Source organism: Mauremys mutica, chromosome 11 (assembly GCF_020497125.1).
Source record: "Mauremys mutica isolate MM-2020 ecotype Southern chromosome 11, ASM2049712v1, whole genome shotgun sequence".
In the NCBI taxonomy this organism is placed as follows: Eukaryota; Metazoa; Chordata; order Testudines; family Geoemydidae; genus Mauremys; species Mauremys mutica.
In genome coordinates, this window is record NC_059082.1 from 26,650,080 (window position 1) to 27,066,504 (window position 416,425).

General features: G+C 42.4%; 4 protein-coding genes across 7 annotated transcripts; 2 read left to right on the forward strand and 2 right to left on the reverse strand.

Moving 5' to 3' along the window:
• The first annotated feature begins 24,985 nt into the window (after positions 1–24,985).
• On the forward strand, positions 24,986–102,473 carry LIPC (lipase C, hepatic type). Of its 2 annotated transcripts, none has more exons than XM_044978982.1 (10): positions 24,986–25,074; positions 25,283–25,412; positions 78,386–78,573; positions 81,437–81,616; positions 84,886–85,003; positions 89,143–89,376; positions 90,880–91,122; positions 97,526–97,646; positions 99,119–99,337; positions 101,978–102,473. In XM_044978982.1, the coding sequence occupies exons 2-10, from the start codon at positions 25,331–25,333 to the stop codon at positions 102,099–102,101; spliced, it is 1,509 nt and encodes a 502-aa protein (XP_044834917.1). In that variant the 5' UTR covers positions 24,986–25,074; positions 25,283–25,330; the 3' UTR covers positions 102,102–102,473. The 2 variants fall into 2 exon arrangements, with proteins under 2 accessions (XP_044834917.1, XP_044834918.1); XM_044978983.1 differs by having other exon boundaries at positions 25,053–25,074; positions 25,286–25,412.
• Positions 102,474–113,066: 10,593 nt separating this feature from the next.
• On the reverse strand, positions 113,067–232,927 carry ADAM10 (ADAM metallopeptidase domain 10). Its single transcript, XM_044978981.1, has 16 exons — positions 232,625–232,927; positions 193,175–193,325; positions 167,568–167,686; positions 164,073–164,231; positions 153,321–153,424; positions 149,623–149,772; positions 147,356–147,448; positions 145,268–145,451; positions 136,578–136,741; positions 134,168–134,351; positions 133,676–133,826; positions 130,027–130,210; positions 125,702–125,810; positions 124,259–124,479; positions 115,919–116,045; positions 113,067–115,327 (listed from the first exon to the last, which is right to left on the reverse strand). The coding sequence occupies exons 1-16, from the start codon at positions 232,677–232,679 to the stop codon at positions 115,233–115,235; spliced, it is 2,250 nt and encodes a 749-aa protein (XP_044834916.1). The 5' UTR covers positions 232,680–232,927; the 3' UTR covers positions 113,067–115,232.
• A 3,709-nt stretch (positions 232,928–236,636) lies between these two features.
• On the forward strand, positions 236,637–354,063 carry MINDY2 (MINDY lysine 48 deubiquitinase 2). 3 transcript variants are annotated; one of them, XM_044980238.1, is made up of 9 exons: positions 236,637–236,655; positions 255,195–255,252; positions 264,381–264,445; positions 280,304–280,462; positions 288,995–289,097; positions 305,302–305,444; positions 336,083–336,256; positions 342,739–342,921; positions 351,417–354,062. In XM_044980238.1, exons 2-9 carry the CDS (start codon positions 255,210–255,212, stop codon positions 351,540–351,542), a joined length of 996 nt encoding a protein of 331 aa, XP_044836173.1. In that variant the 5' UTR covers positions 236,637–236,655; positions 255,195–255,209; the 3' UTR covers positions 351,543–354,062. The 3 variants fall into 3 exon arrangements, with proteins under 3 accessions (XP_044836173.1, XP_044836171.1, XP_044836172.1); XM_044980236.1 differs by lacking the exon at positions 236,637–236,655 and adding an exon at positions 239,199–240,084 and having other exon boundaries at positions 351,417–354,063; XM_044980237.1 differs by lacking the exon at positions 236,637–236,655 and adding an exon at positions 239,199–240,084 and having other exon boundaries at positions 351,420–354,063.
• Positions 354,064–381,464: 27,401 nt separating this feature from the next.
• SLTM (SAFB like transcription modulator) lies at positions 381,465–411,190 on the reverse strand. The gene is made up of 21 exons (XM_044980161.1): positions 410,996–411,190; positions 409,819–409,906; positions 401,335–401,399; positions 400,751–400,939; positions 400,433–400,480; positions 399,331–399,358; positions 397,497–397,965; positions 396,900–396,949; positions 394,091–394,209; positions 392,068–392,217; positions 391,874–391,983; positions 391,601–391,761; positions 391,107–391,198; positions 390,695–390,858; positions 389,412–389,592; positions 388,701–388,825; positions 385,825–385,995; positions 384,915–385,229; positions 383,720–383,861; positions 382,611–382,768; positions 381,465–382,134 (listed from the first exon to the last, which is right to left on the reverse strand). The coding sequence occupies exons 1-21, from the start codon at positions 411,167–411,169 to the stop codon at positions 382,026–382,028; spliced, it is 3,108 nt and encodes a 1,035-aa protein (XP_044836096.1). The 5' UTR covers positions 411,170–411,190; the 3' UTR covers positions 381,465–382,025.
• Between the last annotated feature and the right edge of the window lie 5,235 nt (positions 411,191–416,425).

Below are 416,425 nucleotides of genomic sequence, written 5' to 3' on the forward strand. Positions count from 1 at the left end.
CCACTCTAAAGCCCTCATTTATTTACGACATTCATTTGGACATTCTCCTTATTTTCTTTCAACATAAAGAGATCCCAAATAAAGGTTGATTTCATTCAACATAACTGGTGTTGGATGTACAGACTGTTACACTAGGGACAAGCACTGTTGGATACTCCAAAAGAAAGGATGCTAACTTCAGCCCTTAAAAGAGGGGGAAGCAGGGCGGGTGCAAGGATGTTTCTCACTCTAAGCGAAACTTCCACCTTGAGCCCCTCCCCCGAGCCCTGTGGCAGCTCCCCGCCCCAGCTCACCTCTGCTCCGCCTCCTCCCCAAGCACGCCGTCACTGCTCCACTTCTCCCGCCTCCCAGGCTTGTGGTGCCAATCAGCTGTTTGGCACCACAAGCCTGGAAGGGAGAGTAGCGGAGCAGGGCAGCGTGCTCAGGGCAGGAGGCAGAGCAGAGGTGAGCTGGGGCGGGGAGCGGTTCCCCTCCATGCCGCGCCTCCCCTTACTTGCTGCAGGCGGCCCTTCCCGCACCCGCCTGCCCCAGGTCCCTCCGCCTAAATGCCGACGACGACTGAAGATCCAGCCACCGCGGTCGCCGCCAAAGGACCTGAAGTGCTGCCTCCCAAATGCTAGCACCCTACGCGACCACATACGTTGCCTAATGGGTTGCACCGCCCCTGGGGGGAAGCAAGTCTTCAGAGGCTAGGGAGATGATTACTACTCTCCTCAAATGATACCAGGAGGAAGTAGCTTAGTATTGCCACGCGGAGAGATGAACACCCCAAGATGTATCAGGCTGATTACAGAATAAGATTGCTTTGTAGAGATTAGATTAGTGGTCTCAGAAAGAGGTATAAAACTCTGGAGTGACATGTTCAAATCATAGCCAGCATGACTTAGTGTCTCATTCTTCAGTTATGTATCTAGAGTAACAACCTGTTCATTGTATGGGAGCCTTTCAGATATTGGCACAGCTCAGATGAAGTTGGGCATAATTTGTGAAAGCCTTTGGAATGAATGTGCAATTCTTGCACTGCTTTCACATTTCAATAAAGTGCAATTCTTCAGTAACATGTTCAATGTTTGATTTATAATAACCCAAGCACATTTTCTAACCTGAAGATGTAGATATGTACTGAACTTTTCTATTTTATCAAATCCTATTGTCTAAAATAAATTACTCAAAATCATTTTGTACCATCCAGCAATAGATCACAGCCCATGCTCACATGCATAATGTTTAAAAAAATGTGGTAGACATGATGCAAGCAAAATTTATTAACAGCACATTTGCTTTAATCTATCCAAAAGTACAGAATAGTATGATAAAGCAATACATTGCATTATTATTTACTTCAAAATGAAGCAGTGGATAATGCATATTGTAACAAATCTCTAGCTACATAAGATTTCATGGTTGTCTTCAACACCATTGCCAAATGGAACTTCATAGCAAAATCAGAAATAGAACTCAGGTCCCCTTACTCCAAAAGTATAGGCTTCTAACAATTACATTACAGGAGAATTCCCATTAATTATGGGAATGAGTAGACTAGTTTTGATTGCATCTAATGGAGGGCAGTGGTATATGGACACACTAGTGGGTTCATTGCTAGTATATTTGTCTCTAGGAAAAATACCTATTTTAACATGAGCTTCCGATCCAGTAGTAGGAATTGCTTAAATTCAGCTGTTTAATAAGCTGCCATCACTCCACCTATAGGCTAACACACTGCACTATACTTTATATAAAATGCATAAAATGTATCTATCCAAATGTATCTAAGATTTCTGATGGAATACAAAATGAGTGATTTAACACAATCATTCTGCCAATGCATCACTGTTCCATTATTTTACAATTGTTCTGAAACCATGACTAAGAATAGCTCCATTAACTGACAAAAAACTGATTAAAGAGACCAACATGGCTACAACACCACAAAAAACTGATTGTAAGATGTTAATGTGTTCTGAAAATTTTTGTCTGATCTGTAGTTTCTCCTTCAATATAACAAGGCAGCTTACTGCAGAAGTGGCTTGAGCTGAATCTGAATTCAATGTGGAGCAAAGAATCTCATATTTCCAATCATAAGCCTGTTGTGCTTTTCATCTAAAAAGGTGAATAACAGCTTGAAAAAGCTTGTAACCAAGATTAAAGCTTAAAACCTCCATAGATCTTGCAAAGAGCATTAAAAAAAAAAGGCAGCAGATGGGAAGGGTAAATGCCTTTGCACATTGAATTATCAAATACCTCTGAACCTGGTATTATTTGAAACTGATCTACCCAAATGTTGTCTTATGCAATCAGTAAATTAACAACGTTTCATTTTATAGCTAATTTCATAATTTAGCAACCAGGAAATCAAACAGTAGAAAATGTCAGACACACTCTAGCTAAACAGAATAAGAAAAAAATGTCCTACATTGTTACTACTATCATCTTAGAATTAAAAAATTTTTGTGTAGTTTGGACAGTCAGGAAAATCAGATTTTTATGTTGACTCCAAAAATAACCCCCTCCTGGGCTTGTGAAGCTTCCCATTGCAGTTAGGAGAAGGCTAGCGCTCCTTTGTGTTTTAATTAATTAAATTGTGGAAGTGTGATATCCAAAAGCAGAGTCTGGGAGGCCACCTCCTCTGTCAGTTATTCCTCAGGGCAAAGCATCCCTGCAAAGGGCAGGTAAGGAGGTGGGAAGTGGACAGGGATTGGAAGTGGTGGAGTACACTCTGGAGATAGCCTCTAGTACACATCGGTTGGTGATTAGTCCAGTCAAGCCTGATAAAAATAATGATGTAGGTACTGTAGTTGTCTCAAAGCCCTTCAGTATTGAACCAGAAGCTGGCACAGTGACACTTGAGAGGGTTGTGTGTTATGCTTCTGGGAAGAGAGGGAAGCAGGGTGACCAGACAGCAAGTGTGAAAAATCAGGATGTGGGTGGGGGGTAATAGGAGCCTATATAAGAAAAAGACCCAAAAATTGGGATTGTCCCCATAAAATTGGGACATCTGGTCACCCTAGAGGGAAGGCTAGTAGCCTCAGCTTCTTTTGTCTTGGGAGCTGTGCTTAGTGCAACGAGCTGTTCTTTCCCTGCCTCTGAGATGAGAGGCAGTACCAACCTATAGTGCCACAGGTGCCCTGGGAGCAGACCTGGGTTTTGGCAGACATGACTCTTAGCCTGCAAGCACTGGGCCGGTCTCTTTCCAATACTGATCATGGGTATCAGGGATACTGAAATTGGGTCTTTGTGGACAGTCCATTCTGGAGCTCAGTGTCCAATCTGAAGGAATGGAGGTGCACTTCATGGATTGCTCAAGATGACACAGTTTAGACAGCAGCAAAGAATCCTGTGGCACCTTGCAGCATGAGCTTTCGTGGGTGAATACCCATCTCGTTGGATAGAGAGGTGTCCATTGATAGGGGCAGACCAAACAGTGATGAGGCACCTGGCTCTCACAAGGCAAAACAGTCAGCAGCTATGGCCATCTTTGAAGGGAATTAGTCCATTACAAGACAGGCTGGGCTTAGGGTTTTGGATCCACCATTCCAGGCAGTAGAGGTGTGAGGTGCCAAACAAAATTCATAAATAATTGTTTTTGTTTTGTTCTATTTGGGATCTCTTTATGTTGAAAGAAAATAAGGAGAATGTCCAAATGAATGTCATAAATAAATGAGGGCTTTGGAGTGGAGCCCGGAGCTGGAGCCCGGAGCAGCTCCGGAGCAGTGGAGCTGCAGATCTTTGCCTGGAGCTGTAGCGGAGCCGGAGCACAGCTCTAAAGCCCTGAAATAAACACATCTATTCTGACAAAAATATTGCTAGATGTATGAAAAGCTTATGTTAAAGTATGGAAACATTACCTACAACATAAATGATGTAAATCTAAAAACAAACCTAAGATGGAAAAAAAAGAGTCAGGAATTGAATCCTTACTGAGCTAAGATAACAAAATTCTACCCAGAAAGTGGCAGACGGCATTGGTTCCCTCCCATCACCACAGGCAGGAAGAAGGACCTGCAAAACGGTTGTAATTCTTTGCTTTTATGTTTTGCATAACTGTGATCTGTAATCTAAAACACTAACTCAGAAGTTTTTGGTATGGGAATGTAAAGTTATGTGTGAGGAGAAATGTATTCCTTTAAAATGTCTATTCCTTTAATATTGTTGTATGCAGTGTTGTTGTATCTGTGTCGGGTCGCAGGGTATTAGAGAGACGAGGTGGGTGAGGTGATATCTTTTATTGGACTAGCTTCTGCTGGTGAAAGAGAGGCATTCAAGAGCTTGTCTCTCTCACCAACAGAAGTTGGCCCAATAAAAAAGATCTCATCCACCTTATCTCCTATTCCTTTACCGGGCGTTCCTTTAAGTGAGTTCTATTGTATAAAAATAGCAGAAATTTATAAAGGAAAAAACAGCCAACACTGTCCTTAAGCTCTAACACCACCAGCTAGTCTGAATACATCTTCAAGCACTCAGTCTGGGCCAGAACTAACTTTTTGACTTGTGGTATTTGGAGGAAAGGTGCTATATAAAACACTTTATGGGCAATTCACTCAGCCTCATGACACGCTCAAGAGGTAGACATTATTAAACCCTGTGTACAGATGGGACATCAGTGCCACAGGGAGGTCAAGTGACTTGCCCAAGGCCAAAAGTCAGAAGTCAGTGACAGAGCAGAAACAGAACACAAGTCACCTAATTTCCAGTTCTGTGCTTTAACAATTAGACCACACTCCCACATCTGCCTTTAATGAGCAGAGTTTTGTCATTTTTTAAAAATGGCTTTTCCGGGGAGGGGGGGGGGGAACTATTCAGTTCAACAAGTTTCAGAAACCAAAAGCCTACTTTTCCTGTTGTGTGGGGTTTTTTCCCTTCAATTTCCAAACTAAATTGGTAGTGTATCTAAGCACACCTGCACTGTGCGCCTTTTATCACAGCTTTCTCTGAAGCTGCACAGGCACCTGCACATCATTTTTTCAAAGTGATACTTCTTTCAACTTTTAAACAAGACTGTTAGTCAGGAGGAGGCAGATCTGTAGATGCTTTGACAAGCTGCTACTCAGGAGAACTCACTAGTTCCATGGAACACCAGTATCATGGAGAAAGTATAGGAAAGGAGAAATAATTGACAATGGATAAAGATGAGGCAAGGGAAAGATAGAGATCTCACACTAGCAGAATATAAGAATAAGGGGAAGCTAAAGAGAAGACAGAAAGAGAACACGTTAGTAATGTTAGCAGCAAATACAGTTGATTAATAATATTTTTCTATTAATAATAAAACAACCACTGCCACCACTATGTGTTTTGTTTTAAAAAACAGAAGGGTCTTTTCCTGCCAGGTCATATATAAGTGTCACACTAAATAATGTTCCAATACTTTAAATTAACTCAGCTTCCAAGAGTAAAAAATAGTTTGCATTTATGCTGTGTGTAGCATATGAAAGAGTGGGATGTGACATGCTCTGTACCTCGGGGGAACACCTTTCACCCCCACGTTCATCTTTATAAAATGACTGTGTGGTATCCAATGCAAAGTTTGTCATGGGTATCTTTGGAAGGCTCATAATGCACTGAGCATGGTTGTTATAGTGATGTTACAGTAATTGTTACAGTAATGTTATAGGAAGGTCATAGGTTATAATTTCATGTATATAGTTATGAGGCTGAAAATGTATCCTCATGGCTCAAAGCAAGCCCATGCAAAAACTCTCCAAGAACAGAGAGGCAGTTCACACCTCATCAGGGCATGGATGGGACAAACCCAGCCCAGCCTCACAGGAACAATGGACACTGGCTTAGGCAGCAACAAAAGAATCTGTTAGACCCTCGAGGGAGTCACCCCCTTCCTTTGGGCAGTTTGGGACTGCAATGAGATAATGCTCACCTGACTCTGAAGGGAGGAGGGCAAAGCCAAGAGGAAAGAAAGGACATGATAAAAGGGAGCGACATTTTGCCATGCTCTCTCTCTTCCACCTACATCTACAGACACCACCACCATGCAGCAACTGAAACGCTGATCAAAGGGGAGAGCCCGATTGAAAAGTAACCAGCCAGCCTGTGGTGAGAAGCATCTAAGTTTTAAAGATATTGATCAGCTTAGATATAAGATCAGCTTAGAATGCGTTTTGCTTTTATTTCATTTGACCAAATCTGACTTGTTGTGCTTTAACTTATAATCACTTTAAATCTATCTTTATAGTTAATAAATTTGTTTGTTTATTCTACCTGAAGTGGTGCGTTTGGTCTGAAGCATGTCAGAGACTCCCCTTGGGATAACAAGTCTGGTACATATCAATTTCTTTGTTAAATTGACAAATTTATATAAGCTTGCAGCATCCAGCGGTCATAACTGGACACTGCAAGATGGAGGTTTCTAGGGTTGTGTCTGGGACCAGACAATGGCTAGTGTCATTCACTTGCAAGTAGCTGGGAGCAGCTTACATGCCAGAGGCTGTGTGTGAACAACACAGGAGTGGGGGTTCTCACAGCAGAGCAGGGTAAGGCTGGCTCCCAGAGTCAAGGATTGGAGTGACCTAGCAGACCAATGGTCCAGACAACACCAGAGGGGAACCTCACAGGATGGATCAATGAATTTGAGCTTTCATGGTATTTTGTAGATAATAACTCTGATTTATCTGTGATGTGCGTTGTGGATTCATAGACTTTAAAGCGAAAAGGGACCATTCTGATCAGCTTATCTGGACCTCCTACATAATGAGAATCATAGTATTTCACCAATAATGCCTGCATCAAACCCAATAACTTGTGATTAAATTAGAGTATATAATTTAGAGAGACTTCAAGTGATGGAGAATTTCCCATCCCTCTTGGTAAACTGTTCCAGTGCTCAATTGCCCTCACTGTACAAATGGTCATTTTATTTCCATTTTGAAGTTTTCTAACTTAATCTTCCAGCCATTGGATCTTGTAACACTGTTTGACTGAGACAAAGGAGTCCTCTAATATTAGAAATCTTCTTTCTGTGTAGCTACCCATAGACTAATCAAGTCACCTGTTGAGATTCTCCTCAATAAACATAGACCAAACTCTTTCGTTCCAAGGCGCATTTCCTAGACCTCAAATATTCTTATAGCTTTTTTTTCTAAACATTCTCCAGTTGTTATATGGGACACTGGCTTTTGTTAGTAAGGTTTCTTATGGACTTCTGTAAGTCTGCCATGTTTTTCTGATGTCAGTTCATGCTGAGAGTAAGAGAGAGTAGGACAAAGAGTAAAAGTAATCTTGAAATCCCTAAATTTTCGATGCCATACATCTAGCAGAAGGGGACAAGGAACATACAGAAAAACCTGCCTAAAGAGAAGAGTTGTTAAGCTGCTTTATTGTGTATATGACCCCATTCATATAACACTCACCTGTTTCCCCTCCCACAGAACACACCTGATCAGTCTTGTAATCTGATTAGCCCTTCGCTAACTTTCCTCTTTTAGGCAGGTATGTTCATTTGCTTAAAGCTACTGGCTGAACGAAATCTGCTTAAAAATGCAACAAGCACAAACTGGTCCTTTGGCTGAGTATATCATGGCTACACAACCATCACCATCACGCTCTCTCAGTTACCACATTTTCGCTTGTGCATATAGCATACGCCCTGTGACTTGTTTGCAGTGCCTTTGGCTGCAATAGTTGCTACTCACCGATGGAGAGCTAGCTTTGTGCTAGCTATTTTGCCCCCGGTAAAATATTTCCACATATAAATTAAATACACCCAGAATGAAGCAAAGCAGAAAGTAAGAGAAGATTCCAATGTTTTCTATAAAAAATTCCCTCTCCCCTAGCAGACTCCAGAATGCTAACACTGGCTTCCAAAGATGGAAGTGGGTGTTTCAGGGCCATTGAATACTGAAATTTTACTAATCTGTTACAATAGAAACATCTGTGCTAAATTCAGTGTTTAATAGTTTTCCTAATTCCTCATTTCAACCGTAGAACATCAATATCCATAGGACACTAGCACAAAACAGATTGTGAGCATGAATTCAATCACTTAGTTTTAACAATGACATGTTCCTGCAAGTCACTGCAATAGCTATGGACACCCGGATGTCACCACAGTTCATCAATTTTCTTACAGTTAATCACAGACTGCAAGTAACAAATAAGTGTTTCACATATTGCCAGTGGACTGCTGGTATTTTTATTTATGCCAACAGAAGTTGACAATTTTTAAAGCATTTTGCAATGCCGTCACTAAATTCCTCCCCACCATTGCTATTACTTTCCAATACAAATCAATTTCCTAGATACAATTGTCAAGATGAACAAAAATAATGGGTCATTGAACACTGAACATTACAAACGTTCACATATGCTAAAGAAGGCACACTTCCAATTTGCACACACTAAAATACCATCCATGTCTCCAAATAGCCATTCCTATCACTTCCAGCCCAAGCAAAAAAGGAAGAATGATGCACATGTTCTATGTATGAGGCCTTTTCGTTTGCCATGGGTGAGATCTAGCTGGAATGACAATGGAAAACACGCTGCTGGGGTCCTGACTGGGATGGAAGGAAGTGGTGGTGCCGTCTCATGCATAGACTGGGCTTGAGCAGAGTATGGTTGAGGAATCACCCTTGGCTCCTACTCTCTCAGCCTGACTGCACAGTGCCAGTGGGCTGATGGCTCCCCCCACGAGGCAGGGAGCAGCTTATATTGCTTCTCCTGGACATGAGCTGCCATTCACAGCTGTTTTCTTTCCCCACTTGCCCTTCCCCTGGGTACTTGTTTTATTGTATCTACTGCTCAATTTCCCAGTTTGCCCTGGTTTTTGGCCAGCCCCCTTTTAAGGAGATAAGAAGGATCTTTCCCACATCACAGCCTGCCTGTTATCGGTGTACGTTTTTCACCTGCAACAGACTGCACGGGAGGTGTTTCTGAGGAGGGGTATTGGACTGTCAAGCTGCCTAGAGTGGTTCATGAATGTGGGTGCCAACCTTAGGGCAAGCTGTTACAAACCAGCACACAAACCCCAAAATGGTTGTTGTCCTGGTCTGCACCCTCACTTGAAACTGGGGGGTTTCAAAGTGAGGACCAGCATGTATTCCCCCACCCTAAAATCCTAGGGTAGGTCTCCTTCGCTGCCACCAGTCAGGTTAAAGTGTCTGACACACTGCCTGTCCCCCAAGCTTCCCCTGGGGAACCCAGATTCAAACCCCTTGAATCTCTACACACAGGGAAGCAGCCCACTCCCCCCCTCTCTCTCTCCTAGCCACTTTGGAGAGATATACACCGAGTCAAATCCTTGACTCAACACAAAGAGGGACTCACTTCCCCCCTCCCCTTCCCTAGTCCTGGAAAGAGATACCTGATTCAAACTGCTTGATTCAAACCCAGGAGGAACTGTCTGTTCCCCCCTCCCCTTCCCCTGAATTTCCACAAGAGAAGGAATTAACCAAGTCCAAAGAAAAGAATTTATTAAGAGAACAAAAAGAATATACAGAATCTCTATGAGCCCAAGCTGGACACTCATAGGGGATAACCTTATCAATCTCTGGAGAGAATCCCTCCTCCCCCTTTTCTCAGTAAAAGCAATATCAGCAAACAGGAATAAAGCATTTCCTTTAGCAAACACACAATTGCAAATATAGAAATCAAATCATAAGACTAATTCGCCTTTCTAATTAATACTCACTATTAATTAGTAGAAACTACTCCAGGAGAACTTGGAGACATGACTGGTCTCTTTTAGATCCAAGAAAAGAACCCACAAAGAACACAAAGGCTTCCCTCCACAGAGATTTGAAATTATCTCGTCTCTGATTGGTCCTTTGGTCAGGTGGTCACCAGGTACTACATGTTAACCCTTTCCAGGGGAAAGAGACCTTAACCCTGATCTGTTTATTTGTGACAGTTGTGTTCTATAATGAGATTTCACCAAGCAAGTATCAAGTGTTAATGGCTCAAGCACTACACCACCCTTAACATGGAGTCACAGACAGCCCCCTTGAGCTCTCTGGTCTATCTTGCCACCCCGGCAATCCTGTCTTTGTGATAAATGGCCCCTCACATCAAAAAATCACAATATTCCGGTTACTCCCAATCACTTACACCATGTTAATTGTGCCTTAGATCTCTCAAAGACAGCACTTGTAGCCAGTCCTATAATAAACATTTAGTTTAATAACTACAGAAAAGAAATAAGTTACTTTCAAAGTTTAAGCTGATAAACACACACGAGTTAGGTTTCAAAAAGTAATAGATCTTGCACATTAAACCAGCTTCTATTTGTCCTTTAGGGCTAACCCAAACTAAGCAGCTTGGGGATCCTTGTTTATGCTTAGAAATATTGCCTTCTCCAAATTCCAAGCCGCAGAGTGATAGAGATAATTCTGGTCAGGGATTTTTACTCCCTTCTCCCAGAGTTCAAACCATGATGAGACGAGGATTTTTGCACATCCCTTATTCATGGGGTGTGGGGAGCAAACAACAAAATATTTGTCCACTGATGTTCCACAATAGTCCATTTGGTATCTACTGGCTCTCTTTTGTTGGCTAGGAGATAACACCTCCTATGGAAAACTAGTATCTCACACCTGGTAAAGCTTCTCTCCTGACTGTCGGGGTTTCCAGTTTCATAGCAAACACTTTTATAGTTACAAAGCAAATACTTAAACATTACTTTATAATGTAGGATACAGATATAATAAGTGAGATGAATGCATGAAGCAACTCTCAAGTGTTTCATGAAGTCCAAACACATCTCTATAGATCTAATACCTAGTTTAACAATACTATTACAGGTGAGCCAGACTAGTTTCCACCTATGCATTTGTCAATGTTCAGTGAGGTCTAGGAACCTTGGTATGAACTGACACCTGGTCTGCCAGCATCACATGGACTATTGAGTTATTTGCACCAACTGTATAGCACATGTCCAGTATAGGTTAACTAAGATACTGGGATCTTGAGTTATTGCTGAAGCCCTGGGCACTGGCCAGGTGCAAGCTGGCTGGATCCTTACTCTCCATTACCAGCTTCAATGTCTGGTGCAGAAAGACACTTTTCACCTCATCCCTCGCATGAGGAAAGCAAGGAGGTGGCGGAGAAGAATTTCTCTGGTCTTCCTGGTCCTGAATCCTGGTAGGATTCACAGGAGGGGGCTAGCTGTACTCCCCTCGTAAGGGCTGCTCTGTCTTCACAGCTGTTAGTTTGCAAACTGCTTTGGAGTTATCCCGGCAGGTAGTTGTGTGGGATGATGCCACCTGGCAGTTTCTCCCCTGGGTCTGTTATGTCGCAGCTAATAGCACTTGCTGCCTTGGCTTTAACTAGACCTCTTTATGAATTATTCAATGCAGTGTCCAGACCAAGTGTGCTATTACACCCAGCACAGTTGAAATGTAAACACAGTCTTCATGTAGATGGTCAATGTGGCCATTTCTTTTCACTCTAATTTTCCTACTTGTATTTAAACTGGAAGATATCTGTGGCTTTAAGAACAGCTCAAGGATAGAGGGCAAAGGGTTCCAAGACACCTGGCAATGAATTGCAGCTTGCTTAACCAGTTCAGTGTACCCCAATTCTTTAATGTCATGGAATGTATCTGATAAGTATCATGCAGAGTACCAATGAAAAGCTCATGTCTCAGTGGTTATTCATATGGCATAATGCAGGTGCAAGCAACTGATGCAGAGTTATGGAGAAACTGAAATTATATTTCTTAAAATGTGTTTGCCAGCTGAGCAGGAGTTACCCCACCCTAGACAAAGGAATGTGTTTTTTCCACCTGGAAATTACTGCCAGAGTACTTTAAAAAAACCCAATGAGAATGTATTTACATATTGCCTAAACAGACTCATCAAGCTAACAAGGGGTGGAGGCAAACCCCACACTCTCACGGGGGGGGGGGGGGAAGGGGGAGGAGATTGACACCCACAGATTTAATGTTCATGTAATTACAGCAGAGGGGGCAGGACCTACATAATTTGCATTGTAGCAGACAATGCAAGTGTCCCTGTGTCTGGTATGGTTTATAGCTGAGAGTGCAATCTCAGGTCAGAATGTCAGAAAACAGGGCAGACACCTCAAATGGTGGTATATCCTATAATTAGATTTCATCAAACCAGTAACAAATGTGCACTCCTGGATACTATGTTAGTCTTGCCATGGACAGTTCCCTTAAGCTCTCCAGCCCCTCAGACAAACGAGTTTATGATGGAAGGTTATTAAAATCAAAATTCACCACAAATTAGGTTACTCCCGACCCCAAGGGACAAATCACTTACCCCAGGTCAATGGATACTCTTGACCTCAAAGACAACACTGTAGCCAATTTCTCTAGTAAACTGAAGATTTATTAGCTAAGAAAAAGAAATGAAAGTTATTGAGAGGTTAAAGCAGGTAAAATACATTACAGGTGAGTCTAAGTTTGTAGTCTAATCTGCTAGTTCTCCATAAGTCTCTCCGAGGTTGCCCAAAATGGCTTTAGGAACCTCGGTCTTGCATCTGGAACACCCCCCGACAGCATCCAAATAGATCAGAGATACAGGATCATTCCCTTGAATCAGTATTTATAGGCCCCACTCACAGAAGGCATGCTGACAAGCGTCTTGCCCCATTTACGTGCTTCCTTTGATGACGAAGATTAGGAAATGCAGACTGGGACTATGAATCCTTTGTTGTTTAATGGCCCTTGCTTTTTCATTTACATTTCCAAGGCGCAAACATAATGTAAACACAGTGTGATAGCCAGAAACAATCTTTCATTAGTTTTCATGAAGTTTTACATAATAAGTGAACTCACATCTAAATACTAATGTCCATTTGTACTTAGTTAGCCTAGATCAATGTAAATCAACAAGTTGAGTGAAGACAACACTATTAGCATTCCTCTAGATTTCAAGAATTTAGGGCAAATGTAATTATCGGGCATATGCCATGTATATGAACATCCCCTTTTGTTCTATTCTAACAAGTGATTTGGTTTGAACACCCTACGATCTTTTACCATTTCTTTGATTTCTATTAGCATGCGAGTGAATTAGTCTGCTGCCTAGGTTTTAGCTGGCAGCCTGCTAGGCAACATCACACTCAGCAGGAAACTTCCTTCATCGGTAGACTCCATGTTTCCTTCCTCACAGTTTGAGTGAACTTTATGTAGGGGTAACTCCAGCTGAAGTAACAAACTGTTGGATATTGACCCTAAAGGAGCAGCAAATTAACTTTCCGCTGATTGTTCCAAAGCAAGTGTTTTGGGGGGGAGATTCAGGGCTAAGGAAGTTTAGAGTCACTATCAAATATTAACCAAGGCCAGTGAAAGTCTGGGGTCTGCAGACAGGCTCATGGATAAAAGGCATTGGACCAGGGCTGCCCCATACATAGACAGAAGTCGTGCTAGTTGCTGACTGTGGGCATCCCAGGCAGAGAACTACAGTAGCAAAGCTTTGGGCACTTAAGGATTGTAGGGTAAGAGATGACAGCTCTTCACCAGTCTGGATTGCCCCCCAGAACATAACACCATCTCCCCCCCCCCAATTTAAAATTAATTTGGTGCTCACAAAAAAGAAGCAAAAGTGAAACCTCAGAGAATGAGATCCTCAGAATGTGTGTGGCACAGATTCTCTCCCCACCCCCAATCAGCATGCCTAAACACTGCCCTGAAAATAACTACAACACACACTCAGCTATGATTTGACTCAGCACTAGTGACTGTGCTAAGTGTAGAAGACTTCTGTATAAATGGCTGAAAGCCTTATTAAAAAGTTTGCAATTCTTATGGCTTTGTCCGTTCATCATAGGACAGACAACAGAAATTTGCAGAGCCTGTTATCTTAATATAAGAAATGGAAATTCTTATTGCCTGCCTTTATAAGAACCAATTCTGCTCCCTTTGTACAGGCAAAGCAAACTTTACACAGCTCTTCAATTCAAGTTACAACACATTTTGGACCCTTAATTTGTAGTATTTGCAAATAAAGCAGCATTGAAAAACCCAGACAACTAGCAACAATCCTTATGAAATACATCCCTTAAAGACCACATCATCCAGAATAACATCTGCAGTAAACAGATTGAACTTTGAAACACTCTTGTTCCTTCTCCAAAAATATTAAGGGAGAAAAATGCAGACAGACGACTGCAATATCTGCTGGTACAAATCCCATTAAAAGCCATCACATTGTTCCTCATAAATCAAGATTGGGTGCACTGACCAGAACCTTTAAGAAAATCATGACCTGAACCCAAACTGAAATTGAGGTTCAAAAAGGATGAAACATTTTTTAAAAATTCTTTAAAAAGTATCTGTTGCATGCCTCTGCCTAGCTCCAACAGAAACTGCTGAAAATATTTGTATCCAACATTGCAGATTCAGATAGTGCTTCTCTAAACTTTCTGAACAAACTTCTGTGAGCTTAATCCAATTGAACCTCTGAACTTTCAAGATCTTCCATCTCTAAAATAAACTTACTTCCTACCATATAATCTTCTATGAACACAGGAATTGCCATACTCCATCAGATTGGTGGAGTATCTAGTCCAGTATCCTACCTCCAACAGTGGCTAGTATCAGCTGCTTCAGAGAAAGATGCAAGAAGCCCTGAAATAAACAATTATAGGACAACCTGTCCATAGGGAAAGTTCCTAACTAATGGGGTTCAGGAAGAGTTTGAGTTCGTCTTGTAAACCCTCATGCTTCAAAATATATTATTCTGCACTTTGGGTTTTGTTTATCATGGCTATTCCTTACCCTTTCATAGATTCCCATTTTCATTGTTCAGAAATATTTTCAGATTTGATGTGTATTCTTTGTGTACCCATTGCTTCTTTGATCTTTGTCTGCTTGGTCTTTTCGTTATTTTATTAAAGACAGTTTCAGATACATTGCCTCTACAGAGGGATTCAGGTTTTGCTCTCATAAGCATGTTAACTCCTAAGAGTCACCATCAATCAGCACTTGAATGTTTAATGTCTTTCAATATCCTTTGTTTTGCCACAGTTCTCGGCCTTTTATTTTAAGTGCTTTCTAGTGTATCCCTCTTCAAATATGTTGCCTAAATGATCCCTGGTTGTCTTGTTCTGCTGTCTTCTTTCTTCATAGGAACTATAAATCACTTTCTGAAACAAGCCTGCTCTCTATCTAGTATCAGAAACATTTGCCTCCTCCCAAGTGCAGCCAAGGAAAGGGAGGTGAGTAAGCATTGTTGTTTTTACCATGCAGTCATCTCTTTGAGATGTACTTTTATTTGAAGTGAGGGAGGTGAACGAGCAAGGCTGCTTTAAAACAGAAATTACACTTGTCTTTGCTTAAAACCTTGAAGCTCTGTTCCCAAAAGGAGAAGAAAACAACAAAAACGCCATGCATGAGGCTGGGTTGGGTTGCAGTCTTTCAATGAAATGCTTTATGTATGTTTGAGTAGTTTATCTGACATGCAGTACAATGAAGGGAAAAGACCTTTTGCCTGACCAAACACAAGCACATAAGACTTAATGCACTTTGTCACACACAACAGAAGGCTACTAGTACACCTGGCAGGCATGCCTGGTTCTTACTAGGGGTTCCATGAAATATCTATCATGCTTGTAGGGGCAATAAGTTCCTTAACATGTAAGCTTTGCCATGTAGAGTTTTGGAAGGCTTCCCCCGCCCCACAATCTTGACCCCCTATATCATCACTGACCAGATACTGACATAAAAATAGGGTTTCTTAAATACACAAACTGTTCATAAAATCAAAACCTAGAATCCATAAGCAGATAGTTGTGGTGGAGCTCACTCGCCCTCGCAGCTCTGCTTTGCATTGGTGAGGGGTGTTGCCATGATCTTTGGCTCTAGCACCTCCTGTCAGCTGCCTGCCTTTGGCCCTGGGGCTTCTGTGGCTCAGCCCTCAGGCCAAGTCACCTAGAGTTCAAACCCCATTACACATTGTTCCTAAATAAAGGGCACTGAAGGAAATAGACTGAAAATGTAAATATTTTATTTACTGAAATTACACAGAAGAACCTACTATTACTACTCAGTTTTATTTATGTCTGGCTATTGTTTGATTTTCAATTCTCTAAAAAAAAAATAATTAAAATACAAGTTTCTCAGTGGTGCTGGTTGTGGTTTTTTATATAGTTATCAATGAACACAGCTGTATAGGATGCGGTAAACTGCCTTTTTTAAGCTACAAGAATGCAATTCTGAGCCCAAGGTACAGATTCAGGGCAAATATAGGTGACATCAGCTTGATTCTGAGTGACCAGTCCAGAAGAGATGTCACATGCAATAAAACAGACAGCATCTTGCAGAAGACACTCATTTCACAGGATCAGGTCCATGCACACTAAGTTATTTTACTCAGAAGATGAAACTCAATGGCCCCTTAAGACATTGGAAAACATTACTACAAAGTGCATGGGCCCTACTGCTTTTCACCTCAGGCCTTGGGTAGCTCAATGGAGTTATGCCAGCTGACGATCTGACCCATAATGTTTCTTCTCAAGCTGAAAGACAACTTTGTACTACGCTGCTCTTTGTCTGTAGGTGATTGAAAACCCCCTTGGAGAACATAAGGAATGTTGCACATCATTACTTCAGCTTTAAAAAAAAAAGGAAGTAAATCTACTAAGTTACAGAGCTCCAAATTCCGATATTTTGCCTTGGAATGCACCAAAGCTTCTGCAAATGCCAAACTCCCCAATCTGACAGACACCTAGTACCAGCAACCTCAACCCTGTACCTCAAGAAAGGACTACGGTATACTCCCATTTAGCCAAAACCTTATTATCTGAAACACCCCATAATCCAAATCCCTTCCTTGTCCCCCAGCATGAGATACATGGGGGACAAGGAAGGGATTCGCATAATGCAGAGGTTCAACTTCAGATAACAGAGTAGAGCGCCTCACCCTCCGCCCCCGGATTGTGAGGCGGATGAGCCCCTGGCTGCAGTGGTGGCTACCATGTGGCTGAATGGCTCCTGGGGCAGTGCAAGGAGCCAGGGCCAAATTAATTTTTTGTGAGACTGGTGCCAAACATATTTGTGGGCCCCCCTGGGGTAAGGAGCAAGGCCAGGCCAGGGGCAAGCACAGCAGGGCGAGGCGGGCAGACAGGATCCCCCTGGGGTGGCACGGAACCGGTACCTACCTCTCTCTTCCAGAGCCAGGTCCTTCCCAGCCAGTTTCTCTCTCTCTCTCTCTCTCTGAGCTGCAGCTGCTCTTCCCACCCTCCTGGTGGGGAGGCTGACTGCAGTTACTCCTGTAACTGGACTTTTAGTGTCCGGTCAGCAGTGCTGAACAGACACTACCAGGTCCACTTTCCAACCGGACCTTCTGGTCAAAAACCAGACACCTGGCAACAGGGGCACTGGAACAGCGGGAGCAGGGGCCACAGCCCCATCACTTTTAGGACGCTATCCCCTCCCACTTTTTTCCTGCCTGGGGGTGGGGGGCGGGGTGGGGAAGGAGCAGAGAGGAGCAAGGAGTGGGTGAGGCCTTGAGGAAAGGTGGAGCAGGGATGGGAAGAGACAGACTGAGGTCAGGACCTTGGGGCAAGAGGCCAAGTGTAGGCAGGACCTCAGGGTGGAGCAGAGGCAGAGCCACAGGGGGAGCAGGATGCAGGTGGGGCCTTGGGGGGAGGACCAGAGCAAGGGAGACTACAGTCCAGGTGCATTGCCCCCCACACACACACTTCTCAAGGCCTTCCAGCACTACTGCCTGGCAACCATAATCCTGGCAGGGCAGAGCAGAGTTCCAGCCAGGGGGAGGGGTCTCTGTTCTGCCCTGCACCTTGCACCTGCAGTGATTGGGTGTCGCTGGCCCAGCAACAGCAACAGGGAACCCTCTGCAGCCCCACTGTCATGGGAGTGAGTGAGTGGGGCAGAGCTAAGACCCCTCCCCAGCCAGGACTGTGAAGAGCAGCAGCCTCGAGCCCCCGGTTCTGAATGACTCCTGCCCTCTCAGCTATCCGAACTCCCAATAACCTGAATCAAATCCATGTCCCTCTCCTCTGCTATTCAGACAATCAGGAGTACACTGTAATGATTAATTCCCGGAAGCCAAATCGGGACACAGCACGGTCCATGTGTCCCAGGGGCCAGTTTCTCAAGTGCTCTCCCAGGTTGCCTTTCCAGTGTCAATATAGTTGTGTTTAGAATCCTCCAGTTCCCGAGTCCTGTGTTTCCTTAGCTTTGTAACTTTGGACTTTATTCAGCCAATGGTGCAGGGCCCTCTACCGTGGGAAACCTACCCAGAGGCACTGCTGTTGCTACAATTCTTGTTTCACTTGCGGGTCTGCAGTCAATGCGTGGATCCCAAGAGCAGCCAGCTTGCCTAAGGGACACATCCCCCAGCAGTCTCCACCCATGGGGCTACTATGGAGTTCCAGCCAGATTTTAAAGCCACCTTCTTTTGACAGCCCCCCCCCGACCCCTTCATACCACCAGCTGCCCTCTTCCCAACTTAAGTCCCCAGCAGAGAACAGCAGCCCCCCTCTAAGCAGTGGGACACACGTTGTATTCCATACACACCCTACTGGGGGTTCCATAAAACAGTTATCATAAATATAAGCTACGCAATGTTGTAATGGTTATTTTATCTAAACCAAATAGAAACTTCTTAATCACCTTACAAGAGATGTACATTACCAAGATGTAAATTTTGACATAACCTCACATATACATATAGTTGAGTTGTGTGTGAAAAGCATGCCTTTTAATGTCACCACACAGCCAGATCAGAATGGGCACAGGTGCTACAGAAAGATCCAGCAGGCATCCTGAACTTGGAGAATTCCAGCTTCAATAATTCTCTATATGGAAACAGACATCTATGGTATGCCTTAGATCTGCTGCAGTCACTATCTACTAACAAACCTATTGGAAGCTAACTTCCTTTGATAATATGATTCTTCCTTCAACCAGGGAATATAGCCTTTGAATTGAAACAAAGGAATACCATTCACGAAAATGATCATCTGTTCTCATGGTCAGTGCCAAAGGGCTAACAAGCCAGTAATTGCTGAAGCATAACCAGATCTTTCTCTGCCTTTCCTATATGCTGAAAGCTTGTGTGTGATCTCTGTGTGTTACTGACTACAATGTAGTAATGAGAGCCAGTCTGCAACCCAAATGAGACAGAGCAGCTCACACAAATCTGGCAACTTATTTATTGAGTGACCTGTCAAACAGGTGGCAGGATTGGCTAAGTTACAATTTAGGTAAGAAGCACTTTTTCTGTTCATCTAATCAGGAAACCTCTACCTCTAAAGTACATTATATTGTAGGAGATCCAGTCTCCTCTTGATGAGTGTGTATTAACGTTAATTGGAATTACTCATGTACATCAAATGGAGATTAGACCTAGGAAAAAGAAAAAGACCCTGATCATATGTAGTGTGAACGGGATAGCCTTGCAAGGGGCCATTGTGAGCAGTGACTTCCCTTAGAAAACAATGGCATCTGTTTTCTGTTGACTAATGTGCCATAGCATGCAATTTTATGCTACATCAACTTATCTTAAATGCATGCTGTGGGATTTCGCATTCTAATACTGTACAAGTATTCCCAGAGCACTGCTTGGTTTTCTAGCCATTATTGCTCGTATTACTGTCAATGCTGAAGGCAAATTACTAATGCTGCTAGCAAACTCTGAATTTGCTTTATATAGCAGAAGTATTACCTGGAAATAGGAGTGTTGCAATAACATGACCATTGACTTCAATGTGGAATTTGATGGGGGTGGGGGGGAAGGGAAAGTGTTAATTCTGAATACTAGTTAGAAATGCTACCCCAGTTAGAACTTTTAGACCAAGACAGATATTGCCATGAAGGAACACAAACAAGCACAATTTGTTAAAGATATTAAATTGTTTTAATTCCATAGCCCCTTCAGTCTAATAATCTCCAAACCACTTTTAAACCTCATCTGAACTAAGGCTCAGCATCCTTTGAGGTCAATTGTGTCATCATCCTAATTTTTCAAATGAGGAATGGAGGCCTAGAGAATTTAAGTTACTTGAACAAGGTCACAAAACAAAGTGTGACAAAACACCAGAAGAGAACTCAGATCTCCCTTATGTAGGAGATGAGTCATGATTAGGTTCCTCATACTGAGGAACCAGAGCCACTTCCAGACAAAGCAGAGGCCTTTCCATAGCTCTAACACTACATCTGCTTGTTTTTGTCTATTCCCTGTTTTATTGTGCTTGTTTTCTAATGTTCTGGTAGTATTTTTTCCTATCAGCTTGTTGTGACAGTCTATACTATTATGTTCACCATTGGAGAACTGAAGAGACAGTTATTCGACAGTCCAGACTGTACCCTGGGTAATGTCACACTGGTGTAAATGTCTTACTTGGGTTCATTCCCTCACTACCCATTGTTTTCCCTTGATCCTTTTACCTGTGACATATCTGCAGTATCATGAACACATGCAGCCACTGACTTTGCGTGAGTTTTTTGGGTGTGACAGAGCTGAAAACACCTTCACGCTTTCTCTCGAGCTCCCCTCAGGCTTCTGAGGAACTCCCCATAAACATCCACAAGCCCTCTGAGGCAGGGCCTGTCTTTTTGGTTGGTGTTTGCACAGCGCCTAGCACAATGGGGGCGGGGGGCACGAAGCGTTGGGAGGGAGGTTGTCCATGACAAGGGCTCCTAGGCACTAAGGTAATACAAATAAATAAGATGATGGAATTTGCTCCAGGTTTTTGTTTATAAAGCCTAACAAATCAGTTTATAGTTCTAATGTAGGATTCAGACCCATCTGGGCTTCTGAGCTACCAAATGAAAGACGGTTCTGTAACAAGTAAGTTTGCTGAAGGAGTAAGAGTTCAGAGTAGACATTAGAAAATAGCTTTTATTGGTAAAACCAATTGAACAATTAAATAAACTGTGACCATTGCCTAGAATGGATCACCACTGAGAATGCCACACTCAGGGCTGAGACACCTCAAGGACTAGTGCTTTATTCTATCATCAGAGTCACCAAACCAGTAACAAAATGAGCTTCTGTAGCACCACATTGGTTAACAAAAAGCAAAACTGAAGACCCCTTTAGGCATTCTAGATCCTGGTTCCAGATCCAGACAAATTAGTCTAATATAGTGAGAGGTTACTGAAAACCCAATTCACTGTACATGAGATTCTACCAATCCCAAAGGATGAGATACTTATCCCCAGGTCAATATATATATTTAGTATCTTAGCCAAATAGCATGCTGTCAGCCAATTCTTAGTAAACTAAAGATTTATTAATAATCAAAGAAAAAAGAGTTAAATGGTTAAAGAATCATAGACTAGTGATTGGCAAATCCTCAGATCCGAACTGTAGCACTGATGGTAAATTTGCTAGTTTGCACGAAAGTCTCTCTGGAATCATTCCAACAGGCCAGAATCCAAAGGCAGTTTACATGTAGAGTCAGTTCAAGTCTTCCCACTCATTTTCCAGGGTATTCCAAGTAACTACTTGGAAGATCTCAGTCCCCTTTCCCTGTTCAAAGTTCAGCAGACTAGAGATGCAGAATCAGGCCCAAGGTTTCTCTTTTATAGCTGAAACAGGCTGTCAAGTGTTTTGAGCACGGCATGTGACTGCAGCTCCTTCTTTGTTGAGCGCATACTGACCTATTCATGGAAGTTAACCTTCCATTTCCTATGCATACATAGGTAATCTAATTACACTGATTTACATAAGGGAATTGCTGGTTATTCATTAGGAACAAAGCTAGATAAACTGAAGACAATATAGATAATATTACCAGTTTCCTGCAGTGACTCACATCTTTGATCTTCAGGTTAACTGAACACAGTCGCATACATAATATAAAGGCAATTAAGACATGAAAGGGACTTAGCATCTATACACTAATTTATTTACATTGGTAAACTAACACGATATAGATACATAGGCAAACATTTATCATCTCCCTTGATTCCTACTACTAATGAATAGGTTAGTGATTGCTGGTCTGCTTACATCTCTCTGATATTCACACACATGTGAATTGTACTGATTACAATTGCAATGCCTATGAAATTATGGGTCATACACGGGGGGGGGGGGGGGAGTTAGCTGGTTTGCCAGCATAACAAACTACTAAGTGTTGCAATCCCAAGATGATCACCATGTGCTCATAGACAGGTTAGATGAGTGAGAATGATAGGAGCAATCATGCAAATTAAGAGGTTGAGATGACAGAGCAGGAAAAAAAAACACCATTATGGGTCATCCTATCTATTTTTCTAATCTTTCAGCTTCTGGTTTCAGCTATTCTATCCCATGCAGATAGTTCTGGAGTTCTTATTAAAGCATTTTCTCTCTATTTGCTATTTCTAAACAGAAATCCTTGCAAACAAAGTATAGCGGAGAGTTTACAAAATACTCTTTAGAGCTCACCAAGTCTACTTAACCATTCTGACAATATCATTTCTGTGACCCTTACATTCTCATTAATGAGGTCCTCCAGGTCTTGGGGGAATGGGGAACTTCCACTTGAATCATATGCCTTTGCTGTTAGCTCCACTTTTCCTAATTTAAGAGGATGTCCCAGTTCTGATTTGTAAAAGAACCCATGAGATGTGGGTGAAATGCATGATTTGAAGGCTGAAAAGTTTACAGAACTGTAGAAACATTTTTCCAGTTGAGATTCAGGAGTAAATGTGCATTACATTTTTTTCCCCCTCAAGTGAGAGGAACTTCTGAAGTTCTCTTGGTTTTTTGAAGATCCATATTTTTGTGCAGGTGTAATCTCCAGGTGACATCAGTCAGTCAATGTCCTGACCACATAAGTAGTCCTCCTAACTAGCGCTGTTTGAAGCTTTCATAACAAAAGGAAAGAACTGATTAAAAGTAGCCAGCTTGAGATTTCAGTGTGCCCGTGGAACTCAGGATGGCTTTCCCATAATGGTTACCACAACTCCCACACCTGTTAGTAAACTTGGAGAGAGATTTGAACACATCTGACTGAACTGTGATTTTGGGTGGAAAAAACTGACTGTATACAGTCATATTTGTGCTTTGCTGTGAGGCCTTTTTGTTTTGCTTGAATGGGAAACTCAAAAATAAGCCTTAAGGGACTACAAACTCCCATGAAGTGCCAAGTGAAAAAAGTTCATCTGAAGTTCTGTAAAGGGAGAATTTGGTTCACAAAACTCCATTCCCAACACCTGCCAGCACAGGTGGTGAGATACCAAGATGAGGAATGAAACATAGGTATCTACACAGTGGGGTAAAGATTAATCCAATGGCATTAGGCAGGCTCACCTGCAACATCCAGATCATCTCCCGCTCCATAAATCTCATGTGAGGGAATTTTTTAGGAAAGCCACATCAGGCTCCACTCAGAGATCAACCCAACACTGTTTAATTGCCTTGGCCCAAGCAGAGGGCCTGCCTCCAAATCTGGTGGTTCCCCTAAGATCCACTGAGGTCCTGTGCCTCTTCCTCACCTCAGCTCTATTGGAGGGGGACTAATAGCTGTGGCTGCTCTTGGGACACCCAGGAAGGTCTCCAGGAAATCCAGGACAGTTGGGAGCTGTATTCATGTCTCCAGGGAATCTCCTTAGGGCTAGGCAACCCTTTGTCCATGGCTGCTCAATTTCCAAGAAGTCTACGGGCAGGCAGTGCCATGGAGACAGCTGAACCCCCCACTTCCCTAATACTGTAGGAACCTAGCTTAAAAACATTTTTTTTCTTAACAAATTTTGTAGAGATCTACTAATATTTCAGAAAAGCAAAGTGATCTTCAGTGACCTTTTCAAGTTTATAAAAGAAATGCTCTAAATTATAGTTAAACCAGGATGATAGGAACCATGAAATCAAGCTATATGTAAAGTGGTGCACTGGATCAACTGGTTAAATCACTCCCATATTCAGCAAGGTTTCTTCCTTGAGGTAAAAGCAATGACAAGTCCTTGTGGCACCTAAGAGACTAACAAATTTATTTGGGCATAAGCTTTCGTGGGCTAGAACCCACTTCATCAGATGCATGGAGTGGAAAATACAGGAGCGGGTATTTTTATCTTGTGTGAGAAATTCATTAACAAAGCACAATTAATTGACATTCCCTCCACTAATAACAGTAACAATAACTGCAGTAAGTGTAGGGGTGACTTACCTTGCACTTGGTAAGGCAAATCACATCTTTTCATGTATTTATACCTGCTCCTGTATTTTCCACTCCATGCATCTGATGAAGTGGGTTCTAGACCATGAAAGCTTATGCCCAAATAAATGTGTTAGTCTTTAAGGTGCCACAAGGACTCCTCATTGTTTTTGCTGATACAGACTAACACGGCTACCCCTTCTTGAGGTAGTAATCTTTGCGTTCTGGAGTGAGTTTGTTACAACAAAGTAGCTCCTTCTCCCAAAAGTAGTTCCAGTCAACTTTGTGGGACTGCATTTAATATAAGGCACTACTCTACTAGAGAAAGGGTGTCAGAATCCATCCCTAGGAGGAACTCTATCACCTCAAAGCAGTCGTTAATAAAAAAAAAATAGTTTGCTATGTTTCTTCCAAGTGCCTGACTGGGCCCTCAGCACTACACCTCACACATGACCAGGGCAGAAACAAGCAGTGCTCCCTGCCTACTTGACAAGGCCTGTTCACCCTGTCACAGCACAAATAGAGTACACACCTTTATAGTGACATTTGTACACATCACAATTATTAACCCCTGCTCTGATTTCCAGTAGACAATGTACCATGCAATGACTTTTCTTTGAAGTCACCCCTACACTTACTGCAGTTATTCTTATTAGTGGAGGGAAATGTCAGTTAATTGTGCTTTGTTAATGAATTTCTCACACAAGATAAAAATCTGCCTGCTTATGTTAAACTAAAAAACATTTTTTTCTTGTACAAAAGCAGTCATCTATTATAGCTGAGGTTAGCAAAACTGTTTATTAAGTGAGGCATTTCAGCGTATCATGTTTGATTCCCCCTCACCGGCTCCCCTCTACACACACAAACCCCAACTTGGATGTCTCTAGATTTGTGAACTATTTAGATTAGTCTTTTCCTTTAGTCATTTTGCAATATGTTCAGACTGAGCCAACCAACTTTGAGCTAACTACCCACGACCTTCAGCTGCATTTCAGAACAGAATATTCACCCTCATTGTGATCTGTTCAAAACTGAGCATTGCTGAATAAGGTAGGGACCCAGCTCTAAATTTAATTTCTGCCAAAAGCAACATAAAATGAAAATGTATTTGGATGAAAGTAAATTCAGTTCACATTAGAGTGAGGCACAGAAAGAAAATATTGGAACAGTGAACAGAACACTTAAAGGTTAAAGGTTAACGATTAATGGGTAACCATTTCTTCCAAAGTATTGATAATCTTCTATGTCTCTTTGGCAGCAGAAAATTAGTAGTGAAAGCCTCAGTGTTCGTGTGGAAAGAGAAGAAATGAGAAGTTTCCGATTTCTCTCACTTTTGTTGCTTTTCTTCATCTTTACTCAAGCAAATACACATGGAGGGAAGAAAAAAGGTAATATACTAGATAATGTAACTAGCAATCATGATTTTTGTTTCAAAGTTTGTGCTATAAAGATTGAGATACTGAATCCTTGGGATTCAGCATGCTTTTTTCAACATTACGTTCTCTTAATCAAATGCATGGCATTAAAATGACATTTATAAGAAAATGTAACTGTTTTTAAATGAGAGGAAACCATTCTCAAAGAATGTAGCCATAAGGTAATCTGACCTCTAACATGTTTGTTGACAGTTACGTTAAAAAATGTATTTGTTTGAAAACTCTCTTGAACCAATAGTGCAATCTGCTCTGTGAAAAAATATTTTCTAAAACAGGGGAAAAGGTCTCCAGAAATTTTACAAATTGCTTCATTAATTTATTTATTGGTGGAGTGTCATTGGAGTGAAAGAGGTATATGTTTGAAATCTTGTGCCGGAGGAGTTGTGTGTACAATCATTAAGTTGTTGCACCTGCATTTTCCATGGGATTATGCCACTTTATGTCAGTGTCCCTCTGATTATTGAAATATGACAACCACAAAACTGTAGTACTAAACCTCTCTACTGTGACAAAGTTAATTTCATATTCAACCTTGTAAACCATACATTCTAAGTAGCAGTTTTCCTTTTTATCTAAGGTTATTTCCAATACTTTAAATCTGGAGGGGATAATATAGTTTCATCCTTGAACTGAGGTGAGATGTAGAGTTGTACATCTGCAGTATAAGTATGTCCTTTGTTGGTAACTGTGTAAGGTTTTATGATAACAATTCTATTAACTATTTCCTGTCAGAGGATACTATACATATCACTTGCACAGTGATTTCAATTTGGGGGCGGAGGGGTTCTGCACCCCAAGTTTCACTTTGTGTTTCAGGTCTGACACAACAAAAACTTGAAGAAAAACCTCAGTCAGAACCAGTTTCACTCAAAACTAGAATCTGTTCCAGGTTCCCACACAGCTGGGTACTTGAAAGGCTGACAACTCTTAGCAAAACATTGACAGGCCTACACTGAGTTTCAAATTTTTAATACAACTCAGATGGAGATTTGTTTGTAGTTTGGGGTTTGCAATGTAAGCTTTACCCATCTCCATTCCAAACCTTGTGTATTAAAAGTTCAGGTCATTCATCAAAAACATGACAGCAGGTCACTGTACCCCAGTTCCTCTAAGGTCAGAAGGCTCACTTGATGCCAGTGCCTACTCTCTCTCCCTTACCATCTCTGGCACCTTTTATAACATTCCTTTTTGTAATCTAGGCCCAATTATGTCAATGGACTCCACTTGTTTGCTCTTTGATTCCCTAGCTTAGAACCTACCTAGACTTCCAAGAAGCACGTTAAGCATGTGTCCCATTAGCGTTAGCAGGCACATCCACATTACTGTCTTTTTTAGACAAGATACTGTTGATTTAAAAAACAAGAATAGGTAAAGCTAAAAAATATTTTTTAAGAAAATCTGCTCTGTTCTCATCTGCACAGAACAGGGCTAGAATGGTCTGCAGAGCTTAGTTACAAAGGTTAAAATCTGGTTGCAGCAGCCTTGCATACCAGTGTCAGAATTCTTGTCTCACATGAGTTTTATACCACTATAACTCTTGACCTCAATGGAGTTACTCAATTATTCAAGTAATAACCATTATTCTTAAGGATAAAAAAATCAAAATGTGTACAGTAGTCTAAGTTTCAGGTTTGAAGTACATAGAATGACACTCCTTTCAACTGGATTTGAATTTGTAGTTAGGTTAGACTTGGCCCTTCACCCTTTCAAAGCAGGGAAATTAAGCACCGGCTAGTTTATTGTGTGAAGGTATTTAGGATGGGAAGACACTAGCAGATGTCTTTTACTTCAGTGGGATTTGTGGGTCATTGTTGCCTCAGAACAGTCAAGCTCTTTAATTTAGGACATCTACATATGGATTTAGGAGTTAAACTAAGTATCCACATTTGAAAATTTTGGTCCAAAGACTGGTCTGACTGGTCTCTGCTTACATGTTGAAGATCCAGATCCCATTACATTCCTTGTGTCCTTTGCCAAAATTCCCCACCCCCCCACACACACATATACCATCGGTGGCTGCATTTCATTAGAGAAACTGTATAGACATACAGCAGCAAAGTCCTTTGGAATTAAGAGTTCTATCACCTAAAGGTTACTCCTCCTTTGAGGGCTTCATTGAAGATTTTCAAGATCTGGCTAACCTCAAAAGTGAAACTCCAGACAATCTTTCCCATCAAAATCCAAAATATAACTTCAGTCTAATTAATTAAAGACCCTTTTCTTTGTTCATGGAAATACCCAATACTAGGGTCTAGAACAAAGAACTAGCCATGCATCAAACAAGCTTCAATGTTTTCTTCTAATGCAAATGACTGAACATCTTAATGAGGGGCTTACATTCACCAGAAGAAGAAAACATCATAGGCATTCACTTGACTTGTGCATTGCTTTCCTTTTCCTGCTACTATTCACACAGTAGAATCACATCTCACAGTAAAAAAACTGGAACAAAGTACATTTTCTTGATAATGCAGTAGTGCATCTACACAGCACTGCAGAAATGTTGTTAATTGTTTGTGGTTTTCTTCATTCCTTTCAGAGCAGAAGAGGTGATATCATTTTAATGGGAAATGTCAATAGATACATTTATTAAATTATTTTCTGAAATGCTTGTTGTTGTTTACCACTGGCTTATGTGGCATATCTTGTCATATGAGAGCTATGCTCAATCTACTTGAAGTTTCAGGGTTAATAGTGGGATTTCATTAACTACATTAATAATGCTGTTTTCAACTTTACATTGCTCAGCAGAGTAGTCTTAGCATAGTGACTTCTTTTCCTACATATTAGGTACAGCTAAGAATGGTTTGCCAAAGCTAAGTCAGGCTTCATATGTAGTCAGAGCGCGTGGCAGTATTTGGATGGGCCAGCAGCCACTTCCAAGCAGCATGCATAAGATTTCCTAGCAGAATAAGCAATAACTGGCAAAAGAGACAAAAGGGGCCATCTATCTGCACATGCCAAGCCTGGGTGATAAAATTCATTACTTTGGCAATGGGCCAAAATGAATTATGATCCTCTTCAGATAGATGTGGAAAACAAACCTTAAACTATGCCCCTTTCAAAACAATTTACTGAAGAATTTCCCTCTAAAATGGTTTACTCAACAATGCATTTGTGAAAAACAGAGGCAGTTTACACAGTTAGGAACTCTTACTTGTTAATTACTCTGATTTCATAAAAGTTGCTCCAGTACTTACCCATTCGTGTGCTGTAACTTCCCTGAAAGTGTTAACTTGTAGAAGACTAATTTCCTTCATAAGCAGCTAGCAACAGTCTCGTGACCTCACATTATGATCAGCCAATGAAAGTTTATTCTGTTAAAGCATGCTTCGTGGTCTTGGCAGTTGGATGTATGGCAACCTGACAGCACGTACCCATGCACACACACACTGTTCAAGTTGCTTGTGCAGTTTCAATTACGTTCATTTGAATTAGTCTTTTACCAGTAATACAAAATAGATTTTACTCTTCTAATTGGCCTCCAGATTCAGATACAACTACACAAAGTGCAACATATAGTAAATACCAAAAAGGAGGTGACAAAGAGGAACCCAATTGAAACTGATTATGAATGGAGAAGCTATTCATACATACAGCTCTCTGTAACAAATTAAGCCACCTTGCACCACACAATTTGGATTTGCACTACAGTAGTCCTATGACTTACTACTATTCAAGAATTTGATTCTCCCACTCTTACTCCCATGGCATACGACCTTACTTTGCAGCTGAAGTTACTGGGACCACTCATAGAGTAAGGTATTATACAATGGGAGTAATGGTGTCAGAATAAGGCCCCAAGGCAGCAAACAGACCCCTATTTCCAGTCACTGTAGCTTTGGAGTAGACAGACTCCCACAAGGCTCTGCTTCCATGGCATGTTATCCTACACGTTCTTTGCTAAGCAAACATATAAACACAGAGCTAAGATTAGATTGGTCATTTTCATACATCTGTATATTAAACTATTTACCCATAGTTCTCTTATTTCAGGGTCAAATGTTCTGTAGCGTGCCATGAGTGATTTTATTCCCTATTTCAAGTACCACTGCTCTACCATTGGGTAATGAGGGGTCATGAGGCATGTTGGAGGACATCAATTAATGTTTAACTCTATGTTCATAACTCCTCATTTCATAAGGCCACTCAATTAGAAGCCCAGTCAAATGTAAACTTGTGCTCTTCAATCACTTACAATAAATGCTGGCTATAAAAAACAGTCCAGATGAATTCTGATTTACCAGGATGTCCACATTAATAAATGTTAGCAATTACTTAAACTTCAGACACTGTTCAGGAACAAATCCTATTTGCCTGGAAACTTAAAAATGTTTCTTTATAGATACACTAATGTTTATATTTTACAAGACACACACCATGGTAAGATGTGGTATTAGAGGGTCAAGTGGGTATTGTTTTGGTTTGATCTCATCTCTAGTTGGCGATTTTCTGATTTGGGGATGAGAAGCAGCTGGTAGTTTTAATTTTTATGTAACTGAATTTTAACCTAGGCCAATAGCTCTCGAACCCTCAGGGAGTTTCTGTATTCACTACATATCAAATACATAAAATATTTTGTATTACACTAGCAATATTTCCACTCCAGAGCTTACATTGTACTGATGAACTATCTTTAAACCATTTGAGAATGGACTGTGTCTAGGATTGTTACTGTTATTTGGGGGAATGCTTGAGAAGTGCTGCATTTCTCACCACTGATTACAACCTCTGTAGTGATATATTGTTTATTACATATATGGGGAAATAAATACAAATATGAACTAACTGATGTTTGTAAGACATCTTGAGGGAAGCTTAGCCTCCAGCTTATCTCAGATACTTGATTTGTAAACTATGTATCTTTGCTAAATTGTATTATGTAAGAATCTAAGGGCCTTTCCATGTTTATTCAACCAAAGTTCTTAGGAGCGATTTAAACACCATTTTAAAATGACTTGTCCTAGACTCCAACCCAAGTGCTCTCCCCTGGAAGTTCACTAGGGAAAGTGGTTACCAAACCTTTTTCAGGCAACTGAAATATAACAAAGACTGATCTTGGCTACATTAGCCAGTTTCTATTCAAATGTGTACGTCTAACCGACAACAGAGTTCCATAGCTATGAATCCCATTTTCACAAGTGCATACAATTCAGAGAGCTGGCTAGCAGTAGCTTATCTGGACTCAGAACAGAGGCTCACCATTGAGAACTAAATTGTCACAGCCTTTACTCAGCCATGCAGGGGAGTAAGGTCTCCTCTGTTTAACTGGCTTAGATAGTAACACCAGCTGCAGAGGGGAAGATGGTGCTGCTTCGATGATGAGGTTTGACTTTGGTTCAACCCACCTCAACCCCCAAAGTAGATGAACAGGTGCAGTAGGAGCAGTAAACTGTTCTGTGAAAAGGATAAAATACCTTCCACCCAAGCACAAGGGAGGAATCGTAACCCAACCAATTCATTCTCTGGTCTGCTCCTGGGATGGTGCAGCTATGAGGTTGTAGGAAGTTTGTAAAATGGCCATCTAGACCTAAAGTAGAGAAGGGAGCTTAGATTATCAGTCTCGCAAGTCTTAAGCACCAATACCAGCAACTGGGGAGCAACTGCAGTGGAATACTGCATTGACAGCCAGCTGGCTCATCACCCAGTAATTTATTGTGCTCCATCTCCATCATGCTTACCTTCTGCTTACTGGGGAATAGAAATTGAAATCTACATCATTATGCAAGCTTGTTCTTTTAACGGAGAACAGTTTTTTTGTAAAGAAAATAATAGACTGGAATTTTCTTAGCAAATGAGATCAAAGTCATGACAGCTGAGGAATTAGCAAGAGGTGCTGCATGGGGAAATCCTAAGTGACTGATGAGGTTTTAAAAAAGTATGTAATGTAAGATGTGCATGTGCGTGTGGTATTGAACTTTTGTGCTTCCTTTAGTTACAAAGGGTGCAGTTTTGCCATCTTTACTGGTACTGAGTAGTAAAGTAGTCCAACTGAAATTCATAGGACTACTTGTGCAGAAAGGTACTACTCAAAGGCAGAATTTGAGCCCTAGATTTTAGGGTTATCTTTACAAAAATAGTGTTCCAACTCCAAAAACAGAGTTGACCTGTACCTGTTGTTCACTTGGGCAAGACAAGGTCAACAAGAAAGAAATGAAACACCATGTGCACTGTACAATGCTCACAGATAAGGATGTTTCAAGTTCAGTCAAGGATATGAAGCATACAGAGTTTACTGAATGAAAGGAGTTTTGCTCTCTGTGAGGTAGATTCTACCACTTTGCCATAGCTCTGCACTGGTAGACGGGTGGAGCTACCTTAGGGTGATTGGACAGCAAGTGTGAAAAAAATCAGGATGTGGGAGAGGGTGGTAATAGGCGCCTATATAAGGAAAAGCCCTGAATATCAGGACTGTCCCTACAAAATTGGGACATCTGGTCACCCTAAGCTAAGAGGAGCACAGGGAGGCTTTCAGAATACCTCCTAGTGCACAGAAGCATATAGGTATAATATACCCTTTCAAGAAGGGCGACATAATCCTCTCCTTAAATTTATTGCAGCAGGACCATTTCTAAAAAGAAACATGACCCCCCACACACTATGGAGTCAATGTCGTGAGGAACGGAGTACCTCAACTCCCATAGATATGGTAGTATCCTTCGCAGAAGGAAAAAAAAGCATGACTTGGTTGTAACAACTATAAAGGAGATTCTTAAGTGAAGCCGCTGGACGCAGATGCAATGTGGCTGTCTCTATCTTCCAAACTAAGTAGAGCCTGTGCTGCTTATTGTCACTATTTCCCCAAATCCCATTCGGGACTAAGCAGAAATGGAAGGGGCTGATTACTACACTTCATACTTCAATGGTTCTGGAGGGCACTCGAATTTGTATGATTGAGTTCTTGACATCTAACATTTAAAAGTACAGTAGCAGAAAGTTAAACTAGTTTCTTCATAGACCCCTCCCTTTGCACTCCTTTATGCATGGGATGGAGGGAACTAAATACAAGTGTGGCCAGAGAAGACAGAAGAAAGGAAATGGAGGTTTTGTGACATGCTTCTCCCTCCTTATGAAACAGCTAGCAGCAGTTTCAGGGCTCCATGTCTTGAATCTTTTTTGCTTGTTATTTTTATGATTCTATACTATATTGCCTCTTTCAAGCTCAATTTATATATCCAGCAGTCTGTTTGTAAAATCAAATATTTTAAGTAAAATAAGAACGTGCTAGCTCTAGACTGCCATATAAGAAGTGTCTGTATATTCTCTAAACACCTTCAGCTTCTCCTTTAAATGAAATGTTCTCTGAATATCTGTGAGCAGGTGAGTTCTCATAAGCCAACCTGAAATGTTTAGGTTCTGAGCTGCTTTCCATTTATGAAGGACAAACATTTTAAAGGTTAAACTGGCTAAACTAAAAATTCTCATCTGGTTTTCTGTTACACTGAATAATTCTAGTCTTAAAAAAAAAGGGTGGGGAATAAAATACTGAAACATCAGAAACTGACAGCTTATCAGCTCAGAGACTAAAATATCTAAATATGCACAAAAGGACACGCCACAGAACATATGCATCAGATTAGCAGTCAGTGCTTTCCAACTCAGGTCATTCTTTCTGATCTCTTCTTAACCATTCTGGACTGAGCCCCAGGCAACCTAAACAAATGAGTCTCAGGTTTTTAGTAAGTGATAGGTTTTCTATGTTGTGTGCTCCATAACCCACTATTAAGCCTTGCCTACACTTACCGGAAGATCAATGCTGCGACAATCGATTTAGCGGATCTAGTGAAGACCTGCTAAATCAACCGCCAATCACTCTCCCATTGACTTCTGTTCACCACCTGATCAAGAAGAGTAAGGGGAGTCGGTCGGAGAGCGTCTCCCATCAACATCGCATAGTGTGGACCCTGCGGTAAGTAGATCTAAGCTACATTGATTTGAGTTACGCTATTCATATAACTCAAATAGCATAGCTTAGATCAACTTTTCCCTTTAGTGTAGGCAAGGCCTGAGTAACTCAATTCGTTCCCTTACTACCTAAATTCATTTTTTTTAAAGACAATAAAAATGAATGTTTGTACTCAGGAAGTAGCCAAAGGACTCCAAAACTTTCCAGAAAGAAGGTTGTGTTGGGAATATCTTTTAATGTTGGTGTGACATACTTATTTCTGCAACAAACTCTCTTAATAAGGATCCATGCCAGCTTCCATTTAAGTCAATGGCAGGTTATCCATTGAATTAACCAGAGCTGGCTCTGGCCCAATAAGAGATTCCAATATCCACAGTAGTTTGTGCGCTGTAGTAGAGCATCTAACAGTTAATACTTAGTCCTGCCATGACTGCAGGGGACTAGAATAGATGACCTCTCGAGGTCCCTTCTAGTTGATGCTTCTATGAAGGGTGCCATGTAAACCAAAATTTTCAAGCTTGCGTGCCTACAGTCTGGCACCTCAATCCATAAATAGGTCCCTAAAAAAGCTTCAGTTAAAGCACTTAACTGTAAGCAATCAAGTATAAACATTTTTGTCCTGCTGCTCACAACCCCACCCCACTAATACAGCTCAAGGGCAAGTGGAGAGATGCTTTTTGCCAAATTTAGAACCCAATAGAAAAGTCACAGGTTCTATATTTAGAACAGAAGAGTTGACATTCTAGATCCATTTAGCTCTGGAGAAATATGAGGTCTAGTCTGCTTGATTTTTGTTTTATTTTTTCTAGCCACATTCCAGTGGGTGCTCAGCACTTTAAGTGCATAGTTAAGCATGACTTGCAAGCTTAAGTGTAGGTTCCTATTTTAGCACTTCTCTAATCACATTTGTATACAAGATTCCATTCTGTAGATATCCTCAAATCTGAAGGAAGTAGAAATCAGCCCCAACTTTCAGCCCCAGTAAATTCTGCTATTACTACTTATTCCCTATTAGATAAAAACCTAAAGACTGCAGTGGACAGATTCTGATCTTAGCTACCCAATAGTAAAAATTGGGAATATCTCCATCAGCTTCTGTGACTACTTTTCGACTGACTGATGCACAAGAGCAGAATTTGGCATTTGTTTTCTTAGTAGTGACTGTAGTGATTTTATTTGCAGTTCCTGGCTCCATTAGAATGTAAAGGGCATCTTTCTCCTCTAATTTCATGGATTGATTTCTAATCATTTTATCAGCAAGAAAAAAAAAGCAGAAGGAGCCAGTTCTGTCACTCTGCTGATTGCTTGTGAAAGGGTTAAGGGGGGGGGGGACTTTTCTGTCTGATGCTAATAATATTTACATTAAGGTGGTCTAGGGCACACTTCCCCTTGAAAAACTAAAGCTAATATGATTATTTTCTCCATAGTCAACAATGTAGTCTGCCAGTCAAAATAAAAACCTCTACCTCTGAGCTCTCTGGACATTTGCCCAAATTAAAGCCTAGATTTCCCTCAGACCCCTTTGTGCATACTTACACAAATTAATTCTAAGTATTGGAGAGAAAACGTTTAACTATGAATGAATGATCCAACTCCTGTTCCAGTTTTCTTTCCAATATTGCCAGTTTTAACAAGGTGATTTAACTCAGAATATCAGCCTCTGTAAGTAATACCCTACAGTGGGATAGATTTGACAGATCTGTTTGCCCTTCTCTGCCGCCTCTCTCTCTCTCTCTCTCTCTCTCACACACACACACACACACTTTTAGATCATTACTCTAAATTTATACTAAGTACAGAACCATGAGAGCATGAGCGTTCACAAACATATTCACAGAAATAAAATCTCAGTCCTCCAAGGACCAGAACAATTTATTTTATGCATTTCAGTGCCAAGGCAGGTCAGTGAAGTTATTATTAGTATTAATTAGCACTCCTACAAGCTATTGAATTCTTTACCTGCAGCCAAGAGGCATGCAAGACAATACAGAGATCAGATAAAAACAAAACTTCAGAGGAAAGAAACTCTCCACAGAGAGTCTGTTTAAGAATTTGTAAAGAAAAATCATTTGGTCCTACTAATTATAGACAGACCATGTGTTATATGTGGTATAAGAGACCACAGACAGATAATTCGCACACTCAGCTCAATCATGACAATGTACTTTCAGGTCTGTGCTTTATGAGTCTGAATATACATGAAAATTGACGACTCCTCCAAAAATCTGAACTACAAATATCAGGGCTGACTCAGAGGTCCAAAACCAAACTGATATCAGTTATGAAGTGGTCTAAGAATTGATGAAAGTCCACCAGCACATCATTCTCTATATTGCCACTATATGCATATTCTAAAAGTGCCATGAGACCAGAAGTCTGACAGTAGCTCTCATTATTAAAAGACACTGAGATTTCATTGAGGGAGCTGCTGGAGGATTTATTTGGGAGAAAAAATAATATTTAAAATCAGTGGCCTTGTCTACACTACAAGACTATTTCGAATCTACTTAAGTCGAATTTGTGGATTCGACCTTATGAAGTCGAATTTGTGTATCCACAGTAAATACACTAATTCGAATTTCTGAGTCCACAGTAACGGGGCTGGCATCGACTTTGGAAGCGGTGCACTGTGGGAAGCTATGTACACCAGGCCAGCGAGTACATTAACCGAAAGGGCTACTTTTCAATGGTGCTGCAAGCACTGGTAGACCATAGGGGACGTTTTACCAACATCTTCGTTGGGTGGGCGGGCAAGGTTCATGACGCGTGTGTGTTCAGGAACTCTGGTCTGTTTAAACGCCTCCAGGCAGGTACTTTCTTCCCGGACCACAAAATAACGGTTGGGGATGTGCAGATGCCTACAGTGATCCTCGGGGACCCAGCCTACCCGCTAATGCCCTGGCTCATGAAGCCCTATACAGGCGCCTTGGACAGAGAGAAGGAACTCTTCAACTACCGGCTGAGCAAGTGCAGAATGGTGGTGGAGTGTGCTTTCGGACGTCTCAAGGGGAGATGGCGGAGCTTACTGACTCGCTCGGACATCAGCGAAAAGAATATCCCCGTAGTTATTGCTGCTTGCTGTGTGCTACACAATCTCTGTGAGAGCAAGGGCGAGACCTTTTTGTCCGGATGGGAGGTTGAGGCAAATCGCCTGGCTGCAGTTTACGCTCAGCCAGACACCCGTGCCGTGTGTATCCGGGAGGCTTTGAAAGCAAGTTTCCTCGGAGAGCAGGGTAACCTATGACTCTCCACTTGCTTTCAAGAGAAACTGACCCTGGGCCTGTGTCTGTATGTGTCAATTTCGATCTGCGGTTACATACCCCGTTCTCCAAGTTTCCCCCACTTCCAAAGCACGTTTTAAAGCAAATTAATTGTTACACTCATTATTAATAAATCTTTGTTTTACTTTGCATTTCTGTTCAGGTGTTGAAACATGGACGCATACTGTGCTGGGCACGGTGTGCACTGATGTACAGACCGCTTGTTCCATAGAGGAATGACATCCTCCTGCTCCTACATAGGTCTCTGGGGTGGGGGACGGTTGCAAGTGGTTGTGCATGAAGGGGAGGGATTCCAGGAAGGGGTGGGTTTGCAGGAAGGGGCGAGTGGTGCCTTCTTTGGATAGGGGTTTGGATGACGGCAGTGGGCTGCGGGTTTGGGCGTAGGAAGGGGTGAGGGGTGTGGGGGAAGGGTGAGTATCTTTCCGTGGATGAGGGCTCTTGTTGGGGCTCAGGGCAGCGGAGAGGCTCGGTGCTACGGTGGAAGTGCATGGTAAGGGCAGCGTGCCTTAACATTAAGGGGGTGGCAGGCGCTAGGACCCTGGACAAGCATACACATCACAGAATGACCCAGGGCAGCATACACCACACAGAGTGACCCTGGTGCCTACTGACTGCAGTGTGTGTGTGCCCTGCAGTTGATCATGGCCCCAAGTCTGTACCCTGGTAATGTAGGCTATACCATGCAATTATAAATCCCTTCCCCCCCCCCCCATACACAAAAAAATCCTCTGACACGAAAGACGTGACCGAAACAGTGAATAACAGCAAACAGCTTTTAATAATCTAATACACAGTGGGGGGATGAAACTTGGATTTGGGACTGGGTGAGCCTGTAAGGGAAGCACTTCTACAAATGTATAGCGTGAGAGGTGTGTGGTACATTAGCGCTATGCAGTGGTGCAGTGACAGTTCTCACGGCCCCTACCGCCCCTCCGTCTTGTACTTTTGGGTGAGGGGGGGGGCAGGACTTCTTGGCGGGGGAGGGCGGTTGCAGATATACTGCAGGGGGGCTCTGTCCTCCTGCCTGCTGTCCTGCAGAACATCAACAAGGCGCCGGAGCGTGTCCATTTGCTCCCTCATTAGGCCAAGCAGCGTTTGAGTCGCCTGCTGGTCTTTCTGCCGCCAGCTATCCTCCCGTTCGATGTGTGTGCGATGCTGTTGACATAGGGTCTCCCTCCACTGTCTCTGCTCTGCCGCCTCGGCTCTGGAGCAGGCCATCAGTTCCGCAAACATCTCGTCCCTAGTCTTTTTCTTTCGCCGCCTAATCTGCGCCAGCCTCTGCGAGGGGGATGCCGGGGCAGTCCGGGAAAGAGCCGAAGCTGTGTGATGGGAAAAGTAACTGATTTCCTTGAACAGATACATGTTTGCGAACAGTGAACACAGTCTAGTCAGTTTCTCTGAACAAGACCATACAGGGCAACAAGTCTCACGAGATCTCAGGACAAGTTCGAGATTTCGGAATACGCTCTCATTGGCTGCGGCATTGCACAGGAGAGCGGACAAGTGGGGAAAGACAGCTGAATCCGTCTAGCAGACAGTCCTGGTAAGCCTTACAGTACATTCTGCTTATCAGTTAATGGATAGTTGTGCCCTCCCGCTAAAGGCAATCTGGAAATCATATACTCTGACCCTTTTCCAGCCACTCCCGCCAGTGCACGGGAAAGATCAATGTATGCTTTTCCTATGTGGCCTACAACACGTGGCTGTTAAGCGAGGGTCATTGTTATGCAAAGTAAAAGTCAACCATTCACAACAGTAACAATACACTAATTGCCCTAATTAGATGCAGCATTTCATGAACGAGATCACCCTGATGTGGGTCCCTCGGAGTCACAAAGAGCGGATGCTAAGGGAAGCCCTGCAGAGACCAGGACCATATGCGGCCATGCTTGTGGAGGCAATGATTCCCATCTACATAAGGATGTCCTGGTGCGGAAGAGTGTGCTTCCACGGAGCACCCAACAAGGCACCTCTCCCCAGGAACCTCCTGCGGAGGCTTTTCGAGGACCTAAATGAGACCTTTCTTGAATTGTCCCTGGAGGATTATTGTTCAATCCCTATATGTATGGACCTACTTTTCATATAGTTTTTCATTGAAAATTTTATATATAGCATTTCTATTTTTTTATACCTGTTTTATAAAAAATAAATGTTTACATGTTTATAGCACTTACCGCCTGATCCTTCCCCTGATTCAGAGTCCGGGTTAACGGCTGGGGAGGATTGGTAGGGGATCTCTGTGAGGGTGATGAAGAGATCCTGGCGGTTTTGTGTTCGCTGTCGCCTGCGCCGTCCTCCACAGACCCTTCCTCATCTTCCCCATCGGCGAACATCGAGGAGGAACTGTCCAGGTTCACTATGCCATCCACTGAGTCCACGGTCACTGGTGGGGCAGTGGTGGCAGACCCACCTAGAATGGCATGCAGTGCCTCATAGAAGCGGCATGTCTGGGGCCAGGCTCCGGAGCGTCCGTTTGCCGCTCTGACTTTTTGGTAGCCTTGTCTCAGGTCCTTGATTTTCACGCGGCACTGCATTGCATCCCGGCTGTATCCTTTCTCTATCATTGCTTTGGAGACCTTCTCAAAAGTCTTTGCATTCCACTTGCTGGAGCGCAGCTCCGACAGCACAGACTCCTCGCCCCACACACCGATCAGATCCAGGACTTCCCGGTCTGTCCATGCTGGGGACCTCTTTCTATTCTTGGATTGGCCGGACTCCTCTGCTGGAGAGCTCTGCATCATTGCAAGTGCTGCGGAGCTCGCCCCGATGTCCAGCCAGGACGTCAGATTCAAAGTGCCCAGACAGGAAAATGAATTCAAATTTTCCCGGGTCATTTCCTGTGTGGCTGGTCAGAGAATCCAAGCTCCGACTGCTGTCCAGAGCGTCAACAGAGTGGTGCACTGTGGGATAGCTCCCGGAGCTACTAAGTTCGATTTGCATCCACACCTAGCCTAATTCGAGCTAGCCATGTCGAATTTAGCGTTACTCCACCTGTCGGGGTGGAGTACCGAATTCGAACTAAAGAGCCCTCTAGTTCGAATTAAATGGCTTCCTGGTGTGGACGGTTGAGCGGTTAGTTCGAATTAACGCTGCTAAATTCGAATTAAAGTCCTAGTGTAGACCAGGCCAGTGATTTTATTGGGATTAAGAGACAATCCACAGGGAAATCTTAAATCCTGAGATACAAATACTATGAAAAATAAAATACAGCTATTACATGAATTAAGAAACAAGATATTTTGTAAAACATGACACCAAAGTACTAGCCTCCAAGAGAGAAATGCATCAATGGGTATTAGCCAAGATGCTCACGGATGCAACCCCATGCTCTGGGTGTCCCTAGCCTCTGACTGCCAGAAGCTGAGAGTGGATGACAAGGGAGGGATCATTTGATGATTTCCTGTTCTGTTCATTCCTTCTGAAGCACCTGGCACTGGCTACTGTTGGAAGACAGGTTACTGGGCTAAGTGGACCACTGGTCTGACCCAGTGTGGCTATTCTTATATCCTCCACCTAACCTATCATATAAATCCCATAGGATTAGAAAGAAAGTGGATAAACTCTTCAGTCAGCAGACCTGGATTCACTCATATGCACTCTGTGAACTTGCACATAACCCACCCACCACCCATAATTTTGGTGCGGGGGGGCAAGGGGGAGCTGAACATCAGAAAAAATGGCCACAGCACAGCACCACTCACTCAGATTTAGCCCACTGCCTCCCCATCATGATGGGGCGGGGTGCAGATGGGCCAGTTTTGAGTGAGTGACATTTGTGACCTGGCACACAGGGTCACAGTGCTACTCTGGCCTGGGGTTCCCCAATGTCCATGCAAAAGCCCCAAAATTCTTTGCCTGTGCAATGTTACTCAGCATTCCCAGTGAAACTGATAAGCACAGTGAAGAAGCAGAGGCGGCCAAGAAAACAAAAAATAAGCACTGCATGTCTTGGTGAGATAAATCTAGGTACAGCAAGAGTGAATGGGAGGTCATCAGATGTAGACAGGCAAGTGAAGTTTAGCCCTTCATTAACCAAAACTAACTAGTCAGCTGAACACAGATACTTTCTGTGACAGGCTGGGGGCATGTCTGTCAAATTGTGAACTCCGTTTTGGTTTGTGAATGCCATTTTGTGATTATAACCTTCATTGTGACCTCCTTGTTGGATTATGGCACCCAGGTGGTGTTGAAAGCTAGTCTAATCCTGACAAGGTCAGTCTATTCTCTGTGCTTATGCTATCGGTGGGATACCTACCATGGGCCTAAACAAAGAGCCATCAAATCTGATGGGCTAGTAGTTTAGACTATCTGCAAGAACAATTAACAAGGAAGGAACTGCAGTTCCTCAGCCTCAGCCACATGGACCAGAAGGGGAGAGGGAGACTTTTAAAAAGATGGCTACTTCTCTGAGGTGGGGGCCAAAATGCATGTTATGGTGGCTAGCAAATAGACGAGGTTAAGGAGAGGAAGCGCTGCTTAGCCTGAGGACAGAGACCAACCCCAGAACTCAAAAAAGGGGTGAGATCACACAAGGCAGATTGGATTCAAGGACTGTTTATTTTCCAAAGATCGGTAACTCTCTAGTACTTTCAAGTGTCTATGGTTAAGAAATTCCTTTGCTAAGTCTGTACTCCTTGCTTTCCTGGCAGTTTAACTAGAAAGCAGAGCTCCTCCAGCTAGGTGGACTTTGGGTGAATGTATTTAAGCAACTGGGGGCACTGGTAGCAGGGTCCCACTGGCCAAGAGGAGTGTCAGACATGGGTGCAGCTATCATATCAATGTTTTTCAGAAGGCCTGTTGACTGCCACAAAGCAAGCTATCATTCTGATTGGCTGCCAGTAACATCATTATCTTTGTCAGTAACATGCAGTAAATGCACAAGTCTGAGTCTTCCTTATTCAGATATACCATTTCATGACACCAAAGAGCATTCTGAGGCCTGGTCTACACTAGGACTTTAAATCGAATTTAGCAGCGTTAATTCAAATTAACCGCTCAACCGTCAACACCAGGAAGCCGTTTAATTCGACCTAGAGGGCTCTTTAGTTCGAATTCGGTACTCCACCCCGACGAGGGGAGTAGCGCTAAATTCGACATGGCTATCTCGAATTAGGCTATGTGTGGATGCAAATCGAACTTAGTAGCTCCGGGAGCTATCCCACAGTGCACCACTCTGTTGACGCTCTGGACAGCAGTCCAAGCTTGGATTCTCTGACCAGCCACACAGGAAACGACCCGGGAAAATTTGAATTCCTTTTCCTGTCTGGGCACTTTGAATCTGATGTCCTGGTTGGACATCGGGGCGAGCTCAGCAGCACCTGCAATGATGCAGAGCTCTCCAGCAGAGGAGTCCATGCAATCCCAGAATAGAAAGAGGTCTCCAGCATGGACAGACCGTGAAATCCTGGATCTGATCGCTGTGTGGGGCGATGAGTCTGTGCTTTCGGAGCTGCGCTCCAACAAACGGAATGCAAAGACCTACGAGAAGGTCTCCAAAGCCATGGCACTCAGAGGATATAGCCGGGATACAACGCAGTGCCGCGTGAAAATCAAGGACCTGAGACAAGGCTACCAAAAAGTCAGAGCGGCAAACGGACGCTCCGGAGCCCAGCCCCAGACATGCCGCTTCTACGAGGCACTGCATGCCATTCTAGGTGGGTCTGCCACCACTGCCCCACCAGTGACCGTGGACTCTGAGTATGGGATAGTGTCGAGGGGCAGTTCCTCGGCGATGTTCGCCGATGGGGAAGATGAGGAATGGTTTGTGGAGGACGTCGCAGGCGACAGCGCTTACAATACCGCTTTCCCCGACAGCCAGGATCTCTTCATCACCCTCACAGAGATCCCCTACCAACCCTCCCCGGCCGTTAACCCGGACTCAGAATCAGGGGAAGGATCAGTCGGTAAGTGCTATAAACATGGAAACCTTTATTTTTTAAAAAACAGGAATAAAAAATATATAAAAACTATATAAAAACTTTTCCATATAAAACTATATAAAAAGAAGGTCCACACATATAGGGATGGAACAGAAATCCTCCTGGGACACTTCCACAAAGCTCTCGTACAGGAGCTCGAAAAGCCTCCGCAGGAGGTTCCTGGGGAGAGGTGCCTTATTTGGTGCTCTGTGGAAGCACACACTTCCGCGCCAGGCCATCCTAATGTACAGCGGAATCATTGCCTCCACCAGCATGGCAGCATACGGTCCTGGTCTGTGCAGGGATTCTAGCAGCATCCTCTCTCTCTCTCTCTCTCCGAGTGACCCGCCTCAGGGTAATCTCGTTCGGCGACTGCTGCATCTAATTAGGGCAATTAGTGTACTGTTACTATTGTGAATGCTTGACTTTTACTTTGCATAGCAATGACCTTCGTTTAACAGCCACGTGTTGGAGGCCGCAGAGGAAAAGCATACAGTGATCTTTCCCGGGCACAGCCGCGAGGGGCTGGAACAGGGTCAGACTTTATGCTTTACAGATTGCCTTCAGCGGGAGGGCACAGCTATCCATTAACTGTTAAGCAGCCTATAGTGTAGTGCTTACCAGGCCTGGCTGCTACACAGATTCAGCTGTACCGCCCCACTTGTCCGATCTCCTGTGCAAGACCGCAGACAATGAAAGCATATTCCGAAATCTCGAACTTGTCCTGAGAGCTCGTGAGACTAGGTGCCCTGTATGGTCTTGTTCACTGAAACTGAGTAGACTGTGTTCAGTGTTCGCAAACATGTATCTTTTCAAGGAAATCACTTCCTTTTTCCCATCACACAGCTGCGGCTCTTTCACGAACTGCCCCGGCATCCCCCTCACAGAGGCTGGCGCAGATTAGGCGGCGAAAGAAAAAGACTAGGGACGACATGTTCTCGGAACTGATGGCTTGCTCCAGAGCTGAGGCGGCCGAGCAGAGACAGTGGAGGGAGACCCTATGTCAGCACCAGTGCTCACACAGCGAACGGGAGGACAGGTGGCGGCAGGAAGACCAGCAGGCGACTCAAACGCTGCTTGGGCTAATGAGGGAGCAAACGGACACGCTCCGGCGCCTTGTAGATGTTCTGCAGGACCGCAGGCAGGAGCAGAGAGCCCCCCTGAACTGTATCTGCAACCGCCTTCCCCCGCCACAAAGTCCTGTCCCCCCCTCACCAAAAATCACAAGAAGGAGGGGCGCTAGGGGCCGTGAAAACTGTCACTCCACCCCAGCAGAGTGCTCATGTACCAAACAGCTCTCATTCCCTAAAGTATGAGAAGTGCTTCCCTTCCTGGATCACCCAGTCCCAAATCCAAGTTTCATCCCCCCACTGTGTAGTTGAGTATTAAGAGTAGTTTGTTGTTATTCACTGTTTCCGTCACGTTTTCCTTGTCAGAAGACTTTGTGTGAAGGGGGGGAGGGGTTTTTTAATTGCATAGGACAGCCTCCATTACCAGGGTACAGACTTGGGGGCAGGATCAACAGCAGGACACACACAGACTGCAGTCACTAGGCACCAGGGTCATTCTGGGAGGTGAATGCTGCCCCGGGTCAGTCTGTGAGGTGTATGCTGCCCCAGGGTCCTAGCGCCTGCCATCCACAAATGGCAAGGCAGGCTGCCCTTACCATGCCCTTCCACCCTAGCCACGAGCCTCTCTGATGCCCTGAGCCCCAGCAAGAGCCCTCATCCATGGACACATACTCACCCTTCCCACACACCCCTCACCCCTTCCTATGCCCCAACCCCCAGCCCAGAGCCTGCATCCAAACTCCGTCCCAAAGACGGCACCCCTCACCCCTTCCTGCAAACCCACCCCTTCCTGCACACCCACCTGCAACTGTCCTCCCCCCAGAGACCGCTGTAGGAGCAGGAGCCTGTCATTCCTCTAGTGTAGAAGCGGTCTGTACATCAGTGCACACCGTACCCACCACAGTCTGCGTCCATGTTTCAACCCTTGAACAGGAATTCATAATTAAAGAAAACTTTGTTAATAATCAGTGTTCCATTAAATTTATTTTAAAACGTGTGTTGGAAGGGGGGAAACCTGGAGAACGGGGTATGTAACCGCAGATCGAAGTCAACAATCACTGAAACAGGCTCAGGTTCAGCTTCTCTGTAAATCAACTGGAGAGTCATAGGTTACCCTGCTCTCCGAGGAACCTAGCTTTCAAAGCCTCCCGGATGCACAGCGCTTCCCGCTGGGATCTTCTATCGGCACGGCTGTCTGGCTGAGCGTAATCAGCACCCAGGCGATTTGCCTCAACCTCCCATCCCGCCATAAAGGTCTCCCCCTTGCTCTCACAGAGATTGTGGAGCACACAGCAAGCGGCAATAACAACGGGGATATTTTTTTCGCTGAGGTCCGAGCGAGTCAGTAAGCTCCGTCATCTCCCCTTGAGACGTCCGAAAGCACACTCCACCACCATTCTGCACTTGCTCAGCCGGTAGTTGAAGAGTTCCTTCTCACTGTCCAAGGCGCCTGTATAGGGCTTCATGAGCCAGGGCATTAGCGGGTAGGCTGGGTCCCCGAGGATCACTGTAGGCATCTGCACATCCCCAACCGTTATTTTGTGGTCCGGGAAGAAAGTACCTGCCTGGAGGCGTTTAAACAGACCAGAGTTCCTGAACACACGCGTGTCATGAACCTTGCCCGGCCACCCGACGTAGATGTTGGTAAAACGTCCCCTATGGTCCACCAGTGCTTGCAGCACCATAGAAAAGTAGCCCTTTCGGTTAATGTACTCGCTGGCCTGGTGGGCCGGTCCCAGGATAGGGATGTGAGTCCCATCTATAGCCCCACCGCAGTTTGGGAATCCCATTGCGGCGAAGCCATCTCTGACGACCTGGACGTTTCCTAGGGTCACTACCTTTGAGAGCAGTTGCTCAACGATTGCGTGGGCTACTTGAATCACAGCAAGCCCTACGGTAGATTTGCCCACGCCAAAGTGGTTCGCTACTGACCGGTAGCTGTCTGGCGTTGCAAGTTTCCAGAGGGCTATGGCCACTCGCTTCCGCACAGTCAGGGCTGCTCGCATCTGGGTGTCCTGGCGCTTCAGGGCAGGGGACAGCAAGTCACAGAGTTCAAGGAAAGTGCCCTTATGCATCCTGAAGTTTCGCAGCCACTGTGATTCATTCCAGACCTGCAGCACTATGCGGTCCCACCAGTCCGTGCTTGTTTCCCGGGCCCAGAATCGCCGTTCCACACCATGAACTTGACCCATTGCCACCATGATCTCCACTGCGCGGCGTACCCTGCTTTGTGAGAGGTCTGCGCCACTCTGTGACTTCCTGTCCTCACCGTGCTGATGGAGCCTCCTCGCCCGATTTCTCAGCAGCTGACTGTGGAAGAGGTGGACGATAAGGTGCGAGGAGTTGACAACGGCCATAAGTGCAGCGATGATCGCAGTGGGCTCCATGCTCGCAGTGCTGTGGCGTCCGCGCTGTAACCGACCAGAGAAGGGCGCGAACAGATTTCCCGCCGGCGCTTTCAGGGAGGGAGGGCGTGATTAACGGTTCAATGATGACAGTTACCCAAAACCACCCTCGACACATTTTTTCCCCCAGCAGGCATTGGGGGCTCTACCCAGCATTCCAATGGGCAGCGGGGAGTGCGGGAACTGTGGGATAGCTTCCCACAGTGCACCGCTTCCAAAGTCGACGCTGGCCCCGTTACTGTGGACTCAGACAGTCGAATTAGTGTATTTAGTGTGGATACACAAATTCGACTTCATAAGGTCGATTCCACAAATTCGAATTAAGTAGATTCGAAATAGTCTTGTAGTGTAGACGTACCCTAAGTTGTGCATTGCTGGGGTAGTCACACACCACCAGCCACAGGTCACAGTAATTGCCTGAATGTACATTGTTTCATGTCTTTTTGCTAAAATTAATTAATATAATGGGAGTTGTGGACCTGATTCCCCACATATCAGACTGAAAACAGCCTTTAATGACATGACAGAAATGAATGTCAGATCTGTCATGAACCTTTCCCTTCGTGCAAACATTAAGCAAAAAAACTCCCCCCCCAGAAACAGGCCTAGCTAACAGCATCACTAAAGTATAACTCTGTGGCTCACCCCTCCCAATCAGCTTTAAGAAAGGAAGAGAATTAAATATTCAAACGGATTATGATAACAAACAGTTTGGTCACTGACAGACTAATTCATAAAGTTACAAAGCTAAGTAAAGGTTGCCAAGCACTGATATTATAATAGGTCTGTATCCTGGCTTCAGATGTGCACTTAGTGCCTCCAGCAACCTGAAAAATGGAAGATTAAACACGGATCAGAAAGAATAAGGCACTTATTCTGGAATTTTCCATTTTGCTCTTAAGCTAGGGATGAATTTTTTTAAAACCACATTCAGCCTCCAAATTCATGCAGTCGGAGGATTCATAGAAGATCAATGGCTAATATATATTTTCTTTAACTGAGTTTTATTAATTTCAGCATTCCATAGTAAGAGTCTCTATTTGCATGACAAGACTTCAGTATTGGTATGGTTGGGCATAGAAATACAGTAGTAACAGTTTACTTCATGGTGCTTTGTTCTAATGCTCAGTCTGCTGAGAAAAGCTTTCAGTTGAAAGTAACCTAAAATTATTATATAAATATATATGAGCAAGCTAATTTGAAATAACATGACATGCTTTGATAAGCACATTTCATCTCATTCCCCAAACCAAGTCTCAGGTCTGATATTATGTAACATGACAGTCACCCACAAGTCTCTCATTAAATCAACATGTATATTGATGCTCTGCCTATGACATTTTCCTTTTGTGTAATGGACCTAAACCACATGAATCCAAAAAAATACAACTCATGCATTCAATATACTTGATCTTCAACAGCCAGTGATTTCTAGGACAGTCCTGTGACACTTCAGATATTCCAAACATGGAAGTGAATAAACTATCTCAGGATGGCAGCCACACAAATTACTTGAGTCAAGTTGTTAAAAAAGAAAAAAAATGCTGTGGTTATCGTCATTATAGTTCAAACTTGATGAGGGAATTTAGGATGTTGTTCTACTGGTACTAAGCCATGTATTTATTTTACTCAGGCCTAATCACTATTATATACACATACAGAAAGCACAAACAGGTTCCCTGCTTATGAAAGAATATGTAGCTAAAGTATGAAAATTCTTGTTTCCACTTGTTAAAAAATGTTATTTAAGCATAAGAATATAAAGTACAAATGTGCAATAATTTAAGTCTGAATTGCCTGAAATTTGGGGAAACATCCACCTGGAAACTTTGTAACTTGGTGTGAACCAGAAAACATATTTGAGTGAACTCTGCAGCTCTTAATTTTTCCTTTTCCTCCCTCATTCAGTTTCTATTGCAGGTGACAATAAGTAAGCAACCTAGTGCTTTAAAATCTGTACATTTATACATATTAAATCAAAGACTGAGTAAAATTTTGCTGTCAGTTTCAATTCAAATCCTGCTCCCACACCCAACTCCCTTCCATGAAGAAAGAGGCTTGTGAAGCAATGGAACTGGCATCACTGAGCTGTGCAAAAGTGGGCACAAGATTTAGGAACTCTGCACAGAGGGCATTCACCTCCTGTGAACTGCAGAGTTGCACCCCATAGGATCTCCTTGTTCCCAAGTACACAGAGGTTTTTGATTGGAGCAAGAAGATCCACAATTAGTGAACCAGTATTGGCATCTACTGCAGTACAGCTCTGCTACAGCTCTCTGACCTGTGGTGGCTTATTTTACGGTTCATTTAACATGTGAAGTTGTTTTGGATCAGTTAACCACTAAACATTTCAACTATCATGCCTGCTAACCAGTGTGCACCCCCTTCCTTCTACATTCCAACAAGCAGCAAGACAAGGTAGGGGAGAGGTTATGGTCAGCAGGGGCTCTATGTATTTTGCTGCCCCAAGCACAGCAGTCAGGCGGCTTTCGGTGGCACGCCTGCAGGAGGTCCACTGGTAATGCGGATTCGGTGGCATGCCTGCGGGAGGTCCACCGGTCCCGCGCCTTTGGCGTACCGGCCGCCGAATTGCCACCGAAGCCACGGGACCGGCGGATCTCCCGCAGGCAAGCCGCCAAAGGCTGCCTGACTGCCACCCTCATGGCGACCGGCAGGCTGCCTCCCACGGCTTGCCGCCCAGGCACACACTTTCTGCGCTGGTGCCTGGAGCCACCCAGATGGTCAGACAGGTAATCACCCATCCATATTACAAAAAGTTCCCTTCGTTGTCAGTCATTAGAAGTTAATAGTGGAGACCAAGGACCTTACCATCTCCAAGGTAGCTCTATCCAAGCCTTGGTGACTCTTGATACTTCAATCATGCCAACCCAGACATGTCTATGTGACTCCCACCCAGTCCATTCAATGCTTGTTCTCATGCTCCCAGCAGGAGTGTCTTTGGAAAGAAGCTAGCTTCTTGCAACCAAGTAGGTAGCCATACAAAAGCAAATGGGTAAACTGAGTCACAATTTTCATAAAAATACTGTAATTTCCCACAATCTCCACATCTGGCCTGTAGGTCTCAGAAAAGGGACGGGATATTTGAATGATATGTTACTATGCAGACAAAAAGCTCATAGCAGTGAGCTGTGGTGATGAGCTCTATAAACACACCAAAACAAATGCCTAAATAATAGAAGTGACAAGCTTGTACGAATAGGCTGTTGCATTGCAGTGTAGCCAAGTGAAATACGTATGCAACGTTCTTAAATAGAACTTCTAATAAAATGCTTCTCCTTTATTACATGAAAGGCTGGCTGTCAGAGTCGCTTGCAATACAATGGCCAAATTAAAATAAAATTAAAATTCCTTTTCTAGGCACCCGGCTTTACACTAAAGCAATAACAGAAGCATTCCTCCTTTGTTTTCTGTATGTAGGTTGCCAGTAAGAGGGGCATGGCTGGCTGGGTTTTGAAGGGCTTTTAAAAATAATTTCAGTGAAGCTTCTAATTTGATACTGGAAATCAACTATGTTCAAGAAGGCAGCCAGCATTCAATCAGCAAAAGAAAAAGTATGTTTTTTCTTGCTGCTCTACTGTGAGTGTTGGATAAAAAAAATCCAATGCAGCCAGTGTTGTTGTAGGTTAACAAAAGTGGAATAAGGAAATCCACATTTGTGAAACTTGGGAACATTGGCTCGAGAGTATGAAAATATTCTTAAGGGGACAATTCACCCCCCATCCATCACTGTGAGGAGCGCTCACAGTTACTTGAGCTTAGCAACGGACAAAGGTTTCCGAGTTCTCCTTTCATGATGCAGAGCCAGATTATGCCACTCAACCTAGGGCCAAGGTATTTATTTTCCTCATTTTACCCTAATCTGAAAAAAAATGCATTAAAGGACATTTTATGATAATGTATTTGCTTGGAGCAGGGGTCCTAACTTGGCAAAGTTCAATTCCTTGGAGGCTGGATTCTACAAGTAACAACCCACATGTCCTAAAACAACTCCTCACTATTCTTTTCTTTCCCCTTAATTAGCCACAGCTGCATTACTAGTTAGCTCTTTAAATAGCTGCCTAACAGCAAGCCTTGGAAATAACACCAAAAAAGGCTCTAAAGCTATGTGTATTCTGATTTGCAGACCATGATCTGAGAAGTCAGGAACAGCACAGCTGGTTTTGAGGCTACATTCACTCAGGGCCGCCCAGAGGATTCCGGGAGCCCGGGGTCTTCGGCGGCGGGGGGCCCTTCCGTTCCGGGACCCGCCACCGAAGTGCCCGAAGACCCGCGGCGGGGGCCCCCCCGCCGACGAATTACCACCGAAGCGGGACCCGCCGCCGAAGCGCAGCCCGGTCTTCGGCGGTAATTCGGCGGCGGGGGGCCCCCACCGCGGGTCTTCGGGGCACTTCGGTGGCGGGTCCCGGAACGGAAGGGCCCCCCGTCGCCGAAGACCGAGCTGAACTTCGGCGGCGGGTCCCGCTCCGTCTTCGGCGGTAATTCGCCGGCGGGGGGGGGGGGGGTCCTTCCGCCCCGGAGCGGAAGGACCCCCCCCACCCCCCCCCCGCCGGCGAAGACCAGGAGCGAAGAAGCTCCTGCGCCCGGCCCCGCAAGAGTTTTCCGGGCCCCCCGGAGCGAGTGAGGGACCCCGCTCCAGGGGCCCCGAAAAACTCTCGTGGGGGCCCCTGTGGGGCTCGGGGCAAATTGCCCCTCTTGCCCCCCCCCTCTGGGCGGCCCTGCATTCACTGTGAAAAAAGTATTGCTTCACAGTCGTTCTATTGACATGCTCTGGAACATACTGATAGCTGCAGCTATCAGAGGCCAAATTTTAGCATGTCATTGAAGCCATCAGCATGGACATTTTTCTGAAGTACAATGGCCACCCTTGTTTGGTAGCTGAAGCTTTAAAACAAGGCTCTTGTAAAGAATTAAATGAAATAAAATGGCATATCCAACAAGCATTGCTATATAAAGTGTTGTGCTGCAGTAAGATTCCTTTAAAAATATTTTATTTAAAAGCACATTAGTAACTACAAAGATAAACCTTATTCTCCAACTGATGTGATTCACAACTAGCAGTGCTTGGAAATTGGAACAGTAAAAACCCAGATAACCGTTACATTCACACATATATTTTCAAAAAGAAGCTTTGTAAGGAGCTGTGACTAAAATAAATGGGCAAATGTCAGGCTTCACAGGACTTGTATTTTTAAAAAGTCACTATGCTATGTCAAATCTATAGTATTATCAATCCTTTATGAAATACTTACAGTATATAAACACATTGTACACTGTGGTGAATACTTCAGGAAAACAGCTCCCTATTGTGATTTTGGAATTTTTTGTTAGAGTTGTTAACATTTTATGAAACCTTGCTAAGAAATTACTCTCAGAAGTGCCTTATTTCCAAAAAATAATATTCTAGCACTATTTTACTCATCCCTATTCTCAGCTTTATGAGGTGGGGCAGGGTCCACACAGAATAACCCATTGACTAGAAAATGTTTACACGGAATAACTTTGTACGGCTTAGGAAAACATTTTGGTCCAAGGAAGTTTTCAATCATCTTTGGAATGAGATAGCCCCACAACTTTGTTATGGCCTTCACAAGCATTTGTCACTCATCCCTGCCTTACTGGCCAATCACAGGCTCCATGGAGTAACTAGCAGACACATTTCAGAGGGGTAGCCGTGTTAGTCTGTATCAGTAAAAACAATGAGGAGTCCTTGTGGCACCTTACAGCAAATAAATGTGTTAGTCTCTAAGGTGCCACAAGGACTCCTCGTTGTTTTTACTGACAGACACATGTACACTCTGCCATGTGATCCCCAGGTACCCCATACTCCAGTACTTTTTCTTTCAAAAGATGCTGCATTTGGCATTCCTGCTAAGATAGACTTGTATGCAGTATATATCTTCCCTCACAAGTGTGTCAAACCATTTGATTTCAGCTGGCAGAAAATGCAGAGGCAACTGCTTTCCACTTCCTACATTTTTTCACGCCTATCCTTTTTATTGTAATACAAAAGAATCCATGTGGCACTGTAGGAAGAATGAGATCATATGCAGCCTCAAATAACTCTAAATATTCATTGTTGAGGTAGTTTTAAAACCATGCCCATTTTGAACAGCCACATCTCTAAAAATCCATCCTCAATTCATTTACAATGATGACATCACTTTATAAATTTCCTTAGCAATTGGAACTCCCACACACTTAACTATACCAAGCCTCATAAATGTAACCCTTCCGCCAGGTGGGGCTGGCAGCAACTAGGGCCAATTTCAATATCTAGGGGTTCCTTTTAACAATACAAAACAGAACGGGCTTGAGCCCCTAGCCCCACTCAGAAATTTACCACCATCCCAGAGCCCCTCTAAGAGAATACCTCCCAAACTTGCAAGCACTGAGTCTGTGTATAACAAAAGAACTTTTAATAAAAGGGAAAGGGAGCCAAGCTTTAATCTGAGGAAACACCACAACCACGTTCAAAAGCATAGGACAATAAGCAAACCCAACCTCACTGTGTGTTGAGCAGTGTCCTTTGCCCCATTTCCCACCTTGTGGTGGGAAAGTCCAACAAATCAATGTCCCTTTAAAATATCACTCTCCTCTCCCTCCACTGCACCCCACTCACAGTTGGCTGTCCTTGGTTAGTGAAGACTCAGAGTGCAGAGGTGCATTTATATTGGGGGAGGGGCAGGAGCATCGAACAGTGCCTCTGCTGCCACTGGCTGCTGTCTCCTGGCCACCAGCCCACTGTCGTCAGCCGCCACTGCTCCCACAACATCATGTTCTGAGGTTCCACCACTTAACCCAGCTCTTGGTGATTTCAGCAGGTAGCAAGGAACCTCAGAGCTAGTGCAATCTCCATGCATTGTCCCCACACAAGGCTTAAGTCTTCACTCCTAGACTAGCTCAGCAGTGATGTCAGCTCTAGGAATCACCAACCAGCAACAAAAACTCTGAACGGAGTCTAATCAGCTCCATCATTACACACTGGAGAGGGGCAGGTCAAACAGCGTCTAGGACTCTTTGGGCAACCTCCCCACCCATGCTCTTGTCTACTTGGCATCCATACCCCCTGCTTAGCAAGTGAGGCTGAGTTTAGGGCAACTCCCTTAGTCAGGGCATACTAAGCACAATTCTGCTGCCCTTCACTCGTACAATAAGGGAAACATTTCATTAGCCCTGCATTCAAATACTAGAGTGATTTGTAACTCAAAACCAGCCAAATTGATCAATTTGGCAAAGCAACTCCATCTGCTGCACCCCTAGGTAGAATAGGCACATGTATGCAAACATGGTCTGCTCCTGAAGTGTTTTCCCCTGCCTTATCGCTAGCTGCCAGGGGAGAACTCATTCAGACCCTGCTTACACTAGCAATATTTTTAGAAGCCTTCTTTGCCTGATAATTTCACAGCCTCTAGTCTACCATTCTCCTAATGAATGCAAATTTAAAAAAAAAACATGATAATTAAACAGAGAAATATTTCATCCTGTCAAATATTTGTCTGTCTGGAACATGAGGAGAGGCTGGGATGGAGAAACTGATTTGTCTCCATAGCAATAAGAGGAAATATACCTGTAAAACTGTCTGCATTGATCTGCTGCAAGACAATTATTAGAAACCAGTCCAAATATCTAAGCAAGTTTCAAGCATCCTTCACAGGCAGTGGTGACTAAAGGACCATAGATGGCTTAGTTACTGCCACACCATCAGGTTAGCTTCCAATTGTGCCTTTGTTATGGTCAGGCTTCATTTTCTTGCTGAGGCTCACAAATGGTGCTTGTCCTCACCTAGCCATATCTATAATCCAGGACAAATTGTCTTACTTCAAAAGTAGTTTTTAAACTAATGAATTGCAGGACTTAATAAGGAGGAAGGGAAATAAATCAAGCAGATGCAAAATAATTTTTCTTTAGTCAACCACTATAGAGGGCTCTGCTAGGAAGGCTCTCTTTAAATGATAGAGAAATTCCATTCTCATACATACTGTATGCAACCCACAGCTTTGCTCTAGCTCTTGCACTGCTCCATACATCATATGCCCCAAGGAAACCCTTCTGTTCCTTGAAAGGAAGAACATTTCCTTTTACCAAAAGCCCGCCCTGTACTCAAGCAGACAGATGTGAGCCATTGTGTCTTATCAACACACTGGTATGGGACAAGTGTGGGCAGTCAGCAATACCTTCTGTAAGTATCCACACCCAATGCCATGTGCCTAATCGCTACAGTATTAGCTCAAGTGGATGATACACAGGGAGCATGCCTGGTAACGAAGCTGGACTAGAATTTTATTTGTTCATTCTCATTTACTCCCATTTTTCCTCAAGCATTAGCTCTGTTCCTAGATTAGCTCTGGAACAGAATACTTTCACAATGGCAGGGCTTCTCCCCAGCTTCTAAGTGAACACTGCCCCATCCTTTGAATACCTTTATTGGCCACACATGAGCAAAAACACAACTGGTTCTTCACCTCACTTCTCTGCCAGTTCTTCCACAGCCAGTGCTGCTTTCTGCCTGCTCTGTTTCTCTTCTGGAACAACAAGTCCAGGGCAACCTCCCTGGATACCTGGCCCCCTGTTCAAAAGACCCACCACAGGAGTTAGCTCTACCGCCCAGGCACAGCCTGCCCCAATCACTCCTAAGTTTGTCCTGTGGCAGACCTCTATAGACCCAGGTGTAGCCCTGCCCCTTTTAATTGGCTCAAGTGGGCCCACCTGCTCTCAGACAGGGGTGCTGGGCCGGTCAACTCAAAGGGACCACCTATTCTGTGACAAATACTATGACTAATTTTTGGTCCATCCACAGACATTTACAGGGACATATTTCAGATAATTCACTTAGGTTACCAGCATTTTCCCCCTACCCCATCCCCAAGTATCAGGAAGTTTGAGTTACCCAACTATACTGTGGACACTATACATATGCAACAGATGCAGCAAAAAGATTCATTAGTTCCACGGAGCAGCTCTCTGAGTTATTTTCTACCTCCCATCTCCATGTGAGTAGGCCGATGAAGGGAATGGCGTGATTCCTTCCATAAAAGGTTAAAGCCTAATTGGAAAATTTTATTTTAAGTGGCAAGTGAACCTGACATTTTTGGGTAGATAACAAGCATCCAGGTGCACACTTGGCCTCTGTCACGCTTGATTAAGGTTACAGGATTCTTGCATGGCAATAATATCAGATACTAATTAGGAATGGGTAAAGCGGTTTGGCTAAATCAGCAATTGAAACCTTTGCCCAAAAATGAAAACAACCCGTATCCTAAGCTCGAGAAGCATTGTTAAATTTTGTTGTTGATTTTTCTTTTTCACTTCTTCAGGCCGAGACCACAAACCTGCCAAAATACCATGAGAAAGGCAGTCCTCATGGCATTGCTGGAATTATGCAAAAAAGCATATTCTTCTGAAATTGCCAGCTCAGTTTTTCAGACCCGAGAAGTTCAGTCGGCTAAAACAAGCAGCTACATTTTTGCATGTTTATTCAAACTTTGGTTGGAGTGTTGTTGTAACCAGGTCAGTTTCAGGCTATTGCAGACACAATGCGGGTGAGGTAATATCTTTTACTGGACCAATTTTGTGAGCTTTGCCCCACACTAATATTAACACTAGATCATTCTGACATAAATTGTACTAGTTGCAAATTTGTCTTTTCTACAAAACTGTCTTTTAATTTTCATGCAAAAACATTTCTAGTGAAGGATGCAGTTTAAAAAAAAGTACGTCCTGCTCCTGTTGCCCCCATGCAAAAGTCCTTGATATACTTTGCCAGAGCACTGATTCTGGACCAGTGTTTGTTTTGTTCATGAGAAAAATTGTCCTGCACTAAGTAGATGTGTTTTTACTGCAAACCTTCTAAGAAAAGAGGTAATAAAACTGAAGGATTGGAGGGGAAATTATGTTTAGGATGAAATGAACACTTGTTTAAAGGAATAATTCTCACTACATTTCTGCAAAATGTCTCCTTTAGAGTGGCTACCACACAAAGTACTAACTCAGGACTACAGAGAGCTTCAGAAAAAGCTTATCAGTTGACAGATTAGAATAACTGCTACATACCTTTGAGGTTAGAATGCTTAGAATACAAATACTGTAATTCTATAGTACTGTAATTATAGTTAATAGTTACCAGAAAGGTTAGAAAGGAACTTGTGCAAAATAAAGGAATCTCTCTCCATTTAATTGAAGGTTTTGCTATTAGATTTGTCAGTCCTAGATGGAGGAGAATGTATTTCTCTTTTTTAAAAAACAGCATGATCTTTATGTGAATCCAGAGAGAAAATTATGGAAGTTATTAAACTCCCTGGTAGAAGTGTAATAGATGGAACTGGGTGGATTTTTTTTTGCTTGCAGTGTGAGTTGTTTAGTCTAGGCAGCCTCCATAAATCTGAACAAAATCCATGATGTTGTTACACAGCAAAATGAAAGAGAAAGAGGACACATACATCACATAATCTCCATGGGGGTTGGGTCAGTTCTTGGAAATGAAAGTGAATCTATCTCCAGGTGTTATTTACAGGTTATTCTCAGGAGCCTTAGAAGCAAGAGAATTTCAGACAACTCTTGGCACCTGACATGCTTGGACCTGGAGTGCTGATTTATCTAATACACCTTTTAAAATGAAACTTGCAAGGCACTATAAAAGCTATTCTAATTACTAAATATCTATATTAATAGAATAAACAATGGTGGAAGCAGCCATTATGGCATCTTCCTAACTTTGAGAGATAATAAAAGCAACCCTGCACCTGCATGCATAAAAAAACAAAAGATATCTTCAAAGGTTGCTGTGAAGTATTTGTATATTTCCTGCAAAATTCATGCTGGCTCTAATAAAAGAAGGAATAGAGCTCACCATACAATAACTTTCAAAGTCTACTGCCTCTTAAACTTCCTTGCTGTATTTGCATTTCCTGCATTTCAGACCCCATCAGCATTTTTATTAGCTCGAACCTCTTGCTAGGAAGTAAAAAGCAACAAAGAGTCCTGTGGCACCTTATAGACTAACAGACACATTGGAGCATGAGCTTTCGTGGGTGAATACCCACTTCGTCAGACACATGCGTATTCACCCACGAAAGCTTATGCTCCAATACGTCTGTTAGGCTATAAGGTGCCACAGGACTCTGTTGCTTTTTACAGATCCAGACTAACACAGCTACCCCTCTGATACTTGCTAGGAAGTAGCAGCTCTCATGAGGAAATGTCAGCACGAATCAGCAGTAGATGCTACCTATCTCTCTATCTAGGTAATTACACGCCCCTTCCACTTTAGTATCTACCTGCCTCACAAACAATGAATTTATCCATAAACATACATGGAAGTTAAGGAAGTACTGTTCTTCCCAGTTTACAGAGGGGGAACTGAGGTATCGAGAACTCGAGACTCAATCCAGTGCCTCACGTGCTCATTCCCAAGACCATCCTTTCTCCCTGCCATGTTTCTAAAATCTGGTCTCTCATACAAAAGATGGAGACCTAGGGTCTTGTAGTCAAATTATGGGAGTTCTCCTTTAATTTAGCCAGCTGGGATTCATTCCAGTAATTTCTTTTATACCACTCTGCAGGGTTTTTCTAGTAATGGCTGATCAGCTCAGACTAACAGCAAATATAGAAACATTTTAGATTTATTTTTAACATGCGGGGTAGTGAAAAAACACAGAGAAAAGGTAGGCATTCATCAGCTGTTACTTTCTTCTTAGGTGCTTTAAGTGGATCTATTTATATGGTATATGATTAACTAAGTATCAGTAAGAGTGGTGCATAATATTGTTACAAATAAGTTCCCACCAGGTTTTTATCATTTGTTTACTTTATATTTGGTTTTTACTATTTAGGGAAACATTTTCTTAAGCTAAGATCATTCTAGGAACAAAATCTTGAAACACTGACAAGTAACTTAACATTTGTCTCCTGGCCCAATCACGGGCTCTAGATCAGTGTTCCAGACACACATTTTTATTCATAGTGCAGTAGCATCTAAGGCAGAGGTGGGCAAACTACGGCCCAGGGGCCACATCTGGCCCACGGGACTCTCCTCCCCGGCCCCTGAGCTCCTGGCCCGGAGGCTCACCCCCAGCCCCTTCCCCCGCAAGTGCAATGCTCTGGGCGGTGGGGCATCAAGCTCCTGGGGCAGCACAGCTGCAGAGCCTGGCCTGACCCGGTGCTCTGTGCTACGCGGTGTATGGCTGGCTCCAGCCAGGCAGCATGGCTCCAGCACCGCCAGCCACCGGTGCTCCAGGCAGCGTGATAAGGGGGCAGGGAGCGGGGGAGTTGGATAGAGGGCAGGGGAGTTCGGGGTGGTGGTCGGGGGTGGGGATGTAGATAGGGGTTGGGGTGGTCAGAGGGCGGGGAACAGGGGTTGAATGGGGGCAGGGGTTCCAGGGGGGGCAGTCAGGAAGGAAGGTGGTTGAATGGGGTGGCAGGGGGCAGTCAGGGGCAGGGGTTCTGGGGGCAGTCAGTGGACAGGGGGGGTTGGATGGGCCAGGAGTCCAGGGGGGCCATCAGGGGGCCAGAAGCGAAGGGGGGTGGACATGGGGTGGGGGCCAGCCCCCGCCCCCCTCCCCTAACCAGCCCTCCATACAATTTCCAAAACCCAATGTGGCCCTCAGGCCAAAAAGTTTGCTCGCCTCTGATCTAAGGGCCCTAGTTAGGGGCTCCTGTGTGCTAGGTGCTGTACACACATACACACAAATAAATATACCCCCTTCACATGACTGGAGTTGGTATACTCTATCTCCCATGGTTACTAATTCCCTGCCCCCAGCCCTAGTGCATACTTTTCCATTTAACTGAATTAAAGCTCATCCTGTTTAAATGAGTCCCTCTGACTGTAATTTCCAGATTATTTTGTAATTTTGACTTTCACCTAGGTGCAATTCCTAGTCCCAGCACACAGCCAGGCACCCGGGCTATTTGCAATGTGGTGTTCCCCCTCTTTCCCAGGCAGCTAGAGCAACAAGAGAAACATTCCCACAGTCACAGTTTCACCTCCCCTCCATGGTGAAACACCTTCTCCATGGTGAAAAATTAGTGTAGATCCCATTCATGCTGTCCCCAGCATCCTGCCTCTCCCAGTCCCAGTAGAATAGTCAGGGCATTCTGTGACTATGGAGACAGGATTTGCAAAATCCTTGTGAGTTAACAGCTTCTACAGATTTCATCTGTTTAATTTTCTTTACATTCCCAAGTTATAAAAAGAAGGATTAGGGGGGTAGGAAGAAAATACCTCTGTGGGCAAGTTATTCCATAAATGTTCACTGCAGACTGACTTGCACCTTCCTCGGGAGCACCTGATGCTGACCATTGTCAGAGACAAAATACTGGACCTAGATGGACCACTGGCTTGATCCAGTGTGGCAGTTCTTATGCTCCTAATTTCACAGTCACTTTGTCCACTGTAAGTTTTACACAGAAAACTACCTGGCTGACCTTGCTGGTTTGTTCTATTTAACTGTTTTTCTCTTCTGAGTCTTTACATGAGGATTTCTTTATTACACATTAGAGAACTAGTTGGTGATACCTGAAGGTAGAGGACTGCCTTTCTCCAGTCCCTGGGTTCCTTGAACCCCGGTTTGTCATGAATTTTCAGAAGATAATCTGCAATTTCTGCATCTAGTCCCTTGGCTAGCTGAAATCGAGCCCTGCTGACTTATCTTCCGCCCTTCACTTGCGTACTTAATCTATCAAAATCAATTTGTTATACTTCAATTATATGCATAGATGACACTTGGTCCCTGCTAAAGACTAGTGCACCAATACCCGTCAGAATACTTTCTATTGCCATAAGATTCAGCTCTTAATGCACATAAAACAGGTGTACAACACATGAACACGTGCACAGTTAAAAAAATTTCATCTCTCAGAAAGTTCTTACTGAACATTTCTGTCAGAAAACTATTAGCTACAAAGTGTTCCCACCCAGCCACTGGATAGGGAGGTTTGTACTTGGGGAGAGGGGAAGCTAGTTAGAAAACTCAATAAATCAATAGAAGCAGTACTCAAAAGATATCAGGTTTCAATTTTATTCTGAACCTTGAGCAGAATTCCCAGGTTCATTTGGTAAAAAATGATTTTGTAACAAAGATTTCCCTGTAGAATCCTCCCAACTGAGTGCCCAATAGCTTCAGTCTAGTAACAACTCATTTGGGGATTAAATTGTTCCAACTGCATATATGTTTTGTAACCTTTCTGCACATGATAAGGAAAAATTGTTCAGCCGTCTGGTCCTACGCTACAGAAATTATTGCTAAAGAACTTTTTGATTTCTCTCTTATAATCTATATATATAAACTACCTATTAACTAGTTCTTGAACTATATTCTCTGCTAATGCTGCATCTCTTAACTGAAGCTTTAGACACTTGGTTAGCTCTTAAGAACACAAAGTAACCCACTACAACTCTTTATTACCATTTAAATATCATCCACTGTTCAACTCCTCTCTCCTCACACTATGGGGACCACTCTGCCAGGTGTGTATAATGTGTGCTTTGGAGGAATAGGCACAGCAGTATGGAGAACTGTCCATGTTGAACTAAGGAATGTTCGGGCCTAGACCATCACTTCTCCACTATAAGCTATTAATTCTCAAGCTGTCTGGGAGCTCAGCAGGAATTCATTTGGTACCTATTCCTCTTCTCTCAGCGATATCAGGAGAGGCAGAAGAGTGGATAATTTTTGCAAATATTTTTCTATCATTATTCACTGTCATGCCTGGCCATGGTATAGAGACTCCACTCGTTTCTTTAGCTGATGATCTAGTGACAGTGGACAGAGGCCAAGTGCCCAGGATGATATTATTAAATTTATTAGCCTTTGATATGGCTGAGCACAAAGTATTGCTGACATGCCAGCAGGATCAAATTGGCCAATGGAATTGTTCTTTAGATTCTCTGTTCTTCGCTGCAGGTCTCAGGGAAGAACCTGGGAAGTAGCAGACAGTGGATAGCACCAAGTAGCTGCTCACTTGTGGTGGTGACACAGGGCTCTGATCAGCCATGGTCACTGTGGCACATATACAAGGCTACTGAGGAGACTGTGAGGCACTGTGTGTTGCCGGTAACACTCAGATCTAAGTCTCTCTTTCATCAGGCTGCACTTTGATCAGAACTGCCATTGCTTGCCCAAGACACATACACTAACTAACTCAGCTGCAGCTCAGTCTGGGGTGGGCAGAGGTGATGCTGGCAATGCAGTCTGCCTGCTTAGCCTAGGGGGCTGGCAGCTGCGCATTTCATCTGTGCTGTGTCCATTTTTAAATTTGCTTCCCACTTGCTTTCAGGGGCAAGTGACGGTGTTGGTGCTAATCTAGTAAATCCTATATACTCTAGGAGTGGCTCTTTTTGGGGCCAACTCTCACACTCTGCTTTATCATGATGGCCATCAGCAGCAGAGGTATTTTTCCTGACAGTCACTGCTTGCAGACTCTTGGAGAATGGAGGGTCCCCAGGATTTCAATGCCTGTGACAGCCCCAATTTATTAATTAGAGCATGGTAGCAAACACATCGTTTTGGTCAAACCTGGATAATATAGTGTGTTTGGTTGGGGTGGCACACAGAGTGGGGGCTCTATGCACTGCATATTTGGGACAGATTAATTTGTTGAGCCTTTATTTACAGTAAGTTATGATCCAAGATGCCACAGCATTGAGCATGTAAAAACCATAAACTAAACAGGACAGTTACAGCGGAGGCTTACAAAAAATCATCAAAACATTACTTTTGATGCGTTTTTCATCAGTAACAAAGGAAACTGGTATAGTGAACATTTGCAGGACACAACTGGCGTTCCAAAGGGGCAGACATGCAGGATGGAAGGGAACTACCTACTACAGTGGGGAGAGTATTAATCAGAAACAAAATGGACGTGTAACCCGCTATTCAGTGTGTTACCTGTCACCCGTGGGCCTGGTCCACACAGAGGCTCATGCTTTAGCTCTGCAGATCTTGGGGTCAGTCACTGGAGATGACTAAGCTGATGGATGTCACAGAAGCACTACTGTATTTCCACAAAGATCTGTAAAGCATAACAGAAGGGAACAATTTTATATTATTTTTGATTGATCGCTGACAGTAAGAGCAATGTGTGGTGTGAGTTCTCTATATCCACACACCTAATTCCCACAGATTTATACATCCTTGGTGAAAATACCCTCACACTTACAGTGTGACCAAGTGGCCAGAGCACACAGGCCTGGAGGTTAGGATTCCTGATCAGCCAATGACCTTTTGGCCTTCACCAAGTCACTTAACCTATGTGTGCCTCAGTTTTCCCATTTGTGTTGTGGGTGGTGAACTACATACCCACCTCTGAGTGCAGAGGTTAAAATAACTAAAATGCTTTCAGCTCCTCAGCTGACAGGCACTATACACATACAAGCAGTTTTATCATCACATTGACAAAAGACACTGCATGTTTTGACTGCACAATGAATTTCAATACAGTGGAAAGACATGGTCATTCTTGGCAGAGGCTGAAGAAGTATGATTTATGCAGTTTATCCTTTCCCATTCTGAATCACTGCTCTCTCACATGCGTGAACTGCCATCTCACCTTCTCTGCCCTATAGAATGTAACAGATGCTGGATTCAATACACCAGCCAAAAACTGGGAGCATGGGTAGATTTGTTACATCCACCATGTGCTACATAGAATATACACGGTAGGGGAAGGTGACTTTTTGGTGACAAAAAAATGTTAAGACGACAACACAAAATTAACCTCTTCTAGTTCACCTGCCAGGATTTTATTTACACAGCTGTTCTCATGCATAACCCATCTTTCTCCTTCTGACTCCTTCAGTTGTCTCATCTCTGCTTTGCACAAAAGGGCTGGAAGGATGTCACTCTTGCATGATTTTGGTAGCATTTGTACACTTACAGATCTAAGCAGTAGCAGATATTCACCAAGTGCCATAACAGCTCCCTTGCTCTTCTACCAAGACGTTACTCTCTCTTTGGACTTGGAGCATGTAAGAGTTTGACCTCCTGGATAAAAAGTAAACAGTTCATTTTCTCCAGATTCCATTCCTTCACATTAGAGATACTGTGGTAAGCTTTGCTGCGTCCCCCCCCCATTTGCTATAGGAACATTAAGGAGGAGGATTCTCATGACTGTTTTTACAGATTCTTTGTAGGTTTTCCTAGTCACTTGTATGGAGTTTCACATTGCCACCCATACTAAATCTCAAGAAAAACTTCCTAATGGTAAGAACAATAGGACAATGGAACAGACTAACTAGGGAGGTTGAGGAAGCTGCTTCACTGGACATTTTCTAAAGGAGGCTGGATAGCCATTTGTCTTGGATGGTTTAAATACAACAAATCCTACATTTTGGCAGGGAATTAGACTTGATTACCCTGGCTGCCCCTCCTGATTCTACCCAGTATGGTTTATAGCAGCGGTTCTCAAACTTTAGCAACCCAAGGACCCCCATTTTGATTTACAAATTTTTGGGGACCCCCCAGCCTCCTGCTCAGCCCAAGGCCCCACCCCTACTCCACCGCTTCCCCCAAGGCTCCTCCCCCCTTCCCACCCCCCACTCACTCCATCCCCCCCTCCCTCCGTCGCTCATTCTCCCCCACCCTCACTCCCTTTTACCAGGCTGGGGCAGGGGATTGGGGTGCAGGAAGGGATGCAGGAGGGAGTTTAGGGTGCAGACTCTGCGTAAGCATACACCCTCCCGCCCCATTGCTTAGAGGCTTCACCAAACAAAGTTTTGTTTTTCAAGTTTGGAGTTTTAGGGATCATTCATCAGCTGTGCTGAACTGCTGGCCAGCTGTGGTGGGGAGAAGCTGAACCAGTTGTAAGCCAATCCTGGGGTCAGTTTCTAAGGGATGTTCTAACCTGCACTGGCTTGTAATGGCTTCCCCGTGGGACCAGCATGGGTAACAGTGCACCCTGGCTATGCCCCAAGAATGCCCCTCCCACCACCAGTACTGGAGGAGGAACAGAAGGGACTAGCTTTATGCCATTGTGCTGGGCAAATCCTCAGTGGCCCAGTTAGGACAGGATTAAGTCCCCTTCGCACTGCACTGACAATACAAAGAGACCTGAGCACGGCCAAGGATTTGGCCCATATAATCTAATTTTACTTCCTTGACTAGAAACCTGTGTTACTTCTAATACTCCCAGGTGCTAATTGTGCACATGACCAGTCTATGCAATGCATTTCTTTTATTCCCTAGTCCCTCCATTTGTTACAGCCCTTCGTTGCATCTTCTCTTTACCTAGGCCCTGTTCCTGCAACTGGATAAACAGGAACATATCCCTTGTGTGCACACAGGATCCTAGTGATTTCAATGTGGTGCTCAATGAGTGCAAAGCTGCATCCACACAGAAGTAACTGCAAGATCAAGCTCTTATACTGTAAGCTCTTCAGCATAGGGAAGGTCTCTTCCTGTGCGGTTGTACAGCACCTAGCACAACGAGACCAGAGGCTGATGGTGGCCTCTGGGCACCACTGCAATACAAATAAGTAATACTGTCATCCTCTTAGTAGATTTGGTGGCGTTATTCTGCTCTAATACTGGAGTAACTAAGATCAGAATCTGGCCCAGTACATAAGGAAATCCAAGAGAATTTGTTAAATTAGTAGTTAATATTAAGTAGAATTTAAATCAGCTTACAGTTCAATTACATACACATGACATGGACATTAAATATAGCCAGTATCGAGTGTATTTAATTTTTGTTTTTCACTGGTTACAATATCTGCTTCTTAAAATGTGTATTTCCCTTCCGCATCTCGTCCTTTTCACCTAACCAGTGGGAAATTGCCGTGTTTAGCAGCCAAAAAAATCAATGAGGTGATCAGTGATGTCAATAAAGCTCTTGGCATGCCTCTAGCTAGCTAACCTGTACGCCTCTTTTTTGGGCTGATGACTCTTTCTGTAGCCAGAGAGCAAACATGCTCTGGTTGAATCATTCATAAGCACCAAAGAGTGTGGGGAGGGAGCTTAGAGGGAGGGCTTTTTTTTTTTTTTAATAATAAGCTTCCATGGTGACAATGTGGTAGGTTTTAAAACCAGAAATATTTTATAACCTTGAACACGTCCTCTGTCAGATTATATCCATTGCCACTGTGTCCACTTAATAACTAGCTACTCGTGCTATTAATATTTTTTAATTTATAGGCATTTTTATGGTGCTTATCTCCACAGCATCTCAGCTTTCCGTAAACTTTAATGAGTCTGCAACACTAAGATGAGGCTGAGGCCAAACTAGAGGTTACAGAGAGGTTAACTGTCTTGCCCAAAGTCATAATGCAAGTCTGGGGCACAGCTGGGGGAGCCAGGTATCCTGACTCCCTGTTCTGTGCCTTGCCCACAAGTCCATCCTTCCACGGTTGTGAGTGCTACTGAGTCACGAAGAAGAAACTGGCCTGAATTTCAGAGGTGTTCAGCACCCACTAGTGGAAGTTGTGGGTGCCTGGTGGAAGGCACTTGAGCAGCTACCATGCGAGGTCTCACTATATGTTGAAGTGGTGCTGACTATCCAGGGCATCCTGGTCATTGCTAATGAATTTATTTTCCTCTATTATAACCACATTTACCACTCTGTGCTCCTTGCTCCAGCTTTCAGCACACCACCACAGGGGACTCAGCAACTGTGATAGTCCATCCACTTATGAGGGTGGCTAATTTTGAACACCCAAAAATTGTGAGTAGGGGGCTTGCTCCCATTGACCAAAGTTTTCACTCCTTCAGTGTGCACTAATTATCCAACTGACTGTCAGCTTTCCACCTCAGAAGTGGCTGCATTTCACTGATATTTTATATATGTCATTTGGGGAGCACGCTGTCCTCTTGAAGATGAAAGGCACTAGAGCAATTTTCAAGATACCTACAGAAGAAAAGTAGGGATCTGATATTGCATGCCAAGAAAACTAAGGGCATGGCTACACTTGTGAGTTAGAGCGCATTAAAGCAGCCCTGTGCGCTCTAACTCATGACGCGTCCACACTGGCAAGGCACGTAGAGCGCTCTGACTCTGCGACTAGAGCGCTCCTGGTACTCCACCTTGGCGAGTGGAATAATGTTTGATGCGCTTCTGCTGGAGCACCGCAGCACCAGTGTGGACGCCCTAGTCTGTTAATGTGCTCCGATCGGCCTCCAGAAGTATCCCACAATGCCTGTTCTAGCCATTCTGGTCATCACTTTGAACTCTACTACCCTGCCCTCAGGTGACCAACCGTCAGACTCGCCTTTTAAATTCTCTGGGAATTTTGAAAATCCCCTTCCTGTTTGCTCAGCAAGGCGTGGAGTGCTCTCAGCGAATCCTTCCAGGTGATCTTGCCTCCACGCACCAGGCGATCCCCAGTATGGAGCAACGGCGAGGTGCTGGACCTCATCACTGTTTGGGGGGAGGAAACTGTCCAGTCCCAGCTGAACTCCAGCTGTAGGAATTACGATACCTTCGGACAGATATCAAGGGACATAATGGAAAGGGGCCATGACCAGGACACACTGCAGTGCAGGGTTAAAGTGAAGGAGCTGCAGAATTCCTACCACAAAGCCTGCGAGGCAAACCATCGCTCCGGTGCTGCCCCCACGACCTGCCGTTTCTACAAAGAGCTGGACACAATACTTGGGGGTGGCCCCACCTCCACTCCGAGTACCACCATGGACACTTCAGAGCCCAGTTCAACAAGGCAGGAGGAGGAGGAAAGCAGGAGCGAGGGTGCTGAGGAGGAGGAAGACACCATGCATGCAGCCAGGAGCTGTTCTCAAGCCAGAAGGAAGGTAGCCAGTCATGGCAGCTGGTGCTTCGGGAAGGACAAACACCAGAGGAGGTGCCCGGTAAGTGGCTTTTATTTTGGGAAGGAAGTTATTTGGTGCGGGCTCTTGGGGCGAGGAGGGTTAGGGCTGCATACATGCCTAGATGCGGAATAAGGCATTGATGTGCTCTCTCACATCGCAGTAATCAGTCTCGGTGATCTCTTCAAAGGTCTCATCCAGGAGTTGGGCAGTGCGCTTACGCAGGTTTCTTGGGAGAGCCACTATGGTCCTTGTCCCAGTCAGGCTAACATATCCATGCCACTGTGCTGTGAGGGGCGGGGGGACCATTGCTGCACACAGGCAAGCTGCATATGGGCCAGGGCGGAAGCCACATTGTAGTAGAAAACCCTCCCTTGCTTCCCAGGTCACCCTCAGCAGTGAGATCTTCCAGGATAAACTCCTGTGGAAAATGTGGGGACAGTGTTCACTATAAGATGCCCCCTGCAACTGTTGGCTCTTTCCAAGGCACAGAAACCCAGAGGGCATCACAGCCCTGAAACAATTAGTTCCCCTTGACACTGTGCTTACTCACCATTTTGGGGCTCCAGTGGGTTATGTGCACTCACTTTGGGTTGGGCAAATTATGCTATTGTGTAGACTGTGCTTGCCCTTAAGTATGGGGGAATCATTGCTCTGTCTGGTGTGAACAATGCTGCCTCTGTTAAGTGTTGCATTTTGCCTTTACAGATGCAACCTTGAGATCTCAGCCGTCCATCTTAGCACCGTCTGAAAGACTCCAAAGAATTAGGAAGAGGCCATGTAGAAGCAAAGAAGACATGCTGCATGAAGTAATGCAGCAGTCCCTTAACGAGAATCTAAAAGCACAGGAGTGGAGGGAGAGTGAAAGGAGGATCTGCCAGCAGAATGAGGAGCATCGGCAAAAAAACGCAGAGCTCCAGCAGCAAAGCACGGATTGTCTGATAAGCATCCTGGAGCGCCAAGCAGATTTGATCCAGGCACTCATAGCCATGCAGGTGGAGCACTACTGCCCCCACCCTCCCCTGCAGCCCTTGTCCCAAAACTCTTTCCCTTGTGCCCCATTGTCACCTCCAACCCACTTTCTCCAACATCCAGGTTCTTATCACCACCAGCTGCCTCCAACACCTGTAGCTTCACCACCCAGCCCTGAAAACTACGACCCTTACCCACTGCACTCAACCCCCATCACCATGCAGTATAGCCATCCTGAAGTGCAGCACTCATTGCACAGCACTCCTGACAGGAAGGCTGAGTATGATAACAGGACATACGCAAATCTGTGATTGTACCGATCCCCACCCCACCCCCCTTGCCCTTTCTGTTTCCCAAGCAGTTGTGTTTCTTTTCAATAAATGGATTTTTTGGCTTTGAAAACATTCTTTATTATTGCATAAAGTAAAAGACACCTTAGCCCAGGAAAGCAACAGGCACTGCAAGTCAGCACAGCAAACACAGATTCCTACTAACATTGGAACCACTGCACTTCACTCCCATGCAGGGCATCAAACATTACTGGTGGCTTTCAGCCTCAAATTGCTCCCTCAGGGCATCCCTAATCCTTGCAGCCCCGAGCTGGGCCCCTCTAATAGCCCTGCTCTCTGACTGTTCAAATTCAGCCTCCAGGTATTGAACGTCCGAGTTCCATGCCTAAGTGAATCTTTCACCCTTCCCTTCACAAATGTTATGGAGGGTGCAGCACGCGGTTATAACCACGGGGATGCTGTCATCGGCCAGGTCCAGCTTCCCATACAGAGAGCGCTAGTGGCCCTTTAAACGGCCAAAAGCACACTCCACAGTTATTCTGCACCAGCTCAGCCTGTTGTTGAACTGCTCCTTGCTGCTGTCAAGGCTCCCCGTGTAGGGTTTCATGAGCCACGGCATTAAAGAGTAAGCAGTGTCTCTAAAGATCACAATGGCCATTTCGACTTCCCCTATGGTGATCTACGGCACCTTTCTGGGCCAGCCTGCATTAATGTCAATAAAATGCCCACGGTGATCCACAAGTGCCTGGAGAACCATAGAGAAATACCCCTTCCGATTAACGTACTCAGAGGCTATGTGGGCTGGTGCCAGAATTGGAATATGCAACCCATCTATCACCCCTCCGCAGTTAAGGAAACCCATTTGTGCAAAGCCAGCCACAATGTCATGCACGTTACCCAGAGTCATGGTTCTTCTGAGCAGGATGCGATTAATGGCCCTGCAAACTTGCATCAACACAATTCCAGTGGTTGACTTTCCCACTTCAAACTGGTTAGCAATGGATCAGTAGCTGTCTGGAGTTGCCAGATTCCAGATTGCAATAGCCACCCGCTTCTCCACCATCAGGGCAGCTCTCAGTCTCATGTCCTTGTGTTGCATCTTTCGGAACACTGGCCTGGGACTAGATGCTGTGAGGTGCTGAGCACCTGAATCTCCCATTGAAATTAAAGGGAGTCAATAGTGTAAAGCATCTTGTAGGTTCCAGATCCAAAGGAGACATCTGACTTTCTTTACTGGGTGAGGGAAGGGGAATGTCATTTTAGTGTCTGGCTCACACACAGCCTGTATGTATCTGTATAGCTGAGTTTTGTTTCTCACTTTTTGAGATTGTCATTCCTTTAATGGTATTAGCATACAGATTTTTATGCCTTGAGTTTCCCTCTTCTGTTAAAACTCTTAATCAAGAAGAAAAAACTGCCACATCAATATGTTATGGCTCTAGTTCTACAGTGTCTTCAGATCTTATACATCATTAGATTCATTGGGCTAATCCTTAGAGCCTGACCAACCCACTGAGGATTCTCCCAGCCTAACACCTGCTATGCCTGCCACCTTCCCAGATTCTCATCCAAGGGGTGCAGCTGACACATCCCTTTGACTCAGAGATCCATGGCTGCTGGCATGCTTTGGAGTGTGAGCCTCTGGTGTAAATTAGAGCATACGTCAGGCTGCTGTAACTTGCACTGGGGGTTCAAACAATCACAGCATCCAAAGGCACCTTTTCCTCTGTCTTCATCCTCCACTTCATAGTCTTCCATGCTGAACGTAGCTTGGCTGGACTGGAGGATCTTGCCTATGTTGTTTTAATGGACATAGGTGTAGTATTCTTAATATGTATCCACAGCACCAGCAAGCATATAAATAAGCACACACTGGAGAAAAAGGTGACATCTCTATGAAATAGCAACAGGATTCACATTCAGGGACACCCAGGGAGAAGGAGTGTTCAGATCCACAAGAAAGAGCTATAGGACCCACCTGGGAGATTTGACTCCATGTAATTTTAGCTGTGAAGATTCCTCTGCTGCAGCTGCTGGGCAAACTTCTTATCCCAGGCTGACTCAGTCTCACAGACAGCATCATATCACGGACAGACATTCAGGGAGAAACCAGCTGAATCACTCTGCAAGCACAAGTCTATTCAAGGTTATCCAAAACTAGTGTAGATGTTCTGTTTGTAGAGTCTTCATCTGCATTAAATATCATAGTCACGGCCTAAAGAAATACTTAGTGATGCATTGATGTCCAGTTAAATTTTAAAAACACTCACTCACATTTTATGTACATGCACCTTACATATTAAGCAAAGACCAGCAACTTCTAAATCCAAATTTCATTCATATTATGTGCTGTAATTGTATAGAAAAAATATAATTATATATTATATACACAAATACGTACATCACAAACTTATACAAAAATACATATAATATACCCACACACTTTTCATCTACATCTATAACTACACATACATACCCACACCCACAGTGGTGATAATCATATGACAAATTGCAAGGCCATACAATATAGTGTATCACATGGTTTACCGTTTATCAAGCAACTTCGGCCACCTCATCACTGGCACTGACCACTAACCCATCTCCATTGACACTTACTTTCAATATTCCAGATTCTAAGCAACTTCCAAGAGTTGCCATTTTTTAAGCAACTTGCCAGAAAAATGATTCTCTCCCCCCTCTCCCCAAATGTGGAATTCTCCCCAAACTATTAACCCTGCCAGAGCAAGGAAAACAGTGCTAGAGCAACAATAGGTTAAAAGGTTAAATATTCTATGAGCCTGTAGTGCTACAAAAAGGCAGCTTTATACCTTTGGAGATTGAGATTTACAGCTTCCAATGGGACACGCATCATTTACTACTAGCTGCCCAAGTTAATGCACCTTATAATGACTTTTAAAATATAATTTGCTACATCTTCTTATATAGCTGGGGTCATGGTAACTAAGGTGATCTGGCTTTACAGGGAAAGTGTTAGAAAAATCCTAATAAAAAAAGTTTTAAACTCCCTAAAATAGTTCTTCTGTAATGTAAGTGACATACAGTATAGAGAATGCAGAACAAATGTGTGGTACAAAGGTTTTCTCAGCACTCATTTTGGACTGCCTGCATAACTCACTAAAAGCTTTGCCAATTTTAAATAATGCATCAGCCCCAACTTCAGCTAAAAAACCCTTTATATCACACCACCATAAATCTCTTCCTGTAATATATTATATGAAAGATCTTTACGGATTATAGCTGGAGTGCTTGATATCTATGAATTCAGATTAATGAAAAAGAAAACACCTAAGAAGTGTATAGTATAGAGAATCTATATGAATTCAGTCTAAGGTAAATAAGCAGGAAATGTATTTAACTTGGTCTTAATGGGGCTGGAATGTTCTCTAATTCCAAGTCTTTTTTGCTAAGAAGCTTTCTTTCTAAACCCAATGCATGAACAGACAGAACCTGCAGTGCATACCATTTACAAGAATTTGTTGCAGAAATAACTGCTTTGGATCATCACTTGTTTATCCGGCACCCACTGTAAGAGATGACCTTGGAGAAAATTTAGGACATGCCCAAAACCTTCTGGGCCCTTTGATCTGAAATCAGTGAACATATTGAAATGTTGTTTAGATGAACACGCCTAGTGACTCTCAAAGCAAACAGCCACTATGTGCTTCAAAACCAGGACTTCCCGGGCAGCTATTTTTGCCTTACTAATTCTTCCAGACTAGAACAGTAAAAACAAAATAAAGTTTTAAAAAAGCCAAAGGGTTGGATGAAAGGTAGGCAAAAAACAAAACCAGAACAGGAACACTAGACGGAAGAGCAGGCGAAACCAGAAAAGCAAGGGGAAAGTACTAGCAAATGAAGGTTCCATGGGAAATACATACTTCAATATTTTTAGCACCGTTTCTACTAAAATCCAATTCTCTTGGAACTGCAACAATTTAATGTACTCAGTCACTAAGTTATTTATCTTAGACTGAAACATCTGGCTTTCTGGGAACTTGCAAAGACATCAGCTTAATTCCCTGTAGCTTTACCATATGCATAGCTCCACTCCAGAGCCACTCATCTCAATGCCATGCAACAGAGCTATTATAGTGCCAGTGGGTTGGAAGGCCTTCCACGGTTGTTATTCTGATGGGTGAATTTTACCTCCCTTAAAGACTGGAGAACTTCTGTAGAACAATCCAGGAATATTTCTACCTTGTCTCTCTCATAAACATTCTCACTATTTTAGCTGAATTTCAAATACAAGGTCATATTTCACATACTTTATGATCCCTCTTCTCCTTCTACCTAATACTGCGGTGCAGAAGTTACAATGAAATTGTGACATCTCAGCCATTTCCATGGCAAGTTGTCATCAGGCTAGATTGTCACTTCACTGCAAGATCACGCAGAAAGAAAAAGCAGGGATGTGAGGAGGAAGAACACTTCTATTTCTAGCACAGATATCTTTAAACAGAACTCCAAAAAAAAAAAAAAAAAAAAGAGTCACATCCTTTGCAAAACTGTCCTCTTTTCAAATTTCCCCTGTCATTATAGCCCTGCTGTAAAGTGAAATGGATACGGAAACCATACAGCAATGCGATTTTCTCCCTCTCTTTTGCAAGAATATATAAGGAGAAGAGGAGAAAAGAAAAGAGAAAGAGAAAGAAATCACAATGTTCTGACTTGGTTATACAAGATATACACACAGTTTGAATCCTTGGATCAACATTTCCTTCCTATCTCCTACATTTCTTATTTAGAGATGGGTTGACTATTCATAACAAATAATTTGACAAACTTACTCATCTTTTTTCACAAATTATCCATGAACAAACTTTGATTTTACTAATTTGTTCCTTATTCAAAATTGTTTGGCTCAGCTGTTGTGCAGAGACCACTATAGATCAGTGCCCAATATATTGTCTCTTTGCTCATTTCTACTTGCCTGTCCATTTATATTTATCTTTTGTCTCTAGTCTTATATTGAGATTGTAAGCTCCTTGGGGTAGGGACTGTCCTTTAGTTCTGGCTGCACCTACCACTATGGGGTCCTAGTCTATGACTAGGGCTCATAGGAGCTATGGTAATAGCAATAGAAACTATGAAAAATGTTTTTTGGCCTTATGCATATTCTTAAAAGCAGGAGGGAAATGAGAGCTCAAGATGGGCATATGCACACTTCTGGCATGTATCTTGGCTAAAAAATTTAATCACACATTTTCATACAAATATTTTCAGTGAATATTCCTGTAAAGGGGGAAACATCGTTGGGATGAATGTGTGCAGAAAATAAATAAAAAGGGGCACATATAGGCAGAGTATATTCACAGTCTGTATTTGAACAAATGTCCATGAATACTTTTTTGCAGGATTTGCCCAGTTCTAAATCTGATCAACGTCAATAAAATTTATTTCCTGTGGGAGTTTTGTATAAATAAGAAAGCCGGGGGGGGGGGGGGGAAAGGATTATTACTTCCCTTTTACTTACGCCTTTAAATGAATGTGTTGAGTTTGACGTTTGTGGTACATACTTGTCCTAAGAATTTCTGACAAGACTTCTTTTTATTTCCCAGTATTGCTGCGAGTAGAATTCAGGCTAGGTCAGGTGAAATTCATTTATTTCAATTTAACAATCGCTTTCATACAGTAGAATACTGGGCAATCCCTCATGAGCTTGGAAAAACACTATTTAAGAGTTCAGAAGGTTAAATAGAACAAGTGTGTGTATTTAGAGGAATTAATTCACCCTATTTTATGAGGTCCCTTCCAACCCTGATATTCTATGATTCTAAGATGAGGTCTGCTCTAAACCAGTAACTAAACCTACATTCGCTATATTACTGTGACTGACAGCACTCACTACAAGGCAGAAGCGTTAAAATCATCAGAACACTCTGACTAGGGGCAAGTCCACCCTTATGCAGTGAGCCAACACAAAGCCCATGCACCATATAAATCTCATTAAGCTCTCAAATTTAAGAGTCCATGCACCCTAGATGAACATACCATGAGGAAAACCCTGTTACTTAGTAATTAATGAAAGATGCTTAGTCCTTTCAGGGGTGGTACATCCTCCTAGATTTCTTTTTATAAGAATAATCTACACTGTCTCCCTTTCAGAGAGCATAAAGTGGAAGTCAGGAGACATAGGTTCTAATCCAGACTCTGTCCAAGGACACTCTGCCTCTCAGTTTCCCCATCTGCTGAGGATAATCACCACTTGACTGTGACACTGAGAAGACTAACTGATGTTTTTAAATTGCTTTAAGATGAAAGATGCTAAAGAAGTGCAAAGTTGGTATTTATATTAACCAGAAAAGGAAAAAAGGCCTCAAGCTTTTGAGACTCAGTCTCTTTCCATATGGTTTTGATTTTTAATGAATGTGAAACGGGTTGACCCACAACTTTGTTGGCTTTTGTGTTTCAGTCTTTGCCCATCTTTCAGACTAACCGTTACTGCTGCTACGCTTGGCTCCACAGAAAGTAAACATTCTTGGAAAAAAGATTACATTGAAGTTTTACACAACAAAAGGGAGTTTAATAGGGGAAGAGAAAGATTAAGAAGAACAAAGCACAAGCACCAGAAAATAAATGTCTGTTTGGATGGTTTTTGAGCCAATACAGTATTTAAAACTAATGAGGGAAGCAATGTGGATTTGGCAAGAGGAGAGACAATTAACATAGCACTTGAGCAAAGCAGAAGGAGAATCTGTTCATTTCTGTTTCTTGACATACAGGTTATACTGCATGTGCTGCGTCCTCTTTGAAAACCTTGAAACAAACACAGTATTATATGACTCATGTGAAGATGTAAGGGAGATGTTTCAGAATAGACAACAGCACGTGGGAACTAAACTATCACAGCACTGAGCCTATGTTCACAGTCATCTCTTTAAAGATCTGCTAGAAAGGTTTTTGCTGGTCTTTTTATATTCTCAGAATCCTCCAATATTGTCATTTGAGACATACTTAGGCATTGGCAGTTTGCATCTCTCTTGGTCACCAGCCTGAATGCTTACAGGGGAAGGCAGTTCTGAATAAACAACATCAACAGGAGTGTGACTAGGGTATCATAATAAACAGATGATAAAGATCTCTGATCAGTTATCCTTGATAAGAAACCTTTGCAGGTAGCATGCACTCATTTATGTTTTAAACCCAAGGCCAGATTAATGCAGGGACTTTAGGGGCAGCAGCCCATGGTCTTGGGCTAAGGGGCGCCCCAGATGCGGCCTGCTTCTTCTTTCCATCCAGCCCACGGCAAGTTTCTGCGCAGCAGGCCAGACACTGGTCCCTGAGCCTCGGCGCTTCCCCGCCTCCAGGCCTGGAGCTGCAAGTGCCGGCTTGCCAATGTGTCCCTGCGGCCCCTAGGCAAGGGGCGTTCAGGGAATCTCTGCATGCTGCCCCCAGAGCCAGCTCTGCAGCTCCCATTGGCCGGGTACCGCAGCCAATTGGAGCTGTGGGGGCGGCACCTGCAGGCACAGACAGCATGCACCGTGCAGAGCGGCCTGGCCCCTCTGCCCAGGGGCCGGACATGCTGGCCACCTTGGGGAGGAGAGCAGCGTGGAACCAGGGCAGGCAGGCATCCTGCCGTAGCCCTGCTGCACCGCCAACCATGAGCCAGCCAGCGCCAACCCCACACCCCTTCCTGCACCCTAATCCCCTGCCCCAGCCCTGAGCCCAAACCCCCAGGGGCCCCACAAACTCTAATAGCTCTGAGCCCACAGGAAAGTTAATCCAGCCCTGTTTAAATCACAGATCAAACAAATTGTACTTAATAAAGAAAAGAGCAGTTGTCCTTAACCTGAATATTATTTACAGCTGTTTGTTCTACTGACTTGCATCTTCAGTGATATCAGTGTTGGGTATTTCTTCCAATTGTTCTTTCTGTGGAAGGTAGTTAAACAGTTTCTGTTCTAATCAAATTTGGACATCTAGTGTATAGGTCTAAAGTTCTTTCTAACATGTATGCACATTCTGTGACTTCCACGACCTCCATGACTAAATCGTAGCCTTAGTCATAGCTCATCTAAGTTGTGGCCGTGGCTTTAACCAGGTCTGTGTGTGGTGTCTTATTCACTGCAGTGTCCAGCCCAAGGCTCTGTGGATAGTTTTCAAACTTCATTATTCTATGCAGTCTTGTTTTAGCCCTATTGGTCCCAGGATATAGGTGGGTGAGGTAGTATCTTTTATTGGACCAACATCTGTTGGAGAAAGAGACAAGCTTTTGCGCTTACACACACCTGAAGAGCACTCTGTGAACTCAAAAGCTTCTCTCTCTCTCACCCACACTTCTTAAGCTCATTACTTCTTATCCCAGGAACGTGGCCCTTGTTTTATGTACATATTTATTTTCATGTACAGCGTAACACATTTTGAGCTGATCTCGCTCTCAGGTCTCTGTAACAGATCTTCCAAGTGGGTCTTAAAATTCTTAGTCCTGATTAGCACTTGATTTTTGAGCCTTTTTATTTTGAAAATTCAAATGCACTATGGAACTTTGCAATTATATTTTACTATGTAATTGACTAGCTTCTAGAAAAACTACAGTGACAGAGTCCAATCTGGAAGCTCAAAACTTCATACACTGTTTTCCTCTTGAAAGCACTATGTGCATTAACAGACTGAGGCCATGGGCAGCGTGTGACTCCCGCATTCAGGGAGGCTGGACCTGAGCGCTGGAAGCTCCCTGGAAGTGGGGAGGCCACAGGTGCCTGGACCATGGCCCTACTCCCTGCTTCTCCCCAAGGCCTACCCCCAATCAGCATCCTCCCCCCAAGGCCCCACCCACGCTCCACCGCAGGCCCCACTCAGCCCTCTCCCCTGAGGGCCCTCCCCACCCCACCCGCTGCTTGTACCTCTCTCCTCCCCTTCCCCGGCGGGGACCCCACACACACGTCTCTCTACCTCTCAGAAGGCCACAGGGGAAGCGGCAAAGAGGCACAAGAGACAAGCGGGGGGGGCCACAGGGGGAGGCGGCGGACCAAGAGCACAAAGAGGAGCAGTGTGGACGGGGCCACAGGAGAAGAGCGGGACAAGGGAGTGGGGCCTCAGGGCAAAGCGGCGGCGGCACTCCAAAGGCAGCAGGCTGGCAGCGTGCCTCCAAAGGAAGGTGTGCTGTATGCTGTTTTGGGAGACTTCGCCTCCCCTGGCCTATTATACCCACCGCCCATGACTGAGGCGCTCCTTTGTCTCATAACACAGCAGACTCTGTTGGAACTTTTCACCTTTGACAGTCATGAATAAGTTCCAAACTGCATTTTTAAGTTCTTCCTCCCAGACCTCCCACCAAACCAAAAGCTCACATCACAACCACCACATTCATACAAAACCCCCAATATAGTTATTTATTGCTGAGCAACATCAATAATATATATGTCAATGTATAAAATGGCCAGTAACTAGCAGGAATTCAGTCAGAGAGCAAAAGTAATGTAAGAGGGGAAAAAAAACAAAGTAGAGGTGTCCATTTTATGATGTTCACTAGGTTTTTAAGTGCTCTTCTCATTTACTAAGAATGCAATACATTTTATGCCTTGCTATAGATAATATTCACAGCTCCTTAAAGTGAGTCCATGGTTAAGCATATCTGCTTCTTTAAACTGTCCCCCTGGTTTGCTGTGGCTTGATCTTTTCCTTATATTGCTCTGCTCTGAAACCAAAGGCCTCATATACAAAGTAAGCAACTCATGACTGTATGCTGTGAAAAAGAAATGATCAAGCTAAGTTCTAAATAGCTATAATGGTCAAATTGATTTTTAAAGACAAATATGGCATACTTTCTAGAGACAAATCACTTGAGATCTGCTCTAATGGCAGCAGAGGTCACCCAAAACCCTAAACAGAATGATAGGATTGTATTAAATGATTGCTTTGTCATAATGCTACTTGCTATGCATCTACTAGTACATACACATTAGTTATATGTTTCCTGCAGAGCTCCTATGCACGCAATAATGTTGTAGAGTCACAACAACTGTACCTCATCCTTGTGATAGATACTGTATCATGCACCATAACTATAAAGCCCATATTTCCCGTGTAATTGCAATTATTGAAAGAGACAGGCTCAAATCAAACTCCAGATTCAAACAGCATCAAACTTTGAAAGAGGTCAGCTTTTGACCAAGCTTTGCAGCTTATGCTAGTTATTAACGGATTGTGTTACACAGCATTTCACCCAATAGAAGTGGATATTTTTAAAAATAACTGTTTTCATCCATGTATTTTAAGCTGTGCTGCATAAATTGTCTTTGCAGGTTTTGTATTCCTTGTTATTAGGTATGTTATATAAATTTCATTTCAGAGGCACTGGGGTCACAGCATCAGCACATTAGAATAAAGAAAAATCAACCCAGCTCAGCAACCAAATTTCGACTCTATACAGACACAACTGAAGAAGGCTGTCTGATTTTGTTTGATCAGTTGGAAACGCTTGATAAATGCAGTTTCAATACCTCTCTTCCTCTGGTGATGATAGTCCATGGATGGTCGGTATGAACTTCACATTATTTTCTTTTTAATTCAAGATGCATCTGATCTGGCCTCCTTCCCTTCTTATTATGTTACTACCAAAGTATCTGCCAAGAAAAGGTTAGGAAAATAACGACTGCAGATTTCCTTAGTAGAAAACATATCTTGAAATAGTCCAGAGTCTGTTACTCCCATTGAATTCTGAGACAGAATATCAACCTATCATGTAGGAGACCCATGTTAGAGATTATTTTCATATTCCCTGGTTTAAAACCAGCAGAGTCTGAACAAGTAGCTGAATTAATGTGCTATGTCACTAAAGGCTTGAGTACCGATTTCATTTCTGTTCTATTTGCTAACAGATATTTACAGATCGTTATTGAAAAGAAGTGCTCAAAATCTCCCCACTCTCTTTCACACAAACCTTGAAGAGAAATTCTCTATAACAGCAATAAATAACCACTGAACTGGTTCCAAGTTAAAAAATTATAAAAAGCCAGTTCAAACAGCCGTTCTAGTCTGCAGTGAATTTTGATCAGCTCTTCAGTTAAAAAAAAATGTTCTTTTAACAGACACTCAAAGCAGAATCTTATAGAAGCCTGTTAGAGTGTGGGACTCATCCCTGCAGCACCTCCTGCTGGTTTCTCAGGGAATTAGCTCGATTTCCAGCCTGGAGCGCCCTCTGCAGGCTGGTGATCCACTACCGCTTGGCCCCCGTGTCCCTCGCTGGACTCTGGTGCCCTGTTAGCTGGGGTGCTGCCCCCTGGCAGTAACCCTTTTCTCTCAGGGTCTCCCCTCCCTGGGAAACCCTACCCACTATCCCCACCTCACCTCAGTATCAGGCTACTGCCAGTCATTGTCTAGACCCCACACCCTGGGGCAGACTGCAGTATCAGCCTACTCATCACTGGCAAGGTTGGGTTTGGACCTGCTGCCTTGGCCTACCTCTGGGCTGCCCTCTGCAATCCCCAGTACCTGTTGGCCTTATGCTAGGCTGCAGCCTGGGGCTTTCCAGGCTGGAGCTCCCGAGCTCCTCTGCCTTTCCCCAGCCCTGCTCCACTCAGGTACCCTGTCTCTAGCTCCCTGAAGCCAGGCCCTTCTCCCTCTGCAGGCAGAGAGAAACTGACTGGGCTACTGGCTCACTGCCTCTTATAAGGGCCAGCTGGGCCTGATTGGGACCTGGCCACAGCTGAGCCTACCTTCCCTAATCAGCCCAGGCTTCTTGCCCCAGCCACAGCCCTCTCCTGGGCTGTTTTCCACCCCGAAGGGCAGGAGCGGGTAACCACCTCGCTACAAAGCCACACTTACTAGCAGAGGTGGACAAAACTGTTTGAGCAAATCTTTTATCACAGAAAACTTTATAGGGCGTTGCCCCATACAGGGGCGGCTCTAGGCACCAGCAAAACAAGCTGCTGCCTAGGGCGGCAAAATATAGGGGGCGGCAAAAGGCTGGGGCTGGGGCCCCAGCTCATCCTGCCGCTGCGAGCGGAGGAGCGGCCCGTCCCCTGCAGCCGGGCACCCATAGCACATGGATGTAATACTTTTTGGCATTAGTAGGAGCTACAGATGAATAGGGATGGAGAATGCGCCACTAAAATTATTTCAGTAAAGGACCCCAAACAAAAAAGTAAGGGAATAAAAGATAAACAACTCTCTTCTGAATTCCAGTGGAGCTTTTTGTAACAAAGTGGAAAATGACGATGCAGTTAGAAATTGGAAGAAGACCATTTCAGAAGTTTGGACACAGTGAACCAGGGTTTCGACTTGTTCCTCAACCTGGTCAACGGTTCCAGTTTTTGTAAAGCTCAAGTGAAGTTCCCCAAATCAAGTAGAGACGTAAATTTAAGAGCTTTTATTTGGACCCCCATCTACAATGAGGGTGAAATCTTGGCCTCATTGAAGTCAATAGCAAAACTCCCAACAACTTCAGTGAAGCCAACATTTTACCCTGGGTCTTTAACCAAACTAGGGGGCCTTATTCAAACACTGTCTTCATTGAGCAAACAAGGGGCCTGATCCTAGTCCCACTGAAGTCAGTGACAAAACTTATTAACTTCAGTATGAGAGGGATCAGACCCTGAGTTGGAACTCAGTGCTTAAGCCAGATTTAAACATGGATTCTCAAACTCTGTTAGAGGCTCAGTGGAGAAGAGATTTAGAAGCCTATAAGTGCCCCAGCAAAGGAAATGTATTAAATTAGTTTAACTTAATTCTGACAGCTTTAGCAATTAAAACATTTGGTTGTATTAGATTAGATAGAAACTAACGATTCTTGCAATCAAAAAAGCATTAGCAATGCATGGCCCAAAGAATTAAATGGGACTACTCATGTGAATACAGGCTTCGTGATCAGACCTTTAAAAAAAAAAAAAGAGAGAGAGAGAGACCGCATGCAAGCAACAAGAACAAAAACAGAGCAGGACAGATTTCAAAATTATTGATGGAAACTTCTAAAAAATCAGAAGTTTGGAAATCTAGATTCCCAGCAATCTTCCACCACCACACCGACCCCTTTCCCCGTACCTAGGATTTTTGGAGGTTAGCTGCTCTAAAATGAAATCTGAGAAATTATTCAGTTATCCCTGGAAGAGAGAGTAAATACAGTGGCACCTGTTCATTGTCAAGGGCCCATGTCAAAAGGCCCAAAAGTTGAATGCTTTTGATATTGGCTCCTGAGTTTGTTTTATCCTTCCGAGCTGACTGCTATATGCAAACATTCGCCATCCTCGGAAATTATATACAAAACCTCAGAGCTCTGAGGATTACTAAATAATCCTCCTTGCTCACATATTCTGGTTTTCATGCAATTAGCGGTCAGGAATTTCATAGGAATGTACTTGGTAAAGAGGTTCTCTTTTTCTCCCCCCAAACCCTTTTTTTACAGGTAGATGGAATGTTAGAAGGGTGGATCTGGAAGATGGTAGCAGCCCTGAAATCTCAGCATAAACAAACAAATGTGATTATTGCAGACTGGCTTACACTTGCTCACCAGCATTACCCGATAGCAGCACAGAATACACGCCATATAGGGCAAGAGATAGCCGGTTTCCTGGAATGGATGGAGGTAAGAGCCCCAAACCAAATGTGTTTCTTTGAGCAAGAGCTATTTTCTCCTTTTGTTTATGCTTTCACCGCAGTTCCAAGTTATGATGTTGGTTAATGTGATCTGCTTCACTCACTTATGTTCTTTCATTGCAATGCACAAACAAATTTCTTCCATGAACTTTAAGATGACTTCATAAAAATTGTATTGTGCAAGAGAGAGACAGCAAGTGGCCTTCTGTTTATTAAAACATTTTGATATTACTTTAGAGATGTGATCATTTCATGCTACTGTAATTTCCTTTGTTCTGTTAGCACTTCTGCAGGCAGCTGTTTGTCTGAGTTATAGACCTGTACTGGATATAAAGCTCAAGTTCAAAACACTTAAACTGATGGTGGTCGGCGGAAGCAGGTCAGAATGAAAGAGCAATACATTTTCAGAGCCTGGTTTTGCATGAGCATCATTTGCAAGAAGAATGGGCTTCACTGGACAGGGGCTGCGGTGTTTTGGCTTCAGTTCCCAGCTCTGCCACAGACTTTACGAGTGACCTTGGACAAGTCTTTACTTCAGTTCTCCACAGCTGGCACTAAGCACTTTGGTTCCCCCCCAGCCCCTCCCCAAAGTGGTCTCAGCTGCTGTGGAAGCAGCAGCAAGGCCTGAGCTATGGTAATGTGATGACTCCCAGCACTGGCCACTGCGCCCGGTCTCAGTGAAAGAGGGAACCCGCTCACAGAGGCAGACACATGCGCTTCAAAGCTGCCCTAGCTGTGGCAGGCAGCCATGCCAGAGCTGCATTGGTCTGATGGCTACCAGCTACTGCTGCTGCCAGGATGGTGATGGAGGAGCGCCAGGATGATATTTCAGCTGATGGGGGTGGGAAGAATGAGAAAACAAGAGCTACCCATAAAAATTAGGTGCTTTAGGCAGCCCCCTATTTAGTACATACAAACACACACACACACACACACAGAGCTGGTCCAGGATTCCCCATATGTAAAATGGGATAATGCTTTCCTACCTCACAGGAAAAATATGAAGTCACAGGCCACATCTACACTACAGAGCTTTGTCAGCATAGCTATGTTGGCTGAGGTGTGAAAAAACACACAGGCCTAGCCAACACAGCTGCCCCAGCAAAAACCCCAGTGTAGATGCAACTATGCTGACAGAAGAGTGCTTCTATTGGCAGAGCTAATGTCCTTTGGAGAGGTGGTGTAGCTATGCCAACAGAAAAACTCCTTCTGTCAGCATACACTGCATCTACACTCAGGGTCTCTGCCAGTATAACTCTGCCAGTATAGCCATAGCAGCAAAGTCTGTGTAGTGTAGACCAGCCCACTTCCTTTTAGTCATGGCTATGTCTACACTGAACTTTCTTTTGGGGGAAAAAGTCTGTGAAGTTGACTGAGAAATTTGTAACAAACACTACTGAAGAGCAAAGCAGCTACCACTGGTGATGGCAGGATGATGAGTAGTCATGAGTTCGTCATGTCCAGTTATGGAGAGTGGACGCTACGCCACAGAGAGCAGGAAGATAACTGGTGTCACCCTTCTACTTTATGAGATTAAAAGTAACCTTTGCTCTTGTTCAAATTGGGCCCAAGGTGGCAGCGACCTGAAGTTATATTTTGAGAGCTGGTTAGGGATCTACGTGAGACAAGTGGGTGGACTTAGTGCAATTCCCAGAGGAGAGGGGGCACATCAGAGAAATCACTGACTATCACACTTGCTAGCTGTCTCAGCAGACAAACCAAGTACTGACTACAGCATGGGACTGAAGAAGTGATTCTGGGCACATTGCTTTGGCAGCATGGGAGGATTCCTCTATGCCGTGTGTCCAAGATTTACACTGACTGTCACCTTTCACAGCTTTAAATTCCATTGAGCGGCAGCGGTGGCTCCAGGCACCAGCGCTCCAAGCGTGTGCCTGGGGCGGCAAGCTTGGGGGAGGTGCCCTGCCGGTTCCTGCGAGGGTGGCTTGCCTGTGGGAGGCAGTCCCGCGGATTCGGCGGCAATTCGGCAGTGGGTATGCCAAATCCGCGGGACCAGCAGACCTCCCACAGGCATGCTGCCAAAGGCAGCCTGACAGCTGTGCTTGGGCAGCAAAAAGGCTAGAGCCATCCCTGTTGAGCAGGAGATTAAATTCACTTGAGAGAAAGTGTTCATAAAGTAAACATTGCTAACAAAATACAATTCTGTTGAAACTAATGAAACAACAACAAAAAGTACCCCTAGTCCACTTCGCAATGAGAATTTTCCTTTCCACCTTCCAGAAGTGTCTTTCTGCTGTGTATCCACCTGCTCAGAGCCAGATGTGAACACCTGAAATGTCCACAGTGGAGGTATCAAATATTTCAGAGGTGTATATGTTTTAATTGAAAATACAAAAGAAAGCAAATCTTAGAGTTCTTAGTCCAAGAGTTTAGGAGGCATCATCTCTAGTTTAGCAACATCTGTTAAGAAAATTATTAGTTTCAGATTTCCCAGGTGTAATTTCCGTGAATCATCTTTTCCCCACAAGAATTTACTATTTCCCCTCTAAATACTTCTCCCTAGTGGAGATTGAGAAATGTAGCAGAATAATTTGGCATCTGGTAAAGTCCACCCTGAAAGGTTTGGATATTTCTGTAAGGGACACAAATACCACATTTTTCTTTCCAACTCAGAAAATTCTTGTGCCTCAGAGTGTAAGTGAGAGAGCTAAGATATATGCAGTATTGAGTAGGAAGAGTGATGATCCCAAGGCCATTCTACTTCAGTAGGCTTGTTTCAGATCAGATACCCAGTTGTACAAATTAGTCCAAAAAATGACATTGCTGTATCACTTTACATTTCTGATGAGAAGTGCTGTGATACTTTGCTTGCAATACGCATCAGTGTCTCAGTATGAGATGACAGGACACTATATGTAATGGATTGTTTTACACTGTATTTAACACACATCCAGCAATTGAAAAGTAGAATACTGCAGACACAGATAATACAACACCTGCAACATTTCTAATGAAGATCAACAAACCCCTGCTATTTCTACCCAGGGCCTAGCTGAGCAGAGTATCTGAGCAACAATGTCTAATTCTATGGCAGTTTCCTGAGGTATGCACATGTCCAGTAGAAATTAAATGAAGTTAAAACCAGCAAATGCCTTTCATGACCTAAGCGCCTCATTTGATCATTGGCATCAAAATACAAATTGGCTTGTGTTGTAACCAATGGGAATTCTTAGACAGCAATTACCAGTTTATTTTTCACTTTTTATGCACCTAAATCAAGCTGCTGATGTCTTCCAGGAATCTGTTCAATTTTCCAGAAGCAATGTTCATCTAATTGGGTACAGCCTAGGAGCTCATGTTTCAGGGTTTGCTGGCAGTTATATTAGTGGCACAAACAAGATTGGAAGAATTACAGGTAAAAAAATATTTATAACTTTAATAGAATAGACAGCTGGCTTCATTGCTCAAGTGTACTGATACTTAACAGCCTTATGTTACAGCTTACATTAGAACTATAATTTTTTTTAAAAAATGAGCAATCTTATCTTCACTGATTGTGTTAATATATAACAGTGATATTTGCACTGGATTTTCAAAGGTTTTCCTGTAATTAATTTATTTCAGCAGTCCTATGATGCAGTGTGCTAAATAAATTCATGTTGTGTACTGGTCTCCTTTTCTAATATAATTATTCCAAATTTTAACACACACACACTGAGGTCCTGATTCTGACAATACTAGACATGTAAGCAACTTTGTACACTTGAATAGTCCCAATGAACTCAATGGAACTATGCTAGTGTGAAAATTTACTCGTATGTGGGGTCAAAAACTGAAAGATCTGCAGATATTGTTCTCGGTGAGTGTATTTTAGTAATTATATAATTATTGCAGCTATTCATGTCTTTAAAGGAAGGCCCATTGTTTTGTATAATGTAGTGCTGAACTGAGTTAAGCCAGACACCCATCATTTGGAACTGGATCCCCAAAACAAATATGTTTAAATCTACTGTTTTGTTCAGGCCCACTGCTATGAGGGAGCAAAAAGTAAAGTCTATAGCCTCAAGCTCCATATATGTTACAGTTTGCAATAAAGGTCCTAAGGTGAATCCTAGGGCAAAACTCTTCTGATTATTAGGTCTTATGTGTAAATAAAGATTTAATGAAGGGCATGGAAATCATGAAAATGCCTCCAAACTGATCTCTTAAGTATTTGTCCTTGAAACTGACTACAGGTGAAATTCATTCAGTCTTTGAAACTGACTAACATTAGTTGTAAAATAATTTCAGTTGTAAAATTCATTCCCTGCAAAGTCTCTGAAATTCAATACTTTACCATTTATGCTACGGTGAATTTTATTTAAAAAAAAAGTGATTTACACAGGGTCCTACTTATGAGCCTTCTTACTTATTTGCCTTCTCCAACCTGATCAAAACCAAAGTCCACACAATATCTAGAGTCCAAACATAAACTCTTCCTGGGATTTGCCTGTTTAACAAAGGAATAGGAGATAAGATAAAGTTCAGCTCATGCCTTTGCCCCAGGCATGACTGCTCTCAGGATTCCTACCTCAGACCTGCTCTTTCTACACCCTATATTCTCTAGTCCTGAATAACTGCTCCTACCTCCCTTATACCAGATGTCAAAATAAACCACTGCCTTCAGTAAGCCAGCAGAACCCACTGGGTATTGCTGGGAAAGGGTTAACACCTGCTCACAGGGTGGGGTGTCTCAGGCACTGCCAGCCTCCTACAGATCTGTACAAAGAATACCGCAGCGTCCAAATGCATTTTCTCAGTGCACCACATGATTGTTTTTCTTTGACAGAAGCTGTAATGAGTGGTGATATAAATGGAAGAGAAGCACATTTAGAGTCTGCCAAATGCTTGATATTTAAAGGCAAAGTGCACCCTTCTGAAAATGTTTCTCTTAGCTGTAACCACTGTACTTTTTCTTGGCTGGCCAATGCCTGTGCAACGGCTCCCACAATAAAAGATCCAATTGTTGTATTTTTAGAGCTGTGAAATAGTCCATTTTGGACTGGTTCTGCCTTGACTGCTGTTTCGTTCTCCTTTTAATGTACATTTTCTTGAAGTTACTGATTTTCTGCAGTGGAATGGTAATTAGAGCCTTGATCCTGCTTCCACTGAAGTCTGACAAAATTCCCATTGACTTTAGTGGTGCAAAAGCAGGCCTCATCAGAAAAACCATACAGACTCCACTTGCAACAAAGAAGCAGAATTTAGCACTTAAGCTTCTATTTAGGTTTCGGTTGGAAAAAGGCAAATTTCTCATTGCAAAAAGTTTATGCTCTGATGGGAACTAGATTCAGTTTGGAAGCTTCTCCCACTGGTGTAGAAACTGGGCTTAAATTCTCCTAAGCACAGAATCTTAGGATATCCAATACTTCCGTGTTCTGAATTGGAAGAATTACAGTAAGGATCTTTCTTGCCATATTACTGTACACCATCTTCCAGCCTCAGCCCAAACCAAGGAAGTGCAGAGGTCCACAAGCATCAACCAAAGGATTCCACTCAAGTATGTGTCAAGTTTTGGGCATGGAAAGATCCTTACTGTAATTCTTCCAATTCAGAACACGGAAGTATTGGATATCCTAAGATTCTGTGCTTAGGAGAATTTAAGCCCAGTTTCTACACCAGTGGGAGAAGCTTCTTAATTTATCCTAAGTAGTTTGGCCATCCCTAGCAGGAACCCTCTATATACCCTTTAAGGGTGAGCAAGTGAGAAGATGCTCACAATGCCCTTTGTGTCAGCCCCATCTTAATGGACTCAATCAAGGACCTTAGAGTTGGACCACATGCACCCTATTAACTTCCCACCTCAACCTTTATCTTTTTATCCACTCCTGATAATGTCCCAAATTAAGCCACTCATTTGTGGCCTCATCTTGTCACTGATCTGACCGACAACTGTTCTCCCCTCAGACTCCATTGTTCTCACCCACTAATATCTTCATCGTTAACAATGAGTTTTAAAAGAAAATTATATTAAGAAACTTGTCTAGTTGTACTTGCACTTTCCAATGTGGAACCCTTCTCTTTATAGTGACTTGAAGTCAATACCCTTGTGACAAAATTATAGTCCTAGATTATATTTGACAAGAACCGTATCATTAGAGTATCCCTAATACATGCATAACGTTAACATGAAACTTAACTGTTACACTTCATTATGCTGACTAATGGCATTTTGGCCCTACTGTAATGTAATGTCATACCAATTATGAGTATAACTTGAATGAGTGTATGAGATTATTCACATATGTAGAGCACCATATCAAGTAAATGTACAATGACATTTTTAAAAAAAATAGAACGGAAATATTACATGAGGTCCACATCACCTGCAGTGTTTAGGTTATCAACAAAAATATTTGACTTTAATCTGGTCTGGGAATGAGGCAAACTGAGACAACTATAGTTTTAACTCCTAGTTCTGCTCTTAGATTCACTGCTATATGCCTCCAGTTCTTGGGCCTGCTCATGCATGCAAAGTAACTAATTTTACATGATACACACCTGTGTATATGAGCTGGTATCAAAGCCCTTAGTTCAGTTTATTCACGTTTACTACATTAAGCTATTGAAACAAAAATATATTAAAATACATTATTTCTAATTATAATTAGGTATATTCTTCAGCAGCACTGAAATAAGCTTGCAACAATAATCTTCATTAACTGAACACTGAATGGAAAATATCTACAAAAATTGGCAACATATTCATTATAGCCAACTTTACTTTTAGTACACATGTGCCAATTCTGCTCCCATTAGACAAGGGGATTAGCAGGACTATCGGAGCAGTGTCTGGCCCAGAGTAGCCCTCTAGACACAGAAAAGCAGCTAAAAATGTACATGGGACATTAAAAAAATCAGTTCTTTCAATAGCCCTCAGAAAGTAAGGTGATAGGCCCCTTGGAAAAACATTTAATAAACTAAATCTAACAGTCCAAAACTGGAATATTTTTTCTAAAGAGGGATACTTATTAGCCTTGATATACAGTCATTTGATGGGGGAGAATCATTATGAATAAAAATAGCTAACCAGACAGAGAAGCCTTTCTATAAACAAACCAAACATTATGTAGTCTCAGGTCCCAGATGCAGAGTAAAAGTCAAGCTTAATGTGGAACACCTGTCTTGCAATAGGGCCTCTGCCATGTGTGACCTCTGCAGGATCTAAAAACCAAAATTAAGTAAACATCACCCAGGCAGACACAGCAGCAGTGAACACTGCTTGTCTACAACAAACACATCTATCTCTTCAGGCTAGTGTCCTTGTGTCTGTAATAATTACTGTCTGTTAGTGTCTATATTTGCTTTTAACCCTTTGGGTGTAGTTGTGTTCCCCATACCCGTGGCCTTTTTGTCCCTAGTCTTGTTTCTTAGTATACAGAAGGCAAGCCATCGCTAAAAGTCTAGGCGGTCATAGAGTGGGTTTTTCTCAGTTTTATTGTGTTCATTTCATAACTTCTTTTGGTAAAACAAATCTACTGTACCTCTTAAACAGATTATTTGCATTTATTATAGGCCTTGACCCCGCTGGTCCTTTGTTTGAAGGAATGTCACCAACAGACCGTTTATCTCCAGATGATGCAAACTTTGTAGATGCAATTCATACATTTACTAAACAGCACATGGGTCTCAGCGTAGGGATCAAGCAGCCAGTGGCACATTTTGACTTTTATCCCAATGGAGGCACCTTTCAACCTGGCTGCCACATCATGCATGTGTATAATCACATTGCACAGTATGGAATCACTGGTAAGAAGTGCTTTTTGTCATGTCAAGGAAGCATTGCAGTTTGACTGACAGCAGCTCTGAGAAACTTGAATGTCCGCATGCAATTAAATAGCCTAAAGGATCACCCAATATAAACAACATACTGTAAAAGGGAGCTTTTCTTAGCTAGAAACTGATTACCTGATTTGTAAGATGCCCTAAGCAACCACAGTTCGCCTTGACTTGAGTGAGAGCTATGGGCACTTAGCACCTCTGAAAATTAGGACACAAGCATCCTATCAACCATTTTGGAATGATTCCAAGGATACTTATATTTTGGGTACTGAGGCAAGAGGAGAGTTTACAGACACATTTACAGTGCAATTAGTTATTTAAAATCAAAGAAAATTCAGTGCTATACTACTTACCTGCCCCCCCGCCCCAACCACCCACCACCCTCATGTGACCCTCAGGTACTACTCACTGCAAACTCGCGCTCTCGCTCTCTCTAGGACCTGATTGCCAATTAGACAAGTAACAATCGAAGTTTTATGTATAGAAGCTCTGTCCTAGTGTAGCTCAATGTAAATGTACAGAGACGCCCCTGAAGGAGTTTGTTACTGCTGCAATATACTGTCGGAAGATAAGGCACTCATGCAGTGTGACAATTAGAATGATCTGCTGAAACACCAGAACAGGGTAGAGTTTGCCCAGCATACTGCATTCCAAAACATTTTCAGCTGTTCTCGCAATACCAAGAAATAAAGCTATTAGATAGCCCATATCTGGCTTCAGCAGCAGCTATGAATTAGGAAGTTCATGAGTGAGGATGTGTTTTTATAGTCTACCATGGTATATATTAACCACACAGAGAGGAAAATAAGATATAAAACTCTAATACTAAGGGAAAAGACTGTTACAAATTAGTTTTAATTTGAAGACTGTTGATAGCAGCATGAAGAATAAGTACCCTAGTGCCAGGCTTGTTTCTCAACAATTTGCTGTGGGAATAATGCATTCGTGTTGTTCCTGTTGAACAACAGCTGCAAATATGATTCACCAGGGACATTAGTCACTTAAATAAGTGTACGATATGCCCGGTATTACAGGAACGGCCAAAGTGCAGCACAGCGTTCTGCAATGCAGCCCACAGTGGCTGTCATCTGTAATATGAAGTGAAGTCTGAAAAGACTACAGATACCAGCATGCTATGTTCCACGTGGAACAACCAAGATGGGGCATTGCATTCTGGTACCTGTAGTCTGAACAATTTTATTAAAGAAGAGGATGGTTAGAATCTGTTCCATTTTGTACACTTTAGTTCCTGATATGTTTGCCAGCTCAGCCAGATAATGCTTGGATGCTCCTAGATAGAATTAAGAATTCTACATGTGTCTGCAGGGATTGTCTAACTGATTTAGTAGTAAATATGATGTGTTGAGAAGGATCAATAAGATTTACATGGCAGCTTACTACACTGCTTTGTAAATGGCATGGGAAGTGGGGGCACGGGAATGTCAAGGGTTTTGCTATTATATTTTCCAGGGATCACTCAGACAGTGAAATGTGCACATGAGAGGTCGGTTCATCTGTTCATTGACTCTCTACTGCATGATGATAAGCAAAGCATGGCCTACTGGTGCAACGATATCCACACCTTTGACAAAGGAATGTGCCTCAGTTGTAGGAAAAACCGGTGCAACACCCTGGGCTACAACATCAGAAAGGAGAGGCTCCAGAGAAACAGACGGCTCTTTTTGAAAACACGAGCACATGCGCCTTTCAAAGGTTAGTAGGTACACTTGCTAAGGGGCCCAAGTAGAAAGTGAAGTGAGAGAATTAGCTAGGTTTTTGGATCTTGTTAACTCATTTGCCTAAGTAATAAAATCAATAGGTAAAAATCAGTTTGTCCAGATAGTTGTGAATGCTAGTGGGCTTTTCCCCCAGCCATTTCATCAAGAGCTCTCTTAATATTTTAATGAGAGAAGCAAGTTGCATGCTTATCATACAGTAACTGTGGATTCGTGGATTCTAAGCTGCTCGGGTCCTGAGCTGCAGAATTTTCTTACAGCCAACTCAAACCGAACAATTGGTATAACATATGCAGGCTGCCAGCCAAGCCAAAAAAAAACCCCATAATTGCTCAGGGAGACCTGTAAGACCTCCCATTCTGACTGTGGTACAAATTTTATCTGTAATTAGTCTATAGCAGACACACAAATGATTACTTTTCAAACAGAAGACAGAACAGAATAGTGTGGGTTTTTATAGGGTGGAATTGTAGAACTAAAATGAAGCTACTGGAATTCTAGTGGTATCGTCATTAAATCATTTTGTCAGGAGCACAGTATAACAGCTCACTATTTGAATTTGGAGAGAAAACACATACAGAATTACACCAAATACTATTGGGGGGGGTGGAAATAGGTCTGATAGAGAATTGTGGAATAGAGACCTGTCTGCACTATAAAAATGGTCAAGGGACCTGGTTACATACTAACTACAACATGGGTTCTCAGCTTTGGGAATGAGACCTCCAAGAGGGATGGGAACAGGTGTCAAGGGTTCAAAGCCACCATAACCTTTCCATATTGCTATCAATAAAGGAAGTCCTGGAATGGAAGAGGTTAAGACCCACTGAGTTACAACACAGTGAACACACAATCCCATCTTGTAGTATAGCTGGGCCCCATGTTCCCAAACAATGCTAAAAGTTGGGTAGGCCAAGTCATTAGCATGATCTGGAAACACAATAAGATCCCGTCCACACTGCAAGACAGAATCGGGTTTAAACATGTCCCAGGGCTATTGTGCTGTAACCATGTCCACTGGCATAATTGCTTTTGTAGTGTAGATGGGCATTGGGTGGGAGTTTGAAACAGTAAAGTAAACAACACACCCCTTTTCATCACTCCCAAGGTCTTTGGTGGCATCCGATTACCTCTGGAAATCAGGATTGAGTCCTCCAGCCCAGGTCATTTCTTACAAATAGTTCTTACAATAGTTAAGATGACTTAACTGCAGGTGGCAGCAGGGGCGGCTCCAGGCCTCAGCACGCCAAGCGCGTGCTTGGGGCGGCATGCCGCAGGGGGCTCTCTGCCGGTCGCCGGGAGGGCGGCAGGCGGCTCCGGTGGACCTCCCGCAGGCATGCCTGCGGAGGGTCCGCTGGTTCCCGCGGCTCCGGTGGACCTGCCGCAGGCATGCCTGCAGAGAGTCCGCTGGTCCCGCGGCTTTGGTGGAGCATCTGCAGGCGTGCCTGCGGGAGGTCCACTGGAGCCGCGGGACCAGCGGACCCTCTGCAGGCATATCTCCGGGAGGTCCACCGGAGCCGCGGGACCGGCGACCGCCAGAGCGCCCCCCCCCCGGCATGCCGCCATGCTTGGGGCGGCGAAATCGCTAGAGCTGCCCCTGGGTGGCAGACACACACCATCCCATTCCTGACCCCCACAGCTGTGTGGGGGTGACAGAGCATTAGATAGTCAGGGACAGACAGAGTAAGAGAGGGGAAGGAAAGGCAGAGGCTGGCAGCTTGGGGAGGATATAGGAGGAGGCACCAGGACGGGGGCGGCTCCAGGAACCAGCATACCAAGCGCGTGCCTGGGGCGGCAAACCGCGGGGGGCGGCCTGCCAGTCGCCGTGAGGGTGGCAGTCAGGCTGCCTTTGGCGGCATGCCTGCGGGAGGTTTGCCTGTCCCGCGGCTTCGGTGGCCGTTCGGCAGCGGGTACGCCGAAGGCACAGGACCAGCGGACCTCCCGCAGGCATGCCACCAAATCCGCGTTACCAGCGGACCTCCCACAGGCAAGCCGCCGAAGGCTGCCTGAATGCCGTGCTTGGGGCAGCAAAATACATAGAGGCTCCTCCCCTTCCCCCCCCTCGACAGCTCCTCCCTGTAGCGGGGCAGTTACCCCACTCCTAGAAAAAAGGCTAGGCTGATTGGGGAAGCAGACACAGTGGGGCCATGCCCCAATCAGCCCATACCTGGCCCTGTTATAAGGGCTCAGGGAGGAGCTGGGTCAGTCTCTCTCTAGCTGTGGAGAGAGATGGACCTAGATACTGGGGAGAAAAGGGTACCTGGAGTGGAGCAGTGCTGCAGAAAGGCTAGAGGAGCTGGGGAGCTCCAGCCTGGCAACTCCCCAGGCTGAGGCCTTGGTAAAGGCCTATGCAGGTACTGGGAGGTGCAGCCCAGGGATAGGCAGAGGCAGCTGATCTGACCCCCTTGCCAATGATGAGTGGGCATGAGAGACTGCAGTTTGCCCCAGTGAGTGGGGGTTAGATGATGACTGTCAGTAGCCACTGAGGCCAGGTGGGTGAGAGGGTTGGGGGTTCCCTTGGGAGAGGAGACCAAGAGCTTGGTGGGGTACTGCTGGGGCAGAACCCTGAGGTAAAGGGCACTGGGGTCCAGGAGGGACATGGGGGCCAGCGACAGGTGAGACACCGGCCACCAGGAGGCACTCCAAGTGCTGGAGAGCTAATTCCCAAGGCTACCAGCAGGAGGCACCATGCCAGTGAGTCTCCTCAGGCTGTTGCCTGCATCACAGAGCATCCAGCAGTGTGGGAATTGCAGGGAAAAGTCTGTACTTCAGGAGATTCTGCTCTGACTCCACAGTTGCAATGTATGCCAGCGTCGGTCTGGCCCATACTGTCTCACACAGTCCTTCTCCCTCCTTTCAGAAATAAGCTATTTATTACCACTTTGGATGCTAAGAGGTTGCCACAGGGAAAGGAGACACCCACATGGTTTGCACATCCCTAGAACAAGCTCTGCTTATGTACAGAACTCTTGAATTTTGCTGCTTATACTTTGCAGTCTGATGTCCCCAGTGCTCAATGTGTAATTCAGTGTAATCCTTTCACACGTTTTTTGGGTTCTTTTGAAAGATTTTTGGAAACACTTCCTCTAATCCTAGTTTAAAATGCATGGCATTTACTCCAAATGGGGAGGCTACATGCACAGCTCTGTCTCAGCAACTCAGACTGGACTGGATTTAATCCATATGAAAACAGAAAAAAGTTGACATTATCTGAATTTCCTATTTTATTTTTAATTATGTGGAAAGCTAATTGTCATGGAGCACATCACTTACCTCTGGACAGGTGCCTCCTCCTGGTCATTCTGGGGATTAGCTCGAGGCCAATACCCCATCCGTGGTCTGCACCCCATCACCCTTTCTTCCGCAGTCCACCTGGAACCCCTTTCACAGTGTCAGGAGCCACTCATCCTCTTCACGGCTCAGTTCTCTAGCCATGTGACTATCCGTGTTCCCCCCTTCCGGGGGAGTTTAGTTCCTAGTCCAGCCACTTCCCCAATGGTGACTGCAGTCAACTGTCCTGCTACTTCCTCCAGTGACTAGTAGGAGGGACCCAGGCCTGCTCACGACTATGGGTCTCAGCCAGGGACCCTCCAAATTGCAGTCACTTACTGCAGTCCTTTCCCTCTACTATTGCAACATTTCCCTAGGCCACTTCCTTGCGGCCACAGCACCCTTCTCAGTCTCAGCAGCCCATCTGGAGCTCCTTCTCTTCTTCCCAGGTTCCTGCCTGCATTGCTTTGTCCAACATGCTACAGGATTGCAGCTTACTCCAGACACAGTGCTCCCTCCTCAAGCACCAGGCAGCTATGGCCCTGCTCTGCACTGAGGCTCTTTTTATATGGGCCTGCTGGACCTTCAATGGCCCTCACAGCCCTTCTCCTATTGTCTGCTTTTTGCCACAGCCTCTCTAGGGCTCTATTAATCCCTTCCTGGCGGATGCCCCATCACACTGCTCAAAATATGTTTTGACATTTTAGGAGCCCCTAAGCAGTCACTCTTCACTTGTTCTTCAAAGCAAAAATTTATTTTGGGTCAGCATAGTAAGATTGCCTTCAGGATCCATGATTAAACACTGCTTTTATAGTAAGGAATCTACTGACAAATGTGCCTTGGCAAAAGAAAAGATCATTGGTATTGTTTTCTTACTGGCATCTGGAACTCTTTTCTTACCATGAGCCTTAACTCTCTTGTTCCCATTGACTTGAATTTCACTTTTAAAGACATTTCAGTTCCTGGAACTATTCCTGATGTAAAAAGAAAAAGCCAAAAGACCTTCGGGATATCAAAAGGTCAATGTCTTAACAAGAGTTTTCTTTCATAGTAGACTGCAAAACAGTCTAACAACTGTATAAGAATCTGTATCAAGTGATCCTGAAACACTTTCCCAAGAATGCTGTAAAGATCATGTGAAAAATTCAGACAGAAAATAATTAAGAAGCTCAGTGTTATACTTCCTCATAATCTTAGTTTCTTTATGAAACTGGACATTCTGTTCAAGTTAATGACAGTATGTCCTGGAGTGAAAGCTGACCTGGTTTCATTAAAAGGATAGCAGTTGTAAGAAGATAACACATTTATAATAGCGCCTTTCATCCTGAAAGATCAACGAGTTATACAGACAGCATGTATGTATGTAGAGGGGTCACTCGCCTACCACTGAACTGCAGCCATTCTGTGCGAGTGATGTACACATCAGTTTTAAGGGAGGGGAGTGAATACCTTTCCACACTAACTATCAGGCAGTATTGGGTAATAGTATGTAATTACCTGATCTGTAATTTGACCAGGAGAGCAGGATAAACACCTGTAACTCTTGCTAAATGTGTCCTGGAAGCGTGAATGCCCAAAATTAGTCAGGACATCTGTTACAGGTCTTATCCAGCAGATGGCTAGGAAAAGAACAACCTTCATCCAGTGGGGACAGTGAAAGGGTTTTTGCCTTTAGCTTCTGCAGAAATATGTTAGTATTTAATAACGTGAACTTCCTTCCCAAGTCTCCAAGATCAGTGCAGGTCCAGCTTTAATTGTACATGGTTATGAGCATAGCATTTGTAAGAGGTGCAGTCTGATCAGTGTGTCTGATATACAGTGTCAGTGGGTTAAAATGATAGATTTGGTGTTTAGGGATGGATGGGTTTGGATACTTAGCCAGACCAACCAAGGGACCCATTCTATCCACCTCTCCGGCCTCTAGGTCTGCTCCAAGCACCATATAGGGGCCACATAGAAAGGGTAAAGTGCCAAGGAAAATTCCCCCAGGCGCACAGGATCAGATAAGACTGACAGAAGCAGACCTATGCTGCCCCCTTTCAAGCCCCAGCCTGGAGGGACGGGCCTAGTGAAGGAAGCAGTGTTTGCCCATAGGGCTCAGTGTTATAGGGGATACCAACAACTCATGAGTGTTATGTTTCTTAATTTAAAGCCAGTTAATGTATTGGGGGCAGACGGAGAGTCATCGTACTCAGAAATCCTCTGATAGACGGTACTATATGAATGCTTTCAGCAGCTGATAATGGCTTTTCCACAGTAAACGAAACTACTTCTGTTACCATTACTTCTGACAGGCTGACCAGGCAGAGGATAGACGAAGTTGGGCATTCAAAGCTGTATGGCACAATTTGCGCACAGTCAGACAATGATTTTCTGCAATTTGCTACATGTGAAAACTGCATATGACACATATGCTGCTGCTATCTCAGCCACTCTTCTCCACAAATGCGTCACTTCTTCAGTTCAAAGACTTTCCCAAACCCTCTTCTAGAACCCATCAAACCTCAAAGAAGTAATGACATATTCCATATTGTAATGTGTTGAACAAAGTCATATTGTGAACAGATGCATGTTAAGCACAACGTATCATTATGCTATCAAGAACAGTCATCTGTTTTGCTGGGAGATGTTCCAGCGGATCACAGTGAGCAAGGCTGACATCCAGAAGAGAGTTCCCAATCCACATGACTACTCCACTGCCCTTCCCAGTCCACAAAAGGATTTCTATCTATACAGCTGTACAGAATCCAGGGAGGTCAGACCAGGAACTGCCTGCTTACTCTGTGTGACACACATCAGAAATTCTCAGAATTAAATCTTATGAAATCTGAAAGGTTTCCCATAGAAAACTCCCCCCCACACACACACACCCATTTCCCCTATGCCATTTCCCTATAAAGAGAGCCGCGGGGACCCAAAAACCTGTTGGCTAATGCTGTTTGGCAATGATTGACAACTGCTAACTTTTTAATGGTGACCAATGCATGTAATAAAATAAATAAAAGGGAAATGATTTTCAAGTGTCTGCTCTGAACTGCAAACTTCTGCTATCACAGGAGTATGCTGCCTGTATGACCATGACTCACCTTGCAATTTCTTCTTCTGTGCAGTTTACCATTATCAATTCAAGATACACTTCATCAATGAAATTCAAGAGAAGCAGGTAGAACCAACTTTTACTGTCTCTCTGACAGGCACTAAAGAAGATGCTGAAAATCTCCCCATCACACTGTGAGTACTAGACCCAAAGTCCCTATTTTATGGTGGTGAAAAATGATGCCACAATTTCTAGATACAGGCTCACTTGTATAATAAATATGCATCATTTGTTCTGAATTGCCTGGTTTAGTACAGTCTTCAATAGAGATGAACTGGAAATCATGCAAAAAAAAACTTTTACAATGTTCCTGCAAGTCTTGATATGAAAAAAGCCACTATAAAATGAACGAGTCAATCTTAGAAGTTTTCTTGAACATTGAGTACAGCATCCTGTACAGTCAAGTTCAGTCCATCCCAGTGTGAGCAGTTGTAGAATGCTGGGTCAATTTTGTGCAGTTAAAAGGCGATCTAACTTGAATTGGGAGGTTCACCAGTATGGGTGGCTGTTGTCATGAGTCTAGACAACATACAGAGATACTGTGAAGTATCTTCTTATGCATGCAAGAAGGAGAAGAGAATAGAGATAAGAGAAGAATATATCCCAAAAGGTTCCTCTCCCACCAGGCCCTTAGCCAGCTAACCACAGAGATAAAGCGTTTGTGCACGGAGTGAAGTGAAAGACACACCGCTAGCACACCCCACTTCCATTGCTATATGTCATGTAGACTTGACCATTACAGAGAATCTGAATTGATGTAAAAGCAAATGGGAACTTGGGGAGGCCTTCCTGGAGAAATACTGAAACATCTGGTGTAGTTCCCCGCAGTTTAGAGAAGTTTAGGGACATTTCTAGAGGGATTTTCCGCAAAATCTGGGTGCTTTGTTTTTCCACCCAGAGGGAGAGAGAGTTGGGTGCTGCTGGTAGGACAGACCTTCTTGTAGTGAAGAAGAGGCACAGAGGGACTCTGTTTTGGGAAATCTTTTCTCCTCCTGTCAGGAGTTGCTGCTGCTCCACAAATAGTCCAGGCTCCTCCCATTGCAATCTGCCATGTTTGACAAATCCTCACACTTCACCATCTCTGGAGGAGCTGTGATTCCCCCAGACCAAGGAGAAGGGAAACTCCTTCTGATTTTAGCAATGGAGGGGAACTGCCCCACCCACTTTGATCCCTACCTACAATAACAAAAACTGAGTCCGTCAAGTAAGGTCTTTGAGGCAGGGACTCTCTTTGTTCTGTGCTTGTATAGTGCCTAGCACACTGGGGTCCTGGTCCGTGACTAGGACTCCTAGGAACTACTGCAATACAAAGAACAAATAATGTCATTGGTAGCTCAGTGGCTAATGTACTGACCAGTTTGTAAGTGGGAAGAGTACAACTTTATTTTAATAATAAATGCACCACTGCTGTAGAATCTTGCAAGATTGTTTACAGTTAAAACATGCAGGAAGAAAAATACATTTTCTTCAAGTGTGGTTTAGATATTAGTGTCATCTGCTCTACCTCTTCATGTGTAAACCATAGATAGACCCATAATCCAGAAACTGTCATTCACACAAACACATTTCCGTGTCCAGATCACTTTTGGTGGTTTTGCTTTTACAGCGTTGAAGGCATTACAGGAAATAAAACCTATTCCTTTCTCATCACTCTGGACATCGACATTGGTGAGCTAATGATGATCAAATTCAAATGGGAAGGAACTGCAGTTTGGGAAAATATCTGGGACACAGTTCAAACGATCATCCCCTGGACAAAGGGCAACCGTCGACCAGGACTTATTGTAAAGACAATAAGAGTCAAAGCAGGAGAAACACAGCAAAAGTAGGTGTTACAGAAATTTTTTTGGAATAATTAAGGAGCAGTGTGGGCAGGGTGCTTTACATCATGCTCAGAAGTGCAAGAGAGGAGGAAGCAGATTTCAGAACTATGCAGTCTCCTGGCTGATTATTCATTACATTAATTTAACGCATGAAGACTGTTTTCTGATAGACTCAGTAGATTTTTCTCACATTAGTTTCTTTTGCCCTGGTTCAGTCTTGGACAGATGAGCTACTGCTACTACTACTATGTGTGTAGTATCAAAACTTGTGTGGAGGCCTCTGCCCGGTTGGATAGTGTGTTAGTGAATAGTGGAATTTCCATGGTGGGTTAAGCATACACGTACAGAGATACTGGAGAGGAAAAGCACCACACATCACAACATCGATCGCTCCCAGTGTTTGGCAGTCACTCCTGCACTCTGTGCTGTCATTTTTCTGGTGCTGTGATTAATTGTCAGGCAAACTGTAAAATCATTGCACTTTGTTTGCTAGGAGCTAGATTTTCTTGAGTAAAAACTTCCAAATGCAAGGCGAGGTTTCATGGTTTTCAAGAGCTATTACATCATCCCCCATAGACAAACCATTACAGTACTGGTAACATCAGTGCTTATATTTGTGAAATTGTTTGTCTTTAAAACAAAGGAAAATTTCAGCCAGAAGACTGCATAGTAATGTTTTTAATGACTGCCACTGCTTTAACCCCTTGAGAACTAGCCATTTTAATTAAGGATAAATGGGAACAAATTGTCCTACTTTGCAGAAGACTTCAACCCTGAAGGGACAATTATATTGGTCTTGCTCCATAGAGGTCAGGAAAGACCTCACTGCCACCAATGATATCTGTTGCAGATTATTGAGGGTACCCCTACTATCTGCAGAGCCATAGTTTCCTGGTGCTGATTTGAAAGAGGGATTAGATGAGTGATTTAAAGAAATTTACATAGTGCTTCAAACCTGAAGAAAAAAAATTATACATTTACTTGACCAAGATCTTTGTGCTCCTTTTGCTCTTACTCAAAGCATTTGTTTTATAAATATTTTCCTCCTCACAGAACAGCATCTCTGCCATAGAGTATTAATCCTGAGTTTGACATCTCATATTGGTATGAATATGATAATGGACCTAATTCAGAATTGACTTAGCTAAGTTAGCTGCAGGATCAATTGGAGAGTAAGATGCACTGGGTGTGACAGAGACGTGGTTCAACCAGAGTTTTGATGGTTTAAGAAAATGTATACACAATGTGAATGGAACATGTGTCTGTCCCATTTGAAATTCTTTCCTAAAGAGGAAGGTTCCTCCCTGATACTGTTGTGTGTGCCAATAATGTGCTGCAAGAGGACTCTCAAAATAGCTCAAAAGAATTACACTACTGGTGTGCTGTCTAGGGATCCCCACTGCTGTAGATAAGGCAGGGGGGAGGGGGAGAGATTTGGCACCACAAAACTTTGTAGGTGGTTTAGCTACCCAATGACCTTGGCATTATTTTCTGTAAGTGGAATTGGATTTTGGTGTTGAGGATGTTGTAATAGGGGCTGATGAGGTTCTATTCTCTGTCTATGAAATCTAGAACTTCATAGGAACTGAAATAGTGCTTTGGGGTGAGTGAAAGCTTATTAGGTATTTCTAAAAGGAAGCACAAGGAACACTTAAGGGGAAATCTCTTTGGAAAAAATGTGGGGGGTGTATTTAAATAATTTACTAAAACTCCCTTGGAGAGACCAAACTGCATGAATTTAATCATTAGCATATTAGGAATTTTAGATTTTAAAATACTAGAAAAAACAAACCATATGTTTTGATAAGTCTTCCACTTTCCCAGGCACTTGAACAAACTGTTGACTATATTTTCATATCCATATTTTTCCCATTTTAATCATTTAAAACATCTGTTTGGAATGGTTTCATGTGCTAGATTTTCCCTTCGTGTGGAAGAGTGGGACACGTGTCAATGAATGCTTTTTCAACAGTGCTTCTTAAAGAGCGGAGGAAGGATGTTCAAGGATGGGCTAAGCTTTTATCTGCCTTTGAGACCTCATCCTCTCAGCCTCAAAACGTTATTATGGCTGCATTTATACCAAGATATTTTCACTAAAATGTCCATCTATTGCTATTAATGTTTCAGCATCACACATGGTAGCAAGAGTGGGAGAACACTAGTGTAGGGTCCAGGCAGCTGCTGCTGTTTTAAGCACCATATTATCTAACTATCAGAACAGATCTACCATGACCTGGTTTATGCCCCTAATGGCCATCAGCACCTTGCCCTTACTAGCATGCCACCATTGTGGCATTGAGAGCTAAACAGACGGTAATGGCAGTGGAGAATTCTATCAAAAATTTCCTCATGAAGACAAGACTCACAAGAACTAGCATAAAGTTTGGAAGTTCAGAAAGAACATACAGAAGCAGTAAACTAAATACATAGGAATCACCTGTGCCTCACCTATTCCCCCTTACCCTGCTCTAAATACCCTGTTGCCAGATGCACATTCATAATTAAAAGCAAATGAAAACAATTAGAGATCTTATTTAAAAAAGCAGAAAAAGGAATTGAAGCCAAGAATACTATGGGGAACAGAACATTTACACAAAGAAATGTCCAGAAAAGGTAACTTACACTTTGTGTTTTCTATTTAGAATGACGTTTTGTTCTCAAAGTGTTGACAACGTGCACCTGCATCCAGCCCAAGAGAAAACTTTTGTGCGGTGTCCAAACAGCTCTCGGAGACTAAAGAGAAAATTCAGAGTAACAAGAACATGAACAGAGCTGCCCATCAAGCATTAGTAAAATCCCACATACCTACGACAATAGTTCAAACATTTTAAATATACCAAGTTTAACAAAAAATAATGTACACTGACAGTTCCAGAGGGAACAAGACAAAAATCAAAATTTTATTTTATTTTTGGGATATAACAGTATACTGAAATATGCATTTTATTTGTCCTTAAAGCTGTTCCCAAACAGATCAGCTTGCAATTTCTTAGCCGATATCATGTGTTTATATCTAAATTGCTTTGAAATGTGGGAAGATAAAAACCTGCTCAGTGGAAATGCAAACATGATTACTTCAAAAGACTCTTGCTAAAAGCTGACGTTGAACGCAGGGCAGATTTCTTGTTGCTGACTCTTTAAAAAACAATGTGCTTTCCAACTAGACAACTTGGAATAACAACAATTTGCATACTGCAAGGTAGAAAACAATTTTATTAGCCACAAAACAAGTAGTTCACAGGCTCCATGGCTCTAACCTGACTACTATCAGCTATAACACAGTTGAATTACTTACTAATGAACTTGGTGTGTTAATCACTTACTGCAAAAATATTCTTATTGAAGAGAGAAAATTCTCACTCCTATAGAAAACTTTTATGATCTTTTAACTGAATAACCTGCTAACATTCATGAGCTAAGGAGTTATGAAGGTGACAGGCTCATCCTTCTTGTCTGATAACGCTGTAAGTTTTATTGGGTATGAGCCAAATAATTGTACCTTTAATAACATGTTTCCTTCAAGTTTATTCTATTGGAAAATGCTTTGCTGTTCAATGTAGTGACAGAAATATTTTAAACTAATTTGCTTTAAAGCAATGCTTAGTGTACTAAAGCACATTCCAGCTGATAGTCCTATTTGCAGTCATGTTCAGTGAACTTCTGCACATAAATCCTTTTCACCATGCTAGTGTAAACTCTAAAGTTATGTTTTAGACTTAACATTTTCACAGTAGACTAACATGATTTACAAATGAAAATTGTAAAACTTCAGCCATCTTCATTACATTCAGAGAATTATGAAAATTCAAGATTATGCATTTCTGTTATTTCCTGTAGCAATAGAAAATATGGAAAAAAAAAGATTTCCTCAGATAATTGTTATTTTCAGTTTATGATTGCATATGGTAATCAGAAAAATAGTGTTTTGACACTACATTGGTCATTTGGTTATGCCAGAAATCAAGATTTATCATTACAAGTTTGTTCTTACTACTGTGATGTTTAATTTTATTAAAGTCTTCAAGGAATCTGAAATGTTATTCTCAAATATTGAAAAATGTTTATGGCTGCTGGTGGTCACAAGGGCTGAAACAAGCCATATCATCACACCAAAAACAGAGAAATGTTAATAAAAATACACAGACATTACAAGTCAGGATGAAAGTGAGGATATTGAAAGATGTGGGAAATCAACAATTTAGGCAGATCTACAGGGCGGGTGCAAGGATGTTTCGTGCCCTAGGCAAAACTTCCACCTTGCCCCCCCAAGCTCTGTGGCAGCCTTCCACCCTAAGGTGCCCCCCTCATGGCAGCTCCCCCCCTCCATCCTGAGGTGCCCCCCCCGTGGCAGCTCCCCCCGGCCCGGAGAGCCATGCGGCAGCTCCCTGCCCCAGCTCACCTCTGCTCCGCCTTCTCCCCAAGCATGCCAGCGCCACTCCGCTTCTCCCGCCTCCCAGGCTTGCCACGCCAATCGGCTGTTTGGTGCAGCAAGCCTGGGAGGGAGAGAAGCAGAGCAGGGCGGCGTGCTCAGGGGAGGAGGCGGAGCAGAGGTGAGCTGGGGTGGGGAGCGGTTCCCCTGCGTGCCATACCTCCCCTTACTTGCTGCAGGCAGCCCTTCCCACGCCCCCCTGCCCCAGGTCCCTCCACCTAAATGCCGACGACGACAGGGCGGCCGAAGATCTGGCCGCCGCTGAAGGACCTGAAATGCCACCCCCCAAATGCTAGCACCCTAGGCGACCGCCTAGGTCGCCTAATGGGTTGTACCGGCCCTGCAGATCTATCAATCTTTAAATTAGTGAGCGATTACTAAGTGCAGGTCTACACTACAAAATTACGTTGATATTCAGCTGCCCCAATAATTAAATCACTTTTGCATGTCCACACTACACTCTTTGGGTCAGCAGTCCATGACCTCACTACCAGTGCTTGCATCAAGGCAGAGAGCAATGCACCATGGGTAGCTATCCCACTGTGCAACTTGCCACCACCTAGCGCAGGGTATTTTGGGAAGGGATTGCAATGCCTCATGGGGGCAAACGAGTTGTGCATGGGTGACTGGGAACATGCTTTCAATGTCTCATGATGCAGTTTTCTCTATCCCATAATTTTATCTGCATCCCATAATGTTTCGCACCTCTTTTCAAAAGCCCCACAAACATGCGCGTCTGCCATCACTGTGTGAAGCATGGATCCTGCACAGCTCTCCACTATTGTGAAGAGTGGTGTGTGCACAATGCACCTGATCATGCAGTATTTGAAGAGCCACAGGGAACATGATGATTCCTTGGAGGCTAATTTGCTGTGGGACATAGAAACAATTCAAGGTTGTTGTTGACATTCACAGAGCAGCTGCAGATGGTGCAGCAACACCAAAATGAGACCTGCTCTGACAGTGGAGAAGTGAGTGGCAATCGCTGTGTGGAAGCTTGCAACATCAGATTGATTCCCCACAGATCGGTCGCAATGTGGAATTGTGAAATCCACCATGGGTGTTGCCGTGATGCAACAGTACAGGGCCATCAATTGCATCCTGCTACGAAGGACTATGACTCTGGGCAATGTGCAGGACATAGTGGATGGTTTTGCAGCAATGAGGTTCCTGAACTGCATTGGGGTGCTAGATACTGTGTATATCCCTATTTTGGCACCAGATCACCTTCCCACAGAGTACATCAACTGAAAAGGCTACTTTTCTATTGTATTGCAAGTGCTGGTGGATTACAGGGGATGCTTTGCCGACATTAATGTGGAGTGGTCAAGGCTGGTGCATGATGCACACATCTTTAAGAACACAGGACTATTCAGAAAGCTGTAAGCAGGGACTTTTTTTTTTCCAGATCAGAGGATTATCATTGGAGATGTTGAAATACTTTACAAATACAGGGGAAAGAACTTTTGAAAGGGAAAGAACAGTCATTTTCATTTCACAAACACATACACCAACTCTCTCTCTCTCACAGGGCAGTGCATAGGCGCCAACTTCCCCTCTTTCCCGTGGGTGCTCGACCCCCTCCTCTGCTCCTGGCTCCAACCCCACTCCACCCCTTCCATGAGGCCTCACCCCTTCCTGCCCCCATTCCAACTCCTTCCCCAAATCCCTGTCCCGGCCCCACCTCTTCCCCGCCTCCTCCCCTGAGCACACCACATTCCCACTCCTCCTCCCCCCTAGAGCATGCTAACACTGCCAAACAGCTGTTTGTCGGCGGCCGGCAGGTAGGTAGGTGGAGGAGCGGGGACACGGTACGTTCAGGGGGGGAGGAGGAGGTGGGGCGGGGGGGGAGGGGAGCTTGGCTGCCGATGAGTGCAGAGCACCCACTAATTTTTGGAGCACCTATGGAGTTGACGCCTATGGGGCAGTGCATGTGCAGCTGTGAATATCTGTTCTCTCCCCCGGGATGGAATGGTAGGGTAGGGCAGTGGCCCCAGCCACCATGTGGAATGGGGGGCTGGGGCATGTAGGGAGGTCTCAGAATGCCCCCGTTCTCTATAAGCTGCAGAGGGAGGTGAGCACAGGTCTGTTGAACATGAAGGTCAACAAGGGTCTCCAGCATGTCTGTTTGCTGCTTGAGAAGTGCTAGTATCTCTTGCTGCACCTCTCTCTCCTTTCTCTGTGCTTTTCTCCTATCCTCTCAATCTCTGTCCATTCTGTCCACAAGGGTGATCCTTCAAGCCCTCTGCTTGGTATCCAAAGCACCAGAGGCTTACAAGATCTCTTGGAACATGTCATCCCATGTCCTCTTCCTTCTCCTCCTTATCTGGCTGAGCTGCTCTGCTTGTGTGGTTGGAGAAACCCTCCCAAGGCCACATTTCCACTTGCAAAAGATACAATGCACAGAGGTACTATTGTGAGTGTTTTCACAAGATCAACAGAAACTTGGTATATACACTGAACTTGCTTGCTCGATCCACACAAGTTACAAACACTACATTCTCACTTCTCCTTGGGATTCATGCAGCATGGCTGCAGTGCCAGGGTGGGGGTGGGGTTGGAACAATAAAGCAGGGTAGCTCATGGGCATAAGTATATGTAGATAGGGCAATTGAACTGAATACTGGCACCGTTTTCCACAGGCAGTGGTGATTTTAGCTGAATCTCACTCCTGAATGGAGGCTGAAAGGGGACAGCTCCGGCACATGTCCAGCTGCAGACCAGGTCTATATGCTGCTAGCCTGTGTGCTGCAGTGGTGCCTGCTTAATAATTGCTGAGTGACATGGGAAAGTCAGAAGAAATAAGTCAGCCCTCCCCTGAAATCTTCAGCTGCAGATTGCAGACTACATCCAGGAGTCTCCTCGAGATCTCTATGGAGGATTCACAAGACATACCAGTGCACATAACAGGGCCGCCCAGAGGATTCAGGGGGCATGGGGCAAAGCAATTTCAGGGGCCCCTTCCATAAAAAAAGTTGCAATACTATAGAATACTATATTCTCATGGGGGCCCCTGCAGGACCCGGGGCAAATTGCCCCACTTGCCTCCCCACCCCGGGCAGCCCTGGCACATAAACCAACTCGTCTGCAGGGCCCCCTCTGCCTAACTGTGCAGATGAATGAGAAGCAGATAGAAACTCTACCTCCATTGGTTATTTCACTACCTCTTCTAGCACGATTAAAAAAAGAGTAAATGAACAGATGTGCCCCTTAAATATCAAAGCAAGCTGCACACTTACCAGAAGTTCCTTCCCCTGCATCAGGCTCACCTATGCTGGACGGTAGGGACAGACCAGGCTGCTCTGGCGTCAAAAACAGGTCCTAGCTTGCCGCACCACTGGATGCCCCCGTCACCTGTACCCCATAGTCCTCCTCTTCCTCTGTTCACTTCAGGGGCCTGTGACTCCAGCTCCCCTAAAATATCCATGTGGCTCGTGGTGGTGGTGGTGGTAGGGTCTGTGCTGATGATGGCATGCAGCAATTTGTAAAAGCGGCACATCTGCAATGGTCAGCCTCTTTTGCCTTCTGGTGCACCTGCCATGGGCCCTTGGCTTTCACGCAGCACTGCTGCAGATCCCTCTTGTAGCCCTCCCCTCCCCCTGCCCCAAGTGATCTGCTCATAGATATCGATGTTTCTACGTCTGAATTGGAGCTGTGACTGCACAGCCTCTTCTCCCCACACCTCCAGGGGATCCACCATCTCCTGTATACTCCACACATCTGCAGCATGGAGCTGGCCTGGTCAGCTGGGCAGTTACTAGGTGAACTCTCCATGCCCAGCAAGCAGGAAATGGAAATTCAAAAATCTGCAGGGCTTTAAAAGGGGAGGGGCTTGTATCTGTATCTGGGCAGCGGAGTTCAAAACAGTGACCAGAGTGGTCATGGTGGGGCATTGTGGGACACCTCCGGGAGGCCACTAAAGTCAACGTAAGTAACACAGCATCTACACTGACATTGTGTCAACCTAAGCACTATGCTTCTTGAGGAGGTGGAATTATTAAGTTGGCAAAGTGGGTGAATTACATCAGTGGGAGTGACATTTTAGTGTAGATCAGGGGTTCTCAAACTGGGGGTTGTGAGCTGTCAGCCTCCACCCTCAAACCCCACTTTACCTCCAGCATTTATAATAGTATTAAATATAAAAAGTATTTTTAATTTATAAGGAGGTGTGTGGGGGGTCATACTCAAAGGCTTGGTGTGTGAAAGGGGTCACTAACACAAAAGTTTGAGAACCCATGGTGTAGTTGCTTACAGAGTTAGGTCAACATAAGTGGCCTTGTGGCACCTTAGCTCTGTAGTGTAGACCAGGACTAAATGTTGAGTTCGCAAGATTTGCTGACAGTTCATGATCAGGGGACTAGACTAGATGACTTTGAGGTCCCTTCCAACCCTACATTTCTATGATTCTATCTTATTAGCACTCTCAGGCTTTTTTAAATAGCGACCATTCATTTAAAATAAGCCCTGATCTTAAATTCAGAAACCAAAAGGGTGATCGGTAGCCAGGACATAAGCTGAAGCACACTTAACTGGTGAACAACACACCAATTGCCTTCCCTGAAAATACACCCAGTTCAGAAGCTGATCTGGCAAAAGCAACGACCACTGGGAATAAGACCTTGATTAGAAGGAAAAATTCTGCCCAAACTGGCTAAAAGGGCTTTGCAGTTAATGCTGATGGGGACAGATTCTAACCCCAGGAAGCAAATCTTTGGATCTTCAATGGACACAGTAAGTTTTGTGCTTTAATAGGTCTCACTAAAAGAGGAAAGGTTAGATTTTGTTCAGCTCCTGGCACAAAGTTGTTTTTCAGTGCCAGTATCTGGGTCTGCAGAGATCCGACAGTCCAAAATTCAGCCTACGCTTGATACTTGTTCATGATCCTTATGGCTATGCCTGAATTTACTCCAGGCTCTGGCAGGCTATGTTCAGTCAAAAGCCCCGAAGACCACACTCAAAAGTCATATCAAATGAATCATGCCTGGCATGGCATGATAAAAAGAATCTTAAGGCCAGGGGGTCTGCCCAGACCTAGGTGTAATGAAGGATCAATTGCCAATTGTTGTCAAGCACCAAAGCCACCAGGGCCAACGAGGCACTACTAGATATTAACTCAAGCTCTCACTTATTGGTAGGGCCCTACCAAATTCACAGCTGGCCTCCCCCATGAGTCTTGTGTGTACTTTCACCCTATACTAGACCGATACCATAGGGAAGACCGGCATTTCTCAAATTGGGGGTCCTGATCCAAAAAGGGGGCTGCAGGGTTTGCAAGTTATTGTAGGGGGATTGTGGTATTGCCACCCTTACTTCTGTGCTGCCTTGAGCTGGGTGGCCAGAAAGTGGCAGCTGCTGGCCAGGTGTCCAGCCCCAAAGGCAGCGCCGCGCCAGCAGCAGCGCAGAAGTAAGGGTGGCACTACCATATCATGTCACTCCTATTTCTGCGCTGCTGCCTTCAAAGCTGGATGGCTGGAGAGTGGCAGCTGCTGGCCGAGGGTCCAGTTCTGCAGGCAGCAGTGCAGAAGTAAGGGTAGCAATACCATACCACGCCAGCCTTACTTCTGTGCTGGGGCTGATGGTGGCAGTGCCTTCAGAGCTGGACTCCCAGCCAGCAGCTGCCACTCTCCAGCTGCCCAGCTCTAAATGCAGCACCACTGCCAGCAGCAGCGCAGAAGTAAGGGTGGCAATACCATGACCCCCCCACACACAATAACCTTGCAATCACCCCACAACCCCTTTTTGGGTCAGGACCCCTATAGTTACAATACCATGAAATTTCAGATTTAAATACCTGAAATAATGAAATTTACAATTTTTAAAATCCTGACTATGAAATTGACCAAAATGGCCCATGAATTTGGTAGGGCCCTACTTATTGGATCTCTTGATTCTGTACAAGAAAAAAGCTGGTGGGAAAGTATATGAAAGATCCATGTGGGCAAGTCTTGGGAGACCCACTTTTTGGCTGAATGTTTCTAAGTCAGGAACTGAACCACTGACTTCTAAGTGCCTAAAGGCTCGTCTACACTGCACACCATGGGGGCATGATTTCTAAATCACGCTAATGTGTCTTGCACTAACCGGTCCATGTAGACCCTGCTGGTGCCCACTGAAAGTTCCTTAGGACACTTTAACATAGTGCTATGGAACTTTCAGTGTACACCAGCAGTCTACACAGACCAGCCAGTGCGTGAAAGTGCTTTAGAAATCACACCTCGGTAGTGCACATAATCCCAAGGGGTACACAAGCCCTCAGTTACTTTTGAAAATGGGATTTAAGCACTTATGAAAATTTTACCCCAAGTACCTGGAATTGAGACTTCCCACTCTAGCATGCTTTCCTTCAAAAAGTGAGATGATATATGGTTATCCACCACCTGTGAAAAGCCTTTATACCTCTAGGAAGCAGGACTGTCTAGACCTTTCAAATGTGATCCCATGTAACCAAGGGAAAACCAGGGGAGAGTTTACACATGAAATTTGGCTCATTGCACATAGTGTACATCATCCAAACAGGCTTACGAGCAGTTGAATCTCCAGACAATTGTTACTTTAACTTATAACCCGAAGCTTGTGTATTCCATCTTAGAATAAAAAGGTTCTTCTGATACTTGTGGCTATATGGTTTCCTAGGTGAATTATCTCTCTGATGGAAACAATGTGGCTTTAAAAAAAAACAAAAACTGTACCTCCACTTTTGACATATCTATATGATAATTAAATCCACCTCTAGCTCTGACAGTGCTTTGACCATGACATGACCATTGACAGGAAATCTTTACTTCCCTTCCTTCCAGTATCATAAACCACTATACTAACTTGTATACAGTCTAGGGTATGTAGACCACGCAAATAGTCCATGGATCTGTTTCAACAGATAAATCTTAGGAATTTATAATGAAGGACAAATTTGGATGTGTACGCCCTACGCAGATCTAGAGAGGTCTTGCATTCGCTTAGACACCAAATACTAGTGTCTCCATCTAGAAGTGTACATCTTTACAAACTACCTTTCTCTGAGGGGCTAGAGGCCCCACAACTGTCAATGCCTCCCCCTGCCTTTTTTTTTTTTTTTTTTTAAGGAAAGTAAAACTGAATATATTCTAAAGAAGTGTTGAAGAGACAAATGGTCTGTGACCATCATATTGTATAGCCAAGTTCATTTAGTTCACCTTGACTGGATTTTTTTCAAGTCCAGGACGGGATAAAGAATGGCTTTTTTGATCAATTCAAACTGTAAATCTCCCTAGATTATCTTCAAAACTCAGCAATTTATAGTTTTCTGTGACTGGGAAAGTCTGATTCTGCTGTTGTGGCTACTGGTGCTTCAAGATATGAAAACTATGGTTTCTACCTCCTAAACTATGATCTGAGCGTTGCTGGTAGTGTTGGATTGTACTCTGCCTTCCATTCTGCCTCTGCACCATAATGTGCCTCAGATCCATGTTTTTAGGACTTGCTTCTATCAAACTAGAAAGTTATGATAATTAAAGACATCCAGTGTTCCTTCTAGCTTCCTTGAAGGCTGGAGGTATGTTTGTGTTAAGAGGCTACTGAACTGATCTTGCTTTTAGAGCAAGGGCCGAAGGCTAGAACCCAAGTACAATTCCTCTATAAGGCTGAAGTCACAGGCACCCTTTGCTACTTCATATGATGAAAGGCACCCACACGAAAAAACTTAACAAATCTGCCACAAAAGCCACCATAATGGAGAACAGATTATAACAGCTGATTTTGGGTTTAGTGTCCAAGATATCTATGTACATGGACCAACATTTTCAAACTTGTTTTTGTAAAGTTAGACACCCTAATTCCTCATTTACACACCTAAATAGTGGCCTATTTTCAGAGACCTGCGGGTGCACAATACCTTTAAAAATCAGGCCACTTCTTTGAGTGCCTAAATGTAAATTTAGGGCCTAATTTCAGGAAAATCAAGTATGAAATATTTGGATAATATCAAGATCTATACGGAGGCTGCTGAAGCCTCAGCATCAAGGAAACCTAGGCTTAGATATACTCAAGCTAGTGCTTTTAATCACCTTACGTGAACTAATGTTTCCTAGTTCTATTCACCTTTCTTCAAAATTAGTAACTTTCCCTTCTGCTTTCTTTATGTGAGATGGGAACTGTAATGAAAAAGTGAGACTGAGCCACTGATTCATAGAATCTTTGCTGCTTTGATTGACTAGATAAAATGTCATGTTAAAGGGAATCACACGAAGACCTTCTTTCGGACATTCACACCATGCTGGCTGCACATCCCCCCTAAAGGAAAAAAAGCTGTTTAATGAATAAAAACGTTTTAGAAGTACGAAGACAACTGAATTCAATTAGCAGATATATCCTGGGGAAATCAGATTAGTTACCAAAAATAAAGCCATTTACACACTTGTAGGTCTACAAGGACAAATTTAAAAGAAAACAGGAACCACGTTTTTAAGTGCTTATAGGTCATTTTCCCCATTTTCAGTTCACAGTTAGGCATCTAAATCCCTATTTAGGCACCTGAAAAGGTTATCTGGCTTCCAGAGGTGCAGAGCTCCCACTGATAATCTAATAATTCTTTTTGCACCCAACTGTACAATTTAATTCTAAGAGCAAGCAGTGATGTCAAAATCTTGAAAACAATACATCAAAGCATGCTCAGGAATTCCTCAGATCAATTGCTCAGTTGGAGAAAGAAGAGCTTCAAGCATATATTCCTTACACTGCACAACCTCTGAATGAAAGATGTGGCTGGCAGGCCTTTTAATATAAATCTTAGTCCAACCAGTTAAAAAAATAAATCTATTTTCAAAGATCTGTCCACTAAAAATTAAAAACTATCTATATTGACAGTGTTAACAGACCATAAAAATCAGATTTGCCAAGCACGTTTTGAAAACTTATTAGTTATCTTCAGTGAATTTTATATTGTCAGATAAAATGTCAGAAAGTGAATTTATTTTTCACAAGATCAAGCCAACTAAAGATCTACCTTATATACCTTCACAGTTATTAGCTTAATTTTTAAACATAACAGCAGAGAAGGAGTTTAAAATACTTTGATCAGAAATAAGAAACAGAATAAAGATAATTTTAGAGCTTTATCTTAAAAAGAGTGTTTTCACGGACAAATTTTCTTCTATTTACTGCATGAAGCTCAAATTGGGAGATGTGGATAACACTTTCTGGTGTATTCATAATGCAGTTATTCTTGTTATAATGGTATCTGTGGTGAAAGATAGAAAAAGTAGGAAGCAGCAGCATTTGTATACTCCTTTTGCTTTGAGTTTAAAAAGCAGGCGAACCTTCAAGATAATTTCATCAAGTCTATTTATTAATGCATTTCAAGTTTCAAAAAAACCATACATATCTTTGCACAATACTTTATTTTTTGCAATTTTAGTAAAAATTTCCAAAGTGAACAAAAAAAGATACTGTATAAAACACAGTGGACATTAAATTGACAGTAGTATTAGATCTCGTTTGTCTTGATCTCTTTTGTTTTACCACATTTTGACTTGCAGTGGAGAGTTCAGTGCACTTTCTCTTTTCAGAAAACATTTAACTTAGACTCAAAATAAAATAGGGCAGCATGTATCTGCTGAAACCCCACCACAGGATAACACTACGAGCGAAAAATTTACATGTCCCAAAGGTTATCACACTCAAGAAGTTACTAAGAACTCTTGCTGAATTAAAGTCACCATTTTAGAAACGCAAACCCACTTCCAGTCTTTGCACAGTCTGAAAACAAATGTATTTAAAATGATTTAAAAGCAACTACATACATTTCTAACTTATTAAGATTGTTTGGAATTATTTATAGTCTATGGGGTTTCATGTACAAAATTTGTCTCTAAACCATGTACAAAAAGCTGTATTTTGAAAAAAGTCACCACATACTGTACAAGTTTACAAGGAAGAGATCCCATTATATTCTGTAATATTTTTGGCCTTGCTGGCTTGCGTCACATTATGAGAATGATTGTGTAAACTTTATACTCTTAAAAAAACAAAACCAAAAAAGAAAGCCTGTCCAACCCTTAATAAGTTTTCTCCTAAGCAAAGCCAGGAAAATTATAGCCATTTGCCTCTAATTAGCTTGCAGCTTTTGGAAAACAAGCAATAAATATGTCACAAGCTTAAACTTTTGTAATGCCCCTTTCATTTCTGCATAGCAGTAAGCATGTTAAGACATTAAATGCTTTTGTTTTCTTTTTTAAAAAAATGCCAATTATTTACATTCGTACTACAAACTTTGGAATGGGACATTGTGCTGTTTGAACTTCACTACTGTTATAAAATATTTAAGGGAAAATCAGTTGGCCTAACTACAATTTTAAGTCAGCTACAGTAGGTGGAATATTACTGTATTTTAGTGGTTATTCATTAACAGTATCATGCTGGAAAGTTATCTAAATATTTGATAAATTAAAAAATAGAAACTACACTTTTCATCCTTCCCATTTCTTCAGAATCATGAACGTAATTACCACACTACGAATATCTGAACAACCCAAATAAACCGGTTGCAGTCCTTAAAACAAGTTGTATAACAGGCATATTTCTCTGCCAAAGCATGGAAATATTTCATCCAACTCTTCATTATTTAACAGAATAATCAGACGAAAATTAAAAATACTTATGCTGAACTACAAGAAATCAGACATTTATATAAAATGTAATTTTGAAACATTCTGGCATATGCGAAGTTTGCACACTTGTTGCATGTATTCCAAAAAGAGGATTCAAACTTGTGTGCTGTGTCTTAGCAGCTGTTTGATAAAAGATGAAATGAGTACTTGAACCAACTCTGATCCTAATAAAAAAAGTTTGAATTGATTCAAAACTGCTGTGTAAAGCATTACAGAATCCTTGACCATTATACACCTCCATCCTCTGTTATCCTGAGTAAGTCAATTAAACAGTAATTTCTTCATTAATAGCGGAAAAGTTTTATAATACAAAGAAACATCCATATTGCAATTCTTTTGTTTACAATTGCACACAGAAGTACGGGTGTACATTAGAAATACATGTCTGCATATAACAATTTATATACATTGGCAGGTTATGTCTCCAATGTTGAGGTGGTCTAGCTTCCTACCCTTGATTGGCAGTTGAAAAATATATACATATATATTTTCAATTTGTGAATAAAAGTTTTACTAGAGCCAAGTTTGCCTGCAAGTGAAGAAAATGCAGCAATGAAGAGCAGAAAAGGGGGGAAAAAAACCATGATAATCTAAAGACTTTTGTGCCATTAGGTTAAAAATATCTGTAAGAAAATCACTTCTCTCTCTGGAAGGTCCAATAATTAAAAATTAAACTCCTCCACTTGTTTGAGGACATAACATCTTGCCTTTTTTTCTTCTATTTTTGTTTGAGAGTTGGACTGGGGACAGTGACTTAATAGGTTTTCTTTGGAGTGAAGTTTTCCCATTGTAGGCACTAGGAAGAACCAAGGCAAAAATCTGTAGTTAACGTCTCATGTGTCCCATCTGATAAGTCTCCCGGGGCCTCTGACGTGGTGGCTGTTGAGTTGTTTGTGGTGGTCTCCTCCTCTTTAAAGTGCCTGTTATAAACAGAGAAAAAACATGAGTTGGAGGAGGGGGAATCAAAGAATGCATTTTTAAAAGAATGACTGCCAATAAAATGAAGTACAATTCCAGGTTGGCAAATTAAATATGAAAGGATATTTTCATGCTTTGTGAAAAGCACAATATTTAAAATTTCAAGAAGAAAAGTTTCAACAGACAACTACATGGTGTGAACATGTAATGTATTGTAAATAAACTGCTACATACGATGATTTTCTGACAGAAATGTGGTGTAGGGAGAAGGAGTAAAAGGAATTCTACGTTAGTAACTGCAACAACTACTGCTATACTTTCCACATATTCCATATGTTTGTAGGCCATATTTGGACTAGGAGGAAGTGAGATGTAATTTTATCTGGCTACACAGTAGACCAGATTTGAGAAATAGTTCTATGGGGTTATAACTGGCACGAAAAAAGCAACGCATGTAACCTTGTAGTTTCACAGTGCCAGACTACAGAACTAGCGCTACAGTTTCTCAACCCTTGAAAAGGGCAAGGCATATAGTTGAGAATACAGGCTCTACCTTCTCACTTCTGTTGTCTTAATCACTTGGATGTACTTACCTGGGAGTGGTTTAGGAGGCGGCAACTTTGGATTACTGCTCGGAGTATGAACACTGCATATTTTAATGAATCCAGCCATTAACATGATCAGAGCAATTCCCATAAGCAATACTGCCCACCAGTGAGCCTAAAACACATTACAAAACAAGGTTTAAAAAAAAAAAGACAGTACATTGTTACATTTATTTGGCTGAATTCTGTAAGGTTTCCCATACAATGAAATATACTAACAAGTTACATAAAATAAATCAGTGGCATTAATGAATGTATCTAATAATCCATTTAAACATGGCTAGGAATTTATTGCATCTCATATGGGTGAACACAGACACTAAACTCCCCCAACTTGATAATAGCTTTTTTGAGCTCTAGCATTGTTGTTTCACTTAATGATTAATTCTATTGCTATTTTATTATAGTAAAACTTATAGAAGTCTCAAATCTTCCAGTGCCAGCTATTTATAAAAGCCAGCACCTCCCATGGATTTGGCAGACATATTCCAAGGCAGTGAGTAAATCAATTCACACACTGCAAGAAAAAGTCAAAAGAAAAAGGACAAAGGATTAAGTTGCTGTATTGCAGCTTGGGCACAATTAAGCAATTAGGTAAGAATTTGCGTATTTTTTCAGAGCTCTTAGCTGACAAACTGGCCTTTGCTTTGCATGCAGAAAGTAATGAAATCTAGCCATAAAGTAAAATTCAGTTACAACTAATGTTTTGTCATTTTTTCATAATAGAAGACTGCAGAAATTGACTCTTAAATGCTGTTGCAATGGAAGTAAATATACCCTAGGGAGAATACACAAAAATATAGTCCATGGAAGGAAAGGGAAGATTTAAAACAAGTTCTCCCTCCACTTCTGAAACATAATTTTATATATAATTTATAAAAATTATGTTTCAGAAGTGGAGGGAGAACTTGTTTTAAATCTTCCCTTTCCTTCCATGGACTATATTTGTGTGTATTCTCCCTAGGGTATATTTACTTCCATTGCAACAGCATTTAAGAGTCAATTTCTGCAGTCTTCTGTTATGAAAAAATGACAAAACATTAGTTGTAACTGAATTTTACTTTATGGCTAGATTTCATTACTTTCTGCATGAAAATAATAATAATATAATATATATATAGGATTTGCTTGCCTCACACAGCAGAGCAGTGTCCATGTAGTATACATGAGACCTTGGATGAGAAATACTAATGCGATACACTCCCTGTATGATACAGTAACACTTGCTATTAGCCAAGGTTCTCGTTCCCCTACCGACACTTGAGAAGGGCTACCGGCAGGGCTTTCAGGGAGAGGTCCTTGACTCTGGAATTCATTCCTCCTGCCTCCACTTGAACCCAACACTGGCCAGGATTTATTACTTTCAGGACATACTGTAAACATTTCAGTTTATTAGAGGCTTAAGGAGGAAAAAGTGAAAATGGAGAAGCTTATTTTACTGTTAGATCTTTTTATGGTACCTTTGATCTGTTCATTAAGTGTATTAATAATTCTTAGGCTACATCTACACTACACACCAGTTTTCATTACAAGCAATAATGAAAAGTAAGTGGTGGCCACACTGCTATGTAGCTACATGTCAGTGAAAGGCTCTGCAGAGAAGCAGCAGCAGCGAGCTGATGGAACCTTTCCCCACTGCATCTCACTACCAAAAAGCCCTCCCCCAGAGCGGGGAGAAAGCTCCAGCAGTGGTGAGCTAGTAAAGACTTTCTGCACAGCTCCCCGCTGTAGGACTCTCTTCCTCTGACAGGGGAAGGCTTCAGTGGTAGCCTGGAGAGGGACTGCTTGGGCTGTAGAGAGCTGTGTATGGTATAAAGCTGGGTAGATACCCACAGGCAGTGCCTCACTGCGTACACTGCTATTAATACCCAGGGGGTTCCCAACTGGTGGACAGCAATATCAAAGACTATAGTTAGAGTTATCTAACACCTATTATAATCTTGTTTACAGTTACTGAACTTAGACAAACTGGTCACTCAGATGGGAATTTTCCATACTTTCTCTCTGCCACACAATGGAGGTTTTTATAAGACTGCCACTTTCAAGAAATCAGTTAGTGAAACAGGTACTTTTGCCTAGGTTAAATTCTAACATTTTAAAAACAATTCTCCTGCCTCAAGGATTCAAATTAGGAATTTGTTATCTGGCAGGGAGGATGTCTGAGGTTGGAGATGTGTCATTCACTGTCCCTGAGGAAAGCAGACATATATTTGGCCAAGTTATAATATGCAGAGAATTTGCATATGGGCACTACAGTTTGATCCCTACTTGTCCTTTATTTTCTCTACAGTCCAACTGCACTGCATGTGCTCCCAGCCCCCAAGTGAATCTCCTGCATTACATGCTTATGATAAGAACAGAGAAAGCCTTCCAGCTGAAACACAGGCTGCTTCCTGCCACCTCTCTATTCTTAAAATACGTTTTAGACTAAGGGAAGGTGCACGGGGCTGGGAACAGAAGACTGAGTTCTAGTCTTCTCTTTCCTTGAACAACATTAATTCTGTGTACTTCACAACCTATATTAAGCAAGCTTTCGTATTCTTAAATTTGGAGGGAGTCAAATTTTCCGCCCATCAAAGACAACTGAGGATCGGAGACACTGCACAGGTTCGCTTCTGACAGAAGTAAGAATAGAACCTATGTCTCTAATACAGCAAACCAAAATCTTATCTAGTTCGTCACAGTGCCTCTCAAAGAACGTGCCAAATCTATGTGCTTGGTTATGTCGTCTTATACAAGAGACAGGCAACAGTGAGCAATGTGCAAGCAAAAAGCAGAACTGACAAACCACCACCACCTACAAATTCTCTTTCAGACCTCTGATCAAATCAAAGGCCATTCTCCACTCCCAGATCAAGGAAAAGAACACAGGAATCCCAATTCCCAGCATTTCAGTGTGGCACAGCAAAAACCACTCACAAATTGTGTGCCAGTTACGCATGAACTTTTCTTTTTAAGGAAATTCTATAAAAATGACATTAAAAACCTTGTTACAGTTGAAAAGATAAGCATTCCAAAGTTAAGAAATGCCAGATTTATTGTGCAACTTTAATTCTGCCCCCTTCCATTTTTGCATTATGACAGTCTAATTAAATAATCACATGCTATTTTTTCATAGGCCTCTAACATATTGGGAGGTGAATGCGGCAAGGTTTTGTAAGCAGTGAGACTTGAAATGTGGAAAAAAAGATAGCATGCAATGATGTAATTAAAAACTGTATAATAATGCACAGGCACAAAGGGGCAAAATTAAGGTTGCACAGACAGCTGTTAACTTCTTGAATGCTTTAGTTTGCAATCTATAATAATTTTCATTTAGTAGTTTTTATATCGCATATGAATGAGGCTGACAGATTTATTACATACCATATCTTTACATATTACTTCTGTATTTGCTGCATACATCTAAAATCTGCATGCTTATTTCCATACAAATTCATGAGATTACTTATCTAATTTGTATATGCTAATAGTAAATGTAATATTTTATCAAACATTTCTCAGCGCTATATATTTTGACTCATGCTTTTGATTTGGTGTAAAATGGAACATTTTTAGTTCAAAAGGAAAGTTAAGCCATAGCAAATACACTTAAATTCCTGTTTAAGCATCTAATTCCCTAGAAGTAGGGTGTCAGTTTCGTATTTCATCATCCATACAAAGCTTAAGGTATTACCTGGCTGGTTAAAGCAAACTACTTACCTGTGACTGGAGTTCCCTTGAAGGTAGCATCCTCTAAAGAGCCAACTCTTTGGCCAGGTCCTTGATGCACACTAGCAAGCTTAGTAGATAAAGTTCAAAACCCTTATGAGGCAGTTAAAGTTAACCATTAATGCAGTTAGGAAATAGTTATGTATTTCGTACTAGACTGTTTTAAAGACAAGATACGGCTCCCCCTCGCCCCCACCAAAACACTGCTATAAACCGACACTACAAAGATATCTATGTGAAAAGGAGGGGCACAACAAATAGGGGGCCCAGGCCCACCTCCTACTTGGCAGGCTCTGAGCAGAGACTCCAGCAGCTGCTGCCTCACCTTCCGGCCATGCCCAAGACAGCAGTATGCGTAGGCCCTACCAAATTCATAGCCATGAAAAATGCATCACTTGTACCCTATACTATAGGGATTTCATGGGGAGACCAGCATTTCTCCAGACCCAAAAGGGGTTTGCGGGGGGGGAGGGGTTGGAAGGTTATTTTGGGGGAGTCACAGTATTGCCACACTCACTTCTGCACTGCCTTCAGAGCTGGGTGGCTAGAGCACGGTGGCTGCTGGCCAGGCACCCAGCTCTGAAGGCAGTGCAGAAGCAAGGGTGGTAATACCATACCAGACAATCCTACTTCTGCACTGCTGCTGGCGGTGGCTCTACCTTCAGAGCTGGGCTCCTGGCCATCAGCTGCCGTTCTCCAGCCCCCCAGCTCTGAAGGCAGTGCTGCCACCAGCAACAGCGCAGAAATATAGGTAGCAGTACTGCAACCCCCCCTGCAATAACCTTACGATGCCCCCCCCAAAAAACCCACTTCTTTTTGGGTCAGGTCCCCTACAATTACAACATAGTGAAATTTCAGATTTAAATATCTGAAATTGTGATATTTATTATTTTTAAAACCCCATCACAGTGAAATTGACCAAAATAGACCATGAATTTGGTAGGGCTTTAAGTATGGGGCAACCCTGCAGCCTGGGACCCACTGACCATACAGGAGTAACAGGCTGGAGTGCCACATCCCTGCCCCATGAGGAAGCCCCTGCCAGAATCCTGGTGCTATGGGCTGGCGAGGAAGGCCTCAGTACTTCCCCAAATTCCTTTCCCTTGGTGGGGCAGTAGTGGGGGTTGCAGCCCTGATACTGGGGCTTTCCACAGGGAGCTGGGGGCCTGCAGACTGCACAGTAACTCCCCCTGCGCTCTCTGGCCCGTGCCCTGCCCTGGCACCGGGGGCCCTGGGCATCCCAGCACTTCCTTCCCTGGCTGCAGCCCCACAAAACTGCCTGCAGCTGAGTCTGCCCTGTCAGCTGTAGGTGAAGCTGAGCCATGCCTGTGGGGCACACTGCGGATTCTTTGCCCCAGGACAGGCACCCTACTGGAGTAGAGTGACATTAGCAAATTCCTTTTCCTCTCAAAAAGGATATTTAGATTTTACAGAGAACTGACTGTGTACATATACTAGAACAAACGGGAAGCGTTATATACCTATACTGTATTAGGTATTCATCAAGCAATGAAAATTGCATTAATAAATGACAGCATATTTATCAGCGCTTCAATAACCACTAAATTATGGTCAAGTGAGCAAATCAGAGTGAATTTCAGTAAGATTTGTGTGCTCAATTCTTTTAGGGCGCTTTGGAAAATCAGCTTTAATTTTTAATGTAATCAATTGTTGGTCTGAAAGAGTTGACAAAAAAAATGCTGAGGACTGCTCAGTGGATGTATTCATATTATAAATCCCTAGATGGGGTGGGCAAACTTTTTGGGCCGAGGGCCACATCTGGGTGGGGAAATTGTATGCAGGGCTGGGGCAGGGGTGTGGGAGGGAGTGCGGTGTGCAGGAAGGGGCTCAGGGCAAGGGATTGGTGCAGAGAGGTGCGGGGTGTAGGAGGGGGCTGAGGGCAGGGGGTTGGAGTGTAGGAGGGGTGCAGAATGCAGGGTGCAGCAGGGATGCATGGTGCAGGCAGGGGGCTTAGGGCAGGCAGTTGGGGGGCGGGGTGCAGGAGGGGTTCGGGCTCCGGGGTGGCATGCACCGGGGCAATGGCAGGCTCCCTGCATGCCTGCCCTGTTCCCGGCCCCACGTCACTCCAGGAAGTGCTGCAGCCCCTGGGGGAAGGGGGCAGAGGGCTCCGCATGCGCTGCCCTTGCCATGCCTCCAGGTACCTCCCCCGAAGCTCCCATTGGCCGTGGTTCCCCATTCCCAGCCAATGGGAGCTGCGGGGGGCAGTGTCTGGAGGCAAGGGCCCAGGGGCCACAGGGAATCCTGCAGCAATTCCAAATGCCGGATCCAAAGCCCTGAGGGGCCAGATTGGGCCCGCGGGCCGTAGTTTGCCCACCTCTGCCCTAGATGCTAGGATTACAAGGGACACATGACAGCACATCTAATTTCCTACACTTAACGCAAGCTATGCTGTACCTAGACAGTTTCATTTTTAAAAATTTCCACAATGACCTATCTTGCCAGGCTGTTCTATTGTCAAATTGCTCTTACTGTTGAGGAAACACTTCCCTTCTAAACTTAACTTAACGTTTCTGGCCAGCCTTGCAGGTGTCATTCTCCCTGCTTATTTTGGAGTAGAACCATCAACTCCTCCTTAATTTATTTAAGCTATGCACGATCCTCAAATTTTTCTTTATACATCATATTTTTCTTCAGTTGCTCTTTGTATTCAGTGTTATTGTGACCATATACAATTAGGTCTATAAAAGGAAACCAAATAAAAAAAAATAAGTTTCAAGATGACTAAAACCAAAACTGACTAGTAAATGTACACAAAAATACAATGGAAATAGAAACAGATCAATGATATTACAAAGGTAATCGAGGCACAAGCTTTAGCTGGTACAGACGACTTGCCCACCTTCCCCATAGGTAAGGCCACCAGGAGCACAATGAACCTGTGCTCAAGTCCCTCCATTGGCATGAGAAGCTGACCCGGAGCCAGTTTAAATCTTTGGCCCTGATCTTCAAAACATTTAATTGATTAAGTCCCAGCTACAACAGAGACTGAATTTTAACCTCTGAACCACAGAAGCAGCTGTGCTCTTCTGGGACAATGTAGATCATAAAGTCCAGGATGAAAAGCAGGATTGCTAGTAACAAAGGATTTTCAATCTAAGGCGGGTGGCTACAGAACAAGCTTCCAGAGCAAACTGAGCATATCCGGACTCTGACTGTCTTTAGGAAACACTGCAAATCCTACCCCTTCAGAGAAGGCTTTCCATTACAAGAACACTAACATTAATACTCCCTTCTACTCGTAAAAACCCAACCAAAATCAAAAAAGTTATCCCAAAACCAATTTTATTTTTTTTATATTTTATTAATTTAAACAGAGGTTTTACTCTGAAGAGAGAGAAGTGCCAGAGACTCAAAGTCCACTAAGGATTTTGATATTGCTATCAGTTTTATGTAGAAGGCATTCAGATACCTCAGTGATGGGTGGCAGTATAAAACCCTAAAACAGACAATCAACTTTGAGTCTTAAATATACACTATAAGAACACTGTGGAAGTGTATAGGCTAACATTCAGACACCTATTTAAGCACACCAAAGGACAATGTTGGTATAGTGAAAATAAGCAGCTAATATTTGGCCTCAGAGTGGAGATGAATCCACTTAGCATCATATGCATCTAATAAAGGGCTTGACAAAAATATACTGTTGAACAGACACTTTAAAACTGTGTTGACGGTACAGAGTTATGATTATGTATAGTTCATTTATGAAGTTCTGACAAGATACTTTTGAAATGAATGGATGGTAATGACAAATATGTTGGTTAAGATTTACAGTGAAAAATCTGGTACCATAGACACATGTAATGAATGAACTATACAGACAAACTATAGATGTACCTAACACAAAGGTGAACACAGAAGTCCAACATGGAAAGCGACTGATGTTTCCTTGCAGCTCTATCTGCTGGATACTCCAGTGGAAAAGTATAATCCCTTTAGGATAAGGGATCAAAAGATACGCAAAAAGCTATGCCCTGATGTTCTGAGGAACTGAGCACCTACATAGGAGGACAAAAGTTTTAAGAGCTGGAAAAAAATGTCAGATTTTTAAAAAATTAAAGGTGACCACTAGTAAAATGAAGAGATATTAGCATCGTTAGAAGCAATATCGTACTACACATACCATAAGCCACTTGCTTCAATTTGTCTCCAGAGGATATTGAACTTTACCTGCTAAGCTTGCTAGTTGGATTATGAGTGTGAAGAAGCAGACCAAAGAGTAAGGATTGAGAATGTACTTTAAGGGTATGTCTACACTGCAGTAAAACACCCGTGGCTGGCGTGTGTCAGCTGACTCAGGCTCATGGGGCTTGTGCTGTGGGACTATAAAATTGCAGTGTAGACAATCGGGCTCTGGGACCCTCGGCAACTCAGCCTGTACCCAAGTATCTACACTGCAATTTTATATCCCAGCAGCCTGAGCACAGTGTCATAGGTCAGCTGTGGGTGTTTTACTGCAGTGTAGACATACCTTAAGAGAACAATGAAATACTGCATATACAGTCATGTTTATCATTAGTCACAAACATTGAATATATTCAATCCATTTTACAGGACTCCTTTATGCTTAGGTTTCCAAACCATTAAGATACTTACCACAATCCATTCTGCAATATTTTCATACAGCTCTGGATTAAAAATTGCTTTCTTTAGTCTGGCTAGAGGACCATCAGCATCGACTAACCGACATCTCATGAATACATCACAATAGCCTTTAAAATCATTGCAGGGGGATCCAGGTTGAAGCGTAATGGTTTTGAGACTGAAATACTGCTCCCACCGATTAGATCCCGTACTTGCACAAGTCATTGGGTCCACTGAAAAAAGTGAATATAATTGAAGACTGGATTTTATTTCATGCCAAGTTTATAACAAAATTCTTTTACACATTCATGCATGTGCAAGGTATATCCAACCCACTACTAAAAATACATTATTACCCTATTAAAAAACTTATCAGGAAGTGGTAATGTAATTATCTTTCATGAAGGTACTATTAACTTGAAAAACAAACATTTATGACATACCGTATATACTCGTTCATAAGCTGAATTTTTTTTTAGTAAAAAAGGGAAGCAGAGAAGGGGTAGGCTTATGAACGCGTATAGAGAGGGAGAGGTGGGACACAGCCCCTCCCCCCAACAGAGGGAGCAAGGAGAGTCAGCACAACCTGCAGAGCCAGAAGGGAAGAGGCGGGGCCAGAGTCTCTCTGCTTCTGGCCACGCTGCTCTCCCCTCAGCCTCCAAAGCAGCTCCGGCCCGGCCCGGCCCAGAGCAGCTCCGGCCCGGCCCGGCCCAGAGCAGCTCCGGCCCGGCCCAGAGACATCCTCCCCTGGCCCTCTCCAGATAAGGTGGGAAGGGATGGGATGAGGAGAGCATGGGGGTCCCAGGCTAAGGATGGGGTCACGTGGGGGGTGGTCACAGGGGTTACTCCCCTGACCTCCAGCTTCTCCCCGCCAAAAAAATTTCCCCACCCATTGCTGTCCTAGCCCATCAAGGTAAGTAGCTGGTGCTCCAGGACACTTTGTTTACTTAGGTTTACCTCTGTGCCTGCGGACGCTCGAGGTAAACAAACCATCTCGGCCCACCAGCGGCTTATCCTGATGGCCCGGGATCCAAAGTTTGCTGACCCCTGAATTATAGGGTCGGCTTATGAATGGGTCATAAAAATTTTCCATTTTTACTCATCCATTGTGGGGGGGTCGCCTTATAAACGAACCAGCTTATGATTGAGTGTATACGGTATCAATGGCCTATCAAATGGGCATTTTACTATTAAGGTCCACTGAGTATCTTTATGGGAGAAGCACATTGTTCATAATAGTACAGAAGTAATAAACACTGAATTATACTTTGTATATTTCCAAAAAACGTGTTTTGGAACAGCAAGACCAAAGGCTTTTTCCACATGCTGTAATTCTTACTCACTCAAACTTGGTGAATATTTTAAAACCACAAAGGTGACTTTAAATAAAATGAAGTCTAGTAAAAACCTTGAAAGATTTACTATTGTATGTGTTTAGAAGTGTGCAAATCTTACTTTTTTTCATGCAGCAGACATGGCACAACTCTTTATCATCCTTGCCATCTGAACTAGCACATGTACATTCCTCCAAGCCATACTTCTCACAGATAGAACCAGCACATTGCTATTGGAGACAAAAGGAGGAAGAATAATTCAAAATCAGGTTCTTTGGTACGCCTTATTCCCATAAATGGGGGAGGCATGCAACAAATACATAGCACAGGAATATGTACAAACAAAATTTTAAATCAAGACCACAGAACTGGAATAGCCATTTGTGAAAATAAAAATAGCTCAAGAGTGTGAAAGATATGGCATTTCAATGTCTTCTTTCCTTTAGGGTGAAAAAAAAAATCAGTAGCAGGAAAGTCTCTAATACTGTATGTAATTCAATGTTTGAATGATCTCAAAATCAAATTCTGAAGCAAGCAAATGAACAGTGATCAAATTATGGGAAAAAAGAAGGGGGGCCCTAGTACTTTGAAGTTGTTCCCTTCTTGGGCTAGATTGCTCTGCATGGTCCCCTACAGTATTAGCAGTTTTAAAGTACTCTCTGACCATATTGGAAATAAAATGTCAAAAAATTCATTAATACAGAGTTAGGGTTGCCCATTGGTAGCTAGTGCCCTTCCAGAATGCCAAGTTCAACAAAACAAACTTCTGAAAACCAGGAAATACAGTTACGGTAAATGCCCATGCAACCTTAACTCTGCTCTCTTTGAGCAATGTCCCACAATGCCCATAATACATTACTTGCACTTTGTCTTGTTGCTCTAATGGGTTAACACTACCTGCATTGCCCTATGCTGAGCCTACTCCTCTGACAGAATACCACAACTGTGAAATTTAACCACTTCATACCCTCTTACAACCCCTTTGCACTTGCACATAGGACACCACATAAATGTACACTTGATTGCCATTTAATTGCCCAGTGTTGTTTTTTAAACAAAAAGAAATATGTTTGCTGGTAGGAGTTAGTGGTCAGTTGTTCTTACTTAGGTTCGCAGTTGAAATGCTAATGTGGCTACATAATAAGCAGCAGGTAGGCCTAGTATTTATATAGTGCTTTTTATCAGCAGATCTCCAATAACTTTACATCATTATCTCCATGTTACAAATAGGAACCCGAGGCACAGAGAGGTGAAGTGGCTTGCCTGGCAGGACAGTGGCTGAGCCAGTAATAGTTCCAGACCAATGTCTGTTCACAGTTATGGGATTCCTCAGTGTTCCTCCTGTCTCTTGGATATTTTGTTATAACAGAATGTGGATAATGGCCGTGGTTTAAAATGTATGAAATGTCTTTATGTCCCAAAACCCTGACAGTGTTGTCATAACAACAGTGTTATATGGTTGTTAACAGTAACTTTAAGTGGGAAAGAGAAGACTGGTTTGTGTCTCATTTTCCAACCCCATCCCACATGTAGCCACCCCACCAAAGTCTCCAACTCCACTACCACTTCCCAGCCTATTAAGCCTTTAGCTGGCACGGTAGAAGCAATTAACATTTAAGAAGTTGCTTCTTGCTGTCTCCTGCCCTATGCTGCTGCATACATATAACAGGCAGCGGCTTACTGGAGGATTGCATGCTATCTGGGTTATGTAGTTTGAGCCGCATCATTGAGCTGGGACCTTCATTCCCACTACTCACCTTTAGGCTTCCCAAACCATGCTGCAGGTCCACCCAGGCCTCCCCTCCTTTAAAACTGGGCCCCAGATTCACCGACACTGGTCAATGTGCCCTCCCTCCCCACCAACAAACAGGGATGATGTGTATCTTAAGTATTCATTTTCTGGATTTTAGAGGTTTTAATTTATGTTATCTTCATCTCCCCTGAATCCCAGCTCACTGGGAGGGGCAGGGAGAAGCACTCACACACGGGAAGAGAAGCACGATTCCCCAGATCACAGAAAACACAGCGAACAGGGAGAGGGGTGAGGCTCCTGGAGACTGCAGCACACAAATGAAAGGGGAGAATTCAGGGCTGACAGCACCCCCCGCCCAAAACCTTCAACTTCCTCAGTTACCCTCATTTTGCAACCCCTGCTTTCTTCTCCACTGCCAGTCACCAATCCATAACCCATCCTGTTACCTGAGCCCCCAGCCTCTCTTCCCTCCCTTACTGCCCATTTCCATTTATCCCCCTGCCCATAATATTCTCATCCCTCGCTGCATACCCAACCCCCTCTTCCCCAATTACCACCTACTCTTGCACCCCTAGTCACCCTTCTTCCTCCCCTCCCAGTGAACCTTCGCATGTGTAATTTATTTACTCTCCAAACACTTTCAGCATCTTCTGAATTTTCTGCTCTATTCATGTTAGATTTATTCAAAAGAAATAAATTCAGATTTTCCCCAAATATTTACAGTTCACTCTCAGATTCTCTCCCATGATGGGTTTCTAACTTCAAAGCTGCAGGCTCAGAGAGGTGTTAAGTGGCCCATTCATCTCAATGAGATGTTCTCAGCTGAAAGAGAATACACTGGAGAGGAATACAGCCTGACAAAGGCTCTGAAACCTGTGAACCTCTCTATTCATGTCAGTGGGTGTTCCCTTTCCCCTCCCCAGTGCTGCAGAGTTTCAAGCTCCTCACCCGTTCTTAGCAGTGTGTTCTTGGTGTATGCGCCAAGCATGCCTGCTCTAAGCTCCGCATCCAGAAGGGAAGGGCTTCCCTGATCTTGGCTCACACTGAGGAGGCACAGAGCAGGGCTCAGACACACATGGGGAGTGACCCCACCAGATCACATGAGAAGGTTAGGGAGTGGGGCTCAGACATCCCCAGAAAGGCTAGCCTCCCCAGAACCAGGCTCACATGAGAGGGAGTAGGGAAAGACCCACTGGGGGTCCCCAGATCCTGGTACACATGAGGGGTAGGGAGATAGGTTCAGACCCTCCCAGAAAAGCAAGCCCCCACCCCCAAACTGGGAAGATGCTAGGAGACTGGGGGGTGGGACCACCACAGAGGGGCACAGGTCCGCCAGATCCTGGCACACATGCAATGGGGCAAGGCATAGGGCTCAGTCACCCTGAGGGGCCAGAGACTTGCAGATCCCAGCTCACATAAGGGGGCAAAAAGACTGACTCGACTGTCCAGATCGAGGCACACGAAATAAGGGGAGAAATGTGGTGCTAAGAGGCACTCTGCCCCGAGTTCTTCCTCATGTCCCTTTTCCAGTGTCCCTCCCCTGAACCCTCCAATACCTTTCCCCTGCCCTACTACTCATTCGCATTTATTTCCCTCCCCTCAATGCAGCCCCAAACCTTTCGTCCCTATTCTCCTCACAGTTCTTCCCTTGCCCCAGCAAGCATTCACGTCTCTCTCTCTATAATATTTTTACATAGATATTGGTTACATTCACCCAAAATAAAAACAAAACCTTCCCAGAGACAGATTTTTACAATACACCTCCCAAACTTTCCCAGATTTCCGCAGAAAAGTGGGACTTGAACTGATATTGCCTGGGTCATGCTCAAAGCAGAAGCACCAGAATGCTGGGGGCCAAGGCCCTCTCACTTTTAGGCAGATTCTATCACCCTGGCTCAAAGGACTGTTCCGTAACCCCTCTGAGCTGCCCAGTTAGTATGAAACTTTGAAGGCCAAGAGTTCTGTTAACTCTTCTGTCCTCAGAGTACTCTATTAGGAGCATTTAGAAGAGGAAGCAGGTCTTAACCTAAATTTAGAGATGTTCCCTGCTGGTGCTGGGCAGTTGTGCATGCGCGCATGCACACACACACATGGGAATTTTATGATTCTCCCTTCCTTACTAGATGTGGTGGGCACATTTCTAGGCTGGCATGAAACAGACACTCCCTGTGGGCAATGGATTGTTGTGCAAACTACTAGCAGGATTCCAATATGCTAATGCTCCCCCTTGCTCTGGCTGGCTTGCTGTATACATTCCTGGCAAGTCGGCAGTCAGCAAATGCTCCTTTGCTCTGGCTGGCTTGCCATGAATACACCCTGGCCAGGCAGAGCATTTTGTAGGGAACTGTTGGGAGAAGTAAGGGGGCCGAAACACTCCAGTCCCGCAGCACCATGGAATAGGAGAGAAACAGGGTAGCTCAAAGCATGAGAGGTCTGGCCCCCAGTAATTCAAGCACTGCAAAAAAGAGTATATTACCAAAAGCAGTGTTTAAAAGAGTAGCTGTTTCAAAATAAGGTAACTATGGGGAAGATTTATCTTCCCACTACATTTTATTCTTTTTAAGATCACACTGAGTTTTCTGAAAAATAAGGCAACACTCTTATACTATCCTTAATAAGTGATAAAGCCATACTGCTTCAAAAATTGTGCTCTGTGATACTGTTAGTACAACGGTTCTGAACATTAAGCTCACCCCTTTAATGCAAACTTGTGTGTGTCTGTTGCAATCTGTGAAGTTTGGCTTGGGATCAGATGCTGGACAGAGAGCAGTGAAACCATTACACATTCCTTCTCTTGCGCAGTCAGAATCATTCCGACACTTATCAGTACTGAGTTTGAATCTACATTGTGCAGTACAGCAGGGGCCTTGACTGGGGCTACAAAGGAAAAAAACAGAAAATATGTATTCAGAAAAATGCAGATTTTTTTTCTGGTGTTTCTAATGTACCCCGAATAGCAATATTGTTCAAATCTTCTAAATTTAACATTTATTGATTAAAGGAAATAGAATAAAGCAGAACTTGCTAAGAAATATGCATATTTAACTGGAATACCACTTAAAACTACAACTGCGTGCAAAAATATTGTCAGTTTTGTTATTTCCAATTTGTGCCAACAAAATTTAAACTTAAAAATGTTTTTTTTTTGTGGGTAACACACGTTTGGTATTCTGCATCCAGTAGTCTTCTTGGTCTCAACTTTAATGATTAAATTATGAAAATCAACACCATTTACATTGCTTACACTAGAAAAATTAATTTTGCATGCATGTTTACATCTGAACACCTTCATAAAAGTCAAGTATCCGGGGGTAGCCGTGTTAGTCTGTATCCACAAAAACAAGAAGTCTGGTGGCACCTTAAGATTAACAGATTTATTTGGGCATAAGCTTTTGTGGGTAAAAACCCTCACTTCTTCAGATGCAATTTCATAAAAAGTTCATAAAAGTGAAATTTTAGGTTCAGATAACATTGCTGAAGTTAAACTCACTACCCGGAGGAAGTTTAAAATTAAAGATGAAGTCCTTCTTTCACACTGAGGAGTGAACCCCAAAACAGTAAAGAATCTGATACATCATACCCTTCATCACTAACACAATGCAATAGTTTAACAATTTACTAGACAGAAGTGTTGAACATCTGTCAAAATAGCCTCATCCAAAATTATGCTTCTGAGCCTGGATACTTTAAGATGAATTGTACAGCTTTCATAAAAGTTTAAATAGGTAATCTAAAAACAGTAAATTTACCAAAGTTACAGAACATTACTGAAACAATGAACTTATATAATTTCAGTTTACTTTTAGCATTTTCCCTCATTTTTGAAAACTAATCTAGGCTAGGCAATTTCATTTTTTGGTTCTCTCGCTTCAGGGACACATTCACATCCTCCACATAAAATATTCTTTGAGATTTTAAATGGGTAAAAGTTGCACATTTTTATTTGTACTGGGTTTTATATGCGTATTGTCAAGTAGTTTAGGCCTTTTTTAATATAAATATATATATATATATATAAATATATAAATATATATATACACACACACACACATATACACATACATACACACACACCCTTTTCAATATTTTATATAGACACACACACGTGTATGTGTCTATATAAAATATTGAAAAGGGTGTGTGTGTATATATATATATATACACACACATATACATACACACACACACATATATATATATAAAGTAAAGTTTATATATTCACTAGAAGTATCTACACCCTTTTCAATATTTTTGGTCACTTTCATATTGTGCCATATGTGTTGCATTGCCTAGAAACAAGGTAACACAGATAAGTTTGATATGTAAAACCCAAGTGCCAGAAAAATCTATTTGATATCAAATTGTATCCTTGAGTCACCTTCCTTCTAGGAAATGTATCACATATGGCACTCTATGAAAATGACAAATTTTGAATAAATGTGGTAGATATTTAGTCATCCACAACAGGCAGGTAGATGTCTTATAGTGCATTTTAACAAAGCAAAAATGTCTTCTTGGAAATACCAGTCTCTACCTGAAAGTTCTCTTATAAATATGGACTTTTCAGCGTATCTTGACATTTGTAATTATTTGCAGCAAGTGGTCCAAGGAAGTCTACTGCTGTAAACAGGGTTTGCTTGGGCTCATTAATGTCACATTGCTATCTTAGGCATGCAAGTTGTATTGATGAACACGATACTATAGCCATTTTTGCTGTCATGTAGGCTTCACGAGTTGAATCATCTTCTAGTGCCAATTCTTGATTTTTTGATCAATGCCACTTCAACAGAAGTTCAACACTGGTGTCTGGCAAGCCATTAAAGTTTAATGTATTCATAGACACTCTGGCAGCAGTGAGGATGAAAAAAGATATCACATGCAATGGGGTTAGAGAACAAAGCAGCCTTGTATAGCTGTGAGCCAAGAAAAGCTCATGCTGCTCTTAAATTAGGTCTTGTCTACAGGAACATTTATTGCATTGCAAACAGGGGTATAAATCTACCCTGCAGTAAGTGTCTGTGTGGACCCTGCTCCCTCATGCTAAAAATTCTGAAATGCACTTCAATCTACCCCATTTTGAAACTGGGAAGATAAAAGTGTCCGGCAGCAGAGTCCACACAGTTAGTGCACAGCAGGCTAGTGTAGAACAGATTTACACTCCAGCTTGCCAGACACAATCCCTTAAACAGCCTTCTAGATTTGTCAAGATTCTGATCTGCTTGCATTCTTTATTCTCTCCCCAACAGTAACAGTCAGAAAGGGAAAAAAGGGTAGGGATCCAACTGATTCTCCTGCTCTCCTCCCGCAAATCTCTGATATTACTTAACATTAAGAGTAACAGACCAAGGGATTAATTACAGTTTATACAGCCTTTCTTATCTCAAGACCACCGGAGAACTTTGACCAGGGTACATATATGTACTGAAATCATCTAATGACAATACAGTCACCTAAAGAATGGCCTCAGTCCAGGTACTAGCGGGCAGATGTTCATAACATACAATTCTTAACATCTGACAAAAACTAAACATTCCATGGCAGTTTTAGTAAAGGAGTCAATAATTGAATTAATAGTAAGACTAAATTTATCAGCAGAATTTGTCCTAACCATATCTGGTTTAATCCACGTTAACAAAGCTGTATGGAAAAGTATGTCCTGACACTGCATATTTGCACCTTCCACTAGCTAAAGAGAGACCTTCAGTCTTAAGAGCTGTCAACCTGACCCTTTTCAGAAGCAAAAGATAGACTGAATGTCCCTGCTCAATTTTTCTGCAAAACATCCAAGATAGATCAGATAAGCAAGTAAAGGGACTTATAACTTTTGATTTCTTTTAAGATCATGTCTACAAACGAATGCGTTACCTTGCAGGATATAACTACTGTGATAAATATGATTTTGCCCTCAGTAGGGACAAGGACAGTAATGTTTAAGTGTGTTAGCTGGTTGAATTTAGCTCAAGGGATAACTACAACCAACCGACATTTTAAAACACAACTTGTCCCTATCTATCCTGGGCCCTAAGATGTACTTAATGTAGTTAGCTAGAAAGAGTTTTAAGTGATGCATTTTTCCTAAAGACTAAGAATAAGGTAGTCTCATAGTTGCTGACTAAGAAAAGTTACTATTAGTGCTGAGTTAAAAAAATAACATAATATAGTTAGTGAAATTCCCATTAACTGTTACTAGTAAAATTAGGGACATTCTAACAATATAAGCGAGATTAGACTTCAAGTGTCAAACAGTACACCTTATAGAAGATATTTCTAAAATAAAGCTTGCTAGCCTATCCATAAGTCTGAATAATTCAATAAGCATAATATAACTGGAATATACAATACCTGCAAAGTTTGTCTTGTTTTAACTTGCATTTCTTATCTTCTGGTTGATTTGCATCATAACAGCATTCATCTTTACACTGGTCACTGTATCCACAATCACATTGCTCTCCCTCTTCTACCATTCCATTACCACAGATGGGCTGGCCAGACTCTGAAAAATGTCAGTATATTTTTGTAACACTACAGAATATAAAAGACATGATGGTAACTTGTAGTTAAATCATCATATGACATAGTTAAGCATGATTGGCAATGTCTACTCAGGATGCGATTAGTATTGGAAGTGTAGGTGTGTTGCAGATTCGGATTTTATAGGGAAACTTGAACAGTACTCTTCAGCATCCAGTTTATTGATTTCTACTACATATTTTGTTCTCATTTTGTATTCAGAACTTCCACTAATAACAATGGGAACTTCTTGTGCAAAAGAAAAAGTTAGATCAGAGCTCAGTTAACTCTTTAGCATTTTATAAGGATGACAAAAATACATACCAACAAAACAATTATTTCTTTTTTTCTCAAGAACTTGGCTGATATTTCGAACGCTACAGATGGAGAACTTATTGTTGTTAAGTTTGTCCCCAGATGTAGCTCTTGCATACATGATATAATTGCCATTTTCTTTCTGCCCCAAGTTTTTGGACTCCCCTGGAGTGCATTCCGTTCCAGAATCATGCTGCAAAACAGAACATTGTAAACTATTTCAAGCAGATCAGTTTCTATCAGTTAATTTGCTATCTTTCTACCTATGTGTATAACAGACTTGTGTGGGATAATAGGGTGAGAGAAAAAAGCTCATAAAAAATTGTTCCCGTTTTAAAAAGTATACCCACTTGCCTATTTCAAAAAGTGAAGAATATCAGAAGCACAGGATGAAATGGAAAATCCACATCTCCAGCTTAAATGTTAATGGTGGTTTATCAATCTCTGTGTGTGCTGGTTACAGCAACACAACACACATGCTCCTTTCTTTTACTGCTTTTACATTATATCCCAAAGGTTTTGGAGCACTGACAAAAGTTAACTTCTGTGAGAGCAACCATGTCATGTTTACACTAGAGAACTTGACTGTCCAATTGAAATGGTTAAATAAAATTGGCTTAAGCACAAATGGTTTGATGTGTCCATGCTTAGCCACATTGACTGGTATAAAGAATCACAGCAGTTTTACACACTAGCAGTGTTTTAGACTATTTCAGTTACACTGCCCTCTGGGTACCTGTCCACAGTTCCTGGTATCTCCCAAAAGCAGAGGATTCTGAGATTTCTGAATACTACCAAGTGCTCTGTAGGACACTAATGGGAGGACCAGTGGAAACATTTCAGATAGTTCACATTCACACTGTAGGGAAAACGTGGACTTAAATACGATATGATTTGTGGGGGAAGTCCATCTCTATCCACACTATGGAGAACTGATAATTTATAACACCATCTGGTAACATACATGAAATACTTTATATCAGGGGTCGGCAAGCTCTCCGAAGTGGTGTGCTGAGTCTTCATTTATTCAGTCTAATTTAAGGTTTTGCGTGCCAGTATTACATTTTAATGTTTTTAGAAAGTGTCTTTCTATAAGTCTATAATATATAACTAAACTATTGTTGTATGTAAAGTAAATAAGATTTTTAAAATGTTTAAGAAGCTTCATTTTAAAATTAAAATGCAGAGACCCCCCAGACCGGTGGCCAGGACCTGGGCAGTGAGAGTGCCACTGAAAATCAGCTCACGTGCCACCTTCGACACGCGTGCCATAGGTTGCCTACCCCTGCTTTATAATATAGAAGTTTCAAAGATTATGATAAATATTTTTTCAAAGCTTTTGCCATTTGACAAAGAGTAAGAAACCGCTTAATACCAATACTGTACTACCACTTTTGACAACTTATTTTCCCAGAATATGACCCAACCTTTCCAACTTAAGTTTATAAAATGTGCACTTTTAAACTGGTATTACTACAAAAAGTAGCAAATTTCCTGACAAGTATATCTGCTAACTATCCAAGATCAAATATGAGTTTCACAGGCAAGTTCAAAAATGATATTTCAATTGGTCCAAAAAGATTTTCACTCTATGACAGATTTCCTACTTCTTCAATCAATGCATGCTGTTAACATTTTGGATTCTTGTTCCTGCCAATATGGTAGAAATTAGCTTAATAGTTAAATTTCTAGTTTTCTAAAATGTAAAACTTTAAAAGTGACACGTAAAAGAGGAAACATTCTCCATTTTTCATAACCACCACTCACAAATAAAAAGAGAAACAAATAAAACCTTAAATTTTTCAGCCTGTCACAGACAAAAGCCTCAAAATAAATTAAAAATCTTTAAGGTATAAAAAAAAGGAACAGGGTACAAAGGAAAGCCAGTTTTATCCCCATTGTTGAGTGAGAGGACATAACCAAAGTTTTGCCTCATGAGCTGGGACCCTTGCCCTCACTCTGCATAAAATAAGACTAGTATTTACTTCTCTCCATAACACAGATGCACACGTACACACTTTGGAAGAGATATGAGTAAGCTTTGCCCTTCAAGGGAAGTGGGAAGACTTTAGGAGAGAATAACCCACACTTTTTACAGAAGAGTAGTTATGAATAAGTGCAGTATAAGATAGGCTAAGCCAGTAATTGCTGTAAGCAGCTAAATGAGAAATTAAGAATATTCAAAAAAAGTCCTGTTGCACCAAGTTCTTCCTTTTGTAAAACATTCATAAAGATCTTAACACATATTGCGTATCTGCAAAGTCCTTGCTTTTCTTCTGTACGCATACATAGATGAATTTTTTTTATTAGCATACACATAACAGTAAAAGGTTTAAGTTACAAAATGTTTTCATCATTAACAAGTTTTATGCCTCTCAAAATATTGAAAATTTGTAATGGAGCAACACTTAATACTTACAGGAGAACCAAAGTTATGTCCAACCTCATGAGCAAAAGTGATGTGAGAAACCTTAGGAGGGACGTGAGAGCCATAGTTCTGAACAGTGATGATTCCAGTATTTAAGGACTTCTTTTTACCATCAGAATAGAGTTTGCTCTTTTCACATATTCCGCCAGAGCTCCCTGCATTTAGAACAAGAGTTAAACAGCTCAAAATTAAAACATTTTGAAAGAAAAGAGGTGAGTTGTATTTTTTGTTCTGTATCTTAGTTGAAACTCACTCGAACAATATTACAATACTGAAAGTGTGTAGAGTGCCACATCAAATTTTTTTTTAATCTAAATCCCATTTGGTTCTCCTTTTCAAGTAAAGAATATACTATTTCTGAATACAAAAAAAAATTCTTTCCGGTATCAAGGAAAAAGGCTAACATTCACAATGTTCAGTTGCATATACTTCAAACCTGCTTTTAAATAGTATCTTCCATTTTCCCCCAAAGTACTTGTAAAAGACCTAAGATTAGCCACATATCCTAGTGAGAAGGAGTGACTCATTTCTTCACAGTACAATTTAAAACCGAAATGTGGTTTTGATAGGTGGTTAATGATATGTGTGTTTAAAGGTCAACAATCAAGGAAGTTACACCCAGTGTTTGAAAACGCAGTCCTGAGACTGTTATTTTGCTGTAAAAACATTTTCAGAATCTAGAACATATGCTTTCTATACAAGTTTTGTCTTGCTAAAGTCAAGTTGCAGTTCAGCAAAATAAGTCATATGAGAATAAGTACTTCCAGGAATAGTCTCACAGGGGAAGGTTAATAAAGATTCATACTTCAGCACCTATAAGTCAGTGAGTAAAAAGTCCAAAGTGGAACATTACTACATACTCTATATTCACCCACATATTTCAACGCAGCAAGTCCTAAAGGACAATTCATCTTTCTTTCATACTACAAAATATGATCAGATTCCTAAAATCCTCCTTAAATAGACTAACATTCCTTAGCTGCACATCCAACACCCGTTAGTCATCCAGACTCTATGTAATACACCCCTTGATTAAGAATTCCTGTACAGATGCGAGATTAAAACGTGAATGCTAACTATCTAATAGATGCACATGCATTAAGAGTGAAATTCACCAATTAAGTATGTTTTATGCAGGTAAAGTTCTTGTGAGTGGTCCTTGCAAAAATCTACATTCTATCAGCCCTAGCCCACTATCCCACCATGCTTCCCCAGCCAATGGACCAAAACAGACCCTCTGTGCCACATACATGGAGCATTAGGGCCATCAGGGCATGTATTGAATCTTCCTCAGGACAGTCACCAACACTGGTCTGACTGATTGATGGACTGGTGATCCCTCGACTCGAGGATGATCTCTACCATGGATTTACATATAGGTCCTGAGATGACTCTGGAGTCTGATCCTGGAACCGCAAATCCGCCCTGAGTAGGTACATACATTTTGTGACAGGATCATGGCATTCTGGGAGAAAGTTATTTCTTTTTCCTTCCTCCTCTCTCTTTTCAGCTTTGAGGACAAGGTGCTTCTCCTCAAAACAGGCCACTTCCTGATGGAGGATATGGCGTCATTGGGGTCGGTTGGTGGCTTGCTCTTCCCAGCTTATGATGTCCACATCAGTTTTCTTTAAATACGCTTTCAGTGTGTCTTTGATCTCAGACCATGGATGAGTGAGAGTTAAGGACTTGTTTTGGGAGGCGAGAGTCTGACATCCGCAAACAATGTCCAACCCAGCTAAGTTGGTGCATGAGAATCATTGTTTCAATGCTGGTGACATTGGCTTCAGCAAGGATGCTGGCATTAGTGTGGCCATCTTGCCATTTGATGTGAAGGACCTTCCGGAGGCATCGATGGTGATACCTCTCCAAACTCTTGGGATGCTGTTGATAGGTCACCCAGGTTTCGCATCCAGGGAGGAGTGCTGGAACAACAATCGTCTTATAGACCTGGATCTTGGTGTCCTGCCATAGGTCATGCTCTCTGAAAATGCATCAGAGAAATTTCCCAAAGGAAGCACTTGCGCACTGGATTCTGTGCTGGATCTCACTGTCGATTTTTGCATTTTGAGAAAGTTGGCTACTGAGGTAGCAAAAGTCCTCAACTGTCTCCAGAGTCTGACACTCAGTGGTGATTTGTTCTGGGTCATGTGCAAGGCCTGAAGCATGCTAATAGAGCATTTTAGGCTTCTCAATATTGAGTGAGAGTCCTAGGTTTCGGTAAGCTTGTGAAAGAAAATCCAGTATGTACTGAAGGTCATTCTCGGTGTGTACGAGGATGACACAATCATCAGCATACTGAAGATCAGTAATAGACGCCCTGAAGACATTAGACTTTGAGCAGAGACAAAGATTAAAGATCTGCCCATCCAGTCAATTCCATTGGGGGAGATGATCTTGATTGGGTAGAGATCAACACTGGTCTATACAGAAGTGATATACAGATCCCTCTGTGTTGCAGGGGGGCTCTCTGCACCCTAGTACAAGGCCAATTCATCTGCACAACCTAGTCAGAAGATCTAAGTGGTAGGGACGACAGACATGAATTGCCCTACCGATCAGACCAGAGATCCGTTTAGTTCAATATCCTGTTTCTGTCAGTGGTCCTTACAAGATGCTTCAGAGGAAGGTGCAAGAACTCCACTATAAGAACTCCCCCACATTAGATCTCATCCTAATATAATAGCTAGATTTTATCTGAAGGCCTGAAGCATGAGAGGGTTTAATATCCCTTCCAAAATGTGTAAGCTTTGATTATAATACTGGACATTCTTGTTATCCACATAAATGTCCAATCTTTTTTTTTTAAATCTTGGTGAACAGTTGTTCTTTGCCTCAATGACTTCCTATGGCAATGAGATCTACAGTCTAATTACTCATTATGTGAAAAAGTATTTCCTTCCTAATTTATCAGCTTTTAAATTCACTGAATGCTCGTTCCTTGTTCTTGTGTTATGAGACAAAGAGCAGAAACTCCCGATCTACCTTCTCTGTGACATTTGTTTTTTTATGGACTTCTATCCCTGCCTATGTGTCTGCATGACATTACTGAAAATGATCACACAACACTGTCATCAGCAGGACGGGACACAACAGTGAAAGAATAGAAAAGTCATGTCGCTGGGGGAAAATGTGTCCAATACTTAAGACACAAGTAGGTATTGAGAGTATCACCTAGGTATTGGATAGCTTTAAATGAATTTACTTCAATTTGATCACAACCCTCAACATTTGTATTAGTTTTCAGCTGGTGAGTGGTGATTTTATTGTTTACAAAACTCAAGGATGTAGTCTGTTAGTCGCTTTTATAAATATGTAGACTATAAAATAATTTACATTAGATTTATTTTCAGACAAAAATACCACTGAAACCTGTGGTGAGAAACTGGGCTAAAATTGGTCAGGAAATTTTTGAATGATCAAAAATAGTAACTTGCAGTTATAAAAAAGAGCTGTTTATTTTGTTATCATTAGGCGCAGAGAAAGTCTGATAGAATAGAGTAGAACTTTCTGTTTCAAGTCCTGTCCCATATGGACTTTGGCCCCCAGTTCCTTAAATGAATAACTGCTCTTGATATGAGCCCAAAAACAGCTGTGTGAATTGATGGAGTTAAATCTCCTTTACTTGAATTACCCAGAGAGTAGGCAGGGATGTCTAATGTCTCTTCTACTTTTTGGACTGGCCACAGAGCCTTTTGCTCAAAGGACAATGAATCCTTCACAGGAAAGAAACTTGCGGGACCACATCAGAAAATAGCATATATAGATGTAACATTTTTATCTAAATCAAATATTCTCTAAAACTATTCGCTAAAACAATCCAGGATTTTGGGAAAGTCTAGATTTAAAAGAAAATTATGCCAAATCTGAAATACTAGCTATAAATCTGCCAGACCCTGAAAAGTCACTCCTCCAGAAAATGTTTGGGTACAAATGGGCAACAAATTCTATAAGATACATGGGAATTCAAATCTCAAACAACCTAGAAGAGCTTCTATCATCTAAATGTTAAACCATTACTTCAGCAAATAAAAAGGATTTGGAGTGCTGGGGAAAGTATGCAATTTTTGACTGGGAAGAACACCCAAGGATATCTGCTATCTTTCTTGTTTCAAAATCTTTCTATGATTATCCCAGATACAAACCTAGCAGGAATACAGAGGATATTGTTACAATTTACATGGAATAAGAAAAGGCCAAGAGTGAGTGCAGATACTTTGTACAGCTCCATTAAACAGGGTAGACTAGCTGCTCCAAATAATCTATGGCAGCGTTTCTCAAACAGGGGTCTGCAGGCCCTGCTGATCAACTCCTTCCCCCCCACCACCACGCCTCCTGCATGATGGGGAACAGCATGCAGGAGGCGCTGGGAGAGGGGGAGGAAGGGGGACGGGGTGCTTGGGAGAGGTGGCAGCAAGAGGCAGGGAAGAGGAGAGGCGGAGTGTAGCCTTGGGGGAAGGGGTGAAGTGGGGGCGGGGCCTGGGGCTGAGCAGGCAGCTTGGGGGTCCACAGCAAAATTTAAAATCAAAATAGGGGTCCTCAGGTTACTAAAGTTTGAGAACCGCCAATCTATGGTATTATCAAGCCAGCCAGTTCAAAGCAGGAGTGGGGGGGGGGAGTGCCCAGACAAACACTGGGTCTTTATTGAACAGAAAAATTGTGACAGTGTAAATCTCTAGGCTACTCCAGAAGTTTACACACATCCTTTAGCAAAGGCTACTCTATGGGTTTGGGATAGAATTAGAGAAATTCTTTTCCCTCGCCAATCACATCCATTGCAAATACTCTAGATCTTAACCCAAATTGCAAACCAAAGAGCTTCAAAGATTGGGAGAGCCATGGAATACACTTGGTTGGCCAGCTATTCAGTAAAGAAACTTTTCTAACTTATTTAGAGATCACAACTAATTTTAACTGGCACTAGTACTTTGAAGTAAGGAATTATGTTTCTCAACTTTCTAGAAAACCTGTTTTATACAGAAAGCTAACAAATAGAAGGGATGGCACTTGGTCAATGAGGAAACAAAAAAATAACTAATTTGTATTAATCTTTGCAGACAGCTTTCCTAACAAAAAAAAGTTCATACATGACTCACGGGGGAAAGGATGTGGATAGACAAATTACCCCAGAGAACGGGGGTTTAAGTCTGGAAAAAAAAAAAGAGGACCAGTAACCTCAGTCTGACGCACAATAAAAAATTCTTGAAGATACTGTTTCAATGGCCCTTCAAACCAACCAGGTTATAAGATATATATATAGACTGAATGGGAATAAGTGTCAGAGAAATTGTGGTGAAGAAGGCGATTTTATGCATATATGGTATTCTGTTCAGTCCTTAGAGAGTATTTGGATGCAATCCACAACCAAATATCACAAATCGTGGAGTATTTATTACCAAATGATCTCTCGGTAATCTTCCTAAGTCTTTCTAGTGAAAATGGTCACACAAGAAGAAAAGAAGAATTAATCTCTCATCTGGTAGTAACTGCTTGGCTATTGGTAGCCTCTCACTGGAAAAAGAAACATAGTCCAACCATAGAGGAATGGTTTAAAAAAAAAAAAAAAAAGGAGGTTGTGGTTATAGAAAAGTTAACATACCAGCTATGTACCCAGCAAGAGACAGAAGACAGATAGATACAGGGTTACCTTTTATTCAATACTCAAAGTACATCCCCCTGCAAAAAATCCAGCACACCTATCCAGTTTTTTTAACATTTGATAGACATGCCTGACCTGTTAAACATGTATACTGAGATTTCACTCAACTTAATAAAAATCAGTAGAAATGGCATATTACAGGTGTTTTAATGATACTCACTCTGTAATACAACACCCTATTAAACAGAAATATCTGATGACTATACTCCTTCATGTCTCATTAAACGAAAACTAACTGATTTAAATAATTGTTTTGTTTCTGATATTTACATGGTCAGGATTTGTCAACTTGTTAAAATTTCCTAAATAGTTAAAAATAGTAGTTTGGTCAGATGCTTGTGAATATTTAAAACAAACAAACAAAACAATGAGAACATTTTTTAGTTGTGGGAATGCAAAAAAAATGCTTTTCATAACTACAGTTAACTTTTATTTTGTGTATTTTAGACATGATGTAATTAATAAGCTCTTGTGGAACCATGGACACTAACAACTCTGGGTTTGCACAGCCGGAATTTTTAATGAGACATAAGTCTATAAAAATTTACATTTACGCAAAGCATAGACACAATATTGGGAAAGTGAGGTTAGAATCTTATTTCTCAGGCTGGGCATGTAACATACAACACTGGTAAGATATCCAAAAATAAGAGATGCCGTACGGACTGATCAGTTCCAAACTATTCATCTTGTAAAACTAACGTATCCAGTGTGTTCCAAACAGCTCAAACACAGCATTTCCTAAAGGATCAATTATACAAATAAGCAATATGGGGCAGCCAAAGCAGCAGCTGTTATTTTCTGGCAACTCAAGAAAAATTGTTTTAAAACTAATATGCTTAATATTTCCAATTTTTAATGTTCCTGAAAATGAAGTTGAACCAACAATCTTAACTCCAGGCCATGTAGGTCACCATTTAACACAAACATTTACTACTTCCCTTGAAATAGAGGACACTGCTGCCAAATACCACAAGCTGCAGTGAAAGATAACATGGCCAAGTCTTTCATTAGTGATCAGCAAGCTTTCACATATACTACAGTGAGAACAAGGATCAGCCACCTATTGAATTCAATGTTGGATACCGAACAAGATTAACTAATTCACATGCCTTGCTCATATTCAGAAGTTTCTAGCAAATTAAATTCTAAATTTCATCTTCTCCTCTGCTTCAACTTCCAATTTGATTCCACTCACTAGCCATGTCCCTGTTCTCAATTACAAGTGACTTCACCCATTCCTCTTCCTCAACTTCTACCTACTTCTATAGAAGTTTGTTTCCCAATAAGCCTAAACTTTGAAAAGAAATCTATGTTCTAAATAACTTCTCTTAACTGTATTTTATGTTTATTCAGTTAGAATCTGTTTCTAATATAAAAATATCATGTTCATGTAAATATTTTGGTGATAAAAAATTAAAGCCTCAAAAAACTATTTTCCGGAACAGATTTTTTTATATATATGTAAAAAGAACTACAGGTTAAATTGATTTTTTCATATTTTATTTTGCATACTATCGGATTAGTTTGTGAGGATTGAAGACTTATCAGAAATTCTTTGTTTATCTTCAAACAGGAAATTTTCCTACCACTGACTTTCTAAGTAAAGGGATAAAAGTTATTCACTTGTGAATTTTAGTGTTTATTTTATTTCAAATACAGTTTTGTCATTCAGGGAATCAGAGAAGTCCAAGCTAACATTAAAAAAAAAATAAATCAAGAGAATTACAGTAGTACCGATAAAACTACCCAAAGTTACTGAGAATACAATTTTGTAAATAAAATCCACAGCATTGTGAAAGTTTTAATTTCATCTATGCTGATATATAGGAACTAGGAAGTAAAGGGTGTGGTCCAAGAAGACAATAAAAAGGCAGCACGGCAGCAGAGTATCGTCAGAAGTATGAACAGACAGTCTTAGTGTCAGACTTGTCTAAAGAAAAAGCCTTTGAGCATATTAGAGGACAAACCAAGCATAACTTTATCTGTAGAACAAGAATTACACTTTCTGGTCACAAAATGGATATGAGAACAGGATAGTATGGTAGGTCATCCATTTAGCATTCAGATACTCTAGAATTAAGTGAGGTATGATCACTTCAATTGAAAGAATGTTGCAACTAGTTTTCTCCATCCATTAGACATTTGTTGACCTCCAATATTATTCAACTGCTGTTTTACATTAACAATACAGGCTCTTTTCTGCAGAGGGAGCTAGTTGTCTATCCATACGGATGAACAGACTTTCCTTTTCAGGTGGTAAACGGTATTTCTCCAATGAAGGAAGTCATTCTCTAGAAAGATTTTCTCTTGTGTCACACTTGAACAGACATAAGACACTATTGGAATTGCAGATTTTTGTAGCTCCAATGAAAGTTATCATGAAGACTCTAAAATTTCTCCACGTGACATGACATAGTAAAGTGCTATCAGGAAATATTTAGAAACCGAAAATTAAGACACATGGCTGAAATGAAATTGGTCAGAGTCTCAGTGAAATTTAAAGACAAATCATCTAGGAAGGGCAAGTACAGAGATATTGTTTCAGTGTCTCTGCAGACATCACTGCATTGGTTTATACTCTGTTCAGATTTCCAAGTTATTTGTATCCGTAAGAGCTGGAAGCCAGAGATCCTGGAGTACAATTCTATGGCAAGATGTGAATTTTATGGCTGTAGAGTGTTGTAGAATACAAGAAGCCATGCTTATAGTTTATTTGAAGCACTTCTGACACCTTTTTCATTTCATTGGTCACTCATACCTGGTCAAGTGTCTGCCCAGAGAATTAAGATGCTGTTCTAAAGGAAAGCAATGAATAGGGGAATCTGTATGACTCAAATAGTTAGTGGCAGATGATGTATTGATGTTTACATAATTTCAAATCATACATTATCAAACTGTGAAGAATCAGACCTACAATGTTGGAAATATTTCAGTCAAGTCAACAGTTGATACTTTTCTTCCTTTCTCCTACCTAAAAATACCTGACTTCTGTAAGAGAGTACTCTAGTTATGGATTAATTACCTGAAGGGGCTCCAACCCAAGCCAGACCAAGGACACCATCATCAAAATCACGGTCAGTAAATACATAGGCCAAGCAATAATCATCATGATTCTGTTCAGAGTTCAGTTCCAGAAACTTCTCCACACCAATATTAGGAAATCTGAAGGGATTGGAAGGGTCTCTCTCATCAACAGTTGTGTTGATCTAAAAGTAAATTCAAATTTATACTAAATCAGACATTTCATTTTTGTCTGGCTAATACAAGCTTGCTAAGACAAACTTCCTATTACCAACTATGATGTCAAATAACATCAATATCTAAAGATTTATAGACACTACATATCAATTCATAATATCTAGAAAATCCTGAGTCCTAAAGTGAACTTGTTTCATAATACAATGTAACTGCATTTATGCGGCAAATTACAACCTCCTTCTTCTTCCTTCAAATGCTTCCTTAAGACAAACTTCATCCACAAGAACTCAAAAAAAGTGTGTATTTTTAACTTTAATTCTACATTTTTTAGATTAACTTTGATCTGGGTTATTCAATTGACTACTATATATATATACTTTAAATGCAAGTTCCTGGAGCAAAAAGATTGTATTACATCCTATAATATACACTGATGGCACATGCTACATCATAGCACACAAATGTTTAGATACAGCTAAGAACAAGAAAGAATTGTAAAAGTGCCATATAAAGTAAAACTGCATGCTCAGATTAAATCTCCAACATAAAACTAAGAGCAAGGTTTTAGTATTATGGGCTATACATAAATTCTGTTCAGCTCATTGTACTGTGAAAGTCTCTCAAAGATATTTTTCTGAGCACAAACATGCACTAAGGCAGAAGCTGATTAGAGATTTTTTTTTTAAAGTGAACACAACAACAACAACATGTGCTACTATGCACAGAGCAATTTCATATGTAACAATCTAAAAGTTGGAGGCCTAAAAGCAATTTGCAAAAGGAAGTTTTTAAAAAATTGCACTTTGGTCTTGGTTTTTTATGATGTATAAAGGCAGCCTTTTAATCTTTTATCTTTAAAATAAAAAGAGTCAGGTATATCAAGTGATCCATTCTGGTTTGACCTTCCCTATTTTTTCAGGAGGAACTTTTCAGGCGTCTGGTGTATTGCCAGTTACCTCACACCTTAACCCAAAAGGCCGAAGTGCTGACTCTTCAAAAAAAGACCTTCTTTCTCCCAAGCTGTTTATATATTAGTTACATAGATGTTACAAAGATAAAAATATAGATTAGTTTTTTTTAACACTAGACTAAAATCCCTTCCTCTCAATTGCTCCCCCTTTTAGTTGGTCTCTTGTAATGTCAGATATCCTTCCAAGGTAGATTAATACATTTTAAGGCCAAAAGAGACCAAGAAGATCACTTAATCTAACTTCTTGCATAAGAAGAGCCAGAGTTTCACCTGTGCTGGAGGGAATTAATCCTCTTCTCCCATTACATAAACAAACCCTGTTTAAAAGACCCACATTTGTAACTGTTGAAGCACACAACTTATCTCACACAGAATTTCAGGCCTTCTTTGTATGTCAAAGCAACAAAAAGGGAACAAGCACAACAGTTTTCTCCTTTGCACGTCACCTTTAACAACTAATTGATGTTTCTTTATATCAATGTACTGACTACATTTTCCCCACCAATGAAAGAACCATTTTAAGGATAAACTGGACTTTAAAATTAGGAAGCAACTTTCTGCAGTGACCATTGGTTTAAAGCATCAAATATAAGCAGTTTAAAAATAATTAATATTGTAACAGCCCCCCAAGTAAACTCCTATAGTTCTACTGTATTTCCTTTCCCATCACTGCCGATAACCAATATATGAGAAGCTCTGTCCCTTAAATTAGTCCGCTATGTCAAACACTGAATTGAAACATCACAGAGCCACGATGAAAGCCGCGGCAATGTGAATATTAAGATTGCAAGAGCACTGAAGAAATTAGGTAGGATGACAATTATAAAAGACTGTTTTTAACATGAAAGTTTCATAGTCAGCAGATAGTTAAATGACAATAATTCTTTTAAACAAACATTCCTCACATTCAACAGATATGTCTGCAACAACAGAATTACTTACTCTTATTCGTTTCACCATGAAACTGATGTTACGGATTCCTGTGAAATCTGTTGACTGGTAAATTGTGTCAATTGCTTTAACATGACTGGATATCTATTAATCAGAAAGAGACAAGCTGAAGTGTTTACAGTCAAAAAATGTTTTCTACCTATTATACTACACAAGAAAACTTTAATGCAAGCATCTTCATATCCAGTATTAACTTTCACTCATATGTGATAGGTGTTTTTAATAAAGTACCCGTAATGAATAATCAGTGTACATCTAAAGTAAATGACACAGTTCAGACCATAAAAATCTTAGATATCCCCTACTGCTAAATTAACTTTACTCACCCAATACAAATAACTGGAAACAATGATATACACATCTACCCCGATATAACGCGACCTGATATAACACAAATTCAGATATAACACGGTAAAGCAGGGCTCGGGGAGGGGGGGGGGGCGCGGCGGCGGTGCAGGGCTGCGCACTCCGGTGGATCAAAGCAAGTTCGATATAACGTGGTAAGATTTTTTGGCTCCGGAGGACAGCGTTATATCAAGGTAGAGGTGTATTTGTTTGTGACAGCCATTTAATTCACCCTAACATCAAAGTACTGTGAAAAGTATCCTCAAAGGGTTGCATTATTTTAAAGAACGATATGCTGGAACAGTTTTAGACAAAATTTAATTGTAAATTGTCACTGCACATTATTCTATTTTTACTAGAAAGCAAATATGAAAAACTACCATTTGCCTTCTTAAGAATACAGGATAAAGTTTTCAAAAGCACCTAAAAGTGACTTAAGGATTAGAGTGACAAAGGGACTTAGGTGCCTAATTGCCACTTTAAGAGGGCTTATGTCCAATATTTAGGAATCAATGAGATCCTCGAAAACCCCCCCGTTAGCTGGCGTCTAACAATGAAGTCACCTAAATTCACACAAGTTCCTGCCAGTGGGCCTGCACAAAACTGCTTAAGTCTTGATGCTACCAAAGCAGCTTGATGCCCACCCCTTTCCTTGGTATTTCCTATTGGCTAACTTAGGCTGCTGCCCATTCAGCTTGTTACTTTTCTGAATCCCATTCTTAGGCACCTAACTCTCATCACGCATTGCCTAAATTGGGGGTAAGGATTCCTACTGGGCAGCTGGGCACGTAAAAGTTTAGAAGTGTTGCAAAGCTTAAGTCCCTTTGTGGACTCAGGAGCCCAAGCCCCATTTTCAAAAAAAAAAAGACACATAGGCTCTTAAGTCCCACTGACTTTCAATTAGGTGCCTAATTATCTAACTTGCTCTTGAAAATGGGACTAGGGCACTTCTGAAAATGTTACCCATAATGAATTGTAGCGGTACAGTTTAATGAACTAATACTATACATTAAATTAGATGCAAAAGTGGGCTGTGAAGCTACACAACACTTCAAGAAGTAGTAACACGTTACCTAGATTTTTCAGCAAACATAAAAGGAACCAAGAAAGTAAGTTTCCTAGCTAGGAATTCATTGAAATAAGTGAGGATTGTCTACTTTTGGTTTCTTCCTACTGCTTCTCTGACCATCTACTGAATTTGCCTCTATAGGAGTAGGTCTTACTGGACAGGTCTATATCGCAGCTGGGAACATGTGTGCCAGCACAGATAGACTCACTAAAACAGAAGTGTGGATGTTGTGGGACAGGCAGAGGGGCTCAGGCTAGTCACCCAAGTTCAAGTCCTCCTGACTCCTTGGGTTTGTGCTTGGGTGGCTAGCCTAAGCCACCACCTGTGCGGCTATGGCAACACTGCTTCAGCATGTTAGCTCCAGCAGAGCTAGTATGATCTTTTTACCCAGCCTAGAAGGCATGTTCCCAGCTGCATTGCTGACATACCCACTGTCATTAACTGAAAGTGCTCAGAATTTACATTGTATAGCTTTCCTCTTGAAATGCTAACGTATCATTTTTTTCAGACTTTCATACAAATCTGACATCTCCAGAAGGAACTATTTTCTTAACAAATTATGAGCTTGGGGCCTGATTTTCATAGGTGCTAAACATCCACAACTCCCATTAAAGAGAGGTCCAAGTGCCTAGCACCTCTGAATATTGGGCACTTGGTACCCTTGTGGTGGGTCAATGAGAAAGCTGCCTTAATAATGCCAGGATGGCAGTAGCAGATGAAAAAGTGTATCCAGACCTGAACATGAAAAGCACCATGATAAAAATGCATTCATTTGTCTAGACTATTCCCCCTTAAAGAGAAAAAGAACAGACTCCTGAAATAGTGACTAACGGCTTACGAATACCTGTGCAATCACAGCTTCTCTTGTTCCATAATGCTTATAGAATAGATGATCAGTCTGAATGTACAGCTGACAAGTATTTTTTTCAGCTTGAGCTGCACGTTTTCTTCTTAAAAGCTCTGGACCATTGATGTTATGTTCTTTGTAGGGTTTCTATATATATAGAAATTAGAAAGCAACAAAGCATTAATTTTGTACATATTCTTTTAAAATTAAGTCATTTAAAAACACTAATGCCTTTTACATGAGTGCAGTATTCTTAAGAGAAAAACACATGAAGAGCTATATTATCCTATTTATTATATAAAAGTTTCTCAAATCTTGAACTAGGCTAGTCTTCAAGTAGGTCATCTACTTCATAAGCACACTTTACTCATAACTCCTCTGTGAGCTTATCCCTGTAATTTAGAATATAGCCAACAAAAACAAAGTTTTGGTACCATCATATCACAGGAATTCTGTGCCTCTAAAACCTAGGAAACCATAATAGAAAACAATGTAGCTCTTTGCAATGGTGGATAAACAACAAAAATCCAATTTGCAGATATAAAAATCAATTCTAGAAGTGTTTCCTCACTACAACAAAAAGGTTGCTTCTTAGAGTAGTAATGATCTGAACAAGCTGAAACACTCCAATATGTGCTTGAACGTGGAATGAAGTATTACCAAACAACAGCCAGAATAACACATCCACTATTTCTGCCATTCAGAGCATTGATGGCTAACACATTTGCCTTAGCAAGCTAGGGCCCTATCAAATTCACAGCCATGAAAAATGCATCACGGACTGTGAAATCTGGTCTCTTCCCCGCCCCCGTTAAATCTAGTCTTTTGTGTGCTTTTACCCTATACTATACAGATTTCACAGGGGAGACCAGTGTTTCTCAAACTGGGGGTCCTGACCCAAAAGAGAGTGATGGGGGGGAGGGGGCACCCGCAAGGTTATTTTACTGGGGTCGCGGTATTGACACCCTTACTTCCGCACTGCCTTCGGAGCTAGGCAGCCTGCAAGCAGCAGCTGTTGTAATTGTAGGGATCCTTACCCAAAAAGGTGTTTTGGGTGGGGGGGGGATCGCTACTGCTACCCTTACTTCTGCGTTGCTGCTGAAGGTACTGCCTTCAGAGCTGGGCAGCTGGAGAGCGGCGACTGCTGGCTGGGAGCCCAGCTCTGACAGCAGGGCTGCCGTCAGCAGTAGTGCAGAAGTAAGGATGGCAGTAGCGAACTCCCCCCACTCCCCCAACTCCTTTTTGGGTCAGGACCCCCTACAATTACAACACTGTGAAATTTCAGATTTAAATTGCTGAAATCACAAAAGTTAAGATTTTTTAAATCCTATCACTGTGAATTTGACCAAAATGGGTCGTGAATTTGGTAGGGCTCTATTTATAGCCCATCATCATCTAGTAGGTCATGTCTACACATGGCAGTTTTGGGGGGAAATCCTGCTGCTCCCAATACTGGATGCAGCTGCACTGGCTCAATTGCACTAGTGTTAGCAATTTCTTGAGCCACAATGTAAATAGGGTTTTGGCTGCCAGTGCTGTTTTCAGCAGAACGTCATCTAACCGCTGAAGGTAAATCTATTGGACAGCTCTGAAAATAGTCATGATAGTTGAAACTGTCCACACTAGGGATCAGGACATGCCTAACACTGGAAAGAAAGGTTTTAGCTAGAGACAAGGACTTAGAGCAAATCCATAATGTAAGAGATTATATGGTAGAATCTGATATGGATACTGTCAGCTTTGGAAGACTCAATTTAGCAAGTTGACTTATTAACTAAGATAATTAAAATAGAGTTGAAAGTACTGTAGCATAAGGGACCATGGGTGCAATTCTCAACAACATCTTAGTGACTTAGCACAATTCTCACTGATTTTCAGTAAGACTTTGGCTCCTAAAACACTAAAGCACTTTGCAAATCCCATCTGAGCAGGTCTGTTGAAAGTAAAATTAATTTAAGCCATTAGCATCTGAACTAGGTTTTACCCTTCAAGGACAGAAAATGAATGCAGTTTGCTTTGTGGCCCTTTCCAGAATATGTAGGGAATGAAGAAAGAGAGAATGTTTGAAGTGTAATTAGCTGTATTTGCAAGATTTCCTCACTGAAAGCTCCAAAAATATATTAACATATATGGTGGAATATATTAAAGGAAAATTTTAGTGCTTATTAAAATGAGACACAATCCATTGTCTAAACTAAGGCATAGTCCAATGGAAGAAAGAATGAGATTACAATTATGTTTTTAACATTATATGAACATGTAGTTTTACAGAGATTATAGTATTCACATACTAGTTTGCTCTGTGCTGTTTTTACTGAGGGTGGGGTGAAGGTTCTTTTTAAAGAATGCAATGTTGTATTTAAGAAGTACAACCTTATCTAATGTTTAGCCTTTTTTTAAGCTAAAAGGTTCTTGAAAGGCAACACTCAGATACATATCTGCAGCCTTAATAGTTTCATAATCAAGTTTTGTCTTTCAGAACTAATATGGAACTTGGCAGAGCAAAGGACTTGGAATGATTTTCTTTCTTCCTGAGGTCTGCAGGAGTGGAAGCCCTCATCTGTGCATCGCCTAATATCCACTAAAGAGTATTTTGCCTTTGCTGAAGATATTAAGGTTGTTAGGAGGGGATTCACTCCTCTGTGCACATTCTAAATATGTAGGCAGTGAGGGGAGAAATTAGGAGACTAAGGAGATTACAAGGGACAGCACAGAGGGGCAATTCTCCCCTCCTTCCTGTGGTTCCCAAGGTTCTCATAAGGAACACCTAAACTCCTGTGCATCCTAGGAGAACCAAAGAAGTAGGGCTCCACATTGGGTAAATGTAAAGTGCCTTTCCACTCAAACTTCCATTGCCTGCTGCAGGCATTCTGAGGCTCATTTTGACCCCACACCTATTCCACTCATGTTCCTTAATTTGCCTCTGGAAGGTGCTCAGATTCCAAGTGATAGATATAGTACAAAGAATCTACATGCAACAAAATGAACTACGTGCAGACATAAGCAACTCCTGGGTCCGCTGAGGCCTGCAATCTTGTAGATTGCTCTTCAAGAGCCAACCCCTCTTCTCTCTCCCAAGAAACCTTACGAAGCTGGTTAGTCTTCAGTGCGTTAACGCTGAATTGCTAGTCACCAGACAAAAAACAAATAGGCTCTTCAATGTCACTAACTTTTCAGTTCCAAGGTTGCTTCTACACCACCTAAAATCTGAAAAGCCTGACTTGTAACTGAAACTCATTTGCAAGCTTAATTATGGAGTGGCTACTGCCACTCTATAATACTGTAAAAATAGTCAAATAACTAAGACCTTGAGATAACATCTACCCAGACCTCCGTTCTGTACTAAAAACATTCTCAACTGAAACGCAAGTACCAGTGCCATATGCATCTTCTTTGACCTGAACATAATATATACCCACCAGGATCTATACTATACCTGTGTTCAGGAATGTAGACTTTTGGACCTAAATTTAAATAGCCTTTTGAAATATAAACAATTTAAAGACAGGAAAATGATTTTTCAGATACTTTTGTTAAGCTGGAGAAGTCCCCTGAAATTGTATGGGCAACTTTGACTGGAGGGCTGGTGAGGTGGGCCAGGAAAAGAATGAAGGGATACTGGGCACATGCAGAGGAGCAATGTCAATATTTAATTTTCATTTTATCAATAAGATCCATTATACCATGTGCTGTACCTGTGCTGTTGGTTCCTCTACACCAGTCATTTGGTACTTCTGCATTCTTTCAAACACAGAATGATCTGCACAACCTCCTTGTGGTCCATATTTATGAGGATACTCTAAAATGTGGGGAAAATTAGGTTATTTTGATTTTTCAACTTCTAAATATTTGTTTAAATTTTACTTTTATGTATAAAATGTGAGTATCAGATTAATTGAAAATTAATCTGTGTCTAACATTGCTCACTTGATACTTCAAGGAAAAATCTCTAATCTTCAGAGATTGCAACTTGAGTATGCAACAGATCTGAATTTTTCCCCAGAAGCATTCCCAATAAGTCACCAACTTAACTTAATTTTTCTTAATTTTTTTCACAAAGATGAATTGTGACACTTAAAATAAAAAAAAATACTAGAACATGGATAGTTTTACAATGAAAAATAAGCTTTAAAAGAGTGAACTGAAGCATTTAGCTGACCAGACTGTTTAGGATTTTGATTCTACTGCAAGAGCTGATGACATCATTGGCCATTAAAGCAGTATTCCTTATATTATTTTGGTTCTAATGATGTCATGAATTCTTGCTGAAGAAAGGAAGACCTTGAAATCAGGTCCTGGTAGGTAAGAGGAAGTTATCTTATTACTTGTTTTAAAATATTGGTCATTTTTAATTCTACCCAAGGCATTCTGTTAATGTAAAGTAACAAGTGTTGGATTTTAAAATCCTTCAGTTCACTTCTGAACTTTCTTACTACACCGGAGCAAATTTATTCTCTCACCAACCCACAAATTTAAGTCTCAGTAACATGAATATGACACAACAAAACAATCACTAGTGACTACTCAACGTAAGCTTAAAATTAAACATTCAAATATATATATTTGCTCTTATGGGAAATGTATATCTTATATAAACGAGGCCATATGTAGAACCATTTTCTTACTAATTATCAGAATTGTACAAGTGGGTATTATATCTTTTTACAAAGGAAAAACTACGGTGCAGAAATTTAGTGAGTTGCTCACAGTAAGTCTGTGGCAGCGATGTGAAAAGAATTCATGTCCTAATTCCCTGTCCCATTTTCCAGCAACTGGACCACGTTGCCTGAAGATTGTGCTATATAGTGTCCCAAGTTGAATAGTCTGTAGAATATTTACAGGTTGCACGGGTTGTATTTTACAACCTCTCCTGCCATCTACAACAAAATTAAAAGAACCTTACAAGTCATACGGTATTTTAATATTTCAAAAGACTTTCAGAGCTGTTGGGGAACAATTAAACATCTTGGCCTTAGACTGAATAAGTACTTCAAATTGTAATAGTAGGATTTTCAATGATTTATGAGCATTGCTGCTAAACTGAGCAAAAAAATCTCCAAAACCCCATGTTTGGAAAATATAAGAATATGCTGACATTAGGGCATGTTCTTCCCTATAAATTTCTAACTCAAATAAGAAAAATAAAGGTTATGTTAAATAATTTAGGATACTTTTTTGTGATGTAGAAGAACAAAATGTATGAAAACCCAAGTGAACAAGGGTTCAAATTGGAGAACACCAGTCCAGAGACTGAGATGACCATCGTGAAATGGAAAGCTTCCCAACACAACAGAACTCAGTAACTTGGGCCCCTATCTGTTCCATTTTATCGTGTGACATATATGATCAAAAACTGTAAATGACAATGATTCTGTCTGAAATTTACAAAGGAAAAAACTGATTAAGCCTACATTGGGTGGACTCATGCCTCAGTTTCCCACCTTACAGAGCCATTCTGGTTTTATTGGGTATATCAGTAAATACAGCTTATTGGTCAATGTCTTTGGCAGAGTGTAACCATAAATTATGTCTACAGTGAGAGTGCTTTACTGGTCAGTACAAGTATACCAGTATACTATACCAGCATACTATACCAGCAAAGTGCTCCTAGCGTGGAGGCAGTTTACATCAGCAAAGCTATGCTTTTACTGGTACAGCCTATTTTACACCCCCACCCTGAGCAAAACTGACACTGGCAAAACTGTACTATTACAACTGCATCTACACTTGGAGCTTTTGCCAAAAGAGATAAGTCAGTACGAGATCACACACTGAGGGGACAACCAATAGAGCTATGTTGCTGAAAGTCTAATGTAGACATGGCCACACTGTGCTTTAAAAAATGAAATTTTTTTTAGGGAAGCTGAGGGAGAAAAGCAAGATATAGAATTACAATAATCTGATTGTTAATGGAAACTAAGTTACAACTGTTATAAACTTCAAAGTCTATTTCTAACTGCACCATACCCCTAGAGTAGAGAATCCAGATCAATGCCACAAAACTAGTTTGTTTTCTGGAGCATACATCACTGATACTCCAAAGCAAATAATAAAGCATTTACCCTTATATAATGTTGACTAAACAAAAGTAGTTTGTTTCAACAATTTGAAATGCAAGATGGCAGTGTGCTCCTGTTCTAAGAGAAAATGTTTTCCTGAGATGAGACTAGGGTCATGGTACAGTACAACTGTAGGTGGCACCCACTACATGTGCAGTAGCCACTTCATAGCTACAAACGGTGGTATTTACTATTTAGAGAACATGTTGGCTTTTAAAATAGAAAGAATAGAGAAGAGAGGTGGGAGCCTTATGGGAAAAGGAGATGTAAGAATGGGAATATCCTCTGCACAAAAAGGAAGTGAACAGTGACAGACATGCCTCTAGGACAAGGAATACTATTATCTAGACAATGAGCGTGAACCGATGACATTTTCTTTAAATAGCAGCTAACTCCACAGTAGGCAAGAATGCAGCGTCTAGGCTTACCTCTACAGATTTCCTTCTAGAAATTCAAGCCACTGCCATTTATTGTATATTTAACTTCATTTTAAAACAATTTTGAAACTTGCAAATTTCAAAGAAGCATTAAAATTCTATTTGAATGTTTTAAATGAATTCAATAAATCATTTCAGGGAAATGTACAATTTCCTATTCCATGGAAATGAACATAAGATGGGAGCCTTCTCTTTCAAATCCCAATTCCTGAGGTCAAAGGATCAAGTCGGGATGAATGATGGAGTCAAATGGAAGTATATCATACAGAGAACTCTAGTTTTAAAGATACAGTATTCTGTATAAATGATGATTTTAAATTAAATCTTAAACTGATATATGTATGTAAAAATAACCTTTTGATTATATTTAATAATTAGCATAGATCTTCTTATAGCTAACGTGTTCCTGAGCTGGATATTTGCAGCAAGATTACTGCGCTACTGAACAGCTGAGTGAGCTTTGCGTAGTCTGCACGTTTCAAGAAATACTGCTTTTCAAAGTTAGGTTGAGAAACAGCACTTTTTTATTGATAACAAGTATCCGTTAGTTTAATACTGTTAATACTGTAGGATCTATTGTCCATGTGTCTTTGGAAAATATGGCTGCATTACAAGAAATGTCTGGAACACTTGTATCTTCTTTTCAATGGAATATCACAACTCAGAACAGCAATACTTCATTCTATGGGAAAACCCTTGAACTAGACAAGTGCACAATATTTATATTTCTACCCAGCATGGGCAATAATCTGTCTGATGTTTTATTGTTTAATACTGCCAGTTGCATATTTGTGAAAGAGGGGAATTGAATTTACAGGGAAACTTTAAATAGGCTGTGCCTTAAATCCAATTATGTTCATAATCAGCTTTAGTCACATGATGTAATGAAGGTCACAAGTTGTTTTTTGTTGCAAATCTAATATCGGCAAAGGTTATCGTAAGGTATGTTTCTTTTAAAGGTCCTTAAATACAAAAGTTAGTAGGCAAAGAAAAAAAGACAGAAAATGAAATACTAGGTTTTTTCTGTTCAATCTTAGGATTTGAAGTGAGTACTTAAACCCTAAAAAAAAAGTTAACACTAGAACACACAGAAATTTACAAAGCCACGTAATAATACTACTGCTATAGACCCAAACCAAGAATATTTTACAATACATACAATTTTTCTGTTAATCCATTGTCTATGACTTTAAAGAATATGGCTAACAAGCTTTCCTTACCTGAGAGAAATAGTGTATGTAGCACACAGACTTTTAAGAAATAGTTTTTATATAACGTGTTTCATGTTGAGAGATTTTAAAACAATTTTTCTTTATCAAAATGAAAACTTTCAAAGATAAGCTATTTGATTTGTGGTCCAGTCACTAAATATAAAGATTACTGGAAACTGTCTTGTTTGCAAGACGAATGACAACACTAGTCATAAGTTCTCCAACTTATTTTTTACTTTTACTGATAAATGAATGTTCAGTGGCTGGCTGTTGCCAGGGTCTTTTAAGCTATTTTTTACTGGATTTTGGTAACTTTCTGTAAACTAGTGACAATGTCATCACAAGACCTTTTTTACCTCAATTAGGCATGTCAGCTTCCTCATAAGTGCTCTTATGTTCTGTATTTTTTAATATATTTTAGAGAGGAGGGGCTGAGACTTAAGCCATGGCATTCAATAAACCAAATATTTTTAAAATTGCTGACTTAACCAGGATTTTTTCAAAAATTAATGCTAGTTTAGGAGAATTTTATTGGACTAAGTTGCCTGGCTCCAAGATAAACCTCGGACTTGAATTTCTATTGAGCTAAAGGGTGATGACCAATAGAAAGTGATGACCAACAGTACATGTGTACCAGCAGATTTCACATACACAACCACCACACAATCTTATTGCCACTGTGCAGGGGTGGCAATAGGAACCCCTTCCTGAACCGAAAGCCACTCATTGGCCACCACAAATCCAAATCAGGACTCTTGTTCATACAGTCCAACAGGACCTTCAATGTGGCCTGTTCAGCAGCACTGATAACGAAAATAGTGTTTGGTGGGATCTGTCAACAATGACCTGCCTTTCCAGGAAACAAGATCGCAGTTTAAGAAGCTAAGAATGTGCTAAGGGATTTCCTAGAGTCTGTTTCCTGCAGTTTAGGCAAATAGTTCTCACTTCCAAAAGAATGATACAAGATGTTGGTATCTCAAATGGACTTATAAGTTTGTGGTTTGTTTTTTCTTATAACCGTAGCTTCTTTTCAGAGATGTAGAGACCCCTTATATCAGTATTTTTCTAGGGTTTCTCATATCTGAATATGGGGTTTTGAAGTCCCATGTTCCAAAAAGCTTTAGGGGACAAGAGACCCTTTGTGCAGTACCAACCTTAAAGAGGTTTAAGTGATATCAAAATATAACAGACATACCAAAGCCATATTATCAGTGTATCAAGACACTAACTAGCTGATGGTGCCTACCATCTCTACCAAAGGAGGGGGTTTGAGATTCTGGTATAGCTGACACCACATTTGCAGCCAGGAATTTTTCAAGCTGTCTTTACTATAGCAAATGCTACTCAAAATGAAGATCTTTCCCATGATGGTAACTTTTTAGAGAAAATTTGCTGAGATGAGACTAGAACTTTTCTAGGACCTTTTTCTGCTGGCTGTTAATTGTTCAACTGGAATACTGACATCAAACGAGTTTGGATTAATTAGTATTCTTTTGATAGACATATGTACATTCCAAAACAAAAAATTATTAGAATGTGTGGCTATGCTAGTATTCAGAGTAATATAGTCTCAAACAGAACTCATATCCACTTTAAAAAAAAATCAGTGGCACTACACTTCTGCTATGCAAGGAGCGGGGCAGCAAGAACTGCCCATTCATTTCAGTGCGGGCATTACTCTGATCTTGGGGGATGAGGAGGAGGTGCCAGAACAGCCTGTGATGGTGAGTGCTAAAGCAGTGATGCTTCCTTGAATCACAATGGCTTAGGCAGTGCTTCTCTGATACTTTTAAACTCCTGTGTGAAGCATAGCTCCCTTCTGGTTCTCCAGTTGTCCTGAAATAGTCATTGATCCTAGCTCCAGTGTTCGCAGAGCTGACCAGCAGAGGAGCATGTGCCTTCACCAAAAGGCAAGTTCAGTCACCTCTTCCAGACCACAACTTTCCAGTAAAGCCAAGAAGGGCATCTGGACTTCTACACTGAACCTGCACTGGATGTAAATAGGATGATCTTCTGGCCAAAGAGTTGCAAGGTAATACGTTGAACAATTGTAAAACTATTTTCCCTATTCTCCTACAAGTGTTAGATATTTGAAACAGAGGCCACACTAGGGAACTTTTTACACATCCTTGCATATAATCCCTTTAAAATCCCTACTCTCCTCAATATTTAGTGAGGGCCATAACGCTTTACATGTAACTAGGAGGCAGAATAGCTATGAAGTGTTAATGACATTAGTAACCAGGGATGTTTTAAGTGAGAAATCTATTTTTACTCTGTCAGAATACCAAGTGTAAAATCAGTCTGGAGAGCAAGAAACCAGGTCACTCCCCCACTCCCCCCTTTCCCTATTTGTTAGTAAACAGTGCTATGAACTAAGCAATGTCTGGTTAAATAATTAAAAGTATGCTGGATTTAGACACATGGTTCCTCACTTGAAGTGATTTAAGAAAAACTTAAACCATTTAAAAACTTCTATTTATAAGTTAAACCTGTATTAAAGGAGGAGTTTTTTTTTCTGAACTATCAACCACTCACACTAGGTTCCCATAACACCTTCAAAAATATTTTTATCTACAAGATGGTGACCACAAGTAGTGGGCACAGAAATGTAAGTTGTAATTCAAAACACAATTTGTAAATTTGGGTAAATTTATTCCTGGTGAATAATCCAACCGTACCAAAATATGGACTCACCAAACCAGGTACAGGATTAAAAAAAAAAAAGTTAATACACAACTTCTCCAAGGCTCTGAAAAGGCCACCAAAATTTCCACTTCCTTTATGACTCACTATAAAAGATTTATGAGCAGGCTTTCCCTGCCACAACTAACCTGAGTAAACATGCAAGTCATTTTGGATTTAATAGTGTGATTCAAGAACATATTCTATAGTTCACGTATTTAAATAAAGAGTTCCTTTGAAAGCCTTAGTGCGTAGAAGGACTGGTTCCCAAAACTAATCCATCAATGAATGCAACTAATTTGCATCCTATTGGCACTGAGTTATAAAACAGTTTGACTGGGAGTGGCTCAGGAATCTGAAATCATTCATTTTGTGTTCAAAGGCATGACAAGAAGGCTGCCTTCCACTGGTCACCACATCCACTGTAACTGACAAAAGCCTTCTTATAAAGATGACAATATAATCCCCATTTACAAAAAAAACCCCTTTTGTTTGACTACTGAATAAGACTTCATTGAGATGCTAATCATATGTTGCATTATGGTTCCTGAAAAGGCTCTAAAAGTATATTGTTTTAAAAAGCTCAAACACGGCTGACCAAAAATATTCCATCTTAAAGCAAAAAGATTCTTCTCCCCCAGCCCCCCAACTTGCTGAATTAGCACTGAGGGGCTTTTTTTTGTTGCTTCTCCAGTACGAGCTGCTGCGTCAATCTGCATCTATTTCATGAGAGTTAGAAGCAATTCTGGATTATATAGCAACAAGAACTAAGATTTGTGTGCTCTTGTTTTCATTTTAAAAACTTCTACAGACCCTGTTTTGTTAAACTACAATCACAAACAAGATTACATATCTAAGATAGTATGCTTTGGAAGGTGTCTCGCTGAACCGTTTTGAGGTGTCTTAGTAAACATTATACATTAATTCTTAAAATATTACAATGTACAGAAGCCCTGAAGTTATCCTAAGAGGATATCAATAAAAAATCAAAGCAAAATTAAACGGATAATGATGAAGAAACTCTTTCCATTCTAACAGAAACTCAGGACGACGTTAAAACAGCAGCCTCTGTGTCTTGAACCTTTTTACGCCCAAGATCTTTTTTTGAATCCAAAGGGAACCCAGAATCTAACCCGCCCCTTCCCTGAGGCCCCCCCCCCCTCCCATCACTCACTTTCACTGGGCTGGGGCAGGGGGTTGGGGTCCGGGAGGGGGTGCAGGCTCTGGGCTGGGGCCAAGGGGTTCACAGTGTGAGAGGGGGCTCTGGCTTGAGCCTGGGGCAGGGGGTTGGGGGTCAGGAGGAGGTGAGGGGTGCAAGCTCTAGGAGGGAGTGTGTGTGCAGGAGGGGCTCCAGGCTGCGGCAGAGTGTTGGGGTGCAGGAGGGAGGGGTGCAGGCTCTGGGAGGGAGTTTGAGTGCAGGAGGGGGAATGGGGTGCTGGCTCTGGCTGAGGGGTTAGGGCTGGGGCTTGGGGTGCAGAAGGGGGTATGGGGTGCTGGCTCCAGGAGGCGGCTCAGGGCTGGGGTGCAGGAGGGGGTTTGGGGTGCTGGCTCCAGGAGGGGGCTCAGGGATCCGGGTTGGAGTGCGGCCTCCCGCTGGGCAGCAGGTGCAGTGAGGCTAAGGCAGGCTCCCTGCCTATCCTGGGCTGACACCGCTCCCAGAAGGGGCCTCCGCGCCCCTGCGGCGGGGGGCACGTGGCTCCGTGCGCTGCCCCTCTCTGCAAGCACCGCCCCCGCAGCTCACCCGGCCAATGGGAGCTGTGGGAGTGGTGCTTGCAGGCAGGAGCAGGGCACAGAGGGAGATTGCTTGCTCTGCCACCCTCTCCCCCCGTCCCCAGGACTGCAGTGGCCGCTTCTGGGAGCGGTATGGGGCTGGGGTAGCCAGGGAGTCTGCCTTAAGTGGCAGCCACACTGCGCTGCTGCCAGAGATCACGATCGACTAGAAGATCCTCTAGGATCGACCAGTCGATCGCGATCAACCACTGCTCTAAAGTCAAACATTTTAAAATCAGCAGCTCAGGACAACATGTAAACAGGAGCTGTCACAGAGCTGGCTGAGGAGCTATTTTCAATAACTCTTGGAACACTGGGGAAGTTCCAAAAGACTGGAAAAAAGCTGATGTACCAATATTTTTAAAAGATTAACAGTATGACCCTGGTAATTATAGGTTTATCAGCCTGACACTGATCCCTGTCAAAATAATGAAGCAACTGACACAGGACAGTGGAAAATAGATCTTTTAAAACTTGATATATTTTTGACAAGATTATAAATTTGGTTAAAGCAAATAGGGAGTCAGTATCTGACATAAAAACTAAAGCTTGAGAGCCCAAGCTACAATGCCCACACTGTTATTTTTAATGTGCTAGCTTGAGCTCCAGCCGCAGTATAGACAGCTACAGTGTAGACAAACCCAAAATTTAATTGTGAATAGGGTAGAGTCATCAAGTAGGGATGTTTCTAGTTGGGTCTCAGTGATGTCCTGGCCCTATAACTACTTATTATTATTAATGTGCACAAGTAGATGATGCAAATGCTCAGGGAGTGATAAAGGCGACAGGTCACTGCTACAAAGCAATATGGATCACTTGGTAAGGCTGAACATATTTTATATGGCCAAATGTAACGTTACACATTTAGATCAAAGAATATAGTCCATACTTGCAGAATGGGGGACACTATCCTGGAAAGCCGTGACTGAGAAAAAGGTATGTGCATAGCGGCGGATAATCAGCTGAACACCAGCTCTCAGTGTAGCATGTGTGTCCAAAAGGGCTGCCACTAACGTGATCTTTGGATATATGAACCGGGAAATCTCAAGTAGGAGTGGGGGAGCTTATATTACCTCTATTGTGTTGGTGCAATCACTACTGGAATGCTCTGTCCAGTTCTGGAGTCCACAATTCAAGAAGGATGTTGATAAATTGAAGAGGGTTCAGAAAAGAGCCATGAGAATGATTAAAGTATTAAAAAACGATGCCTTACCTTATAGCAATAGAACTCAAGGAGCTCAATCTATTTCGTTTAACAAGAGAAGGATAAGGGGTGACTTGATCAGTCTGTAAGTACTTATGTGGGAAATGAAACTTTGATAATAGGCTCTTTAATGTAGCAGATAAGAGTACAGCATGATACAAAAGCTGGAAGTTGAAGCTGGACAAATTCAGACTGGAAATAAGATGTACATTTACAACAGGGTAATTAACCACTGGAACAACTTACCAAAGGTCGAAGTGAATTCGGCATTTTTGGCAATTTTTAAATCAAAATCGGATGGTTTTCTAGAAGATATTCTCTGGTTTGAACAGGAATTAATTAAAAATGTACAGAAGTCTTAGGGCCCGTGTTATACAGGAAGTCTGACTAGATAATTACAATGGTCCCTTCTAGCATTACAATCTACGACCTTTGTAGCTAGCATTTTCTGCACTTCCTCATCAACTGAAAATTCCCCTCAGAACTGTGCCCCAGAATGCCAGATGCTGGCTGTTACTGCACCTTTTAAAGTACCAGTCTGAAGGAGTCTGGGACCCATATGTGCAGGGAAAGCTGTTGCTTTCCACATGGCTAAATTGGGTATCTTTCTTACATAATTATATGAAGCTGGGAGCACTTTAATGTGAATTAAGATTACTCATCTCTCCTTTTGGATACCAAAGAACTTCACTAGAAAGCATACTGACCAGTATGTGACATTTTAACAAGCTCAAGGGAAGAATTTATGTTAACTTTGCAGGAAAGATCTCCACTAATACACCAGTCTGGCAGCTAGAGGCCTAGTCCAAGAGGCCAAGTAGCGAATAAAAAAAACAAAACAAAAAAACCAACAAAAGTTTGAAGTGGGGTAAGCTTTGTGCCTGCGCTAGACTCCTTTCATACCATAACTGCACATGGATCACTTCAGGACATCATGACTCATACTGTTGTATGATAATGAGAAACTTGGAATATTTGTCTCCATAGACCCCTCAGTTTGAAACTTACCAATGGCTTAGGCAGTTTTACATTTAATGAAAACGTTTTCTCTTTGTCTACAGCACAGAGTGGGAGTACTTACTGATATCATCTTCATGATAAATGACAGAGTGAAATGGTAGGGTTCTGTCCTTAATATATCTCTCTGCTGGCTCAACGTAAAAGGTGCCACTGTGAGTCTGGATAAATCCTTCAAATCTTCCATCAATAACAGATCCATGGCTAAAGCTTCCCTGCTCGCCTATTAAACAAAGCAGCAAGTGTGTTTTGAAAAAAACAACATTTACATCCATCTCAAAACATTCTTACAGTTTATATACAAAACGTTTCCAGGATACACTCTGAAATCAATACAAGGAAACAGTGTGTGAATTAAGCTTACTTACGAGAATACACCTGAAACATGAATTCGGAAAGGAAATTCTGAAGCACAAAGCTGTAAAACTAAAATTCCCATGACCACCTCAGATATATTTTTATTCACATGCAAAACAGTTAGTTAACATACAGATAAAGTAATAGGTACTCAGCACTGCCCTGTACTCATGATTTTCCAACATTGGCAAACCAAGAAATGCAGAATTAGGGTCCTCTTACATGTACTTCAAAAAGGTTAATGTTACAAGAACAAAACAAGGGTACGTCCAGACTACCCCCCGTATCGGCGGGTAGCGATTGATTTATCGGGGATCAATATATCACGTCTAATCTAGATGCGATATATCGATCCCCGAATGCGCTCCCCGTTGACTCCGGAACTCCACCAGAGCGAGCAGCGGTAGCGGAGTTGATGGGGGAGCCGCGGATGTCGATCCCGTGCCATGAGGACGGGAGGTAAGTTGGAATAAGATACTTCGACTTCAGCTACTGTATTCCCGTAGCTGAAGTTGCGTATCTTACATCAACACCCTCCCCTAGTGTAGACCAGCCCCAAGTGTTAAAAAGCAAAACACAGGAAAGTGTTAAAGCAATACTTTCCCACAAAACTAAGTGATCCCCCACAGGGATCGCTACAGGAACTGGGATTATCACAGTATCATAACCCCCGTTCTCTAAGCAAGCCCTGTACAGCTCCAAATCAGCACTCCTATTCAGGCTCTTCAGTGGACCTTCACTGTATTCTGTAAAACAGGGGTTGGCAACCTTTCAGACATGGTGTGCCAAGTCTTCATTTATTCACTCTAATTTAAGGTTTCACGTGCCAGTAATACATTAAGATTTTTAGAAGGTCTCTTTCTATAAGTCTGTAATATTTAACTAAACTATTGTTGTATGTAAAGTAAAAAAGGTTTTTAAAATGTTTAAGAAGCTTCTTTTAAAATTAAATTAAAATACAGAGCCCCCCGGACCGGTGGCCAGGACCCAGGAAGCATGAGTGCCACTGAAAATCAGCTCACGTGCCACCTTCAGCACGCGTGCCATAGGTTGCCTACCCCTGCTGTAAAGCGTCAGTGACCTGAATACTTGCTACTGGTTGGAAGAGGCTAAGGGATGACGAAGACTCTTCTGTTCAGACATCAAGAAGAAGAAGAAAAAAAGGGTTAAGCTCATACGGGAAAGTCATTTCAACTTTGCATTTGCTCATTTGCCAATGTTTAAATTGGGGAAGTTAATCTTATGTTCTGGAATAGAATGAGGAACAAGGCAATGCAGGAGCATGTATATCCTACAAATATCTTTCCATGTGAACTTCCAGTTTTCAACAAAATTATATAGGGCACGACTGAGGGGCAATTATGAGACCAAAGGAGTGCTGTAGGGAGACTTTGCTAGCACTTCTCACATGTCCACAATTAGCAGCTGGAGAAACCAGCAGGACTGGTGAGTAGAGTTTCAGTCTGGCTATCCCTTTCGGACCCAGCAGATTATTTGCATTGAGAATGGCTTTGATTCCAGACATAAGATGAACCCAGATGAGTCTGTATGTGGACTCCACATGCTTAAAATTCAATCACAAGAGTCAGATGAGGAGAGGATCTGAACTCATGGTCACTGGGACTGCAGATGAGCACCAACCTCCCCAAGCAACCAGCTGAGTTGAGGTAAGTGGCTCAATTGCCAGGGCCTCATTCACTAAGCATTTCCTCGAAGAGCTCAAGCTGATCTTTTGCCTTAAGATGAGCCTCTTCTTACAGTTTCCCTGACCTTACACTCCACCCCTACAAACTCTGAGAACTACATACCTGTCAATGGTATAAGATTTGCCTGCTTATTCTCAGCTCCCCACTCTAGCTTCATTGTGTACCTGATTTTAGAGCACGTAGCAAATTAAAAACTGGTCATTTGTGGGAGGGGCTCTCTCATGAACCCTTTAACCAAAGAACCCCAGATTTCCACTACATCTCTTACCCCAGATTCCAACCGTCTGGCTATACACAAGCATTCAAGCTCTCTGAGACGTAAAAGTACGACATTTTGTAGGGGCTGTATCCCAAGAAAACCATGACAAAAATGACTGCAAATTTATCCCCACCCCCAAATTTGAGCCCAGAACACACTTAAGGAAACCAACTATGTATCCCTACATGTCTTCCAACATTTTATGTTGGAGCAAGGAGGAGTGCAAGATGGGACAAGATACCATAAGTATATCACTTGTTAGATGGTGCTCTCTTATGGAGATACACAAGAGATTTTGATTCACATTAACAATGTATGAACCACCAGTAGTGAAGAGCACTCTTCCCCACCCCCTAGAGTTTACATCTCCAGTTATAAATATTCTGGAATGCATGCATTTATAGCCAATGACCGAGTTATTGATTCTACGCTGGTGAAGACTCTCTGGATTCCCTTCACCATTCATTCAACATGAGCATAAAGTTTTATAGTTCGAGGTATGTGAACTCTTAAATGGAAGTAAATTTGAATAGGCATCAAATTCAATATTTCATACTCAGTCACCTGTAGCCATTTCACAATCCTTGTAGAAACTTAACAGAAAATTTCAAGTTTTTCCAGCAAGCATTACGGGGAAGGTCAGGACTAGCTTCCACGTTCAGCTTGTTCCAAGGGCTAAGCCCGAGATTACATACAATTTTTACAGGGGCCTTCTTTTGGGATATGGGTGTCTAAGTTCACCACATTGCTTGTCAGAATCCCTCAGGTACCATGTTGCCTGATATTGTAGTTGGGCCACTCAGCAGTATAACTGAATAGGGGATGGTCAAATCAATTGTTCAGCCATCTGGTTTAGTTCATCTTTAAGTGAAAATACACAGACTGAAGTCACCATCTGTTTGAAAGGAAGGAGGGAAGAAAGGAAGGAAAGAAAGACTATATTCAGAAGTACAGTACCCAAGGTGCTTAAAATGAAGGACATTCATACTTTGAATGACTTCAAAGAAGTTATGAAAGTATTTTGCAGTAAGTCCACCAAAACTAAGTTAGGAAAAGATTAATCAACGTCCATGCATCATATTTTAGTATTTTTTCAATTAAGGACATTTTAAATTAATATCTGAGCAATTTGATCAAGTATTTTCCACTTCATAAATCAAAGCAACATTAAAATCAAATAGTATTTGCTTAAAATCATTGCACTTTTTAATCAATGTGAAATTGTTGTTGTACTTACCATATATGTGTCCAGTATAAATATGGGAGGTATCATAATCAACTACTTTATTTGATATTTCTACTTTGAAGTCATCACTAAAGAGGGACGTATCTCTCTTCATTCGAAGGTTGAAGTGTCTATAAAGTAAACAAGAGATAGTAAACTGAAATATAGACCAAATACAGACTGTTAAAATGTAGGTAGTAAAAACACCTTGCTAATCCTTTAAAAATATTACCAATATGGAAACAATATTCCTTACATAGAGCATGAGACAGATAAATGTATTACAAGAATTATTTCAGTTCAGTACATAATGGTATTCAGAAGTTTCTGATGTAACTATACTAATAAAATAATGTAAGACAGAAATCATGGCCACTCTTAAAGTTCACAAACCTAATCTTACCTGCTCAGCCTTAACTACGGATTTTGTTCCCACTCCTCCGTAAAACACAGGAGTAACTGAAGGAAGAGCCATCTTTTCTTTGATAAAGCATTATAAACTAATCAAGTTAGTAATCTCTTCATTTTCAATTTATTTTACTTGCAATTTCCAGCATAGAGACTTAAAGTATAGGTATGCTGTTGGCTTACTTTTGAATTTCATATCAAACTAAGATGGACACCAACACTTGTAATAAAAAGTCCACAAAAATGCGAAAGGATTACTATATGTAACTATAGCAGTTCAACAATATCTAAATTGAACAGATTTACTTATATTTAACACTCCAACTACATTTAATCCCACTAGAAATATAAATGATCTCTTTGGAAATCAGGAGCACAGATTTATAATTCAACCTCTAATATTTAAGTGGAAGAAAAAGTTATCAGGACATAAAATGTCAGCCTTGATTTTTTTAAAACATGACAGTTTTTACAAGTGCTGCAATAACTAATACACCACTAGTGAGCCACAGCTATTAGGTCCAAAATTAATTTTCACTCAAATGCTATTATTTGTATTACAGTATGACAAGTGCCACATTAATAAAGTATTTTTTTTAAATCAACAACTGCATAGTCCAATTGAACAAAAATAATAATTACCTTTACCTGGCAACTTATTTTAGTCATCTAAATTAATCAGTACTGCAACATTTATGCTTCCTGTTTTGCATATAGAATCACCCTCCCAACACTAGAAAGCTCTTAAAATAAAATCAATCTGGGTTTTCTTTAATGAAGTTTGCAATATCAGTTTCATTTAGGTCTTATTTCTATTGTATGACTCTTCCTCATTACAGAAATGCCTTACTGTACATTCAAACAATGAGATGGACACAGGTGCTGCTGCCACTCCTAAGCACCAAGGGAGTGGATGCACATGAAGCCAGCCATCTAAAGGCTTGTCTACATGGACACACAGAAGTTAAGGCAAATCAATTAAAGATTTGTACTGACTTTGCACCTTCAGGTGATCTGTCTTAATCTTCCTGAATGTTCCCAGGTCCACATCCTCTGAGAGGTGGTCAAGCTTTGGGTTTCTGATCTGTTCTCAGGAAGCACTACTAGCAAGGAACCAAAAGCTCCCCTATCAGCAGAGGAACCTACCCAGCTCCAGAATCACATAGGAAGGGAATAGTGACAGAAGTTGGAGATGCTGTCAAAGAACCCATTTCCCTCATAACACATGTGCTTCATAACACATTAACTTGAATTCATGTGTGCACCACAGATTGACGTTCATCCTTCTCAAGCTACAGAGACAATTATCTTTACTGAAATCTTGACTCAATGATTGTGTTACAGAATATTATCCTCCTCTCCTCTCGTAGAGACTCTTACTGAAATCAAGGACTCAATGTTCTAGGCACTATACAAGCATAGCAAGAGATGGCCCTGCTCTCAAGAGCTTACAATCTAAATATGCAAGACAACATGGCATTACCATGTTGTAAATACGAAGCTGAGGAACAAAGATTAAGAGAATTGCCCAAGATTCACATAGGAAGCCTGTGGCAGGGTATTATCTCCAATCTCCCTAGCCCCAGTCCAATGCCTTAACCACTAAACCATCCTTCCTAATTTGTTCTGTGACATGGATGCATACCATGCTCCATTCTAATACTCTGGGACCGACATGGCTACAACACTGCATACATCCTGCCTCAGATGTCATTAGTAAGGGCCATCCCAGATCTTTACCTCATATCAAGAAATAGGGAGTGTCATATAGAGTAGCATAAAATCCCTCCTTTACCTGTAAGGGGTTAAGAAGCTCAAATAACCGGACCAATAAGGGAAGAAGATACTTTCAAATCTGTGGGGGGAGTTTTTGTTTTGTGCTCTCTTTGTGATTCTCTCCGGGACAGAGAGGGACCAGGCAGGAAAAACCATCTCCTTAAACCCTGCCTGAAATAAGCATCCAAGATTACAAAAATTGTAAGTAATACCAAGGAAATGCGTTAGCTTATCTTTTGTTTTAGCTTGTGAATTTTCCCTATGCTAAGAGGGAGGTTTATTCCTGTTAATTCTCTAAAGCCCTTTTATTCCAGAGAATTACAGGTTTGTCAGTTTACAGCCCAGGGAGGAGATGACACTGAGTGGTCTGAAGGTGTCTATTACGAAGGAAAAAGTGAGGGTGGCGTGGAAGAGGTGAACCTCTCCATGACACTTAGACATATGCAGCGACAGCAGATCCAGGAGCTGTGCTCTAGCTTTGCACCAATGTTCTCAGCCACCCCAGGATGGACCAAACGGGCAAACCACTCCATTGACACGGGTAATGCTCACCAGGGCCAGCTCCAGGGGTTTTGCTGCCCCATCGCGATCTGCGGCAATTCAGCGGGAGGTCCTTCGCTCGGAGTGGGAGCTAGGGACCCTCCGCCGAATTGCCGCCAAATACCTGGATGGGCCGCCCCTCTCTGGAGTGGCCACCCCAAGCACCTGCTTGTTAAGCTGGTGCCTGGAGCCAGCCCTGATGCTCACCCAATTAGAGCCCAACCTTACTGGGTGTCTCCTCAAGCCAAAACTGCTATATAACGGGAGATCCAGGACATACTACAGATGGGGGTAATCCGCCCCTCTAACAGTGCATGGGCAGTGGTTCTAGCTCCCAAACCAGATGGGGAGATATGCTTTTGCGTGGCCTACCGTAAGCTAAATGCTGTAACTTGCCCAGACAACTATCCAATGCCACGCACATATGAGCTATTGGAGAAACTGGGATAGGCTCAGTTCATCTCTACCTTAGACTTAACGAAGGGATACTGGCAAGTACTGCTAGATGAATCCACCAAGGAAAGGTCAGCCTTCATCACCCATGTAGGGGGTATGAATTTGTATGTGCTCCCTTTCAGGCTGCGAAATGCACCCTCCAGCTTCCAAAAACATGTAGATAGTCTCCTAGCGGGATTTGGAGAATCCGCATTAACATGGCCATCTTTTCTGATTCATGGACAGAACACCTGGAGCATCTACAAAAAGTCTTCGAGCGCATAAGGGAGGTAGGACTAACTGTTAAGGGTAGAAAGTGCCAAATAGGCCTAAACAGAGTGACTTTGAAGAATAATCAAATTAGTGAGACAAACCTGAAATAAGCATATATAAAAAGGATTTTACTTGGCTTGTAATTTTCATTTCTGTAGTCATTATAATAAATATTCTGGACTCTTTCCACCTTTACTTTCCCCTTAATCTGCTAGCAAGCAAACAATTATCACATCAATATTGACTTCTCTTAAATCCATTGTTTAAACAAACAAAAAAAAAATCAATTTCTCCCCTGTACACTGAGATGTACACAATACAAACACATTTGGATTCATAGTTTACATAATGAAACCTACTGTCCATTTGTACTCACAGTATAAAAAAAATGAAGGGTGTTAATGTCTGAAGTCAGTCACACTGTCAGTCACTTTCAATCCAATTTTGTTCCAGTATACACATCAATTATATAATAAATATCTTCAGTTTTAAAGTTTCTTAAAAATATCTTCAGCATTTTCTTACTATTAAAACTCAATTTCATCTAAACTCAGAAAAATGCATAGTGAAGTCTATATTCAGACAAGTTTTTTCTTTGGATTTTTCAATACAAACACCAATACAAACTGCAATAAGCAATACCTCCAAATACAACTATCCTTATATTTCCATAGCCATATTACTTCTCAGTAATAAGAAACAAAGCACTAAGTTTCCTGTTCTCTAGCCTACTCTATTAAATAGCACACACACCACTCCAGCAAAAAATAGCATTTTCTGTATTAATCTTTTGAGAAAGTAATCTCAATATTCAAAGTCAACATCTGGTAGATTAGCTTTAAGTAAATTAGTAATTTATGACAGGATGAGAAATGCACACTGCTACACAGCCTAAGAGATTAGGTAGACAAACTTTATATTTGGTAGTAAGAAGAAAATGAATGTCTCACTGAAAGTTTGTGTTTACAGGATGTCCTTATGTAATGGTACATCTCTAGAGATATATACTTTATGTACTTGTAAACTACAAATATTTAGAGACCGAATGACAAACAGATGGAAAACTGAGGAATTCAAGGTTACAGAATACAACTAAAACATTAGATATTACTTTGTTTTGATATTACACTGACAAGTTACACAACTGCCCTGGTTGCCAACTTTATCCATTTTAAACAATGAAGTTGATCAGGCTGATGATTCGCAATATAACAAAGTTCACAATATGCTCTTGCTTACGCCTGGTCTATACACACAGCACTAGTTTAAAGGTATTGTTTTAAACAGACTGTTAAAACCTTTGTGTGGACATTCTTATCAGATTATGCCTGTAAATCAAGATAAACTGATAAGGCAGGTTTAAACAGATATAGGTGTCCATACACAAGGTTAACAAGGTTATACCAATTTAAATACATTTTTAAACTGATTTAAGACAAACTGGTGTGTTTAGACAAGCCCTTGACGCCATCCATCTGCTGAAACTCTAGTAACAGATCTCCACCCTCACATTTGAGAGACTGCTATCTTCCTCCTAGGGAGACCCATGTGTGAAAGAATAACCCAGTCTCCCTGATTTAATTGATGTGTTAAAAATCCTAGCAAGACCTCCCTCACAGCTGACTCAAGTGAATGGTATTCTTTCTAAAAGGAAATTCAAATGTTTTTATTCTGCCTGTAGACCCTTAACTTAGTCCATATGCTCAGAGCAAAGAATGATCCTTGATCTCTATATTACATGTGATACAGTAGCATATTGAAAAGTACTGTACTCCAAGACTAAACTTTTCCAGTTCTAATTCATATAAACTGAAGTCAATCATGAGCTATTGGAAAATAAAGGACATGCTTATTATTATATCTAACACTGAAAACTACATAACTACTCAAGAGAGGTATGAAAAACAGGTGTAGGAATACTATATAATCAGGGCCGAATTCTCCTCTCAGACACACTTGCTCAACTGAAGTAAGTGGAATTAAGAATGTTGCTGGCCTTATTACAAAAGGAAATTATATACAAAGTCAGAATATACTGGATTCAACCTAAAATTACACAGAGTAGGATAAACAGGCTCCATGTCTCAACTGACACTAAAATCCTCTTCTGAGGTATTTACACATCATTCTTCAATCGTGCATTTTCTACTCCACAACGGCAATTGAGGTAGGTTTGCTTAGATGGCCTGTACCTTATGATAAAACTTTTTCTGTTGGTATCTGAGAATGTGTACATCCTGGGAATCAATACCTCCATCTGGGGAATCCATACCTACCAAACTGGCCTGTAAGGTAAACTTCCAATAGCCACTGGAATTAGCATTCCTGATTTCTAACGACACCACTACGTTCCAGTATATGGGTAAAGCCACAAATAACACACACATGCTAATTAAAGTAGTCTGACTGAACTTTTTATTATGGACAGAGCAGTTTGTCACAAGTAAAAACAGACTAGTGGTTTAAATAAAAATACATCCTTTTATGTTTTTACATAGTGACTTCACTCTTTCCTCATCACTTCCTACTCACCTCAGTTAATTTAACTAAATTAATAAATCTGTTAGATAATCTGATTAAAAACAGCTTTGGAACAAACAGGTCTTCTCTTGGTCATTTGCGCATACTCCAGGATAGCAAAAGAATACCGTCATATCTCAGCATGTTTAGCAAGTCACTACCACTAATTTTTGCTAATGATTTGTGGGAATTTTCTACTTTAATTCCAAGGGGGGGAAAAATGGGAGGGGGATGAAAGTTATTTGATTTCAAGGATGAAGTACAATTTAAATTAAATTAAGCCCCAAAGCTTTAGCTAGGCAGTGGTAATGATGAAATTCTGTACTACATATTTTAAAAGGTAGATATTGGTTTAAACCCACACAACCACGTCAATTCACAGTTTGGGATCAAAATAGTACCTCAACAACAGGACTCTTACCTTTGAATTTCTGTGCTCGGGGATTTGCACTGTAGTCTCATTTTATTAATGTGTTACCTATTGTTAGCAATGAAAGCAAAGGAACCATTTTGCTCAGTACAATTACGTAAACTGACATAGCAGGAACTTCTTAAAATGTATAAACTGAATTGTAATACATTTGAAATATGGCTTTGACCTTCTTGCTTGCAGCCACATATTGCTGAAAAAAACCCTGAAAAAGCACCACACAGGCAGTACCAATACCCAGCAAGCTATGTTGCTTGAACGCTGGTTAAATAATCTTTCACCCGTTTACAAAAAATAACTAGAGTACGAATTCTCTCATATTTCATGTTTGCCACATTAGCATAAAAGTACACTTCATATAGTGATGTTACCTCGAGAGCTGAACTAAAATATTCAAGAACTGTGGTTTTAATCATGATTATTGCGGATTTTTAGGTTTTTTTTTTCACTAAATAGATTTTTTATTATTGCTGTTATTTTAATTATGATAGATTAACTGATTATATATAACCATGGAGATGAAATAATGAGCCATGTTTAAGTTACTGCATAGTTTGCTTAAAAAAGTCAGTTAGTTTCAACAATTTTACTAAAAAAAATTTACAACCGTCTGAGGTCAGACTGTCCCTTTGTCATGAAGATCTGTAGTTGAACCAGTTGCTACCTATGCTCAGACAAAACTTGGTACTTTCTCATAAGCTTTAATTATATCTATCCTACATTTTACTTTAGCCATAAAAAGGTATGCACAGTATTACTGCATACAAATCAAACAGCTGAAAACTACTGACATGCTTATTTTGACTCAATATGGTAACAGCTAAGGTATGCAAAGCATCTACATCAGGTTCCTAAAAAATACGAGACAACTGTTATCCCTGTGCACAAGACAACTTGGGAAATCTCACCAAGAGACGTTCCTGTACACTTGGAAACACAGCTCTAACCAAAGTAAAGACTAACAGGCATGTAAAGGCAGCCTTAGAGTCCCTAATCTCTCCCTTCCAATTTCGCACCATTTGTTACTCTTTCCAACTTTTAAGCTAGCTTGTAATTACTTTCCCTCTCCCACACAGATGAACAGTTTCCACTTTTCCATTCCCAGCTTACTTCTTAGGCAAAGAACCTTACTACTTTCATTTATATAGAGTCAAAAGCATTATTTTACAGATCAGATGAACATGAATAAAAAACAGGGATCCTAACACCTCTGAAGCCCTGAAAAAGTCTCCATCTGGATCCAAACTTGACTTTAAAGTGATCAGTCCAAACTGCAGACATTTTTATAACAGAGTGCTCTTTCATATATGTTTCAGCTAGCTCATTTTTTCCTACAGAAATTTACTAGTGAAGAATGCAGTGGAATGGCTTACACGATAAGCAATAGATTCTTTCCGAGTCTGTGTGTTTTGAGTATCTTCTAAAAACTAAAAAAACCCTTTTACTAATCTGTTCTATAACTGCTGTTCGAGATACACTGCACGTCCATTCCTCTCAATGTCAGTGCACTGAGCACCCAGCCACTGAAAACTTTTTCCTTCAGTAGAACCCGTTAGGCAGCTCAAGCTTCCCCCACTGCTGTTTGACACTGCACGCAGGTTTAAAGGGAAAAGCCATCCCTACCCCATCACCCCATTTCTTTCCTGTTGTACCGCCAATGAGATGGGTAGGAGGGAGAGTTGTGGAATGGGTATGTGCAAAAACATCTCAAAGAATAACTTATGGAACAAGTTAGCAACTGTTTTTTATTTGAGTGATTGCACACATGCATTCCACTCTTGGCAACTCTCAAACCTGTAACACAGGAGGTGGAATCACATCTATTTCAATAAAGATTAGAGAATAACTTGTCCCACTCTAGCATTGTCCCTGGAGCCTTGAGCCAAGGCTCTGACATCCAAGGTATCCAAACACTCTTCCACTCTGCTTGTATGTGGTTTTGGGTAGAATACAGGCAAATAAACTGGCTCGATTATGGAAGAAGAGGAAATCACCTTTGTTACGATCTTTGGATGAGGTGCAGGTAAACCTTGTCCTTAAAACAGATCATATAGGAAGTCCCGACATTAATGCCTGCAGCTCTCTATTCTTCTGGCCGAGATAATGGGCACTAAAAAATGCCACATTCATTGATAGATGCAGCAGCGAGCAGATAGCTAGCAGTTCAAATGGGGAACCAATAAACCTTGACAATACTAAGTTTAGATCCCCTGGGGAAAGGGGCTTTTGCAGTTGAAGATATAATTTGACTAACTAAGCTCTTTAAAAACCTTATGGCCATGTCATTGGAGAAAACAGAATGATTGTCCATTTAAGAAGGAACAATGAAATAGCAGTCAGATGTACTCTGACGGTATAACTGCAAAATCTTGGTGTTTCTGGTATACGTAGTCCAGAATTTGTTGAACTGATGAATCGGTCGGTGATACCCCATATTGGCAAGACCAAATGGAGAAAAGTTTCCATTTAGCAAGGTAAGTAACTCTCACAGAAGGCTTTCATATTGTGCAGGACCTCTTGAACATCTTTCAAGCAAGCCTGCTCTTTAGCATCTACCCATGAAGCATCCATGCAGTTAAGTGAAGGGACTGTAGGCTCAGGTGGAGTAGGCAACCGTGATCCTGGGAGATTAGGTCTGACTCTAGTGGAAGTGAAATTGCAGGTTTAGTGCCAGGATAGTGGAGAATTGTGGAGAGTGCTGATGGCCCATGCCCATGTGACTCCGGCCTTGTCCAGTCTTATCTTTAGCAACATCCTGCAAATGAATGGGATTGGTGGAAAAGCATAGAGAGGCCTGCCTGACCATATCAGTAAAAAGTCGTTTTATGCAACTTGGGCTGTGACCTCATATGGAACAGAACTGCTAATGCTTTCTGTTGGACTGTCACAAATAGGTCCACTTGGGGAACCTGTCCGCTGGAAAATTTATTTGGCCAGATGTGGGCGAAGAGACCACTCATGGTGACTCATAAATTACTGCTCAGCTGGTCTGCTAGGTCATTCTGTATTCCCAGCAGGTATGATGCTTTTATATCTACCGAGTTGTCAATAACTCCCAGAGTAGAGTCACTTCTTGACAGAGTGGAGAAGCGCAGCCTCCCCCGTTCATTGAGGTAAAATATTGTCGCCTCAGTTCATCTCATTTGTGACTGTAAGCTTTGCATATCACTTTTAAAGATGACGATTTATCAATATATTTTTCAGCACCTTTCATTTTCATGACCTGTTCAAATACAGTCAATAATTACTTGGTTTAACATATCCAAGTGTCTAACAACTTTGAAGACTGAAGGCACTATAAAAAGCACTATACTATATCAGACTAAAAAACTAGCATAATGTGTTAGCAAACTGCTCTGGGGCCACTGTGCCCCTAACCCTCAGTTCATAATGACTGCACAATCAACAAGCCCACTCCCCATCCCATAAAAATCTCATGACAATCATTGCTGAAGTAACATCAGCTTGAACACATTAATAAAAATGAACCTATTCATCAAAACAGTCAGTGGTTTGCACTAATTTCAAGTGAAAATTGAAGGGAATCTAAAGAGTTCCACTGAATGGTAAGGAAAAGCCCCCCCAAAAAGCCAAATAAGGCTTATTCCCATCCTCAGTTTAACTGATTGTCAGATAATTTACATGTTCCAAAGTAAAGCCTGTATCTGAGATGAAGACTTCTTACTCTGCAGTACCACCAGCACATTAAGAACATTTTAACTAAAAACATGAACACTGGAATAAGACCAGAACATTTTAGTAAGGACATTGAATTGTAATTGTCTCATCATGACCAGCCTTTCCCTCTCCCCTTCATTGAAGAGGCTCTCTAAACTGTCAGTATTGTCAGGATGCACACCCTTTTGCTGCAGCCTCTACTTTTGGGACAGTAAGGTTATGGCATCCAGAAATTAATCATTATGCACGTTAACCCAGTGGTAAGTGGAGTCCAAGGTACTATGCTGGAATGTAGTTGGGCTGTTCGGTAGTATTTAATTAAAGGGGCCAATCCCCACTGCCACTGGCCTATAGTCTGAACAAGATAATTTGCTGAACCTTTCCTTACCCTGCTTGTTGTAGCAAACTTGTTTAAGATTTATCAATTAAAAGCACTGATTCGACTGTATGGTAACTACACCACCACTTTTTTGGCTTGGTATGGATTATTTTGCCTTCCTACTTTACTTACCTACTGTTATCTGACTCCACTGCTAAAGGCAGCCATACAGTGCTGACTACACTGGCCAATCGGAGCCACTGACCCTACATTCAAAAATGTGCAGGATGAGCAAAAAAAACCAAACCAAAACAAAAAAAACCCCAGAGAACTGCTGCCACCAACAATTCCTGTCAGTCTCCTGGGGAGCAACTGCACTGCATCCACTGCAAACAGCATCCACTCAGGGCCCAACTGTGCAAGCCATCCCATAGGTGCCCTCTGTCAGCGCTGACCAATGAAAATACCATTAGAAACACTCAGTTAAGTGAGCACATTTAAAAAAAACAAAACTGTTCCAAACATTTGGTTTAAGATAGGGTTCTAGTTTTTGAAAATTTGCACTTTTGACAGACAGTTATCAGATGTAGCTATCCTTACTTGTAAGTCAAAGAGTGAAGCAAATGTATGAAGGTATTTTGCTACTGAACTTTAAACCTTTTTATAATAGATATTAGATATGAAATAGGGTCCTAAATCATCTTTGAATCAAATAATCTTACAGAACACAAAAATATCCACAGGTTTAACCATGTGAAAGACCTTTTGGCTTACACACAGTTAAAAATTGTCATATATATCACCTGTTTTAAAAACAGCTTTTTCCTTAAGGCTACACATTCCAACAGAAGCTAATTCAGACGCTTGACTTCAACCAGAATGATATGAAATGGTTTGGAATAAAAATCTGAAAAAATCTTAGATTAGTGATAAATTGTGGAGCCTTTGAAAAATTGTTTTGAGTGTACCTGTAATATGATTTAGTAATATGCAGATGTAGTCATTTGTCCTCAAAAAGCACTTGAAAAATCCACTTGTTCACTCACCCATGGTGAGTAGCAATCTTTCCCAGGGGAGTGTCATCAATTTTTGCAGAATCTATGCAGAGTGGGGGTTAGTGGGTGTGGATGACAGACTGATGGAACAAGTTAGAAAAAAAGTATAAGGAAGAGATAGTAAATTACATTTTTTAAAATGCATTAAGTAGAAAGCTAATTGACAGTACAGTTAAACAGAAGACAGCTTATTATTCCTTTGAATATGCATGAGTCTTGGTTGTACATGTATATTTCATCCTGACTGGCAGACTTAATTCTGGGATGATGAGGTGTGAAGTAAGTTTTTCAAATCCTGTCCTCAAATGAAAATAATCAATTACTAATGAATGTTGAGCACAATAAACTCACCCTTTAATAGAACTTCAGTTACCTATTTAAGTTTATTTTTGTTTTGCAGTTGGTATGCTGGCAATGTCTATGCTGAGAAGAGTCTTTCCCTGAAAGGCAATTTACCATTACTCTTCAATTTTTGGGATAGTTTCATTCCTTGGATCAAAGTTTCCACCTTTTTCAATGCAAGGTCAGGGACCCTGCAGGAGCAAGGAGTTGAGCCAACACAAGAACTCAAGTAGATTTATAGTCCAGTTTGGAAGCTGCAACCTCAGGAGTTAACATGACAAAATACAACTTCCTATGTTTAAATTGCAGATTTCACGAAAGATTCAATCTTCTACCCGAGAATCAGGAATGACCTTACAATGATCATTTGAGATGAAGGGATAGATCTGATTTACAAGATTGCTACAGAAGCCTAGCTTTTCTTTCAATCTTAAAATGAAATGTAATATTACGAAAGAAGGTTTTGAAACTACTGCTGGAGAGTATATTAAAGGAAAATGAACATCAAAACAATAAGGCAGTATCTGTGATCAAGAAGAAAAGTCTGTTAGAAAGTAAAATACTGCCAGTGAGGTGGACACCAATATCCCATATTAAGAGGTAAGGCATATAAGAACATAAGAACATAAGAGAGGCCGTACCGGGTCAGACCAAAGGTCCATCTAGCCCAGTATCTGTCTACCGACAGTGGCCAATGCCAGGTGCCCCAGAGGGAGTGAATCTAACAGGCAATGATCAAGTGATCTCTCTCCTGCCATCCATCTCCATCCTCTGACGAACAGAGGCTAGGGACACCATTCTTACCCATTCTGGCTAATAGCCATTTATGGACTTAGCCACCATGAATTTATCCAGTCCCCTTTTAAACATTGTTATAGTCCTAGCCTTCACAACCTCCTCAGGTAAGGAGTTCCACAAGTTGACTGTGCGCTGCGTGAAGAAGAACTTCCTTTTATTTGTTTTAAACCTGCTGCCTATTAATTTCATTTGATGACCCCTAGTTCTTGTATTATGGGAATAAGTAAATAACTTTTCCTTATCCACTTTCTCAACATCACTCATGATTTTATATACCTCTATCATGTCCCCCCTTAGTCTTCTCTTTTCCAAGCTGAAGAGTCCTAGCCTCTTTAATCTTTCCTCGTATGGGACCCTCTCTAAACCCCTAATCATTTTAGTTGCCCTTTTCTGAACCTTTTCTAGTGCTAGAATATCTTTTTTGAGGTGAGGAGACCACATCTGTACACAGTATTCGAGATGTGGGCGTACCATGGATTTATATAAGGGCAATAATATATTCTCAGTGTTATTCTCTATCCCCTTTTTAATGATTCCTAACATCCTATTTGCTTTTTTGACCGCCTCTGCACACTGTGTGGACATCTTCAGAGAACTATCCACAATGACGCCAAGATCTTTTTCCTGACTCGTTGTAGCTAAGTTAGCCCCCATCATGTTGTATGTATAGTTGGGGTTATTTTTTCCAATGTGCATTACTTTACATTTATCCACATTAAATTTCATTTGCCATTTTGTTGCCCAATCACTTAGTTTTGTGAGATCTTTTTGAAGTTCTTCACAATCTGCTTTGGTCTTAACTATCTTGAGAAGTTTAGTATCATCTGCAAACTTGGCCACCTCACTGTTTACCCCTTTCTCCAGATCATTTATGAATAAATTGAATAGGATTGGTCCGAGGACTGACCCTTGGGGAACACCACTAGTTACACCTCTCCATTCTGAGAATTTACCATTAATTCCTACCCTCTGTTCCCTGTCCTTTAACCAGTTCTCAATCCATGAAAGGACCTTCCCTTTTATCCCATGACAGCTTAATTTACGTAAGAGCCTTTGGTGAGGGACCTTGTCAAAGGCTTTCTGGAAATCCAAGTACACTATGTCCACCGGATCTCCCTTGTCCACATGTTTGTTGACCCCTTCAAAGAATTCTAATAGATTAGTAAGACACGATTTCCCTTTACAGAAACCATGTTGACTATTGCTCAAGAGTTTATGTTTATCTATGTGTCTGACAATTTTATTCTTTACTATTGTTTCAACTAATTTGCCCGGTACCGACGTTAGACTTACCGGTCTGTAATTGCCGGGATCACCCCTAGAGCCCTTTTAAAATATTGGCGTTACATTAGCTAACTTCCAGTCATTGGGTACCGAAGCCGATTTAAAGGACAGGTTACAAACCTTAGTTAATAGTTCTGCAACTTCACATTTGAGTTCTTTCAGAACTCTTGGGTGAATGCCATCTGGTCCCGGTGACTTGTTAATGTTGAGTTTATCAATTAATTCCAAAACCTCCTCTAGTGACACTTCAATCTGTGACAGTTCCTCAGATTTGTCACCTACAAAAGCCAGCTCAGGTTTGGGAATCTCCCTAACATCCTCAGCCGTGAAGACTGAAGCAAAGAATCCATTTAGTTTCTCCGCAATGACTTTATCGTCTTTAAGCGCTCCTTTTGTATTTTGATCATCAAGGGGCCCCACTGGTTGTTTAGCAGGCTTCCTGCTTCTGATGTACTTAAAAAACATTTTATTACCACCTTTGGAGTTTTTGGCTAGCCGTTCTTCAGACTCCTCTTTGGCTTTTCTTATTACACTCTTGCATTTAAGTTGGCAGTGTTTGTGCTCCTTTCTATTTGCCTCACTAGGATTTGACTTCCACTTTTTAAAGGAAGTCTTTTTATCTCTCACTGCTTCTTTTACATGGTTGTTAAGCCACGGTGGCTCTTTTTTAGTTCTTTTACTGTTTTTCTTAATTTGGGGTATACATTGAAGTTGGGCCTCTATTATGGTGTCTTTAAAAAGGGCCCATGCAACTTGCAGGGATTTCACTTTAGTCACTGTACCTTTTAACTTTTGTCTAACTAACCCCCTCATTTTTGTATAGTTCCCCCTTTTGAAATTAAATGCCACAGTGTTGGGCAGTTGTGTTCTTCCCACCACAGGGATGTTGAATGTTATTGTATTATGGTCACTATTTCCAAGCGGTCCTGCTATAGTTACCTCTTGGACCAGCTCCTGCGCTCCACTCAGGATTAAATCTAGAGTTGCCTCTCCCCTTGTGGGTTCCCGTACCAGCTGCTCCATGAAGCAGTCATTTAAAGTATCGAGAAATTTTATGTCTGCATTTCGTCCTGAAGTGAAATGTTCCCAGTCAATATGGGGATAATTGACATCCCCCACTATTATTGGGTTCTTATTTTGATAGCCTCTCTAATTTCCCTTAGCATTTCATCATCACTATTACTGTCCTGGTCAGGTGGTCGATAATAGATCCCTAATGTTATATTTTTACTAGAGCATGAAATTTCTATCCATAGAGACTCTATGGAACATGTGGATTCGCTTAAGATTTTTACTTCATTTGAATCTACACTTTCTTTCACATATAGTGCCACTCCTCCCCCTGCACTTTAAAAACTTGTCCCTGTTTATTAGCCTGCCTTTTTCTGATGTGCCAGATTCTTTTTTATGTGACTGTTTATCATCTGATCCGGCCCTTACATTATACTTTTCAGTCCTCTGCTCCTGACTATAACCTGGAGATTCTCTATCACCAGACTCTCCCCTAAGAGAAGTCTGTGTCCGATCCACACGCTCCTCTGCAGCAGTCAGCTTTCCCCCCATCTCCTAGTTTAAAAACTGCTCTACAACCTTTTTAATGTTTAGTGCCAGCAGTCTGGTTCCATTTTGGTTTAGGTGGAGCCCATCTCTCCTGTATAGGCTCCTCCCATCGCAGAAGTTTCCCCAGTTCCTAATGAACGTGAACCCCTCCTCTCTACACCATCGTCTCATCCACGCATTGAGACTCTGAAGCTCTGTCTGCCTACCTGGCCCTGCGCGTGGAACTGGGAGCATTTCTGAAAATGCCACCATAGAGGTCCTGGATTTCAGTCTCTTCCCTAGCAGCCTAAATTTGGCTTCCAGGACATCTCTCCTACCCTTCCCTATGTCATTGGTACCTACATGTACCACGACCACCGGCTCCTCCCCAGCACTACACATAAGTCTATCTAGATGCCTCGAGAGATCCGCAACCTTCGCACCAGGCAGGCAAGTTACCATACGGTTCTCCCGGTCATCACAGACCCAGCTATCTACATTTCTAATAATCGAATCTCCCATTACTAACACCTGCCTTTTCCTAGAAACTCAAGTTCCCTCCCCTGGAGAGGCAACCTCAGTGCGAGAGGCAACCCCAGCACCATCTGGAAGGAGGGTCCTGACTACGGGAAGGTTTCCCTCTGCTCCCATCGACTGCTCTGCTTCCCTGGGCCTTTCTTCCTCCTCAACAGCACAGGATATAATGGAGTAAGTTAAACTCCTTTACAATCAAACTCCCTTACACATACTTACATTGGGGGTTCTCAATCTATCTTTTTCTCCCCCCCCCCAAACATGCTATAAAAACTCCACGGCCCAGCTGTGCCACAACAACTGTTTTTCTGTATATAAAAGCCAGAGCCAACATTAGGGGGTAGCAGACAGGGCAATTTTCTAGGGCCCCATGCCACAGGGGGCACTGCAAAGCTAAGTTGTTCAATCTTTGGCGTCGGCCCCAGGCTGCAATCCTGCATGGCAGGGCTTTGGCTTTCTGTCCTGGGCCCTAGTAAGTCTAAGGCCGGCCATACTTGGTGGACCACCTGAAACCTGCCCCCAGGGGGACCAGACCCCTGGTTGAGAACCAGGGAGTTGTACCATATTGGAGTCCCTCTAGTGTCTCATTCATTCTGAATTCACTACCCTCCCAATAGGATACTGAGAGCAGTAGGGACCTACCTGAATGAGAATCAACTGGGTTTGCAAATCCTGGGCATGTAAAAATAACTGTAGGCAGGTTAATTTTAATTCTAACCTGTACCTCTTGCACATGCAACTTTTCATTTTCTCCTATTTCAGACATTGAAAAAATAAAATAAGTTTTGTATGGTCTGCAAGGCAGCGATGTCAACTGATCTAAACAATAAGGTTTATGATTCTAAAGATTTAACAGGTTTCCATGTGTTACTTGTAATGGACTTAATTATCCTATTAAGCTGGTGTTTTATTAAGTGTTCATTTTAAATCTCAAGCATTAAAGCTGCCAAACAAATGGTATTTAGGTGATTATCCAATTATAAACAACTTACTGTAATATCTGTTTTTGAAGTTGTAAAAGGTTTACTTTATTTGGTAAACTTATAGTATAAGAGCTTTTTTAAATTTGTATTTACAAGTTAATTGCTTTGTGTGGTTGTGGTGTACTGTGCATTTTGTTTTAGTACAAATATTGAAGTAGTAAGTTGTCAGAAAAACTACACACAGTAGCGATAGAAGAGTTATATATTTGACACTACTAGCAGAGACTACTTATCTAAGTATCAGTTCAATTAAAATGACTCAAATGTAAAGAGCTGTAAATGTCTTTGGTCTTCATGTTATTAAGCAGCATCTACAGATTAAAAAAGACAGATCACCCTGAAGCAAGCCAGCTACACTTGAATACTCTGATTCTTCACACATTGTTTTCCCCCAATGCCACCAGTAAGTTTTCTGGACACTAAGCTGAAGGGTACTTTGATTCTTCTCTACACAGGGAACCGACGGCAGTTAAAAATCAAGTAATGAAGTAGTATTACAGCCTAGCCAGCATGTCAGATATTTCTGTAAAGAAAAAACAGCTCCAAATGCACCAGATGAGCCCAAGAAAGCAGTTAGGTTAAAATATGAGGTCCTCTGCATCTTCACTCACAAACATGGACTTCTCTCAGCAATAGTGTCTGATCCTCCATAAAGCCCCAGAAGGAAACAGAGCCACAGAAGAGAAAAAAGTTTTGTAGGTGGTATCAGAGCTGTTCAATTAAGTTTATGAAACACCCATCTGGTATCATTAGAATTTTGCTCTGGAAAAGCTTCAGCAAGTTACAGCAATTAATTCATGAAGTTGTTCTAAGCGTTCAAACCTTTATAAAGAATTATTTTGACAGTTTCTGCTTTCATGTATATGCACTCCTCCCCCCCGAAAAACTAATGCAAGAAAATGTAAAAAACAGCAAGGTATTGTTCTAAATTGGAATATTAAACAAAAATTGATCAGCAAGTTTAAATTTAGTTTTCAATGTTTTGAAATATTCATAAATCTATTAGTATCCTAATAGTATTCTTTAATTTTCAATAACTATTTTGAGATACATTTACCATTAGCACAACTGCAAAAGTGCTTCTCATCTAAAAAGAATAGCTTTGTTCTCCTTACAAAAACATCTCTTGTGTAGAAAGGCTTTGGATAATTGCTTAGAATTACAATTTTTCATACTTCTGCAATATTTTAATGGTCTGTTATAAAAGTCACTATGACTAAGGAATAAGCCAAGATCTTCAAAGTCAATTTAAAAGGGTGAATCTTCTGAAGTGAGGATTAAAGCATTGTAATAAAAATATATAGATATGCCACACTTGTACAAAAGCTTTTGTCTCATTTTAACAGGCACTTCTCCTTTTGTACAATGGGCAAGAGTTTAAAAAAGTTTAGAAGTACACCTCTACCCTGATATAACGCAACCCGACATAACATGAATTTGGATATAATGCGGTAAAGCAGTGCTCCAGAGTGGGGGGGGAGGGGGGGCGACCTGCGCACTCTGGCGGATCAAAGCAAGTTCAATACAGCACAGTTTCACCTATAACGCGGTAAGACTTTTTGGCTCCCAAGGACAGCGTTATATCGGGGTAGAGCTGTAGCTATGCTTAGTGTCCTTGCACATTTAAGGGAGACGTAAGTATTATATTAACCTGTTTTATCAAGTGTTTACAACTGGGCCATTAAAGTATCACCCAGACTGCAAGCTAAGCTAAGAATTCAGCTAGGGAATGAGGTTTTAAAATATAAATTCCTCTGCTAAGGCCTCAGTCTTACAACTGGCTCCATGCAGGCAGACCACTACACACAGGCAGAGCCTTAAAGTAGGTCTACACTATAAGCACTTCAGCAGCACAGCTGTGGTGCTGCAGTATAGCTGCTTGCTACAGTGACAGAAGGATTTTCCGTCGCTGTAGTAAATCTATCCCCACAAAAGGTGGTAGCTAGGTCAATGGAAGAATTCTTCCATCAATCTAGTGGTGTCTATACTTGGGCTTAGGCTATGTCTACATAGACACCACTACAGCAGCACAATTGCAGCTGTGCTGCTGTAGCGCTTCAGTGTAGACATTCACTACAGCAACAGGGTGTGTGTGTGTGTGTGTGTGTGTCTGTCACACACACACACCCTGTTAATCCACCTCTCCCAATAAGCAGTAGGAAGGTTGATGGAAGAATTCTTCCATCGACTTAACACCATCTACAACCGGGGTTAGGTCGCCTTACCCCTACATAGCTCAGGGATGTGGATTTTTCACGCTCCTTAGAAACGTGGCTGGGTTGACCTAAGTTTTAGGTGTAGACCAAAGACTCAAGGACTTGTTTAGTGCACCCCATTGCAGACTCAGGGTCTATGTTTCAAGACATTTCACCTAAACCCTACAAGCTCAAATGGGTCTGCACTCGAGATGACTTTTGCAAACAGATCATAAGACATCTTTTTTGGGTGGTATTTAAGTGCCAGTTTACTGTAGTTAAATGGCTGCAAAAATGTGCAATATTCTCCCCTCTCCACAAAGTGTATTTACAATCTTTGCTAGCATGGTTTATTAATCAGTCCTTAAACTTCTGAAACACACCAATAAGTAATTTTGAATGTACATTCAAAACAGAGTTATGACTGAATATCAAAGAAGTCAGTTCATACAATAGCAAATGTAAAAAAACTGTAAACAGATTTTTTTCCATATTACCATAAAAATAAGTTATGTATAAAACAAAAGCTATATTCATAGTTAGGAATCCCAAGGCTGAATATTTGCCCTCAATCCATCCACCTAAACAGCAGTACCTCAGGTACTGCTGTTTATACTAAGTAATGATTTCTTGATCTAATATCTATTTACCTGTTGGCAAATGTCACCCACAACACTGCACAGTTTGATTTTGTGGTTGAAACACCAGCACCACCACTTTTAAAGATTGTCGTAATTTTTATAACACTTTATTCCTACACTGAGCATTGTGTGTATATTTAATCTTTGCTGTTTAGTTTAAGAATGCATTCAAAACAATTAACGTAAGAATTACCAGACCAGACATATCTAGTTCACTACTCAGCCTGCAGCAGCAGGCAGTACCACATGTTTCAAGAGAAGGTGCAAAAATCCCAAAGTCGGCAATTGGGTACTAACCTGCTGTGACTATTTGGAGATCTACATAACACTTCTGAATTGTGGGTGATTTAATGAAGTTTCTGCATCACTAAATACCTCAGGCGATGTATAGTCAGTCATCTGCTATCACGGCTGGTGTCATGTCTCTCCCAGACCAGGAGCAATGGATAGTCATCACCAAAAACAGCTCTTACTCAAGAGGGAGCACCTTAGGACAGTGGAAAGGCTGAAGCCTATGGGAACCAGTTCAACCAAGTTTGTCCACAGAGTGGGGGTTTGGAGCAGTGGCTTTTCTCCATAAGGGGCACAAAAACCAGTGGATGGGCTACACTGAAAACATATCTGCATAGATGTGTCTCTCGGGATGTAAAAAATCCATCTTCTGAGAGATGTAGCTATGCTGACCTAACCCCCGGTCTGACAGAAAAACTCTTCCATTGACCTAGCCCTGTCTAATCTAGTTACTGTCTCTAGCGGAGGTCAATTAACTACAGCAACAAGAGAACCCCTCCCATCACTGCAGTCAGGGGCGGCTCCAGGCCCCAGCACACCAAGTGCATGCTTGGGGCAGCAAGCAATGGGGGGGGCGCTCTGCCGGCGTCGCAGGGGCGGCAGACAGCCTGCGGCAGGTCCGCCGAAGCCGTGGGACCAGCGGACCCTCCGTAGGCAAACCGCCGGAGGCAGCCTGCCTGCTGTGCTTGGGGTGGCAAAATCCCTAGAGCCGCCCCTGACTGTAGTGATTGTCTACACTGAAGCACTGCTGCTGTAGCATATTAAGTGTAGATACAGCCTAGGTGCGGGTACAGCCCTTTAAAACCAGAGGCTGAGGGGGGAGAGAGAGAGAGAACTATTTGACTGCGGGACACCAGCCACAGCTAGAGGAAACTGACTGCAGAGGTCAGACAGTGACTCCAGGATCTGGAAGAGAAGCCTGACCTGGAAAAAGAGTCCTGGAATCGTGAGAAGACAGTACAGTCCCAAAGAATGCTGAAAAGTGTTGAGGAAACCGAGAGAGGGATTTTTACGCAGATGTTTCTTGTTTTGCCTAGATCTGTACCTCTGATGCCATCTAAAATGAAGAATGATTGTGTTGGAAACCGTATGCAAGTTTAGCAGTTTGCTTCAGCTACTAGATGTCTCTGAAGGGATAAACCGTAAAGCAGAGTGCCCACAACGCTGGAGTTCTGGAATGGATGTACTTAAGTTACTGGAAAGCCTTGGGAAGATGACGCTAGTATCAGGGCCTGGGCAAGTGGGCAATAAAGTCCCAGCTTGGAGAGGGGACAGAGTTAGATGGAGGATCTGCACCCTGAAAGTGTGCCTAGAGACCCAAAGCCAGAGGTAGTACCTGGAGTCTGCTCAGAAAGCCAAAAATCACAGAAGTCCAGTGTTGAGATCCAAACTCAGCAGCCTGGTGAGTGTCTACAAGGAGCTAAACCAGAACGGTGACACCTGTCTGTGTAGGAAGATTCCTCCTAACCACCCTTCAGTAAGAAGTTCGCTTATGCCCTGAAGCACACAGATTTATACCCCTTCCATGCTTTTTTTTTAAAATCCTTTCTAAGGTAACTGCAGATGTTCTCATGCTATCTTTTAAAAAAAACCTGTCAGGTTCCTGGGCTCAGTTACCTTATGGCACTGGAACACAAGAGACTAGTTTACAGTGGAAAGTCTTTCAAAGATCACTATCTAAATTTTATTTAGCTATTTTCAACCAATGGAGCTTTAAAATTAGCTTTAGATAAAGCTACATATATGGATGACTTATCCACCATTGAAGAGAAACCACTACTTTGGTGAAATGCAGCAGATAACTATCAACACACGATGGCAATATTTAAAATATGGAATACCACACCAGCTAAAATTTTTAGGTAAGTAAAATGTAGTAAGAGATGATGGAACCTGTTTACAACACCAATATAACACCGGTACTTTTCTGGAGAATTTCATCAATTATTTACTGATCACAAGTGGTCAATGTGAAACTGAGGATGTGTCAATATCAAATTATAAACCGCATGTTGTTTCATGCTCTACTTTCCATTGTAATCATTTAGAGCATGACCTTCATGTTACATTACAACCTCCTTTGTTGATTAGAGCATCCATTTTGTAGCAGCAGCATGACACCTAGCAGAAAAATTGTCTGAGAAGCTATGGCACAGCCATCAATGTTGAACGACTCTCCCCTATTGGAACAATGGGTTTTCTTCAAGTAGGGCCCTTGACTTTAAATGTCTCTATACACATAACAGAATAGGGAGGGCAGCTGTAGCACACAGGCAAGAGGGGGCGAGAGGCTGTTTTAGAAGAGGGATACTTTTCTAAGCAAGAGGCCAGACCATTGCAACATGCAAGAGTTGAGCAACCTTTTCCAGTCACCCTCCTCCCTAACCAATAATGGAATCTGTCAGTGTCTTCCCTCCATTACTCCACAGCCAAAGCTTCCTCAACAGCAGAGCTTGGGATGGAGCTAGGGCTAGATGCAGAGCTGGTCGGGGGGAGGGAGGGACAGAGAGGGAATGAGGGCAGAGCTGGGCTGGAAACGTGGCACTCCCTCCCCACCCCCCACCATGGGAGCTAGGCAGGGCCTGAAGGCAGAGCAGGACTGGGGGCTGAACACAGGTGGGGGAGGAGTGAGGGTGGGGATAGAGCTGGTCTGGAAGAGTGGCCCCCATGGGGCTGGCCTAGGCCCTTCCCCACACACCCTCAATGTTCCTCCACATGCCCCTATGGGGGCTGCCCCCCAGTTTGGGGACCCTGCCTTAAGTACTTCAACCAAACCCAGGGCTCTCAAGAGCATCAAGATCAGACACCAGGAGTTGGGGGGAGGCTGTGCTCATATTTTACTTTTATATATCTGTAACTCAAACGTTATTAGAAAGTGACAATGGTTAGAAAATGCCTTTGCCAAACCTATACTCCCTGCTTTCCTGCCATGTTGTCCCTGCAGTCTTAATTAGCAACCTTAGTTCCCCCAGCCAGGTGAACTCTGTGAAACTCATCTAAGTAACTAGGAGCTCAGGAGACCTGGAGCTTTTGGCTCAGGGTATAATGCACCCACTGATCCTCAAAAGTAATCCAAGGAAATGGTGAACCCAGAGGAACACAGCCGAGACACATGAAGATTCTTTTGTCTTTTTGAGAAACTCCAAAACATCCATTGTTTGCAGCAGGCCTTTAAAATATAGAAGTGGAAAAGACTGAAGGGCGACAGAAGCAGCCTTTTCTGTGTTCCCTGAAATCCCATTTGGGTTTTGCTTAGATATAAACAGCTGAGAATTTCTATTTCCTTTCTCATGTTTGCATTCCCCCAGAAGGTTCATACTGAATAAGGCAAATTGCTGCAGGAATAGAAAGGATAGTTCTTGTGGGCAAGGCATGAGGCTAGGATCCTAATTGCACATTAGAGGTAATCTGGGCTTTATCCTTCCTCAGCCACTGGCTTCCTATGTGATGCTGGTCAAGTCACTCAGATTAAAATTTTTAAGATGTGGCTACTAACCGTTCCTCATTTTCTGGGTGCTTAGCTGTGACACCTACAACTCCAGTTGAAATAATTGAGAGCTCTGGATGCTCAGAACCTCTGAAATATCAAGCCCTGGATACTCCAAGTTAAGCACGCAGTCACTGAGGCAACCAAAATGAAGGTATCTGAAATGTGATGTTTTCTGTAACTCTGTTCTACCGTGTCAAATAAAGATAATACTTTCCTACATCAGAGATGTATATGGCTATATCAATATTACACAAGTCTAGATTCAGGCCTGATCGACAACTAAACCTATATTGACCTAGATACATCACTCAGGGGGCGTGAAAAATTCACACTCCTGCGAGACATAAAATTAAGCTGACCTAAGCCCCAGTAGTGACACCATTAGGTTGACAGAAGAATTCTTCCCTCAACCACCTCTCAAGGGGATAGATTTACTACAGTTGTAGCCTATAGAGCTATCTGTAGCATTTTATTTCACTTGGCAGTAATGCAAAGAACCTACAGGCCCATATGCTGCAAGACATAAGGTTAAGCAGTTAATATAAGGTATAAATTAGCATAGGGCTTTGAGGCCTGTGAACTCTGGCATAGATAAATGGCCACGTTACTCTGAGTTTTGGGGAACTGGGAATAGTGTGCTTAAGGGAAGGGGTTGTCTAAAATGCTACCAGGTAACCTCAGGAATGTTGAGCTGATTCTAGGCTTGGATATGTTTGGATAGACTGTCAGCAGATGCTTAACCACGTATTTGCCCTGGCAATTAACTGATGTATATGGTAATAAGCTAAAATCATGAATACACTTATCTATAGGATAAAAGTTGGATATGAACAAGGGAGATTGGGCATTTGAATGAATATTCATGACAGCCCCTGGGCCCTACAAGAGGCCAGACCACCACATAAAGGGGGTCATTGTCATCCGTCCAACTGGACCCTGGGACTCGTTTGGCATGCCAGGGACAGAGCAGGTTGTCTCTTACCATCTGATCCCCAAGCAAGGGTATGACCATATGAGTACATATGTGAGGAATGGTACAATACATCACTGTAACTCTGTATTTTTGCTATCTTTTTTTGCGGTTTGTGGCTTTACTAATTGTGTTCACAAAAGGTGTTAAAGCTTTGCTTTCCCCTCAGCCTGAGTGTCTACGGTATGTACTCTGGGGTTCCCAACCAGATACTGAACTCAACCTTGATTCTGTCATGCCAGATCCTAGGACTAGAACCTACAGTACCCTAATTAGTATTAATTGGAAATCAATAATAATTAATAACTACTAAAGAATCAGGCAACATAGCAACAGAAAAACCCCTTCGGTAGCATAGCTGTAGAACTGTGCTCCTGTAGCACTTGTATTTAGACAGTCTCAGAGCAAATTTGACCATAAAAATCAGGAAGAGCAAAAGTTAAGTTAAATGCAAGAGTTCTCTTTATTGGGGGGAATGGGGAAGGGAAGGGGGAAGAGCAGCTACCTGCAGGGCCAGGGTTTTTCAAATCTTTGCAGCACAGTGCTAGTTTTCACCAACACACCCCATTTATCTACAATGTGACACTACGGAATTACCTAATTTTCTCTGGCAACATGGAGTTAGCTACCTTCAGTTTTCAGTTATAAGTATAGAAAATGCATTTTTAGTTGCTTATGGAATTTAGTATTTTGTCCCAAATTGGACTATTTTCTACAATGAAGACTACTCACAGGCAAAGTTCAGTGTACAGCTTTATGCTATTCACAAAGTCCAAAAATGCATTACAAAACCAGGAATAACTATGCCACTCCACTCTTAACATATTTCAAAAACCAAAAGAGATTTAAGCTTAGCCAAAAATAAAATCTTTGGTTTGAGGTTAAACAAGAAAATTTGAGGAAGTCTAAGTAAAAATGACAGCTGCAACTCTGTGATTTTCTCTGAACACTTAGTTAATTCACTTGCATTATGAAAGGTGAATGTTAAAATATTTTAACATTCGAGTTATGTAGCATTTATATGCACTTGTATAGTATTTCAACCAATGCATCTGTATTTTGTTAAAATAAATAGCAAGTATTCTTAAGGTGAATAGCTTTAAATAAAAATTACTCACTTTCCATGTGCATGAAAATTTAGGTGCAGAAATTGGTCTTCATGCAACACTGCTCTTTTGGCACGCTGGTGTTTTTGGTGTAATGAATCCACATCATATGACAATCCTTCATAATGTTTAATGTATTTATTTAAAGGATTTCCATACTGGCCTGTGAAAAGGAAAAAAACAACACAGTAATCTGAGTCTCAGCATTTCAACAGTGTCAGTGACTAGAACAACTTGACATTTTTCTTTTGCATACCTAAAAAAAAACATACTTGCATTTTCTTCATTCTGCATTGCTAGCATTACAGTTACTACTCAAAATTCAAGGCTTGCTTCTGCAGGCCAAACATGGCAATTAAAAGCAAGTCTTAATGTGCAGTGATACAAATATTCTTCCATGTGATAACCGTACTTCCAAAGCAGTTTTCCATGCAAGCAACAACCTTTTTTTGTTCATTTGAAGAAACATCCCTGAGGATTCAGCTTGAATTTAAGCCTCCTGGCCTAGACATTTCCCTGCAGAAGGTTTTTGACTCATGTTGAGTGCACAAGAAATTTGGAAGAGAAACCTGGCTACCCTGAGGATGGAAGGGAACACAATGAGAGCTGGCCAGGAGCACTGGTATTTGAGAGCTTTGCCTGAATCTACATATAGTGCAGACAGGGCCCAAAACAATGGCTTTAAAGTTATGCTAGACATTGGGTACTTCTGCCTTACTACAAGACTCACTGCAAGACTAGATATCTGAATGGCCAGCTGGCATTGATAAGCTTGTGAACTGACTTCTCTACCGCTGTGTAGACATCTGCCAGAAGACAAATTAAGGGTACGTGCTAAATTAGGCTGCTAAAACAACCTAGCAGACAAAGGATGAGAAGAAACAAAACAAGGAAAACCAAAGGAAGGGACAGAGGATGTTAAATGGGAGGGGCATTAGGAACAGGAAAATAGGAACATGGATGTCAAAGCTGATGGTGAGCAGCCTGTGGAGTAATGGACAGGAGGGGCTTGAAGGAAACAGCATGTCAGTCACATTACCCAAGTAAAAAACTTCAGAAAGAAAAGTAATGAGCGTACAGGGAATTGAGGGTTGCTGCTACCAACTCAAAATGGATGAGTGACTCCAGGACTGGCTTTGTCTTGAAAAATTTTTCCTCCCGCAAACCCTCATGGATGGGAGAGTGGTGGGGACTCGTGCCCCGAATGGTGAATACTATGTATTCAGTGCTCTAGGCCACTACTTCTTTACCGTCTATTACATATGTTTCATGTTTTTAAATAAAAAGTGAAGACTTCTGCTTCTTCTATTTTGGAAAGTGAATATTCAAAAGTGATAGCACAAAATAAGCTTCACAAGTGATCGTTTGAGACAAGATATTCTTCTAAGTAGTCCTGACATTCATTAAGTGTGTTCTAAGCAATTATTCTTCCTACACATAAGTATAGCCATTATGTATAGTTTCCTTCAGTATCTGAAACATCACAATCCGTATACAATATTCTTCATACAAAGAATTTACTTCTGAGTTAATAATAAGGCAAGCTGAAAGAAGGCTTTGTGGAAACAACTTATTGAAAGGGATTCAATAGTTCAGACTGGGGACAAAAAGACAAATAAAAGCTTAACTGTGGAAAGTAGTGGGGAGGAAGAACAGAAAAGAGGAACAAACCCAACAGGAGATAAGTAGATAGAGATCAGATATAATATTTTTGTATCTTGCAAAGCATTTTTAATTGGATATAAGGCACTTAAAGGGACTGAGCATAGGTTCTATATGATTTTGCTCCCTAAAGTAAAGGTTTGGGTCCAGAAATCTAAACCCTTAAGAATTCAAGGTGCTCATAAGAGGAACGGCAATAAAAAGGTGGGTGCCCTCAAAATTCCAGCAAATGAATGTAAACGTCAGGTGTTAACAACTTTGAAGATCAGGCCAAAAATTATTATACAGAATTCGAGAGAGAGTTTTGATGCCCTGGTTGGAACCAGAGTTGGAACCAGAGTTGGAACCAGAGTTGGAACCAGAGTTGGAACCAGAGTTTTGTTGTTTTAAAAAAAAAAAAAAATCTATCAGTCTTAATTACTTCATTGTTGCATTCTTTGTTAGAATGGGACACTAAGCAACCACAGCATGTTGAGGAAAATTAAAAACTAGCTACCCTAATTAAAATAGGCCTTAAAACATTACACACATTTTGCATGCAGAACACATGAGTATTTGCCATTAGTACTTCATATGTAAATTTATATAGTTGGAGACAAGGAGGCCTTCCAGTGTTGTCATTAAACCCCAAGCAGATGAACAAAATGACCAGTTTACAATCCTTCCTCTTGCAAATTCATAGAAATAGCTTCATTTGAAGCTGCTGTATTTGAAGAACACACTGGACCAGGCAGTCACGTGCATTAAGACAGCATTTTACATTTGAACATACTTCATAACATTGTTCAAATGTAAACACCAACTCTGCAGCAATGTAGAAACACTAATGTGCAGTTTATTGTGGAAAAGTCAAACGTTTTTTAAAATAAGCCAATAGTTCTAAAACAAAAAATGTCTTTAGTATAACTTTTGCTAGCCAGACTTCTAGAAGAAATGTTCAAATAGTACCAATATTTATTATTCAAGCTTTGCCCAATGGGTTGCCAAGTCTTCCCCACATCATCCCTTTGATAGGGTATATCCCATGACTTCAAAGATGGTTTGGAGAAATATTCTAGTTCTTAAGGTGGCACTGCAATTGTATCCTTGGTGTGAAATTGAAGTAATGACGAAAAGGCCGATAAAATGGAGTAAAAGCACCATCTTTACTTAAACCAGCTATCATCCAGTTACCACACAAAATCAGATGTTCCTTTGCCATATACTTCACTCAGGATTAAGTGGGAGTAAAAGGAATTTCTGATAATTTATTTTTAAAAATTAATACACACAGTTGTTGATATTCAAGTTAATGTACTGGAAGAAAGATATGCAGTCTTTTATTTCCAGTTTTCAACTCCAGACCTGATGACTATTTAGTTACCTATATGAAATGGACTGGTGATCTGAACATTTCCTTTTGCAAAAGTGTCCATACGAAAAAAAACTCCAAGGACAAAATTACTATCTTGTTCTACTTCTGTTACTGTGGCATGCTCACCATCTGCTTTTTTTCTTCCTTATGATTTTTTTTAATGTTCTCGCCACAATTAAAACTGGTTGCTCATCTATTTGAGAATAATCTTTTCTATTCTCAAGGTTCTCCTCCTGGGAAACTCATTCTTCTGTTTCCTGTTCTTGATCTTCCGGAACTTGGCCTGGACCATCCCCTTTTCTCTAGAAATAAGTGTCAGAGGGGATCTGGAGGATTTCACTATAGTAAAAATAAATATATCCAAGGAAAATCAGATCCTTGAGCATTCTCCAAATAATTAATTTAAGGTAGGAGAAAATGTAATTTTCCCAATGAGGAACTAGTTTAATCCCAAACCAAGCCAATCTCCTGGATGCCAGGACTCTGTTGCTCTGCCCATCTCCCTGGCCAGCACAGCTCCACAGGGATTTCCCCAAAACATCACTATCCCCCTTAAAGGTAGTTTTCTAAGCAGAGATGGCTACTGAAGAATTAATGCAGCCCAACACTTTGCCTCTGTAACTTGTGGCATTTGCTGCCATAAAATGGCTATATGTTGTGTTTAGATGAAATTGTAAAATAAAATTTTATTTATTTAATTTTCATTCATCTCCTTATTCTTGTGCTATGAGAAGATAAATAAGTGCTAGAGAAAGTCAATCGGGCAGCTTTCTTATCTCTTATGTCACCTCATTCATTTCCTCATCACACTAATTTCACAATCTTTAAAAATATCCTGGAATTTTCCATACCTCTAGTAACTGTCTCCCATTTCTGAATCTGTTATACTTCTGGTATATTTTTTCCTGGAGATTAAGTATCCAGAAATCATAGACTTTAAGGTCAGACGGGACCATTATGATCATCTAGTCTGACCTCCTGCACAATGCAGGCCACAGAATCTGACCCACCCACTCTTGTATCAAACCTGTGTCTGAGCCATTGAAGTCCTCAAATCATGCTTTAAAGACTTCAAGGTGCAGAAAATCTTCCAGCAAGTGACCCGTGTCCCACGCTGCAGAGGAAGGAAAAACCCCCAGGGCTTCTGCCAATCTGCCCTGGAGGAAAATTCCTTCCCGACTCCAAATATGGCGATCAGCTAAATCCTGAGCATGTGGGCAAGACTGACCAGCCAGACACCCAGAAAATAATTCTCTGTAGTAACTCAGATCCCACCCCATCTAACATCGCATCACAAGCCATTGGGCATATTTACCACTAGCAGTCAAAGACGAATTAATTGCCAAAATTAGGCCAAAATTATATCCCATTATATCATCCCCTCCATAAACTTATCAGTCTTAGTCTTGAAGCCAGATATGTCTTTTGCCCCCACTACTCCCCTTGGAAGGCTGTTCCAGAACTTCACCCTCTGATGGTTAGAAACCTTCATCTAATTTCAAGTTTAAACTTCCTGATAGCCAGTTTATATCCATTTGTTCTTGTGTCCACATTGGTACTGAGCTTAAATAATTCCTCTCCCTCCCTGGTATTTCTTCCTTGAATATATTTATAGAGAGCAATCATATCTCCCCCTCAGCCTTCTTTTGGTTAGGCTAAACAAGTCAAGCTTTTCCATTCCTCGGATAGTCCTAGTAGCCCTTCTCTGAACCTGTTCCAATTTGAATTCATTCTTCTTAAACATGGGAGACCAGAATTGCACACAGTATTCCAGATGAGATCTCACCAGTGCCTTGTATAACGGTACTAACTCCTCCTTATCTATACTGGAAATACCTCCCCTGATGCATGCCAAGACTACATTAGCTTTTTTCACGGCCATATCACATTGGTGGCTCATAGTCATCCTGTGATCAACCAATACTCCGAGATCCTTCTCCTCCTCTGTTACTTCCAACTGATGCTTCCCCAGCTTATAACAATAGTTCTTGTTATTAATCCCTAAATGCATGACCTTGCACTTTTCACTATTAAATGAACGAAGTAGTCAAAGTAAAGGGTTAACCATTGATTTGCAACTCCCTTTATCTCCGTAGCCAAATTCAAACTCATCCTCCCAAAATGAGGGCAATAGAGCAGAGGCCTCTGTGTATGTGCCAAGAATGAAACATTTGCAAATTTAGGTTCATTGTAAATTGCTACCGTCAGTTTTTTTAGATTTTCTTTTTATGGTTTTAAACCAGGCCATCACTGTGATGTGATCACTTTCCATGGTAAAACAAATATACTAGCATCTCATTTGAATTTTCTTTTCCATTTTTGGCCCCGAAAGGAAATTATGCATGCTTTAACTATTGAAGCAAATACTGGTATACTATGCACTGCTTAGTAGAAGAGTGAGGGTGAAGCAGTGAGCTTTACATCTGGATTGGAAGGAGGCAATGCTTGTTCAACTAAGACATGGTTAGACATGGCTTTTCAGAGAAATCACTCCAGAGCTGTACCTAACTGAAGTTTGGTTGGGACACCATCTTTATTATAGATTCATTTCAAGACTCTCACAGTTTTGACCCCTATATACACGAGTTCTGCCCTGCTACTACTACAGCAAGGGAACAATACTACACACTTCATCTTCCCTAAACACCAAAGAAAAACAATTTGAGTATTCTCCATGACAAGTCAATCGCTATATTTTATTTCGATTTAGACAAGAAAAGATCCCCATGCAAAAAAAAACAAAAACTTTGCATGCTCCAAAGGATGACCACCCAGGGTTAAATTACATATAAGAAACAATTAACTCAGCCAACCAATATACGAAAGCAACAGAAAAGCCACCCCAATCACAAGAACACTCAGTCTTTGCTCCAAACTATGTCAGATACGTGGCCCTTTATGCATGCTATCCACCAATCGTGAAGAGTAAAAATGGTTGATTATATTCTGGCTTGATATATTTGCTTCTATATATACTTACATTTTAAAGAGAAACTAAGGATTAAGCAGAAGTAATTTTTAGGAATACTCTGCAATTAAGTACTGCTTATTCTTCAAGCTATTTGGCAGAGCAGTAATTACATTTTCCTAAGCATAATAAGTTTAAAGGATTTAACTGGAATGAAGTCAAAGATATCAAAGAATTTTCTAAATCAGTCATTTCATACCTGTTTCTTATTAATATCACTTAACTATATAAAGGCCATCTTTTATTCTACCAAGTCAAACATTCAAAGGAACATAAACACAATATCTATTTTCAGCCAACCCTGCCCAGATCTCTCACAAAAGTTCAAAGCATTTATGCTATAGTAGAGATACAACACCTAATTTCCTACAGTATAACAAAGTATTAAAGCTAGTTTCTATTTATGCTTAATTTGCTTTTAAATAGACTCACCAGAGAGGGGGAAATAACCTCATAAGTGCATTCTATCCCATTTCATTCAGCCTGGTAAAATAGTAAGTCCAGCAACAGAGAAGCAACATCCTTTAATTTAAAGAATATTCAGAGGACCTGTTCAGCTACTTTGGAATGTGTATATTCTGCATGAAGATGAATAAATGGGTAAAGAGTATAACTGAAGAAATAAGCTAATCGGGCTGGGATAGGAGAGACTTAAAAAAAAAAAAAAAGGGGAGAGAGAGAGAGAGGAACCCATAAATTCCTTTAAAGATTAAGTGGATCCTTCAATAGCAGGTATCAGAGCCCTAATCTATGGGGGAGGTAAGAATTAATACACCTAAGTCTGTTTGCTGGTCTCTTTGTAACATTCAAAAATATCAGGATAGGAGCGCCTCATGAAAATCATTTTTTTAAGCTAACAACTCTTAAGTTTCCTTCAGGAAGTCTCACTCAGAAATATTTAGGGCAATGAATAATGGAAAGTAAAGTGAAGACTGGCAGACATACAACTGATCTCTACTCTGCTGTGCCAATTAGTAATTAAAGTGAGGCTCATCAAGATACCTTTCTAAAAAGTGAGACCACGACAACCATAAGCTACTTTAAGTACTCATAGTTATGTAATTTAAAGTTAGACAAGGTCATGAGAAAATTCATAAACTTGTCATCCAATTTTTTCAAATCAGAATGAGCAAGAGGAATCCACTCTCCAAATGAGTGCAGAAAGAGGTAGGACCACATAGCTAGTAAAGCAGGCCTGCACAACTCGTAAAGCGGCGAGGGCCACATTCCTCCAAAGAAAACAGCTGAGGGCCGAAACCTCCCAGCCCCGCGGAAACACCCGCCCCAGGGCCGCCCAGCCCTGCAGAAACAAACCCTCCTTCCCCAGCGCCGCCCCACCAAAACAGCTGTGGGCCAAAAGGGAAGGTTGGGGGTGGGGAGGTGATACTTTATTTTAAATCAACCAGGGGGGCTCCCAGCTAAAGAGGTGGCTGGGAGCCCTCAGGGTCAAATTAAAGGGCCCGGGGCTCTGGCGGCTGGGGGAACCCAGCAGGCCGGCTCTAGGTTTTTTGCTGCCCCAAGCAAAAAAAAATTTGGCTGTCCCCCTTCCCAGCCCTGGGCTCCCCCCTGTACCCTCCTGCTGCCCCAGTCCTGGGCTCTCTCCCCACCCACACACACCCCCTGCCGCCCCAGCGCTGGGCTTCCCCCTTTCCTCCACACCAGTGCCCTCCCTCCACCCTGCTGCTGCCTCAGCCCTGGGCTCACCGCCACCAGTGGGTCCCCCCCCACCTCCTGCCGCCCCAGCCCTGGGTCACTGGTAACTCGCTCCCAGGGCGGGTCATTCAGCAGGAATTGTGGATGTGCACAAAACACAGACAGGATTGGTTCCCATATGGTTACAGAGCTGCAGTAAAGTGGAAGAATTTTCAGCTTGTGTGATTGGAGGATATCTGGATGCATATTATAAGACTGTCCTCCATAAATGTGGAAAAGTTGAGGTACCTTTATTATTCTTTTGTTCCACTCTTTCTTTCTATGGGGAATTTACTAATGCAATATCACTGTCTTCCTTTTAAACAAACAAAATGGCAATGGCTGTTGAAAATAGCAATTCCAGTGCTAATAAGCATTTCTTGCTCAATTTTATCCTACTTTTTCTTCAGCAAGTTACAGTGGATCAGTATATTTGATTTGGGAGAAATGAAGTAAAAGCTGCCTAAACTGAGCTTGAGCACTCCTGAATTCTGAGGTGTTCAAATCTGGAAGGCAGGTGCTGGTGGGGGGGGGAGGGGGCTGTGGGCTCCACGGGGGAGCATGGCAGCAACTGTCTGGAGCTGCACGGAGCCAGACACGCTGGTCTGAATGGCACGGTAAGCGGGCTGGGGGTTGGAGAAGGGGTAGGGCGTTCCGGGGGGCAGTCAAGGGACAGGGAGCAGGGGGGGTTGGATGGGGCAGAGGTTCGGAGGGGCAGTCAGGGGACAGGCAGCAATTGGATAGGCATGGGAGTCCCAGAGGTTTATCAGGGGACAGGTAGGGGGTGGGGTCCTGGGGGGAAGTTGGGGGGCTCTCAGGAGGGGGCAGTTGGGGACAAGGAGAAAGGAGGCTTAGATAGGGGCTGGGGTCCCAAGGGGCAGTTAGGGGCAGGGGTCTCGGGAGGGGGTAATCGGGGGACAAGGACCAGCGGTGCTTAGATAGGGGGTGGGAGTCCTGGGGGGCAGTTGGGGCAGGGGTCCGGGGAGGAGGCAATCAGCGGCCGCGGGCTGGGATTCAAAGGGCTCTGGGCTGCCGGCAGCCGCGGAGAGCCCCGAGCCCTTTAAATCCCAGCTGCGGCTGGGAATCTCTGCGGGCAGCCCAGAGCCCTCTGATTCCCGCCCTCTGATTCCCGGCCGCGGCTGGGATTCAAAGGGCTCTGGGCTGCCCGCAGAGTGCCGTGTGCGGTGGATTTAGAATCCCCCCGTGGGCCGCACAGTGAGGCTCAGCGGGCTGCATGTTGTGCAGGCCTGTAGTAAAGAGTTAATTCAAGGAGCAGATCAGAGCTGTGAATTACTCCTTGACTTTACAGTGCTGCTTTCCATGTCCTAATGAAATTAAGTTTAAAAATAATTTCCTCATCTTTTTGGTCCAGTAAAAAAAAGTTAGGAGGACATCTTTAGCATCTGGTTAGAAGATGTTAGATGATTTTTTTGTCCAGACCCTGTATCTGAGCCCAAACACTTGATTACACTGTAAGAACTATGAAGCAGTAGGGAAGACCTCACCAGGCTGGGTTCAATCTCCAGCAGACGTTCCCATGCAGGGAGGGAGGCACCCCTCCTGAAGCAGACCCAACATCCTGCTGCCAGAGCAGTTGTAGTGGCAGGAGAAGAGTGAGCAGATACCTCTAGAGATTTGGGAACCATCTTCAAAAACTTTAGAGAAAATAAAGTATTGAGGTCAGCAGGTACCCAGTCACTTTTCTCTATGAAAGGGAGCTATTTCTTTCTATGGAGCTAGCATACAAGAGAGAGCACTTTGAGTTAACAAAAGTGGACCAGTTAACTTGGAACAACTGTAGAGATGATAACAGTGTGAATCATTTGAAGAAGCTAGCAAAGCAGCAAAAAACAAAACAAAAGCAACAACAACTAAACCCCCACCAACAGGCTTTGTAAGCTTTTACAGTTTGCTTCCATGCTGGTATATCATCTATCTAGATTGGAGAGTGGAATCTCTCATCCATAAGGCTACGTTTTAGTCACAGATATTTTTAGTAAAAGTCATGGACAGGTCTCGGGCAGTAAACAAAAATTCACCGTTCATGACCTGTCCATGACTTTTACTATATACCCCTAACTAAAACTTGGGCAGAGGGCCGCAGGTATTCGGAGGGAGCGGAGGGCAGGGAGAGGGGAGGTGGTCCCAGGGCACCACAGGTGCTAGGGAGGTGGCCTGGGACTCTGCTGGTGCTGGGGGACACAGAGTGAACAATGACACATGCCCAGGGACCTCTGCTAGTCTATGTTAGACTACCCGGCTCTGCGTGTCCCTGCAGCTCCTAGGCGGCAGAGGGGCCAGGCGCAGGGGGTGCCGCGTGCTGCTCCTGCCAGAAGCACCAGCTGCGCAGCTCCCATTGGCTGGAAACCACAGCCAATGGGAGCTGCGGGGGCAGGGAGCCCCCCGGGCCCCTCTGCAGCTTAGAAATTGCAGGGCCATGCTAATGGGAGCCAGGGAGCCCCCAACCCCGAGGTAAGCACTCCCCCACACCTCCCAACCTCTAGCCCTGAACCCCCTCCCACACACCAAAACTGCTGCTGCTGGCCTAGGGGCTGCCTGGCTTGGGCAGCCCCTGAGCCAGCATTAGCTGCTGCAGAAGTCACAGAGGTCCCGGAAAGTCACAGAATCCGTGACTTCTGTGACAGACTTGCAGCCTTACTCATATACCATGTCAAGTATATTAAAAACACATATTTAGAACAGAACACTTAAACCGACAGTCTAACATCCAGAAGTGGAAAGTGCATAAGTGGGACATCCCTAAACATGCATTTAGAAAATGACCAGAGCTCAGAAAAAGTATGTGGACATTAGAAAATAAACATCAATGGATTTCAAACAAACACTCTGAAGCAACATCCTGACCTTTGATTTCAACTGGGCCAGGTTTTCACCCTTTGTTTTGCTATGGTAAGAGGAAAAAAATATTGCCATTAACTTTGTCGGTAGGTTTGAAGTATAGACAGGTAGTAATTGTGGCTCAGGGCCTTTTTCACAAAAATATACCAGTTTCCTGAAGTACTACAAAACTGATGAAACAGAAATGCAAACAATTTTTCCTTTATAAAAAAAAGTATGTATCATAAAACAGTATAAATAATGCAGTATTAGGAGTTGCTTAAAGGCACTTTAAAATATGCAGACAATAAATATGAAACTACATGACATGTCTTGCAACTAAAATACTACAATTCTGTAACTTCTCCATTAAATATTTCACCAACTGATATAAAAAAACGGTTAAATCTAATCAGTGTGATTTCAAAACACTGAAAACTATCTTGATTTATTGTATGCTAAAAGCAATTTATGTTGTCAGCTAAATATGTTCTCTAATTCAGAATTTATTACAGTATTTTGGTTTCTCTCAACTTAAACACAAGTTCTTAGCTAAGCTGACATAAAAGTGCTCCCAGTTACCCCACTATTAGTATAAAAGCACCAACAGAATAACTGGACATTCATGTCCCATTTGCTTTCCCCTACCACAGTGGTAAGTCAATTATTTTTTGTGAAGGTCCAAACTCCAGAGAAAATAATAAGTAGTAGTAAATAAAAAGATTTCAGGGTGCTTTCAAAAGTGTCTGGCAGTCCAGATTTGGTCCCTGGTCTACCTATATACTACCCTTGCCTTACTGTCTGTTCTAAAGAATACCATTTTCTGACAAATATCTGAAAATTTGCCATTAACTATCTGACCAAAAGGGGTGGTAATAAAAAATGAATTGAAGAGCACAAGCATCTACTCTAGACAAGCTTCTCTTTTTAAAAATGATGTTTAAAATACAAATTGACATGGTACAGCCAGGGAGCCAAACAGGAAATAGCCATATCAAAACTCCCAATAGTGCACAAGCAATAAAACCTCACAGCAGTCATTTGTAAATGGTTCATGAGAAATGTGAGCTTCAGGAAAGCTTACATTACTCAACGCCTGAAACTCCCCAAAATTTTGGGGAGCAGATTTCATAAGCAATTGCTTTGATGAACACAGGAAAATTCAAAGCACATCTTCCTATTATCACTGTTACACATTTAATAAGAAGACAACTGCAGACTGTTTGCCCAGTGGTAAGAGTTTATCTTCATTGCTCTGTGAAATTAAAGCAACAAGAAGGGCAGAAGCAAAGCACCTCTAATTCCTTCCCCTCCTCTCAGCAGTTGGGAAACTGTGGGGATGGGAGAGAAGAGTACAGTAATGGAGAACTCCAAGAGGACTGGAGGGGGAGAAGGGAAGATAACTGTATAATTCTGCCTCATGAAGACATCTTGTATGATTCACACTGCTGGATTTTTACCTAGAAAGAAACTCAAAACTGTCAAAGCTCAAAGGGTTTTGGTCTCTAAGGGCATGTCTACTTTGGGGATACTTCTGAGACTTAAAGGTAATCAACGAGAGGTGGGAAATCAATGTGCATAAAGTAGCCCCTTCACATTCAGGAGTGAGCAGCAGGGGGAGGGGTTTTAATGAGCTTTAATTTACCTTTACATGATTTACCTTACGTCTTGTGAGGGTTTGGGCAGGTCTGTACTTAAACCACTGCAGCGGCACAGCTGTGCCGCTGTAGCGCTTCAGTGAAGATGCTACTCTGCCAATAGGAGAGCTTCTCTTGTTGTCATAGTTAATCCATCTCTGTGAGAGACAGTAGCTATGTTGACGGGAGAAGTCTGTTGATGGGGGTTAGGTTGGCATAACTGGTTCATGCAAGGGTGTGGATTTTTCACACCAAGTAATGTAGTTATACCAGGTTAAGTTTGTAGTGTAGACCTGTCCTTTGTCTAAACAGTGACTTGATGCGCTCTATTGGAAGGGTGATTTCTAAAGCACACAAATGTGTTGTGCATTGGTCTGTGTAGTGTGCTGGTGCACTCTCGTGTGCTTTAGAAACCACACTCCCATAGTGTGCACTGCTGTACAATGTTGACATGCCCTAAGAACCCACAGTAGTGGGCAAAAGAATGAGTCGCTTGTCTTTTGGGGATTGTATGTTACCACATAGCTTAACTACCTTTTGGAACATTTTACTCAGTTTATGACTTAGCAGTCAGCAGAGACTTCCTAAAGAAAAATAAGCCAAAGTGAAAGGATTGAAAAGTTAAGGGAAGACTAAAGAAGTGTAAAGATTAAAATAAAACAAAACACCTCAAGAAGGTTCCCTCCAAGACAGGTGAAGTGGATGAGTGAGAATCCTAGTAGAGATCTTCAGAAAAGTAGTAATTATCCCTAACTCAAAATACCATCTGGGCACCATTCTCACTGCTGAAGAATAAGTAGTTTGAAGGATGTCAAAAGAAAAGATGAAAACAATCAAGAGCAAGACCAGCAATGAACAAAAAGTTTTTTTTAAAAACAAGAGAAAGGGAAGATACTTCTCAAAAGCATCAGGCTTAGAAAGCCTGTAGAAAGCATCTAAAGAACAAGAAAAGTGAAAGCGTGGCCAACTCAAAAAAGTACATCCTAAAATAAACTCTGGGGAAGAAACGTTTTTGGATTCTTAATTTAGAAACAGGTTCTCCAACCCTGAGAATCCAAAGTGGAATTCCTTCTAGAGACTGAATCCCAGCAATGGTGCTTTATAAACATATGGAAAGAGAACCATATATCTGCCTTTCATATGCCTAATGAATACAGCCCTGAGTAAGTCAGTAGAAGCTGTTCAGCCTCACATCAAATGAGCCTTGACACATAGCCTTACACAGTTAGGCCACCCAGGTCATCACCTTTTGCAATTCAGTAGGATAGTAAATTGGATACAGTCACCTTAGCAACAGTATTGCCCAGGGAACTCAGAGGAAATTAAATGAATTGGGTGATTTTCTAAGGGTGGTCAGTCTGCTTCAAGTAGAACTCTTATGTTTTTCCCTTTGATCAAGTATGTGAAGATGATGATGTAAACCCTGGGAAAATGTTTCCAAAACTATACATTCATTAAAAAGTGTAACTCCAAGCTTCAAAACTGAATGAATGCCAAGCACAAAGCCTGAAATCTCTGAAGTGCTTGATACTCAAAAGGCAAAGCCTAGTTACAGAAATGAAGTTCTTCTGAGGTATCTGGAGGTCAGCATTCTATCAGCACTTCAGAACCAGCGGCAGTGAAAGAGCAAAGTCAAAGTAAAATGAGTATTTGAAAGAAACAGGCCTCAGTGAAAGGAAGAGGAACACTACAGAGTTTACCTGAAGTAGGTTGAAGAGACAATAGTACCAAATGGAGACAGTGCTTCTGCAGAGAGCCCCTTGTTGGCTATGCTCAAGGAACTGACTACAGATAGAGTCCAATGGCACACAAGCAACTGAGGGAGGGAGCTCTCTTCTACCTGCTACACCTGTAGTAAGGAACAAAAAAGGTTAAGAATTTCAGCTCTACTTTTCTCACACTAGGAAACAGGCACCCAGGAGTGAGAATCCCAAAGAGGATATCTTGAATTACAAAAAAGGCTCTCCTTGTATCAACTGGAGGACAATTCGAGAGCTTTACATTATCATACATCTAATAGCCAGAAGCTGCTGTGAAAGATACAACTTTGCCCCATCCACCAGGGTCCAAGGACAGGATCTGGAAGAATCCCAGTTTCTTCCTCCTTTTGAGCAGCATGACTTCTCACCTCACCTAACTTCCTAATGCTTGCTAGTGTTCCCTTACACCAGTGTTTCCCAAACTGTGTTCTGCGGAACACTGGCGTTCCGCACCATGTGAACAGGTGTTCCATGAAAGAATCATAATTTAAAAAAAAAATTTAAAGACCCTTTTTTAATTTTAAATTTGGCATATTTGAAGCGTAGTTTACAACTCTTTTTGATTGACTATAATTACCATAAAATTCTTTTTCTGGTTATTGTTAGATCTTGTATTGAATATCATGGCGTAAAGAGAACGTGGCACGCACGCATGTTGACGTCTACCCCTTTCGGGCATGTTTCAGTTAGTGACGTTGTACCCCTTCTGCTTGAGGCTGTGCGAACTGCAGCGATACGCACACACCGTTCTCTTTATGCCATGTTGAATATAACATTCACTCAACACGTTCAAACCTGTGGGTCTTTACTGTGTGTGCGATAAGCACAACTAAACTAGCTTCGTTCAAAACAATATAAATATTTGTGACAAACAAAATTTGACGAAAAATCAGTATTTCTTAATATTGTTACTAAACCTAATCACCATGGATTTGTGGCTAAAAGAAGGAACTGTGAAACGAAAAGCAAGTTCTTCTGGTATTCCAACTGTGACCAAAATATATGAGCAAAATATTGTGACAGTTCCAAGTGAGGATGAACAATCGTAGTCTTTTGTTGCTGAAAAATCTGTTAATACTAGTGAGTTATCCTAGGTGAAAGAATTTCCACCAAAGTATATCAAAAAACAAGAAGAAGCAGGTGTTAAAAGACCGAAATGAAAGTATGATGAAAGTTATTTGTCTTTCAGTTTTACGTGTGTTGGAAATAAAGATGTTCCTGATGTGCAGTGTGTCCTGTGCAACAAAAAACTAGCAAACAGTTCATTGGCTCCTGCTAAACTTTGTAGGCATTTGGAAACCAAGTATGGTGAATACAAAGATATACGTTTTTTCAAGAGGCAGTGAGACTCACTTGGAAAATGTAAACTTTTGATGATTAAAATTGCTAAAACAGACAACGAAAGTGCAACAGAGGCATCTTATTGAGTAAGTTACCATATAGTGCTTGCCGGAGAAGCTCTCACTATTGGAGAAACACTTATCAAGCATTGCGCGAAAGATATTGTAATGTGCATGTTGAGCAAGCAGTCTCGTAAAAAGAAACTGATGCTGTACAGTTGTCAAATAATACTGTTGCACGCCATATTAAAGATCTTGCCGATAACATAGAAAAAGAGCTAGTTTGCGGACTGAAAATTTGCCATGAGTATTCATTGTAGCTAGGTGAGTCCACTGACGTTTCAGGACTTGCTGTGCTACTAGTATTTGTCCGATATAGATTTAATAATATTATTGAAGAGGACCTGCTCCTTATGTGAATCTTTGCAAAGCAACACGACTGGAGAAGAAATATTCAACTGCATCACCAATTTTATCTGAAAGCATGAAATTAGTTGGGGAAAATGTATTGATGTATGTACTGACGGTGCTCAGACAATGATCGGGAAGATGAAGGGAGCTGTAACTCAAATCATAAGTGTGGCACCAGAAAGCACTAAGAGCCATTGTGTTCTACGCAGACAAACACTTGCAGTTAAAAAAATACCACCATATCTGAAAATTGTGCTTGATGAAGCAGTACAAATCATCAATTTTGTCAAATCTCGACCACTTCAATCCAGGTTATTTAAAATTTTGTGCAAGGAAATGGGTAGTCAGCACAAAACGCTTCTTTTACATATGGAAGCGAGGTGGCTATCCAGAGGAAAAGTGCTTGTGAGGCTTTTTGAGCTTCATAGTGAACTACTGGTATTCTTCACTTCAGATAATTCAGGATGAAAATTTAATGACTGTCTGACAAATTCCTCGTGGCTAATGAGACTTGCATATCTTGCAGATATTTTTGCAAAATTAAATGAAATTAATCTGTCGCTGCAAGGAAAGAATGTAACCATTTTTACTACAATGGATAAAATTTTGTTATTAAAAAAGAAACTGGAATTCTGGTCATCTTCTGTAGAACAGAATAACTTCGACTGCTTCCCTACAGTACATGAATTTCTGACTGAAATAAATTCTACAGTTCATGAAGAAGTTTCCAGCACCATTTTACAGCACTTACGTGGCTTGCAAGCCTCTTTATTAGAATATTTTCCTACAACTACTGATGATAATGCTCGGGTTCGAAATCCGTTTGTAATTACAGCCAAACCAGTCAACTTTACTGTGCACGATTATGAAAGCCTAATTGACTTAATTTCTGACTCTGATTTAAAACAAAAGTTTAAGGATCTTCTGCTGAATAATTTGTGGAGCAGCCTAATAGAAGAGTACCCTAATGGGGCTAAACGTGCAGCTCGAGTGCTCCTTCCTTTTACTACAACTTATTTGTGAGAGACAGGATTTTCATATTATACTGCAACAAAAAACAAATATAGGAATAGACTTGATGCTGCGCCTGACATGAGGATTCAACTTTCCAACACTATTCCTAATATTAAGCGAATTTGTGATAGAAAAAGGCAGAAACACCAATCCCACTAAATCCAAATTTGTATTTGTTTATAAAAATAGATTTTCCTAGTAAAAATCTAATTTGTTTGATGTTTGTGTATATATAAAAACAGGTGTTTTTTTTAAGTAGAACACTGTTTTTAATTTTGACTCTTGCATTTGATTTTTGTACTACTTTATACACGCTTTCCAGTTAGAAATTGTTGGTTCAAGTTATTTTAAATTTGTATTTTTGCTTTGTTTTATAAATAAAAATATATTTGAGCATAAATAGTGCAATTTATTTGAAAACCAAAAAAGACTACAAAATAATATTATAAGTGTTCCGTAATAGGCTAAAAAGTGTTCCGTGTCCAAAAAAGTTTGGGAAACGCTGCCTTACACTAAACATTGTATCTAGCTCTGGTTACTCTCTAGCTAGAAGCTGTCTGGTAAATGAAACAAAATGAAGGGATAGGGAAGTGTAGACCCCTGAACACACCATCTATCATCCCCTACTTCAAACAGTGGAGTAGCAATATATTTTCAGTAGGGCTATCAAGCGATTAAAAAAAATTAATCGTGTGATTAATCACACAATTAAAAATTAATCACGTTGTTAAACAATAATGGAATACCATTTATTTCAATTATTGTTGGGTGTTTTCTACATTTTCAAATGTATTGATTTCAATTAGAACACAGATTACAAAGTGGATAGTGCTCACATTTATTTTTTAATACAAATATTTGCACTGTAAAAAACAAAAGAAATCGTATTTTTCAATTCACCTCATACAAATACAGGTGCAATCTCCATCATGAAAGCTGAACTTACAAACGTAGAATTATGTACAAAAAACAACTGAATTGAAAAATAAAACAGTGTAAAACTTTAGAGCCCACAAGTCCACTCAGTCCTACTTCAGCCAATCGCTCAAATGTAGTTACAATTTGCAGGAGATAATGCTGTACGCTTGTTTACAATGTCACATGAAAGTAAGAACAGGTGTTTGCATGGCACTGTTGTTGCTGGCATCACAAGATATTTACGTACCAGATGCACTAAAGATTCATATGTCCCTTCATCTTCAACCACCATTCCAGAGGACATGCTTCCATGCTGATGATGGATTCTGCTTGATAACAATCCAAAGCAGAAAGGCCCAATGCATGTTCATTTTCATCATCTGAATCAGATGCCACCAGCAGAAGGTTGATTCTCTTTTTTGCTGGTTCGGGTTCTACAGTGTGGTCAAAGCCCCGCTCCCAGCGCTGTCCGTTATTCCCCACAGGGAGGTGGAGTACGGACAGCGCTGGGAGAGCTCTCTCCCAGCGCTGGCGCTTTGACTACACTTAGCGCTTCAAAGCGCTGCTGCGCTTTGAAGTGCTAAGTGTAACCACAGCCTCAGTATGGTCCAATAGTTACAAATAATGGCTGAAAACAAAGAAGAGCCACTGCCTCATAGTATGACCTAAGGCAATCTACAACCCTCTTTGACACATGGCTAGAAAGGGTTAAACAGCTTGCAGGCTGAATGACCCAAAGCATACCTTTCTAACATGACTTTTAAAGGTATGTGAATGATAATTAGGGCCATTCGTGTTAAATAGGCTAGAACTTTGAAATGCAAACCTATATTGTTAGAATACTAATTGTGTGTATCTTATATGCTACACGTAAACAGACAGTTCCGGTCACTATAACTATTGATTCAGAGATCAAAAGGGAATATTTAGACGAATCTTGGGTAAAATAATGTCATTGTCTATATGTCTCTTTGAAGTTTCTACTAGACTGCCTAATGGATAAATTGCCCTATGTTAATTTGTGTAACTAATTACTGATGGTGTTTAGAAAGCAAAAGGTTACATCAAAAGCCTATTGTTTAACCAGGACAGTGTGGTCAAGTGGATGCTAGAACACTGTATAAAAAGACCCTTGGGTCCTGATCATCTCAGATCTGCTTAAGCTTCATAGGGGGAAGTTTGAGTCACAAGACTGAGATCCCAGTTATGCTGGTACGCCCTGAATATCATACTTGGACATTGGACTATAATGTATTAACTATTTCTGAAAGAATTCTTTGCAACCAGAAAGCTCACCATCTCTGCTACAAATCTGAACCTCAAAGAACTTGTGTCAATATGTATATCAATCTTTTAACCATGCTCTCTCTCTTTTCTGTTTTAATAAATTTTAGTGTAGTTAATAAGAATTTGCTGTAGCGTGTATTTGGGTAAGATCTGGACTATTCAATAACCTAGGAGGTAACGTGTCTGATCCTTTGTGACTAGTGGAACCTTTTCTTTTATATGATGAAATAAGAGTCACAGGAATCTGCATCATATTTAACTTGGGTACCTGGATGGAGGCCAGAGGCTGAGTTGCTTTAAGGGAACTGTGTTGTTTTGGACTTCTGAATAACCAGTAAAGTAATAAAGAAGCTGTTTTGTGCTGAATTGGTAAATCTAAGCATTGGAATATCCACCAGATTTACGGGGACTGTCTGCCCCAATCTTTGCAGTTCACCCTAATTGAATGACCACAGCTGGCCCCTCGCAGGTCATACACTCTTATACCTCAATCAGCCTATTTGTGAAGTTGAACCAAAAAAATAAATAAATCAGGAATTCACTGAAAGACAGCTGTATTTCAGATTAAACTTTTGGGTAAATAAATCACAAAATAAATACAAATTATTCAAGTAAAAATACTATTTTAAGGTAAGCTGCCACACCAGACTATCCCTTCGAAAACATATTCAGTATTTAAACCAAATACTTGCTTTGAGTAAAGGCCAGATGATGTTTCTATCAAATCTAGTCTCTCTAAAATACTCCCAGTCAGACATCTTTAGTACGTGAGTCAAAGAAAACCCAAACTTGAAAGAGAATTTCATTCTACTTATCATCCAGTCTCTAAAGCAGTGGCTCTCAACCTTTCCAGACTACTGAACCCCTTTCAAGAGAGTCTGATTTGTCTTGTGTACCCCCAAGTTTCACCTCACTTAAAAACTTACAAAATCAGACAAAAATACAAAGGTGTCACAGCACACTATTACCAAAAAAAAGCTTACTTTCTCATTTTACCATATAATAATAAATTAAATCAATTGGAATATAAATATTGCACTTACATTTAAGTTTATAGTATTCAGAGCAGTATAAACAAATCATTGTTTATGAAATTTTAGTTGTACTGATTTCATTAGTGTTCTTCATGGAGCCTGTTGTAAAACTAGGCAAATATCTAGATGAGTTGATGCAACTCTGGAAGACCTCTGAGTACCCTCAGGGGTACACATATCCCTGGCTGAGAACCACTGCTCTAGTCTAGAATATGTCCATATCAAGCATTAACTCTCCTTGACCCAACATTTAGTCCATCCATGAGCATGACATTTCCTCACACAGGACTTCAAGACTAGAAAATCTCTAGCTTGTATCTGGTCTACTATTGTAGAGTGAAATTTGAACAGATTAAAAATGTATTAGTGAAGGAAATCATGAACCTTCAAAAATTTGAGACTTCATCGTGTAGTGAATTTACAAGGAATCCATTTGTATCCTAGGTAACATAATGGTATGCTTACAAATAGAGATTAAGTACTTTTTCCCCAAGCAAACTTCAGATGAGTCACCTTTTTTCCAAGAAAAACAAGACGAGTTATTTAAGGAAGATCAACAGAAGTGAAACATGAGGACAAGAGTCTTCCTCGGCAAGTGATTTCACTTCTGCAGAACCTAGGCTCTGTTAAAAAATACTTCTATACGTTAACGGTTCCAAAAACCTTCCAAATATGAACTGAAAGTAAACCAATGATGTACTTTTTTCCGCAATCTTAAAACAAGACTATCCCAATGCCTCTGCTGATCAGAGAGAGAGAGAGAGTTACCAGTGTTAGTTTTCCTTGTTTATTCATGACCATGTGGGGAGCAGTGAAATGGAGCAAAACCAATGGTGGCTGCTGGAGGTAGTAGAAAACATCCTCTCACCCATCCCCAGCAGCAAAAAAAAAAGGGAGAACAACAGACATCTCACCAGAGCAGCACCCAAGGGACTGAGGTGAAGTAAAGGAGCAGAATTTCCACCGACTTTTATAACAGCCAACTCACTCTGGACTGAGTGAGAAACAAAGAATGCTCTTCTCTGTTCCAGCAGAGATAGGAGAAACTGCTTCATATTTATCATATTTCAGACAATAGGTGTCCAACATAGAAACTGGAACCCTGAAGTCAGGTCCTGGGACAGCCCTGTGTCAAAATTTTCAGCACCTCTTTTCCAGCAGGTGGGGGGTGGGTGGGGAAAAGATTGGTGTGTTTCCTGTATTGCCTCTATTCTAGTCCATTTGTGACAGTTGTTTGTCTAACCTGTTCTTAAAAAACTCCAACAACAGATTCCACAACCTCTGTAGGTAATTTCTTCTGATACTTAACTATCCTTACAGTTAGGAAGTTCTTCCTAATAATCTAAGTCTCTCTTGCTGCAATTTATGCCCATAACTTCTTGTGCGGTCTTCAGTGAATACGGAAAACAAATTGTCACCCTCATTATAAACAAACTTTTACATACTGAAAGATTTATGTTCCCCCTTAGTCTTCGCTTCTTTAGACTAAAACAATTTTTTCTATCTTTCCTCTTTGGTCATGTTTTCTAACCCTTTAATCATTTTCGTTGCTCTCCTCTGGCCTTTCTCCATTTGTCCACATCATTCCTAAGTGTAATGCCCAGAACTGGACACAGTACTCCAGAAGCCTTATCAGTGCTGAATAGAGTGGAAGAATTACTTCTCGTCTTGCTTACAACACTGCAGCTCCAATGACATTCATCCCAGAATGATGTTTGCTTTTTTGCAAAAGTATTACACTGCCGACTCATTTAATTTGTGATCCACCATAACCCCCAGATCCTTTTCTGCAGTACTTAGTGCTTAAAGTTGATCTCTGACCCAGCGGCTATTTTGTGATAAAATAGCAAAAATAATCAGCCTTAGCAGTTCTTGCATAAAAGACTGTTACTCACCTTTCTAATTGTTGTTCTTCGAGATGTGTTGCTCATATCCATTCCAATTAGGTGTGCGTGCGTGCCGTATGCACAATCGTCAGAAGATTTTTACCCTAGCAACACTCGGTGGGTCGGCTGAGGCGCTCCTTGGAGTGGCACCTTTATGGCGATGGATATATGCCCTGGCCAACCCAGTACCCCTTCGGTTCCTTCTTGCCGGCTACTCCGACAGAGGGGAGAGACGGTGGTTTTGGAATGGATATGAGCAACACATCTCGAAGAACAGTTACAAAGGTGAGTAACTGTCTTTTCTTCTTCGAGTGCTTGCTCATATCGATTCCAATTAGGTGACTCCCAAGCCTTACCTAGGCAGTGGGGTCGGAGTGAGATGTCGCGGAGTGAAGGACTGCTGAACTAAATGCAGCATCACCTCTGGACTGCTGCACTATCGCATAGTGGGCAGCGAAGCTATGCACCGATGACCAAGTTGCTGCCCTACATATCTCCTGAATGGGCACGTGCATCAGGAAAGCAGAAGATGAAGCTTGAGCCCACGTGGAGTGGGCAGTAAAGGTGCGTAGACGAGACACCAGCCAAGTCATAGCATGCACGAATGCATGATGTGATCCAGGACGAGATGCGCTGGGAGGAGACTGGAAGGCCCTTCATCCAGTCTGCCACAGCAACAAAATTTTAGAGGGAGGTAAGGGCAGGGGTGAAAGTAACTTAAAGGACTTGCCGGTACTCCAGAATCCTGCAGAGGGGGAGGGGCCTCAACCGAAAGAGGCATGGCCTCTATCAGAAGAGGTGGGGCCTTTAAATCCCAGGGCTTTTAAATCAGGATTTAAAGGGCTCGGGGATTCAGCTGAAGCTAGGAGCCGGGCCCTTTAAATCACCCCTGGAGCTACCAGCTGCAGAGGTGGCTGGGAGCCCTGGGGTTTGGGCAGGGGTGAAAGTAATTTACATTTCTTACCCATATGGTCCAATCGCAAGCAACCCACCTCTCCTACGTACTTCATGGATCCCTCCCATTGCATGGCATAGATAGAGAAAATAAAGCTACTATTACTACTACCAGTACTGTCTGTAATAAAACTTTACTATTGGAATAAGTCTGAAAAAGTTAAAACTCAGTGTCACATTTTTCTCCATGTCTTCCCTCCTCCTCCAGCCAGGCTGCAGACACTAGGCTCCGTGCTTTCTCCCTGCCTGGCACTGAGCAGCAGCTGCAGGGGCTTCCCTCTAGCTTGCAGCAGGGAGCAGGGAGACTGGCTGAGGGAGGGAGAAGCCTGCCTCCTGCAAGAACAGTTTAAACTCAGCTGTTCCCTGCACAGTTCAGTAACATTTCAAAGAGAATCTGCAAGCAGTTTGGACATCACAACCATGATCCTCTGCTGCGGAGGGAACGGGATAGATTTGAACTTGGAAATGGTTCCTGATTTTGATTGTGTTTTTTGTGTATAGGAGATCCTCTCATCCCAGGGGGCAGAAAAGAACTGCCCCTGCCATGGTCACCTCCCCCCCACCCACAACAACTGGGAGTGAAATTAACAAGGATGCCAGAAACAGCTTCTAACCCTGGGGGCTGAACTGCACAGGGAACAGCTGAGTTTAAACTGTTCTTATTCAGGCAGCAGCAACAGGCATCTCAGCCAGTGTCCCTACTGCAAGCTAGAGCCTAGAGGAGAACTCCTGCCAGGGGAACGGAGGAGGAATGCAGAGCCTTGTCTGCAGCCTGGCTGGAGGAGGGGGAGGGAGGAGACGAGAAACCAATGTGACAGTGAGTTTTCCCCTTCCACCTGCTTTTATTAGCTCTGGATTTAAGCTGTGCAGCCAAATGCTTGTATTTGTTGTGTATATTATTATTGGAGACAAGATCCCCTCATCCCCGGGGCAGACAAGGACTGCCCCTGCCATGGTCAAACACACCCTCCCCACTCCCCTCAACTACTGTGAGTGAAATTAACAAGGATGCCAGAAACCACTCCTAACCCCAAGGACTGAACCACTCAGGGAACAGCTGAGTTTAAACTATTCTTATGCAGGGGGCAGGCTTCTCCCTCCCTCAGCCAGTCTCCTTTTTTTACCGGCTCCGTACCGGCCTACTTTCACCTCTGGGTAAGGGATTGACTCTGTACACAAATCTGAAGAGGGACAATAAGATTGAAGTCTGTTATTTCTCACCTCATTATATTTATTTATTTAAAAACATTTTTGCTGTTAACAAGCACGTTATCTCTGGAGAGACAAATCTACAGTTTGAGAACTGCAAAATGAAGCGTCTCTGATCATAGAATATCAAGGTTGGAAGGGACCTCAGGAGATCATCTAGTCCAACCCCCTGCTCAAAGCAGGACCAATCCCCAGACAGATTTTTACCCCAGTTCCCTAAATGGCCCCCTCAAGGATTGAACTCACAACCCTGGGTTTAGTAGGCCAATACTCAAACCACTGAGCTACCCCTCCCCCATGCATTAGTAGCTCCATTTTTAATGGATTGTAAGAAAGCAAGACAGCAATAACCACGTACAAAGTACACTATGACACTCAAACCAGCACAAACATCCACCCCAAAGCCTGTGAATCAGGAAGAGTAGGCTCAAAGGCATACAGATGACCACTGATTAACTGCTCATCAATGCTGAGAAAAACATGTAAAAGCCCCTTGGCAAAGGCAAGAGCACTGCTTGGGCCTTGACACTTCCATTTGGCATGTGCCAACAACTTTTGTTAAGCAGAAAGTTTTACCTTCAGCAGGCTGTGAAGCCAAAGGCCAGTCTGACAGTAACAGAACCACATGAGACTCGGCAAAAACAAAAGGTTTCTCAAAAAGTTGGGCAGACGAGCCCCATGTGAATGTAAACATCTTGGCCCAGAGTTAGCCCCTGACATTAACAGGCTTACATCAGGGGTGAACTTGGCCCCCTGGTTTTACCGAGAAGTCAAATAGCTAAAGGACAAGTACAAAACAAGTTCCTTCCCTACAGAAAACCAACCAAAGCTGCATGTCAATGGCAATCAGACCAGAACAACTTTTCTGCACAGACTGTGTAAGGTGCAGTTAATGCACGTCAGACACTGGAACGGGGCTGGGAAAGCGATTACCTGCCCCGGACACTGGAGTTCACCTGCTGCCCAAAGAACAAGCCCTCTGGGAGTGGGGACCCAGAGGACAGTCTCAGCTCATAAACCCTCAGGTTATGTTATTATCCTTCCTGTATGAGTGAGGGGCAGCAGAACATGCCTAGTCCGTCCTGATGGAGGGACGGGGGTGAGTGTATCTAATGGGTTTCTGGGAAACTGGGAGGGCGGAAGCCCGCCCAATGCTAAAGGATCCTGCCCCCAGCCTAAGGGGAGGATCTACAGGACCTCAGAGGTTATGGGGTCAGGAACTGAGTGAGATTCGGTCTCTTCCCCTAGGACTCAATGCAAGCCAAATGCCATCCGGATCCTGGCCCCTTTGTCACTCGTCACACAGACTGGGAGCAAAATTTAAAACTTCATCTTTGTAAATCTTTATATTCCACCCCTGAAGGTGACCTGCAGCAGTTCTGAAGCAGGTATTGCCCCATTCATCCCAGGTGTGTGTTAATGCAGAGACTCCATTTAAACATTAACACATTCAGCTATTTCACTGTTAATCATAAACAGAAACATCCAGCTCATGTGCTCACCCAGCATGCCAAGGTATCAGAGATATCAGGGAGGAAAGAAACCAAGATCACGGCCCATTTGCGCCAGATGTGCTACAAACACACAGCAAAACGTAAACCCTTCGGGACAGGGGCTCTCTAGGAAGCCACAGTGGGAGAAGGGCAGTGTTTTTATCCCCACTTCCTGAGTCCCATTGGATAGATAGAAAGATTAACCTAAATAATCTATACAGAAGCCCTTGGAACTGCATAAAATTGGGTCCCTAATCCATGAACTATTGGAACTAATTTACAAAACTTTTCTTAAACATTACATGAATATATTGTCTCATACTATAGAATTGGAATTTATAATCCCTATTCCATGATGAGATATCTTTGAGCTATAGTTTTAATTAAGATATGCTTTTTGAGGAAAAAACCTTTTATAAAAAAAATCAAATTTTTTTTTTAATCATTGATTTTTATCCACCCTGCTTTCCTTACAGTAAGTGTGGTTCTTTCAGATGTACTGTCCACAGATTCCACTCTGGCCCATGCACACAAGATTGGAATCTTTTTGAATAGCAGTATCCATTGGAACCCTGCCTGTGTCCGAGGTGCTCTTACCACCCGTGTTTATAGCCAAGGGCATAAAGAGTGGAGTAGGCTCAAGTGTCACTCAGTTCCCTCGCCAATACAGAATCCCATTGGCACAGGGCTTCAAATTAGCAGGGAAGGCATTTGGGTCATGGAATCTGTGGGGACAAGACCTCTTGAAGAATCAGTTACTAGAAGGTAAACATTCTTTGATTGCACAGAGATTTCACATGTGGCGACTATCAAGTAGCTGTTTAGTTGCTTGGAGAGAGGTACAAAGAGTTCTAATTGAATAGTTATTGCAGGACAGCTTTACTAACACCATCATCTGATCTGGAAGCCTGCACTATGGAATAGTGACTTGTAGATCAAGCTCTGTGTAGCTGCTCTATTTATCCCAGGTATAGGTCTATTATCCAAACAGGCAACAGAGGATGCGTGTGTTCTAGTGGAATAAACTCCCATATGACCAGGAGTTTCTTGACTAATCGATAAAAAAAATCCATGTATAGAAACCCACTTCAAAATAACCTCCAAGTGGATACAGGACAACCTTTGGTCATAGAAGCAAATGCCAAGGACAAATTTTTAGGACCAAGCCTACCTAAATAAAAAAGATAATGCTCTCATTATGTCTAATGTGTGATGCTTCAATTCCCCTGGGGTTAGAATGAAGCATGGGAAAAAAAACTGGGAGGTGAATGGACTGATTTGTATGGAATTCTGAAGCCACCAAACGCAGGAACTTCAGGTGAGATCTAAGGGTAACTGTCCTGGTAGAAAGACCATTTACAGAGGACTGGGAGCGAGAGCCTAACTGCTCCTAAGCTGATGTTATGGTCACCAGAAATGCTGTTTCCCTTGCTAGGTATCAAAGGAAGCAGATTGTCATGGGCTGAAAGGTGGGGAGAACCCCATCAATCCAGTTAGTACTATATTAGGGAGCCTCTTCCTTCCTGGTATCTTAACTGGTAGAAAACCCAAGAAATTCTTACAGAAATTTTATCACTATAAGGTGCCAAAATAGAGTGTGCCCTGGACAGGATGATGATTTGCAGATATTACTGCTCGATAGACTTTGAGCTCATTGATAGTCCAGATTGCTGCAGGGATAGCAAATATTATTGCAACTGGAGCGGTCAATGGCAAAAGCTGAGCTGCCCAAGTAGAAAACCTTTCTATTTGGCCTTGTACATATGGTTAAACAAAGATTTCTTGCTCTGAAGCAAAACGTTTTGAACTCCAGGTTCAACAGTTTCTCCGTGAACTTCAGCCAGCCAGCATCCAGGCTGTCAGGTGTAGTGTTGAGTCTGGATGCAGAATCTGGCCTCTATTCTAGGAGACTAGGATCAGGCAGAACTACTAAGGCGACAGCTGCTGTGGTCATAACAGAACAAAATAGGCTCAGGACCCAAAGAAGGAATAGTAGAAGCTAAGTTAACTATGTGGAATTTGAAATGACAAATGCCAAAGACCAAGGATGGGTCTCCAATCTCCTTTCTTTGGGATTAAGTAGTGGGAATGAAAACTTTTGTCCCTGAACTCTAAGGGCAATTTCTGCACTGCCCTCAGTTGTAAAAGGGAGTCTAACTCCTGCTTTAACAGTCTCATGAGAGGGGTCTCTGAAAAGGGACCTGAAGGGGTACTTAAAGAATACTGCTTGGCAGTTTGCTATCCTCCTTTGTAGGCTTGCAAATGAACAGACCTTCCAGCCAAAAAGGTCTAGATTTTTAGGATCCTGATCATCAAGGGGGGAGTCTGGGAGACCTTGCTGCTTTGCCTTCCCTTAGGCTGCTTGTACTGTCAGGGAGTCAAGTGCAGAATGCTGGTAAGAGTACTTGAGCCTTTAGCTGGAACCTGATACCTCCAGTCAGGGCCCCTGCAGGTGGCTAGAATTGCCTTGGCAGGTTCGTGTAATTCCTGATTTATGTGAATACATAGCCTTCCTGATGTTGCTGTATTAAGGATACCCAGGGGTTTATGCTACTTCTCCTAAGGTAACATCCAGTATTTCTGCCATCCTTTTCATTAGGACTTGAAATACCTTGAACTCAAACAGAGGCTACGATGCAGGACTGAAGGCTTCTCTGGGGAAAGAAAAGGATATAGCAAGAGGTGCAGGGTACTCCAGCTCAGGAGAGTAATGATCATCCCCACTGTCCTTCTCTTGACCTAACAGCTGCATATGAATTAGCTGAGAAGTTTGGGAATCTGAATCTGTCTCACAGGTGAATGAGATGTGACCCTCAATACAAATAAGGATGCTGACTTTCTGGAGCAGAGTTTTATACCCCAAGGGAACCAAGAATAACCATATAATGTGGGGAAGACCAACTAAAGTGCTCCTTAGATCTCTTTCTTAATACCCGCGGGGGGGGGGAAGACACGGACAACTCTGGATTCACTCCCAGACTCCCACTGCAACGCCCACAGGGAAAACAGAGGCTCTTCCCCTGCTTGAGTCCTCTGCTCTGCTGAGGAAGATGAAAAAGTAAACTGTTTCTAGGGAAAAGGCAGTCCTATCTGACATGCCTTGTTTAAGGCATGGAGATATCAGTACCAGTGAGACTCAACATGGGAAACAAGAAGCTGGGAGTTTAGCAATAACTTCCCTTAAACACTTTCAGCCAATTGAAAGAAACTGGTTCGATGCCAAGATATTGAAGCATCAGCTGGTAGAGAGGTGACCAACACTGGTACCATAAGGGAAGCATTTGATGCTGAGACTCTGGGCACTGAACTCAGTACTGAGTGCAGCATGGTCCTTACAATCATAAGGAACTGTCGGTGCTATCTTGCTCTGATTATGGCTGTTGACAGAAGAAGCCTAAGGAAAGCTGTGGTTTGTCTCTCCTGCATGCTGTTGGGTAACCTACACCTAGCCCCTTCCCTGGAGTGGTGGTCTTTCCTGCCCCTCTGGGACATGGACAACAAATGGGGTGAGTAGCAGTAGCAGCCTGGGACTCTGGAGTGGAATCATGAGTACGAGGGCATTAGCTGGAAGAGACTGACCTGTCTGCTGAGGATTCTCAGGTCTCCAAGTCTGTGGAGACTTGTATAGACTTCTCAAGTAGTAGGAGCTTGAGTCTTGCCTCCCTCAAGTTCCTTCTGTGTACACTTCAAGAAGGAACAATACATATAGCAACACTTTGGTACATTTTCCTCATGAGGTACAGAGAGTGCCTATCATTAAGAGGTGTACAATAAAGTCAAATGAGATACTGGTTGCTTGGTGTCTACCATGTTTGAAGTACCCTTGCATGGTGAGAGGAGGGGAAACTTAGGCAAAAGCAAACAACTACAATGTTTGTTTGGGTGTCTAAGCCATAGGCAACAAAAACCTCATTAATCAACTCTATTAACTACACTAATAATGACTATAACTAAACATAAAATCTAGTTCATACAGTGAAAGGGATGAGGACTTTGCAAAGGGCTCCATCTCTCACCCACAGGTGGGCAGAAAGAACTGAGTAGCTGTTGAGCCCGCTCCAAAGGCAAAGGTGCAACTCCAGACAGACACATTGTTAAAAACAATCTGATCTTGCATGCATGGGGCACATGTGCACCCAGAATGGAATCTGTGCAGATAGACAATCACTAAAAGAACAGCAGATTACCTTGCATCAGGGCCAGAGGATAAGGTATTCTCAGCATGGGAGTCTCCTTCTCTACAAGGTCACAACTTTCATTTAAATTCCTTGAGCACAGAACTCAGCGTTTAATGAATATCCATTGAAAATAAAGTTAGTAATACTGGATGGACCATCTATATCCATGCAAAGTACTGAGGAAAGCCATATTACTCTAGCTACCCTCTTTTAGAGAGGATGATTGGATGGATCAAGGGATTTAACATAAGTAAGGCTACGTTTTAGTCACAGGTATTTTTAGTTAAAGTCATGGACAGGTCACGGGCAGTAAACAAGAATTCACAGCCCATGACCTGTCCATGACTTTTACTATACACGCCTAATTAAAACTTGGGCCGGGGGCCCAGGGACCCCCGCAGGTGCTGGGGTGGGTAGCCTGGGATCCCCCGGGTGCTGGGGTGGGGGGAAATTGGCAGAGCTTGCAGGATCCCTACCAGGCTCCACGTGTCCCCACAGCTCTGGCCAGGGGGACTCCACGCACTGCTGCTGCTCCCACCACAAGCACTGGCTCTGCAGGCGCAGTTCCCATTGTCTGGGAGGCACAGCCAATGGGAGCTTTGGGGGCGGGGCCTGCAGGCATGAGCAGCATGTGGAGCCCCCCTGGCTTCTCCACCTAGGAGCTGCAGGGACATCCCGGTGGGAGCTGGGGGGGAGGGAGGGGACAGGCCAGGTAAGCACACCCCTGCCCCAGCCCTGAGCCTCCGCCACACCCAAACTGCTGCTGCTGGCCCAGGGGCTGCTTGACTCGGGCAGCCCCTGAGCCAGCACTGGTGGCTTCAAGAAGTCATGGAGGTCACGGAAAGTCATGGAATCCATCATTTCTGTGACAGACAATGCAGCCTTAAACATAAGATACGACACATTGCTCTGTGTCACAAATGTTGTTCCAAGACAGGTGAAAACTTGCTAGCATTAATTACAGAGGTCATGAAATACGGTAAAGTAGTAGCAGGGTAAGTTCAAAGACTGGGCAGGAAGGGAAAAGTACCAAAAATGACTAAAAATATTACCACCACATTGTTAAACGATGTTCAGTGTGCATCCATATGAACAACTTTCACGAATTTTATAAACCCCCAGTAAGTGACATTTTTGTTAATCCTAATCCTCACACTCCCTATTTCCCTCATAGCTTCAAGCCACCTTCGCACCCTCCTAATTCTGAGCTACTGACGCGTAACAGACACAACTGGGGGACTTAGTTACAGTAGTTCAGCCACTGGTTACCTATGGGCACCATCAGTACAGCACTACGTGCTACAGCTTCACTCTTTTCTGCCAGGATTTATGGGAGGAGAGGACATCTGTGACTGCCTTCCTCACTTCCCAGGCTGGGAGAATTCCTCCTTGGGCAGATCCAGATTTTAGAGCCTCTTTTTCACCACACTAGCCCTTTTACCTGGCTTGCGGAGGATGAAAAATCTCACCCATTCTGTTTATTCATCTGTAAAGCTCTTGATAGAGAATATATTATGATACATCATGGCTGTTTGGTGGTCTATGAAAAATGAGTTAGTACTCAGTCTGTTCCTAATAAATAACCCTGCCACACCACACAGTTACCATCACTGACCGCTCTGTAATCAATCCCAGTAGAGGGATTAGAGTAGTCCTAGAAGTAGTCCTTTCATATCACAATTGAAGTACCTTGGCAGGGTGGTCTGAAGTTTGCACAGCTGTCTGTGGTACAGTACAGCCACAGAATTATGAACACCTCAGGAATGGAGGTTGTTTGTAACTCTGAAATGTTCGTAATTCTGAACAAAACGTTATGGTTGTTCTTTCAAAAGTTTGCAACTGAACATTGACTTACTACAGCTTTGAAACTTTACTATGCAGAAGAAAAATGCAGCTTTTAACCATCTTAACGTAAACAAAACAAGCACAGAAACCGTTTCCTTGCCCTGTCAATTTTTTAAGCTTTCATTTTATTTTTTTTTAGTAATTTACGTTTAACGCAGTACTGTACAGTATTTGCTTTTGGGGGGGGGGGTGTCTCTGCTGCTGCCTGATTGCGAACTTCCAGTTACAAATGAAGTGTGTGGCTAACCAGTCACTTTGTAACTCTTATGTTAAGAACTCTGAGGTTCTACTGTACTACTTTTGTACCTATACCACATCTGTCGCCGGTATTACCCGCCACCTTTCCAGAACACTAAACTTACCATTGTATAAGTGAATTAAGTGGGAAGTATGCCAGGTGTTTGAGGAGAAATTAAATGTGAACATGCTCCACCCCTTACACTTCACCCAAAAAACTGCTTTATGTGGAAAATTGTGTGATAAGCTTATGTTAACATATTACAATTATTAGCCTAAATAGTTTCACTGAAACAATGCAAATGTCATATATGCAGGTGTGACTGCAGCTGAAAAATTGCAGCATTGTGCACTGTAGTGAGGCGGCCTGGCTCCCGACGGCCCCAGAGAGGGAGGAACCGGAACAGCCACCTCAGTGGGCGGAGCCACTGCCACTTGTTCCCGCCCCCCAGAAGTCAAGGGGCGGGACAGGAAGTATAAAAGCCCGGCCTCAGCGCTCAGTTGAAGCCCAGCGGCCGGAGAGGACAGACGTTCCTGATCGGGCTCCTGCTGGACCGAGCCAGGTACCCTGACGCGGACGGACCGAGCCTCCCTCGAGCCAGGTATCCTGACGTAGACCGACCGAGCCTCCCTCGAGCCAGGTACCCCGAGGTGGACTGGCCGAGCCTGCCCCGAGCCCGGTACCCCGAGGAGCGGCCCCCGGACCCGAGTCCGAAGGAGCAGCCTGACCTAGACCGCCTTCAGCACGCCGAGGAGCCCATGGTGTGGGACCCCGCTGCCGAGCCCAGCGACGAGCAGGTACCCGAGGAGGGGGAGATGGAGTGTAGCCCGGGGGTAGCCGAACCCTGTCCGGCTGAGGGCACTGACGTGCCCATGTCAGTGTGTTGCGGCCAGGATCCCCACTGACTGCAGCGGATCCACGCCGCTGCTAGGGCCCCGGGCTGGGACACAGTGGAGTGGGTGGGCCTGTGTCCCCCCTGCCACCCCACTCACGGGTGGCAGACTCCCCCTCCTACCAGCGTTCAGGCAGAGAAGCCTACACTTACCTGCTGTGGCTCAGCGCCTGCTACAAGGACCTGAGCCCTGAACTGTACCTGGTGTTGCTCAGCCCTGCCCGAGGGCCTGAGCCCCTTTGAACTATTGTGGTTGCCCCGCCCCGACCTAGGGCTTGGGCTTCGGACTGGGTTACTGCTCAGCTCCTGAGACAAGGACCTGAGCCCCTGAGACTATTATTCCTGCTCAGCTCCTGAGGCAAGGACCTGAGCCCCTGAGACTATTATTCCTGCTCAGCTCCTGAGGCAAGGACCTGAGCCCCTGAGACTATTATTCCTGCTCAGCTCCTGAGGCAAGGACCTGAGCCCCTGAGACTATTATTCCTGCTCAGCTCCTGAGGCAAGGACCTGAGCCCTAAAACCTAGTACTAAGTGTTTGGTGCCCCGCCCTGACTGAGGGCCTGGGCTTGCTAGTGCCCCTGTGTGTTCAGCTCCTGCTGAGAGGATCTGAGCTCAGAACTGCTGTGTTACTGCCCCGCCCTGATTGAGGGCCTGGGCGTAGCTTATTAACTTTGCTGTTGCTCAGCCTGCAGGAAGGATCTGAGCCCCCTGGACTCTTGTGTGCTGCCCCGCCCTGAGCTAGGGCTTGGGCCTACTAACTTTGTGATTGCTCCGCTCCGGCTACAAGGACCAGAACTTAGAACTGATTGGCTGCCCCGCCCTGACTGAGGGCTGGGGCCCATTGACTTTATTGGTGCTCAGCCTGCAGGAAGGATCTGAGCCTAGAACTAGTGTTTGCTGCCCCGCCCTGACTGAGGGCTGGGGCTCATTGCAGTAACCGTGTGCCTTTTGTACAGCCCCTGCCTGAGGGGCAGAACCCCGAGACCTTCAGAACCCGGAGACTGATTTGGGCCGTGTAGTGAGGCGGCCTGGCTCCCGACGGCCCCTGAGAGGGCACGGCCCCAACACTGGACTATTACACGCACGCACATATTTAGATTAAAAATCTGGCCTCTGCCACTAAAAATTAGAGTTATACTAATAACACTGTTCTTTCCTACTTTAAACAGTGGCACTCACATCAGTAGTTTCTCTGGGATGCACCATATGTGCCCACAACAATAATTAGCAATGACTAGGACTGCAGATTTGTCATGGTATTTTTTGATCAAAAAAACTGATCACAGCAAATTTAGTAAAAGTCACAGGATACTATATTTACTGTGACTGCTCTCTGCTTTGATAAAAAATGCCCTCCTTGCCCCCCTGGGGGGAATGAACCATCTTCCATCCCGGCAAAGGGCAGGGATTAGGGTTATGTGGAGGCAAGGCCTGGGGTGGGAGCTGGAGAGTTAGCTCAATTAGTGGAGGTGGTGCCCTGCTCTAGGCATTATGAACATGCACTGCACAACCCAAACAGAGGGGCGGGCTGGCCAGACCTGAGCAGCTCTTAACCTGGTATGTCAGGTCACAAAACAAAGAGCTGGGAGCAAGGCCCAGGCCCACTGGACAAGAGATGTTGCTGTAAGATGAGTCTCAGACACAAAAAAGCAATAGACAAAGAGGAAAATTTAGCTATCTATGACATTTTCCATGGCATGACAAACCTGCAGCACAAGTGATAACCCCCAAATCTGTGGAATTTTATTCAATAGTATATAGAGTTAAAGACATGAGTAAAGAAGTTAAACTAATATCACTAAACAGTTTACTATAGATTTCAGACTCTAATAATTAACATTTATAGTTGGTATGATCAGATTTCTATAACATTGGCATGCAATTTCATAGTTCACAAGACTAAGTGGAAAAGTTCCTCAGCACTTTCATGAAGATGTTATAAATCACTGTTATGAATAAAATACAATCTCTCATCTGCAAAGCATACAGTAATCCTCATTATAATCTACTGAACTCAAAACTACATTGAGGACTACACAGATTATTTGATAGTAAGACAAGTCCTAGTTTGAAGTCAGTAGCTCAAACCCAATCCAAAAAAGCCAAAAGTCAATACAAAATTTGATGTATGACTGACAGACTATTTGAAACTGGTTAACAGTCCTCAGCCTAGTTCCGACAGGACAGCTGTCCACATTGCAAGAGTCATCATTGATTGGCAGCTTTGTAAATGTCAGCATAGGGAATGAACTACTCATCACAGGAGAGATTCTGTCTTCAGCTGAAGACAGAGGTACATTAGAGAAGACTTGCAAAAAATCCCATTTGTAACTGGACTGGTAAATGTTTATGAAAACCTATTTGCTCATGTGAAGATAACATTTAACCTTCCATCAAGGTGAAAGGTTGAACAGAATTTTACAAAGCTGCATTAAGAGGGAAGCTTGCATTGCTGCTTCGAGCTAAAGAGAACTTCCGTATTCTGCACTGTCATGCTGCTTTCTCCAGTAGAAAAGATAAGAAATTTCTTAAAGTGACACAAACATTTCTTTTTAGCTTCTACTGTTACAGTTAAAGTTTAAGGATACGTCTATATAGAGTTGGCATGTAGAAAACTGGGCTATAAATCTACAGTGCTCTAAAATGCCATGCTCCAACTCGCCATGTGGACCCTGCTACTGTGCACTTAAAGTTCCATATACATTTCCCAAGAACACTGTAGATTTACACCCCATCTTGCCACATACTAAGTAGCTGTATAGACAAGCTCTCGTATTACTGAAAGAGAAGAGTATACTTTCAGTGTGTTTACTTTATACTTAGTGTGCTATCAAATGTAGTTTCATTGTTTTGCTGTTTGTGTATGCCCTTCATATAGAAACAGGAGAAAAACAGAAAATAGGAAACTGATTTTAAGTTCACAAGAATACAAATTTAGTACCTGAAGCTACCTTTAACTCATTTGAAACTGATTAGAGATTTCAAGTTGATAGTGTTCCCTCACAACAACAAGCTTTTTAGATAAACCTTTGGGAAAAAAGATTTCATATATTATATCCCCATATAAATTTGCATCATACTAGGATTAAGAGTGAGTTTTAAGACTCTTTGCAGGCTCTTACTCAGGTGTTGCTTCTAAGGGCTTGTCTACACTTCCATTTTATAGTGCTCTAACTTGCTGGCTCAGGGGGGTGATTTTTCACCCCCTTGATTGCAGCAAGTCTGAGCGACTTAAAGCACTAGTGTAGAGAGGTTCCCAGCGCTGCTTGCAGCGCACGGAGCTAATCCCCTTGTGGTGCTCTCTCCCACACTTGCACTTCAAAGCGCTGCCGTGGGAACGTTCCCGCGGCAGCACTTTGAAATTTCCAATGTAGACATACCCTAAATTCCCTCTCCCCATCACACACAAAACCCTCTCACATGAGGTTGGTGATGCTTTAAATCCTAGCTGTCTGGCTGGGGCTATAGATTAGAGCATAAGTGCCACTTTTGTTCGGGCTGGTAACACACCCGCTCTGCAGTGAGGATGCAGACTAAATCTCTTAAAATGCCAATATTCCTCCAAAGGTCTTCCCACAATTCCACCCATGTGCCCACAAGGACAGACAAGTTCTCTCACAATTCGCTGCAAAAGAATCAGAGCAGCTCAGCTAACCACAGCACAAAGAAGAACGGAATATACCCCCAGAAGTCCTAGTGACATGAGCGAACACAGCACTTGTAAGGATATAGTAACTCAGGTATAGCTTTGTAGTATGGCTCACAACTGGATGAGGCCAACCCAGATCCTTAAACCTGTGTGCCAATCACACAGGTTAACTTTACAGGCCAAAAGTACAGCCAGGCCCATTTTCTATCCCACACTTTTCTGTCCCTCAACCAGAAGGCCAAGGACTATATTCATCTTCTTTGAAGACTGGAAGCAACTCCCTAGAACAATTTACAAAGTGACAGTACTTTTTAAAAAGTGGAACCCAACCAAAACCAGTTATCACTGGATACTGAACATGTATCCAGTTTAAGTGGTTTTCTAAACAAACTTTGTGTCAAGCAAGGTGGAGCCATTTAACTGAAGTTGATTTGTCAAATGACTTTTTTAAAAAAAGAAAAAATATTCATTTAAATCAAGTTAAGGCTTTCAAATCAGTTTTACAAAATTTGTGTTACTACTACAGTTTTAGATTACAATTTATAACTAAACAATAAACGTCGCTCCTTTTGATGCCAGTATTGATAAATATATTTAAATTTCACAGAACTGTTATGATCAAAAAACCCCAATACACTGAGAATTAAGGACCTAATCTTGCTAATACTTAAGCAGGTACAGTCATTTCAATACATCAAGGCTAGTGTATTTTACTGAAAGCTTATTTTAGTAGCATAAAACTGTTGTAATTTGCATATTAAAAGTTCTTAGTTTTGTACTTTTAATATTTAAGCATTCTGAGGGTGGGATTTTAAAAGTCACCTAAGTAACTGAAGAGCATAAATCCTAATGACTTTGGACTGTAAACACTGATGAAGGACCACTTTCTTGACTTGTGTAAATTCGTTATACTGAAAGGTGGTATTGGTTGCAAATGGAACGTTGGCAATTTGTTTCTCAATTTTGTATGAGTTTGTGTTTGAGTTTTTACCTTTGTCAATTCACTTTTTACATAGTTCTTTTTGTACGAGTTTGCGCTTTTTAACAGTTATAATAAGGTTAACCTACAAAAATAACTACAGCACATCCACTGTACAATGAAAAGTAAATAAACATGAAAATAAAAAAAATAAAAAAAAAATTGATTTTTTTTAAATATTTGTATCTTCTATACCTCCAACATATAATGCAAAACTGAGAATACCTGATCCATGTCACATGCATCATTGGTGGGGGAGGGAGGGAGGAGAATGGATACCAACATCAATCCCACTATGTTACTTATCCTACTGAGGATTATGTTTACACACAAAAATATAGGCCACAAGTTTTATATATTTCCCAAACCAATAAAATATATATATAAATAGGACCCCATTCCTCGTTCATTGGCTAATCTGAATATGAATTTTCAAAATAAAATGGACAGATCTAGACCTAAAATTGGTATCCCGTGAATTTACTTTTGCTTTTGTACATTCTAAGTTTACTCTTAGTGTACTTTAATCCTTTCAATAGGAAGCTTTTTTTATTTTTAAGAACAGAGGATGAACTATCTCAAATGCTCCTAGTGTCAGGACAATTTAATCAACTGATATAAAGTGTTGAGGAAAAACCCTTGAATAGTACTCAAAAACATTCTTGTTTAAAAACGTAATGTCCTAATATTCGCAAATTTACAAGAACGTTAGTAGGAAAACTTGGTCTATATTCTGACCTATATGAAGTACTAGATACTGCTATATTACTGTGTGTTTTGACAACAAACTGGGGTGCTCTCTCAGCTCTATCTTAGTTTTTAGACAAAGCCAACAGAAAAATACTTCTATGTTCTGAAGTTTTCCCTCTAACTACTTCAAAATGGTTTTATTACAATTCATCCAAAATGCCATCTTTTGCACAATCCCATTAATACTGAAATGTACAGAAACAGAGCTCAGACAAACAATAAGCGCCAAACAAGCAGAAGTCCCTTATCAACTACTCCACCCATCCCTCCACCAACGGCTCCATCTATGCTGCCATTAACCCTTCCATTTCCCGAGTCATCAAAAAACAAACAAAAAAACCACAACCACTCTCCCCATATATCTTCCTAATCCCAAAGTGCCTTTCATAGTCATTATAAAAACTGTGTCAAACACAATAGCACTTCTTCCAAGGCTAGGGTTCCCTGGCCTGGGACAGAGTTTACAGTCCCATTCCAGGAAATCCCCGCTTTTATATTCTATTTCCACAGCAGAAAAGGGAGCTCCAACTTCTTTCATTAACCATACTTCCGCCTTTAAAAACGCAAGTGACCTCAAAAACTGGGAAATTATTACATAGAAACTGGAGCTTTAAGAAGTGTTAACAAACAGCTAATCATCTTCCCGGGCCTCTAAAACACAATAACTTTCAACTTCCAACCACTCTACTTTCTCTTGAAGATTTCTTCCTTTTGGGGGTGGTAGAGGGGGAGGATGTTCTAGCTACTTTACATCTTTTATGTGCCTAAAAGTAGTTTGGGGAGGTTTACTGCATGCCTTGTTGAGGGGGAAAGACGATTCACCAGGCAACAACCCACCCCCATGCTCTGCTGTTTGTGCGCCTTGTTCTCTCAAACACAGACCATCTTATCGCTCCCGTCACACAGCGGGCGGGGGAGGAAGATTTAGAGAGAACAACAGGGAATGAGCCTGGGCAATCACAGATCCTGAGGCCACAAAGGAAGTCCCAGGGGCCGAGGGGAAGGGAAGTCAGACCCAGCCTAGGAACCGCGGGGCAGAAAACAAAACCCAGCGGAGGGATTTTTCGGGGGAGAAAGAGGAAGAGGAAGAATTCAGCCCGGTGACCTGCGGGGAGGAGAATCACCGGGAGGTCCGGGGACTGGACTCATCCCAGTAACGGGGGTGGGGGGAGAGCCCGGACAGGAAGGTCTGGATCCGGCCCAGAAATCTGGCGGGGGAGGGAAAGAGAAGCGCCCCCGGCTCTAACCCCGGCCTGACATGCGGTAACTCAAGGGAAAATTTCGGGCCCGGGAAGCGGGGCCCAGATCCGCTCCAAAGCCGGGAGCCAGGAATTGGAAGAGGCCCCGGGCTCCCTGCGAGGCTAGAAATGGGGGAGACGCGGAGCGCCACCCCCGGCCTCGAGCACCCCCCTCACTCGCCCCCAACAAGGAGCGGCAGACACACCGCGCGGTGCCAGGCCCGGCCAGTCCCTACCTCCGGCTCCGGCCGCCAAGGAGAAGAACAGGATTATCGCCCCCACCAGCACCATCTTCGCCTGACCCAGGCCCCGCCGCCGCTTCCTCCTAACCGCAGCGCATCCGCTCCGGCCAGGGACTGGGATCGGGAGGGGCGGCTAGGCGCTTCCCCTCGTTTGGCCGCCGCACAGGCAGATGCTTCCGCCCGCTCCTCCAACCCTCGACTCGGCGGCTCGTTCCACCTCAGCGCCCGCCCGGCAGCGCGCCCCGCTCCTGGAGCCACAGCCACTCTCTCTCCGCCGCCCTCCCCCCGCGCGACGCCAGCACCGGGGGGGCGGGGCTCGGGGGGGCACGCCCACAGCGCGCGATCGGCCACACCCCGACCCCACGCTCAGACCCGCCTCCTCCCACGTGGTACAGGGAGCCCCCGAACCAGACCCAAGCGTCGGGGCGTTGCTGGAAAATAGTGTCCCCCGCTGTCTTAAAGGGACAGCGTCCCCCCCTTCATTGTTCGGGCAGAGGCGCTGGCGTGGGAGGCGCACGCGCAGCACCATGCATTAGCAGCGCACTGTAAAGACTGTCGCTGCACCGACAGAGGTGCTGCGCAAGGTGCAAACTGCAAGCGGACGTCTACGCCCCCTTGCCCAACTGTACAGCCTCCTTCTCCCAATACGCGCCTCCCCTACATTCAGCAGGAGCTGTCCGGGGGAGCGGAGCTCCCGTAAATATTTTCAAATCCCCTGGAGTTTTTTATAGCGTGGGGGTGAAGGGCCGGGAAATACTCTAAGAATTTAAGCCCTACAATTTAACCCACAATGAAAGGGGCTTCCTCAACTAAAGCCAGATCTCCGTAGGCGATTGATCGAATTACCTTCTCCCCCCGCACCTTTGGTGCGTGAAGCCTCCCGAGTCCCCGTGCTATTCCTCCTCTTGCCTTTTTCCCTGGGCAAACGTGGCTAGTCTTGATTCCTCGCTTTCTGATTCTGCATGTAGAAACAATAGGCCCAAGAGTTAAGGACCCCTTTATTGCGTTATATTGTTAGGAAGGTCAGACCCAATACGTGCTCAATACGTGCCCCAAAAGTATCCTCTTTCTAAGTAGCCAACACCATGTGCTCAATGGGAAGGTGCAAGAAACCCCAGAGGCAGTGCTAGCCCATTAGGGGCCCTATGCAGGAATATTTCCTTCCCCTCTCCAACAATAAAAAGCAAATATCCCCCCCCCTCCCTTGAGCTGCTCAGGACCCTAAGCAATTGCTTCATCTGCTTTTGCCTAGTGCCTGGCCAACTCTTCTCCATAGTCAGACAGCCCTGCTGACAGCAATTCCGGGCACAAGCCACCTCAGTCCACCTGACAATTGGGCAATTCTGCGCCTGCGCTGGCTGGTGCCCAGTGAGCTGCCAGCTACACTACTGGGCACACTCTTCCAGCACAGCCAGGGCTCTAACATGCCTGCCCCGTAGGGTTGCCAACTGTCTAATCCAGCAAACCCAAAGACCCTTGCCCTGCCCCTGCAACCACACCCCTGCCCCACCCCTTCTCCAAGGCCCCGCCTCCAGCTCACTCCACCCCCCTCCCTCCATCGCTTGCTCTCCGGCACCCTCACTCACTTTCACCAGGCTGGGGCAGGGGGTTGGAGTGCAGGCTCTGGGAGGGAGTTTCAGTTCAGGAGGGGATGAGGGTTTGGGCTCTGGGAGGGATTTTCGATGTGGGCTCTAGGCTGGGGCAGGGGTTTGGGGTGCAGCACTTACCTCGGGTGGCTCCCGAAAGCAATTGCCCCCTTTGCCCCCCCCCCCGCCATCGGGCCTGTAGGCAGATATTCAATAATTCCGTTTTGATTAAGAGCTCATCTTAATAGTAGTTAGAAATTGGCTTAAACCCTGAAGCACAAGGTTTTATATCCCTTCAAAAAAATAGATTTGGATATTCTTTTTGTGTTTATAAAAGTCCAAGCCCTCTTTCAGCCTTACTAAATTCTTGGCCTCAACCACATATGTGGCAATAAGTTCTGCACTCTAATTGCACATTATGTGAAACAGTATTTGTTTTTATCAGTTTTACATTTGTTGCCTTTCAATTTCATTGTCCCCTTGTTCTAGTGTTATGTGGAAATGCATGGTAAGACTATGGAAGTCATTGGCACAGGATATTACTGAGGCAAAAATTTAGCAAGATTTAAAGAGGGATTGGACATTAATATGAACAACAAGAATATTGTAATAATTAATGCTAAAATAGCAAGTTTTGGAAGGGACCTTCATGATTCAGGGTTTAACAGTCTTCTCATAGTTTTCTTTGGACTTGACTAACCTAAATAATTTTGTGTCATCTACAAATTTTTCCATCCCTTTTTTCAGGTAATTAATAAATATATTAATCAATACTGGTGCTTGTATAGAAACTAGAAGTATTTTAATTTAAACCTTCTACAATGATGAAAAATTACCATTTATTATTAGTCTTTGTTTTCTGTCTCTTGGCCAGTTTTTGATCTAAGACAATACTTTACTTCTGACACTATGAGTATTTAGTATCAGAGGGGTAGCCGTGTTAGTCTGGATCTGTAAAAGCAGCAAAGAGTCCTGTGGCACCTTATAGACTAACAGACGTTTTGGAGCATGAGCTTTCATGGGTGAATACCCATGGACATGCATCTGACAAAGTGGGTATTCACCCACAAAAGCTCATGCTCCAAAACGTCTATTAGTCTATAAGGTGCCACAGGACTCTTTGCTGCTTCATGAGTATTTAGTTTCTTTAGTAGTCTTTTATGGGGACCTTGTGAAAGGACTTTTGAAAATCTAAATAAATTGTCAACAACGTCTCCTTTATCCACTACTTGATTAACCTATTTGAAGAAAATAATCCGTTTCCATTTCCTTCCTCATGTCTTCTTTTTCTCTTCCACAAATCAATTCCACTACTTATTATTCCTCTTCAAATCCATCACCTCTGCATTTTCAATCTCCAGCTTTTCCAACTATGCTCTTGGAGAATGTGGGAGTTAGCCCTATTAATTTTATGAATATTATACATATATCTCTGTGGGCTTGGTGGTTATTGTATTGCTGGCTAAAGAGTGAGTGTTAAACCAGTTTTAGGCTATGGCTACACTGCAGCTTTAGTCAACATAAATTATGTCGTTCAGGATTGTGAATTAGCCACCCCGGGTGACATAACTTATGCCAACTTAAGTGCCAGTATGGACAGTGCTATGTCAGCGGGAGAGTTTCTCCCGCCAACATAGCTACCACCACTTGCATGGCTGGAGTAATTAAGCTGATGGGAGCGCTCTCTACTGTTGGTTTAGAGTGCTTACACTAGAGAGCTTATAATGGTGCAGCCATGCTGGTATTAGCTCTCTAGTGTAGCCAACACCGTAGCCTTATTTAGCTTTGCAGGAAACAAAAATCAACGGCTGTTGACAGCTCCAGTGGCCAATACTCAAAAGCAAAAGAGGTGAAAATTCCTTTGAGGTTTATCTTCACTAATGTGGAATCAGGGTATGATCCCACAAGAAGGTAGGGTAGATTCCAGCTTGAAATTCCAGGGCTTTTGAGGCAGGAACTCTCAACGAAGAGCTTGAAAGTGGTTAAAAAGCTGAGCCTGAGAAGACAAAGGCTCTGCAGAAAAGCAGGCTACAGGTTGGTCCTCCGGAAAATGAGGAAGAGGTTACCAAGGCTAAATCAGGACTAACTGGATGCTGCAGGTGCTAAATTTAGGTAAGACAATATATGTTTAGGCTTTTGTTGTTTTAATCCTTTTTTGTTCTATTTGTTATGTTCCTATGAATAAATAAATACTACTATATTTTGAACAAGCTGTACTCTGTCACTGTATTTACAAACTGGTCACAGCTCCCAGAGAGATGACTTCAGTAGGGGCCAAAGACAGTTGAACCTGCTGAAGAAATATGGTTGGTAAACGGGGTGCTATAACTTGGTGATTCCATCTAAAAGTTAGGTGAATCACAGGATTCCAACTCAGAGAAGTTATAGGTCTGCCACTTGAAAGAGGTGCCTAAAGAAAGACTCAGAGAACAGACAAAGGTATAGCTCACTCCAGAATTGTAACACTCTTAATCTAAACATGCAACCTACTGTCAAATTTCAGTGCTAGTCTCAGATTTATATGTAACTTCTATTGTTGGGTTACTTTGCCAGTTTACATTCAAACTCTGCTGTCAGTTTAGAATGTCCCTATAAGGTAACATAAAATGCTGCTGGATTACAGCAAAATATTTGCTTACGGTTCCTGCTTTCAGGTTACAGTGAGACTATCACATTTGCATGCAACCTCTGTTGTTAGGTCACAGTGCTACTGTCAAATTTAAATATAACCCTCTCCCCACAACTCCCTCAGGTTACAGCACATTTTGTCTGACTTCAGAAATGGTATAGCATTTGTCTGTGATGGTGCTGTTATTTTTTGACCCAATGAGAAAATTATCAAGAAAAATCAACAATAAGCAATTTATAAAAGTGTGTAATTGTTTATTATGCGCTTCTATTGAAAAGGTTTTTTTAAAAAACAGAGGACACAATCCAGTTTTATAGTTTGCTTTTCAGATGTTGTTAACTGTATACTAAAATATCAAACTGATATTTAAATTGTAAAGCTTTGAACACTTGCTTTTAGTTACTATTGTCTTGGCAAAACAGTAGAAGAATATTTTACAGAATAAGTTACAAAGGCTGAGTTACTTTTGAATCAAATGGAAGAGCTGTCTGTAAGAATTATTACATGAGCATATATACAAGGACTTCCATTGCTTCACAGGAAGCTACTCATGCTGAAGTAATTGTTTCCAAAGACTTTAAATAACACCAAAAGAGATGGAGGGATTTTGAGAGTGAGAAACAAAGACAGATAAGAGTACGGAGCAAGTAAATTCGTACCTGCCCCTGCCTCACAAGTCTATATCAACCCTTCATTTTACAAACTCACATTTTTATCTCAGTTGGGGATTTTGCTTAGTATTCAATTTCAATCATGAAGTAACAGTTTTTTTAATGATGGTTTACATTAACCATACATTTATAACATTTTAAAGCATAGATGATTAGTAAACGATAATGCATACCACTGAAACATATATCGAGAAAGGAATATAATTCCCTGGAACTGACATGGTCTCTACTATTTTACGGATGACATTTCTACCAGCTTCCCCAGATCCCTGATATTGATAGGAAGCGAGAACTTTGCAAGGTTTTCATCTTGGTTATGTTACAATTCCTTTTGGAAGAACATAATAGTCCTTTGGTACTAGTCAATGGCTATTAGCCAGGATGGGCAGAGATGGTGTCCCCCCTAGCCTCTGTTTGCCAGAAGCTAGGAATGGGCGACAGGATCACTTGATGATTACTGTTTTGTTCATTCCCTCTGGGGCACCTAGCACTGGCCACTGTCGGAAGACAGGATAATGGGCTAGATCAGGGGTTCTCAAACTAGGGGTTGTGACCTGTCAGGGGGTCACAAGGTTATTACAGGGGGGGGGTCGCAAGCTGTCAGCCTCCACCCCAAACTCCGCTTCATTCCAGCAGTTACAATAGTGTTATAAATTAAATATACTGTTTTAATATATATAAGGGGGGGTCGCAAACAGAGGCTTGCTGTGTGAAAGGAGTCACTAGTACAAAAGTTGGAGAACCACTGGACAAGATGGACCTTTGGCCTGACCCAGTAAAGTCGTTCTTATGTTCTTTGTCACCGCTCAGGAAAGCAGCTGTACTGTGTCTTTAAAAAGGCTGTGACCGGAGCTCTCTGCGCAGGCCCTATGCCCGGAGTTTCAACTTCCTGCAAAATAGTGAGAGACACTTGAAAACGTAATTGTTGTGAGCCCAGATTCCCTTTCGCTGTAGCAGTGTGCGCTGCCCGCTCCTAACACGCTATTCCAGAACTCGTGCGGGGCTTGCAATGAATTAAAAGGTCTTAAAAACTATCTAAGGCACATCTCATTCACACAGCTGTATTGTGCCTTATATTTGTTCACAGCCATCATTAGCAAAGTAACAGAGTAACTTGAGACTGAAAAGCAAACTCTTGTGTCCGGGGAGAGGAAAGCGGCTATTGGCTTTGAAAGGAAAATGTGGATCTCGAAAGACACACAAACACTTCAACCTGTATGATAAAATGGAGAACCCGAGATTAAGTCAGCAAATCGGATATTGCTTGGGAATAGGGAGTCGGCTTTGCAGTTGTTTTTTGGCTTAGAAAACAGGTGCCTGCCCTACGCATCCCGAAGGCACTAGCCATGCACACAATTTCATGGTGGATGTCCACCGGGACATTGCAATTACCACATCCGAACTTGTCAAGCCGGGCTGGCTAGCGCGTTCCTCCTGCTGCTGGGCCCGGCGCGCGCCCCCTGCTCTTAGCACCCCCCGCCCCCGTTCCCTCGGGCTCGCGCCGCTGGGCCGCGCGCATTTCCGCGCCGCTCCCTCTCGGACTCAAACCTGTTGGCGCTGCGTATCCTGCTTCTCGCGCCCTGCGCTTCAGCGCACTCGCCTCGCTCTTGTCCCGCCACCTCCAGCGAACAACCAGCTCCTCGCTCCGCCCCCTCCCCGGGCTCAAATCGAGCCTCCGGGCCGCGCCCATCCTGTTCCTCGCGCGCGCTCCCCAGCCCAGCGACGATCCGAAGCTGCTCCCCTCCCACCGACACGTCCTAGGGGCGGTGCCGCGGGGCGGAGCCGTTGCCGCTGTCATGGCGTCCTGGGCGCTGCTGGCGAAGGAACAGCCTCTGCGGAGCCAGTAGAGAGCTGGGCAGGCGGGCGGGCGGCGGGCCGGCCATGGAGAGCTTGGCGCAGCCCCCGCCGCCCCCGGGCGCGCTGAAGAGGGGCGGCGGGGGCCGAATCATCCTGGAGGGGTCAGTGGAGGAAGAGGCGGCGGCTAACGGGGGTAGTGGTCGGGGTGGACCCGTGACTGCTGAGGAGGGCGGCGGGCAGTGGGGTCCTTCCCCTCTGCTTCTTCCCCCGCCTGCCGCGGGCCCCGGGAGGGACTCTCCTCCCGCGCTGGCGTCTCCCGTGCCTGCCACTGAGAGCCGCCGGTCCGCTGCGGGCTGCGCGCAGCCAGCAGTGACTGAGAGCCCTGAGGCGGCTCCTGCCTTGGAGAGCGGCCCCGGGGAGGCCGGCAGCAGCGGCGACCCCAGCCCCCCAGAGGAGGAGTCGCGGAGCTTGGACTCCCTGGAGTCCTTCTCCAACCTGCACTCCTGCTGCCCGAGCAGCTCCGAGCTCAATAGCGATGCCGAGGAGGTGGTGGCGGCGGGAGCAGAGGGCAAGGCCCCGAGCCCCGGAGGAGATGGGCCCACGGCGGCGGCTCAGCTCTTGTCTACCTCTAAGGAGCGCTTTCCTGGCCAGTCGGTCTATCACATCAAGTGGGTCCGCTGGAAGGAGGAGAACACGCCGATCATCACCCAGAACGAGAACGGGCCCTGCCCGCTGCTGGCCATCATGAACGTGCTGCTGCTGGCTTGGAAGGTATCGTATCCCCCGGGCCGGGAGTAATTGACAATGTCTATACCAGCAGTAACGCACCCGAGGCTTCGCGCAGACCCAGTTACAGTCTCTGTGATAGTGGAGATACGCACAGACCCGCACTACATATATCTCACTTCGTGTTATGATTTGTATTGCTCTGGAAACGTATAAGATGCTTCACAAACCTAATAACTATTCATGTAGCTTTGGAAACATGCACGGCACTTCTGTAATTACAAATCTATGTACAGTAGTGTGGAAACGTATACACAGCTATTTATGTCAGACCATATTACTATAGCATTAGAAACTACACCGCTTAAACCCAAGCCTGTTATTGTTTATATGCTTTATATAGCACTTCTCACCCCAAGTGCTGGAAAAAATGCATGGGATCTTGCAAAACAGTTCTATTTGTGTAGCACTGGCAATATAGGTAAGACTGTGTTTTGTAAAGTGCTGCTATTACTTTTTAAATAGCAGTAGTAATGTAGATGGTGCTTCACGAAACAAAAGCATAACAATAATATATTACTGGAAATATGTGTCGCAGTCTACTAAATAGAAATCTATTCTACAAATTCATGGTGATAGGAGCATAAACAACAATTTGCAAAAAAAACAACCCTGTTTTCAGGAGTGCTGGGCCTGTATACTGTTCTTTATAAAATGCAAACCTATTATTGCTGTTTGGCACATTGATAACGGGTATAGTGCTTTACAAAGCACATCCCTAATAGTTACATAGCTGTAATTGTATGAAGCATATTGTAAAGATTCAATATTATTTAGTATTATATATGCCAAGATTGTGCAAAAGACTGGGAACCAGAAACTCCCATGTTCTAATCCTGTCTTGAATAATGATTTCCACTGCAGCCTTGGATAAGTTATTTTAACTTCTGTCTCAATTTCCCCCATCTATAAAATGGGGATAATCCTTATCTACAATTCACAGCATGGTGTTAGGATTGAGATTTGAAAAGGAAGTAGCCATTAATGCTAAGTAGTAATTTGCATTCTGCTTTAAAACCAACCAGAGTGGGTTTCTCCTTTCAAGAGCCAATAATCTAACCCAAACAGATGCACCTGACTGTTATCCCACATACTGTAAGATATTGTGACAGATCAGGGCAGTTGCATCTGTATTTCCCCTTATTGGTCCAGTGAAGGGCACCCACTCTGAGGCTTCTAGCTTCTCAGCCATTTACTTTGTGGGTGGAGACTCTCTCCTCCCCACCCCGACCATGGTTCTTCCAAGATGCACAGTTCTCTGCCTTCATTATGTTGTTCACAGCACAGACAGGTTGCCTGAGGATAACAACTTGCTTTCTCTTCAGAAATGGTTAATGTGTGTAATTACTATAGTTGTAAGTTATGTTACAGGTTATATGTTCATTATAGCTTCAGCTCAGAACAAACACCCAGCCTTATGAGGCCTCAGCAGGCCCAGTCCTTCCATCCCTACCCTAAGGAATGAGGCCCTCTGTGGACCAGTGGACCTGTCTGTTTGCTGGATCAAGAAGAAGGCCCTGAGACAGTTTAAAACAAGGCTGGTTATTCTTTCTGTTGGTCCCTGGAGAATCCATTTTGAGCTAGTGCATACCTCTCCAGATGGGTGGCTTCAAAGGGTTGATAACAGAAGAAGTACATTATCATTCCCCATCCTTACTAGTGAAAGTACATACAAAGACACAGTAATACACAATTGCATTCTTAATACACTGTACACCAAACGTCTTAACCCTCATTCAGTAAGGTGTAACTTAATTCCGTAAAGTTAATCTTAATTCTATAAGGTTTGTTCAGGATATTACCAGTCTGTCACAAGTATCACTCAGGCAATCAGCACAGGAAGGCTTAGTGCAAGAAGTACCGTATATACTCATTCATAAACCGAATTTTTATAGTAAAAAAGGGTAGCACCCCAGAGACAGGGGTTGGCTTATGAACAGGTATAGAGAGGGAGAGGTGGGACACAGCCCCTCCCCCCCCAACAGAGGGAGCAAGGAGAGGCAGCAGAGACAGAAGGGAAGAGGTGGGGCCAGAGTCTCTCCACTTCTGGCCATGCGGCTCTTCCCCCCCCCCCCCCCCCCGCCTCTGAAGCAGCTACAGCTCTGGGTCTGGCAGGCTGCAGCCATGCCACTCGGCCCCGCCCCCCAGAGTACGCTGTGGTTGTGCCGCCCAGGCGCTGGAGCACGCTGTGACCGTACCGCCTGGCCCAGCCCACTGGAACATGCTGCAGCCACGCCACCCAGTCTGGCCTGCCGGAGCAGGCTGTGGCCACACTGTCCAGCCTGCGGGAGCAGCTCTAGCCAGGTCAGAGACATCCACCCCAGATAAGATGGGAAGGGATGGGATGGGGAGAGTGTGGGAGTCCTGGGCTAGGGGTGGGGTCATGTGGGGGGTGGTCACAGGGGTTACTCCCCTGACTCCCAGCTTCTCCTCCCCCAAAAAATTTCCCCACCAGTTGCTGTCCCGGCCCATCAGGGTAAGCAACTGGTGCACAAGGACACTTTGTTTACTTAGGTTTACCTCCGTGCCTGTGGACCCTCAAGGTAAACAAACCATCTCAGCCCACCAGCGGCTTATCCTGATGGCCCGGGAGCCAAAGTTTGCTGACCCCTGAATTGTAGGGTCGGCTTATGAACATGTTATAAACATTTTACATTTTTACTTATTCATCTTGGGGGTGGGGGGGGGGTCCACCTTATAAACGAACCGGCTTATGATCGAGTATATAGGGTAGCTTTTTTGTGGAATTTGAATGAGCAAAGGAAAGATAGTTGGCACACTTGGAGTGGGAGGCTGTTTCAAATGTAGCAGGTGACATGAAAAAAGTAAAGAGCCAAAAGTGGTTAAGAGGTAGGTGTTGGGAATCTTCAGGATGTATAAATGTCAGTGGAGGTTTTACCATTGACTTAAATGGGAGCAGCAGTGGGCCAAATATTCATACAGCTTCGCTACTGATATACAGATATCTTTTGCATGTAGGGTGGCAATCAGGATTATACTATATTATATACCTTCATAGTGAGAAGCGAAATTCAGTGGATCCAGAGTCCAGGGACAAATACACTTGACCTTACAGTAATTTCTGTGGGATCTTTAATGGCCACAGAGAGCAGACAACACTTGTATTTGACTCAGGGAAGATGTCAAAAAACCCCTCAGATCTTCAGTATTTTCATTGAAAAACACAAAGCACAAACATCCTTCAGCTTCAGGTGGCGATGATCTTACAAAGCAAAAACATACTTCTAAAATTAACCCAGATTGTCTCCATCTCTAGAGTGAACTGTTTTCCTGCTGTATTTATATGTGATGAAACCTCAGATTTAAGATTTTTTTTAATTAAGAAACAGTATTCTCCTACTAAATAGAGGGATTTTGTTTTAATTGGACAAAGATAAGTGTTGTTAATCCAACAATTATTGGTGGGGTTTTTGGTTTGTTTTTTGGTAAAAGTCATGAGGAAAGATACCTCCTAAATATAGTCTAGTCATATATTTCATTTCTCATTAGAAAGAAGGATGCAGTCACTTTGACTAGGGCTCTGTGTCTGTCACTGAGAATGCGGAAGTCATGGATTCCGTGACTTCTGCAGCAGCCAGTGTGGTTGACCTCAGGGCCGCCCAAGCAGCTGACTCCACTGTCTGGCCGCACTGGGCGGTCTCGCGGCCAGCTGTACTTTCCTGCTTTTGACAAAACAGAGGGACACACAGGAAATGAAGAGATAGGATAGTAAAAGATGGGGGAAATATGGCTTTTTTTTTTTCTGTTTTTAGGATACAAGATGACTACTCAGTTATGGATGGATGCTTTGGGCTGGCAGGTTGGCCACAACAGCTATTGCTCTGAATCCTGGCTTACCTTCCTGGTCAGGGACATAATTTGCCTGGCCTTGTCAGGTTCCTCTCCTTCACTGCTCCTAAGGCTGGACAGACCTAGGTGGGCGGCCTTGTCTTGTCATGCTGGTGCAGTTAGTCTTAGGATTGAGTGGAAAAGTTGAAACACAGAGAAAGAGGACAGGAGGATGAAACTGGAGGGATAAAAAGGGGGAACACTGGAGGTTTCCATTGATGTGCCAAGATCTGGGTTTCACAAGAAAAATTTTCCATTAGTATCTCACCCCCCCCAAAGTATTTTCTTAAGGACCTCAAAAGTGGGATGTTGAGTGGAATAACCCCATCCTCTCATTATTTTGTCCACCAATTAGGCTTAAATTTGGCAGTACCAAATTGGGTCTATTGATTTCCGGTTCCATACTCCTCTTGTTTACCAGAAGTGATCTTAACGCAGTCCTTGATTGGCCTTAGTAGACTCTCTTTTGCATTTATTCGTAAACAATTTTATATAACAGGTAATTGGGACAGTGTATGAACCTTTACCTACTTTCCAGCAGTTTAAACTCATAGTTGGAGTAGAACCTGTGATGCCCCAGTTATTACCATGTATAATATGTACTCTTACACGCCACCCAAAATTTTACTTGACTTTTGTGCACCATGATCAGGTGCCACTATGTATTTATATGAGCGAACAGTGTAATCTCTGGTTTTATAAATAAGGTAACAATGTTTCCCTGAAAAATCTGAAGTCGCTCTAATTTCAGGGCCTGTCCTAATATTCCTGTTAGTGTTACAGAAGAGAGTTCTGTCCTGATTTATGTAAATCCCAGCAGACTGGCTACCTGAAGTAGCTGCTAGCCAGCTAAATTGGTGAAACTGATCACATGCATGCACTTCAGAGATCTCCACTTAATTTGTTCTACAGTAATATTGCCCCCCTACATTTAATTAAATCTCCTGATTAATGCCCCCCCTTGCTTTACTTCCCCACCACCCCCTCCCAAACTATAATCAGATATATGTTGACATTGGTGAGAGTGGCAAGCTTATTGGCAGCTGATCTGCACCACATCTGTATATATCTGGCTACTGATCCAGGCTGAGGATAGGCATCCACATTCTGCTCACTTGCCCTACACCATGGGTGAAAATCTCAATTGTGGCAGGGAATTGTGGGGATGAGAACAAGAGAATAAAGACTGAGAGTTAGGATAAAGAGATGAAGTGTACTGTGCGTGTTAGGGAGAGAGATCATGAGATATCTAGAGAGGAAATGCAGAGCAGAGTGCAGCAAGGATGTAGGGAGAAGAAAAAGTGAGGGAAGTAGGGGAGGAGGAAGAAAGATTAAAATATAGAGAATAGAATAGTGGTCTCTATCCTCCTTTCCTCAAACACCAAACCCTTTACCTCCATAGGTTTTAGTGTTTACCTTGAAAATCTGGTCACTCTAATCAAACATGTTATGGTCTCAAACTATTGTAAACAACATTTACAGCAACTCAGAGTAAGGGGTATGTCATGGTTACAGGGCTAACAGCATCTCTGTGCCTTTCTTGAATGCATCCCCTCAGGTGACTTGTGCTTTTACCTATCCTGGGGTGGAATTCCACAACTCTCCCACTCTTAAAGTAGACCCAGGGCTGCAATATCCTGTGTATCAACTGTTCTTACCTAGCAGGTCTGACTGACTTCATACACTTGTGGTTCTTCCTTTCGGGAGTCTGAACAGAAGCATACGGTGATCAGACTTCTTAAAACCAATGTATTATTTATTTTAGCAATAAGAGCAAAGTGTTTAGAAAAGAGGATTTTAAAACAGTCAACGCCCATGCCTAATTTACCTAAAGGCTTACCATCCTCTGACGGTAATCTGGGCATGCCTAACTTCTTCAGGCACCTCATCCTCTCTCTAGCCCCTCCCCTGGATAATTACCTGATCCTCTTTTAACCTGCCAGAAGTCTTTCATGTCCTGTGCTTATAGGATTTTTGTGGATTAGCTGCAAAGGGGACAAAATCTTCGAAGTTAATCATGGCATTTGCAGAGATGTGGTTTTTCTTAAGCCATTCCTTCCCTTCTTGCCTGTTCTCCCCCCCCCCCCCCCGACTCTCCTATTGTGTTAAATCAATACAGTGATACAGAAAACATCTAAATAACCAGGTTAATGTACAGGATTCATAGAATCATAAGACTGGAAGGGACCTCAAGAGGTCATCTAGTCTAGTCCCTTGCACTCGTGACAGGACCAAATATTATCTAGACCATCCCTGACAGGTGTTTGTCTAACCTGCTCTTAAAAATCCCCAATGATGGAGATTCCATAGTCTCCCTAGGCAACTTACTCCAATGCTTAATCACCCTGACAGTTAGGAAATTTTTCCTAATGTCCAACCTAAACCTCCATTGCTGCAATTTAAGACCATTGCTTCTTGTCATATCCTCAGAGGTTAAGAACAATTTTTCTGCCTCCTCTTTGTAACAGCCTTTTACATACTTGAAAACCGTTCTCTCCCTCCTCATTCTTCTCTTTTCAAGACTACAAAAACCCAATTTTTTCAATCTTCCCTCATAGATCATGGTTTCTAGACCTTTAATCATTTTTGTTGCTCTTCTCTGGACTCTCTCCAATTTGTTCATATCCTTCTTGAAATGTGGTACCCAGAACTGGACACAATACTCCAGTTGAGGCCTAATCAGCGCAGTGTGGAGTGGAAGAATTACTTCTCGTGTCTTTATTACAACACTCCTGCTAATACATCCCAGAATGATGTTCTCTTTTTTTGCAACAGCCTTACACTGTTGACTCATATTTAACTTGTGGTTCACTGTGACCCCCAGATCCCTTTCTGCAATACTTCTTCCTAGGCAGTCATTTCTCATTTTGTATGTGTGCAACTGATTGTTCCTTCCTAAGTAGAGTACTTTGCATTTGTCCTTATTGAATTTCATCCTGTTTACTTCAGACCGTTTCTTCAGTTTGTCCTGATCATTTTGAATTATAATCCTATCCTCCAAAGCACTTGCAGCCTCTCCCAGCTTGGTATCATCTGCAAACTTTATAAGTGTACTCTGAATGCCATTATCTAAATCACTGATGAAGATATTGAACAGAACCGGACCCAGAACTGTTCTCTGCAGGATCCCACTCATTATTCCCTTCCAGCATGACTGTGCACCACTGATAATTACTCTCTGGGAATGGTTTTTCAACCCTTTGTGCACCCACCTTATAGTAGCTCCATCTAGGTTGCATTTCCCTAAGTTTGTTTATGAGAAGGTCATGCCAGACAGTATCAAAAGCTTTACTCAAGATATACCACATCTGCCGCTTCCCTCCCATCCACAAGGCTTGTTATTCTGTCAAAGAAAGCTATCATGTTGGTTTGACACAATTTGTTCTTGACAAATCCATGCTGACTGTTACTTATCACCTTGTTATCCTCTAGATATTTGCAAATTGATTGCTTAATTATTTGCTCCATTATCTCTCCGAGTACAGAAGTTAAGCTTACTGGTCTGTAATTCCTTGGGTTTTCCTTATTTCCCTTTTTATAGATGGGAACTGTATTTGCCCTTTTCCTGTGTTCTGGAATCTCTCCCATCTTCCATGACTTCTCAAAGATAATCTCTAATGGCTCAGATATCTCCTCAGACAGCTCCTTGAGTATTCAAGGATGCATTTCATCAAGCCCTGGTGACTTGAAGAAATCTAATTTGTCCAAGTAATTTTTAACATGTTCTTTTCCTATTTTAGCCTTTTCTGATCCTACCTCATTTTCACTGGTATTCATTATGTTAGACCTCCATCACTACCAACCTTCTTGGTGAAAACCGAGATACAGAAGTCATTAAGCACTTCTGCCATTTCCACATTTTCTGTTACTCAATGAGGGGAGAAAAGCAGTAACTGGCCTACCCTGTCCTTGGTCTTCCTCTTGCTTCTAATGTATTTGTAGAATGTTTTCTTGTTACCCTTTATATTTCTAGCTAGTTTGATCTCATTTTGTGACTTGGCCTTTCTAATTTTGTTCCTACATACCTGTTGTTTGTTTATATTCATCCTTTGTAATTTGACCTAGTTTCCACTTTTTGTAGGACTTTTTTTTTTTTTTAATTATTTTTAGATCATTGAAGATCTCCTGGTTAAACCAGCATGGTCTCTTGCCCTACTTCCTGGCTTTCTTAAGCAGTGGGATAGTTTGCTCTTGTGCCCTTAATAACGTCTCTTTGTAAAACTGCCAACTGTCTTCTATTATTTTTCTCCTTAGACTTGATTCCTGTAGGATCTTACCTACCAACTTCCTGAGTTTGCTGAAGTCTGCCACCTTGAAATCCATTGTCTTTATTTTGCTGTTCTCCCTCCTACCATTCCTTAGAATCTTGAACTCATCATTTCATGATCACTTTCACCCAAGCTGCCTTCCACTTTCAAATTCTCAACCAGTTCCTCCCTATTTGTCAAAATCAAATCTAGAACAGAACAGCCTCTCCCTGGTTACTGTCTCCGCCTTCTGAAATAAAAAACTTGTCTCCAGTACATTCCAAGAACTTGTTGGATAATCTGTGCCCTGCTGTGTTATTTTACTAACAGATGTGTGGGTAGTTGAATTCCATCACCGCCAAGTCCTGTGCTTTGGATGATTTTGTTAGCTGTTTAAAAAAAGCCGCCTCTTCCCAATTAGGTGGTCTGTAGTAGACCCCTACCATGGCATCACGCTTGTTTTTTTTTCTCCTTTTCTCCTTACCCAGAGACTCAACAAGTTTATCTCCTATTTCCATCTCAATCTCAGTCCAAGTGTATACATTTTTAATATAGTCCTTCCTGAGCAAGCTGGACCCTTCAATACCAACATTCCAGTCATGTGTATTATCCCACCAGGTCTCTGTGATGTCAACTATGCCATAGTTTTGTTTGTTTACTAGCATTTTGAGTTTTCCTGCTTATTCCCTATACTTTTTTGCATTAGTATACAGACATCTAAGATTTGACTTCCCTCCCTCCAGATTCCAAACCTTCTCCCAGGTCTCCATGTTCTTGGCTTGTCTGTGGGCTTTGATCACCTGCCTCCTTCAAACCTAGTTTAATGCCCTACTCACTAGGTTAGCCAGTCTATATCCAAATATGCTCTTCCCCTTCTTCGATAATGTGGACCCCATCTCTGCTTAGAAGTCTTTCTTCCTGGAACAGCATCCCTGTTTGTGGTCCCCTGTTCACTAGCTCCCAACTAACTATAGTTAGTTAGTTGTTTCTCTAAGTTTCAGTTATGAGGGTCCCCCCCTCCCCCCGGTTTCTTCCCCGACACCGGGGCATGCCTCAGTCACCAGGTTTCAAATCTTGTGAAGTGTGCGGTAAACTGATGCCAAAAAGTGACAGACACGCTTCTTGTTTGAAGTGTCTTGGTGAGAGTTACCAAAAGGACAAGTGCCACATTTGTAAACGGTTTCGGACGAGGGCCCTTAAGGGTCATGAGCAGAGCCTCAGCATTATTCTCATGGAGGCAGCTGTCCAACCCTGGGTCAGCAGAGCCTGGGCTGAGCACTGCCTCCTTGCTGCACAGTGCACTGGTGCGTGAGCCAGCACCAAGAAAGGAGGCTAAGGACTCCCAGCACTGACATGATGCTGTACAAAAGACTTCTGGCAGGTGCCGATCTTTGTCCCCAGTGCCCCCAGAAGAAAGATGCAGGAGAGAGGATGCTCTCCCTGTCCTAAGCCTAAGGAGCCAGCGGCAGGGAGACCTGAGGCCACCCAGCCTACTTCGGGCCCTGCAGCTCCCAGGGGCTTGTCGACTCCTACCCCACAAGTGGGCCAGACTCAACTGGACCCCTGCCATTCTTCGGACCGTCATGGCCGGGACATTCAACTCCCCCCACTACAGAGACTTTTGAGGCGGCGCAGGACCTTATTTGTCTGACAGCACCACCTTCTCCAAGGAGAGATGAGGCACTGGTGATAACCTGGGCACTATTCCATCTAGGGGCAAGCCAGCGATGATGTCACACTGCTCCCCATCTCTGGCACGCCACTCCCCGGTGTTGGCCACTCATGGGGGGAACCGCACCAGTCCTCAGAGGCTTGGCATCACGTGTCAGCACCACCCAGTACTGCTCCTCCAGGGTCTTTTTTCAGACATCTCGGAATCCTGTTGTTCTGATAGGTCCAGCAGCAGGAGGTCTAGATCTAGGCATCACCACTAGCTTCCTCTGGCATCATGGCCACCTCAGTGGCTTTCTGGACTCCCTGGGCTTAAGAGGCCTAGGGTCAGAGCCAGGCGTCGAGATCTAGGTGTGCGTCAGTCATGTCAGCATCCTTGATCCCCTCGCAGCACCTGGCACTGAGACTATCTCCAGCGACGACAACGGTGCCTCCACATGCTACTCTGACTTCGGAACCGGCAACCATCTCTGCACCATCACCAGCCCCGTGAACAATGTGACCCTCTTAGTGCCGAGGGCAGTTACCAAGGCCATGTGCCAGTGCTCTCATCCTCACCAGATGAGGCTGTTGCGGGCACTTCAGTGGCCCTGGCCTTAGAGGATAGAAGGCTCCTGCAACAGTTGTTGCGCAGGGTGGCCCGAAACTTGGGGATCCAGGCAGAGGAACTGGTAGAGGGATGCTGATCTCATGGTGGACATCCTTGCCCCCTCTGGGCCTCCGCATATTGTGCTGCCACTCATCAAAACTATAAATGAGACCACAAAAATTTTGCGGGAGACTCTGGCCTCTTTGCCCCCTACAGCGAAGATAAATGAGAGATGCCATTTCGTCCCCTCAAAGGGATATGAGCATCTCTATACTCATCCTCCACCTGATTCCTTGGTGGTGGATGCTGCAAACCAAAGGACGCACCGGGGCTTCAGGGACCCTCCCCTAAAAATCAGGACGTGAAAAAGGTGGACTTGTTTGGGAGGAAAGTCTACTCCACTGGTGGTTGGCAGCTCTGCATTCCAAACCAACAGGCCACCATTACTAGGTACTCCTTTTAACACCTGCAGAGTGATGGCCAAGTTTGCCAAGCTGCTCCTACTACTACCAGACTCCTGCTCTGAATTTAATGCCTTGGTCTGGAGGAAGGCAAACTTATTGCTAGGGCCTCCTTGCAAGCTGCTCTTGATGCCGCAGCCGCCCAAACCATGGCTACGGGAGTGGTCATGAGAAGGTCCTCTTAGCTCCCGGTCTCTGGAATACCTCATGAAGTCCAACAGACCATTTAAGACCTTCCCTTTTGAAGGTCAAGACCTAGTCTCTGAAAAGACAGACAGGAGACTGCATAGTTTAAGACTTGAAGGCCACCCTCAAGTCCCTGGGCGCATACACCCCCTGCCATGCAGCGCAGGCATTTCAAGTCGCAATCTCCTCCGCAGTTTTAGCAGCAAAACCGACAGGATGGTTCCTGGAGGAGGAATAGAGCAGCAGAAAGAGGCCACACCCATCTTCAGACCAGGGCTCTGGCCAGACCAAGCCTTCCTCAGGCCAGAAACAGGCCTATTTGAAGGAATTGGGAAGTACTGGGAATAGAAGCCCTTGCCCCCTGAGCTCCCAAGGAGCATCTTCCACCATTCCCAGAGAGAAGAGTAGGGAGTTGTATAAGGAATTGCTCGTGAGAAGGGTACCTGAAGAGAGATGGGGAAGGGGAGTGGAAGGGCAGGCAGAGAATTGAAGCGAATATCCCCTTTATACTGTGCGTAGTACCCAATGGTCCAGTGTAATATGGGCCCAGCTAGGGCAGAAAGGGGGTAGTTGTGATGAGAAGGCAAGGTGGGGTGGATCCAGTTCCTGAGCTGGTGCGCCATCCTTGTGCTGTTCTTTGAGATGTGGTGTTCATGTCCCTTCCAATACCCTCCCTCCTACCCCTCTGTTGGAGTAGCCGGCAAGAAGGAATTGACGGGGGGGGGGGGGCGGCAGGTCAGCTCAGCTGGGCCCTATATTGGGTGCCATGAAGACGCTACTTCAGAGGGCACCCAGGCCGACCCTGCGGATACTGGTGGAAGATAAATCTTCTGGCGGTTGTGCACGCAGTGTGCGCACATCTGATTGGAATGGACGTGAACAACACATCTCAAAGAACAACAGTTAAAAGAAGGTGAGTAACTGTTTTATTTAGGCTCGAAGTACTTTCGAGCCAAAATACATAACTGCCACGATGAGAGGCAGTGTCTTAGATGTGGTTGAGCTCCCTCTTTTGGTGGCCCACCAGATTATTGTGAGAAGATCCAGACACTTACTTGCCTGCACATCAGTAGGCTGCAGCACTGTTTCCTCCCTTGGCCTATCTGGCACGTGTCCTGGGCACCAACTGTGTGCGTTACCTCTTCACAGAAATGGAGCAGTGCTGACTCACCTGTGGCTTAAGTAGCCTTCTCCCAAACTCCACCTGAAGATGTAATCCTTCTGTTTTACCTCTTCAAGGGGCTACATGGTAGGTGTAGCAAGTAACACACAGACACTTTGCACAGAATTCTAACACATTATTGCTTCTTACTTAATCACATGAGAAATACACAGGTCTATATAAAAATAATCATCCCTACATGCATTTGCCTGCCTGAGTTTCCTCACCGCTGTGGACAGGGTCCTCTATGGGATCCAGGATTCTTCCCTTGCAGCTGTATGACTTCTCTGTCAAAACATGGAGCCTCTCTTCCTAGGTCAGCTTGCTTCCTCTGACTGTGGCCAAACCATCCCCTTCCCCTCTCCTTCCTATACTTCCTGTGTCTTACTGTGAATTTTCCCCTGACCCACCCAGCCTCTATGGCCAATATCAGTATGTTGGTGTCTTTTGTCCTACTTGGGGAATTTTCTGTTCTCCATTTCCCCCTGTCCTTTCAGACGGGATGAGGCGGTATCCCCTTCCAGCTCAAGCAAACCCACTGTTCCAATGTACTTTACCCTGAATACATGGTTATTGAGTTCTAATGACTCAACATTGTCCCTTGTCTGTGAACAATCCTGCCAGAACCATGGTGGGTACACATCAACAGAGGGCATTCATGATGCAGTAATTTTCATAACAGTAACTTCATAATAACCAGAATTTGTAAGTTATACATATAGATTCCCCCAAATCATCAGAGGCAGGGGTTAGTTCTAGACTATGCAGGGCATTAAAGATAATCACTATTAGCATGAATTGTTGCGATGTGAACAAGAAGCCAGTTTAGAGACTTTAGCACAGATGTAATCCCATATGCTCCCATTGCTTAAATGGATCTTATTTTACATTAGCTGTAGCTTCTGCTTGAATTCTGTGGGAAGGATTAATCACGTTTTTGTAGTCAAGTATGAAGGCAGCACAGGCATCTAGCTCTTGGAAGGTCTACATAACAGAAAAATAGCTATAGTTTCATGGCCTGCTGTGGATTGTGAAAGACAGTATGCACCAATATTGCTGCTTGGGGATTTAAGGGTTTATCTATACAGGGGAGTTACTGTAAAATAAGTAGGCTGCAAATTTAGATCTCAGTGACTATTCCACTTTGACATTTTGTGTGGCCGCTCTTATTCCGCACTGAGTGCCTTTTAGCAATTTGGGGTAATCCATTTCTAAAATGAATTAACCTAAAACTCACAAAGGCACTTAGTGCAAAATAAGAGTATCCATATGGGGAGCTAGTGTGGAATACCTATTCAGCAATAGCTATTCTACACTATCTATTCTGGATTTTCTCCCTGTGTAGACAAATTCTTGCAACAGAACTCAAGGGCTGTGCGCCATTTTGGCAAAAATCTTGTTTGTACACTTGCCAAAGGTTTTGTAAGTCATTAGTTTGTAGAGTGTTAGAGAAGCCCTATAAAAATGGATTTGATTTGCGATTAAGTTGAGATGTTGTATAAGTCTAATCATTCTAAGTAGCTCAGTTTTAAAAGGTTTCAAAAATTTGCTTGTCTAGGCAAACACTTCCATTAGCTTCTTGAGAATCGAGTATTAAGATTTTTCAGCCCTTATAATTTTGAAACCTTTCCAAAATTATAAGTGTCACCTGATGCTGTTCTGTCTTCTAGAGTTTTCAGAGAGCTCTAGTGCTGCTCATGCTGTTTATAGTTTTGCCAAGATGCAGCGGAGTGAAAACTTGCCTTGTTAGTTTCCATTTCTGCTTTTTTTGAATCCCACTGGAAGCAGTGAAACTGATGATTGAATTTCATTTTCATCAGTTGCAGAATTAGGCACTGGAACTATTTTCCAAAGACTATGACTCAACTGAGGTTTGGGTTCCATATTCAGAGTTGGTAAAGAAGTAAACCGAGATGACTTTCTTCTATCAGCCCCAGAGGCTTGCGAGACTGACGTGAGAGCTTCACATTTATCAGACACCTACTAGTTGGAGGCTGATACAAAAGATGGCGTTCCAAGCAAGATTCAGGGATTTCAGTACCAATTCTTTCTTTGTGTGTATATGGAGAGGGGTTTCACTTAGGTACTTCCATAGGAATTTGGCCCAGTGTTTAGTGTCTGTTTGGGTAGTTAGTTTATTCCTTTTGCTATTAGGTATTCTCTTTTAAAAGAACAACAACAAAAAAATCCTATATCTGAATTTGCATGATGGAGGGGAGAGAGGAAAATCTTGATGGGATAATTTAGAATAGTGAAATACAATAGAAAGAGAGAGGGATGGACCTTGTGGAAGCAGGGAAATAATTAACAAGGATTTGAAGGGATCTTAATGAATGTCAGTTACTTAGCATGAGTTAGGCACCCAAACAAAAAGCGAGAACTGAGTTTTTCTCCGACAACCTTGTGAGAAGGAAGGAAAATGTAGGAGAGGAAGTAGAGGAAAAACGTTCCAGGGAAAAATCAGGAGTTGGAGGGGAAGAGAAAGGAAAGAAGAAAGGGTGAGTGAAACAAGGAAGGAAAAGATGGCAGAAAAGCAAGAGATGTACCAAGTTAATTTTCCACTACATACAATAAAAAAAATTTAACCATGTTACATTAAATACAGTACACAGGCAGTATGCAACTGTCATTCCTTTAAGTTGTGTGACCGTACTCATGTTGTGGTGGAGAGATCTTTCACCCTTGTGTGTGTTTAGTTCATGTACTAGAAAGTATTTTCTATTGTTTGTTTGAAATATTATAATACGGTATCCCTTAGAGGTATCCTATAGGATCTGGGCTCCCTTGTGCTAGGTGCTGTAGAAGCACAGAGATAGGTATAGTCTCTGCCCAAAAGCGCTTGTAAAATCACTTTTTGATTTTAATGTAACACAAACTTCCTCAAATATACTTCTCAATTTTTGAAGCAAAATCCCTTTTTTCCCCCACAGGTCAAGCTGCCACCAATGATGGAAATCATAACTGCTGAACAGCTGATGGAATATTTAGGTTAGTAGTGATCCAGAATAGATTTATAATTTTATTTAAGAAAGTAGTTTATCACTTGGTAGTATTACATGAGAATATTTTTCCATATAACTTTTTCTCCAGCAGGTTTTGATTGAATATAGGTTACACAAAATATAATCTGGTATACTAGACTACCTTGGTTATCATTCATGCTTTTCATTGGTGTTGGTAATGGAAGTTCTGTGCTCTACCTTCATGGTTAAATGTAAAATGTTACTGTGGCTGCCAGCTTATGGCCCGGATCATGCAGGTGGCCTGGCCTCATGCTCCAGGATGCCAATAGACATTTTTCTTATTCATGTTCCTTGCTTTGTTCATATTATATCTCCTGAAAAGTACTAAGACAATTTGTTTCTTTTAATTTTCGACAGTGATGTTTTATTTTTCTCCTTGTTCTTACCTAATTACAGGAACTGCAAAAAATTAATGTAATTGGCATGATAGATGGGGTCTCTTATTTGCAGGCACCACTTCATTCTCAGGTTCAGTCTCTAACCCATCTACAACTGTTTCCAGAGGACAAGTCTAACTCTGACAGTCCAGAACATTCAGATAGTCAAGGTTCAATCACCACACATCTTAAGGTCTAGACACATCTTAAGTTCTAGATGCTACAGGTCCTTCCCTCCCAGCCTAATAACTTTGGAGCGATGTTTCAGTTTTTTGTATAAAGTTAACCTGAAAAAGTGAAAAGAACGATTTTCTCTATAACATTCCCTCCCTAGGGAATAGTTTATTGTGGGTTAAAATAACAAGGAGGAAAAACACATAAAGATTAGGCGCTATACAATGAATGGATCTGTGCTACTGTAGGAAACATTTGTGTAGATGGATTGTTTAGATTTACTTTTTATGAGCATGTATTATGGAATTGTGAGGAGTGTGGCGGTTTTTTCTCAAAGCAGGAGTTCAGCCACTTTATGTATAAGGAATACAGCATATCCTTCCCACAATTATTGCACTTCATCTTTTATTTGTAAATTCATTCTGCACCAGATTTGGTTAATTAGTTTGAAATAACATCAGTTTTAAAGGTTTTTTTTTGTTTTGTTTTAAAATGAGTTCTTGAAGAAATTTAGCATCCAGTGTCTGAACACTTTACTATGAATTATTTTGATAATGGAATAGCAGACTTTTCAAACTCACTGAAATCTCATGTACTGGCTCCATTTGAAGGCATTAATTTTATGATTAGTAATAATGTTCTGCTTTTACTTTTCATAACTAAGGCTGATAAATATAATTTTGGTATTCAGGGAATTCTACAGAGAACTGTTCTCTTAGGAAAAGGCCACTACCTCCTTGTTGTTCCCAACAGGAAAGAAGTTAAGCCATGCTGAGGAGGTCGTGGACCCTCACAGCATACGTGACACCATCTTCTTTGAGAGCAGCTTTGCTTCACCCTTGCTGGGAACAAAGGGAGGTAATGGCTGCTTTGTAAGAGGTCATACTAACTGAGGGTTACTGTCATCTCTGTCTCATCAAGAGCCATAGGAGATGGCAAGAAAGAATGGGAAACATCACATGGTTTATATGGCCATATACATATCTGTAATTTGGGATTGCTTGTCAGTCAGAGGCACTAAAGGTTAAAATTTTCTTAGTTGCAGTAATTCAAAAAATTCTTGTTTGTTTTTCCTAGTAGCCTTTATTTTAATCTACTGTTTGAAGGCTGTTCTAAGCATATAGAGTTGAGGTTATTTATGAAATTTAGTAACCAGCACCTATTACATATAGCAAACAGTGAATAATAATGGAGATTTTAAAACACTTCTACCATTGCTAATGTTACAAAGAAACTCTTAAGCAGCCCTACTAGTAAACTGGCTATGGAGAATATTCTATAACATTTTCATAAGGATGAATTACAATCCTGGACTGATTGATTCTTCTGTGAGTGATGGTCTAAATGGATTTTATTCTTGGTGTGCATGTGCTTCATGCATGTGAGATGGTTTCTTTTGGGCAGTAGAGTGTGGAGCTATGCCTGCATCCTAGGTGTCCTTTTACCCCCTCGCCTGATGGTGTAAAGGTTGGAACAGGTCCAGCTTTCCCTGAGTTCTTTCTTATGGCCAAATGTTCTGTTTTGCAGTCATAGCAGTTGTCTTCCTTGCTCTGGACATTGTGCTAGTGGGTGTTAGTCAGAATCACAGTTAATCATCTGTTTACAAAAACACATATCTTTTCCCCTTAGATAAACTAGTTAGGTTAGACACTCTCCTTTCCCCTCCCGAGGGTATTAGCACTGACAGGATTTAAATCTGCTATTTCAAGTTCAGGATGGTGATTATGACCTCTGTAATTCCCTCATTAGATCTTCAGGACTGATTTGCAGCTCTTGACTTGCAAGATGCCTACTATTCTATATATCAATCTAGCCAGCCTACAGGAAATACCTCAGATTCCTGGTGGGAACATCTTGCTACCAGTCCTACCATTGGTCTTTCCACATCACTGAATGTATTCACTAGTCATGGCAGATTATCTAAGGAGATAAAGAATCTAGGTTCATCCATAACTTGACAACTAGAGGATTCGAGGAAGATCACCACAACAGGTGATTAACTTAGTACAAATAATTCTAATGTGGTTTGCCTCACTAGACCCACATCAAAAGACAAACTGTACTGACTCAGCATAGATTTCTTAGGAACACTATAGAGTCCAGGTCCATGTCATCTTACCTTACACAAGAGATGCCAAACAGTGATAGGTTTTATCAACCCACTTCAAGATCAATTAAGAACATCAGTAAGAATGCATGAGGCCATGGGTTCTAGTAGCCTGAGACATGCTTATGTCCGAGATTGTCAGACTTGACCTACATTCCATTGAAGGGTGGTTGAAGTTGAAATCAGTGTATCTATCCAGAAGTCATTGCATGGACATGATGGCCACAGTCCCTCAAGAAGCCCTCTCCTCATCAGGTGTACAACACAGTACCTGCTGCCTCCCAAGACACTCTGACAGATATCTCAAAAAACTTTTCTCTACATAAATATCTAGAGCTCAGAACCGTCCAACTGGCATGAAAAAGCATTGCTGGATCCACAGTACATGTTCTGATAGACTACACAACAACTAGACATTATGTCAACAGGCTGTGGGGGAGCAAGATCATTCCCTGATCTATCAGGTAGCCATGTGGCCATGGAATTGGTGCATTCTGAACCAAACCACACTGGTTGCCTTGCACCGTCCTGGTTTCATTATTTTCATAGAACAGCTGATGGGCTGTTCTCAGATTACCATGTGTGATCTGTCAGAGACTCAGTCCTACATAACATCTTTCACAAGTGGAGATTTCCAGAAATAGACCTGTTTGCCACAGACCAGAACAACAGAAGCCTCACAAGCTGTTTAAGAGGGTGTTGGAGTCCATCCTCCCTGACAGATGTCGTGTTTTTTTGTTTTGTTTTTTTAATTGCCTGGCTACTAAGACTAATACATACCTTTCCACCAATGTCCATGATGTCGAGGGTACTGGGGAAACTCCAGTATGGGCCGAGCAGTTGTGGCATTTAGAACTGATGAACCTTTCAGAACAGCCACCATCACCTTACCAGCCCTGGCTGCATAGTCTTTGAGAACAACAGTTAGATTATACACCTGGACCCAACTCTGTTACATCTGACAGCCAGGATGTTGGCTGGATGATGTCCACAGAAAGAAGCTTTCTTCTAAGGTTCAGAACATTCTGCTCTAAAGCAGGAAGCCTTCACCAGATTTAATTATAAAGCTGAATGGAAGAGATTTTTTTTTATTTTGGGGATCTCAGCACCAGCTTTCTCTCTGATGTTACCAATTTCAGCAATACTGGACTACTTACTAACTCTGAAATCTCAATTTTTCAATCAGCTCCATAAGGTTCCTTCTAGCAGCAATATCTGCATAACACACTCCTATCCAGGGGGCCATACTTTTTTTGTTTTTCCCCCATCCCACAGCAGGAAGATTCCTTAAAGGCCTCATTCACGTTTTTCCACTGATTTGGCAGCCCCCTCATCCTTGGGACCTCAATATAGTATTGGTAGACTTGGAAGGATGAAATTTTCCTCGATAATTGTCATAAACATCAATGTCACTGTACACACACAAACCAGAAAGTATTTCTTTAATCAAAATTTGCAAATAGGCAAACTAAGAGAAATGCTGCCTGAGAACTTAGTTTGATTTAACGATATTTACTTTGTATACTTTGACATTTAATGCTGACAATTGGTGGTGGTAACTGTTATAAAGCTTGAACTTTTTTAATCTTATCATTTTCTGTAATTCTGACCCCTCCCTCCATAATTTCCCTCAACTGTGAAAATGTAAATAATAAAAATTGGAAACAGTGCTTAAAAATAAACACCAATATTATCTGTCAAAACAATAAAAGAAATTCAATTCTGCCAAGCCTAAGTATTAGCAGAGCTGATGGATTCCTCCCCTCTGAGTGTGGAGCAAGCTGTTCCTTTTACCACCTACCTGAAAAGACAGCTTTTCTTAGTAGCCTTACTTCAGCTCAAAGTATAGTGATTCAGGCTCTCATGACAGATGGTCCCCCCCTTAAGTGTTTCATGAGGACACAGTAATTTTTGGATCTCTTGCTAAATATCTGCCAGGTTTTTTCAGGTTATGGTAAGAAGGTGCCTGTTGTGAGGAAATTCCCACTGTTTCGTTATTCTTAAAGGGCCTGTTAGGAGATGGTGAGTTAATATCTGATAAGGGAAGAATTAACTCACAGAGATTGGGGGAGAAAGATGCTGCAAGGCAAAATGAAGCGCCTTTGCGAGGATTCTGAAAGGCTGGTAGCTAACCTGTGTGCGTGTGTGTACACACACACACGTTTTTTATAAAAAAGAGTAATGGGATGGGACAAGATCCTTTGGCCTGGTTTGTCCCCACACATCTCCTACTCCCAAGAGACGGAAGATTATGCTGCTCATGGGGAAAGGAGTTGGCTCTTTGCAGTACTCCTAGCCAGTTGGTTGCTGCCAATATCCTCAATTTTTATATATTTTGATTAGTGTATTATATACAAATTAAATAGCTTATTAGATCTGGATGCATTAGTCAAATTCTACAACTATTTGAAACCAAATCAATACTAATTTTCAAAGCAATCCATATTTTGTCTGACCATGTTTTAATCTAACCTATAAAGCAGATATTGCTATGTTCTATCAAAGCGTCTACAGATTTATTGGTTCAAAGGGTCTGTAACTCATGCCAAACAACAATTTGGGTATTGATTCAAGATCTCTCATTAACTTTGTTTAAGAATGTATTTGTCTGAGGTTATGATCATCTGTGCTGTGAGGGCATTGCTGTATATTATTTCATCACATCTTAAAAATCAAAGTCTAAGCAAATGTTTTAGGAGTTTCTGTTCTCTTTGATAAACTAATAGCTAACAGAGATGCTGAGGGTTGGCTGCCCTTAAGAGTGAGGTTTACAGCTCCAAAGAGTGAGATTCAAGGCCAAAGAGTGAGATTTTCCAGCTGGCGTGTTAGGTCTTCTTTGGTCTTTGGTGACAGCCAATAGTCCAGGGTTTTAATCCAACTGGCACTTAATCGTTTGTTTTAAATATAAACTGCTTAATATTGCATATAAAACACTTAAATGTCCTAATTCATAAAAACGTCCAGGGCACGTGAGCATTCTATATGCAAAACAAACTAATGGATTTTAATAAAAGCAATTATTTCCTGTCTGAAACAAAAACCTGGATGGTTGGAGATCCCTGAGGACCTGAGTTAACAACCCCTGGTTTAGGCACACAGTCAATGGACAGTATAGGAGAAATATTCAAAAATAAACTCTTTATATAAAAACCTAACAAAAAAGAGAACTGTTTTATCAATACAACAATATGTTTATTTTCCATATCACCTTCTCACAGTGATCATCCATTTGAAAAACACTTTTCAATAAAGTATCAGAGGAGTAGCCGTGTTAGTCTGGATCTGTAAAAAGCGACAGAGTCCTGTGGCACCTTGTAAAGTGACCTCTGTGCACTGTATTATTTTTATTACAAATATATGCACTGTAAAAATGATAAAAGAAATAGTATTTTTCATTTTACCTCATACAAGTACTGAATTGGTATCTCCTTATCGTGAAAGTGTAATTTTCAAATGTGATTTAAAAAAAAAAAAATGTTACATAACTGCACTCTAAAACAAAACCGTGTAAAACTTTAGAGCCTACAAGTCCACTCAGTCCTACTTCTTATTCTGTCAATCGCTAAGACAAACAAGTTTGTTTACATTGACAGGAGATACTGCTGCCTGTTTCTTGTTCAGTGTCACCTGAAAGTGATGATAGGTGTTTGCATTGCACTGTTGTAGCCGGCGTTGCAAGGTATTTACGTGCCAGATGTGCTAAAGGTTCATATGTCCCTTCATGCTTCAACCACCATTCCAGAGGACATGCTTCCATGCTGATGATGGGTTCTCTTTGATAACAATCCTAAGTAGTGCAGCCTGACGCGTGTTCATTTTCGTCATCTGAATCACCAGCCTAAGATTGATTTTTTTTTCTTTCTTTTTTGGTGGTTTGAGTTCTGTAGTTTCCCCATCAGTGTTGCTCTTTTAAGACTTCTAAAAGCATGCTCCATACCTCGTCCCTCTCAGATTTTGGACAGCACTTCAGATTCTGAAACCTGGGGTTGAATGCTGTAGCTATTTTTTAGAAATCTCACATTGGTACCTTCTTTGCGTTTTGTCAAATCTGCTGTAAAAGTGTTTTTAAAATGAACATGTGCTGGGTCATCATCCAAGACTGCTATAACATGAAATATATGCAGAATGAAGGTAAAACAGAGTGGGAGACATACAATTATCCCCCCAAGGAGTACAGTCACAAATTTAATGGATGCATAATTTTTTTTTAACTAGCATCATCGGCATGGAAGCATGTCCTCTGGAATGGTGGCTGAAGCATGGAAGGGACATAGGAACCTTTAGCGCATCTGGCACGTAAATACCTTGCAATGCTGGCTACAACAGTGCCACGCAAACCCCTGTTCTCACTTTTCAAGGTGATGTAAATAAGAAGTTGGCAGCGGTGTCTCCCGTCAGTGTAAACAAACTTGTTTGTCTTAGCGATTGACAGAATAAATAGGACTGAGGTGGACTTGTAGGCTCTAATGTTTTTAAACTGTGTTGTTTGAGTCCAGTTATGTAACCAAATATATCTGCATTTGTAAATTACACTTTCACGATAGAGATGGCACTTCAGTACTTGCATGAGGTGAAATGAAAAATACTATTTTTATAATTTTTACAGTGCATGTATTTGTAATAAAAAATATAAAGTGAGCATTGTGCATTTTGTATTGTGTGTTATAATTGAAATCAATATTGAAAATGTAGAAAAGCATCCAAAAATATGTAATAAATGTAAATTGGTATTCTAGTGTTAAGTGCGATTAATTGTGATTAATTTTTAATAGCGATTAATTTTTTTAGTTAATTACATGAGTTAACTGTGATTGACATCCCTACTTTTCAGTGTTATTTGATTTTGATATAATTGATCATATTACATTTACAGCAAACCTAAATAATCAGATTCCAAAATAAATACAAAATAAATTAAAATGAAATTAAAATAAAACACAACCCAATCTGAAGCTAACAAAACATAAAGGATTCAGATTTCACATTTCTTTTAATATCTATATTAGTTTCTAATTTGGTGTCTGATTTTATTCATGTACTTTGTTATATTACCATGTGGCCCCTTTGCTGCTGTTAATATTTCTTTTGGTTGCTTAAACTTGAACTATGACTTGGGATTTGCCAGCTTCACCTGGATAATAGAGGGCGGTGTCCCATCTAGTCCAAGGTTTTGGTCTGAATGAGCAATCTGGCTGTCAGGAAAGATCCCTTTTAAATAGGGGGCTCAGGTGGTCTGCGCTTGCAAAAGGAATATTCTGCTGTGCAAGCAGAATTGTAACTTTGACTTTTGCATGTGTCTCCAGGGGAAAAACACATTTTAAACAGAAACAAAGTTGTAATGTATAAAATATTCAGTTCTTTTTGTTTTTATACAAGTTAAATATAAAAATGGGAAATTAATAGACAATTAAAACACAAATTAAGACATTCAAACAGTATAACCAGATTTTCACAAGCATGTATGTAAATATGATACAAATAAGGAGTGGATATTTTTGTGATATAAGACTTGAAAGTTTGTCTGTATAACATGGTGTATTTCAGGGGTTCTCAAACTGGAGGTCGGGACCCCTCAGGGGGTCACAAAGTTATTACATGGGGGGGGGGGGGTCGTGAGCTGTCAACCTCCACCTCAAACCCCACTTTGTCTCCAGCATTTATAATGGTGTTAAATATATTTAAAAAGTGTTTTTAATTTATAAGGGGAGTTGCACCCAGAGACTTGCTATGTTAAAGGGGTCACTAGTAATAAAGTTTGAGAGCCACTGCTGTATTTTAATAATCCTGTTGCCCTGGATAAAGGCATAAGCTAAATTAATTTAATATTTAACTCTCATCATGACACATTGAAAACGGTACAGAAAACAGCAAATCTTGGACCCAATAAAAATTAATTCATAAAACACTGAAAGAACATTGCAAACAATATTTTGTCAGAAACTCTAGGAATAAATGACTCTATTTGCCAAAAAAAAAAAAAAGTCAGCAAATAGAGTAGCTACACGCCCAACTGAAATGTTTAACTATCATTTGGGTTTCACTTGCCTTCTGATAAGATTGTGTATTAACTTTTTCTCTAACAATTATGATTAAAGTTCTGAGGAAGTGGGATCTCATCAGTTTTAGTAAACTTAAATTCATAGATGTTCAGAAGGGATCACTGACGTCCTATATAACACGAGTCATAGAACTTCCCCCAAATAATTCCTAGATCATATCTTTTACAAAAACTCCCAATCTTGATTTAAAAATGTAAGTGATGGAGAATCCACTATGACCCTTGGGAAGTTGTTCCAGTGGTAAGTTTTTTAAAGACGGTTACTTAAAGATGCCATCATTTTGTCAAAGAGCTTCAGGCAGATAGACAAATTTTAAAGAGTACATCTAAAGCATTGAGTTGTGGAATAATTTATAACTTGAATTTTTTTTTTAAAGGAGACTATATTCTTGATGCAAAACCAAAAGAGATTTCTGAAATTCAACGTCTAAATTACGAGCAGGTAAGAAACAGAGTTTCTAAAAAGCAGTTGTTTGTTTTTCAGTAATGAACTAAAGCATTTTTAAAAAAAAATTCACTAAATTACTTTTGTTGAGAATTTGTAAGATCCACCAATGTATGGAAAATAGAGCCTTTGTTCTTATTTATTCAGTATCGAATTTAGTTTTACAGTGTCTCTCCTAAAGTAGAGAAGAGTAGTTATTGCTATACGAATCAATTTCTTGACGAGACAACAGTTTTTTCTTGTTTATAGTAACAGATTGGCCTTGGGCTTAGTGTTCAATCTGACTTCTAAGTCTTTCCCTCTCTGCTAGCAAAGAAAATAAAATGTCTTTGCATGCTGTTATATCAGCCATGGCAAAATGAGTTCCTTTATCTGCAGCAAGAATAATGACAGACTCCATTGTACTTATTTTAAAGTAGTTCATATTTTCAGTTCAGATGTCCCTGGAGTACTGGTAGTAGGTACTTTATTCTGAAATCTGTGATAATTGAAAACCATGCTTTTCAGATTAGCCTACCCTATTCAGATAGGAACAGAAAATGTAATCTCTTTTTATTAATCTGTAGATGCTGCTGTAACCAGATCACAGAAGTAGTACAGAAAGTCTTAAGAATTCTCTGAAGTGTTTTATAGCTATTTCTTCTGACTTGAATTGAGGATATAGTAGTTGATCTAATAACAGTAATATACTTATTCCATTTTTAAATACAACTGAGGTAAAGGTGTCTCTCCCATGTATGTATTTTTAATAACATACCTGTTGCGGGTACTGCTGGTATAGAGTGACTGCCATATTTAATCTCTCAGATATGGGTGATCTTACATATATGTTTGAAAAGAGATTTGGGAGCCTTTTGGGATGAGTCACTATAAACATAAACTTTTTTTAAAAAACCGCCCTGTAGAGGCAATTGGGGTGCATGCAAATAGTAATTTTCTTACTAAAACAAAAAATCACTATACATACCCAAATTAAAAGGCCGTGATCTGCACGAAGTTTTTAAAATGTATTCTTTGATATAGCACCAATAATGTATTCTGAATTTTTTTAAAGTACTTTTTAAAATGTGCAACTTTTTCTGCTTCCTGTTGATGTTTAAGAAGTGACTGATTGCAACACCACCCAGGATGCTCAGCTCATTCCTCACTTTTGTTTCAGAGCACACTTCTGTCTGACATCTTTGTTTTCGCTTTGAGATTTGATGCTTGTGATACTGGTAAACATCCTCTTGTAGGATCTGGAGAAAGATGTGTACCAGCAATAAAACAGTGAATCTGACCACAAAGTAAATGAAATGGGAGAGGAGTTGAAAGAAAAATATTTCTTTCATGTTTTGTTTATTGTAATGTTATGTTATTTGTTATAAATGTATACCTACATTTTGTATCTACGTGTTTTCTCGCTCCATTTTAAATACTAAAAAGACAGTGACGACATGAAAGCTTGTATACGAGCTTATGTAAGTGCCAAGCACTGATGTAAGCAGTTTTTCTATAAAAGGTGACTTGAGTTACTTTATAGGGTCCAGGGCTCTGGCTGCCTCGGGGAGCCCGGAGCTCTTTAAATCACCGCTGGAGCTCTGCCGCTGCTACCCTGGAGCTGTGGCAGCGGGGCTCAGGCAGCGCTTTAAAGGGTCCAGGGCTCCGGCTGCTGTGGGTAGCCCCAGGCCCTTTAAATCCCACTGGAGCCCTGCCGCTGCTACCCCGGGGCTGCAACAGTAGGGCTCTGCCAGCGATTTAAAGGACATGGGGCTCCCCGCAGCCAGAGCACCGGGCTCTTTAAATCACCACTGCAGCCCTGCCACCGGTACCCTGATATAACGGCATTTCACTTATAACGCGGTAAGGATTTTTGGTTCCCCACGGCAGTGTTATATCGGGGTAGTGGTGTATTGTACTGGTGACTCCTTTCACATAGCAAACCTTATAAGTGTGACACCCGCCCCCCCCTTATAAATTAAAAACACTTGTTTATATATTTAACACCATTATAAATGCTGGAGGCAAAGCGGGGTTTGGGGTGGAGGCTGACAGCTCGTGACCCCCTGAGGGGACCCGACCCCCTGCCTTAAGCGATCCGGACAAAACATTGAGATCATGCAGAAATATTTCCTATTACAGACCTTGATAAATTTACAAGATGCACCTACTAGTCAGTGTGAGGTATAAAAAATGAAGGGGATCTGTGCTGTTATGTTCCAGTAAAAAGAACATGATACACAAAATAATGAACAGTATATAGAGAAGATAGGTTGGGTACTTCTGTTTCATTTTTCTCCTAATATAAGGAAAGTGGACCTTTAATGAACCAATTAGCAACACATTTCAAACTAATAAGGAAACAATTTTTCATAAAACAAACAATTAGCCTGTGGAACTGAACACACAAGATATCAATGAGACCAAGAGCCTTGCAGAGTTCAGAAAAAGGTTGACATTCATGATATATTGATAATGAAAACATCTAGAATTACAGTTGAAGAAACTACTCCCTATGAGTAGGCTATTCCATGACTGTTTACTGCAGTATTTCTTGCATGTTCCTCTAAAGCAGCAGGTATTGGCTACCGTTGGAGATAGGATACAAGATTAGATTGATAAATCATCTGGTAAGGCAATGCTTAGTCTTTCCTACCCATCCCAGAGACTCCTGGCTGCTGTGAAGGAGAGAAGCTTTTGTTACCGTACGCCTCTCCTCAGCTTGCTGGCTCCTATGGAGTGTGGGCATAGAATGGATCAGGTCTCCACTGTTCGACTTCTTCTCACCTAGGGCCTCTTGGCTGCTGGGAAAGATGGTGTGAAGAAGCATCCTCCTTTATCTATCTCTAGACCACTTTTTGAGTCTGTCTCTGTGAAGTGCCTGTTTCTATGCTTTATTGCTTTCTCTATAACATTCCTGTAAATTTGATAGGATTCTGGAGTTTCATTGACTCCCAGAATAGAAACAGTGAAACAGACCAGAGTCTAAATACTCTGCTGGTGCTTGGTAATGCTGTGCAAAGGCACGAAACTGACTGCAGGTTAGGGAAGACAATGCTGAGTTGGTTTGCAGTTTGGAATATTTACTCTAGAACCATAAAGAACAGAAAAATAGTTGGTTTTTTTTTTTTTTAATTAAAAGCTTAATTTTTGTAGAAACTGCTAACATATGCCCCCAAGTAGCAGGAAACGCTTCCTACTTGCCTCCAGTGAGTGAATTTTTTTCAGCTCCATCTACATGTGTTCATAGCTTATTCCCTGTGCATAACATTTTTAAAGGAGAGAGAGGGATTTCCTTGGAAGTAAATGATTAGAGTTTGAAATGGAACTATTTACTTTTTATTACTGGATCTCCTTATTTTGTTTGGGAGAATTTACACATACTACTTGTATTTGTTGTGCTGGAAACAGCAAGTTGAGTGGTATTGTGGAAACTGAAATTGACCTGGACTATAGTCTTTCAGAATTATACAAAATAAATCATTTTGGATAATTCTGAGTTATAAACTTTGATTGGAGTAACTGACATATAATGCTTCATGTGTCCAAGTGAGTGCTAAGTTATCAATGGTTACAAGATCTAAATCTTGTGATTTCGAAGTTATTGGAAAAATATTGTCTAGAGGTAGACGCAGTGTACTGGAATAAGGTTGAAGAAAATTAGCTACCCATTTAAAGTGCAGCTTCTCTGGCCTCCCTTTACCAAACTGGATGAGTTTACCATGTAAAAGCAGCAAAGAGTCCTGTGGCACCTTAGAGACTAACAGATGTATAGGAGCATGAGCTTTTGTGGGTGAATACACCCATGAAAGCTCATGCGCCTATATGTCTGTTAGTCTCTAAGGTGCCACAGGACTCTTTGCTGCTCTACAGATCCAGACTAACTGGTACCCCTCTGATACTTGATACCATGTAATTGTCATACAATTTTTTTTGGTATGTTTCTTTACATCGTTAAAGAGGCTAGTGTAGGTATATTTTAACTTCCGTGCCAAATTGCTTTGTAAATATATATAGTCATATTTATCCAGTATTTTCTAATAATCTTATTAGTGCTCACTTTGTGGAGTAGCAAATGCAGCAAATGTTTCATAGTGCTCTGCTGAGGTAGTGTATTTCTAAGAATGGATTATGCCTTGAGAGAAAATATGTATTGTTGTTAAAATCAGTTTAATATAAACTGGAAACACAATTATGCACTAATCATAATTGTGTAGTTACTGTATGGTGTCACTACAGTGTAGAGAAAAGATTGAGTGTCTTTACTGTACATTTCCTTACCTTAACTCATTTGGATTTTTAATGTAACTTTATCTCTGCATTTTTTGGTGTGTAATATCTGTTTTTGGGGTGGTTACAGCATCTTTGTAATGTATTTTTACTCTTACATAACTGATATGTTAAAATAGAGTTAAGACTGAGACTACATAGATTTTGTTGTATTGGGAGGATTTAATTAGTTTCAATTAGTTATCTGCTGCTTGTCAACCTAATGATAGCAAGTACTATAGTTTGCATTTCTCTTGTTCTCAGTATGTGGTTCTTTTTAAAAAAAAAATCAAATAAAGGATGAGACACCACATTTTACTGAAGAATTTGTAGTTTTATAAGTATTTCTCTCTCATCTCTGGACTCCACTGTAGGTTTACATATGCCTCATGAGAGCTCATAATCGCTTGAATAGTAGCGTCCTTCAGGGCTGTGCATGCTTTCTCTGCCTCTTTGTGCTTTTGTGTGGAGTGGCTGCAACCCTCAAGTTCTTTCTCACCTCCCATGGCAGTGAGGTGGAGCTTGGACTGTATTTGACCTGTTTCTTTTTTCTAGGCTTTGGAACTCTTAATTTGTCAAGAAATCTCTCTTCGCTTTCTTTATTTCAATACTTCTATTAAAAATTTGTTTAAATGGGCATTCTCCTCTCCCCAAAAAGGAAAAGGTCAAGAAGGGGAAGATTCTCCTGCACACCTCCTTGTACAGTGGGGTGAAATGCTTCACACCAATTGTTTGTAATGGCATACTAGAATCTCACTGGGTTTAAACCTGTCCTTGTCATTGTCTGATGCCTTTACCTACTGATTAGAGAACCTGCTCCAGCATTGTCCTCTTAAACCTGTAGGACTCCATCTGCCACTCGAAGCAGTCTTTCTGGTGATCATTACCTTAGCCAGAAGAGTGAGCAAGTTTCAGGCACTCAGAGTGGAAACTTCTTTCATCTTGTTTCATAAAGCCAGTCGTACTGAGACCTCGTGCAAAAAATTAATTCCCAAGGCATTTTCTGATTTCAATTTGCCTGTGTCTTCCAAAGCCACATTCCACACAAGGGGAGAAGACGATCCATATCCTAGACGTATCCAGAGCTCTTCAATGTTGCATCAACAGGACAAAATCTTTTAGACTGTCCCCATGTCTGTAGTTGGCTGCTCCAATGGTCAAGGCATTTCATCAGACTTTCAAATGGGTAACTCATATCTCACTGTGCTACCCAATGGCTGATGTACTTCTCCATTTGACTGTTAAGGGTTGTGCCGTCAGAACCCAAGTGGCATCCTTGGCCTGTTTCTGAAATGTGCTGATATCTGAAATCTGCAAGGCTGCTAAGTGGAGCAGCCATCCATGTTTGTCCAACATTATGCATTGGACTAATAAGAGGCCAAAATTGCAAGAGTGGTACTCCAGTCACTATTCAACAGATGCAATTGAAGCTTCTCATTTCCACCATCCTGAAGAGGGTACTGCTTGCCAGTCATCTGTTATGGGATCCACACTGACACATACTTAAAAAAAGAACGGTGGTTTTTTGAGTGATTGCTCGTGTGCGTTCCACAGTAGGTGTGCGTGCTCTCCATATGCACTGGTGCCCTAGCAGTGCCTGTTGGGGAGTGCCCCTAGCGATCCCTGGAGTGGCACCTCTGTAGTGTGGTATAAGGGGTGCGGCGTGCTCCCCCTACACCCTCAGTTCCTTTTTGCCACCAGTGAAGGTGCATCAGAACTGCTCTGCTCCAGCTTGGCTGCAGCTTCCCTCTTGAACTCTTGTTCGTTCATAGTTAGTAGCACCTGTAGTTTGTGTTAGTTTAGTGCGCCCGGGTCGGGACATGCTCCGGAATTTAAGTTGTGTGGCACTTGCAGGTGGCCAGTGCCAGTGAGTGATCCGCATGCGGACTGTTTACACTGTCTGGGGAAACCCACCTCAGCGATCGCTGCAAGATTTGCAGATCTTTCAAGCCTCGGACCAAAAAGGAAAGGGACATTTGGCTCCGAGCCATTCTGATGGAGTCAGCATTGACTCCAACTCCAGTGTGCCACTCCGAATTGGCACCGAGCACCGCAGCATTGGTGCATGGCGACCCTTCAGTGCCTTTCACCAGCCAGCACTGCTCCCCGTCCACGCAACACTCCAAAAGAGCTAAGAAGAGGTCTTCTCCGCTGAGACACCGGAGCAAGACGGGGGAAAGACTAGACCCACATTGTGCAGTTCTGGGTTTGGGTCCGAGTCTGGGTCCATGCCGGAGGCCCTGCAAGCGGCCCAGGATGTTATGTTTGTGCCAGTACCAGGGGACCTGCAACCATTGGTTACCCAGTCCAGAGGCAAGCCACCACTTGGATCTCTGCAGTCACCACCTGGTGGATACCGTTCACAGTCTAGGGAATGTTCCCAACGCCGTTCACTGCTCAGCGACTGCCTCGTGTGCAGTCCACGCCAGTCCCCGTCAACCCCCACCAGATTGTCTGGCTGGGTACTGACTGGCCGGGGCTTCAGGCACTGTTCCTCCTCGAGGGACCATAGACCTCATGAGGAAAGCGTGCCCCGTCAAGACTGGGACAGACAGCACTGGAGGTCCTTGTCTCTGAGAGGCTACCGTAGCCCATCATTGTACAGGCATCAACACCGTTCCCGTTCTTCGTCTCGCTCCAGGACCCTGCCACAGCTCTGCTCCCTCAGTCCCAGGCATCAGTCGCCAGCAACTCGCTGTCGCGGATCCGCCCGTCAGAACAGCTGCTACTGGTAGTATTTCCGCTCCTCCACCCCGGGATCACATCTCATGGTTGGCACCATTCCTGGCTCCGCTGCTCCTCCTGGTCCGGGCGCAGCAGCAGGTCGTATGCCGGGCGCAGCAGCAGGTCATACGCCCGGCCTTCCTTCGTAGTCATCAATCAATGGGTCAGGCTGAACAGCCTGCTCCATTGGTGCCACAGCAGGTGCAGTGGCACCAGGCTCCTTGGCTGGCACCATGGTACCAATGGGTCCCATGACCTCCGGCGCAGCCCCTAGTGGTGACTTGTTTGGTGGCCAGAGCCTCACAGAGACTGTCAGCCTCCCTATCTCAGCCTCCCAGGAAGGAGTCAGTGGGGCGTTCATCACCAGTTCTGCGCCCAGAGGGCAACCAAGTGGTGAGACCTCCAGCACCGGTGGGTACACAGAGTACCGCACCCTCATTCTCCCTGATGAGGCAATTACGGCCCCTCCTCCACCTGTTCCACAGGAGGACTCCAAGGCCAACCAGGAACTGTTGAAAAGGGTAGCTTCAAGCCGAGAAGGTGGAGGAATCTTCGGACTCCCTCTTCAACGTCCTCTCAGCCTCAGCACCAGGCAGGGTGGCCCTCCCACTCCATGAAGGGGTGACAAAGATTTTGAATGCCTTGTGGCAAACCCCGGCTTCCTTGCCCCCAGTCTCTAAGAGGGAGGAACAGAAGTACTTTGTGTTTGCCAAGGTGCATGAATACCTGTAAACTCACCCTGCCCCCAACTCCCTAGTGGTTGAATCGGTCAACCACAGGGAGAGGCAAGGCCAACCAGCCCCTACTCTGAAAAATAAAGACTCATGGAGACAGGACCTATTCAGGGAAGAGGTTTATTCGTCCTCAAGTTTCCAGTTAAGGGTGGCGGACCACCAAGCCCTCCTGGGGAGGTACAAGTTCAATTTGTGGAGCGCTCTGCCCAAATTCGAGGTCTCCCTCCAAGAGCGTGACAAGGAGTTCAAGGCTCTGGTGGAGGAGGGTACAGCGGCTGCCAGGGCGACCCGTCAGGCAGTGTTGGATGCCGCGGATAGGGCTGCAAGGTCTAAGGCCTCTACAGTGTCCACGAGGAGGGCATTGTGGCTCCTGCTGTCTGGGCTGTCCAGCGAGGCGCAGAACTCCTAACAGGACCTTCCGTTCAATGGCAAGGCCCTGTTTTGCGGAACAGACGGACGTGAAATTGCACGGCCTGAAGGATTCCTGAACAAGATTAAAGACCCTTAGCCTCTATGTCCCGGCCCTGGCCAGGACCAAGTTTAAGCTTCAGCAGCTCCCACCCAGGCCACCCACTCTAAATATGAGCCCCCTTATTAAAAAAAAAAAAAAAAAAAAAAAAGTCAAGGGACTATAAAACGCTGGCAGAGGCAGTCCCAGTCTGCCCCCCACCTCGGCCCTCCGACGGTAGACAGGCGGGAAAACGCCAGTTTTGACGGGACGGCCGGGGGCAACTTACCAGTTCATACCAGGGATCCACCCGCAGTAAAGCTTCCCTTCTCTAACTGTTTGCTCTTTCTCCCGGAGTGGTCGTGGCTGAACTCAGACCGATGGGTCCTCAACACCATCTCTGGGAGCTACACCCTACAGTTTACCTCTACCTCGCCAGCCCACCCTCCATCTCTGTCCCTCCTGGGCCCCCTCTCACGAGGCCCTGCTCAAGCAGGAGGTGTGGCGGCTCGTTGGCCTAGGAATGGTGGAAGTGGTACCAGCAGAGTTTAGACACAAGGGTTTCTACTCCTGCTACTTCGTTATCCCGAAGGCCAGAGGAGGGCTCAGGCGCATCCTGGACCTGTGAGGCCTGAACCAATGCATGGTAAAACTCAAGTTTCGCGTGGTCTCTCTGGCCTCCATCGTCCCCTCTCTAGATCCCGGGGACTGGTATGTCTCCCTCGATCTGCAGGACTCATACTTCCACATTACATATATTTGAGAGGCACAGATGCTTCCTCCATTTCACAGTTGGGCAGGAACACTACCAATTTATGGTCCTCCTGTTTGGCTTGTCCGCTGCTCCCAGGGCATTCACAAAGTGCATGTCTGTGATAGCAGCCTACCTTAGACGTCGTGGGGTTCAGATCTTCCTCTATCTCGACGACTGGCTGGTCAAGGGCAGCTCCAGATTGCAGGTGCGGGATCACTTGGCCCTCGTCCTGTCCACATGTGCCACTCTGGGCCTGTTGGTAAAAAACACCAAGTCCACGTTTGTCCTGGTGCAGCACATAGAGTTCATTGGGGTAGTCCTGGACGCGACATCGGCCAAGGCCTCCCATCCACCGGACAGGCTCGACACCCTAAGGGAGCTCATCGGCAGAGTCACAAGGTTCCCCGTGACCACAGCCAAAGCATTCCTCCAGCTCCTGGGTCACATGTCGGCATGCACATATGTGGTTCACCACGCCAGACTCAGGAAGAGGCCCCTCCAGCTCGCCTCAGTGTTCTCCCAGTCCAGAGACAGGATGGACAAAGTCTTCACTGTGCCCGAACCAGTGATCACCTACCTACAATGGTGCTCAAGGTGCACTTGGTGGCCATATTGGCCTTCCACCCACTGGTGCAGGGCCACACGGTATTCTCCCATCCTATGACTGGTCGATTCCTTAAGGTATTGGAACATCTTTTCCCGTATGTTAGGCCCCCAGTCCAGCAGTAGGACCTGAACTTGGTGCTGGCCTGGTTGACAGGTCCCCCGTTTGAGCCGCTAGCTACATGCTTCTGGTCGCACCTCTTGTGGAAGGTAGCCTTCCTGGTGGCAATTACGTTAGCTAGACAGGTCTCAGAGCTCAGGGCCCTGACCTCCGAACCCCCGTACACTCTGTTCTACAAAGATAAGGTCCAGCTCCAACTCTCCTTCGTTCCTCCCCAAGGTGGTCTCCACCTATCACATGGGTCAGGACATCTTCCTGCCAGTGCTCTGTCCCAAACCCTATGCATCCTGTGGGGAACGCCGCCTCCACATGCTGGATGTGAGATAGACTCTGGCCTTTTACCTGGAACGCATGAAGCTGTTCAGGAAATCCTCGCAGCTGTTCATCGCATCGGCCCAACGCATGAGAGGTTGGGCGATCTCCACTCAACGGCTCTCCAATTGGATCACCTAGTGTATTTGTACTTCTTACGACCTGGCGGGAGTCCCTCCGCCACCGATTTGTGAGGGCACACTTGACTAGGGAACAAGCCTCGTCGGCTGCCTTTTTAGCCCATGTCCCCATTCAGGACATTTCTAGGGCTGTCACATTGTCTTCGGTTCACATGTTCACCTCGCATTATGCAATCGTCTTCCAAACCAGGGAGGACGCCAGGTTGGGCAAGGCTGTAATCCATCCCAAGAATTTGTGAATTCGTACCCACCTCTAACAGATATAGTTTGGATTCACCTATTGTGGAATGCACATGAGCAATCACTCGAAGAAAAGACAGTTACCTTTTCCGTAACTGGTGTTCTTCGAGATGTGTTGCTTATGTCCATTCCACATCCCGCCCTGCTTCCCCTCTGTCGGAGTAGTCTGGCAAGAAGGAACTGAGGGTGGGGAAAGCACGCGCAGCGCCCCTTATACCGCACCATAGAGGCACCACTCCAGGGGTCGTGAGGACACTTTCTACAGGTAGTGCTAGGGGGAAAACTTCCGGAACTGGTGCACGTGGCGAGCACGCACACCTGTTGTGGAATGGATATGAGCAACACATCTTGAACACCAGTTACAGAAAAGGTAACTGTCTTTTACTTACCTAACAATAACTGTGTTTTTTCAATATGATATGGTCAGTGCGGATCCCACAGCTTGCCCTCCATTCCTGCTTTTTAGAGTCTGCAGATGAAATGGGCTTTGAATTGAGGGAGATTTGTGGCTGCTCCACCCTGTGTGCTCTTGTACATGCAGCCCCAATGGACATAGATATTCAAAAGATTCCGATCTCAGGTGCATGAGTTGCATGCACACGTATAGTGAGATTCACTAAGTAACTCTTCTTTTTCTTGATGACTTGTCTTATTCCAGTTCTATTTACAAAGTAGGTTTTCTCTTTCCTGTGCATCAGGGAACTCTTTCCTTTGGTATATGATCTGAAGTGTGTGGAGTGACTGGTTCCTCCCTACCTGTTAAAGGAATGGGAAGTGTAAGATTGTTTCTTTAAAACAGGAATGGCCAAACTTACAGACCCTCTGAGCCACATACGACAATCTTCAGAAGTTCAAGAGCCGGGGCGTGCCAGCCACGGCATGGGGCTTCAGCCTTGTTCCCACTGAACCCCCAAGTCCTGGCAAGCACCTCCCGTGAGGCAGAAGCCCCAATACAACCCCCTCCCACTGGGCAGAAGACCCTAGCCCACCACCTTGTCGCAGAGCAGAAGCCCCAAACTCCCCTTCCCCCAGACTGATAGATGCAGAATGGAGGGACATGGTTCCCATTGAACCCCAATATTAAGGTTGCCTAACACTTCACAACTACAGTTGTTCTCTGCAGAACTTGGTCTTGCCCTTAAAAAAATAAATAAACTGGACATTGTGTGTGAGAGAGAAATCATATGTTGATGGAAACATTTTGTTTAAGGGTGTAGAATCAAGCACTTTAAAGTTAGAAGATATAGACAACCTTAATTTGGGTACTACTTTCATTCTACTACAGTGTGTGCATGCAAGAGAGAGAAGCAGACACAGGGATGGATTTTACTCATGTTTACCTCTGGGAGCTGGCTAGTTTGAACTTCATGCCAATACTGAACACAGCTTGTGATGAAATTACTCCACTTAGGAATTTAAAAGTTTTAAGGTTATGTCTTTTCTCCTTATTAACATAAAACTGGACGTTCAGGATACTGCAAGAAAGGCAAAAAACCCCACCAGATAATTTGCCCTAATAATTTCTCCCCCTAGCCCCCCAAACTCCTGTTCCATACCACTCCCACCCACACCCAGCAACTGTCCAGTTTCACTCCCAGGCTCTTTCCCAGCAATTACTTCCCTCTCCCTCAGCTCCTCTATTACCCCGACTCCTTCAAGCCTTTGCACTGCTTCTGAGGGGTGTGGGAAATACATTTCTGTATTGTAGTTTTAAATGAATTATTAGTCAAGTTACATATTAATATGCCTCGTAAGGAATCGTTTTCTCAAAAAACATTTCCTGAATCTTGTTTGTTGTCGGTATTGTTACAGACATACTTGTTGACAGGTATTTTGAAATAAATTACTAAAATATTTGAAACTGGTGTGATTTAATTGATAGCCTGCATAAAGCTCTGGCTTGACCATCAGTAAAAGTGATATGGAGCCTTAGGCTCAGTTCCTAGCTTCATGAAGTTACTTTTCATACAATTTAAGTCATGAATGGTGGGTCGGTTTCCACAGATGCCAGATTCCAAGCGAAGAGTTCTATATGAGTAGAGTTTTTAATGTGCTTTTTGAAATAAACTAGACACTGTTAGTTTAAATTTATCTAAGTGAAAACTTAATCCATTTAGATAACGAAGAAATGATTTGGTTTCAAATAGTACATTTTACATGATGTTGTTGTTTTAACAGAGGGTACCCAGTTTAACAGAAATTAGCAGAAATGAAAAATTCATGATATCATTATTATACTTAAGTCAGATTCTCAAAATTGTCATTGAAATTCATCAGTTTAGGTATAAAATACTTTTCTACCCTCAAAGCAGTAATAATTATATGGGAAAATGTAATGGGCCATTATTTGCTTAAGCTCTCAAGTCACTAAATGCCAGTGTTAGAGATTGAGATGAATATTTAAAATGAATGGTATTCTATTGTTTAACAGTGTGATTAATCACGATTAATTTTTTTTAATCGCATGATTAATTGTGAGTAATTTTTTTAGTCGCTTGACAGCCCCACTTTATATCCTTACCCTAGGAGATATTGACTTAGATAGCTTCAGCTATTATCCTTCTTTATGAGCACTCATTAAAGCTTAGTGAAAAATCTCTGTGTGCTTTGTATGTGGGGTATTTTTTTGTTTGTTTTTTTCCCCTGGTGAAAGGCTCACAGCTCAGTTCAAAGCCAGATTCCTCAAGAACTAGGTAGGACATGTCACCTTAATAAGAGTTACTTCCATGCCATGTTTCCTACAGCTGAAACAACTAGCATTTGAAAGGTATGTTTGGAATGATGCAGGAATTTACTACATTAATATGAAGTGTTTTGGTTTTTTTTTCATTTGTTTAGTACCTAAGGTGAACCTTCCACAGAGGTGGTGGTGATCTTAATATATTATTCATCTATTTTAACAATTAAAGCCTCATTCCAAGTTTTTTTTTATTCAACTACATTTGGGGGACAACAAACTAAAACCTCATTCCGAGTTAGTGAGCAAATAGAATTCTGTAAGGCTGACTTAATGTTTAATTCTCTAATCATGTCTATTGTTGATATCAAGCACTTTCAACAGCTGCTTTTGCCATTTAGATTAATGGTCAATTTTCACTTCCCAACGTTACTTTAATAATAATAGTTTATCAAAACTATTCGAGATTTTAAAAGACCTCAGTCCCTGGAAAAATCATGGAGCAGGTTCTCAAGGAATCAGTTCTGATGCACTTCGAGGAGAGGAAAGTGATCAGGAACAGTCAACATGGGTTCACCAAGGGCAAGTCATGCCTGACTAACCTAATTGCCTTCTACGATGAGATAACTGGCTCTGTGGATGAGGGGAAAGCAGTGGACGTGTTATTCCTTGACTTTAGCAAAGCTTTTGATATGGTCTCCCACAGTATTCTTGCCGGCAAGTTAAAGAAGTATGGGCTGGATGAATGGACTATAAGGTGGATAGAAAGCTGGCTAGATCGTTGGGCTCAACGGGTAGTGATCAGTGGCTCCATGTCTAGTTGGCAGCCGGTATCAAGCGGAGTGCCCCAAAGGTCGGTCCTGGGGCCAGTTTTGTTCAATATCTACATTAATGATGTGCACCCTCAGCAAGTTTGCAGATTACACTAAACTGGAAGGAGTGGTAGATACACTGGATGATAGGGATAGGCTACAGAGGGACCTAGACAAAAATTGGAGGATTGGGCCGAAAGACATCTGATGAGGTTCAACAAGGACAAATGCAGAGTCCTGCACTTAGGACGGAAGAATCCCATGGACTGCTACAGACTAGGGACCGAGTGGCTAGGCAGCAGTTCTGCAGAAAAGGACCTAGGGGTTACAGTGGATGAGAAGCTGGATATGAGTCAACAGTGTGCCTTTGTTACCAAGAAGGCTAATTTTGGGCTGTATATAAGTAGGAGCATTGCCAGCAGATCAAGGGACATGATGGTTCCCCTCTATTTGGCATTGGTGAGGTCTCATTTGGAGTACTGTGTCCAGTTTTGGGCCCCACACTACAAGAAGGATGTGGAAAAATTGGAAAAAGTCCAGCAGAGGGCAACCAAAAAAAAAGTACTGTAGTGCAACGAAAACGATTAGGGGGCTGGAGCACATGATTTATGAGGAGAGGCAGAGAAAACTGGGATTGTTTAGTCTGCAGAAGAGAAGAATGAGGGGGGATTTGATAACTGCTTTCAGTTACCTGAAAGGGGATTCCAAAGAGGATGGATCCAGGCTGTTCAGTAGTAGCAGATGACAGAACAAGGAGTAATGGTCTCAAGTTGCAGTGGGGGAGGTTTAGGTTGGATATTAAGAGAAACTTTTTCACTAGGAGGGTGGTGAAGCACTGGAATGGGTTACCTAGGAAGGTGGTGAAATCTCCTTCCTTAGAGGTTTTAAGGTCAGGCTTGACAAAGCCCTGGGTGGGATGATTTAGTTGGGGATTGGTCCTGCTTTTAGCAGGGATTGGACTAGATGACCTCCTGAGGTGCCTTCCAACCCTGATATTCTATGATTCCAAGTCATTCCTTATAGTTTCGGTTCATTTTGTCTTTCTGGCCCTTGTCTCCATTCGTTGTTTGAAAGCAGTGGTGTTGCCCTCACATCTGGGTTAGGACTCAGAAGAACATCCCCAGAAGTATGGGACTTTGTCCGTGGGAAAAGATGACATTCCTGTAACCACCTTTTCTCCCAAGTGTCTGGCTTGAGGCTGTTGGGGGCGTGGAGAGAGAAGAGGAATTACTCAAAGCACCCTTTTTTTTTTAAACTTTGGAGGCATGAGCGACATGCAGCATGAAGTCAGACAGAACTGAGTGAGGGAACTGCAAATGGCAGTCTGCAGAGCTGCTCTGGATGAATGGGGAAAGTTACTGTCATATTTGCGGCTACTAACACTGTTTAATAACTTATCACCCCGTCAGCAGCATCTCTCTGCATGTGCCACTGATCCATTCGAGTTCCATAATACAGGTCCTTTGTTTGTGTAACATGGAACCAGAGCCTTTAGCCATTGCTGATGTGGGCATTATAACAAACTTATGCCTCAAATGCTATTCCAGACTCTTCTGTGCATTGCTACTTTGCCTTCCTTCAAGTCAATAAATTGAAGTCAGGGATGGAAAGTAGGAAAACTGATCTTATTTAAAAATATATAAACTGTTTACTTTAAGTCTTCAGGCTAGGAGCTGTCTTTGTTATATTGCTTGTACAGTGCCTTTCATATGGGACTGGGACCTCTGACATACCTCCTCAATATATATAAATAGGTTTAATGAACTTAAATTGTGCTGTTTAGTACATGTAGATTATTTGTTACACAAAATTGTAAGTGAATTTATATTTTCTTGTATTTGAGAATACATCTTAAGTTGTGATATTGTTTAACGAATGAGAAAATGTATTGAATCCACTGTTTACCTAATCTGCCCTTTTGCAAGTTTTATATAAAACACTGAATTGGATGAAATGATTAACTTACAAGAGTAGTTACCAAGTGTAGAAAATTCTCTAGTGCCGTCCATTTGGTTAATCTATATTTTTCTTTCTGTTGTCAGAATATGAGTGATGCAATGGCTATCCTACATAAGCTACAGACAGGTCTGGATGTGAACGTGAAGTTCACTGGTGTACGAGTTTTTGAATACACACCTGAATGCATAGTGTTTGACCTTCTTGATATCCCTTTGTACCATGGATGGTTAGTGGATCCTCAGGTAAGCAAAATAGCTTAGATGATTTATCTATTTCCTGTCTGAACTATTTTACGTTTTCCTGGGGGAATGTTTGAAGAGCTTCAAATTTATGTATGGCACATGAGAATTTTCAGATTCTTGTTTAATTTTAACCTAAGGCTTATAGTCTCTTTTGTTGTGTAGACAGGAGTCACAGTGAGCTGATCATGTTTTCTTTTGAGTCTGCACCCAGAAAGATTAAAATTTCACCTTGAAGAGTGATGTGAATCATACTAGTCATTTTAAGGCACTATAACTTCGCAATGATTGAATGTTAGAAAGTTCCAGACTTTAGACAAGTCTATTTTACATCCAAAATAGTGCAAAATAGCACTGCTGGTCTAGGGTATTGAGTTTTATTTTGCCCTTTCCAGGAGTAGTATTCATTTCTTACCTTGATTGCTCGTATAAGAATTTGGACACTAAGAAGTTAGTGAACATGTGACTTCCCTCCTTACTGAAATTCCTACCTGTTTTTAGCAGCTTCTGTTTCAAGAACCCAGAGCATTAAAACCAAGTAAGAATAAGTGATATAATTTTGTTTAAGATGGGCTGGCTGAGGTGCCATGTAATTAAGAAAGGAAGGTGATACTGTTTGGCTGGGGAGTTATATGGCTAGAGTAGCCTGTCTATTTGATTGATGTGTCCCTAGTGATTTGTGACTGTCTTGTAATCATCTAGGCTTTTTTCTAGGTGTGTTTTTTATTTCACCTGGCAATTTTCATGGCCAGAAAATGTTTTCATCTCATTTTAGCACTATAGACAGCAACCCATCTCTCTCTGACACGCACCCTACATCTGTAGTCCAGACCTTTGGGAACTCTAAGGGTGATAACATTGGAGAACAGCAGAAACAATAGTTGTTGTAGTTTTGGCCAAGGGAGAAGCGCACATTGGCGTTCCAAAACTTTTCTGGTTTCCTGTTTGCTTCCAGGTGCAAATCAAGCCTTTTCATATTGATATCAATAGTAATTTATTATTAGGTTAGTCCCTTGTGGCACCAGCTATGACTGAAGCACCACTGACTTAGAAACACATGAAGTAATCCATGGTCTGAAGAACTTAGATTTTAAGTTGGTATTTACCAAGTTTTTTTCCCAACTACTTGGGCATCTGACTCTGTGATCTTCCAATATGGTTTAAATCAGCTGATATGCTCATGTTATAGTTTATAGAGCTGAGTATTTTGAGATTTGGTGGGGAGGATGTCTTAATGGAGGAACCTTAATTCTGGAAATCATTTCCCGTGCTGATCTAACAGAGCCAGAATTTCCTTAGCTTTTTACATTATTTCTTTAATGTAAAAAGCTAACTGTTCCCTCAGGTATTTCTCTAAGGGTATGTCTACACTACAAGAGTAGTTCGATTTAACTTAGGTCGAATTTGTGGATTCGACCTGATGAATTCGAATTTGTGTATCCACACTTAAGGACACTAATTCGACTTTGTGAGTCCACACTAACGGGGCAAGCGTCGACATTGGAAGCGGTGCATTCTGGGCAGCTATCCCACAGTTCCCGCAGTCCCCGCTTCCCATTGGAATGCTGGGTAGAGCCCCCAATGCCTTCTGGGGGAAAAATGTGTCGAGGGTGGTTTTGGGTAACTGTCATCATTCAAACCAGGAGTACTTGTGGCACCTTAAAGACTAACAAATTTATTTTAGCATGAGCTTTCGTGAGCTAAAGCTAAAGCTCACTTCTTCGGATGCTCACGAAAGCTCATGCTAAAATAAATTTGTTAGTCTTTAAGGTGCCACAAGTACTCCTGGTTTTTTTGCGGATACAGACTAACACGGCTGCTACTCTGAAACCTGTCATCATTCAACCGTCACTCCCACCCTCTCTCCTTGAAAGCGCCAGCGGGAACTCTGTTCGCGCACTTTTCTGGTCAGTGACAGCGCGTACGCCACAGCACTGCGAGCATGGAGCCCGCTGCGATCATCGCTGCACTTATGGCCATTGTCAACTCCTCGCACCTTATCGAACACCTCTTCCACAGTCAGCTGCTGAGAAATCGGGCGAGGAGGCTCCGGCAGCGCGGTGAGGACGTGAAGTGTGAGAGTGGCACAGACCTCTCACAAAGCACGGTACGCCGCGCCGTGGAGATTATGGTGGCAATGGGTCACATTCATGCTATGGGACGGCGATTCTGGGCCTGGGAAACAAGCACGGACTGGTGGGACCGCATAGTGCTGCAGGTCTGGGATGAATCACAGTGGCTGCGAAACTTCAGGATGCGTAAGGGCACTTGAACTGTGTGACTTGCTGGCCCCTGCCCTGAAGCGCCAGGACACCCGGATGCGAGCAGCCCTGAGTGTGCAGAAGCGAGTGGCCATAGCCCTCTGGAAACTTGCAACGCCAGACAGCTACCGGTCAGTAGCGAACCACTTTGGCGTGGGCAAATCTACCGTGGGGGTTGCTGTGATGCAAGTAGCGCACGCAATCGTTGACCTACTGCTCTCAAAGGTGGTGACCCTGGGAAACGTCCAGGTTGTCATAGATGGCTTCGGCGCGATGGGATTTCCAAACTGCGGTGGGGCTATAGATGGCACTCACATCCCTATCCTGGGACCGGCCCACCAGGCCAGCCAGTATATTAACCGAAAGGGCTACTTTTCAATGGTGCTGCAAGCACTGGTGGACCATAGGGGACGTTTTACCAACATCTACGTCGGGTGGCCGGGCAAGGTTCATGACGCGCGTGTGTTCAGGAACTCTGGTCTGTTTAGACACCTGCAGGAAGGTAGTTTCTTCCCGGACCACAAAGTAAGTGTTGGGGATGTGGAGATGCCTACAGTGATCTTCGGGGACCCAGCCTACCCGCTAATGCCCTGGCTCATGAAGCCCTATACAGGCGCCCTGGACGGTGACAAGGAGCTCTTCAACTACCGGCTGAGCAAGTGCAGAATGGTGGTGGAGTGTGCTTTCGGACGTCTCAAGGGGAGATGGAGGAGCTTACTCACTCGCTCGGATCTCAGCGAAACCAATATCCCCATTGTTATTGCAGCTTGCTGTGTGCTCCACAATCTCTGTGAGAGCAAGGGGGAGACCTTTATGGCGGGATGGGAGGTTGAGGCAAATCGCATGACTGCTGATTACGCTCAGCCAGACACCCGTGCGATTAGAAGAGCCCAGTGGGAAGCGCTGTGCATCCGGGAGGCTTTGAAAGCTAGGTTCCTCAGAGAGCAGGGTAACCTATGACTGTCCAGTCTCTTTACAGAGAAGCTGAACCTGCCCCTGTTTCAGTTACTATTGACTTTTTTCAGCGGTTACATACCCCGTTCACCAGGTTTCTCCCCTTCCAACAGACGTTTAAAAATAAAGTTATTGGAACATTTTTAATTAACAAAGTTTTCTTTACTAACGAATTCTCGTTCAAGGGTTCCAACAGGGACACAGACTGTGGTGGGTACGGTGTGCAGTGATGTACAGACCGCTTCTACACTCGAGGACTGACGGGCTCCTGCTCCTACAGCGGTCTCTGGGGGGAGGACGGTTACCGGAGGGTGTGCAGGAAGGGGTGGGTTTGCAGGAAGGGGTGAGGGGTGTGTGGGAAGGGTGAGTAGGTGTGGGGGGATGATGGCTCTGGCTGGGGCTCAGGGCATCGGAGAGGTTCATGGCTAGGGTGGAAGGGCATGGTAAGGGCAGCCTGCCTTGCCATTTGTGGATGCCAGGCGCTCGGACCCTGGGGCAACATACACCTCCCAGACTGACCTGGGGCAGCAGACACCTCGCAGAGTGACCCGGGTGCCTAGTGACTGCACTCTGTGTGTGATCTGCTGTTGATCCTGCCCCCATGTCTGTACCCTGTTAATGGTGGCTGTCCTATGCAATTAACAAACCCCTCCCCCCCCTTCACACAAAGTCTTCTGCAAAGAAACACGACGGAAACAGTAATGAACAGCAAACTATTTTTTAATACTCAACTACACAGTTGGGGGATGAAACTGGGATTTGGGATCGGGTGAGCCAGGAAGGCAAGCAATTCTCATACTTTAGGGAATGAGAGCTGTTTGGTACATGAGCGCTCTGCTGGGGTGGAGTGACAGTTTTCACGGCCCCTAGCGCCCCTCCTTCTTGTGATTTTGGGTGAGGGGGCGACAGGACTTTGTGGCGGGGGAGGGCGGTTGCAGATACAGTTCAGGGGGGCTCTCTGCTCTTGCCTGCGGTCCTGCAGAACATCCACAAGGCGCCGGAGCGTGTCCGTTTGCTCCCTCATTAGTCCAAGCAGCGTTTGAGTCACCTGCTGGTCTTCCTGCCGCCACCTGTCCTCCCGTTCGCTGTGTGAGCGCTGGTGCTGACATAGGGTCTCCCTCCACTGTCTCTGCTCGGCCACCTCGGCTCAGGAGCAAGCCATCAGTTCCGAGAACATGTCGTCCCTAGTCTTTTTCTTTCGCCGCCTAATCTGCGCCAGCCTCTGTGAGGGGGATGCCGGGGCAGTTCGGGAAAGAGCCGCAGCTGTGTGATGGGAAAAAGGAAGTGATTTCCTTGAAAAGATACATGTTTGCGAACACTGAACACAGTCTACTCAGTTTCTGTGAACAAGACCATACAGGGCACCTAATCTCATGTGCTCTCAGGACAAGTTCGAATTTTCGGCATTCGCTTTCATTGCCTGGGGTCTTGCACTGGAGATTGGACAAGCGGGGCAGGACAGCAGAATCCATGTAGCAGCCAGGCCTGGTAAGCCGTAAACTTTAGGCTGCTTAACAGTTAATGAATAGCAGTGCCCTCCTGCTGCAGGCAATCTGGAAAGCATAAAGTCAGACCCTGTTCCAGCCCCTCGCGGCTGTCCCCGGGAAAGATCCCTGTATGCTTTCCCTCTGCAGCCTCCAACACGTGGCTGTTAAACGACGGTCATTGTTATGCAAAGGAAAAGTCAAGCATTCACAATAGTAACATTAAAGTAATTCCCCTAATTAGATGCAGCAGTCGCTGAGCGAGATCACCCTGAGGCGGGTCTCCAGGAGAAACAGAGAGCGAATGCTGCGTGAATCCCTGCACAGACCAGGGCCCTATGCTGCCATGCTGGTCGAGGCGATGCTCCCATTATACCTCAGGATGGCCTGGCGCGGAAGAGTGTGCTTCCACGGAGCACCCAACAAGGCACCTCTCCCCAGGAACCTCCTGCGGAGGCTTTTCGAGTACCTCTCAGAGAGCTTCGTAGAACTGTCCCAGGAGGATTTCTGTTCGATTCCTATATGCATTGACCTTCTTTTTATATAGTTTTTTATTCCTGTTTTGTTAAAAAATAAATGTTTCCATGTTTATAGCACTTACCGACTGATCCTTCCCCTGATTCGGAGTCCGGGTTAACGGCCGGGGAGGGTTGGTAGGGGATCTCTGTGAGGGTGATGAAGAGATCCTGGCTGTCGGGGAAAGCAGTATTGTAACCGCTGTCGCCTGCCTCGTCCTCCACAAACCCTTCCTCATCTTCCCCATTGGCGAACATCGCCGAGAAACTGCCCCTCGACACTATCCCATCCTCAGAGTCCACGGTCACTGGTGGGGCAGTGGTGGCAGACCCACCGAGAATGGCATGCAGTGCCTCGTAGAAGCGCCATGTCTGGGGCTGGGCTCCGGAGCGTCCGTTTGCCGCTTTGATTTTTTGGTAGCCTTGTCTCAGGTCCTTGATTTTCACGCGGCACTGCGTTGCATCCCGGCTGTGTCCTCTGAGTGCCATGGCTTTGGAGACCTTCTCGTAGGTCTTTGCATTCCGTTTTTTGGAGCGCAGCTCCGAAAGCACAGACTCATCGCCCCACACAGCGATCAGATCCAAGACTTCCCGGTCAGTCCATGCTGGGGCCCTCTTTCTACTCTGAGATTGCATGGACTCCTCTGCTGGAGAGCTCTGCATCGCTGCCAGTGCTGCTGAGCTCGCCACGACGTCCACACAGGAAATGAGATTCAAACTGGCCAGACAGGAAAAGGAATTCAAATTTTCCCGGTGCTTTTCCTGTATGGCTGATCAGAACATCTGAGCTCGGACTGCTGTCCAGAGCGTCAACAGAGTGGTGCAGTGTGGGATAGCTCCCGGAGCTAGTAAGTTCGATTTGCATCCACACCTAGCCTAATTCGACATAGCCATGTCGAATTTAGCGCTATTCCCCTCGTCGGGGTGGAGTACCGAATTCGAACTAAAGAGCCCTCTAGGTCGAATTAAATGGCTTCCTGGTGTGGACGGGTGCACGGTTAATTCGAATTAACGCTGCTAAATTCGAATTAAAGTCCTAGTGTGGACCAGGCCTCAGGGAATGAGGATGGAAAATTATTTATGTAACAGTTAACATATACATTTTCAGTTTAGTTGGCGTTAGTTAACTGATTTTGTATAGATCAAGATTTATATGAGCTCCCAGAGACAACTGTGGCAGACATGGTGTGGTTTTTTTTTTAAATTGTGAAAACTTTGTAATAGCCTTTCTAAAAATAGGAATGCATTATTTTTTGTATGCTAAATGTTTGAGTATTAAAAAAAGGGAACAATACTAAATGAAGCCATCTAATTTTAACTTTTCTTTGGGATCCTCTGGAACATACATGTAAGTGATTTGCAGCACATTATGTATTCTAAAAAGCAGCAAAGAAATGTGGCTTAAGTAGGCATGTATTGATCGATTTTTATGTGATCCACATGACACAGATTCCGCAGAATCAAAGTTTTCACATTTAAAAGATAAAGTTTGTAACCCTCATAGTTGCAGAGCGTCTTCCAGATGTGTACCAAGTACAACTAATGCAGTGTCATCTGCCTGAGTCTGTAGAGTGCCTGCAACAATGGCTCTGGAAATTATGAAGGCATGATACAGAAAGAAGGAAGGAAGGGAGGGGGTGATTTCTTTGTTTTGTTTTTTAAAAAGCAACATATTTTGCACTAAGTGAAGCTGAATGTGCCAATAACACATACCGTATTTATCGGCGTATAACACGCACAGGCGTATAACACGCACCTTCATTTTAAGGGGGAAATTTCAGGAAAAAAACTTAAATTTCAAATAAAGGACTTTGAAGCAAAATAAGGGTAGCTCAGAACTTGTTTTATTAATATTATTACCACTTATAAGGTAAATAAGGTTCGCGGGGTGGGGGGCTCGGGCCGGGCCGCTCGGGAGGGGGACGGGGGCTCGGGCCGGGTCGGGCCACGCCGCTCGGGAGGGGGGCAGGGGCTAGGGCCGCTCGGGGGGGGGGGGGGACGGGATCTCGGGCCGCTCGGGAGCTCGGGGAGGGGGTCGGGGACTAAGGCCGCTCGGGGGCTCGGGCCGGGCCGGGCCGCGCCGCTCGGGAGGGGGGCAGGGGCTAGGGCCGCTCGGGGGGGGGGGGACGGGGACGGGGTCTCGGGCCGCTCGGGAGGGAGGCGGGGGCTCGGGCCGGGCCGCGCCGCTCGGGAGGGGGGCAGGGGCGAGGGCCGCTCGGGGGGGGGGGACGGGGACGGGGTCTCTGGCCGCTCGGGAGGGGGGCGGGGGCTCGGGCCGGGTCGGGCCACGCCGCTCGGGAGGGGGGCAGGGGCTAGGGCCGCTCGGGGGCGGGGGGACGGGGACGGGGTCTCTGGCCGCTCGGGAGGGGGGCGGGGGCTCGGGCCGGGTCGGGCCACGCCGCTCGGGAGGGGGGCAGGGGCTAGGGCGCCGCTCCGCGCCGCTGGGGGGGGGGGGGGCTTTTCTTTTCTGCCTGGGGAAGTGCTGAAAGAAAGGAACTGGACCCACCAGAAAGGAAGTGCTGTGGGTCCAGTACCATTACCATATCTTTGGCTCAGTGGCATGGTGAACTAGTGAGAAGGGAAAGAACAATGCTTCATGCCACAGATGCAAAGTAAAACCTGATTCTTCCCGCCTTTGCCTGTGGGCCCAGTTACTCCTTGGTGACTTGTCCTGGACCTGGACTTCCTCTTAACCCATCCAGTTACAGATCCCAGAACCAAGTAATTGGTTGCACTGGTCACCTCTGCTGGGCCAGTTGAGCTCCTGCTGTAAACCATCAAAAGGATTCTCAATTGCTTGCTGCTAACTCGAGAGGAACTGCCATTTAATGGATATCATTACAGGAATACCGTATATATCGGCGTATAACACGCACACATCATTTGCCCCCTATTTTCAGGGGAAAAAAGTGCGTGTTATACGCCGATAAATACGGTAGTTGGAAAAAAATAACTGAAAGTTCAGGTATTGCTTAAAAGGCTGATTCTACCCCTGATCTTTATGCAGATCTCCTACTGATATAATTGAATATTCTACTGTGTATTGAGGGCAGTGTGTAGTATGAAACTTAAACCCTAGCTCCATAATTAAAATGGAATTCTGCACTCTCTGCAAAACATGTGCAACATCCTTGGGTTAAGGCATCTTGAACTAGGGCTATGTATTGACCTTAGTGTGCTATAGCCAAAAGACTAAAATCTCTTGTGGACAATTTATTTTTGATGTATTTTTTTCTTATGAACAATTTCAGTAGGCACACAGGAACAAACAATGGATTTCCTGTTTTTTCATAAAGATAAATGAATTATTTGTTTTTCCAGATTGCTGACATTGTGAAGGCAGTTGGTAATTGTAGTTACAATCAATTGGTGGAGAAGATAATCTGTTGTAAACAGTCGGACAACAGTGAGCTGGTTAGTGAAGGTGGGTGAATGCTGCCATTGTAATATTTTTCTTCTTTCATTACTGGAACTAATGAAGTGCAGTATCAGTTTATACATTTTTAAAAATTATTTAACTTTTTAAATTATATATTTTGCATATTGGCCTACTGTATATGTAGTCTGTCACGTAGTGTTGACATCCATGTGATAAACTGCATTAATCATGCACATTAAATCTCCTCAACTGTATCTTTGCCCATTAAACCATCTGCACTGGGATTGCCCTCTGTGGGTGGAATTTACAAAGCTTTGCAAACCTCTGAGCTCTGCTATTTTTAAATTTTTTAAAAAGCTGGAGAAATCTCTCTCACAGAATTTCATTAGTTTGAGGTCTTATGGGCAACATTCAGTCATGGGTCAGTGACAGATTTCAGATCTGCTATGTCTCAACATATCATGTCTAGACATAGGAACTTTATCATTTGGAAAGGGGGAAATCACTATTAGAAAGATATAGTACTTCTACACATGGTAGGTCTCAAGATTTCAGATTGGAAACATAAAGAAAAGCTATTATACATTATTGTTGAGATTTGCCATGTATCAGCTGTTCTTTCTGTGGTTTGTGCCTTTGGACTCTGTAATAAGGGAGCCTTCCTTTACTGGTGAAGGGATATGAAAAATAGTGCCAGTAAAAAGCACATGTGAGTGAACATGTATTTCACAAAAAAATACAATATCTTAAAATCCATTTTTGTTCTAAAGTTTGATCCATAGGCTATAGTTGAATCAGGCAGGGATGAAGTTTTGGAAGCCTGATTAGTGGCTCATTATGTTAGTTGCACTGTGAGAGGCAGAGAGCCTAATCGGTATTGGGGGTCATCCGTGATAGTTCTACAGAAAACACAGGAGCTTAGAATTTTGCATTCAACTTTTCAGTTACAGCAAAGTGCTCTGAAAATAAGTATTTATCATCACATACTCAGTTTTCTATTCAACTGCAAGTATATGTAAGGAGTTTGAAGAGCTAAAGATTATTCTTGAAACTTCAGGACTGGTGCCAAACTTTATTCTTCTTCCCCTACAGATAGCCTGACTTTAATACTTTGGATCCACTTCTATTTAAACTTCAATCAAAATTTCATGGGTAGACTAATTTTTAATTTAGTAGTCTTTACAATACTATTTCTAAATATGCCACTGAAGCCATTATGAAAATGTTTGTCAATATCAGAAGGGGTGTAGCACAAGCCTGACCAGTGTTTAGTTCCACAAGGCTTTGTGACTTTTGCAAACACTCCAGCCTCTTCAATTCCATAAGGTTTTATACTTGAGGCAGTGTGTTACAGAGGACAGGTGTGACACTTTGTACCTTAAAGTAGCACCCAGGGACCCCCAATATTCATCACTATCATATGATTATGATGGGTTTTGTACAAAGTATGCCTTGTGAGGTATCATTTAACAAGTCTTGTTCTGTTGAACATTTAATATCCTGTTGGACTGTATGTACTATCATTGTTTGTGAAGTTAAGTATTGCTGTATGTGTTATTGAAATAAGTTGTGAGGTTGGGAATGCCCACAGCCAGCCTTTCAGTTACAACAGAGGAGGCCCAAGACAGCATTAATTGGCCAAGAAAACAATCCACTATCCCAGAGGCTCCTTAGAGCAGTGGAGATTGCTTGCCCAATGGGGACTGACTGATCCCCGCGTACAGCAAGGATCTTTCTAGCAGCTAGAGGAAAGTATAAAAAGAGAAACAGTGACATCACTTGGCCTCTCTCCCCCACCCCCATCTCAACACGTGGAAGCACATCTGGAAGACAAAGATTTTGAACTGGGGAAGTTTGGTCTCAGGCTGGAAGGTAGTCCAGTCTGTGAGTATTGAGGAATTGTAACCTCTGTTAGGGTGAGACACTCCTTGATTCAAATTTTGTTTAGTCTGTTAGAAATGCAGTTTAAATTCTAACTATTTTATTTCTTAACTAACCAGCTTAGATTTTAAGTGGCAGGCACAGAGATCAATCTTTCTGTAGTCAATAAATCCTGTTCTTTATTTTACCTAAAAGTGTGTTTTGGTGGAAGTGCTTGGGAAATCTCAGCTTCAATTACAAAAGCTGGTGCATATCCTCTGAAGAAATGGTGAACTAAATATGAACTTATACTAGTCAGGCATCTGACCAGTGCAGATGGTACATGGGGTATAAGGCTGGGGAGCTGAGGGGAATTGGCTGGAGTCTCTCTATTGATGGGTCGTGAGTGACTGGGAGATCATTCATGTAACTCAGTTGAGTGTGTCCTTGGCTGTGTAAGTGCAGTACCTGTTAGAGCAATGGTTCTTCGAGTGGTTGTTCATGTTCATTCAAAGTAGGTGTGCGCTCGCTGCGTGCACGCCAGCCGGAAGATTTTCCCTAGCAGCGTCCATAGGGTCAGCCCGGGCGCCCCCTGGAGTGGCGCCACCGCGGCGCCCTATAAAGGGGCCCACCGACCCTCCACCCCTTCAGTTTCTTCTTACCACCGGTGATGGCTAGCTGGAACTTCTCTTGCGCATAGCAAGTCTGCAGTGTCCTATCCTTAGTTTAGTCCGTGTATAAAGTTGTATTATAGTTAGCCCCCCCGCCCCCCCCCCGACTTTCGTCGCCCGCTGGGGCATGCCCGGGTCCCCCGGGTTAAAACTTTGCAAGGATTGGGGGAAATTCATGCCCAAGAGTGACCCGCACTCTGCGTGTTTAAGGTGCTTCGGAGAGAGCCACCAAAAGGACCGGTGCTCTATCTGTAGAGGTTTCCGCCCGCAAACTCTCAAGGACAGGGCTCAAAGACTTAGAGTCCTTCTGATGGAGACGGCCCTACAGCCACCCTCGGACCCGGAGCCGGCCGAGGCGGTGCCCAGCACGTCTTCGGTGCGGAGCGCCCTGGCACCGACATCAGGACTTATGGCCTAGCCCAAGTCGTCAAAGACCCGGCACCGGAAGGAGTCGGGTCATAGGAAGTCGGCCTCAGTGTGGCACCGCTTGCCTTCGCCAGTGCCCGCCAAGAGGAGGAAGCCGGTGAGGGATAGGTCACCCCCCCAGGATCCGAGGCCGATGCCGTCCGTGACTGCAAGCAGACAGGCCGGGCTACAGCCCTCGGTGGTTCCGTCGACTCCCGCACTGCAGAGAGGGCGGTCGAGTCCGGACTGGCCTAATTCCCTGGACCTTAGCAGCGACTTACGCCCCCCTTTGACGCCGGAGGCATTCGAGGCAGCCTCCGGTCTGATGGGACTCTCGGCGCCAGCCTCCCCACACTGCAAGGAGTTGCCTACGGTGGTCCGTCCCCCAGTGTAGTCTAGGGGCAAGCCGGCCATGCTGTTGCCTCCCTCCCCGCACCGCACCACGCAGACGGCACCGGACCAGACGAGAGGCCCACCGCAGCCTCTACACCACTCTCCAGCGGCACCGGGTGCTGCTCCTCCCCAGGTCCTCATACTCAGAGACCTCAGACTCAGAGGCGGACTCCTATTGCTCCAGTCGGTTGCGGAGCAGGAGATCGGTGTCCCTCTCTCCTCTGCTGCAGCAGCCCCCGAACTGGGGCTGGGAAGGTGGGGGGGGGGGTCTCTCCCCTGCCACAGCAGCCATAGAGCTGAGCCTGGGAAGGAGGGCCATTTCTCCCCAGCAGCTGCAGCTCTGGAGCTGGGGAAAGTTGCCTCTGTCTGGCTGCCGCAGCCCTGCACATCCCAAATTCCCCCACCCCCTCTTCTCACCCCACTGCCGCCTCCCACCTACCCCCTATTCCCTTCAAGGCCACCACCTCACCTTACATGTGCGTCTTCTCCAGGGTCCAGGCACTAGTGGAGCCACATCTGTGTGGCTCCACTAATTAGGTGAGTGGTACTTCATTCTCTCATGTGCGGCCACCCAGCCGTGCACCTTCGAGGGAACTATCTGCGGAGCACCTGAATGGAGCTCGTGGACCAGTGGTGGTCCGTGGACTACAGTTTTAAGAACCTCTGTGTTAGAGGCTTGTAGCTTGACATCAGCCTCACAATGTGAGAGGCAACCCAGGCTGGCAGGTTTGGAGGTCTCAGCAGTCCCACAGTCCAGGTTGCACCCGGGGACTATCTCAAATCCTATTCCAGTGCCCTATTGTGACAAACTTAGGTTTTATTCCTGGTATTACTCCTAAATAATAGTACTTGGGGGGGAAAAAATATCCTATAGGTCAACTAGGTAAACACTTAACCTCAGATTTTTAAAAAGTATTTAGGCATTGCTGCCCTCAGTGTTGTAACACCTAATTGATTTAGGAGCCTAAATTTCATATTAAAAAGTGATTTAGGCAGTGCACTCAGCAATGCCTAATTAAGAGCCCAAATAATGGCCTTGATCCACTTGAAACTTTAAAGTTGCAGACTGATATGTGCATTTGCTCTAAATTGATGACTAAAAGCCAGTTTGTTTTAACAAGTATAAAATTCTTATGTAAATATAATAAAGGGGCTACCTTTTAGCTCCCATTACATTGTGGGAAGAAATACCCCTGTGCTATCCACCTCTACCTGGAATCCTTTCTGTTAGTTACCATCTTCCCTGCATAGGCAGACACCATCCGGAACCACAAAATGAATGCTTCACTCAAAATTTAGAATAAATATGACTTGGTTTGAGTGTATAGGAAATATTGTTGGGAAAGTGGTAATTTTCCATATTATTAAATACAACCATTTTAGGTTTTCTACAGAGTTATGAAATTTTAACTCATTTTGTGCATATTTAGAAGTGGCTGCCAAATAACAGATTGTGGAGCTTTATAATAGGCCTGTACCATGATGATAAAAGAATTACAGAATTGTTTACAGAATTTACAAGAATAAAGGTAATAGTGGAATACAAATAAGATTTACAGTGCTGATATATAGTCTTGATATATATTGGTCAATCTAACAAAGGCATTGTCAGCTGTACAAAATTGGCAAGTCTTCAAAGCTCAGCTGTTTTGGAGTTAGATGTTTGAAAAATGAACATTTTCTTTTTTCATTCTTACCTAACCAAAAAACAACTGAAGATTTTGGTTGGTGTTTTCAGAAAAGTTCATCTTTGGATAGGGACCAGGTATGGAAAAACATCTAAAAATGTGACTACTTTTTTGGAAAATCCTGCGACCATTTAAAACTGTTAAATTTAACTGTTTTGAAAACCTGAGGTATTTGTTTGCTTATAAGAAGCCTGAACTAGAATAAGTGCAAGAATGTTAAATGGAATAATCCTTTATGAAGGCTCTAATATGATTGAATTTTTAATATGCTCATAAGGGAACACATCACTTATCTCTTTTTTACAATCTGTATTGAACAGCTTTATAGCCCAGACTGTTGGGGGGGGGGGGCGGGAAATGTTGAAAATAGGTGAGTGAGTGGCTCTGGTAGTGAAATGCCTCTGACAGTGTTGGTAAAAATTATTTTTGATTTGCTCAGCAGATGGTTCCTGCTGTGGAAGATATTTTTGATTTAAGACTTCGAAAAGTACTTTACATGTACTTAAAGCAAGTTTTTAAAGCTGATCTGAAGAGTGAGAGAGGCACAAAAAATGGTTGCATACTTTTTTGTGCATCTTCATAATGCATAAACACACACACACACTCTTTTCAGGCTATGCGTGGTTTTTTATTTAGTTCATATCTTACTAATATCAGAAATGCCAAGTCCTATTTTCCTTTTTTAGTTTGAGGCCTTCCTTACAGGACCTGGAGATGTGAACTGGGATCCTGGGAAGGTTAGATAGGTTTCTATTCACGCTATTTAAAATTGTCCGCTTTATTACCATCTATTGAGATCAAATGCCTCCCTAGCAAAAGAAAAACTATTTCCCCCTCTCATTTCTTTTTCTTAGTATCTGCAATGTCATAATATTACTAGTTCTCCAGCAGTCTATATTCCATAGACTCCTCCAGGAAAAATGACTAGACCTGAATTACTACTAAAGTGTGGTGGGAGACAGCCAATCTGTGTCTGTTGCTTAGGGGAGTCCCATGTCTCCCAGAAGTACAACTTATGTCTAGCCCTCAAGTCCAGGGCAAAGAAAAATAGGGAGATTAAACTGAGACTGCTAATGATAGAAGCTGACTGAAGGGAACATTCTAAGTCAGGTCAGTAAATCAACCTATACATCTGTCTCCAGACAGATCCAGCACCCCACAGGCTTCCCTTGAGAGAGTCCTTTTGAAGCCTTCAGGGAAGGTTTCCAAACAGAGGAGCATGGACTCTTAAGGAGCCAGCTCTGAAAAGGTCTAGTTCCTTAGTGAGGTCTGTCTCCAAAGCCTTGACATCTCTACTTGTTACCTTCTGAGTTGAAGGATTCCTCCTCCAGTACCAGTGGGGCCATAAAATCCCAGAGCACAAAGGAAAGACATGGTTCTGTTAGGGCCTTCGTAACCTCTACCAGCAAGGAAGGCAAGCTTAGAGAGTTGGGACTGGCACTGAGTTCAGCCCAACTGTCGGTACCCATGCATGTAGCACCCTCAAGCAACAGCACCAGACACCATCAGTGTCTACCTTGGTATGTCCACCGTTGGCTTTGGCAACCATGGTCTCAGCTACTGCAATGGTACTGCTCCCCCACTCAGTACCATAGGAATTCAGCTATACTAAGGACCTCTCGATGGATGAACCAGAGTCTCCACTCCTGAGTACGGAGTATCTTTTGATACTGAAACTTGATCTTTGGACTACTGTCCTCCAGTAGTTTCCTGTAGGTGCTCCCTCTTTGGATCAGATAGAGGAGAATGAAGGAGACTTCCAGTCAGTATCCTCTGTTTCTGTTCATGATTCTCCACACATCCATTCAGGATCCCATTCTCTGAAAGTCATAGGGAAGATGAGGCTCATTTATCAAGGGTGGTGAAACGGTGCATGCCACTCCCATGTCTGTATGGGTCCCCCAGTGGCCATTCTGGGGCCCCGAGCTGCTTAACAAAGTATCGGTGGTTTCGCAAAAATCGGAGAGGGCAAAGTTGTATAGCACTCTCCTCCCCAGCAAGGGATATTTGAGGAGCAGGAAGCTAGGGTGCATAAGGAGGCCATTCTTGAATCTGGATGAGGTGATTATGCCTCCACTACCACCCCGGGCCAGTGATTTTCAGCAATTTAAAGACTTCATAAAGAGGGTAGCTGACACTCTTTGTATTCTTCTCAAGGAGGTCAAGGATTCACAGCACAAAGTGTTGAATATCTTGTAGTCAGCAACACTCCTCAAAGGTGTGTTACCAATCAATGAGGTGCTCCTAGATCTCACTAAGATGATTCGGCAGATACTTGCCACTATTCTACCCATGTGTAAAAGGGTGGATAAGAAGTGTTTATGTTCCCCGTAGGGATTTTTGTTCTCCCATCCCCCACCCAACTCCCTGATGGTGGATGCGGTAAACAAGGGTGGGGAGGCAGCACTTCTCTCCCACAACCCCACCCCCATCTGAGATAGACCAGAAAAGGCTGGATCTCTTTGGGTGAAAAGTCTATTAATCAGCAATCCTTCTGTTCAGGATCACGAATTATCAGGCAATGATAGCCACATATAGTTTTACAAATTATAACGAATTCATGGCTCTTGTTGAATGTCTGCCAAAAGAACATAGGGTGCAATTCCAGTCCATCGCAGAGAGCCAGTTGGTGGCCAGAACTGCTGTGGACACTGCTTCCAGCTCCTTCTCCATGGCAGTGATTATGAGAGGGCATTATGGTTCCATCGTTCAGGGGTTTTGAGATAAGTACAGAACAGTGTGGAAGACTTCCCCTTCAGTAGTAAACTTCTTGGAGGCCATGGATGAGTCCTAAAGGACTCCAGGGCTCTTTTTTGTGATCTCAGGGCATATATACACCTGCCTATAAGAAAAGGGTTTAGTAGGTCACAGACTGCCCAGAGATCACATCCTACTCTGTTTTCCAGATCCCATAGATCCACTGAACCACCCACAAAGACATTTCAGAGAAAGAGGGTTGCACAACCGTTCTCCATGACCACCCAGCTGCCTTTGAAACAACAGTTTTGGGTTGGCTGAGGGTCTAAATCCACCTGTGCCTCCTGGATTTACAGCTGTGCCTATTAGCCTACCTCCCTCCTTTGGAGACCAGCTTGCCTACCTCCACCATGGTTGGAGGCAGATCACTACAGACAAGTGGGTCATAGAGGTCATAACATCAGGTTAAGCCATCCATTTTACGTTATTCCCACGTTCATCCCCCTTCCCTGTCCTCCTTCAGGGCCCCTCTCATTAGCTTTTATTGAGACAAGAAGTGAACTCTCTCCTTTGATTAGGAGCAGTAGAGCCAGTTCCTCCTCCTCGCAAAGGGCAAGAGATTTTACTCAAAGTATTTCCTTCTGCCAAGGGATGATGGAGGATGGAGACTGATCTTACATCTAAGACTTCTAAACCAAGGTAGTAAAGTCTCAGAAATTCAGGATGTTGACTCTGGCAGCTGTAATTGCCTCACTAGAGAAAGGCATCTTGTATGTCAAGAACTGAAAATCAGTCCCCTATTTCCATATAACAATACGCCCATCCCAGAAGAAATACCTATGCTTCACTATAGGCCAGGATAATTTCTAATGTGTGCTTCCTTTCAGCCTTTTCTTAGCCCGAAGGGTGTTCTCAAAAGTCCTGACAGTAGTAGCTGCTTAACTCCAACAAGAAGCAATACTAGTCTTCTTGTACCTTGATCACTAGCTACTCAAGGGCCGTGCCTATGAAGCACTGCTGTCTTCCACCCAGATGGCCCATGGTCTGTTCCAGGAGTTGGGTCTGTAGCTGAATGTAAAAAAAGTCCACATGATACAGTTTATAGGAGCATATTTGGACTCATGGAAACCAGAGCCTATGTTCCCTTAGATACTTTGTAATCTTGTCAGATCTGGTACAGGCAATTCAGGGGAGACCTCAAAACACAATAAGCTCCTGGGACAGATGGCAGCTTGCACCTTTGTGACCAATCATGCACAGCTATCTCTGCCATTTCCAAAAACTATGCTGAGACTATGTAGTAGTCCTGTTTGTTCAGCTAGGCCTCTTTTTCAACCAAGAGAAACCACCCCGATTCCAAAGCTAATATTAGAATTTATAGGAGCCAGACTAGATTTGGTAACAACTCAGGCGTATATCTCAGGATAGGTTCCTTGCAATCCAATCCCTAGTAAATGGGATGATCACTAACCTAACCAGGATAGTGCAGACTTAACTGACACTGTTGGGTCATGTGTCCACATATACATATGTGATGCTGCTTGCCAGACTTCACCTGATGCCCTTACAGCTATGGCTCAGATCAGTCCACAGTGTTGTGGAAAATCTACCACACAACTTGATTTTGGATCAGATCAGCCTGAAGCTCCTTTATTGATCATTTAAACATGCATGCATTGGGGAGTCAGCTAAGGCAGCGGACTCCCCCAATGGATAAAATACAAGAGCTTATATAGGATAAAATCACAAAATTACATATACTTCCTTAACATTTTACATCCATATAAGGGATAAAGCAAAGCAACCTTTTCCTGTTTTTCAATTGTTTTGCCCTTTGCGGTTTCTTGCTCTGCCACCGGGCAGCTATTAATCATAAACTGTTACAAATGGTTAGTAGTTCTTTAGTTTCTGTCTACCCTTCTGTTTTTACCTCCCCCCTTCCTTCCAGGTCATACAGTTCACCTGACCCTACATACAGTTCACTTGACCAAAGTTTTAGGCCTTAGACCATTTTTCCTCCACAATTCCTCCCCTTTGGTGCCTCTTTGGTGCCACCTTTGGCCTAAACGTCCACATTCATGAGCCCATTGATTTCCTTTCTTTCCCTTTTTTCATCCCAACTTATCAAAAATTTCATTAATCATTAATGCCACTTGTTCCCTTGCGCTGGGCCTAGCAAAAAAAATTACATGCACAGCAATGTTTTGGGTTTTTTTGCAACAGCAATAACAAAGGCACAATCCCAAATCAACCAGCACCACCACAACCATTTTCCCACCCATTGTAACAATACGATGGGGTTCGTGCATAATTTTGATTACTGCATCCAGCACATCCTGACTAGTACGCAAAGAAGACAGTCTATAGGCAGTCTGAAAGGTGCCTTTTCCTACCTGATATACATTTTCAGGGATATGAATTTGTCCCTGTAAATCAGAAAATGTTTTGGACCTCTGGTAACAATGAAAGCAGATTTTGGAAATGGTCGGGTACCAGGATTGTCTAGTTAAAGGACATTTTATACCTGAGAGTGTATTGCAAAGTTTTGTCTGCAGGCCAATAGATAATATGGCTGCCTGCAGTCGTAGTGAGGTTAAAATGGGTGTCGTGTACGATATGGGCCTGAACAAATATACAACTGTTATTGGCCTGGAAGATTACGTTTCCTGTCAGGAGGGTCCCTAGTCCCTTACCCTCCCAACAAACATTGTCATGGATAGTGACAATTTCCCCTGGCTTGAATTTACATATGCATTGAAGCTGTGAGGGTTTTAATGGCAAGAGTGTCCATTGATTTCCTATCCCAATCCAAATATTGGGTGTTATTTCAGGAGCACTAACTATGAATCGGCTGGCTATAACAGGTGGCTTGATTTCTTAAATGTCTTGGTGAGTTACCCAATCCCACATGCATCCTCCCCATGGACCTGGCAGGATTCGGTATGTGGGAGCCCGCATCCCTCTGGTCTGTAAGCTTGGAAGGAGCACTGTGACTGTCCACACCTCCACCCAGAAAACCTCCAAGTAGGTCTCCGTGGCCACAGATTAGATGGTACTCCCGAAGTGTCTGTAAGAGTAGTGGGCCAGGCCTGGTGCTCGGGATCACTCCGAATGGCTATTCGCTGGTCATTCAGGAAATTCTGAACATTCCAAGTCCCACTGCAATGCCTTCCCAGCACCAGTGATATTCAATACCATCTCTGTTAGCAACTTCTGGATTACTGAACTAGGGATGGAAATAACATAATTTACCAACTCCAGCCTGAACCTGAGTTAACTGTGCTCCAGTAATAAGACCAGTGGCCTTTTCCAATTGACCTAATTTTTCCTCATGCTGTTGGCTTTTGTAAATATTCCAAATTGCAGCTGCGCTATTGGCACCAGCCCATAGGTGTCCAGTCCAATCTCTTTTCTTTTTGGGAGAAACCCAGCTCTTTTGCTGTGCTAGCTGAATGGCAGCTCCTTTAGAACAATTTGGATATATAAAGGTAATTTGAAAATTTGATAAGGACAGTATAAATTTCATGGTCCCTAATATAGCATTAATTACAGTCCACTGCTGTCCTAATACATCTCTCCTCTGAAGTATTTTTCCTCCTCACCAGGAACCATCTGCTGAGCAAATCAATGGTAATACTATTCCATGTCATGAGAGCACTGACCTGGTGCCTCCAACCAACAATGTCCAGAAAGGAGTACCATCTGAAACCCCATAACCATCCTGAACACTGATCATGGACACATCTAAGACAGGATGGGGGTGCCCACCTGGACCATCACCAAATCTAAGAGAGATGGTCCCTGGAGGAGGTGAGACTACCCATGGAAGTGCTGAAGTTTAGGATCATCAGGCCAGTGTGAGTGGTATCCTCCTTGTCCTATGGCACTATATTACATATGCGAGGGGGGTATGCTCTCTCTCCCATTGTATAATGAAGTGATCGAGTTGTGGAATTGATGCTGTCTATGCAACACCCCCCTGATGGTGCAGCACTTGCCAAGAACCAGCAATGACTTAGTGGGTTTCCTGAGCAGGCAATTAGTCACTGACCACAAGTGGTTGCTGCAGAAATTCACCATGAGTACATTTCCTGGTGTGGAGGACATGGGTAATAGACATGTTTGCCACCAGAAATAATGCAAAGTGCTCTGGCTTTGCTCCAGAGGCCACGAATCCAGAGTCCCTCCAATCACTTTTCTTTTGTAGTGGAATTAAAGGCTTTGTTACACCTTCCCACTGATCCCCAGAGTGACTACTGAAGCCAGGTGAGACCATCTCAGACTCATCCCCATAACTTTGTAATGGCTGAGACAGGTCTATCTTATGGACTTGCTACATCTGTTAGTGCAACCCCCCAAATCAAGATCCCACTCCACCCAGGCCTGTTATCACAGGGACAATTACTTCACTCAGACCTAATGTCACTGCAACTGACTGCTTAAATACTGCTTGGATGAGTACCATGGAAAAGGGCTGCTTGTCACTTGTCCAGGGTATCTTGGTTCTAAGCAGGAACCCATCCATGAGAAAAACCTACTCTAAGTGAAAGAGGTTTTCCATATGAGTGGTCTTGATACCGAAGATCCTGGACTACATATTGCAGTTGAAGTGCTCTGGATTTGATTTCCAGCTTGAGCAAGGTATATCTTGTGGTAATTTTGGCATACTACCCTCTGATACTGTCGCTCTTCATCTTCTCTCATCTTAGTGTATCAAAATTCAAGGACTTCATATGTGCTTATCTAGCGGTCACGCTCTATAGTACTGCGTTGACAAGACTAAATCTTTCATGTTGTCCCAACATTTGCTCATAATTACGAGTGGCTGCTCTAAAGGTCAAGCTAGGTAGTCATAGAAGCTGTCAAAACGGATAACTCAGAGTATCTCATTCATCTAGCAGTTGACGGATGTACTTTTTTGCCCCCATCCTTCAAAGCTCACTCCACGTGAGCTCAAGCTACATCTTTGGCTTGTTTCTCAAATGCTCCCATATCTGAAATCTGCAATGCCTGCTATGTGGAGTAATCTGCTCATGTTTGTAAAGCATTATGCGCTGGATTTGTCTGCAAGAACTGTTGCTAGATTTGAGAGAGCAGTACTCCAATATCCATTTGACAAATGCATATGGTGATACTCATTCCCATCAGCCTGAAGGGGATACTGCTTGCCAATCACAGTGGGATCCACACTGACTCATACTGGAAGAAGAAAATATGGTTACTTACCCTATAGTAACTATAGTTCTTAGACGTTTGTCAGCGTGGATCCCCCAGCCTGTTCTCCATCTCTGCTTTTGGCGTCGTTAGCCAAAAAGTGCTTCATTGCATGGAAGCTGAGGGAGGGTCATGGCCACGTTTCCCTTTATGTTCTTGCATGGGAGCATGAAGAGGCACAGGGTGCAAGCAAGACCCCACAACACACTGCTATTCAGAAGATTCTGATCTCACACATGAGGTGCATGTACGCTCACAGTGGCGTCCACACTGATGACATCATCTTGAACTACAGTTACATAATAATGTAACACTAGTTATATTACTTTTATATTAGTAACAATATTTTCTTCAAGATATTCTCTCTCTCTCTCTCTCTCTCTCTCTCTCTCTCTCTCTCTCATATATTCTACTACTTGCACTCCTTCCATTCTGCTACAGGAACTTGTTTCATTTGGCTTCTGTGCTGAAGGAAGTGAGTGGTAGTTGAGCTGCTTCGCCCTCTATGCCCCCAATGCGAAGCATGAGGCTACGCCGGGCCATGTTGGTCACAAAAGACCCTGTCAATCAAACAACTCTGATCCTGAGCAAATGGGGTGCACTTACATTAAGAGTGGAAGAAATAAATATACACAACACATCTTAAACAACTCGGTTAATGTATATGTTTCCTAGATGTGTGACCTTGTGTTTTGCCTATACTAAAATGCTTGCTGCTTAAAGGTGCCCAGGTTATTAAACAATCCAGATCACTCTGTAGAACCTACCTGTCCTTATCACTGTTTACCACTCCACCAATTTGTGTCATCTACAAGCATTGCCAGCAATGATTTTATATTTTCTTCTGGATCATTGACGATAAATGTATTGAAGAGCGTTGGACCAAAAAGAGATCCCTGTCAGACCCCCCCCCCACTAGAAAAACCCTCATCGGATGATGATTCTCCATTTACAGTTAGCACCTGAGATTTTCCAGTTAGCCAATTTTTTTATCCAATTAATGTGCTACCTTGATTTATTATAGTGCTGTTCTTTTTAAATCAGGATCACGTGGAGCTAAGTCAAATAACATGATTGGTAAAATGCACTGTTTTTTACAAGAGAGACTTTTAAATGTTAAATTATCATTATTATTGATATGTATTATGTAGGAGCCCTAGTCATGGACCAGGATCCCATTGTGCTAAGCACTGTACAAACATAGAACAAAAAGACTGCAATAAGATTGCAGTAAAAAAATTAATGCTTTTGTGACAGTCTATCTCTATGTTCACCCTTTTTAAAAGACTATAATAAATTTAGTACAAAGCATGCTGTAACGGTGTTGGGACTCACCACCACAGTGGGGGCACACCACTGACAACTAGCTCAGTCCAGTGGAGTGCCCCCTTCTGGTGGTGTCCCGTCCGTCATCTGTGCCTCGGTTGGCAAGTGGACCCGTGTTCCTCCCAACCTGCAGCATCCCCTTCAAGCCACTGCCCTCCAGCAGTGCCCCTTAATCCATCCTCACCCCCTTCCGGGGGCTGTGTGTCAATCAGCTGTCTCTGCACCCCAGCCAATGTGGGCAACTGCACCCCCAAAGTCACACCCCTCTTAGCAGGGGTTGGTGCAGCCCTAATCGGCCACTCCCGTCAGCCAGGTGTAAGGGAAGGGGGCGACCCAGGCCCGCCCATTACTCTGGGTCCCAACCCAGGGACCCTCTAGTGGCAGCTGTCCTGCCCTCCTCCTCTCCCTCCGTCTGTCCACATCTCTGGACTGCTTCCCCTTCGGCCCCTCGCACCGGCCAGGCCCTTCCCCTCAGGGCCTGCAGCCTGGCAGACACCAGGCTGGAATTCCCTTCTGCTCCCCTGGGTCTGCCCAGCACTGTACTGTCCCAGGTGCTAGTCTCCCAGCTTTGGAGACAGACCTTCCCCTATTGAAGGCCTGGGACAGACTGCCTGCTCCCTCCCTGAGCAGCCTTTTTATAGGGCTGAGCCTGGCCCTGATTGGCTCCTAATAAGCCTTTCTTTAATTGGCTGCCCATCTGCGCAGGTGCACTGGCCTGCTGCAACCCACACTGTCAGGGAGTGGGGCAGCTGCCCCACTACACATGCCTTGTGAGGTATCATTTGAAAATGCATAATTGGCTGATCATTATTGTCTTGGTAAAATGTGTCAACATTATAGCTAGTTACAGGATTCTACTGTATAATACTATTGAGATGTTACAAGTTTAGAAAAGCAGGCACAAACTAGTTTCTCAATGACAAGAGGCAAATTGATGCTTCAGCCAGGTGTTAAAAAAAATCAGATGGACTGTCACCTGCTTAAGTGGCTGTTCTTTGGCAGGAAAGAGGGTGTGAGCGAGAAATCTACATTTTTGGCAAAGAAACAGCTGGAGGTTCACATCCCCACAGATTTTCTGTCTCCTGAACCGCAGCTGGAGCTCATTTGCAAAGAAAAAGAACTATAAGAAAGTGGAACAGGTGCACCAAAACATTCTTTCCTTTCTCTTGATCAACAGCAACTACAACACCTGAGGAACAAAGAAACAGCTTTGGACTGCGGGGCGGGGGCGGGGGGGGGGGATTAGCCAGATTGCTAGAACATGTGGTGAGAGAGACTTTTTGCTTTAAATTCACGTAGCTTATTAAGTGAGGTATGTATTGTATTGTTGCCTTTTATTTCTTTGTAACCAATCCTGACATTTATGCCTCATTACTTGTGATCACGCAAAATCTTTTTCTGTAGTTTAATAAATTTGTTTTATTGTTTTATCTAAATCATTGTGCTTGGATTGAAGTGTTTGGGAAACTTTAGGATAACAGAATTTTTACATAACATTTTCTTAATAAAATATATTTTATTAATATGAGCATATGTTATCCAGGAGAGGGCTGGGCAATACAAGATGCACATTTCTGGGGGAAAGTCTGGGACTGGAAATTTGCTGGTATTGCTCTACAGTGAAATTCAAGAGTGGCTGGCACTCATGTAGTATAGCTGGGATTAATTTACATGCTGAAAGCTGTGAGAGAGCAGATCAGGAGTGATTGCTCCAACAGCAAAGCAGTGTAAAAGGTACCCCGTGCTGGAGAATTGAGGGGATGCAGCTGTCTATCCATCCAGATTGTACCCTGGGTAATGTCAGTGTCACAGCTGTAAATTGAGAAGGAAAGTTAACTTATTTTCTTCTAGTGAAATCTAAGTTGATATAAGCCTTGAGAGTTCCTTTCACTAGCTGACTGTGTGAATTTTTGATGTATCTAATTTTTTTATGTATGTATGTATTTAGATGTGTATGATGGACACACATTTTAATCGTCTGCATTACTTTTATAGGATTTGTAGCTGAACAATTTCTGAACAACACAGCCACTCAGTTGACATACCATGGGTTATGTGAGCTGACTTCAGCAGTTCAGGAAGGAGAACTTTGTGTGTTCTTCAGGAACAACCATTTTAGCACCATGACCAAATATAAGGTATGATTATTAACCTTTTCATTGATTTTTGTCTGTGTGCTAGAAAAAGGGAATTTGCACAGATTTGTAGTGACAGATGAAAAGGCTGCACTTTCTTACTGAATTTAAATAGTGCGGAAATATGACGCATTCCCAAATTACTACTATAAAAAGCACCTGTGTTTTAAGGTATGTGTCATATTTAGATTAAATTGTTTCTGATAACTTAGCACTGGTTTTTTAAATTAAAATAAATATTTTAGCTTATTATATAGAAAAAACATTAATCTCCTCCCCCCCCCCAATAAAATTGTTATGCAGCATTAATGTAATTTAAGATCTTTGAGACAAGGTATTTTATTATTGGAATATGGATTATACAGGGTTTATACCCTTTTACTTTAATATTGTTATATTGCTGAATATCTCTTCTTTGGATATGCTAACAATTAGGCAGATACTCTCATGAAGCAAATCATTGGACAGTGGCTGAACTCTGGGTGACCTCTACCACTTAACATGTTTAAAATACAACTTGTACTCCTGGGGGAATTCTACACCAAGAAATTAAAAATTCTGCACACAATATTGCAAAATTCTACATATTATATTTGTCAAAATAACACAATATAATCATGCCAGTTTCTATTATTTTGATAATTTATTTCAAAATACCTGTCAAGTATGTTTTTTGTCTGTACTGTTACAGACAATCAGGAAATATTTATGACAAATAGATTCCTTATTAGGCATATTAATACATAGCTTTGAGTAATAATTCATATAAACTGCAATACAGAAATTTATTTCTCGCACCCTTCAGAAGCAGTGCAAAGGCTTGGAGGAGTCAGAGGTAATGGAGGAGCTGAGGGAGAGGGAAGTAATTGCTGGGAAGAAGCCTGAGAGTGAACCTGTAGGGTTGTTGGGTGTGGGTGGGAGAAGTATGGAATAGGGGACTTTGGGGGTGGAGGGATTGTTAGGGAGTTGGGGACCCTCCCCCATGCAGACCCTGGCTGACCCCTAGCCTCTCCCATTCAGTCAGGCACATCTGTCCCTGTCCTCATGTGTACCTGCACTATCTTCCCCCCCCTTCTCATGTGTCCCTGCACCCCTACTCCCATTCAGCCCTTGCATCAATCTGTCCCCCTCACTAGCCCTTTTGAACCCCAATGTGTGACCCTCTCAAGGAGCCTCATATGCCCCGCTCTCCTGTGCCTCCTCACCTGGCCCCGTGGGCAGGGCACTTTGAGGAATACAGACTCTCCTCCTCCACCCCATCAGCTGCTTGCTGCTATGGCTGGTGAGCGGGCTGCTCTCTGTTCTGATGCCACAGCAGCCCCTGGTGGGCAAAAGCCATAACTGCAGTGCCTCTCCAGCAGAGTGTATTTTCTGTGGAGGGGAAAAAAATTCTGTGAGGAACATGAATTCTGCACACGCACAGTGGTGCAGAATTCCCCAGGAGTAAACTTGACCTGTCTGTACTAGAGTTTTTAAAAGACATTAGTTAAAATGTTTGAGTTAACTTTTTAAAAATACACCTCTACCCTGATATAACGCTGTCCTCGGGAGCCAAAAAATCTTACTGCGTTATAGGTGAAATCGCGTTATATCGAACTTCCTTTGATCCGCCGGAGTGTGCAGCGCCCTTCCCCCCCCCCCCGGGAGCGCTGCTTTACCTCATTATATCAAAATTCGTGTTATATTGGGTCGCGTTATATCGGGGTAGAGGTGTACATTTTATCCTAGTCTAGACAAGCTCTATAAGTGTAGACAACTTGACTAGCACATAGCTAATGATGGGGTAAATGAGTTCAGTGCTAAGTATGATAACAGCCTAACTGTTTATATTTGCAGAAAATTGTGCAAACAGTGACTGGGATATAGCCGCCTCTAATTTAGTTAGCAGCATCTAAAATTGTGGAAAAGCCAAGGAACTTTAGAGATGAGAGGACTCTTGTCTGACATCTTTTCTTGAAATAAGAATTATAGGGATTTGAAATTTCTTTGTGTGTAGGAAAGGGTATACTTTGTCCTACAAAGCAATTACATAGAGTGGAAGGTAAACCACTTTTATTGGCTTTTTTCTGATGTGAGGAAAGGTTGTCGTTAAATTTGTAACCAGGCAAACAAGGCTACCATAGGAAACCAGAGGTAGACTAAGACTCAATGACTGTAGGGCTCATCTGCTCCATGGATGAAAGGATCTGTCTCATTCAGGTTCAAAGCCACTTGTGGAGCACGATTGCTTTAAGACAATTTTACAAATCCCGAAAGGCTGCTGTGATTGAATTAACCATATGAGGTTACCCAGAAAGAGGCACTGTCAACTTTGAACTCAGTCAGCCCTTTGGGGAGAGAGGAGTGACCAGGTCTTTGGAGACAAAAGCTCAGAATGACAGAAGTCAACCTCTGGATGGTTGATGAGGCTGAAAATTCTGACATGGAACTCTAGTTAAGTTCTCTCAACACGAGTTTGCGTTTTAGTAAGTTTTACCTTTCTATATTAAAGCTTTGAAGTTGTGTATTAGTCAGATTTTAGTAAAGGAGCCTTCTTTTTTAATTCATGTGTATTTATTGTGCCTTGTAAATAGTGCTAATAATTGCTAATTTTTTTTATTGCATTGTATTTAAGGACGTATCAGTTATTGTGTCTCTTGTTGACTGGAAACCATAAGCTGGAGTACAGGTTAAATGTACAGTGATGCTGGACAATATGATTGAGCACAGAATTTGACAGACAGAATCTCCTTTTTATCAATGTTAGTTTGTTTATTTAGAACCCAAACAATTTTACAAATCATTACCATACTGCCCCAAAAATGCATCATTAATTACAAAAATGAACTTGCCACTTCTTAACGTTAGTGATAAGGTACATTTTTTTTCAAATTTGGTCGTACTAGTGAAGCAGTTGAAAAAGCCAGCTTGATTTTTAGATTGAATTTGTAGGTCTGACACTTTGAATAACTTTTTACTTGTAAGCTTGTTTGTCTCAAGTCACTTTTACTAACTTTTCAGAAAAAAAGACATGCTTTGAATTAAGTTAATGTGGAATACAGCAACAACCAATAGTTATAGGAGTTGTATTCTGCTCTCTAAGCCAACAAGGGAGGAAGCTAGAGTAGGCCACCAGTGAGCTTGGTAGGGGATTGCGGGGAAGACTCTGAATACTGGGTAGAAGTCTAGATGGAGCTGGAGTTGGGAAGCAAGATCTTCTGCTGAATTTTAATCTCTTCTTATAAGCCTCGGATTGCGGGGAAGACTCTGAATACTGGGTAGAAGTCTAGATGGAGCTGGAGTTGGGAAGCAAGATCTTCTGCTGAATTTTAATCTCTTCTTATAAGCCTCCCCTCTCTCCTCTGTTGTGGGAAGGAAAAGCGGAATTTGTGCCTCAAATTTTTATCATAGTCAAATTTAGTCAGTTTGAGACTTTATTCACATCCCAAATATGCACAGAATACAAATATCATCTGTGAACAGGTTTAGTCATTACTGCTGATGACAGCAGATATTTAAAATTTTTGCAGCTAGAATTAAAGCCAGAAAAATAGTAATTTCTTCCATGAGGTGAGACATCCCTATGATTACAAAGATAGTGTCTCATAATATAACATAATATTCTAGGAGATCTTATAGGTCTCCAGTTATGTTTGTGGCTTCATGCCCAATGAAAACTCTGAAGAAATTACAAATGTTTCCATCATTGTTACTGGTCTGTTACTTTCAAAATCTCTGTATAAATCATTCCCTATGGAGCACTGAATAATTAGTGACCTGAATAAGCTGTGCAATTTTAAGACTTTAGATGCTACATTTATTTTTTTTTAAAAATACAGCCTTGCAGATCATTGTAATGTTTGTAACGTGAACCAAAACATTGCAGGGAGGGTGGGGGTGATTTCTTCTCTGTGTGTGTAGGGGGATATTTAATAAGGCCTTTTTATTTAAAAAGGAACTGTCATACAAGCATTAACCGTTTTGAACAACAAATGAATGGGATTTAGAGCAATATGCCAATTAGAATCAGCCAATCACAACACAAAGTAATATTTTAAAAAGTAAAAATGCATTAAATTCACTTATGATATTGTAATTTAAGTTTTGAAGATGTTAAGTATGTTTCTGCTGTTCAGAATGGATTGAAGTGTCACTTTTATTAACTAGTGAAATATAATATGGGACAAATTCTGTCCTCATATCCGCACGTGGGAACAATATTGTTTTTAGCCAGAGACCAGTATTTGGATCAGAGTTCAAAACTTGGCTTTTCATTTTCATCCTGGGTGCTTTACCAGGTTAGCACACTTAAATATAGATTTTATGGTGAGAGCACTTTAATACATGAAAACGTTGCGCCTCTGGGATTAAACACAACACCTTCTTAAATGACCAGCAATAATATAGTATGGTTTAGGACAGGAAATGAAGAATGCCTATTACTAAAAATACATTTCTAAGACTGAAAACAAATCTTATCTTAAATTGAATTTAAAATATCTGGAACTATCCTATGTTGTTAGTATATTTTACTTTCATCCTACTTATAGGTATCCAGCAAATGAAAGGTATTGTAGACTTTGAAAATTGTGTTTAACATATAGCAATATAATAGAATCTCATGGATTTAGACTTCACTAAATTGCACACAGTCCAGTAGTCTGTCCCCACTTTGCTATGGAGGTTTAACACCTGAATAACAGACTTGTAAAAATAAAGTAATTTAACAATACAAAATATTTGTATTATTCCATACATTGAATATTCAATATTTGAACATTTGCTAGTACTGTACACAAGTAAATACCCTTATAAATTATTAAGATTAAAGTATACCTATTTAATTATCAAAGTGCATTTTGTGGTGCATTATCCTTGGTTTTAATTACTTACTTTTTACAAATTCACAAAGGACCCTCACCCCAGTCATTTCTGTGAATTTGCGAGATTCCACTATATATTGTGTACATTTCATATCGTTTTTAATTTTTGCCTTTTCATAATATAAATAGTAAATTACTTTTTCTGAGTGAAGTGTGACTGAATAATTTCCCAGCATGGGTTATTAAAGTCTAATGTGCACATTTACAAATCAACAATTTGTTTTCACATTTTAAAATGGAGTGAGCTAATAAAAGAGCTGTCCCAGTAGAACCGATAATTCATCCATGAAGGATCCAGTAGGCACTTTGGAAATGTGCTAGAAAGCTTCATGAATAAAACGTGTTTGATTTCTAAGGATTTCTTAATTGGGAGCAGATTCCTTATCAGTTGCTTATAATACTGTACATGCTGGGAATAATTGTGTACTGAACAATTCTTTCAAAGTATAATATGCTGTTCTTCTTCGAGTGATTGCTCCTATGCATTCCATGTAGGTGTGCGCGCCGTGCGTGCACGGCTCTTTGCAACATTTTTAGCCTAGCAACACCGGTGGGCCGGCTGGGCGCCCCCTGGAGTGGCGCCGCTATAGCGCTAGTTATATACCCCAGCCGGCCCGTCCGCTCCTCAGTTCCTTTTTCCCGCCCGTGACGGCAGTTGGAACTGTGGAGTGCTTGTCGTCCTCCACTTACCTAGCTCACCTTGGTTCTAGTTTGTATTTAGTGTATATAGTTAGTTGTTAAACTGAGTTAGTTGAGTAGTTAGTAGTTAGATTAGGGGGAATTAGGGGGGCTTAGCCCCTCTTTTCCCGTCCGGTGCGGGCGTATGCCCAAGACACCGGGATTCAAGCCCTGTGCGGCTTGCCAGCGGCATATGCCCGTTGGGGACCCCCACGACGCCTGCCTTCGTTGTCTCGGCGAGGGACATCGACCAGACAAGTGCCTCATTTGCAGGTCGTTCAAGCCGCGAACTAAAAAGGAGCGGGACATTAGGTTGCGGCAGCTCCTTATGGAGTCGGCGCTTACCCCTGCGGTGCCGACTCCTCCGGCTCCGGCGTCGTCCTCGGTGCAGAGTGCTCCAGCGGTCCCCGGCCGGTCCGGTACCGAGACTGTTAAGAAGCAGCCGGCACCGAAGCCCCGGCACCGTTCCCATTCACCATCTGGGAAACGGAAGCCTAAGCCCAAGGCTTTAGAGACTGCTACGCCGAGACCATCGGTCCAGCAGCCAGCAGCGGCGCCTTCGGCACCGTCCGTGACAGCGCACGGACCGTCCGCGGTACCGTCGACTCCGGCACCGGCTGGGCCGTCGAGTCCGGTACCCCTGCGCTCCCCGGTGCAAGCCGTGGTTGAGCTGCCTCTCCCGTCCACGCCCGAGACGTTCTCGACGGCGAGGGAGCTCATAGAGCTAACAGAGGCACCGAGCCTCCGGCCCCCGGCACCGCCGGTGCGGGCTGTTCCGTCAGTGGGTAAACCGGCCATGGTACGACCAGCCACCCCTGACAAACGGGATAGGAGGCGATCCAGGTCCCGCTCCCGGTCTCGATCCCAGAGACGGTCACCTTCCCGCCGTTCAAGGTCACGGCACCGGTCGCAATCACGGTACCGCTCCTCATCGCGGTACCGGTCGTACTCCCGGAGGCGTTCCAGGTCCCGGTCCCGCTCTCCGGACCGTCGGCACCGATGGAGGTCCGGATCCCAGCACCGCTCCCGACGCCATTCTCGAAGTCGCTCCCGTCGACGACGATCGAGATCGCGGTCGACCTCCCGCTACTCTCGCGGTCGAAGGTCCCGCTCCCGGCACCGAGACGATCGGCACCGGTACACGGCACCGTCCACGGACAGACTGGTGGCATCGACGGCGCAGTCTCTGAGCGCCTCTGCCCCCCCGTGGCCTTCCCGCCAACCGTCGGTCGCTTCACACGACGGCAGCGGTGCAGATTACCGCGCGGACCCACAAGGACAAGACCTGGGTCCCCAGCAATGGGGTTTCTGGACCCCCTGGGCGGGTCACGAGGCTCAAGGCGCCCCCTTCCTCCCGCGACAGGGGCCTTCTGACCATGGGGTGCCGGAAGCCACCGTCAGCAGGCCCCCTCCATCGCCTCCGGTTGAGGTTCCACCGCCGCCGGTGCAGACGGAACATCCCGTGGAGACGGCGACCTCACACCCCATGGACGAGCCTCAGCCTCTGCCTATTGGTCAGGCCCAGCCCTCGTCTTCCTCGCCCGACGAGGCGGTGGCGGGATCTTCGTCATCCGATCCCCCACCGATTGACTTATGTGCCCATCAGGACCTCCTTCGTCGGGTGGCACAAGCAGTTAACCTTCCGGTAGCGGAGGTCATCGAGGATGAGGACCCGATCACTAATGTGGTCGGAACGGAGGCCCCCATGCGAGTGGCCCTACCGTTTGTTCGGACGATCCAGAAAAATGCCACCACACTTTGGCAGTCCCCGGCGTCCATCCCTCCCACTGCCCGTGGAGTGGAGCGGAAGTACTCGGTACCCCCGACTGGGTACGAGTACCTGTACACCCACCCGACCCCGGACTCCTTAGTGGTACAGTCGGTGAATGACAGGGAGCGAAATGGGCAACCTGCGCCGGCTCCTAAGTCTAAAGACGCGCGCAGGATGGACCTGTTGGACCGGAAGGTATATTTGGCTGGCGGCCTCCAACTACGCATAGCAAATCAGTTGGTTCTCCTGGCCCGCTATGCTTACGATAACTTCGTAGCCCTCTCTAAATTTACGGAGTTGGTTCCAACATCCTCCAGGCAGGAGTTCTCAGCTTTGCTGGAAGAGGGCAAGAAAGCTACCAGGTCCTCCATTCAGGGCTCACTGGACTCTGCAGACTCCGGAGCCAGGACCTTGGCATCGGGAGTGACAATGAGAAGGATCTCCTGGCTGCGATCGTCCACCTTGCCGCCGGAGGTCCAGTATACTCTGCAAGACTTGCCCTTCGATACCAAGGGCTTATTCTCGGAGAAAACGGACTCCAGGATACAGACCCTTAAGGATGGGCGCATTGCCATCCGTACACTAGGCATGCATACGCCTGCGACACAACGGAGGCCTTTCAGGCAGCAGCCCTTTCGGCCGTTCAATCAGTCCAGGTCTCGGCCGGATAATGCACGCAGGGGCAGACTAAACCGCCGTAGGCCATCGGGCAATCGGCGTACCCAGTCCCAGGCGCCTTCCAAGGCCCCCCAAGGGCCGAAGCAGGCGTTTTGATGGGACGCCCGAGGACGGCCCATCAGTCTCTCCTCTGGATCCTTCCCCGTTATTTTTCAATCGTCTTTCCCACTTCCTCCCGGCGTGGTCCCAGATTACATTGGACAACTGGGTGCTACGCACGGTAGAGTCTGGTTACCATCTTCAGTTTGTTTCGCCCCCACCCACCCACCCCGTCCCTCTTCAGGGACCCCTCTCACGAGCAAGTCCTCCTACAAGAGGTCGAGTCTCTGCTGAGATTGGGTGCTATAGAGGAGGTGCCGAGCGATATGCGAGGCAGGGGATTTTACTCCCAATATTTCTTAATCCCCAAGGCGAAGGGAGGCCTACGACCCATACTCGACCTCCGAGAGCTCAACAAATACCTTATCAAGCTCAAGTTTCGCATGGTAACCCTGGGGACTATCATTCCCTCCCTGGATCCGGGAGACTGGTTTGCCGCCCTCGACATGAAGGTCCTAGCCCTGTATTTTCATGTCGCCATTTACCCTCCTCATCAGCGCTACCTGCGCTTCGTTGTCAACAATACGCACTACCAATTCACAGTGCTGCCTTTCGGCCTCTCTACAGCGCCGAGGGTATTCACCAAGTGCATGGCAGTGGTGGCCGCGGCCATCCGCCGTCGTCGGATACATGTTTACCCCTATCTCGACGACTGGCTAGTCCGAGGACCATCCCGCCAACTGGTGGCGTCCCACATGGCCACGGTCCTAGCCCTGTTTCAGCGTCTAGGGCTCATGATAAATGCCGAGAAGTCGATGTTGACCCCTTCGCAAAGAGTGGAGTTCATCGGTGCGGTCCTGGATTCCAATTTGGCCAGGGCCTGCCTGCCCCAACCTCGGCATCAGTCTCTGGTCTCTCTAGTTCGAGACCTACAAGCTTTCCCACGGACAACAGTGCGTTCCTGCCTCCGCCTTCTAGGCCACATGGCGTCGTGTACGTTCGTCACTCAGTACGCGAGGTTGCACCTTCGCCCATTTCAAATTTGGCTCGTCCCACCGCGACTCCATCGATATGGTGGTCACACCCACGAAGCCAGCACTCACTTCGCTCACTTGGTGGCTGGACCCAGCAGTCGTGTGTGCCGGAGTCTCTTTCCGCCCTCTTCAACCATCGGCGACTCTGACCACGGATGCGTCAGAGCTGGGGTGGGGAGCGCACCTAGCCGACCTGCACACCCAAGGCCTCTGGTCGCCCCGAGAGCTCTCCCTCCATATCAATGTCAGAGAGCTCCGAGCGATTCGCCTCGCCTGTCAAGCCTTTTGCCCCAGTCTCCAGGGGCGTTGCATCGCGGTGTTGACGGACAACACAACGGCGATGTTTTATGTCAACAAGCAGGGTGGAGCCCGATCTTCTCCGCTGTGCACGGAGGCGATGCTACTGTGGGACTTCTGCATAGCCCACTCCATTCACCTAGTGGCGTCCTATCTTCCAGGGGTGCAGAACACGCTGGCCGACCGTCTGAGCAGGTCGTTCCTGTCCCACGAGTGGTCCCTCCGCCCAGATGTGGTTCACACGATTTTCCGGAGGTGGGGGTTTCCCCGGATAGACCTGTTCGCCTCCAGAGAGAACAGGAAGTGCCACCAGTTCTGCTCGCTCCAGGGTCGCGCCCCGGGCTCCCTGTCGGACGCATTCCTCTACCCCTGGACGGGTCACCTACTGTATGCCTTCCCTCCGTTCCCGCTCGTACATCGGGTGCTTCTCAAGCTTCGGAGGGACAGAGCCCGCCTCATACTCGTCGCTCCGGCCTGGCCGAGACAGCACTGGTACACTCTGCTGCTCGAGCTATCGGTACGAGATCCCATCCCTCTGCCCTTATGGCCGGACCTGATAACGCAGGACTTCGGCAGGCTCCGCCACCCGGACCTGCATTCCCTCCATCTGACAGCCTGGTACCTGAGTGGTTGACCCGCGCGGAGCGGACCTGTTCGGCGGCGGTCCAGCGGGTCCTGCTGGAGAGCAGAAAGCCCTCCACTCGCTCGACCTACCTCTCCAAATGGAAGCGCTTCGCCATATGGTGCGACCAGAAAGATCTGAATCCATTCGTCGTCCCTATCCCAACGATACTGGACTACCTCTGGTCGCTTAAAGAGCAGGGTCTGGTGGTCTCATCGTTAAAGGTGCACCTGGCAGCGATATCGGCCTTCAGGCCACCCGTCGGTCACCGATCCATCTTCTCCGATCCTACGGTTTCCCGCTTCCTCAAGGGTCTTGAGCGTTTGTTCCCGCCAGTGCGGGCCCCGACTCCGCCCTGGGACCTGAATCTGGTCTTGGGCAGGCTCATGGGACCCCCCTTTGAGCCCATGGCTGCGTGTTCACTGCTCCACCTGTCGTGGAAAACAGCTTTTCTCGTCGCAATAACCTCAGCAAGGCGAGTTTTCGAGCTCCAGGCCCTGACGGCCGGTCCTCCGTACACCATCTTTCATGCGGACAAGGTCCAGCTTCGGCCTCACCCGGCCTTCCTCCCTAAGGTGGTGTCAGCCTTCCATGTAAATCAGGACATTTTCCTTCCCGTTTTTTTCCCGAAGCCTCATGCCTCGAGTCGGGATCAACAGCTGCACACCCTGGATGTCCGCAGGGCCCTTGCGTTCTACATACATCGGACAAAATCCTTCCGGCGTTCGCCACAACTGTTCATAGCGGTTGCAGAACGTATGAAAGGCAAGCCGGTCTCCTCTCAGAGGATTTCCTCATGGGTCACCGCATGCATCAGAACTTGCTATGAGCTGGCTGGGGTGCCAGCTGACCGTCTTACCGCTCACACTCTACGAGAGCGCACGCCTCGTCTGCCGCCTTCCTGGCCCATATCCCCATTCAGGACATCTGTAGAGCGGCCACCTGGTCCTCTGTCCACACCTTCGCCTCCCACTACGCGTTGGTGCAGCAATCCAGAGACGATGCAGCCTTCGGCTCCGCAGTCTTGCACTCTGCCACGTCTCACTCCGACCCCACCGCCTAGGTAAGGCTTGGGAGTCACCTACATGGAATGCATAGGAGCAATCACTCGAAGAAGAAAAGACGGTTACTCACCGTTGTAACTGTTGTTCTTCGAGATGTGTTGCTCCTATCCATTCCAGACCCGCCCTCCTTCCCCACTGTCGGAGTAGCCGGCAAGAAGGAACTGAGGAGCGGACGGGCCGGCTGGGGTATATAACTAGCGCTATAGCGGCGCCACTCCAGGGGGCGCCCAGCCGGCCCACCAGTGTTGCTAGGCTAAAAATGTTCTGAAGAGCCGTGCACGCGCGGCGCGCACACCTACATGGAATGGATAGGAGCAACGTATCGCGAAGAACAACAGTTACAACGGTGAGTAACCGTCTTTTACATTCAGTTTGTGCATAATTAAAATATTCATAGACATACCTGATTTGGAGATGTATACTAGGTATTTATGTATGCACACAGCTGATTAGTTGGGTAACGGCATGTGTGACCTCTAGCTCCTGCACATAAATGAGATATGTGCAGATAGATTGTGCATGCCTAACTTCATACAAATTTGAGTCTCATTTTTGAAGTATGTTAGACAAAAGCTGGCATGCTAATTGATACATTTACTATGTTATATATGTTCATCTCAGGTGGAGAGCAGATGTTACTTTCAAGAGAGTGTCTTAAAGATTTGAGGCTTATTATTTTCTAGAAAACTACTGCAGTGAATAATTAAAGCTAAAATATAGCTATAAAAATAAATGAACAAGGTGCATGTCAATGCATTATACTTGTTTACACTTGCTAATTCAGAAAATCAGTAATTAACAGTGGGATATCAGTGGGTTACTGTTAGTGAGCCTCTAAAGTCCAGCTTCAGTTTTAGTTCCCTTAATGTAAAATTCTTAGTGCTTAGTATAAATAAATGTAAATAGTACAGTAGCATGACTTGGAATGTCTTGTATGCAAAACATTTCAAATTAGAGTGTCAGTTGTTTCAACAGGAGTTACAGGTGCTATGGAATGCTGAATATCTCACCAGTTACTTTTGTGCCATTATATAGATTTAGATGTTTAACTTCAGGCACATAATGTTGAAAACTTTGGCCATAGTCTTTAAAACTACTTTTTTTTTCCCCTCATTGATGATCTCTAAAGGTTGGTAAGCCCTTTACTGAATGACTCACTTTTCCAGAAATTTAAACTGGCACTACAGAACATAAGAAACCTTGTTTGATTAGAAGAGTACAGTGCAAATTTAGTTGTTTTTAAAATAAGAAGGGCCAATATAATGTATAGCTTTACAAGTCAGCTGGAACATTTTATAATCCCTTCAAAGGAAGTGAATGTAGGGCATATATTTCTTATGATAAAAAAATTTGACAGTAAAGCATCTTAACTTCCAAATTATCAACAAACTAGTTATTTTTAAATGAGACTTTTGGGAGACAATGAGAAAAGCATTCTTCTATATATGAGGTGATCTAAGCAGGAGGGCAGACACTAGCGTAAAGGCCCCATACTAATGAAAACTAATCATTGTTGTCGTGGCCACATTTATTTCTACTGTATGAATTTCAGTAATCTATTGAAACAAAATACAAGATGCTAAAAAATATGGTCATAAAAATAAATAAAAACTGATCTGCTACTCAGTAACACAATCTGCTCTTAATGTTTATGCTTGACCTCCAAATCTTGGCAGCAGTAAGCCAGCGCTGCTTTCACACATCAGATTTCTGTTCTAATTGAGAAGTGATAGAAATGTTTACTCTACAATTATGAGATGAACAAAACATTTAAATATAATTTAAGACAACAGGATTTCTTTGGCTGAAGTGCAGTATAGTCAGTAGCAGAATTTTAAGGCTGTTGTGACTTGGAGGATGCATGATTGAATTGGTATAATTGAAAATGAGGATGTAACTTTTGTCGTTCTTCCTAACACGTAGATATTATTGCTAGCTTCTAGTGCACAGAGTATGTTACAAACAGTTTTGGGGGAGATGAGATTTGAGGTTCAAAAATCCACAACCTTTCTTATATTGTTCCCATGTTAAGTTTTATGTTCCTTCCCACTTACTGAGTGTGAAGCTAAACTTGCCAATATGCTACAAACAAGTAAGAAAATACACTAGAGGTCTTGAAAATTAAATATTAAAATATTTATTCCATTCTGCAGTCTCTGCTACACCAGTGCAGAATGCTTGTCAGTCATTCTTGTCATGCAAGTGACACAGGGATCAATCAAATTGCTCCAAAAAGTTTGGCCTCAAGGATTCTTGTTCACATACTGTCTCCTAAATTCCCCAGTTTTTGCTCAGAGTACATCGTAAAAGTACCCTTGCTCTGTCATGGCTGAAAAATAAAAAAGTTACTCTGGGTCAACAAATACAATGAGAAAAGGGGACAAGAAATGTCTAACTTGCAGAGTGCCTCTTCAACCCACAGCTGCTGGGTCTATTTGCCTCTGTTACTCTGAGGACTTCAAACCATCAGGTGACACTGACTTGGAGCTTCCTGCTGTTCCACGACCTTTGACCTCAAGATCAGCTAGGAGTTCTGACAGTCCTGTCTTGGCAGCAAAGAAACCTACAGAAGAGGTAGGAAATTCTGCTCAGTCTATTTCTAATTTCCAGAAAGGACACAATGCACCTCTGTTCTTTCTACTCAATTTAGTTTTCATTATAGATAATTCAGTTGTGGAAGTGAGGTACAGACAAGACCTCTTACTCAGCCTACCATTAAGACAAAGAAACACTAGCTTCTTCTACAAAGGCTAGCACTATTTTTTTTTGTACCTACCTCCCAAGAGCATTACCTCAATTTCAGCTCAGCCAAACTCTGATAAGGAAAATCTCACTGGGGACAACTATGAAGAGTTAATCATCCGATGATAAAAGTGCCTTCCTTTCTCTCATCCTCTGAGATAACCTGGTAGAGGAGGAGGAGGAGGAGGATGATAAGGTTCTTGAGTCTTCCAAGTCTTAAGATGTACTGAAGGACTTAATGACTTCTGGATGAATTTCCTGTTTATGCTGAAATTATTACTAAAATGCATAGAATTAAACCTGCTACTTATACATTGCCACAAGGGAACTCTAGCTTATAGTAGAGGAAGAAAAAGCTAAGAATGCAATTCATCTGTGTGTCAGAAAATATCTTTGTAACATGCTCGTGACATTGAATTTGCCTTTCCTGCTAATGCTGCCAAGCTTTATAAGCTCCCCAATATTAATGTGAAATGCTGGTTCTCAGTCCTCAAAATAGTTTGTGGTGGCTGCTTGGATCCCATTGAAGTAAAAGCCCGCCCCACGATCTACTTGAAAGAGTTGATTAAGTCCTTATAAAATCTTATGGGTCTACGTCAATCCATCTAACCATCTCAGTTCATTCTTTCTACATAGCCTATGTACCTAATAAAATGGTAGAAAGGAGAGCTCTTGGCTTCTCCTGAAACAACTGCTTCTTCATCTCTCCACAAATTGTCAATTCATTATAGTTTATCCTCCTCTTACCTCTATGATATGAGCTCAGAATGTTCATTTTTTTTAAACCACCCTTTATTATGGATTTCCTTGCATTGTCAAGAAGAGTCCCCATGGCTTTGCTTTTGGACAAGATACTAAATCACTGCTTAATTCAAGCTTGTGCCCTTTCTGTATAGGGAGGGACATGTTTTCAGGGAGACTTTATAAAGCCATGAATGTCCTTGCTGAAAATGTCTCATCAGCTAAACAGAAAGTTCAGGCCTTGCAATAGGCCCAAACATTATTTTTAGTAATCTTGCTCTTTGGTGGTAAATCAAGCAGGAACAATTACTGAAATCAGATCCTGTTGTCCCGTGTAAACAAAGATGAAGTTGGGAAATTAAATTCTGTCCTTTCTGGGAAATCTGACCATTAAGGTGTTTCAGAGATACAGGCCAGGATTCTTGTATTTCAAAATCACTGAAGTCTCCTCACTTCCAGCTACTGGGCTGGCTTCATAATGTCCCAAGGCTCTTAGTTTCTGGACCTTCCCACCACTCTACATTTTAAATCGTGCTTCTGTATTTAGGAAGGACTCTTAGCCATGTTGAAGCATTTGCAGGATATTCAAGAAACTGCCCCGATTTCCTCAGTGGAGAAATTCTTTATTCCATTTGTTATCATATCCTTAAAAAGTCAGGAATCTGTCCATTCTGGACAAGCAGTGGTTAAATCACTACATCATTACTCTTCCAATCCACAGAGGTTCAAAATGGAGTTTGGACTCTAATCCTAGCTAAAAACCCAAGCAACTCTATGGCATCTGAGGGCCTTCAAGACTATTTTCTGTATGTGCCAAATACACAAAGTCACAACTATGAAGTTTTGCCTTAAGGTCTTGCATCTGTCCTGTTGTATCCTCCAGTTGGATTTAGTGTAATCTCTGCAAGTTTTAATGATCTTTACAGCAGCAGTACTTTAATAGCTGACAGGAGGAGAGGGAAGTGATGGTGGTAGTCATACTGCTGTACTGTGTGAGAGGGGCTCTATCTTCTGGGTTTCCTAATATCTAGCCCCCAGGTTGTGGCTTGGGCTTTTTTTTTTTTTTTTTTTTGGTTCCATGTTCTCAAAGCCTTATATTTTGAGACCTGGCTACTAATAGCCAGTACAGATTAGCCATCTTTAAATCACAATTATAGCAAATGGGTAATCTCCCAAAACCTGAAGCTACCAGAATATTGGAATGCTAACCTTTTTGTAAGTTATTAGTATAGGAGTTTGCAGTGTTAATCTTTTTGAAAGAACAATTCTTGATAGCTTTGGTATCTTAAACATGTCAACCTTGCTATAAAGCTTTTGTTTACATCAGATGTATGCACTCTTGTCCTTGAATGTTTGGGTTGTTCCCAAAACTCAACATCATTCTTGAACTTTGAGGTTGAGATGCAATTGATTTACTGTATTTCAAAGAACGCTGAAATATATGCTAATCTCCAATTACACTTGATGACACAATGCACTTAAGTTACCTGAGTGGCTTACTTGAGCCTGGCTGTAGCCTACATAACCCTAATAAATAAATACAATTGTTAATAATTTAACAATTTCAAATATAACATTAATTTTAATTATATACAAATTTTGAAGTGTCTATATTCTGCTAAAATCGTTCAGAATAAAGAAAAGATAGAGATACTAATTTTTTATAGGACCCAGTTTTTAACTGTTAACTCTAATGGATTTACTTTAAATTCTCAGACATTAATCCAACACACAAAAAGTAAATTCTGTAAGTTTGGGGAGGATATGCTGTTTTTCATAAATGTAGAATCTCTCTATTTTTTTTAAGTGCAAAATGGAACTCAGCTTTAACTATGGAGTTGAGTTGTAACTAGAGTGACCAGATGACAAAGATGAAATATCAGGACGCGGGGAGGGGCAGAGCAAAAAAAAAAAAAAAGCCGGAGAGCCCCCCACCCTCCCCCTCTGGCCGCCAGGCAGCAGTGGCACAGCCCGGTCTGAACCCAACTCTCAGCTCTGACCCCGGATACACCCCCCAGCTCCCCCATCCCCTCGCTCCCGGGCCCAGCCTGAGCTCTGCAGCCGAGCCGCGCTCTGGGCCCCTCCTGCAGCTCCTGGCCCAGCTGCTCCCGGGCTCCGTCGCTCAGTCCGTCCCCGCAGCAGGGGCTGCTCCGCTCCGCGTCCTGGGACACTTGCCCCGGGCAGCCCCGCCCCGGCCATGGGGAGCTCTGGGACCCACCCGGGCAGGGGGAGAACCAGGCAGCCAGGCCCAGCCCCTCCCGGCAGGAGCGTGTCCACCCCACGCTTGTCTCTGCCCCCTGCCCACCTGGGCTCTGCCCGCTCCACGCTGCCTCTGGCCCCACCACGCTGTCCTGCGGGCTGCGCTCCTGGCCCTGGCCATAGCCCGTGTGCAAACCTGGGAGGGAGGAGGAATGCCATGTGCTTGGGGAAGAGGCGGGGCCAAGGTGGGGATTTGGGGAGGGATCCAATGGGGGAAGAAGGGGGCGGAGTTGGGGCAGGGGGGGGTGAGAGCCCCTCCGGGCTCCGCCTGTGCACCGGAGCAGAGGGCAAAATTGCTTGTTTGTCCAGTGTCCCGACCGAACATCAGTCGGGACGCGGGACAAACAAGCAAAAATTGGGACAGTTCTGATAAAATCGGGATGTCTGGTCACCCTAGTTGTAACCAGTGCTTCCATAGTGGAATATAAATTTTTTTTTTAAAACTTGTTTTTTCCAACCAATACAAGTATAGTGTATTGTCATATGAGACCAAAATGCAGGAGAAGCGGTGGGATTTAAATTTCTTAGATTATTTCAGCTAACGTGCATTGCAGAGGTGACTTGTTGCATTTCGTGGCCATGTTTACATTAGAGAAATTTTAGCTTTGCATACACAGTTGCATACACTAGCAACCTCATCTCCGCATAAAGTGCTTGCAGCAGCTCACAAAGAGTACTAGCTGGAACTAGGGTTACTGGGGATGCTGCATCAACCCCTGACTTGAAGTGGTTTCCATTATCTACAGGGTTCGCAGTTTGGGTCTCGGCACTTCAACTACTCAAGTTATTCCAGCATTCCTGACTAGCACTGTGGCAGTTGCTCATGCTCAGAGCAAAGCTCACCACCATTGTACTCTGCATCAGATCAGTGTGCTCCATTGCAGTGCTAAAACAGTCTGACTGTGTTGGCGTTGGAGCTGCACCAGTTCAATATAACTGTTCCACCAAATCCCAAGTTTCCTCAAGCCTGCTAATTTAACTTGTAAAATCATGCTTATATCTGTTGTTGCATAAAGACAACTTACAAAAGTATCCAATTTCCATTTTTCAGAAGTCACTTGGGTACTTAGGCTCCTAGGTCACTTATGGTCTTCTGAAAACTTTACTCAATTTGTATGTGTATACATATTTAGACACTTTACATTTTACAAATAGAAAACTAGATGAAGCAGTAAATAGAAATTTGCTTGGAGCTGTGGGATAGTTGCCTACGGTTCAGTGTGAGTGCAACATTTTTCAGCAAGTGTTGTTTGTAGACATGGTGAAATGTGATTTCCCAAAATAGGATGGATACTAGGGATTCTCTGCAATGTTGCATTCTGCACTGGGTGTTCATCCATAGTGCAAGTTGCACTGATATACTTAAGTAGTTTAGACACAACACACACATGCTAGCAGATTTTTTTTTTTTAAGAATAGAATCCTACGCTGGCTACAGAATGAAGATGTCATCTGGACTGTCTTTTGCACCTGATTAACAGAGTCCTTGACGTATGAACACAAAAAGGAACAAAATGTAGAGGAAAACATAAGCTTTGCACTGTTTGCCCCATATGGTGACAGGGAACCATGTTGTATGTTACTGTTTGGAGAGTTAAACAATATTAAAATATCAGTCTTATTGATATCCTCACACTGTGCTTTTATGCAATATATAGACATCTCTTGATATTTTATTTTAATTTCATGTTGATAACTACAGTGTCACTTTAATTAGTCTGTGTATTAAATGACCTGTGACTGCAAAAGTATATTAACAAGCATTCTTCAGTCAATAATATATTTTTAGTTTTCAGTCACATCATTCACATTAAAAGGAAGACATTAAAAAATACAGCAACAGCAATTGTAAGAAGGGAGCTAATATTGCCTTTGTCAGAGGTTTAACATGAGAGAGTAAAGAAATTGTTTCCCTTTCCAAAGAATTGGATTTTGTTTTATCTATTTATAAAAGTTCTAATACTCTGGATGTCACATGCAGACCTTTTTATAATTTGTTCAAATTTACACACATCATAATTTTAGAAAAAATACCAGTTCAAGCCTAATTTGATGAATAGAGTTTGGAACATATAAGGAATATAGGCTTGTATAATTTAAGTCTTTTAGCCAAACTTTAATGTTCCTGCTATGGAAAACTGTATGATTAAAATCTAGTGTATATGATACTTCATACTCTGTTACCTGACATTGCTTATTAAGTTAAAAGCTTAAATGAATATTGTGATGTTTTCTTTGTGCATGTTTCTGCTTGTGTTCATAGAAATGTTATAGTGTGTGTGTGTGTGTGTGTGTGTGTGTGTGTGTATCAATTGATGGGAAAATACCAATTTATTGCATAAAATAATAGAGAGAATACATTGACAATTCCATAAAACTAAAGACAGTTTCCTAATAACTTTGATAATAAGTTGCACCAGTTTTTTGGGGGGGTGGGGGTTTGGTACATTTGCACTTGAGCATTCATCTCTTCTGTCGCCTACGCTTAACTTTCTAACAGCTTTTGGTTTTGTGGCCTTTGGTTGTGCAATAGTATTTTAAAACTGTTAAAGATGTGGTTTTTATTTATTTATTTATTTTTGAGATTTGCCTCTGCTTTCCATTACACAGATAATAAGTACAGCAAACGATAATCCCCCAAATCAAGGAAAAACAGGACTGTAATGAGGGGCTCTGGTAAGATACCTTAGTTCAGTTGGACTATTTCCCTCTGATATGACTGCTTACACACTGTTTGCTTTACAGAAAAGTAACAGGAAACTAATTTCCTGCATGGATTGTCAAGTGTGTTTTGTGGTGATTTTATGTAGGTTAAAAAGATATTTTCTTTCTGTATTAAGAAATCTGCACAGTATTTATGCAAATTCTACATATACATCATAGAAACACTTACAATTTTTCCTTTTTAAGCATCAGTAGATTTATCTCTGTAAAAGTAGTGAGCTATTTGTGTCTGAGAGATTAGACACAACATTAATGCCATTTGGCACTGAATATCATTTAAATTGTTCAAATACTTTTGCTTGTCTGGTAATAGTACTACTTTTAAGTACTACTTTTATTCTTAAAGATCAGGACCATCAAATCAAACGTTTATAGTACTTTCAAAAAACAAGTACACTTCTCTCTCTGTCTTTCTCAATTGTCTGATAGTTACTTTAACTAGACACTCAACTATAGTCCCAAAATAATTGTTTGTTCATCTCAATATATAGAAATTTTGTAACACTCCAGGGGTCCTGATCCAGATTTCATTGAAGTCAATGAGCTCTGGATCAGGCCCTTTAAGACAGTGTAGTTTTACTTTTCAGTTTTCCAGGCTGATTGAAATTTGCTAATTGGCCTTATAATGTATAAACAAAACAGAAATTACTGTGTAAAAATTTTTATAAATCACTTTTATAACAAGTAATCAGTGTATGGAATTAATTGTTAGAAGTGTCATGCAAACCAATAGAACCAATAGATGCATTGCCAATCAATACATAAAAGTAACTGCAAGAAGAAATGTAGAAGTATATTCATGTTAACAGAGTACTTGTAGTTTGACATACCACAATCTATGCTCATTGTCCTTGCATTTATCAGATTATTTATCTACAAATAGAAAAGTATTGGATAGTTCCTCAGACAAACATTATTAAAACTTGCACTTGAGCCTTTTATGTATGAGGCTAAACTGTGTGCATATGGCCAAGACCATAACAGAGTTCAAAAAAGAATTAGATAAATACATGGAGGATAGGTCCATCAGTGGCTATTAGCCAGGATGGGGAGGAATGGTGTCCCTAGCCTCTGTTTATTTGCAAGAAGCTGGGAATGAGCAACAGGGGATGGATCACTTGATTACCTGTTCTGTTCATTCCCTCTGGGGCACCTGGCATTGGCCACTGTTGGAAGACAGGATAAGGACTAAATGGACCTTTGGTCTGACCCAGTAGGGCAGTGGTCCCCAACGCAGTGCCCATGGGCGCCATGGCGCCCACCTAGTGCCCAGCAGGGGAGAGAAGCCGCGGCCCTGCGCCTGCCGGGGGCAGAGAACTCTGGGGCTGCAGGCACCGATGTTCTCTGTCCTTGCGGCTTCTCTCTTCTCTCTGGAATCATATATTATAATATGATTTTTTTTGTATTTAATGTACAAATACAAAATAAGCCTTGAAAAATTGTTGGCGCCCGCCACACTGTTTTGAAAACATGAATGTGCTACTGGCCACAAAAAGGTCGGGGACCACTGCAGTAGGGCCATTTTTATGTTCTTATGTTCTTATTCTTATGAATATATGAAGGCTTAGAGTTCCAGGATAAATATTTAATATTTCATAATTATTCAATAGGCTTAGTATCTACTAAAAATAAATATCATTTGTGTGCCTGTGACTAATTTTTTAAACCCTTCTCTTCTATACCCTTTCTGATAACAGCTATTACTGCAATATATAGTAATGTTCACTGCTAGCTTTATAGCCCTTGAAATGTATATTTCTAAAACATTACGGTATCAGACTGTCTTCATCTTTGTATTCTTTTTTAATTCCATATTTTTATAAACAATGAATTCTTAACATTCTATCACAGTTCAGATAAAAACATCTATACTAATGATGTATAATGCATTGTAGACTCTCTCAGCAAGCATGGCCCAAAAAGCAGACCACAATTACTTAAATGTATTCATCACATGAACTAGAAACTTCTTGTTCCAGATATATATCCTTATGCCATTGACTACGCTGTTACAACCCAATCTCATCATCATTTCTGTTTTCAAGATCAATAGCTTCAAAATACAATTCACCAGTCAATAAAAATCGAATTGCCTGTGTACATGGCTCTTAAGAAATTGCAGGATTCTTAAAACCTCTCCCCTTATGACATCAATTTGAGTTGTTATGAGAGGTTGTAATAGAAATATATGAGAAACGACACCCAACAGAATGGCAGTGCATTCAACTAATATACAAGACTTGAGTTCAAGAAAGAGTTTTGCTTCCAGATTCAGATCCTTGGTGAATGCATCCTCATTCTCAAGGCAATTAGATTAAAATATGCTAGTATTCACCTGTCAGATTAAACTATTGGGCAATATTTGCAATTTAAATTTTTTCTTTTAGCTTGGAAAGGGGGAAGACATGATCACAGTTCTTATAAAAGAAGACAGGAAGAAAATTACAATACAGAGGATAGGAATTAATTTCAGTTTCATCTGTTATATGACAATATTCTCTAACATATTGTTGCCAGAAATATGCTAAGACTACCTCATAAATCAACTGTACACTTGTATTACTGGTTACACACCACAAATTTCAGATTGTCACTGTCTCAAGTTAAAAACAATATTTCCAGTATTGCAATTCCTGTGTTGCTATGTAAAGACTGATGCTCCATTTAGTTCAGTAGCCAAATTATGGCTATAACACAGGAGCAGCACAACTGACAGTACATGATGGTCAAGCCTGAACTTGCTCTTGTGGTTTGCTCATTGCCTCTCAATACTATATGCAAGATTGGCACCCATTTCCCTCTTGACACCAAAGATGACCTGAACAATGGTAATATACGTAAAGGCCTCTAGGGAGTTGGTTTTGGGTAACTGCAGAATAATTAAAATCGAGATCTATTTAAGTTGGACCTATAACTGACAGGTGCCTAGAGGAGGACTTTCCCCATCTTCCTGCAACTAGTAGTTATTTGTCCCATTTTGTGCTTTGCTTGGCTTTGCTCATGTGAACCAGTTTATTTTTGAACTAGCCAATTGCAGTGATCTTGCTTAGATGGATCAGAAAAATCCAAAGTAGTTTCTCACCTTAGAGCAGGAAATAGTGTATTAAAATATTTTAGTCTTATTATAAGGTAAAATATCTGCAATTTGAAGATAATCATGATTTATATACACCTATTAAATTGCAGTTTTTAAAGCAAAAGGAAAAAAAAGAGTAGCGAATATTTTCTTGAAGCTTGAAACATTTCTCCAGCATCGAATAAATAGTTTAACAAATGTTTAGTTTTAGTCTGATAGGGAACAGCTACACAGGGATAAAAGACCCATGCCATGACTCTAGCTGGCCTGGGTCAGCTGTGGGGCTAAAAATTGCTGTGTAGATGTTTGGACTCGGGCTGGATCCCAAGATCTGGGACTCAGTCTTCACAGTGTCCCAAGGCTCAGGCTCCAACCCAAGCCCAAATGTCTACACAGAATTTTTTCAGCCCTGGAGCCCAAGACCTCTAAGTCTGAGTCAGCTGACCTGGGCCACCTATGGGTTTTTTATTCCTGTGTAGACATATCCATAGAGGTTATGAAATATTCTTTTTAGTATTGATAATTGGATAACTGAACTTGTCACAAGAATCTTTTACCTTTCAAAGACCCCTAAAATGTCCCCTTAAAAAAAACAGAAATCATCCTACCTGTTTGAAGAACATCTCTAAAGCATGTAAATAGTCAAGTATTTTTCTCAAGTTGTACTTCATATTGTATCATTTTAGAAGCTTTATTTACACCTTTATTTGCCTTTCTGAATAAAATCTGCAACTTCATTTAATGTGAGCCAATACTTCATTAAAAAATGAACTAGTGTACTATACAAATAAAAATGAGATGGCTGTAATAAATAAAGGATCAAATACATTTGTACAAGGGTTCAAAGATGGAATATATTAGGGCTATCAAGCGATTAAAAAAATTAATCACGATTAATTGTGTGATTAATCACACTGTTAATAATTGAGTACCATTTATTTAAATATTTTTGGATGTTTTCCACATTTTCAAGTATACTGATTTCAGTTTTAACACAATACAAAGTGTACAGTGCTCACTTTATATTTATTTTATTACAAATATTTGCACCACAAAAACAAAAGAAATAGTATTTTTCAGTTCACCCAATACAAGTACTGTAGTGCAATCGCTTTATCATGAAAGTTGAACTTACAAGTGTAGATTTATGTACAAACAATAACTGCATTCAAAAATAAAGCAATGTAAAACTTTAGAGCCTAAAAGTCCACTCAGTCCTGTTTCTTGTTCAGCCAATTGGTCAGACGAACGAGTTTGTTTACATTTGCAGGAGATAATGCTGCCCGCTTTTTGTTCACAATGTCACCTGAAAGTGAGAAAATGGCACTGTTTTAGCCAGCATCGCAAGATACTTACATACCAAATGCACTAAAGATTCTTATGTCCCTTCATGCTTCAACCACCATTCCAGAGGACATGCTTCCATGCTGATGATGGGTTCCGCTGAATAATGATCCAAAGCAGTGAGGACTAATGCATGTTCATTTTCATCAGCTGAGTCAGATGCCACTAGCAGAAGGTTGATTTTTTTTTTCTGGTTTGAGTTCTGTAGTTTCCGCATCGGAGTGTTTCTCTTAAGACTTCTGAAAGCATGCTCTATACCTCATCCCTTTCAGATTTTGGAAGGCACTTCAGATTCTTAAACCTTGGGTTGAGTGCTGTAACTATCTTTAGAAATCTCACATTGGTACCTTCTTTGCGTTTTGTCAAATCTGCAGCGAAAGTGTTCTTAAAATGAACAACATGTGCTGAGTCATCTGAGACTACTATAACATGAAATATATGGCAGAAATGCAGGTACAATAGAGCTGGAGACATACAACTCTCCCCCAAAGCGTTGTCACAAATTTAATTAATGCATTATTTTTTTAATAAGCGTCATCAGCATGGAAGCATGTCCTCTGGAATGGTGGCTGAAGCATGAAGGGGCATATGGATATTTAGCATATCTTGCCTGTTCTCATTTTCTGGTGACATTGTAAATAAGAAGCGGGCAGCATTATCTCCTGTAAATGTAAACAAACTTGTTTGTCTTAGCAATTGGTTGAACGAAAAGTAGGACTGAGTGGACTTGTAGGTGCTAAAGTTTTGCATTGTTTTGTTTTTGAGTGCAGTTATGTAACAAAAATCTACATTTGTACGTTACTCTTTCACAATAAAGAGATTGCACTGCAGTATGAGGTGAATTGAAATACTGTTTCTTTTGTCATTTTTATAGTGCAAATATTGGTAATAAAAATAATAATATAAAGTGAGCAGTTTACACTTTGTATTCTGGGTTGTAATTGAAATCAATATATTTGAAAATGTAGAAAAACATCCAAAAATATTTAATTTCAATTGGTATTTTATTGTTTAACAGTGTGATTAAAACTGCAGTTAATTGTGATTCATTTTTTTGAGTTAATCTCATGAGTTAACTGCGATTAATCTACAGCCCTAGAATATATATTTTATCACTTGTACATAAAACAATTGTGTAATGTATATCTGATGCAAAACTTGGACAGAAACTGAAATTTTGTCTAATTTTTTCTGAATTTCAGTATTTTTGGTGACTTTGAGAGAGATGTTTTTTTCTCACTTCCATAGTTTTCCTACACACTTTCCCTTCACTCAACCATTGTTGTAGGACAAGTTATTTCTCACCATCTCAGGCATTACTCTAGACTCTTGAAATATTGCTCCAAACTGTTTTCTAAGGTGGCACTTCTTGGTTATAACATTAGAATGCAGAAAAGTGAATTGCAGTGAATTGATCAATAGTAGCCATATAAAACTTTAGCAGGGTGGGAGTTTAACCTGCTGAATAAATATAATTCAAATTTCTACAATGAATTTGCATTGAACAGACTTGTTTATATTATTTTAAGATGTGCATTCCTCTTTCAATTTGTTTTTCTAATTACAGTAATGTATATTATGACAGATTATACTGCATTATTTAAAACAGCGGATGGAAATATAAAACTTCTTTGGTTTGGTTTTATCCAGTCTGAAAAAGTTCATGAACATAATCATGCTGGTACATTAATTTTGATGGAATAAATGGGCCTAAAGAGTCAAAAGTGTTAACGTGCCCCTGTAATTGTCCAGCATTAAACAGTTTTAAACAAAGTTTGAGATACAGCCCCTTCAGCCTGCTTGGTACCGTGGCAAACACATCATTAAACATCCTTTAAACCTTTTATTAAAGATACAGAAAAGAAACTTAAAACATTTGAAATATTAAGTATTAAATCAGGCTTTCATTTTAAAGTACCTTGATCCCTATAGCTGGAGAGAGTTTTTAAAAAGGAACCTACCCCTGCCACCACTCTTGTTTCACTATCATTTAGACCAGGGGTCCCCAACCCCCGGGCCGTGGACCGGTACCGGTCCGCGGCCCGTTAGGAACCGGGCCGTGAACCGACCCCTAGCACATCAAGCGGCATGTCTCCGGCGGGGCCCCTGAACCCCGCCCCCTCAGAGCCGCGTGGGGCGGGGGCGGGGCTGCGAGCTCCGGGCTGAGCTCAGCTGCCTCCGCTCGGCGTGGAGCTCCCAGCCCCGCCCCCTCCCCACGCGGCTCTGAGCGGGACGGAGCTCAGGCCCCGCCGGAGGCACGCTGCAGCTGTCGGGCGAGGCGCTGAGGCTCCGGGTGAGGAGGGAGCCGGGGGTAAGAGGCTGGGGCTGCGGGGGGTTGTCTAAGGGGCAGGGAGTCCTGGGGACAGTCAGGGCACAGAGAGGGGGCGGAGGTTGGGGGAGCGGTCAGGGGGCAGGGAATGGGGGGGGTTGGATTGTGGGCGTTCCGGGGGGGTCTGTCAGGACTCAGCGGGGGGGGATAGGGGTTGGGGCAGTCAGGGGACAGGGAGCAGGGTGGGGTCCCAGGGTGGTGGGGGTCTCTGGGGGATGGTGAGGGGACAAGGAGCAGGATGGGTCGGGGATTCTGAGGGGGGCGGGCAGTCGGGGGGGCAGGAAGTGGGTGGGGGTCAGATAGGGGGCAGGTCCGCGGAAATTTTTTTTTTCTGCGAAACCGGTCCCTGGTGCCAAAAAGGTTGGGGACCGCTGATTTAGGCCATTGCTATGCTATGCAGTGCCATAGCTGTGTTGGTATAACATCATAGTGTAGATACAAGCTACAGCGATGGAAGGTGCTTTTGCTTCGCTACAGGAACACTACCTCCCCAAGCAATGGTAGCTATGTTAATGGAAGCATTCATCTGTCAACCTAGCTGCATCTATCGTAGGGGCTAGGTTGGCATTGCTATGGCAGTTGGGGGTGTGGATTTTTTTAACCTAAATTTTACATGTAGACCAGACCTTAGATGATATTTAAAATGGTAAAAACTCTTTTCCCCAGAAAGGACAGAAGTTAAACAGTAATAAGTCACCAGGACAAGGTGGTATTCACTCAAGAGTTCTGAAGCAATTCAATATGAAATTGCAAAACTACTAACTATGGTATGTAACCTATCACTTAAATCAGCCTCTGTACCAGATGACTGGCAGATACCTAATGTGATGCTGATTTTTTTAAAAATGGCTCCAGATGCAATTCTGGCAATTACAGGTTGGTAAGCCTAACTTCAGTATCAGGTAAATTGAAACTGTAATAAAGAACAGAATTGTCAGACAAGTAGATGAACAGGATATGTTGGGGAAGAGTCGACACGGCTTTTGTAAAAGGAAATCATGTTTCACTAATCTATTAGAGTTCTTTGAGGGGAGTCAACAAACATGGACAAAGGTAAACCAGTGGATATAGTCAACTTAGACTTTCAGAAAGCCTTTGACAAGGTCCCTCATCTAAGGCTCTTAAGTAAAGTGAGTAGTCCTGGGATAAGAGGGAAGGATCTTAACTGGTTAAAAGATAGGAGACAAATGCTATAAATGTTCAGTTTTCATAGGGGGGAGAGGTAACTAGCACAGTCCCCCAGGGATCTGTACTGACAGTAGTGCTGTTCAACATATTCATAAATGATCTGGAAAAAGGGGTAAACAGTGAGGTGGCACAGTTTTCAGACTATACAAAATTACTCAAGATAGTTAAGGCCAAATCTAACTGAGAAGAGTTACAAAGGGTGTCTCAAAACTGTGTCACTGGGCAAGAAAATGGCAGATGAAATTCAGTGTTGATTAATGTCAAGTAATACATATTGGAAAACATCATCCCAACTACACATACAAAATGGTGAGGTCTAAATTAGCTATTACCACTCAGCATAATGTGCAGCAGCTGTCAAAATAGCTAACAATGTTAGGAACCATTAGGAAATGAATAGATAGTAAGATAGAAAATATCATCATGCCACTATATAAATTCATGGTATTGCCCACATCTTGAGTACTGTGTGTAGTTCTGGTTGCCTCATCTTTTTTTTTTTTTTTTTTTTTTTTTAAGACAGAATTGGAAAACGTATAGAGAAGGGCAACAAAACTTATTAGGGGTATGGAACAGCTTCTGTCTGGGGAGAGATTAAAAAGACTGGAAATGTTCATCTTGGAATAGAAACAACTGAGGGGGGATATAATAGAGGTCTATAATAATGAATGGGGTAGAGGAAGTGAAAAAGGAAGTGTTATTTAACCTCTCACATAACATGTGAACCAGAGGTCGCCCACTGAAATTAATAGGCAGCAGATTTAAAACAAATACAAGGAAGTGCTTTTTCACACAAATCACAGTCAATTTGTGGAACTTGTAGCCAGGGCATCTTGTGAGGACCAAAACTATAACTGGATTCAAAAAATAATTAGATAAGTTCACGAATGATAAGCCCATCAATGACTACCAGCCAAAATGCTCAGGGACTCAACCTCCTGCTCTGGGTGCCTAAAGCTCTGATTGCTGGAAGCTGGAACTGGATGAGAGGGGATTGATCTCTTAATAAATTGCCCAGTTTTGTTAGTTTTTTCTGAAGCATCTGGCACTGGCCACTTGCAGACGACAGAATACTGGGCTAAATGGACCAATTGTCTGACCCAGAATGGCCATTCTTATGTTCTTTTGATTTCCGGTTCCACTCTTCTCTTGTTTACCAGACGTGGTCCTGACACTTGAGTTATATCAGTATATTTTGAGTTATATCAGTAGGCCTTTTTATTTGAACTGATTCAGTCTGTCTCCCTTTTGCATCTTTTACCATCGACATTTATTGATACACGTGATTGGAACATTTTGTAAACTTTTTATCCATTTTCCCACAGTTAAGCTTACAATTAGGGTAAATTTTTAGGCCCAATTGTTACAAAAGTGGTCAATGAAATAAAAGTAGAGGAGGGCTAATAAAAAAAAATTATTACAATTTGTTACAAAATGGATATTAGTATTTAAATCTTCCCTTGCTTCCAATTCCATAATTGTGCAGGTACATCTGCAGTCACAGAAGTGAGTACCCATATTTGTGTAGAATTACTGTGATTGCATGCACAGTGGTGACAAGTATGCAAATGACCCTTTAAACAATTAACTGACCATTTGCATGCAAAGTTATGAAATCTGGTCCCTAACATTCAGTCATGTATTTATGCTGAGAGTGGGAGAATCATGAGTGTTGTTACTTCTGCTTAATTAGATCAGTTGCCAAGAAAAAGATTAATGAGAAGTTTTTTGGTTAATCATAACAGTGGATAAATAATTTTTTTTCTGTTTAAATTTAATTATTGGACGTGTCTAAGAGCTGGTTTATAGTTGTAAATTTCTGTATGCTGTCATAAATTTCCCACTATGCAACCCTATTTTTACTTCATGCTGCTGCTCAGCTCTTTTTCAGCTACTAGGTGTCAATTTCTAACAAAAGTGCAGACTAGATGCGATCAAACTGGCTACGTAAGATTAAGCCGATATGAAAGATAAGGGAAGCACTGTATCTTTTAGCAGAATTGTTTATCTGGCCTTTGCAAAAGCACAATTTGCAATCTCTGGCCATATTGAATCCATTGTTGGCCCTGAATTTTCAACTGACAGCTATGGTATATTTTTGACTTGTTGGCTGAAACTGTTCTCCTTTGAGAGAGAGGATGATTGTAAAGTTAAGGTACATGATTGGAATTCAGGACATCTGGGTTCGATTCCAGGATCTGTTATAGTCTTCCTTTATGACTTGGAGAAGTCAATTAATCGCTCTGTACTTAAATTCTTTGTGTGGAATGGGCATATTACTTGCATCCCACTCATAGTCTAGTCTGGTTAGGCTGTAAACTTGTTGGGGCAGGGATTGTCACTTCCTATGCATTTGTACAGCTCTTAGCACACTAACTCTGATTTTGGTGGGGCCTCTAACACTGCCATAATAGAAATAATATATAATCTGATGTGGACAATGTCACAGTGAGCCATAGCTTTATAACGTGAAGGCTAGAAAGCTGCAGTAAGCTCTACTTGGGGCACCACTAAAGGGGACTTGAAAGCTTCAGGTGCTGCTGAAGTTAGCAGCTCCTGTTGAGTTGGAGAGAGCTCATTTAAAAAAAAGTGTTCTATGACCTGCATTGGCTACCTGTTTGCATCTGAGTGCAGTTTAAAGCATTAGCATCTATAAATCTAATAATGGTCCGAGACCCACTTATTTGAAGATCCTCTCTTGTCTCCAAGTCCTGCCATGGGAGTTAAAATCTGTTGGTTTTTTTGCTGTCCTGGGATTTACATTGCCGGTAGCGAGGTATTCTCAGCAAAGGGCCCACACCTCTGGAACCTGTTCCATCAAGTAGTTTGAGACCCCAAGTTGGTGTTGGAGCACAGTACTATAAGACCATGTTTTATGCTTACTGTAATAGAGAATGGGAACTTTAGTTAATATGCAGGGATTTTATTCTCCTGTGATGGATTCTTTGTACTGCTGTAAGTTGCCAGTGTGCCTTGGCAATGGGCATTAATATAAATCTCAATATTCTGTAGTGGTAACAGAAGTATACAAATAGTTTTAATCTGAAACATGGGTACAAATCTCAATTATCCTCATTCGGTTTACTGAATCATGGAGTTTTCAGTTAGCAGGAATAATAAGTAAATGTTACAGACTGTAAAGATCTACTTTTATTCCTTTTATAAATTCTATCCTTATTATCCTTCCATTTAGGGTCAGCTTTATCTGCTGGTGACAGACCAGGGTTTTCTTACAGAAGAGAAAGTTGTCTGGGAAAGTTTACATAATGTAGATGGTGATGGAAATTTCTGTGACTCTGAATTCCACCTTCGGCCTCCATCAGACCCAGAAACTGTATATAGAGGGCAGCAGGATCAAATCGATCAGGTAAATCTATTGAATTTCTCCAGCTTTTGTAGGGTGGGATTTTCCAAAGTGGTTCCATTGAAGTCAATGGAAGTTCTACCCCTGACTTCAATGGGATCAGAGTAAGGATGACACTGATTGTTTTTGAAAATTGCTCTCTAGGAAAAATGAACCCATTTTCCAAAGATTCTACTGTTACCTCTTCACATGGGTATTTCTTAGCATGTTCTGTTCATGTACCAGAAGTCAGATTTGACATGTTAAGGAATTAATATACATTATTAAAAACATAAAAACAAATCATACTGTGGAATTTTCACTTCTTTGGGTGCTTGTCCATATGCACATTCCACTCATGGTGTGCATATGCCTCAAGAGCTCAAGATTGGAGACTTTTTGGCCAGTAGTATCCATATGTGCACGTGCACCCTGCCAATCCTCATGCTATGCGGTGAGGGCATATAAGGGAGAAGCTAATCAGCCACTACTCAGTTCTTCTCACATCCTTTCAGCTTAGAAATGGAGCCCTGATTGTCTGAGGCCACGTCTACACTACCTGCCGGATCGGTGGGTAGTAATCGATCTATTGGGGATCGATTTATCACGTCTCATCTAGACACGATAAATCTATCCCCGAATTGATGCCCGTACTCCACCTTGACAGGAGGAGTAAGCGGAGTCGATGGGGGAACCGCGGCGGTTGATTTGCCGCCGTGAGGACAGCCAGGTAAGTCGAACTAAGATACTTCAACTTCAGCTACGCAAATAGCGTAGCTGAAGTTGCGTACCTTAGATAGATCCCCTCCTCCACCCAGTGTAGACCAGTCCTGAGAGACTGCCAGCCGTTCTCTACTAGTATAGTTCTAGCTCTGATTTCACAGTTTATATAGTCATAGCTTAGTCCATTAATAGATATAGTTATCTGTAGATATTGTTAGTTCTTTAGGAATTAATCACCAACAGCATGACATCATCCGGTTCTCTTGAATTGAAACGCTGCTCCTTGTGAGGGAATTATCACAGTCTCAGATTGACATTCATAAGTGCTTTGATTGTCTGAAAGAATCATACATTCCCAGCAAATGGGCAATTTGTAAGTCTTTTTGTTTTAAGGCCAGGGAAGACAGGGAGGCTGGTTAACAGGTCTTCCTCATGCCTTCAGAGCCCCAAAGTACAGCCTGCAAGAACCCAGTGACTGCCCAACCCCCAGGCCATGAGGTCTGTGTCCTCCTCAGACAGCCCACAAGGCTCCAGGAGTCCGAGAGGCAGAACATCTACCAAGGCTTTGTCTAAGAGGAAAACCTGCCCACAGCACCTAACATCTGTTGACACTTCTTGGCCCAGAACAATTTCTGCCAGTCTCATGCCAATTCCGACTGGATAGCACCAAAGCACCCAGCACAGAAAACTCTGCATTCACAAAAGAACTTGTTTAATCCTAGTACCATCTACCTAGTACTCTATAGGTGCATTGTGAAATGGCCCCAGCACTGATGCTCCTGGCAGCAGGGCCAAGCCTGACCTAGGCCACACACCAAGGGCCTCTCCTGTTCCATAATTGAGATTGTGATACTGCCCTGACAGAACCTGGTTCCAGACCACCAATCCACAACACTTTTGCTGAGGGCACCAAACAAGTACTAAGCACCAATTGATCTCCAGATACAACAGGATCTACACTCTCCCTTACTGTTTGCAGTGTTGTAGCCATGTTGTTCCCAGGATATGAGACATATGGTGGGTGAGGTAATATCTTTTATTGGACCAACTTCTGTTGGTGGAAGAGACAAGCTTTTGAGCTTCAGAGCTCTTCTTCATCTCTGTGAACCTTGAAAGCCTGTTTCTTCCGCAAACAGAAATTGGTCCAATAAAAGATATTACCTCATCTCCCTTATTGTTGGCTTCATCATTACAGTCAGCACTGACTCTACTAACTGGTCCAGCACCATCAGTTCCTAATGCACTGGGAGCCACAGCACCACCACCCCTTAATCAGCGTTATCCATTCTTCTTGTTATCTTCAGAGTCAAAGTGTTAGGAAGATCTATACCAGTAGCATCTTTACTTGCCTCAACCCTCGACATTTGATAGAGTCCAAACACTCTTCACAGGAAAAATACTGGGACCTTCCTGTTGGGGACCCTGGTCTGCTCTGTCCAATTTTAGCCAGACGGACCAACACCGCTGCCAGGAGATTTTCACCCACAATATCAGTCCCACAGGCCACCCATTGAGATTTCCTGGTTCCGCCTCAACCGCAGGTAGAACAGGAAGTTATGGAAGAACAGGAACAAGAGGGCAGCCTGCCAGCTCTGGTGGCCCTGTTCTTTGTCCCCTGATGAGGTTGTAGTGCTACCAATGGCCTCATAATTGGACAATTTCAAGGACTTCCAATATTTATTAAAAAGGATATCTGAGGCCCTTCAAATACCTATTGAGGAGGTCCAGAAGCAGACTCATACATTCCCCATGCTTCTTTGGCAGGAAAAATAGCCCTCCCTGTCAACAAAGCTATCATGGACACAGCCAAAACTGTGTGGCAAATGCACCCCATTCCTCTCTTAAGGCAGAGAGAAAATATCAAGTGCCTCCCAAGAGTGCAGAATTATTGTACAGACATCTTCGTCTGTAGTCACAGTAATGAAGGAAAGAGCAAAACAACTCAAGTCCACACCAAAAGGAGGACTAACCAAAGAGATTAGATAAATTTGCCCAGAAAACCTCCTCTTTAGCAAGCCTACAGTTCTGTGTGGCCAGTTACTAGGCCATATTAGCCAATTATGACTTCTGGTATATGAGAGACTGCATGCCTTTGCAGATAAACTGCCAAATGAGACTTGCAAAGAATTTGTCATTAGTCAACAAAGGCCAGCAAATGGCCATACACGTCGGTGAGGTTCACTGTATATGGTGGAAACAGCTGCCAGATTCATGGTGATGGTGGTGGTTATGCAACATCTGTGGCATCACTGTGAAAATTTTCCCATATCAGTCATCTGTAAAGCATCTATTTGGGCATCAATACACATCATCATAAAGCACTACACCATCACTGAGTCTTCTAGATCTGATGCTGTATTTGGTAAAGCAGTCCTTCACTCATTGTTTAACTAACCATTCTAAGCTCCCATTGCTGCTTGGGAGTCAACATCAATGGAAGGTGTATATGGACAAACACTTGAAGGAGAATGGCAAGTTACTTACCATGTACAGTAAATGGAGCTCTTTGAGATGTGTTGACCATATGCACATTCCAATCCCATTCTTCCACTCTGTCTGCCTTGGAGTAGTCGTTGGGGATTCTGCAGTGAGAAGTGCTGACACACATTGCCTTTAAATGCCCTTACTGCAGAGCACAAGGACTGGGAGGGTGCATGAACGCCATATGGATAGTGTGAGCCAAAAAGTCTCCAATCTCAAACTCTCTAGGTGCATGCACACTATGAATAGAATGTCAACACATCTGAAACTCCAGTTACTATACATAGTAACGTACTATGACTAATAAATTACTGTCATCCTATTAGTAAAAACTTAGTAGCTTATGCTAGTTTATGAAAGCTACAGTATCTAGCCAACTTCAGATTTGTTCTGTAAGGACTTAAATTCCCAATGATGTTGGTAATTTACCTTAAAAGCATGGGTTAGCCTGTCTGTAATGGTTCCTAAATTTGAGACGAGTACATAAGTAGTTTGTAGTACATAATTAGTACATAATTGTGGTTTGATGTACATTATTTCAGATCTCACTGTCATCACTGAACTTTGCCTTTTGATGTCAATTCTGCAGAATGGAATACAAAAACAGTAGTGTTCATAGATTCTAGTTTGTTTTTTTTATATTAGCTTCTAGAGGTCTCATCTAAGAGGACCCATTGTGATAGGCAGGGTAGAAACATACAGCAAGAGACAGTTTCTGCCTCAAAGAACTTACATTCTGCGTAGACAAAACCAATTAATGAGTTCTTAAAGTGTATTTGAGAAGCATTGTTACATATTTTAAAAAGCTTAAAATATGCGTAGGCAGATGCTTTTAATAAATTTGAGCACTTCAGTTAAAATCTGAGATTTAAGATGTTTTATCTCCCCCATATTAACATGTTCCAATGTACATGTGTAGGTTTTGATAACAGTTTCTGATAATATAAATCAAGACTTAATGTTATTCCCTGCAAATATATGAGTGAAATTTAGAAAATTTAGAAACATGAGAAAAATTTAGGGGCCACCTGTGGTACTGCACAGTCAGGTATGAGCAGAGACTAGCCCAAACAGATGTCTGTAACTGAGTTGATTATCTGAAATTAATGTTATCAGATTTAATTTGTTTGGAGCTGTTGAAATAATGAAAAACAAAAACATTGATATATCAAAATTAAATGTTAAAAAGCTGGCACATCAATTTTTCTGCTAGGGTGAAGTGCTACATTGTGGGGAAAATAAGCTTGAGAACAAATTTGGAATAATGATTCTGTACTGGCATTCGTTGGAATTGAACACTTCAGTGCAACCCCAAAAACTCAATGAGTTGGATTCTCCACTGTGATTTTATGGCTCAAAGCAGCCATAAAGCCAGCAGTGCTGGGCACTTCAGGATTCAGCTTGGGTAAGGTGAATCCCCAAGTAGTGTAGAGCTTGTATAGCAGCCTTTTATGGCTAGTTCCCAGTGCAAGGGGCATTTCTGAGTGAAAGAGAGATGGCTGGGGTATCTTCACTTGCTGGAAATCCGTGGCTGCCATGGCCCCTTGATGCTGTGGGCAGCTGTACAAAAGTTAGCTATATATCTATATGTACAATAAGTTCTTGACAAGCTAGGGTGAAAGTCTAACTCTCTCAATCCTGCTGTGCACTATTTGTGTGGAACCTGCTTCTACAAACTAAAAGTTCCCTGGTGTGCTTAATGTACTCTTGTTTTAAAGCTCTGAACTGGAAGACTGTAATGTCTCTCTTTCTTCTATTGATCACGAAGAAATTCCATTTTATTTAGCTATTACTATTATTATTTTATTTGGCTGAAAGGTGTTTTCCCATGACAGCTCCCTCATGACAGATAAAATGAAAACTAAATTCAATACAAATAATATCTGAAATAACTGACAGCTACAAAACATTCTCTTATTCTTAGGTGATGCAATACAGTACAATTCTGGATGACATATCTTCATAGTAATGGAATATTTTTGTTTGATCCAGTATAACTATTAAAGTGCAGCTTTTTAAGAATTCCTTTGCAAAAGTTACAGTATTGTACACTAGCCCTACAATCAGAAGTAGCTAATTTAAATAATGAAAAAACTTTCTCTTACTTAAATTCACAATCTTTGATCTCCTCTAATATAAAATGAAGTGACGGACACTTGTCCAAAAATGAGTGTACTTTTTGGGAGGGTCATGACCTTTTCTTCCTTAAGGAGTTTGTGGAGGTGTGGAAGCAGTATTCACAATAGACAGATAGATGGTCTGTGCATCCAGTAGTAACCCTGGGTCAAAGCACAGATTTTGCGCTGGAAATAATCTGTCCCTCTGCAGTCCCCGAGGCCTATCATCGTGTCCCCAAGTGCTGGTAGCGCCTGGGTTCTGTTTTTCTTATGTCACCAATCCCATAGTGTAAGCTAATGCTCCTTGAAGCAACATTTACTAATGTTACTGTGTGCAGCAGAAGGGGAAATGTGCCACATAAAGCAGCTGATTCCTGCTTCTGCACCTCTCTGACTTCACATTAAACTGAATTTCCATGTGGCTCTCTGAGGAGAAAGATGTGGGTATATGGTAGTTGAGTTAGGGGAAAGAGATGTTACTGCACTTGTCCTTTATGTCCCCACATAGTTTTTCTGAGGGATTTCTGCAGTTTTGCTCTCTTCTGCTCTTGGTCTAAAGTGATTTTGTAAAGTAATGTGCTAATTAAAGTACTCTTGAATAATAATATATTGCAACATGAATATTTCTGAAAGGGTAAAATTCACATAACTTTAGCACTTTGTCAGTGTGGAACTTCATTCTCTTACATGCTTTCAAAATTTAAGTGAGTATTAACATCACTGAGTAATGATGGTCTATAAATCATAATCCCTCTGCTAGATTTTCAGAGCGATCCCCTCCCCCCAAAGACAGGATGAAGATTTTTGTTGGAACACTTATTAAAAAGAGAGGTGATAATATAAGGAATTTAAAAAGTAAGCCTGTACGTAAACACAGTTTTTATATATGTTTGTTTACATATGGATAAATATTTTTAAAAAGGTTATACTGTAGATATACGACAGTCAGCAAAGACAGAGGAGGTATACAGGTGCTCCTATTATAATTCCTTCCTTGATCTGACTTCTTATGGAAGCTTTAGCCAACAATTTTAAGTGGCCATTCAACATAATAAACCACCCAGGAAGCATAAATATTGAATCCTGGAGTTCTCATTTTTAGAGGTTCATGGAATTCCCGTTACAACTTTGGCTAATCGTTAGGGAAGCAGAAAAGTGTTTACTAATAATGAGTTTACTTCTTAGGACTATCTGATGGCATTGTCTTTACAACAAGAGCAGCAGAGCCAAGATATCGATTGGGAGCAGATCCCAGAAGGAATCAGTGATCTAGAGCTGGCAAAGAAGCTGCAGGAAGAGGAGGATAGGCGGGCTTCTCAGTACTATCAGGAACAAGAACAAGCAGTTGCAGCTGCTGCTCAGGTCCAGGTAAGAGCATATTCCATGGTTAGAGTACAGTTACTAGCTTTATTTAGTTTTGTGGTAACTTCATTAAAACACAATTTCTTACTACTGTGAGTGTTTTACATCAATGATAAATTTCATTCAGTATGAAAAGGATACTGTCTATTTGATTTTCTTTCATAGCATCTTACTTTACGTCAGATTTTATTTAATCTTTTTGCTTCAGTAACAGTTACAGAGACAGCATTACCATAACAATGTTCATAGAACTTGCTCTAGATGTGTAACACTAATACCACTAACACTCTGTACAATGAGTGAATTATGTTGATTGCACAACAAACTTTAGGAAAAATCTTATTACTGCTAGAGTATGCATGCTAGTTGCATATCAATTTCAGTCAGTCATGGTAAATTAAACCCTGTTGCTAATGGCCTAGGCTCCTACATCAAGATTTTGCTAAGACTGTTAAATAGGGATCCTGATAAGAGTTATAATTGTTGTTACAGAAATTGCATTGAAACAGAAGTAGTGCCATGCAGTATTTTAGCCATTTTTGGATGAAGAAGAGAGAGCTGATCAGGATTTATTTATTTTTTAATTTTTGTAATAAGACTATCCTATGAAAAGCTGAAACATGTATCTCTTGGATTTTGAATTGTTTTATACTAATTAGCATGCAGAGTTGGGTTTTCATTATTTAGCTAATAGAAGCTACAGCAAAACCAATTTTTAACATCTCCTACTTTTCAGTTTTGCATAACTGTTTTTACACACCTAATTGTATCTGACTCCTGAAACTAAACAAACTAAAAAGCTGCATAAAACCCCATTTATCCAACTTGCATTTAATCAGTAAGTTCTTATTCATATCTGTTTATTCCTCATTGAGACATTATTTTCCTTGTTACCTTCCCAGTCATCCAAATATGAGGCAGCAAATGCAAAACTTATCCCTGTGTATGAGTGAATCATAAAAGCTGAAAAATGTCTGTCTCAAATTTATTTATTAGACTGCAGAACCGACAAAGAGGACAGAAAACTCAAAATTGACTGAAGCACTCTCATTTGGGGGATGGGAAAAAAGAGGTAGCACATGCAGAGGGAGAGCATCTTCCAACATTTTGAGCGTGCTGCTTGTTAACCCAGTGATCATAGCCTGTACAATAGATGTCTTGGCATTTGGTGTAAAAAAAAAAAAAAAAAAAAAAAAAAAAAAAAACAAAAAAACAAAAAAAAACCCCACCTCTGCCTTTATCTGTTTATTTAGTCCAGTGGTTTTCAAACTGCGGGTCGTGACCCAGTTCTGGGTCATGGAATGTAAGGCACTGGGTCGCAGCGGCTCTGATCAGCACCGTCGACTGGGCCATTAAAAGTCCCGTCGGCGGTGCTGTCCAGCTAAGGCAGGCTAGTCCTTACCGGTTCTGACACCGCGCTGCACCCCAGAAGTGGCCAGCAGCAGGTCCAGCTCCTAGGCGGGGGGGGCAATGGGGCTCCACGCACTGCCCCCACCCCGAGCACTGGCTCTGCACTCCCATTGGCCAGTTCCCAGCCAATGGGAGCCGGGGGGTGACAGTGACTGCGGGCGAGAGTCGCGCAGAGCCGCTTGTGTGCTTATGCCTAGGAGCCGGACCTGCTGCTGGCTGCCTCCAGGGCTCAATGAGGTCCATGGTGCCAGGACATGCAGGAAGCCTTCCTTAGCACCCCCGCTGTGCTGCTGACAGGGAGCCACCTGAGGTAAGCGTGCGTCCCAATCCCCTGCCCCAGCCCTGAGCCACCCCAAACCGGAGCCCCTTCTTGCACACCAAATTCCTCATCCCTGGCCCCATTCCAGAGCCCTGACCCCCCCTCCCACACCCTGAACCCCTCATTTCCAGCCCCACCCTGCAGCCCTCACCCACGCACCCTAATCCTCTGCCCCAGCCCTGAGCTCCCCCCATACTCCAGGCCCCTCATCCCCAGCTCCGTTGGGTCATGGGCATCAACAATTTTCTTCAACTGGGTTGCCAGAAAAAAAGTTTGAAAACCACAGATTTAGTCCACTGTAATTTCTGAATGATCAGAGGAGTTATCTGTTAAATAATATCCAACTATGCTGCTTTCCCACAAACCACATATAGGAGTTTGTGCTCTTGCATTATATTATGTAATACTTTAGTTTGTAGTAGAGTTGGTAATTGCTTTTATTCTGTCCTTTTAATTTTATGTCAAAATATCAAATTAGTGGTAGATGACAATAGAATTTTCAGTCCAGGTCCTCTGAGGTTGTTTTGTCAAGGTAAATAATTATGTTCAAGGCACCTTGTTTAATGTGATTTATATTCATCTATGTAAATTGTCACCTAACTGGATTTTTAAAATTGCCCTTCCTGATTCTAAGATCATTTTTAAAAAAGCACATTTTTAGTTACAAAAAATATTCAAAAATTGAAAGTAAACTATCTGTGATGTCTGACTGAGCCTGCAGACAGACAGGAACAATAACTCAGAAGTGTGAATGGCACCCTTTAATCCAGGGGTCTCAAACTCAAATGACCCCGAGGGCCGCATGAGGACTAGTGCATTGGCCCGAGGGCTGCATCACTGACACGCCCCCTTGCTGCCCCTGGCCCCACCCCCAATCCACCCCTTCCATGAGGCCCCGCCCTGTCTCTTCTCCACCTCCTCCCCTAAGCGCGCGGCTCCCCGCTCCTCCCCCCTCCCTCCTGGAAAGTGCTAAGCGCCACCAACAGCTGTTTGGCGGCTTGGCGGCGGGAAGCGCCTGGAGGTAGGCAGAAAAAAAAATGAAGAGTAATATAGTAGTATAGTATTAAAATATAGTATGCTATTAAAAGTCAATTTATTAACTTTTTTATTAACTTCTTTAACTGTAATGTGAAACGTCAGTGCTAATTTTGACAGTCATTTCATTTTTGGCCACTTAGCTGGCAGCGTTTTGCATCAACCAGAGCATCAATATTAGGTTTGATATCCTGAGACGAAACCAATCTCAGTGTTGCTTGCAAATGTTCATCAGTGAGCCTTGACCTTAACACAGATTTGTTAATCTTCATGGAAGAGAAAAACTGTTCACATATATATGTACTTCCAAACATTGCCATTATCCTTGCAGAAGCAGAGAATAACATGGGAAATCTTTCTTGTGAAAGAAACCTGTAGAATTCTGGAATTCCAACATCTGTATACTTCTGCTTCAAAATCGTGTCACACTGAAGCTCCACTAACTCCATCTGCATTTCCTCTGCAACATTGTCAATTTCAACAGCAAATGATGTGGAAAAAAGTTGAAAATGTGGTTCAAGTGCCTTGAAATCTTTAAACCGCACATCAAACTGTTTGTGTAAGTTAGAAATGATCTCTGCATATTCTTTCAAGGATTTGGATTCAACTTTTCCTAAGGAATTCAGAGTTGAGAAATGGACCAAATTGCCAGCAGTCAGCTGTTTCCCCCATAAAGTAAGCTTGACTTTGAATGACTTAATACTATCATACATCTGTGTTATCACCTGTTTTCTATCCTGAAGTTTCAAGTTCAGTGCATTCAGGTGATCAGTTACATCTGTTAGAAAAGCAAGGTTGCAGATAAAAGTGGAATCAGCAAGCTGTGGAACCTCCTTGGTTTTTCATTTTCATGAAGGAATCAATCTCCTCTTTAAGTGCAAAAAAATGCTTCAAAACATTTCCACGACTCAGCCATCTAACTTGAGTGTGATACAGAAGTTCCCCATATTCACTGTCCATACTTGCTAGAAAAGAAGTGAACTGTCTGTGATTCAGCCCTCGTGCACGTATAAAATTAACAGTTTTAACAACTACATCCATAACTTCTTTCATTTGTAGACTTTTACTACCCAGGGCTTCTTGGTGCAAAATACAATGTATACTGGTGAAGCTAATTCCTGGTATATTGAGGCTGTTCAGTTTGGTCTTCAATAATCCAACCACACCAATGTTTTCAGAGCACACTGATGGTGCACCGTCCGTAGCCAAAGATACGAGTTTGTTCCATGGCAGCGCAGCTTTTTCAATGCACTCTTCCAATCCTTGAAATATGTCACGTCCCGTTGTGGTACCCTTCAGTGGCATTAAGTCTAGCAATTCTTCAGTTATATTCAAATTGCAGTCCACACCTCTAATGAACACTGCACACTGTGCGGCATCTGATACATCTGTACTCTCATCAAGAGCAATTGAAAATACTTCAAAGTCTTTTGCCATTTGAATCAATTGTTTTTGTACATTATCAGCTAAATCCGTTATCCTGCAGGCAACTGTATTTGCAGACAAGCTTATGCCTTCAAAAACTTTCTTCCTATCAGGACATAAAATTTCACTGGCCTTCATAAGACATTCTTTTATGAATAAGCCTTCTGTAAAAGGTCGCGATGATTTAGCTATCATTTCGCTTATCACAAAACTTGCTCTTACTGAATCTTCGCTAGACTTGTTAATCCCTGAAAATAAATTTCTTTGCTTGGCAAATGCTGCTTTAAGTTGCTGAACTTTTTCCTCTCGGATTTTTCCGGTGAATGCATCATATTCCGGTGCATCGTGTCATAGTGCCGACGCACGTTATACTCCTTGGGAACAGCAATCGTTTGCTGACAAATAAGGCATTGAATTTTATCTTTTACCTCTGTGAAAAAATATAAATTCTCCCATTTGTCTTGGAAAACTCTCTTTTCTTCCATGAGTGTTCTTTTTTTTGAGGAAGTCATTTCCAAGCAGTTTTAATAAATATATACACTCAGTAATGCACCTCACTCAAAGGACAAAACACGCACTTAGAATTACTGCCTAAGGGTACGTCTACACTACGGGACTATTCCGAATTTGCATAAACCGGTTTTGTAAAACAGATTTTATAAAATCGAGTGCGCGCGGCCACACTAAACACATTAATTCGGTGGTGTGCGTCCATGGTCCGAGGCTAGCGTCGATTTCTGGAGCGTTGCACTGTGGGTAGCTATTCCCTAGCTATCCCATAGTTCCCGCAGCCTCCCCCGCCCCTTGGAACTTCCGGGTTGAGATCCCAGTGCCTGATGGGGCAAAAATCATTGTCGCGGGTGGTTCTGGGTAAATGTCGTCAGTCACTCCTTCGTCTGGGAAAGCAACGGCAGACAAGAATTTCGCGCCTTTTTCCCCTGGATTGCCCTGGCAGATGCCATAGCATGGCAATCATGGAGCTTTTTTTGCCGTTTGTGACTCTCACCGTATGTGTACTAGATGCCGCTCACAGAGGCGATTCAGCAGCGCTACACAGAAGCATGCTTTTGCTTTTGCATGACAGCAGAGATGGTTACTAGCCATATTGCACCATCCAAACCCTTCCATAAATTGGAACTGAGGATGATCATGGCTACCAGTCCTTTTGTACCATTTGCTGCTAGTGCCCCTGGTCAATCAGCCAGGGGCGCAAAAGCCAAGAGTGGTTACTAGCCATATTGTACCTTCCATCGTTTTGTACCATTGGCTGCTGTCATAAGTGCCCCTGGCCGATCAGCCAGGGGCGCAAAAGCAAAAATTGGGAATGACTCCCTGAGTCAATCCCTCCTTTTTGGTATAAAAAAATAGAATCAGTGCTGTCTAATATAGGCAAGTGTGCTAGAGAACCACCTGCTCTGTGTCAGAGCCTGCAGAAATTATTATCTGTATGCTATTCACAGGGGGTGCTCCTGTAACAACCCCACCTGTTGATTCCGTTCTTCCCCAGCCTTTCTTGGCTACCGTAGCATTGTCCCCCCACTTGTGTGATGAATTAATAAAGAATGCAGGAATAAGACACACTGACTTGTTAGTGAGAAATGAGTGGAAGGCAGCCTCCAGCTGCTATGATAGTCCAGACAGGACATTAAGCAGTGTGTAGGAGAGAAGCCCAGCATCCCACTGCTAGTCCAGGGGCAACTGAATCTTTTCTTTACACATGAAGGGTGGGGGCTGATGGAGCTCAGCCCCCTGTTGCTATGATGAGGATGGTTACCAGCCATATTGCACCATCCATCCACCAGAAAAAATTAGGGCCAATAGGCTGATGACGAGGACGGTTACCAGTCCTTTTGTACCATCAGCTGAGGCTGATGATGAGGATGGATTTCCATCTTTTTGCACAATCAGCTTATGCTGATGATGAGGATGGATTTCCATCATTTTGTACCATCAGCCGCCCATGACGAGGGGGGAGCAAGGATGTTGGTGTTGAGTGCTGCACTATCGCGTCTATCTGCAGCATTCAGTAAAGATAGGGTGACATGTAAAAGAGTCAGAGGATTGTTTTACCTTTCGCTTCTGGGGTGGGGTGGGGGGTGGGTGAGTAGATTGCCAAGCTATGCCCTGACCCGCGGGCACTGTGTTTGACCCTAGAAGCATTTGGAGCTCAGCCAAGAATGCAAATAATTTTAGGAGGCTGCAGGAACTGTGGGATAGCTTCAGTCCTCCAGTCCATGCGCATCCATTTGATTCTTTGGCTTTCCGTTACGCTTGTCACGCTGCAGTGCGCTGAGTCCCTGCTATGGCGTCTGTCTGGAGATTTTTAAAAAAGGATTCTGAATTTCATCTTCTGTAACGGAGCGCTGATAGAACGGATAGAACGGATTTGCCTGCCCTTACAGCGATCACATCCGCATGGTCCATGCGGGAGCTCTTTTTTTTATTTTGATTTCGGACTGCATCGCCACCCGTGCTGATCGGAGCTCCACGCTGGGCAAACAGGAAATATTCAAAAGTTCGCGGGGCTTTTCCTGTTTACCTGGCCAGTGCATCCGAGTTGAGAATGCTGTCCAGAGCGGTCAGTGGTGCACTGTGGGATAGCTCCCGGAGGCCAATACCGTCGATTGCGGCCACACTAACCCTATTCCGATATGTTAATACCGATATTAGCGCTACTCCTCTCGTTGGGCAGGAGTACAGAAACCGATTTAAAGAGCCATTAAAATCGATATAAGGTGCCTCCTAGTGTGGACGGTTGTGGCGTTAAATCGGTTTTAGGCTCCTAAAACCGATTTAAACGCCTAGTGTAGACCAGGCCTAAGGCTCTGGGAGGGAGTTTGGGTGGGGGAGGGAGTCTGGAGTGCAGGCTCTGTGCTCGGTGCAGGCTCCAGGCTGCGGCAGGGGGTGGGGGTGCAGGCTTTGGGACGGAGTTTGGGGATAGGAGGGGGTGCAGGGGTGAGGGCTGTGGGGCTGAGGGTGAGGGGTTTGAGGCATTGGAGAGGCTCGGGGCATTGGAGAGTCTCAGGACTAGGGCAGGGGAAGGGCAGCGTGCCCTGGCCTAGTGCAGGGGGGCGCTAGGACCCTGCGGCAGCAGGTGATGCCGGAAGCCGGCATAGCGGAGGAGTGGAGTCAGCGTGAGCTCCCGGGTGGTGAGGGGGCAGCAAGTGGGGGCCGGGAGACACTCGGGGGAGGCGCGTGGGGGCGGCAGGTGGGGCCAGGGGAGAGACCTGGCCCCAAACATTGGGGAGCAGCGCGCAGGGAGCTTAGGCACAGAAAATAACTCAGGGAGGGGGGCGGGGGTGAGGGGAGTTTGGTGGCGACAGGAAGTAACTGGGGGAGCTCCGCGGGCCGCAGGGAAGAGCTCCGAGGGCCGCATGCGGCCCACGGGCCGCATGTTTGAGACCCCTGCTTTAATCTAAACAGGATGTTAACAGAAGCACAATTATGATAATATAAATAACACGGTTACGCTGCTCATTGTTTTAGCAGAAATATCTAACTACTGTGTTTATCCATCACTGTTGGATGCAGCTGCAGTTATTTGGTCAAGACATAAAGGAATTAGCCAGCTGCAATAGAATTGCTGGGATGGGGAAAAAGAAATTCATGTGCCTGCTCTCCCAAATGTAAAATCACCTCTGCCCCTTCCCATAGTTGGCCCCGTAGGGCTTCAAGTACCAAAAGCATTCACTGCCTCTTGATTATCAAAAACTAAAACTATCTCCTATGGCTTCCTTGTTGCCAAAAGTCCCAACTTTTCCATAATTAGTAGTCAAAGCCCAGCATTTTCCCTCTGCAACTTCGAAAATGTAGTTTGTTTTTGATTTTTAAAAAAAAAAACTGAAAAACCTACAGCACAGTGAAAATGGGGGGTATTATAAACTAAGTTAAATTTAATATAAAAATAAATGATACAAGTGATATGGCACTGACTGAACTGATTGGGAACAAGGTCGCATAATAGGGAGAGTGCTTGGGGCTCAGTACTGCATATTTAGGTCTGTTGTGCTGTATAAGATGCATGGGACTTCGATTGTATTTCAGTTGGGCTGGTGGGAATCTATCTTTCTTGCCAAAAATAATTAATTTTGCATGTTAGTTTTAACCAACCTCAAACTGAAACACTCTGTGCCTGATGGCTGTGGCTTGCATAATTAATGATTATTAAAGCTAGTGAGCAAGTTTCAGTTTCCATTAGTTACTGCTCCAAGCCATATGAATTTTAGACAGCAATGTTGATTCAGAAACTACCTTTAGCATTTAGAATAATATTTCTCTTTGCTGTTTTTGATTTTTAAAGTCTTTCTTCCAGCAGGTGCAAGGAGCTGCTTCTCCAGCAAGTGGAAGACAATCTGGAAGTAGTGAACGCAAACGAAAAGAACCTCGAGAGAAAGAGCGGGAGAAAGAGAAAGAAAAGAATAGTTGTGTTATTTTGTAACCGGGGATGGATTTTGCCTGGAGTCAAGTGCATGTCCTCAAACAAAAACAAGGAATAAAATGAAGACAAACCCGTTACATGCCGCCTGTGCCTGATTACCCCATGGATTTATTCATGTTTAAGGAGAGGATGGGTGACTACTTTGTTACAATCATACAGACTTTCTTCAAAGTCCTACAGTGCGCTCTGTGTGAGATGGAATTCCATTACAATTGGATGCGGCTGTGCTTTGAGTCAGTCATGAGAAATACTGCACCTTGTAGCTAAACACACAAATCACGGCAAGTTTTGTGTCATAGTGACATGCGTTACTTATAATATCAGTTAGTAAGCTATTTCATCTTCTGCTCTAAACAAAGAAAGGAGGTAATTGGTTTTGTCAGATTTCTTTACATCAGCACAACAGAATCCTGTATTACTTTTCATGGTCTGACAATATAACTTAGACTGGGTATTCATGGCTTTAGAGCCCAATGAGTATCTGGGCACACTGCCTCCATAACGCACCCAGATTCCTTTTGTTCAAGAGCTGGTAGTCCATTCTTTAACCCATATTTGTGCTGGGTTAGTTCTACAACCGGGTTAGTTCTACCACCATGACCTTTGCCCCATGCATAAGTTATTTGTTAAACATCATATTGAAAATTGGGTGTCATGGAAAAATGGGGTGTCTATTGATAAGCAAGATAAAGATTTATTATTGCTTTTCTTGCCGTTAAAAACTGGGTATCACAACTCAGATCTTATCAGGGTCAGACACAAATAATTTAATAGTTTTTTTTTCTTTGTTTAGTATCTTCCGTTATAGGTAAACTGGACCACAGAAGTTATTTATTGATCTCTCCATGCAACACGTGAATGGTGGTAGGAAGCTGAAGTCTCTAATAATGCTTGTCCTGCGTAGGAATGCAGAATTAAAATAACTAACTTAATATCTGCCTTCGTCCAGAAGTACCTTGAACCGTAACATGACTTTAACATGTCCACTTGTATATTTAAGCTAGTGTACTGTGTACAAATACTTTTAAAAATCATGTATCAGTAAAAAGCACACTTTTGCAGGGTGAGAGAAAAGTTAAGCTAGTCTCTCAAATTGTTTGGAAAGGCACTCAGATGTAGTATCACTTTGTTTTTTAAATCATTAGTTTAGAGTTACGGGAAACTTCTATAGAAAAAAACAGATTTTCTAATTTATGGGGAAAAAATAAACATGTTACATCTTGTAGTATTTATAGGTTACAGGAACAAAATACTTTGTTGAATTTTATTATGAGAGTACTACAAATCCTCTTTCATTTCAACAGGGAAAGCCAATAACTACTACTTTGTTGCTGATCCTTTTGATAAAGTTTTTATTTAGCAATTTGTAGACACTTTTGAAAAAAGCTACTTCTGCTGGAAAAAAATAGTTCTGATTCACATTCTAAGGCTTGGTAAGTGCATTAATATACATGAGTATAGAACAGTTTAAAGCAGCCAACTGGAGTATGACGTTCATATATTTTGAAGTGTGGCTTGGGGGAATGTCCATAGAACTCAAAATGTAAAAAACCCACTTGATTTCTGAATATGAGTCCAGAGTTAAAGAAATGCTATAAAATTGTTTCAAATGGAATTGCCTCCATAATTGGAACCAGTCATTGCACAAATCTGTTACATATTTAAATAAACAATTAGGCTGATAAAGTAGGCATAGTTTTGGTAATAACTGAAGAGCCAGTCTAGATCATTCTAGATCACTCTCTCAGCTTTTTTCCTTCTATCCATTTTGTTACAACTTCCTTTTTATAATACTGAAGTGATGGATGATTGAAGGGGATCTCTTTCAGACACAAATTTTAGATACAGGTTTTTTTTTTTATTATTTCTTGAGAACTATAAAGAAAGGTCATTAATACTTATTCAAATGTATGCCAGTTAAAATAATGTTGTTCTATGTCAAATCAAACAATTTACCTTATTCCTTTCACTGAAGCAATCCATTGCTTCAGACAAATTTACACGAATATAAACGAGGAACACAAATGTGATGGTTTGCTTTACACAGAACAGAAAATATTGACGTATTGTATTGGAGGTACAAAAAATTTTAACCATATATTTTTTTTAAAAAGCAGTCTGTTACTGATGAAATATTTCCAAACTCATATTTACATTTAACACTTTTGAAAAATAAATGTCAAGTTAAACTTTTGTTACCTTATTATTTCCAATGACAATACTGCCATTGTACATTCACTTTTAAAACAAATTAACTTAGATTGTTGTTGCTATTATCAAGTACATCTTTTCGTAAAATAAAGTAAATCACTAAAAATAATTCAGTGTACTTCCTAGTATCAGAAAAGTCTGTATAATATTCCTATTTCATGTCTTACTGACACCCCTGAAACATAATTTGATATACTTATGGTAATATTGGTATATTCAATTACAGTGGAAGAAAACAAATTAAATGTCAATGTTTGTTGTAAAAATCTCAGACTTTCCAAGAATTCAGTTTCTCCTTCAATAAAGGAGTTATCTATTTCAGAAATATTGTGGCTTGATATTCATATTATTCACACAATGATTCTTGTCAATTTGCTCTTTCTTTAAGGATCTGGATGGCTAAAGGTTTTAGTAATATTGAGGCTTTTACTCTTTTAATTCTAGGACATTGGTGTGCATCAAGCCCAACTTGGTAGTGACCGAAATCATAAATATATAAGCTGCTACCCAATATAAAATGTGTGGTGGTCTTAATTAATTTCCTGTGGGACTGATGTCTACATCAGCAAAACTCCCATAACAGTTGGCATCTGTTGAGCATCTAAAGAATCCAGAGATTGAATGGTCATTGAGACTGAATTACTCTCACCTGTAATGGTGATCCCTTTAAATCAATATTGGGGAATATTTGTGGGGCACAACAGGAAGATTTATACCCTTAACTCGGGTACTGTATTCTGTTCTCCAGTGCTATTACTCTTGCAACTTTCTACAGAACTAGGCTTATTTTTTAAATGCTTTGAATGTTTGGTTATTTTTACTCTATTCTACCTGTTAAAATACTTGTGTGTGGGTTTTTTGTACCAAGATGTACTCTCTAGGTATCTCCTCCTGATACACAAAGATGGATAGAGAGCTGTCAAGGGAAAGTATATTGTGAGTTACATGGAACCCATTTCACTGCTAAATATAATCCTCATTAATCCTAATGTAGGCCTATTTACCTTTCTAGTATAGACATACCCTGGGATCAGCAACCCACGCTTCGGGTATGTCTACACTATGGGATTATTCCGATTTTATAGAAACCGATTTTTGGAAACAGATTGTATAAGGTCGAGGGTATGCGGCCACACTAAGCACGTTAATTCGGCAGCGTGCATCCTTGTACCGAGGCTAGCGTCGACTTCCGGAGTGTTGCACTGTGGGTAGCTATCCAATAGCTATCCCATAGTTCCTGCAGTCTCCCCTGCCCATTGGAATTCTGGGTTAAGATCCCAATGTCTGATGGGGCCAAAATTTGTCACGGGTGGTTATGGGTAAATGTCGTCAGTCAATCCTCCCTCCGTGAAAGCAATGGCAGACAATCATTTCGCACCCTTTTCCCTGGATTGCCCGGGCAGACACCATAGCACAGCAACCATGGAGCCCGTTCAGCCTTTTTTTACTGTCACCGTATGTCTACTGGATGTTGCTAACAGACTCAGTACTGCAGTGCTACACAGCAGCATCCCCTTGCCTTTGCAAGTTAGCAAAGACCGTTACCAGCTCTACTGTACCGTCTGCTGCTTTGCAAGTTGACAAACATGGTTACCAGTCATACTGTACCATCTGCTGCTGTCATGGATGCTCCTGGCCACCCTTGGTGAGGTCGGCCAGGGGCGCATGGACAAAAATGGGAATGACTCCCCAGGTCATTCTCTTTAAGTTTTGTCTAATGGAGAGTCAGTCCTGTCTAGAATATCAGGCAAGCCTACTAAAGAACCAGAGAGGCAAACGGCCGCTCCGGGTCAGAGCCCCAGACATCCTGCAGAAATGATGAGCTGCATGCCATTCTAGGGGGTGCCCCTGCACCAACCCCACCCTTTGCTTCCCTCCTCTCCCACCCCTCCTGGGCTACCGTGGCAGTTATCCCCCCATTTGTGTGATGAAGTAATAAAGAATGCATGAATAAGAAACAACACTGACTTTATTGCCTCTGCAAGCAGAGATCAAAGGGGGGAGCGGAGGGTGGTTGGTTTACCGCAAAGTAGAGTGAACCACCATTCTGCACTTATTCATCCTATAGCTGAAAATGGGAATCTGTGACAAGCACTAGGATAGAAGCTCAGGCAGGACTGAATCTCCATTTGTGGGTGGGCCTTTGGTTGACACTGGTAAAATACAGAATGTCCCAGGATATGTATGTTGGGGGACAGTTCTAAACGGCAGCTTCATTTTTTTATTTGCAGCAAAATGTAGAGGTCTGAGTATCTGATTGTGAGCCCTGGTAGCAAGGGGTGGGCGCGACCGTGCAGTGCTGCTGACTGGGGAGAGCAGCCTGAGGCAGAAGCCTCCAGCTGCCATGAAATTCCAGGCAGGACTGAATCTCCATTAGACAAAACTTAAAGAAGAGAATGACCTGGAGTCATTCCCATTTTTGCCAAGGCGCCCCCAGCCGACCTCACCGAGGCCAGCCAGGAGCACTCACGGGACGACGATGACGGATATCAGTCATACTGTACCGTCTGCCGTCCGCAAGGGAAGGGAAGGGGATGCTGCTGTGTAGCACTGCATCTGCCAGCAGCATCCAGTAGACCTACGGTGACATTGAAAAAAGCGAGAAACGATTTTTTTCTCTTTGCTTTCATGGGGGGGCTGATGACATATACCCTGAACCACCCGCAACAATGTTTTTGACCCTTCAGGCTTTGGGAGTTCAGCCAAGAATTCAAATGGTTTTCAGAGAGTGCAGGAACTGTGGGATAGCTACAGTCGTCAGTTGCTCCTCCCTCCGTGAGCGTCCATTTGATTCTTTGGCTTTCAGGTACGCTTGTCTCAGCTCCTTAAGTTTCACGCAGCACTGTGTTGACTCCCTGTTCTGGCCTCTGTCCATCATGGCCTTGGAGATTTTTTTTAAAATGTTTTGGCATTTCGTCTATTGGGCCGAAGTTCTGATAGACGAGATTCATCTCCCCATACAGAGAGCAGATTCAGTATCTCCCATATGGTCCATGCTGGAGCTCTTTTTTGATTTTGGGACTGCATGGTCACCTGTGCTGATCGGCTCTCCACGCTGGGCAAACAGGAAATGAAATTCAAAAGTTCGCGGGGCTTTTCCTATCTACCTGGCCAGTGCATCCGAGTTCAGATTGCTGTCCAGAGCGGTCACAATGGTGCACTGCGGGATAGCTCCCGGAGGCCAATACAGTTGAATTGCGGCCACACTAACCCTAATTCAAAATGGCAATACCGATTTCAGTGCTACTCCCCTTGTCGGGGAGGAGTACAGATATTGATATTAAGAGCCCTTTATATTGAAATAAAGGGCTTCATTGTGTGGACGGGTGCAGGGTTAATTCGGTTTAATGCTGCTAAATTCGAGACAATCTCGTAGTGTAGACCAGGCCTTCCACAACTTGTTTGATATTTGTCAAACCATTTTGGCTTCTTAAGCTTGTACCGTGATGGTTGCAACATTGTACGGGATTGCTTTTGGGTATTCAGATTTGTATTTATGAAGTTATTGAAAAATGACTCCCTTACTTAATACAAGGCAATTCAAAATCATGTGATGTTATTCAGCGTAAACACAAAAGTAAAAAGTGTATTCAGTACTCCTCTAATTTAAACCCTACCTTTTTTCTTCTGTTGCTGTGTATATGTAAAGTGCAGTCAGCCATTTGCTCAATTCAGTTTCTTGCTGGTGATGTCAAACCAATCGCTGGAGTTTGTAAAAAATATGGTCTATGGGCTTGGCTACGCTTACAAGTTGCAGCGCTGGGAGTTACAGCGCTGGTCATGCAGCTGTGTAGGGCCAGCGCTGCAGTGTGGCCACACTGACAGCTACCAGCGCTGCAGTGTGGCCACACTTGCAGCACTTTCCAGCGCTGTATTGAGAGGTGCATTGTGGGCAGCTATCCCACAGAGCACCTCGTCCCGTTTTGGCGCCGTTTTGGCGCTGAGTATTGTGGGAAGGGGAAGGAAGTGTGTGGGTCATTCCGCTTCCTGTTCCAACGCCCCGTGGTGCATCGCTTCACATCCCAGCATTCTGTCTTTCCGGCAACATTTGGCGCCATTGTGAGTGTCTTTCTGCTCTGTGTGTGAATCGCGATTTCTGTGGGAAATGGAGCCCGAGCTGCTGAGGACTGTGCTGATGAGTGTCGCCAGCACAACACGTTTGGCAGTCGAGCTATTCCTTCAGCTCCAAAGTGACAGTGAGGAGTCCGACGATGATATCGATATGGATTTGCCTGCCGTGTGTGACACTACAGTGCTTGTGGCATTCACGGAAATGCTCAGCACTGTTGAACGCCGCTTTTGGGCTCGGGAAACAAGCACTGACTGGTGGGATCACATCGTCATGGAAGTCTGGGATGACGAGCAGTGGCTACAGAACTTTCGTATGAGAAAAGCCACTTTCATGGGACTGTGTGCTGAGCTCGCCCCCACTCTGCGGCGCAAGGACACAAGATTGAGAGCTGCCCTGACGGTGGAAAAGCGGGTGGCTATTGCAATCTGGAAGCTGGCAACTCCAGACAGCTACCGGTCGGTCGGGAACCAGTTTGGAGTGGGAAAGTCGACCGTTGGAATCGTGTTGATGCAAGTTTGCAAGGCAATTAATCGCATCCTGCTAAGAAAGACCGTGACTCTGGGGAACGTGCAGGACATTGTGGATGGCTTTGCACAAATGGGTTTCCCTAACTGTGGAGGGGCAATAGATGGGACGCATATTCCTATTCTGCCCTCCCCCCCCACCTGGCATCAGAGTACGTTAATCGTAAGGGGTATTTCACTATGGTTCTCCAGGCGCTTGTGGATCACCGTGGGCGTTTCATTGACATTTACACAGGCTGGCCTGGAAAGGTGCATGATGCACGCATCTTTCGGAACAGTGGGCTGTTCAGGAAGATGCAGGCAGGGACTTTTTTCCCAGACAGGAAGATCACAGTAGGGGACGTCGAAATGCCCATTCTGATCCTTGGAGACCCCGCTTACCCGTTACTGCCTTGGCTCATGAAACCCTATACAGGGAAGCTTGACAGGAGCAAGGACCGGTTCAACTACAGGCTGAGCCGGTGCCGAATGACTGTGGAGTGTGCTTTTGGGCGTTTAAAAGCCCGCTGGCGGTCCTTGTATGGGAAGCTAGACTTGGGGGGAAAGCAGCATCCCTGCGGTTATATGCGCTTGCTGTACCCTCCATAATATTTGTGAAGGGAAGGGTGAAACATTCAGTCACGCATGGACCACCGAGGTTCAAGTCCTGGAGGCTGAATATGCACAGCCAGAGAGCAGGGCTAATAGAGAGGCCCAGCACAGGGCTTCAAGGATTAGGGATGCCTTGAGGGAAGAATTTGAGGCTGAAAGCCAACAGTAATGTTGGCTGCCTTGCATGGGAGTGAAGTGCACTGTTTACACTGTTATTCTATTATCCCTAAAATGATTTGCAGTGCCTGTTTCTTTACTGGGCTAAGGTATCTTTCACTATCTGCTATAATAAAGACTGTTTTCAAAGCCAAGAATTGTTTTATTGAAAAGAAAAAAACTTCCTAGACAGACAGACAGACACACACAACGTTTCATGAACACAAGAGGGCAGGGGTGTGGGTTGGTGAACTGCACAGTCACAAGTTTGCATACGTCCTGTCTGGAGTGCTGTGCAATGAATCCTGCACTTCAGGGTGCATAAACTGCATGGTGATGGGGGTTGAGTGCAGAGGGTAAGGGTTGTAGTTCTCAGGGCTGGTTGGTGAACGTACAGGTGTTGGAGGCAGCTGGTGGTGGTAAGAACCTGGATGCTGGGGAAGGGGGGTTTGAACTGACATTGGTGCACAAGGCAAAAAGCTTTGGGACGGGGGGGGGTGGGGGAGTAGCACGGTAGTGCTCTGCTTGCATGGCAACGAGTGACTCGATAGAGTCCGCTTGGCGCGACAGGATGCTTAGCAGCTTCTCTGTGCTTTTCCTCTTGGCCACTGCATTTCTCTGCCGGGTCCTGCTTTCCCTCTGGCGTATCCTGCTCTCCTTTTCTCTCCACTCCTGCAAGTTTTTACTCTCTCTAGCAGAGTGAGCAATAACAGTTCTCAGCATGTCTTCCTTGCTCTTTCGGGGATTTTTTCTCAAATTCTGCAACTTCTGTGCTGTGGTACAACTGGTCAGTCCAGCAGTCAAGGTCACTTTAGAAAAAAAGAATTGACAACATTTAACAGGGAAGCACTGTGTTCATTATCTCCAGACTGAAATTCCCACACACTGAAGGAGTTCTTTAGTCCTCACTTTAGCATTCTTTTACCACACACATAACACAGCAGAAGCCACAAAATGGTGAGTGAGGGGTGCTTATAGAGGGAGAAGTGGGGCTTGAGTGATAGAGGGGTGCTGGTTGCTTTGGGTAAGCTTCAGTGATAGAGGGTTTGAGTGAAGATGCAGCTGCAGGGGTGATCTTCACTATCTCCCTATCTCTATCACTAGCTTCACTAAAGAGTCTCCCAACATTTTTCACAGGAGTTAATCCTGGAAGATATCTCCTTGCTGCGAGTCACTAGGGAACAGCGGGAGGCTCTTCTACAGCAATGTGGATTCCGCCCTGGACCCTATGCGGGTTGCCTGTGTTCAGCAATGGTCCCCCCACCCCTCGTGGCACAGTGGCACGGACACGTTAGCCTGACTGGGACAAGGACAACAGTGGCTCTCCCTATAAACCTGCGCAGGCATATTGCCCACGCTCTGGCTGAAACTTTTGCTGAGATTACTGCAGACGATTACCGCGACGTGATAGACCACATCAATGGGCTATTCCACATCTAGGCTGGCATGCATGCAGCCCTAACCCCCCTTCCTCTCCAGAAACATTTCCACCCAGAAAATAAAAGCCGCTTACCGGTAACCCGCTGCTCTGCTTGTCCTTCTGCAACTGCTGGCTGCTGCGATTGGGTACTTTCCTCCTGGCTTGAGAAGAGCTCCTGGCTGCATGCCTCCTGGGACTCTGGGGTGTCTTCCCCCATCCCAGTAGCTTCACTCGCGTTTTCCTCCCCCCCCCCCGCCTCCGCCTCCTCCTCCTCCTGTCCCCCACCCGGCTCAGAAGTGTCCATCGTGGTCCTGGGATTGGCAGTGGGGTCACCCCCAAGTATCGCGTCCATCCCCCTGTAAAAACGGCAGGTCGTGGGGGCAGCTCCGGATCGGCGATTACCCTCGCGGGCTTTGTAATAGGCACTCCGCAGCTCTTTAACTTTCACCCTGCATTGTAGTGCGTCCCGATCATGGCCCCTATCCAGCATGGACCTTGATACCTGCTCAAAGATATCGTAATTCCTACGGCTGGAGCGCAGCTGGGACTGCACAGCTTCCTCCCCCCAAACACTAATGAGGTCCTGCAATTCGCCAGTGCTCCATGCTGGGGCTCGTTTGCCGCGTGGAGGCATGGTCACCTGTAAAGATTAACTGATTGCACTCCACACCTGGCTGCAGCAAACAGGAAGGAGATTTTTAAAATTCCCGGGGCATTTAAAGGGCGGGTCACCTGAGGCAAGAGCAGTAGAGTGCAAACTGATGAGCAGAGTGGCTGAACAGGAATTCTGGGATAACTCCTTATTTCCTGGAGGACAATTAAAGCGCTGGTGAGTGTCCACACCTGCTGAGCAGCGCTGGATCACCAGCGCTGCACTCCTTATACCCCAACCCTGACGGGTTTTCAGCCAGCGCTGCAACCAGGAAGTTGCAGCGCTGGTTGTGCCCTGCAAGTGTGGACGGGGTGTAATTGCAGCGCTGGAAAGCCTCCACCAGCGCTGCAACTTGTAAGTGTAGCCAAGCCCTTAGATGTATCCAATTTTGTGTAGTTTTCTAATGGTTTTATTTGTTTTAGAGTATTCAACTTTTAAAAACTTGAGAAAATGTAACCTTAAACAGCAGGCAGCCTGCCTGTTCCTGGGGGATCTGAGCAGTGTGATGTCTTCCACAGATTGTTTATTGGGGTAAAAGCATCAAATCAAGCATTAGTTTGATTGTTCTGAGAAAGTGTATTACTCCAGGCCAGCTATGAGAATAAGTTGTTTGCAACAAGAAAGGCTTGTGGCATCAGTCTAGACTGCATAGCCAGTTATGATTTATGGTACAAAGTGCTCAATGATGATGGGCACTAATATAAGACTCTTGATAGGCTCTGACCCACCAATAAGAGAAAATAGTTATGTTTTAAAGTAGAAATTTGCGGAATTTCCCTCTTACCCTGTGTATTTGGAACATACAAAAACATAATAATTCTTCCTCTTATTTTATTTATTTATTTTTTTTGGAAGTCCACCTTTTAAGAGAGCTTTGTCACATTGAATGACATCCTTCTCCATTGATCCTAAATCTGGCTGTGTAGTAGTCTACCTGCCACTTTCTGCAGTGTCATAAGCCCTTCTTGTTGCATAGCTGGACAGGAGAAATACAGACTCCTTAGGGTCAATTGTCAACTGTTTCAAGGTCATGATCTTAGGGGGGGATGGTATGTGCGGTTCTTGGTTGTTCAGGCCCGTCTAGAAGGCTGCTCTTACTTATGCAGCTGGAATGTTTCCCAGGAACAGTTTTCTCTCTCTCTCTCTCTCTCTCTAAGATATCTGGAGCACAGTGTGAGCTGGCCAGGTCCTCTCCTCCCGCAAGCAATGCCCGACATGCCCACTTGCAGGAAGGGAACTGATTATTGGCATTACACCAACTGTCTCATTTAGGGCAGCTTTTTTCCCCTCTTCCCCTCTTGTAGTGCACCTGGGCCAAGAATGGGGCCCATTCTGTAGGGCCTTTCAGCAGCTCGGTTGAAATGTCAATCTCAATGATTGATCAATCTCATGAATTTTAGCTCTGACTTTATCTGAAAAATTGCCTCTGCAGAGCTTGCTGCAATTTGGAAGTTCACTGCTGTTTTGCAGCTATCAGTTTCCTATTTTGTAGGCTTACTTGTGCATATGGAAAGTCTTCGTATTTTAGAATTAATCTGTCTTGGATGCCTCTGTGTTTCTAACTGAGAACTATAACTGCATGGTTGTCATTTGAAGTGTCAGAGGCCCTATGCTGATTTGTACAAGCAGCAATATTTTGAGGGCATGCAAAAGAGTTGTTTTGTGGGAAGTGTCAGTTGTTACGTCTGGAATCCCATGAGGGAACATTCTAGCGGCATTTTCGAAACTCTGAATAGGACCCTCATATGTTTTTAAATTGGCAGCTTACAAAATACTTTCTGGTGACTTTTTGCTGTATGGATTGATTTTATGCCCTTATTTTCATCCAAAATTTTTTGTTGATGTAGTTTACATCTTCCTAACAGTTGTGAGTAACCATTATCAGAATTTTGCCCAATTCCATGGTTCCTATGTCTGTACAGGAAACAGTGTTACACTGTAGTCATGGCTAATGTAGTCTTTCCCTGGGCCAAAAGAAAGTGAAATGTGTAAAATCTGCTTGATTAACTAACGGTTTCTGCACCCCTAAATGCTATGCCTAAGTCTTTGTAGTAGCAAGAAAAAGGTCTCCACGCTGGTAAAACTTGCTACAATTTTTTTCTCTTTGAAATTTGATCTTTCATGGGCCTGTACCTTTTATCATTTCCCTAATAGTGACATAACTGAATTTTAACTCAGCTACAACTTTGACAATTCTATCTTCCAGCCTGATTAAGCACAGGTATCATGAAATTCATAACTATGGGAGACTTAACCATTCTGCTGTGGTACTGTAGAGAATTTGTTAAACTGTATGAAGTAATCTTGTGGTTGTTTCAAACAGATTTCTTTTAGCATAAAATCCAACAGTGGGATTTTCAAAATCGTATTGGCCTAACTGTTCCCATTGAAGCCTGTGATAAAACTCTAATTGACTTCACAGAGTTAGGACATTGGGATGAGATTTTCAAATGTGCTCAGCACACAGTTTGTTTTGCTTTTTTATATTTTTTTTAAAGGTGACTAACTTTCTAAGATTTTTTTGTGTGAAAGAACTGATTAGTATTCTATCTTGGTACGTATAGCAAGGACATGGCTGGAACTGTCAATAAAAGAAATGCTGGACAGTATCTAAAAGTGATTGAAAATTGTGAATTACAGCTATAAGTTTTCTTTTATTTCAGTAAGTATGAATCCCAATGCTGTGCCTCAATCATTGAGCTCTCTTTGTGCTTTCTGAGAACTCTGCTATAGGAGATATTGAAACTGAGTTTTAATTTGTATCCCATTAGATTAAGTGTGTGGCTGGTCATGAGTTAATTTAAATTTTTCTTTCAACAGTTGCTTCTAGACTTCCTTGTGTGGTCCAGGAGCGCGGATCTGTGGAGGTGACAAAGCTGAACGGCTGATGCATATAACCTAGTTTTATTCTACACTGGCCCCTTTATAGATATGAGTAACTTTAGCATATTCATTTTCTTTAAAAATAAAAATGGCTAAATACACATTAGGGACTTAGAGACACATTTAATTATAGGGCAGACAAAAATATCTGGTATACATTAACCTTTACTCATAAGCATAATATTCGCTAAAAACATTACAAACAATTTTAGAACTATTACTGAGCAGAGACCAAGGATACTAGGCTTATCAACTGTGATACTTTAAAACACTGAACTATAATGTTATGGAAAAACTGGAAGGTGTGAAAATGTTGCAACAAACATCATTATGGTACCACTAGCATGCACCACTTTAATATTTTTCCTTTCCAAATCCAGGGGAAAAGGAGGCAGATGTAAAAATAGCTATAGGAAAAAATAATGATCTTATTCTTTGTCCCTTAACATAGAAAATGGGCGGGATTTTTCAAGAGCATCTAAGGGTTAAGCAACCAACTCCCATTAAAAGTCAATAAGATTTGGGTGCCTGGCTCCTTTAGATGCTCTTGAAAAATCCCACCCTATGTGCATAATGTACCTAAGACAGAGGTTAGAGTTTTCTCTAAAGGACACCTTTGAACATTTTGCTTCATGGAGTATTTCAGAATGCAGAACATTTCATTTTTTTAATTTAGTAATATTGGAAGGTGTCAGATTGACAGTACTCGTAGCTGAAATCTTTTTGGGTTACAGAACAAGAACAGCATGGGCAGCAGCAGATAAATGCTTTTTACAGTTATATCTCCTTTTCCTTTCCTCGTGTTCAAAACAAACTAGTATCTATTCATTATTACAGTGGGTTTAAGTATTTTATTTCATTCTCTGGATCTGGCTTTGGAAACAATTGGTGTTTATGCTTACTGGTCTCTATCAGGGCTGACATCCTTAAGACATTAACAAATAGACTCTTTAGTCAAAGGGGATATTCATGAATGTAGCAGATCAGGGTATATATTTTTATTCACCTTTCTTGTAAGGTACACAGAGAAAAAAGGTGTCCAGCATCTTAGAGGTAAACAGAATATAAATCTGACTTTTTGCAAGTGTTTAAAATGTACTTATGGAATTCCAGCAAAGTTTCCCGTCTGACTTACCCTGTATTCTTTAGCAAACAAAGATTGTTTCTATAATCTTTTTCAATAACCTCTCCAATATTTTTTTTTTCCATTCCACTTGCACATGTCTATAATGGGGCCATGTTCTACCTACACTTCTCTTTCCTCTGGCCACTACGTTTTTTGGTTCAAACTATGGCTATTATTTCTATGCAGAAGATACCCAAATATGTATTCTTCTTTGTTTTGGTTATTTCCTCACTCTGTCTTCTACTGTATCAAATTCTTATTCTGGTAATTGGTAAGAAAAGTACCTTTAACTAAAATTTCCCATTTTGACTCTCATTCATCCTGTCTGTCATGAATTCAGGTGTTTGACTTCATTCACAAATCTTTCCTCTTACCTATACCAGATTTATGATTTGATTATAACAACTCCAACTGTTCTACTGTCCAAACACAGTCCCCTCCCTGAAGAGTTTACAATCAAAGATTTACAACTCTTTATATGGTCAATTAAACTATTATTCGCCAATTTTATTCCCTCTTAATTTTTAAACTACTATAATGAAGGTGGAAATAGGGAGACTGTGAAGGAGGGCATTACTTTGGCACCTCAGTTTATTTGTACTTGATACAGTGGTTCATCCTTCTACCCATATTCAGTAATAGAACAGTTCCTTTCTCAGAAATCTACATTGGTTGAATGCACATTTCCAAATGAAGTGTGTTGTTAATAAATAAGTTAAGCTTTCCAGCTCCTTTTTTTGGTCTCTGATATGGAAATTGTTCTCCCACCTTCCACCTCCACAGTTGCAGATTACATCTCAAGATCTCTTATATTTCAACCACCCTCTGAAGCCCAAAAGCTGGCTTTAAACATAAACACGGATTTTCCTTCTCTATGGACAAACACCACTTGTGTCTCACTGTTTCTCAATGCCAAGTCTTTTTCCTAAACATAGCTATTGTACCTCTGTTCAGCTCTACCCAAATAAATATGGAGCCACCATATTTATCGTTAAATCTATATTGTTTAACTTATATTTCCATGTATTTAATAAGCTGCAATACTGTGGTATTTTTGTATGGTTCATGCAATAACTTAATTATCAAAACTGCACTCGTTTCAGATGGTGCTATTGATTATGCTCAGGGTTATAGTTTATACCTTTATTTATAAATCTCTGTTTTGGAAGACTGGGAGTGTCACAGTCCTGGTCAAACTCCCCCAGCTGGACACTCACTAAACTGCTCTGTTTGGATCCACACACTGGATATGAATGCTTTTCAGCTCCTGTGTGCCTGGGACTCAATAGCACAGTCTCTCTTTGGTCTCTAGGTTTGCTTCCCAGCCCATAAATGGTGTCTGGCATCTGTTCAAGGAAGTCGGACACTGTGTTGTAGCTGCCCTTAGCCAGTGCTGAACCCCAATAGCTTTGGCACACCTACCCTAGTACTCCACTCTGGTTTATGGTTAACCCCTTCTGGGACATGTGATAACTGAAGAAAATATAGAGACTTTGCAGAGGGATTTCTAAACCAATCACTCATTACGTTAGATAGCACGAGAGACAAATCCATGTAAAATAAACCACATGTACTCAATTCCTTGCCTCAGTTTCCTCACTGTTCTTGAGTGTTCTTTGGGACTCAGTGTCTTTTCAGACTTGCAGCTCCCCTCTCCTGAACTTCATTCTTCCAGTACAGTCTTCTCTTCCTTTTCTGGTTGGTGAGAGAGCTACTCTGAGCAGACCTTCTCTTTTTCTGTATCTTGCATTCCCCACTGTCAGGTGAGCTCCTTGGTCAGCCTCAGACCCCCATGAGGTGATCCATTGCTTGGTTGTCAGCCTGCTTGGGAGAGCTGGGTTCCTTGGGTGGTAGACAGCTCTTTGTCTAAGGGAGCTTCCACTTAAATGGAAGGTCATCAGGGTTTAATGACTCTCTCCCATTGCTAGTCCTCTACTAGGGGCAAGAATTTCTCTTGACGTGTGTGCGTTTTAGCTCAACATGTAGGCTACATAGCCAAAACAGTTGTACAATCAAAGTGGTCTTCATAAAACATAATGAAAGTTGCAGCTTGATACAGATATATGCAGACTTATACTAATCCATCACAAGGGGGTAATACTGTTTAGAATTGAAATAGTTAAAGGAGGGAAAAGAATAGTGCACAAAAATTAATGTATAATCATTTACCAACTCATTATTCATCTGAAATGTTTGTAAGCTCAGCTGTGTTGTGAGGCATAATTATGTAAAGAACATTTAGACACTTGGATGAAATGTACTATATAAAGTACTATCTGCAGCACTGTTCTTGTGAAACTCAAAAGAACGCATAGAAAAGGGCCACTGACACTGAGGAAAAAATTTCACATTTGAATGAAAAGTAGATAAAAACATGAAAGGTTTGACAAATACTGACATTTGATTGTTTTCTTCTATTATAATACGTTTGTGCAGAATATAGCAGTATGAACATGTACATCTTGTTTTTGACTAATACTTTGCAGACAAGTATTCTGCTCAATTACTTGAGTTGATATTAGCTTTCAGAACTGTAACATTGTTGTATCAATAACAATCCACAGTAATGCTCCAAACTCAATGGAGATTGTTGTAAATCCACTGGAAACAATGAATACACGGAGGAATAGAATTTATATACTATACAAACTTGAAGCCTCAGGGCTTGTCTTCACTACCGTGCTCCAGCTGTGTCTATGTCAACAGTTGAGCGCTCTCCTGTCAATGTAATTACTCCACCTCAACAAGAGATGGAAGCTCCCGCCGCCAATATAGCGTGGTGTAGACAGCGCTTTAAGTTGATGCAACTTACATCGCTCGGTGGGTGGCATTTTCACACTCCTGAGCAGAGTAATTTACATCAATTTAAGTGGTAGTGTAGACAAGTCCTCAGAAATATACTCTTGTGTGCTCATTTTGTGACCAGCAGAGGCTGGTGCAGGGTAAGCATCCACTGGTTCCTGGACAATACCACAATCCACTAAATATAGAACTCCAATTCTTAATGCCATCTTTAAAATGTTGTGTGATGTTAGACTGGAAATGAGCAAGGAGTCTGGCAGTTTATTGTATATTGGAGTCGGTCTCGCAATTCAGTCAAAGGTTGCACAGCTAATTGTTAACATGTATATCAGTATTATGTATTTATATGGTCCCCAGTAGTAATCGAGAATTGTGCAGTCATGAAGATTGGAAGAAGAAAAGCGAGACTCGATATATACAATTTAGATTTAACTACAACCTTAAGCTGGATTTTCAAATGAACCCAAGGGAGCGGGGCACTAAAATGCCATTAATATTCTTTGACAAGCCAGGCCAAAGTCATAGACTCTAGCCCACTCTCATCATGTTGAGAAAGGGAGAGGTTTAAAAATGTGAACAAATATTAAGATTTCCTTCCTTCCTTCCAAGTTTTTAAAAGATAAATTCCAACCTGCTTCCATTATTAAACTGTAATTGGTTTGATTTTATATTATGCATTTTATTAAAAAAAGATTTGATTTTATAGTAGAAAATTTGTTTATAATACTGCCAGAGAAGTTTGAAAATAAAGTTCTTGTCCTACCAAATTTCCTTACATTTTGGCAACCATTACCTTTCCTTTGTGTTTCTAATTGAACTTGATTTTCTATTCTTACTACTTTGGTGCCCAAGCATCAATTGTTCTCCTTATTCAAGGAATAATATTTTACAACTAGTACAGAGCAATTAGAAGGGGCTCAAAATCATGTTTAGATGTTTTACATCGAACATGTTTTTAGTTTGCAAATTAAATAGATATTTATATAATATAATCTGCAAGGTCCTTTAGGTTCAAATGTTTAAGGGTAGGTCACATTTTTGGTGTAAACACTTCAACGGTGTGATTTTTAATTAATTTAAATCTTGATAGGTTTAAAAAGGGACAAAAATTACAAAATAATTAGATAGGAGTTTTATTTACTATAGGAAAAGAGTGCTATAGGAAAACCTGGTTTTGTATTTGCAAATGCTAGCTAGCACCTTCTGCTTAAAAAGCTATGACCTCTTAGTGAGCAATGAAGTAGATAGTAATTTTACTGGTTCATTATATCCTATTTATTTTAAACATCAGATTCAGCACTTTGTGGACAGTCTGCACACTAATAGCTGCAAAGTTATCAGGTGGATATTGTATTTGATGTACTTAATTTACAGCACCAGATTTTCCTTTCTGGCATACTTAAGGGTTGGCCATTGAGACCCTATCAGAAATAAATGAGTGGCTGTGTATCTGAAAACTAGTTATATCGGAGGCAATTTGATTTTTGTTATAGCAAAAACGTCTTCGTGTATGTTGAGATGCATTAAACTATTGTAATATTACTGATAATTCTTGGAATGTTTGACTGTTCTAATTATTACAAGACTGCACATCAGTGAAATGAGCTGGACTCACCCTTTGATACAATTTGTACTTCTTAAAAAGTAAATGACACTTTTTTCAATGTTGTTGTAACATGTTGCTATTTTATCACAAACTACTGTTATTGCCCTTTGCCTTTGTTGTAATGCCTGGATATGTTCTTAATCACTAAATTTTAACTTGTCAAAATTTGGTAAGATTAACAAAAGAAATCAATGCGCTCTCCTTCCCCTTTGCATTATAGCCCAACAGACTTCAGGCACCATACCAATGTGTGGTATTAATGGCAAAATAACTGAACATTATTGCAGCCTCTTCCATTTTCAAAATTTCTTGTTAGCAGTTGAGTGCCAATTCTTAAGCAAAAGGGTCAGCTTTTTATAAATACATTGTTTTTTCTACCAGGGATGACTGCATTGCCTCTAGCTGTCGCACAAGTGAGTGCAGAACACCACCCCTACTCCTTTGTAGTAGTTTGATATAAATCATGTTGTACGGCTGACTTTTCAATCACAGCATCCCTCTGACTGAAAGACAAGATACAGCCGGATTTTCATAATGATTTTCTTTGGTTAAGCTTTCAACGTTGTCTTAAGTATTACTTGCAGAAATACATATCAATTTGCTGTTGTTTTACAATTGCCTTTTGGTAACTTGTTTTATATATGTGTATGGGCTCACGTTAACAAAAAGGCATGCTCTATTCTACTAGGGAATTTCATACTACAAAAGTTGCTGCCAGTGTAGCAGCTGCTAAAGGTAATAGGGTAGTCTGAAGTATTTGTTCTTCTATTTATTAATTACATGGTTTTGATACTGGGCATTGTGTTTTGCAAAAATAATAAAGTAACATGGAGAAAACCATTCATAAGATCCCTTCTTACGAAAAAGGTCAGTTCAACGAAACATTCTTGTTTAAAACTGATTATTTGTAATGGATTTAAGATGTCTTTCCTTAGTAAAATGTACAGCAAAATGGGGGAAAAAAATCTTGTAACTGCTGAGCTACATTGCTTCAAGGGCTTCATTGCTTTATGAAGCTTCAGCTGCCAGCTAAGCTATTTGTCTTGATACACATAATATTAACAAATCACAATATGAACATGTTTTTACAATTTCATATTACTTATTGCAGATCTTACCTCTGGAAAAAATTTTTTAATATTAAACTATACTCAAAAGCAGCATAATTTAATTAAAATTCAGTCATGTCAAGAGTCAGATACACTAAAATCCTATTTTACAAAGATTAATATGAAAGAGAAGGGTTTCAGTCAGTTACTTGGGTATCCAATATTGCATTACATCTCAGTTTTTGCAAACTGGATCTGTTTTGCATTTTAAGAATCTTAGTGATTAATGTATATTGTTTTCTAAAGCCTTAATTAAATCTGTTTTACTTTCTCTTTTAAAAGAGAATAATTTAAGGAACCAACAAATTCCCTGGTAAGGTTTAGAATCTGAGATTTTAAATTTTCAGAGAAGACTAATTCTGTATGAACTAGTTAGATGAAAATTAGCTTTTTAAAATTTCTGTACTACTAAAAGGAAAAAGGTATTAACACGTTAACATTTTGAAGAATCACTGGTAAGTCGAGCTCTCTTTACACTTTAAAGTACTTAACCTGCCACAACTTATGTATGAGACACAAGATGGGTGAGGTCTTATCTTTTATTGGAGCTACAGAAGCTGGTCCCATAAAAGATATTTCTTAACCCACCTTGTCTTTGTAATATCCTGGGACCAACATGGCTACAACACTGCATACAACAACTTATGTATGTGAACAGTCCTCTAGAACTTAACGTGCATAAATTGAACTGAGGCATAACTAGCAAACTGTTTAATGTAAGTTTCATTTTGGTAATTAAATTGTTTCCTAATTACTGTGCGTGAAGGACCATTTACTAATTATTGGCCAAATCTTGGTCAGCTTAATCGTGAGAGTAATTTCAGTTAAATCAATTAGACTGTGTGTAAGAAGAGCAGAATTAGGCCCAGTGTCATCTTCTCTAATTCACAGTAGGTTTTTCATATATTTCAGTTTTTCTAAACCATTTGCAGGAGAATATAGAACAGTTTGTGGAGATTGAAGTTTGAATAACTGTTCAATAATTGCTGTATTTAGCTTTGCCATATTGAATCTACAGTGGACACTATCTTTCAGATATGGAAACAGGGTGAGTGACACTGTTTTAGTCTACAGATATGTAAAATGTTTTTAGCCATTGCTACAGCTTAAAGAAATACAGCAAAATTACAATAACTACACACACAAGTGCTGATTAGACTTGAAATGTTAGTCAGTAGAATAGTGGAAAGCCCCTTCTTCCCTAGATTCCACACTTTTTCCAGCATAGTTGTATTAATAGTGAAGACACAATGAAAGCTTTTCATAAGTGTTACTACAGTTCACAATGTTAAGACATGCATTTGTGACTGTTGCCCTTGCAATGTAGCATATTAGCAATATACTGATAACGAGATTTTTATTCCAGTCCTCCATATGCCTTTGTTCAAACTAAACTCATTGTCATAACTGAATTGTGCTTATAACTTCATAAACAGATGATAAATTATTCCTGTACAGCTGTTAGAATTTTATATATAAAATAAGATTAAATACTTTTGAATGATTGCGGATTTTAGCTCTTGATAACCTGTTTCATCATACAACTTTGGTACATACAAATATTGCAACAATTGAAAATTATTTGGTGGCAGTTCTGCAACTTCCATCTTAATTTACTTTTTGTTTGAGGTATAAAAGTGTTTTTTAAAGCCAGTTTAATCTGTACAATATTAAATTCTATAGAATAACTTGATAAATTGCTTAATATGTGTTTAATCAGCCACAGATGTTTCAGGATGACTACAGACAGATCCTTTTGGTATTCTGTATTACATGAGGTCTCACACCCTGATCCTTCACAGATTTATGCTCATATGTAAAAGTCTGCAGCATTGGTGCCTAAGGGTACGTCCATACTTACGGCCAGGTCGACGGGTAGCGTTCGACTTCTCCGAACGTGCTCCCGTCGACTCCAGAACTCCACCACCGCGAACGGCGGTGGCGGAGTCGACGGGGGAGCTGCGGACTTCTATCCCGCAGCGTCTGGACAGGTAAGAAGTTCGAACTAAGGTAGTTCGACTTCAGCTACACTATTCGCCTGTGAGCTAGTTCTCTGTACTGAACCCAAAGGTCTGATTTATAAATGAGCTTGATGGATTGGGGTTCATTGTGACATTAGCCTTTCAAAGGCCATCTTTCCATCCGTATGACTAGATAAGTGCAACAAAATGTTGGTGTACTTAAAACTCTGATTTTATCTTTAAAAATCTGTTAAAGGTGTAATTTCAACCCACAACAGAATCATAGTTAAAATAGCTTTGGTCTTTAAATTCACCCCACTGTGCCTAGATATTATGGCACCTCTGCTCGTTGGCTATTTGTGCAATATTGTACTTGGTCAAAATTGCAACAAGTTGACAGTCTCAGGCTTAGCTTTTGTGCCTTTCTTTAACTTAAGAGAATTTTCAAATCCAAAAGCCAAACATTGCTGTAATTGAAATGTTGTATGCAGTGTCAGCCTGAGAAATGGAGTTACAACCCAATTATAAATAATAAACTTTATAAATAAAATGCTGAGACCCTCAAATATAAAACTTAAGACAGTTTTCATTAGGAGGGGAGAAAACCATAAATGTCCTTTCAGTGGTCACTGCTAAAGCAATGCTGACTTTTTTAAATTTTGAATTAAATGTTACATCGGTGGTTCTAAAATGCTGTACCACCAGGCGTCCAAAGGCTTGCTGATGGTCCCTGGGGAACTTCTTAGTTGAATGACGCTAGGTCCTTATTTGCAGCTACTAAATACCATTTTTTAAAACCCCTAAAAATACTTTCCTAATATTACATTTCCAAGTAAGCAATTGTAGTGTTTCCATGGGGATTGTTATTTAATCATAAATGGGAAGGGAGATGGTCTACAATATATTAAGATGTGGTCCACGGTATAGGATTTTAGAATCCCTTTCTTAAACAATGTTACCTCATTTGCGATATTCTCTGCTTCCCTAAATCTGTACAACTAAAAAGTTAAGGGTGACCATTGTACATTTGTTAAAAATAATAATAGAAAAACCTTAAATAATTATTGTGTTTGGTACCATACTTTTATTTCCAGTCATTTAATACACTAGATTCTTAGGGAGAATGTTACTAACCTGTTTTGTTCTTAGTATGGATATCTCTGGGTGTGTTCAGAAAAAAGATTTTTTTTCCCGATATGTTTAATAAGGTCTATAGAGTTGAGTTTTACTGGGTTTAAACTTTCCTGTAACAAGATTCATTAAGATTAATGCATGCTATTTCTTGTAAGATGTCTAATATAGAATCCATGTAGTTAAGTGGCTCACAAAACTATGACATTCTAATCACAGATGCCAAATATAGTAAGGATTCTACCTGAAAACTGAAATGGTTGTGGGAACATTACACTATTGTCTGCATCTATTCTAACTAATGGGAAAGTAGACCTCTGTATTATATTGCTGCTTGATCCATTAAGCACTGTGCATATTATAATCACCTCATGGAAAATGCCTGCCAGTTTGTATAATTTGTAATACAAAATGTCTCACTAAATTAAGGGTGAAGTATAATGAGTGCTGATAAAACCCATTGTAATTGTATCCTATCTTGATATTTCTATTATACTGTTTGAGATAATTTCATTATGCACATATATTTAGGTAAAACCTTCATTATATTATTTTCCTAATATAACTTTATTTAAGACCAAATAGGTATTAGCCTTTGAAGACATGTTTATACAGGGTATCTGTTTATAGACAAGATAAACAACGGTCTCATATAGTTAAAAATGACAGTTTTTGCTGCATTTGATTTTTCTCCTTTGTTTTTTCACAGCTGAAGGATTAGGTAGATTGATTATTGTGCCATACCTTTTTAAATGTATCAGGAGATGTGCTTATGTAATAAATTTAATAATCTGTACCTTGTTACAGTCTCACTCTGACCTAACTTATTTCTAACTAAAAACTGTACTTACAGAGAACCTCTGAGTTATGAACACCAGAGTTATGAACTGGCCAGTCAACCACACAGCTCATCTGGAACCAGAAGTACACAATCAGGCAGCAGCAGAGATTTAAAAAAAAAAAAAAAATACAGTACAGTACTGTGTTGAACATAAACTGCTTAAAAAAAAAAGGGGAAAGTTTTTTTTAAAAGGATTTGACAAGGTAAAGAAACTTTGTGCTTGTTTCGTTTAAATTAAAATGGTTAAAAGCACCATTTTTCTTATGCATAGCAAAATTTCAAAACTGTATTAAATCAATGTTCAATTGTAAACCTTTGAAAGAATAACCATGTTTTTTTCAGTTATGAATAACCTCCATTCCCAAAGTGTTCGTAACTCTGAGGTTCTGCAGTAATATCCAGAGTTTGTTAGAACATTATAGGACAGTAACAGAAAACAATCAATGTGTCGAGACTTAAGGTTTATAACACTTTGTACCTGATAACTTTGAGGGGGGGTTTCGTTTCTGTTGCCAGCAGATGGAGTCGATATAATTGGATTGCTTTTTACACACACACACACACACACACACACACACTCTGTCTGCCTCGTCCAAAGCAGCATAATGATCACGTTACGAAGCACAGACGATAGTCTGGACTGGTATGAGAATTCCAATTACTACATAAGAGTATGGATATTATTTTATAAAAAATCTTTCTAAGGATGTCTCAAGTACCACTAGCATGTTCTTGTGCGCAATTGCGTTTTACTGTTCAGAATTTGAGAAGTTCACATACTGGTCATTTTCAGCCTCACTTTGCCCTGATGGAAAAAGTGGCGTTCTTTGTGTGATATAACTTGAATTCCTCCAAGCTCTTGATGAAATAGGCCCTAGAAAACATCTTCTGATAATCTATTGTCTGATACTACTGGAATTATTTGAGGGATCTTTTAGAGACCCCTAAGAGAGACATCTCTGGTGCATAAATTGCTACCTGATTTACCTCTGCTACCCTGTACCTATTTAGGTTTCTGACATACACAGTAGTTATGTACTGTTATACCTACACCATCGAAGCACTTCTAGCAGTGACCTGGCCTTTGGTCTAGTCCTCTCAACAGCCAGACTGTATGCTTACAGTGGAAGAGGGCTTTTGGTGAGCAGTTGCATCTTGGCACAGAGTAGCAGTGTGCTTTTAACTTTGGTGTACAATGAAGATGCACCTCTTCCACTTCTGAACTTCAGGCTGGCATTGGTATCAAATCTTTCAGGGTCCTGGAGCTAAAACTGTCCAAATTATGGGCAGGAAAAGATATGCATGGTTAGGTAGTAGCTAATACTGTGGGTAAATGCAAGAAATGGATCTCTTTGCTAAAAGCCACTTGAAACACCTTCTCTCTCTGGCCACCACTTCATGTCACCAGGTGCATAGCCTACCCATGCCCCCTAACCACTCTTTCATGTCATTAAAGACAGGAACTCCCACCAGTTAACCACCTCTAATTCCTTTCCTCAGTCACCATCCCCACCTGTTCAGGAAAGATGAGCTTTTCAACATAACTGGGTGCTGATCAGAATTCGGCTGGTTTGGATGAGGTAGAAGCGCTAGAGCCATGGCACCATCTCTTTCCTCCCCCCTTGCAAATCCTCAAAAGCAGCAAGCCTGCAGCCCTCTTGTTTATAACAGGACTCTGCCCCTCTTCCTACCTAATCCTTGTGAGATCCCAGGAGGCATTAAAGTGAATCTAAAGTAGAAATATTTTGAACAATTTAGGGCTTCAAAAGTCAATACCAACCCCTCAATTGTGACCTAGCAACAAATAGGCAGCTAGTGCATATCCTAGACATGCATGTTCACTCTAATATTTTCTACTCTAGCAGCATGCTGCATTCTACAGCAGCTTCAGTTTCCATGTTTTAGGTATTGCCTGAGATTGGGTACATTATAGTAATCCAGTATTGGTGACAAAAGCATGGGACACAGGTGTAAAGTCGGTAGCTGAAAGAAAAAAGCTGAAGCCTCCTGGCCTGCTGCGGAAGGGGAAAGCATCTCTAAGGTGGTCTTGGAACATCTGTTCAGTTCTGTGGCTCATGTGTTGATATGCCTGCAGACTACTCCAGGAGTGGATTTGTGTTTAGACTTACTTGCGGAGTTTTTCCAGGGGTGGAATGGGGCAACTGCTCTCTAAGGGCTGGCTCAAGTTTTGCAGGGTTCCGTCTATCACATGCTACTGGCCCCTAGCAGTGTTTGGATATGGCAGCAGAGCTATTAAATGTCTGGCTTTTTTGGGGTGGGGTGAGAAACTAACTAGCCAAAGCTCATTAGATAAAACTGCAGTGATGCTGCTTAAAGGGGGATAGCTGCTTCTTTTCTGAGGGTGTTTGAACTACTGACTAGACAAATCATATTCTACAATTGGCCAGTTTTGGTTTAATCACATGACAATCTTTAAGTCAATATTAATCTTGAACGGTTGGAGACTCTGCAACTCTACATTCTAGTGAGGGGGGAAATGTAGATTTAACAGAAGCATGGGCACACATGCAGTTTCTGTCCCTTATGTAGACTGGCATGGGTTAAGGATGTGAGACTTCAAAGAACTCATCTGCAGCACCTGCCTTTGCAATATAATCACTGTCATCAAGTATTGCTGTAGTTTCTTATGCAGAAGCAGCTGCTTTAAGAGGAAAGCCACTCTACAATCCCTCAGCCCTGCTCTACACTACAAGTTTAGGTCAAATTTAGCAGTGTTAGATTAATTTAACCCTGCAACCGTCCACACGATGAAGCCATTTGTTGACTTAAAGGGCTCTTAAAATCAATTTCTGTACTCCCCAACAAGGGGATTAGCATGGAAAGAGACCCTGCTGGGTCAAATTTGGGGTAGTATGGATGCAAGTCGATGGTATTGGCCTCTGAGAGCTATCCCAGAGTGCTCCATTGTGACCGCTCTGGCTAGGTAGACAGGAAAAGCCCCCCAAACTTTTAAATTTCATTTCCTGTTGGGCCAGTGTGGTGAGCTGATCAGCACAGGTGACCATGGAATCCCAGCATTGCAAGAGCTCCAGAATAGACCAAAGGGGAGGTACTGCAGCTGATCGCTGTATGAGGAGACAAATCTGTGCTAGCCAAACTCCGTTCCAAAAGACAAAATGCTGGAATATTTGAAAAAAATCTCCAAGGGCATGAAGGACAGCGGCTATAACAGGGACCCGCCGCAGTGCTGCATGAAACTTAAGGATATCAGGCAAGCCTACCAGAGAGGCAAAGGGCCACTCTGGGTCAGAGCCCCAGCCCTGCCACTTCTATGATAAGCTGCATGCCATTCTAGGGGATGCTTCTAAAACTACTCCACCCCTCCTGGGCTACCTTGGCAGTTATCCCCCCATTTGTATGACAAATAAAGAATGCATGAATTTGAAACAATGACTTTATTGCCTCTGCAAGCAGAGATCAAAGGGGGGAGGGGATGGCGGTTGGCTTACAGGGAAGTAGAGTGAACCAAGGGGGTGGGTTTTCATCGAGAAACAAACCGAACTTCCACACCGTAGCCTGCCCAGTCATGAAACTGGTTTTCAAAGCTTCTCTGATGCACAGTGTGCCCTGCTGTGCTCTTCTAGCCGCCCTGGTGTCTGGCTGCATGCAATCAGCGGCCAGGCAATTTGCCTCAACCTCCCACAGATTTCTCCCCCTTACTCTTACAGATATTGTGGAGCACACAGCAAGCAGTAATAACGATGGGAATACTGGTTTCGCTGAGGTCTAACGCGTCAGTAAACTGCACCAGCGAGCTTTTAAACCTCCAAAGGCACATTCTACCACCATTATGCACTTGCTCAGCCTACAGTTGAACTGCTTCTTACTACTCCCCAGGCTTCATAAGCCATGGGAGCAAGGGGTACGCTGGGGTAGGTGCAACCGTGCAGTGCTGCCGACTGGGAGAGCAGCCTGAGGCAGAAGCCTCCAGCTGGCATGATATTCCAGGCAGGACAATCTCCATTGGACGAAACTCAAAAAGAGAATGACCAAGTCATTCCCATTTTTGTCCAGGCGCCCCCGACCGACCTCACCAAGGCCGGCTAGGAGCACCTATGTCTGCCCAGGCGCCCCAAACCAACCTAAACAAGGTTAGACTAGGAGCACCCACGGGACAATGACGATGGTTGGCAGTTGTACTGCACCGTCTGCCATCCACAAGGCAAGGCTAGGGGATGCTGCTGTGTTGCACTGCAGTATCACGTTTGCCAGCAGCAGCCAGGAGACATACGGTGACAGTGAGTTGAGTGGGCTCCATGCTTGCCATGATATGTCGTCTGCACAGGTAACCCAGGAAAAAAGGCGAGAAATGATTTTTTGCTGTTTTCACAGAGGGAGGCTGTTGCAGCGCAGGCGTGCGTGAACAAAGCTTAACAGTTAATATGATTGAAAGCAAAGTCATTTATTTTTTTTTAGCATGCTTTTATATACAATTAAGGCCATTCAATCAAGCAATTGCTAATTGGTTAATAAGGTACACACAAGCACAGCTGTAACTTTATTGGATAATTGCCATTTTGTACAACCTTCTAATTTATTATTCTGTTTACTGCCTGCTAGCAGATGAGAACTAGCCCGTTCTTGAATCTGCATATTTAGCTTCCCACACTCACCAAAACAACCCCACAGGAGGCCTGACAACATGTACCCAGAACCACCCACAACAATGTTTTTGCCCACTGGGCAGTGGGAGCTCAACCCAGAATTCCAATGGGTGGAGATTGTGGGAATTGTGCGATAGCTACCACAGTGCAACACTCCGAAAGCAGATGCTAGCCTCGGTACTGTGGACGCACACCGCTGACTTAATGCGCTTAGTGGGGACACAATCGATTTTTTAGAAATTGATTTATACAATCAACTTCTATTAAATCCACCTAGTTTCATAGTGTAGACATACCCCCAGAGAGGCTGATGCTGTCCACCAGCAATAGACCCACTTCTCTGCTGGTCTTCAGGACCCAGGCCATGAGACTTAGCTAGGCAGAATATCAAAGGCAACCTCTAGTCCCTTTCTGCATGGCCTACACTCAATGAGGAAAATCTGGTATTCAGTCTTTCTATACAACTTCAACCTTCCCCTGCCTCTGCAGAAGCAGATAGCACTGGGTTGAGCTACAGAATTTTACTCACAAAATAATTAGAAGCTTCTTGATAATGGGAAGAGACTTAAGTCAGTCACCAACTGAAAGCCACTGGCCCCTCAGCCCCAATACTTACTTGTAGCATCTGTGGAGAACAACAGCCTCTTCTCTCCTGCACAGCATAATTCTGAAGTTCAAAATTTCTTTAGCAGCCAGATTTACCCCACATCTTCCTGTATTTCATCTGGATGCCAAGGAGGAATCGAGTACAAAGGCAGAGAAGGCAGCATCTTGAAGGGTAGGTCTGAAAATGCTGACATACTTAGAAGTGGCCTGATCTCAGAAAAACTTCCCTCAAGGCCTTCTGGAAGTACTCTCATTCTATTTGCTTTTGGAGTATACCATTAACAGGGTCCTTGCCTGAATAGATGTGCCACCCCATTAAAATGTAGGGGATAGTAGGTCAATCCATAACAGCTTAAACACTAATGCTAATTGCCACTCAATCCCAAAACTCGTGACTCATGGCACTGTAGCAGATAGGATGTTCATGACCAGCACGGGACTGAGTTGAAATGTAGTAGTTTGTCATTCATCTCAGTCATATCATCAGTCTCAAAAGCATCCAGCACCATTATGAGGAACTTAATCACCTGCAAAGTACCACTAAGTGCAGCAAGGCTATATACACACATACATATATACATACATACACACACACACCCCACAATCAGTTGTAGTTGAAAACTATTCTTTGACTCCCACAAAGTGAACACAGATTTAGTTAATCAGAGACTCGCTGGGTGAGATGAGAAAGATGGTCATGTAGTGAAGGCACAGCGCCACTCTAGTGAAATGCTTTCCATTCCTGGCTCCCATACTGTGGTAAATCACTTGTGCCTCAGTCCATCTGTAAAATGAGATGGACGCTCCCTCTACTCTCACTGGAAAGTTTACAATAAATTGTCAAATTCAGAGGGCGATGTGGTGGGAAGCATGCAAGTAATGAGATAAAAGTTGTAAACATCATTCTATATATTGAAGAGGAATTTGCTTCCTCAGACCCTGCTAACCAGTTGCATTTTTTAATCACAAAAAAATATCCCCAAACCATATCCTGTCCTACTTGTGAACGGAGGGCAAGTCTTCAGCTCTACCCCAGACATATCCCAAGTCTGATCACTCCTACTTCTAAATTAGAAAGGCATGCAAGGACTAAATGGATTGCTGATGCTAAGTGTTGGTCTTTGTTCCTTTGCAGGCCTTCAAAAGTACCTTTAACTTTTGCCTCATGCTGACATGTGGAGTCAGAGGCTGAGAATAAAAATAAAACAGGGACTCTAGTGTTGAGATTCATCATACATCCTATTAAGAAAAAAAGTGATCCTTCACATTCATAAAATTACACTCAGGAAACTCTTTAAACTGTTTGCATCAGATCTGAACACATTTTAATTGATTTACATCTCAACTTAAAATCAGAATTTTCTTCCAGATATGAATGGAGTTCTACTGGTAGCACTATAGAAACTGTGGTCAGTGACTTCAACAAGCTGTCCTTTCTGATTACAAGGTGGTGGTTTGTAGAGAGTTTCAGCAATCCAACCCATGCTGTCCCCCTATGGTGTCTATTGTATGCTATACAGGAACACAGAGCTTGTGTTCAAAATGTGTCAGTTTTATTCTTTTTTGCCCCAGCAGACTGAAAGTTCCAGAAACTTACTAGGAACTATACAGAATATGAAGGTTTATTTCAAAAGAATACATTTGCAAGAATACACATAGATGCACTCAATGTAACAGTACCTTCTGCAAAAATAGGTTACATAATACCCAGAAATGCAAGAAAACAACCTTATTCTCTACAAATTAGAAAGCAGGTTTTATAGCCTGAACAACCTTCAAAATGGAGGTTACTGTTGTGTATGTTCTGTTCTAAGTAGCTAACTTTAAAGCGTGACACCACAGTGCTAATGCTGGTAAATTAAACTACTAGCACACAGCTGCAAACTATTCCTTTATATTTATACAGTGTAACAAATATTTTGGTTCCAATTTGTTTTGCAGATCTCTAGTGCCTCAGGGAAAATGCTTATCAAAGATACACAAAAACTATCCAAAATTACAACGCAACTATTAAAAATGCCTCCAAAATTCAGAGGAAAAAAGTAATCATGTTAAAATTAAAAAAAATTAAACAGGATTTCCAGACAAGACTTCCTGTTTGTATCTAATCAGGTAAAGTTTAGAAGAGATTTCAATAAGTTATCTTGAAACCAAGCAGCTGTGGATCCTAGAATCTTCGTGGAGGTCCACTCTTAAACGGCTTAAATCCTGAGCCACTTCCCCTCTGCATGGAACTGCCTGTGATCTGTACAACTCTATTAATTGGTGAAGAGTTACTGGAAACAAAGGTTTTAAAAAAAAAAAAGTGTTAAAGGATATTCTGAGTGGAAGTTTTATGAGTGTCAAATGTGTGTGTGAACAGTACTAAATACTTATGTAACAACTGTGGAACAGAATTCTACCAAGCCTCTCCTCCTGCGGTTCTACAACATAATGAAAGCTTTCCTGACAAAGAGGAAGAGGAAGTTACACACTTTACAGCAGAATACACTGATGCAGCTGAACACTGCTGCTATTGAATAACTGCTAGTAGCAACAGTGCAGAGTATTCCTGCACTGTTATGTAAATGATCCAGATTCATGACTAAGTCAGCTCAGCTCATGGGAAAGATGAGTTTCATGTTGTGCAGCAGCGACCCCTTCACCCGATTAAGTGGCGTTGATTGGTTCTCATCCAGAAGGATTATGGTCGCAATGAAGAGCTTTGAGAGCTCAACAATGGGGAACCAGGGGAAAGGAGCGTTTTTTGTACCTTGTATGTGGAGACATCATGCCACCTCCTCCACGGCCATCTCCCATTCTCCTTGCATCATGATACCCACTTCCTTGAGAACTAGGTCCATGCCATTCTTTTCTTGGTCCAGTTTCACGACTATGGCGTTCAACAACATGTCTATCTTCATTATAATGCTAGCAAAATATACAGTTATTTACTTCAAGTCTGAAAAGGTCACATGGCTTAAACTGCAATGTATTGAGTTACTTGAAGGAAATACACATTTTATGCAATGACTTTGGATTCTCTCCAATATACTTGAGAAATAGGTAAATTCTATCATAACTCAGTGTTTAAAGGTAAAAATCACTTTACAAATTCAACAATTAGAACTGGCATTTCTGAGTCTGATCCTCTTGCTTCAAAGTAACATTTTTTTACAATGCAAATATGCCTCCAAAATTCCAGTTTCCTTTGTGAAAATGTTTCTGTGCAGCTTTAATTTCGGGAAGGTGGCCTGGTTCCATGGTCTGGGAATCAAGAAACCTGGATGCTATTACCCAGATCTGACACTGATCTGTTCTGTGATTGTGGACTAGAAACTTCACACCCTGCATCAGTTTCCCTACCTGGAGAACATCGATAGTTATACTTCCCTTTTTTGAAGGGTAGTTAATGTTATCTATAGGTATCAGAGAAGAAATTGAGTCTTAGAGTTTCTTGGTTAGCCAATGTCACACTAGCACAGTTGTCACTACAGACTACAGTGCCAGCAAGGGCAAGATTAGAACTCTAGTTGTTCTTGGGATTTTTGTTGTTACCGAACACTTTAGAAAGTCGGGTATATAATTATCTGAGACAGAATGCCCAGCTCCTAGGGAGAAGGCTGCATTGTATTCCAGTGACCTACTCTCCCACCAGTTGATGTGATATCAGTGGTTCAAACAGCAGCTACATTCATCGTTCTGATTCACCTGAACCACATTAGATCACCAAGAGAAGTAATGGTGACTCACTTTTTGGATATGAAAAAACATTACCCTTTAGCACTGCACAGCAGTATAAATACTATGGGTACAGGGTTAGCTCATTCTTCAACAGTTTCAGAAAACATTAAACAGTTATAGAGCAGTAAAGAAACTTACTTGTCCTCCGCTTCCTCTTTCTCCCATGACTCCCCGTTCTCCCTCCCTGCTTCCATAACCAGAAGTGCTGCTACGGCTACCGGGAGCAGCACTTCTCACATGTCCAGACACCTCTCTTCCTGATCTCTCTGGTCTCTCTCCTCTGTAAGAGAATTACCTAATCAAATTTTTCTTTTACTGGCACAAGGCAGTAGCTGGTAAAAACTTTGTGTGTAGGCTAGACAGAGTCCAATTTTCTGTATATTTTAGGTTTAATGACTTACAAGTAACTTCCTAAGAAGCAATTTATAGATCTGAACTGTGTCTGAACAATTAACTCATCTCAAAAATTGCTAATAAAAATAGGATGCACCCTACATTCTCTCAAAGAGCTACTTACCACCCTGCTACTATGTATGCCCAAGAAGAGCATAGCAGAAAGCAGGAACAATAAGCAATACAGGGAGTCTTTGGACTTACGACACAATTTGTTCCTCAGCATTGCATTGTAAGTTGAAACCGCTTTTCCCATAGGAATCAATGGTATGAAAGGGGGATTGGTTCCTGAACCAAGGCTTGATACACTATTTTCACCACAATAACCCAGAGTTTTGTACTAAATGAATTACAGATGACTAATGTTACAACATGAATGTATTTACTGTACACTATTTTTTTAAACAGCATTCAAACAAAAACTCACATATGCTACTCAGAATGCTGGCAACACAAGCTCAGAAAGCCAGGGAGAACAGCACACGTGCTGAGCCTTAGCCAATCACTGTTCAAGCTTTCTGATTGGCTCCTGGCCCTGGGCTCTGCCAATCAAACACAAGCAGCAACCCTACCCAGCAACAAACTATGCTGCCGCCTCAAAGCCAATTAGAAGCGACTCTTTTTAGCTCCACACCAGTATATTGCAACCAGGAAGTGATTTCAAACAAACTTTGTGCAAACTGAGCATCCTAAGGGCAAAACAGGCAGTGAATTGAAAAGCATCATAAGTGGCGTTCAACGTAAGTCGGGCATCGTAAGTCCAAGGATTCCCTGTACAGTCAAGTTACGGCAAACATGAACAGAATGCAAGTTTTAAACTGCCATTCTGATTATCTCGTTTGTTTAGGCAAATTCTACAGTTACCATTGATACTATAAATTGGTTCTGCTGGAATCACAAGCAAATAACTAGCTTTGTCTAATATCCAGCAGACTATTACCTGGCATCCCGTTTGTCTGTGCTTATGCCTCCCTCGTTCTTCCAGTTAGTTTGTCTAGGTGGATTTGAACCAGTCTCTCTTGGATGACGACCATGTGATATTTCTGGCCTATCATGAATTATCACTGTTCTTCTCTCATCTCTGTCTCCTCGCACTTCTCGTCTGTCAGTATCTCGAAGTTCGTTTCTTGGTTGTGGGGGTTCATTTCTTCTGGACTCACTGAAATTCTTAGGGTACCTCTCAAACCCAGGCTCCTCTCTTCGCGCTGTCGGGCGCGTCTTTTTTCCCTCACTTTGATTTACAAAGCGTTCTCGCCTGTACAAATTGGAGGGCAGGATACGTTATTTGCCCAGTCCACTAACTTCAGCTAGAACACCAGTTGCTTCCTTATCGAGTTCAGTCAATTTAGTAGCTATGTACATGAAATTACCAAAAAGTGAACACCTACACTTATTGTAACTATTACAAGGTTCAACTCACAGCAGGTTTCAGAACACTTAATTCCTACAATCAGAACATTGTTACAGAAACTCCTTTCCAAGATTATGAAATGGGCTGGATAAACCAGAGATCCCACTGAAAAAGTATAAAATTAATCTATGAATTTTACCAAAAAGTTTGAAAAAGTCTGTTTGGGCAAATGTTGCCATTTAGCCACATATTACATCAATATGCTATCTAGACTGCCATGAAAATGTAGCTCTATTAGCCTCCTATGAATACTAGAGACACTTTTCAGTGTTTTGTTTTGGAATGCTGAACCCAAACATCAAGCCTTATTAAAGGCTATTTCCCCCAGTATCTGTCTTAGGGACTCAAGGGTAGAAATCTCAAACACTTCTGAGTCTCAAGCAGGTCTCCAGTACCTCTTAAAAGTAAAAATCTTAGTAACTATTGTCCGCAATCATACCTTTCAAAAGAGGATGATGGCACTGATGAACCCTCTGGGTATCGCCCCCTCTCTCTGTGGTCAAAGTCATTAAACCTATTCTGCTGGCGACTGTAATCAGAACCATGACTAAAGCGTGCATCTGTATCCAAGGACATCTTTTTATTTTCATTCCAGTAGGGATCATCTCGCCTTTAAAAAACAGACATTTTTAATGAATATTTTACAGCAAGCTACAATATTTGAATTCTGGTCTTTTTACTATAGTGCAGAAGAGAGAAAAAGTTCTTCGAAGTGAGTCCGTCCGTTATTTAGTCTTCAAGAAGTCTCCAACTCCTGTAACCATGCTTAGAATTGATAATTTGTTCCAATTTTTCATCAGTGAATTTGATAAATGTATGACTTAGTTCACTGCTTTCTAATGGTCATGTTAGGAAAAAAGAAAAAAAAAATCTAGAACACATGATAGTTTCCATTTTACCTCAGACTGCCTGAAGTGGACAAATATTCTTGGTTCTAAAATACTATCTGTACAAACATCCGAGACTACTAGTAAGGGCCCACTATCTGATTTCTGCACAGGGTAGAATCTTTGACCAGTGAACAGTATAAGAACTAAAGGTAAGTTCTGTCTTTCAGACAAAATTACAAGAGCTAATACACATTGACATGTGGAGGAGAACAGTATACAGAACATCCCAGTTAGCCTGGTCATTGGAGACATTAAATCACAGAACTATGAACAAAACAGATCAGATTTAGTCTATTTGCAGGCTCCCTAAAGAAAGGCCGTGTGTTCATTAACGTGCAATTAACGGCCTTAAAAACTGAAGTCCTATTTCCCATGAAGTACGTACACCATTGATAGCAGCAGCTGTATTTTGACCCATGGGAAAATCATGAGTACCTCGATGAATGAGTGATTTTAGGTGATTCCTTACACACAGTTGAAAATACTAACAATGGTGCTGTAAGAATTTTAGTTCCATTCTTATCTGACAAGTAGTCTAGTGGAACACCACCTGTTCAAGTCACATGGGTCAAATATCTGCCAGCTAGCAATTTTTGTCACTGACCACTCAACTGGGAAGAAACTGATACAGATATCTAGAAGCCAAGGGCTCTGTATTGCATTACTGATTCACTGAGCCATCCAGCTCACAGGATCTGAAGTTTTAACAGCAAGAAGTGGTAGCTGGACAGTAAAATAGCATGCACACACGTGTACGTTATGCTCTTGTCGGGCCATAAGGGCTCTATCATAAGATGTTTCCTTCCTAGTACAGAATTGTGTCTTTCCACAGTTACATTACATTGATTTAGGCATATTAGTCCAGGGATTCTCAAACTTCATTACACTGCCACCCCCTTCTGACAAAAAAAATTACTACACAACCCCAGGAGTGGGGACTGACGCCTGAGCCAGCCCAAGCCACGCCACCCAAGGTGGGAGAGCAAAAGCCCCACTGCTCCAGGAGGGGGGAGAAAAAAACCCAAGGGCTTCAGCCCCAAGTAGGAGGTCTGTAACCTGAGCCCCACAACTGAGGCTTGTGCTTCAGCCCTGGGCTGCGGGGCTCAAGCTTTAGCCTTGGGCCCCAGCAAGTCTAACTCCAGCCCTGGCAAACCCATTAAAACAGGGTCACAGCCCAGTTTGAGAACCGCTGTATCTGTCCTTAGCAAGTAGGTCAGCAGCACTGGGTACTCGGTTATGGTGGCAAGTGTTGAATCCTGGCCAAATAAGTGTTCTCTGCCATGGGTGGCATGTTTGTAGAAATTTTGGTGGTGCCCAGAACCCACCCCTGCCCAAACTCCGCCCCACCCCCAAACTCCACCCCCCACCTGCCCAAGGCTCTGGGTGGGAGTTTGGGTGAGGGAGGAGGTCTGGGGTGCAGACCCTAGGCTGGGGCAGGGGACTGGGATGCAGGATGCAGGCTCTGGGATGGGAGGGGTGCAGAGGGATGGGGTGCAGGGGTGAAGGCTGTAGGGTGTGGCTACAGATGAGGGGTTTGGAGTGTGGGAGGGGCTCAGGGCGAGAGTAGGGGTGTAGGGGGTGAGGGCTCTCAGGCTGGCAATGAGGGGTTTGGGAGGGGCTCAGGGCAAGAGTAGGAGTGTGGGGGATGAGGGCTCTGGCTGGGACTGGGGATAAGGTGTTTGGGGGGCTGGAGGGGCTCAGGACTAGGGTAGAGGGTGCGGGGGGGGGCTCCGGGGTGGGGCAGAGCTGGGGATGAGTTTGGGGTGCAAGCTGGCTGCTCTGGGACAGGGGCCAGAGAGGACTCCCCCCAGCCCTTTCCCTGCCAGCCACAGCAAGCTCTGGGGGAGGAGCCCCCCTTTCCTGCCCCCCAGCAGCACACTGTCACTGTAGCCTCACTGGGGGTGAGGGATGGGGCTGCCTCCTTGCATAGGGCAGGAGTGGTGACTGCGGGCAGAGGGCCCCCCCCCGTGCTGCCTGAGGGTCCTGCCGGAAAAGGGAAGGGCTTGAGGGGGCAGGGCAGGCTCAGTCAGTCTGTCCTGGCCGTGGAGCTGGGGGGCACTAGGACCCTGCAGCAGCAGTTGCTGGGAGGCAACATGGAGCTGCTCAGGGAAGAGACAGACAGTCAGTGATTCTCTGCTCCTGGGCCCTGGGAAAGACGAGCGGGGGGCAGGGCCCGGGGGCAGCAAGTCGGGGCCGCGGAACACTCGGGGGAGGCGTGGGGGGGGGGCGCGCGCAAGTGGGGGGGGGGGGCACCCGGCTCCACATATTGCTGGAGCTGGGCCCCTGGCTTTGAATATTGCTGGTGCCCGAGCACCACATGGGTATGGAACTCGCTGCGTATGTTCTCTGCATGGGCCCACTTAATGATAAACAGAGGTCGTTTGGTGGCAGGAACAACAGATTAGCAACTTAGAAAATACACTACCTGTGATCTACATCACGTGGACGTTTCAAAGAGTTCCTTTTCTCCTGTTCATAACGAAGCTGCTGCTGCTGTCGACGAAGCTCCTCCCTTTCACGAGCAATACGCTCCGCTTCTTTGCGACGCTCCTACCAAAAAAAATAAGGGAGGATTACTATATAATTAACCTATTAGCTTTGTACTAGAGGCAAATATGCAACAGTTGCTACAAATATAGAATTAATTCCCCACTCACAATCAGATCAAATTCAATTTCTGTACTAATATTGGAGAAACTTGCAATACAAAGTAGTTTTAGACTATTGGGATCTATTAGACATAAACACACTATATGAAAAAGCAGAGTGATAGGACCCTTGGTATGCCATCTCATTAGCCAAGAATTTGTCACTAGAACGTTTTAACATTTCTAGTACCAATATGCCCTGAAAGGCACTCTCATTTTCTGTTTGCTGTCAATTCATAGTTACAGAAGAAATATTTGCAGATTTAAGTTGATTTATGTGGCCAACAGAATCCTTTAGTCTCTTGGTTGTGGACTTCCACTGAGATCTAAACAACTCTCCGTATAAGCTACTGAACAGCCAGAGGGAAAGCTCACTGTTTACAAGTTATATTTTCTACTTAAGAAAATCACAGGAAATAAAATGGAAAGGATTAAGTACAATATTGTAACTTGATGTAATACTGCACTTTGTGCATACTGGCCTGTACCTGTTCAATACGAATCCGTTCTCTTTCCAAGCGCTCTCGTTCCATTCTTTCCCTCTCCAGTTTTTGTCGTTCAATCTCCAATCGTTCTCTTTCCCTCTGCAAGCGCTCACGTTCCTCACGTTCACGTATGATACGAATGCGTTCTCTCTCACGACGCTCTCTCTCAGCAAGTTCTCTTCGTCTACAACGTTAATTTAAAAATTATGGCTTATATTGGTTGGTTGTTTGAGACTGGTTTCTCCTGTGCAATACTGCCACAGCTGTAGTCAGCAGGCGTTCAAACTGAAAGACATGGCTGCTGGCAGGGCCCTTTTTTTTGGAATTCACTTCCTCCTTTGTCCCAAACAGCTCCAAGTGGGTAATCTGAACGGCATGCTACAAAGCCCATTTATTTCAGAGGTCATCTGAGGTGCACGTAGATTCAATGTTGACAGAATGGGGAGTAGGTGTTAGTTGTTTTTTTTAATTGGCACCTCTTTGTTGCTACTGTCTGCATTTTGACTCTGCCAGGCTGACAGCGTAGCAAAGATATAAAAGGTGGGAGTTAGATTCTTTGCTGTACACAGCTTGTGGCAGCTCCAGCAGAGCTAAAGAATCATCATCAGGGAGCTAATTACTGCTCTCCCAATTCTGACAATAGCTGGCTATAGCTAGGCCACATGTATGCAGCATGGTCCCACTCCTTCCCTTCGCCTCCTCCCCCGCCGCACTAGGCTGCAGAGAGGGAGATGTAGCAGCCTGCTATATCAGCGCTACACTTGCTGGAAATCCCCACACCATAGGAATGCCAACAGGTAACTCAAGAGTTGCTTCTACTCCCTTTGCCGAGCTTGACCCACATAGAGGGAGCAAAACAAAGAGTATCTATCCAGCTTCAAAGTAAGAAAGATTGGCCTATTGGCAGCAAAAATACCAATCCCATATCATGCCTCCTTGTCATTAAGGTGTACTTACTGAATTAGCTATTTCTAGTCACATCTATTACAGTCAATTGGACTAAAAATGTCAAGAGTTTACAGAAATAGACTGATCACATGTAAGAACTGACATAACACAGAGTTATGAAATACATATCCCAGTTATTCTACTCTATGGACACTAATTTCTGACTTTTTGCACCAAATTTGGACTTCAGATATTTGACTGAAGTATTTTCATACCAATTTGAAATCTGAGCATGGAAAATGCTTGATTAAATGTCCTATAATCGGATTTCTAATAGCAATTTTACCCAATTAAGTCTTAAAGCAGTCTGAACTGAAACAAAAATTTTTGATCACTACCTTCGGAGCTCAACTGCTCGACGTATTCGTTCCAATCGAACCATGTGCTCCCGCATTCTTTGTTCCTTCATTTTCTCAAAAGGCAAGATATCCTTTCTACCTCTGTACTCCCTGAACTTCATTTTATCTTGAATGAAACGCTCTTTGTTCCTTAGCACCAGTGGCTGCAGACAGAAATTCCAGTTATTTCAAAAGTCACATGGGACTAGGGGGATTTCTGGATACTATGCTAGTTTACAATATCACAACCTCAAGAACTAGTTAGCATGGACAGCACTATTGACACCTTAGACTATTCTGAAGCTAACAACTACCTGCAGATAGTTACTTGGCTTATTAATTGGAGATAAGGTGGTTAGAAAGTAATGTGAGACAGACAAGGACTGTGTGTCAAAGTTAGAGAGATACTTACTTTATCAAACCTTCCCCTTCTCACTGTCCTAGTGTGACCCTGATCTCCTTTCGTTTGGTCTAGAACTACCATCTGACCTGGACTTTTTCCACCTAAGAAAAATGGGTTTAAAACAAGTATGAATTAAAGTGGTTTTGATTTAACACTACAGTTACAAATGAAAATAACCTAACATTCTAAGATAGTCAACTGCCTGCTCTGGAAAGTTTACTTGCTGAAATGCAAGATATAAATATTAAAAATTAAGATGACTATGATAGGACAGGTATGTCAGTACATATCTGTGTAATAAACAGTCATACAAAAATCTAGTAGTTTGTAAGACAGCACTGGAATGACTTTCTAACTTAGTGATGACAGCCCTATTATTGAAGGTTTTAAGGAAACAAGGTTTTAGGGTTTATATGCAGTGGCATCTTGGGTATTATCTGCGGCCGTAAAAATCAATGAAAAGATGAAAACAGAGGCAATAGGAAAAAAGCTATATTGCATACTTATTCGCTTCTTTTCTTCAGTTTTTTTAGTGGATTCTTGATTAGGGCCACTTGATCCATTATCATTCTTCTCATCTTTACCTTCAGTTTTCTTAGCTTCTTTACTTTCTTTTTTCTCCGATTTGTCAGATTTCTTTTCTTCTTTTTTGGCTGACTGAGTTCTTGTTTAAAAAGGACAAAGAGATAGTGAGAAAGGTTTGGTTATATAGTTTCCGTACACATCATTTTGTTTAGACAGTCCATCAAACCAAAAGATGTAAAGCAAGCTCTTACTTGCTAGTTTTATCGATTGATGCAGTCTTCTTATCCCCCATGTTTCTACCAGAACCAGATTTCTCATCAATTTCTTTCTTCAGCTCTTTCTTGGAAGGATCTCCTTTTACCTACATTTTTCAGAAAGGTAAATTTAATAGAATGCGACCACATACACAAAGAATCCTTATGTAAGGAGTATGCACTAAACTTACTTTCTCAACAGAAATTTGTTGTCCATGCAGCTCTGTGCGATGGAGATGTGCAATACATCTAGCCACCTCTGTACTGGAAGACATGGTTACAATGCCGTAACACTTTGCTCCAGGGCTTCGTGCATTTGTGACCACCTTTGCACTAAGGACCTAAAAATATATATTATATTTGAAGAATAAAGCTTAACATTTTGAATTTAGCTGGTAGAGACAGGAAAACAATCTCTATTCTTAGCGAAAATTCTCATTAAGGGTAAAATTTTCAGAAGTCTTGAATATGTTACCCCAATTTTCAGCTTAGTAATGCCAAGTTGTGTATCTGCTCAAAAGTAGATCTAACACAAGTCTAAAAAGTCTTAGTGTATATGAAATACAAGAATAAAATTAGTACTCATCCACTGAAGTAACATTTTGTTGAAACTTTACCACACTGTTTAAGTTTGTTGGCTAGACAAATGAGAAACCAACAACTTATACTGGCACTCAAACTTCCATGCAGCAATCCACTCCACATATACATATGGAGGAGGAAACCTCTTTCAAGAGTCAATATCAGACTGTCAAGTAATTTCAGTAGTGTGCGCCAGGATGCCTCTTGCTGAGAGGAAAGCATTGAGCAAGGTGTCACCTCTGGCTCCCAGTTAGGTCAAACTTGCTACAAAGTACATAAATGCTGGGGCATCATTTCTAGTTTCTGCAGCATTGAGGCAGCAGACTGGAATTTGTACCGCAGCTTCAATAAATGAACATTTAAACATGCAGTACTGTAGCCTCTTTTGATACACTTCTGTTTACACTGTTCTTAAATTCAGTTTTTGATGGATCATAGCTTTATTTTACAGTAATGCAAGTCTGCACTGTAGAAGGAGAAAAGGGCAGAGCTGGAGGTTTCATCACTTGAATAGGAACAGTTAAGGATGTCAACATCTGAGGTGGTGTGGGATTCACATTTCAGGACTGTGGGATTCACATATCAGTTAGGTGTTTGTTAGAATAACCAGCAGTGGAATAGTGTTCATAGGTAATTTATAAATACAGGCTTCTGGTTCTAATAACCCACTGAGATGCACTGTACACTCCTGAGCTTCTGAAGATTAAACAGATGCAACTATAAGACCATAAAAATATTTAAATAAAGATTTAGATTCTGTGGCAAACTGCATGTCGGCAGAATCCATGAAGTCCTGGTGTCAAGTCTACATACCATGCCTAGGAAACAAACCTCTATAAACAGTTTTATGGATTTTAAAAAGTTTTGTTACAAACATGGAAAGCTAAGTCAAATTAACAGTTAATACCTAGAGCACTGTCATGACTTTTGCAGGTCTCCCCAACCTAAAACTGTAAAATGAGGTTAGCAAGTGTCTAACAGAGTTGTATATTTATATTAAGATGTTATTTTAAGATGCAAAAGGTTACGTAGATCCTTATTTCAATCTGAGAGGCTTCTCCATTTAGCTTCGAAGTCAACTGGGAACAAGTTTTAAATAGACAAATAAGCCACTGACCAAAAAAAGGCCACAACCTTTTGTGCTATTCTAATTACTATTCAGAGGAAAAAGACTTTTGGATAAAAAAGAATTAGACTCTGGCTAATAGAAAGTGACGACTTATGCAGTCCAACTCCACCTTAATCCCGACATGAAGACGTCATTTTAGGCTGTGCTACAAAACCTTTCCATCTGACCACTCCAGACTATGGCATATGCATTGGACAGAGACTGACCCTTGCAGGTTTTTAGAAGGAGAATTGAGAACTCAGTTGGTATGCAGGTAGTAACTCAATATCCCCACCTCCCCTCATCTGTCACAGAATAAAAACCTCATCCTTCACTGCCAAGATACTCCTGCATGGGCACACACTTATTTTGATGGCAGCTCAAAATAAATTAAATTGATGTTACCGTTATGCAATTTAGGTTTTCTATTGGTCAGTCAGATATGGTCTTAGATCAGCTCATGTTAAAACATAACATTTGTCAGTTTAGTTCTTTCAATCAAAATACTGAACACAAAGAAATACCTTTCCATATTTGCCAAAGAGATTTTTCAAGTCAGCAGCTTTTGTGTTGGAAGAGAGTCCACTAACCCATAAGTTTCTAGTTGAACTTCCACTGCTACCACTAACACTGCTTGCACTTCCTGGAACAAGTTTCACAAAAAAAACTTGAAGTTACTAAGATGTGGTCTAATGTTACCATGATCATTAAATAAAAGTCATTATTACCTCAATTCAACTTTGAGAAAAGGTACCATTAGTTCATATATAGTCTGACCTCCTGTATAATACATACCATAGAATTTCATCCATCCAGTTACCCCTGTATTTAGCCTAATAACTAGTGTAACTAAAAGATATCTTCCAGAAAGGCATCTAGTCTTTTTCTGAAGACAGATCAAGAACCCATCACTTCCCTTGGTAGTTTGGTCTAGTGGCTAATCACCCTGTTAAAAATGTGCGCCTTATTTCTAATTTGACGTTGCCTGGGTTTAATTTCCAGCCACTAGGTTCTTGTTATGCACTTCTCTGCTAGATTAATGACTCCTTTAGTGCCTGGTATTGTCTTTTCATGAAGATATTTATCCAGCACTGCAAAGTCACCTCAATCCTTTAGCTTATTAAAAAAGAAGACTGAGCTCTATGTCTTTCACTGTAAAACATTTTCTCACAAACGTCAATTTTTGTGGCTCTTTTTGGGACCCCTCTCCAATTTTTCAACATCTTTTAAAATGTTGACAGTAAAACTGGATGCAGTATTCCAGTAGTCACCGATGCCTTAGTGAGAGGCAAGATCCCCTACCTACTCACTACTCCCATTTATACATCTAAGATCACATTAGCCATTTTTGCCAGAGCATCACACTGGGAACTTGTGTAGAGTTGTTTATCCACTATGACCGCTAAATCTTTTTCAGAATCACTGTTTTTCAAGGAACAAAGACTGCAGGTCATACCTAGATATATTACCTTGCAATTGTTTGTATTCAAATGTACGTATTATTGAAACAGGGTCCTCGGCATACATACAGGCAATGCCAACAGTACCAAAATTGGAACATCCATCCCTACAAACTATTTATTCTAAAAACTGACTTGCCACCATCCTATCTGAGGGTCCTTAATCTTTTCCTATGTCATCTGGAAAAAAGACTACTTATTCTGTACTGAGCCTAAGTAACAACACAAGGGAAAAATTTGAACTAAGTCATTGACTGTAATGCTTAAGTGTACTATATTTAAAAATTTTAGATGGGGAATTTTATGAATACCTAATGTGTAGACCACTTAAAAAAAAAAAAAAAGTACTGCAAATCCAGCAAACTGTAAGTGTCCACATATTTTAAGATACCTCTGTGAAAATCTTTTAGTTGTCATCTTATGCTTTAGTTGTAACAAAATGGAGTTGCTGTATCCTAGTTATTAAAATGTTATTTGAAGTTATGCATGAAGTTAAACATACAAAAAGAACATAATGAACATGCATCTATAATACTATGGGGGGAGGGAGGGGGAGAGTTACAATTTCATATTCAACATGTAAAGTGTTTTTCTGGAGGCAAATTCCATTTGCTGGATAGCATTCTGTTTAGTTCCAAATAAAATGTTTTGTGATCGGGACAAGAATTCTATGCATGACAATTTAAGGACTTTGATATGGACCCTCACTGTGATTCTTCCCAGTGTTTATGGCCTTTTAGACTTGGTGGGCATAGTAAGGTAACTGCTCTCCAACTACTATCTATGTAATTTTTGTTGTAACATCAGATACAGTAAAAGCAAATGGAATTTCCCTGACAGACCAACAGCTAAAAGAAGTTAAGACTGCTAACTATATAGTAAACAAATGCCTGTAACTGGCATTGCTGCTGGCACAGCTACTCAGTTGACAGCTTTCATTTTTTTAAAAGGGTAACAATGCAATGCCAAGACAATTTCTATATACAGTAGAACCTTAGAGTTACAAACTGAGTGGTCGACCACACACTTCACTTGGAACCAGAAGTTCGCAATCAGACAGACAAAACAAAAAAGCAAATGCACTACAGTACTGTGTTAAATGTCAACTACTAAAAAAAAAAAAAAAAAAATACAGGGAAAGTTTAAAAAAATATTTGATAAGGAAACAGTTTTTATGCTTGTTTCATTTAAATTAAGATGGTTAAAAGCAACATTTTTCTTCTGCACAGTCAAGTTTCAACGCTGTACTAAATCAATGTTCAGTTGTGAACTTCCGAAACAACCATAACGTTTTGTTCAGCATTAGAAACATTTCAGTTACAACCAACCTGTATTCCCGAGGTGTTTGTAACGCTGAGGTTCTACGGTACATGAATTTTAGAAGAAAAGATTGGAGTATTATACATCAACGGACACAGCTGTGACTAACTTTAGGTTCTGTATCTAAAATACTTATTCTTCAAAATAAAGCCACAAGAACCAGAAATGGAGCTGCCCTTCTGCTCATGATTGATCTGAAGTACACTGATGTGTTTTCACTTATCTGATTAGGGCTAACTAACTTGAAAGGAGCTTGAAGGATAAAAAAAACCACAGGAAAACTAAGGCCTAGTGTACTCCTACCACTATTGACTTCAGTCAAAAATTGAACCAATTCTCTAAGCTATTTTAGTCCATGGCAAGAAAGATATAACAGGTTAAGAGATGTTCTGCAGAAATTTAGCTTTTGGTCACTTCCTAGATTGATTCCCAAGTATAGCGTAAAGTAAAAGGTGGCTATCCAATTACTATGGATACAATTTTACAGTATTCTATGTTGAAATCACAAGATATAGCAATATAAAACTAAGTGCTACAGTAGGAGGTAAGTTACCTTTATCATCCTTTGATGTTGTTTTGCTTTCTTTGGATTCCTTAGCAGAGCTGGAGAAGCAAATCATCAGAAGAAAATTGAAAATACAGAATTTTAGACATCACATTTTATACACTACTACTAACAGGCAAGTTAACATTTCAAAAAGGGGTGGACTGGGTTATATTTGTACAAAATGATTCCCTTATGGATTCTTGCACTGATTTTCCCCAAGATGCCTGAAGATCTAGATTTTCTGACAATTCTATTCAGTGGATATATGGCAATCTTCTCCAGATTTCAGGACGGGGACTTGACTTCATTTTGTGTTCTTAGAACTGATAGCTGTTCATTACCATCACCACAAGGATACTTAAACTTGTCAATTTGAAAAAAAAAATAAAATGCTGACAATTCGACAATGCAATCAGTAGGACATAGTGTCTATACGAAGATCTTGAATTTTTAAAAAGTAACTTATGGCGGTCAAAAAAAAAATCTATAGGCAGGAGCATAAGATATTAATTATAAGATGCTTGCTGCTACCCCCTTAATGTAGAGTGATCTTACTGAATGCTGGTACTCAGTATCGTAAAGAACGGACATAGAAAGACAAACCTCTTTGCTTGACCAGAGGCCCCAGTAGACGAGGGACCTTTCTTCAAAGTGTCCTTTTCTTTGTCTCCAGATTCTGCTTTCTTTGAACCTTCTCTGGCTTCCTTCTTGACAGGATCACCCTTCACGCAGTCTTCCTTCTTACCATCTTTATGGTTCTCAGTCATCTCATAATCCTTGCTTTCCTTCTCCAGGCTCTGTGCAATGGTATCCTGCCCATCTTTTGGCTTACTTGCTTCAGAATCTGTAATTTTCACATTTTTACCTGTTTCTAGGAGGTCATCACCATCAAAATCCAGAGTGATGGCATCTTCAGCCTGGATTGTAACCGATATGTTATCATCCTCAGCTTCTTTCATAGATGCGTTAGCTTCCATCTCTTCATGAGCCGAATGATCAGCCTCAGCTAGGCTTTCTTCTGAAGGCAGAGGTTTAGATACTTCTTGTGTACCATCACCAGAACCTGCTTTATCTAAGAGGATTTAACAGGAATAAATATGGCAAAACAAGAAGTTTAAACAATTTCATATGCATAAGCTAGAATAGGACCTAGAAAATACAAAGCCAGTTATTAGCACTGATGGAAGGTTAGGGGGGGAAAAACAAGGTGTATTAACATGTAAATAAATCCTTCACCCAGGATCACTTATTCGCCATGGCAAAATACATTTTCTAAAAAACAAATACCAACAAACAGTACGAGTCAGAAAATGGTTCCATCCTGCAGATACCAGTTTTTCATAGCCAGTATCCATTTTCCACTTTAGGTGTTAATATGCCATAAAGAAAGGCTTTCTTCAGATGCTTGCAGTTTGATTTAATCAATGTTTGAAAAACTTCCTTGTTGTAAGACGTTTAACCTTCCATAATCCTTAAGAGTTACAGTCGGGAGAGTCTAAGTCAGTCTTCAATACAGTTTCACAGTTCTGTCTTGATCCTCCTTTCTGAATGGTTGTTTGGCAGTCAAGATAGCTGTACAAGTCTGCTGCAGAAACCGAAGTGTGAACTTCAAAGTTCGTAGAAAACTGGTTTTCAGTCTTCATCCACTTTGCAGATTTTCAGTATTCATTCTCAGTCCCATAAGTAGCATCTCCAACAATATTCTTGCATTCACAGAAAACAGATGCTTCAGCGATAGGGTCCCTCGTAAACAGAGAGTCTGTAGGTTTATTCTGTTACTTCAATACTGTCCATCTTGTTTAAAGTGGAAGTGCTCCATGTCCTTTCTAGTCCACAATATGTAGAATCCTTTGTCTTCTCTCCAGAAAGTCTCTGGTTGGTCAGATGTGTCACATTGCTTCTGTAGTGTTAGCAAGTAGAATGGCTTTAAAAAAAAAGCCGCTGTTGAGACTCCTCCACGTTTCTGAAAGCTTCCTTTACCATCCTAAGCACAACTTGGCAGCACGTGGATGACAGTATGTGAAAAGTCAAGTAGATGATGGTCCATAATTGGTAGAGTTTTCAAAGTTCAGTATACTAATGTACTGTCTCATTCAGTTACGCATCTACCAGTTACTGCAGTGCAAGTCTTCAATTTGTGCATCAAGATTTACTGCACTATAGAAACAGAAGTGCTTGCATATTTGGTTTGGTTTTGTTTAATTAATAATAAACATACATCCACCACAGTAACGGATATGTACTATCATCCACTTTTAAGAGAAAAATAAATCCACTGAGTACATGGATCTTAGTGAGCTTAATACAGAGACAGTCAATATTTAATACTGGAGACAAACCTGATGTTAGACTAAATATTAAGCAAGTTTCACTTTTAATCTACCAGTTTAAGGCGTTTTTTTTAAACCTCTCAACTCTACTAAACTTCAAAACGTACCTTTTTCATTTTCTTCCTCTTCACCATTCTGCAAGACAGGGGGAAATCAAGTTTAAATATCTGTTTGCTACAAGAGTTTAAGCACAACAGTTGTTATTTTCAAATCCACAGTAATCCAAATTTTTGAATTAAGGAACTGTTTCCAAAAACTAAAGAGTGTAATTAGAAGTTGATGGTACAAATTGTTTACACCATCTTTTGTAGCCAGTTAGAATTCATACCACAGCATTCAGTAACATCTTTGTTTTCCACTTAAGAACAGTTCCCTTTCTATAAAAGTTCCCTTTTCCATTAAAGGGAATTTACAACTGGTGGCAACATGTTACCAACTTCTACTGTAGTCAACAAAGCGTTACTTGATATGTGTTCTAGAGTTACCGTCTTCAGAACAAGAGTAACAAGTAATATGATCTCTGTTCTGTTGCACTGTTTCATCAAAGGCAATTAATTAGAGTTAGCCTTGGAAGTGAGAGAGCCCCTGGTTTGAATAATATACAAACAAATGTCTGATACATATGCTGTTTAACAAATGTTTACTTTTTTGGGTTACAAAGGTTAACTGAGAGGGGGAAGATGATCTGTTTCCACTATATATTTCACACATTCTGGATGTCTTCATCAGAAGTGTCTGGAACGCTGTATGAATTTCAGAACTGGAAGAATTTTACCTTTTTTTTTTTTTTAAAAAAGGTATCTGAACCTTCATCTCCAGAACATTTTAAAAATTTTAACTTTGGAAATGAAGTTCTGAAATGAAAGAGAGGAGGGTTTTGTATACATTGTGTTAGAGATGCCACATATTAGTTCTCAACTTTCGCTAAAGAGGTATCTCAAAGTATTTTCAGTTTGATTAGCTAAATGTGTGTATAATGCCCCCACAAGAGCCAAGTATAGTCACTTTGAGAGGATCTCTCAAAGTCCAGGCCCATCCATAATACAGTGAGCAAATCTTGCATTGCGGTCATTTGCAAACATCTGTATTATACCATCAGAAGCTCAAAAGGTGCAAGCCTAATAACTTAACTGAGAAAGAAGGTCACTTTAAGCCAGGCTTTGCTTCAATTTCCTAATCATAAGTTTAACAAGACTGTTTGGAACTTACATGGACAGTTGGAAATGTATCATCTTCTGTGTCCTGAAGATCATTTTCCTAAGTTGAAAACATAGATAAGGGGCTTGCTAAACAAGCTAGTAATAATGATATTTAAAAAGCATCTAGAGAGTCAGGAGATTCAGCTCTGTACTCCTAAAACAGATTAAGAGGAGCAGGGGAGTTTGAAGTAAGTACTACCTCTTTTAGTGAGCTGAATAACACAGACTGAAAGAGACAACCTTTAGCTTCCCGAAGAGTTTGACAGACTAAACAAATGTGTTTTTCCGATGAAAGTTCATACAGATTTTAATAAGCGTGGCAAGGTACCTGGCTTTCAAAATCCTTCTCTGCATCTTCTGTTGTCTCTCCCTGTTTTGAATCAGAATATTTCTTTTCTGAAGGAAGCAGTTCTTTAGAATGCAAGTTCTCGTCTTCATTTTCACCAGCTTCTTCAAAGTCCTTCAGTTCATCATTTCCATCTTGATCGCTTGCATCTTGAACCTCCAACTCACTTTCCTTTCAATCAGAAGAACATATGGTATAACTCGAGGCATGAGCCAGATTTTCCTTCCAGTAAAACAAAGCCATTGTTTCTTCAAAAGAATATCAAATAGCTACATTTTCAACATTGTTTATTGTTGTCATTCCTAGAGTTCCCATTTATTTTGATGCACACAGCATGCTCACATGCAGAAAGTTATGCATCAAGATAAATCAAGCCATATAATTGAATGTGTGTGTAATAAGAGGTGATCAAATATCATGTAGTAGTGTAAACACAGCATGAACAAGGATTTAGATCTCCATCTAAGTTAACTTGTGTCAAATGGAGCTTTTCAGCTAAAACTTTGCTTCATTTACCTGACTGGAACAGTTCAGTATATAAGTTCTCAAACAGATTTAGTTATTACCTTGACAAAGGAATCATCTTCCACTGAAGCATCACCACTTAGTTCATCAGTTTCCTGTTTTTTACCTAAAAAGACAGGATACGCTAATGACTACAGTTCAAAGCAACTCCTATTGTAAAGACTTGACTTCATATGCATTATGATGTGGGAGAAGTAGGGTTTAATTAACTATTCTGCATAATACTACAGCTCAACTGAATCACTCACCATGGTATAATTCCCAAAGAATATTATGTTTTGAGATGAAACTCAAGGGTTATGAAATGAAGTTGGTATGTAATCATTTAATAGTGCACAGGCATCAAGACCCACCTAACAAGGTGATGCTTCTTCAATTCTGACCCCTCCCCTTTAGAATTTACTCATTGTTCTTCAGACTCAATTCTTAAATTTAAAAAAAAATGTTATGTAGTAATTCTGATAACAGTGAAGTAGCATTAATTGTAGTTAGCAACCAGCTCTAGGTGCTAAACTTTAGAATTAAGACCTGGCAATGAATATCTCCCTCTCAGAGACAACTGTCACAAATCTAGCATTGTGTATGTTTTGTTTTGCTTTGGTTGGTTGGTTGGGGGGGGGGGGCGGTAAGAGAGTGGATAAGGTGACTGAGAACTCCATTGGAGCCCACTTATCTTTTCTAGATGAGTAACCCAGATGATGTGCACTTCAAATAATTCCAAGAATAAAAGACACTGAAAAACTTAATCCCAAGAATTAGCCTGTGAGTAACCTTTTAGAAAAGATAAAAGTGCACATTCTGATCAGAATTGGTGCAACTGGGTTTCTGCTGGAATCCATGACCAGATGCAACTGGGATGACATGGGCAATTAGGATCACTGAATTTCCCCAATGAAGGCTTTTTGCTACTTAGTGTATTTGACACATTAATGATTTGCTCTTCAATTTTTCACCATACCCTTTCTTCCTGTGAATGGACCATATATCTAGACAATTAAAGTTCATCACTCCTTAGCACAAACAGCCCCACATCCACTTCTGATGTAATAGGCATGTTTGTCTCTTGAAGAAAGATCAACAACTTTTTTTTAAAAAATCTTCTAAGAGGCAAGTTCTAAACAGTACTTCAAAACTTGCAAACTTCCTAACCAAACAGGGCACACATTGACTGTTCTCTCTCGTTAGTTACATGAGTAAGATAGAGGTAAATGCCCAAACTAGTTTTTATAAATGCATTTTTAGATCAATTCAGATTTGAATTAAAAAGGCGTCCTTTTGCTATGTTTAGCATTGCTGCTTTATATTTGGAGTGCAATACCATGAAATTAGCAAGGTACAAGTGGCAAAGAAAAAATTATACTCAAAAGGCATGTTTTAAGAAGCTAGTCTTCTTTAGGTGGGGAGTGACTTCACAACAGAAAGATCTATTCGACTCCATGGAATCCTCAGATCTTGGAAACATGAGTCTAATCTAGACTGGTTTAGAATTGTATTTTTTTTTTTTTTTTTTAAACTCGGGCAATTTGTATCACTCCAGTAGCAGCTATATTCATGTATGTTCCAACAATCTTATAGTCCACATAAACAAAGGATAAATGAAGAATGAAATGTAATTAAAAGCAGTATTATTGAACAGTGACTTTTGTACTTGTCCTTTCGGCGTCACAATTTGCTTCTTTAAAACAAAAAACAAAACAAAAAATCAGTCATCTAATTGAATGCTTTGTTGGCCTTCACGGGACTTCTCCATGTTCTACCTTCGATCCTTGAACTTCTCCTGCACCTGTATCCAGATAAACATGCACACTATACTCATGAGGCAAGTGTTCTTGATGCTACAGGTGTCCAGCAAAGGCCTATTTCATTGAATAGATGTCAGTCTCTAGACTCTTCAAAGGGTGTTTCTAAAATTCATCTGCTTGCCTTGTGGAGGAAAAATTAACTAGAAGCATTGGGGGGGGTAAGGGGGAGAAGAGGTACCCTTTCCCCCCCCCCACCCCCAACATGAAAGTCCTCAGACATTATGGCACTCAAAGGCATCTTTCTTGAAAGCCAGATTTCTGAAAGTGTCCTCATCAGAAGCCAAATAAATGGGAGCATCAGAATGATTTTTTTCTTTTTTGGGTATAGCCTAGACCAGATGGGACAACACTTGCTGTTACTCCAAGGCTCTCTCTCCATGATGATCAAATACTTGCAATCCACCTTAATACATTGCAATAAAAGCAAGCCCACATTTATTCCTTGATGTTACACGAGTGTTCGAAGTATGAGAAAAGACAGTCTTCATCTTCAAGCGAAACTATGATGCCCTTATTCTCTCAAAAAAGTATCAACACAACTTATTCTAGTGCAATTACTACTTAAAGGTGCTGATGCAGATAGTTCTCTGTTAATGCAACATGCCTCTAATATTGACAATATGTTTTGACAAAAAAAGGCCTTCAGAGACTGAAGTGTTCAGTAATAATGAATGGTGCTAATGTAAATGAACTAGATTACTATTGGTCCATCCACAGGTAAGCAAGGACAGCATTGTATAGTGTGCCCACACCGCTAAGGTCAGACCCCAGAAAGCATTTTTCAGTGAGAGAACAATTGTTATGCAAGATCAGCATCATCTAAGGGACCAATACCTGGGGCTAAAAGGCACATATGTTACTGTTGCTAGAGAACACCTGGTAGTGCCTATGAAGCAAAGCAAGGTGGCAATATATAGAAAAGTTCGTACTTCCAAGTCATCCAACAAACACCTGTTGAAACACCAGTGTTGCTAATACAGCCTGCCACAAATCTGGGTGCCTGAACTTAATCAATATAAGTTGTCTGGAATGCAATACTGTATCAGTTATACTTTGGGAGAAAGGCACTACTTTAGACATCATACTTCATAACCCTTAGAGCACAGCTATTGATCCAAACTGCCAGATGTTGTAACAAGCCCTATTGGCTTAAAGCATGGGTATTTTCCTGCCTGAACTCTACTACTCCCCCTAGCTGGGACTGGAGCAAAGGATTCATAACACAGTTAGTTGCCAGATTAATGCTATCAGCAAGCAGATTTAATTCCCAACTCATTTACATGACCCAGGTAACTATTCGGCTTGTCTTACTCATTCACAACCCTTTACACAAATGATGATTCAGACCTCCTAAGGGTCTAGTGAATTATGAGAAAAAGGATATTTAATTAACTAAAATATGAATGTGAGTGGGTGTTAAATGTAATGCTTTGCTAACAAATCAAGCACTAGTTATATATTGGCCAAATTATATCTGATGCGAAAATATGCAGTTTTAAAACCTTTAGTGTTTAAGGAAAAAAGGTGAGAAATGTGATGATGATATTTATTATTTACCCTGCAGTAGCAGCTAGTAGACCCACTCAGGCCAGTTTTGGTAGGCACCACACTCAAAGGTGGCCCCTTTCCCAAAAAGATTGTTTTTTTACAGAAAAATACTTTGCAATAGTATTTAATTAGTATGGGCCTGATCCTGCAACCCTCACTTGACTTCAGTGTCACTATTTGCCCAAATAAGATTAACTTCACGTAAAAGTTAACACTTTATCCTATTTTTGCAAACCTATATGGTACATTTTGAAGATGCTTTAAAATTTATTATAGCTTCTCCAGCATGCCACTATCAATGCTCTAAATTAAGAAAATAACTGAGCCAAGTCAGAAATGATCAATTACTATATTGAAATTCGCCAGAGAATGGGTTTAGAGAGTTTGCAGACAGAAATATCAAAAATATTATTTTTATTGTAGTTTCAGGTATATAGATCAAATATATTCACTTTAAGCAGTTTAAAAGCAGTTAATAACTAAGGTTAACAAAAAGCACATGAAAAACCATTAGAAAAATAAGTCTTTGGTTTGTAGTAATACACTTAGCATTTGGAGTTAAGCAATGGAGATGTCTAGAGTTTGGAGGTACATACTCTTTTTGCATCTGTACATATTGTAAATAGTAATGAACTACTTTTTTGAGAAAGGGATTGACTTCAGGTAAGGATGCCTCCTCACAAGTCTCATGAGAGAGTAACAGTCTCAGTGGTTGGTTTGCTGTTGACTGGAATGCTATAAAATCTGTGAATGCAACTTAATTGGTGAAGCCAGCCATGCAATACCCAGATGCCTGCAAATTGTAACTGAGTAAACTGCTTAAAGGAATCTGCCAAATGATGAGTCTGTTAAGTATAAACATTCTATACAAGCTTAAGGGCATCATGAACAGCTTTAGTGATTATCCTGATACCTGGGTATATTTGAGACAGCAGACCACAGTTATGATTTTGAATCCCGTGCCGAGCATTGGAGAAGTCACCTTTATTTTTTTTTTATAAAAACAGCTCAACACTGAAAAGGGTAACCTCAATCTGCTTTATGTCTGGTGATGAGTTCAAACTAGCTTCTTCCATAGTTGTTCTACTCAGCACAACTGTAGCAGCAATTTGGGAAGAACAGCAGCATGAAGGTTTACTAATATCAAGGGAAAGACTTAGCTGGCAATGTGACCTGTGGTGCCTAGGGAAGCCAATGCTGAAAATGCTAAGGATAGGGCAAGGCAGCAAAAGGAGAGCAGATTCTCCCAAAACTGGTGGTTAAGCCCTCGGGAGATAAAAGGGTGGAGGAGAAAGCCTGTGGGAAGTGGAGTAGGAAGCAGTCCAGAGAGAACGAGCAGCAAGACTGGGGACTGACCAGACCTTGGCTGCATGTCATAGGGTCTCTCTGCTGGAACCCAGAATAGTGTGCAGGCCCAGGTTCTCCTACCAGCCACTGAGAGTGGCATTGTCTGGACAGCAGGTCCAGTGAGACTCTATACCCCAGAAGAGGAAATCATACAGTGACATGACTGGAGGGCCAAATCACGAAGAGGAAGATGCAGCTCTGGAACAAGAGTGGGCCCACACAGTGAGGAGGACGACAATGGGTTGAAAGACCTCAAAAGGAAGCCTCAGCCCTGAAAGAGGCACCATCCATGGTGAGTGAATACTGCAGGACAGTGCCCAATAATAAAAAAGAGAGACAGAGCTAAGAACACACTAACAGACTGAGGCATTTAGGAGTGTTCCAAAGGAAACTGAGTTAAATGGTGGTGGAAGATTATCTAGTATAAGACAGATGAGTAATCAGTTTTTCCTGTGGAGAGCCAGAGGCCTATTGAAAACTCTCAGATAAAGATATAGGTAACCAGGGAGTAATGGCAGGGAAATGTGAATACAGACAGCAGGGTTTATACCAAGAAATGTGATGGAACAAGTGGCATGACTGTGTAAGTCACTTCAAATGTCACTCTCTCTCTTGGATAAGATATTATGGTTTTACTGCACAGCAGCATTGTGTAGTTTTTGTACTGATGACAAGTAGCATATTTGACAAACAAAAGATTATGGAATAAAATTTTGATTACACAATTCTGTGTTGTTGGATGTCATTAATTGTCAGGAAAACTATGGGGTTTTTTGGGGGAGGGGTAGAGATGTGCCTCATCTTTTAAGTATTTTATTATTTTTGAAAAACTGACATTCGGGGGACACTATAAAATTTAGGGACATGAAGGCTAAGTAGTGTGGAGGAATAAGACGACAACAGTACTATAGCATGTGCTAGTACATATACATCTTTTAGTGATACAATGGAGTTGGATAGTAAAGGAACCAAATTCATTCAGGTAGTAACAGGGTCAGATAGCTACAGGCAGATGCATGTTACTTCCACCAACACACTGTCTTTAAACTGGAATTATGGCCTGAAGTTAGACAAAGGAAGTTTGTCATGCGAGACCAATGGGTCTTGCTTAAACATAGTTTAACAAACTAGTGTCCTTGTTTGCATTAGCATCTTGGTATTAAAACTTGTTTTAATGTTTACTTCTCATTCATCATGTTTTATTTTATGCTATAAACAAAATGTTTCAATCTCAAGTTCCCCAGCATTAGCACAAAGCTGCAGCATTTGGGTTGTAAATGCTCCAGGAGAATGTTCACATCTACTAATGTTTCACAGAAAATATTACATAATTCCTTGTAGGTGAGCTACTACATCTGATCTAGACATCTAAGTTACTAGGATCTTCACATGTGGCCAGAACAACATTTTGGTGACAGTATTCAGCACTGAACAGGAGATTAAGGAAACAAGATCTTTTTAAAAAACAAAAAACCATGTGCCTGCACACAAGAGGAATTAGCTATTAAATCCAGGAGTGAAGAGGCACAACAGAAGTTATTCAAGCAAGTTCTATTTAGCACTCAGTTTTATCTCGGCCTGAAACTGTAGACACCTATTAGTTTTTTTTAATTTTGAAAGCATTACTGATTTGCCGTCTGAAAAGTTTGAAGTTCATACTTGAATGGAAAAAGCTTTGGTCTCCCCTTTCACAGATGTTCCAAAGAAGGCTCTCTTCTATCTTATCCTTCCCCCAGCCTCTTTCTAATGGATCTACTATTTCCCTTACAACTTCAGTGGCAGCCCCTGCTGTTCATAGCTTTCCCCCATCCCAGCAGTAGCTGTATCAAGATCAGGGAGAAGTAAAATTGTCCTTACCATAAAGTTCTGAATAGCATCAGTAAAGCCTGCTAGATACTTAATAGCTTCACCCTACAGCTGCTTAGAGAAAACTATGAGCAGCAGAAAGATCACTACAGCAGTTTGTTAGCAAAGTCCATCAGGGAGGGAAAACTGTATCTATTCACATTGGAGGAGTGTTTTTGAAACCAGAATGGCTAGAGTCTTAGGGCTTGCCTACACATACAGTGGCGCAGCTGCACATCTGGTGAAGACGCTCTAAACTGATGGGAGAGTGCCATCCATAGCGCTGTCCACACCGGCTCCCATGTCGCTGTAATTTATGTTGCTTGAGGGTAGTTTATTCAGATGCCTGAATGAAATAAGTTATGCCAACATAACCTATGTCTACACTACAGGTTAAGTCTTAAAAGAAAGCTCAGTTTCTGGAGGAAATCAATGGCTTAAATTCCCCTGCTTACCCGGGAAAACTTCCTAGGACAAGCTGACCAATGTGTTTTTCAAGTGCTAGTCTTTCTAACTGGAGGAAACTGTTAGGTTTATAAGAGATTAAAGTAATAGCATTTTAGCAGAAAGGTTAAATCTCTACAGTGGAAGAGAGAAACAAGCAGGAGGGGAGACCAACATCATGAGGTTAAATGAATGCATATAATCCTAATGAAGTACTATTTAGTTGCTAAACACTTCGTTCTCAATGTGGAAGAAATGCTCTTACAGTTTCTGAAAAGCCAAGACTGGGAAAATATGACAGATCATATTGACAAATGAATACATTCCTCCAGGATATTCACTTTAGAAGATGAACATATCTGAATATGGTTAAGAGTATAATTCTTCCACGCAGTCAGCCTAGCAGTGTGTTTGTAATGTTATAAAATTTAAATATGAAGTGTGAATTATATTCAGGTTCTATCAAAGGACCCTTGTTAACAGAAACATATGTGAATCAAGTAAGTATCCCATTATAATCAATTTCCATAAGTTTTTTCAAAGTGGGTGAGAGGAGAAAGTGAGAACTTGTCTTAAGACAGATGGCATCTTTTTGAAAAAGGGTTCATATTCTGTAAGTAAAATTTAACCAAAATTTAACTCTATAGAAAAACTGGAAGCCAAATCTTAACTAGCAGCTTTCAAGGACTTGCCCCACACAGTAATAGTCTCAGAGGGCAGGGCAACAGGGTGGAGAGCTAGACTATCCAAGAGGGGCCTTGTCAGAGGCTAATTCAATATAGTGATGTGTATATCATTCATGATTTAGAAGGCTGAAGAAGAAAGGAGGTAAACACCGATGGTAATAGCAGGAGTAACAACTCTGGTCTCAGTTTACTTTTTGCTAAATACACAACCTGTGTAACAATATCAGTAGAAAGGTTTCTAAATTTTCAAGCTTCCATACAATTTTGTTTCCTCCTTAACAGTGCAGTAATTTCACATGAGAAAGTGAAACTATTAGAAGCAAAACCAAGTCACTAGTCTATGTTGTTTCTTTTTGCATTTATCCCAAGCAGTACAGATAAGACTTATTCAAAAATTCTTTATGCAAGAATATTTCAGTTTAAGATTGACATGCAATTCAGTTTTAGACTGGCCACTATTATTTTTGGTGTACAATCACCGCCATCACATGAAACTATTTCTTTTCTCAAGTTGGATGACAACCTTAAATAGAGTCTGAGCATTTCCAGAAAAAACACAATAAGTAGCTGATACCTGTAAATATGTGAGAGTAGTCAGTACCACACACAGTCCTCAAGTTTGTTTTTTTTTGGGGGGCGGGGGGGAAGAGAGAGACCGTGTTTGACTAAATTTATAGACAAGTGGGCAAAATTGTATCAAGGACAACACCTCATAATTTGGGCAGATATCCACAAGGACTGTTTCTCAGTATTCACAACAGGTGAAGACTTATTTTTAATTTGACAATTAAACTTTTAAAAACCTTAAGTAAATAGATTTTTCACAGTATAATTTGCATTAATAGGTTTTAACCTTTGCCTTTTGTTGGCTTCTTGATAGGTGTATCAGCTGAAACAGTTATTTCAATATTATCTGGATCTCCTCCTTCTTCTTCTATAGCCTAAATAAGACATAATAAATATTATTTTATGAATTTTAACTAGAAGTTGATAATTTACATACAAAAAACCTAATTACTTGTTCTTCCTAAATACAAAGTATCGCTTAAGGGATTCAGATTAGATAGTACTTTTAAGACTTGAGGAGGAGAGGAAAATAATCTAGGTAAGGGCAGCAGCCTAAGTGATAAGTGTAACAAAATGTAACACAAATCAACATACTACTCACACAAAACGTAATGGTACAGGGCAATTTAAATGTAAAGACAACACCACTTAGGCCAGGTCAAAGCCCTAGGAAAATACTCTTACAAGAACATTCCTGCATTTGCACAGGCCGGCAACTCGCCACACGTCATTTCGTGGCAGCCATACCTTGAGATGCTCACTCGATGTCAGAAGGAAGAAGAAAGCAGACGGTCTCCTGCTGTAAATAGGCCCCGTACAGACCCAACAGAGAAGGGTGCCGGGGCAACAGAACCACCGAGCTTACAAAGCAACGCAAATGGCGTCACCCATCTATGCTAACTCGGAGCAATGGCAAAACCGGGGCTAGGGCCAGGCTGTTTTTACAGGGGGAGCCCAGCGCCGGCGAGGCGCCCGCCTGTGTGTGCTGGGCTCAATCCCGCAGTACGGGGCTCCCAGGCGCCGTTACCCCCACCTCGGAAGGGAGCTGGCAGATGAAAAAAGCCGTGGCGATGTCCAAATGCAGATTTCTGCTCAGCTCAGGCCGATGGCACCAGCCCAGGGCACCACCGGCCCGGGCACCACGCCCAGCCCCCACCCCCCACCGCAAGCATTTACAACACTCGTGCGGCGGACTCTCGGGCTGCGCGGCCAGATGAGCCCCTCAGGGGTGCGCGGCGGCGGCGGCCCTCGTGGGCGAAGGGCGGCGAGGCCCCTCCGCGGGCAGCGTAGTTAACAGCAGCGGTTCGCCCACCGCCAGAGCTCAGAGCCGGGCCGCCCAGCAGCGGTTCGCCCGCCGCCGGAGCTCAGAGCCGGGCAAGGCCCCAGCAGGCTCCCGAATCCAGAGAGCAAAGTACGGCCCGGCCTGGCCTGGCCGGGCCGCGCGGCCTACGCCGGCCTCTCACCTGCTTGAGCCGGGAGATGAGCACGGTCTTCACCCCGGTGATGTCCAGGTTGCGCCGCTTCAGCTCCGACTTGAGATCGATGACCCGCAGGTCGGTGATCTTCTTGCTCTCCATCTGGGCTGGCCCTGCGGACGGGGCTGCGGCGGGAGAGGAGACGGCGGCAGCGGCGGCCATTTTAGGGCGAGTGAGCGCGGCAGCTGCACGCACAATGAAACCCCCTCAGCCGCTTGTTCCCTCCCTCCGTCGGTACCCGGATGGCGGCAGCACAGGACCCGGCTGAAACGGGCATGCGCGTTGCCTGGCTGCCTCCTGTTCCCCGAGGCTTACCTGGAGCCTCGCAGCACAGCCTGCCCGCCCTGCGCCGGGGGGCTCTGGTCTCCGCCCGGGGGCTGGGAGAAGGGGGTGCTCTGTGGGGAGGAGGTGAAGGTGGCGCTGGCCATGGGCAGGACCGAGGAGACTCCCGTTGTCTCCGGCTGCAGCCCGGAGAGCTTGTCAGAGGAGCCCGCTGGGGGCTGTGGTACGTTCTCTGCAAGGCTCCCTGCTTGGCGCCCAGGCTGCTGTCATGGGCAGCCACTGAGACCCAGGAACCACTGTGCAGAGCCTCTGATCAGCCAGCCCTGGGCTCCCTGGGCATCTCCGGGGCCTCTGAGGTTTGGGAGCTGCTAGGCCACAATGGTAGAGTCGCATTCTCCTAAAGAAATTGTATTAGCGTAAGGAAAACATTATTATCCTGAAAGCTACTCCAGCATCGCCAACCCCAAGTTCTCAAAAAACATGAGTCACCCCCCCTCCCAGAATAATGAGTGGCTTAGAAATCATGAGAATTTAAAATAATCAGTGGGGGATTCTTTGTATTTGCCTTCTGTTTTTTGAGCTGTTAGGGTTGATGTTTTCAAGTCTTTCTCTGCTACCAGGAACCTTATCTTGACAGGCAAAAATGAGGTGCAGTTTTTTCAATTGCCTTAGCTCCTATTAGTCAACCTGTTTTGTGGGAGGAAATGCTTGACTTCTTCAGCTGAAGGATGAAGAGGGGATATAATTGGTCTATACCGGGGTAGGCAACCTATGGCACACGTGCCGAAGGCGGCACATGAGCTGATTTTCAGTGACACTCACACTGCCCGGGTCCTGGCCACTGGTCCGGGGGCTCTGCATTTTAACTGAATTTTAAATGAAGCTTCTTAAACATTTTAAAAACTTTATTTATGCTACATACAACAATAGTTTAGTTATATATTATAGACGTATAGAAAGAGACTGTCTAAAAATGTTAAAATGTATTACTGGCACGCAAAACCTTAAATTAGAGTAAATAAATGAAGACTTGGCACACCACTCCTGAAAGGTTGCTGACCCCTGGTCTATACAAATACATCAGGGGGTAAACATCAGGGAGGGAGAACTACTTAAGCTAAAGGACAATGTTGGCCCAAGAACAAATGTATGTAAATTGTCCATGAATAAATTTAGGTTGAAAATAGAAAAAGGTTTCTAACCATCAGAGGAGTGAGGTTCTGAAACAGCCTTCCAATAGGAGTAGTGTGGGCAAACTACTTAACTAGTTTTCAGATGGCGCTTCCTAAATTTACTAACTGTCTTATATGATGTAGTTACCTATGATAGCAGGGGACTGGACTGGATGACCTGAAAGTCTCTTCCACTCTTGTGTTTCTAACAGGGCTGTCAATTAATCATAGTTAACTCATGCAATTAACTGAAAAAAATTAAGTGCAATTAAAAACATTAATTACAGCTTTAATCACACTGTTAAACGATAGAATACCAACTGAAATGTATTAACTATTTTGGATGTTTTTCTACGTTTTCATATATATTGTATTCTGTGTTGTAATTGAAATCAGTGTATATTTTTTATTACAAACATTTGCACTTTAAAAATGATAAACAAAATAAATAGTATTTTTCAATTAATCTCATACAAGTACTGTAGTGCAATCTCTTTGTTGTGAAAATGCAACTTCCAAATGGAGAATTTTTTTTGTTACATACCTGCACTCAAAAACAAAACAATGTAAAACTTTAGAGCCTAAAGGTCCACTCAGTCCTACGTCTTGTTCAGCCAATCGCTAAGACAAACGGGTTTGTTTACATTTACAGGAGATAATGCTGCCCTCTTATTTACAATGTCACCAGAAAGTGAGAACAGGTATTTGCATGGCACTTTTGTAGCTGGCATTGCAAGGTATTTACGTGCCAGATATGCTAAATATTCGTATGCCCCTTCATGCTTCGGCCACCATTCCAGAGGACATGCTTCCATGCTGATGAAGCTTGTTAAAAAAAATGCATTAATTAAATTTGTGACTGAAATCCTTGGGGGAGAATTGTATGTCCCCTGCTCTGTTTTACCCACATTCTGCCATATATTTCATGTTCTGGCAGTCTCAGATGATGACCCAGCACATATTCTTCATTTTAAGAACACTTTCACTGCAGATTTGACAAAATGCAAAGAAGGTACCAGTGTGAGATTTCTAAAGATAGCTACAGCACTCGACCCAAGGTTTAAGAATCTGAAGTGCCTTCCAAAATCTGAGAGGGACATGGTGTGGAGCAAAAAAGAAAAATCAACTTTCTGCTAGTGGCATCTGACTCAGATAATGAAAATGAATATGCATCAGTCTGGTTGGTTTGGGTTTTTTTGTTTACACAATTCTACATTTGTAAGTTCACCTTTCATGATAAAGAGATTTCACTACAGTACTTGTATTAGGTGAATTGAAAAATACTGTTTTTGTTTTTTTACAGGGCAAATACTTGTAATCAAAAATATAAAGTGAGAACTGTACACTTTGTATTCTGTGTTGTAATTGAAATCAATATTTTTTAAAATGTAGAAAACATCCAAAAATATTTAAATAAATGGTATTCTATTATTGTTTAACAGTGCAATTAATCATGAGATTATTTTTTAATCATGCAGTTAATCACAATTATTTTTTTAATTGCTTGACAGCCCTTATTCCTAATTATATGCAAAGTTTGTTTGCTGCTCTCTCGCTCTCTCTCCCTCTCTTCTGAAAGCAAAGCATGAAGCATAATATAGATACAGGTAAATTAAATTTTAAAATTAAGGATCACTAATAATGCATTTGGTTGCTATAAAAGGGAAACACCATCGTCCACTCCACTGTGTAGTTTTCCTGTTGATATATTGTTAAGTAGTGTATAATATAAAAGTAAGAAGAACTCTATAGAAATTATATTGGCTCTAAAGCAGAAACTAATTCACCTATAAGATAGCAAGGAAAAGAACCATAAATTATTTATAAATCAGAAATTAATGTTCTCCATTTGATAATTAAAACTGTGCATATTTGCTAGGAAATAGCATGTACTCTCCTGATCTGAAATTAGATCATGGAATAGAAACAGGTAGTTTGTTTGTTTGAAATCTAACTGTTTTATTTATCTGTGATTCATCATGGAAAAATACAAAAACAAAAAATACCCATAAAATAAAAATACTACCACATTTTCTTCCACTTATTTTACCAGCATTGAAAAAAGTATACAGCTATATTTTTCCATGAGCAATGTGCTTGGTGGAATGTTTGGTTTTGATTTTTTTTAAATGAAAATATGAACTTAGTTTGCTCACAAATACTTCTCTCTCTATCATGTTAGTTTCTTCTATGTGATCACATAATAAAGTATAAAAGTAACTATCACTCTTACTACATCTCCTTAATCACGTGACTAGAAAACATGGGCACCCCTGTTAGGGGTCTCAGTCAGAATAGCATCATTCTTTAATACTGTCAAAGGCTACAAATAGATTGAGTAGTATGTGGAAGGAAAAACAAAGTTAATGAAAAATATTTTTAAATTCTAAAAATATTTAAAACATTGTGAACAATTTAATTTTTTTTCTACAAACTTTTTGACAATGCCCCCTCAAACTTTCAGCTTCCCTGGGGGGGAAAAAATTTGAGTGGTTCAATAATGGACAAAGTAATTTCTATCAAGTGTTATTTTTGGGTAAGAGCTGGCACATCTGAGCATTGCCAGTAGAAAGCCCTCACAGAGGGAGGCATTAACAATCACAGCCAATTAAATGACAAACTTTGTTAATGTAGAGTTAAGGGTTGCCCCTTGATAACTTCTGCCCTTCCAGAATGTCAGGTTGAGCAAAACTCAAACTTCTGGATACCGGGAAATACAGAAATAAGGTAAATGCCCACACAATCTTAACCCAGTCTTCCTGGAGATGGTAAGAGCCACTGGAAATTATTTGCATGTACTCAAGTTATTGTCCATGCTTTAGGTGTAGTGAGTCCTGGATGGTGGAGGCAGTAGGTGGAGTAGATTGGTAAAGGAGTGTTTATGATATAAGGAGATCTGGGGATCAGTTTTAGTTTGAGGAGCATCAAAGCTATGATTGTGATGTGAGGAGTTCTGCATACAAGTCTCCCCTCTCCCCATGTGTTATCAAAGGAAAGAGATGAAATGTGCGGACTGAAAACTCAACCTACACATGCAATACAGAACTGTGTAAATTGTGTCAGCAGCAGGGTACTGGTGTCTTCTTGGCATGGGTATTGTTAGCAGTGAGGTGGGATATGAGAGCAGACTGTGCATTTAACGATCAGAGGGGAAAATATAGGTTTAACTGGTATACTGTGTGCAAGTATAAATGGGTTGTAAAAGGGTTTGAAGTGGCTGTTAAATTTTGCAAGTGTACTCTGTATGGGGAATAGACTCAGGCTTTGTCTACACTAGCACTTTTGTCAGTAAAACTTTTGTCAGTCAGGGGTGTGAAAAAACACATCCCTGACTGACAGAAGTTTCACTGACAAAAGTGCTGGTGCGGACAGCACTATGTCTACAGGAGAGGCTCTCCTGTCAACACAGGTAACACCACTTGTTGGGGGTGGTTTAGTTATGCCGGCAGCGGAGCTCTCTCTCGCTGGTAAAGAACAGCTACACTGGAGACCTTACAGCGGCACAACTGTACCACGACAGCTGTAAGGTCCGTAGTAGAGACATAGCCTCAGTATTTGAGAATAGGGCAAGTGCAAATAGTGCCTGTCCATTACAGTTAAAAAGCAGAGTCTAAGGTGTGTTTTTGGGTGTTTTGGGGCATCACCATACAGGGTGGAGTTAAGGTTGTGTAGGCATTTACCTTAACTCTGTATTTCCTGGTTTTCAGAAGTTTGAGTTTTGCTGAACTTGACATTCTGAAAGGGACAAGCTATCACTGGACAACCTTAACTCTGCATTAATGAAATTTTTGGCATTTAATTTCTTAGCTGTAGAAACAGATAAATGTTTGCTGATAGTTAGTGGCCGTTTAGGCAGTTGTAGTTTTCACCTAGGTTTGTAGTTGATATACTGCTGTGGCTAGGTAATAATCAAAAACACTTTTATACAGCACTTTATATCAGTAGATCTTGGAGAACTTTACAT

Bases quoted from the DNA above. Each gene is read 5' to 3' on its own strand.
- SLTM (XM_044980161.1), bottom strand. From the start codon at position 411,169: ATGGCCGCCGCTGCCGCCGTCTCCTCTCCCGCCGCAGCCCCGTCCGCA. The intron at 399,359-400,432 runs GTAAGTTCCAAA...CCTGTCTTGCAG, and splicing joins ATACATTTCCAACTGTCCAT to AATGGTGAAGAGGAAGAAAA. The intron at 385,996-388,700 runs GTAGTGTATTTT...TGTTTTTTAAAG, and splicing joins CCACGTGATGTAGATCACAG to GCGAGATGATCCCTACTGGA.
- MINDY2 (XM_044980236.1), top strand. From the start codon at position 239,398: ATGGAGAGCTTGGCGCAGCCCCCGCCGCCCCCGGGCGCGCTGAAGAGG. The intron at 280,463-288,994 runs GTAAGCAAAATA...TTGTTTTTCCAG, and splicing joins GATGGTTAGTGGATCCTCAG to ATTGCTGACATTGTGAAGGC. The intron at 336,257-342,738 runs GTAAATCTATTG...TTTACTTCTTAG, and splicing joins AGCAGGATCAAATCGATCAG to GACTATCTGATGGCATTGTC.
- ADAM10 (XM_044978981.1), bottom strand. From the start codon at position 232,679: ATGGTGCTGGTGGGGGCGATAATCCTGTTCTTCTCCTTGGCGGCCGGA. The intron at 130,211-133,675 runs GTATTGTATATT...TTTCCTTTGTAG, and splicing joins AAACAAGACAAACTTTGCAG to CCCCAGTCAAGGCCCCTGCT. The intron at 116,046-124,258 runs GTAAGTATCTTA...AATGTGTTTTAG, and splicing joins ATATTGCAGAATGGATTGTG to GCTCACTGGTGGGCAGTATT.
- LIPC (XM_044978982.1), top strand. From the start codon at position 25,331: ATGAGAAGTTTCCGATTTCTCTCACTTTTGTTGCTTTTCTTCATCTTT. The intron at 25,413-78,385 runs GTAATATACTAG...ATTTCATTTCAG, and splicing joins ACATGGAGGGAAGAAAAAAG to AGGCACTGGGGTCACAGCAT. The intron at 85,004-89,142 runs GTAAAAAAATAT...CATTTATTATAG, and splicing joins CAAGATTGGAAGAATTACAG to GCCTTGACCCCGCTGGTCCT.